This window comes from Chaetodon auriga, chromosome 12 (assembly GCF_051107435.1).
Source record: "Chaetodon auriga isolate fChaAug3 chromosome 12, fChaAug3.hap1, whole genome shotgun sequence".
NCBI lineage: Eukaryota > Metazoa > Chordata > Actinopteri > Chaetodontiformes > Chaetodontidae > Chaetodon > Chaetodon auriga.
Window position 1 is genome coordinate 20157905 of NC_135085.1, and position 576716 is coordinate 20734620.

Sequence of the window (576716 nt, forward strand, 5' to 3'; positions counted from 1 at the left end):
TGGTCTCAGGACTTTGTAAGACAATTAAAGATTGTAATGCTTCCATTTACATGACCGGCAGTTAGTTTAGTAATAAATACAGTAAAAGCAGCCGAGGAGGAGATGATGAAAGCTTTTGTCAGTGTCTGACTAAAGAGGGAGGCAGTACGTACCAGTGCAGACCTGGTACGCATTGAACTTGCAAAAGTACCAGGACTAATTTATTCCCTGTCAGATAGTGATCTATTATTTATTATTAGAATGTGTATTCAAGGTAATAATGTCAAATCAATATACCGTATCTATACACGTGTTTGCCCTGTGGGCTCCAAGTCATAGTCAATTTAAACTGATAGTCCATGCATCTTTACAGCTGAAGAAAATTGCATTTCCATCTGGGTTGTAAATGCCGATTTTTAACACAGTAACTAATGTGAAAGGTAGAGAGAATGTCTGAAAACAAAGTAAATAACAACATTTCACTCACGCAGCACAAGAAACACAAGCTGTGAGTGAGCCATGCTGCAAAATCTGTTTTCGACCAACTATCAAGTAACACAGAGCTGGAAATTATAATACTTTTTATCATTAAAAGCTGTTTTTTTGTACTTTTCACATAGCAGAGAGCAGTGTGTCATGATTTATGAGGTGAATGCAGCTATATATACTAATCCTATACCTGTCGCAGTGACACAAAAAGGTTATTATATTCAGCCATTTCTTTTTTCAGTAACATTAAAGTAGATAGATAACAACTTTCAACGGGAAACTTTGGACACTGTGACTACAGTTTGCTCTGCTTTATCCGTCTGCTAATGTAACAGCTAGTGGTTTTACCTGGATATTCCTCGTCTGAGGGTCTGGATACTGAGGCGTTTCCCCTCCTCCTCCTCCTCCTCCTCCTCCTCCTCCTATTCCTCTTCCTCTCCCTTCTTTTCCGTTGCCGCTCGAAGTTCTCTTTCTCGTGATTTTTTCAAATGTGTTTTAACAAATTTGTGATAAAGATAAATAAATAAATAAATAAATAAAAGTTGAATAAACCAAAATGAAAATCAGATTGAACTCTATCTGCAAAGACAGGAGCAAACATCCTGTCTGCAGTTCATTACGAGTGCAGAAGCTTCAGACCCCCTGATGACATCCCAAACCTTTCTGTCTAAGCAGGGCCTTTGATTAAACTCTCCTCAACAACAGGAGTGTTATATAGGGGTTTTTTCTTAATATGCAGCATTTCATTTTAATGAGACGAGTTCTCAGGTGTAGCCAGAGGAATGATGTCATTGTGATGAAAGGCAAAGTGGTCGTGTCTTTCATGTCGGCAATCCCTCCATTAAATAACAGATGAAAGAGCAGCTAAAGAGAAAAGAGGGCTGGTCATGCCGGATTGAAAAGACAAAGCTAATGCTTAGAACAGGATTTCAAGGACAGGTGGCATTGTATCTCTGCACTGACAATGATTGTGTCGACCCCTCTGTCATCTTGGGGAGAAGCTTTGACCTCGGTGACGGATTTTGCATTTGGCATCCTTTTGACTTTCCTCCAATGCCAACATGAAATAGAATCTAGATACTTTGAAGTTAGGTGTCAAAACACGAGTCCTCACTTGCTAGTGAATAAGTTATGACAGTACCTCTTGTGGCCAAAGTTTTATTTCTCTGGGTTTGTTTAGGAGAAGCTCAAAACACATACTGTATACTGTTCAACAGGCTTTCGCTTAAGAAATGATATGTCAGTGTACTATTTAAATATTAGTATGGTAATGACATCATGGTGACTATAGAAACTGTCTTCATTTCACTTTCTTTAACGTACACACGGACAATTTCATTGGCAGACATTCACCCTCCAAACTTCACAGATGGTTTGACTGAAATGAAGCTCTAGAGGAAGTTCAGTCAAAGTTATTTTGCATGCTTAGGCCTGTAGTTTATTTCTCAAAGCATCCTGCTTTAACTTTGCACAATCCTGCATGCGCACTCATAATTTCCTTGCAGTCTTTGTCTGGGCTGTCACTGAGATATCAACTGTTCTCATCAGCTGGTCGCATTTATCCAATAGCACAGCGACACACCGTCATTGTTAGCCTATCATCTTCCTGCTGTCTTTGTAAATATGAGCCTCTCTCTCTGCCTCGGTATATTCATGCTGTTGTTTTGTGCATCCCTCCGTCTTCCCATCACCGCCTACCCTTCGCAGATTCATCAGCTTCATCATTAATTCAGCTTCATCAGCCTCCTCAGTCTCAGCAGAGTCATCAGCCACCAGCATCACCAGCGGTGTCTGGACTCCATGGGGGGATTTCTCCTGCTGCTGCTCAGGGCGGACGCCCCTCGATTACAAAACCTCCCTGTAGAGTCTAACCACCAAAGACTTTCTGATAACGCTTTTCACATACACATCTGTCATAATAAAGAATTTTCTTTACTTCAGTAACTTGTCTCTCCAGACTGAAATCATGTCATAACACCTCCCAAGTTTGGAAGGAAAAAATTCCAACTAGTGCAACAGAACAAGCACTCAGATTTTATTTTGTGACCCCTTAGAGGGGTCTGATCCCGACATTGGTAACACTGCAACACCTGAGTCTGTGTTACTTAATGAAGAGTAGCTCCACCTCAACTAGCTACAGCATTACATTATTATATGACATCATACATACTGTAATATTAGCACAAGTCACAGAGACTGTTTTTCAGCAGAACAAGTACTTTTATTCTTAACACTTGAAGTAGGTTTTGCTTGTAATACTTATGTACATTTACTAATAAGTGTTGTAAGTGTGTGGTTTGATTGTGTGACGCTGCTACATGAGAATTTCTGAGAAATATATGAAGTAATCTATTACTAAATTTCCCCCCGTGTGGGATCAATAAAGTCCTATCTTATCTTATCTTATCTTATCTTATCTTATCTTATCTTATCTTATCTTATCTTAAGTAGGAGTTTGATGCAGTTCTTTTACTTATTTGTGTATTCGGTTTTACTCCAGTAAAGGATCTGAGTACTTCTTCCACCACCAACTGGGTTATTCCATTGGTATTTGTCTGTCCAAATATATATTCTGTGTTGCACATCTCCAACTTCAGGGTAGTGAGTGGGTAAATCAATCATCATAAATGAGGGACAGCTGCTACGCAGATTCATTATTCAACTCACACACCTACTGTTTAGCCTTCTGGAGGCGTCGTGAACCAACTTCAACAAGACGGCGGCGACAGGAAGATGCCCACTTGATAACGCCAGTGGGATACACCAGTCTGCTCACCCCTCGGCACTGGCTTTAAAATCCAACTCAGCTTCTATATGAGCGCTCATTCATAAACAGCACAAGGGAGGGCTTATTTCCATCTGTTTCCGCACAAAAAAAAGTGTTACAACACTCTACATGTAGCTCATTATATTGATTTCAAACAAGCCATCATGATAGTGTATAGCAGTTTAGCTTGCCAAGATCTAATTGTCTATTTCCCCAATGTCACTGGATGCTGCTTATTCACTACAACCCCCCGTCTCCTCATCTCAACATCCCCATCCCGCCCCCTCATTAAGTGACTCATTTCTTGAGATGCTCTAATGGCTCCTAGAAATTGTTTATGGGCAATTTAATTTGTGCGTAAGGAATCCTAATAAACACTCTAGGCACACAGACGAGTAATTACGTGTTTCGCTAAATAGATAATTGGATGGGCTTGAAGATAGATTAGTGCATCTGTGGAATATTGCTCTTGTTTGGAAATACAGTAACTTTTTAAAGGAGTCAAAGACATTGAATTTACAGTAATTGCATCCCATAATCATAGCATTAAGAACAATTGAAATGCTGCTTGACTTGCAAGTTAATGAAACCAGAGGAAATAGCTTTTTTTTTTTGGCAAATAAAACATTGTGTATGTTCAGGCTGAGCAAAATATTGTTATTTTCCTCATGTTATCTCAACAAAGAGTAAATATTGAACCACTGAGTTGATGTGTTTACAATATTATCTAAGCTGCAGTGCTATTATATGTCTTCATTCAATAAGGTGATCTCTCCCTGGAAATCTCACATATTGTTTCAGTTCACAGAGGAATACTAACCTCTGACATAGAAAGGAGACTTTCACTATTGAGGTCAAGCACAATATTGTTGCAATATAGTCACAATGAGGCTGTAATGTGTTTGAAAATTGAATTCCATACATTAGTCTACTGATTCACTGTATTTAATTTAAGATTATTTATATAATAACCTCTTAAAGTACAATGCACAGATGATTTAATGTCTAAAATTGGATGGTGTGCTCAATTCTGCAGCGACATGCATGCACACACTGGCATCTTTCATCATCATGGCTCTTATGATGACAACGGTTTCAGGCTTGAACAACATCGTCCGTTTTAGAGCACATCAACGGTGGCATGAGCCTTCCGCGGGCCTCCATGGAAGTTTTCATCAGTGGGGCCACCAAACAGCCTGAGACTGTGTCAAACTGAAATCTCTACGCGGCAGAGCCTGAATGATTTATGCATTTGTCATTTCTCATTTGTTGAAACAAGGTGTCTGCGTTTTTTGTTCCATTGTACCAGTCAAGCCTGCAGAGACAAGGAGGTAAGGATGGAGCAAATGCCCTTGAAGAAAATTGCAAAGTCAACTAGGCAATTTATCCATGCGCACCTTTTGTTGGGAAGGTGCAAAAATGGTCGACAATCACCTTGTGACTCACTGGTAAATCCTCCCTGTCCTTCCGCACTGATCTCACAGTGCATACTTGCACATTGTCGAAGCGAGAAGATCGTAAGTGCAACTGCTGTTTTAAGAGAAATGATCTCAGAGGCTTTTGAAAATACCCACCCATGGTAGAAAAAATGTATAATTGTACATTTTTATATGTTACCCGTACTGGAAACTGATGTGTGTCTAACCATGCTGGCACTCACACATGTACATAATACCTAACTGCAACTGTTCTTATTATGAGCACGTTACAATGAAATAAGGAAACCAGAAACAGTTGTGATAAAAACTTAGAGAACAACACTGCTCAAGGTATGACAAAGAAGAATCACAGTGAGGCTGAAGCAGCTTGTTTTACTGTAGCCGTCACGCCACCACATATCTCCATCATGCCATCAATCACACTCCTTTAGGACTAACAGATGGCACCTAAACATTTCATTCAGCCATCTTACCGATTTATAAGAACATGAAATGAGCTGGAAAACATCAACGTCAGGCTGATGTAAAGTGACAGAAAAACACATTGGACTGCTTCAGTTAAAGTCAAGACAAACCTCGTGAAATCAAACACGGCGCAGGATTCCCCCTCCAGCGCTCGGCATCATTGTGTTCAGTGCTGCCTCTAGTGGCCAGAAACTGTACTTTAATCAATAGTATTGCTTTAGTATACTGTATATTGTGGCATCCGCAGCTTAAGATTGCCTATTTCCAGTGAGTATTGTCACTTGAGCCCTCAGGGACAGTGATATGTAGTGTGATGGATCAACACGCTATCCTGAATTAGGGATAGTTTTACCCAAATACACTGATTGTAAAAAAGTATGATAATTGAGCACTTGAAAAAATGCAGTTACTTCAAACAGTTGTGTCATATTTGAGACTAATTAACCATTTTCCAAACAATGCGACTAGTTCATACGCACATGATGTTTCACTGCATGTGTTTTGGACTCCGTCTGAACTTGTACAAATTATTTGACAGTGTGTAATATATGCTCACATTAACTTATGTGGCATCGCATGCATGCAAAAGCATCCAAAGAAGTACTGTATTCACGCAGCTCAATCTTGCATATACTCACGTACACCCACACAACTTTTGGGGAAGCTTGGCCTCATCCTGTCAGTGCAGGAGCTGACAGACAGGCTTTTGCTGTGTGTGTCAAAGGAAGTGGTCCGGTATAGACTTGAGGGATTCACTAACTGAACACTGAACAGGGGAAGAAAGAAGGTGAGCGAGAGAGAGAGAGAAGGAGACACAGAGAGAGAGAGAGAGAGACAGAGAGAGTGACAGACACAGAGAAAGAGAGACAAAGAGGGAGAGCAGCAGAGAAGTGAGTGTGTGCATATATCTGTGTGTGTGTGTGTGTGTGTGTGTGTGTGTGTGTGTCGTGAAGAGGGTTTAAAGTGCCCCAGGCTAAACCACGTGTGAAGATGGCAAGGCCTGAGAACTCCCTGCTGCTGGGGAAACAAGACAAAACAACAAGCCCAAATGTATAAACTTTAACACCCTGTCCTTCCTTGTAAATGCATGAGCAATACCCTGAGCCCACTTTGACATTTCACTAACTCAGTTTGGGATCGAGCACTTTGAAATTGTGGTTCACATGCAGGTACTGCTGAATTGAGTTACACTGGGCTAAACTGAAATATCTGGCTAAACTGAAGTCAGTGTAAAGTCCAAAAGTGGATTCATAAAAGGATTAAACGTGTTTGTTACTAACAACCTACATTTATGTGTAGTGGGGTCATTTTTATGGCTGAATACACAGTTTAGCCCACAGTTTAGGATTATTTTTGTAGTTGAGCCACATTAATGAGACATTTAGCATGACATTTTTAAGGAACTGACTGTTCGCTAAACCTCTTCCCCAAACAGTGATTGTTCAGTCATAGTTAAACAACCATAACTTGGCATGGCAGATCTGTCAAGCTTTGGATTTCTCCACAGGCTGAAGTGATGGTTGTTGCAACCATTTAAAGGATTTAACATTTCCAAAAAAAAAAAAAAAAAAAGTGTAAGAAACTGATTAAACTGCATGTTTGCTCTAATGTAAGCTGCATCTGTTAGCATGAAGTGTAACTGTCTGTTAGCACCTAAGACAAGGAGCACATCATAAACTAACTACGTTAGTTTAATGGGATTAAAGGTTAAATCGAAAAAGCCAGTTTATGAGTAGTACATCACTGCATGGCAGCCAATCCCAGTGCTTTCAGTTTAGGCTGATGTTAGCAGCTCTTTCCTGCTCTTTTGTTAAAATCACATTTCACCAGCCTCAACACATGCAAGTCTTCATCCTGGAAACATTTCATAAAGTTAAAAGTAAAAACATACGGTTTGAAAATAAAATCCACCTAAGATGCCAAACAGGGTGAATTAGTTCGCTTTAAAGGTGTTAGTGGATTTTATTAAAGCAGGGTTTACTGTTTCCCCCTGCTTTCAGTCTTTATGCTAAGCTAGGCTAACCATATCCTGACTTGGACTCTTAAAGGAATAGTTCAACATTTGTGCCAAGAGGGAACAAATGTAGCAACACCAAGGGAACGAGAACTGTTAACTACGTAAAGGATGAAAGCTTTTTATATATATGTATAAATATATAGTTTAAGTTGAAATGCCTGATTTAGATGTGGATAGAAAATCTTACGTTCTCCTGCAGCACTGTTAAGGAATCACTCAACATACAGCGTCAGAGCAATGACAGAATATTTTCCAAATCTGAGACAGGACAGAGAGACAAGATAGTTTGAAAGTCAAAAGGCTAAGGGCATAGGAAATGACTCCAGCAGAATAGTAGTCTGCTCAATGTTCAATTATTGCTGATGAAAGGGACATTTTGTGGGGCGGACATCAGAGAGTGGGATTAGTGAAAGTGATTTCCTTGTCCTGGGTTGTTTGACAAAGTCTGCCTGTAATCCTCTTGAAAACTTTGCCGTCTTGGCTTTTCCTGACTGTTGGCTTTCCACTGAGCCGAAGATGGCACACAGAGCAGTCAAAAAGAAAAAAAAGATGTCCACTTGTGATCAAAGCCACACACACAAAAATTGTAGAGTATAAATTTTCAATATTAATGAATTTTCAGTATCAGTTAAAAAAACGAAGCATGACCTAAATTCTAAAGCTCTAATCTGATTTGCCGGCCGGTTCTATAGTGATTTATTATATTAAAGACTGGTTAAATTGATTCATTAAGTATATAGGAAGCATATAATAAAATACTGAAGCATGGATGAAATGTATCATCTTCATTGTCCTGTAGCTGCTGATAACGAGTCATTAACTAGAATAGAAAAGCCGGCCCATTTTATGCACAGCGATTCGAAACTCTTAAAAGTAATGATAAGGACAACAAGCTATGCAGAGTCTAAAATATATGCACAACTGCACTTGGTTATTTTATATAAGGAGGCTATGAAACAATGCAAATTATTCCACTTTGCTGATGATGATTATTAATGTTTAATGCAGTCATGAATAGTTCGGATACTGCTGAAAGCACGCTGTTTTTCCAGAATCATTTATGCATGAATATTTTAGTAAGGACGCTTTTTTGTAATTCTTCCCAAAAACTTTAACTCCTTGACTGTAAAAGACACATTCAGAGGCTTTAAAGCTTCAATTCTGAAAATCAAAAAATGAGATTATCTCAGATTGATTCAAGTCTAATTCAAGTCTAATTTCAATACGTGTCTAAAAACGTGATTGTTTTGTCGTGGCGGTGTCTCATCCAGCTCCATGATCCGGCCAAGTGGATCCAAAGACATGAGGATTAAATAAAACATACCAACATTTGGCAAACAGTCACCATTTGAATAAGGCAGGATTATAACGATGAAGCACGCTGATAGCAGTGAGATCCTGACTGCCTGAGGCTATCGCAGAGAAAAGATTTACCCCGTAGTGTCCTTCCTGACAGGGAATGAAGAAAATAATACCCTCTTTCCAGTTCAAATTTGCATGTGTATAGCAAAGCCCAAAATTGATGGCTAGTGGACGCACAGATGGACGGAATCATGTTGCTGCCCCTGTCAAGCTCCTACTGAAGTGGGTCTGAGGGAGATCAAGACTCCTTCAAAGCTCCAAGCACAGTGTTGTCTGGCTGACCTTGAGCTCTAACCTCACTGTGAGATGGACGAGCGAAGAGAGAATTTCCCTACAATGATCAATACAGTATCCAGAGATGGGCAAAAATATATCAGAATGCGTCTTGTCACAACATACGCCTCAAATAAATATCTCAAAATAAAATACAAAATACTGGTGTCAACGTGCCAACGACTTCAGTGACAAACACTCAGCTCAGGAAGCCTCTTGTCGCCTTCCGCCTTTAATCCCTCCTTTGATGAGTGCAGTGCGATCAAATGTTTCAAAGGTTATAGACCCAGGAAAAGCCCAAGCCTTGATAACATAGGTGCTCATCTGTTTGTAGTATGTACAGAGCAACCAGGTGCTATTTGTAATTATATCGTCCAACTGCCACTTACTCAGCAGAAGGCGCCTTCTCTGTGGAAGTGGTCTATTGAGGCGCCCATTGATGATGGTAACCACCCCAAAGCCCTTAAGGTCTTCAGACCTGTTTCCTTACCCTTCTTAGTCATGAAGTCATTTTAAAAACTGGAAGGGCAGCTGGACAGCGCAGACAGTCCACTCTTCTATGATATGCAAATCTGCAAGCGCAACTACTTTGTCTGGAAATGTTTCCAGGATGTGAGTAAGAGCATTGTTACTTGTATGAGTGTATTTATGTTTCCATTGTTGAACATTAGTTTGAGAAAAAGGTGCTGTTGCAATTGTGCTGATGTTAAAATTACAGGACCTGCAGAGTGCTCTCTGTATGAAGCTTGAGCATCTGCAGGTGTACACTACCCCAGAGGATTATGATATGGAGTCATCGCATCTGCACAACTTGCCAGAGCTCCTCAGAGCAGCGCTGTCAAGGGTCAGGCAGTGAACATAATGACTAGTTATAAATACCTGAGCACCGTGATTGATTACCACCTGAAATTTGATTCAATCACTGACATGTTGCCACCTTTCTTACACCTTTTTTACTCAAGGAAACTTGATGAATTCCAGATTGACAAGACTCTAATGACACTGTTCTAAAGAGCTTTTATTGAGTCTGTCATCTCATTTCAGTTATCTGCTGGCATGGCAGCCTTAGTAACTACAGACAGGAATGGTCTTGCTAAGAATGTGAAGGTGCCCAGTAACATCATGGGAGCAATGTTCAGATGTTTGAATCACATTTTCATCCCATCACCATTCAAGCCTTGAATGCTAATGGCAGAAGTGCTGCTGTTGTTGACAAGCTGCACACTGCATAGGTGTAAGCCACCCTGTGCATGTGTTTGTGTTTCAGTGTTTTACTGAATTTTGTTTCTGTTTTATTTTGCTGTGAGTTTTTGTGCTTGCTGCAGCATCAACTGCCTACAAATAATACATTTAATTGAATTGCTATTTCCACAATGGACAGAAGGGCGCCCAGACGAAGACTTGTTCCCTCACATTTCTCTCAAGGACTTCGCCATATGCATAATGTTACCAGCGCCTCAGGTCTTGTGGTTGACGGGGAGCTTGGAGGACACGGAGGTAGGGCTGAACAATTAATTGAAATATTATCAGTGTGGTCAATTGCAATATCCGAAAAGGCTGCAGCTGCAATTTTTTGATAAAGGCACATCATTGACTCTGTGTACCAAAATTGACAGGTCCCCAGAAGTGAAGCTAAAACCTGCTAGTTGCCCTGAGGTGGCTGGCTGCAATACAGGTCATAACCCCAACCCCATGGGCCAAACATACAAAATCAAAATACCTATCAACAGAAATTTCCCATGACACTGATGCATGTTCAAGTTTTCATTTTTCTGATAAATTTGGTTGTAATAAAGAAGGGATGTGATGTCATGATTGACAGCTGAGCCCTGCTCACGGCTGAGTAGGGCAGGTGTAAAGGCGGCTCCTCGACACCATGGCTCCAACCCCCGATCATTACTGCGCAGACCCTAGCTCCAAATCCAAAGCTTTGTGTCTGTAGAGTGAGAGGAAGCAGAGACACATCGTCCATCTTTATATACAGTATATGGTAATTCCAATCATGGTAACATGGCTTACATCCTTGGTTTTGTTACATGTAGTCTGAAGAAAAGCTGCACTGTGCAGTATTTACAGCATATGGTGCAAAGTCTGCTTAAATCGGGATGGTTAAGATGCATTTCATGTGTGATTTTCATTGACTAATTTCATTTTATGTTATTGTAATCTAAAAGTGATTAATCATTGTATGAACAGTATATATGATATGATTTTATTTGAAGACTGAGATTTACAATGTACAGTCTTAAATCTGTGGTTGAATATTAGACTTATTCAGCTGTAGTTAGAAATTTCGTCATGATATGAAAGGATGTAGGAAGGAAGTAATATTTTGTTTTGTTTTTTTCTTCTTAGCATTTAAAATGTGTTCACTCTGAGTTCACAGCATGTTTTTGGGGCTATTAAAAATGAAGCTTTATTAATCATCAACCACCAGATTAAAGCCAGATATTTAAGCAATTCTGCAGTCCAAGATAAAGAGCAGCAACAGCAAAAGCCACGAAGACAATACCAGCCACACAGCACACAAGGCGATGTTACAGCATCAAGTTCAGTCGTGATCTGCGTCACAGTTATATACATTCGAAGCAACGGCTGAAAGACAGGTCTGTGTTTTGCCCTCGGGGTCTAAAGATTGGAGCTCAAAGATCCAAAACGCTTCACTCTGAAACATTTGGTGTCATCTTCCTCTGTGCAGCTGAGAAGTTTGGGTAAATTCTGAACTTGGCCGCAGCAATAACACTGGTAAAACCAACGCCTCTGACTGAAATATACATGCTTGGCCTTTACAGATCATTCACACAAGAGAGACACACAAGAGATTTTGGTATGAAAGGAATCATGTCAGGACAACCTCTTCTATTCATAAACGTAATGTGCAATCCCACGTCCCCCATGCTAAAATTAAACTGAGAATCTTGCTTCCTGGAGACAGAAAGTGTGCTGTACATTGCATTTGTCCTTCAATAGAAATGCACTTCAGCAATATTTATCAAAATTCTTTAAATTCTAATAAGACCAAACCTGCAATGGTGAAGACCTTGTGTACAGTATGTGTCAAATTATTTGAAATGAATGTGGATTACTGCTTTAATCTCCACACTGGATTAAAATGCCAGAGACAAAGTCTGGGCAAATCCATAGCTCTCTATTCACCGAGGAGGCTGGCCCCTACGCATATGTATAATCTGTTTAGTATTCCCAGGCTGGTCCAGAGCATTTCCTTCAGATGCTCATCCCTTTTCTCTCCATCTATTGAATTATAATGGGATATTTAAATTTAAAGAATGATGTTACACATTAGGAGGTGAAGAAAGACTTCCCCGTGGTGGTCATTACTCCACAGGCTAATGGGGGAACACCCTGGCAGAGATATACAGCACAGTGTTACCTGGTGACAAATATTTGTTTCATGCATTGTGATTTTCACAATGTGAACCGCAAATTGATGTTTTCTTAAAGGTGTAATGTGTAAGAATCGGCCACCTGTTGAAGGTCACTCCAGACAAACAGAGGAGATTCCACTGGGCGCGGCTGCGTCACGTTCGGGCTGCGGTATGGTTTTGTTCTGTCCTCCATGTGGCTTCAAACCCCACCGGGAGCGTTTTACCTCACTGAATTTCTTGACTCGCTCAGATTTTGCTGATTTTGTCATTTTTCCTTAATACGGGTGCTTCTACCATGGCAGTTGACTATGTAGTTAAATGTTTTGTAATGTTTTTTAATTGTGCTTCGTGAGTGTGCACAGGATGTTTTAATTTGGAAATTGACCGTCCTGCTGTTCCTGTGTCTGACTTCATGTATGGCTCAATCAGCTCTATGCCACTTGACATGGCGTCCATCAAAAATAGATAAGGCATGTATTCACTGCAGAGCAGAGCGGAGAGCCGCTTCTGGGATGCTTCTGACATATGCCGCGCTACACCTGGTGGAACTGCACGTATTGTCTAGAAAGGCAGCGATCAGCTCCACTGGCTATGCTGCAGACAGAACATGGCGTGGTGACTGCATGCTGCTGTTCACCGTACTCTTTACTGTAACAACCTTTGGCTGCAGCAACCAGCCATTGTTAGCTAGTTAGCTCAGTTAGCGGTGCAGCTAGTGGCCCTATTAGCTGGCTGATCCAGAGCTCGATGCTCCAGGGGATTGTTGGTGTTTACACAGCGTGTAACCGAGCTCAGCAGCCTCCCAATGAACACAGCCTGACCGGGACAGACAGAGGCCAGTACAAAGTTGATTCACATGGGCTCCGACCACGGGAGAATGAGGATCCCGGGTACAGGTGAGGCTCAATTTAGGAGGAGTGAGAGGAAGGTCGAGCATCAGCAGCAGGAATTTTTCACTCTTCACCTGCTTGCCAGCCATCACCACTGAGTTTCCCGCTCCTGCTCATAGCCAGACTCATTCACATGCTCACCCAGCTGCTCCTTATCAGTAATTAGTCTCAGTATTCATAGAAGAGAACTGAGTTGGTGCCACTTCCTTGCTGCTGATGTCTATATTTTCTGAACTTCTCAGCCTTAATTCCTTTTGTGTTTCCACACACCTGTTCTAACGAACATCTGCCGGCAAACCGTTTGGACCTTGGAGTTCTTTACCTTTCTTTTCCCAGCTGTATTCCTCCCTAACAGCTAAGTAAAGCTGGTTTAACCACACCTGTTTTGCCTCCTGATTCTGCCGCTGGGTTCAATTCTTTGAGCCACTTTTAAACATCTAGCCAGTATGATGACGGTGGAGCTGCCAGGTGTTGACAGGCACAGAGTCTGTAGTATTTATGCTTCGGCTGCCTGCTGTTCTAGCTGAAATCAAGTCAACAGATCTTTTTCACCGCAGACATATTGGTTTGTCATAGCATGAAAAGCGCAAGTGTAATTGATAACATCAAAAGTGACTGCATCCCATATAGGTGAGCCTGTTCCTGAGTGGCTCACTGACATGGCCTACTGGGACGCTTAATGGAACTGGGCTATCATTTACACAAGTTGTTTCACCTGTGCTTTTTCTGCCATGACAACTCAAAATATCTGCTGTGAAATTGCTCTATATGCTGCATTTTACACTGCTGGTGTAATCTCATCCAGTTACAGAGGGAGCCATTCCTCAAAAAATGTATTCAAAGAATAAAAACAAGGAACAAAGGAAAGAGCTGCCACATGTTTCACTACACGAACACCTTCCTTATTATCGGCTGCAATGTATTTTCTGACGCATTAGTTTGGTCAGCGGCACAGGTAGTGGTCTAGAGGAGCAATTCTAGATGGTGCATGTGCAAAAGCATTGATTAGAAAAGAGAGAAGATGGGGGGACTTTGCTGCCTTAGTTAAACATTTAAAAATAACTCCAAAGTGACAGCGTAAAGGCACATCTTTGCAGGAAGTATACAGATTGTTCAAGCAATACTGATTTAGTACAGACCATCAGGTAGGTAGTCTGGGATAGATTGGATTTAAAGCGCATGTGACAGGAACTTGGACTTACTTTGGATTCTAGGTTTGTTTATTTATTCTTTTTTATTTAGTGTAGAGAGCTGTCAGCTGGAACCTACACCTGCTGGAAACAAAACGTGTTTCCAGCAGGCGTGGGTTTTCTTTGATGCATTATGCTGAAAAACAAATGTAAACAATGCAATGACAAAAACAAACTCAAAAATGGACTTTTCAGTGGTTTTATAGGATGGAAAAAGAGAAAAGTAGTTGAGAATTCAGCAAAAGTACATTTTTTTTTCTGCTTTTGTGAAGATTGTAAAGTAAACAAGCCTCCATCACAGTTCAAGTAAACTCCACTCAATCCGTTTGCAGAGCTTATTTCCCAACAGGTGTAACTCCATTACAGCAGACAAATATATGATCAAACATATGATGTGGTGAAGAAATGTGCTTTCTGAATTTACTGGACCTCTTGGATAACTACCTGAGACCCTGAGAAACAATCAATATTTTAATATTAACAATTCCTCAAGTGACGACATGTTGTACGAGACGTTCGCTTGTACTAAGAAACCAAAATATAAATTATCAACCAACTATGTAGTTATCTCTCAGGTCTACAGAGCATTTTAGCATCTTTTAGCTCATTGTTTTGGTTTTACACCCCAAAACTTACTTAAAATCTGAAAAACCCACCATACACTACCTAACCTGTAGCAAATGACAGATGTACAAAGTTAGCAAGGAGTTGGTCGAGAGCACACCAGAGCTAAAGGGGAGTGAATATTGGATTTACATTCATCAGATGGACACACACAGGAATCCATATGAATGACGTTGCTCCGTGTTTGTGAGAGTGAATAGCTGATAAACATTATGGAGGATTGAGCTCAAGAGACAGATACTGCCCTGGCTGCAGAGATAGCGGCTAAATGTGGAGACCAGACTAGAGCAAAAACTACAGTGAAAGTTGGACTTCGATTTGTTGGCAGGCCACAAATGCGACTTTAAATAAATGCTAATCTGCTGGATGTGTAAACTGGTTAATGTTTGCTAATGCTTTGCCATAACAAATTTATTAAGGCTCATCTTGTCAACGTTGTGTTGATACAGCAGGTTGAGCTGCAGCTCCCAACAGGTCATAAAAATCAATTTTAACTCCTTTAAGTACCTGGTGGTTTTAGTTGTGTGACTTAAGTAACCACAAGCAGATATTGAACATATCTGAGGTAAGATTTTTACAGATACGGTACACGTCCGCTGTTTCTGTCGAAATCATATACAGCGAATGCAGAATAGTCAGATATAAATAGTGTTCGCAGTTACACAAAAGGAGGAGATGATGCTGCAATTTGAGAATAAGAGTGAGAAGAGGCAATGATACACAGAGTATATCAACTCTTCACGAGGGGCGTGGACACGTTGTGGAGCAGCGGGGAACAGAAAAAGTCTGTTATCTTATTTTGAAGAGAATGCATTGTACAGACAAATGGCAGATACACAGATGCACATTCAGCATTAAATACTGTATTTATGAGTGTACACACTTCAGCATACTGGGTATAACTGTAACCTCACGATCCCCATCACGAATGAATATTCATTTTTTTATTCAAGTTTAAAATGACGCATATACATTCGACCTGAACAGTATAGTCATTGTCAGGCTGCCAAAATTTATAAATTCAGAGTTCACCAATCTCCACATCTCCTGCGCTCCAAATATGTCACGACCAAAACATCAGGGAGCCTTCGTCACATCCATCTCCCACACAGGAGTCAACCAAACTACAGGGAAGCTTTGCAAATTCGTCAGTGTGTGAGACAAAAACAGAATTTCTCACTGGAAGAATACGTGATGATAAATGATCGTATGAAAGATAACCATCTTTAGTGCAACGATCACAAAGGTTTGTGTGGAAAAAGGGCCTTGGAAACTGTCGATCTGTGCTTTGCAGGAAACATTTGTGCCCATGTGTTTACTCTGGCACTTGCAAGGTTCTCAATTGAAGAGACCCAATACACCCGTGCAGCATTGCAATTACGTTTGAGCCTTTAGTTTGTAATACAAAGATGCAAAATAGATTTGCACCAAAGGACACTAATAATTGTGGTTGTTTTCCAAAGAACTACATAACAAAAAAAACATTTATGCAATGTCACAGAACACAAAAGGTAACACAGGGCTGGGAGATAGACTCTGAATAATATTTCAATGGATTGAGAGACCAGAGCAGGGTTTTCACCTGTATGTTAGCTGTGTGCGCGTGTGTGAGTGTGTGTGTGTGTGTGTGTGTGTCATTTTTCACACCCGTTCATACCCCCAGTGAAAGCCATTCATCTGGTGATTTAGAATTATTTTGATAAACCGAAGAATTAAATGTTCCTTGATGTGTTGATAAAATTCTCCTACTCCTTAATCTAAATGAACTACTTAAAAACCCTCTTGGATTAGCTGGAAATCATCGTCACAAAGCTGAAAACAAGCTGTTTCCCTGAGCTCATGGAAAGTTGACATTTCAGAGGTGTTTGCATCTCATGGGACAGTGAAGCCACAAACGTATGATGATCTTATGGAACAGGATGCTGTCGATTAAACAACCCAAATACCAACGTTTTGTGTCTCATACAGACGCACAGGGTGCTTTTTAACATCTGTATGAGACGCAGCAGGCTTCCAGCTAACTCCAGTGTAAACCCACCTGTGTCAACTTTAGACACTCAGAGCGAGGTGACGTAGTCTGAGGAGTGGAAAAATCCACATACGGAGGAGGTTGGGTGGATGGACGGGGGTTTGGGTTTGTGTAATGTTTAAATCCAGATTTCTTGTTTTGGTTCTCAGCTGTAAAAACCCACCGACACTACCTGCTTGGCACCAAACAGCAGGCAGACAGTGATTAGCTGCTGAACATAGTGGAGCATTAAGCAGGTGAGAGCCAGATATTTCCCTCAAGAGTTGGCGGAGACCAAAAACGGAGCTAAAATTGAGTTTCATTAATCAGATAGAGAGGAACACAACTCCAAATGAATGATAATGTTGTTTTGCAACGGCTGGATGTGTAAGCAACGACTATATCAACTTAAAGGCGATGTTAAGACAATATTGTGCTCACAACTTGTTTACGCTGCCCCCTCGTGGCCAAAACAATCAAGTATTACGGATTTCAGAGCACTGTTTTTTTTTATTTACACCCTCAGTCGAGATAAATGTGCTCGGGGCTGGGTGCCACGGACGAAACAGGAAAACAAAACACACACACACACACACACACACACACACACACACACACACACACACACACAACACTGTTTTCAGCCTGAACTACCACTAATGCAATGTTTTGAGGGTTTTTTTTTCCATGGGTTTGTTGTTAATAAGAAAAATATGATATAACTCCAACCTCATTACAGCATTTGTCTCACTGTCTACTTTTTGCCACACACTCGCTGCAGCCAGCATTGCAATACTCAAATAAAATGCTTTTGTAGGATATACCTGAAGTTCTCTCTGCACTGTATATATTTGCACCAGACATTAAATAAAATATTCAGCAGCCTATTGTATTTTTAGATCATTGTCACTGCAATATAACTCCACATTAAACTCGACATGTACTAAGTAAACACGGCTCCTTTTTGCCGCCATTTGCCTCACAGTCTATCCAGTGCAATTCCCACGCCGCTACTCTTTGTTGTTACAAATTGAGATGTAAGGTGCACCGTAGTTCAAATATTAACACCACATCACATCAACATGCAGACCACATGTGGTTGGAATAATGATCAAGAGAACAACAATGCCACTGTTCTTGGGGTGAGGTTGAGGTTCTCTTTTTCCTCCCCCTCACCATCACAAAGGCTCTTTGACATGCTATGAATCACTGGCGTTTCTCATTCCATCTGTCAACCTGTCTCTGTTTCTATCTTTCCCTGCCTGGTTTTCTCCCTTCAAACATATACCAGCTCCTTTTGACAGCTGCATCTGTCTTTGAGGGCTAGTCATGGGGAAATTGTGAAGGTAAACTTATTTCTAAAAACTGGACAGAACTTTAATCCTTTACTGTAATGTGCAAGTTGTAGTTGCTCAATTTGGGTAAGTCGTGACACAGCCAGACATTTTGGAGTGCTGCCTCTTTCAGAAGCTGCTCCGTAATTTCACAAACTCATAGCAATCCCGCAGCATTATCATCTTTTTAAACTTTCTCTTGGACACACAAGTTGTCTCCGAGCTGCACACCTTCTCACTTCCTACCTTTGAAAATGTCCTTGTTAGGGTGGAGTGTGCGCAATGAAAAGAACCTGCAGAAACAAGTTTGATTGCACCAAATCTGTCAGGGAGGATCATTATCTCTAGAAAGTTTCCCACAGTGAGCAGCTGGGAAATTGTCAGAAACCATCTTGTTGTGGATGCAAATGAACCCCTTTGAACTCCACTTTATGTATGTAGGTGTTTATGGCTGTCAATCACCATTACGATTTTGAGTCTTGCAAATAGTGCACCAATTTTCATTTCTAGTCACCTTCTGTTGTTTGCTGCAGAAAGATTTTGCCATTTCCTTTAAACTTGGCTAAATATTATGAGAGGAAGATTTGTCCATATGAGTCCAAATGCTGAAGCACTCAGAGAAGTCTAACACTGTCATTATGTGATTTGTGTCTCAATGAAGGATTTAGACTAAAGTTGGACAAATTTTAAAAGACAACAGATAAACAAATTATAGGAAATTGTACATTTAGTAATGTATCGTTCAGGTTTTAAGCAAACATCTTAAATCTTTCATGCAATTGGGACAAAACATGTTAAAGTTTAGGTTAAATCTTTTTTTTTTTTTTAATCATGCCTCTGTTATGATTTTGAATTTGAGTTATTTCCTGTTTTATGTTGAAAGAGTTTCTCCTCATGCACCTCTTGTGTTTTATTTGACTTCCTGTCTTTGTCTCTTTCCCGCCTTTGTGATTGTGGATCAGTTTCACCTGTCCCCCGTTAGTCTTGTGTCTTTCCTCTTTCCTGCCTGTTTCACTCGTGTCACCACTGTTCTGTGATTAGTTTAGTAATCCGTCCATCTCCTGTGCTTTTGGATTACCCCTCAGTCTGCTCTTGATGTTTTTGTTCCAACCTGTTTTGTGTTTCTTGTATCACTTTTTGTATTATTTACAGCACAACCTTCCTGCTTTTGGCTCCTGTTGAACCACCAAAACTGAACAGCCACAGATTTCGTGTTAACACACTGTAGCTTTGGCAATAATTGTTTACAGGCAAATTATTTCACTTATAATCGACTATATCACACTTCCAATGGGTCAGAAGATTACATACATTAAGCTGACCGTGTCTTTAAACAGCTTGGAAAATTCCACAAAATGATTTCATGGCCTTAGAAGCTTCTGATAGGCTGTTTGACATCATTTGAGTCAGCTGGAGGTGCACCTGTGGAGGTATTTTAAGGCCTGCCTCCACACTCAGTGCCTCTTTGCTTGACATCATGGGGAAATCAGCCAAGACCTCAGAGAGTAATTAACTTGTGATATTCAGACAACACTGAATGTCTGTAGCACGGAGGAGTTAGCTCGACTGTGGTTCCATAGACATTGCTCTTTGGAAGGATCATTTCATTATTAGTCTGGTGTTTTTTTTGTTTGCTTTTGTTTTTTGTTTTTTTATGGAGTTTCTTGACAACAAGAAAAACAGATTACTGCCTGCCTCACCCTTAGAAACGTTAAAACCATACACTACAGAAAGTCAATGAATGCTGGTTCTCAGATAATGACCAATTATTATATGTTGGAGCGCTGTGATATAAGCAGAAAGATACTTGCCAACAAAGCACTTTAGCACCTGAATTGATAACATTTCAAATTCTTTCCAGATTATAATATCGCTGTGCAATTGCAGAATAAGTAGCTTCTCACCCCAATCCAACCGAGGCTTCAGATTGCAATCCTTTTCCAAACACAGCCAGGCCAATCGACAGCACAATTGATTTCCTGATTAATGTCCTGGCCCACCTACTAACACTGAAGCCTAGAGACATAATTTCCTTGTGAGCATGATCAATAGCTGCATCAACATAAATAAATGCTGGAAGAAAAGAAATTTTCTTTAGCTGGGGCACTGAGGCCAAAAACCTAAGTAATAGCTTTTTACCTGTTTGCAGCCATCTAGAGATAAATTTAAGATCACAAATTGGTTTTCTGCCTGAATATTTTCATGGATTTAAGTTACAGAGTGCATACTGGGGAAACAAAGCAAAAAAAGAGAAACAGTGCAGAATACAAAATGGAATTAATACAAACAATGAGGACAATTCAGCATCATGCTAAATGCTCTCTTGCATGATGTTTTGTTTTACATTAGCCAAGGTGAAATTAGCTCAATGAGTCAATGCTGATAATTTATTGCTCGAACTCGAAGACACAGCGGTGACAACAGAAACACAAACAAAAGCTGATTCAATACAGGCAGTCAGGTGCAAAGTAAACAGGAGGAGAGCAAGCTCGACCCGCGTGTAGCGTTTGACTACAGTGGTACACCGAGATGAGGAAGTTGTCTCAGCGCTGGACTGCTGACCTCCCCTCCAGCTTGCCTTTACATGATGAGCAGAGATAAAATATGTAGAAGGTGGTCGTCTAATTTTAGCTTCCAGCTCCTCCATCATCACTTTCTAAGTTTTGTGCTTAAAAAGGGTCTCTTGGACTCATCATCATCTCCGGAGTATTTCACAGGGTTATGTCTGCAGAGTAAGACAGACATGTGCGTATAGACTTTGGCCTGCAAAGGTTACATATGAGGTTCTAAAGCATGCTGAGGAACTGTAAGAAAAGAACACGCAAATGACTAAAATGAGAACTGATGCATCTTCAAAGTCCAGCTGGAATCACAAAAGCCACCCCTTTTTGGAGTCAAAAACAATTAACAAAGCAATTTTTTTAAATTACTGTTGATATTTTTAGCCGCACGAGTGCTCTGGCTATGGACAGCTACCTCTTTTTGTAAGAGCCAGGCAAGCTGTTGCCCCATTTCCAGTCTTAATGCAAAGTTAAGCTGAAAGGGAGTAGTTAACAGACAAATAAAACTGTGGTATCGATCATCTCTTCTAACTTTTGACAAGAAGTCAGAGCTGTCAAACTATTCCTTCGAGCGTGCCAAGGTGCGTTTCCTTAAAAGCTAATGTGTTTTTCTGTTCAGTGGCTCTTTCTGTGTTGTGTTGCAGGATGTTGCCTGGCTCTTAGTGTCCTCATCAGCCACTGCAAATTAGTGAAAAATTAAATAATTTTATTGGCTTTTTGTAAAGAAAGTCTATCTTTGTAGACAACGACGCAAAAAGTCACTTCTGTATGCATGAAACCAAAAAATATATATCTTTCCTTTGGAGTATGCTCTTTCATCAAGAGTACACATATATAATGTAACACATAGAGCAAATATCTATGCTGTATAATTTCATTTGGATTTGTTTATCGGAGTTGAAGCACCATTTAAAGGTTGTTTTCTTCCTAATGCACAATCATTTTCTAATTTTCACTAAATGCTTCCAACAAAAAAACTTCCACAGTGGCTATCATTTATCGTCACAGTCCCCGGTGTCGTAAACCGACCCAAAACAAAAACTGTGATTCATTTGTAGTGTGCTCAAGACCAGTATTGGTTCCAGCCACTGATGACTTTGAGAGAATAATTAAAGTGTGGGCTAAGTGTTGCTCGGGGATATTTTACATGCAGTAGAAGGGATGGGACGGGGAAGCGGCCAGAGATATTGATTACTGCTGGGATTACAGCACCATGAGCATCGCTCTCAGTCCAACAATGTAATCATCAGCCTTCTACTTGTAATGCGCAGGTTGCCACAGCCTCACCAGGGGAGGAAAGGGGAGAGGCAGAGGGAGAAGTGCAAGTGGACGCAGAACAGATGGATAATGTTTCATCTGCCATTGTCCTTCAACTCGTGATGAATTTAAGGTTGAATTTTGCGGACTGGGAATTTGTTTTGAAAGAAGGCTTAAAGGAGCTGCGTCACACAGTAATTACTTGGATATCAGTGTCTAGTGTGTATTTGTTGTCAAAAATGTCTTCAAGAAATAATTGTTTTGTCTAACACCTGTTCTGTTAAATGAATTACATCCATTCCAGTGGAATAAGGCTGTATTCTTCCCGGAGTTTAAGCCGATTGTTTCTCTCTTGCTCAGTGACTGTCACCGTGGCTGCTAGCTCTAGATTGGATTCAGGGACTGCACTGATGTAAGTTGGCAGATACTTTTTTCAGAAAGGTTCCTCTTTGAGAGTTTAATCTTCAAAATGCATGACAGTGCTGATCCAGCAGTTTTCCCTTACTTTAAGACAAATATTTTTCACTGTTGTCTATCGCTCAAAACTATCAACCTCTTCAAAAAACACTGCATTACATCCATCCTATATATTTTAATACCCAAATATCTTTCAAACGTTGATTTTTAAAATGTTCTGAACTACAAAGCGTCACCTCCCTCCCTCCTCCCTCCTCCCTCTCCACCTTAAGCATTGCATCAGTGGCTTTACTTTTCATTACTGTGGTGCATTTTTGTGAAACTTTGTTGTGTAGTCGGTGAGATGCTTCATCTTATTTTTCTTCGAGGTAATGGAGATGCTAGACCACAAATAACACAAAAGCAGTGTGGGAGATGTTATCATGCCGCACTTTAAAAATTTAATCCAAGTGACTTTACCCAGTTTGTGTGGAAAATGAATGCATTTTATATAACAAAAACGTACAACTTTAGTAGAGTTTTATGCACTTCTAGAGGGGCCACTGCCTGCTCGCTTAAGCAGGCTTGAGAGCATTAGCAGTCAAAGTCTTCCTTTGCAAAAAGTGATTAAAAAAAAAAGAAAAAAGAATGACATCCATCTGTGCATCATTTCATGTGTGACAGCATGTTTGTTGGCAATAACAATGTGAGCAGATTTGAGAGAACATGTATTAATACCAGCCCTGAATGCAAAGGCCTGTGGATCAGATGTCATCATCCACATGATGTGCGCAGATACAGGTCACATGTTAATTACAGTTTCAACTCTCTAATGACTTGCACTCATTGATTTTTGGGCCACTTGGAGACATAAGGTATAATCACCCAATTCTGCTGATAAGGACAACATGTTAGCTAACAGAACAACATTAGCATCAGCATTAATTTGAGGTCCTGTTTCTGGAGACATCAGTATTAATATAGAAATATTGATAAAAGCAGCCTTAAGACTTAAACATTTAGATGTGTTATTACAGAAAGACATTTAAGTTTCTGTCTTTTTTAACTTTCACACTATATCTGCGATGGATTTTTAAGCCTTTGTGTCCTGAGATTTAAAGTCACCTTTGTCAGTGCATGGCCAGAAAATTCCTATCTAAACGTTTGACATTATTGTGGATGCTGCACAGTCAGCTAAGTAATTGTTCTTTGTTTAAATGCACCTGCACTTTGTAGAGGAAGTGCTCCCGAGACGGGCCATGGTATTTCGTGGAGTTCTTTGAGGCGCCGTAGCCCCGGGGCGTCCCTTGAAACAAGTCCCCATCTGAGACAGAGAAGCCGGGACATCTGAAGTAAGCGGGCCAGGTGACATCACGGTGTTCCTGTCTTCTCCTTGCAAAGTGTCACACTTGCCGACTGTCTGGCAAACTTTCCTGCAACTTCCTGGACGTGGATTCTTATATAAATGCTACTGCTAAGGTAAAAGTGCACCAGAGTTGAAGACTTAGCTGTAATACTTCTTGGTATGAATCATTGCTGGTGTTTTTTTTTCTGATATCTGCACATATCATTATGGAAAACCCCCTCTTTGTGCATTTGCTCTGTACCTACACAGCAGTAAATTCTTTCTCTGTTTTTTGTACGCCCACGCTAATCATTAGAAATGACAACAGTGTTTGCAGAGTAAATGGATAAAACAAAGTGCATATCTTGTATTAGGGTTTGTATGTGTTGCATGCTGGGACATATTTAGTTACTGAATGGATGTGATCACCAGATGGCACCTACCAGTTGATTTATCATCTGCGAGGGGAGACAGCAGTCCATGCTGTCAATACTCAATCGAGTCATGCCTGGTGGTGGTGGTGGTGGTGGTGGTGGTGGCAGGGATCTGGACTTGATCCTGGATAATGACACCATCCAGCCTCATACGGGAAAAAGTGGAGCTGCTTTCCTTGGGGGCAGTAGGGGGGGGTGATGGGGGGATAAGCATCCTCTGTGTGGCTCCCATCTGACTGAATAGGATGACCAAGGAAACTGTGGGTGTTGTTGCTAAGGGTGGTTTTAGACACAAATAGAGAAACTAAAACCCCCAAATCAAATCAGATTCGTGCAGACAGATATGCAAAATGCTGAAACTTATGTGCCTGTAAAATCCATATGGATGCATAAATCTGGCTTGCAAAAAGTGTCTCTCAACTCAAACAAAACAAAAAAAACAGAGAGAGCAAACAAAGGTTCCTCAAAACATAACACTAATTCTAGCTGAAGTATAGCCCAAATGTAAGCACCAGTAATTGTGTTGGGTCACCCCTTACAGATGCCAGTCAGTGAGATTACACCATTTGTTTAAATACAGCCTGGTCAAAAGGATAAACTCAAATCAAACGGAACTGAATTGCCACCTCAGTTTCCACCCTTTGTGTGTTTGCGCTGGCAGCGGGAAACAAGGACAACTGGCACAATATTGACAATCATCAAACACAGATGTTCAAACCCATGCAAAGGTATTGCTGCTTATTTGGTTGCGGTCCAATGTGCAGAATTAGATAAGAAAACTAAAAATGAAAACAATGATCACTCATATGGTCAGAACGAAAGGGTGGAAATTTCATCAGGCTCTCACGCAATGCAGCGAGTTTCCTGCATGTCAAACACGGCTGGTTAGAAGGCGTAATCAACATCGTGTTAACAACCAGGTTACATTGCAATTTGGGATCAATTATTGCTCTCCTTAATCCCACACAATGAATCTGTTGTTTGTGAGGAAAACATCCCTTTCGTGCTTGATCTGCATCACAGAAGGAGTGTGGATTCCTTTGTTTAGGGAAAAAGTGTCTGCAGGGCTTCTCTGAGGTGGCACTTGTCATTGAAGGAGTAGAGAGAGATAACCTGGGGGCCTGCAGATAAGTGAATCTAAAGACCTCAATAAAGCCAGAGCCAGGAGAGGAGGAAGACGCAGGCAGGTATTAGTCCATCCATCATTTCCTTCACCCGATCAGAGACCACAGAAATACCACTCTCATCTAATCTGCCTACTTCTCTCTATCTTTGTCATCAGTGGCGTCAGATAACCAGCAGAGGCTAATCCCTGGATCAGTGATGACTAGAGGTGGTGAGCGACGTGGGTTTACTACTGGAGGGTGTTATATTCCAGAGAAAAATAGAACCCAAATCTCCTTTTTTATACCCATGGTCATATTACATAGTTCTTAAATGCTAGATTTGGGCAACATACAAACGTTCTTTAAAGCTCCTCAAAATTTGGTCTCAATCTTGGGCGTGATGACGCATCTATGACGTGGTTTCATGTGCTTCTACCATGAGCAAGTAGGCTGCGTAGTTAAATGGTTTGTTTGAATGTTTCGATTGTGTTTATTGTTGATATACAATCCGAACAACACTGAAATAATGTTTGCTGTTATAAAAATAAATAAATAAATGGAAAAACGTGAAAAGATCAACACTCACTCACGAAACAGAGGTAGCAAAAAATGCCAATGAACGAGTCATTTGTTTGATAATGTTAAAGCGAAAAACAAGAGAAATGAGTCAACATGCAGCAGTGTAATGTCAGCACTCAGTATTCAACTGTTGTGTGTCAAAGTGGGGCTTGAAATATTGTAATTACAAACGAATATGTCTGCAAATGTTATGATGGTATTTAATATAGAGATATAGTTACACTTTGATAGACAGCCGATACTGTCACTGTTGCATCCGCCTGTTTTTATTTTTACTCTTAAGGGTTCTATATATGACATTCACTGCCACTAGATGTCACACTAGAGCACCAACACAGTAGAGCAAAACAAATGTACCAAACCTTCCCTGTAAACCAGAAACAGCTGTTGCACAGCTCTCCTCAATGCCACCAGACTCCATTCACAAAAACAGTAATTTTACCTCACTCATCATTGTAAAACACATTTCATTCAAACTTGACAGAAACAAACTGAAACTTTTTTTTTTTTTTTTTGTCTTTCCACTGTTCTAACAATCAATCAGAATAATCAAAATAAATGCTTAATTCACTGATTTACATGTGAAAATATTTTGGCTCTACATGCTGTCTTTCCCAGCAATACATTCATAATTATATAATTACATTATAAATTCAGCTTGCTAAGGAGCTACTTCCTCTCTCTGCTGAGCAACCTAAATCCATGTAATGTAAATATTAGCTTGCTATTCTGCTAATGCTATCTGCCTAAAACATGGAGTTAGATATGCTTCAGGTTTGTTGGTTTGTTTGATGGTTTCCATTGAATGCGAAGGCCTTGAGCTGGAGGACCAGGCTGAGCAGGACCTTCAGGATGAATGAACACCAGAAGTCTCTCTAGATTCTGCTCTGATCCGGAACAGTTTACCGGTCGGGCGAGGGAGCTCAGCGTTTAGATTTTAAACTTTGGGACTAAAAAGTGGATTTATCTTCACTCTTGCTTCTCGGCTTGTCTGCAGCAGCGAGCCACGGAGGTGCGGCCCATGTTGACTGCTGACTGGAGGGGAAATGTACTTTACTTCATGAGAGAGGAAGAAAAACAGAGACTGGAGGGAATTCACAGAAAGGAGCCGAGTATCTAGTGAGTGCTGAGTTCAGTTAGAGGCTGAACTGAACCCAAACACACACACACACACACACAGACACACACACCCTCAGATGCAGTCAGTTGTTCGCTAGCTTTTGGCTAATGTACAGGCATTCTGGCTGTTTGGGGCCAATAAACACAAACAATGGTCAAACTCGCAGGTAACGTGAGGGGAAAATTCTCCTGTTTTCCATCTGAACACACCACTCTCTTCATAAAGGCGTGGAAGGCCCCTGCACTAACATGCAAGCGTGGCCGGACTGGCTACCAAAACAAAGAACGGATAAGCTCGGATTTCAGCACACACAGAGGGAGTGTGACTTTACAGCAGCATTGCCACACTGCAGCTGCACATAGCAAATAGTTGCTTGCTGCTATATTAATGCTCAAAATCTCACATATAGACCCTTTTAAACTGGATTTTTAATTAGCAACAACAGGAGCGCTCCTTATTTTTGACCGATCCTCACAGAATCACTGACATTTATGATTTTATAAATCCTGTAAGTCCATCCTTTATAGACTGTATAACTATGCCATTGGGATATGCTATTTTAATAATAAGTCCCCTCAAACGCCTACACTGCCTCTCATCAAAGCATGACAGGAAATGCTGCTGAGACTTGCCGTGAAAAGATCAATAGCAAACTGACCTTTTGTCACAACCTACACAATGTTTAGCGTCTTACTTTAAGGTCACTGTGAGAGATGCTGGTTGTTCCTGCCCCATTTGATCTTTTATTGTGGGCTTTGATGAGGAGTATTAAAACAGGTCATTTGCTTTATGTCCCTCTCTGTCCCATCAGCAGGCGGATGATGTTGGCTTCACTAAAACTCAAGCCAGAGGTCGACATCAGTGAATTAATTGTGGAGCGCGAGAGACGCTATTACCGGACAACATATTGATCCAGGGATGTTGAATATGCTAAACATTTGTCTGACAGAGGTGCTTTGTAACTCGGCGATACTACCTCCCCAGAATACCAGGAGTGAATCTGTGGATTCTATAACTAATAAAGGATTCCGAATCGTCATCGTCAAGTATTGAATCGTTTGCTTTTGTTACCAGTTCATTACGATGTTAAATAAGTCGATGATTAAAATTCTTAATACCTCCATTATTGATGTTTGCTTTCATACTGAGCAGGTTTCAAAATGGCTTTTCCAGCTAAGACATGTAATCGTCCTCGTAGTGAAGATGTGTGTGCACACATTCTCTTGTTTTCATGTGTATGCTTATATGTGTGTGTGTGTGTGTGTGTGTGTGTGTGTGTGTGTGTGTGTGCAAACTCTTACAGGACTGCAAGTTGCCTTTTCTTTCTCTATAGGTTTATCCAAAAACCTAGAAAGCTTGTGATAATGTGGCGTTTAGTGTTTAGAACCTTGTGTTAATGTGCAATTTATCAGCCAGGTTCCTTCTCAGCTGCATAAAGACTTTTGCTTCTGGTGACATCTGCTGGTGTTGAGTTTGGGAAAAGTTTACATTGTAGGGACGGGACTGGGAGGTGGGTGATGTGTGCCCAACTGTCCCATCTGTCATACAAAGCGTGTCAAAGTGCCTTTAACAAAACATACCCAAAACAACATAAAATGCAGTTTTGACAGTCAATATTTGAGTTTCCTTTGGTTTTAGACAGCCAGCCTTGTATTTCAACAAACCAGACTGTTTCCACAGACCCTGCGGGGTACCTTGTCCACATTTGATGTTGAACTTTAGCCAGCTGACCTGAGCGCCCATGAGTCTGCAGTCTGTCATTAGTCGAAAGTCAAAAAAGTTCTTCTGGTTCCAGCAGTGTGAAATGAAATGACTGGAAAAAAAACCTGTTTAATTGCCTCTATTTCCATCCAAGGCCCGTCTCAGGACTTTTGTTCCGCTGCAGAGTTAGACGCCCCCACACTGCGCAGCCTTCTGTGACTGAGAGGACATGTGTTTGATAGCCAATCATAGCAATGCTGTGGGAGTCCCTGGGAGGGAAAAATGTGGAAGTTTCCTTTTGATCCTTGGAATCAGAATATGATGAAATGTTCCTTTTCAGATCTTTTGGAATTTTAATTATTGACTCCCCGCTGTTTGTTTCATTGTCAAACAGGAGTAACAGATTAGTGGTGCACATTACGACATTAAACAAGCACCTTCCAACAAATTACACTTGATCACTTATCACCTGTAAGCTCTGCGACACATTCTTATGATGTTTTTGAATTCTTACATCGATATTATTGATATTATGTGGGATAAATGCATGAGTTCGTCCACGTTCCACATCCTCAGTTTGTAACACAGGCCCTCTGTCAAAAGAATTGACCGCTGACGGACTCAGATTCATGTACTAAAAAAGCAGCCACAGGTGACATATTACGATGTATTAAGAAAAGCCTGCTCTGCCCCGAAAGGGTGACACATCATATCCTGCCCCCTGTATGTCGGCCATTTATTACAGCCCAATCCTGCACATTACAGAGGATGAAGACACCGTGAGTGCGGTTTCACCGTGACCTTAATGTGACATTGTTGGGTTTTTTTTTACTTCCAACAACAATCAGGTGAAAAAACTTGACAAATGCCAACATAAACTTCTGAGTCACCTCTGCTGTTTGGGAACTACAGACTGCAGCTTTAACTGCGATAAGTTAACAGAGAGCAAACAGAGGAGACTTATATTCTATTGCAGAGGACGACAGAATACTGCCGAGCACAGGTCAGAGTTAATGAGAGAATAAACCTAGTAGCATTCAGCTCATTATGCTTTTCCTTAAAAACTGGGTCAGAATCAAAGGTCCAATGGGGAAAGAGCGCTAACCACCGGGATCAGAGTGTCCAGAGCGCTCTCTCTAATAGGCCTTTGAGAGGCCTCATTAGCCACATACATTTGAACTCAGATCTCAGAACACATTGGAAACTTCAAAATTAAAAATACTGAGGAGGATAGGACTCAGAATGCACACAAACAAGGAATGGAAAGGAACGTGCAAAGAATTGTAAGCATGCACATAGACTTAGAACCAAATTCTGAATAAACATACATACTTTTACAGAAGCCTTTGCCCTCCAGCTGGTAGAAAATTCTCAGGTATATGAGATATTTTTGCTGCGTGTCCTGTTGTGAAAGGCACAATACAACCTAGTATTAAGAATAATTTTTTACTTTATTTTATTTGTGAGGGACGGCATACCATATTAACATGTATTGTACCAGAATTAGCTTAAAGCTAATTCTCATCAGCAGGCGCTTACACTGCAGAAATTCTTGTCCTTGCATTTTCATAGAAAATACGAAAATTCTTCAAATAAGTTGATTTTCTACATTCAGAATGACAGAAGTTGAATTATGATTGTTAGATTGCTGTGCTTCTATTTCTCTATCCTCCTCTCTCATTATGCATTGTGCGTTCCAGCTACTACCCAATACAAACCAGCCATTCCTCCAACCATCATTGTCATGCAGCAGCTCTCAGTTCAGTCATATTCTCCCCTCACATCTCCGAACCAAAGCCCCCTCACAAAGCCTTATAAAAATCTGTGCCCCGGGAGGGAGCAAACTGCGGAATACCAAAGTGTGCCAGGTGCAGTGTTTAAAAAAGCAGGACTCTGCTTAAACACAGATGCATTATTTAAAAGACAACTGAGAGGCATAAATAGAGTGAATGCGTGACAAGGCCCTACAATCTGTAGCCCCTAATAGGCCCCCGGTGGTCTTGGTGTGGTCGTCTTGTGCGAGATCAGTCGACTCGGCCCCCCTCTAGCTCAGGATAACACGCTGTTTGTCTCAGTTTGACCTTGAGCAGCTATTTCCCAGTCAAACCACGATAATTCAGCCCGGGCGAACCGCAATGTGAAATCATAGAGCGGTGCTGAATGGCAAGAAGTGCTGCTAACGCGACTGTATCGAGCACTGCTGGCCATGCCACAGAGGAACTTTGATCTTTTGCCTTCAAGACATCAAGGTCAAAACAGTTACACACACAATGCTGTGCAGTGTGTGTGCTTGTCTCTTCTCATTTGATGAAGTATCGCCTTAAATCAGACTAAGATGACTTCATTTACAGAACAGATTGAACTTCCAGTTGAGGTGCTCTGCAGCATACTCCGTTGGTCTCTACAGTACCTGAAATCTAACTCTCACAATCACATCACTGTCGCGTGACACGGACGCCGCAAAGGCAGCTACGCCAAGCTGCAAGCACATGGCCGAAGTGAGTCGCTCAGAGTCAGCCATGTGGCAAGCCAATGCCCAACTAGCTGCTACAGAGAAAGAGATAACATGGGCTGAGTCAGAGATGCTGTGAGTCAAAATCCACTTGGGGCAATATCCAATCTGTAAAGCAACCTACACACAGCCAAATGACCATCAAACACATGCTAAATAGAATTAGAAGTAATGGCTGATTAGCTTTCTGTGTTGCTCATTGTCAGCAGAGGGAAAATTCAGCAGTGCTGCAAATCAGGAGCCTTGTCCAAATCAGTCACGCTAATGCATTTAATATAGTTGTTGATGAAGTCAGTGCTGCATTTTAGGCACTCTAAGGCTCTCATACTGCACTTTACTCAGGTCTCATACCTCTCTAGGCTCTAGTGAGCAATCCTCACAGATCGCTGGAGTGCAGGTGTGCCAGAGAGACTAACATCTCATTAAAACGTGCATTACCCCCTTCCTGTCTCCCAATCTCTGCTCCTACCCAACCCTGCTGTAACCATATGGACCCCATACCGAGTCTCATTATACGGCATGAAGTGAATTCATTCCTGGGAAGACAAGGAAGGCCCAGGAGTGTTTTCGTGTTCGTATTGTTTCGTATAATCAGATCTGGGGGTGGGAAAAGGCTGTTATGCTGACTCATTAAACCATGTATGGCTTATCATAGATGTGAGATTGGGGTCCCTTACCTGTCACTAGAGCCTCAAACAGGTCATCCCAAACTACTTTAAATGAATCTGAGGCAATATTTTGCAAGGGCAGTTTCTGTGGTTTCCAGCAAAAAATTTCCACAAAAATACAAAACATTAGCACAAAATAATAGTAATAATAGTCTTCATTTAGAAAAAGGACAAAAAACTGAATTAGCATTATCAATTTTTTATCCCTTTTTTTTCCCATTACATTGTAATTTTAAGTCATTTTCAACTTGGAGATATTGTGTGCCAAAATGAAATTGTTGGGATCTAATGAGTGCAGTTTTATATTTTAGATAAAACCCACTATTCATGTTTTGTACTTTTTTTTTTGACTAGCTATGAAGCAATTCCATCTATCATAACAAATATTCAATTCCGCTTTTGTAGCTCAGTTCAGCACAACCAATGATTACTCATATCAGCCCCTTTTCATTGAAGTAATGTGTGATATTCTTCCTATTTCTTAAGGAAAAAGCTTCCTAACAAGCTTTGTTAAATTGTTTTCCTTTTTTAAAGTTTGACAGTTGGATAAAACTGTCATTAGACGACCAATGCTGCAATTCTTTATTCAATAAATACATTGTAGACAAAGAATTTTGCGCATTTAGTGAACAACACTGACGATGTTCTATAGCATCTTAGCGGAGATTGCTGTGTCATACGTTACACTTGTCAGACCTGTGACCAAGCAAACATTGATTTATCTTCTCCAACATGCTGAAGCATTATCTATAGGTGCTTGTTGATCTGATTCGTTTTTTCATTTTTATTTCTGCAATTAGTTTAATGCTACTCAAGCTCGTGTGGGGAAAAAGAGAGCCTCACCTGGGCCCGATGGGTTCAGGTCCTCTTTCTCGTAGTTCAGAAACACATTAATTATCACTAATAGTCAACAGAGTCTGATGTCGTTGGTTCATTGTGCATATTTCAAACAGTACCCAACAAGCTGCGCTGGTCCTGTGAGCGACTGAATCAGAAACAAGAATCACACTTGCTTTTACTGACTCTAACGCCTCCTAATGTGCAGCTTTAATCTAAGTACACTCCCATCACTATTTGTCTTTGGCTTGTCAAGACACTACTGTTTCACTTTCAGTGCTTTCTGCTGCTCTCTGAAATTTAATGCTGTCTATCCTCCTCAGTGACTGATATCTTCATGGGAGCGGACATCAAACGCAGCCCTGTTCCACTCGGTTCCAGACACCGCTGTATTTGAAGGCACACTCACAATATCAGACATCTCTCTTTCTGCTACCTTTATGGCTTACAGTTCACGTATGGTACCAAAAAATTAAATGTACAGTTACAAGGATATATATACAATTATAATCAATACAATCAATATTTAATGATTGGAAAAGAATAGATAGAGACTAAACATAGGTTAAATATTTCCTACACTAGCCATTAAACTGTCTGAGGCTAAGTTTTGTACCTGTGGCTGTTGCAGGCCTGTAATAAGACCATCCAGTCATTTCTTTCAGTGTTTTCTTACATGTGAATAGGACGCGGGGTCTCTGGTGGACTCGTCCTCCAGCTGTAGTCGGGCACGGTGCGTTCATGTGTTTTGGGGGAGTGGCCCTGAAGGGAGGAGATGAGGTTTTTTTTGGTTGCTTTCAACATGAACCTTACTGGTTACTGGTTTCTCTGATGTCACCAACCCCAGCTTTGATCCTGGCATGAAGGACAATCCAGCTAATTTGAAAGTAAGTCATTACATTTCTGAATTTATCTCCTTTGTTGTGTCCTCATTCATTTTAGGTAGATAAAAGACTTTATTGAGCCCCGAAGCTAAATTGCAGCAGCAATTCACATATTACAAAACACATATAACATACACTAAGCTGGCATGAGGAAGGTAAGAAAAACACTATTTAAATACTATTTTGATGCTATTTAATATATATACATGCATAAAAACTACTGCACTAGATTAAGTACCTTTGGTCTAACTCATTATTTCATCTTTTTTCTGATCATTGGAGTTATTGTCCAATAATGTTTTCAGTTTCACATTTGCTTTTAGTAAAAAATTCAAAGGCCAACGCTCTCAACTTTTATTAAGAGTGCTCCTACACATACTGTGAGAGCAGAAGACATATTATAAAGCATATTGTGTTAGATATTATATTGCGTATTCGCATCCACCATTAGTTACAGCATGAGGCTGAAGATTTGATAAAGTACAGAGTCTAGACGCATAATGGAAGAAGTCATTTAACAAAAACTATATATATATATATATATATATATATATATATATATATATAAAATATGTTTGGAAATTACCTTAAAAAAGTATTTCTAATAGGTCACAATGACTCTGAATATATTTAAATACACTTATGTCTCGTTTGACACTAGTCCATCTTTAAGCATACAGTATTCTCAGGGAAAGAAGGATCAGAAAACGTGCATGTAAACAGGTTGAAGAGACTGCATATGGCCTTTTAAAGTCACACATGCACATACATGTATCTGTCACTCTTCTTTTAATCCATTATATGCTCTTAAGTTACATGTCCTGTGAGGTGGGGGTGTACCGAAGCACTCTCAGCCACCAGTCATTAACCCCCTCTCCATCTGCTGACACAACAAAGTGAGCAACCGCATAATCAGATGACAAGTGATGGAAAGAAATTAAGCAGGGGCACCGGGGAGGGTGGCGGAGAGGATGTCTTAAGCTTTCCTTAAAAGATATCGCACAGCAGGCGGCTCATCAGGAAATTGGGGTGTCAGCTAGCTGTCAGGGTGCATTGACCTAACAGGGCTAGTTTGCCGGGCAGCTGTCGTTGACGTGTCAATCTTGCTCCCAGCCAATCAACCTTTGGCAGAAAGAGGAGCCGCTCTATGAAAGAGGGGAGGCGATATGTCACGTATCCCATCAAATGAAGACCATATGTATGTGTATATATATATATATATATATAGAGAGAGAGAGAGAGAGAGAGAGAGAGAGAGAGAGAAAGAGAGAGAGAGAGAGAGAGACTAATATTCATTTAAAAATGATGATGTTGAAGCACAAAGCAGAATGACCTGAATTTAAGCTCCTGGCCACTTCAGTCACCATAACCATCAATGTTTATATGACTTCAAAACAGCTTTTGCCACGCTGTTAATCTCTCACATGAAAAGTTGAGTCTTTCCTCTGTCGGTACTCGCCCATCAAACACTCTTGCTGTCTCTGGAGGTAGAGGGAGTGCTCGGGGAAAGTGTGTGTTGGTGCAGCGGTGGAGAACCGCTGCATGTGCTCAGTGCGGCTCTGTGTGGGTGACCACGAAGGTGCCTATCTCCCCCCGTTGCTCCCACTCCCCTCAGCCTGGGTATGTCAGCTTTCTGGGGCACAGCAGCCTGGCTCCCCAAGGAGAGGAGACAAAAAAGGAGAGTTGGGGGGGAGGTAGGGCATAAATAAAATAACACTTGTGTTTCACCTTGGAGAGGCCGGTTGTCTGTTGTTGTTGTTTTCCCTCTATGCAGATTTAAATCCAGAAAAGCTCATGAATATCCCCGGGAAATGTGACATCCTCCCATCGGGTTTACATGTCTTCAGCCCATGGTTTGGTCATTGTTTGGAAGTGCTGCATTGTGAGTGACAAGTTATCAACACCTTACAATGAGCTACGTTGGGAAGGAAGCTTGCTAATTCAATTCTCATGGCAAGCATACTGTAGCATGCGTTTTTACAGTAAGCAGCAGTCATAAGTATGGTAAACAATGGACATGCTGCACCCTGCATGTAGCAAGGGAGAGAAAACAAAGACGTTCAGGGGGACATGGGATGACAGAGTGAATTATATTCAGAAGGCGAAGAAGGATGTGAGTGTGAGTTCACTAAAGGAATAGTTCAACATTTAGGGATGTACACTTTTGCAGTCAGGCCTTGTCCACACTTAGAGTTATTTCTGAACGGATATTGTCCTCTCTGCTAAAAATTCATAAATTCTGTCTACACAACCTTTTACAAAATATCCCCGTACACACAACAACATAAAAATTATTCCAACCTTTATTACAACAAGTAACAATTGGCAGTTTAGCATGTTAGCATGCTAACATTAGCTGATTAGCACAATACACAAAGTAAAGCTGAGGCTGCTGGGAACGTCATAATACACATTTTGAAATGTTCAACTCATTTCCCTTTTTCAGTGAGCTTGTGGACACAGTAATGGGGGACGAGCTGCACAGACACTGTTGTTGGAAATTGACTGCTAACCTGGGAGACTTAAATATTGATGCAGAAAACATACAAATTGATTTCAGATGGAGGTTCATTATTTCCAAATGATTTTAACAGAAAACTACTAGATTACATGTTTCTTTATAAATTAAACTGGGAATACAGAGCACTGGGCTAGCTGGGTCACAAAACAGACTCTGACACACTCTGTCTAAACCAAGCCATACAAGTTTAACGTTATGTGTTGCCCAGGGTGCCATATATAATTAAAGTGTTTGTGTGGGCTTTCCCCCCTGCCACGCCTGTTAGCCAGATAGGGAATTAGGTGAAAAAAGTGTTTTTGAATGTCTCAAAGAAATGAAAAGAGCAGAAAGCATGATATAAATATGTAGCCCTCATGACATATGAGGCACACCTACATTTGTCAGGTAAGCAGTATATACTGTAACCTGCATCTTCTGCACCGGTGCTGCACACACAGGAGCAGACAGATCCAGTATGTGAACAGTACTCTTCAAGAAGTTTCAATGAAGTCCACTCCTCTTTAAGAAGTCCCAGACCCTGCATTAGAGTACAGTAAGTATGTCAGAGTAGAAGTAATGACCTTGATGATTCTGCCACTCGGCAAAATCCAGTGATGAGGGGGCCATTCCAGCACATCAATTATGAGAAGCGTTTGTTGAGGTAATGTGCTGCACGCAAGGCAATGGGCGGGGGTGGACGGGACCTGCTGCACTATTCATGTCACCATCTGCTCCCTTTCAGAAAGTCTTGCTCCACAGGCCCGTGGGCTCTGGAACCAGGCTGTGGGCTGCATCGCTGGTCTAATTCCTCCAGCAGTGCTTGGAGCCACTGCACAAACATGCGATTTAGACCAGCCAGCACTGCTGCCCTCACTGTTTTGGTCTCAGTCATACCGCCATGTGCAGTGCAAACAGCCACGCAGAGCACCTGTGCAATTGGAATCTGCTGGAATGAGGAGAGAATGTGAGGGAGCAAACATAAGCAGCAGGGGACTTCCACAGCAATAATAGGGATCAATAAAGAAAGCACAAGGGCGATAGCTGAAAGGGGTCATCACATAAGATCCCAGAGCCAACACATGAAATATAAATGCTGCTGAAATAGACAGGATTTCTTTTCCAAAGATACATTTCCAAAGACCAAATGTGCTTTGTGCTTCCAATCTTTTCGATCTGCGTTAAATCCTAAGTATCTAAAGCACTTCTATTGGCAGCATGGCTCAGGAAGCTGTTGACCCACTGCCCAATTTGCCTTTGAGGTGATTAAGACTTGGCAATGGCCTAATTAAAAGCCTTGGTTTGCACTTCTCTTAGTGTGTTTGTGAAGTAAATCCATGCTCTGATTGAATGTAATATCCGCAGTGACTAAGAGAGGGGGCTACGTATCCTGATGGAGGCATCTTATCAGTATGCAAATTGAACAGCTCACTTTGCTCATTATATTAAATGAGCCGCGACTGAATGAGTTTGTCTCAATTATTTCAAAGTTGTGCTGGGTGCCCGTTTCACATAGTGGTATTTTAGCCTCATATTAGACTCTGGGTATAAGATTCAGGGCTAAGTAGAGCTTGTCACACTCCACACTTAGGACGCCTGGGGTGCAAACCACACACACACACACACATCCACACCATAGACTAAATATTAGCCACCCTGTGGGGTGTCAGCTATAAAAGATGACTTAGCCAGGCAATGATATCATTAAAGACTAAAGTAGAGAAATGTATGAGGACACAAAAGGCCAACCTTCACGTTGCTCTGTGTGCTGCTGTATAATCTGTTGGTGGGGGGTATGAATATGCTCAGTGCAAGGACAGAAAAGGTGTTGGAAAAGGGTAACTGTGACACAGACCAATGTACTAATGTATCAACATCATTTCATGCTATTTTCTGTTGTCTTTCATAGGGTTGAATTGATATATGTGCTTTGGTGGAAAAGGTTTCAGATTTCCTATTAATTTGGCTAAATTATTACATGCAACGCCAATGTCAAAGATGTTTGGACGCTGGGTAAAACATAAATAGAGCCGAATGTGATATTTTGCTAATCGTTTTTGACATATACTCAACTGAAAACTGTACAAAGACAATATATTTAATGTTTTACCTCAACAGCTTCATTGATTTTTGTAAATATCTGCTTATTCTGATTTTGATGCAGCAGCACGTTTCAGACAAATTGGGAAGGGAGCAACTAAAGACTGAGATGAGGAATGTACCAAAAACACCTGTTTGGAACATTCCACAGGCAAACAGGTTCATTGGTAACAGGTGATAGTATCATAATGAGGGTACGAAAGCATCCTCGACAGGCTCAGTCACTAACAAGCAAGGATGGAGGGAGGTTCACCACTTTGTGAACACATGACTGGACAAAGGATATTAGTACATGGACTCAGGAACACTTTGTGAGACTGTTTTCATTTACATTTTACTACATTGCAGATGGGTTGTTGCAGTAAGGCTCAGTTCAGCATTTCTTTCTTGTATGATAGTTCAGGTTCTCTGGGAATATTTCCTTTACATACATTTACACCATCATGTACAGATTGGCCAATGCAAGACTTTTTGAAAATATGCTTCTTGTGGTCCATTATTTCCAAATTTTGAATCCAAAATAGTGATTATCCTCATTCATTTAAATGTAATTTTTCTTCATGTAACCAGAAAAGCTTGCCATTTAGATTTAAATCTCTTTTTTAAGAGCGACCTCGCCATGAAAGTATTCTCACAACATTGTTATAAACACAATAAAAACAACATAAAAAGGCAACTCTCACATACTATGAGAATAAATGATACCAAGATGCAGAAATGAGTTTCAAAACTATATGTGTATAATTATGTACTACAATTGTCATGTCCAGTATTTTTTTCCTTCTTTCCATAAAGCAGTTAATAAAACACTACAACAGCTCACTACTGCGTGCCATGTGGTGCCATGCACAGACACCAAATTTAAATGACTAAGTAGTCAAAGGATATGAAAAGGAGAATTAAAAAATCTACATGTCACTTTCTCCATGGTTTTGAACTAAAGTATTGTATGTTTAAAGAATATTACAGTATTTTCATTGTGGATAGTACATAAAAGAGCACTTTCTTTAATATACACACCAATGTACTGCCACATGTGATGTATGTATATGTGTATACACATGAAATTGTACTTTCTGCATCACCTTTCAAAGTACTTAAAGGTGGCCTATTTGTAGATGTACAGGCTGTCATAGCATGTGGTGACAGAGATTTGATGTGACAGCTATCGGGTGAGGAAGCTGGAGGCTTGACGAGACTCGCCAGTGACCAGAAAATGGATGAAGATTCTGTCAGGAGCGTGGGATCAATACCTCTCTGCAAACATTTCCTGGTCAGAACGGTAAGCTGAAAAATACAGTGTTAATATCATTCAAATAAACAATGGACTGTTTACATTAATATACACTGAAGGTAAGGTACAATACAGAATTATATACTGTATGTATAGTTCAAGCTTAATTCGTAGAATTAAACATCAATCATGAATTCTTTCGCATCTTGAATAATTCTGCATTTCATTTCAAGCACTTATGAAATAAATTTCACAGAGAGCAAAATGTCTCATGGACCTTTTTAATCCTGGTTTGGAAACGCTTATGTTTCATAGTTCTTGCTTCAATACTGCCCCCATGTGATCTGAAGCTGAATATTACCCAGGTACCTCATTGCTCAAAGGAGTCATATGCTGTGTTCATGATTACTGCAACAGCTGTCTGCAAAAAATGCAGCAGCCAAACAGCCTTCATCATTTTAGTGAAATAAAGCTGAACAATTTCTGTTTTCTTTGTTCAAACTAGGTTCAAACAGCAAATTAGCTACTGAGGCTTGAGGGTGAATTTGCCATTCTGTAATTTATCATATATAAAGTGATGATGTTGATAACCCTTTGTCTTTACTTTACCTACACCGTCTTTGACTTTCTCCGAGCAGCGTCAGACAGCTGAATAGATCCAAAAACTCTTGGTCTTTAAGTTGATGACTGTCTTTCTCCTTGGGTGATGTGACAGGCAGGTCTGGTGCACCATATGAAATATGAAACAGGATGGGGACACCGTTGACAGCCATGTCACAAAGCATCAGTGAGGACGACAGGACCAAAGACCCCGGTCTGCTATGCTGACATCTCTGCAGCTAATCGGAAGGTACAGGCCCTCACAGCTGCCGGACCAAAAGATGGAGAGAGGGTCAATAATTTAGCAGTTGCAATATGTTGAGGCTGGTCCAACGTTAAGGTCTCCTTCCATCCTCCTCCTGCCCTTTCTGTCACTCTGACTTTCCCGCTCGCACATTTTGTGAACTCTTCATCAGATGTCATGTAGTGCTTTAGATTAAACACTCATTCACAACTTTAGAGGACTGCAAAGTGCTATGTTGAGACTTGAGGAGAATGCAGCTGTGTGGTATAACCTGTATGTTACCCTTACTTTATGTTATAATCTGCATGATTGGACTGATACTCTGATGTGGCTTAACGTTTCTATCTGCATACTGCAAGGACACATCACAAAGCATGTGACCTGTCGGCGCCTTCTCTTTTTCATTCATCCTTTGCTATGTCTTATTCTTTCTATGAGACATTAAAGATATTTCCCAGGTTTTTCTCTGCTCATGGGCCACGTTGCCATGACAACGGAGATGAGCTGAATGCTCTGTCAGGCATCACCTTTGCTGTCTCACCTCTGGTGGCTGGCACTCCAGTGTCACCGGTCCAGTGCTGCTGACAGAGGCTCAGTAGGTGGGCTGGGAAGGGACAGGGAGAAAGTCAGGGTGACGGGACAGGAAGACAGGCTGAGAGAGGGAGGAAGTAAGGATGGAAGATTTGGCTCACTGGCCCTCTGGGCCCCCACGCCATCCTAATGACGGATGCCAGCGTTGCACTCAGGTGAAACTGAAGTGGCTGCAGTGTGATGGCAAGGAGTCGTCCCAGTGGAGGAGAAGAATACACAATACAGGAAGGACATTCGCAGGCATCACAGCTCTTGTTCAGGACACTCACTGAGCATGTAGCTGTCTGATTCAACATCCTTTGAAAAGCAATTAAAAAAAAACTCATTAAAATAATGAAATCATTTAAATTTATTCATACATCAGTTGACTGTTGGTTAAAGTACTCCTGAACAGTGACCGCCTAGTCATAACGTAGCAGATGTAGCTGCACAGCAGGCATGGATTTCTGTAAATGTTAAAGTGGTATAAATGCACACTGTACACAATATATAAAGAGTCTTTAGCCTTTACACAAACACACATGGGTTAATCAGCGTGTGTCTACTCTAGTGTAAGTGTGATACACTCAAAATTGTGAAGCATGTCTCACTAACGGGGTTGAAAGACATTGAACCTGATTGTATTATTTTAATTTCGAGACCTGTAACATGCAGTAAGCTGCAAACATTAGCATGTCTGGCTAACTTAGCTTACAAGCTTACAAGTTACTGTATAGGAGTATTGTTGGCAAAGGCAAAGGCCATGCATTTACAGGGAACATTAAAAAATCAGCTCATGACTTTTTGTTTTCAACCAACTCAAGCAGCTTTAGCATTAGCTTGCATTAGTCACAGCAATGAATGTGCTACTGACTGTTGTCTTTTTAGCCATAGATATCCACAGTCATTGGCTGGAAATGAGGACCTGCATCTTGTGTCTACTTCTGTATGAAACCACATTGTTTTAAAAATGATGAGTGGTAAATCTGCTAATGCTTTCATTGTAAACCACATTGGCCTATTTGCCGTGCAAGAACAGGAAGCCAGCGTAAAGACAGTAACGAAGGGGACACGGCTTAGCAAACAGTTAATTTAAGCCTTTCTGACAAAAGATTAGTTTTATTTGAAATTACTTTAAGCCTGACTCCACCTTACATTTATCAAATGAGAAGTTAATTACTGCTCTGGTCATTATTAGCGTTTATGCTGAAACTCTTTTGTGTTCAAAGTTTCTGACAGCCTATTAGCCTCTCACATGTTGAGTAACCTCTCAAGATGGCAGCACAACAGTTGTCATTGCGAGGGCTTTAAAGGATGCTGAAGTCTGAGAAACACTTCTTTTTGAACAGGCGATGGTCAAACAGTATCATCCTTTAGTTTTCGTGCCTTACGGGTGATTCATGTATGTTGCCCTTTAAGTCTGAAAGTATAGATGGTATGCATCGATATCACTTTGCATACTCGCAAAGTGATGTCACACAGGACAGCTGCTATAGATAGGGAGAACAGCTGTACAACAAGCCTTTATAAAGTTAGTTTCCATGTGAATGCATCGACGGCAGATGCTGAAGTTTTGTATTTTCCGCTCTGTTGTGATGTCCACATACACATAACCTCAATAGAAAAATAAATTCCAAACTTTCTTAGCCCCTTTAGTATTTTCCATGCATGCTGAAATGACAGGGTTTGTAAAAAAAAAAAAAAAAAAAATCAAGATCAAGATCATCGTTCATGTTGAAAAGGAAGATTTATTTGAATTTTTCCAAGAAGTGTTTACAGCTTAGAATCAGCATGAATAGCAATGAAGGGGTCCTCCTCTGTGTTGCTGATCCAGAAGTGGGCGCGGCCGTCACTGCCAACATTGATCTGCTTCCCAGTGCACCTGCCTCCCTCCTTCTGGCCTGAAATGACGTCACAGTAGGTGCCACCAGGCATGCCGGTGTTCAGGGTCACATCCAGGGCCCTAAAGGTGAAGACAGGGTACGGATTGTTTTTAAAACAATGTCACAGTGAAGCTGTAGATTTTTAATTATTTATTTTCAACCAGAAAGACAGAAATCCAGCAAACTGTTGTTACTGATGGCTGATCATTTGAGTTATATTTATTTTCTATCTTTCAGTCTGTAGTGCTGTTGAAATGCATCTGCATTCAGTCCTGTACATTTTGTTTAATGTGGATATTTCTTGATTTAAGTGGTCAAATCAGTAGTACTATTGTAAAATCAGTACTTAGCTAAAAATCCTTACCAGTCATCGTTGTTGAAGATGATGAAACCACGGTTACCACGTCCAAAGGCAACCTGGTTGCTCTGATTGTCCCACCAGTTGGAGTGAGGCTGTCCGTTGACCACATTACGGAAAGTAACCATGTTCCTAAAGGACAGGTGTGACAAAAATGCAGTCATAATGATTAATTTGCATAGTATCTGCATCCATACAACCAGTGAGAAGTGAATAAGTTCTGTGTGTGAGGTCAAGAGTTCGCTGTCTCTTGGTTTCTCAGGACTCACTTGATCTGACGCCATCTGTGCTCACACACCCATCCGTCTCCACAAGTCTGGTCAGCGTTGATGGGAACGGACTTGGTGGATCCATCGCCATGGCTGGGAGGGCCCATCCAGTCGTTCTGATCCTATAAGACAATTATGGATGAATGAGTTCAACGAAGGAAAAGAAAGTTCCAAATACACACTATACATGGCATTTTGTCGTTATTTGTACTTCTTAGAGAATCTACCTTTCCATTGACAATGTGGCGGTTCCAGCGGTAGCTAGACATCACCCTGGTAAATCCGTAAGGGTGGGCCAACATGTAGCCAACAGCCATCTTGTAGAGCCTGGGGTCCCAGAAGGTAACAATGGATGCACCACCAGCACCGTGGCCTCTCTGGTTGTCGTGGTTGTCAACAAAGACGAGAGCATTGCCGTTGGGCATGAAACCCCATCCCTCTCCCCAGTTCCTGCACACAAGAATACAACTTCATTAATGACGAACACACTTCTAAAGCACCAAAGTTTGGACAACATACCCAAAGTATGCAATCCAGAAACTCTAAAATGCACAAGTTCTGGTTAGTGGTAATTAACAAGTAAGAACCTCTTTATCCAGTCCACCAATTTATGCAGCAAATGGGATTGTAGCTATCTCACGGTTGAATAAACATTCTAATATATCAATTTGATATGTGATTTAGGCACACCAAAAGAAACACACATACTTGGTGTAACTCAGCTTCTCGCCATTCCATTTCCTGAAGACAGTTCCCAGTTTGGCACCGTATTTGAACTCAGTCACCCTTCCCAGATGGTAATACTCTCTAGTGGTGATGGGCTCACCTCCCAGATCAATAACCTAGAGGGAAATCAACATATAATTCACATCATCCATACTATTCGTAGTGGGTATGGTTTAGATTAACTGCACTGTGTCAGTGATTTGTGGATTGGCAGAAAGTAATTTAGCTAGTAAGCTATTTTGATTGAACCCTAACAAGAACCATGTTTTTTGCTGTTAAACATTTATGTTGTTAGTGAGACAGAGTGCACTTATTTTTGCGATCACTGGCTGGTTTTGCAGCGTACTCCCCTTGTGTTTTCAGTCTTTTTATGGTTTCAGTCTTACCTGTATTTACCTCCTCGTCATCAACTGTGAATATTAACATCTGCTCCCGTGCATGTGTTTGTGTTTGTCATCTTGATTTCCATGTGCTTATTTTCCCATAGCTCTGCTGACTGCTGTTTTCAGTCATAAATATTGGTCATGTGGGCGGTTAGAGCTCATCTAATCACATGCTTGCATGTAGATTTCAGCTGGGGCATGTTCAATCATGAACCTGAATGCAAATCAGTTTTACTAGCAGCAGTTTTTTTTTTTCTGCAAGTCCAAATAACTCCATTCAGCCTTCTGGTTCAGCAGGATGTACCAGCAAAACACACAACTATCATCTACAGAGGTGATCTGAAGTGATGATATTTGCATCTGGAAATCAAGTGAATTTCTAAGCGAACATTTTGAATAACTCACCTCCTGGTAGATGAAGGGTCTGGAGCCACCAGCGAACCACTTGGTGTTGAGGTTGTGCAGACGGCCAAAGACAGCAGACAGGTCGCCAGGCCACATGTGCTTGCAGGCGTCCACTCTGAATCCAGCCACACCCATGTCAATCAGCTTGTTCATGTAGTCGGCCACCTTGCCCCTGACGTAATCCTTCTCCAGGGCAAGGTCCAACAGACCGACCAGACGACAGTCACGCACCTGGAGCAGCAAATGAGCATTTACACCACAATTCAGTTATTCTTTACACTTATTTTAAAGTTCAAGTCCAAAAATGGGCCAGGTAATGGTAATAATGTTAAAATTATACTGCTCCATCAGTGTTTCTGAGTGACATTCATTACCTGATTGGCATCGCCATAGCTGTCAATATTGCCACTGCCACTCCTGCATTTGTGGTCATTGAAGTCCATGTTGCTGTAGGGGACGGTAGGGAAGTCCTCCCTGCCAGCACTGAACCAGCTTCCACATGCAGAGTGTGTTCCCTCTCCACCGCCGGCGCCACACATGTGGTTGATGACAGCGTCCACATAGATGTTGACCTGTGGGTAAATACAGGATTGTAGGTGCAACACAACCAATCAACACCTCCCCTTCTGTCCTTCTGCGCTTTCACTCCTTTTCTTAGCACGTACAGTTCATTCTTAGGTCAGAGGAATATGGCAAAGCTGCACTGCTCACTGCTGCTTTACTGCAGTGTTGGTGGTCCAGGAACTGAAGCATATCATGCTTCAACAAAAAAGCAGCCAATAAATGTCTAAAATATAAGTGTTCCTCAAGACAGTAGCATTAATTCATTGAGGTGTCTGTTGCTGATAATGGTGCATAAAGCTTTACATTTATGAGGTGCTGTCAAACAGAGAAGAACACGGCTCTGAGGGCCTGTCTCTGAATCACTGTTGCAATAGTTTACCCCAACGTTGTTGCATCTGGTGATCATGTCCCTCAGTTCATTCTCATTGCCAGATCTGGAGCACAGGTTGTAGCCGATTGGCTGGTATCTCTGCCACCAGGGCCTCCAGGGATTGTCGATCCTGATGTGTTCATTTGGAGGGGAGATCTGAGGGAACCAGAGGGAAGACATTACAGTAACTCTCATTTTTAACACAGGAACTGTCTGCAGACAGCAGCTTGTTGTGAAACAGAGTTTTAGTGAGTGTACAGTATGTTATCAAAGGTGCACTCCTGAAAATTTTACACATGAAGTCCATCACAAGGAGTACTATGTATGTGTAGCTGAATAGTAAGATCGAGAAAGAAGGCCTTACTCCTCCTCTACACTTCGCTATCCACCTGTGTTCAGCCATACATACCTGAACTCCACCAAAGCCATTAGGAGCCAAATAGCGTTCACACTCTGCAGCGATGTCTGCCCAGCGCCACTCAAACAGGTGGACGATGGCAGTCCTGCCGTGTTTGGTGTGAGGGTCGTGCTGGGCGAGGCTGAGCCCGAACAAAGCCACCAATATGAACAGCTTCATGCTTTCCCTGGATGAGCAAGAAAACCACACTCACCTGCTGCCTCGCTGTCAGTATTTATGCTCATTTTCCCTCACTCCTGGACCAATGAGAGACTGGCCAATATCAGCACAGAGGTTAAACAGGTGCTTCTTTCTCACAGCTTCCTTCCTTGTTTCAAAATTAGTGGAAGGCAAAATAGCTTGAAATATATGTGCCAAAGATCCTAATGCTTTCTTCTTCACTTTGTGACAGTGACATATCTGTTACCCTGAATATTCTGCTCTCTGCAGATCAAAACAAACTGAAACTCATACAGTTTACAGTTTACAACAGATTCAGCAGCAACACACTATAACATAATGTAATATAATATAAAATACACCATCTTAAGTGATTCATGAGATTCATCCTGCACTGATTCAAACACAGAAACGAAAAATTTCTCAGACCTCTCAGAACACGGCAGTTCAGTTTTATCCTGCTTTAGTGTTTGTTCTTTCAGTTCAATAACCAGATGACTCTGCAACAGCCAGTTTAAACTTACCCAGAGTTACAAAACATTGATTTGGATCTATTTTCGGCAAAACAAATAAAAAGCCAAGGCAGGTACATTCTCATTCTCTATTAGTTTTTTTTTATATGATGTGCTTGTGTGTGTGTGTGTGTGTGTGTGTGTGTGTGTGTGTGTGTGTGTGTGTGTTGGGGGATTAGGCCTACGTGTCAGAAAGCAATTGCAGTCAGCTATATTTACTCTTCCACATTTTTTAAGTTTATAACGGATTAAACAGGTGAGCGTTTATGTAATGAAGTGACTGTCCTTGATATGAATTTCATAAATAGTCCCACGTTGCATTTTTATGTAATTCTGAATGTCGAATATTTGTACGGAATTTGAAGTATTCCTCAGATTCCTTCTGAGATACAGACCTGTATTATTGTGTTTTATTATCAGTTTAAAGCATGAATATCTTTATTCAAGTAGCAATCACAATGTTTCAAATATTGCTGGTGAGAAATTGAGGTTTAATGATCCACTCATCAGGTCTTACACCTGCAGCCAGAACTAACACAATCCAACTCTATTTATGAAGCACATTAAAAAAACAAAAAAAACAACAGCAGTTAAATAAAAAGTGCAAACAGCAGAAAGCAGAAAAACAACACAATAAAAAGACCAGTTTAAGAGAGAGAAGGATAGTAACATAGAAGGTAAATCTCATAGTAAGGTAAAACCCAACAAATAAAAATGTGTTTAAGATGGGATTTAAAACCAGGAAGAGTGGGGGTCAGCCAAACATACAGAGGCCATTTGTTCCAGAGTCTGGGGGCTGCGACTGCAAAGGCGTAATCTCCTCTGTGCGTCAGCCTTGATCTTGGGACAACCAGAAGCAACTGGTCAGCTGAGCTGAGAGAGCCTGATGGTGCATGTGGTTGTAAAAGGTCAGAGAGATAGGTTTTAGCTAGCCCATTTAAAGATTTGTAGGCAAACATTAAAACCTTAAAATCAGTCCTAAAGCAGACAGGGAACCAGTGAAGGGAGGCCAGTAGTGAGAAATGTGCCCTTGCTTGTGTTTTCCTATTAAAAACATGAGGGGGACAACATCTGTGGGACAAGCTGAAGACTTCATATGACCAAGAATTTCCTTAAGAAGAGAAAGAAAAAGCGTCAGATGTGTAAACCACGCGTGCACAGAAAAATGATGTATATGCAATTTCCCACACATGAGCTGGCACTTATAAAAGAAGAATGTTTGCACCTCAGGCATACTTGAGTGATGGAGCAGGCACCGGAGTTGATATGCAATCAGATGTTTAAGAGTGTCTCTGCATCAATTTATGGGAAACTGTGGGGGTGGAAATGACGCTTGTGCACGTTTCCACGATGATTGAGAGTCACAAAACAGATTCAGGCAAATGATCATAGCGGCGGTCAGATTTACATAACTGATATTGTCTCACACACACACACACACACACACACACACACACACACACACACCAGGTGCAGCTGTCACAAAACATCCTTGTATAACTTTGCAGTGTCATTATCTACTTCTCAACCAGGAAAACCAATACAGATAAGATACGCTCCAGCTGTATGAGGCAAGCTTTGTTTGTTTGCAGTTTTGCGTGTAAAATACGTTAACTCAAGCAGCCCTGACAAAACACAAGCATTTCCCATGAGAGGCCTCCATGAGGCCCTTTCATAGTTTCTGTATGTGGGTAAAGGTTCATGCCGCCAGTCAGGGTCAGCTCAGGAGAGACATTTATCGTACGGCATCAAAGTCTATCCTCATTATGACTTCAATCAGCTGCAGGAAGTTGTTTCTGTATGGACAAACACCTTCAGCACATATTGATTAAACAGTCCAACAGACAGCCTGAAACACTGCACTGGTCAGCTGGCACGATGTTCCACAGTTCGTCATGTTTCCACTCTAGGTTCTTTAATCCAAAGAGAATCAGGTGAGTTAGAAAGTTGAGGATTTGAGCTCATAGACTTTGAGCATTTTCATCTTTTTATACTTTATACTTCTACTCACTACATTTCAGAGGGATATATTGGCCTCTTTACTCCACTACACTTATTGCACTGCTGTCCTTTTCAGTCAAAGATTTTATATGTGAGACATCTAATCAGTTTAGAAATTCTGTATCATTGCAGATTAAAGTACTCAACAGTATATGAGATATTTTTGTTTCAGTGCAGTCAGAAGAAAAAAAACCCCAAAACATTTATTAGTAGTATTCTTACACATACAGCAGCGTATGTCAGACTCCAGTAAATGAAGAATAAAGCCAGTGCCAACAAGGGGTTAAAATGATGCTAATTCTGAGTCATATTAACTGTCCTGAAAAGCCTCCTCATGCCACTGTTACATGATCACTGCCAGTCTCATGTCAGTTACCACATAACTCTGTGCAGCATGCTGTAACAGTGATGGGAAGTACTTTCATATAACAATAGCTCCCCCAATGGTTCTTGACAGAAACTGCCCCATTTAAAAACATTCACAGCATACACACACTGTATATGATTTTGTATTCATCCAATGTCCTATAACGACATCTTTCCCTTTAGTAAGTATAATAAAATGCGCATGTACTGGTATGTAGATGTCATTTCATTGTTCATTATATAAAACCATTAATTAGCTATTGATGTATCATATGATTGGGAGTCTTGCGGACAATATCTTCTGCATTATTGATTGCATCCTGCATCATTGCTCAACAAGTACGGCATAACTGCAGCAAAGCAATATGAAGAGAGTTCAGCTTCCTCAGCTAACAGCATAAAAACGTCTGTCCCTGTGTCCCTGCAGGGGCATTGTGTAAAAAAGGGCAGTAAATGCCATACAGACTGTTGGTCTGTGTGCACCCAAAGCTTTTGTAAATAAAGCCTGGTGTGCCTCATCACGCCTCATCCCACCTGCTTACTATCTGACCCAGCTCCTGCCCCTCCCGTCCCCCCTGCGGAGAGTGTGTCAAACAGACATCTGACCTGCCTTACTGGGTTTCGTTCCGGGTCGCTCCCCCCAGTGAGTCTGTGGGTCGCCGGCTTGTAAAAGTGAAGGGGCCCTGACACGTTTGTGGTGGAAACGCTCACTAATAACTCATCTCAGTGCAGTCGGCAAGTGCTGACACATAAGGACTAAAGGGATAAAGATCTAATTCTACAGTGCAGGTTTTGTTCTTCGGTTGTGATGCTCTGTTAACAGTAGCGGCACTCTTCTCTGAAGCAGTAGTCCAAATAAAATCAGACCAGCACACACTCAGAGGCATCAGAAACTGTATTTGTGGATCTTTGTCTGGGCAGTAAAAGCTAAATCCACACAGCTGATTAAATTATTAAATATGAAATTCTCTGATGTCATCATGAGGTAATGCTCTGTTCTGTGTGTGCAATGCACATCTCAAAGTCAAATGTGTTTTATTTTATCATTTTTATAGAGTCCTGCCCTCGCACTCTGTGTGATTTTATTGGCTGGTGGCTACACACCCACTGCCCAAAGCCAGATGCCCAGAAACACTGACACAATGAGTGTCTCAGGATGGGAAATCGTTTGATCCATCCAGCTTATCTATCGCTTTTATCAATGTTTTTCTGACAGTTGCTTATTGCAAAGCACGTCATCAAACTCGTGCTGACGCTGCTGGAAACAAGAAGGAGTCATGGCAGAGAGGAGAAACAGTCCAGAGCGTGGCTTCATTTCACTGAGAAAGATGACAACAGTGCTAGTTGTGATGTCTGTAAATGATAATTTCAAGTAAGGGTGGAAAACTTCCTACACAGCATGGCCTTAAATTCCGGAAATGCTATTTATTTAACACTGCCACTGCTTCACCACCAAGCAGCACGTCCGATACTGAGGGAAAATATCCTTTGTTGTTATAACATTAGCACCATGCAGGCAGGCTTAGTAGATCGTTTTCTTTGACTGAGAAAACCCAAATGAAAACGTATGCTGTACAAATACATAGGCGATGACAGACTGTTGCTACCATTAGCTCTCAGGCTACAGCCAGCTCCACACGCAGAACCCTTTAATGCTCGATGCACAGGGATGAAAGCACTGTTCACACTCAGAGACAATAACACAGCTGTGTTGACGCTGACAACCTTTTTAAGCGTATAGATAATGGCATAGGTATTAATAAAACCTTACCAGTTCTCATACTTCTCTGAGTCTAGACATTGTTTTTCAGGAGGATCCTCCTCATTCAGCCTTTAAATCTGCAATATCGTTTTTTGGCCACTTTGGGGCAGCAGAAACATTGTCACCACAACACTGACATGTCTAAGTTGATGTGGTGAACTTCTCAGCAAACAGTTGCTTATTTACACATTCAGCAGGCACATAACAACATCGTAATTCATCTGCTTTTGGTCTCAGACGACCCCTGAGGGAAACATCTGGCTCTCTAGTTGCAAAATGCTGCGCCATGTTCACCAGCCAGCATGTCGCTAACGGTGTCTGTGTGCCATTTGGTGCTGAGCAGGTTGCGTGCAGGAGGTTTTTGGAGCTTTTTTTTGCTGAAAACAGATCAATCATAAATGAACCAAAAGAGTGGAGTTGGGGGCTGGTCAGATAAATAATGAGCTGAAACTCGCTCCATCAAGCCGAGTGGAGCTGCAGATTCGGGTGATGATTCTCTGCATCACTACCAGCGGTGTCACACAGTCTTCATGCTGTCATTTGATACAGCGTTATTATAAAAATATCCATTTAACCACTTTAAGGTTTCTTCTGGATTCCTGGCATGAGGTTTTCATCCTGATGACGCAGCATGCTCTGTGGGAGGAGATGTCAGGAAAGTTAAGGCCCTAACTCACTCACATTTTCCCATGGGCCCCAAAAATTCCAGTCAGACCAAAGACCTTTCCTGTACGGACAACACAGGACATACCTCCAGAGGCGATGAAGGGTTTTTGGGGACAAAGCTCCCTTTCACAGCTCGAGCTCCGAGAGCAGGTGAAAGGAGAGAAGCCGGTCATTTGATTCCCGCTCTTGGTTCTGTCATGGGAAAGTGGGAGAGCCATAGCGAAAGGGGGGGGGGGGGGGGCTGGAGGGTTGGCTGGAGAAAGTGAGCGGGAGATAAAAAGAAAAGGGGGTCAGCAGGTTAGGAGTAAAAGAGAAAGAAGAAGAATGAGGGGTGGGTGTGCGGTGCTGGCTGACGACAAATGAGGAAAGTTAGAGAGAGTGCATGAGATGGTGAAGGGGGGCGCTGCTGTAGTTCAGGGCAAATGAGGGAAAACACAGAGGGAGCGAGTGGAAAAAGAGAAGGGGGAGTAAAAAAAACCTAAAGGGAAAAAAATGGCAGCCGATGGAAGGATAAGAAGCTGCATGTGCCTCGTCCTCTTACACCTCAGCCCGCTCTCTCAGACAGCTCAGGTTTAAGAGCTGTTGGTGAACAGATAGCACCCGGCACGCTGGATAAAAGCGTGCAGAGTTCAACCAGTGTCACTGCTGTAAATGGTGTTGCAGACACAAAGCAAGCAGGGTTGCATTCAACACAAAGCTGCATCACTCACTGGTTTTGGAAGCATAAAAATCCACATGGATGAAGAGGCGTCAAATGAAAGCTCTAACCACATTTATGGCCTGGTAACATAGTGTGATGTAAAGCGTTTGTCGCTGCACTGGGTACTGCAAAAATTTACTGCCCCTAACTTTGCATGGCTTTTTAATGATCCCAGTAATGCCATCAAGTGTACTAACAAGTGTTTCTTGCTCTGACAAGAAGTGTGTCACCACATTTTTCCCTTCACGGTTTTAAAATTGTCAATAAATGAATCGCATTTTGGGAAGTTTTCAGGTTTCCTCAACTGAAGTGGGCATATCAGCGAGGAAAAAGTCCCATTAAAGTCAAATCCAGGGGCGCTTCCAGAGCAACGCGTCAGCCCAGCATCCTCCTCTTTCTTGCCATGATGATATGTTGTGCAGATGTTGGGAAAAGCTTTCCATCTCACTGCACAGAATAACAGCAGCAGCGGAAGTCCCCCAGGAGAGGTTCACGCTCTGAAACTAGCTAATACACACACACACACACACACACACACACACACACACACACACACACACACAGGCACGCATTTTCAGACATGAACTCAAACACCTTGACATTTTTAGACAAGTCGTGGAATCAGATGGTCTCTCGGCCGCTCCTTCTCACACACATATGCTCTCCATCCAGCCTGAGAAGACACTTGTAGAGACACATGCTTCTCACATTGAGACATTCAAGAGACACATGTAGACAGTAATCTTGACCATTCACATTACAGCGTTTCACAAATTATTCGTGTCAGTGAGTCTCACTGTTTAGTCTCCCGACTTCAAGCAGGAAAAGACGTGTCTGGAATAAAATAAATACATAAATCTAATTATTCGGTATATATATATAATTCATTGAGAATCCTGTGTTTGCCCACCTGGTGAATGTAAATCCAATATTCTTGCTTCTTTTATCCTCATTTTCTCTTTTCAACTCCAGAGGGGAACATCTGGCTCTTTCACTGCTAAATACTCCACTTTGATCACCCGCTAGTCCCTAACCTTTTCTGTCTGTTGTTTGGTGCTGAGCAGGTAGTGTACTACGTTTTTTTTTTTTTTTTTTCACTAAAATACAGCTTCCTGCCATAGTTGAAAACGAGGCTGAGAGCGAGAGTGAAACGAAACAGTAACGTCACAAGCGGGGAAAGTAGAAAAGCAATGAGCGTCACACCTGGTGATCGTTCTGTGTCACTTCATCACAATGAGTTTTCAAATACAGAGAGATGTGATGCACTGTTAATCTAGAAGTAATGACTGTAGACGCCTTAAAGGGATTCTCCAGGGAGCTTTTATTGCTCTTCCAGGAGGTTGTTTGACTTAAGAAATATAGGAAAATGGTGAAGCAGCGGAGACTGAAATTTACTGACTTACACTGATCGTTTTCAAAGCTTGCCTGGATCTTACATTTACGCGTGCCGTACCTTTATCATCACATGTTAACATTGCCAAATGGTCACTGTTTGCTTAGGTTTTGGTTGATCCGGACCTTTGTCATTCCAGACCTTCGTCATGATAAAACAATCACAGTTTCCTTAAGTTTAGGCACCAAAACTACTTGGTTAGGTTTATGAAAAGATCATGGCTTGGGTTAACGTCACTGACATTACTGTGTTGTACTGCTTAAGTTACTTACTTAAGTTTATGAAAGCGTCAATGATGACTTCTCAACGGACATGAACAACTGTCTCCCGGGTGAAAGTCCTGTGTTTGTTTGACCCCCTCCAAATGCAGACTTTCTTGCTCTTTACACTACGTCACCTGACTTCATCCTTTGCTCCCCTACTACGGCCACTAGGGGGCAGTTCCTCCCAGTAAACATAAATGTGACTCGTAATAACAGGGTGAGGTCGAGCTGTATGAAACTGTCGCCTCAAAGCCAAGTCTAGACAGCTCTGAGGACATCATCAGGGTTTTTTCTCAGAATTTAGAAAGCTGTACTCCCCATGACAAGTAAACCAATCTTCATTCGCAAAACATTTAATTAATTACTAAAACTGAATTTAAAAAAGTATAAAAAGAACGCAAAAAGAGGCTCAGAAGCATCAGCTCAAGTCAAATACCCATGATAATGCATGTTCAATTCCAAGCCATGCAATGATTTTACATACAATCTCTCTTCACTGTCACCAAATTTGCCTCATTTAAGACTTTAAAAGACACACACATGTGAACAGCTATCCACAAAAAGCGAACTTTACCCCAAAGACATGCTATGCAATGCATGCCTTCAAGTGAATTTTAATAGAACTTAATAGAGGGAATGCCGTTGTGCTGCTGGTGACTGGAAAGTTCACCATAAAATTACAGATGGAGTCAATTTTATGATCCTCTTTCACAGTAGTCAGCGGGAAATGAGAGCTTTGCTTTCATGGTCATAAGCTGAGCAACAGTTTTACTGTGAGGAAAATTCCCGAGCTCCCCTGTACTCCTGAAATGTTTGTAGTTTCTCCTCCTCAGACATTTGTTACCTTTTATACTACAATAACAGAGAATTGAAGGGTGCAGAGTTTCAGCTGTAGGGCCTTTGGGAAAGACTTGAATCCACCCACTAACCTTCGTTTTCCGCGATTTCCTTCAGCTAGAATTTCTAAGAAATGCAATGGCTGGGCAAGAAGTTATGATAAATCTACTTTATTGATTTTAGGAACAATTCATAAAACATGTAAGAGGGAAGCATGAATGAGTGCAAGCTTAAGATAAGTCACTTTTGCTATAAAAAGAAAAAAATCTGTGAATTCTCCGGGAGCAGCAATAATCCCTTTGACGCTCTCCCACACCTGACAGCCTTTCCCATATCACTGCTGGCTTTGAGATACAGAGCTCAACCTTTGTTTTGCAGTGCTCTGCTTCTCCACAGCCAGAAGGAAGGAACATGAGAGGAGGCTTGGTGATGGGTTAGAGCCGGCAGGCATCTTTCAAACAACACAATATCAGCCTTGCTTTGATCAGACACATGCTGGAGTCCCGCCTCAGCTCACATCGGCTCCTCCAGTATCCCCTCAGTCTCACTCTGCTGGCTATCTCCAGTTCGCCTGGTGAGTTCAACAGACACCAGAGTCCACTAAACATGAAGTGAGCATGAGGGACCACTGCTGTTTGAGTATCAAATATTTTGTATGGGTTTTTTTTTTTTTGTATGCTGTATGGAAATGTATTTAACTGGCAACCGAGCCGCACCTCAAAAAGCTCAGCAGATGATGAACATCCTCGCTAAACTGCAGCAATGTGCGGGACAGATGTCTGTCTGAGGCGCAGGAGGTAGCATTACAGCACTGAAATCATCTCTTAAAACACTCCTCTCCCTCAAGAAAAAATAGCAGCAAGTCTTTAAAGGCGAAGACGCAGTGCTGTAGGTCTCAGGCTTATACTTAAAGAGGAATAATAACAGGTTGTATAGTTGGCACGGAGAGGGAAGAGGCTGGCCGTAAACCTCGACCCGATCTCACACTAATGAGCTTTTGCATAAACACGCCGAGCACCCGTTGTTCGTCCTCTGCAGACTTTATTTGTTTTTGGTCGTAAACCGTGTAGTCCAAGATTTGCCAGATCTGTCCAAGCTCCTGTCTTCAGCTGGCTGCTTCTCGGAGCTCGCTGCCATAACAGTAGCCAAGAACTACCTCTGTGCGAGGCAATGGCATAGACACAGACACACGCATATGTGGTGGACTGGGAGAAAGTGGGTCAGTAGATCTTGTCTTATATTAAAGAAAGTCTTTCGCAACAGAGAGTTGCTCTGTATGACTTGATTTTACCGCTTATATCAGCCACAAAAACCGAGCACTAAACTTCAAAGGTGAATATTCCCAGCTCATGATCTACTTCACACAGAGCAACACAGGAAGTTTCATAGTGTAAATACTTGTAACTTGTAATTGATGGCCTGTGTGGGAGATATCCTCAGCTACAAGCCCAGTTCCAAACAGTTGGGACACATGGGTGAAACATAAATACAGCCGAATGTGATAATTTGCTAATCCTTTATGACAAATACTCAACTGATAACAGTACAAAAACAATATATTTAATGTTTGAGCTCAGCAGCTTCATTGATTTTTGTAAATATGCGCTTATTCTGAATCTGATGTAGCAACACGTTTCAAACAAGTTGGGACAGGAGCAACTAAAGACTGGGAACAATGTGGAATGCTCCAAAAACACCTGTTTGGAACAGGTAAACAGGTTGATTGGCAACAGGTGATAGTATCGTGACTGGTACGACAAGGGCATCCTGGAAAGGCTCAGTCGTTCACAAGCCAGGATGGAGCGAGGTTCACCACTTTGTGAACACATGATTGGATAAAGGATATTAGTGCATGGGCTCAGGAACGCTTCATGAAACCGCTGTCGATAAACACAGTTCATGTGCAAACGATTGCATTCTGTTTTTATTTATGTTTGACACCACGTCCAGCATTTTTTGGGTTGTATTAATCTTTCCTACATTGTGCCTCCCTCAGTCCTGTGTGTTCCAAACACATGGTGTACTAATTAAGAAACAATGTCCTCTTTCTTAGAGAGACAGAGGGAGAAACAGGGAGGAAGAGGGGGAGAGGAGGCAGACGAGTGAGAGACAAGGGGGGTGGAGTAATGCAGCACATCCCTTTTCCATATTGTAAGACGTTTAACCCAGTTTTTCATGTGAAAAACAGTGAGGCAGTATCAGTGGGACTGAAAAAAAGGCACACTGATACTGTAGACAAACTGGTGATAATGAAAAGAAAGGTTTCCACGTCACACTTGTGGAAAGTGCAGAGATTTAAGGCAGGCAGAGTTAAACTTTCCCCGATCAGCAACATGAAAACATTATTCTGCACAGTGACGCCCAAATATCACAGTGCAGTAACATCAAAAAAAGTTTATTCAATTCACTCGTTTAATTCTACATCACAAGTGAGTTGATTGTTAGCTCAGTGTTTTTGTGATATTACACCTGCCATGATTACACAAACCAACACTCACTGCTCTATAAGAAAGCTGATTCATGCTGTCTCGCTGGCTTTCATTCAGCAACAACTTTGTTTGTGGCTCACAAAGTGATGAAACTCTTCCTGGCAGTGTGTGTTCAGGAGGGGCAGTGAAGTTTTCACTGACAGAGGGCGGATGTTCACTTTTAGCGTATCTGTTGCCCCAGTGCATGCTGGGAGATTTCCCAACACACCGACCTCATGCAGCTTCAATCACATGATGAGGACAGCCAGTGATCTGAGAGCTGATCATGGTTTCCACTCTTAACTCATCATGACTTTATTTCAAAATAGGAGCGCACTGTCACTCAACATGACTTCGTTCAGAGCCGACAAATCGATCCTCAAAGAAACAATTTAGAATTAACTGAATTATTTTAACCTGATAACAGCACGTCTGCCTGGATGAAGCACAGGTCACATTGGCCAGTCATTAACAGTACAAGAGAAAAAGCAAAGTTTAGAGAAAAACAAGCAGCTGTTTTAACCATATTGTGACCCCTCAAATTGGTCTTGTGAGTCCTTCGAGGGGTCCTGTCCCCCAGTTTGGCAACCACTGCTATAAGTTAGTCTTTACATGGTTTTCTTAGTCCCACTGTTTGACTAGCATTAACACTAAAACTGTCATCTAATAATCATCATATCTGATGATCGTGACAAAGGAAACACGCTCTCTGTTTTTCTTGCTCGTACTTTCTTCAAGCCTTCGCTGCTGTTTCTTCTTCCTCTGCATTGGATTTCCATATTTCTATAATACCCTGACAAATACACAGCAGCACCATAAAGCTGGCCAGAGCACCATTTGGCTATGAGAATGGATGCAGACGTAGAGGCCCTGTAGAATATCCAGGAAGTTAATGTTGGAGCGCTTCCATGAGGCATTCTGGAAAAATCCACTTCCAGCCAAATCAAATTAGAACCTCCAGAGTTGCGAGAGCTTGCAGCTGAATGAGATCCACACCGTCCAGCTTGTTCCTAGGTGTCTATTATCTGCTCATCCCGCAGTCACAGAAGACCATGAACTCCACACTTGTGAGTGCAGTTGTAAGTCTCCAACACTAGGGGTCTCTCTAAGGATTTGCTGAATGACAGCCAAGTTGTTCAGCAGACAAACCGACAATTAGAAAAACCCTTAGCTCCAAATTAAGCTCACCTCCTCCAGCAGGAGGAGGGGAAAGTAAGTCATTTTGTGCCCAGCGACTCCATCAGCGCAGCCTGGATGTGGGCAGCAAGTTTATTGACTCTTAAAGCTTAAAGAGGAGAGAGCTTTTGCCTGAGATTCCTCAGTTTCTACTCCTGGCTCTCAGTTTCATTTTGCTTTGCCGCCATAAACTCTGAATTACGACAGTGATGATTACAGTGGCGTGTTTCTGTCTGTCTCTATCTGTGCATTGCAATTTTTGCACTTACTTAAGTCAACAAATCTTGAGTGACGAGCTTTAGCATTTCAGTCTCTTGTTTTCTCCAGCGATGAAAGATAACTAAGCACATTTCATCAACATTATATTTAACTGCCACTTAGACATGAGCCACTTTATACTCCTACACCACAACATTTCAGAGGGAGATATTTTACTTTCTCTTTAACTTTACAGAGTAATGTTTCATGTACAAAATGTGAGATCAGGCTTATAAATATGTCCAAAAAATAAATCCCAACTGCAGGACTGTTTTCACCAGCTTTAGCGTGTTATCATGCTAACAGTTGCGAATACGCCATTGTTTTTTCAGGTATTTGGTCAGACACTGCAGTATTGGACATATTGAAAATTTGACCAGATGGTGGCGCTAAATAGAAAGTAAGGGGATCACCAGAAGTATTACAGCTCATACTGAGGGTGCCATGAATTTGTGTACCGACTTTCATGGCACTCTATTCAATATTGGTGCAGACATTTTACTCTAAACCACAATCCTCAACCTCATGATGGTGCCAGAGGAAACTCAGACATCAGGATGCATCCAGTACTTTACATATTTCAGTCTGGACCAAAGACAGACAGACAGACAGGCAGACAGAGACATTGCCATCATTATAGCCATTATGCTTCTAGCACAGTCTGTCTGTGTAAATCAGATTACTCAAAGGTATATGATGCAGGTATTGTCTGTTCCTGCTTGTTGAAAGTTTTCAGCATCATGTCCCCCATTTTTGTAGTTTCCTCTTGTGCGTGCCGCTTACTGTCTGGCACCTGACTGCTACCTTTTCAAAGTCTTGACCTGCACACTGTATTTAGCTGGGGGCTAAACACCCACTGCCCAAAGGTTGCTGCCCAGAAACGACCTGACCTAAGCAAAATAAGAAGGAAATGCAGGCAGCGTCTCTGCAGATAAATACACTGCCACACACTTCTGGAGGGTCATAATTGATGATTAACTGTTTTTTAGGAAAATCCTGTGCCTTTAAGTAAAGATCTAAATATTTCTCTCACCACTGCAGTCTTCACAGCAACAATGCAAAAACTAAAGGATGCTGGCAGTGTTGTAGCCTCATCAACACCCCATTCGGTCAAGCCAACACACAAAATAACTTCACTGAAACATTTTTATGACTCAAATCGTCGGCCAGCGCTTACACACTGGAGGTTGTTTTCAGGGATGTGTTAAGCAGAATTTCACAGACAAATCAGTTTTCGACTTATCAGAGCTTCCGTTTCGTCTGAAGTTCTGATTGGTGCAATAAAAGCGGTCTGTCAGTCAGTTGCATTCGCTTCTTTATTGAGTGTGATCGAGCTTGGGCCAAACGTCTGGAGCCAAACCTAAGCCCAGACCGTTATTAAGTGTGTGTAGCGCATATCTGGAGCTTGTCTGACAAAACCACCCAGTATTGGCAAATGTGGGTAACAGTGGTTTCCGTAACATAGCTGCAGCTATAAGGCATTGAAGTGATCATGGCTTCAATTACGCTGAGATGATCGCAGGCTGACGGGGCCACCGTCACATTTGTCAGAGGAGTACGAGCTCTCAATGAAACTCTGGAATATCTTTTTTTTTTTTGCCCTGAAAAACAGAAAATAGTTGCTCCCAGGTGAATTATGCCATATGTTGAATATAAAAGTAGAAGATTCCCTCGCACATGTATCACCTCTGTCTCTTTTGTTGTGTGCACAAAGGACCCTTTCCTTCAAACCTTCAATCTCAAATCCTATTTTCGGCTTCTCTCCTCGCTGAACTATAGAAACTTTTCTTAGAGACTGAACAATGTGCCCACATTTCTCACCCACTTACACCTAAACAGGAACTTTCAAAGTATAGCCTTTAACTTTGTGCGTGCGCATCTCTGTGTTGTGTGTGTGTGCATCCCCATCCTCGAGAGTAGTCGTGGATGGGTGTGCGTTTGCTTCACAGTTTATGCGTATATGTGATTTTCTACGTTATATTTGTTCCAAGGTATCAATTTGCCGAGCAGGGCTTGACTTGGTGGCCAGTAATAAACTTCTATTCCAGTGCTGCCTGTGCAGCGGCCTTCACCACAGGCAACTATGTGGCTGGCTGCCTGTGCCACCACAGGGAGAGCCATACATTTGACTGGTATGAGTCACTGCCCATTTACTACAGCTCTCAGACACCGGGCCACGCACTGGTGCATCGAGTCGCCGGGCTTCAAAGCAGCTTTGAGGTTTAACAGAAATCTTTTGGGTGGTTTAAATTCAGATTTCATGACAAGGTTAATAAGTTCATAAAATGTTCCTGAATGACTGCACATGATGAACCATCATGGCATTTACTGACGACAAGCTTGTGTACACTGTGGTGTCTCATAAACAGCTTGACATTATCTTAAACTGGCACCCAAATGGAAACAATTTTATTAGTTTTACGTAGTAATTTTGGTAAGAAATGGTAAGATTTAACAATTAAAAAAGACAAGACATACAGTAACTGGTGAAGCAAACTTTTTGGCTTCATTTGCCAGTTTACTTTAAGATTCACTGTAGTGAGATGATTGTGTTTTGTGAGAATGATATCAGCAGATTATAAAGTACTCAAAAGCAACATTTATTTAAAAGAAAGTCAGCTTTATCGTATATAGGATTCTGCTTTACCGTTACATGCTTTAACTCAGAAATCTTACTGAAATACCAATATTTTAAAGGTGATGATTCCTGCAATATTCTCTGTCTTTTCTCTTTGTCAACAAAAAGGAAAAATTCATTGATCCCACTAGCAAGTATTTTCTGTGTATCCAAAGCCTGCAGTTTATTCCTCTGTGCCTTAGAGCTCCACTGTTGTCCAGAAACTATTAAGAACACATCAAAGCATCACGCTGCTGCACTGGGTAACATGTTCATTCATTACGATAAACATAGGCGCTGTAGTTTATTTTGGGTCGATCCCCACGCACACCTTCCTGCTGCTGTAAATACTCAGTCGAGTACCAAATGCGTATTAATCCTCAGCTGAAAGTAATCCCCAACCAATGCACTGCTGTACTTACTCAGCTGTAAACCAGCTGTTTTACAAAAGTACTAAGCCTTTTAAAAGAGGATGAAATTATACACTGAATATGTGACGTGTTTTTAAAGATTCACTATGGACCAATGGGATTGAGTGTCACAGATGCACTGGTTTGTGTGTTTTTGTAGGATTTGTGAACAATAAAAAAAAAATATGTGCTATAACAACAGCCTCATTCTTTAAATAACCTAAGAAGGGTCTGCATCCATCTATTTTTGCTTTGTTGATTAATGACAGTGCTGCTGTATGTCCAACACTCTGCAACGTGTCATCAAACCATCTGTCCATAACGTACGAAGGCGTGACATTATACATACAGTGTACAGTCTCCACAAATTGAGTCATCATTCACAATTCCAAGATCAGAACAATCACATCTTCCTCCTGGATCCACTCCTGGCATTTCTGTAAAGACCTGTGTGACAGGAAAAATTAAATATATAGGAAAAAATGCTACCTGAATCATGGCAAAAGCAAAGCTGTCTTTGGAAACAATGACTCTCCTATTGGGAGGAATGATTCCACGTGCAGGAATGTGTTCTCGCTCTGTTTAAATGATTCCAGACATGCTGCTCTCCCTATCGGCTTTGTGCGGGTGCACAGGCAGCAAGCATGCATGCACGTGCATGCATGAGCACACACGCTCCCATCCCCTCCACCCACAATCACACACTTAGTACTCGAATTTTTCAGTAATCGCCAGCACCCATGAGGTTTTGCTGCAGCATCACTTACCAGCGACTTGTCATGGCGTGATGCATCTGAGACCAAAATGCAGCCATTACTACAAACGTAAACCCAGCTGCTCTGCCTCCTCTGAGTCTGTCTCACTCAGAGAGGTGTTAAGCGCCTCCACTGGAAAACGCAATGGATCAGCGTCACTCAAAAATGTTCATAATGGTCTTTTATGTTATTGCAGGTCCACCCAGCAGCTTCCTTTCCTTACAGCCAGGATTAGGCATTCTTGGACAGCCAGATGTTGGACATAGACTTTAAGGCGTTATGGTAGCTGACATGGGTTGAGATAAAGATATGAATGCATTTCTTTGAAGCTGCCATAATCAATGTTCTTATGTTAACAATGGTTTACAAGACTACTTATCTGAAAGGGGTTGTTTGAGGTGATGAAGCCACAGAGAAATACCACCCAACTCTGCAGAGCATTTTAGCATCTTTAAAATCATTGTTTTGGTTCACTCTCACTAATCTCAGCAGTTTCATTTTCAACCACACACATCAATCACTGTTTTCAGCCCCAAAGCCCAGTTAAATCCATTGTACACTACCTGCCCAGCACACTGACAACGTTAGCGACCACCTGGTGAACATAGTGGAGCCTTTAGCTGCTAAAGAGCCAGATATTTCTTTCATGAGTTGGCAGAGGTTTTCAAACTGAAGCCTCCCCAGGGGGACGTTAGAGACTTGTGCAGTAGAGGTGGAGGAAGGAGAGAAATGATGCAAAGATACTGCATGTGGGAAGAGGACAGGTTACCATTACCTTTGAATAAATGTCTGTAAATCTGCTTAAAAATCACCTCATAAGTCCAGTTTTGCCTGAGAATCATCACGTTTATAAGTTATCTTTGGCGTCAGTAATCCAGTCATAGCTGTCTGAACATCCACTGATACACTGCAAACAGAAACTGCTCATAGCTAATTCAGCAAACTTTTCATAGTGTCAGTTTGCCAACATTATAAAGCTGCCAAATTATGGGAAGTGTAGTTCTAAAACTCTGAGCAGGATTGTCCCCAAGATCAACACAGAATAACAGGCTTATAGGAGCTACCAAACCCTCAAATATTCATTTAAATACCAACAGAGCTGAAAGGAGAGTGAATCTCATATTTGGCCAAAAACATGACTCAAACGGCTGTTAACTAGTTTGCCATGTCAGCTTTATATGTCAGTGTGTGTTTACTGCTTGACTCAGCATCAATAATAAAGTGCTACAGCCTCTGCACAATTCTCCAATAACACAAAGGGGAAAAAGAACTTCTAAAATAGTAACGTTAACCTCTTTTTCCACTACTTTTCCACCCCAGTCCAGCCTTTAAGAATGATGGCTTTTGATTGGCTTGTTGCAGAAGCTTGCGGAGGGACGCGTAGGCACCGCAGCTTACCAGCATCGTGGAAACAACGCTCCGTCCAGCTGTGGGTTACTGTAACCCAAAACCACCGTGTTGGAAATCACCCAATCCATACACTGTAGGAGGTGATGAACATGGAAAACAGTGAGCTACTGCTGCTACTGCTTTTACCTTTTCCACTGTAACTGTCAGTTTAAATGATGGTAACACTCATGATTGGAGGGAATACATTAAAAACTCCTGGCCACAGAGATCAGTTCATGTAGGCTATCTACCAAAATTACTCATCGACCAAGTTTTATGGTCCTCTATTCAAGCAAAGCATTGTTACGGTGCCATCGATGGAAGATACAGTCAGGGCCTTGTTGCAAGTGGAACAAAATGGCCCATTCATGTTCTCGGTGTTGTGGGTGATACGAGTGCAGTACTCTATAATCTGCTTCATCTGTTTTTCCATATCTCCAGCCACAGTTGTGTCTTCGGTCTTCATGGGTGCACACACAGACGCAATCAAGGAACGAAGCCAATGTGGTTTGTATTGAAGCCACTTTTTGTTTTGAGGTATGGTGACATTGTCTGTTGGCCACAGATCTGAATCTGAATCGTTTGGCCTTGATTGTAGAGCATTTTTATCATTTTTATCAGTGCATTTGATAGTCTTCATTAGCCATAGACATTAGCCATGTATGACACACTAAATTCAAATAAGGACAGATTAAATTAACTAACCACAAATCAACTGATTACAGCAACACAAAGATTACAGAAACAGCTTTGAGCCAGGATCATAAAAAGTGCAACTTTCTTTTCTTGTTTTTTAGTTTGATCCTTTATCTAGAACATTTTCCTAACACATTTAGAGCTGGATTGCCCTTCAAGACGTGACTAAGCAGAAAAACATGTAATCCAGGGTGTGTAATTGCCAAGTCACAATTTAAATTCTTGATGTTTAAAGGACTTCTCAGATGCCAGCTCCAATCCTTGGGATCCACCATGACCCACATTTTTTCTGTTGTATTTTATTCAACTTCTTTTCAACACGTCGTCACTTTGAGGATAAACCAAGAGTGACCTGGCAAAGATGTCACTTAGAAACAAAACAGCCATCAAACAACATGCCACAGCGTGCAAAGGTAAAAATGTGATTATAATGATGATTATGCAGTTCATGTCAATGAACTAACCTGACCCTGAGATTCCACTGGACATGTTGTGTATGCACACATCTTGCTTTGTGTCAGCCACACCGGGCACAAAGTCAAGCCTTTTGCGTGGCTGATTTTGTTGACTTGCTCAGATTTTGCTGATTTGGTATTTGTGGTTCAACCCTAGGTAGGTAAGCTTCCTGTAAATTTACCAGATTCCTTACACCGTTCCTGTGTCTGCCTTCCTGTGCAGCTTGACGCATCATCCATCAAAAACAGACTTGTGCATATTTTCCATGGAGCAGAGCAGAGAGACGCCTGGTGGCATTTAGGGGTACAAGTCAACAGTCATGCTAGGAGGTTTGTGAGGCTGTGCTTAGGCAATGCTAATGTCAGTATGCTAACATGTTTTTGTTAAAAAGATATCTTGGTTTAGCATGTAAGGATGCTAAAATTTCCTAATAGCACAAAACGAAACATAACAAAGTCATTAGTTTTGCAAGTATTTGGTCGTAAACCGTGGTGACACGCTTGACCTGATGGTCACTGAAGGTATTACAATAAATCCTGTGGGGAGCATGAATGCCTGTGTGATAGTTCTCAGCAATCTACACAGTCTTCATTTCACTCCACAACAACAACAAACCATAAATGTCAACCTCATGGTGACACTAGATGAAAGGTCAGGGGATCTCCAAAGTTATCAGGGTTCATTATCTGAGAGCCTTGAATGTCTGTAGAACATTTCATGGCAATCCGTCAAGGAGATGTTGAGATATTGCAGGTGAAACATAAACCTGCTGCAAACAGAGCAGCATTGCCATCCCTGGAGCCGGGTCAGGTTTTCATTGACAGCAGGACGACTAAAGAAAAGATTACAACAGCACTCCCAATAATGTCTCCGTTACTTGTCATCTAGTTTCAGTCCTTTTTCTCTTCATTTGGATCAGGCTAAACCATGTGATGATTTACAATCCCATATCCACCATTCGCTTGACAAATAGTCCACATTGTGCCAGTTTAGCTGATGTTAGCTGATATTCAGACGCTTATTTATTAGTTAAAGCTGTGTTTGTACTCTGATTCATTTTCATCATACTTTCCTCTTATTTATTCACATAATAAAAATAATGGCTATCCGCTCATGAGAATGACAAGCCAAGGCAGGTTTTCAGGCTGATTTGAGAAGACACCTGGAACTTAAACTGCTACTGGCTCGTAGTTGTAAGAGTATGTGTCCAAACAGCTTCAAGGACTGTTAAAAACAAGGTAAAATTAGGCAAATACAGCTCAATGCACACAGCTGGACTGAGTAAATATGCTTATATGCATTTGTGTGGAACTGGTGTCTCAAAGGGGTGATGGCTGGTTGGAAAAAGACTCTCCTGTTTGACTCTTTTTATGACTGAAAACCCTGCTTTCATACCCACTCATTAAGATGTCAGAAGGAATATACCTTTGCAATAAAAAGCTAACCAACAGACATTTGCTTAGTCACTAAACTGTTAACAATGCCTTTAATTCTAGCATAAACTCCCACTCCTGCCAGAGTATCTGGACAGTCATCAGAAAAACAGTGGAAAAGATAATCCTCTTCCTGAGTGTTATAACATCCACACCAACCTTGAACAGCACTACAGTTTCTAGTTTTTTCTTCAAGTTTAGGTACCTTGTGGGGCTTCTGCTCACTTGTAGTTCAGCATGGAAATGTTTTGATGAATGCACGCAAAAAAGGCAGCACTGACATACACAGGAGGACGCAGTCGAAGGCCATGCTATTCATGCTCTTCCAGTGACTGACAGTTAGTAATGTGCAGCTTGCCAGGAAAGGCTGGAAAGAAGAAGAATGCTAACAAACAAACATGGCTGTAAACAATGCAGGTTTCAAAATACTGTATACATCGGCTTTCCAAATGTTTCATGACAAAGGAAATGTGCTCAGTGTTGTTTGTGAAGCCTTGATGTTTTGGTGAAAAACAGTGAATTAAAACAAAACTTTCTTTGTTTAAAAGAAAACTGCACAGAATACCGTTTAATACGTACATATTCGTGCCCACGTGTACATGTGAAAACTACATGAAATTCCCCTCTCTGAACGGTTTCCTTGCTGAGCTGGAAAAAACTTTAGAAAATTGATCTAACTAGCATGGACGGCTTAAGGGTCATATTAGATTCAGCTGAACTTCAGAAAGCATTTTTGCACAGAATTAGGTTTTTGGATTTTGCCCCCATAGTTTCCACTGGAGTCAGGTTAGGAAGGCATAATTTGTTTGCCAGTATGTAGAAGAGGACTGATTATTCTGAACAGCAACCGCTCACTCAACCAGACAGAGCACTTTATCATCCACCTGGAGTCATGTTTTATGGCTGCCAAAGTCCAACATTCTCACTCCTTTTATGCTTTGGTTTGGTCTCCACCAATTGCAGAGAAAAATATCAGAGTGTTTAGCGTGCTAGGTGTTGGATTAACTTTTACAGCTAGTTACCAGTCCCATAGAAAATGGCCAAAAAACACCTATCTAAGGCATACCCAAAGTAAATGGATAGCTGTTCTTGAACCATCCATAGTACATGCATGGTTTTGGTATCTTTTGAAAGGTAGCGCTGAACTTTCATCCCCAGCAGTAAGAATCACTGACAGTGCTACTGGTTAGCAGCAGGAGCTAACTGAAGTTTGAACACGCTGAAGTAGCTTTTTTTTTTAGTAATTTCTAAGTATATTTTGGCTATATTTTGGTTACATTGAGTCCATTTACTATATTTATCACTTGAAATTGCATGTTATATTGGTTTTATGACTGAAATCACTGATTTCATTGAAACTGAAATCACTGATCATTTGAGGTGCCAGGGCTGTAAATAACCAACTGAAGTGACACATTTGCATGATCAGAATTTCATTCGCTATTCAAAGTGTCAGTCATCTGCAAACCTGGCTATGATTGGCTCATTACTGACAACAGAAGAAGAGAAAGAGACCCTAAAATTCAGACTGTTAATGGCTTCTCTGGCTGTGGCAGATCATGGTTGGCAAAGTGAGGTGTAATTGAAAACTGAGACTCCAGCCAGTAACCGCAAACAGGTGCAATTCTTCATACATGTCTGGTAGTTGTAACTGGTGAACACAGAAGACAAACAGAAAACAAGCACATTGCCTGCTAATATAGAAGAAGAAAAAGACTGTGAACAATCACCATGTTTTGGACTAAATATTTGCACTGCAGTAAATCATCTGGATTTTTGTCGATGTTACCAGACTGTTTTTATCAGTGTTATCCATCTGTGGATCCCTGACAGACATAATTGGTGAGTTGCCTCAATGTTGCGTCAGTTTTAAAAGGTGTTGCTTGTCTGTTGTTGGCATTTATTGTGCCTCTTGTGATTTTATCTTGCATTGGTTTACATGAATCGATTCATGGGAATCTTAACTTTCTAATGATGTATAAACTTAAATGTAACATTTGTGGCAGTAGATAGGAAGAAAAATACACAGTGAGAAATGCTCCTACAGCCCACAGGTGGGCCTTCAGAACAATAAGGTGATTTACTTTAGTAGCTGGTCACCAGTTAGATACTAAGCACTAGTTGTCACAAGATGTTCACAAACAATTGCCTCCTCAACCAGACACAGAGGACATTTCCCATCCATCTGGAGTCGTGTTTCTGGTCTCCAGAAACTAGCCAATTGCTAACTGTCACCAGCTTGGTGTTAATTATACTGAACTCGCGGTCTATGTGACAGTCATTGTCAGCCATTAGAATACAGTGGGTTTAAAAGAGCTGATTGGCTGAGAGTAGCAGGTGTTGAGAACTGTGAAATTGATCAATACAATAAATCTGCCAGTCATTAAAAACAAAACAATGAAAAGACAAACAAGTTCAGCAGAACCAATAATTGATGTTACATGTCATTATTTGATTATATGTAAGAAATACAGATTAAAGTAACTTTAAGGAGGACTGGGTGTTGCTGAGCTGCATTCACGTGGTGATTTAACAGATTTTGTGATTTATTGTTTACCACCTCAGACTTTGCCTGATTCCCAGAGTTCCATCCTTTTTAAAGACTGACTGACTGCACAAGGAGGAATATTTGTGAGAATAGTTTCATAGTCTCTATAGTACAATTGCTATTGTACTAATGTCAGTGAAGCAGAATGCAGAAAGCTGAATTAATTTTTTTTATGCAGAGAATCAACGATGACACATAGATTTATGCTTGACCACAACAAACAAGAGTAATGAGAAACATTCATGGCCTATAAAAACAGCAACTCCCAAAGTGCTCTAAATCCAATAAGGTTCATGAGTTCAAGCATCTTCAGTGTACAAAGTGAGTGTCTTCATCTGCCAACTTCTCTGCTTTGTCTTTGCTTTTTGCTCTTTTCTCTCATCGTTTGCAGTGGCTTTCCTGTCTCTTTTAGACTTTATCTTGCTTATTTGTTGTTCTAGTCCAAAGCTGAAGACCCAGCATCAGTATGTAAACTGGGTTATTTGACATACTTAATTTTCTTCCCCGAGTATGATAACAGGACGTGACTTAGTGATAGGTTTTGTCTGTGCCTAGATGTCTTTGTGAGCCTCCACATTCAGTTTCAGCCAGTCTCTCGCTATCAGCTTTAACTGCCGATGGCTGGAGACAGAGCTCAGGGAGACTTTGGCTCATGAAATACGAGATGCTTGGGGCATGTTTAGATTATCACAGACCTCTCCACTTAACTCGCCATAACACTCAGTTCACTGCTGAGGGGAAAGCCATTCATCATGCAGACTTGACAAGAAACATGAAAATAGGATGGCCACTTTTCATCTATGTCACTCCTCTGGTACAGTTGGAGGTCGAGTACGCTGATATCCGATCTCTGCTTTTGCAACTATACAGGTCCACCTCTGTGCCGCCATCAAGAAATTAAACCTCTTATCATGCAGCTTTGTTTTTATCAAGTTGAACTGTTTATGTACTCTGAGCACTCAGTTTGTTATTGCAGCTAATGTGTTCAGAGTTTGTCCTCTCTTGAGGTGTTTATAACACTCTGATCTCGTGTAGTACCTCCTAATCTGTGTATATTTGTAATGCTGGCGATGTGGCTCCAGGAAGAGTCCACCGCTTTGATCCTGACTGAAATATCTCTTTAACTATTGCATGGATAGCCCTGGCATTTAGTACAGATATTCATGGCCCCAAAAGGATGAATCCCACTCACATCAATGAGTCTCTGACTTGTCATCTAGTAAAGACATTTAGACTTTATTAAAATGTCTCAACACCTATCAGATGGATTGCCATGAAATTTGGTACCGGCATTCATCTCCCCCTCAGGATGAATTGTAACAGCTTCTCCTGACTTTTCCTCTCATGAGAACAGGTCAAAATTTAAATCTAATTTTCCTAATTAAACAAATGCCTGCAGAAATGACATTCCCATCAGCCGAGCGTTAGCTTGCTCACATGCTAAACTACGATGGTGAACATGATAGACACTATACCTTCCAAACTTAGCATGCCAGCATTGTGAACAAGTTATCATGCTGATGTTAGCATATATTGCATCTAGAAAGCACTGCTGTACCTAAGTGGAGCCTAACCTGGAGTCACACTATGTCAGTGTGTAGTAGCCTACAGAAAACAGTGTAAAGCTGGGCGACCTTACAAACTTTACAAAGTGAAAGCACCCCTTCCCACGTCCTTGCGAGCTCCTGCTAGGTGAGGCTGTCTGGGTACCACGTACACCTATAATAAGCTCAGACAAACATACATTCCGCTCAGTGGTTATGTGGTCTGCAGCGTCTAGTGTGCATCCCTCTCCACCCTCAGCCAGCCACACACGGCCTTCTACAGTAGTTGGATAATTCATAGCGACGGGATCTCTTGAGGTTAGATCTCCTTGTGATCTGGCAGAGGACGGCTGAGTTCAGAAGACCCGCTTGAAACTTTGTTCTTCCTGCCGCTGTTTAGGCATATTGATGAAGGGAACCATCATTCAACTAGAGACATGTGTTCAAGGGCTCCCTGTCATCCAGGTGAAGTAACTTTGAGCACCTACTGAATTTCTATGTGCTCCAGGGTTACTGGCTGCTGTGTGGAGGAAGCAAATGAAAAGAGCCATCTAGGAGGTTTTATAATGAGTGTCATGAGGATATGCTGCCGTATTTTTCTTTAGAAGATGTTTCCTGGAAACAGTACAGTGTTTCAAAAGCATCACAAATCATAATAAATGTACAGACATACAGAAATACTGTGTAGAGAGAACTTTTGTTCTTAAAGTAAAACTCCTGAACTCAAGTGACTGTAACTCTGCAGAGAGGTGTGTCAGTCTACTGTTTCTGGAAAGCAGTGAGAAGAATTTTAGTCTGAAACTTGAAAGCACTCAGATTAAAAACTGCAAATAGAAAAACAGCCACTGGGCAACATTTTCAAGACATTTTTGTTTTTATAGCTGCTCTGGGCTGAACCGTGTAAGAAGTAGAGACTTAATATAGAATAATTATACAATGTCTTGGTACACATTGGCAGTAAATGCATCAGTTGTAATCATATGCTTTCAGCTACAAAGAGGGCAGCTCTAAAGACAAGTCTCGAAAATTGTAGACTGTCCCATGAAACAAGAATCTATAAGGAGCCACTGGAAGCCTCTCAGTAGATTTTGTCGGCTTTCCGAGTCCTGTTTGAAAGACAAGACTTTAGTTTCGCTTGTGCAGATTTCCTCTCTGCCAACACAGGAGGGCTCGTCAGATTAAACCAAACATTTTGGGCGCCCATCCCGGGAAGCAACATGAACAAGAAGTTCTGACATTTTCTGCCAAACAACCTTAAATGACATGAAAAAAAAAAAAAAAAAAGCCAACCATCAGCCAGAAAACCAATGTGCACAGCCAGGCTGCTCTCAAGAAAGTTGCTGAGCGAGCGTAAGGTCATCACATCAGGTCATAGATGAACAATCTAAACAATTCAGACAATCCAACATCATAAAATTAGCCACAGGGCTCATTTTATCCCATCTAACATTTTTATGAGTGACCCCTTTCTGCTCATATTTCCTTTTGGAGTGTGATTGAAAAACATATAGTATGGTGGGTAATTTCATCCAAAGAATTTGGAGCAAGTGTCAAAGTGCCAAAAAATCTTTATAACACAAACAGTGAATTTTCAGTGCATTGGTACTCTATCTTTGTCTTGATCTGCACACTCTCAAACCCCTCAAATATCAATAACTATTGGATGGACTACCATAAAATCTTGTGCAGACTTCCATGGTCCCCGGAGGATGAAGCCTACTGACTTCAGTGCTCCCCTGACTTTTCCTCCAGCAGCTAATTTTTCACTTGTCCTGTGGAATATCACAGCATCTCCTGGATGGCTTCCCACAGAATTTCCATGGATCCTAGATGATGTATCCCAACAACTTGTTGAAACCTCTCGGAAAAATTGTTGGATGGATTGCCGTGAAATTTGGCTCAGACATTCAAGTCCTCCACATGATGAATAAAAATAATGACTTTTCCTCCAGCGCCATGAAGTCAAATTTGTATTTCTCCAATGCTTTTGTTTATGACTAAATACCTGCAAAGCTAATGACAGACACCCTCATGCAAACACAGCATGTTAGCCATGTCAGTGTGATGTTAGCATGCCACTATTAGCATTTGGCTCAAAGCACCAACCTCACAATAAATGTCTGTAGACTCTTAGTCTTGTTTAACACTAGCTGTCAATTCAATTTTCAGCTTAAGTCAGTAGCTGCCACTGAAGTGCCCATGAGCAAGACGTGTTCTTTCATCCAGTGGAGCTGCTTAGTGGCCCAGAGTAGAAAACTGTGGTTTTACAAAGCTGCAACCAGATGAGTTTGAGTAGAAATATGCTCAGCAAATTACTCTGGGCAAAGAAATGTCTAAAAACTGCATGGCCCCAATAAATCTGACCACTAGTGTTGCAAAGCATGGACTCTAAAACAACTGATCAAAGCCACACTTACACGCACAGCAGCATTCGATCTTATTTTGAGAGGAATTCCGGGCATGTGGCCATTGATCTGTTATCCTTAATCCCTATTATAATTATCCAAACTATTCATTTTTAATTAGCCACACCTGCACCGTGCGTTTCTGAATATTTACCTCAAGATACTAAATATCTGTTGAGCTTGTGCTTGTCATTTCTGCATTGTGATAAAACACATAAACAATGACAAATTTTCCAAAATGTGGTTTGCGTTTGTGCGAGAGTGGCTGCCATCGCAATGTTAAACCCGTCTTTCATCGATACACAGAGAAAACCAAACCAAGGGGAGGACTCTATAGCTACCACCTGTGCTTCCATTCTTTGTTCCAGTCATCTTTAACCATTAATTATTTTCAGACCTCAGGAGCCCTGCTGTCCAAAAAAAAAAAAAAAAATCTAAAGACTCCTTGAGGAAACTCCTCAAATCTGGAAAACATTTAATTTTGGCTATTGAAGCTTTATATTAACCATTGGCCCATGTAGACGCTATTCAGACTCTTCTCGCATTCTTAGGCTTTCAGGAAACGTCTGAACAGCTCCACCCCACCGCTTAATTTGCATTTAATGTGTTGCATTTAGTTTACTGCCTCTGCTGCTGCTCCATGCTCGTATAAGCTTATTTCTTTAAACGAAAGTTGTGGCAATTTCCTTCATTTGTTGCTCCTTTGAATCTTTGTCCTTAACCTTGAGAAACGTGTTTGGGAGTATCTGTCTGGGATGCTGCACTGTGTCCTGTAATTAGGCAGCACTGGGCTGTAGAGATGCTCCGCTTGATGCTGCTCAGATCTCTTCCAAAGCACAGGGGGCGGGTCCCGAGACAACTTTCCCGACTGGTGATTTGATGAACGGAGGATTTTCCAGTGTCAGTATCTTACAGTCGGTTCAGGTTCAGTGTTAGGGCGTTTGTCCAGCCTCCTGACGGTGCGCAACTCTCGGGGAAAAGAGTGGTGTGCGCTTTTTTCATGAGAGCCCTGTACCATCAGTCTGAGAACTGGGCTTAAGGGGGAGCGGATCTGAAGGGCCCAGTCTGGCTGTGAGAGGCATCTTCATACTTTCACACATGGCGCTGTAGTGTAAGCACAATTTTGTGGATAGTCGAAGGGACCGAATTTTTATTAGAAGTCGCCCGTTTTCTGAACAGTCCCGGGCGCTTACCATGGAGATGCAAAAGTGGACAACCAGGTGGAAAACGAAAAGGTGGCTATGGGATTCAACGCTTACCGCTGCGGTCTCGTTACTTTTAATTCTACAAGCTGCCGATGTCAGAGCAGGTAAGAGGCTGCATCTGCCTAGACTCCTGGGGAGAGGGCATCCCGGACAGCCTGAGTGCGTCCTATAGGCTGGCGACCTGCCCAGTGGTGACAGTAGGCTTAGCTGGTAGCCAGCGACTGGCCATCAGCTTCAGTTTAGCAGATCGCTGCCTAGCAAAGTCACCATAACTCAGGTTACCAAACTTTTTATTTCCTCAGTAGACTTTTCCACCGTATCCAACAGAACAGGTGATACATTATCAGTGTTTTATATTCCTTGCGATTTATCTTATCATGATGACGGACGGTCGTTGTTTTTTAAAGTTTATTGTTGGGTGACACCAAATTAAGCATTATCATCATGTGACTGCACCTGTATCCAAATTTCCAGTATCTTTTAAAGGGCCACATTAACGTGTCGGTTCTATGTCACAGTTTAGTTGATGGCTTTGATCTGAAGCTCGCCTTAAACTTTAACTACATAGACTACTTACCTAGTGCCCAAATTCATTATGGATAAGTTTTATTCTTGGCACAAACACACGGAGATGCTGCTCTCTCTCACCTTCCTCAAAGGCAAAGTCTGCCATCCAGGTGTGGTCACAGAGGGGAGACTGACAGTTTCTTCAACACAAATACTCCGGTGGTCCGCGTAAAAAGCGGCTTGAAAATTACCAGTGAGCAATGATCACACTTATTTGCGGGGAATATATTGTTGTAATTTACACTCTCCTGTTTAATTTTGGAAGCCAGTGTTATAACAGAAAAACATTCTTTCTGCGTTTGGGTTCCACTTCACCACTTCGGATTTTACGCATAACTTTTACGCACGACTTTTGGCGACACGCATATAGTACATTAAGCCTTTTCCACAGTATAACTAAAATAAGCGCTTAATATTTAAATCGAATTCACAAAAGCCATAAAAGTGGTGTCTTATTTTGTGTAATATGCTGTCAGCTGCTTTACTGATGTCACAATCACGCAGCTGTCAACACAGTTTACTCGAACACACTGAGCACTTTAAACGTCTAGATTTTGTGATGAATGTTCCGAGAGTTTATAGATATACGCTGGGCTCAACATTGTGGAATTCTGGGACTGAAATTCATATTCTGGCCTGAAGGATCACCATCTTTCCACATTATCCGGGCTCCCACTAAGTCCAAGAAGGGGCGTTGATGGAAAAAAGAAAAAAAAATGTGGAGTATTTTCTTTGCTTTAAAAGCACATATGTGGGTCACATTAACTTCTCCTTTATTTTCCTTTGTCTGTGAAGTCAAAGAGACGTCCAAAGTGTTCTGTGGCTTCAGCAAAAATGAATTTGTGTGTGTCAGAGCTGTGTGTCTGTTTGGATGCATGTTGCCTTTTTAATATCTGTCATTTTGACATCAGATCTGCTATTATGCAGCTTTTTAAATGCTTGACTTATTGTATCCGACCCATAATATTGACATAAATGAAGTTCTTTAAAATGTTTTAGATTTTGTTTAACTTCAATCAAATTTTAATCAGACGCTTGTATACAACAGTTGGTCAGTTGTGTAATGTACTGCATTTCCTGTCTTAAGTCCCGCCCGGCTTTCAACCATAATTTTTACTGTAAATCCAGTGATACATGAAGAAATCATTCAACAGAGGGCAAATTGCAGAGAACTCCCCAGAAATGAAAAGATCATGAAAGCAAATACCACAGCGGCATGATTGCCCATTGCCCATCTTTCTTCACTCTGACTGATATTTAAACTAACCATAATTGCATGATGTGCTAGCAAACATTTACAGGCTTTCCAATGTACTTTAATTGCTGCCTTTGCTGCCAGCTCTCAGTAGATGGCAGTGACACAGAAAAGATGCTGCTGCACCACCGCAGGGCCACAGACACATTAAGTCAGAATGTCACAGACTTAAAAGTTAATCACAAGTCTAAACTTAAACATCAAGATGTATGGCTCTGATGAGTTACGAGCCACGGAGTGCTGGAAATGTCTCCTGTTCAGCTGAAAATGGTATTTTAATGCATGAGGGGTCTCCTGGTGAGATTGCTTGAATGATTTTAACGGGTTTCTCGTGTCACGACGTGCTTCACGGCCTCAAGGAAGATCGCACTCCTTTGTCATGTTAGTAGCTTGTTAACATTGCAGATAGTATATCACAAGTCCCTGACAGCAGTCAGGAAGATATGTCATTAAAAATCAGAGAGACTGACAAATTACCCCTCAGACAAGACTGTGGCTAGACGGGTACCTTTAGCACGAGAGAGCCATCTTCTCTCTCTTGTGGTTTTCATCCTTATCATTAGAATATGGTTCATTTCTTTTTAAAGGTAAAAGGATGGGAGTCTTCTTTTCAAGTTGTGTTGAGGGTGTAGCGTGCTGGCTCGAGCTATAGCACGAACGAAACGCTTTTAAGAGGCTGTACCTATTCATTTGGGGTCTTTAATGGTTTTGGGATATTGCCTGTTTTTCAGGGCTTCTGTGAAGCGATGGTTGTGGAAGGAGAGGGGCTGAAGAGTCTGGGATGCGGGTGGGTGGGTGTGGGGAGGCGGGTGGGGGGGTTCCTGGCCAATTCAGCACATCTGGAATATATGAGGCCTTGAGGTATGCAGTAATGCAGAAAGGCATTCTGAAACTCACAAAGAGACCTTTAGTCCAAGCTTTCTTTAAAAAACAGTAGCTCTGTACTTGGGACAATATTCAGAAGAGCCACAGACTATTTTCTTTTTTATGAGGCATTTGGTGTGAGGTTTAAAACTTGGCGTTCGGTACCTCACATTTGTATTTTATTCTGTCTCTGTTCGAGTCAGAAGTCAGTCAGTTAAGGACAAAACGAACCCCACGTCTGTTGAATTACTCAGTGCGCAGTGTCAGTCGTAAAGCCTTTTTACTCCATCTCTCCCTCAGCTGATAAAAGTCACTGTGGGACTGAATTTAATGGAAATAAAATATTGATAATAAAAAAAAAAAAAACATTCTGCTCTTGCTTCCGTCCGTCCCGCCTTTGCAACCTGCTTGACGGTTAAACTCTTAACTATTTAGATTCATGAACTGTGGCTTCAAATGATCTGGACCCGTATCAGCAGAAGTGACCTCAGGCCTTTCCATCACTTCAGAGTCGATCTGCGCGCCTTCAAATGAGCTTAAACTTGAGACACGGCCGCTGAGCATGTGCTCGAATCAGGCGGGTTTGATTCACCACTCAGGCTGTTATTTTTCTGGTCACAGGAGAAGTAGCTACAGGGATGGGGCCTGCTCAGTTTAGTCTCATGTATGTTTTAGTTGGGGGTGTACAGGGAGTGGTGCCAGTGCATAATGGGTTCAGCATGTGAACTCATAGCTCCACCCATCAGACCCCCTTCTGATCACTAAAAGCCAACAGGAACTGCACAATCAGCACTTCCTGGCTTCACATGCCACATGACTTAGAAAAACAGAAAGTGTCAACAGGAGTATATTTTTATTATAAAACTCCTGGAGCTTTCATTATAAATTGATGCTGAAATGTTTAGCTGAGAGCCACGATGGAAAAGTGTGATGAAAGTCCAGATTCACACAATTTAGGTCCACATTTTGTTTGATGCTGGCAGTAAAACGGTTTTGTAACACTATTCCTTTACGTTATATTGCTTTAAGTAAAATCCTCACCACCCATATTTGCTCTGTTGGTTCATCTGTATCTCTTGACCAAACTCTCTTCCTGGTTCGCACAGTTTCACGAAAGATTATAAGGCAGATGAGGAGATTTCCTCTGTTGTGAATTTCAAGAAAGCCGTCTGTCTGATCCCTTTAAATAATTTTCCCACAATGGTTTCAAGCTGTTATCAAACACATGGAGCTCTTTTTTTTTCAGGGAAGGGAGATTTCGCATTAAGCCTGTTATCTGCCATTCCTTAAAGGCTTTATCTTCCCAGCTGAACATTCAGACATTGTTTATCATTGCTGGGCCTTTGTAGAGGATGACACATCCTGCCTCTTGACTCACTGAAAAGACAAATGAGTGGTGTGATGTCTGGACAGGGCTGTGCTGGTTTTTTTTGCTGCTGTGGTTTTGGGAACAGTTAAACAAGTAGCATTTAATACTTGGGTTGCACTGAGTTTGGTTTGGAGGCAGATTTAACTGTTATTCCTTTTATTTTCTGCGTTGGACCTCTGTCAGGTTTTAATACTCACTTCTTAGTTGTAGATTTTTTCATCAGGCTAATATATACTGCAGTATTAATGTGCGGCCTTAAAGTCTTTGTATTCACTTCAGCGTATTAACAGCGCAACAGCTCAGAAATGTTATTACATGTGGCGAACGTCATTAAATTAGAAGACAGCAAATGTTGCAACAGTTATGGCGAGAAAGTGTTTGATCCTTCATTTTTTGTAAATGCCAGCATATTATTAGCAATTAAAACTTTAATTTAGAGTCCCCTCACAAACATGGATAGGACATAATAAATCAGGATTTTACTCATGACTGCTTATGTAAAGCGAGATTATGACTTTTAAAAGACGACGCATCGCATTGAAAAGTTGATCTCCGGGGTTTCGCTGCTGCAGCCTCATTTGATCTGGTATGAGCGGAAGCTTAGCGTGGCAAATGTTAGCAAACACTTGAAGATAGCAATGTCGAAATACTGTATGTATTTCTATATGTGTGTTTTATAATGAATGTCCTGAGTCCTTAAGGTGATGCCACCAAGTACAGACACGTAATAACCTCTGTAAGAGTTACACAGTCACAGTCACATTTACACTTTTCTCACCAATAAATCTGTATCGCAGTGCCCAAAAAGCCCATGAAGACTTGAATTAATCAGCTGCTCTTACTGCACATTTTTAAGTCAGTGCAACCTCAGGCAGACATGCGTTAAAGCACTGCGCTGTACGTCAACACTGCTGTTTATACATTAGCCTTAAAGCAGACCGTATTAGGCTTTCCCATAATCACCTTACAACTGATGATGTGCCTCTGGGAGGGAGAGATGGGAGTTTAACAGAAAAACAGTTAGACAATCGCAGGAGAGAGAAGAAATGAGAAACAGTGTTTATGGCTGCTCTGCACAGTAGTTTCACCCCTGAGCTCCAGGTCCATTGATAGAAAAGAGTCTAGTAGTGTTGAGAAGCTTGTAAAGCTGCCCCCCTCTGCGCTCTCCTTACGCCTAAGACCCAGTGATCAACAGCAATGAGTTTTATCAGCCCATAGATGCCGTGGCTTTTGGCTGTGGGGGTAACAGTGGAGGCGAGGAGGGGGCCAATTATGTCTGCTGAATGGTTCCTAACATTTTTACTGCTCCTCTGCCAAGGTAGCTCATAAACGAACAACTGCTTGAACTGACAGTTTTGGCCAACAGTCCCTGAAAAAGGCAAGGGGTGTAATGTTGACTTATCATCAAAATGACAGGCCCTATTAGATCTTCAGTTAACTGCTGAAATATGGTTATAGTGTCCTGCAAAATCCATGAAGTTTTTACAACATGTACGCTAATAGTATGTTGTAATAAAGAGCATGTTCTTCTATAATCTCATACATCATCTTGATTGTTATATTCATTTGATTGTTTTATGTTTTTATTATTTTTATTTATTTCATATTTTTAAAGCTTTTGGAGTGTCCCACCCAAAATGTTCCGTATATGGGGAATGCTGACTCAGCACTTTGGAGCTTTGGAGCTCACAAATAACTTATTTCTGTGCAGATGTTCTGACATTTTGCTTTCAGGTATCACCGGCTAATGTCATCAATTCTTCGTTCTGCCTCCACAGCGGATCCAGTCGATGTACTGAAGGTTCTAGACTTCCAGAGCTCTCCTGAAGGAGTACGGAAAACAACGGGCTTCTGCACAGTCCGGAGAGGATCCAAGCCTGACGTCGCTTACCGAGTGGGAAAGAATGCTCAGATCAGCGCTCCAACCAAACAGCTCTTCCCAGGTAACCTCACTGCATCCCTCCCACAGATTACAAGCATTCGTGCTGAAGCTGAACCAGGCAGCTTCGCCGAAATTTTTTGAGGGACGAATTTCATGAAATTAAAGGATCTCAGAGTGGAAGTTGTTATCATATTTAGTTTTGTTTTTGCTTTCAAAAGCAGCTTTTACTCAGGAACACATACACAGTCTCATTGTAAAATGGCCTGACCAGCGTTTAAATGGGACTGAGAGTCTACAGCCATGCTAGCAGCTTTGTGAGGCTGTACTTAGCCTCAGCAGGGCTTTAAGCTAAATGCTAATGTTGGCTTGCTAACATGACGACGTTAACATGCTGTTAAACAGGTGTAATGTTGACACTGTTCATCTTAGTTTAGCATTTTAGCATGCTATCATTTGCTGTGTTGGACACAAATGTAGAGCAATGCCTCCTGCGTGGCTCAAAAATTTTCTGCCTACCCAAACAAACACATGTTTAGAAGAAAATGTAACTGCTGCTTTTTTTTTGTCTTGAACCACTTAATGGCAAAATAAAAACATCTTTAACATATTTCAATTTCACAATGAAATAGCAAATGTACTGAGTGTCTGTAATGAAACCCTTCACTGCAGACACCTGTCTTCTAAAATGCTGTGCAGACTTTTAGCAATCGTTCTCCAGAAGATGCCCATGAATGCGTTGGTGTTCTTCAGTAGGCCCCAGCTGAGCCCATAGGGGATGAGAGTCACTCAACACACGGCATATTGAATATCAAGTAAACATATGACTCAAGTAAAAAGAGCAACACCAGATTTTTTGTTATTTGATATTTCAGGGCAACCCACGATTTATTGCAACAAATCAATGGGAGGAATATTTCTTTTGATGTTTTGTGGACTGATCTTGTCAATAAAGTATCTGTCTTCGAGTTTGATTGCTGGCAGACTGCAGTGTGCTGTATTTGGCTCATGCACTGAAATCTAGCAGGGTTTTCATACTGAACGTTGTCTGACTCAAAGCCTGCCGCCCGGCTGTGTGTTAGGAATAAAGTCATATTTATTTTACTAGGAAGGAGTCCACTCAGAGAAACACAAAAACCAAGACTGTATAACCATTTGGTTTGCTGCTTTCTTACACTAATTATTACTTATCAGCTAATCTGAAGGTTGAATAATGAACTGTAGAAGACCTATGTCATTACTGATAGTAGCAGAAAACCAATGTTGACTTACATAAATTTAATATTTGCCAGTTCTTTCCAGTCTTGCTAGTTGCTTTCCTTGCAGCTGAAATTGCTGTATTTAAGCACAAATGCATTGCGTTATGATATACCGTATATCAATAAAGTTCACATCCACTGGGGGCCTGTTAATTTTTTATTGCTGGGGCAAAGTGTAGAAATAGACCCCAGTTGCTTACTTACTCAAAACTAACTTGGCAAGAAAGTGTGTGGAAATTTATTAGGAGCTGAGTGCTGTTAAATAAATTGTCCCAGTCTGTGCAGTACGTGGGATTTTTCTTTTTTTTTTCTTTTTTAATTTGGCTTGATTTCAAAGAACAAAAAAACTGTTCAAAATCGTGTGATGCATTAGAGCTAAATTTCTGTGATTTTTGGCTTAAACTGCCTGCACACCTGACACTTTCAGCAACGGAAATTTGAAGAATATAATGAAGCTTGAGAGGTGAGACTTTGGAGGTGCCATGGAAGCAAAGTGTCAAAATGTCCTCAGTCAGACTAACTGGACTTTTTATTTGATCAGGATTAGTTATTTTTTCATTGAACCGAGCTATTATGGTTTTAAAAATATGACATTTGTTTGAGTATTTACAGCTCTTGTAAAATTAATGTGGCTACATCACCACTGTTGAGTCCTTTCAGGGAGTGCCAAGGTCTCTTTCAGCTTCTTTAATAAACGCTGTTCCAGCTCCTGTTGTCTAGACAGTCTGTTTAAAGTGAGGAGAGAAAGTTAGACAGCTAATAAACTTGCCATTATTCAATTAACTCATTACAATACAATTGCCCTTTTATTGACATCAGGAGTAGATAGGCATGTAAAAGATAGGGCTTAAGGGGAATGGAGTCTATGTTCTTTTTCCTCTTTATATTCAATGCAAATTATTCTCAAAGACCAATTAAAAGCTCCTTTTTCAAGGCTGTAGCTCCATAGTTAGAAAGGAACGTTACATTGAATGTAAAGGAAGAGTTCGACATTTTTGGGAGGGTTGGGTGAAAAGACCGAAATCACTCTCACAGTATCTCTACGTTAAACGCTAAGCTGCTGCCACCAGCCGGTGACCTTAGCTTAGCATAAAGAGGTCCACAAGTAAAAGCATCCATCTACCAAAACCTCTAAAGTGACTAATTAACATCTTCTTTGTTTAATCTGTACAAAAAGTTCACTGGCTGCTGGCGGTAGCTTCATATTCGCTGTGCAGACAAGAGACTGGTATCAATCTTCTCATCTAACTTTCAGCAAGAATAAGCATTTTTACCGAACTGTCAAACTATTCCTTTAACAATAAACCATTTCTACAACATCCTCAGAAATGAAGAAAAAATTCCTGACCCAGCGTTCCCACAAGAGTTCTTTAATTGAATTTAATTGAAAATACTGTGGTTATACTGGGCAGCTCCCATGTGTGTAATTGCATGAATCTGAAGCAGAGCAATGCTGTAAAACCTCTGACAAAAATGTGTATTTACCCAGATTTTGTAACTACATATCCATTGGTTTTGACTAACATACCAACCTACATGCCTGCTGCTTATTCCACCTTCAGGGGGAGTTTTCCCAGAAGATTTCTCCATCCTGTTTACCATCAAGCCCAAGGCCGGCCTCCAGTCCTTCCTGCTGTCCGTGTACAACCAGCAAGGCATCCAGCAGCTCGGCGTGGAGGTGGGCCGTGGCCCCGTCTTCCTGTATGAGGACCAGCATGGCAAGCCTGCCCCGGAGGAGTACCCCCTGTTCCGCTCCATCAACCTTGCTGACGGCAAGTAAGTGACTGAAAGCTGCTCAAGAGGGTTTGAACACGTTGGAGGTCAGATGTGGGTGGTAGGTTTTTGCCTCCCCTCATTGTTTGCTTTTCTGTGCCCCATTTTCAGTGTTGAATTGAAAATCTGTTGTGAAGCTGCTGTGATTGGCTCATAAGCAAAGCACTTTATCTAAAATTATGGGTTATATTTTACGCTAAACAAAACCAATCTGCTTGACATATTTTCTCAAGCACTCAGAACATGCTTGACTCTTTAATCCTGGTAAACTGACACACAGCTCTGACGATTTATTATCATCTTGTGTTTGTTCAGTCATTGTGCCATATGGAACAAGTCAGACAGCAATGGCAAATAAATGGCTGCCAGCAATCTGATGACAGCCTTTTCTTTTCCACATTATTTACAGCAGTGGTATACTGATATGCAGTAATGAGCAGGACATTCATAAATTGCATAGCAGTCCAATGACGCTGATACAAATCATTGTTACAAGTTGTCATCAAACATTTGCGCAAATGCTCACAGAAATGCCCTGAAATGATTCCATGCATGGTTGTTTGTCTGTAATGAATTATATGAGGGGAAAAAAATTACACTGTAAATATACAGTACAATCATTACTTTCATTTGCAATTTTGCTATATATGTACTTTGCAGTAGTGTGTAGTTTAAACATTTTGACACAGCTGAAATGCACTATTTCCAAATTCCAAGCAGACGAATAAAGCTGCCTCTGTGTTTATGAACTACGGCAAGCAAGTGATTTATCAAATTTTTATATTATTTTTAAATTCACTGGGTTTGCTGAGGCTTTTTCTGAAGCTCTCTGACATACTGTATCACCAAATCTAAGTACTGTTTATTTACCCATGTACTCAAAGGCATGAACTCGTAGACATTCGAAGGAAAAAGCCCTTACTTGCTTTTGTGCCGAGAGTTAAAAGGGAAAGTTCAAACCACTCACATGTCTAAACTATAAATATGAAGCAGTCAATTAGCTTAGCATAAAGTCTGGACACACAGTGGAAACTGCTGGCTGACTTTCATGAGTTTATGCTATTGCTAGGCAGATTTTAGCACTTTCTGGAAGAGCCAGGCTAGCTGTTTCCCCTCTTTCCAGTCTTAAAAGTAGGCTAAGCTAGGCTAATCGGCTGCTATCCATCTACCAGCCACTGATGGATAAATGTTCAAATTCATCAGCCACTCAGTAGTAAGTCATTATGTTGTATGTGAAATCTAACAACCACTTTCATGTTTTACCAGCATTTGGCTGGTGGCTACTAAAAATGTCAAAGTCTTCCGTTAACCATAGACTGAGGCAGTTGTCTTGAAAGGACAGGAAGTGGCAGAGCTGACCTCCTTCTTTGCTTCCTTGTTGAACAGATGGCATCGTGTAGCTCTCAGTGTGGAGAAGAAGAGCGTCACCATCATTGTGGACTGTAAGAAGAAGCTGACCAGGCCGCTTGGCAGAAGCGACCAGGCTATCATCAACACAGAAGGCATCACTGTCTTTGGCACCAGAATCCTGGATGAGGAAGTCTTTGAGGTAAGGCGGCCATGTTGAATCCTGGATTAGGCCAGCTGAGTTATGACGAGTATGATGTGAATTGGGTTAAAGGAATTGTTTTGGAAGACTGACTTTTTTGTCTAGAGTGAGATGAAAAGGACGCCACTCACATTTTTGTGTTTTAGGTTTAAAGCTAGCAGAGCCAGGAGACGATTAGCTTGGGTTAGCATAAAGATTAGCAGCCTCACTGTGCCCGGCCATGGCCGCCAAGGAATTTCCCATAAAACCATTTTTAAATTTTTGTTTGTGTGCAGACTAAACATATGAGATGCAACGTGATAATTAGTGAGCTTTTAACGTGTTGGTGGGCATATTTTTGAGCTTTGAAGAGAACCATGCTCACTTTTTGCCAAACTTCATGCTGAGATACTGACTTCTGACACTAAAATGTGTGTCTGATTCTGCTTCAAGATGTCCAACCATTGTTTCCATTATCTGCACGAGTGTCTTTCACAAATATAATGCAGATATTCAGCACCGGATTGAAGTAATTGTGTTTTCAGGCAGTTACAGTAATTCCCCTGGTCTGCTTAAATATGGATATAATTGAAAGCACATTGTGAAATCTTATTTTCAGTGAGCCTACTTTACCATTGTGAAAAGGGACAACTTTAGTGTAATGTCTAATACTTTAAGTCCAAATGCTTTAAGGCCAGACATTTTATTTGTCTTTCATTAACTTGTGCATACAGTAAATGGAGAATTTTATTGGCCAGAACAACAATATTGGCTTTGTGTACTTGGTAAGAGCCATGAGCAATGTGGAAAGGCTACTTGCACAGTGTGTTGTTCAAAGTCCTTTTTTCTTCTCAACACTGGTTTTTATTTGTTTGAATAGTTACTTAATAAAAGAAAGGCTAATGTCTAATAGGCTTCAGTTGTTCATATTGGACAGTATGCTATTTGGGATGTATGATTTTTGGAGCTAGTTGTGAATTGATACCATATTGTTCCCTCAATGACTTCGACTATCAGAGCACAGAATCATAATTCATGGTTCAGTGTATGGTTATTGAGCTGGCGATTATGAGATGGAGGCTACCAGGTTTAGCGCAGGTAGCTGTTAGCTGAGTGGAAAATGTGGGCTGAATGCTAGCTCCAAAGACAATAGCCTCTCTTTGTTGTCTGCATGTGGAATGCTGGCTAAGTAGAACAGTCTGTAAAATGTTTGCCTCCAGGTCAGAGATGACTTTCCACAGAAAATGGGATCCCACTCTTCTGCAATGACAGGTTTTTGGCATTGCTGGATATAGAGAGTAAAACGTATACACATTTTTAGGTCATGATAAGAAGGGTCAATATAAATTACAGAAATATTTTTGTACATGTGGCATTTACAATGAGTACAAATACTCGCTTAGTTTTATAACATGACCAACAGTGAAGAACATAAGAGTGAATGCGCAGTCATTAGAGTTGGGATTGTAATTAGGGTAATTAAGAGTTGAGTGGAGAGGATAAAAGTAGCTGAGCCTTTTCTATTTTCAATGGTGATTTATGACCAGCCATTTGGCTTTTGTGAGTGCTCTTTGTTTGAACATGTATTACTCTAAATGATGTTGAATTGCAGACTAATTTGTTTTGTTCTCCCTTTAAAAACCTGGAGAAGGGAAAATTAGTCCTTTTGTTTCAATGGTTGAGGCTTTTTGCACGTTCGTTTTAATCAGTGTATCACACAATAGTAGTGCAGAGGTGGCCTAGCTAGACATGCAGCCATATCTTAAACTGTAATTATTTCCACTTCAAGTTTAATAACCCTCGAGTTGTTGATTGCAAACTGGCTACTTGTAAGCACTTTGCACTGCTAATGGCAAAAATTCTTACTGGCCACAAGGGTTTTGGCTAATTCTGATATATTCCCATAGATAAAAACAGGTTTGTAAGGTAGATGAAAGCCATGTGTTTGTTATGAATTTGTTGCTTATGGAATTATGCTTTGGCATAGATTCTACAGCTGTTTCAGGTAGTACAATCAGTATACCTTGGAGGCTATGGAAACCTTTGGAGCAGTGCTGGTGCACTATCTACAGTACATAAACAAAACGTGAAAATGTGAAAGAATTCCACAATCAGTTTATTGAGTCCAGATCCGCCAAGACCTTGCATGTATAGAAATGTATTTCATCTTACAGAGGCTGGTGCACCTAAATCAAAAATGTGGATTTGTGATTCTTCCCATGATACCACTCTTATGTCTGTGCATTAAGTATGGAGCTTGAGCCGGTTAGCATAGTTTAGCATGAGAAATGCAGGAGCGACATGTCTTGCAACTCGTTTGTTTAATTTGTGCATAAACAGAAATGTAAAAATGACAAGTTGTGGTTTTAGGGAAAGTTATGTGCTTGCTGAACAACAGTCAGATTGTATACATTTCTGTCTGTGTTTGGATAAAACGAGCTACACACACACACACACATACAAGAAGGTTTTTGTTAGCCTATTTGAACTGTGGAGAGAGCCAGGCTATCTGTTTCTCCCTTCTTCCAGCTGTTATGCTAAGCTAGGCTCACCTCCTGTCTCCATCTCCACACTTAACACACAGACCTGAGAGTGGTATCGAGCTCATCTCATTCTCAGCAAAAAAAGGCAATTTGCCTTTTTTCTCCAAATGTCAGAACAATTTGTTTCACATTAAACTTATTAAGATTAATCTTGTTTATAGTCCCCATAGGATGGCTCCCTGTCATTCTGCTGCTCCCTGACTGTTTTCCAGCATTGTGGGGTCAAAACTTTGCCTGACTTGACTTTGTCCATGATGACTTAATCTTAAGTTAATTGCTTCCATGGAGTGATGAAATGATTTCCATGAAATTTGCAATGATTATTCATGATGCCCAGAGGATGATCCTAATGTTTTCATGATGCTCAAACATGTTCGTAAATCCCTCTGTAGCTATAGGCAAAGATAACCCTGATCATCAACAGAAGCATCACAGTTATCTACTTCTACCTAAACTTATCTTGGTAAATGGATCCGACAAGACACAAGCGTACTGTAGCTTGTCTTCTGTTGGGTTATCTGAAGAGTTCTAGATTTACAACCATGAGAAAATATCCAAGACCAAACAGATTAAGAAGTTGTGGCTGTTTAGCATACCCAGCCTGAGCTTCACAACTTTGGAGCCATTCCACAGTTTAATTACGAGGTTGGCTGTGAGCTTTCTCACTAAAACAGCTTTGAGCTGTGAGCACATGGCTACATTACTGCAGTAGATTGCATAAGCAGGTGTCAAAGCTGGAAGCACAGGGAAGAGCGAAGGCTAGGGGAAAATATGATCAGTGTGTGCTTAGTCTTGGCTCAGATTGCACAGCTGTTTAAAAGATATGCTCACTGACCGGGCCTCCAAATGCCCCCCCTTTTCTGCTTTTTCTTCTTTTAAATAAAGCCACAAGATATTTGAATCATCTCTCATTTTTATGCAAATCCTTTCTTCAGACTTTAAAGGGAAGGGTGGGATTCTTTGTTTGCGCAGTGCGTCTGAGTGTGTGTTGACGTGTCTGTTTTTATACACGTGCATGCATGCATCAAAATGTGTAGTGTGTGTGTATGTGTGTGCGAGGAGCATCGGGGGAGAGAGAGGCGAAGATAGTTTGTTTATGTGTCTGTCATTACTGCATAGTAGATTGTTCCAAAACGCTGTCCCTCAAGCAGGACAGTCTTTGGCAGAGGACTCGAACAAGGCTCTGATGGGCTGAAAGCCTTAAAGTGAATCATTGTTTATGGTGGAGTTGGCAGGAAGAGAAATGGTCTGACTGTTTCTCATCTGCCTCAGTCACTTTTCACTCTCCAGTACCCGTCACAAAATGTTTTGGTTAGGGTTGTGTAATAGGAATATAGTTATTAATTCATATTTGTTCGAGTGTTGCTGTGACTGAGAAGGTTTCTGTCAAATTGCATCTCTATGTGACCTCCTAGCCCCTTGTGCTGTGACCCTCACTCACTGGTACGAGCACAGCCAGGAAGTAATGGACCCAAGGTGCTTCTTAAAAACTTGTGCCGATGGAAAAGAGCAGAACGAGGGGGAAAAAAAGGGAGACAGAGAAGGAGAGAGGAGTGAAGACAAGCAAGCAGATGGTTCAAACAGTTCAACAGTTGTGTGAGCTACTGGCAGGCAAAATGTTTTAATATTCGAAGGGTGCAATACTGTTGTATGCCCCCAGTGCTTGAAAAGAAACGTTATCCCTCCGCTGACCACAAAGGCTGCATTTGATAAAACAGTGGGAGAAATCTGGAGAGTATTATACATTTTTCCTCTCCTCTGCTTCGTGGTTAATTGTTGTCCTTGTACAGTTTTGAAATTCCATCCCTCTATTTGTTCTTTCAAGATGTGATCCCATCCCACAGTTTGGAAAAGCAGGCTCTTTAGATGATACATGTGTTACGTTTGTGCAGAGCTGGATGCAAGAGATAAAAGAAGGAAAATGCAGAAGTGCGTTATGCCTACAAAAGATACTGCAAGTTTGCACAATAAGCATTTTGAAAGCAGAAACATCTGCAAGAGTTGATTTGAGCAGCCATAGTCTGTATGGCCACATCTGGTTGATGATGCCTCTGGAGGATCAGTGTGGCAGGAAGGTCATACTGACACCATTAAAGGTTTTGTTTGAACTGTTTCTTTAATAGAAGGTAGTTCAAGTGGAAGGTTTTTACAGCAAGGTCTGCAGATCAGCCTGAGTTGGTACATTATTTCTGGAGAAGCAAATGTAAATATTCACCTGTCCTGTACTGTCATGTTAAATCTCAAACGAACTCGCAGTAGTAAGGACCTCGCTGAGAGTCCGTGCAGTAACACTTTAAGCCCAGAGAAAAACCCCGATGTGGATGCTGTTTCTTAAATAAGCAAGCCTGTAAAGTTTAAATTGATCACACAAACATATAATTTGTGATGGCAGCCTTTTGTTCTCCAGCCTCTGCATGTATGCCTTTGTCTTTTACTGGGTCAAACTGCAGATGCTCTGGGAATATTTCCAAATGTGTATTCCAGGTGCGTTAATATCTCCCAGCTGTTCCCACAGGCTAAGCGGCCTGCTGCACCTGGCCACAAACAACAACTACCTAATTAAATACTTACATGTTGTTCTGTAGGCATTAGTGGAAACTATTTGTTTTGTCTGTAAAATGTCAGAAAGTAGTGAAAAATGGCTAGTTTAATTTTCCAGAGCCCACATAATGTCTTCAAACAGCTTGTTTGGTCCAATCAGCAGTTGAAACCCCAAAGATATTCCATTTACATTGATATACAGCAGAGAAAAGTGGCAAATCCTTTTATTTGAGAAGCTGAAACCAGAAAATGCTTGCTTGAAAATGATTGAAACAATTAACAAATTATCAAAACAATCGTAGATTATTATTATTTGCGACTGATTTATTAAATGATATTTACTCACATCCATAATTTAAAACTCTGACATTAACTCATACAAATAGTTGTGCAATTCCTGATTTTGATGTGTTCACCTTAGGTACAAGCAGAGATATGGGAATATATTCAAAGGACTGTACATATGTATGTAGATAAGTGCAAAAATACTGCTGCATTGCCTCCAAAGAACACTATCGACTCAGGGTTTGTTCTACCCAAAACAAGGTGTACCAGTCAAATGCTTTAAGTTGAAGGAGCATGCGTTAGAGCCATGGTTAAAGGTTTTAGGTTTTGCCAACCTTTGCAAAGGAGGTGGGATCTGAGTGCAGTTTGAGAACAAGATTTGCCTGGAAGGCTGGATTCAGGGCAAAATGTGTCCAAAATTGAGGTTGATATCCCTCCAGAAATGAATACCCTAATGCTGATAACGTTTCTAAATCAAGTGGTCTTAATTTTCTGGAGCCAAAGGCAAACAACAGTTTTGTTTATGCTCCAAAATTAATCCAACAAATACAGGAGGGGAAAACCCCTTTGCATCCTGTCATCTCAGATCCAGGTCCAGCAGGAGCGATCTGCTTCTAATCAAGGTTTTGTCTTGATTTTTGAGGTCAGTCATGTGCTTTGTTGCTTATGAATGAGGAAATATGGGCTCATAATCAGAGGCTGATTGGCATTGGCATCTGAGTGGCATTCAGAAGCTTTTTTTTGACGTCCTATCAGCAAAACAATGCCAAGACAGATTTCATGGTCTGCTGGGAGCTTGTAATACCGCCTGCTATTAGGTGATCATCTGTCTGCCAGCTATTTTCCTTAAGTGACTTCTGTTCCTCATGGGTGTGGGCTGTGCATCAGGAGGGATACTCTTCACAGCAGACGCCAAGGTAGCCTAGAAGAGGGAGAATCCAATGCTGTCTGTTTTCGATTTCTTAGCTTAAAATCAGATGTGAAACTTGTGTGCTTGAGGAAAAACCAGTGGTGCGTTTATTTCCAATACAAAAAACCAGCCATACTCTTAAAATGGTTTTGCCTGTGGGTGAAATGTAGGCGAGAAGGAGTCTCCTCTCTTGTCTTTGATCAGCCAGTCCCATCCACTTCAGTTTGTCCTTCTCTCCCTCGAACGCTTGCTGTTACAGCGTGAGATGAAGGTTAACGTGTCGAGACGCATTGTATTAACATGCGCGTCGTACGCAGACCCATTAATGGTTTGATTGTAGTGTGGCCGAGACACATGATTTATCCCAGTGTGTCTGTGCCAGCTCTGAGCAGAGCCGGGGCATTGCTGTAGATCGTTCCTGGAATTCTGAGGAGGAACCTCAACAGATGCCAGAGAGATGTGCAAGACAATCCAGACAATAACATCAACAAAAGCACCGAGATGCAGACGAAGGAGACAGAGAGGGTAAAAGAACAGAGGGGGGAACGGTGAGGGAGAAGCCGATCGGGGAGTATGGGAGTGATTGAATCACAGACTGGCTTTGTAAGTGGGTTAAATGTGTGTGGTCTCTTGACATGATGTTCTTGGACTCTCCTGCTTGTTTTCTTGTTGTAGTAAATACATTCTTGCTGTGTACACCTTATTTTCTTTTTAAATATACATATAATCCAAGCTTAAAAGTAAAGTGAATGATTGAGCCCGAATGAACACAAATTGGCGTAGTTCTTACGTCCATGCACACAGGAAGGCAGAGGAGGAAGCAGACAGAGACACTGCCAAATGCAATATGTCTTTGTTTTTAGCTGTCCTCTCTGTTTCTGGCATTGACTTTGGATCCATTTGTGCTAAATTATTAAGAGGACATGCAGTATGCAGTGGCTGAGTGACTGCCTTTCATTTGAGACCTTCTGTTTGTCATTGTAGTTTTCGGTCTAATAGGAGGTGCAGAAGGTGCGTGGTGATCGTGTGAGTGAAGGTTCAATAAGCTCATGTGGCCTGCTGCACACTCACTCGCACACATTCACACCTGGAAGCTGCCCAGTACAACCACAATTTGATCTGCTGGCCACAGCCGGGCATGAAATGCCTGGCTCAAGAGCTGTTTTCCCTCCCCCCACTGAGATTTATTCTGCAGTCTCAGGATCAAACTGACAACCTTTTGGTCCCACATGTTTTCGCTGGCCACTGTTATTTTAATTAGGGGTCTGTGGATGCTGAGCAGAGGGAGAACAAAAATGTAATTAAATGTACTGTACTTTTCTGTTTGCTTTTACAATTATTTTTTATTTCTACAGTTACAATTCTTCATTTTGCAGTTCTTTTGGATTGCTTCCCGGCAATAAACCGACACAGACAAGGCTTGAAAGGTTAAGATCATGGGCGTTACCTTTCGGAAGTGTGTAATTTTATCACATTTTATCACCACCTATGTGGGCGGGATCTTTTCACTAATGAGACCTGAGCTATATTTTACTCCAAGATCCTGTAAACTGTGGAGATTCTCCACCCCTGATCCCTCATAGAGACTGATGGATGGTAAAGGAACCCTGCACAGGTTATGCTGTGAAATAATGCATGTATATGAAATCCATGTGTTGTCTCATGGGATCTGCAAGTGAGTGATTATAGTGGCACAACAGTTAACAGTTGGGGAACTGAAGCAGTGTGTAATATTTAAGCATATGTCTTCTGATTGTTGTTTGGGTCCTTCAATACAACCCAAACAACAAAAAGGAAATGAGATGTTCTGCTCACCTATGATAGGAGCATGGGGGCGGTGGATATCTAATGTATTCCAGAGGTCTAAGCTTGTACAGATGTTGCCTCCTGTAATTTAATGCAATCTGCATGTATGTGCTTCCTCTCATGGGGGCCACCCTGATGGCAGCCTTATTTCACCTTTCCAAAGCACTTTCCCAATGTATTTGTCCTCTTTGTTACTTATTCCTGGTGGACTCTTAGAAAGGATCAGCTGGGGTGCTCATATGGTAGATCGGTATAGATAACATTCTCCACATCAGTGGCATAGCAGTTCCTGGTTTAGAAATTCCTTTTGAGACGATCATGGAAAAAGAGCCTTTGGCTGATGGACGGGTTGGAAGCGGGGATCTAATTTCCTTTTCCAAAAGCTCATGAAAAACAGACGGCCTCAGATAAGTACAGACCTTGGTTATTTATCTGCTGTGTAAGGGGACTTGCCGTCCCTAATGGCTGAGTGAGGGGACTGTACAATACGTCTTTTTTAAAAACTTACAGACTGCCCCTAAAGCCTTGATTTATTCCATACAGTTATATGTATTTAGACTACTGCCTGTGGTACTGTACAACATCTGCCTTGTTGTTTTATTGTCACATTTTATTATCGCCACATTGGTGCAAACCTGGGGCAATCAAGCAAGGAGGACTAGGTGCATACTTTTACATCAACATTTGGTTTCTATTTGGACACAAAAAATGGCCTCTGCAGTTATTCTGTGCGTCAGGGCTCCGGAAATAAAAGTCACGTCCATTTTCTGCACATGCAGTGTTAGCTGAGTGACAGTTGGAGCATGTCCGAGGCATGAATGGACATGAAATTCAACAACAAATTCAACAGTCAACAAAGATCAGTAACTATGTCAGAAAATGCTCAATCAAAAAGTCAACAACAGAAATAAATGTAAGTAGAGCGGTCAGTTACAAGCCCCAAAGAGCATTTCCACTCATAGAGTTAAAATCCAGTTATGAATAAGTGCTGCAACAGCGACTGGAAGCTTAAGATTATGCTTTCTAGAAACCGTATATATTCATCCACTTTTGCATTCTGGATCAATTTTGGGTGAATTCCACAACCGTGATGCCTCGTTTTGCTCCCAGCTGCAATAACAAAGTGTTCTGTATGTCTACAGCTCTTATTCCTGCATCTGACTGGCCTCTCCTCAACAACAGCATTGGATAAGGCTCCTTGGTGTTGTAGTATTCAGAGCCATTTGCTCAACCGAACTGGAAAAACTTCTCTGAAATTGAAATAAATAAAATTGACGTCCATAACATAAACTGACATTGTTGTTAATTATCCAACAGACCCCCTGTTAAATTCAGGATGATGAATGAAAACTCTCGACAGTGAGGGAAACTCTACAGCCTGTGAAATATGTCGACATGGCTTCTGCTGACATCCTGCTTTTCTTCTTCTTCTTCTTCTCTTCTTACAGGGTGACATCCAGCAGCTGCTGATAGTGGCGGACCCCAGGGCAGCCTATGACTACTGTGAACACTACAGCCCTGACTGTGAAACCCCCAACCACCACGACACTCCCCAGGCTCAGGAACCTGAGGGCGAGGTCAGTATTTGAAGGGGGGAGAAAGCAGGCTGGGCGAGATGGACTTAGCAGTAGAGATCGGGTAAGAGGAGTAGTTGTCCAGAGGGAGGGAGAAACCAATAGAGAGTTGAGAGAGAGAAGGAGAGGAGGGAGGAATAGCTGTTACGAGGAAAGGAGGGAGGGAAATGTGGAGGGAGAGAATATGGGAGCTGGACTTTGAGATTTAGTAAGAATGATAACAGGAGTCTGGAACGACGCCTTCAGACTTGGGTGTTGTTCATAAAAGTTAGGAAGCAGAAGATGAAGTAAGAGAAGGCAGCTTGGATGGATGAAAATTAAGTGGATCAATATGAAAGACGGGGTGACGTAAAGTCGAACTCAAATTTGAATCCTCCTCACTTTTTGTTTAAATAAATGAAAATGATGGCTACTGCAGCCGTAGTGCATATTGGTCCATGTTTTCCGAAGCGGATAAAACTTTGGACACATTTGTAGAAGCAAAGGTGAAGCTTGAAACCCCTCGGTGGGCATTTGCCATGGCAACACTTCACTGACATTTTAGGGCCGCTGTTGCTAGAAGACTGGCTCGAGAACTTCATGGCCTTCCACAGCTTACGTAACCAGCATTCGTTGGTTCAACATTACTTTACCAGGCAGACTTTGACCGTAATGCGTCCACCTGTTCATCTCTTTTGCTGTCGGAGTGTTTTGTCGTGAGAATTGTTGGGTGGCGTGAAAGTGTGAGACTAAAGGTGAAAACTTTGAGAGTTAGCAACCCTGGTTAAGTAGCATTAGCAATTTAAGGTGTCTCTCTCTTTATAACATTAATACTTGGGAGGACGCATCATGCTGTTAAGTTTGAATTCCAGTTGGAACGTGGAAGCTAGCAAGCGAGGCTGCAGCACCAGCTGGGAAAGAAAAAGCTAGTTAGCCAGACTTGCTAACGTAGCACTGAGTCCTGCTTTCTGTTAATTACCATACGTCTACCAAATGATTACCATGTGATTCAAATAACGGGGTAACGAACAATGTCACACAGGTAGTGCTGAAATCACAGACAGGACTACAGTAAGCAACAGCTAGCAGCGTTAGCGTCATATTTCCCTGTACCCCCACCCGCATTCTTTTCTCTGTCTGTGGCAGCTAACAGTGACCGTAGAAATCATTTCACCGGGTTCAAATCGTACATTTTCAGTCTGCCAGAAATCCACAAAAAGCAGAAAATATGTGTATGATCTTAAAACATTTTTACAAACATTCCAACAGGCAGACGCATTTTGACAAGAGACTGTGAGTTTCTATGTCAACTCTAATCTGTCTCTTTTTTTAGCCTGTGTTTTACTCTTGGAAACAAGCTGACATGTTGAAATAGATTGTTGAGTTTGAACTCATCTTCTGACATTTAGATTTTATTGCCACTGGCTCCACAACACCATTTGTAGCCTCTTCAGCCAGATCTCTTAATTGAAATACAGTGCTTTCTGTCAGGGCCACACTTTTCTTTTTTCACCTTTTTGTTATTTTGCTAGTTCAAGCCTTTTTGTCGGCTTTTTCCTTCAGTATTTCAGAAAAAAAACTGATGAGCTCACACTGGAAACTTTTCCTTTTTCCCTGCCACGAAGCCCACTTTGGAGTGGCCCCGTGATTTATATCACTAACGAGTTCTGCAGACTCTGCCCAGACTCCCAGGGAAATTTAAGCTTTTCCTTCCCCAGCTAGACTCCCAGTACCTGGAAAAGTAGACTTTGGATCCTTGGTTCAAGAAAAAAATCTCCATTTCTCTATTTGAAAATTTTGGCTGTACTGTCGGTACCATGTCCTGGAAAATATTGCTTCATCACCAAGTTAATCTTCAGCGCCAAGACAAGGAGCTTGTCAATTCTAAATAGACAGCAGGGAGCAGTTTGGATGTAAGAACATTGTAAATCTGTTTTTTTCATTGTTGGTTTCTGTACAGTTGTAACAGGAATGTTTTTCCGACATTCCAGCTCAGTATTTTACAGAATTGCTTTTCTCCTGCACAGCTGAAAAATATTTCATCCAGAGAACAAATTGCTGTGGTCGAAATTGAAATCTCACAGCTCTCTCTTTTTTTCGCTGTATAACCTGTTTGTGTACGTCGAAGTCTCAGCTTCTATCCCTCGTTGAACCCAAACCTGTAAAATTCTACAAAAGCTGGGAGTGTGGATATGACCTTAGCCTCTGAAGTTGCTCCATGACCTGAAGCGCACTGCCTTTGCACGTCGTCAGCCACATGTCTGCAGCTGGGTTAAAAGAGGAAGAGGGGGTGATGCAGGAGGACGAAGGGGGAGCTTTTTTTTATGAGCACACTTCAGTATTTACGCCTTTCATCCGAGTCTGCGGTGAAGGCCTTCAGCTCAGCCAAGCACTTCAACGCCATAAATCTTGATAAATCTTCCTTTGCGCTCTATCTTTCTGTCCGACCCTCTCCTCCTTACTCCGTCAGTCTAGTTGGTCTAGCCACGGCTTCACTCTTGTGTGACCTCTCCTCCCTCTCTGGGCCACTGAACGGACGCCAGGCCAGAATTGCAGCAGCCCGTGGATCTTGTATTATTTTTATGAGCTTAGCAGTCATCCAGGGAATAATATTTATCCCTGCGCTGATAGAGCGATGTATATCAGGGGCTGGTCTGTTAACTCAATCGGCATTGCTTTTTTTTTTTTTTTTGACAGTGTTGATGGAGCTAAAAGAAAAAGGCAGATCTGCAGGAATCTTAAGGTTTTGACATCGAGCTAAAGTGGCTAAATTGCATAGTGTTATATGGGTTGTGGGCACTGCACCAGTAAATGCCTGTCAGCATCGGTGATTTAAAGGAATAGTTGGATTTTGGGGAATGCATTTATTCACTTTCGTACCAAAGGTTAGATGAGAAGATTGATACCACTCTCATGACTGTATGGTCACTAAGAAACTGAAGCCAGGAAGTGATTAGCCTAGTTTAACATAAGGAATGGTAGCATGGGGAAACAGCTAGCTCTGTAAAACCACATCTTGATGTTTTTACCCTTCAGTTTTTGCATGAATTAGGTGTCAATTACTGAGATTTAGATGTGCTTCTAGGCTGCATTGTTTGCCTTTAGATAGAGCCAGCCTTGCAGTTCCCTCTATGTTCAGTCTTTATGCTAAGATATGCTAACTTTCTCTGGGCTTATTGGCAGGATATGAGAGTGCTAACAATCTCCCCATATGTCAGACTAAGTAGTGGTTCTCAAGTGTTCTTTTTTCTGCTAAGTCTGGCTTTAATTAGTTATCTGATCTAAGAAAAAAGGGGTTGTGACATCATGATTGACAGCTGGTGTGCTCATCAATTGAGCCGGGTGTATAGGCGGGACCTCAATACAGGGGCTTCGAACCCTGATCTTGACTGCACAGGAAGTGGGGATGTGTCGTCCATCTTTTCATATATATTGTGCTGTGGTCCATGGTGCTGACCTTCACTTCCATCAAATCAACTTGGATCCTTTTTAATATTCACTTTCCCATTTATTGTTAATGTTTGATAAAAAATGATGGCGAGCTTAAACATTTTTCAGCTTCTGAAGGTGGTTTTGCCAGAAAACAACTGAGAACTACTGTTTTAAAGTAGTATCACTACACAAAAGAGACCACATAGTAAGTTGGTGGAATGCTTTGTTTGAAAAATACTAAGGTGACATGTTGTTGTCGCAGACACTGGTTTAATTATCCGCCAGTGTTTTTTCCCCCTGCTACTGTATTCTGTATGTTCCCCATAATTTCCGAATATGCGATGAGTCAGGCCAGCTTAAGGTTTCTGTTTTAAAGGGCCAATTAGTGAAAACCCGGGGCCATTGTTGGCTTACAGAATTAAGTGGTAGAAGCAGATAAGTTTTTACTGCCATCACATTAACCCTCCAACATCCTGTTGGAAGCAAACAAGAATCTTAATTACTGTTTGCTTGGTTACACACATGAACCTTTCATCATGTGGGTTCTCAGGGGGTTTGGATGGGAGGGAAGCAAGGATTGCTGTTGCCATCCATACGCAAAATTGTTCAGTTTTCTAATATGGATGTGACATTTTCAGCATTTGACCATGTTATTTCTAAAATGGCATGATGGTTTACATGTTTACAAATAGTTGACATGCTCTTACATGCCATGTAAATAAAGCACTGTATGTCTTTCAGACATTCTGCTGCCTTATTTACATGATTATACTAATTAGTTGACCCCCCCACCCCCACCCCCTCCCCATCCCCTTTTCCTTACAGTACAACTATGAATATGGTGAACTCTATGACTACATTGAAGGAGAGTTAACCACTGACGCTCCCCCAACAGAAGGAGCCAAGGTCGAGGTAACACATAACTAACATTGTTATCATGGCTTTTCCATGAATAACACATATACAAGCATGTGATCTCCTGTTTTTAACATCATCCGTCACCTGCCCCTCATTTTCAATCTTCATTCCTACTTCTTTCCTACTTTTTCAGCATGTTTGATGTCTGCGATAAGTTTGATTTCATAATTTAACATTTTTGTACCCCACTTTCAAACATGCCATGATTATTATGACACTTGTTTTGAAGGTCCTATAGTCATATCACCCTTACAGTCATCATGTTCTTGCTATGAATTATGTGAATTACCAAAGGCTCTTAAACATAACCTGAACTTCCCCTCACATATATGTAATGTTTTCCCTGTGTCCTGTTCATGCCTAATTTCAGACAAATGTGGGTGAAGACTACTACACGGGTGAGTATGACTACACCACAGTGGACGGAAATCAGCCTGAAACTCCCACTGAGACTGCAGGACAAGGCCAGGTGACTTTTTAAATATTTTTGTTTTTTACAAAGATCAAGACTTAATAATTGTCTTCAGAAGGAGATATGAAGCATGAATAGGATTGATGTTTGGACACTGTGCTTCAGTGTCCAAACATCATACATCATACAATATGAAATGACAAAGTCATTTATAGCATAACATGGTAACAGTTGTAGATTGTTAGTAGTTGTTCAAAAACCTCATTTGGTCTTAAAATGTCAAATTACTTTAGTCGAATCATTATTGATTTCTGTGAGTCAGAAGGGGTTGAACCACAGAAGAATTGTTCAAATTCCTATTTAAGTGATTACTGGCTTAAAAGGAAATTAACCAAAAAAAAATGCTTGGGCGTCACGAACAACAAAACATATTTTTACGATCGTCTTTGGAGCTTGAACCCCAACAAAGCCTCACTAAGGACAAACTGCTCAGTCTACTCCTTGATTTCCACGAAAAACCACTTCCATCAAACAGTCTGGAACCTGGATAAAGACTGACGCAGGAAACTTTGTCATTTAATGAGCCGTAACCAATGGAAAATCAGTAGACGGACGCATCCCCCTACGTTACTGCCATATCCTGAATTTGGCAGATCCTGTCTTAATTTGTGCTAAACCATCACATAAAACACAACATAATGAGGAACATTTGGGGGTTAAACTAGAACAATACGCCCGTGTGCTCCGCCAGCCAGTCTGCCTGTTGCATTGTGAGGTACCTCAAGGTGCACAGGCCAGAGCGCTAAACACTGAAACTAAACATACGTATGACGTCCTACTGCGATGGACTGGACAACTTTAAGACATTGTCACAGGGTCGTACTGTCCATAGATCTAACTCAATACACAAAATACTACTGGTGGATGCCTTTAATGAAGTTGCAGTATTGTGTTGTCAGTGGATGGCTGAAGCCCTGAACTTAAGTTATTTCCGCATCTTCTGCTGGTTCAGCATGCTGCTGAAGTCTCACCTGGCATTAGCCATGGATTGTGGTTTGTTAGATGTCCAGTTGTGGAATAAGATGAGAGTGTTTGCAGTGTAAGCTAAAAAGCGCGTGCATGAGAGGCCTTGATATTTTCTCTGCATTCTCCCTCAAGACACTGTCAGTATTTGATGTCGGATACTGCTGTTGTTCCTCTACAATCACCTCAGCTCTGATTTTCACTTCATTGGGTTTTTGATAGTTCTTGAAATGTTTGTTTGTGTAAACATTTGCATTTAACCCCTTACTATGATTTAATTACTTTACCATATATGTACTGTATTTCTTTATTTTTTCCATATTGTGACTGTTTTAAAACATCATTGTGTCAATAGTTTGGGACATCTCACATTCCTGTAAAATATGACTAAATCTCGATTTTATTAACCGTGCCTGCTGACAAAACATATGTGGAATTTCACATATGTTGAGTTTTGGATGCTGTCCCACATTAGACACATTGATTTGTGCACAACTAAGCTGAACATTTTGAAAAAGAGGAGTTTCACTTAGTTGGTCTCCAATAATTTTGGAGTAGTGCTAAATACCATTGCCTTTACTGTGAATCATGCCACAACAAACATGTGAATCGTTGAAACTGTTCACATGGTTTAATTTCACTAACCAAACCTCCATGTTCCTTCCCATCTTGACAACCCCTGCCCCCTCTTTGCAATGCCTGGATTGATCCCAGAACTACGAAGGGGAAATAGTGGATGATTACATCACCGGTGTGGAACAGGTCGGGGTGGACCCCACTGTTGCTGTGGAAACTGCTGTCTCTGTGGACACCCAAGAGAAGGTGGATCCTGCCACTGACGTGTATGAGTTTAAGGAGTACGACCTGAAGGAGTATGACAACAAGGAGTTTGTTGAGAAGCCATACGATTATGGCGATTATGGCGATTATGGCCCCACTGATGCCAAGCCCACATCTGCAGCATATGAGGAAGAGTTTGGTCCTGGTGTTCCAGCGGAGACCGACATCAGAGAGAGCAGTGTAAGTGCTGGAGTGGTTAGGAGTGATGATCGGGGGGAGGGAGTATGGAGATGGTGGTTAGGAATGTGGAAAGATGGAAAAGATGCTGGTGGCATTTGTTTGATGGGTTATTTGCGTTGCCCTTTTTGTTTATTGTTTCTAATGGTATCAGGTTATAGCTTGGAGCATTCTGCATGCACATGCGCCGAACACAAACACCCTAACAAGCACAAACACACACCTTGTCTGTCCAAGTCTCCTGCAGATAAACAGATGTCGGCCCAGCTGTCAGTACAGACACGCCCTCCATAACCTCTTGGCCTCAGCGACCTTTGCTGTTTATCAAAGACATCCTCCCTGGTTATCTCAGCAATGATCTGTTTGGATTACCTGATGACAAACTAAGTCTTTGCAAATGTTTTTTCATCAAATGATCTAGTTCAATATATAAAACCAGACAGAAATATGTGCTGAGCCAGTGTCTGTCATGGCTAGATTCCAGCCCCCTTCCTTGCCTCAGGATCCAGATTCTCAGAGGCAGGAAGTGACACGGTCCCTGTCTGGATGTTGGCTTGAGATATGGCTGCCTGGGGTTAATCTGAACCACTCTATTAGTGCACTCCACTCTTGGATCTCAGGACACCGCAGCCCTGCTCCATGACTTTCTCAAAAAGAGTTTCCTCTTCAGGCTAAATTGTACAATCTTGTGGTTTCTGGAGACAGTGTAGGTGGTTTGTGAATTCTTCTCATGTGAAGTCATTGTATGGATAGTGTCAGGTAACGACCTCTGCAGTTGTGCACAGTTGGGGTCTTTTTTGCAGTTCCTGGCTTTAAGGAAGCTTAATAAATAGGAGTCAGACCATAGTCTAAATTATAGCTTCTTGCTAAATTATTCCTGAGGTTTGTTTTTCCAGCAGGAAGAAAAAAAAGTTCTTTTCGCCTTTGAAAACTATCTAAATCTTTTGAAGCATGCAGAACACTAGTCAGCATTTTAATGACTATTTTTAACATTTTCATTGGTGTTTTAAGCAACCTCTTAAAAGGAGAAGACACCCAACAGGATGAGACATCTGCTGCTCATTGGCTTCAGTTTTTCCATTTTGGTAGCATTGTTGCTCTGCATTTTCAACCTAACCTGTTACTGTGTGAAAAGCTCACCTGGTCTGTATTATGTCTGCAGGTGACTGGAGGTCACAGTTACCTGGGAGAAAAAGGAGAGAAGGGTGAACCTGCTGTCATTGAGCCAGTAAGTGAACGTCTACCAGGTTAAACAGCTAACATTCAGATGTTGAAAGTGACATTCACATATAAAATGTATATAGGAATGGGGTCACACTTCAAGATAAAACAGTATATTTGGCTTTAACTTCAGCAGGGTAGCTAGTTGGCAAATAGCTAGCAAGCAACCTCCTATCTATCCAGTTAGCTTGTTAGCTAGCTTGTTAGCTGTTTAGCTATCTGGACTAGCTAGCCAGAAAAATGGTCTATGGTTGTGCTTGGTCTGTTATTTTAGCCAAGAAAATGTTCAGATAAGTGTCATATTTTAAACTTAGTGACAGGCTTTCTTATCAGCTGAGACTTTCCAACAGTTGCGCACGATGATTTACAAGTCCATAAAAGTCCGAAATCAGATTCCCTGCATAGTTTCTGGGAAACATATGTTTTCTTTCATCTGTTCTCTCGAACGGATAAAAGAGCAGATATCCCTTTCATATCTGATTTGGATCAACATTTATCTATATTCCTTTATTTCACTTTTAATGTAATTGAACTTAAGGCGATGTTTATCTCACTGAGGTAGGTGCAACCAAGACTTTCTTCCCTCCTAATGAGGCTTAACACATTACTTTGGTCCATATGGTCACACACAAAACACTGTGCCACACTTCATAAGGTCTTTAAAGTGCCATCCTATAGAGTTTGCCACTACAGCCTACTGAAATAGTAGCTGCAGTTAACGCTTCTCCTCCCATACCATCTGTGCCACCACAGACTCCTATCCAAACGTTTGACCACACACACCTACACACATACACACATTATAGAACAGAGCACCACATAGCTGAAGCTGATAGCTTCTTGAACTTGAAGCTAGAAGTAAACTCCTCAGCCTCAAACGCAAAGCACCCCCCCACATACACACACACATTCTCCATTGCCTGTGGATTTGTACACTGCCCTATAATGCTACTGTATCCACTTTTTCCTTTTTCAGGGGATGCTTATAGAAGGACCCCAAGGAGCCCCCGGCCAAGCAGTGAGTATCACGTTCTCCCACACTCCTGTCTGCTTTCCACAGATGGAGAACAGCTAAAGAGGGAAAAAATGTCTTTATGGAAAGAGCATCAGCCCTGATCGCCAGTGAAGCTTGAGTTGGGAGAGACAGTTGAAATGTGTATTTGTGCATGAATGTGTGTACATCTGTGTGTGTGTGACTGAGAGAAAGAAGGGGGGTTGGGGGCTATTTAATTTTGAGGCTTATTTCTTTTTGAACCCGTGTCTTTGCGTCTGTCTTTGTTGGCATGTGAAGTATTGGACTGACTGTGGTGGGAACGCTGGTTAGCAGCATATTGGGATATAATATGCTAAGTGTATGTGTGTCTGTGTGTGCGATCTCAGGGTGCTCCTGGTACCCCAGGATTGCAGGGTCCCCCAGGTCCCCCAGGAGATCATGGTGAGAGGGTGAGTAAAAGGCTGGCCTCATTTCACAGCTGATTACAGATGTTTCTGAGAAGCGCTGTCACTCATTCTCAACTCCTCATGAACATTTAGAGTTTAAAAACTGCTTTTATTTTACCGAAAAGAAGGATACAACATAGTATTTGTACCAATCAATCCAAGTCGTCAACCAAAACACATGTTTTTTCAGGCTATAATTCATACAGAATGTACTGAAACTTCAACCTTAGCCATTCATCTTACTTGTGGAATTATGGGAGTCAGCATATATATAAACGCCCCTGTATGGGTTCTGCTTTGTTGGAAAGCAGTGAAGTATAGTCTCAATGCCATGGAATGAATAATACAATTGGACGCAGCTTGCTACTGCAGCAGTCGGGGGGATTAGCAAGGAGTGGTGCAGGGAAATTAGATGCCCATAAACTGTCAATATACCAACAAAGTTCTGAGAAACAGCTGTGTTGATATGCTACAGGACTTGTGAGAAGTTCAAGGAGTTTGCTATAAAATATGTAGAAGCCTAAATTTTCTCAAACCCTTTTTCCCAGCGCTGTGGGATTCCACTCATTTATTTGATTGATTGGATGATACAGAATAAGTGCCTGTCTCCTCCAGAAGGCTGGATCTCTCAGCTTGTTTTTCCCAAATGTGGCGATTGCCCCGCACCCTTCTTTCATCACCCTTTTAGCACATCTACGTATTCTGTCTCTGGAGGTTAACCCTTTAATTGCTAACAAAAAAAACCCCCTAACACGCCTCCTCCAGTGTGACCAGCAGCCCATACAAAAGGCTTATTGTTCCACAGCTGATCAGAAAACATTTTGTTGGTCCAAACCCCCCCCCCTTCATTTCCTCCCCTGAGGAGCAGTCTTGCTAAAGATTGACAGAGGGATTAAAAGTGACTCGTTTCTGTAGACTTGTGGTTTTCCGTTGCGCAGTATCCGCCTAGACTCAACGTTTGATCGGCTCATTTCTCGCATAATCACGGTCTCCCTCCTTTCCACTCAAACAGCGCTTTCCCAGCCATACAGGGCCATCATTAGCACTAGATGTCGCTCTGCTTACTATAACAGCGGTGGCTGGGGAGTGTTTACCACCTCTGGGAAAAGGCAGATGGGAACACATGGCATCAATTTGAGCCAGCGGCCTGAGATTGCTGCACATGACAAGACTGCTAAATAGACTGGTTTTCTCAGGAAACACTGGTTACTACTTTGTCTTGATCTTTTTAGATTTTTGTAGTTTTTTTGTTCAGCTTATTCTCTGTTCTAATTTAACTGTCTATTCACATTATTTAATATGAGCAATTGAATGCAGTTAGTTTGCTTTTAAGTAGTTTTTAGCTAAACTAGCAGCTTAGCTGTCAGTGAAACATCTCAACATCAACTTTTGGACATATTGTCATTAATATATTAACTTATTGTTAAGATGAGGCCGTGAAAGTATAGATTAGAATGAGAATGACACCTGAAGGCTGACAATTCACAACCTCAAGCTGACAAAGGTCCGGTGAGCCTGACAAAACACAGCTAAGACTGATTAAGGTCTGTCAGTTAGCCTCAGTTAGCCTGAGATGTCCCAAAATAACCACCTTTTTAATTTACGTAACAGTGTAATCTCTATTAAGAATGTCCATAGCAATCTAAGAGTAGCAAAACTCTCCACTTATCATCCATCAAACAGTCGTGCTTTCTGAAATACAATGAGCATTGTAGCCTCACATGGCCACGGCTGTGGATTCCTAGTCTTATTATAAAGTCAGTGCTCTGCTGCCATCAATATGCCAAGGCCAGAAAAAAATCCATTCTTCATCTTTACACATGATTGAATCCTCTGTCTTATTCCTCTCAACAGGATTAATAAATTATCCATTTGAAATAAGCATCAACAATGCATTGAAGTATCTTCCCACTCAAATGGCTGCTGTCGATAAAGATGGAGTTCACTGTGAAGGGACGAGTCGTTCAGTCTCTGCACTGCTGCTGTTGTTTGTTCATATTGTTGTCCTTCTTTTTGTATTTTAATTTGCAGAGCACCTGGAGGGGATTATAGAGAAATAATCATGTTATCCCATGGGAAAATATGTGACTTTCTTATTAGCCACATCTAAATACCAGCACACAGGTTAACAAAACAATAACTGATGACTCAAGTTCAATACTTTTAGGACGAAGAATAAGAATAAGGTTTTAGTCCTTTTGAATAGCATTACTGTAGTGAATTGTAGTATACATTTTTTGGTTTTCTTATGGATTTCACATTCACATCTGGACATGATGTGTGCACTTTGAACCAACTCTCTCCCTCCTCTGATTCTCCAGGGTCCTCCAGGCCGTCCCGGTCTTCCTGGCTCAGACGGTGTCCCTGGGCCTCCAGGTACCATTCTGATGCTTCCAGTAAGTCCTGCTGCCTTCTACAAGCCCACTGGGCTGTCGGTCTCATTCCCCTCACATACTGTACACGCTTCATTTCAGGCACTTGCCCGTCAACTTGCTTCATTTAGTAAGTTCGCCTCATAGCTTCAGCAGCAGGCCAAAGGATCGCAACCTTATTTTCTTTGGATTACAAATCACTTACCTTGTAAATGTCAGCCAGTGCAATGGAGTGGAACCAGTGACTGAGGCTTTGAAAGGACTGTGACACATATTTGTGTGTGTGTGTGTGTGATGTGTGCCCACGTATTACTCACGTTGTGGGGACATAAATCTGTTCTCACAGTCACATTGTGGGGACTCCCCTTACTTGTAGGGACACAATGCAGAGTTGTGTGAAGGTTAGAATGAGGTTAAGGTTAGCGTAACGGTTAGGGTCAGGCAAGTAGTGGTTATGGTTATGGTTAGGGCAAGTCTCCAGGAAATGAGTCTAAGTCTATGTAATGTCCCCAGAAGTGATGGAAACACGACTGTGTGTGTGCGTGTGAGAGGTGGCTGTGCTTTTAAGCCAGCATGTATGTGCGATTGTATGTGTGTGGCATGGTGACAGCTTTATAGGCCGAGCAAAAAAAAAAGAAAGATGTGAACACACTCACCAGAGGAGTCCATGAGATGTCGCACTCTGTGAAAAGGAACGAGTCCATTTGTTTTTAATTGTGTTTCTTTTTGGTGTTGTGGCTGACAGTTCCGTGCGGGCGGTGAATCACACAAGGGACCTGTGGTTTCAGCCCAGGAAGCTCAGGCTCAGGCCATCCTGTCTCAGGCCAGGGTGAGTATCATAGCCAAATACGCTCCTCGGTTTAGACATTTATTTTGATTTTCTGTGTCTCAGTTTACTCTCATTTGCTGCCTTTAACTTCAACTGAACGCTCCGAGGGACTGATATAAGACTCAGATTTTAATTCATAAGAAATACTGTGCTCCAAGTTTTAAAAGAAAACATTTAAATGTCCCAGAAAGTGTACTAAATAATGAATGGAGGAAGTCCCCCTCATGCTATAAACTGTCTAAATTCAAAAATATGGAGCTGGGTCGGGTTAGGTAGTATATAGAGCCACACCAGATGTTCACACTCACTCAGGGGTCCGGATAGCCGCAGCACTGTTGAAAAACAGGTTGAATTATGTGGCAGTAAGCAAGGTGTGATCTATAGTAGGCCACATGAAAATCGTTAAGTTGCACAAACACTGAATATTCACACGTTCACAACGCTCTGTGGAGCAGGAGGGCTGTCAAAACTGGTGATCTGGTGTTTAGTAATGTCTTGAAAGCACTTGTCACCTTTCTGTATGTGTCTTTTTATGCCAGAGGTTTGGCCCGAGGCAGGAAACAGAAAAAAACATGGCAGGAGTTGTAAGGTCTTCAAAATGTAAAGGGAATTGAAGGGAGACATTGTTCAACTTGCTGAATTCTCTTTAACCTGTTTGCACTCTGGAGATGCAATTAGCAACCACAAAGCAGGCACGCAAACTGAAGTGTGTGTCTCAGTCTTCAGTGTAGCAGAGGGCATGAATTGATCGCCTTTGGTTTTAGCGAATTCACTCATTCAATAATCAGGCTGCAAATAAATCCCAGACAACCTTTTTTTGGCAGTGTTAGTCTGTGGTCAACCATGAACCGGAACAAATACCAGAGTGGTAAACCCTGAACAAGAACAAAGTAAAGTTTGCACTTTGTAAGGTTCCGTGCTATAGCCAAGTTAAACTGATGGCTTTTCATTGGTGTTTTCTTCAGTCTTTATTCCTTTCAGTATTAAGCTCAGTCAGTTGAATGAATGAATGAAACAAGAATTTGCACATGACGGTCTTTTGAGAATAAAAAACGAAAGGAACAGGGTTTCATGTGTTGTTCATTTAAATCATATTGTGAAGATATTTTATGATATTTTTCTTACTTATTATCAATTTTATGCTTCTTGATTTGCAGTACTTGCTCTTTATCTGTTTTGCTGATACGTCTGTTATGCACAAAAACACCGAGTCAGATTCCTCGCATGTGAAATCCTACTTAGCAATAAGCCTCATTCTGATTCTCCGATTCTGAAGATCACTGGATGCTAATAAGCTGACTGCATAGACAACATGGCTGCACTCTAATGCAAAACATACAATATCCTAACTCCTTGTGATAGAAGCGGTAATGCTGTGTTTCAGCGCGTTCAGTTGGTGTAGATGGGTATAAACGAGTGCTGACACTGTGAGCTGACCGGCGGTTTACGTGTTGTTTTTGTCTGATCCACAGCTGGCTATGAGAGGTCCTCCGGGGCCAGCGGGCATGGCAGGAAGATCTGGTCCTCTGGTGAGTAGCTTTTGAAAACCATCTGCATGCAGACGCATCCGCAGCATTGATGTACTTAATGTGGCATCCGTTCGTTTCACAGTTGAAATGAAAATGAAATGGAAAACACATTTGATGATTAGCGCTTCTTCCTGTGAAGGCTTTAACTCCAAGCTTTTATCATTTCCTAGAACACACTCCTTACATGCATGCACACACTCGCACACCACCCTCCTCCCTCTCTGACTGTGAGCACATTTGATTTTATTCCACTGACGTATGATATCCAGCTTGAGTGACTGATGAAAGACAAATGCAAAAACTGTTTATGTACATATGGCAGATTATTTGTGATAGCTTCAGGATCACCTGCCGCACGTTCTCTTCTTTGGGAGTTTCTTCCACACAACACATGAATGTTACACCCATCCTGCACTTCTAGGATACTGGAGGGGTTTTGTACACGTGGAAAGATCATCCAGGATGTCTTTCTGTTGTATGTTCATAAAAAGTTTTAAATCTTATATTTTGCACGTTTGGATTTGCTAAATGATCAGACGACTAAATACAGTATTTGGCTTCTGTGCAAACATGTTATTCATTAAATCTGCGTATATATTTTTAATAGGGAAGTCCTGGTGCTCCTGGACTTAAAGGTGACAGTGGTGATTCTGGACCACAGGTGAGAAGAATATCTTATTTGACACAAGGAATCTGTGTTCATTTGGTCAAGCTCCTTGATTTGTGCAATTAGCATAATTTTTAATCTCAACAGAAAGAAATTGTAACTTAAATAATATTTTAGTCTTCAGTGTGTCGTGTTTTGTTTATTCAAACATTCGTATGTTTTCCTCACAGGGACCCAGAGGTCTTCAGGGTGCAACTGGTCCACCAGGGAAATCAGGAAAGAGGGTAAGAGTTCTTTCCAACCAGGATCAACCAGCTTTTCACATTTTATTACTTTATAATGATTCATCCCCTCCAGATCAGCGCTGTGTTTCAACAGGAGATTAAGTTTAAATTCCCAAATTTCAAATATTTCACGCTGACGAGAGTGCGAGGATCAATGCTGCAGTGCCCAAAGAGACGAGCCTGTCTAGTTTCAAACATGGCCTTATTTCAAATAAGTCAGCTGCGCCCAATAATCGTCTCTTCATGTTGTGTAAATTCATAAAGTCATGTTTATTTAACTGTAAACTGGTTAGAAAAATTATTGCGTCTTTCCTCTGTTTATTCTCTAAAGCCATACAAGATAATTGATTATTTTTCTAATGGGATTTCCATGTAGCCTGACATGATATTTACGTGTTCTTCAGGGTCGTAATGGAGCTGATGGAGCTCGAGGAATGCCAGGAGAGGCAGGACCCAAGGTAAAGTACACACCGGGTTTTCCATCAAACCACTGAGTGCTTGTGGGATGCGTTCAAAGTCGCCGTGCCGAAGAGACTGACAGGATGAACCGTTTGTTGCCGTGTCTTTCAGGGTGACAGAGGTTTTGACGGCCTGCCTGGTCTTCCTGGAGAGAAAGGACACAGAGTAAGTATGGAGAGAGAGTTTTGGGTTTGGTGACTGAACAAGGTCGGAGAGCATTCATCATTAAAGGCTTCTATCTGTGTCCAAAAATAAGATTCTCCAGTCTCTTATTTCTAGACCTTGATCCTCATTGATCACAGTCAGCGCCGCTCTGTACCCTGTCCTTACAGCAGCATTGGGGCTGATTGGTAGCTCAAAGGCCACCTCCCATCCATCTCATGTTGACAGATATGTATTCTGAACCAGTGGAACTCATTAGGGCGTTTGACCCACTTCTACGAGGTGGGACCGACTCCAGAACCACTTGGGCTGCGTTTAACCAGACCTGGAGGCGGACAAGGAGCGCTGCGTTTGGTTTCAGCGCAATTTAGGCCCGTGTAGAGAGCCGAAAGAGAGGAGAGAGATCACAGAGGGGTATTTCTAGACAGGCAGTCAGGCCTTATCCTATACTGAGTAATTACAGGGCCGGCAGAGGTAGGCCAGTCCGTATAGAGCACTATGAATAGTAGAAACCATAGATTGTGGTGACGATGCTTACTGTAGATTAAAGGCACTTCAGTTGCCCTTTTTGTTGCTGACTTTTCAACATCGTTCCTCTGTGTTTTCTGAATTTTTGACCCATATCGTATTTTTTCGGGAAGTAAACATAGGAGATTTTTTTCCTCTCTTGGCAGCAGGGATCAAGCATGTGGACTCCCTTGTGACCTGCCACTCCCCCTCTTTGTTGATATTCCTTTCCTGTGATCTTTTCCCTCCAGGGAGAGCAAGGTCCTACAGGTTCTCCAGGACCTCCAGGAGAGGATGGCCCAAGAGTAAGTAGCACATCAGTCACAACAAAGCTTACTCTTGTTTTCAAGAGTCTTAAACGTTAAACTCTGTGCTCATTTATAACACACTCTTTCTCTTTCTATCCAAAGGGTGAAGATGGCCAGGTTGGACAGAGAGGTGTGGCTGGAGAGAGTGTAAGTGTATTTGTTATTATCTGATGACACAGTTGGGCAGGATTGTTCACTTGCATCTTATTTCATCAGGACAAAGATAAGAATATGATGAATATATCATCATCAGGCCACTAGTTTCCCGTGCTACTACGAGCACCATCCCCTCATTCCTTCTTCATTCATTCTGGCAATTATTTCAATGCACAGCCTTGCCCTCTTCTCGTCTTGGAACTGTAAGGACATTCCTGTCTGCAAGGACCCATTGCATTTGTAATCTCGACCTTGCCAAGACAGAATGGCTCTGAATAATAGATCAGAAAATAGAACTGGGAGACGTGTTGTTCTGTCATGACCCATGAGAAATCGCCATATGCTGCCTAGTTCAGTTCAAATGGACCTTAGAGCTTCATGAGAAATGGTTGCTTCCCGTCATACCCAAAATAACATTGTCCTTTTAAAGAACTAGTTGCACGGCATTTCATCACGTACACCGACCGTACGATGAAAGAGCGCAGTAAGTGCAGTGATTTTAAGTGCGTAACTTGAGCTGTTGATAAAAGGAGCAACTTTGATGACCGTTCCCTGAAAAGCACCTGCAGTTACCACATGTGACCACAAGGGGTCAGTGTTTTAGTATTTTACACTCGAGTCAAAACAGTTTTACGGCTTTTCAGTGCACCTAACGTTCAGTACATTATGCTAGCCTTTTATAGCATGTCTACAAACTAGCACAAATGCTGATATGTTTAGGATTTATTTTGCAAAATTTTCTTAAACTCATGTTTGTCTTGATTTGCAGGGTCCTCGAGGTTTGCTCGGCCCCAGAGGGTCTTCAGGTCCTGCAGGACAGCGTGTAAGCACACCTCCCATATCACTTCATTCTGACACTACTCAAAAGTTGTTTTCCAGCTCAATAAGGTTCACTGTCAAATTCTGGTCTCTTTAGGGTCTTCCTGGACTTGATGGGCAAGCTGGTCCCAAAGGAAACATGGTGAGAAATATGTGTTTTGGTGGATAATATGAAATCAGGTCCCACACACGACAAGACCATCTTAGCAATCAGTATGTAATTTTGCTTGCCTGAGGCTGATTGCAGGTCAGTGACCTTTTAGGCTTGTGTAATATGACAAGAATGGAGGTCATAGGTCATCTGCTGATGAGAGATAGTAGATGGAGGTAGGGGGTGTCTTACAATAGCGGTTAGAGCTTTTCCTCGAACTGCAAAGTCTGTGGACTTGATAGGCCGTGATGAAGAGGCCTTAAGTTTTGATAAGCAAAGGAACAGGAAGGCCAGTCTGTGCGTGGTCCCATCACACATTCAGCTTCCCGGAGGGTCTCAGTGGGACGTTTGACTGAGGGTAACATATCATTGGTCGGGACAGCTGGACGAGCCCACACGTTGTCTGTGGTCACTGAATCACCGAGCCGGAGGAACAAGCAGCTGCTGCAGGGACACAAAACAATAGGAATATGTTGTGTTTCTTATCGATTCCTCCAAAGTTGGTATTGATTTCGAAAGTCAAATCAAAGTATCCACAGTAGTAGAGCCTCCCAAAGGGCTTCGAAACCCGTCTGGCACTCACACCGGCCTCTAACATATGGATGTTTTTAAGACATCCTTTACGAGCGAGGAACCCAAATGTCTGACTGACTGCATTTCAGTGAATTCCCAGCTTTACATTCTGCACTCAAGGCCCTGCAGATAATCAGTCAGGCAACCTAAACTTCACTGAATCCAGCATTTGTATTTAGTGTTTGTTGTAACAGCTGCAGCAGATTGCCTCACACTTGTCTCTTTTTGCATGTGTTTGGTTTGTGACACACCAAATCTCAGCAGGGATACCAAACAACTCGTCATTCCGGTTAGTCTTATTAGCCTTAATCCATACCAAGATGGCTGTGTGGCCCCACAGCATGTATGTAGAGAAAGCTGTATTTCATAGCCAAACTTAAATTCTGCCCAGCCACCAGTTTTTAGGGCTGGCTTTGATAGGAACATAACTTTGGATAAGGCCAGAACACAGGCAGCTCCACTTTATGAGCCAGTGTATCGCATTTCTCCCCAACATTTGCACCTTTTCGTTTCACATTCTTGACATAGATTGGATAAATTCAACCAATATATCCAAGCAAGGTCACCCAGAGTTTTCATCTAAGCCAGAACCACAGCACCACAGGGCTTTTTAAGGTTTGTTCCTCATTGCCAGCACAGTCTGAATTCTTTGGCAATGTTGCTTCTTTTTCAGTAGTTTCACAGATTGAAAGCAAACAATAGAATAAATAAAATGGAATCACTTGCAGCAATTAGAAAATTGATTGCATCCTCTTTGTCTTTGTGATGAACAGGGTCCACAAGGAGAGCCAGGACCTCCCGGACAGCAGGGCCTGCCTGGTCCACATGTAAGTTTCTCCTCTTTCCTCTCTCTCTCCCTGTATCCTCTCTATGCTCACCTCATCTCTCCTGCTGTGTTCCACTTTGTCTCCTCTCTTCCTCAAACTCTTCATCCCTCTCTTGTCATCTCTCTGCCTCAGTCTGTCCTTTTAATGCTCCATCCTCATATCCACTGTGCAGCAGAAAGAGCTCTGCTCTCCGTTTTCTTAATTAAACCATCGCAGACACATTTTTCTTTTGCTCTCCTGTCCCTTTCTTCTTTCTCTCCATCCCTCACTCCAGAAGTCACAGCCTCTCTATGGGGCACTCCACAAAACTAACACCAAAATAGAGCAAAGAACTTCACAAGTGTTCACTAACATTGTTTCTCTGCGGCTATGAAGAAGAAAAACATCCGCTCTGTCCTGCTGAGATGAGACATATTGTACTGATTTGATAGCACTTAACCCAGTTACTTTGTCCAGTTGGTGGCACAGTGAAAAATGTTCCATTTTGGAGTCATCTTTAATACAAAACAGTACACCCAACATTGTAGCCAGGGCGAAATGACCATTGCCAGGTAAGATTTTCAGTCCCGCTGACGCTCACAGCGCGGACAGGATGGCGTCATTCCACTGGAAAGTATTAGCAGGGACCTGTCCTGATGGTATACAGGTTGAATAAATAACTTCATTTTAGTTATACCTGGCCAGAGGCAGATTGATGCCTTCCAGGGAAGGCATTGGCCCATAGAAAAATAACAAGGCTCGCTTATTTTAACTGTTTATGGCTTTTTTTATTCTGCACAGCGCGAATTTTCAAGAAGTCTGCAAGATGCGTGACTTGTAGGAAAGAACAAAGAACTTCGCTTTGCACAGCTGAATGAACACGTCTGACTGAGCAGGATGATGTGTTCAACAAAAGAAATCAAATTGTAGAAGGAAGAAGAAGAATTCATCACAAAATAAGCACTTTAAAAATACAGGACACCGTCAAAGTATCCCCCAAACGCACCGCTTCATTTTCTCCCAGAATCATGTACGTCTGGTTACTGAAAATGATTGCTCTAATAACAAACCTGTCTTAATTGTCTTTCAGGGTCTTATTGGTCCTCAAGGTCCAATCGGGCCACCTGGTGAAAAAGTAAGTAAAGAGGGAGCCCAGTGAATCCTTCAGTCCTCCCACCGCAGCTCAGCTCTGCTGCAGCGATAAGTGAATCAGTCAGGACCTCATAAGTGATTCTGCAGATCCGCTGCTGTCTGAGGCTTAAAGGCCTTTACTGGCTTCTCTGAAGGCTAAAACACACACACACACACACACACACACACACACACACACACACACACACACACACACACACACTGTATGCATATTACCATAAGACTACTGCTGCATAAGCACTTACTTTGTCTAACTGAAAGTATTTTCTTAGTGGTTTTGTGGATATTTAATAGTATTTCAAGCAGATGAACTTTTGGCAGCCTTCGTAATACTGTCATAGACGGGGTGTGTGCATGCACTCACCTCTCCCCTATCTGTCTGTCTATTTGACTTCCTTTTTATTGCTCTCTCTTTGTAGGGGCCTCAAGGTAAACAAGGTTTGCATGGCCTTGCCGGTGCTGATGGCCCCCCTGTAAGTAACTCACTTCACTCCTTTTTCATTTTTATGTCATTCAGTCAAAATACCAACTGACAACACAATCAGCTGCTGATGAACTGAATCTCTTCTTTCACAGGGTCACCCCGGAAAAGAAGGTCCTGCGGGCGAGAAAGGAGCAGCTGTAAGTATGAGTGGTTAATTTGGATTTTGCAGGAAAGCGTGCACAAGATTCATCAAACATGTCACTGCTCAGGGAGAGGCCTGGGTCGGGCAGACCTTGCGAATAATTAGATTTAGCGTTTGTTTGGCTTGCATTGTGTGCCAGTAGGGCAGGGTTTAATATAACCACACAATTAAGATAATATCTGCTAAACTGGAGCAGAAATAGAATCCACTGAATCGCCTTGCTCAGTCTTTCCTGTGATTAGCCAATCTTGTGATTTTCTGTGTTTGCCACCTTGTTGTTCTCTGTGCTAAACTGCAATGAGCTGCGCACCACAGAAGATGACGCTGTTGATTAACTTTGCTTTCATATGCATAACTTTGTCCAATAGCTGCTCGAGGAATCACTGTTGAATAAAGAGAGACACACTGCAGTAAAGGTTGATTCGTACTCATAGTTCAACGATCTCATGACACTTTTTCCGATCTTCCAGGGCCCTCCTGGTCCTATGGGATCCATCGGCTACCCTGGACCTCGCGGCGTGAAAGTAAGCACTATCTTAGTCATACAGTGCCACCCTTACATGATGAATTTCCATTTTCTCATTCTCATCCTGACTCTATTTTCCTCTTTTGTCAGGGTGCTGAGGGAATTAGAGGCCTTAAAGGTGGCAAAGGAGAAAAGGTAAGCAGGCTCCTCTTCCTCCTCAGCATGATTGACAGATGGCATCTCTCTAAAAATGGAGACTTGTAATTCCGTCTCAAATGAGGCTTCCCGGGAATCCAGCAAGTGGAAAAACTCTCTGAGGCCCATCAGGCTGGCAGTTAAGTCCTCATGCCACTCAGCTGTAATGGAGTGTGGAACATTAAACCAGAATGATGCTGTTTGTCGGGTGGTTTCAGTGGAGACCAATGTGTTGCCATTGTTTTCTTGGATCGCGGTGGCCGAGCTTAGCCTGTTGCTGCCTCGGAGTCACTGAATCCATTTTCCTGTTGGCTGTCCACAAACTGAAACTCCTCAAAGATGACCTGAAAATACTGAACGTGTTGTCAAAAGCTCATAAAATCCAGAAGACAAGTATTTTACCAATCCCAAGTTACAGATTGTGTTACATGCTTATCACATTTTATGGTGTTGTGATTTAGTATCCTAGTGGTTGCATGCGTAAAAATATGGCCCAAAATTGGCATCAGTATGTAATGTGGACAACACAGCTGTCATGAACCAATGATAACAGAGCCTGGGAAGAGATTGAAGACTGTATTCTCAATGTCAACCACCAGATGTCAGTAGAAGAGCACAGAGAAACAGAGACGGGGCAAAACTGTGTGTGTGAATGCTTCCGTTAAGTGACCACTAGGTGTCAGTATTAAACTATCCAAAGGAGTCCTCATACTTCTGACTGCCAGTAACACCGTGTACTGACTGGCCACTTTAATAGGTACACTACAATCTAATGTGATCCAGCACTACAGCTCTGCCATCACTTCTGCCTGTACAAAGATGATAATGTTCAGTTTTTGTCGGCACTGTCAGACAAGTATTAATTTGACTACACGTTTATTATTGAGGTTGTGCTTTGCAGTGGTGTTGAACTGGATTCTATTATATTTAGAGGTGTTTCCAGTATTTTATATCAGAATATTAGAAACACTGTTCGATATAACACACTCCAGTACAACACCACCAGCTGCTACGACCTCAGAAATAAACGTAAAATAGATTCATTACCTCTCTGACAGTGTCAACAAAAACTGAGGAATCTGAAGCTTCATGTAAGAAGAATTAACGGCACAGATTGGATCACATTAAGTTACATAATGATGATGATGAGAAAGTTTCACTATGACTTTGTCCCCAAAGTGGTCCATCAGTATTCCTCTTTTTAGCTGTTTAAAGTATTTTAGATGTGACCTATTTTACAGGAATCTGACAGATTTGCCTCTGTGATACCAGATAAAACACTCAGCTCTAAACAATGATCTTTTTCATCTCTTTCATCTTCAGGGAGAGGATGGATTCCCCGGCTTCAAAGGTGACATGGGTCTCAAGGGCGACAAGGTGAATCATCACCTCTAAAGAGAATACTGATGTTTGCGGTCACAGAGAGTGATAGGCCGGTAAAGATAATGACACGCTTTACGTTCGTTTTCTTTGCATCAAGGGTGAGGGTGGTGTGCAGGGACCCAGAGGAGAAGACGGCCCCGAGGGCCCCAAGGGCAAGTCAGGACCCAACGGAGAAGCCGGTCCCATAGGATCAGCTGGAGAGAAGGTAAATAATGAAAAGCCTGAACTGTAAAACTGTGTATTTCTATTTTGAGTGATGCGTTTTATTGACATGCTGAAGATCAAGCTCAAGTTCCGGGTTCATTGAAAGTGATAATTACATACAAATCTAGTTCTAATGCTTTACAGAGCGATAAAAGGTTGCAACATACATTAGTAAACACTCATGTATGAAGAGATGTAGCACAAGGTCTGATTCAGTGCTGAATTAAAAACCAGACCAGGGTCAGGATAGCTCTTTCCTTACAGGTGCCTATAATGAAGTGGAGAGAAAGCAGTCTGAAGAGAGTAGTTTACTATAGATTTACAGCTGTCCTGATAAGATTTTCTCCACCTCCCTTCAGCCCTACAACAGTCCCATTTAATTGGCTTTATGTTGCCAACATTTCTCCACGGAGCTTTGATCTCGCCACAGAGTATCTTGCTTTGTGGTGCTGCAGTATTTATTCTCTAACAAATACAAGCATTAAAGAACACAACGAGATCTTTGCAGTTCAGATTAAAGGATTACAATAGAAGTGATGACATTGAAGACAAATAATAGTTTACGAAAGCTTAAGCAGAGATTTGATCAATGAGCGGTTTTCTTGTACACTAAATAGGCTTCGATTAGTCCATTCTGGGCCTGAAAGGGCATCATAAAAACACAGTAATGATCTCAGAATAATTCTGATCTCAGCAACCACAGATGGAAAACGCTTAAAAATTATTCAAAATTATGTAAAAAGGGGAAACTTGTTGAAATTTCTTGTAGCTCAAGAGTTAATAAGCAAGTTTTTCAGTAATTCTACATGATTTGCAACACAGATGAGCTAATCCCACCTGGTGCAAATACAAACTGTAATTTATTCCCCCTTCAATGCTAATTACACATTTTCCTCATCCTGGTTTGCTTTATGTTAGTACAACAGTACAATGGAAGAGTCAGAAGTATTGGATTCATAATAAAAATACAAGATGAAAATGAGAATACTTGACTTGCATCACATCCCGTGTCCTTCTTAATGACCACGCCCTGTCGAAAACAACCAAAGTGAATTCACATTTGGGACTGAAAGCAGACGAGGCCTCTGCACAGATGATGTCATGTTCATAAACACGGTATTAAAAAAATTTCCCGCTCTAGAAGTAAAACTTTATGGTTATAAGTTTATTGCTTTTTTGCAACGCTTCTGTGAACTTTACTGCAGTCTCCAACGATGTCTCTGGTGACACACAATGAGAATTCATCGTCTTTGTTTTCTTGTCTTTGCTCCTTTCTAGGGAAAACTTGGACTCCCTGGATTGCCTGGGTACCCTGGCAGACAAGGCACCAAGGTGTGTGATGAGAGTGATAATGCACTCCACTGATCAATGCAGAGAAATTGTCACCGTGCGAGCCCCCAGTCCACCGAGGGTCAGAGGTCAGGGCCGGCTCTAGCTGTTCAGCGTATTGGTTAATGGCAGTTCAGCAGAGGAGACGTTTGCCAGCAGCAAGGCCATCTCTGCTCACTGCACTGCCCTCCAGTGTGAAGCCGTTGTGCTATATGTGTGCACGCGGTGAACTTGTGTGTATGCACACTGTATGTAAATGTTTACTGATCACTACAAAACCTTCTTTCTATATTTGTCTTACCAGCCTGCAGCTATCTAAACGTGCTTTCTTTCTAAAACCTGCTGACAAACACTTACTCACACAAACCCAAGCAGACACCCACTGTACTCTCGCCACAGCTCTCACAGCGAGCCTAAGTGGCACGGTCACCTGCCGGAGTCATCAGCTGTCCTCCCTCCTTACACTCTTCCAGGCATTGTCTAACAGCCTTGGCATTCATTGCACTGTAGCGCTGACCACTGTGCCTCAGCTCCACTATCAGGATGTGCTGCTGCAGCTGGTTCCTCCATGCTGCTGTCAGCGCTGACAGCTTGGCACCGATATGACGGGTCAGATACACCTACTCTCGCATCGTCCACATAGGCAAGTCTCCCGCTCTGTCTGTTAATGTCAGCAGGATCTGAGCTGAGCGCGGCACACAGATTAATAAGAGACCTGGACGATACGAGCTGCAGAGTCATAATTACACTGCACAGTATTCTGTCCAGCAATTTGCATCTATTTTAATTACTGGACATTTTACTCTTCCCACTAGTGGACCCAGTGTTATAAATATGTCGTAAAAGTATGCTGTGAAAGCAAAGATAGCAACAACACAAAGGTTATTTCTTTGTTTGTATCTAGAAGTAATTTTAAACAAAGGCTGCCCTCCAAGGTTCCCAGTGGAGGCCAGGATCAGATCTTCTTTCGAGACTATAGACTTCAAAAATGTTTTTGTAGAGACCATAAAGGCACGGTATATAAACTGTGCCATAGTCTGCTGCATTTGAAGATTTCTTTGTAAAAGCAGCAGAGAGATATCAAGCATTTAAAATGTGTGACATTCACTCAAAGTTAAAACAAAGCGCGAAGCTTACTTTAGTAAGTTATAATGAGGAAATCTATCATTTTAAAGATGCTTTATGAGACCACAACAACAGAAAGAAGGGAGAGGAGTTAGACTTGCACTTTGCTTTGTGATCAATCTGTAATTTTTAAATTAATTTTTGCACAGCAGTGTGCTTTTTGTAGATTTTGGACTCACTGATCTGAAAGCAAAGCATGAGTGGACCCTCTCTCTGTCTCTCTTCTTGGGGTCTTGGGGAGCAGCTGTTTTATTCACCTCACCTGTTTGATTCCTCCTTTGTGAAGGAGGCCAATCTGCTGACATTTGCCCTCTCGATAGGTACTTTATATTTAACAGCAGCTTCGCTTTTCCTCTAAACTGATTCATAGAAGTGAAGCGATCAAGTGCTGCTCACATATGTTCCCACTGCACGGAAACGTCGGTGTTATAAAGTGTCACATTGTCCTTGTGAGTAGGTTCAGGGTCAAAGTCCTGGCCCATTTGCAGCCTTTATCCCCGTCGATCAGCCCGTGCACGAATCCCTCCACTGGCTGTGCTTTTGGCTGCTGCACCCCATCACTCTCTGTTAACAGCTTTCCCACACCGTTAATTCTTGCATGCCATTTGCAGTAGCTTCAGTGGACTGTCTTATCTCTGTGGCGCAAGTCAGGCTTGTCCAGTACCAGCTCTCCTTTCAGTTTACCATAACTGCACCTCTGTGAAAAACAAATTAAGCAGCATAGATCTCCCTTCCTGCTGTCTCCACAATGCCGGGCTGTTTACCTCTTGCAATTCTGCCCACGCCGCCTTGTTGTGCTGCCCTTGCTCATACTGCTCTGTATTATGCCTCGTATACATATGCATGTGAGCGGTAATGAGCACTATAGATGTGCATTGCATCAGAGGAAGTTTTAAACCCGAAACACCCCGGCTTGCACATGACCTTGTAGAGCAGAAGAGACAAAGAAATATTGAACTTGAATTGGTTTAATATATATTTACACTACCTAATGCTGCATAGAGTGAGGCTGTATTGGTAAGCTGCTTGGTACTCCCTTTATTCACCCAACAGTGATTTTCCCTCCTAGTATTTGTTTGACTGGCACCACCGCCACTATCAGAGGGCACAGCCTGCGAAAGTCCAATAACTAAATTGCTGATGGGTATCAAGGGGGATCTGCTGTTTCCCCTTCCTTTGTCTTTATTTGCTCACACAGACTTTTTTATCTTCCTGTTTTGCTTCCTAACCGTGCTAACAACCTAGCAGCACCTCTGTCTGTGTGTCAGAAAGCCTCTAAGTGGCGAGGGCCAGACTTTCCCTTTGGGCTCCTGTTAAGCTTTAAAAGGAGGTTGTCATTTATCTATGGGAACTTTCACTATAAACTGCAGCCATGTGATAACAATCTTCTGCCTAGTATGGCAGTACTTATGTTCGGACTTCCCCGTTTCTCAGATAATTAGCCGTGGTCAGTAAAGCACAGAAGGACTGGTGATATTTTCTCTGTCACATTGTTACTGGACGCAGACATCTCTTATTTTATACCCTCTGGCTCTCTAATATATTCCCCCTTCTGTCACTTCTTTCTGTGTCTCTAACTTTTTTTTTTTTTTTTTTTACTTGTCTTGCAGGGCTCCAACGGCTTCGTAGGATTCTCCGGGGCGAACGGCGAGAAAGGGGCGAGGGTGAGCCATAAAATTCATTCTCGGTCCTATTAAAGACATGAGGCCACCGTGTGCAGATGGATCAGGTGTAGATTGGAATATTGAAACACAGGATGGTCAGAATCATCATTAATTTTCCATTTAAGATCCATTTAGATTCATTTGTCTAAAGTTCATAATAAGAGAGAGAGCAACTTGTAAATCGTTCATATCAAGTTAAGTCAGTTTTGTTTGTGTAGCTCAACACCACAAATTGGCCTCAAGGGGCTTTGCAGTCTGTATGACACCCTCTATACTTAAACCCTTCATCCGGATAGGGAAAAACTCCCAAAAAAACATGCAACGGCGAAAACATGGAAGAGACCTCAGGACGAGCAACAGAGGAGCAATCGGACGTGCAGTAGCTGTCATGTGTACAGAATAACAGTTTAAGGAGCATTAAGGTTTTTTAATGAGCCCCTAAAATGTCACTTTGGATGTAGGATGTGTACATTACTGTTTTTAGTAACCAGCTATTTTCAGCCATATCTGCTGATATCTGGTGATAAACTGGTTCCAGCTCATCCCAAAGCTGGAGACACACAATTGCTGAAATATCTTCATAAGTTATAGCATTAAGATTTCCCTTAATATGGACTGACGAGCTTGAAAAACATCCCCAAACAAAACAATAGTGTCATCAGGATTTAGCAATCAAGGGAGGATTGACGACTGCAAACAAGCTGTCTATCTGTAAAAGCGGGGTACACATCTATCAGCCTTTATTAATGACAGCTGAAAGTCAGAATACAGAGGAATCATTATACTCCGGAGGAAATGAAAAGACTAGAACATATCAATTAAAGCAAGATCTGAAATAAGGCCTTTGAGCAGCCACGTTTAAAGCCTTGTGCAGATGTGTAAGGTGCAGATGACGGCTGAGGGCTGTAGAATGGTGGGGAGGGGTGTTATTGACGAGACGCGCTCGTCTTTGCTCTCAGACAGACACTGAGAGCCAGACACCCCTGGCCCCGGCATTCTACAACTGACAGGTAGTTCAAGCTGTCAAGTGCCTGTGGGTAACCACTTACCGCAACAATTTGATTATTTATTTTTGCCCAAAGATGCTCCGATGCTTCTGTTTCATCCCTCACTCAAACCCCCTCAGCGTTTGCGTCCGTCTGATGCTTGAGTGTATTTGCTATTATAGAATTGCTTTAGCTCAAACTTCTGAGAAGAGATGAAAAAAGTACTCGCATCTGCTGATGGTACAAGGAATGATTTTGTCCTAAATCAAAGCTTTTGTTTTTCTTTCTCAGGGAATCGCTGGCAAAGCAGGCCCCAGAGGGCAACGTGGCCCAACGGTAGGCATTTCAGCTGTCTGCCAGCTCGGCCCGAGCCCTCCACATAAATGATTTATTGTGTTCAAATAAAAAAATCTTCCCCTGTGTCGCTCTGTACGGGCTTGTTCCTCCAGTCTTTTGGATCAGATTTGTGGGGAAGGTGCTGGACATTGATTACCAGCCTTTTACACAACCACTTTCTGTGTTTTTATGGTTTTGTTGTGTTTTCTGATACCCAACAAAGCACTGAAAATGCTATTCCTTCAATCACTGAATTGTTTTATGTGCTGTGTTTTAGGGTCCACGTGGTGGCCGCGGTGCTAGAGGACCAACAGGAAAGCCAGGTGCAAAGGTGAGAGCCAGGGTCATTTCATAACGGCTGGGCCAATGTGAATGTGTCTACAAGCTCAAGAGAACAAACAGGGTGCTTTGAATATAACATCTACCTGCTTTGTTAAGACACAGAAACAGTGGAAATTAACAGGCTAATTTGCTCACATGCCGCACAAGATGCACATCGCTTTGGCTCTGTTGTATCATATAAAATTGTGAAAATCCAAACTGTGCATCAGTCATATTAAACATGATTCTTGTGCCAAATCATTGCCGAAATTTGAATGTACATGTGCGAACAGGCTTGCTGCATAACCTCACTGTCAGTGATTCACGTGGGTTTTATTCACACTTCACACTCTGACAGTTTTGACAACGTTTCTCTGTGCCTTTTCTTTCTCCTCAGGGCACCTCAGGCAATGATGGACCTCCTGGCCCGCCAGGAGAGAGGGTTAGTATCAGATATTTTTTGATCAGAGCCTCTTGAAATGTTGAAGTTTTGTGCACTGAGTTGGTGACACATCAGGTGCGTTGCGTTTGACTCTTAACTCAAAGTGAATTAGAGCTTTATTTAGCTTCATTTATCAGATCGGAATTAAATCAAGAGGCATATGTGCTCTACAGTAGCTGCTGGTTAGCAGCTTTGAATTCACAATTAGAAGTGTATCCTTAATTTACCTGAAGGGACCCAATTCTGTGTACTCATCAAGCTTAAAGTGACATAAAATCATTACCAGTTATAATAAAAATGCATCTATAATAGAAATGCGGTAAGAAAGCTGGATTTGACAACTAAAATTTAATGAAATACCAATGACTGCTTCAAGTTGTGCTTCTTATCCATTCTTCTCACTACTCACAGTTCATTTTCTTTTCATTTAAGGGACCTCAAGGACCGCAGGGACCCGTCGGTTTCCCCGGACCTAAAGGACCCAATGTAAGTAGCTGCTGTCAAAGTGTCTGCGAGTTAGCGCCGTCCACAACAAACCCATGTTGACACTTTTCATATCAGCTTTTCAAATATTAATACACACTTACGACCTTATGTCTTTTATGAACTGTCTATTATACACCTGTTCACCCCCAGGGCCCACCAGGAAAAGACGGGCTGCCCGGTCATCCTGGACAGAGGGGAGAGACGGTGAGTGGGTAGTTTCGTCCGTGAATGCATTGTGTTGTGCCATATGACCCTGAACATCATGCATCAGCGCCCACTCACTCCCCACTCAGTCTCTCAGATAGGTTGTAGGAAAAAAAAAAAAAAAAAAAAAGTGAGGCGAGGAGGAGGAAAACTGAAATTGCATACAAATTTTGTTCTCAGGCTGAAAGTAAAGCACCAGTAACAGAAAATGGAATATGCTGAGCTGATTTAGTACATCCTCATAACAGCTGATGGTCACTTATTTCAGCCAAGATGACTGATTATTTGATCATACCGTAAATGTGTTTTTATGCACATTTTGAAGTATTTCATTAGGGAAAGGTTGATGGAAACGGCAAAATTTGAAAAAAGTCAATTTCCCCAAAAAAGTTTCTACATTCCATTGAGGTGCTTTTCGCCTGCTTTGAAAAAGAGTGAATCCGCTTAATGTGCTATGGAAACACCTTTTTTCAAGAAGTTCTGATGTAAAGAACATTTAACTCGCGTGACTCATCAGCTGTTTCCACTCCAAGAGAAGAAGAAGAAGGAGACACTTCACACAGATCTGACGTCACCTTCCTCACGTTAACACATAAAACAAACAGAAACGTCACATTTCCATCCACCTCGTCATCTTGTCCACCTTCTCCAGTGGTGTAATGGTTTTTTCCTACTGAAGAATTGGCTCCACATACTCCTTCTGTCTTAGTAAACCGACTCCTAATAATCACATTACAGAAGTGGGTGGAAACGAGCATTTCCTTTTGATGATCTTCTCAAAATTCAGTTCACATTTGCGACACATTTAGACTGAAACCCAGCTACCGATTAGATCCCATAGTACACGTTTTTATTCAACTCTTTTAATTACACGTCCAAAACTGCATTTCTGGAGCAAATAAGTTCTCATAATATGTCGTGCACGTTCTTTATTTCAATGTCAGTTAAGTTGGAGTGAATTTAATTGAGCTAAGTAAAGCTCTACATGTTTATTGTGCTTTTATAAGAACTTGTTTACTGCAAAAGCTTTCCATCCGAGATATTTAGTTTATTTTCAATACCTAACAGATTAAACTAGCTTGACCAATTACAATAAAAGGCTGTATGCACATGAATTCACCATTAAGAGGACAATAAAATATTACTGAAACACTCCGTTCTGCTGCATAATGAGTATTTCTACTAGTATCACTTCATTAGTGACAAACAAAAGATGTCACCGCATTAAGAACGTACAGTGATTTCTGTGTGGCTCAGACCCTTTGCGTACTGTGCAGCACAAAGCAAACAGTGCATACTATATAACCCTCCCTGTGTTCAGTCAGCTGTATCTGTTTTCCCTCGCAGGGTTTCCAAGGAAAGACAGGACCTCCAGGACCCGGAGGGGTGGTTGGACCACAGGTGGATATACAGCACAGTGCACTGCAACAGTTCACATCCACCTCCTCACTTAATCTGCGTGTGTTGCTGAGAGAGCCGGAGACGCTGAAATGTACCTGTAACAGCAGCTGAATCCTGAAAAACAGTCCTGAAAGCAATCAGGATGCATCAGATGGTTTTGATAAGAACTTTGGATGCCTTCAGTGAGATCTCTTGTCTGCTGAAAGTCTTGAAGCGTGGGCTGAAAATAAATTATTCCATCTCATTAAGACTCACATTTACAATGAAAAAAAAAGCAGAAGTATGTGAAAATGTAAGATCAAATATGTGATATCCTAAACATCTTCAGCACCGCGACTGTCTCCATATCACAGGTTTCAGAGAGCATTTTCCTTAGTATGTCTCTGTTGTCCCCGACAGGGCCCAACTGGAGAGACAGGACCCAGCGGAGAGCGAGGACACCCAGGCTCTCCAGGTCCACCTGGTGAGCAGGGTCTACCTGGAGCTGCTGGAAAGGAGGGTGGAAAGGTAAATGAGCGTGTGTTTTGTGTGCTACAGAAGCAAAACGCACCAGCCATAAGCAGGTACAGGTGTCATGCCAGGTGCTTCTGCTCATAAAAGACGACCACCTCTATCCTACGCTTGAACTACATGTTAGATTTTAATGGAACAGATTTATTCTCATATGAGTTTAAAGAGAAATACACTTTGCATACAGGTGTCTTATACTTAAACATCAATAACACTTGAAGTTGCAAGGTTCTTTCGTGATCTTAAAGTGTACTTGTGTTAATCGAAATGAAGTCTTTTAACATTTCACATCTCAATCAGAAGTTGTTTTTAAGACACTTTTTCAAGGTCTTTAAGATTTTATAGAATTTTATTTCCACTGTAATCAAACGGCACTTTTGTTAAACGTGAACCTCAGAGGATTAAAAATTGAACACATTTTTGGACAGGAACTGAAGAGGATGACTTCCTCCAGTTTATCAGTTTTACAATCTGAAATAATGGTCCAGTAGTGTTTAGCAAAATTGAGGCTCGACGGTTCAGCAATTAAAAGATAGACGTGGTGCCTTTGTTTAAAATCTGGTGTATTCTGGTCTTCTTTATTGCTTTGATGCTTGTTTGTGAAAAAAAATGGCACATCTGTCCTTTTGTGCCTTCACTTCTTAATCACTTGCTTTTGTTCCCGCATAATACAGTATAATTCCAGCTTTTTATCAAACAGATCAATCACTTTAATTGTTTTTCTCTGACTTGCCTCTGCCACTCTCACCGACTCAGCCCCGCTCATTGTTTTCACCCGCAGCAGCTCTGTGTTTAATGATTAGCTGACTGTATATCGGATGTCAGTTAAGTGGATGTTATTTTTCCTCCCTCTGTAGGGTGATCCAGGTCCTCACGGTCATAGTGGAAAGGCAGGACCTGCTGGCCTGAGGGGCTTCCAGGGGGCAAGAGGTCTTCCAGGGGCCATGGTAACGCGCAGACCACCCACGCGTTAACACACTCATGCAAGCACACATATGCAAAGTGTGTCATCCCCCATCCGGAGCACACACCCGGTTGAATTTAGCTCCAAACCCCAATTACCAGGCTAACTACCTGCTGTTAAACCAAATGTCAGGCCTGGCAGCGGACCAGACTGAAAGGTGCAGGCCTGGTTTACACAGAAGTAACAGAGAGGACCGAGCCAGACACAATATTGACATGTTTTATCGTCATTAATCTCAGCAAGGTCGTAGTAGGTTCTAGCCTGTTGTCGGCGTGGCTTTGGCAATTTGGCATTTTAACCGGGAGAACGTCTCTGCGATCAGCTGAACATCTTTAATTCCACATGGAGAGCTGCAAACTAGTTGCAGATTTTTTTCTTCGATAGGAAATTCCTGTTTCGCTCTCAATGGGAGGATGAGTCAAAGCCTGATTCAAACCCACGACTTTGTGAGTACATCACATGCGCTCTGAGCCTGCTGAGTAACCCGAATTAATTCTCAAAAGGGGTGGGCGTGGGTGAGAAAAAGTTCAAGGTGAAAGCGGATGGCTGTTATAAGGCTGACTGAGGATCAGCTTGAGGGACTGAGGCTGAAGCTCATTTCAAGGCTGACCATTAAGAGAGCACACGACAGCACTGCCCAGACTTATTACCACCGTTATGTTTGTCCCATGTGTGCAGAGGGATGGCTCTCTCTTCATAACGGCAGCACACACACACACACACACACACACACACACACACACACACACACACCCGCGCGCTCACACACACACTACAAGAGCAAACACAGCCTCCCACTCTCTCTTAAAGTGATGGCATCCAATAACACAGGCACAAACATACATGAGCGTGTGCACCTGTTGTATGAGCAGGAACAATACATTTAATCTCATGTTTGCTGAGAGAGTGCAGGCGCGCACACACACACACACACGCACACACACACAGAGTTTATTTTCCTCTTTTCGACAGACATAGAGAGATTCACACATACACACACACACACACACACACACACACTCTTAATCCCATCTTTCAGTCTTGAGGAAAGGCACAGTGGCAATATACGAGCCAATAAATAACTTTTTGTGTGTCCGGTAAAGAAAGATCCTTCCAGCCTTCTAATGCACCGTGGTGAAATGTGGAAGCCGGGGAGCTGGAGAGCCTGCTTGGCAGCGTCTGCACCCGCTGGCTCTGTCGGAGTCTGTAAATTAGTTATTATAATGAAAGTCTTTACTGCCTCTGGTGAACTGTGTTTTCCATATGCAATCTCAGCCTCCCGGCGCTATGATTCAGCAGCACAGGCCTTGCCATTCAAGGGCCGGGATCTCCGGGAGATGACGGGGCTCCGGAGATAGATGGACTGTACCTGAACTCGTGGCCCACCGCGGGCCTCAAAACCTTGTCGGCCCATTTTCATTTGCTTTGAAGCTCATTTAATCGCTCCTTTTGCATTAGTAATGTAAATACGCCTACAGATTAGGCTGTATCATAATTTATTAAGTAATCGCCAGTTTTTCTCTGGTGGAGTTGAACTGCAGCCTAAGTAAATGTTTTGAAATCTTGGTATTTTATTAATGAGTATGTCTGTGCTGCATCATTAAATTGTTATCATTATTATGTGATTTATTTTCTGAGTTTGGCAATTTTAGACAAATCCAGTGACTGAACTCCCATCTACCAACCCCATTAACAGAATGTATTCAGTGTTACCTGACTGCTCAAAGGTTTGCGTCACCTCATTCCCCCGAAAATGTCTTTCCTCACTCGCCTTTTTTCGGTTTAATGCGCTGAAATTTCAAGATGGGATTTCACTCCAACACAATGGATGTGAATAGGATTTGGCTTGTGGTGCTCACAGCCTTAAAAAAGTGACACGTCAAGAAGTTTAATATGGAAATTAATCTTAAAGAACTCTGTGCTGTTCCCATTCACCTCAAAAAATATCACGATGACGGAAGAAACATTCGAGGCTTACAAAGCAAGACCTGGACAAATAAAACCAAAGCCGTCTGTAAGGCTATGTGCCACTATGAGTAAGTGAGAATATATGTGTTTTCTATATGGGGCAAACTGACCCTTTAATGACCTGCTGCCTCAGTTAATTGGGGCCTAATAGCATGAAAAAAGCACATATATGCCCTTTACTTCCATGTGTGTCATTCTGAAAGGAAAGTGGACCTTTGGTACCATCATCACTTCTCTCTCTTTTTGACTCTGTGTGTTGAGCTCACATTGACAGTTACTGTATGCCTCTCTGGACATAGGCCATCCACACACACATACACATGTAAACGCATATCTACACATACACATGCGCGCACGCACACACGCACACGGTAACATTTAAAGGCCCATTTGACAGCTGTGATTACCGCTCTTTGAATGGCATTGAGTGGCGGCCCGCTGTGAATGAGATCTAACCCTCTCCTGTCCTCTGCTTTCAGGGTCCAGCTGGCTTAAAGGGAGGAGAAGGGCCTCAGGGTCCCCCCGGCCCCATCGTAAGTAGCCTGTTACTATGGTTACCTCATCTCTCCTGCCACAGAGATTGCAGTGAAAAGTGACTTGTGCTCGTGGAGAACGAGGCTGCACACGCTGTTCTCCAGTGTAATGTAAACGACAGCGTGGAGGGACAGTTCGAAAGATGTCAATGTGAATACACATGGCGGGGTTAAATGTCGTTTTTCAGTGTGTTTTCTTTGTTCAGTCAGTTGATCTAGATGCACTTTATTGTGTTTCTGTTTTCTTTTCTATATATTTTTCAGGAGAAGATAACATTTCAGCTTTATGAAGATTCATTTTTAACAGTTTAAAATAAGAGGCTCATGAAATTGTGCGCTGAGCGTTTGATAAAAAGCAATTTGCTGCTTGATTTATTGTGCTTTGAGAACAGCTGAGAGATATTCTTAGGTTTGAAGTTAACCGGTGCCGTGTGTCAGCATCACTTTGAAGCACGGCCTAATCATCGCTTAATTGCCTAATTGAACAACAGCTACTTTCATCCCGGTAACTTGATTGATCTGAGCTGTTTTCCTCACGCATTTACTCGTTATTATAGCAACTGTTGTGGCAAAGATGGAGGAAGTTCGTGTCTCGTTCTGCACCCGTTTTATTTTTTCATGGCCACTACTTTTGGAGAAACTTTTCACTCAATTAATAATCAGGCTTAAAAGACTTGGGATGTTTTTCTCAGTGATTATGGTTACTAATGTTGCATCATCTGCATCACTGATTCGCTCTTGATCACAGTGAAGGAAGCCCTCGTAGAGACGACATGCACGAAGATATGTTGCTTTCACATAGTTTAGGACCCTGAAAAGGAGCACGAATGGCAGGATAATCCATAAATAAGTGGGGCACTTTTTTCCTGCCTTTGTCTCTGAGCCCCTCAGTTAGCAATATATGCTATGAAAAGCCTCGGGAGCTCCGGTGGTGAATCTGTACAGAAAGCTGACTGACAGGCAGCTTTGAACTGTCTGACATTTTGTTCAAGCGTTAAACGCAGGCTCCCGATAATTGCCCCTGTTCGCCAGCGACAGAGCAACACCAGATTAGATGACAGCGGATATGCAGAGCACGGATGAAAAGATGATGAAAGCGAGAAGAAGGGCGTTCTCTGAATGAGTGAAACCATTTCCACTGCGAAATGAGATAGTTTTCTTAAATTGGCTTGAAAGTGAGCCATTGGCTGAAAACATGTGATAGACTGTTTTGGTAGTGTTTGAAAAACTCCTTGAAAAAGAGGCCGGTGTGCAATGCCCACGCACACAAGAGATCTGATATTTTCCTCCATCGATTTCCTGCCAGAGATTGAGCTGCTGTGGGAAAGTCTGTGAGTGGTGTGTGTGTGTGTGTGTGTGTGTGTGTGTGTGCGTGCGTGCGTTGCTATTTCATCCTCCTTTTAGAGGGTTGTGTGCCTTGTGTGAGACAGACCAAGAAAGGGAAATAAAAAAACACAGAGGAGAAAGAAAGAATGCGACAAGTTGAGTCACAAACTTTGGATGTGTGCATGTTTTTGTGTCGCAGTTTTGATTTCCAGCCAGAGAATCACATGTGTGGGAGAACAGACACGGGCAAAATGAGATGGGGGGAAGCAGATATGAGTCATACAAACTTGTGTGTGATTGTGTGTGTGTGTGTGTGTGTGCGACTGTCCTGGTGGGCAGGTTGGCAGGCTGGCGATGACAGTTTGGAGCTGTGTGTGTGTGTGTGTGTGTGTGTGTGTGTGTGTGTGTGTGTGTGTCATGAAATGGGCCAGGCATATGAGTGCCAGGTGGCAGCTCACATCAGCAGCCCAATCATTGTGCGTGTTTGTGTGTGAATCAGGGTGAATCTCTGGCTCGTACACATGCACGTGTTGTATTTGAAAGCAGCCTGAGACCTTCCCCGGGTAGGAGGACGCCGTAATGAAGTGCTGATCAAAGATGTAGTTGCAGTTTACGTGATTTGGGCCACCTACACAGTGATGAGCATCCACCTGGGAGTAGTGAAGAGCAGGGTAATAAGACGTGCTGATGCTCGAAAGAAAGGGAAGACCTCCCATAAGGCCTTGGCAGAGGCAAGCAGCTGAATCCTTTTAGTTAGATAAGAGTTCATCAGCACAGTTTTCATCTGAGTGACGCTCTGAAGCCGACAGCAGGGTCAATGTAGTTTTATTATTGTTCTTACGATTTTATTTAGTATGTAATATGTAACGTTTCCGCATTAAAATCTCCAAAAACAACAACACTTACGTTATATATTGAGTTGTGTACTTACATCGATAGATAGATTTGCATCAGTTAGGTGGTCGTTTAGCAGCGGAGACAATGTCATCACACTGTGTGTTCTGTCTTCACTGTTTCATTGTGTGCATTGGTAGGTTACTTCATCGCTGCTGTCACAGCTTTTACAGCAATACAATAAAAATAGAAACGAATATAAAGGCTATATTCTAAATACTCTATTGTGTGCATGTTGCAGAGGGACCATTTGCTCTTTAATGAGTAGTGTCCTTGGGTGGAGTGTGTGGGCACATGAAATCATCAAGTCTTTCTTTTTTTTTTTTTTTACATTATTGTGTGAAACAGGAAAAACAAATGAAAACAACGAGGCTTACTCATTCTGATGCGCAGGAAATACAGATACAGGAAACTTCACATTATATTGGCTGACGTCCGTGGGAAAGGTAGTCCTTGAAAATGCGCTTAATTAGGGAAGCCTTTCTAATGAGGTGCTTCAGGTCTGACCAAGCACGCTCGTCTGCGGCTTTCAGCAGTTTCACACCTTTTCGGCAGGAAATTGACTTCTCTGGTTAGCTACCACGTAATGCGGCGATGACTGATGGGTCTTTGTTCTCTGGTTACAGGGTTCACCTGGAGAGAGAGGTGCCGCTGGCCCTGGAGGTGCTATTGGTCTGACAGGACGCAATGGACCCCAAGGACCGCCTGGCCCTGCTGGAGAAAAGGGTGGTCCTGTAAGTATTTCTGTCCAGCTCCCACTCACTTCTTTCACCCTTCATGCACGGCAGAGTTTGATGTCGGTAATGCAACACTTCTTAATGTGTAGGGAGAGAAAGGCCCCATGGGACCTGCTGGCCGCGATGGCGTTCAAGGTCCTGTTGGTCTTCCTGGTCCTGCTGGTCCTCAGGGTCCCCCTGGAGAGGACGGTGACAAGGTGGAGTAAAGATGCGATACACTGCAACGCTTTATTTAAATATCAACCCCAGAGAGTCAGTTTACGTTTAAAACAAAAGCTCATTCTGCACTCGGTGAAAAGCAAAACAGGTGGAGATCAGACAGAGTTCTGCTCCGACATCTGTAACCATCAGCTCCATCCTAATGAGATCAGAACAATGTAGTTCAACTCCAAAGTTTTCTGCAGCACAGTACAAAAATACAATGAGAGCATCAAAGAATACAGCACATGACTGCAGCTGTCAGGATCTTCGAAATGTGTCTAGAAATGTGAGGATGCACTTTTTGGCTCACCTTCATACTTCATGCTCTACTGTTGTAATGGCACACAGTGGCTATTTCACATAGGCTGCAATGTCATGTCTAAATGTAAAGAGCAGACATACAGAAAACACAGCATTTAATACCAATTACGTTTTTAAATTACTGCTTAGCCTTGAGCCTACAATGACAGGAACTACTGTCAGATTGTTGCATTCAGTAAAGCAACAAAACTGGAATCATTAAACTCTTCTGAACACAAACAGAGAGACACGTGCTGGAGTGGCCGACGCTAACCTGTTCACCCTCAGGCCAGCCAATCCACGGCTGATCCACTGAAGCACACATCTGCAGCCTCATGTTGTAACCTTCACGCCTCTCCGATCCAAGTCACGTTGTCCATCGCGCCGTTTTGTCGATCATAGTGCCAATGGGGTTCGACAGAGAGCCAATCAATTAATTGCAAACCCTCGACCAAGGTCTTTGCGGGCCAATCAAATTAGAATCTCTTGAGAAATATTTACTGCTTGATTGTGGTAAAGGTGACACTTTAAGATATTGAACTGACAAAACAAGGGAGCCTTTTAAGATGGAGGGGAGAGATGTGAGCTCTGCTGTTTGTATTGCACCACAGGGAGAAGTTGGCGGACCTGGACAGAAGGGAAGCAAAGGAGACAAGGGTGAACTTGTGAGTCTTTTTTTTTTTTTCCCCTCTCTCTTCCCCTCTGTGTTTCTTTTTATATAAGGCAGTGAGTTGTGAATGATAATCCACGCTAATTGAGCAACACACACTAATCGTAGCTGCTGAATTCTCGTATGAGCTGAATAAATCAAAGACCACAGGTTACCTGGTGATGACTCATCCGAGGTTATCTTACTCCAAACAGTCTGCAGCATATAAAATATTAACCGAAGTGCTGCTGTGTTTCCTAAATGGTTACTTAGTTTCCAATAAAAATACCAGTGTGCTCTGTCCTCATTTTAAACATGTGTATTTTTCACTTGACTTTGGTTTTACCCATCAAAAGCATCACTTAAATTAAATGAAATATTGAAATATATTTTCCTTCCTTGGGCTGCACAGCCGGTTTGAAGACAAACAGCTTTAGCGTGCAATTGTTTTCATTAACTTCCACTAATCTCTGGTGTAAGTGGAAACAGCAGGTTTATCCTGTGTTTACTCAGAGTCAGACTGCAATTAGAATAGAAATGTTCTCTGTATTTTAATGTTTTTCTGTGTGTGGTTTTGATGTGATTTGATTGTTGGATTTTTAATCTTCATTATGAAAACATTGTTGACTGTATGGATCTTGTTTTCTTGTGGACCTGCCAACAACTAATGTGGATCCCAGTGAACAATAAATGCTGTTGTTCCTTGTGTTTTTAGGGTCCACCAGGCCCGAGCGGTCTTCAGGGTGTGGTCGGAGCTCCTGGTCCAGCTGTGAGTGTCTCCTTCCTCGGGCCATCTGGTGCCAACCTTTCCCCTCTCAGCTCACTTTTGTTAATGGATGCCACATTCAGGGCTAAAACATGCAAAGAAAAGAGGGCTTTTCAAAAATGTTTCCAGCCCTTATTTGGCAGACTCTGAATTTGTACCGTTGGTTTGGAACATTTCAGATACCTTGAAAAAGTACTCGTCTCTCAATAGTAGATTTTAACTGTGTTGTCACAGCGTCAGTGTCAGAATCGTATGTGTTTGTGCAGCACGACCTGTTATTCTGAAGTTTCCGACCGTGTTCTGCAGAGCGCAACGTGCACTCTGCAGGTTTTGTATTTTTCCTTCGCCATCTCTGGCTGATGGTGTGATAATCAGTTAAATGGGATTGTACAGTATTTAGATAAGCTGGAAAACAGAACATTTGGCTCTTAATGGCGCATAGTTGGAGACCCCTGTTACAACAAGGTAAACCTGATTTAAAAAACAATGTCTTATTCACTGGATGGGCAAAAAATTAGTTCTGTTCCAGCCGGAGCGGAAGTACATTATCCAAGCAGTGTTGCTTGTTGCATTCACTTAAGAATCCCAATGTTTTTATCGTTGTAATGTTACACAATTTTAGTTTTAATCACGGCTTTTACTTGAGGCGAATTATTAACATCAGCGTCACGCACAAAGAGTTTTGTCATCGCTGTTGTTAACAGCTCGTAGTTTAGTGAAAAGTTATTCAGCAGCAAGTCAGTTGTCAACTTGTGACCCCCCAGTTTCAAAAACAGTCTCCCAAACTACAGTGATGCATCAACCCATCAGTCATTTCCATGTGTTACCTCATGTGGCACCTAGCTGAAAATGCTGCTGCGGAACATCCTCTGCTCATCCGTCTCATTAACACAACAGGAACAGTCCTGTTTCTACAATAGCTGATGGCCCGAGGGCAACTAACAGCTCATTGCTGTAAATTATCAGGCCTTAACAACCATTCTAGCAAAAATTCAGCATCTGCAGGGCTCTGTGGGGGCTACAATAGACCTGGTGAGACGGATTGCCGCGAGCAGGTAGTGCACCCAAGCTGAATAACAAATTATTTAACAGTTGTTTGTCCTGGTGAGTCAGTCTGCTCATGTGTATTCATATCTTCATAACTGAGGCCTGACTCGCGCTGTGTAGTTTCACCATAATCTGCCATTTTTATTATTTTTCAAGTCCTAATGCTGTTATCAATTTTGACTAAACTCTCCACCCCTCTCTCAATCCAGGAAAAATAGTGGCGTTTGTAGGGAAAATGAATGATCCAATTTCTTTTTCAGCTCAGGCCTAACAAGGTTTACAGCAGCTCGGTCCGCAGCATTGTCTTCAAGATGTAGCTAAAGTCAAACAGCTGCAGTGATGGCGGAGCGTTATTGATCCTCATCGGGATGGAGTTAACATGCTTTGCTACACGCAAAGTGTGTTTTTGTATTCGCCATCATCTGATAGAAAGACATAAATGTTGCATAAGAGCAGGTTTTGAAATGTCACTTTGCGGGTAGTCTGACTTAAAGGAAGTCAGCTATTTCAGTCGGCATTCGTCTCCCTTGACGTTATCTGCGTGTTACCGTTACAACAGTAACAATCTCCAAACTACCAGCCTACACACTGAAAATGGCAAGTTTTGATGAAGATATGTGTCATGCAATAAGGCAGACCTGCTCAGTTAGCCATTTAATGCCGGGACTCGCCTCCCTGTGTGCAAATATCCCACCAGAATAAGTTCCACCTCTACACTGTTTTTTCAAGGACACATTTGTTGCATTCTGACTTTAGCGCCGCCCAAGACAGCTGTGATTGGTTTAAAGAAACACAAACAAGCCAGTGTTTGTTTTTTTTTCCCCATACCAGAATAATAATGGCTTCAGCCAGATCTCTCTCCAGCACTGACACAGCACTAAAACAAGCTGTGGAGATGGATATGTTTGGCATGATGAAAGAATCTTAGCATATCTAAAATAACACGAGGCAAACCAACACCCCAAAATAGCCAATTTTATTTTCTTTAGAGACAATCTAAACATATATCAAGCTGGATGCACATCAGGTGAGTCATGAATGACACGTGCCTGGAGGCCCAAGCATCTATCAAACCCACAGGCACGATTCGCATGTCTGTGCTGAATCATATCTCATTCAGTTATTACAATTATAATCAGCCGCACTTCAAATTTCAGGTAGATGCAGTCTTGAAAAGTGAACGGCCACAGTTTGTGGAAGTTTTAGAACAAGTAATTATAGACTTGATGATTGAAACCCCGAAGAAAGCGCTTCACTAATTAGAACTTCAGCGTGTGCTGAATGCACGCATGTTTTTGCAGTTTCTTCTCTCTTCCAGCTTTCATCCCGAAAACACTTTTTCAGAATGTAATTTGTCAGTGGGGAATTTAACTGCAGCAAATAACAAGTATACAAAGCTGTCATGACTTAACACAGACGTCAGTCATGACAGTAACAGACTAGCACCCCCTTGTGTCAGTTTGCTTTGCTGGATATCCGATCAGGGACACGCCGGATTTTCCAAACTGTGTTGGAACCAGTTCTGTCGTAAACAAATGACTAATAATTAACTGTAATTTAATTTTCAAAACCAAAAAGAAAAACAGCATGAAGTAGTGGAGCGAGTTGTGCACACGGTGTACTCGACAGCCACTCATGATTCTGCTTCCGGTGTCCCTGAGGAGCCGCTGGGCCAGTCAAATTTGTGACTCTGTGTTGGTTGAAGTTAACTTTAGTCCACCTCGTCTCGTCAGTTCAAAGCTGTACTCACGCTACCTGTAATCACCGAGCATTTCCTTCTAAACTGTTCTGCATTCAGTACCAGCGCCCAAGGCTGCCTACAGTACATGTCCCAGGGCTCAGCGAGAGCTCCACAAGCACTTTCAAGTGCTGACATGTGTTTGAACTGAAAACTCCCAGTTTGTCAGCACTTCACTCCTTCCCTGTAGTCTCCCCTTTATATCCTCTGTAGCCCTGTGCACCTCTGACTTCACAGATGAAGTCAGCATCTTTCGCATACCCTCTGTACCATAACCCCGTGGCTGTTCTGTACTGTATCCTGCACTCCCCGATGAGGAGCTCTGGTAATCTGGCTGCTGCTTTCCCAGGTCGACCAGCAGCACCGTGGATCAGTGGCGAGAACTGCCTCACCTTTGTACTTTTTTTTTGTTTTGCATTTGCATTTTCCTCCAAATGCTCAAATAGGCTTTAGCGGCTCAAAAGATTTGCGGGGTCGACTCTGAACTCTAAATGGTGTGCGAGTGCAAATGTCTGGTTGTGCGTTAGCCCTGAGATAGACTGTTGACCTGTCCTGGGTGCATGCTGGGAAAACATCCAGCCCCCTCATGACCGTGTAGAGAATTGATGGATGGACGAAATTGCCACGAAAAGACCTTCAGAAAAGGCATCGAGGTAAACGTCTGTCCTAATCTGTGTTTAAATATGGGCATCAACTCACCCTCTACCATGTGCGCTTAGATATGCGCCACAACCTTGAAAGGGATTAAGAGGACAAAGAAATCCCATAAGAGAAACTCCACACAGATACCAGTGTTTGTGGACCCGAGGCTTCGGCTAATTGGGATCAGAATAAAGATATTTGGATTTAATGATCTTTGACCTCCTACAGGGCAGTGATGGAGAGTCTGGACCAAGAGGACAGCAGGGTATGTTTGGCCAGAAAGGAGACGAAGGACCCAGAGGATTCCCTGGTCTACCAGGACCCATCGGACTGCAGGTGAGTCCACATCAAATCTCTGTATACGCGCACATGTTGTCTCTCTCTCTCACCCTCTGAACACATGAGAACCAGATCACGTTGAACGCAGCCTAGTAGGTATGCACATCGCTCTCCCTCTGTCAAAGCCGGCCCGGCAGAATGAGTTCCTCCACACCCCTTAAACCGACAACATTTCATCTCTCCTTACATCATTTACATTACATCAAAACAGAGCATAATTTATTAATGCAGCCTCGGCTCCTAATAACACTTTGTATTGCTCCTGGGCAAATAATGCTTTTTCCCCCCTCAAGGACTTTCCTTAACATAGACAGTGCTAAAAATCCATCACCATCGCTAACATTTTGCATTTGGCATTTTGCCGTGGTGTTAATGGTGGAGGGGAAACAGCCGCTGGTTTTCCACTCAGACTGCATCATTATCATGCAGTAAACCGCTTCCCTGCAGTGCTCCCAGGCCCAAATAAGAGACCAGCTGCTGCGGTAGCCTATATTTGATCGGATATTTTAATCAATGAGTAGTATAAATTAATTTATCCTCTGCAGACACGACTCATTATAGACGTATTACAACACGCATGCAGTATTCATTTCCTGGAGGGTTTGAGAGAAAAGAGGCTTCAAGTCTGGAGCAGGTAGGCAGGCAGAGTTTTGTTCAAGGTTTTGCTTTTGATACAAAGATGCAGACATTTGTTGTGTCTGGTATCAGACCTGTGACCCTGCAAATGGCCTAACCACTGGTACATCCTGCCTCCACAAACATGGACTGTGCATATTAACGGCTGTGGAGAAGAGTGATGTTCGAGGGCTTTTATCAATAAATGACCCGCAGTTTTATTTTCCACTTCAACACACATTGATCTGCGGCTATTTATCTCATTTTTAATGGTTGTACATCATTGATTCATGGAGAGTGTTTTTCTTGGAATCATGCACAGAGTATGCACCAGATTTCAGTATTAAACTGATTCCGTGTAACTTTTAAGAGGAGAAATGATCCATATTCTTCCTCTTGCAAATGAAAAGCTGAAACAATAAGCAATAAAACGCAGCCTTCCTCAGTGCAATGCACTCTGGGGTTTTTGCAGATGCATCCTCTCTTGGTGTGTAGTAGCTAATGTTAGCTAACATTTGGTAGATATTGCTGTCATTTCACTGATGTTGTTGCTTTATTTTAGCATTATTATGATTTTCTTGTATCTGCCACTAGGGCCTACAGTTTTTGCTACTCGGGAAAACTTACTTTAGGAAACTAACTGAACTGTATACAGCATATTCTGTGTCTGCTTTTACCAGATCTTTGGTGTCCCATAAGGATGAAATGCTAAGATTAAGACTAAGCTCTACGTGACTACTGCCCCACTCTACTTTGTGCTATTCGGCTCCCTTTTCCTCAAAACTGCAACAGACTGAAGGAAGAGCAAAAGAGCAAAGCGTCAGTTCATTCAAGTCAACGAGGTGAAGTTAAAGAAAGTTGCTTTGGTGGAAATGAATGAAGAAACTGGACATTTTAGAATATCTCAAAGTCAATTATCCAAGGACTTAGTGAGGATGAAATTAGAGCGAAGCCCTGCTGGTCAATAGGGCCAGATAATGTTGTTATTAAGTGCAATTGGCTTTTAATTGGGCATAATGCACTCCATCTCCACTCTTTTAATTATGTTTGGCTAAGCTGCCCTTCAATAGATGGCAGCAGCCACTGCGAGCTCAGCTCTTCAATGCAATTATCTGTAGCATTAATGATTTTTGACTGTGGGGAATGAATGGCTTCGGTTTGAAAGGCTTCCATCGTCTGGGGCCGTGTTTGCCGTGGCATACTGGAGTCCTCGCTGAATTCGTCAGATTGAGGGGTTAAGATGTGGACGTAGATGACAGTAAATATCAGATTTGATTACACCAGAGTGTCCTTATAGTTCCAGGCTAGTGTGGAAAACGGAGGGAAATGCCAGATCATAAGCAAACACGTATTGATTTGCTCTGATGTGTGTTTTGTGTGGATTTATGTGTGTGTTTGTTCATCTTAACACAATAACAGGTGATTGGGTAAGAACGGGGCTTCCTCCAAAGGCTCATTCCTCTAACCATGAATTATGTCACAATCGTATATGATCTGTCACAATAATGGTAATATGATTTTTTATTTTGCTCATCGCGCAGCCCTGAAGTTCGCCTCCTCTTTCCAGCCTTTAATCCGTCAGAACATGTATTTTACAAAGAAAGCCTAACGAGTCCAACATTGATCAATAGGACGTCACCTCAGACATTATACATGAAAGAATTTAATTTTTTATTTATTTTTCCATTCTTATTGCTCTCGTGTTGTATTACTGTGACTAAAATTCCACTGTTATGAAGTAGCCTTCTCCGCCGCTGCAAAGGTACAGTAAATCAACGCAGCAGGGCTGAAACTACACGTATGTGATGTCGGTGATCGATGTCCATGCCACTCCGATTTCACAGCAACTTATCATTGGCGCTGCTTTCCGCCCACCTATCGATTATGCACGCTCCATCATCGGAGCCTAACTAGCACAACAAATAATAACTGCAATTATGCAGATAGACAATGAGCAACAATACCGGGTGAGAGCGCCTTCATTTCCGTCGCTGATACCTTGCACCGTCACACAAGTTGTATTCAAACTGTTTTAGTCAAACATGATTGAATCCCAAAACCGGATAATACACCCTGCCTGCGCTGTCCCCTTTGTTTCCACCTTCCTGTGGACATAGATGGATGGAGCTCCCACCCTGTAATTTACACAGGCTGATTATACCCAAGCCTCCCATACCCTTTTAATTACAGTAGGTGTCCTTTTTGACTAATTGTGTGTTTACAATCAGGGGTTCTGCTTGTATTAATGCAGTCTCCGTCACATTTCATCCTAAAGCTCGCTATGCAACGCACATCATCTGAAAAGGCCTGCTAATGAGCAGAAGAAATGTATTTATGCACCTGTCTGTGGATTCTTTTTAACGTGCACTCGTGTCTCCGGTGCTGCCTCACATGACCCTTCCCTTTGTTCTGAAGCATTCTCATCTTCTTCGCAGGGTTTGCCAGGCCCTCCTGGTGAGAAGGGAGAGAATGGAGACGTCGGAGCGATGGTGAGCTTAGCTCTTTCTGTGACTTTCCTCTGTTAGAGCGATTCACATTGTTTTCACGTACAGCCCGGTGAGGTGGGAAATTGTGTTGATTGTTCTGAAGTTTTGGCTGGTGGCTGAGTTTGGCAACTCCAGCAGCCACTTGACAGATGTTTTTGAAGTCTGTGGAAGATGTATTGACACAAACATTTCTGTTGTGAAACCTGAAGGCTCTGCAGCAAGTTTTTATCTACTGACGTGGATTAATTTTTCAGTATAGTTTGACTAAAATGCTCTCAGTGTAGCACTAAAGGGTGAGCTCAGTAGTTGCAAGAGACTGTGGTATTATATGGTTGGCTCAGGCCTTAATGAGTATTGCCCTGCACAGGTTTAGTGATCAGTCACAGCCTCCGTTTGTATAACACAGCAGGTGTCTTCAGACAGTCAGAGATGTTTCTGAAGATAATCAAATCTGCTTTTGATTGATTTATTTCTGCTTCTGCCGCTCATCTTTGCCCAGCTGCTGTGTTTTGGAAACACGTCATTTTAAATGGAAGATATATTATCAGAGCATATATTAAAAATGACTCACTGTACTGAAGACACGCGTACGTATTCTGCATGTTTCAACAGTCTTCTTCTCCCTATTGTTGAGCTGCTCATCACACATAAGCCTGCTTTGTGTCTGTAAAGTTAATTACATGTATTGTTTTTCTGCCCTTATATGTATTATGTTTAATCTTCAACCAGCTAACATTATTTTTCTCTTTTGTTGCCATCTTCATTTTGCTGTTCTGACAGCTGGAACAAAAATCTGATTCTGATTCAGGTTCTTTAAAAACACAACAATGTGATTCGTTTGGATTTATTTTGACATTCGTTTCACCTTGTGCAACACATGAAGAAAACCTTATTGTCGTTATTCTATACTGAGCAGGACTTTTGTTTTTGCTGACAGGGTCCACCTGGTCCTCCTGGCCCCAGAGGTCCTCAGGGCAACAGCGGAGCCAGCGTAAGTCTGATTGTTTTTCTTTGTTTTATTTCTTTCTGACGAGGCTTGAGTCACAGTCAATTTTAAAAATTCAAGTTTTGTCAAAAAACACATATTTTTCTTACATGACTCTTACTTCCTGTGAATAATCGCCATCTTGTCCTCACTGTGATTCATCCAAAGGGTGCACAAGGTCCTCCTGGTGGCATCGGTGCAATGGGAGGTGTTGGTGAGAAGGTAAGAACCCACACATTTTGCCTCAGAAGTACTGAGCTGGCAACCAATGCAAGCTAGCCATCTGCTAACGCTAACGGGATGATCCACATTTTAACATATGAATCCACATTTTCCCTGTGTTACAACAGGGAGAAACAGGTGAGGCTGGCAACCCGGGACCACATGGAGAGCCTGGTATCGCAGTAAGTACGCTATCATGCTCATTTCAGATAGCATTTCTCATTTTCAAAAACAAGGTGACGTTACGGTTGCACACGTGTGAACAGCACTTAAGATGCATAGCAAGTAGCGTGACACACAGTCCAGCCACGCACCTCTGTGGACGATTCGTCCCGTGTGTAACTGTGACTGTCTGCTCATCTGTGAGTGAAGCTAATTAAGTTATGTTTATTATTTGACACATCAGCTGTGGGGGCTGTTCCACCTCTGTCTATTTTACCTCCATATGACTGTAGGCTGATGTGCAGCAGTGCCAGCAACCTGAGGGCTTTTCAGCAGATAATTAGCTCAGCCACGTTTGGGCACCTCCGCTGTCGGTGGTGTCATTAATCTAACCTCCTGTTCGAGGCTGCTATTAAATGCAAAAGTCAAAATATCCCAGGAGTTGATTTGTGTGGGAAAAGCATTGCAATAACATGGAGTTCTTCACGGTAACATTTTGTTCTTTAATGTCTCCAAAAGTAGCGTTAAATGACAGGAAGTTCACTTTCTCAAAATGTCTTTAACATTGATTTACATGGGCATCACATGCATCAGTCCACATAATATGTGCAACATCAGTTTCACAGCGCAGCATCTTGTGTTTTCCTGCTTTTCAATGTCCACTGGTGTGAATCATGACAGTAGGCATCCTGATAATATCTCAGATCGGAGCCGTGCTATTAGTCCAGGGTAAGCAGTCGACATTGGTTGAGTAGCCCAGGGAGGCCTCACCTGAGTAATGGCTATGAGCCAGTCACCCTCCTTGAGTCCATCAGGCCGTATTGACGTATCCGTCCGCTGCCGCCTATCTGTTTACAGTGACAGATAGAGCCAGTGTTGCACATCACATCGAGGTCAATTCCAAAGGTGCAACGCTGGCATCGACTAGAGACGCGCTTTGCTCTAATGGACCAACTAACGATTCTGGGCTTGTAATTACGCTCCAACTGCTGCTCTGAGTCATAGCCAACACTTTAAGACAGCATTGCTGCTATTACTAGAGCAAAAAATGACATTTTCAAAGACTATTCAGTGTGATCATTTTGTTTTTTAAGACGACTCTCTGGAGCAAATGATCTGAACAGTTTAAAGCTTTACCTTCTTTTTTCTGCTCCAAACTTTGAGCCAGTTTGGTGCCGTTCTGGTGCCAGTCGGAGTGACAGATTTGATAACACGTATCAAAGAGGCTGGATGGTCCTCATGTGGTCCTCAATGTGACAAGCCTGTGATGCATTTTTCCTCAGGGCCCCAGAGGAGAGACTGGCGAGAAGGGAGAAACCGGCCCACCCGGAGCTGCTGGACCCGCCGGTGGTCGCGGACCCCCTGGAGATGACGGTCCCAAGGGTAACCCTGTATGTCAGCTGCACTGTCACACGCACACGGTCGTGACTGATGCATTACTGAAGCTGTCAGCGACAGAATCATAGTGTCATATTTCTCAGTCTGCCTGGCAGAGTTGTTGTTGATGTGATGTCAAATATCTGAGTCGAGCTCAGTCTTCATGTCTGGATCTGTCTGCAGGGTCCTGTCGGCTTCCCAGGAGACCCTGGTCCCCCCGGTGAGCCTGGCGCTGCTGTAAGTGCTGCATTTATCCCTCATTGGATTTTGTGTGCAGGTTTAGGATGTTATACCATTCAGTGAATATGTGCTGAATTAATGATCCTTGTGTAGCTTTAACCGTGACTAAACACCTGTAACAGTGAGAAGCAAAAGCACTAAAAATGCCACAAGATTGTATTTTTTTCTATGTATGTTTTTCTTTGTCATACAGTGAGATGTGAAGCTTGGTTGCAGCACGGTGTGAAAGCTGACTAATGTTCTCGTGTTTTATTTTGTTCAGGGCATTGACGGTTTAGCTGGTGACAAAGGAGATGATGGAGAGGCCGGGCAGCCTGTAAGTCCTACGTGACGAAATCAAAATGATCAATTGCTCACATTTAGCCACTAAAAATGATTTCCCACATACACAATGATGCACATAAATACAGCAGCATTAATCCCTTCATGTGTACGATAACCCGAGGGTGCAGAATTCGTATTTGTTGAGGCTACATGCAGCATCTAATGATCTTTTCTTTTACAAAATCTCATGATGTAACAAAACTCCTCAGGTTTGAAGTCAAGTGTTCTCTCTACTCCGATTTAGGGCCCTCCAGGTCCATCTGGTGAGGCTGGAGTACCAGGACCTCCTGGCAAAAGGGTGAGTACACTTCCAAAATGATGCATGAGATGATACTTGTGCTAAGCTCTCGAGATGTTCTCTATTTTTAGATGAGCAATGCTCCTGCAGGCTCCAGGTTATTACCCACTGTAGCATGATGCACATTTATGATCGCACTATATGTTTGGCTTTTGAATTAATATACACGTCTTTGACAGGAAATGATGTCCATTAGTCACACTGAGTGTCTGGAATAGGCAGTAATTGCAGATAGAGATCATCCTGTAAGAGAATATTGACATATTGTGAGTTTGACTTGCAGTAATGTGAAAGCAGCAGGACCGCTGCTGCTGCTAATGTCAGGAAATTAACTTGTCACTTTAATTTCTGGCACTCGATGCCCTTTCTGCCACATCGGACTTGAGCTGATATTATTTCATTTCAGTAGCGTCGCATTTTTTACGATGCCTTCCATTTACTGTAATAATGTTTTACAGTGAGCAATAAAGCATGCCATTCACGTACTGTATGAACGGCTGGCTCAGTGTGGCAACAGAGAATAGAGACGTTGATGCTTAAAGTGAATTATTTCACTTTTGTGTACTTCAGCGCAGATGATGCACAGTAACAGTCTTTTCCTCCAGAGCATCAGTATCAACCAGCTCTGCTCTGTGTCAATGCGAACATCACAGGCAGCACATGAACAGCTCTTGCATGTTGCAGAAGTGTAGCTGTGATAAACGCTGTTTTTTGTGTTGCGATAGAAAATTACTGCTATATTTACCTTGAATACTGAACACATCTGAGGTCGTTTTATTCCACTTTCTACTTTTACTTTTCACTCTGTGCGTTTGTTTGACAGCTGTAGTTAGGAGTCACTTTTCAGTTCAGTCTGATGTTACACAACCATAAGAGCTTATGTAATACTCTGCATTGATTGCTAAAGATTTAACCAGCCGTCAGCAGTTCCACCAAAGACACATTTCTCCCCTAAACTTCTCACACGAGTTTGTGTTGCTCGCTGTTTGCTGTTTGACGCCCAAAGAGGAAAAAGTATACTATCAGTCACAGGGGTCATTTTGTTGGAGAACAAATTCTTTTTCTTTTACTTTAAGTACATTTTGCTGAAAGTACTAAAGTAGGACTTTTCTGTACTTTTATATAAGTTCAGGACCTGAGTACTTCTTCCACCACTGTGAATAAGAGAAGGAAGCCGTGTGCTGATCTGCCATTTCCCTGATTTCAAAATATGATCCAAATATTGCCTGTTGTGGCTTAAACACATTAATTTCTCAGGCTTATCACGACCGCACAGCTTGTGGTCAGATACCGTGCGGGCCGTGCACGTCGAAGGACAGAAGATGATCATCAGGGTAGATACAGCGGCATTATCTGAGATGAAGAGTGTTCTAAATTAAAAATATATCTACCTGCGGTGGTGCTTCACTGCCTGAAATATTCCTCGTTAAGCGTCGGGCTCTTTAGTTTGCATGTTTTCCTGCAGTTCTGCGGCTCGAATTGAAACGAAGGATGAGACGGTTGATCGTACGTTTTAAAAACATTAGTGCGGTAAAGCACTTTTTCAGCACCACAATTTGTATTCCAAGGGATGGCGTCCAGGCGACAGAGGCTACAGAGCAAATTAGAGTCCAGTTCCATGTCCATATTAATGGACTTTGCGATATGATTTTTCATCCTTCACCAAGGTAATTCCGGGCGAGTCTCTCTCCCAATATCTCTTCGAAATTGACTCAGGTTCGGTGCTCGTTGATGCATGTGGCCGCTTGACGACATTAGCACACATGCACGCACGGGTGCACACGCACACACGCACACACACACATGCCCGCACATTCACTAATGCACATACACGGTTGCCAGAGCTCATAACCTACATTGAAGACCGGTGGCTTTTGTTTGGTCTATTTGATTATGGTTTCTAATGGCAAATGACAGCCCACTTACAAGGTTCTGACCAGAGGCTGTTTGGTGAAAATGCTGATGTGCTTTTAGCTCAGTATGTTTAGAATGTAGGGCAATTTGCTCGCACTGATGTTGTCTGGCCCTGCATCAGGCTCCCTCTTTAGAAAGACTCAAGGTCGGAGCATGCATCAGCTGGACAATTAGTCCAACATATACATGAGGCTGCTGCGTGTGAGGGAATGTTGGGTAATTTCCCTTTTTAGAGAATAATTAGCCATTTTCTGTCCTCTTGAACAGGTTTGTGTGAAAGGTTTTGACATGAGGGAACGCAGTCAAGTTTGTTAATTACAGCGATATATTTATATATTTGGTGTATTCATGAGCTAAACTGTGTCTGTATTTTTTGTTTTTCTGCTCAGGGTCCTGTTGGACGAGCAGGTAAAGAGGGCAGACAAGGAGAGAAGGGATCCAAGGTAAGTTTTCAACCGGCTGACCTCACCGATAGCATCAGCTGTTGAAGTTGCACATGGCATTCTTGCTGGGATGAGGATAATTAAATGGACGTAAATAAAGGTCTTCATGGAAATCTTATAAGCAGCTAAATACTCAGTTTGAAGTGTAAACACCAGTGATTCAAACAGCTGTGAGTCAAGTCGAAATATTCAGATGCTCACCTGGGACATACAGCACATGCTGAGGATAACCAATCGAGCTTCAGTGACTTTGTTTAGACCTTTTGTCCAATCAGCTTACGTTCTGTCAGTTGAATTGTCCTTTTCAATTTATTACACTTTTTAGATTCCAGAACTTTAAAATTACTTTCTGAAAGTGTGAAACAGGTGAATTCAAACAAATTCAATTCATTTAAATCATTGGTTTTCTATGTTAATAGCATATGTATATAGAATATGTACGTATTCATATGTAATTCATTATTAATTACAGTGAAAATAGAGAGTGTTCAATTGGTATGTGTCCAATTAATAAAGTAACTCGTATTATTTGCTGTCATAACCTTGAGAGTCAGCACTCAGCAGCTCAGCTGAAACTGCCAAAATGTGAAATTTGTCTACAGGCACAGTGTGGTGAATAAACTTCCCAGTAATTAATGAATATTTACATGTGTTTAAATGGAGCTGTTCTATGAAGGACATTACTCTTTTCCCAATAATTAGTGCCAAAGTGTATAATTATTTCCCAGAAACTCTGTAGGAATTGATGTACCTGAAGGATAACAAGTAAAATATTTAAATTTCAACTTGATGGTGCTAAAATTTCACATTTAGGGATAAAAAGGGGCCTTTTCTAGACAGTCAGAGTCAAAGCGCATTGTGTGTCTGCGAGTTTAAACAAACATGTCGAGTGCATTTCCTTCCTCATAAAACATTTACGAAGCCACTTTTTTAAGTATTTTAAATGCAGCATTGTTTACATCCATGTTTAGCTTGCACCTTCCTCTTAACTGTCCTTGCTGGCGCATTGCAGCGTGTCTCAGAACACCACCGGTAGAACTGTGCATCCCTTGAGGTAAACAATACAGAAAAGAGCGGCGTAGGGAGCCTTTAAGTGACGTGAAAAATTCAGATCTGTATGGCCTTTCTTGCCTCCGTACATGGCTGCCGGACTTTGCAGCCTGAATACACTCCAGCCAAATTGAATGAAACGTCTGGGATGATAGATGTCCAGTAGACGGCATAAAGGGCAAAGTAACGCCGATTCAAACCCTCTGCTTTAATACCTCCCCTCAGATTCCCGTATGTTTGTAAAAATTGCTGAATTAGTCTCACAGAAGCAGCTGCAGCAGCAGCAGGGTGCCTTGAGACTACTTCCAGCGGATTTGATTGCTTTGTTAAAATCCACAACATGCTAGTGTTTGCACGGTTGAGGAGCGTCGAATAGGAACAGTCTTTGTAAGCCTTAAAGAAATTGTTTGTCTCCAGATCAGTTGGTTCAGAGCGATGCACCGACAGAAAACCTGACAAATCTCAGACACAGCCTCGCGCCTCCCTTTGTTCTTCGTCGTCCTCCATCTCTCAGACTGTCACGCAGACACACACAAATACAAAGTGCACATTTTATTCACATGGAGGTAAGGGATTAGAGTTGATTTGATGGAGACAAGACAAAGCCTGCGTGGTGATCCTAGAGTGTCAAATCCAGGCCTAATTGGTTGTCAGAACAATTTAATCCCCTCCTCCTATGAGCCTAGTCGATATGACATCTCTGGAACTTCAATACATACAAACTCGATGTTCCTGCTCAGAGACGACAGTCGAGATCTGTTTCAACGTGGCAAATCCTCGAATCCTTCCAGTCTGAGGTTTCGTGGAGGGAAAACATTGCAATATGTTGAACAATGTGACTTTCAGATACTTTAATTATCACGTTGGATGAAGGTCTTGGGTTCACTGTGAAGAGACATATTTGACTTTCACCCAAACACATGAGGTGCAAAGACCGTCCGCATTGCAAAATAACAGCGTTTAAGGTAACGTGTGGAGGTTTTGACCGCTTGCAGCCCTGCGGAGCAAGTTTCAAGAGCAGGTCCCGGGTTTGTTTATATCGGCTGAGCATGCATGCACACGGTGTGTCAGAAAGTCACCTTTTCAAGTGTTTTTTGAGGAAGGAAATGCATTCAGCGTGTTTGGTAGCAGTCAAGGACAAACACTGTGTTTGGTGAGAAGCTGCTTGTAAATGTAACTTTCTTTTCTTTTTCCAAAAAAACTCTGTTAAGTGTTATTTTTGTGCTAATGCTTCACAGGGAGAAGCTGGAGCAGAGGGACCTGTTGGGAAAACTGGACCTGTGGGACCTCAGGGGCCTCCCGGAAAGGCTGGTCCTGAGGGACTGCGCGGAATCCCCGGCCCTGTTGTGAGTACAGACTGTCGCTTCAGGGTGCTTTCACGTCTAACCTGCTGGGTTCGGTTAAACCTGAAAAGGTGGATCCCGGTCTGCCGTCAAGGAGAAATAAACCAAACACAGCATTTTATGTTAGCAGATATGTGATTTTAGCACAACTTCAAAAGCTAAACTACAAATAAAAACATCTGCTGACAGTGAAATCTGTTCAGGAAGTGATCTCATAATTGACCTGTATAATCCATGTATATATCTATGCAAATCGATTGGTAACACATATATCAGTGCGGGTATTTTCCCGGATTAATAGAAAAGGTGTTAAAACTGCTCTGCTTGTGTCCTTCTCTGTGTGCTTTGTCAGTTCATTCAAAGTGCGTGACAGCGATCCCACAGTAATAAGCCTCCTTCTCCTGTTAGTTATTATTCATAACACGAGTCGATCTGCAGTCCAACAATACTAATAGTGCTCATAATCATTTATTTCTCTCTGAGCTCAAAAAGCATAAATGTCCAGAGGCATCAGAGGAATTAAAATGAATAAACTTGACAGGATGACGCTCTGTCCGGAGTCACCTGTCAGTGTGTATAGCTTCACGTTTATTCTTCTTGCTTTGTTTGTAAAAGTCCAACCGAACCAGAGCTAAAATGCACCATTTTTAACCCTTTAATCTGGACCAGATGAGCCGAACTACAGGTGTGAAAGCGCCCTCACATTAGAGCCTGATCAGAGCTTCAAGTGGTGACTGAAATCATGCTCGAACATCCGATCGAAAAGTCATGTCAGCTCAACTACTCTTGTATTTAAACAGCTTTTCTAGTTTGGTTCTTAAGTTACACAGTTTAGTATTTCTTACATCTAATATTTGAATTATTCCTGTGTTATTCACCAACCTCTGTAATTATTTTTTCTTTGTTTTCAGGGGGAACAAGGACTCCCTGGTTCTTCTGGCCAAGACGGCCCTCCTGGACCTATTGTAAGACACGTCCTCTCATCTCCTCGCTGAAAACATTTAGCTGCACTTGTTGTATATAAGTCAAAAAATGTGCTGACTGCTGATACTGCAGCGCTGCCTGCCCACGCCTTGTTAAAGAAGTTTGCTTTTTAGCCAGTAAATGACACAGAAATGACTCATCTGAAGGAGAATGTGTTCTTACGGTATAATACACCAGTATTTTAGAGCTGCAACGATCGGCCAATAAATCAATCAGTCAATCAGCAGGAAATTAATCAGCAACATTTGCTGGTTCCATCGTCTTACATGAGAGAACTTGATGCTTTCATACACGATTGTACATTAAACAGCTCTGGATTTTTGCACTGTTGCTCAGACAAAACATGTCAGCTGACATTTTATGGACAAAATGCTCGTTAGTTGCACCCCTGAAGTGTTGCTCAGAGCAGCTGTTGCTGTTCCCCTGCGGGATAAATACAGGATAGTCACCGTGAACGCAGAGATCTGCGATGGCTCTCACTGTTAAATAATCTGACTCCATTTCACATTATGCTTGACAGTCTGCTTCTTTCCCTCCACAGGGACCCCCTGGACTTCCTGGTATGAAAGGTGACTCTGGATACAAGGGAGAGAAGGCAAGACATTATTACGATGCTAATCTCAAATGGCTTTATTGTATATTTCTCATATCTGCTTATGCCCTTATCTGAAGTTTCCACAGTGAGCAAACATCTAGGCCTATTGCCTCTATCTCTTTGTTCGCTCTCTCCCAGTGAGATGAAGAAAGGTTCAGCTGTGCGAGGAGCTTTCGCAGTGATTTAATGCACTGAATGAATATGTATAAGTCCAATAATATCATCTTTCTAATGGCCATTGGTTTAATGCCAGGATGCAGCAGTCAGAAGCAGATGGTCATAACTCTGCCCAGCAGCAGGTGCAGAGACAGACCACCATTGTTAAATATGACAGCCACTATAAACACACTAATTATTCATAGGCGGAAATAAGACAGTAGTGAGGTCCACTGGCCAGACACTGTGCGTAAACTTGCAGGTGAATTTGCATTTTTGTTCTCGCTGAGAAACTGCCTTCATTTTCCGCAGGTGATGAATGAACAGGAATTACACTTTAGTAGATCTGAAAATTGCTTTTTGTCAAACGGATAATTAGTACAAATATTGTTGTGTTCTCTGAATTTATTTTAACGTTTTTGTCTCACTTTTGGTTCGTTCCTCCTCTCTCTGCCTGTTCCAGGGTCATCCAGGTCTAATTGGTCTGATCGGGCCTCCTGGTGAGCCTGGAGAGAAAGGAGACAGAGGTTTGCCCGGACCTCAGGGTACTGCAGGAGGCAAGGGTGATCTCGTAAGTCAGTCTCTGTGTCAGGCAGAATATGCTGTCTGAAAATATGCTCTCCACTGTCTCCACAGGCGTGTGAATCTTTCATGTTTAAACAGAAACTAAGACAGTAAGATCTTTTTACATTAAACCGTGGAGTCCAGTTCGTTGCATTGAACGTCGGTTTGCTTATTTTAGATGAAATTTCACCATGTAGAAATACATATCAACCAGTATTTCAACCTTACCTTTTAACCTTACCTTCCAGCTCTAACTGTAAGACATGTTGGACAAGCACATCTATCAAACATCATCTCTCTCATGTATTCAATGCTTTCATCTGCTGTCTGTTTTAAGGGTGCTTCTGGTCCCCACGGTCCTCTCGGTCCTCCTGGTCCCCCGGGTATTTCTGTAAGTTTCGTTCTCGTTGATCAAACATGTATTTTCTCCACTTTGTTCCATCGTGACTGTTGTTAATCTCCTCGTGTTTCTTTTTCAACAGGGCCCTCAAGGACAGAAAGGATCCAAGGGATCAGATGTAAGTTGTGTTTTCATCCTTTTCAGTGTTTTCCCGCCATTCGTTGCCCATTATGTGTGTCATGAGAATCGGTTCCTTCTTAATTATGTCCATGATACCTTGTTTTCTGTCAGGGTTCGCAAGGTCAGAAGGGAGACCCTGGTCTGGTGGGACCACCTGGACCACCTGTAAGTTACCTGTTTATTGTCTTTAATTTTAATCTACCAAACACACATCAATACGGTAGTCACTCACTCAGAGTTGAAACAATTAATTGATAAGTTGATTAGTCAATTTTAGAAAATGAACTGACTGATTAGCGATAAATAGTCAAGGTAAACATTTGCTGATTGCAGCTTCTGAAATATGAGAATTTGCTGTTTTTTTCTGCTTTGTATCATTGTAAACTGAACATCTTTGGGTTCTGATGTGAAGACGTAGCACTGACCACGTAGACTCCTCCACCCTGGGACCGGCTGACCATCCTTCGATAAATATGCATCAGGTGCAAAAATGTACTTGACCTCGACCTCCGTGTTGCAGGGTCCACCCGGTGACGTCATCCAGCCGCTGCCCATGCAGCAGGCTTCCAGAAAGACCAGGCGGCAGGCGGAGATGCAGGGAGACGAGGCGATGGCAGACTACGGCATGGAGGGAATGGAGGACGTCTTTGGATCCCTGAACAACCTGAAACAGGACATCGAGCGCATGAAGTTCCCCATGGGCACCCAGGACAATCCTGCCAGGACCTGCAACGACCTGCACCTGAGCCAGCCTGACTACCCAGACGGTAGGAGGGAGACGGTGTTTATCTGAGTATTAATGAGGCAGAATTCGTCAATAATAGGCCTTCAGGTGTAGGCGTAGCAAACGGAAAACATAGAGCATAGGTCAAGTGTTTCTCAATATTCTAGCCTTTGCATCAGTGAAAGGAATTTCCATGTCATTTCAAAGTGTGTTTCCCCTCCTACGTTAACAGCTTCGCTACGACTTGCTCACTAAAATCTCTCCGAGCAGCATCTTCTTTCTGTCCAGCTGCCAAAATCCTGAAGAAAGAGAGTTGATAAAAATGTTGCTCGCTGTCAGTTACCACCACAAGCTCGCAGCAATCCAGCTTTACAAACAGCAGAGAGTGATTTTACAGTGCTGCTTCGCCCTGGGTTTGGCCTCTCAGGCTACGTACAGGATGCCCTGTCGAGAGTCTGGAGGTTGTTCAGCCTGCATGAAAGTCTGCAGGCACTACTCAGGGTTGAAAAAAGGAGTACCTCATGTACACATTAGCCAAGGCAGCAAAGTGAAAGAGCTCTTTGTGGTAAAGATCAATGTTTATTATTAGTATGAAGTGTCAGGTGTCTATAGAGGAAACTAGATGTGAGTGTAAGTAATAATGTTTAATAAAATAGCGTGTTACACAGCATTTCAATTCTTTTGTTACAGCAACCGATTGCATTAATATTTGCTTGATTTCTATATTATATTATGCTTTCCTGATACAATATTTCAAAAAATAGTTTTATTCTGAAATTATTTTCGTCTGAAAGGTGAAACAACTAAATGCTGCAGCTTTAGTCAGAACAAATAGCAGCGTTAACCTCCCTGCATGCATTCATACAGGTGTGGCCGTGAACGTTAAAGACGAGCAGCAGACGTCCAAAGCTGTGCCTCGTTGCTCTGTCTCACTCCTGTGTTTGTCTCTCAGGTGAATACTGGATTGATCCAAACCAGGGCTGCATTGGAGACGCCATCAAAGTGTTCTGCAACTTCACAGCAGGCGGAGAAACGTGCATCTACCCAGATAAGAAATCCACAGGGGTAAGTAATGGGCAGGTGCTGACATCTTTTAGATACAGCATCAGGCCCGAGTCAAACGGTGTTTTATGGTAATGGCGATTTAAAGACTCTTCAAATCAACATATTGATGAAAGTCAGTGAGGTTAAAAAGCATGCAGGAGCTGTTTGCAGCTATTTAACTATGATCTGTGTGCAGCTGGTGCCAGTGACGTCTTTTAAACTCCTCTAATTGTCATTAACTTGTTTGTTTTTTTTAATTTCAGGTTAGAATATCCAACTGGCCCAAGGAGGCTCCAGGTTCATGGTTCAGTGAATTTAAACGGGGCAAAATTGTGAGTCAACTCGCTTTTTATTCACTTATTTGCTTTCCTATTACCTCCCAGCAGACGTCCTGAGATAAGTTTTTCAATTTTGCTGCTCTATCACTTTGTCTCATTTACATTAACGCTTCCTCTGCCATACGTCTCCCACCTTTACCTTCTCCACCCTGCCTTTTCTTAATTTCCTCTTCACCTCCTCGTCTCTCCTCTCCACCTTCACCCCCCCCACACATTCCCTTTGCCTTCCTCTCCATCTATCTGCCCCAGTTGAACTACGTTGACATGGCGGAAAGCACCATCAACACAGTGCAGATGACCTTCCTGAAGCTGCTCAGCTCCTCGGCACGGCAGAACTTCACCTACATTTGCCATCAGTCCGTCGCCTGGTACGACGCCAAGGCCGACAACTACGACAAGGCGCTGCGCTTCCTGGGCTCCAACGATGAGGAGATGTCCTACGACAATAATCCCTTCATCAAGCCGCTGATGGACAGCTGCTCGGTAAACACTCATTTTCTGACTTTCAGTTTGCAGTTAAACTTTGTGTCTAAATCCCAGCAAATCTCATTAATCCTTACAAATATGTAGACTGTTGCAGAAGAACGTCATTCAGCAAAGTTTAGACAGGTACAGACCAGAAGAATCAAAGGATCACAGGCTGATTTTGGTTTAGAAAGCAGGTGCAGTTTATCTGCTGTAGATTCATAGAATTTAAGGGTTTTTAATGAATGTGCAGCTGAAATGATGATCAACTGATTAGTTGATGCACTGATTAGTTTATTTGATAACTGATGGTTTAAAACAACAAACATTCACTGGTTCCACCTTCTCAAATGTGAATATTTGCTGGATTTTTATTATATTGAATAGAAAATCTTGGTCAGACCCAGCAAGCTATGTGAAGAAAACTGGGCCACTATGAGGAAAAGTTTTCACTATTTTATGATATTTTATGGATTAAATCTCTCTATTAATGGAGAAAATAATTAGCAAATTAAATCACTTGTGAAAACATGCATTAGCCGCAGCTCTAGTGGAAAGTCTGTGACATTTATTCAGAGTTTTTGGTTGATTTAAGGGCAGTTGGGGCACTTTAACAGACGATTATTTGGTTAGAAAATAGTGAAAAATGCCTATATTAATTTTCCACAGCCCGTGATGATTTCATTTGATCGATTATTTGATTCTTTCCAAAACTCACAGATATTGAATTTAAAATGATACAAAGAAGAGAAAAGCACCAAATCTGAAAAGCTGTTTATCAATCCTGTTGTCGATTACAACAATGATAACGTTAATCCAAGCGAAGCCTAAGATACTGTTCTGCTTCTTCGAGGCGATTGCGGCGCTTCTTCTAAAAGTCCTCTTTATTAAACATCTGAAAATACTCTCTGAGCCGTACTTTGAAACAGCACCACCTCATAAAACAGCGTCTTCCTGTCTGCCCTTTGTGTCCGCAGTTGAAGCAGGGCTACTCAAAGACGGTGCTGGAGATCAACACTCCCCGCATCGACCAGTTGCCCATCATTGACGTCATGCTGAATGACTTTGGGGAATCCAACCAGAGGTTTGGCTTCGAGGTCGGCCCCGTCTGTTTCCTCGGCTAGACACGCCCCGACTCCCCGCTGAAGGACAGGGTCAGAGGGTACACATTACCACCCACACGCTGAGATCCCACAACCTTTGCCTTCTCTCCCCGCCAAGCAGAAACCCGTGTTTGCAGAGAAGATCCACCCAAGCCCGGAGAAGAAGAGCGGCCCTCGGCCCTGTCATGAAAGCGCTGACCGGGGGGAAACTACTCCTCGCCCTTGTAGGGCCAGAATCACCTGACTTTAACTTACATGTAGTAATGGGAGTGACATCAGGAAAAGGACATTTGATGCCGTGGCGGACAGTGGCGCACTTTCAGCAGCAGAGAGAGGATCCACTCACCCCAAGCCCCGCCCTCCCTCGTCCTTCCCCTCCCTCCCACCGCGCCTCCCTCTCTGGATGCTCCAGGTGCTGCTCTGAATACAACCACAGAGGTGCTTTTGTGCAGAATCACAAAACACTCAAGGTGCTACAAAAAGTGCTTTTTGATAAAACTGTAATTATTATTATTATTTTGTACAATATTGTTCCTTTCCGAATCCACTCTTAAAGACTTGCATGTGCCCCAGCTCGTAAAGTTTAAATAAATATTTGGTAAACTATATAGAAACAAATCCGATGAATATATTTGACGTGTGTTAAGGACAAATTTGCGAAGAAGTGCAATGTCTTTTGAAAACATTCCAATTTGTAAGTATAAAATAATCCTTTTGTAAATAATATAACTTTCAATATTTGATTTTTATGAGAGCGAACCAAACTGGAACACAACGCCTAACTCTAAAAGCATTTTGTCTTTTTTCAGACATACCGGTCGGTATGCCCATCAGGATATTAAGCCATAATAAAGTGAGATAGTAATATAAGTATTGTAAGAAAGGGCTTATTCTTCCCGACTTTATTCACCCAGATGTTATGCTGTACCTCAGTGTGGCTGTTCAACCCTGTTTATACCTTGATGACACAATCAAGTTTGAATATTATTTGTGGTGTTAACTTACTTAGAAAATCATTTCTACGTTTGTCAAATTGTTTTTTTCATTCACGGAAAAGCCCTGTTGATCTTCTTCTTTGTAACAATGAACAAAATGTTTTCATGTGCCTTGAATTGTTCATTCAAAAATATTAAAACTGGATTCTGAAAAATGTCGGGTTGAACGTCTGTATTGTTGGAAATGATCGGTGCTCTTTTTGTGATTCTGCGCTTCCTTATACATATTACCTTCCTTCGCCATGATAATTTAACACCAGGAGGATTAGCGGTTCTGGGCTCATGCGACTGATTCCGCTGAGCCCGGACGCTGTGATCTTCAGATATCAAGTTTCTTTCTCTGACTCAGATTTGACTTTGATCAACATCTGTTTGCATCTCCACCTCTTTAGCCTAAAGCTATGATAGCATAGACCTCAGAGCCGCTTTCAAACCTGTGTAATTACACTATGTTTACAACCTATGTACAACTGAAATAAATGTTTGGTGCTTTGCCAAATGCACACTGCAATCGTTTGCATTCACTTACAGATTACAAGTATATACATTCATAGCGAATTGAGTCCCTAGAAGCAGTGTGTCGAGAGCCAAAATGCACACAATGCTTGCTGACACCTCGCGTGCCAGCGCTGGATGACGACAGCACTCCCCAGGCTGAGCAGGCTTCCTGGCTGCACCGCTGGCTTTTCTACAGTCAGGCTACATGTCAGACATCAGTTCTTCTTGCCTCAAAAATGCCTTTTTTCAGCCTGGTTATCACACATTGCTCATGTTCTATTGATGGGTTTTAAGCTGAAAACTCTGTGTAGCGTTCACCTCAACTGAAAGCATCACAACCACCAAAACTTTCACGTTTCTGAGACGCCGCCGTCCATCAATTTACATATATATCAAACAATTACTTCACATCCATTTATCCACACGCAGACATACAGTAGAGATTGGCTTGTGCGCGGTTCTCCGTGTTGTGTGTGATTTCCTCCATCTTTACAGTGAAATGAGTCGCTTTCATGAGGCGTTATTTACTACATAATCATGTATAATAACAGCTCACAGAGCGCTTGTCTGTGCTGCTGAAGAGTCCACAACAAATGCAAATTGACAGTAATTATCTTTTCTTCGCAGGGAGTTTGTCATTTCAGCAGCGGCGAGTGTGAGGGAACAGATTACATTTATGATAATGAAGGATGTAATCCGTGGGATAGATTTTACAAAATAGATGTTAGGGAGCAGTGACGATGGCTTTCCACCACTTCAAAAACGGGAACAACAAAGAAATCTGCCATGTTTTTTGCGCATGTCTTCCTGTAGTGATGGTGAATGAAACATGACTCTTTTTTTTTCCTTTTGTAAGTTTTAGTGTTAGAATAAAAAGGCAAATCTTAAAATGATCTCACCGTGAAAGTGTATGAGACTATTCTAATCGTTTTTTCAGCTGCAGACGATTTTGGCCTTCAACACTCAGCTCTGATTCATCTTTGAGAGCAGTGATACAACTATTACACTACAACACGTGAAGACCTCTGATGATTAAAAGGCTCGAAAACATGTTCAAACTATTTCTAAATGTTCGTGACCTTTGTCCCGTGACCACTCATCTAGAAAGATCTGTCGTGACAGGCTTTATATCCTGTCATAGTATCAAAAATAACTTCTCAGCCTCTTCCCTGCTTACCATTTCCTCTCGCCTGTTCACCTGAGCAGCCAGTACTTTTCCACTGTCACTCCTCTTGCCAGCCACGCCCACCGGTTCGCTCACCTGATCTTCATTCAATCAGTCGAGTATTTAAGCTGCTCTGCCAAACTCACTCAGTGCCAGATTGTTCTTTGCATCATGAAGACTCTCCGGCGTTCATTATCGGACTGATCTCTCGTTACTGGACCTGCCCGCCTTCACCTGATCTCCTGTTCTCTGGTAAACTCCTCTGCCTTCAGTGTCTCAGTGTCTTGTCCTGCACTTCCTGGATCTCGGCCTGTCCGTGACTGTTGAATGTTTGGCTCGTCAACCATTTCAAGAGACTCTTAACAGCTCTGAACAGGACATTGATCTGTACTACGGCTTATCTGTCTCTGTCAGGTCTGAGATCAAAGTCAGTGAAAGCGACTTGTGTACTGGTGGTACTACAACTGGGTCTATCGCTTTTCACAATTATGAAAAAGCATGCTAGCTAGTTTTTGTCTCTTTTGCTGCCATCTTGGCGCCAACTCCCAGCTTATCCAAAAATGGGCAAAGAGGTGGAGCGTGGGTGGAGCTGAGGCAGGACGAATGACGCCTGGTTGCCGGTTGACATAATTTATGAGCCATGAACAGGGACACTTAGTGGTTTTTGCACCAAGCTGTAAACATGTTTATTTCTGCTAATTCTAACATGGGGGTCTACAGGGATTGACTCGTGTTTGGAGTCAGCCTCAGGTGGCTGTTTGAGGCCACTTGCTTCAAATTCAGTGGCCCACATCACTATTTTCCAAGCCATTATAGTTATATATTCATATTTCACAGGACCCATGTGAGTTTTGTGGCTATTTCGTCATATTTCGTCCTGCTTATTCCAAGTCACTTGATTGGAATTTCACCTTCAATCAATCCTTGATGTAACAGGAAACCTTTGTTGTAGCAGACACATCATTCAGAATCAGTTGTCTGTATTTTGAATCTTGGTAGTGAAAAACATGCAAACCTCTATTTATTTTCGTTGGCAAGAACGATACTCATGTCAACAAACCTCTATCTCTCAGGCTTGTCATCCCGCATGTCTCTGCAATGTTTTCAAGCACCATACAGAAAGCAACTATTTGACTTTGGTGAGATCTGTTTCGTTCTGGCTTTGTGCACAAATTCCAAAACTGTTTTTCCTTCTGTTGTGTGAATCATTGCATCTGTTCGTGGAGCTGTGTGTGCTTCTTAAACCTGAATGCCGTCATTATGTTTTGGTCAGGGGGAGCACATATGGTGATGAGTAATCATTAAGTTTGTGTTCCTGACAATTGTGCTTGGGCTGATGGCCAGTCATCTTTTTGTTTTCCCTTGTTTTTTGAATTAATACAGGGCCACCTGTTTTTCATCGTCGAAGGCAGAACAACACGTTTTGCTGTTAGGTGAAAATGGCTGCAGAATCAAAACAAGGAAAGGGGGGGGGGAAGACTGCAATCCAACAGTCGGATGTTGCTGGGGTAAGGGGCTGCTTGCGTACTTGAAGCTTACCCACTGCAAACCTATGCCTAAACCCAGCTAGTCACAGCCGATCTGTTGGGACGCCCACTTTGGTCAACATGCCTAAAAATTTCTGTCAAAACTCCAGGGCTGCCGTGGGCTGTAGTCACATCTGATGAGAAGCGGCTTCCAAAGAAAAGAGAAAACAGGGGAGTTTTTTTTTTTTTTTTTTTATTCTCTACTGTGCAACTGTTAAATCCTCCATCCACTATTCTTACACATTTGGCAGGGTCATGAAGGGCTGGACCCTGCTGCAGCATGAATTAAGCCAGAGGACAAGAGAGCACCCTGGAAAGTTTCCACTCTGTCTGAGGGCTAACACGGAGAGACAGACAATCACATTTAAGGCAATAACACAATTCAGCATCTATGGTTCATCTTATTTGGGTGATTTTAAATTGGAAGAAACAGTAAAGGCAGAAAAACACAAACAAAAGATCGACTAAACCACCTCACCGCACTTACTCTTCCACAGGCATAAATACTGCTTTGGCTATTTTTATAGCCCTTTCTATACTTTCCTGTATTTCCTTTCTCGTTTTTCCTCGTTTTAGGATAACGTCATATGTTTTCTACTGTTCACTCATTCATTGTTCATTAAATATTGAATTGGCTAATTGACAAATTGCTAGCTTAAATGTCCATTAAATGCAGCTAACTGAGAAGGTTCACTATTTCATGTAAGATAATGTTACATCAGGGCTTTTCTGTGCGTTTTTCTTTTGTTCATTAACGGTCAATTCATAGGCGTTACATTTTTAAGAAGAAAGAAAAAACTGTAGTTTAGTAATAATTAGCAATTTAATGTTCAAAGAAAACCCGCACAACAGAGGCAGTAATGTTAGCAACCATTAACATGCCAGTTCCAGTACGAAACAGTGTTAAATTTAACTCTTACCTATTTTTAAGTCAAGGTTATTTTATTTGATTCGCCCAATCACAAAACATGAACTGGCTTCAAAGGACTTTACAATCAGACAGTCGTGCTACAACCCTGATTCCAAAAACATGCAAAACATAAATAAAATCAGAATCATTTGCAAGCAAACTGTGTTTAATGACAACAGTTTTACGAAGTGTTCCCAAGCCCATGTACTAATATCCTTTATACAATCATGTGTTCACAAAATGGTGAACCTCGCTTCATCCTTGTTTGTGAGCGACTGAGTCTTTCCAGGATGCCCCTTTCATACCCAATCATGATACTATCACCTGCTACCAATGAACCTGTTTACCTGTGCAATGTTGATTTTAATATCCTGACAGATGGGAGCTAAAACTAGAAAGCTAACTGACTTCAAGCAGCTCTTGACCAACTACTTCAGCAGAACTGCTTAGAGATCAAGTGCAGAAAACTCCTGTTGGACTGGAAAGATACTGGATGTACAACAAGTGCACACGTGCCGGCATGGATAGAGGAAGATAAAGCTGACTTGCTCATAATCACTAACACCATGTAATTTTCAGCTGTTCGGAGAGGAACACTAGAAAGAGCCTGTATTGACTGGTGTCTCTTTTGTAGCAAGATAATTGCTTCTTCTCTCTGTTGATATTTTCTTGAAAAGACAGAATTCCTACAGACACAATACATCTGCTATGTTTACAGCATGAATGTTTTTCAGTAGCATATTGATTTTTTTTTTCCCACTTCGTCAGTAAATAGATTCTTTGTAGCAATTAGGAACGTGGACCTGCGAAAAGATACCCGGTGCTCATCATATATCATAACCAACTTGAACCGGATTGAGCCACAAAGCAAGCAGCAGCCACAGTTATTGCTGGAGAGAATCTCATCAGGAATGCAGGTCACGGCTTACGAAAACCCTTTGTTCAAGTACGCCAAGAAACTTCTGTCTCCCTCTCCTGTCAGAGGCACTCCTTGAGTTTAAGTATTCCCTGTTCAAACAGTTTCTCTGGGAAAAGCTCCAACAGTACTGTGCTTCATTGCCCAACCCATCACCTCATCCCAACCTGCTGCAGACTGCTGATCTGGAGAGGGCCTGGAGACACCCCTGCTCCTCAGGTCTCCCGTTTATATTAGCTGTGTTCTCGCATTAGCATTGCCTGAAGTGCCCAGAGACTCTGGAAAGCTGACCGCCTCACCCACCCCATGCTTGGAAGCAAATATGTGCCCCAGCTCACCAACCCTGACAGCACTTTGCATCCTCTTGTCTCCTTCGCTGCTTAAAAAAGCAAAGACAAAAAGCGCAGTCTCTCCACTTTCGGAAAAGGAGAAACATTGATTGGCATACCAAAGTGAAAAAGCTTCCCACTCTGCTGAAGGTGACTCCTGCAGTGAGCCCATCCTCTAGGGGAAGGTCTGAGTGGCAGTCAAAGTACAGAAGGCGTGGCTCAGGCTCAAGTCAAGAATGGTTTAGGTGAAGAAGTCAGAGGCGAGATAAACCTTACAATCTGCCTATTTTGTTAGCAAAAAAGTTATCCATTCAAAAAGGGGCTTTTTGTAATCACTAAACCACAATATTAGTCATAATATACTGATGACTGATGTTTTTAAGACTATGAATCCAGATGTTTTACTGCCACCCTTTTTTCTCCAATGGTTATGTAGTATTATCAAAGTCACTTCTTCAAATGCTGCAGCAAAACGCTCTTGAACAAGTGTGGGGGGGAAAAAAATGCGAAGGAGAAATGAGATAAATGTCAAACAAAAGCAGCCTCAAGCACTTTTTTCACAACATATTTCAAGTCTTACTTCAAAACAGCAAAGTCTGAAGGTTTGTGTTCAGACAAAAATTTGCCAGTGGTCTCTTATAAATCTCATCTGAGGTAAAACAGCTTGAGCACCGAAGCTGAGTAAACAGCCGTGTGTCTTATACTCCGGCACAAACTGTGAACCCTATTTGTATGCATGAAGAGCACTCCACACATTATTTAATACCTCGTATCACTTATTTTAAGCACTGAAAATACTGTGTCACACGCGAGTATGTGACTAATGGCTTTGGCCGGAGAGGAACGTTATATTGCCACAGAAAGCTCTGTGTCATTTGTTTCAGTAACATGACAGATTTTAGATTTCTGTATGGTAATGAGGTCTTGGCAATCAGGAATGTCTCAAAATATGAAAGTCTCCCATGCGATCTAGCTATGCAGTACGTTTTGGTTTCTTATGAGCTTTTGAGATATCTGACAGTATCCCAATACAATGAAGCCAAATGGGATTTTGTCTGCAGTGGTCACCGCTTTGAAAAATTTCATTTTCAGGCAGGGTGGCCCTCTTACTCTGTGTTATCCACAGGCGTTACTGTGAGTAGCTTTCATAGGGACTATTTTCTCTGTAAAAAAAAAATGAGTTCAAATAAAAAGTCTTTGAATGCCCTGATATACAACAACGTATATATTTTTTTCTAGTAATATTACAAAGGTTTCAGGGTAGAAAATGAAAGAAATACATGTTAGGAATGAGAAAAATAAAAATACTCAATGTAAGTCAGAGTTACTAAGTGAAAATGGTGAAAATTCTACATGAAAAATTAATAATAATGATGTCACTATTCTGTCTTTAAATTCTATTCTTAATTTTTTTTTTTAAATCCTTTAAATGTAACTTTTTTGTCATGATGGCTTTGATTTAAAGATAATTAAACAGCATGACGAGTGAAAGGAAAAAATCTAAATTAAAAAGTTAAATGAAGAAGCTGCAGCAGGAGCTCTGATTGGCCAGGACTCTTGCTAACACACAGCAGCTAACCAATCAGAGCTGCTGAACTTCAAGAAACTCCAAACTTTGACTTAGCTCATATTTTGACCTAAAAAGTCTATATTTTGATGTTGTATTTTATCATCTTGACTTCCTTTGAATATGTTTATTTTCATCACTCCTTACTTTTTAATTTTCTCTTTTTTTTCTCTTTTTTTTTGTCATAAACAGGCTGCCATATAGCACCACGTGAGGTGAGCTGGAAATGGTTTCGGCTGAACCTTTAATGTCACATCTGCACTAAAACACTTCAGTAGTTCACCAAAATGGAATAAAAACCGTGTTAGTGTGCAAAGGTAAACAAGCCTCACTTTCCTATCAATCTGTCCTCTCGCGCTTTCTCTCTCCCTCTCTCTCTCTGCGCGTGCACTCCGGCACAAACACGCAGCGGCGGCGGCGGCGCGGGTCTCGCGCCTCTGCCTCTTGTTTTTTTTGGTGAATCCCGCCAGCTGCGACTCTTGTCACCGAGCAGCTGCCGGTGGTTCCTCCTCGCGCCCAACAAGCCGGATTCATTAAAAAAGTGCAGAGAGGCAGCTGGGTGATGTCATATCCGCGAAGGAGCGTCCCTGTAGCCTGAAACGCCGCGAGGATTTTCGCTGCGTGCATGTCCACAAACTTTTCTCCTCCTTGCAGTGACGAGGTTTCTCCCCGCTGCCCACATGGCATGCGTAACGGGGACGAGTGGATGGATGTGCCCCCCTCCTCCCCAGGAAGCCATGGTTTTTACCAGCGCGTAGTGGACGAGGTGGCGCGAGCCCACGGGCAGAAACTTGCGTGAAAATTGTTGTTCCCCGTCGCGGAGGAGGTGGAGGAGGGAAAACGTCGTAGCAGCCGACAGAATGTGGTCGCTGTCCGTGGTCCTGAACCCGCTGCTGTTCCTGCTGCTGTTCGGATACTGCCCTTCAGTGGTGAGTCCTTCCCATTTCTCTCACAACACCAGAGAATGAAGTTCAGCCCGGAACAAGTGTGCCGTGCAGTGTCCTTGTTTTTAACTTCACTTGATTTAAGGATTAATCAGGGTGGAGCACTGCACACAAGCTGCTGGATGGCCAACAACACAGAAATGAGTCATTTCAGGGTCCGGGCATCAATGCCCGTTTCCGGCGTGTCTGGATAATTCACACTTAAACATGCAGAAATGTTTGTGGAAAATAATCCGCGCTAAAGAAAAATACTGAATTGAAGGTGGTGGCAGAGGAGGAGGCACCCTCCCAGCACTCATGTTTATTGCCTACATCAACCACATAGCAGTAATATTGATCCTGGAGTATTGCCAGGCTCATAACTCACTTTTAAGGGAGAGTTCAATCATTGTTAAAAATAAAGAAAGAGGAAATAAAAACATTCCTGCTGGGAATCACACCCCAGTCCCCTCCCAGACAGAAGGAGCTGCACTGAGCGTCTTGTTAGAGGTTCATCCTCCCTCTCGCTCACTCTGTAAAACTGACTTTGACTGAAATGATCATTAATGTTTGATGCAGGTTTGTAGCGTGATAAGTGCTCGCTCCCCCCATTGATACGCCTTCTTTATTCTGTGTTTTAAATGTGATGCGATTCGTCCTGCCTAGTTTAAGCTTCCGAAATGGGAATGCATTCGGGGGCATTATCGCAAATTAGGAGGAGCAGCTTGCAGATCACCAAGCCATTTGGACAAGAACAATGGTCGATTAGGTTCATCCCACCCATGCAGAGCACAGTCCCTGTGCCAGTGTCTTGATTGCAGTGTCCTCACATACTATCACCTCGCCGTGATTGGAAGTGGTGTGCAGAATTAATGTTTCTCATTTGTTCACAAAAGCAGGAAGTGTTTACCGGCTGAGTCGGTGCTCGAAACTGTGCAGAGGTCTGTCAGAAAGTCGGAATGAACGGCAAAAACAAAAGAGGAAGCAGCTGTCTGTATTATTTAATGAGAGAAAAACTCTTTGTGCAGAGTTCCTTGCAAAGAAAAGAGGCCTCGCTGGAGAGTGCATCTGGCTTGGCTGAGCTACAGACTCGTTTTAATATGAGGAAATGTGAGAGTGAGAAGAGGGGAAAGGATGTGCGTCACTCGAGAGACAGAGGAGAAAGACCATTTCAACAGATTAGTGGAACTTGTTTCTCTTTAGGAGCCTTTCAAAGCAGAGTAAGGAAGAAGAAGAAGAAGAGCTGAGGGTGTTTTTTTCCTTCCTCTTTTATCCCCTTCAGCCATGAGAGGCAGATTCCAGAGACAGTCATGGTGCACCAAGCCATCCAGTATCTCTAATCATTTCTTAGACGACCACAATGTAGCACAAGACCTCCAGATATCTCAATGCAACAGCACTTTTTTTTTCCCTGCTGCTTTTCACTGTCATTCAATCAGAGGTTCAGAGGTGGCGCAGAATTAAGAAGGACGAGATTGTAAAGGTGACATTAATCGGCTTTTATCCGACGCTATAATCAGGACGCATCAGGGCATCAGTAGAACACACTTTAATTTCTAGATCAAAAACTTTACCAGCCACCAATAGCCAGGTGGACAAAGATCAGAGCTGCAGTGTTTTGATAATACCTGAAACAATTTTCTTACAATCTGATAACGGCGGCATAAGAGAGTTGTGCTGGGGAGGAGAATGAAAGCTCGGGAGATTGATAGCACAGAGGGTTTTTTTTTTTATTTTTTTACTTGAAGATAAGAAAGCGAAAAGATGATGTGGCAGACGGGTCGGGTGTTTAAAACCTGGAATAAGTTATAGAAAATAAGACAAATTCTGCGTTGCAAAACACTAATTAAGTGTTTAATCCTTTAAAAGAGGGGCTTTTTTTAGGCAGTGATACTCATAAACTGGCACGTTCACGTCTTACCTACAAAAAAACTGCCTCTCAGTAGGTGAAAATGATGAGTCAAAGACTGAGCTTTCTCCTTGGCGTGACGTCGCCGGCTGCTCAGAGGGGACGTGATTTTTCATGGCTGATTCCAAACGCTGTGTAAGCTGGTCGAGGATGAGTGTGAGAAGGAGAGGACGCCTGCGCTGCGAGAACGGGACGCTTCACTCTCATATCCACGAGCGTGGAAACGCTGGCGGGAGCCAAAGTTCACGTGTTCCACATGTTATCCTCCGGCCGGGCCGAGTTTTAGAATGTAAAACACAATCCAAATAATAGCTGGTTGTCTGCCAAAGATGCTGGTAGCGCAGACAAATTTACCATCCGCAGTCAAAGGTTGCCAGTGTTTGGCTGGAGGCTTGTGTTAATTTCCCATGCCGACAGTAAACAGCAGCGTTGTTCAAATACTGATGCTGTTTGCGTGTCTGATAGCTTTCAACTTTTTGCAGCACTTGAGGAGCAACATTCGGAGCAAAACCAGTTTTTACTGTGTATACTCTGACATTAGTTGATGGTGCTGCATTAAAATATGCTGCGTTGGCTTATGATGCATAACTTTATGTTCTTTAAGCTTTATACTCTGGAGCTGTGGAGCATATTGAATGTAATAAAGAGCGGGAAAAGCTCCCACAAATCAGGTTTATCTGTGTCTCCCAGCAGGACTCTCAGTTGAGGCATTGCGAGGCCTAGTGAGGAGAAACCGAGCAGTCGGGTTATTCATCAAGGCCAGGAAACACTATTTATTGTTGAAGAGGAAATTCACTGGAGAGCATACACTGTGGAGGAATATCTTACAGCAAAAACACTTTCAAAGCAAGAACTTTTTTATAAGTCACTGGAAATGGTTGGTGTCAAAGCTTTGGGCTCACAAGGCAGAAGAATGGATGACCCACGAGGAAAAAAATAAGAAAACACAGCAGCCGTGTGCCGCAATTTCACGAGCGCAGTATCGTCAGTGTTGAATTTATTTATCGTGTCCGTCTGTCTGTCGGTGTGTGGGCTGCGTTTTCACGGCTGTGCCTGTGCTTCTGCATGCAGACCATCCGGCCAAAGGAGGGGTGGCAGGTGTACAGCTCGGCTCAGGATGCAGATGGGCGCTGTATCTGCACAGTGGTGGCACCTGAACAGAATCTGTGCTCCAGAGATGCCAAAGGCAGACAGCTCCGCCAGCTCCTGGAGAAGGTATGTGCACGCAGCCACACACATTTCTGTTTACGTGACAGTACACAGGCTCGCTGTCTGACGCCCTGCGAGCAGCCGGCACACCTAAACCCATATAGACATATAACATCGATTTCTATCGTTTTTCATGCTTCTTTGTTGCCTGAATCCGCTGAGAGATTGCACCAGCCAGGTCCATAACCCTATTTTCCACTTCTGCGTATATTACATGCATGACATCAGCTGAATGGTTGCTTGTAAAAGATGAGAACGCTCTCCATCTCACCTTAACGGAGCCGGAGTGCCCCCTGTTCCCTGCAACGCTCCATTCAGGGCTGCTGTTAATGTTCGGAGCGTCATCGGGCTTTAAGCATTTGATTAAGAATGTTATTTCTGTCGGAAAATCAGATTTTTAGGGATTCATTTTCCTCTTTTTCCCCCCACGTCTACCCCCATGGATTTTTTTAAAGTGTTCATTTTGAACTGATCTCATAAAAACAACCGACATGGTGAGTTGAAGTAGAAACATAATACTCCTAATTCCACATGAAATCGTTTTTGGTTTTGGTTTTTTTTGCCCATGACAGTCGTGATTTAATGCATTATCTACAAACAAATAAATAGCACAGCACCGGAGTCACTTTCCTCAATTAGTATGCCATATAAGGAAGCATTTCTCTAGCCTACATTTTAATGTTGTATGCCAAAGGGTGTTCTCTGTCATTCACTGGGGCCTTTGACACTAATGTACTAAGCTGCCTCAGGGCTTCAGTGAGGCCATTTCAGGATCCCTCTACCAGAGCCAGAAAAGTATGCGGGACACAATGTGTGAGCGTTGTGCCACTTTGCTAGTGATGTGCTCCAATACTGTTGGTTAGCTACAATTAGAGCCAAAGAAAGAGGAGAGAAAGGGCCGCATTTCTTCTTGTTCGGATGCCCCATAAACCCAGAGAGCTTTTGTTAAACCAGAGAAAGACGCTGTTTGTTTCTGTGTCAAATATCTTGTCTGAAATATGCCATCACACCGAGCGGATTCAGGAGTTTATGCATGACATTTAAAATCAGGAGGTATATCTGATAAAGTGAAGCACATGTTGAGAAGCGAGAGAGAGGAAAGTGCCACGTGACAGTTCCACGTCTGTGTTAAATCCATTCAAAGCTCCGTTCATCTCGCACATGGATGGTTAGAAGACAATCACGCTGGAGGTCAGAATGTTGATTTCTTCCTCGGGAAGTCGGAGCGTGGCAGGCCACCGAGCGGCTGAACACGGGGGACGTTTTAATCACGCCGTGGACGGAAAAATCAATGCACGCTGTTTCATTCTTTTCAAAAGGTGCAGAACATGTCGCAGTCAATCGAGGTGCTGAACCTGCGGACGCAGAGGGACTTTCAGTATATCATGAGAATGGAGAGCCAGATCAAAGGGCTGCGGTCAAAGTTCAGACAGATCGAATCGGACAGGAAGACGCTCGTCAACAAAAACTTTCAGGTATATTTTGTGTTTGATGTTTAACTTTGGGAGGAACATCACAGGAGAGGTTCTCCTCCAAAGATACCTGAGAAGCATCTGAATTGATAAACTTTCATTGCTGATAAGATCAATACAGGTCCACCACCGCCCGGCCAAGGACAAAACCGTCTTAAAAGCCAGACAGGCTGTGAAAGCAGCATCCAGCATGGAGTCTTCAAACTCTTTATCACTGAGCGTGACAAGATCCCGCTGGTTACATGAAGCTTTTCCATTATTCATTTGTTTAACCCTTAAGAACAGCATGTTGGCGAAGAATATTTAACTTTTTACAGTGTGATCAGTAATAGCTGAAGGCTGATAAAAGCTCATATGTCACATACAAAAAAAAGTACAGGTAGAAGTAGGAAAGTCCTCAATCCGATACCACGTAATACCCTGACAGGTATCAGTATTGATGTGCGTGGAGAAGAACTTTGCCACAGAGGAGAGAGAATTTCCACATAATTTGACACTGTCTAATTGAGACTGGCATTGCATAACAGTTAATAAAAGCAGTTACTATAATTATCATTACTGTTATCATCCATCAGTGAAATTTGTTTGGGTCTGGAGTGGAGCCTCTCCCTCCTCCTTTAGTCGCAGCTCTGCAGGCTCTCTGTCTAATGATTAACTTTTGATATGCAATCTTTGCTGCAAATATGCGAGAAAACCAAATTATGCCAAATTATATGGGAAAGAAGAATCTACGGCCACTTCTCCATTTAGTAAATATCAGCCCACGAGAACGACAAGATGTAGTTATCGCAGTACCAATATATTTCTAATCTATCTGCAGGTGTCAAGGGGAGGAGGTTCTCTTAAATTATATATTTGCCTTAGTTGAAGATGTTGACGTTTGCACCGTCAAAACTGAACTCTTCTTGTCAGGTTGGGGGATTTGTTAAGACAGGTGTCTGTGCAGCGGTGTATTCTTGGTGTTTTCTAGGAGCTGAAGGGGAAGATGGAGTCCCTGCAGCCGCTCATCCCTGTCCTGGAGCAATACAAGACGGACGCCAAGCTCATCTCGCAGTTCAAAGAGGAGATCAGGAACCTGTCTGGCGTGTTGATGGGCATCCAGGAGGAAATGGGAGCCTACGACTACGAGGAGCTGCAGCAGAGGGTGTTAAACCTGGAAAATCGGCTCCGCAACTGTATGAATAAACTCAGTAAGTCCCTCAAAAAAAAAAACGCTGACCCCAGATTATGCGATGGCACAGGGATCATTGGAGCTTTTCTTGCAGCTACAGAACAGGGGACAGAGTAGAGCTGCCACTGGAGGCAGAAATAATGATGAGGCTTGACTCTTTTTGAGGAGTCAGAGAACAGTTTTCCAAGCTGGAGGTCAAAGGTGGTGGTAAAATGGCTCCTTCATTGCCGTTTGGCCCCGCCGTGGTTCCTTTGCTCCACCCACGGAGGCTTAACTCATCTACTAAGATCGATTGTGCCTCCAGAGCAGCTTCTCCTCTGATAAAGGTTTGCATGACTAAACTCCAATTTGCCAACTGCCAGGTTATCAGCGCTGATGCAGCCTGTCAAAGTGTCAGCGTAAATAGCTAACATGTGAATGCTAATGGGATGTGGCTGGAAATCTGTCTGAGATGATTACTTAAGCATTCATTGTGCATGAGCATTGATTGATTAGGAAAAATAGCAGTTAAATAATTAATAGGGAGCTTGCGAGCTCGCGTGTAAGCGATAGCCTACTGTCATTTGGCACAATTAAAGTGTCTGGCGAGATGAATTAAGTGCAGCTCAAGAACTTCAAATATTAAACCATGTGGGGTAAATGTTAACCCAGCTCTGACACCCGGGGGGGAGTTTACTGGCTGTGCTGTACCGGTTCATCTGGTTATTTCTGCACCAGCAGAGAAGGGCACGGTCCAAATCTCCAACTTTTTTTCCATGTTTTGAAAGAAGGAGCCGCAGCCAGATTCAAGTAACCCTGCGCTTTGTGATTCATGCCAGCTTTCCAATCAAAACACTGGCTGTAGCTTTATCATGTGGCGCTTGTGCTGTACGTGACCGGAGCTGTGTGATGTTTTCGCAGCGTGTGGCAAGCTAATGAAGATCACTGGGCCGCTGACAGTGAAAACTTCAGGGACCAGATTCGGAGCCTGGATGACTGACCCACAGGCGTCTCCCAAAAACAACAGGGTGAGCCGAGTTAATGTGCTTTGCTGTATGTTTCAAGCCTTTGAAGCAACAGCGAGCGGTTTAATGATTTACATACAACTGCTTCCCTCCTGTTGTTCAGGGGGGGATTAGATGTTGCTGAGTTACAACATCATACTCACTAAAACTTTTTTTTTTTGCGCTTGACTGCTGAGATCAAGCGAAAAACTTGATGTCGCTTGCAGGACATTTTGATGTTGCGAGATTTGATTCTTTTGACTGAATGTGAAAAATAACTGAGTTACTGGAAAGGTTTTGCATATTATTCCCTAATGTTTTCCCCATAGGGCCTTCATCTGCAGTTTAACAGAATGGATAAAAGCACAGCCTTTGTATATGCCACAGGATGGCTGAGGATTGGTCAATCATCCAATCAGAACCAGGGACAATAGCGGCCGGCCTGTGAGGGATGCTGCTCCTTCAGCACAGACATTTCAAAATAAAAGAAAAGAACAAACTTTGACTTAAAAAGTAAAAACTACCATTCAGCAGTCGAGGAATAGACGTTTGATGCAAAGACACGTTTTGTTTCCATTCAGTGTTTCTAACCAACGGAGCTAGTTTGAAGCTTCGCCGTTCATAACGCTGACATTCAAATTTTAAAATTAACATTTAACAGATCATAAGACGTTGTGTTTCCAGACACCTCAGCTGTATCTGCTGCCTCACATCAGCACTCGCCCACCAGAGCAGCTTCAGTCTGTGCTCGTGCTCTTAAGCACCGTAGCCTTCAGTGCTGATAGGCTGTTACTTGTGACGTGTAACCAATCAGATAGCGCTGTGGGTGGGACGTTGAGCGAGAGTACAGTGATGCTGCCTGCACACAGAGAGAGAGAGACAGCTGTATCAGAGCTCTAAACATATACATACAAGTGTTTTTAGGTTGACAAAACTGACGAGTTGAAGACGATTTCATTACAAAAAAACAAAGTGTGATCAGTTGCTTCATTTAAATTGATAATTTGACAACATTTCAGGGTGATGATGTTATAAAATATGATGACAGACATTCAAAACTTCAAAAAAAGCTTCAAATGTACAAAAAACAACGTTCGGCATGACCTTACTCACCAAACTAGATTGGGTGTGTCCTTGAGACCTGAACGTACACGTTAATGCATTTCCTCCCTGTGAGTATTTGCAGAGCCATTTCTCTGAGTACAAAAAGAAACGCTGCATTCACAGTCCAGGATCAGATACTCTTGAAGTTAAAGACGTAGTCACAGCAGAGAAAAAGTCTTTATTCAGTCAGTCACATTACGGCTTTGAACATAAACATGTCTCTTTGTTTTGAAGGCTTTCTTTGAGTGAAATTAGTGTTTTTAGTTTGTTTACATCCGTGCGCGCCTCCTAACGACCGCTCAGCCTTCTCTCCTGCCTTTTGCTGACACTTTGCCACGTGTTGGCTGTTATCATCAACAACTGTCATTCAGCGTAATGGCACGAGGCAGGAATTTGCATTGAGTCAGCCGCCTGCTTGTACACAAACAGGTGCAAACAAACGCATTCTGTACAAATACAACGCAGATTTGGCCTACTTTTCAAAACATTGCATTAGCAGCAGATGAGAAAACTCCACAGCGGATGTTAAACCCCTGAGGGAATATTAAAAAAAACTACTGTTTTATTAAATAACTATGAAGGCTCACAAATACTAAAATCCTCATTCATCCCTCTCAGATGCAGCATCCTCAGATTATAAATCCAAAAAGTCTCTTCCTGTTTCCTGGGGTAGTTAACGTCCCCCTCCCTCTGTTCCAGTCTGACCTTATCAATACCAATAAAAGAGAATAAAAGTCCATCATTGAAGGTTTGGCCTCCAACAAATGTCTGGCCACTGGTTGTTTTTGTTTCTCCTTTGTGTTGAAGGCCCTGTTTCCTCTAGCTTGTTCATGGATATGTTCTCATACAGGTGAGATTTATTATTTTTTACGGGTCATTAGGCCGTGTGTAATTCCCCTCATGTCTGAATGAGTGAAGACGTTGGTGCTTCTTGTAAACCCTGAAGTGAAGTAAACGTCACAGGACTGTTGTCTGCATTTATTTGTCCTCAGGTCTGGTACATGGACAGTTACACCAACAACAAGATAGTGAAAGAGTTTAAATCCATCGCTGATTTTGTGTCGGGAGTCGAGTCGAGAACCTACAACCTGCCTTTCAAATGGGCCGGCACCAACCACGTGGTGTACAACGGCTCCCTGTACTACAACAAGATGCAGAGCAACATCATCGTGAGGTACAGCTTCGAGACGGGCCGCGTGGTCACCCAGAGGGCTCTGGAGTCGGCGGGCTTCCACAACGTGTACCCCTACACCTGGGGGGGCTTCTCCGACATCGACCTGATGGCGGACGAGCTGGGCCTGTGGGCCGTGTACGCGACCAACCAGAACGCTGGGAACATCGTCATCAGCCAGCTGAACCCGGACACGCTCCAGATCCTCAACACGTGGAACACAGAGTACTCGAAGAGGAACGCCGGCGAGTCTTTCATGATCTGTGGGACGCTCTACATCACTAACTCCCATCTGACCGGCGCCAAGGTGTACTACGCTTACTCCACCAAAACCTCCACGTACGAATATACAGACATTCCCTTTCATAACCAGTACTTCCACATGTCTATGCTGGACTACAACGCCAGAGACCGCGCCCTCTACGGCTGGAACAATGGCCACCAGGTGCTGTTTAACGTCACACTTTTCCACATCATTAAAACCGAGGACGACGCCTGAGCGGAGGAACATACTGTACATGAAAAACGGATGGTTGCGCTTGAATGTTCTAATGAAATTTATTTATTTATTTACGTTATTTCTCTGATTAGTTTTGGCCATTTTATACAAATTTAATTACCATCTTGCTCTTTACCCTGTTTTCATATGAATGTTAATTAAGATATGTGGAAATGTGACACTTTCTCTATAAAAAAAAATGAAATGACAGCACAAAATAAAAGTAAATTCGGTGCATTATGAGGCTGTATTGCAGGTAACGCATTCAACTAAATGAGGACACTTTTACTCAGCAGCTTAAAAAAAACTGTGAACTTCCAGTCATCGCTGACGCTTTTCCATCCAAAGTGAAAGCTTTTCAAAAATGAAGTCTTCATAATCATAATGGTTTTCCCGTTCAGAACTGCATTTATTCATGACCCCTAATTTATTCATATTTTGACTGTGCTCACTAATTGTTCGTTTTGTTTCCATTCTTTCCCTCGCCATTTATTCATCATCATCTGCTAATTTATTCCTGCCTTTCACTGCCTCCGTTCAGCTTTCAATTTGTCTTTGTACTTTTCCCTTCAAACATTTGGCACTTGACCTTGTTCAAGACAACGAGAAATGTGGTGAACCATAATGCACCTGTGTAGTTACTGTACTTGGCTTTTTTGTGTCTATGAAGATTCTCAGCCATCCAGGTCACAGAGTATCTCGAATTACTAAGTTAAAGTTCTTCAGAAAACAGTAAATCTGGCTGCCTTTGACTTACTGCTTTGAGATCTTGGCTTTTTTTGTAACTTCAGCAACAGTTTGTATGCCTTATTCAGTGCGGTACGTTCTGTAAGGATAACAGCTCTCGTGCATGAATGTTGGCTATCCTAATAGCATTTTTACTGTGACTGTATATCTGTGTATTTTGTATCTGCACAACATCCCATTCTCCTCCTCTCTAGCTATATTAATGGTAAAGATCCATTTATACAGACAGCAGTAGATAACTTTAATAAGCTTTCATTTGTGTAAATAAGAAGTTCTACATAACCGAAATAAAAGTATTGTTTTCATTAAGTCGGCCTTCTGCGTGTTTGTGTTCTCAGGTTTGGTGTGTTTGCTCTCCGTCCACCTGAAGGTCTGATTCAGTGTGACGTCACTTTGAGTCCACAGACCTGAGTGCGACGATGCTTTTCTGCCAACAAGAAGAGTTATTTCATCGTCCTCTGAAAGGACAAAGTGACAGACGTTTTTTTTTTCTAATTTTCTGTGTGACCTTTCTCGTTTTACATCACTCCAACTCTTTGTCAGAGCTTTTATCGCATTAAGAGATGTTTCCCGGTTACTTTCGGAAAGGAGGAGGGCGGCATCTTTGAGACGTAAATATCACTTTGTGCTCGATGACAACAGCTCGTAAAAGCCTCAGACTGTGGTTTGACTGGATTCCAATCAAGAACATTTACTGGACCAATTCCATTTTGTACAATAACGCTAAAACTATTTGTACTAATATTGACAGAGACAGTTATTGAACAATAAATACACGTTTTTTTTTTTAGCGTTTTGTAAGAAAAAATAACACAGGGCAGTTCAGGGCCCGTCAGTCGTACCATGGTTTATACAATATTTCCCTTTATTCATGAGTAAAGCCAATAAATGGATTTTATTAACTGAGAATACATCACTAGGAAAATACTGACACGGAAAAGCAGAGAGCATCTGTGGTGCAAACAGTGAACTCAACAAAATTCTAACTTCTGTGGCCAAATATTTCTGTTCAGATACTGAAAAAAGAAGAAAAGGCAGTTTTGTGTTCTATATCTTATGTTCACATATTATGATAAAGTGAAGTCTTTGATTATATTTTCTATGCTGTCCTTCTGGCATCTGAATATACTGACATATATATATCATATAAGAAAAAGTAAAACTTTGCTGACATTTTTCCTGCAACACAGATTCCAAAACAGATCTGACGCTGTGTAAAACATAAATAAAACAGATCGTGATCATTGGCTAATCACTTTTGTCAGATGTTCAACTGAAAACAGCAAGTCAATATATTTAATTTCATGTTTTCATCATCAGCTTCATTGATTTTTGTAAATATCTGCTTATTCTGAAATTGATGCAGCAACACATTTCAAACAACGTTCCACAGGTAAACAGGTTCAGTTGTCAGTAAACACAGTTTGTTTGCAAATGACTGCATTCTGTTTTTGTTTAGGTTTTACACAGCGTCCCGACTAACTTAAACTATGCATGCACTACACTGTGCTGAATATCAATTCTAATACATTTCTTTGTGTTACATGACCCTGAATGCCCCGGCAGAGATCAATCTTTAGTTTGATGATGTGACAATATAATAAGGACAGACAGAAGCATCATTATTTTATTCCTCTTTTTCTTCAAAAAGCTTTCTGTCATAAAATGTAAGAGGAGGCATAAACGGTGCAAATTATAGGTGATAAACCCACTCAGTAAAAACACGATCATTAACCACCTGCAGCCAGGCCTGAAAAGTTAGGCCTTTAATCGTCAGCCTTTTACTAGCTTGACTAATCTCTTAACTCAGATGCATGAAAACTGAGATACGAAATAATTGTGAATAAAACCCAACAAGAAAACATAACATTAGCCTCTCATTTGATTCTAGAAACACTCAAAGTTGATGTGCTGTGGAAACAAGTCAGATTGTGTCACGCCATATCCGAAATGACTTGTGCTAAATATATGATAATGGATGCCAGATGAACAGATAGTAAGAGAAAAGCTGGGGAAGAATTCTGTGGTGAACAACAAGATTCTCAGATAACATTTTGTAGATACGCTGAAATCCAGCAACAGAAGTTAATTATGAGGCAAACACAATTCTCAAGGAGCCAGATTTGACCCAAACAAGTTTAATGAGGGAGGCAGATCTTTTTATGGTGCAAAACATTTGCAAGGTTCCAAGTAATTTAACGTAGCCCTGAGTCCTAAAATTAATCTTCCAAGGTCGCTATATTGTGAACTATGTCTTGGAGTGAGTGATGTGGCAAATAAGACACTAACTAATGTAAACAAGTGAGGTGGCGTTCAGAGTCTTCCCCCTGCTCACAGGATATAAGTGCTCAGTACAGGCTCAACTCTCCTTGTTAAGATTCACACTTTTTGCAGCACCGGTCTGTTGACTCATGTGGATGTTGACTTATCCAGGAGCCTTTCTGTGGAGAGGTGTGACTGCACAGTGTGTCGTGACCTTCATGACTTTTTTTAGCCATCCACTGCTGCATGCCCCAAGGTGACAGCGTCGGACCAGGTGTTGCTACACTACACACAACACGCAGAAATATACATGCATACACACATTTATATGGACACACTGATATCCACTGTAAGAGCACTGAGCAGCCACAGCTCAATCTCTGCCGGGCTGTGCGTTGAAACTCTCCTCCAGGTCAGATCAATGCCAGTCAGCCAGACACGAAGCATCTCAAAGGTCAGAAAAGCAGCCACAGAAACTCCATGCCTTAGGAAACACAATATGGATCTCCTGAGTTATTGATCCCTGGAGTGCACCAATGTCAAAGACTCCCCCATGCATTAACTCAAATGCTCCTTACAGCATCAAGAGGCACTGAATCCTGATTCTGTAATTCTTGAACTGCTCTCACTGCAAGTCTTGCACAGCATGACAGTTGTACAGTAGATGACAAGGTTCACTGATGGACACGGGTGAGGGGATAACCTTCAGTGGAAATGTGATAAAATGCCCTCTAAGGCAGGGGTGGGGAACCTCGGGCAGCCGGCGAGACAGTTTGATCCGATCCGTAAGACAATTCATGAATACTCATAAATCCGAGGGTTTTATTTCAGCGATAAAGAAATCGTTTTTCCGAGCGGTCCCTGAACAGAACACACGTTGCAGTTAATATTGCGTCATACGTCATGGCGCCTGTTAACGTAAGTAGATGCGAAGTGTCGCGCTTTCCAACGGAAACTAACAACGGTTATCGTTTTTTGGTTGAAATAAAACAGAATTCAGTGTACCTAGGTTAGTTTGTCGGCGTCTCACGGTGACGAGAAGGCTAATCTCAAGCGTCATTACAGCTACAGACATGCTAAACCGGATTAGCTGCTAGGACCAATGCGCTTGGATAAAGTTAACGCTCTTCTGCGGAGTTTTGAGGCCCAACAAGCAGCTTTGACAAGACCACATAACATCTGACACAGACCGAGTGAAGCGGGCGAGTTTTGTGGTGAACTAGCTAATAGCTAACAAGCTAAAACTTCATTCAGAAGGAGAATTTGTGAAGAAGAGCCTTGTTGGTGCTGCGGAGCTGCTAGCGCCAGACGAATTATGCTGTTCCAAAATGTCTGTTTGCGTGGAATAATTCTTAAAGATGAAGGAAAACTTGAAGGAAACTCAGTGATAGCAAGTGTCTGTGTGATTTGGCCTTTATGGTGGACATTTTGAAGTGAAATTAACCAGCTGACTTGTAACAACATGGAATCATCAAGCTGCAAAGCAACGACCTGCTACTGTGAGCAGCCCTTAGTAAAAAACTGACTCTGCAAAGGCTCAGATCCAGCCTAGACTGACCCAAACCTGGACAAACAGCTGCGAGGAGCATCATCATCATCATCATCATCATCATCATCACCACTACCATCTGACATCAGATGCCTCACCGTAGAGAAGCAACTCCAGACAACACAGAGGTTAGTGTGATAATTGTGTTCAGTAACTTGTTATGGCCTGTTACACTGAGGAACTGTTCTGTACATTACAGCAGCTTTGGCTTTATCGGTGTTCACTTCAGGTGGAATCAGTTATTAATATCAGTATATCATTATGCAAAATTTAACTGAAAATGTCAACAAATTCAGCATTGCTGTGCTCTTGGAGAAGGTCCCTACAGAAGAAATACAACATAACAGCATGAAACACACAGCCACACGACAAACAACATGCAGGGAGCATTAAAGATAATAGAACCCCAGCAGGGATTGATTTATAAATAAAGACGCTCCAGGATGCATACAGACAGAGGAGTAAAGCAGTGAGGGCTTGGGTGCAGGCGCTCCTGGTTAGTGGCAGCAACAATACAAGGTGAGTAATTGGTTTTAAATAGGCAACTTGGCGCAGTTTGATAGGGCGGATATGCTAGTTTTCAGCTGACACATGATATGCCTTGGATATCCTGCCAGAGTTAGTTTATTTTTCACTGCGTTCATCTGACAGCTTTAGTTGCTACTCTTCAGATTCACTCCCTTCCTGGCCGGTGAAAACCACACATCTCCAGATTTGGTGATTTTGATTTTGTATTTTTAGCTGGAAAATCTATCGTCACAAAGCTGAAGGTGGCTGGTTTTTCTGAGCTTGGTTCTGCTGTTCTCACAGATCAGTGAGTAAACACAGCGTATGGAATATTACTGTAGATAGATTAAACTACACAACAGTCTATAAAGTAATTAAAACGAGCACACCCTTAAGCAGCTACAGCAAAAACGCAGCATACATACTAATGCAGTAGTACTATTAATCAAAAACATCATATGTAGTAAAACACGGACAGGGACCATATTTCTGCATTATGAGTACTTTTACTTTGAAACTTTAACTTTGCTGCTAATGCTTACATACTTAAAAAAAGGTTTTGAAAGCAGGTTTTTACTTGTATTGAAGTATTTCCACAGTGCAGTATTGATACTTTTATTGGCGTAAAGGATCTGAATACCACTGCTGCAGTGATTTATTTCCTGTCAGCTATTGATGTTTCTACACAGCGTAACAGGAAATGAACTCAGACTAATTTGGAAAGCTGGATGTGAAATGGTATATAGAACTGAAACAGAGGCTGTACTTAACACGTAGGGAATATTTTCTACCCATCACCCAAATGAGAAATATAATTACTGTGGACCATTTCATGCCATTTCATGAGCATCCCCTGGGAACCCTTATTTATCATTATTACATTATAAACATTAACATCTGCTGACCAACAGTGTGAATGACTTTAGCTGTCAGTCCAGCTTTGCTAACACAAAAGGATTAGTATAAAAGGATATGTTAAGCACCAGGGAAGTGTGATCCTTTTTCTGAAACACAAAGCATGTTTTTGAGTATTTTGATTATAGTATGTGATGCTACAAATCATCCTGACAGCTGCGAGCTAATCCGTAAAGAGTGGGAGATCACCATATCAGTGAGTGTTAAAGTGGGATTCAGACATTTCTTACTGCATTAAGACAGCCACAAAAGACGAGCGTTGCATCAGGAAAACCAGGGAAGGAGTAAAGAAGGGAAACAGATCTTTCCTCTTAAAGACAGATGATGGGAAAAAAGGCAAAATGACATTCCTGAGAAATGTTATTATTAAAAAGCAGTTTTCAGTTCCTGTGCCAGACCTAACTGAGGGAAGAAGTTGCTTTTAAACATCAATTCAGCTTCGATCGCGTCAGGCGTTCTCTCATGCAATCCGAGCACGTTTGAGGGCAGTGGAAACAGTTTGACTTCAAGATAGAGCCACAGCCTGTCTCTAAAACAAGTCAACTGTGGTGATTGAAGTCATTAAAGTTAACAGCTATTGGTGGCAGGGAGCACTTAGACTTTACATTTAAAGCAGGAGTATAACAAGACTAGATTTAGCCTCCATCAGAGGCCTCCCTTTGTATGTCACACTTTATAATTGGGTTTGTTTCCAGCCGAGTAAAAATGGAAATTGTACTTTCATTGTCGTGATACTTTAACAAATCATGTTGTTGTTTTCAGGTTGAGGTTGTTTTTGATTGAAAATCCGACTGGATATTTACCAAAAAGTAGATTTTCTTCACCCTCTTTGCTCCCAGTGCCCCCATTTACAGAAATCAAAAACATTATAACACAAAAGAGCTGAATATTTAAATAGATGGAAGTGGTACAGACAGGGCTGCAGAGGGGTTCAAACATGCCTCATTTACCCCAGAAAATTCAATTACAGTTTATTTTTTGTATGTTCAACCGTCGATGCAAAACATTGAACATCAATACAATACTCTAAAACTATCTACTGAATACATCTGTATGTACGGCTGGATGCAGGATTTATACATGCAACCTTTGAGACTGAAATGGAGCACATTGGTTGTGAAATGTGACTTAGTTATATTTTCTGAACATGCTGTAGGAAAAATAAGTACTGTGGTACCCTGAGGCAACATTATCAAATATTGTGTGGACTGAATACAATTTAAACTGCAATTAGAAGAACTGGAGTGTGTTGTCATTGATCAGTCATCCATTTTTTTTTTGTGCACGTGCATGTGCATGTGCATGTATGGATTATAACAGGAAAGGGAATTTTACAAGAGCAATACTTAAAGGTGACGTGTACGATATAACCAGATTTTTTGTTAAAAATGTCCAAAATAATCAAGTAACATTATCAACAGAATGTGACGAAGTAACAGTCCCGACGTTATGCTATTGACGTCTGTGTAAAGTTAGCATGCTAACCAGCTGGCCCGAGCAAAACAAAAACAAAATAAACTCACAAAATGTCAAGAAAGGAAATATTCTTCTTTGTCGTCCCCTGATTCAGAGTCCTGATGTAAATCTCCTCGGTGCTGTTTTCCCTGTTGTCAGACTGGCCTCCTTCAGTCTCGGAGGCTGTGTTTGGTCCCAAGTCAGCCATGTTCACTGGCAGGCTGCTGAGCCTGGTTCTGTTGCCCGCCGTGGAAACCCCAACATTCCCCCAGCGCTCTGAGCTCTCGGTCCAGGCCGGACTAGACAGGTGTAGTTGCACGGCTCACTGAGCTAACAGCAAAGAGTATAATGAGCTGAAATTAGCAGTCACCCTGGTGAGATGCTGCCCCCTGTTTGTTTGGAGTGGCCTTCAACAGGTGGCCAGTTCTTACACATTGCACCTTTAAGCAAGTCAATTTTATTTATACAGCCCAAAATATCCCGTCCCAAATTTGCCGGAACAACATTAGCAGCTTTTTATAACCCACATTAAGGTTTATTCTGGGGCAGTGGCTGTAGTGATTATGACGGAGCAGGAAGTCCTATGGAGCATCATGGTACGGATGCCTTTGCCTTTAATGCTTAAAAAATATTGTTCACCCGTTGATCATTCCCAATCTAAAGTTGTCTTTTCTGAACAAGCTTGTCAACAAACTCTGGAAATAGTGCTTGAAAATGGCAAGATTTTGACTGGATCTGCTTTTGAAACTGCAGGCCAATCCACTTTGTGTAAACAATGATTAGATTAAAAGTGTCAGCCCGAAGATTCCTCGGAGACCTCACTTTAATGGAATTATAACAGTTGGAGACAGTTATATACTCACAGAGTAAATACTGCATAACTTTTAATGCAAGAGTTGCCACAGTGGGAATCAAATTACTAGTCTACCTCTAAAGTGTGAGATATGCACTACACTTCTTGAACAAATCAAAAGCAAACATTAAAAAAGGGCACAGCAGCAGCCAAATTGCTGGACACGTTTCCAACACTTCCCCTCATTTTCTTCACAGTGCTGCTCTATAATGTCTCCAACAGCAATTATCGACAAAATGAGCAGTATAAATGTCGCATCCCCTCAAGCTGTTGCGGATGATCAAAGCTACTGTAAACTCTGGTCTGTTTGTCCAGCAAACTGAATTATTCAACCCAGAGGCGGGAATTATCGTCTGAGCTCGTCTTAGATATTTCACTGTGAGAGGAAATAGAAGCAGGGTACTTGTGAATTTATGGAAACTGAGATTCTGTCAAAAAGATGGAGATAGATGGCGAGAGATGCAGATGAAGAGATAGAAAGACGTTTGTCCTTCACACCGTTGCTCCACACCAATTGTGTTAATTTCCAATGTCACTTGTTCGGGTTTGCATTTCTGTATGTGGCTGCGCTCCTCTGCAATCATCTCTTATCTGTGTGCACAGCAGCTGAGGCTTCATCCCTCTGAATGAATGGGCTCAATAAACCTGTCACAGCCCAGACTTGTTGACTCTGTATTGACTCATGTTTCAGCGATCCATCCTTTTTATTAGCTTCAGTTTGGCTACAGGTTTGGTGTTCTGCCCACACATGACAACACCTCGAAAACAGAGAGTCACTTAACATAGTGCATTTGTTTGTTGTTGGACTCAGCTGTTGTTACTTTCAGTACTTTGAGCTGAAGAATACAGCAGTGCCTTCGTCTGTTCCTTTTCAAACCTTGTCGCTCCCTATTGTAGGGTTGTCATCTGCTCATCAGCTCCTCACTGCTGATCTAAATGCAAGTCTGTTGAACGGTGCTGCTATCGACTGGCTGATCTCTATTACAAGACCCAGTAACACAAAAATGCCTAAATTAGGGATATCTTTTCATACTCCATGTTTGTAACCACCAAGGTAAAACCCTGTAATTTTATAAAGTTAGGAACTGTATGGAAATTTTTCAGTGAGAGGGGGGATTGTCGGTAGCCCACCACTGGTCCAGACTGTAATATTGCCACGAATATTGGATGGATTGTGCTGATATTTTGTGCGATGTATCCATGATGAACCCCATTGGCCTTATTGATCCCCTGATTTTTCATCTGGTGCCCCCAAAGTTTCCTCTTATCCTGAGGAAAAACCTCAGCATCTACTGGCACACTTTTAAGGTTTCCAGGTGATGAATCCTAATGAATTTGGCAATTCCCTGACATTCCTCCAACACTCCTGTGAGGTTTGTTTTGAATGAAATGTCTTAGCAACTATAGGATGTTGGATGAAGTTTAGCCCCTCTCCCCACAACAGTCATTTTCCTATGCAAATGCTTAATTCCATTAAAATTTCTCTGACACCTCACTTGTGTTTAGGGAATATGAATCAGATCAGTATCAAAAATTTCTGTAATTATGGGATGGATGATAGGAAACATCCCCATGTTCATGAGTTGCAAGTTTTCATTTAATCATGCACCTGAAGAAGGTTGTGTGAGAACTGACTGAGGTTAAAATACTGTTCATTGTCAAAATCACATTGTATCAGTTAGGATTGTTTAATTACGCTGAACCATGAACTTTGGCTGACAGGAGGCGTTCCATGTTTGCTCCGGCTTTTAGTCACTTCCATATAGTCGGATGTCTGAGCTTTCATAAAAATCAGTCTCTGAGTCGTGATGACGGCTCGGATGGTGACGCGAACGCTATTGAAGTTGGAAACTTGTAATTACAATAACTCTGATATGACATGAAGAGCTGGCCAATCTGAGCTCATCTGCCCCTCTGTGGATTGGACTTTGCTTACTTTAAATGTGAAAGCAGAACATCACATATGGGCAGAAATAAGTGGTGGCGTGCTCCTTGCTGCATACACAAGCGTTGGATCATAACGTAAATTGCTCAGGATATGTGTGTAAAATATGAATGGAAAACCTACAGCAGATTAGTAGTCACTCATTGGGTCACCTTTCAGTTTTCTCTCCGTAATTCTGGTCCGATGGGATGCTAAAGGGATGACGGTGGACAGGTCCTGGGAAGGCCATTCGGGATGTTAGCTTCTACAGCTGTCAGGACAGGTGTGCCGAGATCTTTGACTGACAGCCGAGTATGTCGGGGCATAGACAAACAGGCCCTTCTACCAGATTAACTTTCTACTGCGCAAGCCTCAGAGATTGATCTGTGCCAAGGGCTGGCATGGCCTTGGTGTGGGTATTGTAAAAACAGATTGGATCTATTCTTTCAAGGAAAGAGCTCCCAGGGTTGAGGGAGAAAGAGCATGATAAAAGAAATATGGCACTTTTATTAAATCACTTACAACCATTGTGTGGGATGTGTTCAGGCTGCCGAGAAAGTATTTTTATACTCGCGTGTTCCACACAGCCTTGAATCCATGTATGTCCGTGACCGACAGTGTAGTCTATGTAAACATGTGGCGCTCTTTCAGTCTGCGTTAAGCAATGCTGAGCTCCTCATCCTCGCTGCTATATCGCTGCCTGCTTTCAAAAAGTGAACTCCCTCCACCTCCTCAGCCCCCTGTGTGTTAGCATTTCCTTTTACATGGATTTTCAATATTTTTAATATCTATCTCTTGCTGTTTGCTGAGCAGGCTTTAAAGGAAAAGTTCAACATTTTAGGAAATGAGCTTCTCTTTCTCTGTGAGACTGGAGCTGGCAGCGATTAGCTTAGCTCAGATTAGCATACAGGCTGAAAGCAGGGCTAGCCTGGCTTTCTTCAAACTTCAAAAGGCTTGCTTATTAAGATGTTGTATCTGGACAGAAAACAGGTTAGTTTTCCTCCCTCTGCTTCCAATCTTTACGCTAAGCTAAGCTAATTACCTCCTGGCTCCAGCTTCATAATGCACAGATGTGAGAATGGTATCGATCCTCTTACTTATTTCTTGCCAAGAAAGCTTATTTCTCAAAATGTGGAACTATTCTCTTTACAGAGTCAACAGAGCAGGGTTAAGCATGCAGTTTGTTTCATTCACAGTATTGTTAGCAATGTTAACACAACTGAGAAAATGGCTGAGAAAAAGGAGTCGACAGTGACCTGCAATAGTATGACTGCAGGCAGGCAACCTTATTGTCTCTGACATTAAGGGGGTAACGGCAGGGGTGGCATCGCCCTCATTACACTCAGCTACTGCAGCAGGTTAGCTGGGACAAATTTGCTGTCAGCCTGCTCTGCATTAGGACAGATTGAAGCAGTCTGTGTACATCAGCTATTTCTAAAAGCTGTCACTCAGCAACTACCCTGGATTTTCTTTGACTGTTGTCTCAGAATCAGCCGTTTCAGTGGATGTGTTTATTCCGAATGCCTCTGTGTATCCGCATTTAGGTAAATGTACATTTCTGTTTTTTTTTTTCTTTCTAATTTAAATCAATTAGAAATTCATGAGAGATTCATATGTATTCCCCTGGCAAATAATTCAATTATGTTCTATAAATGAGGCGTGACTGACCTTTAAAAAGGAACTATTCATAGTTCAGTTTCCACAAATGCCTCCATGGTTCAGCTAATCTGTTTTGCATATCCTGATGTATCAAATAGGGCTTACAATATCAGAACATTTCAGAGACTCTTAGGTAACAACGTAATCAGGAGGACTTTCCTAATTACTGACCTAACGTGACTGACAGGATTATTGTTGACAGTGTGGCATGAGCCACAGTTTATGTTCATATATATATATGTGTGATGCAGTGAGAAATAATACGATTTTCCCACCTTAAAGGTGCTTAAATGCCTACTTAAATCACATTTAGTCATCCCTTGGCAATAAAAAATAATGTTTGGGTTCTGTATTTTTTTTTTTTTATCCTTTTTTGGGGAGATGCTCCTTTGCTATTAAGCAGAGAGAGCAAGTTATAATAAGCAGGCTGAGAATTGGGCACAGCAACCTTAAAAGTACACTTTTCATCATCAGAAAACATTCAACGTCGCAATCAGTGTCATGAGGCTGACACAGTTGAGTGCTTATATCATGCAGGAAATGAACACATGATGTGCAAGAAATGGTGACACAGTTCTGGAAAAGAGGACGGGTAGAGGACAACGTGGAAAGTATATTAGAATGTGAGGGAAGTGTAGAAGGAAGGAAATGTTTATTTAGTTTTCTAAGGATGACTGGGCTGGAGAGATGGCTCTAAGGGGACAATATAGTATTTCCCCTTAAAATGGATAAGGAGGGAGAGTAAAACCTGGGGGTGGCAATAAAGCTGCATCATGAATGCCAACTGCCGTAAATCCTCCAAGAAGAAGAAGAAGAAGAAGAAGAAGAGGAAGCAGCAGCAGCTCCTGCTCTGTGTCAGTGGTTGGAGGGTCGTGTCCGTGTCAGGGTTTGATTGACAGCAGCTGGCAGGCTTGGCACCGGTACTGAACTCCAGCAGAGGAACAACAGTCAAAGTCAAAAAACTTGTGCTGTAGTTTATAAGCCAGTGACAGACAGCATGTTGTTAGCTGTGGTGCTGAAGAGTAAGGAACACACCAGCAACTAGACTTACCTAAGTGATTGTTTCAGGTTTAAATGCAGTTTAATGTGCTGCAGCTGAGCAGCTAGCTTATTAGCTTAGCTCTTTAGCCTGCAAGCTGATGTTGGCACTCCAGTTTTACCCTGCTAATGTTTGATCAGTCGCTCGCTCAACAAGCTGAGGTGAAGATGTGTGTTTGTTCTGTAGGTTAAATAAGAGGGAGGCTTTAGCAGGAGAGCTAATAATAATAATGCTAAACTGTTTTGTACAGCGCCTTTCATACAATGCAGCTCAAAGTGCTTTACGCTAAAGAAATCATATTAAAAGACACAGACCGAACATGCATGCATGACGTAAGACGGAAAGTAAAATCACAGAATAATAGTAATAAAATAAAGTGCATAAAATCAAGCGAAATACAGCAGTTTAGATGAAGTGTAGCAGTGCTTAAGTACGAGTTTCAGGAAAGTCACAGCTAGTTGAAAGCTGAAGTGACTTTTCAGCTTTCTTTTGTGCTGGCTTCGCTGGTATCTATAGGTAGTGTGTTTCAGAGCTTTGGGGCGTAATTGACGAAGGCTGCATCCCCGATTTTCTTTCAGCTGCTGCTGGGAACCTCCAATAAACCAGCAGCAGATGATCAGTGTTCCTGAAGGCAAACGGTGAACACGGGATTTAGAAACGTAGCTTGGTAGTAGCCCATTAAGGTCTTGTATACAAAGACTTAAAATAAATTGTGTTTGTTACAGGAAGCCAGTGCAGAGCTAAAACTGGACTAATGTGCTCTCTCCTCCTGGTTCTGGTTCATAGCTGAGCTGCAGAGTTTGGAATGAGCTCAAGTCTCCCTGTGGTTTTTGACACCGGTTGTTGATCAAAGTTTGTGCTTGTTGTGTCGCAGGCTGCCGATAGAAAGTGTGTGATGTAACCACAGTCCCTCGACCCTCTCACTTTTTGAAATCAATTTTTCCATTTTGCGTGATGTGCTTCATCCAATAGATCTGACTGAACCATCCATGCTGACATAAACACTTACATATACACACAGGTTTTTCAATGGCTGCTGTGTGCTAAGCTAAGACGAGTAGCAACCGTATCACCGATATCACACTGAATTAATTCACCAAAGCAACTTTGTAGGCCTCCAGTAAAAATTGATTTATTTTTGCTCTAAATTGACAAACTGCACACACAAGTTTGCAGCTGGCACAGATTCCCATTCCAAAAGTCTTCACAGCTGTTCTTTATCTTTTTGACCCGTAGGTGAGACAACCCTCGCCTGTCAGACATTTGTCATAATCATAATCAATAGGCCAAGAATAGTACTTGAAGGTGAGCCGTGTCGATCCATCTTTCTCAATCATCAAATTCCTCCGAAACCCCCGGGGGTCGATACCACTGCCTTTAGAGGCAACAACAAAGTTATTCACACTTCCCCCAGGGAGTAGCAGCATGGAGCTGAGGTGCTGTAAGGAAGCTAATGAATGTATTTGTCATATCTCTAATGGCTCACTATATCACCACAGCACCTTGGCTTGAGATTTATGGTAATCATGACTGCGGAAAAGTGAATGCATTCCGTCTTAGGATTTTTAGTTTCTGTGTACCGGGCTGCACTGATGAGACACCTTGGGAGAGCATTAAATTGACGGCAGCAGAGTTTTTTCCCAGCCAAACTTGTGAAAACGTTGACAATGTGCCACGGTAAATGATAGCCCAAACACACAGAGCTGGGAATTTGGTATTCACATCAGCACGAGTGCAGGAATGGCAAGCTAATGATGAGTCAAGTCTACTATTGATTAGAGGCGGCTTATTTTAGTCCCCGAGGCCCACGCGAGCCCACACACCCAGACCAACAATATCAGCTCAAGTTATGCTGAGATGTCTTTACCGATACCAACTCCACAAACTTAACTTTGCTGTCACTTTTTTTTCTTTCTTTCTTTTTTTTTTTTTTTACTAAATCTAATCCACCAGCAGAACTTCATCTTCTTCCATTAAGTCTCAAGTGACTTCATTTTTTATCTACAGTATGCACTCAAAATGCAAATGACCAAGAGTCGAGGGTGTAGGCACGCAGGGAGCCCGGAGGTGACGCGTGCTCACAAGAAATATGTTGAGATTGATTAAGAAATGAAAGTAATTAGTTCACAAATTAGTATTTTTCCACTGCTCTTTTTGTGTTGCCACAAATTAGCGAGGGACTGAAGCTATTCGTCACTTGTTGATCAGCTCCAGTGGGTGAAGCGTGGAACAGAAGTTAAAGCCGGCAGCGGATTTCATTTGTATGTTTTATGGAGTTTCACGAGTACATTTTGTGAAGCATGAATAATTGTGTGTGGGTGTGAGAGGGGAGAGAGAAATATTTGTTCAAGATTTCTCAAGGGCGACTCGTGCAGCTTCTGTAGAGACAGGAACACACACGCACACACTCGCGCGCACACTCACGCACGCACGAGGCGAGAAGATGCAGGCCGGCTGCACAGTTCTGATGCACTTTAAAAGCACACTTGATCAGCAATTCCTTCTATGAGCCCACACATCCCTCAGACTTCAAACGCACATCCTGAAGGTTAGGGGCACAGCACTGAGGAGATGACAGAGCGATGCTTCAGCAGAGGTGCCTCGCTTTGTTGACGCAACACATTAGCGGGGTATATTTCATAAAGCTGGTGCCCTCGTGTGGTGGGTTCGGGGTGACAGGCAGGACAGGAACGTTTTCAAAACCACATCAATCATTCAGGACCATCATCAAGTGCTCAGAAATGCTCATCGCCGGCCGTGTCCTGCAGCGGATCAGAGAACAAAGCGATGGTCGTGCTGCTGTAAACTATCTGCATCTACAGTAACTCATTACTTACCAAGAAATCATTGGTGATTCCTGCCGCCTCAGGGAAAACAACACGATTGGGCTAATTTAGGAAACAGCTGAGCTTTTGTTTAGTACAGACTTTATCGATGTGTGTGTTCCTCTCCAAGCCTCCACAAACACTGAGGGCCTGAAGTAGATTCACTGTAAGGAAGTGTCTGCCTCAATACATTCACTATTCGTACTATTACGATTGGCTAATTCAGACACAGAGTAGGATGTGTGCTAAACTTTGTGTGCTTCCGTCAATGAATACTGTTTTATGGCAGATTTGGTCAAATCCAGAAATGTGGTTATGCAGTGATTAACATTTCATCCTCGTAAAGTACAAATGCGAGTAAAGTTAGGCAATACTGTCAGTACTGTATGAATACAGCACATCCCACACGAAGAGTAACTGAAGAAATGCTCACTGCTGACAATGAAACATTTGAAGTAGCTGAAATAGTGAAAAAGTTTTAGTTGCAGTGAAAGTCAAAATACGTTTCCTGTATGTGCCACGTACAATTAATCAAGGAATATTTTTAAGATAAAAGTTAAAAAATTTCTGATTCCAGCTTTTTAATGTCAATATTTTCTGGTTTCTTTACTCCTCTATGACAGCAAACTGAATACATTTGAGTTGCGGACAAAACAAGACATTTGAGGACGTCATCTTGGCCACTGATCGATTTTATAGACCAAACAGCCAATCGATTAGAACAGAAAGTAATCCACAGTGAGAATAAAGCTTGGTTTAGGCTTCTGCGTCGCGGCGACGCCGTACCTACGCCGTCGACGCAGACCCCTACGCGGACCCTACGCCGTAGCCTGACGCGCACCTCCAAAAAATCCTAGGTGTGTCCCAATTCAGGGGCTGCATCCTTCGGAGGACCCAGCCTACGCGGTCTCCGGAGGCTGGGTCCTTCGGAGGATCCTCCGTCGGCCGCATCAACTATCGTTAAATGGGACGGTCTAGCCTTCGGAGCATTTCGTGATTGCGTCACGACGTCATAACTTCTTCCCTCCTAACCCGGGAAAAACACACGTACGGGGTGTAGAGATGCGCCCGTACAGCTCCCATCGCTTGTAAGAGGCGCGAAATGTAGCCTATTATACAACTTACAAATTCATCTGATGTGAATATCTTCACAGCTTCGCGTCGGACGGTTCACGCCTCCGCGTCGTCCATTCATTTCTGAAAATGGACACCTCGAAGGGCGTTATCCCGCTTTTACCATGGTCACTTACGAAAGAAATAATATTAAGTCAATTATTAATACGTTAATCTTGTTTTTTTTTTACCGTTAAAATCGACTGAGTGGACTATTTAATATCGCTCGTTGTGACGCGTTGCCAAGGTAACCGGCTCTGGCCACAGAACCTGCAGCTCGGTCGGCGCAACTGTTATATTAGATCTAATCAGTGGAGGGAAGTGACATGATTGCTTAACGTTATGTTACGTGATACAAAGTATCGTTTCAGAGGGCAAGTGCACCTCTTACCGCTTGTGTGTGTCCAGAGGATGATGCCAAATTTTGTTTCAAAGACTCAAAGTCCACAGATAGTTTCCTAAATCATTTTTATTGCAAGAAATATTATCCACCATTCACTCTGATCATTAAATGTGGTTAAAGGAAACTATAAAATCACTCATGTTGTCTACTGTCTTGCCGTTGTGATAAATAAACTGTGAAATAACGTATGTTCTGAGTTTCTGTTGCCACGGTTACCAACTAGCGTTTGAGCCAACGCAAAAATTTAGAACAATCAGGCTATTTGACCGGAACTTTTTTATAGTTGTGCTACAACACTTTTTAACGGAGACCCTGCAGCCAATCACAATCGAGTATTCACCCAAAATAAGATATTAGTTGACATACGAGCTTGTAACATTTGTAAGTGAAGAGTTTTAATAAGGCTAACTGTTAACTGAGCTCCTCATATCAACAGGTCGCCATTATTAAAAAAAACAATCGGTGCGCAAAGCATCTTGGGATATGGGAGGCCGTGAAGGATAGTAGCGACGCATCCTCCAAATACAGGGAAAAGGAGGACGCATTTGTCGGCTGCATTTGGAGGATCCTTCGAATTTGGACGAATTGGGACAGCCTTCGCGCAGCGTTATGACGTAATCGGCCTTCAAATCCATCCTCCGAAGGATGCAGACCCTGAATTGGGACACAGCTCCTGACTACGCGTCGCGTCGACGCGTAGTGACGTGAACGTCGAGGACTGTGATTGGTCCGTTCAGAACGTAATTTTCGGTTCAGTCACAGCCCTATGGTCGCAGCACAACAACACCGCCATTTTCAAAGTTTCTGTGGTGAGAGCTACAAGAAAAACTGGACCAAGCCGAAGAAAGAATTATCGAGGAGGTACGCAAGTACGACCACCTCTACAACTCCTCTTCGCGGCAGCAAGAGCCCCCCGAAACCATACAAAGACACAGCCGCACCCCCCTAGCGGCTTGGCGGTGAATTGCGGAGCAACGCGTTCCCTCGACGCAGAACTACGAATGCTCAGTGACGGCGTAGGGTGTACGCCGTAGGTACGGCGTCGCCGCGACGCCGAAGCCTAAACCAAGCTTAACTGTTAGTGCAGCCCTGAATGACTGAAAGAGGCTGAAATGGCAGTTTATGTGGAGGTTTCTGACAGCAGTGGAAGTGAACTGAGTCTCAGCTGGGGAAGTTTCCGGACTGAGCTCTGACGAGATATTTCTGTTGAAAGGTGCAGATCTGGCACGTGAAGCCTGAGTGGAGGTGTAACCACTGAAAGCAATTAAATAGACGCAACAGTTTTTTTCATAATAGATTAATCTGCTCATCATTTTCTGGATTAATCAGCCTCCCTTATTTAGGGATAAATAATGTAGCTTTGTGTTATTGCACAGCTGAAACACAGAGTCTACACACAGACATAAACACTGACACACACACACACACACACACACACACACACACACATCTGTGCTCATTCCAGCTCACGTGGATTTATTCACCTCCACCTCACATACAGACAGTGTAAAGCTGGGATCAGCTGTTTCTTTGCAGATTCAGGGTGGTGCTCCGTCCACTAAGCTACGTACGGACTTGTTGCCCGATTGACTTCCACTTCCTCGGACTCTCGGCTGAAGAAATCTTCCTCTCAGTTCTGCTTCCTTGCATGCTTTCCATCTGTCTCGGCTGTCTCACGGCGCATCAGAGCATTGTGCTGCTCAGCGCTTATAGATAAAGGTGCAGCCATCTATATGACAAGCTGTCTGAATTTGCTTGAACAAGGTCTGAATGTGCAGTGATTGAGTGCTGAATGTGTATCAGCAAGCATCACCTTTCCCCCCCCCCCCCCCCCACACACACACACAGACACACAGTCACACCCACACACCCACACACACACAGCGGATTATAATGCACGCCAGCTGTAACTCACAGTTTTCCTCGTAGCAACTTTGCCTCTCATCCCGACGTTTATTTTGCGCCCACTCTCTGCACAGACACACACGTAACCCTTTTTGACACCATGCTTGAACCATGCCCCCAATTAAACTTATGACCCAAAATATCCACGGCACTGGCTCACGAGCTAAAAATGGACTTAAAAGTGTTGGATGCTGTGACTGAAGAAAGAGTCAGACATATTTGGCCTCCAAGAAACCCACACAGCACTCTCAGCAGTTGAGCTAACTTCTCTATCCATCTAGAACTTAGCAATAAAGCAATGAAATATTTTTTTTTCCCTGCATGAAAAACACTAATTCACATCGTTGACCATCTTTTTAATTCCCTTGAACCCGAAACACATACTTATATACTCCACTGAGCGACATAACAGTACTTAAGACAAAGTGGAGAAAAGCCGATTGAGCTGACTGATGGAGGTCATCTTGACTCTTTGCGATAACTTTTACAAGCCACCGGGATTTGAAGAAGAAAGGCAGAGCGTGGAAACGGATACTTGTGAGAAAAAAACTGGCCATTCACAGCTGAGAACATTATGTAGACGCTCATGAGAGCCAAAGCTTTGCTGTCCATCTCGATACATAAAGGCTGCATTACTTCCTGCATTGGTGCCAAATGGAGCATTTATTATCATGGCAGCTTCTACATTATCGTAAATAAAATTTTAAGCTTGAATACCTAATTTTCACCTGTTCTTTGTGAATCTGGACTTAGAGGCCACTTTACCATCACCAGTCAGAGCAGCTATGAGACAAAGAGAGCTTTGCAGTTCCTGCAAGAAGCTTAAAATAGTTTGAAATACTTCATCATGCATGAACAAGTGGCAACTTCCAGGGCTGAAAAATGTGCAAGAGCCAAAAACTGCAGTTCCTCGAGTGTCCACTGGAGGCTCTCCGTAAACCCACACATTAAAACGGCAGTTTTACAGTAAAAGTAAACGTGTTTTCAGCCTGGTGCAAACAACAGTGTCCCTGTTCATGACGACTGTACAGACTTTTTATATAACTCACTTGTTTAAATCATATTAAGGCTTGAAGTTGTGCAGAATTATTGGCGTGACCGCTTTGAGTGACAGCTAGCCACAGGGTTTCATCAAACAGGCTGCCTCAGCTCCACCCACGCTCCACCTCTTTGACCATGTGACCATGTAAATCATCTCTTTCTGTAATTTTATGTGATTTTAATAATGTTGTCATGTGGACGAGCTCTCCATCAGGTGTTTGTTTTAACAGCCAGCAATAAGCAGAAATCAATACAGTGTCACGTGTTGTCAGTTTTGTTTACATCCCACATTGAGCACAGAGGAAAAGTCAGCGTGTTTTACGTGACCGCATTTAAGAAGATTTTAATTTGAAGCTGCCAAATAGATCAAGGCAGAGAAACTTTAAAGTTCCGGACAGTCTGTCTGATCCAGAGCAGGGCGGCTCGGATCAATACCTACCAATACTTAGTATGTACAGAGGTACTGTGGAGGTGACTGGAGGGAGCTGAGGCTCCAGCACTGTTGGTCCTGTCAAGTCCTCAGAGGTCAGGTCTGTAGGATTATCAGTTTCTTCTCTCTACGTTATCATAGTAGCAGTGAAGTTTATCTGACGTGTCCACGGCGGCTGCATTAGACCCATCAGCCTCCTCTCAGATAACTGCCTTCCATGGTCACACTTTACAAGACAGTGTAGCTTCATTCCACGAATCAGACACTAGTAAAATACTTCTATACTAACACTGAAGTACTACTGGTACTTAAAAACAAAAACAGGGAGTAACGCTTGAGCATTTTGGAGGAAACAAGTAGTAAATTATCCTTTAAGTGTTTTTGTAAATACTGAATAATATGGAAAAAAATAATTATGTACAGTTATAATATACTGCCATATCTATTGATTATGCAGTAATGTAACCGCGTAGTTCCCAGTACTGTGCTGTACTGTAGAGTTATCGTAACTCAGGTTGGCGCGTGGCATCTGCACAACAAGAGGATTCAGTCCAAGACTTTCCGTCAGTTAGATTACGAAAGCAACATGTAGATGGAGAGTTTTGATATAATCGCAGTAATAATAGAAAAAGCCTTTCATATTCTTCTTCTCAGAACACTTCACGGGGGATTTGCTGCTACATCGATCACCCGCTGTGCACACCACCAGGTGAGCCTGACCATGAAATCTTTCATCTAAAGACAGTGTTTCAGCACCTGATTTATAACATGCCAGCGAAAAGGTATTATCTGTCTTTTACAGCATATGTTCACATTTCATATTTCAGACAAAGCTCCGTAGTGTAGAGGTACAGTATATTCTGCAGACTGAACCTCTTTTGGTTAATTAAAGTAATTTGAGTTGGGAAGTTTTCATTAATTTGAGTCAAACTCTAATCATTTAGGCCGCAGCAGTAAATAACTTGCTGTTATATTCGCAGGGGTCGTACATAAAGGTCACATTCACTTCACTTTCGTGGCTCTTGTCGTGCTCGTGTGTTTAGGCTTTCTTAACACAGTCATGCTGACATTTCATTAAACTTCATTAAATTCGCATTTCAGGCACTTAGCTGATAGGCGTGATGGAGAAGTGTCACATTAAAACAATAAGAGCCAGGGAGTGTGCAGTCAACAATTAATTTTCAACAGTTCCACAAGAACGACTCTGTGTCACGCTGGAAACACGGCCGGGGAAAAGGGCTTTAATGAGAGTAACAGCTGTTCACTGATGTATGGCATGACCTGATGGGTGACCTGATCCCAAACTTGTCCATCACACTCCTCGTCTCCTGTCAGTCAGGGAGGACGTTTCCATCCTGCACTAACTGTAGATTATTTTATACCCCATTGCGTTTATTCGACAGCTTGCTAGTTTCGTTGCACATAAAGATTTACATACAAAACGTGTTAAACTACCCAAGCATGTAGCAAGATGTTAGCTCCTTAGCTACAACATTAGAATCCTGTTTACATGCCGATGCATCAGGAGTAACTATGAGTAACTAACTTATTAATGTCTGAGTCATTGTCCATAATGAGGGCTTCTTTGAGGACATTGCTTGTTGACATTTATTTTTTCTGTAAGGAGTAGTTTGACATTTCGGGAAATATGCTTAGTTGAGATGATTAACATGGTTTAGCAAAATATATAGATGGAGGGAGCAACAGCTGGCCAGGCACCCTCTAAATTAAATAAAATCCACCAACCAGCATCTCGAAAGCACACTGATTAACACATTTGTTTAATCCCGACACAATTTGTGGTTTAAGAGGGGAGTTATGTGCAGATTTTTCTAAATTTTGAAAGAAAAAAAAAAACAAAACATTAATCTTTGTGCTGTTAAATCAGTATACACTGATTCACCAACAGTTTATAGCTTTGTCATTGGACATGCAGGGTCAGTGTGACCGATAGCACATGGTGGCTCTTACTCCCATGCTCTTGAATGCACATCAAAGGAACACAATGAAATGTGTTTTAGCACTTATCAGTATCCCATAATTTTCACTGATCTGAATCCTTCGCCCACCACTGCTCACTTGGCATTTTTCCCTTGTTATTGTGCACAAATTACAAATGTTTCTTAGATAATGTTAAAAGACACGTATAATATTCTTACAGCAATGTTGTAAATGTAACTTTGTGCACATTTACAATCCTTAAGTAAACTGATTTTTAGTTCTTACAACATGGATAAAACAGTGTGCTCTAAGATGACTCTTCAGTATTCAGCAGCAGCTCACAAACAGTCATATTTCACAGCTTGTTACAGTCATTCGCTCTCCCACAGCGACACTATTCATGCTCATCAGCTTCGTCCAGGTGACCATATGGGCAGACGAGGAGCGTGAGGTCCACACAAGAGAATTCATTAGCAGCCACGAATTGTCCAGTGCCATCATCCCTCAGTTTCTTTGAGGTAGCCAATGAAATTCAGGCTGGTGGGCGGCCTGAGGCGATGACACCACTTCTTGCGGCAGAATAACGGTAATTGGACTGTGTGTCAGATAAATCCAGGTTGTGACGAGCCACTCAGCACAGTGTCGCCTTGGCCCCGATGCAAAGCTATCGCTCAGCCACTCCGCTGACCTGCAGCAGCTTTCTGAGCTCGTCAGTGGAGTAACTGTAGGAGTGGAAAGCCTCTCAACTCTTCGTCTCACTAAAAAGTAGCATCCCGTAGCAGGGGAGGGCTGGAATAAAATTCTGCACTTCACATGTACATTATGAAACTTTGGACTGTTTTATTTGGGTGATGCAGTACAAATCAGCTAGTGAGCAGAGCATGAAATATAAAGCATGGTCAACTTTAATTCAGTCAGATACAAAATAGGATTCCTCTATCTACAGCTTTAGTCATCTAATCGTCTTTTTCTTCTCAAATGTAGTTCTTTCAGAGGAATATTTTGCACTGACAACAACATAACATGGCAGACAAGGAAATGCGTGAATGTACAACTGAAAGGAATGGAAGTGATAGTAAATATGTTTTGGAAAATAACCATTAAATGACATTTGTTTACCTGTCACATGAAATTGAGGTGAGTGTGAAAATGTAAACATTAAAAAAAAAATACTGCTTCTAAGGTGCTTTAGTCTTCATTACACTTACAATATGTACAAATTCATACAAGCCAGTCAGTCTAAGCAAAAATAGATTTCTTTTCCGTTCTTCAGATGAAGAACCAGCTGTTTCTGGATCAGCTTCTGCTGCTAACACACATATGATTTCAGGTCTAAGTGATGTGTCAGACATGCTCCTGTTTGCAGCCAAAAGCTTGTTGAGTTTGTGGCTAAGCGAACTGATTCCCTTTGGCAGGTAACTGGCCAGGCTCGTCTCTACTCTTCAGAGCAGTTTGGCTCGTGAAATATTAAAAGTGGCTTTTTAATTGTGGAATGTGGAGTTATGTTAGCGCCCCGCAGAGTAACGCCTTTACGTCCGCGTTCCTGTACATTTACAGGCAACAAGTTCATGTTTTCCTCTGCACCGGTGAGATCTTGATGTCTTTTCTTCCACCTGCTGTCCGTCTGTGTAACGTCGTGTCCTCGTCCTCTCCTGTCTGTTGCTTGGCAAAGTTGACAAACACCTGCACAACAGCAAAACTGATTCAGTACACAATGACCATAATCCGGTCTGGACTGTAAGCATGATTGACTGATTTCAAGCAAAAAGTTCAAGCAACATTATTTTAAAAATGTCAGGGACTCCCTAAAAACTTTCTGTTGTACCCAGGAGGCGCCGTCTTATGTCCTGCACACTGAGTGTTTGTGTGCCTGGTACACGTTCTCGTCGACCATTTTGGATAAGCTAGCAAACCTTAACCCAGGTGTCAAACTTAAGCTTAAAAGGCTTAAAACAAAAGTCTATGCTGCTTTACAGTGCCCATAAACTACATCTCCCACAATGCATCTTGATTTTGTGACCCGCGAAATGAAAAAAAGCACTTTTCTAACAAGCGACTTGAAAAACTTGAAAAAGATCTACAAATAATCTCAAAATGTCCAAGAAGAGAAAAAGCTAATCCATATTTGTGTTTCAAGGAGAAAAACTGGTATGTCTTCTTTGTTACGAGGCAGCGTCAGTGATGAAGGAAAACAATTTACGTTGGCATTTTGACACCAAACACTGAGCTAAGTATGCTAAATTTAGCCTTCGAGAAAAACATCAAATCGTCCAAGAATTAAATCGCAGCAAAATGTTTACAAAAGCTACAGCCAAAAATTCTGCACTTGAATAAATAATAATGAAATGCAGAGACAGTTATGTAACAATGCGTTAAGGAGGACTTACATTTATACAGTCTTACAGATATCCATAATGCTGATGTGGCACATAAATCAGTTTGACACTCCTGCCTTAACCTAACCTACAAAGTTGTTTATTAACCTAAACTTTTTCGTAATCTCAAGATTAAACCTACAGGAGACCTCACGCCTGACTGTAACTTCAAACAGCCGTTACTTTTTGTTTTTTTGTGATCATTGCACATAGACTTGTCAATCGTAACTGGAAAATATTTACAACTAAATAGTGCTAAATTATTGACACTGAGATGGAATAAATGATGTCCAACCACACACAATCACACATGGGGGGGGTCTGATTGTGATGTCAGTGTTGTATCTTGCATTAACTGCACTTTCCATTCACCCGTTTAAGCCGTTTGCCTTCAGGGTTTTCTGTCCAATATGAAATCAGAAGTCAGTGTTGATTTGTTATTTTAATCCAAACCATGAGCCAAACTGCAACTGAAAACTGGAAATAATACGTCAACTAAGTCCAAAAATAAAAAGTAAGCATTCACTTCTGGTTTCATGTTGGACACAAACCCCAATCCCCTGAGTGGAAATCCTCGGTTTGATCCGTTCATCCACCACCTCCTGCTCACTATATAGACTTGGTCCCTCTTTACACTGCGTCACCTGACTTCCTACAGGCTGTCTATCAGAAAGGCCTGAAGGAAACAGTCATATAATATAAGATCAGTTTTTTTAGGGGGTTATTTGGTAATAGTGGCAGTAGGTCAGTAAAAAATCCCTCCCATTTATTGAACACAGGATGAGACTCTTTGGTCACTTCCCCTCCTCTCATCGTCTCTGTTCTTACCCACCTGGTCCAGTGTTGTCTGGGAAACAGAGTAGTCTTCGATGCTGAGCCTGTCTTTATTGGCCGCCACCAGCTGAAATATCCTGGCGAGGGAGGAGGAGGCGATCTCGTACTGCAGCGTGTTGTAGTGCTTCTCCCTCTGAACGCAGCCGGGGAAACAGCTCTCCATGAAGCTCTCGACGGGCTCCAGATCTGGAGACGAGCCCGCTTTAGCTGCCTTGATTTTCATGGTCACCACGTAGCCGTCACCAAATCTGGATGGAGGAAACACGATGTTAAGATATTAGACATTTTTCAGGATACATTTTGGTTTTGACTGTGGTTACAGGTTGAGCTTCATGATTTTTAAATTCTACTCAAAACGTTGCACAGGCGTGTTAAAGTACCGAAAGGCTCTTACTTGTATTTGAGATGCTGGATGGTACCCAGACACTTGAAGGTCCCATTGACCATGATGGCCAGTCGAGTGCAGAGGGCCTCACACTCCTCCATACTGGTGGAAAACAGCCATAATCCATCTTTATTTTTACTGCCGCTATTTCATATCAATGAGCAATAAATCACAATTTCACTGATCTGTGATAAAATCAAGCCAGTCTGGTCGTGATTTCATCAACAGTTGTTGGCAGATGAGTGAACTGTGTTTGATCAGCTGCTGCAGCAGATGTGCGCAGTGGATGACTTTAATTATTACATGTCGAACCTGTGCGATGTTAGCACCACAGCCCTGCCGTCCTGAATGACACTCATGATGGCGTTCCACAGGAAGCGTCGAGAGTGGGGGTCCATCCCCGTCGTGGGCTCATCCTGAACACACACACAGGCACAAACAAACAGCAAACTTGACTCTCTGAGCACATAATTCCATATGAACGGAGACCAAATCCTTATCTCTATCAGCATATGGCGAAATCTCAGATTTATGCCAGTTTGAATTGAACTGCGCAGTTGCCTGCCAATGTATAAAACATTCGAGGCCAGGCTTGACTGAACCCATATGGCCTCCCATCTGGATCCATAGACCATTTCATTGATAAATCCCTGCATAAAACCCAAAAACCCAAACAATGGGCTCGTGAGCTCCTCGTCATTGGCTAACTCACCAGCAGCACCAGCGCTGGGCAACCAATCATTGCGATGGCTGTGGAGAGTTTGCGCTTGTTGCCTCCACTGTAGGTCCCTGCACAGCGGCCGGCGTACTCTGTCAGACCCAGCTTCTGGATGCCCCACTCCGCCACCTACAGGGGGAAGGGCAAGCATGCATTAAGTTGGCACATCCATCCAGAAGTGACTGAGTGCTTACATTGTTAGGATGGGCAACCCCTACTGTTAAGTGAGCCCTTCATAGCAATGTTACAGCAAAATTAAAAGGAGAAAACAAACATTAGCAAACACAGAGCAACAGTAAAAAGACAAAGCCAAAATTAACAAAACAGCCAGAATGCTCTCAATGAGCCAAACAGTAGTTTCACTAAGAGAGCAGAGTGAAGCATCTTTAGACAGAATATAGAATACAGAATATAAAGCAGCTGGAGTCCGACTCACTCTGGGGATCTCTGACTCGGGTACCCCTCTGAGACGAGCGTAAAGGTACAGATGCTCCCTGCCGGTCAGGAGCTCATCGATGGCATCAAACTGAGGGCAGTAGCCCATGTTCTGGTGCACGTCCAGAATCTCTGTCAGGATGCTGCAAAACAACACAGGCGCCATTCATTGTGATGAGCAAATAACATGAGAAAAACATTAACACAAATTAAACTGCTGCATGGGGTTAGACAGAGAGAAAGCTGATTGAACAAAATTATGCAAAAAATGAGCAAAAAATGACTTCAAATCTTCTTAATAATTGAAATGTATTCCTTTAAAGGACACATTTGTTTTTGTCATTTAATAGATCAAGCAAGAGAAATCAGTAGGATCACTAGATATTAAAAATTACATGTATATACTTCAGTTATATAAAATTGTATATATTTTTTTTAATTACTGTTGGCTTATTTTTACATTTTTGTGACAGACATAATACTTTCACCTCTTTTGGCTTAAAAAAAAATCCTTCAAATTAAAGAATCTGAAAAGGAAAAATAAGTTTTAGGTCGAATTGCTCATAAATCACGTCCACACAGAGGCCAGAAGTTGTGAGGAGGGGTCACAAATGCATATTACTCTATCTTGAGGGGGTCACAAATGCTAAAAAGGTCAGGAAGCACAGATGGTTGGTTTAAATAGCTGTTAACCCAGGCTTTCATTTATCTGGATTTTAATAGTGTTTTAGTGTCCAGCAATCATTTAAATGCAGTTTGAGGGGCTGATTCACCCTGACAAGAATTCTGAGTGATTATGTTGAACTCGTTGGCATTAAAATTGGATTTTATTTGATACTTCAAATACTAATTGTCGATCAAGCCCCGGTTCGTAGCTTTTTTCCCTCTCCAGCGAACCACATGGGCTGGTTTTATAGTCCCATAGTGTCATCAAACAGAATAATGTCAGACTGACCTTGCCGTGTTTAAACTTTCTAACTCACTGGACTGTTTCTACTCATCTCCCATCTGGAACTGCGTGCAGGGTAAACCAAAAGCATTTTACAAATACCACCTGATCCAGACCTGAACAGAGTTTGTGTTCTATCGACCGGGGACGTTTTTGACTGATCTTTATGTACCTGTAACCGGCCACAGTCGCCTCCCCGGAGCTGACATCAGTGTCACCAGTCAGCATTTTGAAGGTCGTCGTCTTTCCAGCTCCATTAACTCCCAAGAGACCGAAGCACTAAGAGGACAAAAGACAATCAGGCTCTCGAAAAGAGGACGCAGTCTGCTGAAATACTGCTGAAGCACACTCACTAGTACAGAGAATGACAACTGGTATCCCTTTAAGACTTTGAGAGACTAGAAATGACCTTGAACACGCGTGTATTGATAAAGAACAGCAGAACAGAAACAAACACATACAGTAAAGATATACGTCCTTCTCTCCATTATTCACCATGATGGCAAATGACAACTACTGCATATTCTGTGAATCTCTCACAGTCTGCGTGGCATCTTAATGAGTGCGTAGGCTTACTTTAGACAACAACTTGAGTAATGCAAATAAAAAAAGGCAGTCGTAGCTGTCGGTGTAAATGAACCCAGTGACTTTACCTCTCCTGCAGGGACACCGACACAAATCCGGTCCACAGCTGCCCTCTTCCTGCCCACATACGTCTGTGCAGAGAAGGCAGGGAAGCAATAATAACTTACTCTGTGTGTGTGGTGCTTTTTACAAAACTGCACACTTAGAGGTAAACAAGCAGTATGAGAAACGGTAAAATATGCTTTTGTTGTCTTTCATTTTTACATATTGGTCATTTATTTCCATTATCTTTTCTTCATGTGCTGTTAGGGACAGTATGAAAGTTACTGAGGTGGGAAGGGGTTAAATCTAATATTTTATTTCAGAAAATGTGTGTTACCCTGCCACTGACTTTGAAAAAAACTGTAATATCCTCCACCCGATATCTGAAAATAATTTATGCAAATAGAACAAAATAGTGAAAGTACATGACGCTGTTCTGACCACTTATTTCAGACCGTGTCTTAATGCCAAAGCAACTTTTCATTCATTCATTTCTGAGAAAACTGAAAACCTTGAGCTGATGAAATATTGTCTGTCACACGATATCATTGTAAGCAGGCTCGTCAGGGACTCGCTTATTTATGAATGATCTTCTGTTTTGTCATTCTATGTCCAGGCTATGTCTTATTTTGAGCCAGCCCATGAAGCAATTCATAGATGCAAATAAAGCAATTCAGAATTACAAAAGAAAAAAGTTTGCATCTCTGTTTAGGACAACCTGACTCTTTCAAAGACTCAGCTCTGCTCAGGAGCGTCTGATACCTTCACGAGGTCTCTGATCTGCAGGATGTCTGTCTTGCTCCCGCCTTCATAAATTCTCTGCCTCTCTGCTGCCACATCGTCATCCTCGTCTTGTGTTGGAGTCTGCTTGTAGTCTGATAACCTGAAGAGTGCAAGAAAAGCATCTGTGGAGCAGCATCTAGTACAACAGAGCTGCACTTAATCTGTTCATATGATCTGATCCGCGGGAAAGAACGTTCCTGGTCAAGTTTCCAAGGAAAGGTCAAGCCAGTCGCTTACCAGTGGTCCAAGAAGAACCGGTACTGGATCAGAAGATTGAGAATAAAGTAGACAAAGCCCTCCACGGCCATGAAAGCCACATTTTTCCCCACGAAGTCCCACCGGAAAGGGTCCTGTATGTGCTCCTCACCTGAAAACAGATGAGGTCTGGACTGAAAATGAACCCTTTGTTCAGTTCAAAGTCAGTATTTTTTATTTTTAATCAGCACAACTAAAGCTACGATTTTGTAAAGTTTAGTAAACCACTCCCATTGGAAAACATCACCTATCATCAGCATTTTCTGATGATATCATTTGAAATATTTTCAGAGATGTCATATGTGCTGCATATCATGGAATAATGATGGAAAGCGTACTTACCGAATCTGGCATAAACATCAGTAACAGCCTGGTTCATGGCCATGTCTATCAGCCCTCGCCCCAGGCAGAAGTGAGGGAGCACCAGCAGGCCTTTCTTTAGCCACTCATTGAACATCAGCAGAGACTGACAACACACACACACACACACACACACACACACAGAGGCATCACATTTCACTTGAGGGCAGGAACACATCACCATACAGTCTGCAGTTCACACAAACAGAGCAATAAACTGAATTCAGCCTGCACTCACTGAATATTTTGCGTTGCTGCATCATCATCTCAGCATTTGATCTGTAATATCTCATGACATTTTCTGCTCCGTACCAAAGCATGACCAGCTCACACAAACAAGACCAATCAATGCATGCAAAAGTGCATTCAAGTTAGCTGTTCAGAAATGCAAAGACAAATAATCACAGAAGTGCAGAAAGTTGTGATTTGCTGTCGGTGACGAAGAAGCTCCAAGTTTAGACTCTTGGAAACATAATGTAACAGGAGGGATTCATCAGTGAGAGCAGAGCAGAGGAGTACAGATGTGCGATGAAGAAAAGCATCTGGCAAAGAGAACGTGTTTGACAGAAGCAGCTGTGCCCTTTTCTGCCTGCCTCTCTGGTGTTGGATTTCCTGAAAAGACTCTGATGCCCACACCGGATTTGTTCAAACACTTGACAGAGTGACTGCTGGCGGTCGTCCGATCCTTACCTTTCCCTTCCCCGCTCACCTGCAGCTCGTCCTCCCGTCAGCCCTTCTGCTTCCCCAGCTGCACCACAATATTAATCAGTGTTCATCTGTGCATCTACAGTACAAATGTTGGCAGTATAGTTTGTGTCAGATGAGAGAAACAGAGCTGGTGTAAATGAAATGAATGGTGGCTGAATTCCATTTAGCTGCTTATCAGTGTCAGGATCCTGGTATTGTGCACGCTGTGCTTATTGTGCAATGTGTGAAAAGGTTTCTGCATGTTCTGATGTTATTTCGTGTGCCAAAGATGGAGAATGTCCCAATGTGCACTACGTCAAATGCAGTATTCCAAAAAATATCAGGATGTCCAACTGTATCCAGTCACATTTTGTGTGCAAGCTGGCGTGTTTTTCTGGCAATTTTTACCTACAGTCCTCTGCATGATGCAACATCGACTGAGCTGTTGAGAGCAGGGTTCATACAGAGCCTTTTCTTTTTACTTCAAATTTCACTTTACAGATGGCAACAGATGTATGAGCAAGAGGGTCAAAGGTCACGACGCGAAGTAGTATGTCCCTGTTGTACACAGGCTGCATGCGAGAGTACGTACGTTGCAAGAGCAGCTGCAGAGCGTACTAAAAGTAAAGACGGGTCTCTTGAGTCCAAAGCTAATTTTGATTGTCCTTTTCCTGCCAGTCTGCTTTGAGATTGTCCTGATGTTGTTCCAAAGAGACATTCAATACATTAAAACTGAACACACGAACAGTTCAGTGCTGGATTTACTTCGAAGCAACGACCCCGTATGAGTCATTAAAGGAGTCAAACCTCCTGACCATACTCAACTTAAAGTTGCATTAATTGTTTGGGGTTTTTTGCCACATGGGGGCAGCAGAACAAGCTGAAAACATAATACGTTTGTCTTAACACAAACAGCAGACAGAGCAACATGAGCATTCATTTTAAACGAAAGTCCAAAACAAATAGTCATTTGATCCAGTGATTATATTAAAAATATAGATTTGTGCTCCTTTAAAGCTGCACTGATCAATGTCTTTAGATTATGGGGAAATGTGTAATGTATCGTTTGCAGCACTGGATGCTACCTGCTCTGCACCAAACAGCAGACAGACACAGCAACAAACTAGCTGGTGGACGTAGTGGGTAGCTGCTAAAGAGCCCTGTATTTCCCCCAGGAGCTGGTGGAGCCCAAAGCAGAGCTTAAAGGGAGAGTGAATATTGGACTTACATTGTCAGCTCTCCAGAAACAGGATTTCAAATGAATGCTAATTTTGCTCTGTGTAAATAGACCAGATCACAGCTTGGTCTGTTACTCCCAAAGCTGTCAAACACTCAGTGCTGCTTTAATCTCTACATTCATGAATCATTAGAATCAACTGTTTGCCTCTTTGTCCCTCATGGGTTGTTGAGTCTTAGCATCACACAAAAAGTAATCTGCCTTTTATGAAAAAGGAGGAACTGATGAATATAAGACCTGATGTAATCAAATATGCATATCTGCAGTAGATTAGAGTCTGTGTGTGTTGTAAGGAGAGTTCTTTCTTGCAGTAGTTTACAGTCAACATGTCCTTACCCGATTGTTTTCAAAAAGCTCCAGGATGAAAGTGATGGCGCTGCTGTTGATGCCTATGAACAGGTTGATGCAGGACAGGGACACATATGCAGTACTCGGGATGTTGAATATGTAGGACATGGGATACATCATGGGCGTCACTGACCACCTGTCAGGCAGCAGAGCCGGAGAACAGAGAGAACAGAGAAATATTTCTAAATATTGTCTTTCATATTCTCTTTGTAGCTTATTGTTTTAATTTATGAGGTGAAAAACAAGTGAAACTAAACAAAGCCTTACCCGTATAACAGAAGCAGTGCTACGAGTGCCGGCAGGTTGGACGGTGACGTGTAACACTTTTTGTCGAAAGCCATGAAAATGCCGACCACCATTGCAGTGCTGAGAGAGTAGTTAACCTTCATGTGAGAAAATGAACAGAGGAATCAGTTACTGTACAAACTGATCGAGTTTAGTTTGAAGAGGATGCACATTTTGCTTCATTTACCATGTCCCAGAAGAAGTTGGCCACCCAGTACACTAAAGGGCTGACCCCACTGACAAACTGCAGGTGCTTGGCCTTGGTCACGCGCTCCTGGATGAGGTAGAGGACGAAGCTGGCCGGGATGAAGGACATGGCGAAAATAACACAGATCGCCACCACAGCGTCGACTGAAGTGGTCAGCCTGAAGGAGGACGCAGAAAGAGTCAGTGTACGATCTTATATGTGAATGTCTTTGTGTGCATATCTTTTGTAATAACTGTAATTTTTAATGAAATACACTTTGAAGCCTGATAAATAAATACAAGAGCAACACTCACACTGTAACTTCAGAAAGCTGTTCCTTGGTGAGGTTCAGAGGATGGTTGATGGCGGTGATGCCAAACTGGACAGGTTTGGCGGATGTAGGCAGGAAGGCCCGCAGAATGGCGTTATTGGCCACATTCATGAAGGCCACCATGGCGTGCCAGCCTTTGTTATTGTACCATACCTGACAGAGGAGAGTGGAGTTAATTGAACACATTTCACAACCTTCTGACTTGATAATTGCAGTGCTGATCGACAGTACGGAAGCTCACACGCTGACCTTCCTCATGCTGTAAACCTTCATTACTTTAAGTGGAAAGCAAGGCTATTAAACCATCAGTCAGCGCTCCTGTGACATGAACAGACTTTATAAATTGAGAGTTTGTGATAGCAAAGCCAGTGATCGGTGTCAGAACAACCACAATGAGTGTTTGCACACCGTTTCTGCTTTTGGTGTGCTATTTGTGGAACAAAACCCACCCCTGTATCCAACCCACACCTACCTTGATATTGAATTCACTCTCCATGTATCGTAAGAAAGGACCAATCTCCCTGAGAGCAAGTCCAGAGTAGTAACCCTGTGAAAGAAAACGCTCATTATAATAACCTGACTCACACACACACACACTTCACACATTGTGAACGAAGCAAAGGCGAGTACCGCTGTGATGTTGAGCATTCGCCCCAGCTGGTGGAAAACATTCTGGATGTCCTTGGGGTTGACGTCCAGGATGGGAAGCTGTCCTCCTACTGACAGACCTCCATACCTGAGGACAGAGAACATCCACACTCAGCGTCCTGCAGCGACTACAGAAGAGGGCGAGGCGAGGACTGACCGAGGTGCAAATTATTACCTTTGTTCATTCACCCAGTATTTGCTCTTCAGACTGTGAAACGAAATCAGAATGTAATCAGGCAGGGAGGTAAAAAAAAAAAAAGTGGTGAAACAGTCACTTGCGGCGCAATCATAACTTTTTTAGAGCATTTTTAAGCCCTTTGAGGGTATTAGCACTCTTGAATTTCCTCCTGTTGGTGTCATTTATAAACTGCTTGTAACCCTACCTGGTCCTGATGAGACTGGGGTAAGTTTTAACCAGGTAGTCGGAGATGTTCCTGTCCGTCAGGTCCAGCATTGTGTCCCCCGTGGTCTCGATTCGTTGGCGAGGGGGCAGGCCTCCAGCGCCGGCAGGGCAGATGGGCATCATGGTGAGCTTGTTACTGGTGCTGCACTGGCAGGAAGGAGACGGGTTTCTCTGGTTCCACTCTGGACTCTGAAGGATGTTGCTGACCACGGGGGACACGTCAGGATGCTCCCACCCTGATGTGCTGTTACTGCAGGGCATTCTGGAGGGAGGGGAGCAAAAAGGTGAAAGGAATCAGCGTGGAAATGTATGAATCTACAAGCAGCTGGCATCTGTGTCATGAGCAGCAGTGGTGGAAGAAGGATTCAGGTCTTTTACTCAAGTAAACAAAGCAATCCCACAGTGAAGAATTCAAAGTACAAGAGTATTCGCATCAAAATAAAATACCAAAAGAAACTCGTTATGCAGAATGACCCATTTCAGAATATTAAGGGTTTTTTTGAGTAATTCTGATGCTGACTGATTAATGGTATTGATACAGCAGCTGTGGACCACAGATCATATCTTGGATAAGTATGTCAGCCGTTGATGTGACGCCTTAATGATGATGTGAGAGCACAGCGGATGTTCAAACTGACGTTTTCAGACGAATCTGTACTTCAACATTCTTTGTCTGCATTAACTCTGGATGTTACTGGTCCTGTCCTGGTTCTCACCCCAGCGGTTCTCCTTCCATGCATCGTGTCCCCAGGCCTGGTCTGTGCAGCAGGCGCTCTGTGAAGTGCTTCATTTTGGGGTCAAACGGTTGCTCGTTACTAAATAAGGACGAGAAAATCAAGTTAGAGCCATAATCACCACCAACAGAATGAGCACAAGACGTCACGTGTCGCTCCTGAGGTCTGACCTGAAGAAGGTGAACTGTTGTCCGTACATCCAGGGGCTCAGAGTCAGACTTGGATACTCTCCGAACGGAGGGACGATCATGGTGAAGACCAGAGCTATCAGGACAAAACTGGCAGGAAAGACGATCTGAAATCCCCCAAAACACAAGGAAGCAAGCAGTGAGTACATGTCTCACTAATACTACACTTTAAAAAATACAAAGTAGTAAGCACTGCACTGAAAGAGTTACAAACACTAGTATAATCAGGAAATTGTATTTTAAGTATTAAAAGTCAAAGTATTCAATGCAGAAAACTGTCTCCTGTAACTGTGTTATATATCATTTTGATGATTGATGATTTTACTGTTGCAGTTGGTGAAGTTTTTCCTCCATTAATCAATTGATTGAAAAAAAAAAAATGAGAAATGGCGTCACAGTTACCCAGAGCCCAAATGTTTGACAAGGTTTGTCCAAATGTCACAAGTATTAAAAATAAATACAAATTATTAAACCAATTAAAAGGAGAAGCAGCAAATCTTCACATGAACGGTTGATTTTTTTAATTAAAATTATAAAGAATTATTCAGTCCATGCATCGCCTAGACCAGCTGTCAACACTTCACCTGTGCCACGAAGTCTTTCTGGCTTCTTATGGCGTGGTGAAACCTCTTCACCAGCAGCGCGTGGAACTGCTTCAGGATCAGAGTGGCCCCTTTCACCTGCCGGGAGCCCCTTCCCGCACTGCTGTCTGATGCACCGTGGGTAATACCGTTGGTCTGCATCACGCCATTGTGTTCTGCAATCAGCAAGAAGGCAAACCGTAAAGCTCTGCACATGAAGCATCTACAGAAGACAAAGGATTATCTGGAGAGGCAGTGACAGCAGGCTGGAGGAGCAGACCTGGGGTCAGCACTTCTACTTGTAAGGCACCAAACCTCACCTGAGCTTTCTGATTTTCTCTATGCAGCTGACAGATAACACATGTGACCAAATGAATCTGAACTGAAAGCACTGCAAGCAGGCAGGAAAAGCTTCAATGAATGAAGACTTTAACTGTAAGCAACAAGCTATTCTTGCACATACTGTTTGACCCAAATCCAGCAGATTCAATAAAAAGCTAACATTTCCGAAGTCTGCCAGTTCTCAAGTCTCTGACCTTCATCATCAACTTTGCTGTCGTTTTTTCTCCGCTGAATCATCCACTGCTCTAGAGGTGGGAGTGAACGGGTGAGACACAAGACACAAACTGGAGGGTTAAAACTGACAAACGAGGCACCACGTCACGTGTAAATACAGCACAGGTGAAGCTAATGTAAGAGCTAGAGTGGTGAGTTAGGGAGTTCATGACAACAGCATAACAGCAACAGGTGTGAGGAAAATGGACGGGCAACACGTTCGAGAGACGGGGCAAAGGGTCACAAATTCAATTCCAGGAAAAGGCCATGTGGACTATCAGTGGTGGTATTTACCAGCAGTGGTGGCATTATTCGCCGCTTCTCCGTCTGCTGTGACCTTTATGAATATCTGGAAAGGGGGAAAAAAAAACTTCCTTAAACTTTCAAAACTTTCCACGCGTTAAATGTAGGTTCTGCCTCTGAGTTCAGAAGTGAGTTTTTCACTTTGTTTTATGAAACTGGAAGATTCTGCCTGCGTCACACACAGACAGTATGCACTTCATGTACAGCGCTAAAACGGCCATTTTTACTATGACGTTTGGTCTATAATTCTTTGAAAGGCTCTATTGTACTAGCATGCCTTATTATGTATTACTTCAAGATAATTACACTCATTCATGGGAAATGTATTTACTTATGTGGCCTTTTATGCCTTTATTATTGGTGTGTAGTAGAGAGATGAGTATAAATGTGAGAGTGAAGAGCAACCAAGGACCAGGAAGCCACAGCTCACAGTAGATATGGACATTTTTTACCAAACATCTGTTTTGGAAACTGGCACAAATAATCTTATTATAGCTGCAGATTCATTAAATTTTCTTTAAAGAAAACAAGATTTTATGGATGCAGTACTAGACAAATATTACTTTGCAGTGCGCAGTAGCAGATGTAAAACACCAAAGCAAAGATTGTAGAGACGTCACTCAAGAACTATTCAGGGAGGTGATTGTTTCCTGCTGTGGAATTACATAAGTTATTATCAAAAATAAAAATAAGTCACTTTATTTATTATTTATTTATTTATTTTCTGAAATGAATGCAGTTCTTTTTCCTGACTATGGGTAGACTTCACAAAGCTTCAGGCTCAAGCTCAACTTCCCAAGCTGAGCGCTGACACTCTGAACGCTCTTATTTACCATCTTTTTCATGCAGTATAAATGCAGCATCAGAGCTCCACAGGGTGTCCTTACCTCCTCTAGTGACGTGTCAGAGATCCCGAAGCTGCTGAGGCCCATGTCCGCCAGCGTCTCCTCCAGCTCCCTGAACAGGCTGGCATACGCTCGGTGTTTGAAGCCCTTGTTGGGCAGCAGGTAGGTCATCTCCTGGCCGATCATCTCGATCAGCTTGGCTTCAGGGACGTGGTGGTGGATGAGGCTAGTGATGCTGTCTACGTCCCCTGAGAAGAAGATCGTCATTTATGGAGAATTAGGAGGTTCCCAGAAATAACACAAACCAAGACAGGGACAAAGGGACAAACCAAAAAACAGTTATTTAAGCGCTGAAATGTAATTTGTGCTGGAATTGCTGCATCTCGAACGTCCTCAGGCAGAATCAGGAGGAAGAGGCGTGAGGGTCAATAACACCACAAAATTATACCTTTTAAAATCTGTTGCCGTTTCACAACTTAGTAAATATCAACTAAGGATGTTTTTCCTGACATTGTTGCTTATTTAGTCATAATTATTAGTAATTTAAAGAGAAATAAGCGACCAAACCGAACCTTCATTCCCTGGTTTCTAGCCCTCATTTAACCATTGCACCTTGAAAAATGAAGTCTGAAGAGTTTTTCGAAGAAGTAAAATGTCCTCACTTTCCAAAAATGCCCTCGCTCGCTGGGTCTAGATCTCAAGTTCTTCAATAACACAAAAGTACAAGAGAACATATGCACACAAACAGAGGAGGAGCAGCTCATGAGTATGCAGTTACAGTAAAGGAGAGATATTTACCATCCAGGACTCTGTCTAGCTGCTGGGACTGGTTCTGAGACTGCTCTTTGTATCGGGTACAGATGGAGCAGGAACAGGAGCAGTCTGAGGCACAGTCGCAGTCATTCTGACGGAAACAGAAAAAAGACAAGAACACCTTTAACGACTCAAAAAAAAAAGCCTGCCAGGAAGCTGTAGTGGAAGAAAGGGGGGTGTTTCTCTTTTGTGCGTCTGTGTTTGAAAACCATTATGAAAGAATAAACAGAGCTGACACACCATGAGCCGGCAAACCTCACCTCCCTCTTCTTCAGATCCTTCATCCGGCGAACAAGTGTCAGGTAGAAACCCACTCCGAAGCAGTTCTTGAGGAAGAGGGGGGATCCGCAGCAGTGCAGCTGTCCTTTGGAGATGATGGCGATGCGGTCACTCAGCAGGTCGGCCTCATCCATGTGATGAGTGGACAGAATCACCGTCCGGCCTGAACGAGGGGCCAACTTTTAGTAGAGTGCTTCTAACTGACATGTCATCTGAATCAAAGCAACGTTCAGCTTATTCTTAATGAACAAAAAGTTATCATAACTTTAAAGCGTCTTTGCCTGCAGATTATTGGTTTTATGACTGCAGTTTTGGCTTTTGTTGTAGCCGCGTAACTGAATTTTTCCGTTTGATCAGCTCGCTGCTTAATTCAAGCGCCTCAGGAGAGCCGCGAGGCTGCGGAGGGTTTGGTTTCATTCTTCAGCGTCGTCTTCTGAGCAGTGAAAGTGGACCTCAGGCGGCGAAATGTGCCTTTCAGATTGTGGATCTAGCGTATTCCTTCAGGGACCCCTTTGCTATCACTGAGCAGACTGAGACCCCTGACTAAGTGACATATTTTATGGATATTTCATGTTATGCTCAATGTAACAGTAACAGTACAGAACAACTGATAAACTGTACAGTTAACCCAAATAGTGAATGACTGCAGGACGTCTGGATGATTTCTGAGCAGATTATGTCCTCTGAATGTTGCATCATATGATATTTTTAGGGAGTTTTTATACAATTCTCTGTCTCTGTCATGTGTTTTTAACAATCATACATACTTAATAGGCTTCTTTTTTGAGTGTTTTCCTCTTCCTGATGCTTGACCACTGTTCTACTTGCTCTCTGGTTGTTGAACTGCGTACTTTTTTAATACAATACGGGGCTTTTCAGCAGAGACTGAGGCTCTGTGAAGCAGCTCGTGTTCAGGTCCTCACTTCGCCCTCATCCTGTTTAAAATGATCTGAAACTCAGGAGGCTCTCACGACCCCCCCGTGAAGCTTTGGTGACCCCTAGTGGGGGACGGGACCCCCAAATTGGGAGCCAGTGATCTACAGAGGTAAAATGTTTACTATAATGGGTTAAATGAGACATTTTTACCAGCTCTGTATTTCAGCAGGAGGTCCCAAATGGATCTTCTGGAGTAGGGGTCCACTCCCGAGGTGGGTTCGTCCAAGATCACGACCTTCGACCCTCCAACAAACGCCATGGCAACTGACAGTTTCCTCTGCATGCCACCTGTAAGGTGGGCGAGAGGCAGCTGTTCAGAGCCGAAGCAGTGATGAAGGAATGGATTCAATTCTCACCCGTTCACTCTCTAAAAAGCGCGGAGGAACAAGTGGTGCACCTGAAAGGTTCTGAGCCTCGTCGTCTCTCTTGTGAGGCAGCCCAAGGTCCACCAGCATGTCCTCGACCTCCCTCTCCGCCTCCGCCTGAGTCCGACCCTTCAGCAGCGAGTAGAACAGGATGTGCTCCTCCACTGTGAGGCTGGAACAAAACCAGGACAGCCGTTACATAAAGGAGTTTACAGAGTGTGAAAATGTTGTTTTGACAGGTTTTTTTTTTGAACACTTTGAACACTGATGAAGTCTGGATGAGGAAGTAAATCGGTAACTCTGGTTTTCTGCTGTCAAAGCCAATGCGTTCGATTTCTGCAGACTGTGCATTGATTTTAACAAAGTCTGTTCTGCGTTTCTTCACATATGAACTCTTAACAAAGAAAAAGTCGACAAGTAATTTCAGTTTGCTCTTCAGCAGAAAAAACTCTTAGCTGTGTATCCTGGAAACACTGACTGACTCCAGGCCAGTAACTCACTGTTTGAAGAGGATGTTGTACTGAGGGCACATCCCCATGGAGGAGCGGATGATGTCCATGTCTGTCCGAATGTCTCTTCCATTAATGTAGGCTGTGCCAGATGTCGGAGGGAACAGGCCAGTCAGGATGGACCTGGACAGACCAGAGCAACACACATACCAATACCAGCTCTCCTGAGGGATCCACCAGACGAGTGAACTGAATCTCTATAAAAGGCTTTAAAACAGTGTCTTAAGAGGAAAATAGCTGATTTAAAGGAACATGAAACATTTGATCGTCACATTCAAATGGAAAATTATTGATAGGAGACCCTCGTCTGCAGAGAGGCTGCTTTTATATGTCAAAATCTCTGAGTTTACATCTTTATTCTGCTTCATAAAAAGATTTGTATTTTGTTAAGTCTGATTTCAGCTTACATGGTCGTGGTCTTTCCAGCCCCATTGTGCCCCAGGAAGGATGTGATCTGGCCCTCGTAGAAATTGATGTTGAGACAGTTGACAGCCGGACGAGAGCTCCCGTCAAAGACCTTCACCAGGTCCTGAATCTGCACCCCCATCACCAGGCCCAGTGGGTCGGACTCAAAGAACAGCTGACCTGCACGGACCCAGAAAGACCGAGTTAACACTTAAACAGACTTTAATTCATTTGAAGGATCCCAGTAGATTTTCCCCCAGGAACAAGATGTTTCAGTCCACCAGTGTATTTCACAGAGCCATCATAGCCATTAAATATTCCTTTTGACTCTTTTCACTAGCTCAACTGAGGCCTGGTGCACCCGACAATAGAAAAGTTTGAAGAGTTTATCACATCTGGAAACCAGATAAACATTAAAGTTTATGCGTGCTGCTCCCTCTGTCTTGCATATCCAGGTGTGGTGTGTTACCCTGCCTGTCCACCAGATGTCCTCAGTGTGTTCCCAACATGGATTGTCTATTACCACCTCTCCTTTGCGGAGTCGTGGGTGGCTGGAGACTGACATTGGGTGAGAGGGGCCATACACGCTCCACAGGACGCCATTCATGCTCACATTAACACCTACGGGCAATTTATACTCGCCAATTAATCTGCAGATCTTTGTGGCGGCTGGAGGAAACCCACACAGACACAGAGAGAGCATGCAAACCCCTGCTCCAGCCTTCACTATCTGTCTTTGTGTCCTCACCTTCCTCCTGTGAGTCCTGACCCTCATCCTGGTTTGGAGTGTCCGCTTGTCGTCTCAGCACCTCCTTCTCTCTCTCCAGGCGTTCTCTCTTGCTTTGGTGTTTGCAGGCTTTCCTGCTGGCTGAGCCGTTACAGGTGTACATCTCTGGCGTGCACCTGCTCTCAGCATCCCGCTGCACGGCATCAGGTTCAGGTCTCTCAGGATCTGAGGAAGACAGGGTGAACATGCATCATGTTAACCAGCTGAGGAAATGTTGCACACTATCAACCCGCAGTTACAGAAATGTGCATCCTGCCTACATGTTTTTGGTGTGAAGGAGGTGATTTTGTTCATTTATATTTCCAAAGGGACGTTTCTAATTATCGTTAGGACTATTCCTCAAAGACAGGACCTGGTCTCAGACCCCGTGCTGACAAGAGTACACCACCTAAAATGTCTTGAGATGAGATGCTGGTTCAGTTCCTGCTCCAGGAGGGCTGGAGGGGGTGAGGGAGAAAACCCTGTTGGGTCTCGCTCATTATATACTGTAGCTTATATTGACCTTTCCAATACAACCATTCCCAGTAGGAATTAGAAGCTTCTCCTGGGAACAACTGGTTTTGAGTGCACTCACTTCTCCCATTCAGGTTTTACTTGCAAATCTGAGTAAGACCACAAACCTTCATGCTGCTGCTCCTCAGTTTCGAGGCATGTAAGAGATTTTAGAGTCAGCAATACGAACCGGGATTATCCAGTTCGTTGTGTGAGGGTGCAGGTCTTTGCCAGTATGAGGGCTGGAACGGGAAGTAGAATGGTCGACCAATGCCATACTGTCCTGTGACGGAGAAATATGATTTAATTCTCAGTCTAGTAAACTTGTAGTAGCTACAAAGGAGTAAAATACCCCCTGAAGTAAATCATACAGTGTATTAGCAGCCCAACCTGGGAAGACATTGTCCAGATACCAGGCCAGGACGGCGTAGAGGACACCATCGAACATCATCATGAAGATGGAGGTGAGGAAGGAGTAGGTGTCTTTCTCTAACGGGCTGGTCTGGATGTTGTCCCACTGCAGACCCAAACCCTGCTCCTCATACCGCGACAGGTACTCTGTGCCAAAGCCAAAAGCCACTGGAGACAGCAAGCTCTAGAGAAGCCAGGGGACACATAAATAATTGATTTAACGACGAGCGGTGCAGAATATGCATATACATAAATAATGGAACTGCACAATTTAATGCCTCAAGATTCAATTTATCAATGAAAAGGCCTGAATGTGTGTGACATATATATTCCTCTACCAGGGGTGATGCTAACGTAGTGATTGTATTGTTGCACTAGTAAAAGAAGATGGATGCATTACCATGTCTGCTCTCCCCTAACAATATGAAATTAGACTGTATAGTCACGACACTTTGCAATACTTGTACTGAAACATCTGTAGAATTCATCAAAACAAGAGAAAACACATACAGCAGCCAACTTCATGTTCGTGGTGATGCGGTCCTGCCAGGCAAAGCAGAGGATGTGTGGCAGATAGAGGGTGAAGTAGATGATGCCGCTGCAGGCAGCTGCCAGGTTGGCCTTGTTGAAGAAGACGCTCATCAGGAAACACTGCATGATGGTGGCGACGGTGAACGTCAGCAGGAAAAAGAAGACGAGGACGGGGTTGCTGTAATTCAGCACCTTTCCACCCTGAGAGGAAAAAAAGACGTGAAGCGTGTGATCATTCTGAGATTTTCAGTGCAACCATTGGCTGTATGAGTAAAACAGTTCTCTCCATGACTAGAGCTTTTTAAAATCAGCCACAAGAGGGCACCATTACATGCGACAAAACCAGCAAATAAAGCTTGACCCTCTGCCAACATGGCCTCCTTCTCCACCCTACTCCCCCTCACCATGATGATGGAGGTGAGCAGCGCCGTGCTTGCAGTCATCATGACGAAGCTGTCGATGAAACACGTGTACCACATGACTCCGTTGTCGACCCCCATGGCTTTGAGAGTCTCCTTGAGGCGCAGCTCCTTCTCCAGCACAATGCTCTTCACAGTCATGGACACAGAGTAGACCCAGGCCAGCACCATGAACAGGGGGAAGCAGCGGTTCAGCGTGATCATGAAGCTGGAGGAGAAGAGGACCCAAAAAACTGGACTGAGAAACCTCATTAAACCTTTGAGAAATCTGTCTTTTGATGGCCTGCTGTTGCTCTCCTGTATAAATATACAGGAATAATATTTGCGAACCTGCTTTTTGTAAGAAAAAGTGGGTTTAAGGAAGCAAACTTAAAGCCACATGTGTAGGAGTTGAAAATGTCAGACTTTGGTGCCACCCGGTGGTAATATCAAAAATAACACTTTAACAGACCACAAGTTATGCTGCTACCCAGCCCACTCCTCCAAGAAATCTGAACAGTTTTCACAAGAGCGGGCTGATTTTTCCACAAACAGATCTCATGCCAGCAGAATCATTTTAAGGACGCTGTAACCACATTAAAATTCTTCACATAGTGGCTTTAACATGTGGACTTGAGCAAAAAAAACACACTTTGTTTGCCCGGTAATTTGAGGTATGCGGTGATGCACTGATGAGTCCAACAAAACAAGCCAAGCAGCTGATCATTGAGTCTAAATCTATCAATAACTCACAGCTTCACATACACAGAAAAGTGCACAAATAAATAATAATATATATTCAAGCAAATAGAGCGTGGACTGTATGTGTTCAGTCTGCAGCTGAGGGTCCTTCAGTCTCACATCAAAGTAAGGTTGCTCATCAGTGTGGAGGATGGACTGAATAGTTCGGTTTTAAGCATTTAAAGAACATCATGGCTTGAATAAAAGTACTTATGGATGATTTATATAACTGAATATCAGGTATATCTGAGCCTGTGATGAAGTTTGTTTGCACTGAAATGTTGTATTACTCAAATAAACCACCTGTGAGTGAGACTGCAGCAATTTTTCACTTTTATTCAGGTTTGCTGTCTTTCACTTTCAGTTATTGGCTTGTATTGATGCCATAATTCTGGATATCATGGGAGCATTGTTGGGATAAATCCTGAAGCGAGCGTCGTACTCACAGGTCATCTACGTAGCACGGATACGGCATCTGCTGGATGTAGACCCCGAGCGGCCAGTCGTTGCCCGTGTGGAGCTTGATGATGCCGTGCTCAATCATGTCCTGCAGGTAGGCGAAGCCTCCCCAGATGTACCTCTGGTCCTCCACGGGGTCTGCTCTGGGGCCGGGGTCCCAGTACCTGACAGAGGGAGCAGAACATGAACGATGGAGTTGACTGTTGGCTAAAATGTGGCCATAAGATTATTCAAACAGTTAAATAAACTATTTAAGCTTGTTGTTGTATGAAATAATCAGATCATTCAGTCACTGTATTAATAAAACATCCTGAAGTCTCTAAAGACACACACAAACCACACATACGCTGCTTTTACTTAAGCGGATAAGCCCGACGCAAAGCCTTTTTCAATCTGATTATTCAATTGTATAGAGGCAGGAGTCCCACTGGGTCCATTACAGCCTGCTGGTGTGCTGTAAACAGCTAAAACTGCTTGTTCACCCCTGAGGCTGTTGACATACTGTCTGTTTATGAATGGGAGATCAAAGGCAAAGGAAAAATGTCTGCGAGAGCCTCACATGGGAGGATGAAAGGGCAGGTATCGAGTTAATATGGAACCACCGAGAGACTCTGGAGAACACGCTGAGGCCACCTCAAGAGCTTTTTCTTTTGCTCCTCTGAAGAATGTGACAAATCCATATAAATTGCCTCATTAATACGACGGTAACGACCTGAAAAAGCGAAGGAACGGCAGGTTGTCAGGGTGATTTGGAGGTCTAAACATGACTGCTGGATCCTACTTAACTCCTGTGGCTATGTATAGCCGTCAGCTGCAATGATATGTAATGGAAAGTACCTCTGTTTAGCCTCTTTTCCCCCTCATGATAAAACGCTTATACAATATAACTTATCTGGGCCATAAATTAACTTCCACCAGTGGTCTGGTAACCACGGCCTTGAAAGGAGTGGCGGTCCGTATCTGAGTGGTCAGAGGAAGAAGGGAGAATTTGATGGAAGGAGTCAAAAGCAGGGGCTTTGTTCTGAGGGGTCCTGAGTAAAAACCTGAGCAAACATGACTCCACACAGCTGCTACTCACCTGTCCTTGATCTTGTTGGTCCGCTCCACCGCGTCAATGTCCATGCGGATCTTGTACTTGACGTGTGGGGGTACGCTCGTGGTCCAGGGATACATGTCCACGAAGACCACGCCGGCCCAAAACTTGTTCTCCTCCAGCAGGTACAAGGCCTGATGGGTCATCTGGGACTCGTCCGTGTAAGCCACAAACTTATCCAGATTGATGCACTTTAATGAGAGGAGAGAGCAGTGTTTGATTTGCTTTTCTCTGTTGGCTCATCTCTTTGTTGATGTGTTGTTTTTTGCCTTTTCTTGTGTTTGTAATTGACTCGACATTTTTGTGAATGACGGTCGCTCCTCATTGAACTCTGACTGAATGAACGTGCCTTCATGCATTATGAACGACGTTTGAACTGTGATGTTGTTCCAGATGCTGCGATGATCAGAAAAAAGACTTTGCTGCTCGATCAAACCATGATGGTGTCTGAGTTCATGTCCCTGTCTAATTGATTGTGTATTGGATTGGGTCACATGTGACATTGGCTCTCTGAGGAAACAACTGTCTGTACCTAAACTCATATTTGCACTGTATTGGCACCAGAAAATGTTCAGACGATAGCTTGCCCTTGTAGATTGCGCGCAGTTCTGTGAATTTCCATTCGCTCTCAACAGAACCATCTTTCACTGAGGAGGTCTGATGACATGGGAAAATCTGAGTGACTACTACACACACATGCACACACACACACACACACGCACATGCACACACACACATACACATACACACACACACACACACACATACAAATGCTTGAAAGCAAATGCATGCACTCATACATGCAGAAACACACATTTATCTAAACATACACCCTCACACAAGCAGAGCTCATACTCTCTCACACACACACACACACACACACACACACACACACACACACACACACACGCTGTCCCTGTATGAAACTCCCACCCTACACACACACACACACACACACACTGCTCTCCACCCCTGTGTACACCATGTCTAATGTCTCCATTCACATTACTGTACAATACCCTGAGAGCGCTCAAAGAGAGGCGAGAGACCACTTCCCATTCATCTTTATGGGGGCCATACATTCACAACACAATAATGCTCACTCAGGGATGGTCCGAGAAGAAAGACCCTCACTGATACACATGTTCCAATGGGATTTCAGTGTGAGAAACATACCCCTGACAGGGTGAGGGGACCTAATGCTAACTGCAGCACTTATCCTACGGCCCAATGCTAGCTGACAGCTATATCTAATTGGCTAAACCGCCTGGGTTTGTTTGTGGGGCTCTGAAGGGTCTCGAGGCTGAACGTGGAGACAAAGGACAGATTGAGATGCCCGCACTGATAGGGCTCTCTCCAAAACCGCAGCCCCTGCCCCCTTTAAATCAGTCGAGGGAGGCCGTAAAGGATGGATCGAGTGATTTGCCCCTCTTTTATTTTGCAGGCGCGAGGGTCTGTTTCAATGCGAGGCCATACTCTAAAACAGCAGTGAGCTCATTGGGGGGGTGACTCCCTCCCACCTCACTCTCCACTTTATCACAGGCTCCACAATGGAAGCGAAGGAGGGGGGTGACAGGAGGCTTGTTCTCCGCACCTTTCAGCCTCCTGGATGGGAGAGCGGCTCTATAGCCGTGCTAAGTGGTCTGCTCGGTCTCAAAGGGGTCTGGCTGCAGTCTGCTGGGAGCAGACCTGGAAGACTGATGCACCTGTCTGGACAACTGAGGGCCGGTCTGACAAAAGGCCTGAAGACCTCGTCCTGGGAATATGCAACACTTGGCAAACAGTGACCGAGGCAAAGGGGAAAAACAGAACAACAGGGGACCGATGATTCTAGGGGACCAACGGCAGACTAACTTGTGCGTCTTACCTCTCCATACTGGTTGAACATGCGTATGATCTGGTCTGTGACGTTAAAAATGTTCCTCCAGTCAAAGTTGGGCATGCCCGCCTCCCTCCACCCCTCAGGACCGCTGTACAGGAAGTTAAGAATGTCTCTGGTGGTGACGTTCGCGTCTCTCAGGCTGTCGTCCATGAAGCTCATCACTGTCGGGTTCCTCAGGGTGTCCTGCAGTGATGCAGATGGTTGATGTACGTATCGCAGACACATTACGTACGCAAGCATTTAAGCTGGCTGACGAGTAAGTTGAGGAATATGAAAACTATGCGTTGTGCGACAAACTTTGGGGTCGAGTCATAATTCATTCCTCAAATTCAATGCACGCCTGGCAGGATGTTCAAGCTGAAAGCTAGTCGTGTGGAAGCTGGCATCTTTCCATCCTGACTGGATCCTGAGTCACCACACGTGGACCAGCTAACGAGTTTGCAGTCTTTAAACACACAAACAGGATTTTTCAGCCTATGGGAGGACCGTTCTTAAAGTCAAAATCAGGCTGCACGTTTATCAAATTTGTGGCCCAAATCTGCCTCAAATCCATCTCAATGATTGACTTCCAGACCTCTGCTTACTGTTGCTTCTTATATAACCGCTTCTTTTGACTTAGAGCACAATACTCCATTTACCTTCTGATGCTTACTGGTGGTGGCACTCCTGTTGGATATGCACACAGTGTTTGCAGATATGCACAAAATTATGCTCAGGCATGACTGCATCTGTGTGTATGTGCAGCGTTCGTACCCTGATCATGTTCATCTGGACGCTGTCCTGGAAGAAAGCCCAGAGCTGAGGTCCCACCTCCTCCCAGGCCTTGGCCATGTTCTGCAGCCTCTCTAACTCCTCGAACGTTGTGTTGGCCTGAAACACACACAAGTTCACAGCTTCCTCAGTTGTAGAATACAATGAGAAGCACAATTGTGTGCTAATAACATTCATGTCAACGGACTCTGATTCTCTCCTTTTTGCTTCTTTTACTCGTTTACGAGCAGCGACAGTCAGCTAGCAGCAGTGAGATCCTGAACGTTTCATTTATGGGCTCTAAACTTCAATACCCTTCAAACAGCACAGGTGACACACAAGCGGACAGTCACACCGGGTAATTCTCTTCTCCGGAGCAGGTTGCTAAATTCTCATTAACAAAACTCGTCTTGGAATTGAATTCAGTTTTGCGCCATGGCCGCCGAATGAGATGTGACAGACTGAAAAACATTCAGTTTGGCCTTTCGTTGCTGCACCTTCACATTCAATTTATTGTTTAATTCTTCCTTCCTCTTCCCTTCCCTCATGCTGCTGTAAATTGCCCCCCCCCCCCCCCAATCCCTCCGCCCTGCTTTGCTTCGGTGGTCAGCTCATTCCTGAGAAGGGTGGGGGTTTGGGTGCGTATAAACAGAAACTGAGAGTGGTGAAAGAAACAGAGAAGGAGAGGAAAACGTGAGCAGAGAGGCAGAGAGAGAGGTGAGGGGTCGGGCTGGAGGTGGTCTCCCTTACACTCTTTAATATCATGCGGACGGCAGGGGAGTCGGGGGTGTACAGGATCTTTCCCATCAGCAGGGGCTTCACTGAATTCCACATAATTTTTGTAACGGGGTTGGACTCCAGGGTTTGCATCAGGGCGTTGCAGAAGGGAGCTGAGAGCAGAAGAATCACACAAACAGGGAGGTTAGAAGAAGAAGAAGAAGAAGATCGAGATCCACACTTCAGAATACACAGAGTACTCTGACATGTCCTCCAGATCTGAGGATCATTCAGATGCTATCAACTTATTAACCGTCAATTATGTTAAATCGGTCGCCTGATTGGTTGTGCTGCTGTTATTGTTCTGCAATGCAACACACAACAGAGACAGGGGAGCTGCTCACAGCTGGAAAACAAATGAAATATATTGAAAACACGCACACACGTACACACACATACACATGCACGCACGCAAGCACGTACGCGCACAGTAAGTATCTTTGGAAAAACATGCTTGCTCTCTGTAAAGTCGGTCGTCTTCCGAAGCTGCCTGTTGATTCACTTTCATCCTGCATCATTTCAGTTTAGTTTCGTTTTTATTTGCACAATTAACAAACCAATAAAACTTAATAAATGATTAAAATGATTTGGGAAAAATCAATGAAATACTTATAAACCACTTTAGCATAAAATAGAAGAATAACTACCAAGGTAAAAAATAATGAAAGCACATTTTTCCTCTATTCTAACTGCAATAACAGTATACCATAATTCAGAATGTAGCGATGGTATGCATGTATTAGTATATAGTACATATATATATATATACTATAGAACTGAAGCTTTCACAGTTCAGCACCTCTTCACTTACTGGCAGAGTTGTCATAGACGTAGTTGCGGCTCTTGCTGCCGTTGACCCCCAGGAACACCTTGTAGTTGTTGTCCTCGTACCAGTTGAAGGACAGGACCCGGGAGCCGCCTCCCTCCGGGTATCCACAGAAGAGACTCGACACACTGGACATCAGCTGGGTGAACGAGGAGGGACCCCCGGCTCGAAACAGAGATGCTGCTGCCTTCAGGAGCTCCTGGGAGCTCTCCCGCTCCATCAGCTGTAAGAGTCGCACAGAGGGCCGGTTAAAGGGATGCTCTCAGAGGTCAGTGGTGCTCATGTCTGTTCAGGTTCACCTCCTTCACTTCTCCAGTGTGTCACTCTGCTGATATACATAGAGCATTTTGAGTTTTAAAACATTAGCCTGCTAGCATGCTAACCCTAACCCTAGGCATACAGCTGCTTTGAGCTTAATGCTAATGTTAGCATGCTAACATGCTCATAACGACAGTGATACCATGTTGATGCTCAGCACGTACAGTGTTTACCATGTTCACCAACAGGATGCAAAAATGTGCTTTGGTCAGTACGACAGAGAGCCCGGCTGCTTAAAATTTGAATTTAATCCTGTGATGGAAAAAGTTCCCACTCTTTCACTTACGCCAAAAAACACTGGCTGCTTATCTGACCCACGTCTGATTAACAGTAGACACACCCTGATACACGGCGAGTATTATTACGAAGAGTAAATAATTAGCTTTGAGCCATTTGACCTTTTGCCAGATAATTATTCTTCAACTTAAGGTATTTATGTCCCTCTCATTCATGCATACTGTGTGAACTGCACGACATAAACGATCACTAGAAAACAATAGTTAGAAAGATAAGCAAACACGCTGGACGGACGCCTCTCTTCACGAGGACGAGGACGGGTCGGAGGGCGGACTAAATATCCTCCTATTGATAGAACAAAAATAGCTTCATCCAAGTGCATTTCTCCACGGCGTGGATCACTTCCTTTCTAAAAAATAGGGGAGCGGGCTGCCAATAATAATAATAGCTTGAGCCACGTTGCTCCAAAGATATAACCAGATAATGAATGAAATCAAGCTAAAATGGCCTCAAATTTGATAAATTACAGTGTCAGAGCTTCAGATGATCTCATAAGGGATCAGGTTTTTGGTGGAGTTGAGTTCTTCCTGGAATATTTCTTCAGAAGCCTCCATCTAATGAGCATCCCTCCACACAGCCCGTAAATGTCAATGTGTTGAAACACTGATAATCAAACTGGTTTCAGATTGGAAATGACTCATTGCTCTCGTATGAACTCCCCCCCCCCCCGCCCTCGACTCACAGCGGCATGTTATGTGTGAACATGCACGTGCATACACACACATGTCATGACACACCCCTGATTTATTTCACTCCCCTTCCCTCCTTTTTCTTATTTATCATTTCACACACTCACACACTCTAAACTGAGAGGAAGGAGAGGTGGGTAATGAGAGCATTTGGCTCGACTTTCTGTCACCACGGTGATGCGAAGGTCCCACCTACAGGATGTGTCACCTCAAAGGAATGTCTCTCGCTCCCCCTCGACCTCCCCCCGGCCGCCCGACGTCTCCCACACCCTGGCTAAGGTGACGATGGGATACACCCCCTGGGACACACAGCGAACGTGCCGAAACACACAGTGCAATCCCATCAGTCAGTCTGTGTTTCATGTCCCTTTGTGTGTGTGTGTGTGTGTGTGTGTGTGTGTGTGTGTGTGTGTGTCTGTGTGTGTCTGTGTGTGTCTGAAGCAGTATGTATATGTACCAGTTGGTAGAGATGCAATTCATACATGCACTCACCTTAATAGACTGTAGTTCTATTGTGTTCTATTATGTTGTTTTACTTTTCCACTTCTGTTCTATCCCACGTTCTGTTTCTTAACCTCAGAAGTATTTTCCTCTGTGCTGTGATCTGTTTCATTCTACTCTGTTCTGAATGCTGTCCAACATCAGCAAGATGTCCTTCAAGTGGAAAATTGAAATTTCAATCTACAATTCCACAAAAACTGCTGATAAATTAGCAGTTAATATGCCGATTATTTTCTCTATGAATCATTTGGTCTGTAACATGTTAGAAAATAATTAATCATCATTTCCTGGAGACAGAGGTGGTGTCTTCAATTTGCTTGTTTTGACCAACCAACAGCCAAAAAACCAAACTAAATGGACCTCGTGGTGAGAAAATTACCTTCAAACATCAACTTTATGAAATGTGAACATTTACAAAGCATGAAGAATCTCCATCTGCTGATGAAGTTCATGTGATTTGATCGAAAGCTCCAGAAAAAACTGACTAAAATGACGACGACGAGAGAAAATATTGTCAACTATTCTACTGTTCTGTTTGACTCTGATGTGTGTTTTCTTATGGATTGTGATGCAGACACATTCACAAACATACAATCTGCATGTGCATGAACACACACACACACACACACACACACACAATAATGCATTAACACATACATGAATGCACGTACACACTTATATGAGCCCACAAAGACATATCAGCACTTGTCCACCCCACATTGTGGAGTCCATCACTCAGCCTCCTCCTCTGTGAGCAATTCTCAAACACGGAGCAGCGGAAGAGGCAAGTTTCCTGCAGGACTAAAAATACTGGTGCCTCTGATCCTGCAGGAGTGAACAGAAGAGGAGAGGAGAGGAGAGGAGAGGAGAGGAGAGGAGAGGAGAGGAGAAGGAGTGGAGGGGGATAGATGGACTTACAACTTGGATTTTCTCCGACGCCGCCTTAAGAACCCGGCCCCAGAAGTGCAGGTCAATCCCTTCGGAGCTGCTGTCCATTACCTGAGGCATCTGGGGGGGGGGGCACAGTCACAAGATGGGCATCAGAACAATATTCAAGCAGTGTTTTCAAAGTGAGGTAAACACAGAAAAAATGAGACTAAACACAATCTGCTCTTTGTTCTTTTGTATGACGTGCCCTTGGCTGCTCTTTGAAATCATGTCCCGTGATACCCTTTGACAAACAAACACATTCAGAGCAAGAAACCAGCAACGCAGCAGCCCCGAAGTGCTGCAAACCGAGTTCTTCCGAGAAACGATTGCCACCGAAGAGGCCATTTCTTGCATATTCTCTTTACTCAGACTTTACAGGCAGCATGGACGGCAACCTGCGGGGAAAACCACATCACACTTTCCACCTGACCTTCCTTTCTTTATCAGTTTGGCTCTGTACTCATGGTGGAACTGCACCTGCATCAAGCTTGAAATCCATCGACTGTTCGAAATGGAAACTCACTGACATTATTCCTCTCTATCTTCTCGAGAAAGCTTTAGCAGTAGGTGTTGGGAAAGGCCCGGTCAGGGCAGAGCGCTGAGGGGCTACGGGAAAGACAAACACACACATATGATATCCTTCCTCTCGCATTCCTCGCGCTTGCATTTCAATGAACGAAGGAAGGAGGGAGGCGGCGCGGGGGAAAGAGAGAAAGCGAGGGAATAGGAAGGGAGAGGGGAGTCGGGGGCGTAATGAGGGGAGGGAAACTGTTACAAGGCAGAGGTCACTGTGGTAATGGGCTTTAAACTTAACAGAGCTAATGGGTTAAAGGCAGAGATCCCCGCTAAGATGCTAATGCACTACTAATACAAAGCAAACACTGCTCACACGCAGGAAACTGTCATATTTGGCTGATACTCACTGAACTACAGCCTCAAAAACACCTCAGACTGCTCACACACGAGAGGCCTCTGCACTGGATTTCATCATTCAGGGCGTATCTGGGCCACCGCAGGTCAAAAGGGTCGGGATATAGACTGACTTTCTCTCAGCACCTTAACTCTAACCAGCTTCCAGCGTCTATGAATGTAATTCTACTTTGCAAGGTGATTTAGCGAAAAGGATTTTAGCGCAGAATCACCATATTATCTGGATTTTGAAGAGACGCTGTCGTGAATCGGGGCTGTTCAGGCGACAAACAGCACACGGTTTTGATGTAACAGGTGGAAGAATATCGCTGGTTCATCTGCAGGCAACGTCTTCAAAACCGGATGCTTATGATTTTGGACGGTCATACAGAATAATACATCAGCAGCAATTTAATAATTATTATTTTTAAATAATATATATATTATTTATTAAATCTTTTTAATTAAATTGTTAAATTCTGTGCTTGCTTTACTTCAAAGTACTCGAAAAAGGGTTTCGTTAATCAGCCTGTTTCTATGGGCGGGGGGATCCTACACACATGAAATTTTCTGCCCAAATTAGAACAGAAACAAGTGGGCGGGGCTCCGTTCGTCAAAGGGTGATGTCACATACTTCTATGCACCAATCAGAGTTCAGAAACATTTGAAGGAGAAGCTGATGGCAGTTTGAAGGTTGTCAGTCAAATAAACTAACCAAAGCAAACCTACATTTAATAAATAATACCTAACCCTCACAGATCTACGGTTACAGAGAAATACTTTGTGTTTTTAGGAGCTTTAAGTTTGATTTCAAAGTAATTTATATCAGTTATTGAAGTACAGTCCTGTCCTGGAGAAGTACTGTTAAACTGCAACCATCTTTGTAATATTTTCTTGGTTAATCAAAGTTCATTTCCAGAGGTTTTTGCATTCTTGCAATGATATTTAATGAGATATTTAATATTACGTAGCTCCAGCCCCACATGACCCTGATCATGGATATATATTTATTGCATTCAAAGAAAGGAAAGAAAAAACATGCAGGAAAGGGAAAATCATTCAGAGATCAGGTTGATCGCTCGCGTCGCTGTAACCCGTCATTGTCTTTACAGCCTCAGTCCTACAGTCAGCTTTCTAGCAGCCAGGTGTGCTGGCAGCTATGTGGCCTGAACTCTTTAGACCTGCACATGTTGGTATTTATACGCGACGCAGCTTCACATCTTCTAGAATACCTCACAGGTTGTAGGCGGAGTCCAGCTAAGCCCATTAGAGAAGCAGGCCAAGAGGGATAATGCCACGCCAGCTCCCTGAGCCAGTCACCTGACTCCGATACAGAGGAAACAGGAGGGTGTCGAGGGGAAAAAGATTAAATATAGTACAGTTTGTTGATGCAGCTGATTTCCTTTAATGCTTTTGCTTTATCATTCTGTAAAATACACTGAGATAGCTCCAGTTCTGCAAGGGACAATTTTCCACAAATATATTCACATAAATAACAAATAAAAAGGCTTTTCCTCTCATTGAAACGATGATCTGTGACTCACGGGTGTTCTGCCTCCTACATGCATCTTGCTTTCTGTAAATACATGTGAAAACACTGCGAAACAGAGCTCCTGGTTTATTCTAAGAGCCAATGTAAAGCAGCGACTGACTGAAGAGGTCTGCCGGAGTCACCTGGAAGCCAGAATCAGCCACGCCTCATATTCAGTCCTGGCATCACCACCAGCTCTACATAAAACAATGAGTCATCAGACATCAGTTCACAACAAAAAGGACTCGTCTGAGCAGCACAGACACAACTACAGCCACAAGGAAGCACATACATCAGTCCTGAGCGTTATCTTCCCCTCCATTAGCTACTTCTGCTAAGTGCCCTGCTGCAGCTGCTAAAGGGTCAAAGCTGACTGCACAGGACGGAGCTCTTAAATGAAACGCATGGATCCATACTATATTTAACCGTCCATCTGCTTTCTCTCTGCACACACTTCACAGTAAATTCACCTGGTGACACAGTATCTCAAAATATATGAATGAATGTGTGTCCTTAAAGGATAACTCTGGTCGTATTTCATGTTTCGTTATAGTCAAAGAATCCCATTAAAAAGGCCAAAAACAACAACGAATTGATCCTATTAAAAGCGCATCAGTGAGCTACACTGTTGCACTGGGCGACATGTTCGTTCATGACAACAAACACACACACACGATGCAGTTTATTAGGATGTCACACCCACCTAATGTGTGTTAATTTGCCACTAAAAATATTCCTCAAGGCATGCACTGTTTACTCCTGTTGAAGTCATGTTTGCTGAACTGCAGTGCCCAGCTGTTTTAGGAAATGATTAAGCCTTGTTTTAAAAGTAAACTACGTATTTGTGAGGTGTTTTACGTCTTCGGTGGGATCCGGTGGGCATGAGTGTCACAGACCAGGAAGTCTGAGAGACGGACATGAGAAATCACAAACGTAGAATAACCATCTTTATCCTTTAAAATGCTGTGATGGAAAAGAAAATGAGTCCCCGCTGGCTGATTGGCTGCCACCTCGCACAACCTTAAAGCTGAATGACCTTTCAACATGAGCGGAATAACCATCAGTTCTGTGAAATGAGTGAGTTTACAGTAAACAAATGAGGCAATAAGACCGGCCTTCACTGCCAGGACAGGAAGACAGACATCATGTTTCCAACAAACGCAGCCTTCAGAGGGTCTCAGTGGAGATAATGAGCAACATGCCAATTTCCAAAATAACAATATCAGCGACCATAAGCAAAGAAAAGGCTGAAGGAGTAAAAACAGGGAGGAGAGGTCCGAGTTCGCAACAACTCACCAGCCTGAAGATTTTGAAGAAGTCCAGATTCGCATAGAGGATGTCCTCTATCCTCTGCAGCCTCTGCTGGCTCAGGGCACACATGGCGTTGCGGACCCCATGGAGGCCCATGCGACTGGGGAAGATGATGAAGCGCTCCAGCAGGGCCTGGCTGCAGGCTATGTCTTTCAGCTGCAGGTCTGGGATACCGAAGGCGAACTGGAGGATGTGAAAAAGAAAAAGGTGGTCAAATATCATCACAATGGCGCCTATTCATCTAAAACCACAGAAAAATATGTCAAAATATGCAGGATCTTCTATACTGATGAGCCAACATCACTCGAGGCTGCAGCTTTTCCCTCCCATCCCTCCAAACTGCACCTGCTCCAGTCGTATTCTTGCATTGACGAGCTGGTAGACGATGGAGTCGGAGAGGCCAGCGTCTCGCAGCAGGAAGGCCGTGAGGACCTCGTCATCCTTCAGAATATCGTCTATCTTCAGCCCACGACCTGGAAAAGAAATACAGAGCAGATATAGTGAAAGGTTAGACGGTGCTGAGCGACCAGCGCTGGACTGCACAGAGGAAATGATTCAGAGCGAGACTGGCGGGGGGAAGCTCCAGTGAGCAGGAGGATGTGTGTTTATGTGCATGTTCCCGCCAACAGGTTCAGTTCATTTCTACTGAAGTCATAACTCTTTATGTTTGGCTTTAAAACTGATAAATGAAAATGAAACGCTGGAGGTCAGACTTTTTAAATGGAAGAGAAAGTGAGGGGCGCTCTGACGACCGAAAGAGGACGTGACACCAGCACAAGGCAAAAAGGATCATTGTTGTGAAAGACGGCTGCGTAGCTACTGCTTCCTGTCAGGTTCAGATAAGAGCTCATAATAAACTTTGTCCAACTTGGTTTTACAGCTTGGCCAGAAAGATAAAATCAAACATCGCCGACTTGTGTCAACAGCGTTTTTCTCCTCTGATCACACAGCAGGAAAAAAGGCTTTAATTAAACAGTTTTAATTAACTGTTTCACACTCTGGACACGAGCTCTGCCTCCATTCCTCACACTTGCCGTTTACCTGACAGCACAGACGGGTTGCTGCGTAACGTGTCCATGAAGTTTGAGAAGGACGAAATGTCGCGCCAGAGGCGGCCAAGCTGCTGGACGTCTGTCTCATTGAGCAGGAGCTCCTGGACATCAACATAGAACCGCGCCAAGCTGGAAAAAGCCAAAAAACACACACAGATGAGCGAATGTCAGCAAACAATTATGGTTTTAAGAGGTTTCTGCTGCAGTGGAAGTTTACAAGGTCTGAGAGAGCTGTGATCAGGCTTACACTGAGTTGTTGTAGTTGGAGACGACGCCTGGAGACTCTCCTCTGGTTGGGTATCTGAAGCAGGGGTTGTTGACGTTGCAGAAGATGCCCTGGATCCAGGGCAGGATCCCTGCTGAGGGCATGGCCTTGTTGGGGAAATGACCTGAAGCGACAGACAGAACATTTGACGGCATGTGAGGGGTTTTAAAGTGATTTTAAAAGAGCTGCCAAAGGGTTGATGTCTTATCTCTATGAAAGGAACTTACTAATGCTTTATTCTGCATATTCTCTAACAACTAAGCCATTAACCAAGGGTTTTACTTATTGATAGTGAAGTTGTACAGAAATTAAACTCTTAATAACCTAACAATTAACAACTCTAACCCCTGAACAAGGCATTAGTAAGTGCTTCATCACGACTAATAGAAAGCCAACATGCTACTGATATGAATGCTAATAAACACGTAGTTTTTATTAGCATGTTTCCCTTACACTCATGTTGTTGGTACAGCGGATTGGCCTTCCTCAGCCACACCAGACCAATGAATAACAACACTGGCCAGATGATCTCCACCAGGAAGCGGACCTGGACAGAAACAAGTGCAGTTACATACACTGAACCTAATCCAGCCCAACACAGCTGGAACAAACCCTCTGCAGGCGTCAGAGGCTGTAGGCTGCGGTGTCGCTGCATTGGATGGTTTTATGTGTAACCTCATTAACATTAATGAGAATACCTTCTGTCTCTTGCGGAGAGTCCAGTTCTTCCACAGTAACAGGCGGATTTGGGAGCCTGTCTTCATTGCTCCGCAGCTTCACCCCCGGACGGGGTCATCAGACTGTGACAAACCTGCAGATACACGACGCCATCAGCCGTGACACTCTGTTGTTCAGGTCTCACAAAGACATTGGATCACGGAGTCTAGCGGGCATGACTTTATCAATTGTCTTGGAACGTGCTGACTTTGCTTTGGCTTCGGCTTTGACCTGACATTGACTCCAAACTCCTCAGTACCTGGCCTTAGCAGTCACTTGGATTAGTTTAAGGTGGTCTTGACTACAGAGCAGGGACAGACCACCCGGCTGAAGCGCTCCAGAGCAAAACACTTCCAGGTTTAAGGTTAACTGTGCCGGCATGTTGGCAAAAAGAGGGAATTTACAGGAAAATACAAGTTGGTTATGGAAATGATTAAACTGCATAGAACAAGGCAACCATAAAGTAGAAATGCTCAAAACTTTACTTAAGTACAAAAATATTAGTGTAGAATGGCTCATTTCAGAATGATATAAGTATTAAAGCACTGGGTTATATTGACTGAAGCACTGATGTGTTCATTGATGTTGCAGCTGGTGAAGGTGGGGCTCTTTGAATTACTTCATATACTGCTGGGTAGCTTCATGTACAAATATACAAGAATTTATCAGAGGTTTTAAATTTATATTACTAATCGAAATCTAAAATGTAGTATAGAGATATAAAGCGGCAGAAAATGGACATATTCAAGTGAAGTACTAGTACCTCAAAATTGTACATAAGTGCAGTACTTGAGTAAATGGACTTAGCTACATTCCACCACTGTACAAGACATAAACAACGACACATAAGCACAAGTTAGCGTCTGTATGCACGTGAAACTGCGTCTCTTTGATAAATATGAGCCTCCTCTCTCTTCATCATAAAGACAAACCCAGGACCGATGACTGGAAGACGGATTCCAGTCACATATACAGGTTAGACGCAGACGACCTCTGAGAGTGTCGGACATGAAGAGTAATTTGTTCCGAGTGACATGTCCAACAGATTACGGCAGAGTGGCAGACTGAGGATGCGGGGACATAAACACTTGTCGAGAAAAACAAGAGGAAAAAAGAGCCTGAAGCGGCAGAGTAAAGGCTGTCATCGCGTCTGACTTCTCTGAAATCACCTTATTACTCAAACAGTAATTACGCATGACAGGACTTCCTTTGCACAAGACTGACACAGAGCTGTAGTAATTTTGTGGCAAACATGCCTTATCATCAAAGAACCGCTGCCTGTTTATGTAACTGATACGGGAGGCCATAACGGTTTTAAAAAGCATCCAAGAGGATCTTTGTTTTCACATTAGATGATGTTCAAATCTTAACATTAGACAAACTAAAACAGTAATTAATGACTACACGCCTGTCAGCTCTTACAGCACATCCTATTCTGTCAAACACAGAGGGAAATGTGACCCTTACCTCTTATGGAAGGATATAAAAGTCGTACGACATCTAGAGAAACGGCCTCACAAACAGGCTAAAGTAATGGACAATATTAACTAAGGTAGAAGAGCTCCGCACGGCTCCTCGCTGTCCACTCTCTCCCCTCCTGCTGCCTGCAGGTCAGCACCACTCCTAATCTGATTGCTCTAATCTCCCAGCTCAACCCAGGCAGGCAGAAAAAAGACAACAGTCATCCATTTTGAGGCAGAATTAGGGGGATATGTGCTGGGGAGGACAGGAGGGATACTGGTGGAGGGAAGGACGGTCCTGCGGTAGAGGAGGGGGAGACAAAATGTCAAACAAAAGTGTCCATGAGCGAGATTTAACCTGCACAGCTCGCGTCACTCTGCGAGAAATCTTTCATCTTAACAGCCACAAAATCAGAGTTTGACTGTGTTACGCTGAAGCTTACCAGACCTGTTCGCTGCTGCCTTTGTGCCGCACACGTCTGAAATGACTCAGTGCCCTGAGCAGCTCGTCCAGGTGGAGCAGGTGACAGGGGTGATTAGGCCGGGGGAATGTGAAGCCTTGACAGCCGCACATTAAAACCACTTTGACCCGCTGTGAACTATGTGTGCAGCAGACACAGCTTACTGTAAAACTGAGGTAAATTCAAGGCTTAACGCTGCACACGTCTGGGCGTCCCGGTGGCTCAGGTAGCTTATCTGACTCTCTGATTTGTCAAATGCAGCAAACTGTAGGGACAAATCTGACTGCGCCCATGGCTGAAACACACAGCGGGATGCAGTGTCACAGGTAGAGGAAAAACCACACAGAAGTCCACAGAGCTACAGAAAAACATTCAAAAAAAAGTTCCAGATATAACCCTGGTTCTCTGAGGCAGGGAGCAAACATCAGCATAGAGCTGAATAATGCTTACTGGCAACTGTTTAGATTCATTTCTCAATACCCAACAACAAAAAAAACATTGTTTTCAGATTCTTAAATGTGAGAATCTTCTGCTTTTCTCTGGATAGTATGATTGCAAATTCATTAAGTTGGTGTTTTTTGGGCAGTTGATTAGACAAAACATATGATTTGAAGACATCTGCTTGGGCTTTAGGAAACTGTGATGGATTTTTTCACTATTTTCACAAAAAAAAATCAACGGATAATGAAAAAATCCATTGCAGCCCCTCAACCTGACACCACTCCTCAGCCTCCAGTTTGTTCAATACAGCATAAACTCTGATTGCATACATGTTTAAAATGCACATCAGACTGCAACTTAAAGGGGACACAGATTTGTTGGATAGCATATACAAAGCAAAGTAAACATGCAGGGCGTCAAAAGAAACCTGGAAAGTTTTCAGTACGACCCGTGAGGCACAATCTGATATCTGATGTGTTGGTGGTGCTACTACATCATAATTATGTTGCTCCAGGATCATTATATTTGCGACTAACCATCCGGGGAAAGGCTGGAAAAATAAACGACAAGTGAACTAAGTCTAAAAATAATAAGTCAACAATAAAACAATAAGATCCACACAGGATACGAACGCTTTGTGCTCCCTGTCTGGATTTTCTGGATCAGCTGCAATGACGGTCTTGGAACAACAATAATAACAATAATAATAATAACAACACCAGCACGGAAATATCAGGTAAACCCCGAACAGAGATCTGAAAAATAAACTCAACTGGAGCAGAAGTAACATTTGAAACTACATTTTTAATTTGCAGCAAGTACTGTTGCATGTCATTTTTCTTTTGTATGGTCACAATAATGCGATGAGACAAAATTACCGCGACAAACATGCAGTATGTATGAATGAATATAAAAATCGTAAACAGATACATAAGGTTTACATGCTGAGAAAAGATGTACCAATCACAGGCTACGATGAACAAATGGAGAAGGTAAAAATGTTTAAAACCTCGTGTTAACAACACTTTCATCTGCTGCTCGTGGAATAAAACACAAAATGAAACAAATCTTAACATTAAAGGAAACATTAGAATTTGAACCTGCATTAAGTGCACTGTGAGATTACAATACGAAATAATGTCGCAATAAATCAAACATGAACTCAAGTGTTCAAGTCAAACACAGAACGTGATAGGCTTACAACCTTTACTGACTCATGTCAATTTGTTGTGGGCAAATTTTTTCACAATTCACGTTTCTTATTTAAAAAGTGGCACTGAACAGTCAATGTTGGCATCGCACTTGTTTTGAATGCTTGGGAGACATTTTGACTTGAACATGTAAAATACAATATATTAGTACTTATAACACTTTCATGGTTTATTTTCACAGGCCGTTCTTTTCTCTCGCTCTCAGCTTGTATGATAAAAAAATGTTTTCCCCAGTATACACTATGGCACAGATACATTAATATTTACAGATAACATTTTTTTGGCGTCAGACAAAATGAGCCTCTCTGTGCTCGAGCTCCTGCAGCCGCCGAGGTCGCAGTCTTTGGTAGACGGGTTTAGTCTCGCTGGGGCTGAGGTCTTCGGGGCTGCTCGGGGGAGGGGACTGCGGGGGCGAAAGGGCAGCCGAGGTCGAGACCCCGGGGTCAATGGCGCTGTCAGTGGAGTCCTGTGTCTGGAGCCGCGTCTGTGGGGGGCTTGTAAGGGCAGGGGACGGCGTGACCGCCTCGGCAGGTTTGGCGGGGGCGAGCGATGAGGTGGTGGTGGTGGTGGTGGTGGTGATGGTGGTGACAGTAGTAGTCCAGTTTGGAAGCGTCCTAGCTCTGCTGTTAATGGAAGATGGGGGTTTGTAGAAAGTTCCGGGGGGAGGCTGCAGAGTTCTCGGTGCTCTGAGCGTTAGCGGGAGGTTTGGTGAGCTTCTGGACTCACTGACTGAATTATCGGTGTCATTTTCCCTTTTAGAAGTCCAAACAGGCTTGACTGACACTGTGTAGGGGTTGTTGGAGAATATGGTGCTCACACTACTTGTGGCGGGGGCCGCAGAGGCAGTGGTCACTGCTGGACTAACAGCGATGGGCATCGTTGCCTTTACAGGTTGTACTCCAGAGCCGGCAGACGGCAGGTTGGCCACTATCATAGCAGTCCTGGGTGTAACGTCATAGTGCTTGTACTTCCTGTCCCACGTTCTCCTCTGCATTGTCTGTGTGTCAATGAAAGGAGTGATGTAGTAGGTGCTAATCCTGGACGAGCCACCTTGACGAGCCTTCTCCGCCTCTGGTGTCTCCTGCAGAGTCTCAGAAACAGGGTCCAGCTCAGCAGAGCTTGCGTCGACGTTAGCAGCGGCGTTCCGGTTATTCCTCTCGCTGATCTGGGCAGGGGTGGGCAGGCGTTCCAGCGGCATGCTGATCGGCCGAGACACATGTCTGGTGCGCTGGGTGCGTAGTTGGACCTTTGGTGCCACAGTGGTGGTGGAGGTGATGGTGGTGCTGGGACGGCCAAACACTAAGGTTGACCTCTGGACTTCGTCTCCACTAGACGCCTGGATCCCGTTGAGTCTGTCCAGGGCTGAGGCCTCTGTTCTGTCAGCGCCTGGCTGGACCTCCTGAACCTCATCCAGGATGTGTGGGGACGGGATTACTGATGAGAATCTTTTGTACACTTTGGAACTCTGCAGGGACATAACAAACAATTATCTTACAATCTGTGCAACACATATAAAAAAGTGACCTAAGACAAGAGCTGATTATGTCTCATTGTGCTCAAGATCCTTTCATAAATGTACAACTAATCAAAGAAAATTGCGTCCACCATAACACAAAAAGGACAGACTAGAGTGGTGAGAAGAGGAAAACATCCTGTTGATAAAACTTGAGTGATAGTCCATTATTCCAAGATGGGAACAAGCCCAGTCCAGTCCAGTCCAGTCCCAGCCTTCAATCCCTCCTCACCTCTTTGATGTCCGTCAGGGAGGTGGAGTGCCTGCTCAGCCGCTGCACCTTCTCCTGGGGGGTGAGTCTGGGGGACGCCTGGCCGGTCGTGGTGATGTCGGAGACAGGCAGGAGCGAAACGTCAAAGATGGTTTGGAAGTGACGCACCAGCATCTCCACCATCAGGGCCTGGTAGGGGTAGTCCACCAGGGAGGACAAGGACACCTCAGCGTCTGTCTGCCGCGGCTTGACCAGCGTGGGGCCAAAGATGATGCCCAGGTTACTCGCAGTCATCTTGTTCTCCTCTGCCTGCTCAGTCACTCTGTGGAAGCGAAGAGTAATGATGAGTTTAATTCATAAAAGGCACATTTATGGTATTGTTCAAGTATTAATCTGAGTTCTAAGGAACTGTACATTGACAACAGCTGCCTCAAGAAAGTGCTACCAATCCAAAGCACTTTTCCGTCTAAAAGCTCAAATATTTATGTGTAATAACTTATTTATTTAAACAATTAGAAACACCGAATACTTTCTAGGCTAGAAAATCAGCAGATTTAAACACAGAATGAAGAACATATTTAAAACACTGGTGTGGTGTCAGAGCTGAAAACAGACTGGATCAGACTATAAGTAGAGCATGAGTTTTATGTAATTTGTGCTACTTCCTCTGTGCTATAGGGAAGTCTCTGTTTCCCTTTGTGTCTTATGATAAAGTCTGTATCTGTGCAGGGAGGGGCAGACAGAAATCCTTCCGACAGACGAGCTCTGGGTGTTACCTGTTGAGGTGTGCTATAAGGAAGCGCAGAGTCCTGTAGTTGGCTGTGGGCAGCTGGCGGAGACAGTCTCTGATCTTGAAAATGACTCGGTTAAGGTGGACGCTCGGCCCGCCTTTCTCTCCTGTGCTCTGAGGTTTATCGGCCTCCTCCACAATCACTCTCTGGCACTCTTTGGCCAAGCCGATAAAGTCGTTGTAGTATCGATAAAGGATCAATGGCTCCGGTAACTGGACACAGAAGGGAAACAGAGAAGTGGAAAATGTGTGAAATGTGTTTAAATAAGCACAAACACATAAGATTACAACTACACCCCAAGTTCAAGCATTAAGGAGTAACAGTAAAAGCATCGTAGACCACCTGCTTTGCTAAAATGACTCCTATAATAAAGATTTAACTCGTGCAATACAACATAGAACAGTATCTTTTGTGCTGTGTTTCGTGAATTTAAGGCGCACCTGTCTCAGGTAGAGTTTGAGGACATTGCTGATGTCGTGAGGTGAGAGGTCGGACAGCTCGACCAAATCCTTCCCATTTTCAAACGCCTGACAGAGCTTCTCGACACGTGATTTGGCACCATTCACTCGATAAATGCCCTGCGAGGAAAAAACAAAAACACACATTCTTACCACAACAGATAGTCTGGACATATCATAGGAGACATAACTCAAACTACGGTACTGAAGGTGAGATAACGAAACGTGTATGCCTTGAGAAAGCACTGCAATCCAAGATATCAAGTGATGACGATGAACAAGTCCGCTGTGTGAAAGTTTACCTTGATGTTGAGGGCTCGACTTTCGATCTCAGACGTGCACTTCTTGATGATGAATGGGATACCGTCTGGGCTGTTCTTTGCTGCTTGGGCAAAATCGATACCAAACAGGTGCAGTCTGCCTTGCAGCTTTTTATGGCCACATTGAATGGCAAGCGTCTCGAGACACTTCTTATGGCAGGCCAGGGAGCACTGGCAAAGGAAACGAGAAGAGACGGTTAAATAAAGAAATAAGCAGCCAAATGATTGATATCACTTCTGCAGCTGATGAAAGAGTATACATGCTGTACCTCCTCGCACTCAGCGCCATGGAAGACCACCAGACTATCACACTCTCGGCACTTAGACGGGGCTCGAAGTTTTCTCAGCTTATGGGTTTGAGCAGCTTTGGACATCTGAGCATTTCGGAAGGGACCGGGAGAGCTGGCCGTCTCCGTCACCATCTCTGCCAGACCTGAAAATCAGAGCCGCTGGTGAGGGAGCTTTCTCATCAGGTGACTTCATGCTTAGGTCGACAAAAACTGAGCCTCTGTGAGAACATAGAAAAGTCTTTGTTGGCGTCACGTCACTAAATAAATGGTAGCTTGCAGTAGTTTTGCGTTCCTGGCTGCTAACACATTCATTCAGAGCCTGACTCAGACAATGTGAGAAAGTCATAACAGAGAAGAAGATGACATTTAAGATACGATAATCAGGACAAAACAAACAGAAGAGTCACAGACACTGAATCACCCGCTGAAGCAACAGAACCCCTCCAGGCGTACAAAGTTAGTCAAATGGTCAAATTCTGCTATAAAAACACAAAGAGCTGTTATTCTATTATCTAATGCATTACTTCCTGATGATGCGATTCAGCACATGATTACTTGTAAACTCACAAGAATTAAAAAAAAAAAAAATAGAGCAGGTTGATAAGAAGAGCTGCTCTGCTGGCTAAATTCTCATTGAGAAAATAAACATGTACACTGACTGGGACAGCTCAGCATAGATGCAGGAAGTGTAAGCTGAGGCCACGCGCCAAAACTAACATGACCTCCATCTGTGCAGAGCCGCCGATTGTAAAAACATTTGATGTAAGCGAAATCCACGACAGAGCCAGGCCCATAAAAAAGCACTATATGAGGTGTGCGTAGTCTCTCTCAGCATTTCTCCCTCCCTTCCTTAACTTCCCTGTCACATAAATGGACACACTGACTGGATGTTAGGGCAGACACAAGCCCAAAATTGGTATACACATCAGCATGCATCTGCCTGGGTAGAGGGGGACACATAAAACACAGTCATAAAGACAAAACACACACGCCTTACCATTGTCTGAGGGCGATGGTGGCTCTCTCTCATCCAGGTCATCAGCAGAAGACATGGTCCCAGTGGAGGGAGTTCTCGGCAGCCTTCGTTTGAAGTCGCCTGCGCATAAATATAAAAGTCATGAATTTGTACATAGCGGTGTTCGTTGGCTAACTGCGAATGTGCAGTTTTACCATAGACAACGTCCCAGTGCAGTGCCAGGAACAGATAAGCCACAGCGCTCTACATGTGTACACTTAGTGTTAAATATTTCATAGCTTTGCACACAGCAAGTAGTTTCAGCTGCAGAGGGAAGTGTGATAAGAGATGAGTGGTGCGTGGGTCTGGTGTACAATGAGGAAGTTCATACATCATGTGGGCTTTCATCCATTTTTAGCTCGGCTGTGATTTGAGTACCAAAATCTATTTTCTATTCAAAAGCTATTTTCTCTTCTCTGTTTTTATTTTCGTCATCTTAAATGAGGTTTTTCTCGTTTCCTGTCCTTTTCCCAAGCAGTCTTTGATCATTTCCATGAGCAAATACCCTGAAGACCTTTTACACATTTGAAGAAAAAGTTTTTACGTAATATCCTCCAACCTGGACTAGCAGTGGGGGAGTCCATGGATCTGGACTCGCTGCTGCCTCCCGCACTCTCCGAGTCGCTGCACATCCCACCCTGGCTCCCCTGGCTGCTGGACGCCCAGGCTCTCAGCGTGGCCTGACTTCTCAATGCTGCATGAAAACATCCAGACCACCAGTCACACACAGAATAACAACAAAGACATCCAGCTAAATTTCCCATTTGGTGATATTCTTAGCGTCATTTTCAGTTATTTTCAGAGTCAGGTGGTCACACAGATATTCCAGACTTGTGACTAGAAAGCAAGACACAACTCAAAACTGTTTTAATTCATTCCTGAGAAAATTTCCATGACTCAGAACACAGGGAAAGTCCCTGAAAGGCTCATGTTTAGATACAGGCAGGTTTGGAGGCTGATCTGACTCACAGACAGCCTGCCAGCTTCAGCTTTACAACCTCCAGAAACACACTCTTTTGGGTTCGGTGATCACCCAGTTTCTAAAACACTTTACATCCATGTTGGAAAAAAAAGCAATACCTGAGGTTTACTTCAAGATGTAGAAATCAACATGTGTGTAAAAACTCTGAAGTCTGTTAGTAATGACAGTGCTTGTAAATGTCCTTGTTTGGCCTGTGATCATCCCTTGAGTTCACAATAATAGCTGAATGAGCACCTTGTATGTCCGTGCTGCTGTTGGACCTCCGCTCGCTGATCTTTGCAGGCCGGTGTAGGGGACCGTCTGCTTCGTCTCCACTCAGCACGTCGCAGGAGGTGATGGATGCCTGCGACAGGTTGCCGTGGGAGGAATGAGTGCTGCCCACTGACCTTTTGTTGAACACAAACCTGGGGAAATAAAGCCGGCATGTGGTGAATTCAACGGTGAGCAAGATTTCCCAAAGCTCAGTTATAACACAGTGTGCATCTGTGGGGATTCGACAAGACTGTTGATCAACACCAGCGCCTCAAACATTCCTTCACCAGGCAATTTTGGCTTTCATTTTCTGGCATGTAATCTGTTTTGCTAACACCCACCACCAAGACTCCAAGCATTTATAACTACTTCAAGCAGAGTGCCATGAATAAGCAAGCATGACACATTTCAATCTGTTATGCCAAATTTGTATCGAGCATCCGTATTGTTGAGAGTATTCTAGTGCATTATATTACCTCCTCACTGCACACACCTGTAGGATCTCTGCTGCATTTAACCAGCCAATTCATTTAAATGGGAAAAACATGCCTTTTACAGCCTAACCTGCGCTGTATGCAGACCAGTCAAGCTTTTGTAATCCCACAGGTGCTAACAGATATTTGTAACAGTCATTAAGCAAAAATGCTCTCTTTGATTCGTTATGAGTAACCTCAGTGAAGTTCCAGAAACGCAAGTGCTGAAGGCATAACTGAGGCTGTGGGAGAGGATTAGGAACAGAAACTGAAAGGAGCTCAGCCAGCAGACCACTTCAACATATAATGTCACGTTAGACACATCTGTGGCTTCACAACATTTCAAGTACAAACTCGTCTCAAGGACTAAATTAAGCACAAAGGCATCTTTCAATCTATGTCAACGCCTGTGATTTATGCTTTACTGTACCTAATAGAGCCACAACAACATCATTAATCTTACCATTAACATAGTACTTAGAGTGCTAAGTTATTCAGCATTGCTTATTTTCTTAGTGGTACTGAGTATGTGTGTAGGAAGCTGACTCTCGCACTGCTTTGACAGTCTAAGCAGAGTCTTAGGGACAGCTCTAAAGCAGAGCCAAACTCTCACGCTCGCAATCTCCCCTGCTGCATTCTGCCTGCGCCACAGATATTTCCTGAGGAAGGGCAACAAATTCAACACGCATTCTGTCTCTCCTTGATTCTCTCTCTCTCACTTCCTCCCACTCTGACTCACTGTTACCTTTGCTGAAAGAAGAACTCGGGAGTGACTTAAAGATATTTTGCAACACTCTCCTCTAAAACTGAAGTTTAATCCAAAATGAAACTCAAGCCTCAGCTGAGCTCATTTAACACCGACTGCCTCATATTATTTCCACATGTGCAACAATCTGCTGTGTGATGACTGTTTAAACGACAATAAACCATGATAAAAGGAGTGCAGCGAGCAGATTTCATGAGCTAATCACTGAAAATACTTGCACAAAGCCGAGGAGTTTAAGCCTGACTGTGGAGGTTCCGTTTTGCAGAATTTAGCAAAAGCCAACCTTCTCGCTCGCCGCCAAGCAGTTTCAAAGCATCAGCATCATTGCTCATTATAAATACAGAGATCATTTCCAGAATATCAGCATGCATCCACAGTTTTTAGTACCTGATATTATCAGAGGAGATGGAGTCTGAGTGCAGACGCTCTTTGGGCAGATTTTTGGGAAGGTTCCGGACGAACTCAGCATAGCATTCACCCGGTTCGTACAACTTGGCGCTCTCACTCAGGGCCTGGTAGTGAGCAGGGAGCGACACGGTCTGCGCCTGCTGCATCTGAAACCAGTTCACCGTCACCTGCGGAGTGACAGATTATTTAACAAAGTGAGTGACTGAGTGAATGACTCACCGACTGAATGAATGAAAGAGCAGGCAAATGAGCACTCAAGTGATTGTAAAGGGAGATTAAAGATTGTAAAGCAAGGAGGGAGTTCGTCTGCAGGCGTCAGAATAAACTCTGAGAGACTACGAACAACTCTGTGCTTTGTAGTACAAAATTGCCCGAACAATAGATAAAACACATCATCAAATATAGACAGACAAACATCATTGTACTAAAAGATCTTTCAGTTGAATTGAAACAGACGGCGAGTTTTAGTTTCTCTTACTCATACGATATTTCGACAACAAAGTGAATGTTACTGGACAGTCCTGCTCTCGTTTCGTTGTTTTGTTAGCTGATTGATAATATTATGTACTGTCTACTCACAGCTTTGAGTGTGAGGTCACACTGGAAGACCATCTCTCGGATCTGTGTGAGGATGGTGCTCTTGGCGTTGGCCAGATCCATCTTCCTGACGCCTGCGTCAGCCATACAGCTCTGGTACTGGTCCTGGGCCTCCTCCGCCTGACACAGCAATGGACACAGGGAATGGTTTGAGCATGTGGCTGAAATGCTACATTGCTAAGTACAACGAGTGTGCAGAAATTCAGCTGCAAAAAACAGATTTTGACAACGAGCAGGGTGTCAAAGTACCTACTGGCACACAAGGATATGCTATTATGAACTGCCCTGGTGTGATAACCCCATCCATCAGGTCATGTCATGTTTAATTATTGTGAGATGCCATTTATCATACCGATTACTTCCCCCCTGTTGTCTTCTCCCCTGCATACCTTCTGCAGAGCCTCCTCCTCCAGCCTCCTCTTCTTCTCCAGCTGTTTGTTACCAGTATTAGACTGCTCCTCCTGGGAGCGGTTGGTAGATGAGTGGGCTTTCTGGTACTCCTCTCTCCTCTGGGCCTTCAGCGCCCGCGCTTTACGCAAGGTTGCATCTGCCTCTTGCTGCCAAAAATCACATGGATCAACCACAAATGCCCATGAGATCGAAACACATACTGTAGATGTGCAACAGTTGTCATAAATATAATCAGACACGCCTTTGTGGTTGATCACCCTTGCATGAGAAGCAGCACAGCAAAACGTGTCAACAGCCAGGGCATTGAGAAATAGTGAAAATGTTAATCCATGACACCACTGAAAAAAAAAAAATCTGTCACTGAGGATGCAAATTTAAAATCTGTTTGGTGCTTCTGCAGAATTGGAAGCCATGACTTTAACTATACTGACATGTGTGTGTCTGACAACCTCCTGGCGGGATAACAGCACTGTAACATTTACTGTGGAATGCTGCTTGTCTGTAATGCAAAAAGGGAGACGGGCAGCATTGCTATCGAGCTAACAGCCTCATCTGCTTGCATGTATCTAAACAGGGACTCGCTACATACCATTTTCTTTTGCTCCCTCTGCCACTGCTCCTTGAGGTCTTTCCTCAGCTTGTCCAGTTCGTTCTTACGGGCCAGAAGAGGCTGAGAAAAGTCAACGATCATAATGAGGTACACATTCTCAAAAGCTTTACACTGAAGACATAAAGATTTGGGCGACATCAGAAATGATTGTGTCCTGATCGGCAAGTACTGTTACAGGATATTAGCGAGAGGATTAGAGGCATGAACAAACTGCTGACTTGAATGTGACATCCCCGTGTTAAAAACTGTGTATCATACTTTCAGAGTGCTAACTTTTGCAAAAGAGGCACAGTCCCGCTGTCTTATTTTCCCAGTGAGAGCGAATTTCACAACAGGCCTTTTCAATCTTTTGTATTTTGTGCAATCTTCATGTGCATCGCTGTTAATGGGAAAAACAAAGTCACTGCCTGAAATGAATGCAAAAACAGAGGGTCTGAAGTTGGATGAGCTAAGTGCTTCTTCGAGAACTTCCTCTCATCACACTTACCTGTATGAATTTATTTGTTTGAAGAGCCATTGCGGTTTGAATGAGCAGCTGTTTGTATTCAATGTCGTTTTTGAAAGTGGAAACGTAGATATCACCAAACGGCATGTAGTCCTTGGAGAAATGAAACACACAAATTAACATCTGAATAATAATTTCATAGATATATTTACAATAACAATCTATACTAATTAAATTTTCATATAAAAGGCTCTTCTGTTACCTGTTGACTGGCCAGGGCCTTTGCAGACTCGGCCATTTTGGCATAATTTCTGGAGTACTCGATATCTGAAAGAAAAACAGTTGTACAAAAAACGATAAGGAACCATATTTTGGACAAAAGCATGTGAAGTGTACTTAATCGAACTGTATAATGATGGATCTAAATGAACAGCGATTTCATACTCATGAGCTTCAGGTGATACAGGAACTTACTGTAGTTACTACATTATGCTTTACAGTGTATCATGCATATCATACACTGGTAATAAGTAGATGTAACTGTGGAACAAACAGTGAGGCAAACAGACTCTAGAGTGCTAAATAAATTGATTCTCAATAACTACATATCAGCAGGACCTATGGGATCCCAGTACAGCTGTAGCCCTCTACAGGCATGTTAAGATTAAGAGTTAGTCAGCTGAAGAATAAGTGTACATAAACTCTATCACACTGTGTACATGGATATATTCCAGATGTAATGGCTGATTTGTTTCCTGTAATTATTTTGATATTCGTGAGAGTATCAGATACATAATGTGCAGAGAAAGAAAGAACATCTCTGTATTTTGATGGTTCGCCTTCAGGTATGAAGGACTGAAGCCTGTAGTCCTGAGCGACTGCGTAGAGTTTCTTCTCAAAGACCATGCTGCCATGACTAAATGGCTGTTAAGAGCCCACAAACTGTTCTGCCACTTCTGACCTCCATTGACAATCAAAAGGCCCGTGATGACTCAGAGGTCATTCTTGGAAAAGATCCATCAGCCTTGAGTTAAATGCGATTTACATATAACTCTCCTCGTCTTGTTTCAACTGCGCTACAATACAAAATAAGGTAAATGTTTACCACAAAATAGTAGTTAAGGAGCTATCCATCATCACATCCTTCCACATAATATCTAGTGCAACGTACTAATGCATGAACCCTCCCTTTACAGCACAGCGCACCGCCAATAGTCTCACCCATAGCCAGTCGTTTCTCCATCCAGGCCAGAAGGTCTTTGACATACTTGGACCAGGCCTTGGCGTAGAGCAGAGCAGACTCCACCCCGCTGTCATTCTTCAGCAGGGTCAAGTCGACTTCTTCCTCCCGTGACAACGGCACCTCTGAGCCTGGAGAGTCAGCAGAGGAGACACACATATCAAAACAAAGTGAAGTGTAACACATGCTATCAATAAAGTTGCCAAGAGCTGGATTGATGCTTCTCAGTTCTACGATCCCAACAGACGCGTGTAGGAGGTAAATGAAGAAACACATTAAGGTTAAAGTTGGCAGCGTGGGAGGATATGAAAGTGCCGGGCATCTTTCAAAATAGTCCAACAGCGGTATTTTCTTTTCACCGGTTACACTGTGATGCACCTCTCCCAGCCGCCCGCCATCTGACTTAACACAAACCCCATGTGTTTCCCATCCCACACGGAACTACTCCTAAACAGGCAAGGAATGTCAGATATGTGGACAGCGAGGGGAAAACGAGCAGCTAGTATGAAAAAAGCAGCAGAAATAACAGGGGTGGAAGCAGAGGTTTAAGGCGGGTCTACCTCAGGCACTCAAGAGCCCAAAGCCTAAATCACTCTGCTAACTCACAGGCTGACACTCCAGGGTGCCCTGAGCTACAAAGCAACCATTAAATGGTTTTTAAAGCGGCCATTAATAGCTATTACATTTCAGGATTAATTTATTTTACACCCACACTGCTCAGAGGTAAATGACAGAATGTGAATAACACTTACCCACAAGGTCACTTTTCTCTGAGACATATCCCTCAGGATCCACAGAGAGATTGTCAAAAGACTGTGAAAAAGACATTTCAGATTATAAGGAGGGAATAGCAGACATACAATCAAAGTCAGACATCAGAAGCAGCTGGGTTTTCAACACCCCAATTAAGTACAGAAAGTAAGTCTCTGAGGCTTTTTTAAATGGAGGCGTGGTGAAATTGCCACTTTAAGTGCCCCTTTTGAAAACTGTCATGTTTGAAAACAAAGCTTTGAAAAAAGAAGTGTCTGGCCTGAGAGCTGGGAAAAGGAAGATGGTGTCTCACCCTGCTTCGCATGGTCTGGGGTATCCCCAACCCTGAGCCGCTGTCCACATCTCCCATAAGGAAGTCAGAAACTCTGAGGGGAAGATGTGCAGATGAAGATGTCTGTGAAAACTACAGTCTGATACCGCAATGCAATTCAAAACTCAGCTACAGATTGTACAGAAAGATGAATGAAAGGTTTAAAGACTGGTTGAAGTCAGCTCAGCTTTTCTTGGCTGTTACACAAAAAAGTAATAAAAACCTAGCAGTGCTGAAAAGGCATACAAACGTTGTACTCACACATTGCCGAATGTGAATGCCAAAGTGTCAATGGATGTGTGTATCTCGCCAAATATAGCTTTTGTGTTTTCTGGGTTCACTTCCTTGAAGTTAACGCCTGTGGAGAGTGATAAAATACAAGAACGTCAGCCAAAGAAAAACTCTATTACAAACCAGCTTACGTGTAATCAATCACTCAACAAAAGTATTTAGACAGCTTGGCCTGTATGTGGCCGGGCAGTGAGGCTTTAACAATATGATAAACACATGGATGACAGATCAAATGAACGACAAGTAAGACAAACAAAAAGCTTGATTTAATATCATATATTAAATGCAGATTAAATGTCTGAAATCCTCCCAAAAGCATTGTTTTGAGTTTCTTTCAGAGAGACCGCAGTTAAGTTTTGTGGGGAGTGGTTTATCACCTCTACAAAGGCTGCGTTGTTTCAGGTAAGTGTTAACAATCTCTACAGTCACAGACAAAAAGTCAACCCCCTGAGTGGTTACACAGGGTCAAAAGTTTTGAAGAGCAGGATATGCAAGCAGCTTAAAAACCACAACCGTCAGAGCACAGGCAGTCTGAGGCAACAACATGCATAGTCCACGTCTTCCTCCCAAATCAGAAATGTCTTCTTCTGAACAGCTTCAAGGATTTTCGTCGATGGATGTTCAAGGAAAATTAAAAACAGCTTTTCCATCCATTGTCTTATAAAATCGTATGGGCCACCTTCCATGTTGATCATGCATACAAGAGGCATCAATCATATTTACTTTAATATCTACAGACAGTAGATAAAACTCGTAGACAGTAGTAGTAGTACTATCAGCAATTTTAAAGGCGTAAGGTCACCGAAGCGTCTCAAATCTGTGAGAGCGTGTGCACAGATCTTTCCTCGTCAGGCAACAGTTTACTCAGCAAGAAGACCTTTGCAGAAAGTAATCAGAGAAACCAAAGACACAGGCAGTGAAATCCAACTAAGCCGAGTACTTCCTGTCTGCCTACAACAGGAAACACTCACACAGCTTGAGTTCTGTGACATGTAACTCTATAGACAACCGTGACAGCGCTTACCTTTTCTCCCTGCGCCCTTGCATCGTCAACCTCCTCAACAATGTGATTCAGTTGCTGGGGAGGAAAAAAAAAACTCTACACGCTTCCACTTTCTAGACTGCTTTCAAGCTCTTGTGCTTCCATTTTCTCTTCATGAGAGCAAATTCGATGCATGTCAGCGGCGGTTGGGTAATTGTAAATTCCCGACGTAAGACAAAGCACAGAAGGGTCATGGCATCCTGGGTTGGGGAGGCAACCCCACGTTCCAGCGAGACTCTTGAGGACACCGAAAAAGAGAAGTGGTGGTGCAAGCCTCCCTGCCGTGCACCTCCCTGGCCCTGAATGCTAGCGTACAACTCAGCGCTGACTTCTTCCTCAGGACATCCTGTGGGTCTCATAACAATGATTCCAGAGCTCTGCCCCCCTTGTCACGATTGAAATATGGAAACTGCATCATTCAAGTACAGGGGCTATTGTTTTCTCACGGTTGAGCCGCAACTGGGACAATTAGCCCATGAAAAATTTCTAGAGTTATTTTGCGAGTTAAAGAATGCCTGATAATTTTCTGATAATTCTGACGTGACACAACTTGATTTCTGTGGTGTGACAGGTCGGCAAACTAAAAATACCACTGTGTTTAAATGCAGAAGAGAGCGTCCATTATCACTAAACATGATTCTCTTGGAATAATTAAATACATCTACAACAGGTTTATCTGCACAGGGACCGAAAAATGCCTTTGACAGGCACATACAAGATTGATTGCTGTAAACAAATACACTGTGTCAGCTGCCAGCATCTTCCCGAGACAAAGTGGGACAGAGAGCAGGGAAAGAATTTCAATAAGTTGTGGAAGTTGACACTTTTATTGCAGTGCCCTGCAGTTTTTCAGCAAGAGGGGGGGAAAATGAACACCCTGACCAGGAAAAGAAACATTGTCTGAGTCTGTTTTAGCCAAAGAGAGTCTGTGAAAAGATCACATCTTTGATGACACGCAAACAGAGAAGAACGGGCAATAAAACAATGGATGTCTCTGTCTAGCATGAAATTATACAACCAAGTGGGGCTGAACAGGTCTCTTAACTTTTCCAGGTTTATTAAAATCTGCCCACAGTCAGTGACAGATGAAAACAACAGCAGGAGAATAGTTTGAGTGGATAACATCTACATGCAAGTGGCATTTGAAACTGGTTAGGCAACCATGTGTTTGGAGAGGGAGGGAGGAGGGTTAGGTTTTCCAGTAAATTCTGGCAGCTGTCCAAATGCCCCAGGTGTCATGACCAAACATCAAAGAACAACAAGGATGAGGAGACGACACACTCTGAAGACACTGAGGCGCACAGGGCCTGTTATCATCCGAACCTTTGAGTCCTCATCTCTGACGTCTCACTGATTCATTCCTCTTTCAGTCTCTCCTTTTCAGTCTCCGTCTGGCTCGCAGACTGTGTCACTATTGTGTTACCTACTGGCCATTAGGGACAGTCCGGCCAGGGTGTGTGGTGATCTTAGGCACCCCCTTGTGGACAGGCAAATTTCCAAGATTCTACTTGTCAACTTGATATGCGCTACAAGACTAATTTACAGTGCTTTCCTTGTAAAATAGGACCAATAGGAACAAACACTGCCATACTGCACAGCAGCACCATTACTGAATCTCTACTTTTGTGCAATTTTAGCATACAATAGAACAAATATCTCAGTCATACTCTTCTCTGAAAGTGATATTGTCATCATCTCCACACATGAAAGTGAAAACATCGATCCATATCATCATCTTTAAAATATGGTTTTAGTTTGAAATTCCTTTGGCACGTCTTTATCATGTTCAAACAGTATATATACACTATGCCCTCATAATATAATGACGTAATAATGCTTCTGACGGCTTAACAGAGTTGAATTTCTCTGTGTAAACAGCTTTGTTGCTGCAGGCGGTCTGTTCTTTTACTCGTCCTCCGCTGCATTTCTGACATGAGATCAGTGCCTTGCTGCTGACTGAAGAGTAGCTACCTGTGTCTAAAACTGAGCACACCCAGACGGTATTATTCACACTGTATTGTATTTTAACTCCTAGTTTGCCGTTTGTAGAGCAAGTCAAGAGTTACAGGTTTAAATGACAACTTCCAGTAGGGTAGTGCTGTGGCTGAGACAGAGCGAAAGTTAATCCCAGCCACAACAACAAAACTCTGTTGTTATAATCTCACAGCAGGGATTAACTGTGAGTCAGAAAAAAAGGATAATAACTTTATTGTTTGCCATGTGTGAAGGGAGGTAGTGATCAAACTGGCAGTGAGAGAGTGATGGATGATTTTCTGTTTCACACACAGCCCTGTTAGACTGCTGGGACTTCACTGTAAGACGTTCGCCTTAAATCTCCTCCTTCCTCTACCTGACTGTTGCCATTCAAAACCTACTGACTGCTGATATTTGTGATATCAGTACGTATCGTAGAACAGAACTGCTATCATTTTTATGTAAATTAACGTGAGGTCAGGGATTATAGTTGCACCTAAAAATATGGCTGCTGTAACTGGATGAATGTTGTTGTGGAAAAACTGAATTTTCATGTGACAATGACAAAGAAACTGACACTGATCCCGCATATTGGATCACTATTTGTTGGAGCAAAAAGTCACTTTTTAGTACCATTTAATTCGTCATATGGGTTTTACCTGGTGTAACAGAAACTGCGGTCTTCAACCAGGCTTTGCAAATGTGTATAAATGACAGAAGCCTTCAGTCATTAGTCATGGTGTCGTTTTCCATCCCGTCACTGAGGTTACAGTCTGTCCTATCATTTAAGTCTCAACTATGCAAATAATTCCTTCAGCTGATCTAATACTGGATCTCCTTTGTTTCCTTTTTGCATTCTAAACATTGTCAAAGCACCACACAGTGGACTGCAGATGCCGAAATGCATTCCGAAGCATTCTTAAGGAGTAGATCACAACTCAGACACTGAGATAGGGCAGGTGAGCTATCATACAGCCGCACACCTCACGACATGTGGAAAAGAATGAAGAAACGTGGACGTGCCTGACTGACAAGCGTCCTGCCAAAGGGCCTCTGCGGTTGCTGAAATATGGAATGCAAATTACAGCCGTGTAGTCTCCCCTGTCCGGATTCTTCTGTGCAAGTCAACTGAAGAAATAACCTTACAGTGGATCGCGTTTCTAACAGATTGAACTCATGAGCTGAGATTCCTTTTGTTTGTATTCATTAAGGAGACGGGAAAGGGATCTGTTGCTGAAGGAATAATAACTTCTCCTACTGTGACCTTTTAAAAACAAATCTCCCAGCCAACTCTAACTAAGCAGAGAGTTATAAAATATCCCTGCAGGATATTTCCCACACTAGTTTCAAAGACTGACGTAGACCCTTAACCTGAACCAGTAATGCAACGATGAGATTCCACGCCAAGATATTTGAGCATCATCTGGGCACCTGTATGTGTTTACTGAACCTGTATGTCTGTGTGCGTCCATGCATGCTAGTGAGCAGTTACTGACCTTTGACCTTGGCAATAACCGTTCCAGCTGCACCCAGGATGTCCACAGAGTTGAGGGTCTGGTGTTTGCCGATGACAGCTTTGAGGACCCGGAGTAACTCTGCCAAACGCTCCTGCACCACCTCCTGAAGATCTTCCAGAGTCTCTGGAAAAAGAAGAGGTTCAGTCATGTAAGTATCAAGTCCTTGACAAGACAATCAAATGCTTCATTAAATCCGAAACCCAACAGCCATGCACAGTTTGCAATCACATATTCACATCTCATCAGTCAAAGTCACCACTATCACGGCACACAGTGAGTCACAGGTTAGCCAGTGACAAATGAATTCCTGGCGTTCCTTTTTGCTGCGCCACACTTGGCAAATTCTTTGTCACTCTGAACCTATGAAACTTTGCTGCCATTCTTAATCTAATCTAATACCCTCAGGGCAAATAATACAGTACATAATGTGTTTGGTTTTATCTGCGTGCGTGGTTGTGTCTCCAGATGAAAAGTATAAGATGGTTGTGGTTGAGTGACAGTGACTAACTCAGCTGTTGCAGCATAAAAGTGCTGTGATGAAACTTCTTTTCTGCTTCCTCCAAGCAGTGACACTGCGCACACCGGAAGAGGCATGTTTCTATGTAAACAGGTTACATGTCTCAGTCACTGTAATAACATTCCCAGACAGGTGAAGATGATGAATAGAGAAATGATGACGTGCTTTTTGTACTTTTGTGGTTACAAGTGAAACATGTAGGTTAAATCAAAAGCCATCGACATCGACATCTTTCAAACCTGGTAGACTTCAGAGTGACGGCTGAATGTCAGATTGTTTTATTTGACTTCTTTTCTGCTTCAACACGGACTAAATACAGAGTTTGTGCATGATCTTTCAGAGTTTGTATATGACACAGTTTCTAAAATGCACACCATTAAAAGGGCACTCATACCAAACAGGGCAGAATAAATTCAATGTAAGAGTTGAGTGAAGTGGCACATTCGGTGGCTATTATGCAACTTTCTCTGCAGCAATCAGTAGACAGTGTGAAAATAAAAAAATGAGGAAGATCTTCCATTTCTCTCTGTTACCAGTGAGGTTTCAGAAGATGATACTTGAGGATGAAAAGAATGTACAAAATGCATTCAGATTACATCTGTCCCCTTACTTTACCAACCATATCACATGAATCATTCTGCTATGAGAGGCATGTCTTTTCTGTAGAGTCAGGCAAAGCAGCAAAGGGTACAAATGACATTTATCTGTGTTTATACATTTTACCAAAGCTTTTCCTGACCTGAAGGCACTTCTTCACAACAGTATAGGTCCTCTGTATTAAGTGCTCTACAGTATTCCTCCAACACTTGTCAAATCAGTGTTTCAGTTTGTTTTACAGACAATAAGGCTATTTGGGCAAAATGAAAACCAAAAGGAAAACCCTGACACATGACGAATCTGTCCAAACAACAGCAGAGGAAGATAGTCTGTCTCCCGCGCTGATGCAGGCTAATCAGAGGAGGCTCTGCAAGTTGGCACCAGACAATAGGTGAGTTCATGTCTAACTCACTGTTTTGGAAGAAGCAGGGACACCAGCTGGAAACAGAAAAGTCATCTGTTTTTCATCAAGGCCACCCCACCAGCCAGTAGGGTGAGATGAGAGACTGAATTTATTGGAACGTTAAAAGGAATTACAGAGGGTGAGAAAATGAGAGCCTGCGTGAGTGCGTGTTAGCAATTGACTCCTCTCTGATTCAAAGACATACACTCATTAAACTGACTGGTGTAAAACATGGCAGAAGAGACATAATTCGCAGCAGACATACGCCCTGACCATCTGTGACAGCATTTTACAAAAATGACAGACATTAATGTAGACATTAGGGAAGATTTTGACAATGAATCACTGAGGAACGTACCACAAAAAAGACCCGATAACACTCCAAATGTAAAATAAACAAATAAAGGACACAGGTGCGACATGAGGGTCCATCTTGCAGGCCAAAATCTCACCAATCTTTGTCTCAAGCTTCCACCCCCGAGGATTAAAGAAAACATGTCCTGTAGAGGAGGGGGGCTAACCTGCTCACCTGGCCCGAGGCAAGAGGTCTCTGACTCTGCAACACACATTTTAAGATCCTCATCCCTACTGATAGCAACAATAGGACGTCATTAAGCACCCTCCCCTTCCTTTTAACCATTCGTTTCAGTTATGGTATTTTTGGTTAGCTCAGTGGCGTTTGAAGGCGTTCTTATCAAAAACGTGTGGTTTGGCCATTTACATATGAGAGCTGGTCCAAATGAGGTGTACACATGAGAGTTTTTACTTAGCACGACGCACGTGTAGCATGACTGAAGGTGCTGCAGTAACGTTTGTCAGGATCACCCACTTCCCTTTCCTCTGAAAGGAAAACAATTTAATTAGACTAATCTATTCTGCAGAAAGGGGAAAGGGATACAAATTGTGAGGATATCACAATAGCTGAGATGTTGTGGCAACAAAGACAGGGGGATGTCCTGAGCCAATCTGCGGGATTGGAAGGGCATTTTTGAATGGCTTGGTATTGGCTGTATCTTTTGTTTACCGCCATCCACTGCCTGCTGTCAAAGATGCTCCACTGTGCAGAGTTAAACCACTGTAATGGAGTGGGAAACAAACAGATAGCAGCCAACACTTTCGATTAATGATACACACACACTGTCAGCGAGCTTCAGATTGAGAACAAAGACCATGTCCACACTGGTGAGAGCAGAGCCACTTTGGCGGTTAAAAGCACTCATGCGTCAACTCTGCCAACATTTGAGCCCGTCCAAATACTGTATATATTTCCTGCAGCAACTTACACTTCACGCAGGCTGTAACATTTACGCAGAGCTGAGAAATATATTGAAAACACTTTCCCAGTCCTAGTTCTACTGGAGGCCTACAAGGAACTACAGCATTACAATTGTTAAATTGTCAAAAACAAGTGTACACATGGCATCATTTCCACACTGTACACGTGTACGTGTGAGCAATTAGGCTCCTTAGATCATTGTTAATTCTTCACCCTGAAGCCCAGATTAAAAAATTCAAACAAAAGAATTCTATTTAAAATCAGAAATGGGAATAAAGTTATCAAAACAAGGTCAGATTGTGTGTGACAGCTCGTACTGATCACCACCATTGTTGCCCTTTGAATTGTGTGAGAGGGTCTGTGCTCAGTGCAGCGTGAGACAGCTGAGAGAAAGCTGGTAAAAATCAGCGGTGAGTGGTTTTGTCACAACAATGGCATCAAAAAGCGCACTGGAAATTTGCAGCCGATTGTGGGGGCCGTGCCATTGTTTTGGTAGAGATAACAGCGCTGAGGCATTGAGCTGGACCATATTGTTTAAAGCAGGACCCCCTGCAAACGCCAACGCAGCTCAAGGCTGAATGTCTTTCTTTACAGTGGTGGGATGAGTTGGTGTCCCAGCCACGCTTCACGCTCAGTCTGATTCATTTAGTTTCTACAAGACCTCCCTCCCTTTTAGGAAAATAAATTTACAATGAAAAATAATTCTAGTTGTGTGAAACCTTGAGAGTGCTACGTAATACGCGATACTATAACAAACCAATTTCCGAAATCACAACAGTGTGCATTTTTCTCTTAACACTGAAATTATGCTGAAAACTGCCCGACAAGCCAAAACCTATAATGTATGACAAGGAAAAGCAGCAAATGTTCACTTTTAAGACAAGATAAACTAACTGTTTCAGCTCTACATCAGAGTTTCACCTGGGATGTAGGAGCAAATCCATCGCATCAAAACAGTTATGCTGGTCATGCTTCCTTTCTTGATACAAAACTCCTGACAGCTGTGTGTTAAAAAATACAATTATGGTAAGTGGATTTAGCTCGTAACTGTACAGAACATTTTGTTACTTTAATTTGGACTTAAAAGTCACCAGTCCGGCAATTTAAAGCTTTCTGGAATCACTTTCTTTCACTTAAGCTTTTCATCAGTGGTCCATATGCAACTACAATCTGCCATTTATCATCTAGTTTGCAGTGACAGAAAAAGTCCACATAAGCATCAACATTCATTCTATAATCATCTGCAAACATGTTGCATTTTGAAGCTTAAACTCAATTAAACTCTAAAATTGAATATATATGAAAGATGATCTGCACACATTCCCAGAATCTCCTAACATGAATTGTGTTTGGAGTATCACTGTTAAGCAGGTTTAAGTGCTGATTCAACTTTAACACAATACAGTAGCTCAAACATTTGCCTTTTAAATTAATGTCTCCCCATATATTGTTGTGTGCCGGTGTCCCATTGTGTCTAACAAAGCTCATTGTGTGTCTGGTGCAGAGAGTGACCGGTCTAATCCAAATCTTCAAGTGGCCTGACGGAGGTTACAGCCTCCTCTCCCCCCACTGATAACAACAGGCAATCAACTGGCCTGTCTGGACACGCGATCTGCTCAACATGAAACAAGCCTCGGCAGCTCTGGTGACACAGTGCTGCTTGGGAAACAGCCGCGGGGCTTTTCTGAAAGGCCAGGGAGGCCACGTTTATCCTTCAGCATCCCTCCACCTCCTCATCTCTTGAGGGAGGGAGGGTAACGGATTTACACCCGCAGCAGCAGATGATTTTCAGGTTTTCTTTCGGATGTGTGTCTGTCTACCTCATTCCAGGATGGTGATGCACTGCTCTCTGCGATGACTCAGTCATCACCTCAAATGCTCCCCTCCAAGTGGAAACAGCCATTTCTTGTCGTTCCCACAGAGAAACCTGGCCTAATAATCTGCACAGTATCCACAAGTCTCTTCGATCACAAAGCACAAGGCCAGAAAGCATGAAATACTCGCTGTATCAGACTCTGTTCGCATTGTTGAGCTGCCTGCAACCTGATCTGCGACAGGTGGAATTGTTTGGTCAGGATTCCATCTCCAAACACTAATTCCCCCCCCTGTCCAAACAAACGCAGCATTGCTGGGTGCCTCTCAGTCTTTCCCATGCCTTGTTTGGAGACAGAGCGGGCCCCAGACATCACACAGACAGTAAACAGCAGGCACTCCATAAACAGCTACCTGCTCTGTTAGTGAGCAGCACTCTGTGAGGTCTGGGCCTCACAGACAGGCTAATTCTTTGACACTTCAGGACATGTTTGGGGGACTATACGGCAGGTGCACAACAATACCACATTCTTGAATCAACAGTGAATCACAGTGTATCGGATACACAGGGAGGTGAGAATAATGAAAGATAACACACATTAACCAGTCCAAACCAAAGAGTTTTAGACCACTGCAAGAGAAATTACTAATTCTTTCAGATATACAAGGGATCTAAGAATTTGTCAGGACAAGCGGAATTGTGTTTTGTGGAGCCTCTTGATTCAAAGCTGAACAAGCATAACATCAGCCGTTTTTGGTATTCTACAAAACAACAGCCTGACTCACAGGCCTCAGCCCCCTCTGTGCAGGCCTGATGCACAGCTGTAAATTTCAGCAGGTCTGCCCAATCGTCAACAGTGACGTCCCCCTGCTAGCAGGAGCTCCACTGGCCAATCCACCCCTCGCCATGACCAATCTCCTACACAAACATCCAGAGCCCATAACCATAAATCCCACCCCAGGAAACACACCCCGACCACTAGCTTGCACAAAAACATCCTCCAGCATCACAGGGGAAAGTTACTGCCCAACAAATCTCTCCTTTCTTTCTCCTAAGAGCAGCAGGCCATTAAACCATTATGTGTTTGAATTCGGCTTTTCTCTCGATTGAAGGCACCACCTGCAAGTGGCCACTTCAGTTGGCACAGGGGCACTTGTGAGAAGAGGAGATATTTGTGGTAGCTATTGCTGGATATGTTTTTTAGAGAGTGGTGGTGGCTTTTACGGCCAGTAAACAGGGGTTTTAAACTGGTGAAAATTAGAAAACTGGACTCTGCAAAGAACATAATGCCAGCATTGACTCTAATAAGCCTAAGCTTTAATCATTTTCAACAAAATGTGACATTTCCAGTTACCATGTAACTCCAATGCAAACCTTAGTGAGCAGAAAGAAACACAAGTCTATGAGTAAACAACTACTCTCAGCAGAAAGGTAAACAGACCCTCAAAAATACAACACTTTCTGAACATTTTATCAAATGCTGCTCTAAAAAAAACAAGTCTGCCCTTCTGACAACAACAAGTTACAGACTGGCACTGTGAAACACAGAACAATGCAGTTTGACTGGAGTACAGCCAGATCTTATCAGAGTGTCCCGATGACACCAACAGCTGAAAAAGGCCACAGTTTTCATGGTGGAACAAGGACTTGTTAGTCAGCTAAATGTGTTCCTACTCATTCAAGGATGTTTAATGTCTCTTCTTATGCAGCACTACACTGTATGTGGAGCATTTTCTGTGGTACAGTGGGAGGTGACATCTTTCAGAGTTTATCTGTGGTGAATATGCTTTCGATCTCATGCTCCTCAACTATGCTGTGAGATGTTTGTTCGACCCTGTAGTGGAACTGTAAAAGAGCTGCCATGAAACACTTTGTTTCAGGGAACCCAACGTCAAACAAAGAAACCTCCAAGGAAATACAATTTCAGACAGTGTCCTGCTGGCTATCTGCTGTCGCAACAAGAGACGTTTAAACTTAAAACCTCATCCTGTTCAGCCCCCTTGGCCTGTACACTATCCATAACTTCCACCACACATTTCTCAACACACATTCCTAAACGTTTTTGGCTTGATAATGAGAGCAAACCACGTTTAGTTTTGTTTCAGCATATTTGTATGAAAGAAAAAAAAAAAAACGTGTTCCTGTGTGGTCACCAAAGAGCAAAACAAGGATGTAAAATGTTGAAGAAACTTGTGCTTAGTATAGGAGTTTGTGCTACAGAAGCATTTTGGAAAATGACTCTTCATAGTTCAAAGTGAAAAGATCAAATTCCCCAAAGAGACGGTTTTGCCACACACAGACTGTGAGTCCCCCACCGACCAGTCAGTCAATATACATTGCCATGTTTAATCCATTACAAGGACTGCGACTGTTCCACTGAGTTATTTCTGCTGGATTCCATAAAAATAGGTACCATTTTTCCACTTTTCCTAAAGAATGACAACCCTGCCGATACAACCTCTTGTGAGTTGAATAGATGACCATGAATCTAACAAGGATGATTTTTAGCAGAGTTTTCATAGTCAATCTGCTTCACACCTACCATTAGTCTATTGAAGGCACTATAGCTACAAGTGAACATTTGTTCTAAAGGAATGCAGAGTATGCAGGAGAGTGGGGGGATGGGAGGGGGACAGCAGCCCGGCTGTGTGTGGAGGACTCCTTTTTCATCCTGATTAAAACCATTAACCAAGCAAAGAAATACAGGCTCAAATGGAAATCTCAGAATGAAGAAAACAGCCTGACATCTGAATTGCATACATTGGCCCTGAAAAGTCGTACAATTACGAGTCTTGTATTATTGCTATTAAATGCTTGTAATTTTGACAACAGAGGAATCTAAGCCACACTGTGCGTAACTTGAGTTAAGAGCTAAAGACACATTCCAGCGTAGGAAAACATTTGACTTCGCTGTTAACAAAAGTTAAATATTAATTTCTATGCACCATTATTTGATTGTGTTGTCTTTCATTTTTTGACAGCAGACATTTGTGGGAACTGGAAAAAGTTCATTTTGTGACTACAAGCTGTGCATTCACAGTCAGAGTCCTGCCGTGTTTCTCTACTGTCTCCAGCTTCCTTTCAAGACAACAATGAATTACAGCAGTTTGTTATTTAAGTGAAATGTACCCAGACAAAAAAAAAAAACTTTGAGCTTGACGCAGAGCAGCGAGAGGTTAAAGCTAGGGATGAGGACAGCGGTCACTTACTCGGTCAAAACTCAGCCTCACATTCTTTTCATGGGTTACATTCTTTGACAGCTTGACTTTTGTTGGGCAACTTTTCTCGCAAGCACTGTGCCTGGGGCCCCGGTTATGAGTGAAAGTGTAAATGTACACCACGATCTGACCCTGGGGAGTCTATATGTGTGAAGCTGTTGGTGTGAACGTGGAGGGTCTAGTTGACTCAAGCTTTCGGTCACTGATGGGAGTTCGCCCGTTGGTTTCTGACAACCAAGCATGCCGTGTGCATGTGCTTCCAGCTTATAACTAGCGGGTGCCCTGAGTAGAAAAATAAGCATCTTCCTCGCTAAACTCTCTAAGTTTTCTCTGTATGCGGAGCGAGGAGACACACACTGAGTCAAACCTGCCTCTCTGCATTGGGGAAAAAAAACAGCCTGATCACAACAGGGCGCACGCCTTTCATCAAAAAGAGCATTGTGTCGGTTTCACACAGTACTCCAGTGACAGACCTTTCAAATATGAAAAGAATAACACGAGAGCTGACATGTGCCTCACTAACCTCCTCCCCACTTCTCTCACGAGGTTGTTCTTGCAGCCTCCTTCAACCACACAGAGACCTGTTGCTGTCAGGCTGTTTTTAACCTAACACGTGCTGCTAATCACACAACAATAACACTTTGGACAGAGGTGTAAGGAAGTGTAACCCTGCCTTAACTCAGTTTAGCAACATTTTCTCAGGAATTATAGTTTACATCTCTGTTAATAACACGGTGTAGTCATTATGGGAGCTACAACCACACTGGGGGTTAGTTTAAAAACAACTTTTTCATGAAAATGAATGCAAAGATTTTATACACCTGACTGAACTCAGCAAACATTTCTGATATTTTCCAATTAATAAAATTCAACAAGGACGAAGCATTGTCCGTGTGCTCAATTTGAGTTGACTTTTACTTTACATTACATTTCTTTTAAAGTTAGAAATAAGTGCAGTATCAATGAATACAATACCATGGTATCATAATAAGTACCATTTAAAACTCCTAATGTACAGGTCCTGCAGGTGAGTTGTATCCATCATTATTCTTCATCTAATGTGTTTTTACCATAACAGAGACACGGGATGTTTCAAATCAGAAGGAAACAGAGCTTTAACTGTTGCTTTTTCCAGACTGTGTAACCTCCCTGACCCCTTAACAAAAACACCCAAGTCGATAATTCAATCTCGTTATGGATGTCAATACATACACACACTGGACAAGATACAGACATACCTCAGTATGGTTAAGATTATCAAATCACCATTATGTAGAAAGCCTGAGACCACAAAATTTTAAAGCTTTAAATTAAAAAAATGTTTAATAACAAAAGCACTGAGGTTACTGAAATATTTTCTATAGGGCATATAAAGACCTGTGTCTTTGAACATGGAGGTCATGTGAAGATGGTCCTAAAAGCGCTCAGCTAAAGGAAAAACATTCAAAGGTGATACTCAAATTCTGTCTTTAAGAGACAACTGAAAGGATTGCTCAGGATGTATAGTGTATGGGGCTACTGGGAACTCAAAGAAAACCTAAGAACGTATGGTCAAAAGCTCAAAATGGCCAGTCTCTAATCAAATTTCAAGTCAGAGATGATGTCTCGTTTGCCTGCCTGCTAGCTTTAAATGAAAGCAGTTGGCAGTCTCAGATCACAGTCCCCATTTAGAAGCCAGGAGGACTGTTAACAAAACACTTTTGCTTTAAACCGTGACCATCTTCCTCCATTCTTTGTTTGACCAATTAGAAATAAAAATGACTCAATGTTTACTTTTGACTGGACGGCAAACCACATTACAGTAGCAGCATATTGCATGAGTTGTTCCACCAGACCGCTTGAGTCAGTGTCTTCAAGAAAAAGAACAACAAAAATAAACCGCTAATCCGAATGACAAATAACCGAATGACATTATAGGGTCATGTGGTATGATTTCATGCCCACCTGCTGAATAAGAGCCGTTGTTAACTGGGAGGCAAATATCCTGAATGTTTTTGTGATGGCTCAAAGCAACACTCAGCACGACGCAAGCCAAGGCTCACTCACAGAGGCCTCACTCCTCCAGCCAGAGGAATGGCTAAACAACTCACTCCCACTGCCAGACCTGCAGTTGGACCCCAGCATGTACGAGTGTATGTGTGTAGCTATGTGTCTTTTAGTAGAACAGTAGGAGCAGTAGTAGTTGTAACAGTGGCTGTCTCACATTATTGATTCGACAGAGGGAAATTTAGTGAAATAACTACAGGAATAAAGACAGCAAAAAGCTAAATCTGACAAAATACGTTGCTATTAGACAATAACTTAACATTTTAAGTTTTCAACTGGAAAAACCAAGCAGTTTTATGATGTCACTTTGGGCTCAGGGAACACCAAATCTTTAATTTTAACAATTTGACGAACAATTCCTAGACTCAGTGATTAATAAATAAAAAAAACCCCACATTAGCTGATACTAAAAAATAATATATAGCATACATTGAGTGACTATCAGTGTACATGCTCCTGCGAAGCCTTGTTAAACACTACATGAGAGTTTGTGTGGGTAGGGTGTTTGTGTGTGTCTGCAAACAAGAGCAAAGCCATCAAACCCAAGTGAGAAAAACAGAAAGTAAGTAACCTGTGTCTGCTCCGTCTGCTGTGCTTGTGTGTGTGTGTGTGTGTGTGTGTGTGTGTGTGTGTGTGTGTGTGTGTGTGTGTGTGTGTGTGTGCATGTGTGTATAGCGGTGTGTGGGTGTGTGTAGTTGTTAAGATGCTAACAACACTGCAAGCGCTCTGGCATGTTAGCAGTGAGGCTGTTATCACACTATAAATTGACACTCCACAGGTGGTTCTGGCTGTCTGTAATGATGGGCAACTTTGAGCTTCAGTAATGTATCTAACATCACAACTACACACAGAGCCTTCCTGGACATTTAATCCAAAACACTTTACAGCACCTTGAGAGCAACTATATTGTGAGGGCGTTGGCAAAGAAGGCATCAAAGCAGAATAAGGACAGTGTGTGATATGCTACCTATGAGTCAAAGAAAAATGCTCCATGTTAAGACTGTTTAAAAGACTGTAGGTGTGTTAACATGTTAGTAACTGCAGTTCGTGTGGACAACTGGCCAAACAAAGATAGTGTATCTACAATGCAGCTTGCTGGCAGAGAACTACAGGTATCTACAGCATCACTGGTAAACATCAGTCCAAAGAGCATGGGCTCCTTTCTAAACAAATGGTCAGCAACTACACAAGGAGAAATCCATCACAGAGGAGATAGAGATATGTTCTCCATAAACAGTAGCCTCACGAGACCAGAAAGCCATGTGGCCAATAGACACATTTCATTTTGAGTAAAGGGCTTACTCAAGTGGAAAAAGTCCAACTTTCTTGATCTTATCATGGCATGGACGTTGCTCTCTCAACCTGAATGCAATACATTCCTCACCACTGTCTGGGGTTTGTTGAAAGGCTGTTGAGGATGTCTAAGAAATACCAACTGAAATTGAAGTTGGTGAGTGGAAAGTGACACAAAGCACTTTAACAGAATACGACCCAAAGATTGCATTGAACATGCAACACTGATTATGGACAACAGGTATTCAAAGCTGTATTTTCTGCCTTCAGCTATGTCATTTTACGATGTTCCACTTCACCAACCTAAACAGCTCCCGCACAAACACTTCTATATTCCAGCTGCTCCTGAACTCACCTTTACCGTGGAAAGCCTCCTTGAGGTTGAGCAACACATCAGCGAACCACCGCACATCTTTCACCAGCTGCATTACATACTCCGGGTCTACTCCCGGTGCCCCCGCCAGGTGAGATGTCAGCCCCATGCTGCTCAGAGGATTGGGGTTCTTGGAGCTTCGGCCCATATCCCAAGTCTTGGTGGATCCGGCTGAAAGAGATCCTGTGTGGGGCTTGGAGAGGTGTCGTGGCTGACCCTGGGTGTGCTTCGTCCCACCTCCACCACTGCTGCTGCTGCTCTTCCGTAGCATCCCAGCAGCCACTCCAGCTGCCACCCTTCACAGGGGGTACAGCAGGTCAGCTAGCCCCTGAACTCACCAAGCTGCCCTGGTCCCTGGATGGCTGACAAACAGAGAATGATGGGTGAAGATAAGGCATGTGATTGTGTCTGAGTGTCTGTGGTCTCCTGTCCAAACTCATTCATCTTCAGTAGAACTGACTCTTGAAGACACATATAGAAACCACTTAAACCAAGGGCCGAGACTATACACTGAAATCAAATAAACAGCACACTCATGTGTAAGCAATCACTTCACCATTCTTATCGTTATTCGTGTGATACAGGTGTGTCTTTTTAAAGTTAAGAGCTCACAGCAAACACAGCATATCTTGTGGTTTCAATGTTTTCTAGTGTCACAGCTGGATTCGCTCTGCATTTTTTACGTGACCAACAACGGCTGTAACGCTGATCAACGTTTCGCTGTTAACGTTAGCTAGCTTGTTTGTTAAACTACTAAGCTAACAATATTTGTCAATAAACAAAAGCACCCCCACATATTGTCATAAAAAGAAAACAGTAATGAAAATAAACACAATCATGAGAAAACTACGAAGTACAATTATTGGAGGTGTTTACAAAACTCCAATAACATCGAAAGACCCGACTTAACATCTCTTTTTCCGGGCAGCTCGCAGGCAGCAGTGATGCTGCTGCCCCGGTAAAAACTGTCGACCCGGGTCATAAACTGCTTTGCTGGCACAGCCAAAAGACGCTATATAAACTCACCTGCTCGGCAGTTTGCTGACATAGTGACCACACGATATCCAAACAAAACTTTGCTCAATGGAGTCTGTGAAAACTCAAATGCATTTCCGTAAGAGAAAACAAACTCCAGCGACGGCTAAAAGTTGTCCGCCTCGGGTCACTGTACATCGAAAAGTAACGTTAGCCTACAATCAGCAGCTCTCAAGTCAATCGTAATTTACTAGTCGGTTTGTCACATGACGGCAAAGACGCGTTTCGATTGGCCAAGTCCTCTCAACGGGAATGGACCTGTGCTGCCTTCAAGTGCTGCCGGACGTTTTACCTACTAAATGAAACTGATTAATTTTACACAAACCTGTCTGAATAGGGAAGAACATTTCTTATTAAACACATTTCAAATAATGGATATTTCTAATTATAAGTTATTGTCTCGCCTAAAGACGCGTGATCTTTCAGAGGCCAGTTATCACATTATCATACTATGTCAACTGAAATAGGTTTGTTCGATGATCTCTGAATGTGCTCCAACACACATCTTTTTTCAAAACAGCATAATGGCAACATTCGGGCTTTTGCACAAAAATTAGATATGTTAAATAATTGTACATAATTGTTCTGGTTTACAGGTATATAAATCAGTACGTCACCTTTGAAACATTTGTGTGACAAATGTACCACACCTTACGTATATGTTGCAATACAGAGGATTGCCCAAATTGCTAAATTATGACGTTTTTTCAACTTCAGCTGTTTTTAACGCATCATTCTGCTCGTATCCATTGCCCTGCCGGGTGTGCACGAGGCGCTACATGGCTCCAGATGAGTGGAGGAGTTTTTTTTTTTTTCCACTCCATTTTTGGTTTTCTTTTCTCAGCTGTTAGATTAAATTCTATGGGATTAACTTTGGTTAAAAACTGCGTCCAGTACCAAGGCTACTTTATTATTATGATCGTTTTATATATATATATATATATATATATATATATATATATATTTGGCGTTTCTGTTCTGCAGTGACTATATTTTGATGTTTTTGCAGTACAGGCATAAGTTTTGTGAACAATTTTAGGCCATATATCAACAGCCCCATGACAAGAAAATATTAAAGGATATAAAAAGATCAGAACATCATGAAAGATTAAGCACATGATTAAAGTAATAAGTGAAAAAGCAATATTGTGTCATTTGGATCCAAAACACGATGGACTACAGTTTTAATAGATTTCTTCATTCTTCTTCTTTTTTTTTTTTTTAAGATTAGTCCATGTCCAGGCAGGGAGAATGACTGATTAGCCTCATTACTCATACACAGTTTTGATCAATGGGTATTGTCCCAGACAAATAAAATAATAAATCAAAGCAAACTTCTGGCACCACTGCTGCCATCTAGCGTCCATATGTAACCATGGAACAGCTGCACTGTGTCACAGACCTAAGTGTGGCTTGAGGGTGGAAGATATATACACAATTTTATACAGAACAAAAACAAAATTCCTGAATTCAGATTCAGATTTTAAGAACCGCTTTTGCAGAGACTTTGCATGACAAAAACACTGAGGACTCCAGCTTTGTCATTTTCTTTCTGAGGGTCACGTAAACGTGATGAAACAAGACGTGAGCTGAAAAAAAGCAAAGCACTCCATTTCCATGGTTAATCAGTGTTTGTCTTTATTTTAATATACAAAAAGATGGATGTATTCTCATCTAGTTAATATTTCTAAGCATTTCAACTCACAGTTACCATTCACACTGTTTTAGTGAAACCAACCAACACACACACACACCACACACACACACACTCACACATACTCTTCACATAAACAGGGAAGGTCACACGATTCAAACATCCATTCACACTACGAGAAATGAACAATATGTCGACTGTAAATCAAAAAAAAAGGGATTTTGCTTTCACAGGATTCACACAAGAAAAGGAAGAAACCCTTTACATTTGTCAAGTAAATATATACACGATAATTGATATTTTTTTCCTTTTTTTTTTTTGAAGATGAGACTGACTCCGTGTTAGTGTTATTAACGAGGTACTGCATGAGGTAACTGGTTTTTCTGTTCAGAAGAGCTGGGTGTAAGACAGCATTTGGAGGTAAACAAGCGACCACGACAGATTTTCCTTCGTGGTCGCCGTTTTTTCTGGCACAATACGTGAAAGCACCTGGGTCACGTCCGGCTCACGCACACACAAATTCAACCCACTGCATCGTTTTCCCTATCAGGACACGTTTACCGTGTGTCCTCATCAGAACATGATCCAGGTGTGATGCGATGGACTTTATTGATCCGCAGAAGAAAACTGCTAAGTCACAGCAGAGTTTAATTACATAAACTATGATATTCAAGTGAATATTGCTGTATAATAAATATTGCTGGACCCTCGGACCACGCACATGCCACTGTTTACATGAATGGGGCTGCATTATTAATCAATCATGTGGTTATAGACACATCAATGATTTCCAAACACTAAAAACATTGTTCTGTATTGATTGATGTCCCCCCCCACCCCACCCACCAAAACTGCACAGGAGCAAGCGTCACAGACCACTGTTAAAATCACCATCTTTCCACAGCACTAATCAAAGCACAACAGATGAGCCTGTGTGTCGTCCAACGTGGCTAAACTATCACTGAACAAGTCTGAACATCACATCAGCGGGTTAATATTGAGGTAATACTGTTCAAACTGGCATTTCCAGCGAGTGGCCAATCACAGAAGCCGCCAGCACCAAATCATCAGGGTTTTTTGTTGTTGTTGTTGTTATTTTTTTGTCTGTTTTTGATGATATACACACTAAATTTTCTAATGCAAGTGCTACCTACACAGCTTCTGATCCAGAGGAACTGATACCATTATTCATAGACATCAGAAACACAAACCAACATTATTGAAAAATCCGAAGGGAAAAAAAAAAAAAATTTAGTTTTGTTTTAATATATATATGTTAAAAAAAAAAAAAAAAAAAAAAAAAACAGGGCTTTTGAGGAGGTGGAACTGAGAAATCCCTTTCTGTTTCTGTGAAACCAGATCAGTAATGCCCTGATTTTGTATTTTCAAAAAAAAAATCAGATCAGTGTTCGGCAACTGTGTGTACAGGTCTATTTACAAGAATCTGCCTCTCTTCTTTTACGTTTGTACAGCATTAACACCGTGACAACTGGTCAGGCTCTATTTAGAAAAGAAGAAAAAAATCTCCACTGACAAAAGAGGCCCAACCGGCAATAAAATATCTCAACTACTAAAACACAATAAAATACATAACACAACTTGATATACATGTAGAAAAAGCCTGAGGTACTTGTCAGAATATCTGAGGTCAGTCTGGAGGAGTAAGCAGCTGAGGGCTTACCCAGTCAAAAAACACAAAAACAGAATATTAGCCTCACATAATATCATTAGCGTTATATTAACAAAGAATACATGTACATCTACAAATCCTTGAGTATCCTGGAATAGTCACAGCAGCATAACGGACATTCAATGTATGGTATTCATGTTATGGTACAACTATGGCATTGCATTTGAGACAAAGGCAACCATTTGAGCTCTCCTTGCATGATGTACAGTGACTGAGGTATCTGGGGACTGGTGTCCAACTGAGTCTACTGAACAAACACCCATGAAAATTAAAAACAGACATGTTGCTTACTCAAGTATGGCCCTCGCAAGGATAAACCCCAACTATGTGTCCATGGTTCTTACTTTAAAAACGCGCTCTCTATCCATCTCATGTCATTTAGTCATCTCTCTCACTCTCTCTCACACACACACACACACACACACACACACACATACACACACTCACACAGACAGTTAAAATTAAGAATGTGTAACATTGCAACTCCAGGCAGCATCCGTCAATGCCCCCGGCACTGGCAAAGGAGTAACTCTGAATTTCTACAATTAAAAAACAAAACAAATCCAGGAATATGTCCATGATAGCTAGCTGGATAGCTTGGCTCTCAACGTAGAGAAAATGTTCCAAAGAAGCCTACTGGATACCTGAGAGGTAGTTCCCCGGGGACAAGACGCTTGTCCCAAATCTTCAAAAAGTCCAAAATGTCCAATGCAACTGCTCAGCTCCCCATTTCAGCTCCTCCCCTGCGATAAAACAGGTGTGCTCCGATTCTTTTTTTTTTTTTTTTTTTTTGATCTTTTCCCCCCACCCCACCATTCAGAGGCATTCACAGGTTTCAAATAAGGGAGCGCACTCGAGTTTAAAAATCGAGAAGCTTCGACCCCTGAGGAAGATGAATATATTTTGTCTAACAGTCTCAAAACGGTTCCTCCGAGGTGTGCAGCACGTCGTCCAAGGTTTGGAGCAAAAGGTTCATTTCATTTGGCCGCAGACGATCATGACCAAGACAGGAAAACGACAAAGATGACAACTTATGAGGTAATAAAAATAGACTAACACAAGAGAAATACATGAGGTAATGATGACATTTAAGATTTGACACATGGGTGTTATCAGATGTGCCCATCGCATAACTTATGACTACTTCAAAACTACAGCAGATGGATGTGTTAGTAAGATCCGACTTTAGACACCGAAAACGTTAAAACAGAAAAAAAAAAAAATACCAGTATTGGGATAAATAGCAGCTGCATTCACGTTGCTAGTTGTTGTTTTTTTTTATGCTTTTAAATATTCACGGAGACCCGCCGAGTTTGGATTTGAGAAACAAAAAGTCAGGAGCTCGGGCGAAGGATGGTGCCGCCCGTTCAGGTGCTGGACTCTTTGGGAGGTAGGTCCTCGTTGGTGAGAGACGTCACGATGGAGACGGGGCTGTCTGAGGTAGTGCTGCTGATCGTCCTGGCGATCTGGCCGATGCGTTCCTCGACGCAGCCGGCGGACAGTCGCGCCTCTGCGTCGTGGTCCCAGCATTCTTCGATGGTCTCGCACATCTGGCTCAGACCCTGCAGCCACAAACCACAAGTTAGGAAGTCTGGCTTTATTAAAGGGAAGTTTTGAGGACATTAAATACAAAATGCATCTCACAGGACAGAAGCCTCTGACTTCAGATTCAGAAACAACAACTCATTCAGAGAACTATGACCTCACGTGATGGAGCCGCATTACTGGAAAAAAGGATGCATGACATCCTGGTATTGCTGCTGAAACAGCGGGAGCTATTCTTCCACCGTTACTCACAGGATGTTTGAGCCAGCAGTCCTTGATGACTGGACGCATCTTCTTGTGCACGACCACATCCTGCAGATCCTCCAGGGAGGGATGCTGGCCTATTTCATCCTCGAACGGCAGCATGTACTCGGCAACTGTACCTGAAGAAGGGCAGTGAGGCCACAGGATGGAGAGAACGAAACGCAGATCATGTCAGGCGGGGCGGTGTTTGGATTTGAAAACCTGAAACTCTGTTTTAAGAGTGACTGCCCACGCTACACCTTTAGCCTGGATCGGATGGTTTTCCCAGACAGAAAAAACAGTCCTTTGTCTATGAGGTCAGGCTGAAGCACGCCGACCTTCACCTGTGGGCGAAGCAGCATTCCTGCACCGTTTGACTCACCGTCCATCTCTGTGCAGCGAGACACCAGCTCCCACAGCACCAAGCCCATGGCGTACATGTCTATCCTCAGGAAGGAGTCTCGCTGGAAGTTGATGGCTCCCTCCAGCACCTCTGGAGCCATGTAGCGCCTCGTACCCACCTGGCAGGGAGACGGATACGAGCAGAATGATGCGTTAAAAACACTTTCTTTACTCCTGCTTATCATAAAAACACTGACGCTTCCTGACCGCATGAAACCAATGTGAACATTTCAGAGAAGGGTTGGATCTGCATGTCAATGCAGGGATAAAACCCGGCAGTCAGGTGACTCCGTACCTGGCCGTGAGTATCTCCTGGTGGTTTTCCAGGCTCGAATCGTACAGCGAGCCCGAAGTCTCCAATGACCGCAGTCAGATCATCTCGTAGCATCACATTCTTACTCTTGAAGTCCCTGAGAAATTCATTACAAAGTTGTAATTACAGAGATGTTTAATCGCATAATAATCCACGGACAAACGTGGTGTGGAGTTTAGTGTTTCAGGAAAGGCGGGGTCGGGCGATGTTTCCTCTACCTGTGAGCTATGGTGGGTTTGGGCCCCTCTCCCTTGTAGCTGGGAATGTCCTCATGGAGGTAGGCCAAGCCGCGGGACATGGTCTCTGCTACGTGACACAGCTCACTCCAGGTCACAGTGTTACCCTTCAGGTGGTCTGTCAGTGAGCCCTGAACACACACACACACACACACACACACACACACACACACACACACACACACACACACACACACACACACAAGGATTAATAACCCCTGGAATAAACACGGTACCATCGGAGACGGTGATACGTTATTAAAGATACAGAGAACATCCAGAAGATCACACACTGGATCTCTGATGGATTCCATTTAGAGAGATCTCTGAAGATGCCACCCGTGAAATATACATATAATATCCTAAAATCTGATCCACTTGATACCTTTCTGTTGACCTTTTCATATATTCAAAGTGTCTTTGATGCATCCTGTGAGATACTGGATGGACCAAAACCTGGTGGATAGGGGGTGGACATTCCCGGTGGGAATTGGACATATTCATTTCCACTGCAGGAGCTTTCCCTTAAGCTGTATTTACACGCCGTCATTCACAGTGTGCACTCTGCTACACAGCCAAATACATGCAGGACTGTTATCAATGTAAAAGCAGTCGTCCTCCTCCTGCATGCTCTGCCCAGGCGCCACCCCTCACCTAAACCAAACGGAGGATTTCCAGGAAGTGAGAGCGCATCTGACACAGACAAACGTGCTCCATGTGTGAAAGGACGACGACTCCGGACAATGTCCACAGAATCAGAGTTCACATGAGAAAACAGCTTCAGCGTCTCTGCCTTGTATTCAGAGCGGCAGCACCATGTAGCAACCCAGCTCACAAGGTCACGCCCTCCCCTGACCTGAGACAGACAGCTGGCCCATAATGCACCTCTGTTACATCTCTGTTGCTCTCAATTGAAACCTCAAAGCTTCCATTTTGAAAGAAAGTTGGTTTTACTGCTTTCAGTCTTTAGTTTTTAACTCGTGCCGTCTCGTGTGAGGACGCTGTTTCTGAAAGGTCCAAATAAAAGGTTTCATTTACATAAACATTACTGGACAACCATGTTTATCGCTACCTTCATGTAAAACTTCCCACCCTTACTGACAGATATCATCTTGTATATTTACTGAATCTTTGATACCTTGAACAATCTGAACACCACATCCAGCAGAACTGCATTCGGATCTCTAGTATTTGTTTCTGACATCTAAAACAAACACGATTTCATCTGTGTTGAAATCTTTCAGCTTAACATTTCAGTTTCTGTACATTTTAACTTTTCCGTTGTGTATCTAACACGACCTGATGGGCAATGGTCCAAATCTGAGCTGCATGTGTGACTGGGCTGACTTCCTACTTCAACACGCAGTACATGTGCATATTTCTCAAGGACTTGGAAGGAAGGATTTAAAATCCCATAAAAACCTTTTCAAACATGCATATAAAATAAGTCACGACAGCATTCATCAGCTGGTAAGAAGTGCACAGGAATCTATGATTACTGTGAGTCCAAGGTTTTAGTCAACTGTGACCCTGGAACAGGCTGTCTTTGGTGCTGCGCCTCACTTCATTTGCCAGTCCAGAAGAATTCACACATCTCAGCTTAAAATATCATTAGAAGTATCGACAAAAACGGAAACATTTAACCCGACAGCTGACACGGACGGATGGCACTGAGACAATAACTGTAACTAAATACGTTATGCAGAGAAGGTGCTGCGAGGACAAGCACTGAACGTCATTACACAAACCTAAAGCCACATGTGTGTTTATGCTAATTATTGTTTAATCCGCTTTAGATATATTAATATGTTTGCCGAGAACCAATATACAGGATGTTCTGGTTGCCTCAAGGCATTTCAAATCATACAGTATTATTTCACCAACACTTACTGCTATTTCTGATACAACTAGTATCTGTAATTATCATTATTTTCACACTAAATGCTTGAAAGGTGAACTGAACAAACCTAAAGCCACACAGTTCCATCACTTGAAGGTATACTGGCTACTGCAGACCTGCCATAAGCAATAAAATCCTTTTTAATAAAAGCTGTGATGCTCTTTTGTTGAGGTAAATAAAAGCCTCTGCTGATATTGGAAAATTCCAGCAGTTCCCGTAAACACAGGAGCCCTATACCTCACCGTGAACGTGCTCTATACAGGCGTACATATGGGAAGACGTGCACTCACCCTCTCATGAAACTCGGTGATGAGCCACAGCTCCGTCTCCAGGTTGCTTCCATGCTTCTCTGCGGCGATGTAACGCAAGAGGTTTTCGTGTCGCATCCCCGGAGTCATGAATATGTCCCGCTCGTTCTGCCACGACTGCTTATCCTGCACAAACCAGAACCTTCTGTTTAGCTCTTGGTGATTTATGCTAGCACTTACGAAGCTAATGGAGTCCTTGTTTATGTTACACAAAGCAGCGAGGCCCGGTTTGTGCCTCTCGCGTACATTCAAGTGACAGAGTCCGATTTTCCAAAATGTATAAATCCGGTGTTCTTAGAAGACCATTTAACAGCACTTAACGTTGTTATAAAGTCATTTCCAGAGCCCTCAAACACTCCTTTAACCATCTGAATGAACAAATATTCCATCAGCTGCATGAAAAAAAGGACTTTTAACCCGTTTTTCAGGTTGGACTTCTTCCCCCAAACAAAGGCGCAGTTTGTAAAGCATTGATCAAATTAAAAATCCTTTATATTGGTACATATGGATGATACCGTCTAATGTTTACCTTGTGTTTTAACTAAGAAATAATTCTGTCATTCGTGGCTACCTGGATTAGACAACACAGCCCCAGCTTGAGAAGTGGGTTAAAATCTTCTTTATTGTGCAACAGACGGAATATTTATTCACCCAGATGGTTAGAAGAGTCTTTTGAGGACTGCAGAGATGAAAGGGCTCAAATGTAATATTGATACATGAGTGGCACAAACTGGAGCTACGACTGGAGCATTCCACAAGAAAAAGGAGGGAAAAAAAGCCACAAATGCCTCAAATTAACATTGCTGACATACCTGAACAGGGAAGATCTTTACGGCGACATATTCGCTCATCAGCTGGGCCTTCCAGACACAACCAAAGCGCCCCCTGGCTTTGATTTCCAGCAGCTGCAGTGGTTTCAGACCCACCAAGGGCGACGGAGGAGCTGGTCCAGGATCCTGAACAGCAGAAAGGGAAAACCAGCTCAGTCTCACTCCTCTGCTGAATCTTTCTAAAACATGTTAGCACTTCTCTTGCCCTGATTACACAATATTACAGGAGCACAGAAGAAGAACTGGATAAGCAGGATAAGCGGCAGAGAAACTCGAGCTTCAGTGTGAGAAAATTAAAAAAGGGAAAGATGCAGCTAAAGACTCTCAGCGCCACAGATTAGCACTTTAAATGAGAGTCGGGCTGCAGCGTGGCCTTGCTCACCTCGCTCAGGTCCACGTGGCCGTAGGGAGGTTTGCGGTGGCGGTACATCCACAAGGCCAGGACGAGGGCCAGGGACAGCACGCAGAGAGGCAGCAGGGAGTACACGAGCACGTTGAGCAGGGACGGCACTCGGGGCGGAGGCCGGATTTTCACTGTCGGTGGAGGAACAGAGTAATTACAGCATGTCAGCTTTATGACTTGTGGGGTATCGGCGGCATCGCGAGCGTCCCTCACGGACCGCGAGACCTGATTTTAAAAAGAGGAGTCACATTTTATCTAGGCTGATCCTCACTGACTGAGTCATTACACAGACTGCAAAAAAATGCCACAAATCAGCAAGTGATGGTGTTTAAATCTGCGGTTTGTTCCCTACATGTCAGCTGAAAATCAAATAAAAAAGGTAGCGAATGGCGCAGCACCACGTACAGAAAGTGCCAATTATTCAGCAAACGGTGAACTGGATTATTAAGTAACACATAAGTATGAAGGCTGAGCATTTCTGCAGTATTTAAAAAGGAGAGAAAAATCACAAAGTCTGTGTGAAATGCACCAGCGATTTGATCGTAATGTGATATACATGGTTTTTTTTTTTACTACTACATGCAAGGCTGAGCTTCTCTCCCGCTAATCGGCAAAGACCTATTTTTTGCTCGTACTGTATGTGGAATGCGTTCGCCGCTCACCTCGGTTGCCACTGCCAATCATGTCAGGAAGGTGGGTGAATCGTTCATTGCAGTAGTTGCCCTCGCAGCAGCAGAAGAAGACCTGAGGGTTTTCCTCCATGGAGACACACTCTTGCCTAAAACGGCGGATGACATACCTGCATTATCGCTTTGATAAACAAGTGTCGAAACCAGATACGTGGCAAAGTCATGACGGTAAAAATAACGCAAGGTTTTGTGCTCTGGACATGAACTTGAAGGACAGAGTGAGCGAGAGTCTGACTTTTTTTTTTCTATCCCCTCTGCTGCACACAAATATTTGTCCTGTTTATCGTCAGCACTCCTTCGCACTGCTCGCTGTGTGTGAGCCACACAGGGTTTCTAACACTTCACGAACATGGCTGCAAAAGTGCTCTTCAATGCTACAATCAGCAGGTACGCTGTGCAGCAATTCTCTGTTACTGTTTGCAGACACTTTTCAGCGCTGTGTCCTCCATTTTCATAGCTTCCTCTCGGATGCATCTTAAGGTCTGGCTCCTGGTCACTACCTGTGCGCTGTCATTGACTGGGGGCAACACGCCCACTGCCCAGAGGTTGAAGGCCAGAAACGCCCCTAACACAGCAAAATAAGAGCGTACGGGCAGAGCCTCTGCAGGTGGAGACACCGCCACACATAAGTGGTGTTTGAGAGGGATTACTTTGAGTCTATTCGATGATTTTTAGGAAAATCCTGCACAGCATACCTTTAATCTTTGTAAAAGTGTCTCTGAACTTAGTCAAAATTGCCCACCTGTTCACTGCTCTTCCCTTTCAGTCAGTATTCGATGGAGTTTTTCACTCAGATTAAACTGAGCGGAATGATTTTGACTTTTCCAGGTCTCACTACATCCCCTTTATAGTTATAATTAGAGCCAGACGCACTTCAGACTGAAGCCATTTCCCTCGAATCTGTCTAACCCCACGTTTAGACCTACAATTTGTGCTCTTGCCATTTCAGCACAGCCTTTGGTTTAATGTTGTCCTTGCTGATCAACATTAACATGTCACCGTGTCACTCATAATAACAGTCATCTCTGTCCTTGCAACTAATTTTAATAATCAGCAAAGCAATAGAAAGGCTAAAACACATCCTCAACCTATTTTACTGCCGCTCACGGTTAGTCCCTCACACGTCTTTTAGGGCCGACTGTTCTATAGTTTTCTCCAGCTTGCCTTCATGAGCCACCAGAGCTCGCTGAAAACGCTGTGGCTTGAATATTAAGGACAGGGAAGTTTGATGGTGCCACACAGCTCTACATCAGCTGCTGATGATAAAGGCCAGTTTAAAATTCTCCTCCTGGCTCACAAACTCCTGAGTGGCCCGGTGACGCCGTATCTTTCTGCCATCATCGGGCTGTGGACACTGAGCTGCACTCTGCACTATCCATGCAGACCATCTGCTCAATCCAAGAGAGAGCGTCCGTAAGCTGCGCTGGCTGCAGAGCATTTTCATAATGTAAAAGTTGGTCGTACAGATATAAAACACGATTGTGACCCTAATCTTTTTATGACTCCAGTCTAAGTCAACCTGTTTTGCTGACCTTGCAGTTTGTGTGTTATACCATATTAAATAATTCAGCATGCTGTGTTGTATATTCTGTGCGTGTAGATGCTTGCATGTGTGGATGCAGCAGGCTACATGGCTCCCAGATAACGCCTGGTTTAATACATGCTGCCTGTGCCATCAATCACTCGGACAGAAACCGAGTCGGGAGCTGTTTCAACAGACATTTAAGTGAGTTTAGAAGCAAAAATGCTTGACGTTTGCTGGTATCGGCTCCTTAAATATGCATATTTACGGCTTTTCTCTCTTTTATGTCACTGGAAATTGAATATCTTTTAGTTTTGGACCACTGATCAGACAAAATGAGCAACCTGTGTTACCTTGGCCTGTAGAATAGATAAAAATTAATTTAGAAAACGGTACAAAGATGAGTTAATAATGGTAATAACTGTTGGTTGCAGCCCTGTATCATTATATTCTCAGCTTCATATGCAGCAGGGAGCATTGTGTGAATATTATTATTGATTAAAGTAAAAAATCCTGCATCTTTTTATTTTGTGCCATGTTTTATGTCAAGGGTGGACATTTTCGGGGCTGCAACGGATGATTTCCATATTGATACATCCGATTATTCATCCAACAAAAACATCTTCAAATTGCTTGTTTTGTTCTAAGAGAAACAAATATTCTGTTTCCAGGGATGTTTAAAAAGAGAAAAACAGCCAATCCTCACAGTTTGAAAGGCTGAAAGCAGCAAATGTTTTGCATTTTAGCCTGACAAACTGGTCAAACGACTGTTTTCTGTCCACCAATCAATGCTCAGCCCTGTCTCCACCTGGAGCTTTGATTTCTGGCCCTGAAGATGCCTCCTCTCCCTCAGATTAAGATGTGCTGGCCTGCATGTGTGCACTGGGGCAGCTATTCATGTTGTACCTGCTGCCAGGCGCTCTGGGCACGAGCCAGACACCTAAAATATAAATGTAAATGCACGTTGAGCCGTGACCTCGCTCGGTGACCCGACCTGTCATAGCAGTTGAAGTCGTCCAGCCAGCAGCCTTTCTTCACCAGCTTGATGGTCCCTGAGGAGTTGAGCCAGGAGGCATAACAGTGCAGACGCTTGTCCTTCTCCCCCTCGCAGCGCTCGAAGCCGCTCTGGTTGGTCCTCTCCGTGCGCCAGTTATCATTGTAGTACACGCACTCCCGGGTCTCCGCTTCGCCCAGACTGTACCCTGAGACGGACAGAAGGCCTCAGTCAGCTCACATCGTAATGAATTGAAAGTCGGTGGCGGAAGCGCGGACATATGGCGCAGGATCCGCTCCGTGCCACCGAGAAGCATCTCTGAGCAGAGCCTCGATCATCACCCTGGCACACGGCCAAGTTTGGGAGCCCTCTGTAGTAAAAAGAGTTCCTCTGGGCTAGGAAATTGTTGCTGAATAGTAGTTCAGCATAATCCCATTCACTACGAGATCTTTTCAGAGAGGAACAACTCAAATATGGGGAGGGGGGGTATGACAGAATTTAATTAGCTATAGGAAAACAATGCTTTGGCCTACTGTGGCATCGGAACACACCGGCACACTACTCCTACAGATAAGGACTGTCTCACTCCGCCGGAGTGCGACACATCTGGAAGGACAGATAAGAGCTTCTTCTTTAAGGGCTTTTACTGTCATTTAGCTGGAAATAGTTTCCTCTAACCCAGGCGAAATCTAACAATAGCTGTCAGTCTCCCGCTGCTGTACAATTCCTACGTGGAGAAGGTTTTATTCCTGCTCTTTGGCGGATTTAATGTTGGACACTCCGCGGCGGCACCGTGTGCGCCGTGTTCTGATGAATACTGGGGACAGATAAGACGCAGTCCGTGTCCCTCACAGTGGACACTCGTGCCTAATCTTTGTTCACAGAAAAAATAGTGCATGTCTCTTTAAATCCCTGCCTATAGGAGGCTGCCCATCCCCCAGTGTTACCCCCACCAACCCATTACACACACACACACACACACACACACACACACACACACACACACAGGCATCCACTTACGCATACATACATTTAGCTGACCAGCAGCATACAATGGATTTCATTATAGCACATAGGGATGCATGCAATGTCCAAACATCATGCTCATTATTAAGGATGGAAGGAAAGGAGGTAGTAAGGACAAAACACACACACACACACACACACACACACACACACACACACACACACACAGCAGAGATGCTCAATGCTCCATTGAGCCGAGATGGCATTTCTGATATCTGTGGTCACATGATCCGGGAGGACTTTTACTACAAGATCATTCCCCAACCCCCCTCCCTCTGTCACTTACCGAGGCTTACACCACAACAACATGAATTCTGGAGAAGCAGCTTACTATACACCCCGAGTCCTAATCTATAAACCATAAAGGCATTAGCCACAGCGCTATTTGGCACACAGGGGACAGCTGTGCCTCAATGAAATTTTTATTACAGTTCGAGGAAAAGCTAAAAACGTTTTGTGAAGGGGGGTAAAAAGTGGATATTATTGTTTCCAAAAGAACTGTTTAGTCACAGCAAAGGGGTGCCTCGCCAGGAGGGGGGACACACAATAAAGCCTCCCACATGAGTTGCCAAAAAAGATGGCCAAACAAAAGAAAAACAACCCTCCTGCTCATTTTCACGTGGTCCAAAGTGGCCAGGCTGTGTAACAGTAACCTCAATCCAGGGTGAAAGACCTGACTTCACACAAAACAGCCGCCGTCTCCTCAAAGCAAACGGCGTCGACTTGGGGAAATCGGCGCAGGGGAAGTGTGTTTTCAGAGGCTCTGGTTCGGGCTGGAACCACAAACAAGAGTGCGGACCGACACGGAGCTCTAAGGTTTCAGGATGTTGATGCAGCTGCTGCCTTCTATTCCTGCCACTGGGACGCAACAGTTTTAAATTTGGCTGTATATTCTTTTAGGGACGTCCCAGCGTAAAATAACAACGTGGGTGCGATTTGGTCGATTTTGTTCTTTTACACGAAAAGCAGCGGTGGCTGCTCGTGTGATTCCTGTGCGTAAAATGCACGCGTTAAGAGGGGCAAACGGAGAAAAGGCGATTATGGCTAAGAGAATAAAATCCCCCACAGCTGAACGACAGAACCCACCGCTGACAAAGTTTAATCAGCCAACAAACCTAAACTAGTTCGCGGGTTTACATTTCAAACGCAATTCCACACACACACGCACACACACACACACGCATACAAAAATGCGTCCGCCTCGGGACACACACAAAAAAAAAACTGTTGCAAATTCAGAGGCAACAATAGCAGCTTACCTGCGCATAAAGTTCCCAGAAGAAGTGAACAAGACAGCCATGAAAAAGACATGTTCCGTGTTAAATACAGGACAGAGCTTTCCCCCACTTTCCGTCGCGAACATTAAAACTCAGCTTGTCCGAAACATCAGTCCAGGATCAAAACGACCACAGGCCTCCGGTCCCTCCGCAGCCTAACCACCACAGCGCGTGTCAATACCCGCGACGCCGCAACAATGTTGCAAGAAAAGACGGGAGCGATTAATTGACTGCCAGACTGTTAGTCCCTTAATAGGTGCGGCATTTCGCGTCGGAAGTGGATCCAAAAGCCGATCGGGAAGCCGTTAAACCATCCGAGACCGAAGCCCGGCGCTCTTTTTCGAGGTTATTCACTTGAATAGTAGCACCGCTGCATCGGGAGGTCGGTCGGGGTTTACATGCATGTTACTGATCTGTGTCCAAAATGGCTTCTAAATGGGGAATGGGCTGCAAACAGGGAAACCCGGATGTGTAAACACAAAGAGGGGAATTCAGGCAGCCAGCGAGTGACCTTAACACGACACCGCGGATCCACGCCTGAAATGACTCGATGTTTGCCTCGTATCGATATTTAGCGCGTTTTTAAAGGCATCAAAAAGCCTAACAGAGGGAGTGAGAGGTGTCGGGGGTGGGGGGTGGTGGGGGATGTGTGCTTTCCACGGCGGTATTTGTCCCGCTTCCAGCTGATATAACACTTGCACTTTCTGTGGTCAGAGTTGGTATTTTACACTCCACTTTTCGGCTCTTATCATTTAGCCCGAGGTTTAAATGAGATTTGCAGCTCATGCATACTGATTTTCCTGGTTGCACGTTGAGGATAGTGCGATTTGTGCTCCGCCTGGAGGAAACGTGGTAGTTAAATAATGTGTTGCAATGTTTTAGGCTGCAGATGCAAAGTCGATCGCAGGCTGAGCTGAGCCACACACACACAGCCTGACGTTTGATTTACTCGGATCATATCAATAAAATGAGCCGATACGTGACATTTCAAAATAAAAATACATCAGTTCGCAGAGGATTTAAGTTAAATGCCTTTCTATCCCTGTCAATGGGAGATATTTCTCTTACAGACCAGGACTATGATAAATTCAGAGGGGTTTTTGTCTATCTGAATGATCTTTTATGCATTAGTGGGAGCTAAAAATAGCTGACCCAATTTGCAGTAACAGGATACAATAAATGCTATTTAAAATTTATTCCTTCTAATTACTCATTTCACCACCAGACAGTGTTAAATATAAAATACATCTCACACAGCGAAAAACCAAAATAGAGCGAAAACCACAGCTCATAATGAATCACTAAGCAGTTTTATTATTGTGATTATCACAAAACAGGAAGTGCGTGGCATGAATCTTCCCCAGTTTCCCAACATAATGGTCTTTTAATAGTATTTGTCTTGATGAGTTCCAAATAATCTGACATTGCTGTGAAGGGGTTGGTCAGCCGGCCCACTCATCAAGTCTCCCAGCCAACAAACCATCTCTTCAAGAAGTATTCAGGTTCAAGTTTTTTCCTCCGACTAATTGGCTGTGCTTCTCTTTTGTAATCTCCCCACTTAAAGCTTAGAAAGCTCACCTCCATTAGAGGAAGTAATCAAGGCTTATTTGTGACATAAAATAGACGTCTGCAATAATAAAACATCACGGCAGATAGTTTGCTTCCTTGCATTTAAGACAAGCTCTTTCAGAACCCAAGTCCTCTGTGGAGAATAATAAATGCCATTATCATAGAAAATCAGCAGTGACATTGTTAAAATGCCATTAAGCCGTGCTCACGGGCCCCTCACTCTTTCTCGTCTTTGACATCCAGACTAATGGCATGTTGGTGACACCCAGTCAATTCAAGCAGCAAATGGCTTAGGAACAAGGTTAGCCATAGGTAATCGCCCTTAAACTAGTGCCGTTGAGTGTAACTCAAGACAAAGCATTTCCTCATTAAGCCATCCCATATTGACCCTGTAACTCGATCGAGGCCATGGGCGAAACCCTGTAAAGATAGGTGATCTGTTGTCATGACATTTGGAAGAGAAAGCACATGGACGCTCATTAAAGGTCCAAGAGCAGCCATGGTGTGACATTCCTCGAAGAGCAGGAGCATGTGGGGAAATGACGCAGTGAAGGAATACATGAAACTATGAGGTCATGTGTTGTAAAAGGCTGTTAAGTACAACTCAGGCCAGTCTGTCACTGCTCATCCTGCATAAATACATGGTTCATACATGCTGGGTGCACAATATGATGAAAAACGAGGTTACACAAGCTGAATTTAGGTGGATACATTCAGGATGGACAGTATTCATTAAGCGTTTCTGTTCTTTGTTTTTATTCAAGGTGGGGTTTTTAAAAATCCAAATATTTCCCATGTGTTTGTGTCACTGCTGTTTAAAGTCCCCTCTGTGACCAGGCGACTTCACAGTAAAATAGATAAATGACACTAGGTGGTAGCAGAGCTTCCTGCAGCAGGTGCGGAGGCTTCAACCTGTGCGACATCTGTCTTTCACTCTTCGTTTATATACTGTATCTGAACAGAGAGGACACACTCTGTTTATTGTTCTCTGCTGCTGTCAAACCATCGCCTGGATGAGGGAAGGTGAAAAGCTGAGCTGCTGCTTTCTTGTGTCTTTGTATGTTTTAATTAGAGCATTGTGTTCATGTTTTTTTTTATCAGGCAGCACGTTTTTGTTTTGTTTTGTTTTTTTTTTACTTTTAAAACAATGTAATTTCCCTCCTGGGTAAATAAAATGCCCATTTATCTATCTGTTAATCCATGCTCAGTGGTATGCACAGTATCTCCATGTAACCTGGTAATGGATCCATTAGTATGAGGAAAGGCGCAGCCCTTAAAGGTATTGGAGTTATGGCGTCTAATAGAAAGCAATTACCTGAATCATAGCCTGAAGCCTTTTCTACAGTGAAAATGATGGTTAAGTTAGGAAGTGAGCATAAAGGCAGAAAAAGAATGGAAATAAGATTGAACATATTGTAGGATCACTACTTTATTTCAGCCTTTGAGTAATTCAGTACAAAAATAAAACAACAAGCAAAGTCAAACATTTTCTTCATCTTTTATTATTTTACAGCCCCACAGAGTCAGCGGGAGATTACTTGACAGTGTGGCGTGTTTCTCCTCGGCGGATGATCTCGTCCCTGCAGTCGTATTGCCAGCGACAGTGACGTGGTTTAGAAGTAGTTCGCCACCCTGCGGACAGACTGGATGTTGGGGTTCTCCGCCTGCCACTCCATGTGGGTGCAGTAGTTTCCTCTCTCCACGATGTACATGCGGCCGCGGTAGTTGGGCTCCTCATGCAGCACCCAGCTGTTTGGGACAGCAGATAAATAACAGTTTAAAAGCTGAAATGTGCAAAACCTGATTTAAGTCCGCGGATAAAAGGTGGAGTCCATGACATGTTTTGAAGAATCTTCAATCTGACTTGCTTTATATAGTGTCTATTTTACATTTTCTGACTTACCTCTTGTGCTATCTAGTTATACAGTTAAGCCCGCAGTCTCTGAGATGTCCACCTCTAGGAGACATTTTCTTTTTGTGTGTATTTATTGGGTATTTTATGTCTTTAAAGTGTTGAAAGTAGAGAAGACGGGAAGTGAGGGGGGAGAGAAAGATGCAAAATGGGTTCATGGTCACTGTTTTTAACACCTTTAACACCAGGACACCCCGCCTCACACCACCTCAACACAGCGCAGGTGAGCTGAACTTCCTTTGTGATGCTAAAAATATTGAGAAAGTATAGGTTATAAATACAACAGCAACAATTTCCCGGTGACTCTGGATGACTCACAGACCACCGTGTCCACTGGAGCTATTCTTTACCAAGGAAATAATCCCTGTTAGAAACAACAATTGGTGGCCGTGTGTTTGGTGACCATCCAGAGCAACAAGAACACTGTTTCTGCAAAGACAGGCTGCTGTTATATGGAGGCAAATTTGTGATAATTTTAAAAATAAATTAAAATGTCTAATTCAACGGCTAACAATGCTTTCTTCAACTTATTGTGATGGTGGCCAAAATTTTACTAATGGATTTCTTTAAAAACAGCCCTGTCTACAGTCTCCTGTCCATAAAGGCTAAAATTCCAAATAAAGTAAAATAAAAGAAAGAAAGAAATCTTAAAAAATAAAATAAAAATGGGGTGAACTGACTCTTTCACAAAGTCCACCGATAAAGTACAGAAAACTAACACATTCTGGCACATGTGACATCCTCTTATGTGCTCTGAGCAGGTTAAACCAAACACTGCAGAGGTACATACGCTCCATCTCCGTAAACCTTGATGGAGTTGATGCAGTTCTTGGTCAGGCCTCGTGCCTGCAGGAAGGGACAGTCCTCGCACAGCTCCACACACTGGCCAGAGAAGTTGTCTCCTTCGTACAGCTCCATCCTGTAGTGCTCTCCATGCTGGGGAAGATAATGACATGTCCTCTCACTGAGCCATGGCAACAATGGTCGCCTTCACTTGCGCTGTAAAGGACCAAGGCCTCCTCCTTTATGTGGCAGGGACTGTATTAGGTGTGCAAACACTTATACAAACACACCTATAGAAATCTAAAGGCTAAATGTGCTGTACATGTGGAGGACGATATATGATGCACAGTCTGTATCTTAAGTGCACTAAATGTGTGATTTTCTTTCAACCCGTCATTGTGTGATGTGAAAGCCTGCTAGTTGCTAATATGCCTCTGTGCTTCAACATGAACGTCTGTATTATTCTAAAGTTATTTAATTTATGCTGACTTTGACTTATCTGAAAAACACAAAAGGCACAAATGAGGACACACATATGCACTCACTCACTCACACACACACACACACACACAAAACCACAACTTGCCTTGATGACACTTCATGTAAAATTGCATGATTTCCATTTACATTATGGCTACTTGTGTCCTCATAAGGAAGGCAAGTCCCTGCAGTGTCACTGTGGAAACAGATTTATGACCCCACAATGTCAGTAAACCACATCTAAACAGACACACACTCAACCACGACTTGCCTAAACCTAAGCTTAACCCACGTCTTCGTCTAAAATTGAATGATTTGCATCATGGGGACTTGTGTCCTCATAAAGAAGGCAAGTCCCCACAATGTGACTGTGTAGACAGATTTATGACCCCACAGCATGAGCAAAACACACTTACACACACACTCACACACACACTCAACCACTACTTGCCTAAACCTAACCCATAACCAAGTCTTCATGTAAAACCTAATGATTATGGGGACTTGTGTCCTCATAACGAAAGCAAGTCCCCACAATGTGAGTAATACCCATCCACACACACACACACACACACATACTCCTACCATCCTGATTGGCCTGCAGGAGCCCATGTGATCGTTATGGGCATTCCAGCGCTGGAATTCAGGGTACTCTCCGTGCTCCAGAATGTACTGCTGGCCCTTGAAGTCGGGATGGTCGAAGCAGATGAAGGCCCCGCTCTCCACGCGGATCGAGTTGACCCTGTTCATGAAGCCTCGGTCCTGGAAGTTGTCGCAGTCGCTGCAGATCTCCAGCTTCCTCCCAGTGAAACATTTTCCCTCATAGAACACGATCTGTAATATATGGTTTTTTAGACGTGTACAGACAATGACTAACAGTGTTGTGTGGTAGACAGATACTGAAGAGCCGCTCACGGCGCCGGCCGTCCACGTTATTTGTGATTGACTTTTGTTTGGCGTACGTTTGGGAAGGTTCTACTGTGTCTGCATCACACTCCCTTGTTGTGATACTCACCTTTCCTGAGTACTGAGACATTTTCCACTGTTAGCTGTCCCAAACTAGCCACACAGCATAAGAGTGGAAAAATTTGGACAGCCAGATATATATGGCCGGCAGAGAGCGTGGTGGTATCGCGAGGCTGAGGCAACAAAAGCGCAACAATGGGGGGTTTAGACATTTTGCCACATGGACAGTTTCCCTTACATGTGCCAGTGCTGATATTGGAGTTTGGCTCTGGGGGGCGAAACAAAAGAGAGAGAGATTTTGCTTTGATTGGGCTTTGGGAGTGATGTTGCTCCGAGTCGGGGGGTTGCAGAGTAATATTTGGGTTGTGTCCAGATGAGGAGGAAAACAAACAGAGAGGGGAGGTTAAAGCAGAGGTGACCAGACATGAATGACCCAGTGAAAACAAGAAATCTGTCTCCTGGGCGAGTCAAGCTATTTAAGCAGGTCTGAGTTCTGAGGGGGACAGGGTGAGCAGAGCCCCCAGATCTCATCCTCCGAAGCAGGTTTGCCTCCAGCCCTTCTTTTCGGACCCCTCTCTGTTGTTGTTCCTCTGATGCCGATCCCAAATTTGGGAGGAGACGCTCTGTCCCAACAACAAAGACCACCAGGCTGGTGGAGCAGGATACAGAACAGATAAAGCCTGTTTTTCTCGACCTGCAGCCCCCTCCCCTCTCTCCGTCTAAATGATTTATTTGAGTGGATCTTTTGAGTTCAGAACATAGAACATGTCTTGGCATTCACACTATGTTCATTCAAAGCCTTAAGTGGTTCATCTCAGGTGTGTAGATTTAAAAATCACATGGATTGTAAATAGACGTGACTCCATCTGATCAGCGGTGGGCCATTTGTGAGACTTGTGGGTTTTAAAATGGATTCTTAACATTTTCTGGAAGGCATTCACGCTGTAGCTGTGAGACAGCCACTCACGTATTGTTTACGAATTCTGAATAGGGTTTAAAAAAAAGAGGGAAATATTCAATGAAGGGAATATTTCCCCTCTACCAAAGAGAAAATATTTTGGTCTTTTGTGCAGCAGGTCTTAAATAGTTAAATGTACTTACTTTAAGTGTTTGACAGCCGGTGAGGGAGCCGATCTTTTGTTCTCTTCCATTAGTTTTATATTAAGTGTTAGTTCTAGTCAATTCAGACCTTACTTTGCTTTATGCAGAGTCGGTTCATGTCTGGCGCCTTTGTTGGTTCAAGAGCACTGAAACAAACGTGTTACGCCTCATCTTGGGAAGCCATAATCCACCTAAAGCAAACATATTGTACCTTTGACCTTTGAATATCCTCTTGTCCGCTTATGGCACAAATCCAACTAATAAAAATCTTTATCGGAGTCTGTGACAAATGCATACATTAATATTTGCAGAAGTCTCATAAATTACAGTATTTACAGAAGGGGGGACAAGGGTGGACGGCTCTTGCATAATGCAGGAATCTGAGCACCAGGAAACTGTGACCCCTGAGCACAGTATACTGAGGGAGAGTGAGGTGCTGAGCAAATAGACTTAACCGAGATACAGCATTTAATGGGACGTTACCGCGACAGGACGCAGTCTGAACAGGTATAAAAAGAGGCAAAGTCGATGAAGACACATCAGTCATTGGCAGAAACTGGGACAGACAAGTGAGCGAGGTATGTAAACACCACACGTTTCTCTCCCATTTTTTTATTTAATTTCTTTTCGAAATATGTTTGATAATATAAAATCAATATTAGCTGGACATTTTTGCCTTATATTAAAAGTCTGTATCACTGTGCATGGGTGTGCGTGCATGCTAATACACCGCTCTTAGACTTTACTAAATATTCAAAATCAGTCCCTTAAAACCACGAGAGCAATCGATGCGATGAAGTCTGGAGTACTGACAGTATTGTACCTGCAGTACTGTCTTATCAAATCTGTGCTTTATCTCTCACAGGCTGCAGCACTGAACAGAACAATGAAGTTGTTGGTCTTTACTTTAACCGTTGCCCTGCTGATTACAGCTGGTGAGTCTGTCACTGATTCTCCACTGAGTAAACACAACCTCTGCTGCTGTGTAACAGGGACATCTGCTATGTGTGCCTGTCTCACTCTACAGCAGATTACAGGGAGTTATATTGAAGAAACTCAAGTCACTCTGTATAAAACAGTTGACTTCCTTCTTCTGTGGCTTCATGCTCACTTTTAACATCTATTTTCTGAACCAAATCTTATGAAAAACTTCCCACAGAAAACCCACCAGCCACATTACGACAGAGCTTAATCAGGTCACAGAGAGAAAAACAATGACTAACACGTGTGCTCGCTGTTTTTTCTTTTCAGGTGAAGCCCTGAACTGCCACCAGTGTGTTCCCAAAAAGGCTGGAGGAACCTGCGAGCTCACTGTGGAGGCCTGCAGACCAGACAAGGATGCCTGTGCTGCTGCCAGGTTCCTCAGAGAACCCTGTGAGTTTCTCAACATACCCCAACTACATGAGCTGCAATGAAAAACAAATATTAACCTCGCAAAGTCAAATTAAAGGACACATTTACTGACACAAGACAGGAGAATTAAAGGGCTAAGGGCATCATATTCCTCCTGTGGGTAAATAGTATTGGGCAAGGCAACACAGGAGACAGTCAGCTGCAGGTCAAATATCTATCAGATCTGTGTGAATCATGTAAATACGGCTAAACACACTGACTCTACCTCAGTGAGGTGATGAAGAGCATGTTTTTTGTGTTAAAAGCCGATCTTTGCCTTTGTTTTTAACTCTTAGATGGCCAATACCAGAAGTGCATGGCTCTGTCAGACTGCAAAATGCTGCAGAGGAACGCCTACATCAACATGAAGTGCTGCAGCGACGACATGTGCAACACTTTCTGAAATTCTAAAATCTTAGAGCACGCCGCTTAATGACTCCTGCAGGCTGCGGTTGCTGCAGGCAGCTCCCAGGTGTGAACGCCATGTATGAATTCAAAGTCTTTTGAAAAGCAAAATATGCTCTGTCAAACATCTCCCCTGACAAATAAAGAAGTTGAAATGCCTGTTCTCATTCTTACGTCTGCAAATCTCTCGAGTTTTCTTATTACTTTTTTGACAGCCACTTCAATTCAAAACTATGTCTGCATACTATCATTGTAAAGAATACGAGGAATTATTGGATTCATGTTCAGACAAGAGTCAGAAAATCTCATCTGCCCTTTCATTTTCAGCGGCTTGGGTTACTGTAATGGTCTTTTCTCAAGTGTCCTCAAAGAGGTGCTCAGACAACTTCCAGCTCTTTCAGAGCAAAGATGGAGGGAAGCATATCACAGCAGTTCTCTGGGCTTTGCACTTCATTTCTGCATGACATTAAATGAAGTGAGTAACATTGATCATCTTGTTAAAATGCACTGTTCTGCTGGGAAACCTTGGCTCCTGGCATTCGTGGCCAACAATACTGCAGACCAAGCACGCCCCTCATGGCAGCGGTGTCCCCCAGCAGGACAATGCAGGCCGCCACGCTGTAAAAACTGCTCAGGAACGGCTCGAGGAACACAGCAAAGAGCCCAAGCTGGACACCCCCAGAGGCCCCGATGGGTCAGCGCTGACCTACACAATATAAGGCAAGTAGGTTTAATGTTGGCTGATCATACTCACCTCAAAGCTAAAAGAACGCCCCTATTTCAAGACTGCGTGGACGAGATATGACCAGATTTTTACTGACAGCGAGCGAACTGGTGCACTGATGTATGAGACGTCACTTTTTTCTTAGAGCGGCGAGGAACAAGAAAAATTCAGGTTTTCAGGACCTTTAAAACACTCCTGTTTGTTTTCACATAGGTGAAAAATACATCTCTGATTGTTTGACACTATACTGAACCCTCTCAGATTGTCTCTTAGTGGCCTAATTAATGTTCCAAGGACGACATGGAAAAGCGGCATTTGGTTATTATGCAACACAAAGGTTGAGCAAAGCTTCAGAAAATACAAGAATCTGAGGTTCTCCATCGGTTTACACTGAATCTAAAGAAGTTAGATCATTATCCACCACGCTCTTTCATCCTGTAGCCTCCTTGATTTATGTCATCCTTTTCAAGCTATATATCTGCTGTATTCATTACCCTCTCCTCAACCCTTCTGTAAAGCAACCTGAACTCTCTTTGAAAGGTGCTGAATAAAAAAAGCCGCCCTGCCTCCCGGCTGACACGGTAATAAGCCACACTCAAAGCCGAGCGCTTTACATAACCACTTTTTGCTTTAATGATTACAATCAAAAACATTTGTACAACATTTTCAACATTAGAAAATGGATGCAGATTTTTTTTTTTTTTTTTTTTTTTTGGCTGACAGTAACTGCTATGAAACAAACTGAGGGACAGAGAAGTGGGTACTGCGTGGAGATGAAGTAGAAAAAGAGCTGTATACCGGAGGGGCCGAACAGCTGGTGATGTATCAGAAGAAACGTCCATGATTACTTATCCGTTTTCAGAGCGTATGCGTGGCTGACATGACATTTCTCTCATCTCTTGTTATTTAAACAGAGTAGGGCTCGTAGCCTATATGGAAGCTGCATAATGAGAAGCTAAGATGCATGAAGCCACCGCTATCTCCGGCCTTAGTTATGGCTGTCATCATTACCGAGCACAGGAAAACATTTTTTCTGATACACCCAAATGATGTTCTGTGTTTTGCATCAGTGCCGAGCACAGAGATGGAGGAAGGGTGGATTGTGGAGAATGTAAGACAAGGGAACCACCATTCATCCTTTTTTTTTTTTTATCAAACACACAAAGAAAAAAAGAGGATGACAAAAGGGAAATACTGATAAATAACAGTGGAATCAGAGCCATAAATAGACAGTATCGGATATTTAGGACCCTGGAGGGGTGGAGTCAGCTGAGGTGGAGGAGAACTGGCGGCTAGCCTTCAAGTAACGGGATATCCCAGTGCAGTGTCCTGTGTGTTGATTGGGCGGCTCTACATCATGGAGCAGGACGTTTTTCCTGGCTGCACGCCACCGTCCATCTTCTCAGCTTCCAGGATCATCCTCCGGAAAACCTCCACGGCCGTCTGAGAGAGAGATAGAGCGAGGCACACACACACACATAGGGGACGCCGTCACATGTCTCAGTCACACCACTTAGAATTTTCCAGCAGCACGCACGACATGGAGAGGAGCCTCGCCGGCTTTGGGCGCAACAGAGGGGGCGTTGTTGTTGTTTGCTAACTCGATTTGAAGCAGATAAACAGCCGTCCTGAATATGAAACTTTGCTATGTTGGGAAATATATCCACCAGAAAAAAAAGAGGGTTTCAAAAACAGATTCCTCTTGTCTGTGTTGTGAGTTTGGGGTTTACTTAAGCTCACGTTGGCCAAGCTGCAGCCTCTCCCTGAATGACAATGAAAGCGAAACTCTGCGTTTTTGGTGCACAAACGTTTGAACCATTGCTAAACATGCACGAATTGACTTTTCGGGCTGCAGCGCGTCAAGCTGTAAACACAACATTGACATATTATCCTCGAGTTAACACAGCAAACTCATTAGCAAGCGGTGGCTTATTTGTGCATTCAAAAGATTCGGGAGAAAATTAGCATTAATTTGGAGTCCAGCTTGATGGATGAAAGTCAAATATGTAAATATGGATGGAGCTGTGGTTTCCTCTCCAACTCCTGAGGTGAGTATCTGGTTTGTTAGCTGCCAAATGCTCCTTTGTGTTCACCAGCTAATCGCTAACTGTGTCTGTGTGCAGTTTGGTGCTGTGCCGCTAGCGTCCTGTGGGTTTTTTGCTGAAAACAGCTGCCTGCCTCACAGAGTAGGATACTAATTCTCTGAGTTCCTTTTTGCATTACTCAAAGTTATTTGATCCACTTTTAACACAAAGGAGTGAGCCAACAGTGTTCACAGCACACCCCGACAAACCATTTTCTTTAACGTCCACAATTAGAACCGCAGGAGCGGCGGACTCCGTCGCTGATGACACCATCTGGGTTATTTTTGATTTCTTTTGGAAATTTCCCTTGAGAGCCACAGAGGACATTATACAACTGTTCAGGGGATCTTCCCATAATGAGTAATGATGAGTTGATGTGTAAAATCAGCGCATTTCCCCTTTTATGGTTCTAACTTAAAATGAGATGAAGCCCTTTGTCGGACACTTCAGTCATCAAATTCAGAAGAACAACTACTTTTATTGGCCTTATTCTGGCATTAGAGCCATTTTAACTGGGTACTGGGTGTTTTAACACATACGACATGAACACTTGGTGCTGACTACGATCTGTGCAGCCTCGGCTCTTACCTGGTTCTCTTTAGCTGAGGACTCCATGAAGGCAGCGTTCCACGATTCGGCTAATGCTTTTCCTTCTTCACAACTGATTACTCTAAAGGAAAAAAACACACACACTCAGTGACAGCAGGCCGGTCAGTCAGTCAGAATAAAACGCATAAATATTTCACGGCATGGCTGCAGAGTCGACCGTTTTCTAACCCACAGAGTTTAATTCATAAGAAATCTGCTCTTGCAAACGTCCATTGAGTACGGTGTCGTACGCACACGCTCGCTTGGTAGAAATGTGTGTCATATATTGGCTTGCATTGCTGCTACCAAAAGCCTACACAATAAGAAATTATGACTAAAACTGGCTACTGTGTACTCCATGTGTGCAATGTAGGTGTGCGTTAGGACATACCGCTCCATATGTAGGTCGTTCTTGTTTCCGACGAGCATAATTGGTACTCTGCATTCCAGGGAAAAGTCAACAGCACATTGTCATTTATGCACGATGTATTACATGCAACCTGGAAAACCTCGGACGGCAAAAACAAATACTTACTGAACTTTTCCCACCATGTCCAACAGTTTTTCATGGATAACTTGTACAACTTCAAAGCTGGAAGAAACAGGGCAGAGTTCACCTTCAGCATTCGTGAACTGTGCGCGTCATGCGTGTTTGTGTGCTTTGAAACCAGGGAGGTGAGAGCATACCTTTTATTAGACGTGACTGAATAGACCAGAATGTAACCGTTGATGTCTATGGAGTAGGTCTGTGGGAAGATGGAGTACTCGTCCTGCGGGGACGGGAGATGAAGAAATTAGCATGCACGGTCTGAGGTTTGGAACGGGAGGAATTAAAACAGCGAACTATGAAGGAACATCATCAGAACGACACATATTTACATAATAATCAATAACCCGGCTAATGCACTGAGTCATACCTGCCCCGCTGTGTCTACCAGCTGAAGATGGTACTCCTGTCCGTTTATTGTGATCATTTTAGTAAATGCTGCAGTTGAAAGAAAAGATCAATTAGTCAACAGAGATGACAAGTTAAACCCTTTAATAGATGGCGAATACAACACCATGTATATACACAGTACTACACAGTCTACTATACAGTACCACGCAGCCGACTGTATCTTCATTTGTGTGCAGGTCTTGAGACATACGAGAAACTACCCAGTTATAGATCCATTTTGGTACCAGTGAGTTCAGAAAAGTCAATATCTTCCCGGGTGATGGGTCATCTCGTCTGCAGCGGGACCGAGCGATCGCACCGCCTGCAGCATCTCGCTGATAACGCTGACACTTCACTTCATGTTAACCATGCAGAGATTATTTATAGGTGCAGACCACACGGCGGAGAAACGCAGGGTGATATGTGAGCGAACATGTCGGGAAAAATACAAACAGCCTACAGCGAAAGTTTATCCTCAGATCTCTGGAAATGTGTGTGTTGAGGAGAGTGATGTCGTCTCCTCTCTAAGCCAGCGATGTCCAAGCTTATACCGCCAGACTCAGCAGCACAAGGGTTAATTCTGACCGAACGCCACAGCAGCTGATTCCTCCAAAGTTCCTCTGAAGAAAGTTTCCCTTTCTTTCTAATTGAAAGTGTGGAAACTGGTGAAATCAGCTGGTGTGGTGTTTGGACACATTGGTTTAGAGGGAACATTACACCCCGCCGGGTAGCAGTTCAGCCTCATAATGCTTCTTCTTTCAGAGACATCGTGCTCGAGAGTTAGAAGGACGCGCGGTTCAGATGTCTACGGCGACGATGACGTGCTTTGTTTATGTAAAAGATAACAAAATCAAACACTTTGAGGGAAAGTATTTCACTTTCTGTCTGGTGTGTTAAATCTGAATGAGTAAAATGTGAAACATTAGCTGGTTAATGACATCATATTGATATCAGATGGTTACTGTCATACTTTATTAGAGAGGATTAACTGAAAATCTGCAACTGTTCTGTCTGTTTTTCACATTTTTTTTGTAAAATTTCAAAATATTTTCTGGTTGCAGCTTCTTAAATGTGTGGATGTGCTGCTTTTCTCTGTCTTGCGTCATTGCTAATTAAATATTTTTGACTTTTGGACGACTGCTCAGACAAAAAACAAAATACGACGACACCACAATGGACTCTGGGAAAATGTGACGGATATTGTTTGTTATTTTCTGACATTTTACACACAAACAAAAAAAAAATGGAGACAGTAGCTGGCAGATTAATCGGCCCTTAAAATAATCGTTAGTTGCAGAACTGTCGCATATTCTGCCTGAAAAGCTCATCATGATATAAAACCACCTGTTATCATGTGATCGCTACTCCAAACTCAGGTCATGTGATAACAACTAAACCACCTCCATGGCAACCGACTGACTCCATCCACTGAGGGAGGCCACAAGATGGAGCTGAAAGCGTTGAAAGCACCAAGTAAGCCAACGCTGTGATGGGGATTCAAACATTTATAATGTTGATTTCAAGCACATTGACCAATCTGACATCTTTTTGGGGAGTTTTTCCTGATCAGAGCTGAAGGTCATGCGCTGTAAGACATTTATTTTTGTCCTGTATATACAAAAATAACTAAACTCGGCTGTGTAATTGAGAGCTGGATAACCAAACTTGAGTTTACACATGTATAAAGGGTCAAGTGTCAAAGGATAACACAGCCTGTACCTCATCTACCTGCACTACAAACACAGGTACTGCTCGCTCAGGGCGCCCCAGCAGAGGCGGAGGACCTTGCCTGAGGACTGCTGAGGTCATTAAAAATGCACTCATACTTCTAATAAAACACAACATGATGGGAAAAGGGTGCCAGTGAACAGAGCCTTTGTGTTTTAGTGTGGCTGTTTAAGCTGTCATGTGCGAGAGGCACCAGCGTCTGAGCGGTTCACCACTTCCACTGAACCGTTTCCTGTGGGAAACCCTGCTCGTGCATCGAGGTGCGACGGACCGCAAAATTCACACTTACTGTTTTCTATTGTTGGGTCATAGGAGTCGACAAACTGGCCTTCCACAAACTGAATTGTCAAGGAGGACTTTCCTGCAAAACACAAAGGAGTATTAACAACAGGGGACGTTTGGGGGTCAGAAAACCAACGGAAACGTGGAAATAAAATGTCAGAAGTTTATAAAATGTTGGTTTGCTTCATATCCAGTGTTCATCGATCAGGCACTGTGGCTCATTCAGCACAAAGATGACACAAACTGAGAGATCAGTGGCTGATAATCAGACGCACATTATGAAAACGATCAATAATGTACAGATATTTATTATTAGACAACACACATCCTATAGTGTCACTATGGGGGATCTATCAGAGCAGTCAACCATGAGCACAAGTCTGGGACTGTCACAGGGTTTAGTGCTGGTATGCTGGCCGGGCCTCCAGTCGCGCTATCTGTGCCATCCTGACCATCCTTCCACCGCACACAAGCTGCGCTTCTGCGGCTTCACACGCGGTACGACAAATCGCACAGAAATGCGTCAAATCCGGTGGTCCTTCAGGCCTTCGCGCAGAGCATGGCGCCGGATAACCAGGGTTGGGGTCACTGATGGAGGCTGGTTATCGTAAAAATCTCTTTCCTGAGCCACAACCCACAGGGCCGCGTCTCACCTGGTGGCGCTCTGAGATCCCGCTCCCTATAATTTAAGTCTATTATAGGAGGCGTAAAGCGCTCCGGTAATGGATTTAAATTGACCCGAAAGGCCGCTGAAATTTAGCCCAGCGTCACACCCGAGGAGGCCCTTGAGGTATCATCCCCCCCACCCCTCACCCCCCCCCCCCCACACCTCGGCATGTCGTCCGGTCGGAACTCACCTACGGATCTGTACCCGAGGATGGCGATTTTTCGTGATTTCGGCTGCGGCATATCTCGTTCTGGTTATCGCATCTAGTCCTCGGGGTCCACCGCAACCTCCAACCGGAATGGCATCCAAATTCAAGGGGCGCAGAGATTCGACATACAGCCGCCAGGAGACAGCAGGAATCCCTCTTCCTTGTTGTAAAAATGAGGAATTTCACTTCGGCGGATTGAAAATAAAATGTTATTTCGGGTCATATAAAGAAAGCATGGAGCATCTAAAGATCTACAATAACTGCGTCACTCCCCTTTGCGATGTAATGAATTAGTAATTACTGCTCCGTCCTAATTGGCTACACGCGGGGTGGAGGCGGCCGTTGGTGCCTGTTGTAAAACTTTGATTGGATGGGACGGGAGTTCGTCAAGCGGCTGGGCGAGCTTCCTGGAATGGGATTGGCTGCGAGACGCATTATGACGTGCTGGGTGGTCGGTCGCAGTGTCATTCATGTGTGCAGGGTCAGGGAGCAGAAACACTGGGCAGGCCGAGCAATGAGGACGACATTTTTATTTTTTCACTGTTAACACGGACACACTGTACCAATTATGTAATGACCTCTAGAAACACACAGGAGTATATATATATGTAGAATAGTAAATAAAATAGAATTGATTTTACAGTTCTTATGGTGGTTATATAGTAGTTCTATATACAATTACACTGACAGAGCCTAATATAATATTACTATAAAAGCATGATTCAGTATCAGTGATGCACATTAATATTGTTATTGCCTACTGAAAATATTCCAGAAGTATCGGAAGGATAAATGATGCATATAAACTTACTATGTATCACAACCTTCATAGCGATAGTCATCATAGGACAATTATAGACAAAGGTGGAAGAAATACTCAGAACCTTTACACGTGTAAAGTAAAGGTGGCAATACCACAGTGTAGAAATACTCTGTTACATGTAAAAGTCCTGCATTTATCTATAAACTACCAACGGTATATGAAACAGTCAAAACACTGAATACGGCATTCATTATAATGGATACGTCTTTTTTTTCTTTTTTTCTTTTTTTTTTTTTGCTTGCATGGCTGTCATACTTCTGTGCTCTGAAATTATTTTAGAAAATCCTACATTTTGAAATTTCGACTCAAGTACAGTACTTCAGTAAATGTACTTTGTTGCATTCCACCAGTGACTTTACTTACTAAATGAAGGATCTGAATACTTACTCACCAGTGAGTAGGCCACAGTAAATCGCTCAACACAATGTTGATCAAAACCACATTCACGACAGTAACATGACTGTCGCTGCCACAGAGGTGACAGAGGTCAGGTCCTTTGTCTTGTTTCTGGGAATCTGGGGGTTTTTTAATGACACAAAGAGCAGTTTAAGACCTCGTTTCTGAAATCCAGACTATGACTTACATTACAAACTTGCTTTGAGCACTTGGGACAATTGAAGTATTATCAGAATAACATCAGAATGAGAGAACTGCAGGTTCAATAAGGACACAATGATCTCACAGCACAGACACAGTCCACAGGTCTACTATAATTCTCAAATCCAATATTACCAATATTACATGTAGAAAAGTCTCCTTCACCTGCTCATCCACTAGATGTCCTCATAACACCATTCATATCTCACACAGGACCCACTGACAGTACCAGGTGCCTGCTCCTATGCGCTCAGATAACTATCATATGTCCCCACCAAAACATCTCTTTCTAAACACTGTTTATTTCTGTTTTTGTTGTTCAAACTCACTGAGCGCCGTTTCTCAATCAGTGCATTACAACCCCCTAAGACACTGTACCTCAGCGACTTCACACATAAATCAGACGGCACACATCCCTGATTATCTGAGCTGATAGTGTGCGCCACTATGGATGTTAAAATACCCAGGTCTTAATATAACTGTGGCCTTAAACCAAACCACAGGCATGCCACAATACCATAGGAACTCAGGCCACAATTAGTGGGTTAAGCCCATAGGCGGACACTGGAATTCAAGGCAGGTGGTGAGATGATGAGGGTCCTGTTTGCTTTTAAACTCTAAAGTTTCTTATATGTGTCAGTCGCTTCTTCGGACTTCACAGATACCAAGGATGCAGTCTGAAAACAGAATTTTTCATACAGCTTTAAAGCCAGTTGAGAGAGTTTGGGAGCAAAACTCCTGAAATAATTATACACTTTCTCAAAAATAGCCCAAGAACCCAAGGGTGTGCGGTTTTTCTGGCCCTGTGACCACTGAAATCCCCTGTTTCCTCGTCACGTCCCGGGCCATTACTACTTAATCACAGAACTGTCCAACTCCCCGTCAGTAAGACCCAACTGTTTTGCCTCCACACACACTTCTCAGCGGTGGAGACAAGAAATCACTGGTGTCAGCAATAGGCGATTTGTTCTGCATGACATTGGGTGTCAAAAAAAAAAAAAAAAAAAAAAAAAAGCTCAACTGAAATGGCTGATGGGTGCCTGCAATCACTCCGCACACACACAAATACACACTCGTGCTCATGAACGCTGTCACTTCCTCTGCCTCGCTCTCTCTCTCTCACACACTCACACACACCCTCAGGAAATTATGATGACCAAGAATAGGTCACACTGGTAATACAGCCATGTTCTAGCCGGGGATTACAGTGTGCTGACACAGGCCAACAATAAATACCCCCATGCAAGAACAACAGGTGTCTGACAAGATTGTTTCACTTTAATAAAAGGCTTACACGAGCCTCAGAGAAATAATACATTAAGCTCTTTTAGACATGTTGGCCTTTTATTGCTTCATCCCTTGTGATTGGAAAATGTCTTTTTTTCACCCCAACAATTAATCTCAAAGAATCTCGCGTGCAGCCACAGGGAGGTGCGATTAAGGCGGCGGTGTCGTGCGTGATTGTTAATGTCATGAGGTGGATATTCTCGTCACGAGCCATGTTGCAGGGTGGAAATTCACTTTCTAGCCCCTATTTTCTGTAGCTGTGCGAGCTAGTGGACGTGCAGCTGGAGCTCGTGTTTCTGAACCCTGGGTGCGTGGCCACCGGCGCCAGCCTCTTTCAACTCACTGTGAAAGCACCCCTGGCTCTGTTAGTATGCCAGCCTGAGCGCCAGCGGAGCGAGTCAGCCACATCCTCCAGCTGGGTCTGTGCCACCAACGGGCACCTGGGCCCACTCGCAAAACCTCATGAAACGGAATGCATATTTAACTCAGAGGAATGCATTTGGGTGGCATCTCTCACCAGCCGGTCTGTATGTCTGCATGATGCCTGGAGGACACCTTTATTTTGCTCATCTGTGAGACTTTCATCTACCTTTTTGGGCGCAAAGACTTTTTAACTGGCAGATTCACACTTCAGGCTGTGCCTCAGCTGTTGGACTGTGTCCAGAGTCACACAGGCCTGAAAGACAGCCATCGTTATCCAACTCTCACAAGGTGTCATTGTAGGGATCCAATGATTACCATATCAGCACCACATGAAACATTTATGGCTTGCTGGCAGTGATGGCAAGCATCCTAATTTCCAGAGCAGAGCTTGTCAGATCCTATTGTTTCAAGGTCTGTTGACATGAACAGAACTTGTGATGAGACTGTGCTGTCAGTTTCTGCGCCACACCTGACACGCCACCAAAGTCTCATAGACAGCTCGCTTGCTTGTGACTCACATGACATTCTCCACTCACTTCAACACACACACACACGCGCACACACACACACTTTGCAATAAGGCAGTCTGCTGAAACTGCCAGTGCTCCTTTGCCTCGTTTGCTCTGCTGTCCTGCTGCTGCTGCTGCTGCACTGCTCATTTGCTCATGTGCAAACCCTGTAATGCAAACTCTCTCTGCTGTCACCACATATGTAGCATTTAATAAGCAGGCTCAGCTGTCAACAGGCTGATGATGACACTTCAGGATTAGCCCGAGAATCAGACTGAATTTCGTTCGTGTTGACTTGAGATGGGGGCAGAAATTCAGTGGTCTGGAACCAGGCGGGCCCAGACAGATCCGATGGTCATGCATCATATATGGAGCCATGCAGCGTAAGTCAAGCCCCTAACTGAGTGTCCTATCTGTGTTGTTTGGACTTGTCCCAAAGTTAATGCTTTACTCTCAACAATGATGATTGTTTCTTTCCGCTGTTGGAGTTTTTTTTTTTGGCAAATTTTCCCTCGTTGGAATTGACGGTGCAAGGATTATAAAACCCCTTGAGGCAAATTTGTGATTTGTGATATTGTGCTCTATAAATAAAATTGACTTGACTCACAGCTTCACTTCGCCAAGCTATTTGCTGCTTGTGCTAATATGCACATCGTGAGTCAATGTCTTGAGCCTCTTCAGTCTGTATTTGCATGCTTGGCAGTATCAGTTAGCTTCTAGGCTAGCTGTGCCGGATCTGCCTGCAGGCGATGTCTGGTGTCCTCAGCCTGCTAATGCCTAGCAGTTGCTGTCATCGACCTCTGGATTGTATTCATACTGATATGAATTGTCGCTTACTTTCATGTAACGGCTGAGCTCATTTTTCTTTTGCCTGACGTTTGGTATCATGGTGCATTCCTGCTGTTGATCTGAGCAGCGTGGTGAAATATGAATACTCATGTTTGGGCTTCATCAGTGTTCACGTTGCTGCCGTTTCCAAATCAGCTCTCTGTGAATGGTTTCAGTCCAAGGCTAAGCCTGAAATTAGTTAACTGTGCTGGAAAATGTTACCATTGCTTAACAGTAAAAAGCACTTATTTGAGTTATTCTTCAAACTGAGGCCATGTGGATCCTGTTCACACCTGACATTAACTTCCTTCACGGGTGAGCCGATCACAAATATGTCAGTTCACATTAGAATGCAGCTCGGCATGTCTCTCAAGTGACCCCTTGGGATCCGATCTCGCTCTCCTGCTCTATATGCAATTAAACAGCAGTGCTTTCCTGTTTTCAAAGACCAAATGTGTTGCTGGCAGGAGGCAGCAATGCACCTCCTGTGTCGAGTTGGCCAGAAATTAAAAGAAGTTTGCAAAGACCTTGGAGTAAACAGAAATCAGTTTGTTTCATGTGTACTCCATTCACGAGAGTCCATTGTGCCTGTTGTTGTGGCTTCTTCTTATACTTCCGACATAGTTGAATAGAGGGTCCTTCAATGTGGTCTAGGACACGTTCTCATACATGCTGCGAAAGGAATGTGGCTACATGCAGCCAAGACCTCTGAATGTGGCCTGAGGGAGCAGATCTCAATGAGTCCTAAGTGCATCTTGGTACTGTCACACCTGTGCACAGAGCTGTCCACTTGTGGTTGGATCACCCAGGTGTAAGTGTGAAAATGAGCAAACCCCATCCATTAGATGTGACTGAAAGCTCCCAATCAAGCTAGTAAGTGGACCATAAGTTACTGCTATTTCCATGGTTGAGAACAAACCTTCACGCTGAATTTTTTCTCTTGCAGATTTGCTTTGCTTTGTTTTTGTCTCTGATTGCATTTGATTGCTTTATATTGTTTCAAGAGTCGCTTGTATCAAACTCAGCTTCATACATATTATAGTATATTTCCTGTAAAGGTTGGAGGGTCTTTGTTGAGGCTGACGTTTCATTTGACGCTACAGTCCCTGAGCGGTGCCCAGCGGGTGAATAGCCACATGGTGTCTGGTGTACAAACCCACACTCAGTAAATGCCTCATATATTAGCTGTCATCAGACTCTCTATCTAATGCAGCTTCAGAGGAGATCTTCATTATTAGCACTCGTGGGTCTCTGCTGAGCTTTCAGGCAGTGTCGAAGTCAGCGCCTGAGCTCCAAACAAATCGACCTCATTGCCATAACAAAGCATTGACAGTTTAGCTCATCACGATCAACCTACAACTACACTTTTTGTTGAGCACTCGGTAGCCTAAAGCGGTGGCTGTGAGCAGGTGAGACCCAGATAGGCTGCTCGGCGGTACTTCATCACCCTGCTTGTTGTTGTCACAGCCACAATTGGTTTGTACTCCCCATCTGCTGCATCAGCAAAGTCAGGACTGATTTGGTCACTTTGGAGCCCAGTTAGCTTTGCTCACCGCACTTCCCTGTTGATTCCAGCCATCATTACAAATGGTATCTTTATGCAGTGGAGTTAACCCGGATAGTGCTCTCCCCTGGGTGCCTTTATTATCTATTCATCATGTTGTCCCAGTTTATCTCAAGATGAATCTGGCTGCTTCGCCACAGATCTAACTACAGATACCTGGCGTGTGGCCTGGGGAGAGAGATTAGGAGATTACAAGATACTCAGTGGAGGTGCTTCAGTTGGAGTTGATAGGGAGGTGAAAAATATTCTAAGAAGTATGTAAAATGGTTATGAATTTGTGTTTGTGCTCTTTTAGCGGCAATTTGTCTTCAAAGTAGGCTTGAATATGTTAAAACTGCCTTGTTATGTGGTAATTTCCGTGGTGACAATTTGCACAAGTAGCCAGGGGCGACCTCGGTGTGTCCAATCAGGTAAATAAATGAACATTTGAAACATTGAAATGAAATGTTCTTGGCCTCGTATTCAGCCTCCAAGCAGACTTGTTGGACACTCCCTCAAATTTCCTCCCCACTAATTTGCATTGCTGAGTAGATCCTTTGTGTCACCTGGAGGTTTGAGCAGAGCAGCGTTGCAGCCAATTTCCACACGGTATTTCAAATGTGTGACATATCCCCAATTTTTGACAAAAACGCACGGCCACTTCCCCAGACTCCATTAGCTTGGCGGATGCGTAAGCGTGCACAAATGGAAAGTGGAAAGTGTCCAGTGGTGTGAATATTCACATCTGCACCTGCTGAATAATAGACGATTATCAGCTCAGGTGGCTCGCCATCCACCTCCATTCACATGCTCTGTTCCATTTCACGCTGCTAATTTTGTCTGGAATACTCAATGGGCTTGCAAAATGCATATTTCTTGTCTTTTAGGTCTGATCTTGTCTTGTATTCCGTCTAAAGAGGGAACATATTCTTCAATAAGAGTGCTGGCTTCAGGGAGTAATGTGTCTGCAATATAGACTCTAAAGAGCCTCGGGTCTTGGCAGGTACTCCTTACATTTCAACAGGACAGAGACACCTACGGCAGATTCTGTGGCAGAAAGGCCATATATCATCTGTCATCGCCAGAAGCCTCCACAGTAATGAACAAGTGATAATGGTATATATCTTGAACTTGAGTCTCTAAAGGTAGCTCATCCAGAGTCATTATTGTGCCACATAACCAGATGAGCTTTCTCAAATGAGATCATTTTTGTCACCCTGAGGACTGGAGGGTGTAACTGTTCTCAGAGTGAATAACTCATCCTCATTTGGCGCTAATGGGACTCTGTATTAAGGTGTTGTGCGAATGCAAGAGGAATGGTAAAACCCATTTTCTTGTAATTTAAATCTCAAGCTGTTTCTACACATCTGTTGTAGGGAGAAAAGTCATTTGGAGGGAAAAAAAAAAAAGCATGCACAGGATGAAGAAAGTAGGATTTAATGAAGATTCATGCCTCACAAGATCATGATGAAGTGCCAGGCGATGATGTGTTTTGGAGAGGTATGTCATGATGACATCTCTCCGTCACAGAAATGAGCATTATTTGCTCTGTCCATTCATCCGCCTACCATTCTAATATCTCTTCCGCCCCCGCCTTCCGTCTGCCCATCTGTCTGAGCTTTTTTCAGGTATTTCAATGCTGCAGTTAACCCATAATGAAGGGTATGCATATGACGCCGGTGGTTTTCTAGATATTTGACAGCATGTGTTCTCAGTCTCTCTGGGCCTGTGTTTGCACATGGAGGGGGGGTTGTGCTGTGACGGTTACAGCCGAGGTGTCATTTTTCATGTAAATAGAGGATGGCAGGATATAGCAATCCTGCTGTTTGTGAAACCAGGCGTGGTGCACATATGCACAAGATCAGCAGTACAGATCTCCCAAACACTGAGGGCTGCCTCAAAACTTGTCTTGTCAGCTGGAAACCCCTTTCTACACAAAGTTACTGTGATATGAAGCTGTTAACATTTACTAAAAAAATGTCCAGATGAGACATGCTGCACAAGCAGCTGCCTGAACAGGCAATGCACCCCAACAGCCCTGTCTCCAGTGTCCAATTCAGCAAACACATGATTCAACCTGCCATTCATAAGTGCTGATGTAGCCATGCTCAGAGCAGAGCCACCGAGTCCCCAGAGTTGGATATCACTGCTAACTGTCATCCAAGTACTTTGATTACTGGAGTGGGAGAAGAATGATGACTAAGGCTGCACTAAGTCCTGGTCAGACTCTGTAAGGCTGTCGGGGAAAGTGGATCAAGTCCAAGCTCCCATTTACACCCCTTACATTTATATAACGTGTTCACAGCTTGTAAATGTAGACCTCTCCTGTTGCAAAAACCACGCTAATCACCTGACACCTCATTGATGCCATAAAGTAAATAGGAATGAAAATAATGTTTATTTTGAGAGGCAAAAGTCAATTTCTGTCCTAATTTAACAGAATTACATCTTTTATTGTTTTACAGTTATCTGAGAATAAGGCAACACTTTACATAGCTTTCCCTATCAGCAGTATATAAACATTTAATAAATGGTTTATAACATTATGTGATGTTATAAGCAGATATAAAGTATTTTTGGGGTGTTTATTTACTTGTAAGTGACACGTAAAATGTCCTCATATTATAAACTTTTTACTATGTTTACATACTGCTATAGATAGACAGATAGATGGATGGATATTAACCCCCAAGAGAAATTGCAGTTATTGCAGCTATATATAAATATTAAAGTAATTAGAAACCAAATTCTATACAATAATTAATCAAATGTATTAAATAAGATATCATTTAGAAGAAAAATGACAATGGAGACTTGGTCTCTTAATAGGTTTATAAGAGTTGAAGCATCATTAATATGAAGGACTGTTGGCAGCAGTTCAGTCACATGCTGTCCTCTACATTCTGTACACTCCACATCTATTGCATGACTGTCTGTCCTGTAAGAGCGAGCTGTCCTGCTGCTCTTTCTGAAGTTTGTCACCTTTGTTTTCCCTGTTAGATTCAAGTCCATTTTAATCTATAAAGCCTAATGTCACAAACTGCAAATTAGGGTCTTTACAATCTGTACACAGTATCTGACATCCTCTATCCTTAGACCCATATATGACGTGATGTAATTATTCTGGATGCATTAATATGTAAGCAACATTTCGCTGTTGGTAGTTGGTCAAGATGGAGCTTATTTTAACAATTTCAGATGAAGGTCCAGTACGATGAAGGTCTGGTAAGCCTGTCAGTGGTGCTCTCCAACTGTCATATGTGCCATTTTGGGAGTCACTGGCAATCAACCTACTCAGGTGTTTAGGTATGTGGACATGAATCTGAGCCTGAGAATGAATCACATGGCCATATTTAAGCAAATATATGACAGTGACACTCCTACAGTTTCAGCTACTTTTTCTAAGTAGTCCTTAGTTAACCAAACTAGATATGTCACTAGTGTAACTTTGCTGTAACTCATCTTCCTCCAGTGTGAAGTAACTTGCAAAGCGTCGCTTTCAAGCAGCTTCCCAAACACTGCTGTTAGGTAACTAAAGCTGTTAAATAAATGTAGTGGAGTAAAATTGCTCTGAACTGTAGTGGAGTGGAAGAGTAGTGTAGAAATACTCATGCAAAGTAGAAGCAGAGTACCTCAGGTGAAATCTCTACATTGCATGTAGGTGTAAATATGTCTGTTTAAGCCTGTGAAGAGCTGTACCTGCTTCTCAGAAGATGCATGATGGGATATCTCCACCACCCTCTGACCTGATGATCACACATACAGAGTAGAAATATTCACAGAGTAAATAATGGGGCATGCAGGGAGACTAATTCAAAAGTATAAATGTACCACAGCATATGCTTTTACTCAAGGAGAGATTCTCCCCTGTTTTCTAGGAATATACTGGAATGTTCCACGTCCTTTTGCATCGGAGAGCGAAACAACATGTCTGTGCACAATGTTCCACTAATTCCTCTAAGAACTGTTACTTTTTTGAGAGATGATTCAGTGCTTTCATGGCTGCCGGCTTGGTGCCATATTTAAGTTGAGACGAGAGATTGTGCACAAAGGCTCAAGGGGCCAACGCGAGAACAAAACGTGAGAAGAGATTATGGTCAGCCAGTGATGGCATGTGAACTATCTGAATTATTTCAAATACAAAGATATGAAAGCCTTTCAACGTATTACAAGTGAAGCCAACAAAATAAACATGGTTGTGTTGCCAGTGTGACACGTCTGTGAGCAGCGATATATTTCTGTGTTTTCGGCTATGAGATCATGGCACTGACCTCAGCTGATTGAGCTCACACAGCATCCCATCCCCGGCCCTGCCCTCCTGCAGTGGGTGGAGCAGGAGCAGGGTGCTATCTGTGGACTTGAAAAGTGACAGGACCAGCTGGGGAATGAAATCCAGTAAGACAGGCACTTGGTCTGGGAGACGCAGACCACGAGCCCCCAGAGTGCTCAGTTACAGCAGCCTGTGACTCAACTCAGTGAGAAGAAGTCAGCCAGGATTCAGTGTGACTGCTGCCAAACATCAGGATTTCTACAACAACCTTTAGAACTGATCATGTTCTGTGTGGCTCGTACAAGAACCCCGGAGACCAAGCCATTATCATTAGCAAGCCTCTCAATGTTGGTGATTCAGCTAGTTGCATGCTGACATCTTGTTATAGGCGATAGAATCAACAGGACGACGATGGGTGGGAAGCAATCTCGCAGTACCTCCAACAAGGATTTGAATGAGCTGAGTGTGAGACGAAGGAGCAGGAGTGCCGGGCGAGACGACCAGCCCAGCCTGTCCCCCGCTGCCGAAAGGATCCGCAGACACACCACAGTGCACTTTGGCTACAGCACCCTCAGCCTGGCCATGCGGGGGCTCGATGGGACCCCCGCTGAGCTGTGGGAGCTCCGAGAACTGCAGAAGCTAAACTTGTCCATGAACTGCTTGTGCTCTCTGCCCCCTGCCCTTGGCACTCTGGACAATCTGGTAATCCTTAACCTGTGGGGTAACAACCTGTCCAGCCTCCCGCCCGAGATCGGCCTCCTGAAGAAGCTGCGTGTGCTTTTTGCCTGCCGTAACCGTCTGAGCGAGGTCCCTGAGGAGCTGGGCTCCTGCACCTGCCTGGAGGTACTAAGCCTGGCAAACAACCAGATCACAGGCCTCCCTGGCAGCTTGGCAACCATGTGCAAGCTGACAAAACTCAACCTCAGCCACAACCGCATTGTTCATATCCCTACCTGCGTCTACAGCATGAAGGGCCTGGTCTTTCTCCACCTGGCTTGCAACCGTCTGGAAACCATTGCGGACCAGATCCAGGACTTGGTTAACCTGAAGATCCTCATCGTGGAGGGAAACAGCATCCACACACTGCCGAAGACGCTGTGCTTCCTGGAGTCTTTGGAACTTCTCAATGTTGACTTCAATGACCTGCAAAACGTGCCGGTGGAAATGTACCTACTGAGCAGGCTCAGGAGGTTGGCCTGCCACCCGCTGGATAAAGGACTTCATATTATTCATAACCCCCTCCTCAAGCCTATCCAGGAGGTGCTGCAAGGAGGACTCAGTGCCCTCTATAACTACCTCAAGCCCACGTGAGGCACCATCACTGTGTGTGTTTTTGTGTGTTCATTTGTGGGTGTGTGCCTCAGAGAGTGTGTCATTATGGGATAGTGGCACAAATCCAGCCTCTGGCACGTGGTGGTCATGCAGTGAGCGCTAGCTGTTAGCACTGATTACATAATGATACTATCGCTCAAGACGAATGACCGTTGCTCAATATTAATACACTTCCTGTTTTTGTGTAATATAGAAGTTGGGTTATTAATAAACAACAAGTAACTGCCGTGTCATGTGAAAACATTTGTTAATCCGCAGCGAAGGGGTCCTGACAAGTTGCTCAGCTCACGCAAAAATTCACAGGTCCACATTTGGGGCCTGATTACTGAGCAGTTGATCTTGTTTGGCCTGTGGCACGGAGGTAAGTTCAGCTCCAGATCACCACCCTCTCTGCTGCATTCAGGTCACGGGGATCAGGTGTGTAAAGTCAGTGGAAAGAACGGCGGAGTGGGGCTTAAGATCTGCAAAAAAATAAATAAAACAAAACACAACAGGGACTTTAGACTCTGATTAAATGTTGTTCCACTCCACCAGGTCAGGGCAGAGCAGGGCTGCTGGGGGGCAGCTCCTCTGAGGTTGTCGGCTGTTGTGACACTGATGATTTGAAGCAATGGAAAATAAAACCTTACAATGCACCATACGATTGAAAACTCTAAAAATATAACTGTGGAGCAAATTATTCAGTTCAATGTTCAGCAAACAGTGAAAGTGGACAGTCTGAATTATTTTGTAATATTGAGTTTGTAATTACTGCTAATCTGGACCCACACTGACTGTAACATGCTAAAACCTGGTACCTCAGTGTCACTGTTATGCAACTTTTAGTGGGCTCATACTGAAATAATCAGTCATTTTGTTTAATTTCCCCAAATTATTGAGTTTAATGATGTAAGTCGTGTGAGTGGAACGACATTTCTTGGATTGCACAAAAGTCAATATTGTAATACACCGTGTATCAATATCGATATGAGCACATTTTTCTTATTACCGTGCTAAATGAACTGCATTTATTAGAAAGTACTTTCACCCAGTTTGCCCCTCATTCACCCATTCACACACACACACACACACACACACACACACACAGAGCAGTGATCACCTGAGGTGACCTTTGTGATGAGTTTCATCTGTGTGTTGATGATCAGGTTTGTTTCCTCTCAACAGATGTAGAAAACATATTTGGTATAAGTAGAATAACTGTTCAAACAGCACTACTCTGCCGTGTTTTTAAGAGAAGAGGGCTAATTCTTCTGGTTGTTTGCTAAAATCCCTGCACATACACACACACACACACACACACACACACACACACACACACACATACACACACACACACACACACTTCTTCTACTTCACCTGCAACCAACATGAAGGCTCTTGTAGTCAAATGACTGTATGTTGAACTGCAGCAGCTTCGTGACATGGCGAGTATGACTGGGTAAGTGTATGCATACACCCAATATCTGTTTGTGTACCACCAGGTTGCTCCTTGCTACTCAAATATCAACAAGCTTTGGATGTGTCCATATTTCATATATATATATATATTTATATATTTACCAGTAAAGACTGAATCTGCTATAGAAAACGCTGAAAAGTGACCTCTGTTGGTTAGTAGCTGTTACTACATTAGACTGAGCTATCCCCTCACCCCCGCTCTTTCAGTGCACTACTCACACACACACACACACACACACACACACACACACACACACACACACACACACACACACACACACATTCATGATAGATGAGCCCCTCCTGAATAAGTCTTTGTCCTAGATAGTGATCATGGGACATGTTGTCAAATAAAGCACCCATAAAGATATTACATCAATGTGAGTCAGATGACCTGAATTCAGTGTATCAGTGAGTGTTCTGTGGTGATGTTACTATTCTGGTGAGAATACACAACGACTTTGTGTACTTGTGAACATTATATCCATCACTGACAGACTAAAACTCTTATTTTTATTCAAAGACCAAGGTAATGCCTGCAAACAGTCTCTTGTACATCAAGTAAAACACACTTTTAATCACTACAACAGATGATCCTTTGCAGTCTAGCAATCAGCCTCGTTGCAGTGAATGTTACTCACTCACTAGCGGTCAGCTGTGCACCCCGGATCACCCAAGACTGCATTCAGAAGGCTTTGTGGGATTTGCTGATCCCATTTAATTGCTGCGTGCTCTGATAACTTTGCTTTATAATGAGACTCTGTGCAAGATATAACAACTGGGCGAGCACAGATTGGCACCCGTGTTCTTCGTTCAAAGGTATTTTGCATTCATAAGCCAAAGCTTGGAAAACAATTTAGCATCACTAGCAGCCAGTGACTTCCCGTAATGAAGGACAGCTAATCAATCTCGTATTGAGCTTTTGACAATCAAGGCACGGGATAATCACAATGGAATTAAATGACAAAATCACTGTTGTCTGGCAGCCACATGAGGAGAGGCTTAATAAGTCTTCCTTTGGAGTGCAGTTTAAGTTCTGTGATTTATTCAGTCACTCCGAGGCTCCTCACACAGGGTGAGGTGATTGGCATTTATTGACAAACAGCATAATACCCCCACTTATGTCAATTACTACAAGGTGTTATTTAGCTCATCGTCGTTATGTTTAACTGATTTAAACTGCTCCTGCAGAGAGAAATATGGAGGAGAATAGATTTGCTGAAGGCCAGCAGGTTCTTCCTTGGTTGGTGGCAGCCCTCCATGATGAAATGTCAATAACGCCTATTCAATAGCTCAGGATGTTGCCGTTCAGAAATCAGCAACGGTGAGTCACTGAAACAGTAGGCTGTGTCATAACCTTTGAGGCCTAAATATGGAATCTTTTGATCCTGGTCCGCGTCAATTTTGGAGCCACTTCCTTCCATCCAATCAGTGCGATGTCACAGCTTCTCGGTGTCTTGGTTTGAGAGCATGATGAAAGAAAGTGAAAGGTTAGCGGGTAAACAAAAACATGGCAGGCCAACATGCAGTGTTTTCAACTCGTGCATGGGCTTGTTGTTGCTGTCACCACAGATGAAGTAGGACAGCGACACAGTGGAGGAATACAGTGATTGGGAAATTGTTGAAACAGCTAATTAGTAAAGGATAACTGCTCTAAATGTTTAGCCAAAAGGGATCGAGCAACAGTTGAGTGATGATAATGGATCATAGTTAACTAAAGCTAATGGATATTGGTTTATAGTAGAAATAAATTAATAATTTCAAATAGATAAAAGTCGTGTAAAAAACATCAAATAACAAGTTTATGCTGCTCAAAGTGAAAGCAGCATGAATGCAAACTTGACCAAACTGACCAAAACACGGACAGTCAAATCCTGTGGAGGAACTGCTGTAACGACATCCGCGTCTCCACAAAACCCAGTTTAAAATCACCACAAATGAACACGTGTGGAACATTACAGGTGGTGCTGATGGAGGGGCGCGTTAGTTCATCGCAGAGGGCTGTGGGAGTCCATCAGACTAAAACACAGGATATTATGATGATATATCTGCTGAACATGACTGAGGGCTGTGTTTATGCAGAGCCACTGAAACACATCCCTCAATCACAACCTCACAAACACTCTCTCTGCATTTGTGAGCGCAAACAATGATGCTATCCATTCATTCCTCCATCCAATCAGAGGACTTTACATTCTCATCAATTCCCATGACGGCTCTGCTCAGACTGGTATTCATGCATTCCTGGCAGCGTAACTGCTGCAGCCAACACAATACCTAAAGACCGCAAAAAGACATGTGGCGCGGTGACATGCCTCAGCCATTGTTTGGTGCACTTATGTAGAAAAACAACAACTGGAGCCACATATCCTTGACAACACGAGGTCATTTTGAGACTAAATGTAGACTCGTGTCTATCTGGCTGCATTTTAATTAGCCATGGAAACTGCTGGTACAAGTGAAATAGCCATGTGTGTTTATGCATGCAAAAACAATAAGGGAATGACATTGGTTGACTTTGTCATTAGTTGCTTCTCCATCCCTCTGTTTGATACTGCTGTGAGAATACCCTGCCGCTGTTTGCACCCGCCGTCTCAGATAAGACTAATTTTGAACAAATATTTGCATATATTAAAGTAAGCCATCATTATTGATTCATCGAAGCCGGGGAAAAAAAAAAAAAAGAAAAAGAAACGCGTGTGATGATGTGGTCTGCTTTGCCAGGTCAACTGAGGAGGTCCTCGTGAATGCCAGCCTTTAATAGGATCAATGCGTGAATTTGGTCAGAAAGGACAAACAAGGTGAACTCTGATTAAGAATCCAGCTGGCAAAGATTTTAACGAAATATTAAGTCAATAAATTAAGGTGTCAAGTTGAGCATGAAAAAGGCTTATAAAGCAAGTTTAGTGTTGTGATTAATAAAATCACCTCTAGCAGAGGACAGATTTGGCTAAAAAAAATTTACCAGTGGTGATCAATGAAATATGAAATTATTCATTACAGTCTGGTTGAGTAAACAATTTCCCCACAAGGTCCACTTAGTGGCTGTTGGATGGATTTTCCTCATATCCCACGATCTTCATCAGCAGATGCAGCTTGCTCAGAAATGATCAAGTTGTAGATGTTTGTTTTCATTTTTGTGAGCACTTTAAAAACTTCTCGTCCAAATCTGAAGTGCAAAGTTTTGTTTTTAAGTTTTAAGTTTTTGACCTTAAAAAGGGGACTGAAGATTGAAGAACAATCCCACCACGAGGTCCACTTAGCAGCTATTGAGGGGCTTTCGCTCATCTCGAGCGGTCTTCATCAATAGATTGAGATTAACGGTTTTACACCTTATTCATGTTTTACTTTCAAATTTATGACCACTCATATTGGTCACTGAATGATAACCAGCTGCAGCTATAAAACTGGATTAATCTTAATGGATTTTCACATCTGTGATTGGTGCTGTCAGTACTTTTTACACAGCTAATCCCAAAAAAGTCTACCTGATTTTCTGATATCGGAGTTTAATAAGAGTTCATTCTTCAGACATCTTACACCTCTTGGGTCTAACTGACCTATAGAGGATGAAATACTGCACATTTACTTGTATTAAATTTCTTTTTGTAATTTACATTTGCTCATTCATCCCATATATTGTATGAAATGTGACATATTTCCGTATGTGGTGTAAAAGCAATGCTTCATTGTTATTTTGGCACCTTTGGCAAATGTTCAAGCTCAGTTTGTGGCACAAGGAAGGCTATCGTGGCACTTTTCTACATACTGGGTTTGAATAAGGTCATAAGAAAAGCTAAAATATATTTAAAGGAAATACATTTAGCAGTATATTAGATAAAGCCAATGTCAACAAAATACAATGTTAAAGAGCAAAATGTGTCCTCTAACAAGATCATTCACAATGTCACTGATCATTAAGTGAATCAGTTAATTTGATTGTGACCTTAATGAATGATGGCTGACTGGAGTGGCAGGTTAACTGCACCACTTCACCTCCACTCACTCCATTGTCCACACCTGGTCCGAACAAACGTCAACAGAGTCACGTAGGGAGCAGGAGGAGGGGACACCTCCGCACACAGGCGGGACTCACGCACGCCCTCTACCGGCCAGACTCTGCGCGCACAGCCGCCGCTCTCCCGGAGCTGCCGGACCACTCAATCCACGCATAATTCAGGAATCAGGACTCACTCACACATTCCTCCTCCAAGTGTGGAGCAAGCCGGCAAGGAGCAGCCGTGTCGGCGACAGTGTCCTCACACAGCCCGACAGCACGCCAAGGGACGGAGGGCAGGGCGAAGACACTCAGAGATTTAACAGTCCTAAAAGTATAGATAGGATTCAAGTTGCAATCCAGACACAAGAGTTGCCAGTTAACCCCGCGGCTGGGGGTTAACGCTGCGACGGCGCTGTCGACATGGATAAAGTTATCAATTGCTTGTTTGCTGCCATAACCCTGCTGTTGTCCGTCCGAGGGGAAGTTTTTAAAGGTAAGGAGGATTACCTGGAGATGTTTGCACGGACAGAACAAATGCGTAGTCCTGTTTGATGCCACAGCCGGGAGACGAAGTGCAGCTGAAAGGCACTTAAACTCAGTTTGCCCACTGTTTTGTCTGATAGTTTAGTCGCAATTTCAAGGCTGTATGTGACGCGTATGGCGCGAGTTCGAGCATATGTGGCAGCGCGAAAGTCATGTAAGTTATGGAGTGATGGCAAAATGATTTTACAACATTCATTTGGTTCTACAAGAACCAGAATGTCACAGTTTGGCGCTTCAACGCGAGCACTCATCAGTCGGTTGTTCGCACCTTTTGTGCTGTTGTGCGCAACGAGCAGGTGTGCTGCGGCCGCCCGAGCGACTCCGCCGCGTCCAGCGCCACCATTTACGCGAGTTTAAGCAGTTCATTGTTTGTGTCTAACTTTATCTTGATAAGTTGCTGTCTAATGTGATTAACCTCAAGGGATTCACGCAGCAAAGTGCCACTGCATGCGCGCCGTGGGTTGAATACGGCGAGGCGATAAGCCAAACGAGACCTACTGTCATGATTTCACCCTGAACTCCGTGTGAACTTCATTTATTGCGTCCCAGTGACTCTTTAGACAGAGGTTACGGTCACTTAAATGAGCCTAAAATGCTCAGTGTTAGTTATGTTTGGTTCCTTTCATCCCAGGTGTTTTTCATCTTAAATGCAAAGACAGTTCAACTTCGATGCATAATGTCAAATTCCACGTCATACTCCTCTGCTGTAGTTTATATATGATATTTTTAATGTGTTTGTTTTCCTTTTTTTCATTATGTGAAGCGCCCCACACAAACAGAATGGGTAGTTCAGAAAATCCCCTTTGTATGTTTGTGGAGCTCTCTGTGCAGCCCATGTGCAGAAATCTGTTTTGATTCAGTTAACTGGTAAAAAGTGAACCTTCCTGTCATTTCTCCCTCAGTTTGCCTTCATGCCCTCAGTTTTCAGATGTGCATCTGAATGCCTCTGCAAAGTGTCGTGCTTTGCCCTTTCGCTTTGGAGTTTCCCTTCACATTGAATGGATTTGTTGTTTCGCTGACTGATTGTTGATGCAAACTTCCTCCATGCAGATACTAACACGGCACTCCTGCTCAAATTAATGATATTCATGGGCAACTTCATTTGCAGTAAGTCCATTCAAAGCTTTGTGAAGAGAAAAAATTCAGGGATTAGTAGCAGATAGTGATTTGAGCTATTAGAATTGCTGAAATAACAGTGCAGACTTCCACCGTGTAAATGGCCGTAGATTGCCTAAAGGGACTTAACATTCAGAGTCTCATTTAGCCCGTAAAGAGGTCATTTCTGCTGTCTCCACACTGGGATTATCTATGTGGAAAAAAGGCACATTAGCCTATATTCATGCCAATCAATGCACAGACTATGAATGTCCAGTCTGAAGGTGAGCCATGCTGTCAATACACTCAGAGCTGCCTTTAAAAACTTCATAAAAACACGGAATAATCTGGCGCCATGTCTGACTGTGACTTTGCATCCTGCTTTGGCTCCGAGGAAGCGATGTGTGAGGTGAAGTTGTAGTGGGGTGTGTGGCTTCAGTTACAGCTGAATGCTTTGGGATTCAACTAGACGGCTGATGCATTTTCCACAGAGCCTGTTGGGGGCAGCATGGTACACATATAATATGATACCCAGATGATGAAGTCAAGCTGCTCAGTGTGGATACCACGAGTCAGACACATAGATCAGGATTCAGATGCACTTTGGAAAGTATTTGTGTGTGTGCTGTGGCCAGACTTCAGTTTGATCCCAGCTCTGATTTAATAAAACAACTTAGCTGCTAAGTTACATTTTTTTCTTTTATTAATGTGTCCCCACCTTCTTTAAATTGGTCTTCTTAACTGTCAAATTTAGAGACCTGCAGGAGATAAAGTTTTATTATGAGTAAATAGTTTTAAGCATGAACGCCATGGTTCAATTTTAGTGAGTGAGAACTCTCTTATCCTGAAGCTCAAAGTATTCCCAGTCCATTTTTGTGTGAGGTTCATCAGTCTTGCCCGTTGGCAACTTCAGGACTGGGAGATTTATTGAAGTGGGCTGCACTGCGGGGCTCCCAGCGGTGCCGAAACCATCGATAAATGTGCTCCTAATTGCATGAGTGTGTGTGTAAATATGTAAACCAGGAGGAAATCAATTGGATGTGTGTTCCTCTCTCTGGCTAGGTGACGGATTAGCCACACACGGATGGAGAGGTAGAGGCTAAATATGAGCCCGTGCATGCGGCTGGAGACATTTGTTATGGAGAGTATGTGATAACAGCTCATGTGATAATTAGATCACTGAGGTAACCAGAGTCTCCTTCAGTGCACACTATCAGAGCCGTGTGACTGTGCAGCCTCAATTCGATCACAGACCACAGTCCTTTGCAAGTCTTTTAATTTAAGCTTTAAAAAAAAAAAAAGGACTCCATAATCAGGATCACACAGTATCAGTTTCATCTCCCTCCTTTGTGAACTTGTTTATGCACGTGGATGTCTGCTCTCGGTGGCATGGGAGAGATGAACTGCTCTTTTTTGTCTTGTTTTTTCCCTCCTCCCTGTTGCATTCACAATGCCCACTGGATGCTCTAGCTTCAGAGAAAGCAAACAAAAAAAAAACAACACTATAAATCACTTGTTGTGTATGGCCGGTGCTTCTGTTTTCTACATTATGAGGACAGCCTTTTTTTTTCTAGAAGGCCTGCCCTTTGATATCTATACTCTGTCTTTTGACCGAGCACATTAAATTCCAGGGAGCTGAGCGCTTTGTTATGTTTACCACCTTTTCCAGCAGCCATAAAACCTGCCTCGTTTTCTGATAGGGGTGAGCCGTGCGTTGAGAATAATGCCCGTGCTCGGAGTGTGGAGCTGTAGTTTGTCATTGCAGAGTGACTGCTGCTGATAGTGTCCTGGTTGACCGATCCTGATTGCCATCCAAGCTGTGACTAAGGAGTAAAACAACACATTGGCTGCTCGGGAAGATAAACAGCACTTCATTTGAAGTCTGGCAATAATTTAGATAGTTTTTCACTCATGAAATGTTTCTTTTTTCCCCCCCCTTTTTTTTCTTCTTCTCCCAGCTGACTCAGATTTAATAGAGACTTTTCCGAAAGGTGTCCTGAAGGGTGGCAGTTTCCTTTGTGTGAGCCAGTGGAGAATGAAATTAAATATGCATGTGATTTTTTTTTTTTTTTTTTTTTTTTGATGGCTTCAACCAATGTTGGAGGAGAAAAAAAAAAGCTCTATGGTGATTGATGATAGTACAAAGCAGAAAGTGAGGTGTCTACATTCTTCTGTAACTTTGCTTTTCAGACACTTATATTATGATGATAATGAAGGCGGTGCAAAGACATGGATTTACTGAAGCTGTTCAAACACTGCGGGTACATGTGTGGCTTCCTTGAAAAGGGTCTGCTGAGTTTGTCAGCAGGGCTGTCTTAAGACTGATCACGGCAGGTAGACACGGGGAGGGTGACACTTTAAAAACTAAACTTTGAGAATTTACAGTATTAAGTGGTGCCGTATAAACTTGGAGCGTTTGTTTGAAGTGTCTAGACTGACAGGACTCTTATCTATTTTTCACTAGTAGAGAGGTTTAATCTAATGCACAGTAACTCTACAGTATGTGTGACATAAAAACACTGCCCACTGTCTTATAGGACTTCAGTACCCTATTCTACATGGTATCAGGCCTGTCAGTATCTGTGCATCTAAGCTTTACACCCAATAACAGATAACACTGCTATACCTAAAGGAACATGACACCCTAAACACAGGTGTAGTCTTATTTGTTTAAGTACCAGAGTGCACTCATGAAGCGTGCATGCATACACGTGCTCGGTTAAGGTTTATTTTGATGGTTATGTAAACACTGTTCCTGTGGTTAGTTTGCATACAGTACGTTAGTCAACTGTAACTGACCACAAAGTTTGGCTTTATGAATTCTTTCATCATGTTGAGAATATCAGGCGGCAGTTAACCAAACATCAGACTCATGGTTGAAAAATTAAACCAGTGCAGAAGTTTTAAAACCTGCAGTTCCTCAAATGCCCACTTGAGGCTGGCTCCAAAAGCAGTCAATCCCCATAGACCCCCCATATTAAGATGGCAACTTTACATCAGAAATAAACGTGTCGACAGTCTGGTATAAAAGCAGTTTTGGTCTCTGTAGCTAATGTAGCCCCGTTCATGGCTAATGTGCATGTTTGAATTTATATACAACTCACTCATTTAAATTACGTTAGGTTTTAAAGGTTTCAGCAACCGAGCTTAATTGGTCCCGCCTCAGCTCCACCCACACTCCACCTCTTTGCCCATTTTTGGATTAGCCGGGAGTTTGGCGGAGTCAAGATGGCGCCAGCTGAGCTTCGCAACGGCTCTTCAGAAAGCTACGGGTGACGTCACGGAGACTGTTAATGTTTTATACGGTCTGTGATAGTAGCAGTGCAGGCGGAGGTCAAGCTCTCCTAACAAGCTGTGACATCGCAGCTAAGCTTTCATTTCCTGCAGGAACTGTGGATGCAGCACAAGCTGGCCAAGTTTAGCAGGCTGCCTTTGTCATGTGTCTGTACAAATGCATCACAAATAAAGGAACCGTCAGAGGAGTGCTTTTCATATCTGCTAGTAAACATTAGCTAGCTGTAGACTGCCGAAAAAACAATTCACAGTGCTGCTCGGTGCGAGCAACAGCGGCTTCTAAGGTGGAATATTTTCTTGCATGTTGCATGAGTTGACTTTGTGAATTAATCAACACATCTTAAACTTCAGTATCAACTCTCTTGCATGATGCTTTAGTGATGACTGTATGTTCAAGTGCTTATAAAAAAAACTATACAGGAATTTCAACCGATTGCGCGAACTGCAAATACTCTGGTGTCAGTCCCTCAAAACCAAAGATCAGGAACATTTTTTCTAGAGATGAGCCATCATTTAAGAGGAAGATTTCTAATATTTTATTATCCTCACGAGACTTATTATATCAGAATAACAAAACACGTTGCAGTCTGAGTAAAGGGCACACAGCTTGACATGTTATTCAGCTTTGTTTCATTGGGAAAAGTCAGCATCTGTTCTCCGGAAGTTGCCACGAGGCATTCTTGGAAATGTCGGGAATCAGTAGCTGAAGAAGTAGAAAAGGGAGGTTGAGGAATAGTTGACACATGAAAAGAAGTAAACAACCCTTCATCACAAAATAACTCGTGAGACACTCTTAAGATCACAGATTGATGATGCATAGGAGTGCATGAGTAACCAAGGGCGGACTTTTCCTCAGTTTAGGCAGCAGGTAGCACAGCTGGCACAGAGGTTGAAGTGGGAAAAATCTGTCCTGTTCAAACTTTTGTTGCTGACACAGTTTGTTCCACTTTAAATGGGACATTAGCCGGTTTGTCAGGTGTCTCGACACATCAATTCATGAAAGGTTTGTTTCCTTTAAGGATCAAAATCAAAGATGTTCTCATTTTTTTCATATTATTACTGTTATTCAGTGTCAGTTATGTAAAAATAAAGTAAAAAAACCAAAACAATAGTGGTAGTATAGGTTGGCTTAAGGAGGAAATGAAAAGGCGGTCTGTTCGCACAGTGGCACAGTTGTTGTTGTGCAGTCTCTGTACAACAACATCGGATTTAAAGTGACGTAAATCCTGACTCTCAGCTTTAACGTGGAGGTGTTTAAATCTTCATCAGATGAAGAGGCCATAAAGTGAAGTCTAATTTAAGGGCACAGAAGGTAAATGGATAAGTTAACATGATCTTAAATAAAACTGTATTTAATGCTTCAAATGCAAAACCAATGCAAAGGTGCTGTTGATGATTTGTCATTTTAAACTCCAGCTAACATCTCCCTCGAACTTATTAACTATAACAAACGTCTTGTCCTGCACCTTTGCTTGTTGGACGAGCCACCAAACAAACACTCACTGGGGAAAATTTTGCAGACTACATAATTAGCTGGCTGGTCACCTGCAGCAATTTAGCAGCATGAAAATTACCTGCAAATATCACTTCACCCTGGTCAGACGCCGGTGTGGTCCTCGCTCCTTAATACCACTGCTAACAGCACATCTGCCCATGACTTGTAGCTACGGTGCAAGTTTGTTTACTTCGATGTTTACTGCCAGTCAATCGCAGACACGCCTCCTCCAGCCGGCTGTGACGAAAGGGAGCATTTCTGATATTTCCCCACAGATCTTTCTTCCTTTCAATGATATACTACTATTAACAATACATTTAAAAAACACATTGACGTGATTTCAGACCGCAAAAGGGGATCACTAAATGTGAACTCAGTAAGACTTTAATATAACTCTTCTCCTTGCTCTGCCTCAGGGCGCCTGAAGAAAGTCTCTTTTTTTTTTCTATCATTTTTAATATTTTGGTGTTGAATCCTCTCCAAGCAATGACCCCCAGACATCAGCTGACTCTCCTCTCACCTCCAGTCTGGTCTTCAGCGAGTGAAGCACATGATAATTTGGGCTGAGTCAGATGACTGACCTGGCTGGTCAATAACATTCCACAGTTGACCATAAAAAGCTCTTTGGGAGCTTTCGCTGTATGTTTAGGATCGCTGTTGTGCTGCACTGTCCTCAGATTGAGGGACTTTGTATGAAACGGCTGTGACTCCCTCACTGGAATTAAAGCTCAATTCAAGGCTCAAAGCTTAAATTAAAGCTGAGAGCACTTTGAAATGAATCAATGGCTGTAAGGTCAAAGTGCTGGAGTACAAAGCCAACACAACAACAAATATGTGACGATCCAAGTGCTCACAGACTGCGCTCCATGTGTGGAAATTGGCTAAGTGTTGGCCTATCACAGGCACTTTCAAGCAGAAGAAAGTGAGTAAAATCTTCGAACGCCACGTCTCCCAACATGATCATCATCTTCATATCCCTGGAGTGCCACTCCACATTCAGTCATTAGCTGTTGATTTGCAAGTGATTTTATTTACATTCTTGAGAGGCCGTAATAGTTTGAAGTTCATTCTCGTGGCGGCTGATGTGGCTATGTTATCTGGGAGCTGTGCAGCGGAATGATAATTGGCCTTGAGATGTGGCTGTGTGAAGGATGCTGGACAAACAGAGCTGCTCTAATTATACACAGCTCCTTCTTCAAATGAAGAGGATAAAAGCTAATGAATCGCACACAGGCCGGCACAGGGGCTGCCTAATGAAGAGAGAGTGAGAGACAGGGATGGGAGTGTTTGTAAGAAGCGAGAGAAAGTGTTTGTGTGTCTAAGGCATGCTCGAACAATTCTGTGATCTCATCACCATGTCTAAAAAAAAAAAAATCCTTGGTAGAAAAACAACTTACTATGCAGTGGATCATGTTTACAGAAGTCTGCGTTCGTTGTAGGTGGCTCAGAGAGTCCAGGCACTGAGGAAGATTTCACTAATTAATGCTCCAAGGGTCTCAATTGTTATTAATGGTGATGAGAAGGAGGAGGGGAACGGGGAGGAGTGGGAGAAGCAGTTTAAATCAGGACATTACACTGTGTCGACTCAGTTGATTTGTAGACCTCCCGTATGCATGCCAGGGTGGATGTCAGCTCACTGTTAGTCAAAACTGAAAATAAATAAATAAATAAATAAAAATCTTGAGAATTAAATCTGTATCAGTGACCAATGACTGGCAGCTGCAGCGATGGTTTTACACTCAGATTGAATTGACCCCGACCCGGCACTCTCCTCTCTTATCTTGAAAACCTGCTGTTCAATCATTATGTGGACTGAAATTGATTCTGATAGAGCACACTTTGATATTTGGCTCAGGTGAGCATAAAGGCTTGACCTGAAGCCGGAGGCTTCATTTCAAGTCTGTCAAACAAACCTCCCTCCGCAGCTTTGACGAAGGAGTCACGTAGTTGAGAAGGTGCAAAGTTTCTTCTGTAATTTCATGAATAACTCAAGTTGCCTCCTCCACGGGACAAGAGCACTTGCTAACTTGGAGGAGACTCTGTTTCGTGCCAAAAAGCTGTCCTCGTAGGCTTGATGCTCTTCACGCGACTGGTGGTAGTGTAGGTGGAGGAGGGGGCCGCTGCTGCTGTTTCACCTTGTCTCCTGTTATTTATTAGGCTTCTGTCAAGGCTCAGGCAGAAGGCAGGTGTACATCCCTCCCCCTCCTCTCCCCATCCGGGCCTTATGAGTATAACCAGGGGCAAAATTCTCCATTACTGTCAGTCTGAATCTGTTGCCGTCACATTAGTGCGCGTCATGCAGTCATTAATGCATTAGGCCTTGTTTGAGTGCCAGTTATTTGCATTGGCTTTTACACTGTCTATTTGCCCTTGTGCTAAAAGCTGCCTTGGCTGAACCTATTGACCATTTAACTGTTCAATAATGAAGCGATCCCTGAGGATGAATTAGGCCTCAGTGTTCTTGTTGGATAACGGTTATTAGGACGTGAAAAAACTTTCATATATGTTTTTATGGCCTTTTGAGAGGACATGTTACAACTTTTATTTGCCTACTGCATGTTTTACTGCATCCGTGTCCCTCTAGCATATGATCTCACCACTAACAGTCGAGTGCACTATTATCCACCCTTATCCTCCACTTCTTCCTCCCAAAGCAGAATGTACCTGATTATACTCCTATCGGTCACACTCTGGTGCCTATTTGGAGGCTGTTATCTGTTTGTGGTGGAGACTCCTCGGGGAAGCATACGGCCGATAAGAGACTGTTGTTCTGTAAACAGCCCTCTGACCTCCTCAGGCTGGGCTTGGCTCCTTTTCAAATGGGTCTCTTTTGTATTGGCCCGAAGCTCGAACCTCCGCGTGACCAATTCCTCGGGGGGAGGTTTAATGCCATTACTGTACGCTCCACACCACGCAGGGTGGTCACTCCGGAGCTGTCGGAGCCTGAGGGGGGGTGTCCATGCTTCGAGAAGGAGAGGGAATAAGACGGAGGGAAAGATGTTTGAGAAAAGATGTCTCTTGCTGAACATTCAGAAAGTCGGGCTGATAATTTGACAGACCCCTTTATGCCCCTAAACTGGATGTAGCTTGCGGGAATGGAATTATGCAGTGGCATTTTCCTTCAGCGCCGATCACCATTTTTGTTTTTAACCATGTGGCAAAGCTCTTATCACGATATAAATTCTCACTTGTGCTTGTCCCTCTGACAGTCTGTTAACTCACTGAAATCTGACATGAGACAAGTGCATTAATAGCTCTTCTGGGGACAACTTGGCTAGCTGAGGGACAGTCCACTATTAAGGACGATCAGTCAGCTCCACCGACGTCAGCTCAGTTTTTAACACGTTCCTTGCTTAATTTGCCAGTGTGCCTGAGCAAACGATGCATTGAAAATCAGTAGCCATGGGCTGTGCTGCAGCAAGCTGCTGTACTAAATCACTTCTGGTGTTAAACACTGCTTCATCGACACGGCTATTGAGACGCACAGCTGCAGGGCCTGTGTTAAAGACAGAGCAAACACAAAACAATAACTAGAAAAGATGATGCGTGGCTTGAAGCTTGACTCCCACCCTGTAATCAGAGTTTGCCACGCTAAAGAAATTACAGGGCACAGGAGTCATTAGAAGTGTGGGTGCTGCTCGGCATTGCAAACGGAAACAAAGTTGAAAATACATGTTTTTGGAATCATGCACATCTGAATAAACAAACCGGTGAAAATCTGACAAGTTGATTGTAATGATAGCACGCTGCCGGCCAGGAGGATAAATTCAGTTGGATGCGATGTCTCAGAGAAGTATTGGTATCAGGGCAAAAGGAGTAATTAATGTGGAAAGCCTCTCGCATCAGTCGGTTATTATCAGTCCGACTGCCTCAGCTTCACATGTCATGATGAATAGCACTCTGCTTAAACAAGGTAGAACATAATTAACGTGTTTGTTATATTTCTTAGAAACAATTACAGTGAAACGGTCTTATTTTGTTGGATTTGTACTTTTAAAGCAGGCTTATCCAGTTGTCTTTCTGCGCTCTATAGCCTCAAGAGCTACAACTAAAAGGCTCTGAACACTAATGTGAATATTTTTTTGTAATGTGAATGTCATTACCCACTGCTGAAGCTAAAATGCAAACACATCTTTCCCCTGTCCTACAAAGTCTTTGAGCAAGTCCCAAGGCTAACTGAGGATTTCCCTGTTGCCATTCCCACATCTCTAAATGGGGCATTATTCCTAATAAGATCCCAGCTGAAGGTAAGCAGTAGAGACGTTTATAAAAAGAGACAAGAGACAAGAAGAAAAATCCGAACGAGTGTATTCACACCAAAACCTTGTTTTTTCACCACATTGTTAAACCAAATCTAAATATGACTTCATCTTATTATATTCTGCTTCTCATACTGCTGGCTGCTGTACTCCTTCCTACAAATTCTCTATATGGTTAAACTTAGTTGTATTTACTAGCTCTCAGATAGCATAATGCTGGCTAAAATACATTAAAAGAAAAAGAACAAGGTGAGAAAAACAAAGGGGCCTTTAACTACTAAACCTAGACATTTCATTTTCTGCTTAATTTTCTATTGCTTATCATGACATTGACGACTGTATACTAAATTTAGTCCATCATTTTCTTCTACAAATTGTGTAACTGTGTAGAATTGTTATGTATTCAGGAAGGAACGCGTACTAGCTGTTTGTTAGCATGTTGCTAGCTCACATTCATCAAAAGAAACAGACAGAAATCAAGACAAACAAGAGCATTTAACTACTTTAAATCAAAATATTTCTTTGTCTGCTTTATTTTTTGTTGCTTGTCGTGACATTGATAACTATACTCCTAATTTTAATTTGCAATTCCTAAAAATTGTGTAACTGTTTAGAATTGCAATGCAAGGAAAGCATGCTAGCTGTCGGTTAGTGTGTTGCTAGCTAACATTCATCAAAAGACACAAAGCAAGACAAAACCAATAACTTTAAAAATTCCTTTGTTTATTTTCTATTGCTTATCATGGTGTTGGCCAGTGTATCTTTATCTTTAGTTTGTCATTTCTTTCTGCAAATTGTGTAAATTGTCAGAATTAATGTTCTTTCTTACGAATTAGGGAAGGAAATCCTGTTAGCTACCAGCTGTGTTGTTAGCTAATGCATCAAAAGAAACCGACAGAAACTGAGATAAACAAGAGAGTCTTTGGATACTTAGCCTAATGTAATGTAATATTAGCCCACCAACCTCAGTATTAATTAATAACTTGACATTTCTACAGTAGACATAATATACACGTTTTATGCTAGCTCGCTAGGTTTTTCTAGAGCAGGTGAGTGTGAGGTCTTGACGTTTTGTGTCAGATTTCCTCATTATCCGCACATTAAAGAAAGCTGACCTTTGAACAAAATCAAAGTTTCTCATGTTTTTTATTATTTTGCTACTTAGGTGTATAATACAAGGAATTTAACAATTAGCATGTGTTCCCTTTGACAGCAGGCACTGTTTTCTTAGTATGTTTCACATGCTGCATCACAAGTGACTAATTTCAATGCCAGATCTTACATTCAACACATTTGTGTCCATCTCAGCCTCATGACTTCACTAAAACATTTATTAATGTAATGTCTACAGTCAAGAATGGCACAATACTGGCACTGTTTTTCTTTTTGATTAGCCTTGTAATACATTAGTGGCATTAATGGACAGAATGCTGCTGCAGATGGTTTCTTTTCAGCAAGTGGTAGAGATAACTTAACTGAACTATGAACATGAGCAGAATTAAGTATTGAAATTGTTGGATTTTGACACAGCACCCATGCCTCCCTTGGACAGACCAGTGTGGCTCATCTTTGGAGCAGCCCTGCCTTATTTAGTGGCCGGGAAGTTGCAGTAGCATCAAACATTGCAGATCAAGCTTGCAGTAGCCTGGTGAGGCAGAGGCACACAGCCTGGTTTCAGAGGATGAATAATTCACTCCCATGAGCCCAGACGTCTTGCCGTGAGACTAATATTCAACAGCACCTGTGTGTCTGAAAATCTACCCCCTTCAACCCACCAGGCTCCTTTCCCTGGGGAAAACCTCACCCTGGCATCACCCCAGCTGTGCTTTCTCCGAACTGTCAGAATAGCACTGTCGTGGCCGGAATGACAGAAATGTACAGAGGGAGCCTATTTCAGTGTACACTAAGCTGCTGTGTGACTGGACTCAGAAATACTGAGAAAAGTTTGAACATAATTAAGGCTGGGTATCGAACCTCAATACTTTTTTGGCACACACAGAAATGTGTTTGCTGCACCGAGCTTTGAAAACCAGGTGCCGAGGTGACATCTAGTTTCAGGTCAAATTCATTACCTTGTTACTTATTCTTTGATCATATCCTCCCTGATTTAAATCAGCATTTTGCTAGATGAGAAAAGTCTCACAGCGATGTTCATTTAGCTGTTTGTGTGCATTTGATCATATCATACGGTCTTCGTCTGCAGAGTTTGCTCAGTTGTCATTGAATTGTAGATGTTGAAATTTCCATTTTTTTTTTCACGAGGACTTCTTGTCCATGCTAACATTGTTTACTCAACTGCCGTTTCCAAGGTCAAAAAAAAAAAAGCTTGTGCACATCATTTTGATGCTGGTACCAAAACTCAGTTATCGTTTGGCACTAGTATAGAAGATTTTCGAATGATGCCTGTAAATGTAGTGCACAAACACTGCTGCTGATCAGCTCCTGGAGTTTTCAGATAGCTTGTTTCTGTTGTATGCTTGTCTGGTGTCATATTTTATGTCATTGTTTTATGCGTAACAATGCCATCGCTGCCATGACTTTGGTTTGAGATCAACACTCTAAATATTCCTCCAGTTTTTCCCCTCTTCCTTTCATTCTGCATTTCATCATTCAGCCTTCCTTTCTATAATTATCTGAACAAAAGACGCTCAGGCGTTGACAGATCTACTGTGTCCAAGCATGTGTGTGTGTAGGCGTTTGTGCACATAAACACATGGACTGTGTTTATAGTGTGTGCGTCTCTGACAGTGGACACTTTCCACAAGTGTGCACTTGGAAGTGTGTCGTCGTGCACAGCCAGTGTTGGTGTCTTATGTCCGTGAGCTGTGTATGTGCTGTGTTTTCCTGCGTGTCCCTGTGTGTCAGGTAGCGGACCCATCTCAAGCTTATTATCAGGATGTGACAGAAGGCGGCAGGCAGCAGCGCTGATGCCGTAATGAAACTTGGGCCCTGGCTAATTGGTGACACCATGGCGTGAGGGAATGAGAGAGGCAGCAACCAGACTGGCAGGACGAAAGGAGAGGACAGCGGGTCCGGCCCTCACACCAGTGAATTAAGCCCGTCATGTTCATTTGTAGAACACACAGAAGGAGAGAACACCTACACTCTTCTTATCAAAATCCTGCAAATGCAAAGCTCCCTGCTGGCGGACCAAAGATAGCCCCAGAAACCACGTTTTCTACCGAGCAGAGTTTTCCTTTTCAATCTCGTCCTTTTCATTCTACCTTGTCAAGTCTTTCTCTTCTGCTCTCACTTTCAAAGAGCTAGGTTTGGCTGGAATGAACCTTGGCTCCTTTTCTTCTTGGGCTTGTATCACAGATCAACATGTGTTAAAGTAACATAACCAAGTGAGTTGTTCTTGGAACAAAAGCTAATAGACCTTAAAGTGAGACCATTTTTCAAAGAAAAAAATTTGCTCATTCCCTCTATTATGAACAAAAAATTAAATTCCTGCAATATGCACTCAAGGGTTTCACCACTTGACTCTGTTTTAGTGGTAAAATGAATGTTATTTAAAGTCCAGTTGAAATGGCATTTTGAGAGTATCTACCTTTCGTACCGTGACATATTTCTGAGTGAAACATGACAGGCAGCCGGGACATAACTTTGACAGGAATTTGATTTGAGTGTTGAAAAATGTCATAACAAACATGGAGAATTACAGTAATTTTAAAGTTGAATTCCAGCCTCCATTCAATCGTAGAGGACTACTCGCCTGCATACCTGTGCTACTGTTACAATATGTTTTAGCATTTATGATTAGCATTACCTTAAGCACTAATAATTGCGACTTGTACCACTTTATAAAAAGCATTCTTTCTCACTAGCCGTGCAGGAATTGTTGGTTTTAATTAATGGGATGGATGGATGTCAAGGCCAATCCATAGATTTTGCTGTCAACAGTTTTCCCTGGGACTGTTTTGATAATTTCAAAGATATCTCAAACCCAAATATCAAGTCTGCACACTTAGACACCACGAGGGGTAAGTAAGTGAGTTAACAATATGTTGTTGTTTTTGTGGCTTCGGTTAAGCAACCCTTTAAGCTCGGACCACATGGCAGTGCCAGAGGTCGTCTGTAGTTCTTCCTGCCTTGCCCTGGGCTGGCTGTCCGACGCTTCAGCCTCACAGTAAACCAGTTTGGCTTCCTTATGTCCACCAGAGCTTCAGGGCTCCTTCCGGGGTGTCAGAGCTGACCTTTCTATGTCGGTAGGAGGAGTAACATACACTTGGCCTCTATCTGTCATGCCCCTGGCAGTGATTAAGCCTCAGAAATGACCACTCCACAGGGCCTACTCCAGTGTTATGTTTGAGTAATAGCTAATGAGGTACAGTATGAGTTGTATTGCTCAGCCGGTCTCATACTGATACTGATGGCCGCTGCTCGCCCCATTTATTTCCAGCACCAATCATTATCTGTCATTGAGATTTAGAATTATATAAGCCATTTAAAAGTTCATTATGAAAAATAACTGTCTCTAACATATAGCCAGTATTCCATTAAGTTAAAGAACTGTGTGAAGAAGCGAGTGTGTTGCAGCTTAAGAAAGATTAATCCTGAGACTAAAAGGTGTTCAAATCCCTGTCTATCCTCTATCTTCACTGGTTCACATCTGAGGCTAAGCTTGTTTGTCCCATAAGATCAGGATGAAAGATCTGGGTGGTTTGACAGCGTTGTTTTAGAGCCCAACATGAAATGACCTGATCAAATATCCTCTGTGCTCATGGGCCGACAAACACCACAACAAATCAGATTTCCTTCCACTTCGCTTCTCTCCCTCTGACTCAAGTGACAGATCTAGCCCAAGTCTGTGATCTGGCTCTCGTCAACTACATGGGGAGATCAAAGAAGGCAAAAACATTTACATAAAAGATTATGTATGAGTTGTAATTAGTGCCTGCCTCGGCACTGACAACAGAAAAATATGTGATTTTGGCTCGAAGATGAAACGAAGATGGGGCCCGACTTATAATAACCAGGTCTGAGCTTTAGTGTCACACTTTTAATTGAAGAAATCCCCAAAGATTGTCCACCTTTTTTCCAGGAGCACCTGACTCAAAAAGAGGTAGATTAGGATTAGTCTTATTAATTTTTGTTAATGCATTCATGCACATTCCTTTTCTCCAAGATAATTATGTGTTTTACTTTGACGACTCTTAATTTCCTATGCCCAAGTGTACTGCTGCAACCCCAGCAGTGCAAATTTCTTAAACACACTGCCCCCCCCCCCCAACTCCATCCTGTAAAAATTAGGTTATTTCATCCTCCAAAGTCTATTCAAAATCCTGTGTAGTTGTCATATTGCATCAAGGTACTACAGCATGATTTAGAGTGAGTGATGCAAGATTATTGCTGTGGGCAAAAATGGATTTTTGCTCCACTCTGGTACAGTGGGTTACCATATTTATTGCATGTGGAGAATTTTTCTGAAGACGTGTCAATTGGCAGAGCTGTAAGAGAAATCTTTTTAATGTGTCAGTGCTACAGCATGTCATTAGAGGCAATTTCCCTGCGACAAAGAGGGTCAGCGGAGGGGGTCACACTGTTTTGTGTGCTCATTGGACTATTATCTGGAATTGTGGAAGAAGACAATTTTTGAAATTTCATTCTAATTGTTATAAGTAGCTTGGTGAGGTGGAAGTTCATCTAGCACACTTGTAAAAGGGTACTATTTTCAGAAATGAAATAGGACGCCCTCGGATGTGCACACCTTATCTCATACTAATACACTAGCACACACGCTGGAGCAGTGACAGTGGCGAGGCATAGAGGCTTATCCTCCTGTGGGAGGAGTTGACATTTACTCTGAAAATTCACCTTTGGTTTCTGCCTCTGGATTTATGATATCACTCTTATCTAGATTCCATCACAATTTTTCATTACTGTTGTACTCTACCAGTGTGTGACTGTCTGTCATGGCTTGTAAGATTTGCCCTCAGAGAATAAAGATTGAGCTGTCTGAATAGTTTGGTCTTGCATCGCTGATGTTTCTTAAAATGTGCGCAATATGTAATCATCATGAAGATATGCATTGACATTTTCGATGTGTGCATTAGGCCTGCATCAAGGCCTCTTGCGATGATGTTGGACTGTATGCCAGACAATCCGCTGGCTGCAGTGGTTGAACGTTCAAACCCTGCGCTTAATTAATGTTTCGCCTGAGTTGCTCCAATTCTGTCAATCCCTAATTCCAGGAGGGATATTATCCTTTGCCCGTTAATAAGTTTTTTAAACATCTTTTCAATTTACTTGGGAATATGTTGAGATTTGCTTAAATGTTTAATATATCTACACTATTAGCTCTCATAGGAGAAAGTCAACAGCAGCTGTCTTACAGGCATGATTTTCCAGGAAAAATGTCTTAGCTGTGAAATGTCGTCCTTCCTCATTTGTGTTCTTGACTCAAAAATACTTAGAGGACTGTTGTGGACACACGTTGTCTCTAGTTTGATAACAGCCTGACAGCACATTTGTTGCAAGGCAGAGGCCAATCACCTGACCCCGAGCTGTGGCTTGTCTAATTTCTTGAAATGAATATCATGTAGAATGTCTCCCACTTTGGGTCCGGAGACAGGCTGAATTCCACCCCAGTGGACATGCATGATGTTAATGCCCCCTAATATATGGCAGCACACACTCTGATACTCAGAATAATGAGGAAAACACTTGAAATACAGTAATTTCTCCAAACTTGCATGTTCTCTAAGACACATCACATCTTATTGTTATGATGTCTTGACCGAACAAGGGATTTTAGGTGCCAGCAAAACAATGACAAATTGACCGGAGGTCTCTTAAATGATACCAGGCATGACAAACAGGCAGCAGTAATCCTATATTTTTCTACTTGCTGCATACTGCTTTCACTGAGGGGGTGGGGTGGGGGGGGGCTTGTACAGTAATACAGCTTGTCAACTCAATCAGCAATTTTTGGAGACTGCTATTCTGTCAGCAGGTGTTCTTTTCACTCGTAAAACTAACTTTGGTTAATGAGATAGTGAAATTGGTTTGTAATTTTAAGAATCTGCCACTTTGCTGCAGACGTACAAACGGTGCTTGTATAATGCAACACGCTAAGAAGTGTGCTGTTTACTTTTAAATGGCTTTAGGTGCTCAATAGCATTGATTTGGTGATTTCAGGTCAAGTTAATTGATTTTTAGACTAAAAAAACTCTTAATGTGAAGCTCCTTCTCCTGCCTGTGAAGTCAACAGGGCAGAGAAAACCAGCTGTGGCCCACCAGTGTTTCCTGCATGTGTTTCTCCTCACGCTAATGTTACCATAGCCTGAGGACATGGCGTTTGCCTCCGGAGGCAAGGTATCTCCGGCGCAGAGACAGATCTGCGGAGACAGGGAACACTTGGGAAGACGGATACCTCTGCCAGGCGCCTGCTGCCATTTAAGAGCCTCACCCTGCTCTGAACTGACATTTCTGTTTCACCATCTCCCGTCCGACTCATCGCCCCACTCTGCCGCTGTCGCCGTAAACTTGAATGCAGAAAAATCATGGGGATCTAGAGCGGGGACGGAAAGCTTTATTCCGGAACACAAACAGAACCTGTAGCCTCACAGCATATATGTCTTTGAATTGTCCTTCTTCTCCAGTGAGCCAGACTTGGGATTCTGCAGAAGGTGCGATGCAGCCCTGCTCCCAAGGGGGAACACCGAGCCTGATGAGCTCCCCGTGGCCAGGCCAGGTGCTTCTTTTGGAGTCACAGGGGCAGTGCGGAGCCACGGTGCTACGGGAGGGAGAATTGACATGATAACATAGCCTACCAACTCCCTGCGCCACCCGGCAGCACAGCCACACAGCTTAATCCTCTCTCCACGAGGGCAGAGCCGAAAGACTCGTTCCCCTCCTCGCTCAATCCTCTGTCAAAACAAGGGGGTTTTGTCAGCCATGAGGGGTGCTGCATCCCTCTCAGTCCCTGCCAACAGAAGCACTATTACCGCCTGCCATTGCCCCGGGTGAAAAAAAGAATACCCAATATGCATATTATTCTAATACCAGCCGTCAGTGCCTGGAATTACTCGGCATGATAGCATAATGAATGCAGTGCCTTGTAGGTCTCTACATAAAGCTGTTTTGCCACTCTTGTATGAATAATTCATACTAGCCCAGAGGCAATGAATCAACCAGGCAAGAACTAAGAAAATTAGCCACCAATTAGTGTTTATTTATGGGGATAGTGTGTTTTACTCTGGATTTTAGTGCCAAAAAACATACATGCAAAGTAAAGTTTTGGTGACCCGCCTGACCTTGGGAATACCAATGAGCGCTGGGTGTAGAGGGAAAGAGGGCTTGACTGTTGGATGAATCAGATGACCCCCATGTCTCTGCTGCCCCCCACTCTCTCAGACTCCTGTCCTGCAGACATACAGTCAGCCTCTCAAAGCAGATTGATTCAATCTCTCGGCACATGATATGTTAGGGACTTTGTTGACTGAGGAGATGTGATGTGAGGTTTTAGTGCTGCCACATGTGAGCTAAACCTCTGTCTCCTTGGAGCATACGGCCCCCACCTCCACCATCTCCTGTCTAGCTCCCCCCAGCTGTTCCTAGGCCAGCACACTGGCAGCTTGCCCAGATACATTGGTAGTCGTTAGTTGTCACTGGAACGATGTGACACGTCGCTCTGATTCGCGGGGACTGTTGTTGAAAGTGATCGTTCCTGCCAAGGAGAAGCCCTCACCACGGATAAATGGACACTGAACAGCATGTGAACAGAGAGATAAAAATGGCAGAGAGAAAATAAACTAGTCAGCCTCAGAGTCTAGCCTGGCTTCTCAACACCAGAATCTTTCTGGTGAGCTTTGCGTCGGGGTTTTCAGAGAAAGACACATACAGTTTGTACATCTTCCTTTTTCATGATTTTTCCGTTTATTTTGTGCTTAATGTTGAAAGTAAAAAAATGAAGATTTGCCTAAAGTTGAATGCCTCACTCTTGAAATTTGTGAAGAGCTGAAAACTCTCTTAGTTTGTTTCTCAAGGTCAATGAGTGGAGAAGATATCTCCAGCCAATTCAATGAAAGACAGACATGAGTGAAGGATGGGTTTTATAAGAATCAGACAAGCTGTCGACAGGAGGATAAAGAAAGAAAAAAACCCTGCCAGATATTCATGAGGATAACTCTCCAGCGTCTGCGCTCTCCTTTTCTTCCTTTGTAAAGCTTTGATTGTGAGGAAATATGCTGCTGTGGATGTCTCGTCCTTTTCATGAGCTCCAAATGTGGAGTTTTCAGAGCTGCAATGAGTCAGACATTGTGTTGGCCAGAAGATAAGGGAGGCCAGGAGACAATGTTTTAGCTCCCTCTGACTTGTGGGATAAGTGCTCTTCATGTCAGGTCATTTACTTTAGTTTTTACATGAATAGGCTGAAAAGAACTAAGACTAATTTAAAGACTCTTAAGCACAATTTAGACAAAATGCAGCTGCATTCGTACCATGACGTACCAGCTGGTCTTTTGCTCGCTACCTTCATTGAACTTGAAGTTACTGAACATTGATTATGAATTTGAATGGGAATCTTGAGGACATGGCCTTTTGAATGCCTTGCATTCTCCATTTGTGCTGTCAGAGACTATATTTTCAGACAACCTAGTTACTTGTGTAATCTTGTTTGGCTCAACATTATTTAACTTCATAGCTTTGAATATGTTTGTTAAGATCTGGTTCTAAATACTGTTAGAGAAAGTGGCTGCAGATGACATTATTATCTAAGGTAGTGGTGTGGCTCTATGAGTGGAAATGTTGGGTGTTGGTCAGTTGGTCCACCACTTTGGTCTGAACTGAAATATCTCACCAGCTGTTGTATGGAGTGCCTTAAAATATTGTACATACATTCATGGTCCCTAGAGGACGAATTCTACTGACTGTGAGGATCAGGAGGTCAGTGTTTGTGATTTTAAGTGAAATGTCTCAACAACTGTTGGATAGATTACTGTGAAATGTGGTACAGCGTTCATGTTCCCATTGATGACCCTTTAATTTTCTATCTGATCAAAATCATCAGAACATCAGGTCAAAGTTTCCAATACTTTGATTGGACAAGCTTTAGTGGCATATGTGCACAACTAATGACATGTACTGCTAAACTGGTGAACATGGTAAACATTATATCTGCTAAACATCAACATGTTAACATTATACGGAGTATAAAGTACTATGTATCATATTTTACTTTTATTTATGTAATATTTTAATTTAGTTAATTCATAATATTCTGTTGCTGTCTCCTCTTCCATTGCTCAACTTGAGGTTTTTCCCATTCTTTTTCCATTTCAATGTTATTTTGTTTGTGAGATATTAAGTTTTTCTTTATTTGAAGTTAGCAGCCAACTTGTTGTAGGTTATATCAATAAAACTGGCTTGACTTGACTTTGTATTTGTGGACAGGACGTTACAGGTTTACATCAATCTTCTGTCAAAAACGAGACCCAGTCTCAGTGTATCAAAGGCTTGTGCAAACAGCTTAACTCAAATAAGACCTTAACAGCTCTCAGGCACATAGCCAGCTTACTCCACGCATGTTAGCATAACCACTGTGTTCCAGCAGCCGTGCCACCACAACAAATTGCTGAGGATTTCTTGAACGCGGTGATCAAATGAATTCCAAATTTTGACTTCTTGTAAAACAACCCCCCTGTTTTAGCTGGTTGCTGTCAGATTTGGTCTTTCACTTGAGCTGTAGTTAACTTGTCGACTTATTTCAGTGTCCCTGTGTCATCTTCCATGCTATGGAGATGATGTGATTCTGTTATGAGTCATGAATCGCTGTGCTATCATGTCTTCTCCTGAAACTCCAGGGAGGACAGCGCTTGTCAAAAGCCATTGTGGTTTGTTCCATCAGACTGATGTCTAAGTGCCTGTGTTGTGTTCTCAGCCAGTAATTAGCTACAGCCCTACAACCCCAATAACACAATTATATCTGGGGCTGCTACTTTCCTCCACACCCACAGCAATAATGAATGAACTACAGGTTAATGAAGTGTGTGTGTGAAATGGAAGACGCCTCTTGAAAAGTTTCACACATCTAATTCATTAAGAGCCGAAGCCGGAGGCACAAGCCACAAAAAATGATCCAGCGCTAAATTTACCGCTTACATCGCAACTTCTCACCTTAATCATTAGAAAATGAATGCTTGTGAATGTCAGAATGAGGCACAGCTTGTTAATTTTATGCACAAGATGGATAATACATTTATGCTTGTATCTTTTTTGGAAATACAGCTGAATGTTCACATTTTCCTTTCAAGAAGCAAATGCTTCCCAGTCGCCAGTTATCATCATATTCAGATTTGTCGAGCAGAAGCTTTGGGAAGTTTGCCAACTCTCAATCTGTTGGATAAGTTTGTGTTTTGTGCATTGTTTGTTTGTGCATGCATATGGTTTATCCCGAGTGCCAGAGTGTTAGTTAAAAGTTTCCAATGTTTGTGCTTCACAGAATCCATGTTTGTATTTGGAATAACTGCAGTTTTAATTGCTGGAGATGGAAATTCAGACGCTTTCAAAGCCAGCAGCTTTTCCCCACCTGCAGTGTCAGGTCAGCACTACAGATGGTCCTGGTGTAAAACTCCTTGTTGGTTTTTCATTTAAACATCTGGATGTTGGAGTTAATATCCACTGTGAATTTAGCTGACCATATTTTGTGTAATCACACCATGTACTTTCTCAGATTCGTCTTGCCATATGGGAGTGGGCTCCACAAGGTTAGCTAAAAAAGTTTCTGCAGTCACAAGTGGGAAATAACTTCCTGCTGTTCTTCCAGTCTCCATCTGAAGAGTCAGAATCATTGTTAAAATATCATTTCGTCACAGCTCTGGATACAGAAATATATGAATGTAAGACCATCTTTCTTATCTGTCTTTACTCCGGCCATCTGATGATTCCCACGACTACAATGTACCTATGAGGGGGACAGGGAAAGTACCATCTGTACCTTCCTACTGCTTTGTTTTTTCTGTGTGAGACTGACTGTACCGGCCTGTGAGGAAGGTAAACTGACGTGGACGACTTCCAAATCACATCGAATCCAATAAAAGCAAAGGAACAGATAATTGCTGATCTGCATGGGTGACAAATTAAAGGGAAAATCAACGTGAAGTGTGTTAGTAAGGTGTTGGACCGAGGCCAGTTTGCGCCTCTCGTGTATTATCATTACATTCCAGTCACATAATTAAGCAACAGATTTCCTGAAAAATAATTACTCGGTGGTCTCTGAAAAAACAGAAGGTCGTTTAACAGCACTTACAGCTGTTCTGACAGTGTTTCTAGAATTTGCATCAGTATGAATGAAAAATCTGCATGTGGCACAAAAAGACAACCTGTTTCCTAAACTCAGACTGCCTCCTAATCCAGGTAGCTGGACAATACGAAATACTGGAAATAAACCTCAACACACTCGAATGTAACTAATACTTACATTTTCTTGTCATTTCTGGCTGCCGTCTTTGTTTGGAGCAAAAAAAAAGGAGGCACAACTTGGAAAGACTCTTTTGTTTATCATGCAGCATAAGGAGTGTTTTTTGGTCCAGATGGTGAGAAGAGTCTTTGACAATTCCGGAAATACTGTCAGAAAATAGGATGCAATGGTTGATACATGAGATGGATAATCGTTTGTCTACCACGAGCCTCCAGCACAGCTTCACCGCTCCTTTGCATGGATCTCTGGAACTCTTCATCCTTCCAGAATATATTTGGAATCTGCTGGTCCACAGGTGTTTAGCTGGGTTCAGATCTAGTGACTGTGAAGGCCGTAGCATGATTGACACCATTTTAAAACAAGTCTGTGACCACTGGTGCTCTGTGTGTTTATGATTATTAAGGGTTTTCCTTTAATTTCTCACCTGCCTGTCAGTCTATCTGTCTGTGTTCATCTATACATGAGCTTCAGTTAAGGCCTGCTTTGTGCTTCTTGGTATTAGCATTGAGGATGATGTCCCGTGGTTCTGGTCGATTCTCCAGTAGCCCTGAAGCTAGCAGCTTTCAGTGAGATCGAGCAACCCCCCTCCGCACCCCCAGCCCCTGTCTTTCTCCCTCTCTTTCTTTTTTTTTCTCCTGCTCTCTCGCTAATCTCACACTGCCTGGAGGTACATCTGTGTGTTTTGTGGTTTAGTTCAATTTGTTGATCTGCGCTGTGGTGAAATTCCATCAAAGGGATCATTTCTTTCACTATTCTGGATTAGCAGCATTTGATGTAAACTTAACTGAACCTGGCTTTATAAAGAAGTAGGTAATTTCATAGAAAATGAAACTTTTTTTTTTTTTTGGTTGTTATTGCTTTTGCCATAAATGAGTCATCAAGACATTTTAATAGTTCCTTTGGTCCAAGTGTCATTAAACATTTTTATCCTCTCTTATCTTTTAACAGCTCATGTCTGTTCTCTTTGGATCTTCTCGTGGTCATATTCATGGCAGACACGGGCCCTGCAGCATTTGCATGCTGTCCCTGATATCTGTGACATTTCTGAAAGCATGTCAAAATAGCCTAAACATGGCAGTGAGTGCTGCATTGTTGGGGTGTGAAAGAAGGCTTTGGCAGCTCCCCTTGTTTTATGATTGATTTAACTCCTCTGGTCAAACCAATATAGGCCGAAAGGCCTGTGGGATGGTCAAGCGCAGACAGCTCAAAGTGACGCTTGACTGGATGAGACGTTTTCGTCAAATCCAAGAGTATTGTGAGTATCATGACCTTTGTGGTCGTTCAGATGATGAGGGATCAGATCGACGGATTGACGGATGTCACTGTTTTTGTGATTGGCTCGCCTCCAGATACAGCAAATGAAAAACTTTTCAGTCAAACTATTTTAGCATATTTCTTAGTGCTCTTGGTTGCTGCTGCAGACTGTCAGTTCCTGTTTTGGAAAATAACATTCACTAAATTATACAAGTGACATTTCAAGCTGAGACACTATAAAGTGACTGATGACTAACACATCTTTTATTTTGCTACTTTAATTAAGGGCTGTAGTTGCTTTGACTGCAGAGATGTATTAAAGCTGGCTACTCGACTATATGCAGCGTATACAGCAGTATATAATTATGGATACTGAGTCCTACAGTGTATTTATTCACAGAGCCAGTGTTCACGATGTGTTGGCCAGGAACTGTGTTCACTACGCCATATTAAATCCAGCGAGTATAAATGTCACAAATCTATTGACTTGCACTTAGGAGGCAGACGCTGCTTTTATCACACGCACACTTGATGAAGTTCTTTATTTTCTGATCTAACTGAGAAAACTTTAGATAAACGGGAGATCATTCAAAATGCAGGAGCATGTGTGCTGACCGAGCCCAGAGGACGAAAACACACATTATGTCTATTTTTAAGCTTCTTGTGTTGCTTGACTGTTACTTTTTCGAATAAGGTTTAAGCTTCTGTTACTGGTTTTAAAATTCCTCCGTGAATTAGCACTTAATTACATGATTAGACTATTTCAGGGTATGTACTGTACAGCATGCTGCTTTTATACTTTTCAGTGCTCCAGCGCTGCCCTGTTAAGTGTTTCTATGAGCCAAGACTACGACCTGAAGCGAAGTGGTTTTATTGATTATAGTACTCAAGGCATCACGCGTTTAAGATGCTTGACATTTAAAAAAAGAAATCTTAGTGAATCCTAGTGAATTGGACTAATTTCACCTTTTTATCAAATATTTGAGATGTGAAATTGTATTTAAATCATAGTGTTTCTGATTTTGTCACATTCCTCTTCAGGAAACACAGGTTTATTCCTGTTGACGATAGAGGTTAATGTCTTTTACAGATGCAGATGTGTGGTGCAATATGAAATGGGGCTACAACTGACAGTTACTGTCATGATCTGCAACAAAAGAGGAAAAAAAATGCTCTAAAAACTGTTTTCCAAAAGCCCAAGACCCACAGGCATGATATAAATAGTAAATAATAGCAATACTGTAGAGATGGCACTTTTCTCATAATGGATTAATTGATTAATTGACTCAACTTCGCCTTTAAGCTAACATAGTGGGCATAACATAAAATATCCATATTGATTTTTATTTCACTTAATTACTGCTGCCATTTTTCAGGCTCTTCATTATTTCACTGAACCAATCAGATTATTTTGCTTCAATCTACACATTTGCTCTCTTCACTGGACTCGGCCTTCGTCCATTGTAAAGTCCTTCTTCAGTCCAGCCAAAATGTGCTTGCACTATGACTTTCTATGGACATTTTCACAGTGTTAATGAAGAAACCTGCAGCGTAACAAGAGATCAGAGAGGTGCTGTGCCTCAGAAGTTTGTGTGTAATGCCTGCGATCATTCGCCTGCATGGTACAGTAGCTGGATCGTAATATTCTCCTGAAGGGGGACTCGACAGAAGGCGACCAAGATCGGAGGACCAAAGTCTCCCGAAGGAGTACCCTGCAGGAGCTTGATAGCCATCTAAAACCATAAAAGATTGCTCTGCTCTCCATGATGTGTCGGGTCTTGATAGGACACTTAAATCAGAAAATAGGTCACGAGCCGTCATACAATAATTGGATTTAAAAATTAATAATATTAATGAGAGCTGGGGAATTCCTTGGTTTCCTTGACTTATTCATACCACTTGACTGTCTAAATTGATAACAAACCAGCTGAAAAGTCGAACTTGTCTCTCGGTATTCTGTCAGAAGCTGCATAGAGGTGACCTGTACATGCATTATCATATTAAAAGTGGGTTAGCTGCACCGAGTCGTAAAGAGAAGATATTTATTTTTAAAATATAAATTAGCGGGCTGGAAAATCAGTGTGAACTAGCAGTGAAATGCAACTGTTACTTATATCCACAAACTATTTGCTTTACAAATTTGGTTTATGTGTCGGGTGAAAGCAGTTTATGGCTCGTGGACGAAACAGTTTTCTATTGTGGTCCCTTCTGTTAATCACCAACTGTAAGTATTTCTGCATCATCAGAGTAATAGTGAAACAATTTTGGGGAATAAGCTTGTTTGCTTTCTTGTCCAGAGTTATATGAAAAGATTGATGCCTCTCTTATGTCTGTATAAATATGAAACTGGAGCCAGCAGCCAGCTAGCTCAGATTATTTTGAAGAGTGGAAACAGGGCGAACAGCCAGCCTGGCTCTATCAGAAGGTAACAAAATCTGCCTATTAGCACCTCTAAAGCTTACTGATTAACACGTGATATCTTGTTTATTTAATCTGTACAAAAACCACCGTGTGGTTGCCAGGCAACCTGCTGAGACTTCAAGAAATGGCTGCACCTTGCCAAGAAATACTCCAGCACATGTTTTTCAGACTTTGGTTTCTCCATGAGATATAATGTGTTAATTACTGAGCTTTAGGAGAATTGGTAAGTGAACTTTGTTACGTTTGACCCAAGCTAGGCTAGCTGTTTGCCCCTGTTTCCAGTCTTTATGCTAACCTAAGCTTAGATTCATACAGCAAATGGGAATTTTGGAGCATTCTTGGGGCAGCGCTGCCACTTTTGGTACATAGCACATAGTTCTGGTTGCTTTTGTTATCTGTCACCGGTCATTTGTCATCTGTCAATCATTCATCCTCAGAAATGTATAAAGTGCACATGAAAGAAAAATGCCCGCATGTTGTAAAGAAAAGCTGTGGACAGAGGCCACAAGGAGGTGTTGAAGTCTAACATTCAACGTAGTTCTTGATCTTGACCCTTAAGAATCAGGAGACATTGACAGCTTGCCACTCATTACACAGTAACTGATGCTGACACCTGTCAGGTGTTTGCGTTAGCGCATATACTCACCAGCACCTCAAAATTTTTAAATCTTAACAAACAGGTGGAAATCTATACGCCAAATGCCAGCAAAACAATCATCTGGACAAAAGTAAGCTAGCTAATGTTTTGCTGTCTGAATGCTAACAAAATGGCGGCTAATTTTGTATAATTAATATACCGTATCTGGCAAGATCAAACACCTAATGTTTGCCTACCTTTGATTCTTATTCAATGTGTGGTATTTTGTGTTCGTTCAGCGGGTTGTGACAACCTAGCTTGGTGGGTGGTGACGGTGTACAGGTGATGGTGTACAATTGGTAATATCCTCCAAAAATGGCAGACTTGCTGTTCATGACATTACTTTTCCATTATTCATTGAATGGATGGGCAAGAGAGAGATATTTGCATAAACATTTTAGGCATCTCCTCTCACATGGACCATGTTGGCAGGACAGATAGAAAGCAAAGGTCTGAAGACTTCAGTAGGCAAAGAAATTCAACCTTAAACGATAATGAGGGGGGCGAAAATAGGATTTTCAAGTGGAAATTACACCCTTCTATGGAATAAAAGCAAATACAGTAACAAAAGATGAATGGCACCTGGCAGGAAACAAGTGTAACATAAACCACTAATCTTCAAGACGGCACCTATAACTTTTGGCTTGTCTGACTGTACTAACAAATGGATCGGTGCATCCCTAATTAGAAACAGACTGGGCAGCATCTTCAAACAGAGGAAATGAACCTTAATGTCAGTTTTAGAAATGGCTTCAGGCTAGAGGGACAAAATTATGTGGATGATATCATTAGATGCTTTGGTGAGGAGAGAAATGTCGTGGTAAGTGCTGTTGGTGATCTTTATTGATTGTAATTATCTACACTGTCTTAAAATTTCTGTAAGAAGTGAGGCTGTAGTTAGACTGAGACAAGATTCCTCCCACTTGTTTTGAGATTCACACTGACCAGTCGGCAGACTCCTGTTGCCAAGCACAACAAGAGCTCGGCACACGCTGTAAATTTGAAACGGGGTCTTGAATGCCTCACGCCTTCCACACTGGCTCCCCCTGACCCAGGAGGATTAAGTCTGGCTATGGGGTTTTTCTTTCAGGTAGCTGATTTATGGGGCTTCCACAGAGAAACAAAGGGTCTGAATGTGTTTGAAGTGTGCAGGTGAAGACCCTAAGACAGCACTTTGAAAACTGGGATTGAAATCTCCTCAGCCACAACGTTCAGATCCACATGGTAACCTTTCACCCACGCCGGGATCAACCCTCCACCTGTGCCCTGCCCGTCCACGTGTTGGTCAGACTTTCAACATGGCAGTGCTTGGCGGGGGATTAATCACGCTGCGTATGTGATTGACGATATGCCATGACACAAAAGCAAAGTAATGATATTTCATCAAGCTGATAATTCTGCCTGAATGCGCAAGATTTTCCTTGTGGCCTAGATTTTCTCTGCTTCTCAACAGGGATTGATTCAACCTTTCTTCTATTCTTCTACATTTTCTAATTAGCTTTAGTGATTTCCTAATTCTTTGACATTCAACCTTGAATTATTCCCTCCTCCACACATAAAAACAAGCATTTGTTCCAGTTCTGGAGAACCAACAAAGCATGTTAATGTTCTTGTTTATTCCATGATCAAACATAATCATTCTCTCCTCTGGAGGAAACCTCCCTTTGGGCTAATTTCTGGCATTGTTACTTGCATGTTTGACAAATTAGACTCTGGGAAACTCGGAGCGAACGGGCGAGAAAGCTACTGATACTGACATTACCATTTCATCCCTTCTTTGTTAGACTCTGTGGGGAGAATTCAAAGGTTTGTTGACTTAGCAGGTTTTGGGAGGATTGAAGGGTTTCAGTCTGAAGGGTCATCCACTGTGAGATGGGAATTTTGTTTTCTATTGGAGTGAGCCGGGGGGGAGTTTAGCATTGAGCACAGGCTGGGCTCTTACTCCTTTTTCTCTTCCAGAGGCCTCCCTGTCCAGGTGTGGATCTGTTTTCCACAGAGTTTTCTCCTCTCTCATACTGTCTTCCATTGATTGAATCTCAGGCCGGTGGCGCATCACACCTGGATCAAATGTGAAACCACACTGGAGGAAGTTTTAATTTCCAGTCGTAGTATTGAGCTACTACTGTGTTGTGAATCAATGCAGAGGGTTAATTCCACTTTAAAGCATCTTCAGGTGCTGATTCTGCAGCACAGGACCCACATCAACAATACCAGTGCATTCACACACAGCGGGACGTTTCTTTGTTTTCTGTTTAGGAATATCCCAAAATCAAAGTCTTCGCGTTTTTCCTCAGCTCACTGATCAAAATGCGTCTTCTCCTCGGTGCAGTTTTAACTTGCACAACAAATAAATAGTGATTTTAATGGAGCACCTTTTATGCTCAGTCACCATATCATTTCAGGGGGCATGCTGAACACAGGAAAATGAGAAGCCAAACAAGCCTATTTCGCTCTGCCAGTCAGTGTATCAACAGGCATTAAGCTGAACAGGAAACAGCCTTATTTTTCTCTCTCTCTCTGGAGGGCAGAGGCACTGAGACAGACAGACTGTAGCTCTGTGGGTAGAGACAAGAATGAGGATGCTAGGAACAATAGGAGGAGAAGCCATTGTTAACCAGCCTCATTGATGTCAAGTCGGAGTCAGAACGCGCCTCAGCCAATTCTCTGCAAACTAAACACCGAGCACAGCAGGTGGTTGACTAAATTTCATCTTCAACATTTGGCGTTTCTCCTCTCTTTTTAATGTTAATGAACTATGTTCTTTAACCTTAACCTCCTTGAAAGGTTCTGGCAAGCAGTGATTCAAAATGGACTTCCACTAAGAGAAAAATTAGCATATTTTTGGTGTTATCACCGCAGGATACTTCTGTGCAGTCAGACCCGAAGTCCTCATTTTTATTGCTTAGAGAAAAATGACAATAAGGATCTTCCATGTGTCTGAGTTAGATTCCATATTCATCTTAATTGGTGCCTGACAGGTTGTACAGAATGGAGATGGATTTGAAGTCATTTACTGGAAGTTCTTGACAGGCGCAGTGGAAGAGAACGTCAAGCCCTGTTCTGGCACACGTAGCTTGAAAATCATCTGTCAAAATTTAGCATATCTAAGGAGAAGGCTGCCTGTCATCTTCGATGTATATCTAACCGTGCACAAGGGTGGATTTGATCAGGAACTATGTTGTACTCCTGATGTAAAGCACATTCATCAAGTTGATATTTGGTTGACAAGTGAAAAAAAATGCCCTGGAAAGACAAAGAGGTTTTTATAATGAGGTGGTTCTGAGCTACACATAGTGCCAAAGGGTCTTTTGAATAATGAATTTGTGCACAATATTTTTAAACCAAAACATGCATAGCTTCACACATCATCAAACATATTTTACCATCTGAACTCACAAATGCAATGCTCTCTTTTTGCCCTGATTCTGTTCCGTCACACCAGATCTGATTTGTCGGTTTTGTTTTGCAAAACGTTGCTGACAAGTGCATGGCTTAGCTGGGCAGATTATCAGTGGAAATCTCCACTCCAACTTCTTTATTTCCCCTTGAATCAATGTGGTGAACAGCAAGACGTGATTGATAATGATATTGAGATTGATTGTCTAAATCTCATCCCACAGTTGAAAGTCCCCAAACAGATAGTATATATACATGCAATTCAGTGCAGAGATAGGGCTTGGCAGGAGCTGCCAATAGATAAGTGAAATAAGGCCAGAGTGAAAAGGCCTATCAGTCCCTAAGGGGCTTAGCTGCAGGATTCTGGAGCTCTAAACTGGCGGTGGTGGAGGGAGATAGTCGACATTGGTTTTAAATTACCCAAGATTGCCTTGTGGTTTCAGTCTGCGGGGACGCCAGCAGACAAGATGTTTGTTAAAACAAGAGTTGAGGCAGATTGGGCCAAAGAGCAGACCTGCGATTTCCTAGCCAGACAGAGCAGGTTGGAAGGCTGGTAATTGCAGAATTGGCAGAGGGGCTAAGGAGGTCTTGCAGCAATGATATGTGCCACTGGGATTGAAGCAGGGGTGATGCTGGAGAAGGGCTCAGTTTCCTCCCTGGGAGGATATTCTTATCTGATGCCATGCGAGCTACAGTACACACCACACTAATGGTACTGTTGTTCCTTTGCTTGCTTTGTAACACGGCATATATAACTCTCTCAAAATTACTGAGTACAAAATTACCAATAATTACATAGTAGACAGTAATTATCATACAAGTGCTCTGTACCTGCAAATTCCAGATGTTAGAAACTTTCCAGCTTTCTTTTTCTGCTTTATGTCCCATCGAACAAAAGCAAAAGCCACAGAAAATGAGCTCAAAAGAATACTTCAACATTTCGATAACACGCTTATCACTTTCTTGCTGAGAGATAGATGAGTGATGACCTGGAGTCTCCGCATGTTGCCTAGCAACCTGACAGTGATGACAAGACTACAGTAAAGTAAATAATTGTATTTCCCAAAATGTAGAACTATTGCTTTAAAAAGGAAAGAAAGAAATGTGACAAAGTCAAGGACCAGCAACAACTGCTGGCATCAGATCAGCGTCCCTGAATTTGATGCTGAATAAACATCTTTTTCTTGAAACTCTGAGTGATAAAGACCCCAAAATTAACCAAGGTGGAATCTACAAGGTGAAAGAACTTCAGAAATTTAATCCTTCAAACAAACAAAAATGCTGCAAAACAGAACTGAGGAAAGTCAATAACAGCCTCACCACGGAGATGAATTCTGAACATGTTCAAAAACACTTAAGTTTTCCTTTAAGGCCTCACCACACACCTGCTTTTTCTACGTTCTGTTTCCTCTCTCACAATCCTTTCCTCGTTCCTTCAGCGGCATTCAGAGAGCAGAGTGTGTGTAGCTCTCCACTACAGTACCAAACTTTCACATGTGTGTGTGTGTGTGTGTGAAAGTTTGGTACACACATATACACACACCAACACAGCTTTTAATGCTTAAAGTTTACTTTTGTTACAGGTGCAATAACAAAAGGCCTTTTAAGTCTGACTTGAAAATCTTTAGGAGAAATTGGCTCCAGCATTGAGGGGTTGAGGTATTGATTCTGGCCTCTGGCTCAGTCCAGGAAAAGATGGATAGATTTGTTTGAAATGCACTCTGCGTGAGAATATAAAGACTATTGTGTGTTCTCACTCAGGAATAAATTGTTTCATGACATATCTAGGGCCACCTTTTTAGCTTCAAGCTGCCTGCTTCTCTTGAAAGGGGAATGTTGACAGGGTGGAGCACATTCATCTGTAGTCCCAGACTACCCACACCTCATAGAAGCTTTTATTGAAAGTTAAATCTCCTTCAGAGAGTTGGCAGCCTCTCGTTGGGATATCTATTTCAGCAGCTGTCGAGGCTGATTATATGGGGGTTGTGCCACACACTGGCAGCGATATAAACCTCCTGCAGAGAGAAGGACTATTATGATGCTATTGATTGATGCGTTCATATTCATGCGTGTGTACACTCTCTGGAGTCAGAAGCAGCCGTAGGTATTGATGGCATGCAACATGTGATTGGTGGTATATTTTGTTCTTGACTTATGGCACTCGCAATGGTGAATTCACACATTTCAGGAAGCTTATGACGACCAGTCATCAAGAGGCTGTAATGTTTACCTCAGGGCAAGCAGATCAATAGCAAATTGCAGGCATTATTGGAGAATTTCCCAATGCTGAACTCTGATACCAAGCCCCATGTAACAATCAAAACAATGCGAATTGATTTATTGCTCGTTCACACCCTGTTAACCCATCTTAATGGTCAAAGTAGTTCAGCTAAAGCAATGGATGTGGATAGTACTTCAGTATCATCAATGAAAAAGCAGTATGGCTTAGTTCCACCCACTGTTCTCAGATCAATAGAGAATCAATAGAAGAACATAGTTACCATGAGACTTAACAATGTAATTCAGTTTATAATCACTACATTCTCATTTAGGATTGGGTTTGTAATTACTCTGTTTAAAGTCTTTTAATTGTCACTGTATCAACTTCTGGCATCACACTCTGCTAACAGGCCAGATTACATCTACAGGTTGGACTGCAGGTGACCAGTGGAAAAACATATTGACAATAAAAGTAGTATATTTTCTTAACCTCTTGTATTGCTTCAGTCTGAAAATGTATGCAATCAGAACTGAATTGCATTTTCCCCCCTTAATGTCTTTTTAATTCAAATTAACTGAGCAACAAGAGAATCATTAATGGAATGGATCTGTTAATGATGTCTTTGAAGGGGCTGAAGTTTCAAACTAAAACCTCACCCCTCTCATTTTTCTGATTTATTATTAAAGAGTTGACATTAAAAAAAAAAATGAAACCTCTCAAAATTAAACAAGGAATGGGATCTGCCTGATGCATATTCTTTTCGATGGCTTTTTCTCCCTTGAGTTTGAAAGTCTCTCTCCACCTCCATCACCCACTGACTCGGAATACATTTCACTCCTTGCCAATGCCATCGATTTGAATATCAAACACCAATAAAAGCCACCTCTTTGAGTTTGTTTGAGCACCACCATGCTGTGAGAGGAAGGTGGGCGGCACGGGGCGATGGATCTTGGAACTATTGAGTCAAAATATTGATGGAACGGAGCCAGTCCCTATGACGCTGCAGCCAAAGACTCGTGTTAATATTCTCCAAGTTACATCTTGGCAACAGACATTTTTATTTATTTAGAGAGCAAGTTGACTGAGCATGAAGTACATGCTCTTTTTCAGCACCGCCTTCGTACTCCTAGAGTTTAACACAGTCACTCCAGGGAGGTGGAGGACAACCACAACTTCCCACTGTGGGCCACAGAACGGCTCCAACTGAACCGTTGGGGGTTAAGAGCCTTGCGTAAAGGCATGTCAATGGTGATTCATGAGGGTTTCTCATTCAAATCTCCTCGCCCAGATTCTCTACTAGTCTTGATAATACATTTTTGGCCACCTGTTACTGCTGCTTTACATTTAATCAACATTACAGGTTTTACAGGCTGTGTACTATACCGTTATAGGTGGATCCTTGATTGCCTCCTTAGAATACTAAACTAACTCACACCCAATTTTACAACGACAGTTAACAGCTGCTAAAGAATGCTAATTAGCTTAACGTAATAGCTTGGAGTGAGAAACAAATGTATGTGGTAAAGTAAATATGGAAATTTTATCTCAGTTTTATATGAACAATCATTTGTTTATATTTGCAATTTGAGAACAGGGAAAGATTCTGCATATGTCTGAAGTTCTGAAACCAAGTTACGAAGACGTGGTGGAAGAAGTACTCAGATCCTTTATTTGAGTAAAGGTAGCGGTACCACAGGACAGATATACTCTGATTACTCTGATCTGACCTGAAATTGATCTGAAAGTATAGTAAACTACATTAAAACATGAATAATAATAGTTTGATGAAAAAAAAATCTGAAATAAGAATACATTCAAATTCTAATAACAAATTATATAAATATTTTTTTTATTTATACCTGTTCTTTTTCTGCTGTGTCAATGATCCATTGTTTGTTAATTAGCTTAAAACGTTTTTCAAATTGTAGCTAGCTAGTAGAGAACAACTCCAACACAGACAAATTAATTTATGTGGGAGAGTTAGTTTATTTAGTTAATTATAAAGTTAGAGCTAAATTAAGCAGTTTTTCAGTGTTGGACAGTTAGACAAACTCAAAATCAACATCACCACAATGAGCTTTTAGCATAACACTTTGTTGTGGCTAACATGTTAGCGAACACCTGTTTAATGTAGCGTTAGCTTTATTAGAGCAAGATGGACATCTCTTGGAGTCTGACCTCTTTGTGTCTGCGTATTAGTTTCAAGTGTGGTGGTTTGAAGTGCTAACTCGAATATGTCTGTGGTTTGTTTTTTGGCTTTGCTCACTGCCACTTGTTAGCCTCTCTCTGAAGTCACACTTAGCAGGAAACCTAGCTAGCACACACCTAAAGCTAGTTAGCTTCTCATCCTGACATTAGCTCATGAGGCCCTGAATTTCTGGACAAGCTCTCAGCGATTCCTCAACCTTTTACCTGTGATACTTTTCCATGTCCACCCCCTCAAAAACCAGACAAAGCAGCAAATATATCATTAGCAGCTGCCCTATAGAGCTGGATATTAATTATCTGTGTTCTCCTCGTTTGGCCACTCATTTGCACGTGTACTGTAAATGCCACCAGAGAGATAAATGGGAAAACAAAACCCCAGCTCGTAGCCTGCATGCAGCAGAATGTCAGAGGGAGCTTGTAAGAGATGAGATATTGGTTTTGGCCTGGCATAGAGTCTGGCTCAAAGGACATTCCAAGAGGCAATAAAATTTGTATGTCATCTGTGTTTAGAAACATATTAGCGATGTGCAAGCAGACGTTTTCAGAATCAATATTTGGATTCATTTCTGGCAAGAGGCAGGATAATATACTGTACATCTGTTATCAACAGAGAACCAGATTAATCATGTATCTGAAGACGTATAATATCATTTTGTCCAAGTTATCTGCCTCCTCTGAAAACGACCTCCCACGGTGTAAAAGCCACCTTTTACATTTCACACTTTTTTACTCAGTATGAACTCCTTTCCAGCCACATATTGTTCTTACTGTGCCTTTTTTGTAGATTTATGAGTGGATTGAAAGGCACTTTGGGGGGAAAAAATGCTCAACTCTCACATTCTCTGCATGGCCTTTAAGGCGCGAGGAATAAAGGGGCATTTGTATTAATCGATCACACGCCAAGCCTGGTTGAAGCCTGGCCCTAATGGTTGCTTGCTGTCATTTTGCAAGCAGCTTGTGAAAAGGATTAGAGTGGCTCTGTAGAGTAAGGGCGCATGAACAGCAAAGTTCTGTGGCCAGCAAAGAAAATAAATCAATTTATCCCTGATGGTGGTGCAGTTTTGGAACATAATGCCTAACGATGATGGAGTTTGGACACTTCATACTTGTCATTGTGAAATTGGACTGCCGTGTTGCTAATGATGGTAATGTATGTTGTGCCTCGCCTACTACAGTAATCCTTCACTCTGTCTCACTTAAATGCATCTCATTGTCTGGCATATTGCATTATGAATACCGCTGGGGAAAAAAAGAGGAGAATTTAATTTATATATGCATTCATTTGAGCAGCAAGTTAATGGAAAAACTGTATAACCATATAAATTTCTTCCTTTTTCACAGGCGATTGTAACTTTGAGAAGCCGCTGGCAGCTTGTGGGTACAGCCAAGGCAGGGAGGATGACCTTGACTGGGAGCAGGCCAATACCAGAGAGAAGCCTTCATCAGATCCATGGATGCCCTCAGGTAAGGACAGTGACACTGGCTCATGAAAAGGAGGGATGATGAAACCATCACCATACAGAGAATACATCATTGCAACAGTCTGTACAGCTGCCACTGTCTGTTTTCTGTAAGAAGCAGAATCCTGCACCAAGCGGAGATTATTTTACACTGAAGAAATATTCTCAATAGGAAGAATGCACTGGTAAAAAAAAAAAGTATTCAAGCCAGTGAGTAAAAACAACTCAAACTAAAAAATGGACATTTCTAGATTTTGTGCCTCCATTTAGAGAGAGGATCAGAATATGCTGCTCCTGGGAGAAGATGAGCTGCCTGTGACACACGCCATGATTGAGAGTATCCAAGTATAGTACTTGGCCAAGTGGGCAAGCTATATGCACAATGATTATAAATATTCCAAACATGCAACTAATTTGATGAAGCGTGTACATGAAGATTTTTTATCTGTTTTTTTCCCCCACAAAATGAAATTTATCTCTGAATGGCCAGTTCAGTCTGATGATTTAGGTGTTTACATGGGACATTTTTCTGATTAGGCCATAAGTCTTGCTATAATTGGAATATACTGTAAGACTGCAAGTAAACAACTTAGCGTTAGAGACTAATAAATATTGATTACAGCTCATATTTCCATGTCCTACTGTTCGATCGTCTAAGCATAAACTTTAAGGAAAAAGCGATACCTCTAACTTCTTCTCCAGACTTCTCAGCACCATTTTTTTTCTCTTTTGTTGTCATTGTGACATGTCAATGCAGCTTCTTTCCACATGAGTGTCTGCTGCGCAGGATCTGTGGGGCAGTCGCGCGAACTGAGACAAAAGCGACATTTGATATGAAAATACTCAGATCCATTTTAATTAAAGAGGTCTTCTCGTCAGCCACATATTGAAATTCATTAAAATGCTTTCCCTGCATTTTGTGTCTGTCGCACACAATTTGTCTCTTTAATGTTCGATTGATTGCTTTTCATTTGATTTGAAATGCAGAGATATCACCGCCGCTGAGCAGAAGGCACCTAAGGAATTAGACTAATGGAATGACTTTTTTTCCGTGTTATAACAAAGGTAGCGTTGCAAACTAATGGATATTGTTTTCCTCCCCTATCTGACGCCTAATCTCACAAAGGCTGCATCACAGATAGATTGCACTGGGCCCCCCCAGTGACAGAGGGGGAATTAATTAGCAGGCCCTCACTAATTTTAAACAGCCAGTGCCCAGACCTGTTTGTGTGTGCATCAGGATGATGTGTGTTGAACCACCCTGGAGAAATTGCTTTCCATGGAGGGGGAAGTGTCGACTTTCTCTATCGCAATTGATTAATGTCGGGACACATGGAGGCTGGGCAAAGGTTACAGTGAAATCTGGAAAAGCCTTGACCTACAAATTAACACCTCGTGCATGGTCTAAATTTAACATATCTGATTAAAATCCCATGTCTGGTTAAGAGGTGTCCCTGATTGTGCTTCATAGTCTGAGTACTCTTCAGACAGGCCTGTTTTCTACCGTGCGTCTTGGATTGTACGTAATTAACAGGTTACAGCTCTTTCTCCATTTCTCGGTGTGAGCACTCAACCTGCCGTGCAAAATTGTAATCTCTCCTCTCTGACCGCATTGAAAAGGATGTGAAATGTAGTGTACTTGACGCTTGAAATTGTTTTAGGGCTACTGGAGAGGGAGTTGATGGGTAGAAATGCATTTATGTGAAAGCCACACTGGTGGAAAAGCTATCTCACCTCTGATTGCTGTCTCACTCTCAACCTGTACTTATGAATCTTCACAAAACGACCTTATCATACTTACAGAACAGATTGTTCCGAACAAAAGGCATTGTTACCTCAAACACTTTTAAAATTGGCTGTGGACAGCGTCTTTCCGAGTGGTAGTGTTCTTAATGCTAGTTTGAATGTATGATTTGCATGAGGATTAAAACCTTTTCTACCTTGGCAGAGTGTTTAGAGCAAATCAAACATCTCTCATATGAACTCCAATCCCAGTGTCCCTTAGAATTTTCTGCACCTCTTTCACACTGGTCAAAAAACCTACTAACACCCACTACCGTCTGGCTTTTTCTTCATTGGGCAAGCGTACTGTCAGCATTCATTTCCTACTCTGCAGTTGTCACGGGTATTTATATTTTCCAGCTCCAGTCACCAGTGATGGTAACATCTGAGTGGACACGGTTATTTTCACCCCTTTTCTGGAGCGATAACGACGCATGTTGAAGTCCCAGACATTGCCGTGTAATCATTGCCTGAAATTAGACAAAACTGTCAACTTGTTAGTCACCGTTTCCATGTCACCACCATCATCTCATAAAAGATTAAAAAGGTAGCCACCGTAGTGTAGTTGCTGGCCTGCTTACTGCTTTCTATTGTTCCCCGTTTTTTAGCGTGTTTGTAATGTCAACTGTGAAACACTCCCCCCCCAAAAAGAAAACAACCTTTTGGTCATGGAGTCAATCAGGGGTTTAAAAACGTACATATACCTGCTAATTCTCATGTAAAAGTGATGCAAGATTTACATCCAAAGCCTGAGTTCAAGGCAAATGTTGGAAGTTGTGCACCCTCAATGTAGTGTTAGTGGAAAGTAAGTGAATGGAGTCAGGGTGGTGTAGACTGTCTTTTTGGTTGAAGCGATTGTTCTGTCGCAGTCCTGCAATTAATGTTCGACTTCCTATTAACTGTAATGATCTCTCCCTAAGATTAACCAAGTGTAGAGAACTTGGTTGTTTAGCTCTAATCAGACCTCAAACTTAGTTAATTGCCATTATGACAATCTTTCCCAACCATCTTTCCCAACCAGTGTTAACCAGAATGTTGACACTTGATGTAAAACTAATGTCCTTAAATGTAATTTGAGGTTTTGTAGAATTGTTTAGCATTGACATTCTGGCAGATTTGAACAAATTGTTGTCATTAGATTCTGTATCTCTCACTAGAGAAGAAGTTCTCAATATGAAAAACTGAACTAGAACTGAGTTCATTTAAAAAAGGCTGAGTTTATTATGCAATGATATGATTTCTTGTTTTTATTAAAGGTTAAAAAGATTCATGAAGTCTGCACACAATCTATCTGCTTGCAAAAACATGAAACAAAGGCCTGTGAAATCAATACGAGAGCTCCCGCATTAATGTGCTGTGTCAGTGTGTTAAGTGTAGAGAATACACAACTCATGAGAGGCCTTTTGCAGAATTTGATGTCAACCCGCTGAGGACTTTGCTTCATGCTACAAAGCTCGTACAGCAACCAAAGACCAAGCTGGCCTGATTCCATCCCAGCATGTAAGTAAAAGAGTACCGAAACGGAAAAGCGAAATGAAATGCAACAAGGAAAACAAGCCCTCTGGTCACATGAAGACGAGACGAGCAGTGCCTGAAACTCTTGGTTGTTTACGACAATCTGATCCCTACCTAATTGCTACGTCTGGACGGAGAGTAGTCTTGTTTATCCCTCCGCACAGCTCTGATTGCATGCTTTGGCTCCTTTAGGGTGGTTCAGCCCAGTTCTGAGGCTCTGCATGTCTGCTTGGGCACTCCCCAGAGTGCTCCCTCTCCCGAGCCAACTGGAGAAACCCCCGGCAGAGCTGTCACTGTCAGTCCTGTTATTACCAACAAGCCTCATCTGTCCTGGACAATGATAATAAAACCATTTCAGCCAAGACAACACTCATTAAACCTTGGAGAATGGAGCTGGACGCACTTCTGTCAGAGGCAGATGTTGGCTTGGATGAAGAGAAAATTACCACACTTGAATCAAAGACATTTGTGTCATCTCTTAAAAAAACAGATTTCTCCAGTTTCCACCCTACCCTCTGTTGTCATAAGTTTACCAACATGGTGCAGTTGTCTCAGAGAAGAATGGATGAAGCTGGTTTGGTGAGGAAGTTTGCAGTGTGCTGCTGTGGGGTGGGGGGGTGTCCAGATGCCATTAAGAGGGAAGCTGTTTTTAGTGAGCCCCAGCTGGTGCAGAGGCTGCCTCCTCTCTGATGGTGTCATGGATGTTGCCAGCAGTAGGCTGCTGCTCCCTGGCTCTCCCCTGAGACTCGTTCTGGGGAATAATAGCAAGAGAAGGAGGAGAAAGAAGGTCCTCTAACTGAGATTAATTAGGGTTTTGTATTATGCTAGGCACAATAGCAAATGCAGCTCTGGCTAAATGAGTTATTGTTGTATTCTTAATGTCTGCTCTAAATATGTTGCGGGAGAGAAATTAAATGTTTTTGTCTCTCTGTTGCACAAGGTCTTTGTTTTGATAGCATGCCCTTGGTCGATAATGACACCGAGACAATAGTGAAGGATTGGCAGAATGCGGTTCTTCATAGAGTAAAGGTGATCTTCTCATTCAGCTTCTTTCTTGTCAGGTTCATAATGCGTCCATGCAAATGCAGCTCACTCTTGGGCCTAGAAGGGTGCCTTTCTTAGAGCGCAGCTACTGCATATGGATAAGATGGATCACTTTAAAAGGCAAACAGTTCACCTTTTTGACCATTTCAATCAGGAGGTAATGAATTGACAAAGCCCCACCGCCTTACCTGGACAACCAGTGTTTACGGCGCTGTGTGTGCTGTTCAAATGGAAGAGGAGAAGGATAGCCACTTAAACTATGAGAGGAGAGAACACCCACTGACTGAAGGACGTCAGAAATTTAATCAGAATATAAATCACATCAGCAAAAGATGGGATTTGCTGTTGAGCAGGGAGGGGCCCTTGTCTTGTGAAAATAAGATAATTGCTTTTGAGCCATTCACAACTTTGTGTGAAAATCGCACCTTGCACAGCGTTGGCAAGGTTGTAAGATTAAGGAGAAACCCCATTATATGATTAGGGGACAAAACAGAACAGCAAATTACAACGTCTGATCAATTCATGAATTAATTCCTGGGGGTGACAGACTGTGATTTTGAATTTAGCATGTTTGTGGGGTTAAGAAGTTAACCGTGGTCTGAGTAAACAAGATTTCAGCCATTACTTTAAACAGGATTACGCCAGCACACTGTACTGTGATGATGGAGGACATATTTACATACTGTATCTTTTCCCATTAGTGTGCATGGTATGTACAATTAAGGCTAATGATGCAGCTAGGTGACACGTGAACACTCTCTGTTGTGTAATGGGTTTGTATCAGGCAAATGGGCTATTATATGACCCATTTGTTGCAGTGGAGCGCCAATGGTGCGTAGTGCATATTAAGATGACATATGAAGCCATTAAGATTTGCTGTTGATTGACACGCAGCAACAAAGGATGCTGCCGTGGAACATAATAAGGGTCAGTTGTTGCACCTGACTAAAATGACAGGGCTGAAACGTGTTGCGCATGATGGATGGTTTTGGGTGAATCTGTGTGACACTGTCAAAGAAACCTGGCAGGTCCTTCATATGGAGAGCCCAAACTTATTCAGTGTTACTTTATCAGCCCTCTTTCATGTTTCAAAGGACACAGGGAAAGTTCTGGAAAATTGAGTGGAGGCCACGGCTGTTCACATTAACAGCCTAACCCGCACAGCGAGAGCATTTTTGATTGGTGGCAGACAGTGAGAATAGCCCTGTCTTCATTGACATTTCCGAAGCGGCAGCCATGCTTTTCTGCGGCGGTGACCTCTGTGAATTTTATTAGCAAATGAGACCTGGAGGGTTTGGGTTTAAAGAGCGCCCCTTCATTCTGATTTCCCCCACATAATGATTTCCACAGAGTTCAGGACCTGAATGGAGGAGAAATAATGAGCGCTAGTCATTACTGCAAATTATATCCTCTGCTCAGACCATCACTCAGCTCATAATTAATCTAAATACCTTCAACCTATAGACTTTGATGATTAGGATGAGACAGTAGCCTATTTGTGTGAACTGAATTATATCAGACTATATTCCATTTAAGAGGACATGTCTACATTTTTAAGAAAAGGCTGCAAAGGAAAAAAGAAAATGTACAAATGTACCCTCTTAACCAGCTCAAGGGTATTTTGCCACTTTATGCACTTGAAAACTGTGTAAGCACTCCTCTACATGAATCCCTACTGAGTCATTCATTTGGTGAGACAAAATCATATTTACAGAGTACATTGGATGGTGGTCAGCCTTTTTGGAGACTTTTTTACAGTCAGAAAAGGAAGCGTGAATGCAATAGAAAATGGTTAATAGGATTCATCTGACATTTGTCTCAGGTCACTGGTCCCTGTCTGCTTCTCCACCAACCCTGAACCTCCTTTTGCTTTCTACAGAGATTACAACAAAAAAGACAGACTCTGATGACATGAGACTTTATTGCAGGAAATGAGGAAATTAGGATGTGGTCTTCTCACATTGTTGTAATCGTGAAAAGCTGTCATTTCTAAATTGAGTTTGCATGTTTCATAAAAGCAGAAATTCATACTGTGTATCACTTTGTTAGTCTTTTGATGGATTATGGTCATTACTTTTTGCCTGTTTCCTCAAGATAATGTTACAGTGGTTATGCTCAGGAAAAACTTCAATGCACAAGACCCTGCTGATCGATAGGAAGTTCTGGTGGTCACCAGAAAAGTCTTTCATTGGATGATTAGGTGCTAGAAAACCATCAAATTGAAGTATTTAGTTCTTTAGTGTTTAACGGTTTGTCACTAGCTTCTGCTCTTAGCTGAAGGAGCTTGTTTTCCCATATGGACTGACACGAGGTGTGGCCAGCTCCCAACTGCTCTGCCAGCGCCAGTGAGCTGACAGGTCAAAGGATTAACCTGATGGAAGCCTTCCCCTGGATTATGTCCATGTTTCTCTCTGTATGGCTCATTATACCATTAAACCACTAAGTCTGTTAGTTTGGATAGCTTCGTGTCCAGCTGAACCTGAACATTTGTGGGTTTACACTTGCAAGCTGCAGCCTCATCATGGTTCAATGAATGAAGCTTTGGATGTTGTTTTTGTTCAGAACTTTTACAAGTGGAGTAATAGAAAGCATCCTGACTGGAAACATTAGGAATTGGCGTGGTTTGTGTACGGCCCAGGACAGGAGGCTGTAACCGAGCATCAGTGACATCGAAGAGGTGAGGTGCCGGCACAGAGCCCGAGCCGCCACTGCCTCCTCACCTTGCTGCCATCTGGCAAGCTATCCAGAAGTGTCTGCTGCCGAACCACCAGACTGCAGAGCAGCTCCTTTCCTCGCCCTGTCAGACTCGTCAGTTCATCCTCCGCACTCCAACATAAATAGTTGATTTTTATTATTTATTCATCCATTTATGTAATTTTTGTTTTATCAGTAGCATACGGAGAGTACAGCTTGCAATTTTTTGTACAGCCCTGTGCTGTAGAAGGATAAATAAATTAACCTTGTACCTCGTTTTTTCTTAAAAATGTAATCCACTGGTTTAACATGGCTCTCCTGTAAGGCACATGATGGACAGTTAGAAAAAAAAGTACTGAAGCTGATGTGGCAGAACCAGATCGTCTTTTCTTTCCACACATTCTTCTTTGTCAGAATGGTGCCGGTGCCTACGTTACCCACAATGCAACTTGGCAGCTTACAGTTCTAGTGCTAGTAGCTGCTAATGTAGCCACTTCTTTTTAACTCCGCAGCTCCAGATTTTTCATTTTTAAACCTGTAGTGTTCAGCCTCCACTGACGCAGACTCCTGTGGAATAATTTCAGGCAGTTTCAGACCTCATGCAGCTCCCCACAAAAGGCTTTATTCAACAGTAGTGCTCCCCAAGACCTGTAAACAGATTGTATTTGTATAACTGGTGGAGTTAACCAACTGAAACAGCGGCGCATCCAGACTTTCATGATCATTTTTCGTATCTACTTTAATTACTAACATTATAGTATCTTACGGTTTGTTACATTCCTGTGTTGAAAATGTTTATTTAATAGGTAAATAGTCTGACCAATCACAACACAGCAGAGTGGCACCGTACAGATATAATATAAAGCTTCCACAGTCCTCAAAAAGAAATTGTACGGCTACATACAAAATGCTGGTCAAACAGGTGCTTCAAACTGAAGTCGTACCTCTCACTGGGCAGAAATTGGGGTGGCACTTGGGGTAGCTGATCAGATTTCAGGGGTGGCTCCCACACCTGGACAGAAATTCACTGAGAACAGTCCAAGAGGTTCTTGAAGCCACAAACCAAATGTACCTGCACCTGCTGATTTCTGGACTCTGACAATGAATTTTCTGAAAATGGCAGCATGGTTAATGTTTTCTGTGTGACGGCCCTCGTTCAGGCACAGTGCCTTTGTTAATAATGTTTAAAATATCCCAGTATAATGAAAGCCATACATTTCTATTTCAGCGGCGTGCCCTTCATTTCCAAACAGCAACATGTAGCATCTGCAGCAGGAACACTTCATCTTTTACTAATTCATTTTTCCTACCAGCCTCCATGTTCTCCATGTTCAGCCATCATTGTAATGGAAGGTGAAGGTGGCCTACATTGGAATAATAATAAATCTGTTCCTCTGAATACCTTAGACAATACTCGAGCCCTCGCCTTTACAGAGCAGCAGAGACGGGCCTTGAGTGTGCTGAGAGCTCTCTATTTTTAATTGGTCTTGAATATGCCATTGTTAAGGCAAAAGCGATAGAAAAAGAAGAAGAGAGGGAGAGAAAACACCCTTGTGCATCACTAGCACATTAGCACAGTACTAACGCAGTGTCATTATAATTTGCTCTTAGTCTGGCTGGCTAATTAGCTTGTCATGGAGCAGCAGGTCCTGCAGAGTATGTGGTCATTAGGTTCGAGGAGCATAGAAACTGAATGACAATCAGAGTTTTCCTGTCATCTTAGTGACAATGGCAGCACGATGAGGCGGCACGCTGTCACTCAAAATACTGTTCTTAAGTTTCATGGTGGTCAATAAGGAGGAAAGGAAAGACTTTTTCCCCTTGTTGTGTTCGGGCTCACTGACCCAAATCAGGACGATTTGTAGGCCTCAAATTTGGTGACAGGAAATTTATAGCCTTGTTGCTACAGTTCTGCAACCTGCCACATAGTGAGGGAGATATATTCTAATATTTACATGTATTTCTGTCAAGTATTTCCACTTTAATACTAACAATCACTGCATTAAGCTTTATTAAACAAGAAGTGACTACAGTACTTACAAAGGATACCTATTGTTTTATTAATATTACATTAACATGGTAGTAAAAAATGTACAAATGCCGCTTGAGGGATCAGATAGTTTCATCTCTAATTACCACCAAAGAGCGCTGCTGTGCATAAATCTCCTGCGCAACACTGTCACAACGTGGCTGTTTGAAATGAAAAGTAAACAGCCTGTTTTAATCATAGAGGGAAGCAGTGGTGCCAGCATCTTTGTCTTTGTAACATGAGCTACAACTGAACAATTCATCAACTGATTATTAGTGCTGGTTCGCATCACACCGAGGGTTGCTGATGCCTCAAAGGGAAAAAACAAAAATGTTCTGGGCACCTGAGCAGATGGCTGAATGTTATTAAAGAGACCTCAAAGCCCTCACAGAGAGGCACCTGATTGAGGTTGGACAAACAAGTGTCTCAAAGTCGACTCCTCTCCTGCCCTTCTACATGTACCTTACACAACTTCTTGCATAGGCTCAGAAATAATTAGCCTCATCATTGGAATCAGGGACAAACTGAATGTGAATAATACATCACAAAGCTCGGGGAGAATAGCAATCTGCTGTGCACAATGGCGAATATGGCACAGTGATCATGCTGAGCGGAAAAATCTATAACACAGGAAAGCCACAATCATAAATAGCTAATCACAATTTAAAAAAGTGCCTTTTATTACAGTAAACACAGGGAAACTGCTACATATAAAAAAAACTGTTGAAGCATCTTTTTATTCAAATTGTCTATTTATTTTGCAAGCAACAAAATTGACTAGTGTGTTTTTTTTTCTTTTCCCTCAATTTTCAGCCACATCTCACAGTCTTCCTGGGTGGATGGAGTTTGCTCGGTTGTCATCAGTTGAGCTCCATATGGTGACAAAGACCATGAGATGGAGCTGAAAGCCCTGGAAAGGCTAAAAGCCAGTTAGTGGAGTTAGAATTAATTGTCACTCTCAGCTGTTAATTTATTGATTTGCATTTCTTAATTAGGAACAATAAGCGATTTGATGTTGTGTGTTCCACTACCCACAGTCAAATGTTAGCCATGCACACTTAAAATGCATAGTTTGACCAGCGGCACAGCACCGCTCCTCTGCTTTGTGTGCACGGTTTCACTCGTGTGATTGAGTTGTTAAGCCTTCATCTTAAAGCACAGCTCCTCTCATGACCCGAACCATGTTAAGATCCTTTAAAAAAACAACTCGCTACAACCTGACAAACACAGCCGTGGAGGCTGACTCGGTGTCATCACAACTCACTGCTCCTCCTCCTCCTCTGCTCCCTCTCCTCCTGTTTCATTGTGTAAACATGACAGAACCCCCACTCGTTATCTAAAGCTGGAGACAGATGGAATTGGTGAGCGTTACAAGTGCAGCACAACAAGACAAGTGGGCAAGCGCGAGTCATTGATGGAGCAAATAGGGTTTTGTGAGAGGCTGCTCGGCTGACACACTCGGGGACCGAGCTCGCTGATTTAGTTGACGTTATTCACCCTTCTTAACACCATATCTGACTGAATCACCAGATGTTAAATTTAATGACAAAGATTCACATCCCCCGCGGTTCAGCTCTGCCTCACACGCAGGAGAGCGGAGCTAACAGGTTGTTTGTCTCACCTCTAAGCAAAATGTGCTTTCCAATCATTATCGCACTTCCAAAAAGATGTATTTCAACATAAACCGAGTGTTTTTGGCCGTGTCTCAAATGCTGTTACGATTTGTGCCATCTCATTACCAAGCCAAGCTAAATAGGATGATGACAAATAGAATGTGTTCTGCATCTCATTGAAAGTTTGCCAATACAATAATTCTCACTTGTGTTTTATTGGCAAGAGAGGAGAGAATTAGATTAACCTTTAATATTGAACCGAAGCGATAAAATCTAAATGGGGCTTGGTTGGCAAATATATTTTAACTTATTGATTTCTCATCATTTCCCTTCTCTCTGTCATTGAGGAGAGAAGAAAAACACTCCTCAAATGTTCGGCATTTGTAGGATTAGTCTTTTTATTGTCTTTGTGTTTTGAAGAATGATATCAATCCAAAGATAAGAGCATGTTCTCATTAATGCTGGAATTCTCCGTGCTAATAGGAAAGGTCTCAGCGGAGTCATTTACCTGCTTCCTGCAAACTCTGATGAGATTAGCCTTTTTATTTAGTTACTGTTAAACCTCAGGACCTGATTGCCAGTAATAATCTGATTCTTGTCTCGGATGTCTTTCTGTTATGTTAATATCCACCTGCCTCTTAATGTGATGTTCCAGGATCAAATTTTAGTATTTTAGTGCTCATAGAGTACCACATTAGTCTTTGGCATCTTACTTTAAAGGTAAATTAGATTAATTCATCTGGCTCTACCTCACTGTTGACAATTTGAAACTCAACAAAGTCAAGTTTCAAAACATAATTAGAAGTTTAGAAAAATGTTGTCTTTCAGTGTCATTCTCTTGACTACAAATAAAGGAAAACCAGTGGGTGTTCGATCCAATGCAGGAATCAAATGAGAGTGTCAAGCATTTGATACCTTTAGCGTACACAAAAATTGGCCAGTGGTGAATCCTTACATCTTGACTGAGAAAGCACTGAATCATTAAAACATCATTTGTTTTGATTCTTGTTATGCACTGCCCTGCGTTACCTTTAGCTTGCATACAACAAGAGACTGCAACCACGTTTGCGGCTCTTTAAAGCACAGCGGAGCTTTGAGCTAAATGCTAATGTCAGCGTGCTAACATGCTCACAGCGGCAATGCTAACACACTGCATGTAAAATGTTTGAATAGTTCACCATTTCAGCTTCGTGTGTTAGCATGCTGGCATTTGCTAATTAACGCAAAGTACAGCTGAGGTTGGTGGGAATGATGTTAGATATACAGGTATTTGGTGATAAACTGAATTACTGGACATGTTAAAATTTGACCAGCTGATAGCGTGAGATGAAAAGTTACAGGATCACTAAAGTCACTAGGATACATCATCTGAGAGTCTCTGCAAAACTTCGAGTAGTTGAGATATTTCAGTCTAGACCAAAGTGGACTTGACCAACTGAAAGACCATCATTGTCTTCTACAGAGCTATGCTGCAAGCGTGGCTAAAAGCCTCTTCCTGGTAATGATACATCAACAGTAGTTTAGCATGCTGTCATGCTCGGTACATAGATGGGTTTTCAGTTGTATCAATGCATGATTATGACCATCACAGGAGTTTTTACGATGACAACTCTTGTCCATGTTGCAGGTTCAGCCTTCATGATGGTGAACACGTCAGGACGTTTTGCAGGGCAGAAGGCCTTACTGTTGACGCCGCAGCTGAGGGAGAACGACACCCACTGCGTTACCTTCCACTACTACATAGGAGGCAGAGACAACAGCCACCCTGGTCACCTGAATGTCTATATCAAAGAAAACAACAGTCCCATGGGGATGCCTGTTTGGAACGTGTCAGGTCCAGCCACTCGCTCCTGGGGACAGATCGAGCTCGCCATCAGCACCTACTGGCCCAACTTCTACCAGGTGAGGAAGTGTGGTCTGAATCCAGTTCTCTTCTGCATAATGTCTCATCACAAAACTGGGTTGCTCATTGTAAGCAGCTTTTATAGTCAAGCCAAAGTCATTAAAGCCTGTTCCCTGGGAGGAGCAAGACAAATTTATTATTTGAGAAGGTCCAAACAATCGCACAATAGCCCATTCAAAACACCTAAGATTATTGATTTCTGGGGCTACCTCGGTATCCATGGTAATCTGTTCCCCCCCCCCTCCCATCTGAGCCAGTTCTCTTTTTCCAATTCTGAAAACTCATTTTCACTTACCAATGCACATGACTGCTGGCCGGGGCAAGGTGATTTCACACTTGCCTGGCTATTAGTCTTCGCTGGGCTTGTTCCACGAGTCCACCAAATGTTAATTGATGCAGAGAGACCCCTTAACCTCCCAATGGGAGACAGTCCCTTGGTGAATTATTTCATTATGGCCTGGCAGTGCTGGCCACAGAGGAGCTGAGGGGAGTCCTCCTGCCTGCCCATCATAGCAACCCTGATAACTTAGTTAACAAGGGACACCGCTGAGCTTCTCACTGCTGAATGCAAGACAGGAGCCTTAATGAGAGGCACATGGACAAAAGAAAGAGAGAAGACGGGGAAGGCAACAGTTGAGATGGATAGAAAGCGCTGCAGCTACCACTAATAGTCACTGCTCGCTGTTGACAAGATGGTGACCCTTGTGTGACATAATGATGCAAAGCCAGTCTGGTCAAATGTTTTCGGCTTGGCTCAAGACACTTAGAGATTGAAGGAGTCCGTCTGTAGTAGACACACAGCTTGTTGTGTTTGGACTCGTATGCGTGGATATTTTTGTCCATAACGAACTTCAGATGTCTGACTGCGAACTGTTTTGTTTTGAAGTTAAGAAATAAAACGTTTTGCTCAGCTTTTATTTGTGAGGTTCAGACAGTTTGACCTCAGCTGCCTCTTCAATGCGACGAAACTTTAAAAAAACAGTGTGTTGCTTTTGAATTCATGAGCATTTTGACTTGCTCTCCGTTGTGTGTTTCAGCAAATCTCTGCACGTAGAGTGAGCGTTTAGGCCCCAAATGACATATTATGCTTTCCAGTGTGTTCAGGGTAATTCCCAGCATCTGTTGCCTCTCAAACCCCCAGTGGAAGGTCTGTCTCTGTCTTTGTAATTGTTCCAGACCCAAACTGACAACACAGGTAAATGCAAGGATGCTAATGATCTTAGCACCACTGTCAGTCAAGAAAAAAAGAGACCAATGGTTAAAATTGTCACTAATTAACAACATGACACTAATTATAGGTATCTTTAATTGCATAGTAACCTACGCAATTGTCAAAGGGAAGCCACCTGATACTTGGAAATTATTTTTTAATTACCTATAAGGCTTTTAGTCATCATGAGCCTTTCAGCCTTTGATAATTACTCTTCTGTCAGGTCATCCCTAAAACTTTTAATTGAGATTGTCGTGCATTTCCAAAACTGCAGAACACTGTGAAAAAAAACTGTAATTTCCAGTAAACGTAATGCACAATCTCAGTATTTTCTGCACATACTACTCAAAATATGCAGTTTGTGCATAAGATGAACGCCCGTTATTTATCCTGATATGCAGCAGTGCACCAGTGAGAGAGAAAAACCCAAATGTCCTCATCTATCTTGATTTCAATACAGTAGAACCTATGGCAGAGCTAATCAATCCTGCTGTAATGTACTACTTAGCCAAGTCCCTTAGGGATAGCCAGTGCGGTGATGTAGACATTGAATGCTGGGTTCACTGTCTGTCTCTCTGACAAATGAGAACAGTGAACTTTCCCGTGACATCAACAGCTTTCGTCCCATGTGAATATTTTCACTCTGTGGGTCAGGCCCAATTATGCACTGCACTATCATTGATGTTGGAATCAATTATATCACAGCTATTAGGCAGCCTGACTGATGTCTGTTGCACAAACAAAGGATTTCAATTAGAGAGTGGGGGCTAGTTCATTTGTCTGGTGGCAATATATGGAGTGGTTGGCCTTTTAATTTCCTTTAAATTGGCCTGTAATGAGGCCATAATTGGCACCCAAGACATTCACTTTCATATTTCATGAGACAAAAAAAGAAATTTATAATTAGACAGCCTTATCTGAAGGCATCCTGCCTCCCAGATGACAATGGTAACTATCTCCGCCTCCACATTCCTCGGCTACAAAAGGAATCTCAGAGATGTGTGTGTGTGCAGCTTTGCTACGACTAGCAGGACACAAGTTTTTTTTGGGGGGGGGTGACACCATATACAGTACATATCCATTGATATATACCATTTGCTGGACGATACAGGCTTATATTTAGCAGATAAAGGCATGCAAAACATGTGTAGCCTGAGTGTGTGTGGTGTAATGGCTGCACCACACCCTGGGTTTGGGAAGGGACTGGCATTCTGTTTCCCTTTTTATCACACTGCAGACCAGCGCGTACATAACTCTGACATTCTGCTGGAACACGCCCTCTCTCAGCACTCAGGACCATTTGTTTTGCAGGAGGACTTTGCTTTTAAAATAGGGTCATGTTAGTCCTACACAGCACAGTTGTACTTGATTTCAGATGTCCTGCTGTCAGAGATAGCAACAAGCACGTCCAACCAAGTAACAGGAGACACAGAGCAACTGTGAAAGGCAACAGCAGCTTGAGATAGAGATACCCTTTAAATTTGCATTAAAGACTTGGTTCATTCAAGTTATTTAAAAAAAACACATGTTCACGCTTAATATAGTGTAGTCTTTCTCAAACTTAGGGTCGTGACTCAAAATCTCAAAATGGGTCTTTATTCGAGTTAAATGCATAACAGTGTAACCATACGTGAATTCATTTCTCCAATTAAAAAGAACAAGAGAGGGTTACGCACGCACTCAGAGAATTACTACTTCCTTTTAGCTTTGCTGCTCTGCTCAGCTCAGATGCTGCGTGGCAAAGTGTCAGTAATGAGACCTTAGAAATGAACAAATTGGACAGACATCTACAGACTATGAAGCATTCTCAGCATCGGGGCAAGTCGGAAGAATTTTCTTGTGCAAAAAAAGACTTTTGAGACAGTCAGTAAGTCAGTCATCGGTCAGTCTGTGTAGCGTTTGAATTTTTTTTAGCTAGTGTTGCTAGCTAACGTTACTTATCAGTGTTAGCTGTGTTTGGCATTCTGACATTTTGTCAGAGGAGATACTCATCACAACATGAAAACAGGTTGCACCACACGAACGCAGTCTTACGTAGAGATTAAAGTTGTTATCACTGAATATTTTCACCTGCTAACTGCCAGGTGAAACCGCTTCGGAGCTAAGTGAACCAACCAACCGAGCTAATGTTAGCTTGACCTGCTTGGATTGAACAGTAACAGAAGTAATGGAATCCGACCTGACACTCGATCAAAATGTTGTTTAATAAGGATGGAAATGTGAAATATGTTACATTACATTTCACAGTATACCTCAAATTGCAAAACATTATACCAAAATGTAAGATTAATTAGCCAAATAACACCGTTTAGCATTTGGCCTCCTAAAACTATTATATTTGGAAGTTACTGTCACAGCTGGTGATGCTGCATTGACTTCCTGTTTACATATTTGATTGCTTTGGATTTGACAGTGCTACAGATGTTTCCTAGCAACAGACTCACAGATTACCAAAGTCTGTACCAGCTAAGACATTTCCATGTTTCCAATCCTGGAGAGAGACTGCTGAAATTTGCATAATGTCATTTTTCAATGCGCAAACAAAATTCCATTCGCCTACGTTGTTTTGGGGGTGAGGGCAAAAAATCTCAGCAGCTGGACAGCTGAAATTAAATGGTTACATAACGGTAAGTGAAATTTGGGTGTATTGTCCCAATAAACATTACTGTGACGTTACAGTGGGCGTCTCACCCACCCATACACTATGTGCTTGTCACACACTGTGCGCTAATCGTCTCAAGGGTCAAACTTAATTTAACACTTGCATGTCATAACACCTATCGACTGTGACATATTGTGGAAATAACGTCAGTGGCCTGCAGCTGTGTGACCAGCTGCAGTCCAGCAAAGGGCAGATCACATTAGCAGGAGCTGGACTTCTCTGTGCACACGGGCAGCCTCACTCAAGTGCCATTTGAAGACATGTGCCCATTTATCATTGGTGTTATGAGTCTCCTCTCTCCTCCTCAGATTGTGTTTGAAGCCGTAACCTCAGGGCAGCGTGGCTTGCTGGCCATCAAAGACGTCGTGGTCCAGGGCCACCAGTGCAGTAAGTCCTTTTTCCCTTCATCGTAAAAGAATATCATCAAAGAGTCATTGTCCTTTCCATGACACCCCCCCCAAATACCTGGATCGTTGTTGTACTCAAGGCCTCCCAGTCAAACAAAAGGCCTTCAAAGAGTATACTACAGTCAATCCAAAGTGTAAACCTCCCTCCTCTTAGCTCCCTGAAGATTTATGAGTATTCAGCTGACATGCTGAAGTGTGCTCAGGATTTAATGCTGGAGTCGCTGTGTTAAGTCTATCCTTTGAGAGATGGGAGAAATAGTGCAAAAAAATAAAAAGGGGGGGGGGGGGACAAAAAACAAATACCACCATACAGTATGCTGCTGCTTGTGTTTGGATTCCACTATACTTCTCCTCCCTTAAGGATATTCAGTAAAGCAGCTCATCTCTCAGATGTTCGGATTTCTGCTACCCTTGCTGAATATAAGCACAGGCACTTCAGAGTGCGCTGCGGAGCTAATGAACATGTAATCACCAGCATATTTAGAATTTTTCTGCTTTGGCTTTTGGGATAGGCTGCTGCCGTGGGAGTACAAGGATGAGGGCTCTTCAGGATTCCTCATTGCTATGCTTTTGAGTACTGAGAGTCACGTTAGTCCATATGGCACTCCTTAACTTTGCACTAAGAGGTTTTCACACTTCAGTCTAAGTCTAAATCAATACCACACGGGTTTTCATCAATTGATTTATACTTTACCCCTCATAGCTGAAGTATCAAGCTCTGATTGTTAGACGCTAATGACCTGGTAACCATTTGAAAGCAGCTGAATTCCTACAAATGTTATGTCAATACGATGGATTTATATAGCGATAGGTGTTGCATATAAATGTATTTGAGTAAATCAATGAGACCTTGCTACGTGATCAATGTTTAAATGCGTAAAAGTGTGAGTGGATCGATATCCCACTCAGTGGCAATTGGGTTTCTTTGAGTGATAAGCAAAGTGATCAGAGCGACTCCTCAGTGGAGCACAGCCAATTCATTTCTATTTATACGACCATGTGGAATATCTAGCACAAAGGTGTGATTATGCCAGTGGGTGGTCTGCCGTTCCCTCCATCATTAAAGAAGACATTAGCGATGAGAAAAATAGATTTGTCTTTTTTGGCACTGGACGGATTGACAGGACAAAGTTATAAAGGAGGTGTAGTTCAAAGACGAGGTTATAAAATATTAAGTAGAAGTGAAAGTCTTGATGATGAAAGTGATAGAATTAGCTTTTGCCAGGTCTTTAGAGATTTGGTTATGTTTCGAATCAAGGTCGCTCCACTGAATTGCCCTATTTTCCTATGCAGAATAGCACTACTAATCAAAAATGTTCTACATAAGTTACTTTCTGTGGACTATCCCAGTCAGTGAGCAAGCTGATAATGAGCACAGTTGGAAAAGAGAATAATGTTTTTGGAAAAATCCCCTCAATCAATGATAGGATGCAGTTAAGAGACAGAAGAAATTGGGTTTTTGGTAGGCGCGAAATCAGCCTCTGGTGTCTCATTTTAAGGATTTAGGTGGAATGTTCCCCACAAAGCGATGCTGGCCTCTGGCACTGAGGGGTATAAAGAGTAGTATCAATTCAAGGTTACTTCTCTCAGATGTCTAATTTTACATACAAATCCTGGCACAAGACTTACTGGGTGGGTAAAAGTGAAATGTGTTGGCATAGTCTAAGTACAGGCGTTGAGCAGCAACTCACTTCTGCTGATGAATTCTCATAAAGTACAAACCCATTTTAAGGAAGTTGAACTCGTCTCAGCATGTGCTCTTACGGGACTTTTTTTTGCAGCTGTCTGAAAAATAGTTTTTTCCTCCGCAGTGAACACACCTCACTTCCTGACTATAAAGGGAGTGGAGGTCAACGCTGGACAGACGGCATCTTTCCACTGCACCGTCAATGGACGTAAAAGGGACAATTTCCGCCTCTGGCTTCAGGTGAGATCCATTTTTATCCTCCTGTTTACACTTTAGATCAAAGACTAGATCAGAGGGTGGGATCAGTATTACAAGTGGGCCCTCTGGGAATTAATGTGTCGTACTGAACAGAGCCTATTGTCTGAATATGTAATCTTCTGATCTGGAGTACTGTTGTGGTCTTAGAAAGCTGCAGACCTGTGTCTTCTTTTTTATGGGAAATTAGAAATTTGTCACAAGTGCATAAGATAAAGGGATGAAAAGGCTTGTCTTAACTGGAATGGTTACCAAGTCAACATTTTATCTGAGTAAAATGCGACCAGTTGTTAACCAATTGTGTGATCGGGATACAGCTGTTGGCAACTGTGCTGTCAAAATGAGACAGAAGTAAAAGACGTGGCGAACGAAATATAAATTGATGATAACAGGGTAACAGAGAGAGGGTAGCAAAAAAGAAGATGAGGCAGGAGTACCTGGTTATTTTTAGCATGTTTAACCCAAATTACATAGGGCGAAATGTAAACAGTCAGACCACAGACGGACACCGTTCATCTTCCTGATTGGCTGGCAGATGTGCATTTAAAATGTCAAACAGTAGACCTCAAACATAGTTGTGGTCAGCAGTTTAACCACAACTCTAAATCAGTTAACTCAAAGAAATGGGCACTGAATTAGCACCATAATGCATTTTACCCAACGTGAGGGAATAATGGTCAATGTAGGAGTGAAGAAGAGGGGCCATAAGGGGTCAGATCATGTTGATATATGTCATGGCACCTTATCATGCATATATTGTTTATTGCCTCATCATTCTTTGATTATATTACTCATTGTTTATTTGATATTTAGCACTACTTGACTTTTTGTTCAGTGTTTTATCATCTTTTTGTCTTTTGTCCTCTTTAAGCTGTATGTCCTTTTTTCCTATGCAAGCACAAATTCCTTGTGTGTTTGCACTTACACCATGTAAACAATTCTCTTAATTCAGGAACCAAAAGCTGATGACTGGTTGCCAGCTTCACATCCTGGAAAGGCTGTTTTGATGAAACACAAGCAGCTCTTGTAATTTTCGGTATAAATCATTTGAGAAATTCAAGCCAGGACATTCACACGTCGCTTTATTGTGCCCTTGTGTTTGAGATTTCACCCGCTCACCAGATTTCCAGAGACCTCTGTGTCTGGGAGACAGGGGATTACAGTTGTTTCAGATCACCGCAGTATGGTCTTAACCTATATAGATGTTGGCTCTGTGGATACTGTGTACTATATCCGGCACAACTGAGCTGCACAGCAGTCTTGAATTGACCTTGTTCTGAGCAGCGAAGGTAGTGCATCTGGCAGACATAACCCTGCCGGCTCTGCTGCTAAGCACACTGTCACACATGTGATCAGTGGGAGCATGACGCTGGGTAAAGGTCCTCTGCCAGGTACTCCATCATTTTAACAAACACGTCCTCATTAGCACAGGAGCTGGAAAACAAACATTAAGTGAAGTCCCCCGATGACAGTAATGAAGAAATATTTCTAATGAACAAATGTCCCCCATCTGCCTGCTGTGAGGGGTGACAGCTGGGGAGAGCCCACTGTGTGTTTGTGTGTGCGCGCATGTGTGTGTGTGTGCGTGCATTCCTGTGTGATAAATGTATTCCCACTATCAGCCACCGATGGGACACAAACAAACACGCACAAGAGCAGACAACAAGTACGCTCAACCAGAGTTTGTGAAACGCACACAAGGTCAGGCCACTTTGCTTATTAAACCTTTCCATTTTGGAGGCTCACTTGTGTGTTTGTCTCGGTTCCAAACAGGGCATCGGCGGACGGGAGGCCCCGATGAAAGCCACTAAACCTTGGAACAACCGCCGCTTCATAGGCACTTTCGACGTAGAGAACACAACCAAGGGCGACTCGGGCCGCTACCGCTGCATCGTCCACTCAGACAAAGGCGTTGGAGTGTCCAATTATGGGGAACTAACCATAAAACGTGAGTACTGGTCCCGGAGCAGAGAGGAACACAGACACCGCCTGTCTGAAGAAACACAGCACAGACAGCGGGAGTGTTTTCCGTCCGCGTGACCTCTATGCATACGGCAAAGTCAACAGGAGATAAACAGGAAATGCTGCATGTTCGTAGATGAAAATGTCCTCTTGGCGATACTAAAAATACTAGCTTTTTATGTTGATTTGTTATCCAGAGGACTTTAATACTTTCCTGTGTAAAGGCTGTCCTTGACTGAGCACAATTCCACCTGAAAGATCACAAAGGCAAGAGGCACCAGGGTTTACAGTAACCTCACTGATATTTCACTCCTGCAGTCATTTGATATGAATTTATGGAGTCGTCTGAAACTAAATCCTGCAAGGCCTCACTTTCCTACAGCCCTATAGCCCGGTAATGGCCTTCTATATTTCTTCACCTCAATTTTCTCCCTGTGCTCTCAATTGAATTTACTGCCCCGATTTTTTTTCCTTTTTTTTTTTGTCTCCAAGCTTTATGTGATTGATAGGTTTAATCCTGGCTGTCCAGATCGAGGTCTGTCAATCATGCGAGAATGGCCGGGCCCAGACACAGCACAGTGAAGAGGGAGATAAAGTCTCTCTGCCTGAGTGTATCAGTGGGTTTCAGTGGTGTACTCAAAGAAAATTTACCGACACACTGGAGGCACTCAAAACCACACTTGTGCATAAATTCACCAACACAATCACTCGCACGTCCTCGTCACGCTTACACGCAGTCGCTAGATGGCAATATTTTTGCTGATCGCTGCGTTCAATGTGCTACTAGATGTCTTTTTGCACGAGACAAACCAGGTAAGTGTAAAGTGCCTTTGTCATAAATATTCAAAATACAGTGATTGTCTAAATTCAGGCATTCGCCAATTCTCATAAGGCACCCTGCTTTAAATTCTGCGGAGATTTCACACCTCGATGACTCCGACATAAGCCAACGTCGTCGCGGGAAGAAAAGAGGCGTTTTCACGGTTCTAAGTGTCACACATAAAAAAAGCTGATATCTCCTCTTATCGTACCAGTCGTAAAACAAGTGCTTAACCCTCGTAGCAGTGTGTCTGAGTCGTAAATCCTCCTTAAATGTGTATTCACCGCGTCCGTGACTCGTTTTTGGAGGAGTGACCACGGAGCGATTCTGTGGATTATGAGCCTGCTACAGTCGACACACCGGCTCGCTCTCCCCCCGCCGCTCATTACCATACACTGCCTTTTTCTTCAACATGAGGAGAGTGAATGCTTGATTATCCCAGATAATCACTTCTGCCTTTCATGCCAGTATTCAGTCAGATTTATGTGCCTACGTGGAAGTGCACTGCATGTCTTTCCAGAGCGCCATATGGATTGGCCCAGTGCAGCCCCTTTCCCGTGCCCCCCTTGTGGTGGGCTCTCCTGTGGTGCAGCCAGTGGTTCTGAAAGGGGGATAATTATTCCCTGTCCAAGTGCTGGCTCTTTTCTTGGCCTGGTTAGAATCACCTGGAGCCCGCAGAGCGTTCGCTGAGCTCCAGCGTAGTATTCTGAGCCATGTTACTGAGTCAAGGCTGCCGAGGCGCGGCCGTGTCAGCACTAATGAGAATAGCCACCAGAAATCGAAGGCCAGCCAGCCAAGCTCATCATTTTCCTGTGGCCACCTCTTCCCCGATCACGGCCAGATCAATTCTTTACTCACAGCAGTCCAATTAGGAAGAGTGCACAACGTAATGAGGACCTCTTGCATCTTAGCAGGAAAGGCTCCGTGTTGTAACGGGCAAATGAAAGAAACATTTATAAAGACTCACATCTAACTAATCTAACAACCGAGCAGAGTGGCAGCTCTTATTATTGCTCTCTGTGTAGTGAATGGCAAATGAATGATAAGGCGTGTGTGCGCGTATGTGTGTGCAACTGTAGTATTAGTAGGATTAGTCACTGTAGAGAGAATAAAATGACAATTTTGAGAACAGATTAATCATCTAAGTAATATATAAACTAAAATTGCCAAAGATTCACCGGATCGAGCAGCCAAATGTGAGGATTTTCTGTGTTTTTTGTCGTAAATTGAAAATATTTGGGTTGTAGGCTGTCGGTTTAACAAAACAAGCACTTTCAAGTCACCACTTGAGGTTTTGGGGAATTCTGATGAGCATCCTTCACATTTTTCTGACATTTTATACATTAAATGACGAATCAGTCAATGAAAGAAAATACACACATTCATTGATGATGAGAGTGATTGTGAGCTGCAGCCCTCGTATGCTTGTCCTTAGCATGTCGATCATCGACGTTGGATCCACGTCTATGCCAGTGTGTGTGTTTCGAGCGTGCATTTGTGTGACTGCGCTCTGGCAGACAGGCAGGTGCTGCAGTAGACGAGGACGCAGCTGTTGCCGGGCCGTTTGCCTGTCTGGTCAACATCATGACAACAGCTGCTCGCTGACCCCCGCGTATGGCCGCCACTGTCATCTGCACGCCGTCACCCATCTCCAGCCAGCACAGAGCGCACTTCGGAGCCCTTTCCAGGGCCCCGCTGCTGCGAAAATGCCACGTGAGGCTTAAACAGTGGGAATTGAGTTGTTAATATCCTAAAGTGTTTCAGCACTTGAGTGTATTTCACACCGGTAATCCGTTATTTCCAGTGCGTCTGCTATGGCTGTTGAACAGAGGATTACTGCACCTGCAGGAATTATTTCATCACTGTAAGCTGCTGTTGCTTTTGTGAAGCAGTAACTTTCCCAAGTTAAATGAAATGCTTATTGCTTTAATACATCATGCTGCTTAGTCGTATGGTTATGGAAATGGTCTCGAGTGATAACAGTAAAAAAGGATTGAATGGCAGCAGAGGCAGGTAAGCGTCACGGTGCATAAAAAACCACGTTCTAGACAGAAAAGTAAGACTGATTAAACGATCGATTGATTGATGGCCGGGGCGTTTGAAGCCCACGGTCTGATGGTGTCGCAGGCAAACCTATAAGATAATACCAGATAATTATACAGCGCAGTATAATAACATTAGTGGATATTAGATGGTTGGATTTCACGTTAAGTTGGCAAGTTTCCCACCCTGTGAACCAGTCATGTCTGAGTCAGCAGCTAGAAACTTCATGTTTGGAGCAGCATTTGGTCCTGTGCATCACAAGGTGTTGTCACAGAGCGAGTGTGCTAACGCGTCAGTAAAGTCTGGTAACAGCCTACGTGACACTTGCCTCTTTGGTGTCACCTTTAATTTTAGTTTTAATCAAAGGTGACTCTATCCAGATTTCTCAGTTGAACTTTTAGTGAAATCTTTTAAAAAGTTCTTACTTTTAATTTATTTTTATTGAATAAAGATGCTTATTATGCAATAAGATAAAGTACATCTGGTCTTTTTATCGTACATGCCATCTGCTTTTCTGCAGAGAAAAAAAATAAAAGGCAAACAACTTCAAGAAACCCTGATCCTCGCTTCTCTGAAAACCAACCCATTTTATACATTTGATCCTCCTTTGATGTTTTAAAATATTACAAATGTCAAACACCATTACAATCCCAGTATATTTTTAATACACCATCATCCTATGAGGGATGGTATTACAGGGTGAGCCTGTGCTGCTTTCTGTTGTTTAAATGAATCTGAGCATATTGCCCCGTAACTCAGTTAAGCCCCTTTTAAGACATAACAACAGACCATAAAAGACAATCAAAACAAGCCAGATTTTGGATCACCTCATTCTTCTGTCTGGCTCCAACACGCAGACTGGTGCACTGCGTGTAAGTCCTGGAGAAGACCTGCTGGATTAGCTGGTTCGCTTTAGGTGATGTTTGACAGCCACACTGGAGGCTTGGATTAGTGGGAGTTTAGGGACCTACGACGGAGGTCACCGTGGGGTAACCATCTGCTAAGGGAGAGCCTCCAGTTCTCTGTTGGACACCTCAACCTGCTCCTAATTTGCCCGGAGACTTCCCCCTCTCCATGACAACTCCATGAGAAAGCAGCCAGGCAACTAATGGAATTATTCTGTTACATGTGTGCTCATTAGAGCTACTCACCGTGGCCTCTGGGACGTGTAACTATTGTAGTGCATGACAAGGGTAGATTTGCTAAGCAGCACCTTTGTTGCGGGTCATAGCTCTTTGTTGACAATGGCAGGTTTTTGGTTGCACCAGGAGACAGCAGCGTGCGAAGCATGAAAGACATAACAATGGGTTAGAGAAGGTGGACTAGTTTTATCTGGAACAAGCTTTTTTGGTCACATGTGACTTTAAAAAGTGAACTATCTTATAGACATTACAAGTTTCTTATAACACCTCTCCTCAAATGTTACCGCCACGTCCTCTTGCGTGGTTGTGTAATAATGAAATCCTGAAAATATCCCGCGGTTGAAATAACTTGTCTGACATTTCGAGAAGCCTCATTAAACCAGAAATGGCACAAGGTTTAAGCAAGATTACACAAATATTGGTGACATAACAGAGAAAAGGTCATCTTCAAGGTTGTCACTGAACAGCACATTTGTCTGAAAGAGGTAAACTCGCACTGAAGAACTTGAGATTACATTCGCAACAAGTCCAAACAGACACACTGAAGGTTCAGATTAAGTGGGTTCATTTCAAAGTGTCGTGCTATTCATTTTCAAGAAAAACGTCCTTATCTTCACTAAAAATCGGCACAGTAGAGTCTGTGCAAACGTTTCTCTTATTTGTTAATGAAGGAGTCGTTTCCTATTATTTAAAGATAACTTCAATGTGTTTTCATTGTGACCCTTTAATCATTTTGTGAAGGTCTCAAACTTCGAGAGATCGGGACTCTTTCACAGCGAGTCTGGTTGACACAAACGCCGCAGCACAGATGAAGTTATCCAGTTTGATATTGAATTAGAGTTCCTCAATTACTGCTCGAGGTATTTTGACAATTTTGTGGAAGGATAAAACATTCTGACACTGAAATACTGGAATGTAACTACATTTACTGCACTGAAGTACTGCACAATGATGTAGGGGAGAACATTTTTTTTGACAGTTACTTTGCAAATTAAGGTTTTAAATATGATGAACTTATAAAATTTATTAAACTGTGTAAAAATAGTGAGAATGCAAAACCAGCACCTAGTGCACAGAGGACACACCTGAACTGCATTTCCTACAAATCCCATTTATATGCAGCTCTTTTGTGTTTACAGGTGTGTTTCTGTGGAGAAGTAAAGCCGACTGGATTCCATTTTTCTTCAGCGTGTCAGACAGAATATTTGCATTTGGAAGACGTTCGCTGCCAAAAACATGAATTGGTTATTACAATATCTGAACATGACAACTGAAATAATAAGCTGCTGAACTGTGTTGTAATAGTGAGAACAGCTGACGTAGTTAACGTACTGCCGAGTTGTGTTTCAGACCAGCAGTGATTTTCAGCTTTTAGCAGAACAGCAAAATTCCACAACAGTCACAAGTCGAGAGATTAAAGCAGCTCCTGAATCACACAAGAGAGATGACAACTACAATAGTTGTCAATTATCAGAGGCTTTTCCATAGAAGTCCTCTGATTGAAATCAATATGTTGTTCAATAGGAGCATCGTTTGCCAAGGTCTTGGTGTCTTTAGTCTGCTGATGATGAGAGTCCTCACCAACCTGGAGCTATTGATTGTTACGTGGGTCTTCTTATATACCTCGATTATTGAAAAACATGAAGATACTCTTAATGTGCTTCAAGAAGGTTTTCATGTGGTTGATTGTTTAAAAGAAGAAATTGGATTTTTTAGAATTTTGTTTGCTTGGTGCAGGCATTTATCCACAATTATTTATTTATTTATTAGAATGTCAGAGCAGTTTACACAAATTAAAAATACATGTTTTCTCTACTGTCAAGACTTTCCATCACTTCACCATTATTGTTTGATTAGATAACCAAACTATCAAACTTTTTATTTCCCTAGAGCCCCCAGTGCCAATTGCACCACCTCAGCTAACTGCTGTTGGCGCCACCTACCTTTGGATCCAGCTGAACGCCAACAGCATCAATGGGGACGGTCCAATCATCGACAGGGAGGTGGAGTACCGCACAGTGTCCGGCACCATGTACGACCTGCAGCCTGTAGACAAGACCACACACAAGATCGGCCACCTGGACCCCGACACAGAGTACGAGATCAGCGTTCTGCTGACCAGACCTCTGGAGGGAGGCACCGGAGCCCCCGGACCCCCGCTGAGGGCCAGGACCAAATGTGCTGGTGAGACCAAAAATACCATTACTTACAGAGCACCACTGGGAATTTCAGGAAATGATCCATTATGTTGTGTCACGGTGTCACATGAACAGGCTTAAAAACCATTCATACATCATGTTGTTCGTGTGTGTGTAAGTTGTGTGAAGTTAACGGTAAAGTTTCACACACACGTTTTTTCTTACTGTAGATCCAGTCAAATTAGTCCAGTAACAGACACTGCAAAACAACACAGGCGTTGGCAAGTAGCCCTCTCAACTCTAGCTTGATAATTAATGACCTGTCAGTTCCACATCAAAGACGATGCCCAGGGAAGAGCAGCATTTCATATTTGGAGCTTTTCGTGTCTGTTACAGAATAATTTACATTTGTTCAAGACTGGGTGTTTGAACCAGGAAATGAAGATGATAGAAACAAAAACCAACGTAGGGAAAAAAATAAAACTAAATGAATTCATTCATTTGTATCTTGTATCTGTAAAACCCCTAAAACACAGACACAAACAGCTGCTATAAAGAATTTATTTACAGCAGCGGGTGCAGCTTTTAAAATTACAGCACTTTATTTCACATGCATGCCACTGATTTGGCACGTGTACTCAAATATCAACCACCAGGACTGGAAAACGAAGCTGATGCACAAGTGCCAAAAGCTGCAGTTCCTCAAATGGCCTCTTGAGGCAGGCTCCAAAAGTGAGTCAATCACCATAGACCCGCATATTGAAATGCCCAACAGCTACAGCTGCAGCCCAGTGCCAATAGGTCCTGCGTATCTAAAAATAAGGACAGCATGTCTGTTACAGTTAACAGCACTAAAAAGAGGCTCTCTTTCATTGTCAGCACGTTGCACGGCTCCAACACAATGACTGTCTCATACAACATAGAATAAAAGTGCTCCACTTGATTAAATGGTGGGAGAGAGATACTGGAATTTGTAACACTCCTGTGAAAAAGAGTGGTCAAAGCAGTTCAAGCAGTCCATTCATTCAGCATTTTTTTTAAAATCATATTATAATTACTGCCTTAGGCGTGATGTATTAGAGTTTGTGCCATCCCTTATTTAGTTTTACAAACAAAACGTTTCAAAAAGATTCCTATTTTTACAAATCACCCCCTGCGTACAATAAATATCCATCAGGGCTCCATTGTTGGTGGAGCTCCATTGTGTTTTCCTAAAGCCACACAGCATTTGAAGCAAATAACTCCAGCTCATAATGACCCAACATATATCATTGCCCTTATACGTAGGTAATTAGTTTTCTATCGTAGACAATGCCCTTTGTGTTTTCATTGTTTCCACCAATAGATCTTCATTAAGATTTTTGACATCTGGACATAAATTGTCTCTTATCTAAATAATGTATTCAACAGTGAGCACCTGGAATAGTTATAGCCGTGCATACCTTTCACCACATTGTATGTAATAGAAAAAACTGATCATAACAACAACAAAACAACAAGTTTAAGTAAACTCTTGTTATTTGGAACAGCTGTTTGTCACCATAATTGATATGATTTATAGTTGGCTCCAGACATAGAGCTGGTAACTGCCCTGCCACATGGTTAGCTTTATAACTACTTGTTTATTCAGCTTAATTCTCATTCCAAAGTCCCTTCAAGCTTCCTAATTCATCAGCAACACAGATTGATATCATGTGTGAAGCAGAGTGCCACCTTAAATTTGGATCATTATGTTGCTGCTGTACTGTGGGCATTCAAACTCAAACGTGTACATAAACACTTTGAGAATGCCTGATGATGTTGTACAAATTGCCCTTCTCACAACATTAACCAGCCAAATTCCCATGCTGTACTAGGATGCCAACTCGGGGAACAAAACAAACCTAGCCTCAGCATTTTCCCAGGCTAATGCTGTTTGGTGTCCAGAGAAATGCTGATGAAAATGAGATTTTTCTCCCCGCCCTGCCCAGGGTGTAACCCCCTCTCCCCACTGTGAAGGTCATGAGCTTATTCATTTTTAGTCTGGCTGATAGGGATGAATGGCCCTACCTGCGCAGCGTCTGAGCCAGGCCCGGCTTCTGCGGGGGTCCTGCCCCTTGGCAACCCTGCCGGTCACAGTCAGGGAGATTGATGGCCCCGGCTCCTGAAGTGTGTTTGAGGAAGCAGCTCTTGATCTTGTCCGGCTCTCTGCTGGTCTTTCCCACTGACAGGCTGGGCCTCAGCAGAGCTCCTAATTGAACGGTTAAGACTCACAGGGCTGTGTGATACATCACTGTTGATACAGACAGGCCCAAAGACTCGCTCCCCTTCTCCCTGCACTGCTGTCTGGAGGCGCTAATGAAAATCTGTGGCCACTCTGGAGCTCTGTCTCTCACATAATTATTCATAGCTTTGCCTTGGTCACTTCGCAAACCTAGCAATGTTTCTGATGACAAAGGATGTTTTAATTCAATCTTGTGTAAAATGGGAAATGTATAATGCAAGGACGTCACCAATTCAATTCGGAGGCAGGAGGAGGAAACGGGTAGCCTTGGACGGTTTTCTTTCCCATGAAGCACTTCCATTACTTTCCTAGTGAACATCAAAAGAATGTCTTATCCAAGGCTCTGTGATTGCTCAAGGGGATTATTTGTGGGTTTCAAGGGTTTGCAGAGTGATTCAAACAACATTTTGCCTTTGCACATCCTCGTGTCTTTGGACCGTCGATGTCGAATTTCACAACTTGTTAACATTTGTTATTTTCTCATTTTCCTACCGGCCAAAATTTCTCACAAAACATTTTGAGGTGAAAGAGGGAAACATTTGGTAAATGTGAAATTTATGTCTGTGAAGTTGTTTACCACTTCAGAGTTCTCCGTCTCTCGCTTGGTAAGTGCTACTTGAAGGAAGACACTGTATTATCAGGTGGTGCCCTAGGATCACAGCGGGGGGCTCTGGAATTCAGCAACACTATTGAGAGACCATCTCACACAGAGAAACCATTTCCAGCCCACACTAGGACGGCAGATAAGTAAGCCTTAAACAACTACTCCTCTGCAGCCTGAGTTGTATTTTAAATCTGTGTGGAAGAGCCTTCGCTGGAGCTTTTCAATCTTCGCATCGCTCCCTGCTTCGGGTTGAGGCGCTCACCGACGCATTTTGAACATGGTATCTCTCCACCTTACAGGCAAACAATTCGAACGTTTTATTACTTCAGTCAAACAGTTATTCTGATAACAATGTCTGAATCATTCAACTATTATTAATTATTTTAAAACCATCTGAAGTTGCTTGAGCCAGAATAAGAGGTGCACATGCATGTTTTCCACCCAGCGCTTGTGTCTGATGCAGCAGAGATAATCTCGTAGTTTCCATGGTAGAAGAACAGTCTGTCCTGTGTGTCTCATCTCCACCCCATGGCTTTTGCTTAAAAATGGCAGTACATGATGTCCATGCTGGGTCCAAACACCTGCTCAGACTCCAGCCTCTGCCAGCTCCACATCTCAGTCTATAAGTTGTCTCCATCTGCGCTCCGGTACCACGTGGGAGTAGCCTCATCTGTTTGTTTTTACTTTGCCATTCTGTTTCACTGAGTGCTATTAAACACAGAGGAATCAGCGTTAATCAGGGCTCAGCCCTTGCTTAAACGCTCGTTTATAATAGTGGAGAGTGGGGAGGAGCTGCGCAATTATGTTCACCCACACCAAGGATGGTTATTTGCATTTAGCCTCCTGGTTAATTTGTGAAAGACCAGGTCTGTTTTGAGGCAAATAATAACGAGGGCAGTGTTCAGATGCTACTTCATTTGCCAAGTACAGTGCTTTGTATTGGTGGCATTGGTGCAGGAACATAACAAATCTTCTTCTGTGAATGTTGCTGCAGTGAATTTAAAATCGATTTTCCAGCACGCCCTTTCACATTTATAAAACTCCTGCAAACCTTTACATCAGTGATCATCAACTGGGGGCCTGCGGGCCACATCCCACCCACCAAATCTTCCCGTCTGGCCCGCAGAATATTAATGAGTTCAGAAAATGCAGGCATTTAATGTTGCTCACCAGTGGAAGGGGTCAACCATTTCTAAGATGCTACTACAACTTAGAGCCTCATATCCTGTTGCATATTAAGGTTGAAGCTGAGAAGAGATTTTTTCCAGTCCTAACTTCTTTCCATGAAATTGAAATAAGGTGCTTAAAAAGGAAATTCTGCTCTTTGTGTAGATATACAAACCAGATCAATTTTCAGTGAAAAGCTAGTTTTACTGTGTGCACTGCAACACTAAATAGAATAAATGAATAACATGCACAGAAAATGTAGAGCATTGGCAGAATCTCTCTTGCTAAGGATGAACAGCAGACAAAGGTAAGAGAGGTTAGCTTTGTAAAACTGGGGAATATTCACCGCGCCTAGCATTAACCTTGAAACAGTCCGTCTGTACATCGTGTCACTTGGCAAATGCGTATGGGCTCAACGGCATCAGGAGTGAGCAGTGCAGACTTAGTGCAGTGTACCACGTGGAAGTTATTCTAAATAGAACAAGAAACATGAAGTCAACTATCAAAGCGCTCCTGTGGAGATCTGTACTATCCATACAAATCCTGTCTGAAGAATCACTGCCAGACTTTAAAGCCTGTGAATCGCACACAAACTCAGGGAAAGAAAAAAGAATGGTACCCTCTTACATGCACATGATGGGCATGCTGAGAATCATACAAGCAGCACAGTTAACCGTCTGTCAACGCCACTCACTGAAAAATCAACCTTTCCTTTCATCTTCCCTTTTAAACCTTACAAAGTAATGAATAATGGTGAGACTGATTTACGTAGGTTTATGTCCTTCCTTTTCCTGCCATTGTTCTGCTGTCAAAAAAAGTGCAGTCGACAGCATAAAAGACCTTTTTTCCCATTGCATTCTTAATTTGTCAAGAAACCATTCACTTTGATAGACAAGAGGATATAATGACATGACTTACTGTAAGGACAGCTAGAGCTCAGCGCCGCTCGAGTAAAGTCTGCAGATATTCCGATTCGTTTGAAGGAATTCGTGTCCAGTTTTGGTTTAAGTTCTTGCAAACTCACAGGTCAGTTTTCACCTCTGTTGAACTCGCAATACACCGAAACTCTCCACTGTCCAGACGTTGTGAACGGTGGTGTCATTGACCTTTCCTCCAGGAGGAATTGATTGTTTATATCCTTGTATCTGCACTGAAACTGCATAGATAAAAATGAACAAAGCACAGTAGGAAGGTTTCTGCATCGCTGTAAGTCCAAGGATAGAGATACAGGTAGACAACATATTCTGTTTGCTGAAAAGGTGCGTAGTTCTCAAGTTTCGGGATGCTGTTATTTGTCTGCTGATGAGATTAGCTCCATCAGCTTATGTTATTTCCAGTCGCACTTAACCGAGTCAGGATATTTCACCTTGCCAATTCTTGTGTAACTAAACCTTGACATTTTATTAACAAAGGTAGAAGGATGATCTGTCAGGTATAACTGCTATTTTTCCCCGCTGCAGCTTCATGCATGTCTACAGGGCAAATTGCCTTAGAAAGGTCTAACCCTTTATGATGGCTGCTTTATTTTTCCTGCAGCTGAGATTGCGCAGATCTGTCTCTGTGGGTCTTAAAGGAAAAGAAATTGTTTGCAAGGTTTGATGTGTCTAATTAATGCTATTGATGCCTCAGGGCAAGAGTAGAAAGCCTCTTCACCTCACCATCTCAGATAACATTGGTCTGGTTCGTCACCTACAATAGCTCGCAGACATGTGACCTATAGGGTTGGTATATTGTCTGCAGCGAGGCGAATGAAAAGCCTCAGTTTGAGGCCCATTGAATTTGTGTTCTTTTGTCAGTCGGAGAAAACAGGGTAGATTGAGTTTGTGGTGTGCAGGAAGGTTATAGGAGGACCACAATACAAGTCTTTTTATCACCGGCAGTTGGAAGTAGAATGGCGAATTGTGTTCTATTGGCTTCTCAAAAGGCAAATTGTGTTCCTCTCAAGGACACGTCTTCAAACAACTACCTTTAGAAAGGAGCGAGACACGGAATGAGAAAGACTCTGCATTTATGGCATTATTATTTTTTCCCTCATCTCCATCACTCCATCCATCTATTTTCCCAAACACGACGAAATTGAGACACTGAGAACAGATGTGCGCAGACGAAACTCCAGTGACATCCTTGTAAACTTAGTCTCTTCTTATTGTGGAGCTGCCTCTTCAGCTCCTCACAAACAATTATCATCGAGGTTGTTTGCAACCCCAACTCGTAAGCCTCAGGAGAGCGATAAATGGCTGTAGTTTAGTCGGGCTTGGCAATATCCTTTTTTTTCTGCTGTTTTTAAATTTGAACTGAAATGCTTCTCAAGGTCTTTAAATGTTTCTATTCTTCATGTTTAATTATTCATGGCCTATCTGCTGTAATTTTTGTCACAGATTTTCTCCATCCTTTTGCTGAATTATAGATGTCCCATTCCCCTTGCTAGGCGTCAAGCAAGCACTCATTCAGTCTGCATGTATAACTCTAACTCAAGAACATTTGTGCGTCTCCTCCTCAACGAAAGGACAGAAATGTCAGGAAGACAGCGATTTATATCCTGTATTCCCCCACCTAGATAGCTCGATCTCAGATCTCATATATCTCCAAAGTAGGTGGCTCAGAAAACGCAGCAGCCATTTTACAAAGTCAAGCGCTTCACTTTGATTTACACTCTGGGTAACACCCTGAGTCGAGCGCGACACATGCAGGATTTTGGCGACAAATGGCAGTGCCACACGGGCCATCTGGGGAGTGTTGAAGTTGAGGAATCACCTTGGTAACCTCCCACTGGTCCTGTAGAGATTGCGTCCCAGTCGGTAAATGAGGGCTTGTGTTCTTCCCGTTTGTAAGCCGTAACCACAGGCATTTTCCCCAGGAACCCGAACACAAAAGACAAAAGCCTGGTCTGATAGTGGGGATGGATGTGTGGGCATGTGTATGTGTTAAGACAGATGGGGAAGGAGGGGGTCATTCTACCTGTCACTCTGACCCCAATCACCGCGCAGCATATTGGTGGAAACGAAATGAAAGATTGATTTAACCAGTTCCACCTCCGCTGCCTCTGCTCTTTCCATCAACTGGCTGTCCATTTGTTTTCATCCGGTCGGTGGACTCGCGCTTCCCTCCACCTTTTGCCCCTGACGATCACTTGCTAGAGTTGTTTTTTTTTAATCCCTCTAAATGTTCAGTGATAGAAAAGACTGACATTTTATACCCTGTTATTTATACTATTTCTATATTTTAAATCAAATTCTTAGATACCGCAATTGACGGGTGTAACTTTTTATGACTTGCAGCTGCAGGTGAAGCAAAGCAAAAAGAGCTTATTTGCGTCTTGCGCAGAAGTCTTTAGCAATGACGATGTCACCTCAAGTGCTTTGAATACTACTGTACTCTGCAGCACAGTGCTTACTTCATCTCAGCCCCACTAAATGCCACTATCATGACGAATAAACCGCAGAACCCCTTTTAGCTTTAGTGGCCTCTAAACTACTGCACTGACCAGTATGTTGCAACACATGATCCAAGTAAGTAACCATTATTAATTCATGGAATTACTGATTCCATGCGAATGTACAGTGTAATATATGGATTATCAGGCATGCCAGTGGATGTATGCATGGTGTGACTGGCATGGTGTCTACTGCTCTTTGTCTGTTTAAACCCCAAGCACCAGATTGTTTCATTCTCCATCAAAAATTGCACTCCTCTTCCCAGTGTCATAAAGCAGGAGCACACATGTATTATACGTATACTACTGGATTCTGCAGAACCTTTTCTCTGATGTCCATTGAGGATAAATACAGGTTTAGAGGTCAGGCAAAGAAGACTGTCACCGATTGCTGTCTGTGCATCCATAGATAAACTGTAAACAGGAACTGGTCCCAGCTAATACAACATGACTTTCTTTAGTGCAGATTTGTCAGAGCGATCAGTTTAAGCACCAGAAAGTCGAGCTATAAGAAAGGGAATGAAGCAAAAATGACCTATGGGGTTCAAAGCGCTAAGCTGCCAGCACAGTACGCTTCTTCAGAAGTGCCTGTCGTATGGTCGAATAGCTTCGGAAACCCCCTCCCCCCCGCACCTTTCCGACATCGGATTAGGGGCGGCCATGTCCGACCATTTCTGACATTTACACCCACTTCAGGCCGTGATTGGCAGCTGCTTGGAGATGAGAAAGCAAGCAGGGTTTGAACTTCTCTCTCAAGCTCTCTTTCATTCTTGACACAACTATTTCTGTCACTTTTCATGCGAACAACTTAGTGCAACAGCTTGAATGCCTTCAAGGAGAAACTGTCTGAAAATGTGCACTGTTATCCACATATTTGAACGATATTGCATCTCCCCCTTTCTATGATGGCTGGCTTGTCACTTATCCTTCAAGTGGCCGTTCAGAACAACTACAGACACTTCTGATTCCCGACATGGACGCATGAACTCGTATGAACTAGTTCCGTTCCAGCATAACTGGACTCTCAGACATTGCAGACTACAGCTGTAGCCATAAAATCACACAAAATGATAAACACTTCAGAATACATGTTCTCAGTTTCTGTACTCACACAGCGGAGCTTGTTTCTTCAGGGCAGCATACAATAGGGTGGTCCATCATGAACAAAGACAGGCACGGTCTTGGTTTGACTTGACAGACTTGATCTTGTCATGCATCATCCTCCTGTGCTGGTGAGATGTATCTTACTTTCCCTCTCACGCTCTCGCTCTACCTTTTTATTCAGTGCTGTGAGAAGGAAGGCATTCACCCATTCATCTCCACCCCTGCAGCTTCAGGGGGTTCATCAGACAAGGTGGCAGTCCAGCCAGGCCCAGCGCTGGGGCTCATTCTGTGGTTTCAATTCGATCCAGCGTGCTGTAGGCCCCTCCGCCCCTCATCCTCACCCATCATGGCAGTCTCATTTATCATGAGGCCTATAAAGAAGGACTTGATAGAGTGAGGAGCGACCAGCACCATTCAATAAATCCTTGTGATTATCCACGCCTCCAAGGTGTATGGGCAAAGACTGTGTGTGTGTGTGTGTCCTGAACACGTGGGCATTTGTCTCTGACTTTGTAATGGGTGTAGAGGGCGATGTTAGAACACAAGAGGTCCGTGTACGGTGCCTTTAAAGTGCTATCAATTATAACATGTGTACACACGTCAACCCCAAGGCCTGATTTGACTTGTTGCATTCGATGGCAACAAAAACCTTGGCACTTCTGCCCTCCCCCTTCCTCTGTCTTAGCTTTCTTTCTCCAGTCCCCCCCACCCACCCATCCACCCACACATTGACTCCCTCCATCTCTGCCTCTTAACGCCCTCCCTCCTCTCTCTCTCTTCCTCCAGAGGATTGCATAGAGGAGCACTCTAGGAGGGTGATGGAGCTTTGATTGTCGGTTATCAAAAGCTATCATTACGGCTCGCTTCTGCGGGATATGAAAATGATTTCCTAAGTGTAAAACCCATGTCATTACCTCAATGGCCTCAGTGCTATCACTGAGATGTAATAGAAAGCGGCAAACAAATGTGCTCGCCTCCCAGCCCGCCCAGCTCAAACAGAACAGAGTGAATAACACACAGCAATGGAGAGATAAGTGATGGCAATGCCAGGCCTCGCTGCCTAGAATGGAACACTTTACATGAAAACAGCCCTCTGACCAGGATTTAATCTTCGCCGTTGTCATGTTGTTTTGGTACTGTCTACAACGAAGGCGCCTGTGTGTGACAAGCCCCGGCTGACATTCTCCAGCACGGAATCCGACAGTCTACATGCCATCCTCTGAAAGTCGAGGCATTTCTCTCTCTCCTTTTTTTTCATCTGCAAACAACAAGGCTCCCCCCTCCTCCTCCTCCTTCTCCTCCTCCTCCTCAACCGGAGCGCCGTTTCATCCTGATGAGATAGCAGCCAGGCTCAGGAGCCACATTGACTTGACGGTGGTTTCTAATCATTGGGGAAGTAGTCTTTTCTCCCCCCGACCCCCCTCCTGGTTCTGTTTGCTGAGCAGGGAGATGGAAGTCTACGCCAGCACCAGGCTTTTCTGCTCTTAATCGATGTGGATCTGATAAAGATCCTGGCTTTCTGAATGACTCGTGCGCTGCAAAGCCCGAGGAAGATCTGATAAGTAAATCGTTCTTCTGTACATATAGCCAGTAAGATGCTGAGGAACCAGATCTGTGCCGCTGTACAGGCTCACGGACACTCGCGTAAGACCGTAAACACGCTCGAAAACACACCCCGTCCCCGCTCATACACCCACACACACTTGTCTCGCAGTAAAGTGGCTGTGCTCCGGACATGCCCAATTTGCTTCCTTTCATCCAGGACTAATGTCTCGCTCTACCCAGGGGCTAAGTGCACCATTTGAAACCCCCTCTAGGACAGACGGCTGCAACATGCGGTTATTTGTTGTTTTTGTTTCATGTTTTGGGAAATCGTGTTATCGCTTCAGCTGCAGTCGCGTGTACGCAGGGCCCATCCGAATTAACAAGAGGCAATAATGTGCTGATAATTTCTAAAAACATTATTTAAATGTCACACTGTAATGACAAAAAAAAAAATCACTAATAGTTCTATGTAAATGTCAAATTCAAATTATTCAATTACATCGGCGAGTGTGGGGCAGGTGATAATTTGTCCACCGCTTGGAATACCAATCTGGCTCTCGCTGGAGCTCATTCTGTGTGCCCTGGCATAAGATAGACCTCAGCAATTTCCTGCTCCAAGGGATGCTTTCATAGCCATTATTATAACTCTATTCCACTAGAAATATCTGCCATACTGGAGAGATATTAGAGTCATATTTTCAGTACTTTCACCCCAATGTCGCCCTCAGTGTGTGATAGCTTGTGAGAATTGTTAAAAAAAAAAAAAAAAAAAAAAATGCTGTGGCTTTCAAGAGATAGCCCTGTTATTCCTTGTTGTGATTTGTGCTTGTGCTTTTGATACTGAGCCTCTTACTGCTCAGTCAATAAAACTAAACTAGCAGTCACAGCAGACTGGGGTAATAGGCTCATCTCATCAGCTGTCATTCATGGGCCTATGGGCCTGTTTGAAAACGGCTGCATAGCCTCCATCTATGCACGGAGGGATTTATAAAGGATATCAGCCTTTCGGCGTGACCCGTTCATTTCAGATTAAGTCGGGGAGGAGGGTACGGGGTGTTTTTCTTTTTCTCTTTCCTCTTTCTTCAAAGTCAACCATGACCAGCCTCTGAAAATGGATGAGGCACCTTGTTGTTCATGAAAACAGATGATGTCATTCTGAGTCATGGGGTACAAGTTGTGATTGGGCGTCCGCCACAGATCGTCACATTTTACAGCCTCCCTCAGACAGCTGGCATTTGCACTACAGGGAGCCAATGGGGCAACAAACAATTAGCCTTTTCTCAACAAAACTCCAGGGAGAGGCTGTAGAATAGTCCTAAGAGCTGTCAGCTAAATGGCCAGTGTTTCTTTATATAGCTGTCCTATCACCGTTGGCACACAAGCAAAAATGTGTAATGTTCTTCCTACATGCCAAAAAGCAGAATTTAAATGTATATATGAAAAGATAATTGATTCCTCTTATTTCATTTTTCCTTCCTCTTTATTTGGCATGGGCTATTTCCCCCCACAATTTATTTTTCACAAGCGGTGCCCATTCTTGTTGGCATCTCTCCATTGGCCAGAATTAGGGTGCAGTGGACATAATCTATGATGTTCCACAAAGATGGAAGTGTGACATTCTCCTTGAACGCTCCAGAAATGAGACTTCCTCCCAGCCGCTCGTGCACGTCTGCTTGAGATTCACACTTTGGTGCATTTGTCACTTTGAGAGCATCTGGTTTAATTTGATTTCTGTGCCTGGCCACCCTGCAATTCTCTGTGCTTTTAGTGTAACCGTTGCCTACTGAGTGCGGCCAACAGATAGTTCCGCAAATAAAGGGGTTTAAACTTCTATTTTCTGGATGGCTTTCCCAACATTGCAACCTATTTGAAGAGGCCTGTTTTCTTCGCCAATTCTCGCCAGTCCTGTGTTAGAGTCTCTCTTTTTTTCTCTCTTATTACATTTGTTTAAAATGGCAGAACTTGAGGAATTATTACATTTAGCCCCATACTGTAGTTTGCTAGTAGAGAGGAGTCAGCTCACTTATTGTCTGTTACACTGAATGTTTGACTCTGTAGATAATGTCTTTGAACGTAGATGTCTGACATACCGGCCTCCACTAAAGTTTACCATTTCTTTCACATCTTCAGCTAACACCAGAGGTCAGATCCTTAATCGAAGATGGCACACGTTCAATGGAGTACTCTGGCACAGCATCGCAGAAAGATATTAAGCACTTCAATGCAAGCTATAATGCACAGCATTCAGCAAGTTAGAAATGTCTATATTTCCTTCAGCCTTTGTAAATTCTTATAAAATCAGATAGTTATACATGCTCTGTCAAGGATTTCAGTGGTTTGTTGCACTCTGCAGATACATAGTGACAAATCCTGCTTAAAGAGAAGATAATTGCGTTTTTTTTCCTTTCGGAAAGACGCTTTTCTGTTTTTCAGACATATTTTTTCAGCTGTAGCCCTTTGTGTGTGCCTCATGTATTGCATGCTGCACACTGATATCCCCTTCCCCATCTGTCTTCAACAGCTTTTCCTCTGCCTCCTTCAGGTCCTTCTAATGCTATTTCATCTGCTCTGTGAAAGCACAGGAGAGATCACATCCGTTGTTTCTCCTTGTGAGATCTGAAAATGTTCCATCTTTCGTTCAACCAGCAGGCGCCTTTATTTTCTCTCGCCGTGTTTCTTCTTGCGTTATCCTCTCTCACCTGCACATGCTTCTGCCATGTCACATGTCACAACCTAATTTCCTGAAGTCTTGCAGCTTTTCTCTGGCGCTACACAGAACTTGGTCTCATCGTTAATTCTTCCTGTCCATTTTTAAAGGATTCTCAGCAAAACTTGATCAGTGGGACATTGTCTTTCCATAGGTGTCCACAAAACGTAGGACCAAAAATAAAATTTGTACATTCAAACTGTGTAAACTGTGTTGTTGGTGTATTCTTGCTTGTTTGTCATGTCCTTTGTACAGCCTGTAGAAATGAACAGCATGCCGGAGCTCCAGTCCAGTCTCCCCCCGTGCACCTCCAGAATGTTAAACATGGCTGCCGTGGCTGCCTCTGAATTGCTGGACTGTGTCTCCTGGGGAACGGGGAAATTGAGCCCTGGCTCTTCCTAATAGGTGGTAAAGTGTTAAGTTCCAGAGAAATGGACTGCGAATTTAACCTGGAATGGAAATTGATCCCATTACCTTGTGCTTGGGCTGCTTTCCTCCCGTAGGTAGGAGAGGCATAGAGAGGGGGGGGGGGAGTGAGAGGGGAAAATAGACGGGGAAAGCAGAGAGAGGAGATGAGGAAAAATGAAGAGAGAGCGGGAAATAGAAACGGGGGAGCCACAGGAAAAGAGAGGAAATAGAGACGGGGAATGGAGGGAGACCAGAAAGAAAGAAGGAGAGAGAGAGAGGAGAAAATGGAGAAAGTAGAAGAGAAAAGGCAGCGAGACACAGTGTATGTGATTAGAGGTGATAGGATGGCAGCGGGGGTTGTGTCCTGCCTGGATTGACAGGCCGGCTGACTCTGTATCAGTGTGGTGCTAATAGCTGACCGCCACTGGGCGAGATGGAAAAGAGAGAGGAAAAGGCAGAGGACAAGGTAGAAGGAGCAGAGGAACGGCACGCTCTGAAGGGATGATACACCTCCTGCTGAGGGCTTCCACCAACAGACCTGTGGTGTCTTGGTGTGTGCAGCTGCTGTGAGACCGAGTTAGCAACGGTGATGGGATGTGGCAATGCTCAGTATCAGGCCGAGGCTTTGAAATTTTCAAATATTTTCTGGAAATATGAATTCCAAACAGAGGAAACGGTATTTCAATATGAAAAAAGTATTGACTGGGTCTCAAGTGTTATGAAAAATCTACTAGTAGATTTTCTTTGACCCAAAGGAACACCGCCTTCTCTGTGCCCTGGCATAGACCTCCGTAATTTCCTTGATTTTATTGAAACTATCTTGCACTACCTGCCCTTTCATATGGCCTAATTGATTATCTTGATGTATGCTCACACTCTCCTCTCTGTCCATCCCGCCAGAGCCCATGCATGGCCCACGGAGGCTAGAAGTGGTGGACATCCAATCCAAGCAGGTGACAGTGCGCTGGGAGCCTCTTGGTTACAATGTGACCCGCTGCCACAGCTACAACCTGACCGTCCAGTACCGCTCCAGGGTGGCCGGCAAGGAGGAGACCCGCGAGGAGGTGTGCTATGACACCCAGAGTCGCGATCCTCAGCACACCATCCACAACTTGACGCCCTTCACCAATCTCAGTGTCAAGCTGGTGCTTCGCAATCCAGAGGGGGTCATGGAGAGCACAGAGCTGGAGGTTCAGACTGATGAGGATGGTGAGTGTGATGCAGGCCTGCCTGGGAAGCTTGACACAAGACGGTGCTGAACTGATCCCAGATCAGATCGTTCAGACAATGGAGAGCTCACAATGTTATGTATATATATTTGCTCACAACTCCAAGATAATGTGTTGTACATTAAGTGTTTATTTCTGCATATAAAGGGGAGTTAGAATGAAGTGTAGCCTAGAATTTAAGAGTGACATCAAGCTCGTGGAAATATTAATTAATGATCTGTAATAATTTAGAGTTGCTAATTCCAAAACATCCAAACCAAAGGAGCAACTAACTAAAAAAATCTCACTTTTTTGTCGTCATTAACGGTTGCAAGCAGCTTCCAGAAGCCATTTTTGTACCATTTTACCTCATTTCACCTGGCAGTTTAGAGGATAATTGCCTGCTCTCTGCAGCAGACGTGCTTTATTGTTAAAGTTGTGACATTTTGATCTTTAGGATGGGTGGATAATTCTCCCCTGATCACAAACAGCTCGCGCTAAGGACAAGTTTGGGATTTTCTAAATACTTTTCGAGCACAGGAGTCAGACAACAAGCCAACAAGCCTCTGTGTTGTACGCTTGTTTCACCTCCTTCAAAGATGAAAGATCTTCTGTGTTGCCTCAGCAGACACAGGAAATGAACTCTATAGAAGTCTCAAGGAACCCCGGCCGCCAGATAACAAACAGGCTCAGCTGACGAAAAGAGAGTCTTGTCATGTCTGGCTCAGATATCTGTGGTTGGAAACTTGAAAGTGGCAACTGTTTCTCCCTCTCTGACTGCTGCGTGTCTGTGGATCTGTGAGTTTAGGGTCTCATGGGAACATGTGTACAGACAGGGTGTAGCTGTAGTTGCATTCTTGAAGATAAATCTTGGGGAAAAAAAAAAAAAAAAAAAAAAGACGTCTCCACATCATTCTGTTTCGCTTACAGAATGAAAGCAATTCACATGAGGGGTTAAAGGACTAGATCTCTTTGGCAGCGTCGCAATACAAGTAAACATTGCGGAAAGATTAAGATTCGCGCTATTCCCACGAGGTGACTAGTCGCTAGTTCATCTTTGTTTGCGACACATTTTTATCTGTGCAAAAATGTTCAGTTTTGCTGCGAAACATGTATCACGGTGTGTGTTTTGAGTGACAATGACTTCAAATAATCTCACAAATTCCTATTAAGGTGTGTTTGACTTTGGCTCAGGGCCATTTGTGTACTGCAGGTCCTTGAAAAGCTCTTTTATTGATTGTTTAATGCACACCTTAAATGGTAATAGAAAGGATGAGCTGCCGCCGTTCAGCTTTTTATTGACGGCTTTTTAACTTGACAAACACATGCACAATACGCAGCCGTGGAAATGCTACTGTGCACGCTTTTTTTAAACGTACTTCCACCTTGAAAATTACCACTCTGTCGCCAGTGTTGAGACACGTGTCTGTGATCATTTCCCACAGTGCCGGGGGCCGTTCCTCTGGAGTCCATTCAGGGCAGCGCCTATGAGGAGAAGATCATCCTGAAGTGGAGAGAACCAGCGCAGACCTACGGGATCATCACCCAGTACGAGGTACAGCAAACACCAGAGCCGTCACCCTTTTGAGTAGTTAGCACGTGACTTCCAGTATTAATCTGCTTTTTCTCCCCCACCTCTCTGTGGATTGTGTGCAGCTTCTTTGAGTCCTTCTGTGTGATGGTCGGTGGTGCTGCCAGAGAAGATGCTCAGACTGATTTTTTTTTTTTTTTTATCATGTGAATCACTTTGTTTTGTTGGGCTTGGGTTTGGGAATTAGGGTGCATCTGCTAGTTTGCTGACAGTCCACACAACAAAGAGGTACAGTGTTTCATGAATTACCAGTCAAACCAGGCACATTCCCGTAAATCAGACTGTTTTTGAAGAAAGCCACGAAACTGGATTAAATAAGGTTGGACCAAGTAACCATGGAAACCTTTTCTCTCAGATCAACCTGGACCGGTAGACGGATGTTACATAGCTCCCTCACACAAGGAGAAAACATAAATGATGACCGTACATTTTGGAATTTAACATTAAGTTTAACGAGAATATTAAGAGAAAGCTGCACTTTTAGCCACATGCATTATCAGAATAACTGCACTAGGCAGTAGACAAACACACATCCACATGCATACGGTCAGGCATGTTCAGTTTTGACATCCCGCCATCCCGTCGGCCGGTTTGTGTGTTTTTCCTGTGCCGTCCAGAAGCTGTTGTCCATCTGTCGTCCGTCTGAGTCCATGTGAACGCAGCAGACAATGAAATGACTCCGTCAAAGTCCCTCCTGCTCAGCCCTTTATCATAAAATAAACCATCTTTCCCTACGCATAAATTACTTAAGTAGGCTCCTTTTAAAGTTGTATTTTCATCTTGGACGTGTTAAAGTTAAATAACAAATTTATTTACTGGACTCACGTCCAACTTGACACTCCGACGAGGGGAGCAAAGTCAGCTGACGGCAGAATTCATCAGGATGGCTTTAATTAGTTATTATGCCAGCTTAGCTCTAAATTATAGTTGTGGAACAGCTTAAACCTGAATCAATTTATTAGGCTCACTCAAGCCAAGGTTTCCACAATATGCTCATCTTTATTTAACAACGTTTATGAAGCACCCAAGTGCTTTGTGTCTCACCCTTGTTCATGTTTTCAACTCGGATAGAATCAACTGCGAACTGCCGCCGTCTCCCGTCCTTCAATACATGTGCGACCTCTAAAGAAAATGCATTCTGTGAAACGCACCTCGAGCAAGTATCACGATTCAGCGCCAAGCAAATGTTGACATAAGGCTCCACACAGCCCCTGCCAGCTTTGTCCAGGAGCTGCATTGAGTCTTGAATAATAGAAACAGTCTCCACACACACACACGATATATGTACACATTGATCTTAACCAGCTTAAGGTGGAAGTAATCCTCCAGCCTTTCCCACAGATTGATTCTCCTCTGTTGATTCTCCCTCTTGTCACCGCTTGCTCACGCTTGATATTTTGACGAGGTTAGCAGTCGTTGGCAGGGCTGTTTCTCACACGAGGAGAGCAGATTGAATAGTAAAAGCGATGCAATCAGCGACGTCGCAGGGGCTGCTCCATCCGCTGCCATGCCGTCAGCTGACTGAGGCGAATGAAATATGAAATAGATATTCTCACAGCGGCACAAAGACATTTCAGTCAAGGCAGGAAAGTCCTAAAGAATCATAACAAGGCCTGTTTATTCAAGTGTGTGTAGTGCGGCGTTGTGTCCCGTGCACTTAGAGGTGCTGGCAGAGAGAAGGAAAACAATGTCCATTACAACAGTAGGTTTACTGCACACTTAATCACTTTTAGAGCAACATGTTTCAGTTGTTTATCTTTTTAAAATTTCATGGAACAAGTAAATGCATTTAGAGAAAATGGTTTGCATTGCTGCTTTTTCAGGTTCTCTCATATTTATGTTGATGCAAATGTGTTTCACTTAGAAAATAGCCACTCCAGGCTATTATACTCACATACTGCAGCAATTACTTCTCTCTGCCTCTGTCTGGGAGGCCTTTACAGTATAGCAACGTGGTTATAAGACATGATTAAGAGCAGCTCTAGTTTCCCCTACATTATCTAGAATCACAGGTCTTATTTTTGAGTGAAAAGGAGCATTAATATTCATCTTAAACAGGGTGACAGATGAGGAAAATCTAGAAAGCCAGCAGCTTGCTCCAGGTGTGTTCCCCTCGCTGTGCTACAGTCTGACTCTCCGGTTTAAGAAAGTAACCCACAATATATTCTGCCGACATTCCCCAGAAGTTGCTTCTTACAAGTCAGGACCTTGCTTTGATTTGACATTATCAAAGGACTCAAAGTGAAATACGTCTGACAAGACCTGATATCAAAGAGATTTCAGCTCCATTCCTTTCTGACCAAGCTCGTCGAATGCCATCTCATTGGCAACTCTTCAGACAGACAGGAGCCCTCGTCTCTTTAAAAGGTATAGAGCAGATTTCCAATCGTTCTTCGCTCAGCAGCCGTGTTTAGCGATACAAATGAATTGTGAAGTAGCATCATGTTTATCATAATGATGCTGCGGTAAGTAGATGTTGTGCGTCCCATTACCTTTTAGGGAAAGAGACGCTATTAGAAAAAGTACATTTTCAGACAGCTAAAAGCACTTTTAAGTAACGCTGTTTCCCTTAAAAGCCGTTCTGCTATTGTTATAAAACATGCAGCCTTTTCAGATGACTAAAATGTAGATTATTAATGTTTACTGTTGGTCTGCCAATGGATGTTAAGCAGAGTTTAGGTGGGTTTTCGGCTCCACTCCATTTTATTTTATGACAGGAAGGAATATACAGCATCTCTCACCAGCCGTTATTTAGCTTTCTTCATTATTTCCCGAATGAAGGTGCCAGAGATTAAACAGGCGTTTATGTTTTATGAATGCTTCATAAATTTGACATTTACCTCCCTCACACAGAAAAATGTAAACCAACACGATTTAAAAAGCTGAATATATCAGATCGAGTAATAGTTACAAGCAATCCCAAATTAATTTGCTCAAATGTTCTCTATTATTTTTCCCGTCAGTTCCATTATAATTGTAAAAACCTGTCCATGTGCCCAGTTTTGACAAGTCATTTCAAATTCCTCTCCCTGAAATGTTATGATATAGGATTTGGCATCACGGACTCATTTCACAGACAAAGACTAAATGAGAAGGCCTCGAAGCATTTCAAAAGTTGATGGACACAAATTATGCAGCACTCCTAACTCCCTTTGTGTTCCTTAATTGGAATTATAATGGAGGTTTTCCTTTACGAGCAGAGGCATTTTCTTAAAGTGGGACTTTACAGTTATTCAAAATGGATATTAGCAAAAACACTCACCTTAATGCTTCCCTCCAGAGCTCCCTGTGTTTATTAATGGAGAAGGAATACATTAAGTGCATTTCTTCTCTCCTTGAAACCACAAACCTGCAGCAGCTTTGGTTGAAAAATATTAGGTACTCTTAGGCTTTTACGGCAGAATCTAACCACCGTCATGAGACGCCACCTCTCCATAGTCCTTTTGTACCTCACTAATGTTGGAAATGCTGGCATAAAGCCGTGAAGTAAGAGCTTGTTTTCTCAACACAAGGCTTTTTAAAGATTGCTCTGTGGCATTTGACTTTTCTGAGAAGTACAGAGGAGAAAGAGAAACCAATTTAAAACCTTTGTGTTGGACCACAACCCCGACTGCTCAGAAGTTGGGACTCAAAAACAAAATGAAATCGTTGCGAACAAACTGTCTTTACCAACAACAGTTTCACAAAGTGAGCTCATGCAGTAATATCCTTTATCCAATCATGTGTCCACAAACTGTTGAACCTCGCTCCAACCTCGCTTGTGAACGACTGAGCCTTTCCAGGATGCCCCTTTCACACCCAATCATGATACTATCACCTGTCACCAATGAGCCTGTTTACCTGTGGAACGTTCCAAACAGGTGTTTTTGGAGCGTTATATTTATCACACATTCTCTTTTATTTATGTTTTACACAGCGTCTCAACTTGTTTGGAATCAGGGTTGTACATTATACTCTAAGTGTTTCCAATATTTTGTCAGATAATTTGATATTATATCGTATAAGATACGATAAGAAAGTTCTTTATTAATCCCAAAGTGGGGAAGTTTGCAGTGTTCAGCAGCAAAGGGGATAGTATGATAATATGAAGCATCAGTAAGAAAAAAAAGGCAAAATATGATAAAGACCTCATGTTGTCCAAGTTTAAGTGTCTACAGCCGTGTTAGTTGCACCTGTGAGGCTGTGCTCAGGTGGCGTTTTGGGCTAAATGCTAATGTCAGCATGCTAATATGCTGAGGGTCACAATGCTGATGTTAAGCAGGTGTATTTTAGTTGAACATATTAGCATGCTAACATTTAGCTATTAACACAAAGTGCACGTGAGGCTGGTGGGAGTGTCGTTAGTTTGCTGGTTTTTGTTCATAAACTGAAGAACTGCACCAATTGAATGTTTGACTGATGATTGTACAGTACAAGTAGTCCTAATTAAGCCGGCTGTTCAGAAGGACACACACAAAGAAGAACAATATAAATAATGATATGGTCACATGTGTTTCGGTTGTTGTTCTGCTTTGTGTTTTTTGGTAGCACAGGAGTAGTTCAGGGGAGGAAAGAGTTAGGAAAACTCTCACCACCATGAGTGGGATAGAAGACCTCAACACAGCGAGTTCAGAAAATGCTTGAGCTTGCCGAGCCACTTGGATGCCTCCAACATAAAACGTTTTCATTCAACGAATACAAATCCTCCTCAGCTGAAGAGAGCAGAGCGCAGACTAGTACCAGAGGCCACTCTCAGAATATTCATTTTCTTCCTTCCTAGATCTCCTACAAGGCGGTGAGCTCTTTTGACCCTGAGCTGGACCTCTCCAACCAGAGTGGGAAGGTAGTGAAGCTGGGCAACGAGACCACCCACATGTTCACAGGCCTCTACCCAGGCTCCACGTACTCCTTCACCCTGCGCGCTAGCACAGCCAAGGGCTACGGCCCCCCTATCATCACCCAGTTCACCACCAAGATTTCAGGTCAGCTGGGTCAACAGCATGGCCAGTTATTGTGTGGATGATGCCGAATGAGTAATGTACCACTCACCGCCGCTGGAGGTCTTTGTGTCCAAATGTGTGAATGGAAAATCAAACTCAACCAAAGTTAGACAGCACTGGTTTTACTTTTCTGAAGTCATTCTTTTGTCTCAAAGGATGCGTTCACATCTATCTGTATAATCCACCGTACTGTACATACATGAGCTCGAATACCTTATATCCTTTATCACTGAACCAGCTATGTGATTGGTAAATTTCAGTGTTATTTAGCAGAAATGTCTGATTAACCAAAGACAATTTGTAATACTTGATTTCAGATATGACCATGAGGTTTGCTGGCAGTTTTTCTTACTTTCTGCAGCCTGTCAATGCTTTGAAGACTTTCCTTTGTGACAGCAGCAAATGTTTCCTCCTCTGTTATTGCTGCATGTAATGATTAAATGTCACTATAAAGGTAAAAGGCAGCAAGTGCTCAATGTAAAAGCAAGAAAACTGGCTTTGCTTTTCTTCTATTTGCTGTCGAGCTGGGTGACTCACTGTACAAGGTGACTTGATGTTGACCAAAACTGAACTTTGCAGCGCAGTAAAACCTTTTTCTGTTCGTTTTTTTTCTCAGCTCCTTCAATGCCGGCGTATGACCAGGAGACCTCTCTGAACCAGACGGACAGCACGGTCACTGTGCTGCTTAAACCTGCCCAAAGCAGAGGCGCACCTGTGAGGTAGGTTTTCACAATAAGGACTCGCACACAGCACAGGGTAAAGACAACAAAACAGCACAGCAGAACACCAGGAACGACCATCAGTAACAAAAAATTATCAAAGAGCTTGTGTTCATCAATACCCCTCTGCGAGGGAATGTTACCAGGGAATTCAGTACCTTACCATACGCATCTAATTTTCTAAGCTTTATTTGTTTGTGGATTTTTGATCCTGTGAAAAAGAAGCACAGCCTTTGAAGATGAAAACACAAAACCCGGTGCAGCCAAGGCTAGCTTCAGGATCTCTTTCCTTTACATGTCTTTTATGTACCGAGCTGCCCACCACGAGCCACCGCGGGCTTCCTGGGAACGGAGGATCCCTTGCTGCTTCGTGCTGCATTTATTAGTCACTTACGAGAGAAGCAGTGTAGCTCTTTTGATAAAATCCCAAATTAATGGACAAAAGTTACCATTTCCTCCAAGGCCACTTTGGGCTTCTAGCTGTGTGCTTGATCGTCTTTTTGTTCATATTAGTTGGTGAGCTGTATGTGTGTGTGTGTGTGCACGCACATGTGTGTTGTTAATCTTATTATATGTGGTACCAACATATAAGGTGAGGGGAGAAGATACTTTATTGTTTGGCCGTTTAAGCTATTCTGTATCTGAAGCTCATCTGTTTTTATCTCTTCCAAAATTGACATTGAGTGTGATGAGTCTCTTCACATTAACATAACATAAAACATAAGAATATTAAGGAAAATACGTTTATTTATTATCTTGATTAGAGTTAGATGGAAGGATTGATAACACACTATTTTGCTGTTAAATGGCTAGCTTAGCTTAGCTCTGGAAGCAGGGGAGATCAGCTAGTCCAGCTGTGCCCAAAGGTAAAAAGAAATCCACCGACCAGCGGCCGTGTTTGGGCTAACACATTACTTCTGTGATCGCTGCATTGTGTGACTGTTACACTGTGTGACTGCGGTGTTTTAAAGGGTTAATCTGGATCCAAATGAGCTTGTTAAAATACCAAAGTCACACATTAACACAATCAAACAAACCATTCGCGGCAGCGGTAGACCAGCAGCCCCCATGTTCTGTGAGGTAAAATGACTGTTTTTGTCAAAGGAGTCTGGTGGCTTCGAGCAGAGCGATGTAACGCCTCTTTCTGGTCAATTAAAAATGATCTTACGCTTTAAGAAAAAGGTCTTTCTCTGTAGGGATCTTAATGTTGTCAGACACTGTCAGTGGCAGAAACAAGCACTTTTATAAGCTTTTTACTGGGGCCTGCTGTGACTTGTGCAGCGGTCGTCAACTTATCACAAGGTCAGTGGTTCGATCGCTGGCCCTTGAGTCTACGTGTCGAAGTATCCTTGAGCAAGATACTCCCGATGCTGTGCCAGCGGTGCATGGTTACTCCTCGTAATGCACAGGTGGCAACTCGCCATCATTGTACGAATGTGTGTGCAAATGGATGAATCCTGGCTTTGTGTTGTGGAGCGCTTTGAGCGGTCGTTAAGATTAAGAAATGCTATATAAATACAGTCCATTTACCGTCTTAGGCGACGCACTTTGACGGGCGCAGTTGCCAGCGGGGATTACGGTACAGCCATCGTAGCCATCAGACTGTCGGCTGATGTGATCTACTGGACCAATTCCAACACTTTTTTGTAATTATTAACCATTTAAACACCAAAATAGGTGAAAACAAGGGTCCAGGTTTAAAAATACCAGAATTACCCTTCAATGCCAGAGACTGGACTCACTTCTTCAGTGAGGACTGGTACACACTTATGCCTGCTGTAAAACTCAATTTTACACCATCAACTCATCTGAGTCCTCCAAAGATTACAGCCCTGAGATCTTTAGTCAGGCTTGTCAGCTCATGTTTACCTTATGTGCAGCTGCCCAGATTAATGCCCCATCGCCAAATGGAGAGGCCTGAGCAAGAAAGACAGAGTGATCGGTTTTTAATCTTCTCGCAGGTACAATTCAGAAGGCCTTACTCAGGCTGCCATTCTTTCACTGGACTAATTACAAACCCCTAATTATAATTAACAGAGTGCCGTGAATCGGTGCTTCCATTAATTAGCATTCTGGACTGCTCTTTTGTTTACTGTTGGAAGGCATGCTCACTTCACGACCAGATGAAAGAGATTTGTCTTTGGAGATATAAACTTTAGTTTAGCTTCATTCAGTTTGTCTGAGCTCAGACTTAACTGTGCACCAAGGCTTTACAGCCCAGCTACGGTGAATCTGTTTTATATGGGGATTCACTCGGGGTGAGCGCTTGTTTATTCTTAAATAAAAAAGAAAATAATGTGCTTTGATACTGACATTTCGTTGTGAGGATCATATATGTTTAATGAGACTCTCGAGATCATCCATTAAAAAAATTCATCACCATTCATCAGTGGAGTTCAGTACATGGCACAAGTACACCTCAGAACTAATTGATGCATCCTTTGATCACAGCAGAGCCTCTCCACATCTAAACTTTGGAGGTTTTCAGGTACACATTTCTTTTCCCACCTCCTCCCTTCTCCTGAATCTCGCAGGACATAAAGGCCAGTGTGCCGCCTGGCTGTGTGCACTCAGTGTCTCGCAAAAAATCTGAATTGCAAAAGAAAGTATGTGGCCAAGGGCAGCAAACAGGAGAGATGATGATGCAGGCCCAAGACGAGATACTGGCAGGCTTTTGAAGTTGTTTTGCACCTCCAGCTCGAGTGGCACGCGATGCTTTGAAAATCTAAGGTGGCTGTAAAGTGGCCTCCATTCAGAGGAGTTGAGTCAGGAGGTCTGTTGGGATCTGCTGTCTGGCCAATAATGATAAATTTAGTCATCTGAATTTCCCCAGCTCAAAAAATAACAACATCTCTAATCTCCTTTGGCTTAGAGGGTTGAGGTGCATGACTAAGGGACGTCCTCAGTTGAGGCACCATAAAGAGATGTTTTCCAAAATGTTCTATGACCTGGAGCACCGAAGGAGTCCCTGAAGTCAAAAACTGTCCCCGTCAGTCCATTGAAGAGTTAGCATTTTGTCAACTAAGGGCTTAAATTTCGCACCAAAGTTTGATTTAATTTTGTGCAGCCGCTCATGTTGCAAGAGTAGCCATCGCTCTTCTAGAGCAGCGGCAGCTCATTTTGAAATTGAACACTTTATGAAATCAGTTTTAAAGCCCCTGTGATATAGGGATTTGACAGGGGAGAACACTGATCCGCAGCACTACAGAGCCGAGCAGCATGAAGCTTGATTTGATAACGCAATCTTGCACACTGATTGGGTTTGGGAGGTAATAGAGCTCCAGACATTTGAGTTTCAAACAGCAGATGTTTTGCTGTAATACAGGAAGGGGAGCGAGCTGATCACACGATAACTCTGGTTCATGAAAAAAATCAAGATGAAACAGACGACAAATGTCCATTTCACTTCAGCATCCTGCAGTCATGCTGAAGTCAGATCATATTTCAGATAGATCTGGGCAGACGTTGTCACTGCTGAGGGAAGCAGACGATTTTTCATATTTGTGTAATTGCTAATCGGTATAACATTTCCAACTTGGATTTGGCTTCTAATCTCTGGGGACGACACGCGTAGCCGGGAACAGTTTTTACCAGAGGGGACACTGTTCCTTTAAGAGGATTAGTGAACTGTCTATCAGTCATGTCGTGTTTAACTAATGTTTGCAATGGCCCCTCGTCAGGGCCAGAATACGCCTCCTCACTCCGTAGCATCAAAATAAATGTTTACATGCTTCTGCAGAAATAAATGATTTGGGATGCTTTCCTTATCATTCATACCACTAAATCAGCCCTCTCTCTCTTTCTGCCTTAACCTTTGCCTTGAGCAAGCTCACACACACACACACATGCATAAACAGAAGAAGCTGGAAAATACAGCAGTTTCCGGCATTGTAAATAGCATATTGAGGAAATGGAGTTCCACTGTAGTTTATACCCTGTAGCATCAGATTATCTGTGCTCAACCATGGCCTTTAAATCAGTTAAGTGATTTTCTACAGTCCTAAAATAAGCACTAACTTTCTTTGATCACGGCATAGCGAACGCTAATAGCTGCGCCTAAACGTGACACAACTCAGTGCTTTTTACGATTTAATGGCAAATGTAATCTATGGCACCTTCTAATTTGTTTGCTTTATAGCTTTATGGACGCCAGGGAAATATAAAGAATAAAAAGACATGGAGGAAGGATGCTGGGTCAGGAGAAGTGCGTTAGTTACAACCGCTCTTAAATCAGACATATAGACATGTAGAGCCAACCGATTGGCATTAGAGAGAGAGAGAGAGGCAGTGATTGAAATGCTCCCCGTACACCTTCCCTCATCTGCTCAAACAGCCTGGAGTTCTCCCCCTATCAGCCCACATGAAAAATAAATCTGAGTTTCAGGTCACAATCCAGTCGATTCCGAGTCAATCCGCCATAATTGGTTGGCGTCACATGGCGGCAGAGCTGAAATCTATCGGGCAGCAAGGCTGGAGGAGGCCTAATTGGTGTCAGCTCGGGTTGCACCGCTGCTGCAGGAGTACAGGTCTGCCCTGCCGGCCCCCCCCCCCGGCAGACCACTTTTAACAGCTCACGCCATTCTTCTCATACGCCCCCCCCCCCCCCCCCCGCTCCTCTTGCTCTCCTTGTCTTTCCGTCTTCTGCTCAGGGAGCGAAGTTGAGGATTTCAGCACTTTTGGAATTAAGTGCAATTACGCACCTTTCACAGAGGCGTGCGGTGTGAGCAGTGGGTTTCCTCTCCCGACTTTTCCTTTTAATCTGTGCTCGGTGTGTTTGTGAGGGTTTAGTTAGCTGTTAGCACAACGACTAACCTGTTCATCGCTTGCATATAGCAGAATAACAGAGTGGGTGAAGAGCATTGCTAATAAAACGGGACTATTTTTTGAAATGCACAGGAAATCACAGCATCAGCAAGAAGCTAATTATGTTTATTCAGATTCTATTCTTGAGTACAGGTACTTGTACTGTGAGTACACCCATTTTATGCAATGCTATTGAACACAGCCTGAATTGGGATATTGTGCAGAACATAAACGAAACAGAATGTGATAACTTGCGATCCTCTTTGACATATATTGAGTTGAAAACAGCACAAAGACAATATATTTAGTGTTTGACCTCATCAGCTTCATTGATTTTTATAAATATCGGCTTATTCTGAATCTGATGCAGCAACACGCTTCAAAGACTGGGAAAGATGTGGAACGCTCCAAAAACACCTGTTTGGATCATTCCGCAGGTAAACAGGTTCATTGGTAACAGGTGAGAGTATCATGATTGGGTAAAGGATGTTACTGCATGAGCTCAGGAACACTTTGTAAAGCCTCATGTTTATTCAACAGCTATAGGTGCAACTACATTTGAGATTGATCTTCTATGATCATTAAAAATATGGATTGTTATAGATGCAACCACCCAAGAAGCAGTTTGAATTAGTTCCACCTCAACCAACCACAACAAAGTACTGCATAATTATTCAACAATGATAATGATCCAGTATTATGATACTGGAACACTGGAAGGGTTCACTCTGCATGATGAGTACTTGCACTTTTGATTACTTAAATAATGCTGAATTTTTGTACTTTTGCTACTTCCGTAAATTATCTAAATACTTCTTCCATCATTGGAAAATAAGTAGTAATTCTCTGGTTGGCATCAAATCAAATGAAACATCAGCCATAAACAGACTGTTTTGTTCTTATCGCGTCGTTGTTGTTCATCAGTTTGTTGTTTTTCTGTTGCTCATTTAAATCGAGAACATGACTGAATGACTCTGGTCTGTCAAAATGACTCATGATGTAAATTGTGAACTCAGCATGAGGTGACAAAGGTGTCAGCTGCTCAAAGGCACATTAACATGACAGCAGTAATTACCGAAAAAAAAACAAAAAAAAACCAGAATCACTGCATTTTCAAACTGCCATCATGAAACTCTTGATTCAGTTTTATATTTCATAGGCAGCTGATGTGGAAACAGTGCAGTGTATGTGTATATAAGACCGAGGCGGGGCGCTCCTTTAAATATTTTATAGGCGTACAGCAAGTTACCGCAGAAAAAAAGGCTTTAAATGAAACCAGTGAAGTGGGTATTATTGTCGCAATCACTTACAAAGATGAACAAAACATTTTTATTAAATTGCAAATTTATTGTGAGCCCGTTTTCAGTTTCTTGCTGCAGTGAATATTCTGTGGAAGGGAAGCAGTGATTCAGATTTCCACATTACACGACTTCCTACCCTTGGAGCCTCATAGCCTTTGGCACTTGGTATTTTGCCTGAGGAAAGGAAGTCCTATTCACACTGTGTCTATCATTAAGTCATGGCACAGCCACATCATCATATCATAAGAAGCCACCTGGGGAAAGCCAGCTTTTGTTTTCATTTCACTAACTGCAGATTGATTTGGAATATAAAGTACCAATATGGGCAAGCTCTAAGTGTATATTGCTACAGCAAAGCGAAAACAAAGATATTGTGGCCATTATTTGTACAAGACAAAGCTGATAGCCGGGGAAAAAAAATATAGACAGAGGAAGTTTTCTTAGCATATATCCTAAAAGAATGGTCGCTGTTTATCCATTAAACCTGATGGGAACTGTCATGTGATTGACAGCAGCCGTCATTTTAAATGCTCGTCCCATCATAGCTCACATCAGATCTGAGCGTTTTGGCCGAGGCCCCTCATCACTCATTTCTATGCCGCTCTGCAGCTACTTAAGGGCCTCCCATGCACCACCTCCGCCTGCCCTTTGACCTCTGCTCTCAATAGGGGACAGTAATTAAAGGCCGATGTCGCCTGCAGACTCTCAGCAGGATTAGATATTTCATCGCCTCCCGGCCCAGCACTAAATGGGAGAGCTCTGAGGAATTGGGACACACCCACAGAAAGCAAAGGGGATTTACTAATGACACTGCAAGCACCTTATGATAAACTGTAGGGTTAAAGAGCACATGCTGTACACACAGGGGACACTTAATCATCCAGTACCAACCGCGGGGAACAATTGATCATCTCCAGAGCTGTTTGTACTGTGACCATAAAGCTTCGTTGTGCAGCCACTACAGTGCACGTTTTCTTTGACAGAGGTATTTTTTCTATTTCTTCTAATAATGTGGGCTAAGGGAAAATGTTCAGGGTCATCTAAGTTCTGCATCCAGCCAAGTCAATTAGAACTGGTACAATTAAATGAATGATTAGATAGATTGACATGGTTGTTTGCAAAATAGACTAATAAATTGACACACGCACAAAGAGAGTGATATGCATCTTTATATGTATTCATAAGAAATTCTAATCAATCTAATCTGTGACGAACGCAGCTGGAAGCAGCTTCTCTGTACGAGGGAAATTGGGCTACTGTAAACATTATTGATATCTCGTAAAGGTGAGGGATGGTCCGCAAGATGACACTTAAAAATACCCTGTGGGACTTTCCTGTAAGCAAACATAAAGCAAGAAGTTCAGTTTACATTTGTGCCCCATTTACAGCTGACATTAACATGAACATCTGTATCCAGATAAGGAACAAACACGTGCTCAGTGCAGGGAGGTGGTCGGCTAACTCTTCAGCAAAACTACGGATTTAAAAATGACTTGCATATTGACATCTGATCACATTGTTTGCAGAATCAAGGTTAGTCATACCAAGTGTAAACGCGGTGGATGGATGTCGTCGAGTCCGGATACATCATGCATGATACAAACAAAACGGACTCGCTTCAAAAATTGCTCCACAGCACCGCTAATAGTAAAAAAAAACCCTCAGAATTCAGTTCAACAATGTGCTAATTATTTGTTCATTATTATTTTTTTTATTTATGAACTCATCCAACTGTGATAAAACGGCGCTAAAATCAGAGATCATCTTTCCAAAACCAGTAACTAGTATTCATTCATTCATTCATGCATTTTTTCATACATTCATTCATCGAGCAGTCTTCTGTAATAATGGCTTGTTGTTTGCATGACTCTTTTGGAAATGGAACGCTAGTCCCCAATCATGGCTGGTTATTCTCCGTGGCAGCTGTAAACAGACTCTTTGTCACTCAGCGACTCAATAGATTTAACAGGTGGATGCGAGATGCATACTAACGTGAACGTCTATAAGACAGTCAGTCTCCCCCTCGAGCTAAGTGGCCGACTCGGAGACAATGTCATCTCTGTCAGAGGCACAGAGGGCTGCAGTTTTGATCTAGCTAAACACAAGGCTCAGATGGAGAGGAAATGGAAAGAGCCGTTAACCTTTTCAGTTGTTGAATAATGAAAATGCAAATAACGTTAGGCCCCGTCCTGTGTCACTGCTCATTTATCTTGCATTGTATTCTTGAGCCTGTCCTGTTCACTCGGATAAGCAAGTGAATTCGTTATGGGGCTCTTATTTGATTATTTAAGAAAATTAAGCTGTGAAGGACCGCAGTTGTTGAGCTGTACATAAATTTGATTATTGCATATTTTTTATCCGCTGCTCTACTCTTTAATGCATTTTTTAACTCAGAAAATAACATTTTCTTTGTCTTTTCTCCGCAGCTTCATCAGTAAAGTTTCACATTCTCACTTTTCCTTTAATTGCTTCACCCCATGTACACTGTACAGCTCTGCTTAAGCTAATCAATTCCAGCTTTAACCTTGCAGCTTGTTTTGTAACTCGTATACGCCAAAAGAAAACTTAAAAAGGTTTCAAAATGTGCTTTTCTACGCGGTAAAAATTCATTCAGTCTCCATTGACTGTGCATAAATGTTTTGTGTTGAAAAGGAAACTGCAAGGGAACTAAATGTTGACATGAATCTGCCCATTCTGTACCATGAAAGCAGCAAAAGATTAATATTTAACAGAACTGCATAAGGAAATATGGGAAATTAATGATATACAGTAAGAAATATTCTATATAAGTAATGTAAGATAGATAAGTAAGATATACATATCTGTGTTCATCTGTGCAGCTGATGTCTGTTAACAAGATGTTCAACAAATATTTTTTATGCAAAGAAAAAAATTGCCGAATTTACAAGAGGGGACAAATGAATAAGAATTTGTTGTAGACAGCATTTCACAACGTTTATAAAGTTTTCCCAAACTCAACAATTGACAAAACTGTGTAATTTTTAAAGGGAGTCTGGGGCTGATTTGCCACCTCAGATCACTCACACACGGGCTACTCTGGAGAACAGAGGTCCAATCTGAGTGAGGGTCATAAGAACACATTAAAAATACCAAGACAAGATCAGATCAGTTATGATCTGGATATCTTGATACAGTTCAAACTTTAAAACTTTTAGTGAACAAATCTGAAATGGCTGAATGAGAAATGCTTTTAAAAAAAACCCTCTCCAATCTCACGTCTAAATAAAGAGTCACTTCTAGAGACTTGGTGCTCTCTGAGATTTGGAGCTTTCAGCGCTGTGCTTCTGTGCCATTCATAAAGAGGCTTTTTTTTTTTTTTTTTTACACTTTGCAAGGCTAACGGGCAAAACAGAAAATGGGCCGCATTGCCAGTAGTGTTCTGCTGGTGCCTTCTTGGCCCGTCGGAGTCTGCTCATTCTGTTTGTGTCCTGTGTTTGCAGTGCGTACCAGGTGGTGGTGGAGGAGGAACGTCCACGCAGAGCACGAGGCACAGCAGAAATCCTGCGCTGCTACCCAGTTCCCATTCACTTCCAGAACGCCACGCTACTCAACTCCCAGTACTACTTCACTGCTCAGTTCCCCGCCGCCGGCATCCACTCGCCACAGCCCTTCACTGTGGGGGACAATAAGACCTACAACGGCTACTGGAACGCCCCCCTGCTGCCTCAGAAAAGCTACAGCATCTACTACCAGGCGGTCAGCACAGCCAACGGGGTGCGTGTTTTCATTTCATCCACGCAGTTTCAGCTGAAGTTGCACTAAGGTGTTCCCGATTTAGACATTTCTGGAAAAGTCTGGCCAGTCTGTTTCTCTCTGTGCAAAGTAACTAAGTACATTTACTCAAATATTGTACATAAGTACAGTTTTGAGGTGCTTTACTTACTTATTTGGCAGATTTTACATACAAAACACATGATCAGTTTATAAAATGTAATGGTTTTTTTTACAGATTAAACTACCAAAAGTATGAAATAGTTCAATTATTAGCTACAGCATTTAAAATCCGTGTGCACGTTTCTTCACCAGTGACAACAATCCAGTGATGTAATGCAAAGAAATATCCTGCTGTCCATAATGAGTACTTCAGCTCAACTTCCATCACTGCTTAAGAGCAAAAAGCAATAACAAAGATCACAAAGAAAGGCAGCACTTGTGATTCTAACTTCCCCAAGATCACACGTTGTGCGTTGCGTGCCAGGTTGACATTTTCTTTTTGTTTGACAGCGTGTCTCACAGCGCTGCGCTAATAAGTATGTACACTGTCTCAACTCAGCAACTAAACAATTAGATTAGCAAAGTCAAGAGAACGTCAAATTTGTGAGTTTAATTGAATGAACCCGCGAGCACTGACATCAGAAAAAAAACCAAATATCCTTAACTTAAAATTGAACCTGAAAGTTATTTCCTGTTTTTAGCTCTTTAGAGAGGACTTCCTGGTACACACTGCCCAGTCAAACCACGTCTCTCTTTTAAAATCATGTGCATATCCTCTTTAAAGTGTACATGAAAGATATTATGGTGGGTTTAATGATGCCGAATGAAAGGCTGACTGACAGGTTGATTGACGAGGCAGCTGAGAGGGACTGAAGTGGCTGAGCGCAGAACTCCCTGACTCCACACAGTAACTGCTCACATAGGCAGACACATGCACGCAGCAGCACAATTGCATTTGGCTTCTGCTAGATGTGTCAGTCCTCTGGCGGGATGCACCAACAGCACTGTCTGCACTCTTAATAGGCTACAGCAGGGTCAAGCGCAGAATGCAGAGCTCCGTGCGGTGACATGCTCTCTCCCTCCATTACTGTTGCCCTGTTCTCCTGACTTTTCCAATGGAGCTCTACGCCAAATGCCAGACAAGCCTTTGATCAACGGCATTTAAGAGAGGCCGTCGTCCCGGCGGCAGTTAAGTGTGGGAGGCAGGCGACAACAGCGGCGTTGCCGATCGTACAGGTCGAAGCCTCTGTCATCAAGTGGCACTTGGTGGGGCCCTCCCTCCACGGAGCCGCTGCAGACAGCTCAATGGCGACTTCGAGAGCCCCACTGATTGTGGTCCTGAATGAGAATCACCATAAACAGGCTCTTTGAGAAACACCGGCACGTCTTAAAGGAGGCAATAGAAACAACACGTGCGGCAGGGCTGAATCCAATTAGCGAGTGTGCTCTTGAAAGTAAAGCATCGGCGGGCTGAAACTTTCCAGGGTGAATCAGCGGGTGCTGTGAATTGGCTGATAGTGCTCACAGAGAGTCGCTTGTTGACGCAGGAAAAAGCTCCTTCCTCTGTGATGGATGCGTTTCTGACATTATTTTTATTTTTTCATCTGCAAGAAGCAAACGCACTCTCTTTCATTTAGCCGTCACTGTCGACGCTTAGCACCGCAAGCTTTAATTAATGTGTAATGATGTTGGAGTGATTTGTTTGGGCCTGTTAAACAAAATTAGCACTTAGAAAAGGTGAGTGCCATCCATACCTAGAATTTTTTTAGCCCTCTATTCAAATACAAATTTAATATAATTTCTTGTAATGTTGCCTTTAACAAAAGGACCGTCTGACAGCTTAAAAGCTGCAGTAATGTGAATCCACATGCACCAGGGCCACATTTGCCTGTTTTTTTTCCCTCCTCCTCTCTTCTCTTTATTATGCCTGTCGTGGCCTCTGAATGCTGTCTCTCCCGTGTGTGCTCATTGCTCATTGGACAGCTTGGCCGGGTCAAACACAGGGACACAGCACTCGTGTCTTTTGTGTTGTATTACTCATTGCCTCCCTGTTCCTGTCTGTGTTCTTTTTTTCCTGTTCACCAGACCATTGTTGACAACAAACTTCTCTGCCAACAGCGAGAACAGTGTTTTTTTTTTTTTTGGTTTTTTTTTTCTGTGTTGTTGAAGGCTGTTGTCAGAGCTGAAACTCCATTACATATTCAGAAAGGCTCCCTGACGTGTCATTTTGGAGCCCTGCATGCTGGGCTGGTGTCGCTTGTCACAGGGCTCTGGTTTCTCCACAGTGGCTGACCACCTTGAGCCGCAGGCTGCCGACAGATCGCTGTTGGCTGACAAATCAGCAGCTCAGCACCACTAATCTGTGCTGTAGGCCCTCTCGCCTAACTGCGTTTTGTGTCACAGTCATTGAGCTCAACAGATGATAGGGGACAGCGTGGAACTAGCCGAGCTTTTTGTTGTAACCATGGGTTCTTAGATATAGGTGTTGTGTGTGTGTGTGTGTGTGTGTGCACCATCATAATCCATGATTCTCTTCTTTTTATCTCCTCCCTCTTCCCCTTTCCCGCTTTCATTTATCTGTTTGTACAGGAGACCAAAATCGACTGTGTTCGAGTAGCCACCAAAGGTAGGAACGGATCTGACTGAATGAGGCTGTTTGCTTTGTGTAGTTCCTGACATGACGCGCATATGATTTATAAGAACTAACAAAATTAACGTTTTTAAGCGAGAGCCACTGAAATCGATAGCCTGACGCCTTCACTCTTCATTAAGGTCGTTATCTTTAATGCATTGCCCTTCTTAAGTGTCTTTCAAAGGTAAAAATGTGTATCATGGACTTCACATGTTCTCCGTCGATATATTGACGGAGAACATGTGTTCTGTGACTGTGAGGCAGCCTGTGTGCCCAGTGAGGTCTGTAGGTACTTAGCTATGCTGCCTGTACGTCCTGCTCCACACATTAAAGGTGATGAAGTCTAAGCACCATTGATCCGGGAGCAGAATTGATAAGGCCGGAGGGAGCCCCAGTCACACTCCGTTCTGGGCTCCAGGAGGTTCTGTCACAGGCCCCGACAATCTTGTATATTGTGGATTTTGCATGCAGCTCCGCTGTGGATTTTTTGTGGGGTTCCAGGTATCTCCATCTGAAGGCCGAAGCAAAATGGCACGAAGTAGAAGGATCACACGAGCAATTTATCACCTGAAGGGATACATGATTTCTGTTGCTAACTCGGCAAAACAAACTATGAAATGCTCTCTAATACTGTAACGGATGTCTTCCTGTGCCTCAGTGTTGCATGATGATGGGAACTGTTGGCGTGGCTGTTTTCTGCTTCAGTGTGGCCTCTCTCTCCCTCTCCCTCTCTCTCTCTCTCTCTCTCTCTCTCTCTCTCTCTCTCTCTCTCTCTCTCTCCCCCCGTCTCTCTCGACTGCATGCTATCCTGGATCCACTGACTCTACTCAGCCGCCATACTCGTGACTCAGCTCACAACCCCCTACATCCGCATCGCCCCAGCGGCCGGTGACAACCAGCTAACAGGTCAGACCCGTAGCTTTCTGCACATCCTCTGACCATCTCAGACCGCGTTTAAAGCGGCGGCCACGCCGACGACTCCCCCAACGGGAAAACAAACAAGTGGAACGCTGCATGCGTGTGCTTTTTGTTTATTGTCCTGCTGTTTGCATAGAATCAGTGTGATTAAATCAAAGACTTGCAGACATTGTCTTCTACTTTCATCTTCTCAACATTACTGGACATGAAAGACCTGTTTGAGGTGCGATTGTCATTTGATGTGTGAGATTTTTTGGCGGGAGTTAATCCCCTTTCATGAATATTTCTCATTATTTCTGGGAGATTAAATGTTGGTTGGTGCAGTTGCGACAACTGTAAACACACAAAAGGATGCTGAAGTGCTCCATGTGAAGATCTGGGGTGCAGCATTTAACCATTCAAATTCTGCTCGGTTTCTACTTCTGTGTGAATCTCTAATTCTCTTATGCCAGAGTGGAGGAATATTAACTTGTGCCAGCGAGCATACATCTCAAACAGCGAATTGTCAGTGACAGCGTTCCTATAAGATTAGCCTGTAACAATATATTTGGACAAAATCAGCCATCAGTCCAAACGTGATTGTGAATATGTCACAAGTCTTGAAATCCTCCACAGCGCTGCCTTAAAAACTTATATCTAAATAAAGGCCTGGCCGTTGAAGGAACAATATGTCACAGCCAGCCCGGGATAGATATTTACCTTTTTGATAAGGAGAGAAAATGCCAGCGCTGACGAGAGAAGGAACCCCGCTCTAACAGATTTGTCTGACATAACAATTTATCATTCTAAATTTACCTCTGGTGACAAGGAATAATGGTGTTGTTCAGGTGGACAGTTGTCATTCCGGCAGCGTTGCTTTCCTCCGAGTGCCTCTTATCACCTCCCAGGGAGCAGATGCTGTTAAAACAAGGCGCTCCCCCCACCTCCCCTCCCTCTCCCTTTGTGTCTCTCGTTGTTAGCTATCTCCTCCAGAGCTGATATTTAATGTTTTGGTTATTTCAGGCTTTTTTTTTTATCTTCTTGGGTATTATCTTTCCCACCCCGCATCCTACATTTTTCTGCAGCCGAGCAACCATTTGCCCCAAACATGATTAACCAAGGGTAAAGATGGAGCACACTTATCTCTCCCAGTGCAGCTTGATCCACAGAGCGCTTATGTCCACTGAGGACGGAGCTAAAGGTGGAGTCTTCAGGACAATGGGGAGTCACTTACTTTCAAAATAAACATTACTCTGAGCCGGTGAGAGTGTGTTGATGTTTGTGCTGCACAGAATGCCACAGAATATCAGCGTATTGATTAATCAGCCTCAGTCCTCCGCACAGTCAGATCAATGAGAGGAAATACTGAGAGTATGGATGTGCACTCTGCTGTTTGGTTCCTGTAGAACAAAAACAAATCAGCACTAGATTTGATTCACAGCCTGATTAAATGCACTTTCCTCGTGTGATCTTTATGAATTGTGCTGTTTCTCAGGAGCAGCCACTCACAAACCTGACACCGTGGAGCCGGAGAAACAGACGGACCACACGGTGAAGATCGCCGGGGTCATCGCGGGCATCCTCCTCTTCGTCATCATTTTCCTGGGAGTGGTGCTCCTCATGAAGAAAAGGTAAGCTTTTCTTTTCTTACTCGTTGAAATACTCCTTCAGATTTGTGGAAGAGCTTGAACTTACTTGCCGAGTGCTCACAATACGCAGTTTCTCTGTTATCATTTGTATATTTCTCCCTCAAACGGTAGTATTGTCAGCGTCATAGTAAATAATTAATTTGATTATGTTGATACGCCCCATTAAGGCTGTTTACAGCCATGAGATACAGTGTGCCATGAAAAATTAATCCATTTCCACGGCACCCTCAAACAAATGCGCAGCGCCTCAATGACACTGGAATGGGAATAGGAAAAATGTTGTGGAGGCTCGTGGTATGGAGAGAGGCGGGGAGGAGATAAGAAAGAAAATATGATGAAAGGCTCAAAAGGAGAGAGGATGGCCGCATAGCCGAAGGCGAAGTTTACATTAGCCCCGGACCCCATACTGGAGAGAGGTCCTCTGTACATATCCCAGCAATCAGGGAGCTAAAGCTCAGCAAATATCAACCCTCCTTTGTCCACAGCGAAGCTTGAAATAACACTATGTCAGTTTCTGCAGAGATTTCTTTAGTGGACACAAGTTGGTTTCCTTTAATGTCTCAATTGTGAAGCAGAAAGAAACATTCCCTGTCACTCTTAGTGAGCATTAGCTGTACTTTGTACGTTAGATGAGCTCGTCTTGAATCAAACAGTACAGGTCAGTACATTAGTTGGAGTAGATGAGGCTGAGTGGGAAGGTATAGTTGTTTACTAATAGAAACACTATGTTTCACTGGTATTTTTGAAAGTAATGTAAGATTCCTCATTTCCGACCGCCGGCCCTGTCTGTGTAGCACAGCGATCAGTGGGTGGGTGTCACAATCAGCACACAGTAATGGAATTGTTTTCAATTAGCCTTAATCAAACCAGAGATGGAGATGACTTCGTTGCTTGAATTTTGTGTAATTTACTGTTACCAACAGGGAATCAGAGTTGTGTTTAGACATTCAAAGCACTCATTAAGTGTCAACCTTGGAGGTCAGATATGGTAATTTTTATAGTTGTATGAAATTATGTGTTCATAAAAGGGGGGGGGGGGGGGGGGTTAGTGACAGAATGGGCGCCTCTGATTTGCCACCACGTGCCGTAGAGCAGCTCAGTTTCAATTTAGTTTGTACCGTACTGTACTGAGGCCCCCCCCCCCTTTGCAAAGCATGACATGACTCCAAGCGATCACCTTTGCCCTCATGATCACTAGTTTACCTCCACGTATGCCACCATATCTGATTTTGTTCATTTCTACTCTTTTTTCAAACATTAATATATTTTTACTTTTTCTTTCCTTTTCATTCCATCCCCTCCCCTCCTCCACTGCTTAAATCCTACCACCACCCCAATCGGCAGAAGAACCTATCACTCCTACACTTACTACCTGTAAGTAACCACTTTGTGTAATGTTAGTGCCATGCTTCTCACCCACACGCTGTTTCCCATGCATGCAAAGAGCCATGTCATCCTCCTCCTGCCCAGAGCTATTACAGAGGCCTAACTGTAATCTCTGCTGGAGGAACAGAGGACGCCACTCCAATGCATCTCCACATGATGAGCACATCATACTGTATGTCACATTGGCACGACTTCTGACGAAAGCACGCAGGCGCAGCTACACCCCCACGAAATAAACCTGCCACTGAAATGTTTGTTGCAGACATGATTTCTGCTTGACTTTTAAGGAGTTTGTTTATCATATGATGAACTAAACTGCCTTAATGATTGTACGGCTGCCAAACTCATCTTGTGGAAAAAAAAAAAAAAATCAATGCAGGAGCTGCTGCATTTTTACTGAGTGTGAATTTTTCATTTGCCTCCAATGATTTCATCTCTGTTGACTTTGAAGTGCCTATCACAGTGCATCTATGCTTTAGTTGTGCCTAGAACCTCAATGAGCGAGTCCAAATATTTCACATTTCGTACACTTATGTGTGCACCCTGCAAATGCCAAAAAAAAGTAGTCAATAACTTGATGTGGGATCGACCGTATTTAAAGTTATTACACTGAGAATTTGAAGCATGAGCTAACATGTTGACGCTACCAATTTGGCTCCATATGCATGCGATAATTTCACGTCTTTCTCTACCCCTGCTCCATCCTCCACTCTGCCATCAATCCGTCTCAGCTCTCACGCTTCTTACCTCCCTTTTTTCCGAGCATGTTTTTTGGGTTATTGCACGTCCATCCCATTGATTCTACGGTGATGGTGGAGTTGTGTCTTTAGCTGACAAGATGTTTGCATCGCTGCCGAACAAGCTGATGTGATCACAGAATCACCTCCTTTCTATTTAGACGTCTCCAACATCATAAAACAATAGCCGCGGCGCCGCTTTGTTCGCTCTTAATATAACAGATGATTCCAAATCGCACCTCTGAATGGTAAAGAAGCTTATTCTGCAGCTCTGCCTTCCCTGCTGTAGCTCATAGGCTCCCTCTGTACAGTCTTTGTGATGGATGCCGACTAATCTGTCTTGAGATGACTGTGATCAGAGGACAGAACGGAGGCTGCCTCACATCAAAGAACATCTCAGAATACACCTGGAGATAATACTACTCTGCGTGTCACTCATATTAGATCACAGCTGTCTTGAATGGAAAGCCCCAATGACTTGGAGGAGCGGTGTCATCAAAGCTGAGCACACACATTGGCCGAGCGAAGCAGGAAGAGATGAGGTTGTCAGTGAAACAATCAAAATATCAGTATTGGGTTTTCGGTTATTTTAAGTGTTACATGCCAATACTGTTTTCTTGGATTGTTGCCAGTGTGAGTGAAGAGGAGACGGCGCTGCCCACAATTACAAATCAATGTATTATTTTCTGCAGGAAGTTGGGGATTTAACGGTTCATTTTCAAACGTGTGTCTTTCCATTTCTGATGCATTACGGCTTAAAGAAGCGTGCGTTCGGAGGCATGTTTGCTTTGACTGACAAGTTTTAGCCAAATTGGATATTCAGGCTCAAAAAAAACACTTGTTTTAAAAATTCATGTATTTGTGACATCAACAGATTTCCAGATCCAGATTTTTCTACAGTCTGACGTGTCAAAATGAACTGGGGGGGGGTTAGTGTTTAGTGAAAGAGTGGGCTGCTGATGTTGTGACTCCTCTCTACAGCTGACAAGATAACAACATGATATACAGTTAGATAAGATGAAGGATTAATGATCCCCAGTGGGAAATGTGCCATGAAAGTAGCATATACTAATAGATAATTAAGCACGCTTAAGTCTTCATTTAAATCGCAGGGATCTCTGTAACAAATGATTTTGTCGTCTGCACAACGTGATGGAAAGTCTAAACTGCAGCAGCCCCCGAACATTTTTACATGCAAGAGGCCTATTAGAGCACTTTATTTATATATGTCCTAGAGGTGTAAACCATTATTTCAGGAGGTAAAGAACAAATTCAGTGCTGGTTTGATTGATTCTTATTCACCCAGCTCCTCTACTTTGCCTCTTTACTTTACTGAAACTTTGCCCTGTTTTCACCTCTGTCACTTTTTCTCAGAGTGAATTAAAAACAATAATATCAGGATGTTCAACAACGGGCCTCCGTCACTGATTTGTTCAGGCTCAAGCTGAAAACCACAAAGGTGCTCTGTATGCTCCGAGTTTCTTGCCTCTGCTTTTGCTTCTCTCAGGATGTCTAATTCAGCTCATGAGCAAATGTAACTAATACGCTGCATGTACCCAAAGTTTATTTTGTCAGATTAATTATAGACGGTGTTCTTAAGATGCCTCCTCCGTCTCCGCAGTGTTCATCTGCAGTTCTGATGACAGCCTCGTTGCCAGCCATGAGATTACAACACCTCTGTGATTGATGAACCCCATTAATGCTTTCATGCATTCATCAAAGTCTTTTAAAGGCATGAGAACATCCTGCAATCGCCAAAATATGCACTTTAGGTATACTGCCAGAGGTGACTGTGGGAGCTAGCACGCAACACAACATCAGTCAGAGCGCTCATTAGGCATGCGGTTACATGTGTGATCAAATATATGACTGTCCTTTAATCAGGTGGTCGCACCGGCCGCTGTGCCTGCTGCTGCTGGGGACAAGAGAGAGATCAATTGGCACAGGGCAGGGGTTGTGATTGGATCTTTATTCCTGTGAGGGTTTGATTCATCCATCAAGCGGCAGGCACGTTAAATACAAGCAGACTTACTCTTTCACTCTCTGACTGATCAGCCAGGCTCGTCTAGCTCCTCTCAGACCTCGAGTACATGATTCAACTGGGTCTCTTCCGTATGCACTCACCGGCCACTTCATTAGGGACACTTGTACGATCTGATGTGATCCAATACAACAACTCTGCCATTGATTCTACTTTTATTTATCTTGTAATTATTCAGTTTTTGTTGACGCCGTCAGAGAGGTAGTAATTCAACTTTGTGTTTATTACTGAGGTCACAGTGGGCGGTGCTGTTGAACTGAAGTGCATCACATTGAAGGGTGTTTCTAGTATTCTGTCTCTCTCGTGTATGTGAATGAGGTGGCCAGAATATTAGGAACACCTCTCAATACAGTGCAGTCCAGTTCAAAACCACTGCAAAGCGGTCGTAACAACCGTAATTTCCAGTCACAGCAGGTAACTAAGCTTTAAGTAACATCCAGCAAGTTGTGAACGCAGCATTGGAAAACACTCTTTTAAGGTGAAATGGCCATCTTGTTTTGCACAACAGTTATTTATTTACACATGCAGCAGTAACGGAGCAACATAAGCTTTCATTCAGAGCCATATTGATGAATAGAAGCCCAATATTCATTCTCATTTAGCACTGCTTTGGTCTCTATCAACTGCAGAGCTAAATATCTGACTCTTTGGCTGCCAAATTCTCTCCTGTGTTCACCAGCTCCCCCCACTGTGTTTGATGTTTGGTGCTGAGCAGGTCGTGTACAGTGGGGGTTTTTTTGAGCTTTTTTACTGAAAACACTCATTGAGAGCATTGAGATTGAACCCAGACAGTAAAGTTGTCGACTGGGCGGCTAAAAAATGAGTTGAAACTAATTTTTAAGCTCTGCAAGCTGAGGGGAGCTGCAGATTCTGGGCGGGTGCAGCAGATCTTTAGTATAAAATATTGGTTAGAGAAGCTTTAATAAACCCATTGTACGCCACCAAAGTCGCTAAAGAGACAGATATTTTTTCTCCGGAGCTAATGGAAACCAAAAAAGAGCTAAAAGGAGAGTGAATATTACATTTGTCAAGTTGGCAGAAACATACCTCTTTTTACCTTTGCAACTTTTCACAAACACATTTGCCATAAAGATTTTATGAGCTAATATCAACGTTCTGTTCACGTTTTTTTTCTGCTGATCCCAAGCAACCAAAAAAATGACTGATTAATGATGCTAATGTATCTAAAAGTTACCCATTATATTAAATGGGCCCAGAGATTTTAATGTACCACGATGTCCTGAACGCTGTTTCAGTTTTTTCTACCCTGATATGAATAACCCAGGAGGGCGAGTTGGATTACAGGGAAATGAAAATTTGTGGACATGTTGCTTGATAAATCTAGTCTATAAAGGTGCTATGTTTGATGTGTCTGCCTAGTGGGTTTTGTTTTTTTTTTGTATCAGCTCATAAAAACCAATTTCATTCAGGAGCGACATGTTCCATTTCCATCTGGCAGGTGGTCACTTGCATCATGAATCCCTTATGGTATGATGAGAGCATACATTGTGTTGAGTGGCCCCAGTGGTAAACGAGCCTTTATCAACCTGCCTCTGCTGCAATTTACCCAACTCTTGTCATATCAAGAAGACAATCAGAGAAAAGTTGAAACAGAATCAGCCTTTGTTAGTATTTTTAATGTACTTTGAATAAATAAATGGTTCCTTTTTGCAGAAAACACACACGCAGACATAGAAATCATCATCCTCGGTCTTTAAAACCCTTGCTTTTCATAATCGCCCCCGCTGCACTCGGTGTCAAAATGTGAGGCCTACTAAACGTACCATGTATAACACAATGTGCTCAGAGGCAAACACCTTCATTAAACCTTACAAGCCGAACATGCAGCAAGAATCACATTAATTGGTACAAGCCTTGCAGATTTTTGCACCTACGAGCTCTGAATGCTGATGAGGACGGGGAGAGAGGAAGAGCAGCTCGACCGGGGACAAGGGATGTCATGCATGGGATGACGAAAACTCATATATTTAAATTAAAAAAAAAACAAAACAGCTGCCTTTCACAGTTTGGCTCTGTGCGCAGAAGCTCTCATCTACTATTTACTTAACTACATATGACGTGCATTTGCATAATATAGAGAGTGCCGTTGCAATGGTGGAAAAATGGTACAAAAGCAACTTTTGGTGTCAGCGTAGACATTTATTTTTGTGACCTAACTGCAGTTGAAAATTACTGATGTGCTTTTTAAAATACAGGTTATTTTATTACTTGACTTAAGCCATAATTAAGTATATTTAGCAATTAGAGTATGAAGTGAATTGACGTTGATTAACCAATTAATGTAGGAAGAAGGTGACAAAGACAGATGAATCTATGATGAACACCCAATAAAAGGTAGTTTAACTGATTCAACATGTAACAAACAAAAACTATATGCAGTAAATGTAACGTTTCATTTTTCTAATTGGGCTCCTTCGATGTCAGCTGATCCTCGGTCACGTTGGGCTGCACGAGGCTCCTCATGCTGCTGCTGTTCCAGACAGACGAGAAGCCGAGAAAACAAAGAGTTATGAAGGACACTCTTCGTTTTATCGTTCGTTTAAAAAAACACACAAACTGTGCTTTACAAAATCGATAAAGCAATCAAGTTAGCAGATAAACAGCATTGTGCATCACTGAATGGAGTCTGCATTCAGAAAGAGTTCTTCAGCTATTTCTCCGACTAAAGCAAATGAATGGACGGATGGGTGTGCGACGGATGGACAGACAACCTGTGTTAAAGACGGGGAGATGTTAGAAATGAGACACAGCGCAAACAACTGCTGAAATGCCCCCACTGGGTTAATCAAAGACGCTTCTGTTGCCCCTCCCAGCTGCGTGTCAGTCATCTAACGCGCACACACACCCGTGCACTGCGGATGTGTGCGCATCGTCTAATGAAGCCTTCTTTGTCCCAGTGTCACAAGGTTTAGGCTGCTCCAGTGCTGAAATGAGGCCCACCATGCTGAGCTGGAGGTTTTGAAGCTCTTGTTTTAGAAGTTGCTGCAGCATCACCTCCCACAGAACAGACATTCTGGCAAACACGCGCAGACATACAAACCTTGCAGCTTCCTTTTTGTTGTAGCTGAACTCATGGAGTTAGGAGCTCTGCTCGCTGAGATCCTAGATATGCCAGGCCTGTCATGTACTGAACTGCAGACAATCTCTCTAATGAGAGTTGCCTAATATAGTTACCTCCAGTGTTTGCTCAGTCTTTACTTCTACAAACACATCTGCCATCTGTCTGCATCAACCCCTTCATATGCGCATTCAGTGCTGTTCAAAGAAATGTGTGATTATATTGTCGGGCATACCTGCAAGCAGTCGGTTCTATACATTTTTTGTTGGGACCTTTTCACGAGCAGCTCTACGCGAACCACGAGGGGACGTGATAAATGATCACATTCATCAACGTGCACAAACTCTCTACTGTACACTTCCTCGTACTATCTCTGCCGGCACATCAGACCCCGTGATATAGTCATCTATCATTAAATTTTCCCTTCTTACAAATGAGGAGAGAATAGCATGCCAATTAATCTTCATCTAACACCCACGGTGCCTTGCAAACATCCCAGTATTGCTGGTGCTTTCCTCATTTTGGCGCTGATGTCCGTGCAGCCTCGTTTATCTCCGCTGCTCGCACTTCAGCTGTTACACAGGCCAAGAAAACGGAAATCCAAGTCTTAGCAGACGCAGAAATAAGACCAGTGATACAGTATTAAAACCTAGATTATGTGTAGTGGTTCTTAATAGTCTTCTCGATGAGTGCACACAGTGCCGAATCAGTCTTAATATCGCCTGGGGTACATGCAGCTCCCTCTCCCCTCCTCACTCCTCCCCATTACAATATGAAGCTATAACGGAAAAAAAGAGACGAGATTGCCATTTTGTTCCCGGCTCTAATTGCAGATTAAAGGCAAAAAGTGGGTCCGGCAGATGAAAATGTCACTACTTTGTCACTTTGCTTTCTGAAGAACGGATCCACTATTAGCCTCACGTCGCGGCCTTCAGAGCAAATGACTGTTTGAAGGCAGCGGGGGCCTGTTGCCATATGGCACGAGACAGCGACAAAATTGAATAAACAGAGGAGATTTGCAAAAACAACGCAGCAGGAGTGCATCATTAGACAGCAGTTGTCCATGAGAGAGACTGCAATTCAAATAGGCAGAGGGGTCACACAGAGAGTAACAAAGTGAGAGGATCAGTGTGAGTGCTGCCATAGTTAATTCTTACACCGCTCGCTCCCCTCCAGCAACAGAGCCGCGGCTGCCGTCAGATACGGCTAGAGCTACAGTACGTTTGCCGTTTTTCTGAAGTGATATATCTGTGGAAATGTAGGAGAGTTAGCTCCTCAGTGTGACAACCGGATGCATTATTTAGCGCCATTGGGTAACTGTTTAATGCAAGTGGCTCCTTTCTCTGGGAGGTCAGGGTCAGCTTCAGAGCGGCACTCCCTCAGGGATTCAGAGCCTTACGTGGGACACTTAGCAGGGTCAGAAGCTGGTATAATAGATGGAAACGGGTTTGGCTTTGCAAGTCTTTGACAGCTGCAGCCAGTGATCTCCTCTGTGATTGTCACAGTCTTTGAAGTTGATGTAATCAGGAGGAAACAATTCAAACAACTTCTATTATAGAATTATATTCACGCCCAGCGTTGTGTAAGTAGCTAAAGCACTCACACTCGTCTGTGCTCTCATGGGCGTGTCGATCTTAAAATGAGGTGTGGTCAGGCGCGTTGTTGGTGCATTGCTACCTTGAGGCAGCAGAAAGCGACCAGCAAACACCTTTTCTAAAGTCGATGGTGCTGTATTTTCCTGCTTCTTAAAGGGCACGTCATTCAGAGAGTGAGATCCTCCCTTTCCTGCTTCACCTCAGAGAGCTTTGGTGGACTCCTGCTGCTCCTGCACGAGCAGATCCGTTTCCTCAGCAGAAAACCCTTCGCTCCTGCAATTTGCCGAATCTGCCATTTGAATAGTAATAATGTGGCAGGTGCAGGCACACCTGGAGATGACGCTCTGATCGTTTTAATTCATATTACGCCCAAACCCTGTGATTAATTAAAAGGTTAAATACAACCCTTGCACCTTATTTTGTGCCCAGATTATACGCTGTTTAACAAAAGTAGAGTCAGACACGCCTTACGTCTACAGTCCTGCATTAAATCCTAAATTCAGGTTTTAATGTTCAATTTTGTTGGAACTGTTTTAGAAAGAACTTTTGGTGATCCAGGCTGCAGCTAATGGTGCTCAATGATGTTGCATTTTCCATTAAGTTCACCCCATTTCTAACAATGTTTATCACCTAATGTCTGTAGGAGGGCTGTTGCAGAGCATGTGGCCACAACAACAGAAGCTTGTGACCATTTGATTTGAGTTTTGAGAGGGCGACAAACAAGCAAGCAGTGGCCACGAGACCTTGAAGTGTGGCCTGATGTTTGAGGGGTTCATGAATGTACCCATCGGCCTGACTGTGGCCCAGCTTTCTAGATTAGAAACTGGAATCTGATCCAGTGTTTGTCAGTAGAGCGAAGCCAGCACAGGTGAGATCTGAGTTGCTTTTACATAAGAATCAGTGTGGAATACGTGTGTGTGCATACATGTGTGCACGTGTGTGTGTTTGTTCTGTACACAATGCCTTAATGGTGTTTGATCAGGAGCAGATTGCTTGTAGGCTCCAGCACATCAACTCCAAGTAGGTCAATAAAAGCAGGTTGACTGTTTCAGTTCACCGTTCACAACTCTAATTCTTCACCCCCCAAATACTATGGCTAATTTTAAATCATCAGGGCCGCTGATGTATTTGGGTTAGGGTGTCACACCTTTCCACGTTCCCAAGGATTTATATCTCACTGCTCGAAAAAGCATCTGGAGCCTAATAAAACCTAATGTGACCACCAGCCCGGGGCACATTAGCTCAGCCATCTCATTACATCCCTGAGTCACCGCCGCCATCATCATATCAGATCAATTCAGGCGCCATCACTGTGGCCTTTGTCTGATTGTTTGTTTTTATTTCCTCCCCCTTCAAAGGAAACTGGCCAAGAAGCGCAAGGAGACGCTGAACAGCACCCGCCAGGAGATGACCGTGATGGTCAACTCCATGGACAAGAGCTACACCGAGCAGGGCACCAACTGTGACGAGGCGCTGTCCTTCATGGACACGCACAACCACACGCTGAACACCCGCAGCGAGTGTGCGCTCACACTCAACGGCCGCAGCGAGTGTGCGCTCACACTCAACGGCCGCAGCGAGTGTGCGCTCACTCTCAACGGCCGCAGCGAGTGTGCGCTCACTCTCAACGGCCGAGGTAAGGCGGTCCTGCATCAGCCTACCTGCCTTTATGGTCACGCGCACACACACACACACACACACACAACGAGCACGGTGGAAGCAATTTGTTTGGTTTGGTCAGGTGAGGAGGAAATCAGGCTCGGCTGCACAGGAAATATTCACACTGGGACAAACTCAAATGTCTTTTCGTCTTCCAGGCGGTGAGTTCGGATCGTATTCGGGGAAAAACCCAAACCTCAGTCTTGGTGTTAAATTCTCATTTGCAGTGTGGAAACACTCCGTGTGCCGCTGCTTCTCACTGCGGCCTGGAATCATATCTCTTCCAAAAGCCAGCGTGAGACCACAGGACTTTCTCTTATTACCATGATAAAGGTGTTTTTTTTTTATCATTTACCACATCCAGTTGCATGAATTAGTGTTGAAAATAGATTTTTAATGAAGGACTGTCTTAACATCCTTCTGTCTTCAGTGTTTGCCTTGTTCTTGCCAAGACTTTATTCAGCCCGTGCAAATGATTGGACAGTAATTTTGTGGCTTTTGAAAAGCTTCCCGTTGTTACCAGCGGTAGTGGTAGTCAGTGGGGAACCGGCTTCTTCAAAACAGTTCAACAGAATTTGCTTTCATTTGACGGGAAAAGGCTTTGATATGATTTTGATAAAGATTGTTTGATTTTTTTCCTTTAACGGGAGATTCATCCTTCTTCACGAGCCCTCGAGGGTTTGTTCTGCCCTTTTTACTCATTCCCTTTCTAAGTTTTGTTAAATTAACTCAAAGTGAACTTAAGTCAGCAGTATTAATGAGTTGCTGTTGGGATCCCGCTGCTCGTACCTTCTCCGTTATGTGGTTGTGATAGTTAATAGTTGTGTTAACAGCCGGAAGGGAAACTACTGTAGATGTGCTCTGCTGAGATAACCTATTAATGTTCTCTGTCCCCGGGTAAACTTAATACTTTGTTGATGGACAGCGCAGCTAAGTCCGCACCCAGGGCTTGACCTGGTATAATCCCAGTCGGAACCATCAGATTAAAACTCCACAGCAGCCTCTTGTCTCCACACCTCAGCGGGGGATGAGCGCCAAAGATGCTCTGACCTTGATTAACTGTCTGTTAGCGTGGATGTTCAAATCTGGCCCCTCTGTCTGCCAGCGCGAATGATTTAAATGCATTACTTTTTACTCTACCTATCAGTGTAATGCCTTCAATGCTGTACCTAAGCCCTCTCACGCTCTTCATGACCTCATATGACTGTCAGTAAACATCGTGGCTGACAGATTAGAGCCCAAACCCCGTTAGCTTGGCAGTTAGCTCCGCTGATGTTGAATGAGGAGTCCTTGTTATGTTGAGGAAGAAGACGAAAAACCAAGACACTGACTTTACTCTGCTCTGGTACATCAGTGTAGTAATGTTGTAGTTTTTGTACGCCACTTTAAACTTTCTCTCCGGGACATTTCAGAGGGAGATACTGTGCTTTTTTTGCTCCACTACGCTAGGTTTTAAAAACATTTCCGTGGTTTTATCGCTGAAGAAGAACAAGCAGTAAACACAGTGACCTCAGAGGATGCTGGGACGTGAAAGGCGTTGATCTTCACAGAGTATCTCGTTTATGTCTGATGACCATGAACCTTGAAATGTGAAGGAAGTTTCTTAAATTGTGAATTACTAAAATTTTCAGTGATTTACAGACTTTCAGTGAAAAAAGAAAAATACACTTATATTTTTTTTGTTGTTCTTTTTAATTGTTCAGTATTTTGTACAACTTTGAACCGTTCTGTGATGACACTGTGGGTGATTATGAGCAAAGATTTGCACAGTTTTATGTTTGTGCTGGAAAATGGTGCGGTGCATGTCGTTTAGAAGGCGCTGAACAACAACTAAAGCTCAGAAAGTCGTCAAAAATGAGCCAAACTCCGCCTGAACTCCAGACGCTTCAATGCTGTTGTGCTTTCATTTAAAGGGCCAGTTCACCAAAGTACAAAGAGACACAATCTCTCACCTCGAGTGTATTTTTACAATGTGGTTTTTTAATTATGTAAAAACTCTGAATAGCAGTGCTACACTATTGATTGCCTTGTGTTATGTTCTTTTTTCTTTTTTTTTTGCATCTCTAGCCGGATCTTCACCCTCTTCCTTCACACTGCCTAAAGCCAACACTCTCAGTACTTCCATTCCCACCAACTCCTACTACCCAGGTAAACATACGCTGTGTTTCCTCACGCTCATCCTGTGTGTCAACAGAAGCGCTGACTGCATAAGCAGCGATGTTGAGCGACACCTCAAAGTGAAATTCGATTTTCATAAAATGTGCAAAGGGATAAATTAATAAGACACAATGACCTCTTTTTATGGAAATTGCAGACTAATGCTGTAATGTGAGGTATGAATCCAGCTACTGAAGTTAATACGTGCTTTAAAAGTTCGATAAAATGATTTCACAAACGAGGAGGGAGATAAATTGACTTTCGATGGGTTTACGCTGCTTCATCTCTGCTTATAACAGAAAGTGTTTTATATTACTTTGCCAAGATGGAGTTTAGTTGTTCAATTATAACTTCAGTTTCTCCGAATGATATGCATAACTGTGTGTCTTATGTAATCAGATTACAGCTCATTGATTAGATGGAGTAAAGGGGCATCTGGATTTATAATCAACCAAACTTAGCGTGTAATTAGCTTTTCTGGAAAATATGATAAGTTTCATGTTGTGACGCTTGGCAAGAAACCAAAAAACTGTCGGTTGTTTTTCTGATTGTTGTTTTTTGTGGCTTCTTTTATTCACTGCAAACTCTCTTTCCTCCTCCAACTTCTGCACTTGTTATGGGGGTATGAGCAGATCCCTTTGTGCCAACTGCTATCTTAGGTGAGACACATTTTCTTTTCCCATTGCTGTTGATTATTTGTTCTCACTTCTACGCTGAAGAAAATGACAGAGCATTACATTCACGAGATGGCTGTTTGAAGACTTAACTGTGAGGACAAAAAAAAAAAAAAAAAAAAAAAGCACCAATTTTTTTTCCCCATTTTTGGTTTGGTTGGCTCTTTTACTAAAGATGGCTTCCTCACCTTCATACCTGCCTGCTGCTTCTACCCCCCCTTCCTCCTCCTCCTCCTCCTCCTCCTCCTTCCTCCCCTCTTCCTCTCCCTCCCCGTCAAAGGAGAGGCTCTCCTGGGCTGAGGCTGGCTTCACTCCATCCCATCCGCATTGCGTGTCGTGCGTGTGATGTCACATACATGTTTGACCTCTCATATGCATGGACGGACATGTGGACTGGATGTGGGGGGAGTGTCTAAGGGGGGCAACGAGGGGGGCAGTTGGCCCCAGCGCCAAGGCTGAAGCCATAGCAGCCGCACTGAGACACAAAACAGAAATTAAGCAGTGTGAGAGGGAGACAGAGAAACGGCCTCTCTTAGCCCCCCCTCACCAAAAATTGCAGGATGCGTTCGGTCTGAACATCTGAAGTCTTGCATTAGCTGTGCTGCCCCCTCCCCCCCTCCCTCCCCTCTCTTCCTCACTACGCATTTAACTCCCCTCCCTCCCTCCAAAACAACAACCTTTTCTATTATTCTTTTTAATGTCGCTCCCCCTGCCTTTGGCTAACTGCTAGTGACCTACTTGTTTTTGTTTTGGTTTTGCCAGTGTTGATTCATCCTGTTCGGTGATAAAATAGAATTATAAAAAAGCATTTTGTTCTCCTGTTAATTATTACTGGCCTTTGTTGAATATGCAGAGCAGCCCAAAGTGCAGCATCTTAAACGAACAGGCGCTTTTTATACCAGCGGACCACATAATGTAGCTACTAAGTGGGGCACTGGAACTGTAATAATTTAAAACTCAAGGCTAAGAATAAAGACGTAATAAGCAACTCTACTCCAGCTTCAACACAAGCACCGTCGCCGCAATTTACAAGTACACAACTTACAGTTAGGGCTTTTTTTTTTCCTGTGTACATTAGTGCAACTTAAAGCGGCGTCTTTCATCATCGCCGCTGTGACAGCTGCTTATGCTAGTTCCACATCTAATGAAGCGTGAAACAATTAACATGAAATTATGGCAGCCAGAAAAGGTTACGTGCTCTCAGTTGTGACACATTCAGTCACAGCATTGTCTCATCAGTTGAGGTTAATGATCAAAACTGATTAGATCATAACGGACTGGTAATGTTTTTGATTTCATCGCACGCTATTGTAAAAAAAAAAAAAAAAGGGAGGTATAAATACAGGTGTCACCACGCCGGCACATGCAAATATAATTACGGCAATTAGAGAAAGACATTCGAAATGTCAGAATACTCAAAAAATAATTAGCGTCATTAAAATCTGCAACAGATCTGAAACAATTACAGCTCGTTCCGAACACGACCAGTATTTTCACCATTATTTTCTCCCTTGAAATCCATGACTTCCTTGTTTTGTTCTTTTACTTTTGTCTTGCACTGTTGAAATTGCCCCATCCATCCACTCAACATCCCCCCTTGACTAGGCTTTCTACCCAGGCAGTTTGGACTGAGAAGGCATGTGATCTTGCCCTATAGCGTAGCTCTAAAACACACTTCTGTAACAGGTTCTCATGCTGTATTGTTGCTTATCCCCTCTCTCCTCTCTCTTCTCCTCTCTTTCTCTTTACATACGTAACCTCTTATGTATCTGCTATCTAAAAAGTGCCCATTAATGGTAAGTTTTCCCAAGTGGGCCCTGGGTTGGGGGAAGGAGGTGGTGTTTACTCAGAAAGCAAGCCGACAGTGAGAGGCTGCTTCTGACATGGACATTACGACATTTATTGCATGACCAGTGGACATGTTAGCATCTCACCACCCTCCGTACCGTGCCACCAAGCCACCATTAGCCTAGCATGGTCAAAGTACATACAGTGCCCCATTGGCAGCATCACCCCATGCATTCTCCTCCCATCTCTGCTTCCCTCCTTTTTTTTGTTCTTTTTTGTTGTTTTTTTTAATTCTTTTAGGTTTGATTTTTTTATTTTATTTTTATTTTTTTTCATTTTTCGGGGGAAGAACGGGTGGCAGGGGTTGAATCCACGCTGTGTCTGTGTGATGCTTCTGACGGTGCCTGCTGCAACATGCTCACTGTGGCCCACCGCACCCCCCTCACATCCTCCTCCTTCATGTTTCTGGACACCCTTCATCGTCCGCTGGCTCCCCCACAGCATCTGTGCCTCATGTCTGCCACTGACTGGATTACAGTATGAAAGAGCTGGAATGACTCTCAATATGAGCTGCAGCCCAAACCAGCATACTGTACAGCCAGTAGAGAAAAAAAAAAAAAAGAACGTAAACTTGTTGTTTTACAGCATCTTCATGTGGATTTTTTACGATCTCTCGACACTGTTTCTTGCAGTTGAGGGCCACTGACTCCTTTTATTCTGACAGTAGCCATATTAAATGGTAATAGTGTAAGTGCTACACTTAAAGGGCCTCATATTTTAATGGCTGTAGGCTGTCGCACAGTACAGTAGGCCTGTGATATTAAATTTTTTCCAGCCACACACTGAGACAGATGGACCTGAACCTTCCCACCACATGACTCATCCTATTACTCAATGATGTTGTGTTGTTGTGACCATCCATAACAAACAGATTACTAGTTGAGAGTTGTTTGTCAATCTGGAGGGTGGTGACATAATGCTTAACAGTAAATGAGATAATGTGCCATCTGGTAATGGGAACAGTTGTAAGTGAGATACGAACTGGTGTGAGTGACAACACCTTGACTTAACCCATTTATGTCGATAAACTCTTAAAGCACCGCTGCCATTTACCGTTTCAGGCATTATGTCACCCGTTTGTATCTTAAAACAATATATGGAAAGTCACTCAGCGCGAGCTCCTGCCTCTCCGTCCTGACCTGCCCTGGCCTGTCCCTGTCTTTGTGTCCCGCAGATGAGAGCCAGAACATGGGCAGCGACACCAGCAGCCTGGTGCAGTCGCACACTCACTCCCTGAGGAAGCGGGAGCCGGTCGACGTGCCGTACCAGACGGGTCAGCTGCACCCGGCGATCCGCGTGGCCGACCTCCTCCAGCACATCACGCAGATGAAGTGCGCCGAGGGCTACGGCTTCAAGGAGGAGTACGAGGTAGGACGCAACCCAGCGGTCACCCCCCTCCCCGCTGTGAAGGTTGCAAACACAAATAAAGCCTGGTGATAGACTTGTAACACCTCCACGGAGGCTGTTTGGACCTGTTATCAGTCTAAAGTAAGGCTTCATCTGTGTCGTGGTGTGCAGCCCCGTGTCTCTCTCTCTCTCTGTCTGTCTGTCTCTCTCTGTTTTGCACCGCACAGCACAACTGTTTTGTTTCTCCCCAGATGCACTTTTATGATAAATTGTTAATGTCCCCCGTCTCAGTGTGTTTACGGTGTGATTCGTTTTGTTGTTCATCTGTTCCTTGTTGTTTGCAGCGAGTGTGCGTTTTGCGTGCATGTGCGCGCGCGTGTGTGTTCGTGTCAAATGCTGGCCTCCCAGTTCCCCTCGGAGACTCAGCTGTAGACCAACTTGAAATGCAACCCCCACCCCCCACCCCTCATAAAAAAAGTGTAAGGAGCAGCTAGCTGTGTGTCAGCCATGCCCCTTCCTTTATCTGAATCAGGTCCGATTAGGCTCCGGCGATGGCAGCCTGCTGCTCTCTCAAGACTGTTGTCACACGACAGCATTTGTAATCTGACACCATGCCTCTCGCTGACACCCAAACAAAAGATTTTGCCCCAGAAGAGCATCACTCTCATTTCCTCTCATTAGTGCGCGAGGCTGGCAGGACTTGGCGGCGCTCCAGGCTCCTCGCCATCCCTCAGCACCACACTAGCCAGCCTCATCTCACCCTGGTGCCATGCTGTAACAGACTGGCTTCCAGCTATACTTTTTAAATGCCTCTTTTTATCATCTAATCTGTATCGCTTCAGTCTTTCTACCTGACATCACCTCGGCCCTTTTCGCTGATAGCATTGCGACTTCTTTTTATTCTCATGTCTTCTTTCTTCATCACCTTTCCCCGTTCTCATTTTCTATTTTTTTTTTTAGCTAGCATCACATCTTTTTCTTCGCTGGCTGGACTCATTTCCTTCACCTCCTGGCCTTCCTCTTGTCTGATCTCTTTTTCTGTGATTTACTTATCCACACCTCTCGCCAACTTTCTCCTCATCTCCCTGCTTAGTTCTACAATGTGTGGGCCAGATTTATCAGTAATTAACTCCCCACTTCCTGCTCATGACTGCAGAATTAAATAATGCAGCCTCCCATTGCTACCTGCAGCATCAGATCATTGATGGGCTGGAGAGCTCTGGGCTGCCCTCCGGGCCTAATCCATTATGGATAAAGGTGTTTTGGGTTCACGCTGCCGGCATTGCATGGATGCATAACAGTCAATCAAAAGGAAGCTACGCCACAACAAACTATTGGCTCCCGTCCCCTTACCCTGCTAGCCGTCTGCAGCCTTTTGCAAAAAAAAAAAAAAAGAAAAAAAGGCCTGTGGGATGCTTAAAGTGTGTTACGGAGCTCATTCTCACTTGGCTAGAGCGATTCATTTGTGTGTCGTGTTCCGCTGCTGTCTTCTCTATATCAATCTGTCTTAAGGTTAATGCCCTTTTTATCCGTTTATTTTTGCTGATGAGATTGGAGCCTAGTGCACCTCTAAACCTGTTGACTTACACTGTACTATATCTCTCTCTGACCCATGCTTCTTGTTATTCTGTACGTTAACTTTGGATCAGATAAACGAGGTAAGCCAATACTTTTGGTTATTTGTGAGTTTTTGAGACTTGTAGATGATAACACAAACCTGACGGACTGATGGTGCTTGTTGGCCCTGTGGGATTACAGCATCTCACATTTAAGATCTAGACTGAAAAGGGCATTTACCAACAGAAGCTATGCAAAGTTAGCAAAGCATTTGACATCAGATGATGAAATGGTGTGAAACAGTGACATTTTGTTTTTACTTTTGTCATGTCAAGTCTTTACAGTGTCACAGTGAAATGTTTTTTTTTTTTTTTTTCCATAATCAGAAACTGTGAGATCCATAAATGCTCCACAACTGAATTCTGATTATAAAGCTTTTTGAAAGCATACTTACTACCCCATCAGTACAATTAAAAGGAGGCAGAATAACTCAAAAACTAATTGAATAATTTGGAGATAACAGTGACTCAAACCAGCAATTTCTAACACTATTCTAGTTAATTATAAATTGAGGTGTGGGTCAGTAAATTCATTAGTCTGTTGTTTTATTATCACATAGCCAAACCAACAAAATACCAAACTTCATTTACAATTTGGACCAATTAGAAGATATGACTGTGAAAAAAGGCACCTTGTAAACTGCTGTTGTATACTTTGCAAAAGCTTTATAACATGTTTAATGTATAGTATAACAAAGTATTTGCATGTCCAAATTCTTCTGCACGTCGACACACAGTCCGAGTGAGCGAACAGCGAGCAGAAAACAAGTTTCCAAATGTCATGTTGTCATTGAGTTTCGCTTGTTTTCAGCTTGTTTCATGTGAAGGGAACTGCGTTGCGTCTTGCCTACTGTGAGAGTCCTGAAAGTCTATCAGCGCCAACCACAAATGAACACGAGTCGGTTTGAATGAGTCTCCTTTCTCACACAGCAAATGATCAATTAATTCAGAAGCAACTCGTTAAACTCTTCTGCTTCTTTGTGTTGCCATGCTTTTTATTTATTTATTTTTACTTCGCCGTGCTTGTGTGTCAAGTGCTCTGTTGTTGCTCGACGTAGGTTTTCACACGGTGGTTGGGTGCGCAGAAACTACTGTGCTTTTCACTTACAGTAAGTGGTTACAGACAAAGAAAGCGCGGCAGACTGCGCTGGGACTGGAGTACAGCAGGTAGCCTGTAATTAAAAACATACTCAGTTGGATCTGGGCCAGTGGGAATAATTTGAGGATGGTGGAAAAACTACCCGCAGATGCACTAAAGTTAAGTACAACACCGACCTTTGCTGCAAAATACTTTTTACAGGTGGAGCCATCCATTGTTTTTCAGTGGCTGTCTGATGAATTTTAGGCAACTAATTATTCCCAGTATGGGCATATAGCCTTTAAATTGAAAGCTTTCATATAATTCCTGCCTCTTGGGAACGACTTTATCACCGTAATTAGTTTTTTTTTTTCCTGAATTCAGGATCTAAACAGCCTTAGGAATGAGACTATAGCGCGTGAGACAGGCAGGGTCACTCAGTTTAAGGGAGAATTATTAGAAAGTTGCGAGGTACATCTTTCGGCTTGGGGATGATTTGTCTCCAGATGCTTGATATTAGACCTTTATCCTTCAGCGTGACAGAGGGAACGACATTGGCCTGTGCATTTACTCAAGACATACTGCCACAGGAGGAGAGGCCTATATAATCCGTCTCTGAGACATGCTTCCGTCTTCACTGGAAGGATGGGACATATTTTTAGCATATTAAAGCTGTTTCTCAGTGAAATCACTAATCCTTAGGACTTAATACAGGAATATGTCCTTGTGGCGTGTCTGAGAGACCTTTTATTTGCTAGACGAATGGCCTGCTGCCTGCTGTAGCACTGAGATGAATGAAACCATCAAGTCCTAGAACGCTGATGATGGAAGACGAAGCGTCCTGCTCTCTCAGACGGGCTGAAGGAACCCTCCAAACAATCTGTGTAACCTCGATAAATGCTCGCCAGCCTTTCCTTGCAGATGTTCTGCATTCTAATGTATTAGCTGACTTTTCAAATGTGCATTAGCTGACTATCAAAAAGCCAGAACAATAACGTGTTTTTGTCCAGGCTAGTCTGCTTGGAGCCAACCCCCCCCCACCACCACCACCACCCCTGCTCAACAGCGGTGGACTGGCAGTGGAGATGTATTTTCATAATTTGGCTTAATTGTGCCTGGTGTGCCACCAGAATGGAAATCTCCCCAGCGAGAGATGATAAATATTTCATGAGGGTAATCTGAGCGGAGCAGTTTTGATCTGCAGACGATGAGCTGGCTTTATTTTTCCCCACGACGAGCTGATTGAGTCCTTCAGATGAGGCAGACAGACAGCCGCTGCGGCGGCTCCGCCCGCCAGAGCGGCGCAGGGGGAGAGGTTTGAGCGTGACACCCGCCGCCTCTGCCCTAATGGCACTCACTGTTTGACACAGCTCCCCGGGATCCACCATCCTCTCTGTGTTTCATGTCTAATAATGATGTGAATATATCTCTCTCTGTGTCTCCCTTTCTATCGCCAGCGTTCCCTTCCTCCTGGTTTTGTAGAGCCGAAAGAGGAAGACTGTGTTCTTTAGCCTGGTTATCATTTAGAGTGCTCACACGCGGCACCATATTTCATCTCCCCCCTCTCTGTTTTCTGTTTTCTGTCTTTCCAGAGCTTCTTTGAAGGACAGTCTGCACCATGGGACTCTGCCAAGAAGGACGAGAACCGCATGAAGAACCGATATGGGAATATTATTGCATGTGTGTACAAAGCACCTCCTGAGCGCTCATGAGTTTTTGTGTGCCGTTCCCATTCTTCAGGCTGATTTATTGGCCAGGCTTGTGACTCTGGATAACTATAAGCTGCTCAAACAGAGTTTTATTATCAGCCAACGAGAGCAGCTTTGACCTTTCCAATCTACTTTTATATTCATCTTCCTGCAGCGTCTTTTCAGCTGTGAGAAACGAGCCGTGCCGGCACATGGCGCATGACGTGTAGCCTCGGCAATGTTTGGAAAAATGTCGAATTTGATTTCAAAATGAATTCAGATTACCTCCCCGAACTTTGCAGATTAACGCTGATTGGACGGTTCATTTTAATTCTCGTTAATCACTGCTAGGAAAACCTGGAAGATCCACTTTTGGGAATTTCCTTGCTGAAGATTTATCCAAAATACCACAAATTGCAACAAACTCCATTTGTTTGAATGCGAGCATAATCTGGAGTCAAGGCTGCGTTGTTTTCATTTCACAAACATGTCCAACCTGCACGTCCTCATTCAGAGTAATTGTTTTGGGGTTTGTCTGTTATACAGCGTCTGCGTTGTGTTCTCACTCCATCCTCACTCCTGACCTTATTAACCACTAATTGAAGGTTTATAAGGTCTTCCATCGAGCGAGTTTCACACAGCTCATGTCTGATGTCACGTCATCAAGGTTTTAAATCATTGTGTTGGTCATACACGCTCAGTCACGTGACAGCGGCCATTTATCCGCCATTTCTACGTGTCTGTCTCCATCTGTGCCACAGTTTGATGCCAGCCTGGTCCTTCTTCCACGCCTCCGTCACCTCCTCTGTCTGTTTTACTGTCTGTCCCTCTCCCCCCCTTTTCTTCTCCTGTTGCCCTCGTTAATATGATTAATTCAGCGCTGGTTTCTTCCTCTCTGCCTCTCTTCCAGATGATCACTCCCGTGTCAGGCTGCAGGCCCTGGAGGGGGAACAGAGCTCCGATTACATTAATGCAAATTACGTTGATGTAAGTACACACACCAGCCAGCGCCACCAACGCAAAGGTCACTGCGCTTCCTCTCGGGGAGAGAGAGGGCGCCGGTGCCGCCGTCGCAGGGGGCCCGAGGGACAAAGCAGCCCCTACTGCCTGCCCATCATATCCACACACACACATACACACACATTGCCTTTATATTCAACTTTAGAGGGCTGCTGTATCACTCTATTCACTGGATATATTAAGAGGAATGAAGATCAGAGGCTGACAGCGCTGGGAGAGAGAAAAGGCAAACCGGCACACAGGGGAAACCGAGGTTATAGTTTTGGACTTTGCTTTGAACAACAGCATGAAGACACTGTGAAGCCAAAAATGAGAGAAGGGGAGAAGTACCATCAACGATTACTTCATTAAAAAGTTATAACGGGGCATGAAAGAGAGAAATGAGTACATGATGCGCAAGAAGAGCACAGTATGGTGCCTTGAATGTCACAAATAGAAGAAGAGGACAGTCTAATTTGCACAATCATTGTCATGTCTGGTCATTTTAAGCAATTGAACAAGCAACCAATGTTGTCATTTTCTGTTGAGGACTGTCTTGGAAAATCACAGAGCTGCTTTTCAGCCTCACTCTGCATCACATCCGCACGAGGCAGCTGTCTTCTCCACTGTTAGACACTGAAAACCCTCACGGACAGACAGTCAGCGAGTAGGAGACGCAGCAGCTATCTACAGAAGTTCTGTTGTACATCTTACCACAGGAGAGGACTTTTAGCATAGCACTTACATGGTACCGGAGTGACTTCACGTAACTTTACAGTAAGTAACAGTCATTAAAAAGTGGCGTGAGACATGCCACCCGTTGAAAACAGATCAAACCCACTTAGCTCGCACAATATAGAACCTCCAGATCTGACCCGATTTGCTGTTGATAGCAGTGTTCGTGGCATGATGGGACCAGCCGCAGCAGCTCATTGGCCTCTTCGAGCAGATGCTTCCGCTCCATGTGTAATGGCCTGGTGATGTACCTGACTTCCTAAGTGGTTTTCCGCTCAGGAGAGAACTCTTACCGCGTCTCCCATCTTCTCTCCCCCCGCCCCTCTAATGTGGTAATTTGTAATCTCTTGTTACGCCTTCAAACATAAATTCATAATGCAAGGTGTGCCACGGCAAATGCAGGGGGCTTAAATTATTTACCTTTCCACTATTCAGTTTATGGCCCATTATGCTGCGGAAAGGGGCGCTGCAGAGAAGACTCTCACAATAGCGAGGGCCCCATTATAAGATAAGAATATACGCATATTAAAGAGGGTCCTGATTGAAAAGGATTTCCACTGCTCTGCCAGCTCCATTGAAAAAGTACTTAGTAGAAATGCAGGCAGATGGGTAATGATGTTTTTGCTCTTCAGAAAGCTTTTTAACCCATCTAGAAGCTTGTCCTGCCCAATAAACTGTTATGTGTAGAGCATTTCCAACAGTGTTTGTTATTGTACTCTATTATACTGCCGATTATTTCGAGTCATGTACGAGTAAGCAGAACCAGTCGGGTATGCTTCTTTTCTCCGCAGCTGATTGAGTATTTTCATAAGCATTTAGGAGGCAAGGAAACATAGTGTAATAGCTTGTTGTGTGCAGAGCTGTGTTTGTGTGCACATGGGGTACAAAGAGGCTTTTGCTGGGGTTATGGAGTAGATGCTGAAGTAATGCAGTGATGCACGATAGACGTATCACTCACATACCACTAACCCCGTCTCCTGACACTTAAATTCATATTAAACTAGTTTGTATTTGCAAGATTACATTTTTTTTATCGACGTAAGCATTGCTTGGAATATACAGTCACCGGAAAACATCAACACGTTTTCTTAGTTTTTCCCTGCGGTGGCTACCATGACAGCTAAGGCATGATCAGTGTTTCTATGGTCATTTTCCGGCAGTTTAAAGCATTGGTTAAGCTCAGGGAAAGGAGTCATGTTTAGGAATTGCACAAGTGGCCGCTGACTTCTTCAATTTTTTAGCATCTGCTCTCACTGTTCTAGTAACATGAAACTAATCTGATTTTTGCTTGTCCCCCCTTTAAACAAACCAGTTTCTGTGAGTACAGACATGACCTGTGAGGAGTCCGACCAGAGACTCTTTTATTTCTCCTCCTATTGTTTCATTTGAGGCCTGAAGAGGTGACAGAAAGACGAGAAAAATGAGGAAAATGAGAGAAAATTGATAATAATACAGCTAACAATGCAGAACCCTCCTGAAGGCCCTTATACACATAGGTTTAGTTTATATGGTACATTAGTTGTGCATAATCACAATAAATCTGCAATGACTGACAAATTACCACAAAACAACTGATAATAAATCTGAGACTTTCAGGACCCCTCAGGGTCCGGGCCCTCAGGGCAGCTCCACTCTGTTACTGCTCCGTAAGGACGCTACACTTTCCGGACCATGAAAGAAACATCAGCAGTGAACTTATGAGAGGCAGTTTTCTCCACAGTGCATTTGGCAAAGCAAATAAGTAATATATAAATGCATTTGTAGGTGATAGGGTTGGTACACCAGATTTGCAAAAGTGGGCTATCTAATGATATTCAGACTGAAAATACAAATTCATGCCCACAGGCAAAAACACTTCATGATGCATATTTTAGACAGTCTGCATCCCAAAGAATTAATGTAAATCATCACTGTAATAAGCAATGCAGCAAAATACAAAGAGCATAACACATATTTAATTCTCTTTTAGTAATTTACACATCCCTGGAAACAAAGTCTGTTCAATTAATAATTTCAACATGGACATTTCTGCATTTATCTCTTTGTGTTGCTCATGAAGAAACGCTCCTATGTGCCTCACGTAACATGCGTCTCAGAAGCCGCGAGTCCATTTATAGTAAGCTGTACTCACCTGACAGTCACTGTCAGGGCCCTGCTTTCTTCCTGCCTCTGCCTCTCTAATCCGACGGCGTACTGGGCCTCCACTTTACTTGACAGAACTTACATGAAAGCACAAACAAATCTCCTCCTCAGTCCAGAGATAAAGAAGTCATTAAAAATGGAGGACAGTTGAATAGCTGAAAGAGCCCTGTGGATGAGAGAGAGAGTGAGCAAAATATCCTTTGTGTCTTTCTCCCTTCATTGGAGGAGCGTTAATCACAGTCCAAGTTAAATTGAATATGAGGGAGATAAGCAGAGCAGCAGGGGTGGGTGGAGGGGGGGGGGGAGACAATCAAGAGGAGGCAGGGCCGGGGAAGAGCCTTTAAGTCCTAATGTTTTGTTTCCTGCCTCATATCTCTGGAGAGAAGACAAGGAATTGGACAAATAAAACTTGAAGGGATTAGAGTAATCCGTGAGACTAGGGGCCCATTGTGAAGATCAGTGCTGTTAGTTGTATCTTGGGGATTATCAACACTTTGGCTGCTTGCTCCAGAGGTGTGCTGCATATAGAGTGTGTGATGGGGAGTGTTTATGCATCTCGCATCCAGCAGCATCCATCACTGGCTTTCAGCGGCGCATTCTCCTCACTCAGTCAGATTTGGAAACAAAGAGCTGAATGGGTGTACAGTAGCAAACAGCTGGCAGTGTTTCTGGAGAGCGGCACGCTGCACGTTTCTCAAACAAGCCCTCTGAAGGTGGAGCAACAGTGATGCTCGAGGTTGCTGCAGGAAACATCTGAAACAGCTGTTAAATGGGATTCCGTACAGTGTGAATCCAGCCTGTGCGGTGATGTATGTAAAGTGTGTTTGTACGTTTTTCGATGTGAAAATGAACTGCGTTTGCATGCAAGGGTCAACCTGCACTGTCAGAAAACAGAGTGAATATCAAAGCCAGCGCGTGTTGTGTCTGAGAGAAATGGCCTCACCGCAGCTGGTGCGAGTAGGAGGAAAAGTGAGGCGACTCTCATATTGTTTTTTCATTGTTTGCAGGGCTACCACAGGCCAAATCACTACATTGCCACTCAAGGTAAGAATAAAACTTTCTCAAAATTGTGACGCCACTCCGGGTTGGGATGTGTGGGCGGGGAGAATTTAAGGCTGTCTGTTTGTTTGGAGAGATGGATGCGTGCAGGTGTTGGCGAATATCTCTCCGAACATCCCCATCGTTGTTTACATACGCTCTCGCAAACTACTCTTTGATGCTCAGTCAAGTGTGTGTTCAGGGAATCTGCTACTGCTCAGTGCACACACACACACAGACACACACACACACACACATGCACCTACACACACTTACGGACCTCTGGGCGCTCAGAGCGGCACGTTTTCTCTCTCCGTCTCTTTCCTCTTTCCTTCCATCGGCGGTGTGGGAGCGATTAATCAGGCAGTCTGGGAGAAAGCTGAATAAATAAATGGATTAGCTGACATGTACAGGCACATTTTGTCACTGTGTTAATCTGGCCGGCTGATTCACGGGGCGAGGAGCACTTACCATGACCCCAGAGGTTAAGTCTGATTGATGGTTAATTGTTATGAATTTTTGCGTCGAGAGCCTCTCTCCCACACAACAGGGCTGCATGCATGGGGATTTTGCGCACCACTTTAGAGGGAAAAAAAAAATCAGTGGAGGAGGGAAAAAAAAAAAAAAAAAAAAAAGGAAGAGGCGTTTTTGCGAAGAGGCCTTAATGGATTCACAATCTGCTTTGGCGGAGCTGGGAGTTGCATAATTACCTGTTTATTAGTGCATTGCCTTTCTTCCTCAGTGTCTCAATTAAAACAACCCTCTGTTTGCTCTTACTTTAGAGAGGGATGGCATACCAATCAGGCAGCGGCCGCTCGCTTTCTCTGTCCGCCTGTATGAGCAGTACCTGCTGTACACTGACCACCGAGTCAAACACTCCAAACTAAGCCATCTGTCTAAGTGCCGACTCCCTCCTGCGGGGCTTCAGTTCACAAAAACAAGCCACTTTAACGGACGTGTTCGCCACTGGGATGATTTCAACCGTATTATTATGACTTCTATAATTGTCCCGTAGTCGTTATGAGCGTTCCATGTTTCATTTAAAAACGTGCATACGGAGATCAGCAGTCAGAGAAATATTGCGAACAAGAAGTCCTCTCTAAGATGAAAAGCCCGAGAAGCCAAATGTGTTTGCATTCAAGTTAATTAGGCCCTGTTTTCTCATTGAGCTCGCATAATAAGTCCTCATTTTCCACCGACTGTATCGCGAACACGATAAGGCTTTTCACTGTGTAGAGCCATCCAGTACGAAAGAGAGGGTGTGTGTGTGTGTGTGTGTGTGTGTGTGTGTGTGTGTTTGTGTGTGTGTGTGTGTGTGTGTGTGGAAACATCTGTATTCTCTGGGAGAGCAGGCCCTTTTATAATTCATCATCAGCTCCGGCAGACTGACAGGAAGGAAGGCTCAGTCTGCTGACACTGAAGCAAAGAGCAGCCTGAGATGACAGGAAAGCCAGACACAGACCTGTCTCTCTCAGTCAGACAAAGTGCATACTGTAGCACCTGAAAAGAGCACCTGGGCATTGGCACAGTTGCTGAAAATGAGGAAGTAGTCTCTTCTCTCCCCCAGTAAAGTTTTTCAGTGAGTGACACTTCCACTCAAGTCCACCGGGACCAGCGGGAGCTCAGAAAATGATGATACCCACAATAGTGCTGGATAAGCTAAAAATCTTTGTCATAAATTGGGTGTGGGGGCGGTAGAGGGTGTGCTTAATATGGCAGACGTGTGTGTTGGCGTCGCCCCTGTTCTCTTATGCTATAAACTACAATGACACTCATTAGGTTGGGGTTTATTGATGAGTCCCTTTGCTCTGTCAAGGTGACAACGGCAGGTAGAACAGCTGTCACTCCATAAAAGCCTCATCACCCAAGCTCCACTCCTCATTATGTAGGTCACTCTCTCATCCAGGGCTCTTTTTTTTGCTGCAGCAATACAACAACTGACTCTCAGTAATTCACCAACTGCAGCTCACCTACTTAGCAGATTGGGCGCGTGCATGCAGCTCAGCCCTCCCAGTTCGCCGCCTCGCCTCCGTCCATTTTTATGTCCTGGGAATCATTTAAATACCGATCAGACATGAGCTTCTTCCTGGTGGAGACTGTAAATTACACCGAAGCCGGGGTACAAACAGCTCTGATAAGACCCTGCATCCTCCTGGTGATGGTGGAAAATATTCATGACGCAGGAAAGGGTTCAATTTCATCAAGCTCTCCCCTCCGGTCCTCTCCGCTCTTCCCTCCCCTCCTTCACAAATGTCACCAGCAGCGAGAAAGCTTTATTATTTACAGGTTAACATCTCAAAGCCCAACGGGGGGTGAGGGGTGGGAGCTAGGAAGAGAGAGAGAGCAAATCAATGATAAGTGAGTGTGCGTTATGCCAAAGTCTGCTGCATGTAATATTAATGGGCAAGAGGGGAACGTAGCCCCCCGTGTTTGTCTGCGGTGTGCCTGCGCGCACGTTGATCGGGAGCTTTGCGGCGTACCTGGCTGGAGGATTTCTACAGCTGTCACACTCCCTGCCTCTGAGGAGAAACAGGCCGAGTCCCAAAACACAGCGTCTGCTGCAGCAGCAATCGCTCTCTGACAGCTGGAAGTGAAGCTTCTGCCGGTGTTCTTCTTCTCTGAAGTGCTTCCTCCAAACTTCTCCAACTAGGCCGCATGCACGCCTGCTTCAAACGCTCCCACCGTGTTGTTCCTCCAGTGAGCTCTCAAGCCAATTTTTCTCCAAACCTGTGGCTTAAATTTTTAAGACTTAAGATTTTCGAGAGCTCTTTTTGTAGTTTTCCAGGGCTTATTATTTGTATTTTTTTTAAAGACATGAATGTATTGGTGTTTATTTCGATTCTTGGCTGGTAAAAGTTTTATGGCATGCTGCAATCTGTAGTTTAAAAGAACAGTTTTGACATTATGGCAAATAATGCTTACTCATGCTTTCATGTTTGTGCGCTAACTATGGAGCTCGAGCCAGCAGGTTAGCTTAGCTTAGCTTAGCTTAGCATGAAGAGTGGAAGCACGGGGAAACAACGAGCTGTAAAGTTCTAAAATCCGCCTGCCAGCATCCCCAAAGCTCAGCAAATAACATGCTGCATCTTGTTTGTTTGATCCACACACAAACCGAAATGGAAAAACAACAACATGTTGCAGAAGATGTATGTCAAGAAATACTTACAGGACAACGCTCGCCATAAAACCACTGTTTGTCACAGCTCCTGAACAAAACGTCCATTTCTCAAATAGTTTTTAGTCCAACTACATTAAAATTCTATTACTTTTTAATCTCATTATCAGCACTTTCTAGGTGGTATAGAATTAAAGTTATGAATATTATTTATTATTATTTATTTTTTTAAAAGTCTCACGTTCTCCATGTTAACTGAAAAAGTTAAGCGATCGCCGCAGTGACAACTCGCTGCAGAAGACGCAGCAACTTCCTGATTCCAAACTGATTTAAAATCAAGCTATTTTTCACTGAAGATTGGTAGAAACAGAAAACAATGAGCCTTAGAAACATGCAGCTTCCTTCTGATTGTCGCCAAAAGTTCCGCTAAACTGTTGAATCTCTCCACCGTTTCCACGTGAAAGCTGTCGGATTATTTGTGTTTGAGATCTGTTTGTTCTTATTCGCCTATTCATCAAGAGCCATACTCGCTTCCTTATGACTGTCATCAGGTTCAGCGCTGCCCAACACATCCTCCTCACCTATTCTCTATTTCTTTATGCATATGGAAACAGAAATTGGCTGGCTGAAGCTTGGCAGGAGCCTGCCATTGGATGATTTATCATAAAATGCCAAGTGTTATTGTGTTACTGAAGTCCTACACACCAGCTGTCCTGCTTCTCAGTCTCCCTCTCCCAAACTTCTCAGCAGTGTGTATCCTCCCTCGGGGGCGAGTGTAGGAGGTAGTAGAGTGGGTGGTTCAATCAGGCTGGGTAGTTATTGGAAAGACTGGAAGTGACTGGAAGTGGAGATTGAGGTCCTACAGTTAAAATGGAGACGAACCTCCTCGCGCGAAGCAGAGAAAATGTGGGAATACAAATGGAAGATATTGAGGAGCTTTGTTCCAAATTTCTAGATACCCAATTGGGATGAAAAAAAGTCAGCAGAAGTTCATTTCTCTCTCTCTCTTTTTTTTTTTTTTTTCAAAAAATACAACCATTGTACTCCGCAAAATGTTCTCGTTTCCCAAAGAGAGACACATGAAGAGGCTGGCAGCTGAAACATGAACGCGGAGATGATGGTTCATTTTGAATCATTTGTCGTTTTTTTCAGCAAAAAGCCTAAAAAAAAAATTTCATTTGCAGAGTTGGTGACAAAATGTAAGCGATTCAAACTACGTCAAGCCAGGCTGTGAGTCACGAGCGGCTCGGGCACCACAGAAAGCAAATGAAACATGGCTTGATCAATCAAGTGATTAAAATGGTGATGACACTTTGTTGATGCCCTGAGGGAAATTAGGTTGTTACAGATGACGGAAGCCAACAAGGAACACACACACACTACAAGGATAATAGAAAAGGACGCTGGAGCTGCTGCAACTGGTGTCTGATAGCTTCTCTTAAGCGTTTTTGGCCTTAATTTGATAGTTTGATTTGATAGAGATACAGACAGGAAATGAAGGGAGAGAGCGATAAGGATGACCAGCAACAATGGCCCCCAGTTATACGGTTTGATCTTGACCACGGCTACCAGACGCCCTCACTGTCCCTCCACTTAAACATCATGGAAAATCTGCCAATGAGTTGTTTGACTTGACGTTAAATGCAGATGGAGGGCAGGAAGTGAAAACTGCAGTGGACGAGATGGAGGAAAGTTCTTACTGTGCTAGTTTTAGATGATTTCGAAGCTTAACGAGAAACATTTTTGGTGAATTTCTTGCATTTTTCACCCTCATGAACAACAACTTCTGGTGCTCGATAAAAGTTCCTCATGGTTTCTCTGATTGATTTGAGCAACCCTAAACGACTCAAGACATCGGCATTTTGAGTGTGTGTCATAGTGCTTTCTACACAGGAAATGACTTCCTGCCCTCCATCGGCAGTTTGTGCCGCAAGAGAAGAGTGACGTGACCTGTAGACCTCAGCAGAGCAGCGCATGCAAAACTATCGGACTTTTGCAAAGAAGAAAAGGCGAAAATCCCCCAAACAAGAACTGAAAAACTCTCACTCTGCCTCAACTGTCCACTATCGCACAGACGCAGAACAGCCCCAAACATACCTGAAAAAATTACCTGTATACATGTGAACCTTCTCTGAAAGTCAGCGTCAGATCCATTAAATGAAGAGGTTGAATTTCACATCACAACTAAAACCAACTAAAACATGTGACCAAGAAAGGTCACTCACCTGTTTCAAGGACCTAAAGCCTCATTTAATTTACCAATCGCATGCATGACGAAGATGAAAAAAGACTAATGGTTTGTGTCTGTGCCGTGTTCTCGCGTCTCCGTGCGTGTCTGCATAATTTGTCGTGTCTCCAGGTAATTTAGGCCAACGCAGGAGGATACACAACTGCTGAGATTTGCATTCACTAATTAATTTGTCAGAAGTAATTTTTTTTTTTTCCACTTGGTGCTTGATTAAAACTAATATTAATAATTTTAATTAACCAGAATAATAATTAAATTCCTATCAATCCACAATTATTGCTCAGTGAAGTTTTAAATATCGGAGGCATTCAATGGCCCTCTGCTCATTTAATTTGACGTTCAGCAGACGCGTCTGGGTCCGGTTCGGTGGAAAGGTTGGTGTTGAACAGATGAGGTGTAGTGGTAATTACTTTGAGCTTTGCCACACACACGCGCACACATACACACACACACTTGCGCACACACAAGCTTCAGCCTCATCTTTAAATTTGTGATTTATTTGTTCTCTCTTGTTTCCATCTGTATTTAAGCCCTCTGCTGTAGAGTAAGCACTTTGCGAGGAATCTGCTGCAGTATAAATAAATCTGATCTGACATGTTTTTCAACGCTCAATCCGAGCAGTGAAAACGGAGGAGAAAGTGCTCCATAAACTGCATTGTTGCTGTAGGACTGTAATACCTCCAAATCCCCTGTGTTTATATTGTGTGTAAGTTGATCTGACTCTCAGTCTGCAGCTGTGGCGTCTTGACGTTACCATCAAAGAACATGCTCCTACAGCATATACGTAAACACAGCAAAGTAAATGATACATGAATATTAATAAAAGTACTGGTGCTTTGAATTAAAGCTGTTAAAAGTCAGTACAGGGAGAGGTCGAGAAGAAGAATGGTGGAAAGTTCTGTGTGTTGTGGTTTATGAAATTAACCTTTTACCCACAGGTTGCTGGTACTATGTAGAACAGAAGGGTTACACGAATACGAGCAGAAGAGTTCTTTGGTATAGTTTTGATCTGCGTCTTTTGGTCTTGATGCTCCAGCATACAGCCATATTTCACTAGCTTGTGGTCGGCCCTTCCCTGTGCACAAAGCCAGGTCCATAAAAAGTGTTTTTCTCCACACTGGTGTCGAGAAGCTTAGCTGGTCTGCACAGAGCCCTGACCTCAGCTCCGTCCACCGCCTTTAGGATGAACTGTAACGCCAACTGGGAGGCAGGTGTTATCACCCAACATCAGTAACCGACCTCATCAATGCTGTGGCTGAATGTGAGCAAAATCCTGAAGCCAGGATTCAAAATCTTGTTGCAAGTCTTCCCAGTAGAGTGGAGACTGCTGTAGCAGCATATTAATGCCCATATTCAATATGAAATAGTCACATATGGGTGTAATGTTGAGGTGGCGACATATTTTTATGGCCTTTCACATACTTTTGGGCATTTATAGTGTACGAATGGATGGGTTAGACTTGTCTTTTCACTCAGAAACGCCCTGTAGTCACAGTCACAAACAGGCCATGGTTTTAATTTCCCCGTTAAAAACATTTAAACTAACTAAAATGTCTCCTCAAGAAGTGTGTTAACTGGATAAAGAGGAATGAACAGTTTCGTAAAGCAGAGTGTGAAAAACCTCCTTTTTTGTGGTAAATCTGGCTGTTTTTTGTTTTTGCCTAAAGTCGCCCCCCCCCTCTCTCTCTCGCTCCCTTAGGCCCCATGCAGGAGACGGTCTTCGACTTCTGGAGGATGGTCTGGCAGGAGAACACGGCGGCTATTGTCATGGTGACCAACCTGGTGGAAGTGGGCAGGGTGGGTATTAATTACAAGTTCGCTCTAACCGCAGATCTCAAATAAGATTACCTTGCCCCCAGTCGACTGACAGCCTGATTGTGTCTCAAGGCAAACGGAGCCATCTTTTTTGTGTGTGTGTGTGTGTGTGTGTGTGTGTGTGCGCACGTGTGTCTTTGGACGTCGGTGCCCAGATGTTTCTGTGTGTGTGTGCTTAGTGAGGCATGGGTCTCGTGTGCCGCCAGCTCTTTTTCCATCTATCTGATCAGTGAGAAGTGAGAAGAAACTGATTGATGGCCTTCATTACCAGAGAGGCATCCAGGCAACTGACTACTGTTTCATCTGAGTGGCTCTATAACAGGACATTATAGTCTGCCATAGCCGCCAGCTCCGAGCAGGCTTCTCCGGGCAGAAACACCTCTTAATGTTGTCCTCATTGGACAAAAGGGGACTGTTATTGAGTGGTGAGGATGGTTCATAATGTTCAAAGTAATGGCGGAGACTTTTAGTTCACTCCAGCATGTGGCCTGCCTCGAAAAAAAAAAAAAAAAAAAAACCCGGAGCCCTACTTCAGTCCTAATTTGTTCCACTTAACTCGCACTGTAGTTCCTCCTGGTTAGGTTATAATCAAGAGAAAATGAAGGTCTTAACGTACAGTGTAATGCTTTGACTGCCGGGGGATTTTCAAGAATTTTAAACACATTCGCACTGAAAGCCCCTTAAACACAGGCACACCTTGATTTCGCTGATGTGCATTTTTGGTGGGGCTTAAATGTAGCAGAGCTGATAATGATTCATGGGCCCATCTCTAGGTACCTCATTAGGCCGTTCCTCTACAGTAGCTGAGCCCAGCCCGCTCCGCCCCGCACCTTCTCCACACCTGCTTAGCTGCTGCGCCGTCCTCTGTGGGCCCCGGCCCCCAGACCGTCTGTTATATGATCCTTGTCCAATGGCGGGCGGCAGGCACAGTTGGTCACAGTGACGGTGGCTCCACTGAGGGCCCCATAAAATCAGTCCGCCATATCACAGTGGGCCATCTGCTCGGCACAGTTGCTGATGAACTCTGGGAAATCCTGGCACGCACGCAGACCGGCACACGCAGCCTCTGTCCCGCTGGTTTCGCACACAGGGGCGGCGCTCGACGCGCTTTGATGTGTGAGAGATTTGGTTTGGAGGGTGGTGTGCTGATGTGTGTGATGAGGTGACGCTACGCGCTTCTTTTCCGTACACTTTGTCCATATGAGCGAACGAGTTCAAGTGCCGTGTGCACACATACTCAGAAGTGTGGAAACGCAAAAGAACATCTGTGTGTACGGTGGCATAATTTAGCCCAAAGGCTAATTCCCCCCAAACCAGGCGCCTGATTCAGAGTGATCTAATAAGGTAATGGCTTTCGCCTAATTCAATCTGGCTGGAAGCGGACGGTGGATTTGTGATTGTCATCGGGGATTAGTCATCAGGGGTGTCGGAGAGAGGGACCTGAAAGTCCCCCTCTGTCTGTGTCACTCCGCAAACCAAAATCTCATTTCATTCCTAATCAGCGCGTAGACTTCAGAAATGAAAATTGAATCTAGTTGTGGCTGATGTTGCATTTATCCCTCATCAAAAATTATCATTCTCTGATATACCTCCATGATCTCAATCTCTATTACCAGCCATACTCCCTCAGTATCAACAGTTTAATTGAACTGGGGGGTTGAGGTGGGGGGTGTAATTTTGCACTCTTATGATACCTAATACGAGTAATATTTCCAGTGGGGTGTTTTAGATTTCTGTTGGGAAATCTGTTTTAAACAGCTGAGGGTTTATTATTTCATATCATTATTGGATTGTCATTATATCTCCCTCATCCAATTGTACTACACTGTTTTTTAATGTTTTGTCCTATTTCTCCGCACTGGTAGTCAAAAATTTAAGGTGGGCAATCTCACACCCCCTCAGCGGCTGTTCTGCTCTGTTCCAGTGTTCTGTACAGTCTACCTTTAAACTCATTTTCACATTATCGATGTGAGAATGAAAAAGCAATAATGTGAGAATGAGCTCTCCATCCATACATAAGATTCCCATTTACAGCAGATCCTTGACCCGGGGTCGAAACTAATACGAGGCGAATCTCATTTTGACTTGAAAGAAACGCTTTAGAAACTGAAATATCAGGTTGCAAATGCGAGGTAATGTTATGTGACAATTATCTTTATTGGAAAAAATGATGGCCTGGAAACTTGCCAACGTTCAAGTCCTTCTTTTACGAGTGCATGCGCAGTGAGGTGAAGCATCGTGCGCGTGCGGATGTAAATGTCTTGCAGTTGGCATAAAGTACATGTGCACGTGGTTATGAAATATTTGCTTTTGTCACTCGCAGGTGAAGTGCTGTAAGTACTGGCCCGATGACACTGAGATCTACAGAGACATCAAGGTGACGCTGATAGAGACCGAGCTGCTCTCAGAGTACGTCATCAGGACCTTTGCCGTCGAGAAGGTACTTTTTAACCTCTATTGACCGCTGAGAGTTTCGAAACAGCACTCGTACTTGTTCAGCATCGGCCCACTGCTCTGCACACTCACTCAGCTGGGAGGTGCTCAGTACTAGACCTCAACCTTTGGCCATTGAGCAGTTTGGCTGAAGAAGTTACGGGTTATGTGCTTTGCTCATAAGCACCTTGAGAGTCATTGCTAAGTGGTCCAGGAGAGTCATCTTTAAAAGTTTCTTTGCTGCTGTGACTTGATTAAATAGCACTTAGTTCAAATGTTCCCTTAATTAAAACAACTAATCAAGGTCGTTGCAACAGGCCGAATGTGTTGTCAGATGTTGTTGAATTGCTCAAGTTCTCACGTTCAGCTAGCAATAACTAGCATGACCCTGCATGATCTGTGTTTTTCTTAGTTCTTTTTATGTAACAAACACATTTCTAGATTTTAAAGCCGACACTTGTAGGACTTGAATCGTATTGGTATTGGATTGTTTGGTAGGGAGAGAAAGTAGATTGGACCCATTTTCGAAGGGATTATTCAGATGTTCTACAAACAAAAATGCATGTCCCTGGAATAATATGAAAGATGCTAAAATCATTTCAAACTCCACACTTACAACTCCAACAAAGGAAGTAATGCTAAGATAATATAAACAGAAGCCGATTTAATGCATTTCACAGTCGCACTTTACTCCCAGAACTGTTGCTCAGGAAGGACAGCCTGTACGGTTCACTTCAACTAATGTAAGTTTCCCAGTGGGATCCATTGAGACCCACTCTGACCATCAGATTCTCCTTTAAACACTGGTTAATTAATGTCAAAGGAAAAAACAATCAGTAATTTATGTTACAAACACAATGTAATTGTTTAGCTGTGATTCATTAGACTTCAAAGCAACAGAAACAAAGAGTTCACCTATAAAGAAAACTGCAAAAAACGTTGTTTCTGTGTTAGATCCACGGGGCCCAGATTATGATGTAACACGTGTCCCTGGAAGCCTGAGACATGACTGAGTGCTACAGTGGCCTTGAACATCCTGTTTGCTGTTAGATAATGGAAACTTTGCTCAACCCCCGCCGCTACTTTGCCCATGAAGTGTGTGTTTGTATTCAATCCAGCTCTGTGTTTGCTTTAGAAGGACCTTTCACATCGTCTGTACTCTGTCTCCTCCGTCTTCTCGCCACATCTTCTGCCGCGGCTTGTGTGTTTAACGCGATGACTCTGTTCCTCAGAGAGGAGCTCATGAGATCCGGGAGATCCGACAGTTTCACTTCACGGGCTGGCCGGACCACGGCGTGCCCTATCACGCCACAGGGCTGCTGGGGTTTATTAGGAGAGTCAAATCCAAGACCCTGACCAATGCTGGGCCCATGGTGGTTCACTGCAGGTTTGTATGCACCAGAACAGCCCACTGTGCTTCATACTTTTGTTTCTACTGTCACTCCAACCAGCCTTTGTATGCTGGTACCTGTTCTCTGTTCTGTCGGTAGTTAAAAGTATTGTCCACGCTCCATGCAGAACTCTAGATCACAGCCAATACTTTGGAAATAAACCAAAACATAAAAAGATCAACCTAAAGACCAAAACACTGTTTCCTCCACCAACATAAGTGAGATTTGTCTGTCTTATTGTTAATACAGTAAATAATTTGTTGGTATTGAGCCATGTAGACAGTTTTCATCAGAACTTTTTACCAAAGAAGTTTTCTAAGAAAAGTATTGACTGCAAAATCTGTGGATTATCCGCAGTACAGGTACAATGTTTCCAGAAAGACACAATGTTGTTAAATTTTTTCAGTGTAATTTAACATTTTTGTTAACGTCACAAACAAAATTGCCTTCACTGTGGTTGTGTTTCAGCAGAGGCAGAAACCTCATAGACAAATATCTTAACTTTTTAACTGAATAACATCCAATATGGCTACAAGTATTAATTAATAAGTATTAAAACATAATAAAAACATAATGTACCACAATGTACACACTTTACATCTCCTCTGTCACATACCACTGGAGGGAAGTTATTTTTTATTCTGTGAAACAACCCTTTACGATAGAAAAAGAAACAAAAAGAGCAAGAAAACAGAACTCTTCACGATCAAATGAATATGCGCCTGCTCTTCTGAATAAAAACAGTGTCTTCTGTTGCCCCCCCCCTGAGGTCTCCAATCTCCAATGTGTTTTCCTGCAGCGCCGGAGCAGGACGGACAGGCTGCTTCATCGTCATCGACATCATGCTGGACATGGCAGAGAGAGAGGGTGTGGTGGACATTTACAACTGCGTGAGGGAGCTGCGCTCACGGAGGGTCAACATGGTCCAGACTGAGGTACGGTAAACCTGGTCCCAGCCGGGCCTCAGCAGAGCTGGGCCTGTGAAGTGAGGAGAGGGAGGATGCAGCTTGACGGGCTGGTGGATTAACTAGTATCTGCGAGTATTTCTTAGCATAAGCCCCACTTCACTGCTGCTCTTTTTGAAAAACATGCATTCTTTTCTAGCAAAATGAATCATCACCTGATGTTTATTAGTCAATAATTCTGCCAGATAAGCGATCCCCCTGGTTTTAAACTGATTTGAATGATAGTGACTGATGATGCCCATTATCTTTTAAAATGCAGCATAATTAGCTTTAATTTTTTTTGCTGTCACTCATTTCCGAGTGCCACTTCAGGTGTCGTTTTTCAAACAGTGGGAATATATTTCATTATGTAACTAAGCTGTCCAAATGATTATTGACCTCTGTCTGATGACAGCAGGACGAGTGCTCTTCAGTGCTTGTTTTAACCTGCAAGTATCAGATCTATGTTTATATTTACAGCTGATGTACAGTATTTATGGCTGCAGCTTTACCTTTTTATGATCATTTCTCACAAAAGGCATTTATTGAAGTGCACTCCCCAACTATTTCCCAGGATGCTAAGCACAAGTGCTTGCCAGTACATGCCATAATAAAAGGGTTTAGAGGCTTGTAACTGAGAGCATTTAGCTCATATTGATGGCTGAAAACATCCCTGGCTCATCCTCCAGTTTTATGCCAGTATGGGCCACCGAAGGACTTCGCGCTTTCCTGAACACCGGCCATCTGGAGGTGTCCATAGTCTCGTTGGATGCATCATTTCACCGTAATTCCCTTTAAATCACAAGCGTCATTGGACTTAATGGGCAAATGTTTCACCGCTGACGTCCGAATTGGGATTTGAGTAACTGGAGACCAAATGTTGTTCACCCTGAGTCACTCTCTTCAAGTTCAGTGACCTTCAAAGTGTGTGTGTACGCGTGTGTTTTCCCTCGCAGGTGTTCAGGCTCGTTGGCACGGCTCCTCAGCCCGCGGCCAGACACTAACCCTCCAATGTGCTTTAACCTGTCGGCGGAAATGAAAAGCCTTGTTGTTGTTCATAGTTTATGAGCTCAGATAAGATCTATCAATCTGTGGATCCTGGTTTGAGTGCCGCATTGCTATCGACCCGCTGACCCGGCTCGAGCTAGTCAAACTGCTCAGGTCAACAGGTCACGTCCTGAACTCGACTTAACAAATGGCAACACGTTTGTCTGTGAATCTGCAAATCAGTGACCCCTGTGCATGTGTGCGGATTCTGGTCCGAAGTGACAAGGAAGTGTCAGCTGAAAATGTCACTTCAGAAAAGATTTGCATCAAGCCTCAAGCTGTGTCACCATGTCGGCCGCTTGACTGACTGATGTGAGGGGCAGGGAATGTGTCGCGATTTCCAGTTTCGCTCTGCATGGAGTTAAGCACAGCGAGGGTTTGTTGTTGCTGCTAAGACGTCAGCCTCGTTCGTGCCTGGATCCTGACAATAATGATGACAAAGTCTCAACCTGGCTAAGGTCACCAAGGTTTGATAGGGTCCTGGAAGACATGAAAAGGTCATGAATTGAAGAAAGAATTTTCTTCCAGGCCTCCGTGTATTTTAAGGTTTTTAAAATGTCAGCTTTAGAGGAGAATTAAATCAGCTATTTACCAAAAAATGCAAAAATATGTAATGTAACCTTTGAACATAGACAATGACAAATATTAGTCACAGAAAATGCCTCAGGGGTAAAGAATAATCATGGTAAGGTCATGGAAAGGTCATTGAATTCTTCTAGCGAAAAAGCAGAGGAACACTGGCTCATGCATTTCTGCTGCTGCTGCTAAAAATACAGTCATATGTTGTCTGTTGTCATGAGTCTAAGACGTCTGATAGATCCGCAATGAGGATGCTGTTTTTTGCAGGAGCAGTATGTCTTCATCCACGATGCCATTTTGGAAGCATGTCTCTGCGGCGACACCACCATTCCCGCCAGTCAGCTCCGCTCCGTGTACTACGACATGAACCGCCTGGACCCGCAGACCAACTCCAGCCCCATTAAAGAGGAGTTTCGGGTGAGGAGGCTTTAACATAATGAGGCAAACACCACGCTGTATGCAAATCCCTAATAAAGCATTATCTCAAGTGCAGGATAAGTTCAAAACAACAGTAAACATGTTGTCTCTTGATGAATGGCGCAGTCCCCCTCTGGGCCAATCAGTATCAAATATGTCACCTTGCTTTAATCTGTAATCGCAGCACCCCTCCGTGGACCAATCAGTTCTATGGGATGCGTCGCCCCCCCCTAAGTTTCATCACAGTCACATCAGGGGAGTCAGAGCTATCGCTAATGTAACTGATTAAAGAATTGCATTGTTAATTACCATATTGGGAGATAATTAGCACACTCAAGACCCAAGCGCCTACCTTCCTTTTGACGGTATGACAACGTGTAATTCTGCTTCAACCCCGGTAGACTCTGAATATGGTGACTCCCACGCTGCGGGTGGAGGACTGCAGCATCGCCCTGCTGCCCAGGAACCACGAGAAGAACCGCTGCATGGACGTCCTCCCTCCAGACCGCTGCCTCCCCTTCCTGATCACCATCGACGGGGAGAGCTCCAATTACATCAACGCCGCGCTCATGGATGTAAGAGCCAAACGCAGAGAAGAAAATATCACATTGTGGGGATATTCACTTTACAGTCACTTAAAGCAGCATTCCACCAATATTGTAATTCCTGCTAATTGAATCCCTGCGACTTTAAAGTGGTAAATTGACGCTGAGTCACAAGGCTGGAAATTGCGGCTGCCCTGTTCTGTGTGAGCTGAAACTTTCCCACATGTTGCTTTTCTTGTCACACACTAATCCGTGATGTCAAAGCAGGTATTTTGCCTTCGACAGTTAATGGAAAACATCATGGTCTATTGAGGCCACTATGAGTGGTAACGTTGGTATTTCAGTCTCTTATACAACTGATTTCTCTTTGCGTGATCACATAACAGTGCTGATGTTTAAAATACCTGAAATTAGCTTCCTGTTCTGGAAATCCACTGTGGTTATGTTGGAACTATCTTGATGCAGAACTACAATCTCCAGACTTAAGATTTAAACTTTAGTTCAAGGATTCAAGGACTTTTAGTTCTCACATGCACGCCAGCACACCACGGGGTGTAGAGTGAGATGCAGCATCACAAGACTGTGCAAAAGACAAGAAACAACAAAATGTGCAATATTAAATAGGTGCGCCGCCCCTTTCCCAGACACCCACCAACAAAAGAGAAGACACAAACAAATAAAAGGACGTTTATAGAAAGTTATTGTGCTGACAAGTACAGACAAGGGTTATACAATAGGAGAAGTTAAAAATAACTATATTGAGTGAATAAGAGGAGACAGACTCACTGCTAAACCAGGGAGTTGTCTTCAGACTTGAAAGCAAAAATAGTCAAAGCGCAGGTTTTTACTTGATAAAATTTTACTTTTAACATCTAAACATTAAAAGGTAGGTAACAAACTATTAAATTAAACTCTTACAAAGACAGAGGCATTAAGGTGTAGCTTAGTAGCTGTTTTGGAGGTTATAATCATATCACATGATCATTGTGAGCAGATGGAGTTTGCTAGTCTTCATAGAGTTGTAAATGTTGAAATTTCCACTGTTTATGAGCATCTTAAGGACTTCTTGTCTCTGCTGGCTTTAAAGTTAAGGTTGTCAAAACTGTCTCAAACTCCATCTGGCAAACTTCATCTGCTCATGAAGATCATGTGATATGAAAAGGGGGATTGTTTTGTCATTTTAATTTGCATTAGCCCTCATGGACGTACATGAGGCTTGGCTTCTCTGTCTCTGTTCTCTGTCTCAATATCTAAAACACACCACAGGATAACCCAAAATAAACCCCAAATGCAATGTGTAGCAATTCTCAAGTCTTAAATTTACCCAGGGTGGACAAAGCATGTGTCCAGTGATGGACTTTTTGGCTCTTCCCTGGATTTAGCAGGTGACCTTTCAGGTACAGGATCCTCTCAGTCACCACTGGGCTATCTTTGGGAGCCAGGAACTACATTAAAAGTGCAGCGTCCTAATATAATCTCCCTGGACACGGAATCTCCATTAGACAACAACACTCAGCATGAGGCAGGTCAAAGGATGGAGGTCATTTTAAAATGGTTATTGGTTTATTCTTGCTAAGTTGTCAGCTTAAATACTATTTAATATGCATGAGGTGTTTTAAGCGACAGTTTTTCAAATCTGTCTTTTTCTTCCTCCAGAGTTACAAGCAGCCGTCTGCATTCATAGTGACCCAGCACCCGTTGCCAAACACAGTCAAGGATTTCTGGAGATTGGTGCTGGACTACCACTGCACATCCATAGTAATGCTAAACGACGTGGACCCAGCCCAGGTAAACCCGACCTGATACGTGTGCGTGAACACACACACACGCGTACAACACACAACATAATCCTCCAGGGATATTGCAAGAAGTGCACTCACAAATAGATGACAGATGAAGCAGTTCCTTTCATCAGACGTCTGTATCTAATAAAGTCATGGAAAAGGACAGCGTGGGAACTGGATCTCAAGAAAGATTGCTTTTTTGTTGTTTTCTTCCACTATGAACTCAGGGAAAAGCCCAGGGATGTATCTGTGCTGGCAAACACATATATATGTGTATACAGAATATGTTTGAAATAAGGTAGATGCTGTGGAGTGGAAGAGGACTTGCCATGAAAGCGCAGGTAGATGGAGAAGCAGGACTGTGGAAGAGACTCTCCAGATTTCTCAGCCCGAGGCTCTGTCATAACACCCGGGGATCAAAGCCTGAAGCCAGGCTGCTCTCCCCATCCAAATCCCCTTTCCCTAGGTGACTGACTGACTGGCTGACTGGCTGGGTAGAAAAGGCCTTTCATTCAATATTCTCACTGTAGCCAACCAGTCAGCCAGCCAAGGAAACAGCACAGGTGGGAAGGGAGGGGGGGGCAGGCGTAGCTGGAGACAAGGGAGGTGGAGGTTCACTATCTTCTCCATCAGCATCTTTGTTTTTGCATCTGTTGAATTTGTCAAGTTTTGACAGGCTCTCAAAGGAAGCTAGAAAGTCGTGTTTTGCTGCCATAGAGACCGAATATGTGTTTGTGCTTTTTCCTGTTTGCTGGAGACAGAAAGCGAGCGTATATTTGTCTGTCCATCTGTACGCGTGTACTCAGGCCTGTTATTTGCATTCGTCTCAGGTAGTGTCTTTTTTTTTTTCCCCTTGTTTGTTCGTGGCTCAGTATGTAGGCATGTCTGTCAGTGCAGAATCTGTCCATCTGTGTGTGCACGCTCCCACTAGTCTGAGTTAGTGCTGCGAGGCCGGCGGCGGCGTGCTCTGCAGGTGCATGTTCTTAACTGGGCTTTCACTCCTAAGGAGCGGAAATAGGGGAGATTTTGTGGCTCTTATGATGCCGTCCCGAGGGTTTATTTCTCTCTCTGCACCTTTCAATACTGCTGCTAGAGCAGTCAATAACACTATCAATGAGTGCCCATTAATACTTTTAATTAGGGCTACATGAAGTTTAAAGTTTTCTTGTGACAATTGGGTAAAACAAAAGCTGAAACCAGGCCCAGTTGAATGCATTTTACTTGATAAACAATTTTAACCTGTATTTTTACTCCACAGAATATTTCTGCAGTAGTTTTAAGAAAATCAACAAAGCAAACATTTAAATGATTTACTTCAAAGAAAATGTCTACATATTGAGTCAGCTATAACATCTTGACACTGAGAGTGTGTGAAAAGGAGGTTGCAAGTGAACAGAGACATCAGCTAGAAATGGTTGCAATAATTAGCTAAACGCAATGGATGAACATTTGAAATACAGTAAATAACAGTGGGATCAGCAGTGAATGATCAAAACGTAATGGATCAGTGGTTAATGTAAAAGGATAAGTAGTTAAAATAGTTATATTTGCTAAGCTAAAAGTAATGGATAAATGGTTGAAAGAGTTAGCTAGAAATAACAGCTAATGTTTAGGTTAGCTAAAAATAATGGTTAGACAGTTGATAGTTAGCTAAAGTAATGGTTCAACAGGTCAAATATATTTTTAAAGTAAAAGATAATTGGTTGAAGTAGCTAAAAGCAATGTTTAATCATTAAACAGTTGAAATAGTTAGCTAAAAGCGGTGTTAAACGGTTAAAATAGTTAGCTAAAAGCGACGGTTAAACAGTTGAAATAGTCAGTTAGCCAGTAGCTAAGCAATAAATGTTTGAGATACTGTGAATGAACAGTTAAAGTAGAAATTTCAAACAATTTAAATGGGCCTTTTAAAAGTAACTGATAAATGTTTGAAATGGTTAGCTAAAAGTAATCGATAAGTGGTTGAAGTAGTTATAACATAATCTTAGCCAATAGTTAGCTAAGTATTAGATGAATAGCTATATTTAAATGGATTGGATAAATGGTTAATATGCTATCCATAAGTAATGGATAACATAATAATAGCCAAATTAAACAGTTAAATTGATAATAAAAGTAATTTATAAATTAATCTATTTTCAAAATTGTTGCCCATTTATTATCAGTAAGGAAACTTTAAATTCTCCTTCTTCGCAGAGACAATTCTTTGATTTTAGCCTGAAAAATAAGTAAGATGCTTTTTAGAAAGAAAGAAAGAAAGAAAGAAAGAAAGTGTGTTTTTTTTTTTTTTATGAGGGGATAAGAACAATTAGCCAAGGTTGTTGAAAAATCTGTGTTAGATCTGTTGAACAAAGGGTCAGTTGATTACGAGAAAGCTCTCATACTTCGAGCGTATTTAGTCCATCAAAAATGTATTCCAGCTTTTGTCTGAATGTTCTCCAGTGAAGAAGCAATTCATCATATTTTAAAAAGAAAGCACTTCACATTGAATTAATTCACCGTCGTTCTCTCTGCCTCTTCTTTCTCGTGATTCATGTCCTCAAACTTTGTAATCCCACATAAACCTCTTCAACATGTACCGTATACTGTATGTGAGGAGTTGAAATCAGTGTCACTGCCTTCAGTGAAAAGCCAGATTCTGAAACTAATGAATCATCTTCCATTTTCTTTGTTTTCCATGTGTGTTCGTCTTGGTTTTGCCTGTGTGTGTGCTGGTGTACCTGCATTTCTCTGTGTGCGAATGTATGTATGTGTGTGTACGTGCCTATTTTGTTTAGTTGTGCCCACAGTACTGGCCAGAAAATGGAGTCCACCGACATGGACCCATCCAGGTGGAGTTCGTCTCTGCCGACTTGGAGGAGGACATCATCAGCAGAATATTTCGGATCTACAACGCAGCACGGGTACAGTGACACTACATTTATGTCCATCGGGCTCTTGTGTAGTTTCTCTGCTCTGCTGTCCATTTCTTGTAACTTTCATGACTTGTTTGTCTTCCCCGTGGTGATCACAACAGCCAATTTATTCTGTGACTGCACACCTCACACATCCCACTCATACGCCGGCCTGTCCATTCAAGCTGTGCAGAGGCAGAGTCATTCTGTTCTTTAACTATGCCACTGCACCAGTGATTGGACCGAGGTGCGAGAGCCACAAGTCACATGTCTTTCAGATGGCGTGAGAAATTTTCACACATCGTTAAAAAGGTAGAGCTCAACTCGAGTTGAACCTTCTGACTGTTCCTTCAATCCACATCTTTTTGATTGAACATGAATTTAACTTAAAGGGTTCAGTTTGTAGTTTTGGTTTTATTAGTCCAGATTCTCAGATATTTCAATGTGTTCTCCTTCCTTCAGTGGTTTCCAACCCAGGGGTCACATATAGACGTGCTTTGTTTTAAAGGGACATAAGCCAAAGACGTTGGGAACCAGTGCTCTACATGAGTGGTCCCCAGCCTTTTTAAAATAAAGCAATGTCTACTTGTGACCTCCTGATCACAGGTTAGGACCTTAGTGCCGACATGATTGGTGATGGACATGGTTTACTGAATGATTCTTACCCAATATATTACAAGAAAGAGGGACAAATCTGAAGAAAAGTCAGAAAAAAATCATCCTAAATGTCTTTCTTATTCCTTTGATCATCCTGTGGCCCCTCAGAGTCACTTTGCTTCCCTTGGTGGGGGGTCACAGATGGCCCCCAGGTTAGGAACCACTGCTTTAGATCATTTACAGACCTCACTGTCAACAGTTTTTATTGGAGGCACTCTCTAATGAAGAAATAATTCCACACCAATTCTAGAAAGACAAGTTGTTAAACAAGTTAAATTTCCCACTTCAATTATGTGAGCACACAAATCAAATTCAGTTCACTTTTTATTGGAGCTGAGAAAGAAATGTCAGAGACAGTTATCTCACAGCTTGGCCAAATAAAACCTCAAATATCCGCATGGCTAGGTACTGCTACGGGTAAGGGGTCTTTCTTGTTTGGGGCTGAACTGACCCCTTAACTTTCAGCTACCAGACATAACTGCACAGAAAGGGTCCTGACCCGTGGCAGCGTCACTTGCAGTCACCTGCAGTCACCTGCATAAGCTCCTTACCCCGACAGTCTGCCCGCGGATGTCAATAATCACTCGTCATATTAACGTGTCGTTCCATCCTCTGTCCGGCAGAGGCACCATCGGCGTGTTATGTGGAATACAGTCTAATCACACATGATCGCTGACGAGTGTTACTGATCGATACGTCTGAGTGTGATTTAGAGTGTCTCTGTCTTAGATCTTAACTATCTGTCTCCAGCAGTAACTGTGCTCATCTATCAACCCGTCTGTCTGCGCATTCATCAATTCAGTGACTCCTCGTGCCCTTATCCATCTCCTGTCCTACTTGTCGCCATCCAGGCTTAGCTTAGCCCTGCATCTTTACAGGCTGATTGCATCTGTGCACAGCAGCGATTAGCCCCCCCACTGTGTGTTAACCTGGGATAACCGGTGCGTCCTTCCCCTGCAGCCCCAGGACGGCTACCGGATGGTGCAGCAGTTCCAGTTCCTGGGCTGGCCCATGTACAGAGACACGCCCATGTCCAAACGCTCCTTCCTCAAGCTGATCCGACAGGTGGACAAGTGGCAGGAGGAGTACGACGGGGGCGAGGGACGCACTGTGGTCCACTGTCTGTAAGTTATCACAACACTCAGTGCAGAGGGGAGTTCATCCAGTACTGGCATTAAAGATGAAACATCTCCACCTACTGACTGAAGAGCGTTACTGCATCAGAAAACAATGAAACTCCTCGACCCTCTGCCAGCTTTATTATCAACCTTAACTTCTCTATGTCAAATAACACTTTATTTAATGTTAATTATATTTAATTTTCTAATGTCTGGCTTCTTTCTGACATCTATAGGAACGGAGGCGGCCGCAGTGGGACGTTTTGTGCCATCAGCATTGTGTGTGAGATGCTTCAACACCAGCGCTCTGTGGATGTTTTCCACGCTGTCAAAACACTAAGGAACAATAAACCCAACATGGTGGACCTACTGGTGAGGAGCACAGCAGCAGCACGTTTGTCAAATCTAGCATTTGCAAATAATTGGAAGAGTTTATTATAACCTGACAAAATGCCAGATGGTATTCAAAGCGAGCATGCCAGCAAGGACAGACAGGTTAAAGAAAGGATGATCAAAATGGAAATAGAAGGGACCGAGATATCCTGACTTTCAGTCCCTAGAGTCAAGCTCCAAAAATGCTGAATCACACATCTCCCATAATGCAACAAATAGCATCTTTTTATTTATTTCCCAGTTTCTAGTACAGGATTTCTGTGGATTGCCCCTTTAAAAGTCACTGAATTCTACTTGGTGTGATCAATAAATTACCTGACATTACCTGCATCAAGGTATAGAACATCTTAACCACAGCAAATAAATCAATTCATTGAACCATTTGCAAATGCTCTTTGACAGGTTTTATATGTGTGTCTGTGTTTGATTCCCTTGAGATGCTGTTGCCCTTGTTTAGACCCTGGCAAACAATAAAAAGTGCATTGATAAGTGCGTAAGGAAGAGGAGGATAAGGCTGCCAGTGTACTCCATCAGAAGTGCTTGTCGATCGGTCAAATAGCCTCAGAAACCTCCACCTTTCCAAAGTCGGATTAGGTGGTTTCTGAAGTCGACGATCTGACATTCACACCGTGAATGGTCAGCACTGCAGAGATGAAAATGAAGCCAGGCTTTGAACTCATCTATCCACCCGTCTGTCTGCACATTCATCTCTTCAGTGACTCCTCGTGCCCTTATCCATCTCCTGTCCTGCTTGTCACCATCCAGGCTTAGCTTAGCCCTGCATCTTTACAGTCTGACTGCATCTTTGCACGATTAACTTCTGGACTGCATTGTGCCGTACGCTGAACTACTTCTGTCACTTTTAATGCGACCGACCAATCGCAGCATGATGAATGTCTTCTGAGAGAGACTTTCTGCTGTTGTCCCCATATTTATTTATATCTAGTGTGGCTATACTGGATAACACCTCTGCCTTCAGATGTGATCGGACAACAGGTCTAACAAACTAGTTTTGATCATTAAGCATAACCCGACTCTAATCAGGGCCCTGCTGTTCTTTTTTTTGACCCCGGGCAGTGTTGTGCATGAGTTCACATTTTTGGTCAAGGGTGAACTGAACATGCAATGAACGCGAGCGCAAGAGTTAACGGCACTCGCACTGTTGTTTACAGCAAATGGTGAAGGCATGACCTGCCTACTCTGCCTCTGATTGGCTTACCTTGATATTCTTATGGTAACCCTAACCAATCTCACTCCTCGTGTCTAAACCTAACCAATCCAGCCAGCGAAGGCAGCGAGTGTTAGCCAGTCGGAGGCAGAGCTGGGCGGGCCATGACTTCAGACACAGCTACTGTTTGGACTTTTATGAACAAATCAGTCCAGATTCTGACTGAAGAAGAAATCTCCCATTTTTATGCTTATTTTGCCCGATGGGTCTGAAAAAACGTCAGCCACATGAATAAATCTGAAACGACAAATCGAGTTGAGGCATCTGACCAGTCCTGGGAAATATGATGATCACAAGAAAGTCAAACTCACAGAATTTTTTAAAAGGGTTTAGTTTTGTTTCCCAACAACATGTAGACGCACTCGTACTAGGATACACTGCAGGAGATCTGCAGCGTCATTAAATAATGGAAGAAATCAACATGAACTACTCCATTTTTTGGTCTGAGGACTTCGTTCAAACTTCTAAATTTTGAACTAGTTCTTTTCAATCTGAACTGAATTTTGAGCTCGCTCTTGTGAAGTGTGTACTTGCACAACACTGCCCCCGGGGCCCCCCCCCAGCAGGTCGATCCGGCCTTGTCCGTCTCTCTAATGTTGTGTCTCTTCTTGTCTCCTAGGACCAGTACAAGTTTTGCTATGAAGTGGCGCTGGAGTACTTGAACTCTGGGTAACTCTGAACCCAGCAGAGACTTAAAGTTTGGGACGTTGCCGAAGCTCACGTGTGTGCATTGTGCTAAGTGTGTGTGTGTGTTACCGACCCGACAGGAGCGAGGTACACACACAACCATACATACAGCTCCTTCGACCAGCTCTCTTCTTCTTCCTCTTCTTCTTCTGGTCTTCAGTTGGTCTAGATGGGAAAAGGTAGCAGAGTTGTACAGTGTTAGATATCGCAGCCTGTTTCTGTCAGTACCAGCTAACAGAGCCAGCAGGAGCACAATGAGGTTTTTTTTTTTCCTCCCTCTGCAGTGAGTCGCCTCCTCTCTGGATCCCTCTTTCTCTCTGCCTCTATCTCTCTCAGCCGCCTGTAGTCCCGTGGTTGTTGCCTTGATCCTCATTGGACAACGAGCATTAAATACTCTCCATTTTTCCGTGGAATGCGATACACTGTACATAATGTAATGTGTTCATTTTATTCTCTCTGATTTCTGTTTTTTGCTCAGCTCTGTATTAAAAGTCATTAAATGCAGGAGTGCAAAGCCTAAATGTTACTAAATGTCCTGTAAATTTATGACTTCTAGATGATTATTGCTTCATTCTGTATGTTGGGGACAGCTGGCTCAGTCTACATCTGCTTACCTTTTTTCCTGTACAGGGATCCAAAGCTTTATTTGCACTTCCATTGAATTCTTGTTGTGCATATTGTACATATTTCTGTAGATTATTTATTCACGGTATGTACTTTTTTTGTGACTCGCAGTAAGTGACAATCATAGGTTCTATAGGTTTGGTTTATTGACTGTATTGTGTGCTTTTTTTGGGGTCATCTTGTGTGACAGATCAATTTCATTGTAAAGAAAAAAGATATTATATAAATGTATCTACAATATAAACATTGGATTATGTATTTCTGCCTCTTTTCTGAGTGGAGCTGGAAATATGGCATGAGAGGGACATCTGTTGGAGGGATGAGGAATAACACCATCACCTCCATTGAACAGGTGCCACAGTGTTGAGTGTTCATGATTGTCCTCAGTTATACTGTCTCTTCAGGATAAGAACGATGGCTTTCCTGCAGTTTTGCCAATGGATAAAGTTCATGTGGAGCATGTTAGCTGAATGATTTAGAGGTTTAAGTCCTGACAGGCTCAACAGTCACAGTACGGGACCCTGATTGGACAACAGCACCACTTCAAACAGGTAAATGCTTTCGATGCTTTCACTCAGTATCTGAGATCAAATAGTGTAAGTATATAAAACAGGGAATATTTGAAATCCTGTAATAACGCACCTTTAAACTGCAGTTGACAATTATTAGACAAAAAAACTGTAGTCTTTAATATCAAACTGGTGTTATTTCATTTCGTTTTTAGAAAATCTTGTGTTGCTTGTTTTTGGCCATCCTCAAATAACAGCCTGAGGTTACTCACCTGCAGAGGGTGGACACAATAACATGAACACTGCAACAAATACTACATCTGTGAGGGTTGTTATAATGCGTTTTTAATATTTGAGACAGGTGTTGGTTTAACTCTATGGTAATTTCCGATCTGTAGTGAGAGCTGGTGTAATAGGATGCATTAATTTGTCAACATTCACAAGCGCTGTAACCTTGAAGAACACTGCTTCTCAAGAAGTTCTTCACAAAAAGGAATTTTCCATGTTAAGTATGCAACGGCTTTGAGAAGCTGGAGTCAAATCCAACACCTCAGATTCTTACAAGTGATTTTCATATCGGAACGTGCTGAACAAAGACGGGCGGCGCTGAGCTTTTAATCTTGATACTGACAGAATAGACCTGAGCTTGTCTTCCCAGTTAAAACAGACTGATCCCTGAAAAAAGCAGCATCCTGCAGCACAATAACAAAAACTTAAACCTTGCACAGATGGTTGATTAGCAAACTGGCTCCTCACATTTACCGTTAAATGCAAACTGTCAGGTTTGAAGTAGAAAATAGTGTACTGTAAATGAGCAGCGTATGAGTATGTAGTGCAAAATCAAATATAATCAAATGTCTCATTTTCCGTACTAAATCTGTCTTTAATTGATGGTTCGACAGTTCTAAGAAAGCCTCAGAAAACAAAACAGAAACAGCATTAAATCTTTGGAAACACATTTAATTTTCTGTTTATGAAGTTTGATTAAAAGTGGTATTCCAAAATCAGTCAGGCTTTGGGATTAATTCAGTGAACATCCATGGGTACAGGTCTTTGAGCATTTTCATGAATTTATACCAATATCAGTCAAACGCTGCATTCCCTGTGCAGATCTGTGCCCTCTGATTTATTTGGGTTTTTCTCCCTCTAGTGGTTTCCCCGAGTACCTTCTCCTAAAATAACTCATGCACTGCACACAGTGGAAGGAAGCAATTAATTGAGAAACATACCATTTACCATTATTCACGTCAGTTACACTGGTGCATGAGACCATGTCTGACCCATTTTGTTGTCATACTGTGTCCAGAATTAGCAAAAGGTTTGAGGTGTGAGGCGCTTGTAAGATTAAATAGAAAATTTCTTCACCTGCACAGTTGAAAGGTTGGGAAGTCTACATCAAGATAAAACTTAATTATAAAGGAATCCACGGAGGGACAGACACATAATTATTAACCGCTGGCCAGCAGATAAAATCATGTTAGCATTAATGGTTCTAGTATTTTCTAATATGAAAAAATAAAAAGGAAGAAAATATTGAATCATTTCTTCATATTTCAATTTCTTTGCAAAGACTGAACATGGAGCTCCCACTGTTTTTATTTATACAATAACTAATCAAAGCAGGTTAGTCCCAGTGCAAATGCTGAACTGCAGCTCTAAAAAGGATTAATTGAGTTAAGGTTGCGTGTTGCAGCTTGACCACCTCTGTATCTGATCATTTCATTGCTTTTCATTATGTGGGTAATTAGTTAGCAAATTAAACTTTAACGCTAACATACTGCAAATCAATACGTATAATATAATCAATCAGTGTGTTGGGGTCCTGTAGGACGTGTAATGATGTCTAAAAACTATCAAACGAAAGTAAAATGTGAGATTAATCAAGTAAGGCAAACATTTGCTGTATGTTTGAGTTCATGCAGCAGCACTAAAGGGTCACTGCAGACATCTGGTGGGTTTGGCTGAGTGTAAATCCTCCATATTATCTGTCAGCTGCTGAGAAGTTCTACTAGACAAAGTCAGGGTTTGGTTCAGTCTTAAGGGCACATCATTGGTGGCAATGAGGGAGAAGTAAACACGGTTCATCCACCATGTGGCCATAAAGCTGTGAGGCTTGAGACACTGACAACAGTAAAATTATTCTCGTTCTGTCAATTGAGCACGTTCACATTGTTTAAGGACACATCAGCAGCACTGAAGAGGAACAACTCAGCTTCTAGCTGTTATTAATCAGTACAGCTCAGTGGGGCTTTAAGTCAGGATTATAGGAACATAGTAGATGAGAACAGTGGGAGCTAATGTGATAACACTTTGCAAAGAAACTGCACGAATATGAACTCATTATGAAAACTTGTTTTTTTTTTTCTGGTTGAAGCTGTCGTCCTGCAGTGATGTAGAGGTACAGGCTGGCATCAGTCTGGCTAAAGGTGCACACTCCTGAACCCATGCTACCACAGACTTGAAGCTTTCAACCACAAGAGGTCAGTGAGAAGAACCTTTTCAGCCATGAAAGAACTAGGTGTTATAATTGAGCATAAATTATGCAAACAACATGCATCTCCTGACAATTCTACTGTTTTTAGACCCAGAAACTGAGCCTTGGAATTCAATGGCTGATTAGCAATTCACTATGTTAAAACCCAGCACAATTTCCATGTTTCCCTGCATGCTAACAGCATCCAAATTCTTTTAAAAAAATGTGATATTTGGCTTGTATTGACTCTTATTGCGCTGGTTTGTCCCTGCTGGCTGCGGCGGCGGCGCCTTGAAGATTCTCTGTTGGGTAACAGGAAGGAATCTCTGGCACATCTTCATGGAAGCTGAAGGTCTCATCTTTTCCCTTTACAGAATGTTCCAGCTGGTCAGGCTGCAAGGCACCGTGGCACCAGGGATGGTTTCATGTTTCATTGCCGGGCTGCTGTTGACTTATTTCTCTCTTCACACATGGACACCAGGGGAGCCTATGAGTTGGGGTGAGGAAGGAGGGGAGGTGGAGGAGACTGGGAGCTGCTCCTGCTGCTCAGGCTCGCTGTGAGCTGAGCTGCTGGAAGGCTTTATAACAGATGTTCCCTGAGTCCAGAAGCAAAGAGACAACATATGGACACACAGCATATGCACGCAGAGCTGCACAGTAATTTATGTCTGATGCAATCAGCTACAGAGATCTGTCCCGCTCATAGTAAGAAAAAAAATTAATGGAAAACTCATTAGTTGATTGGTCGCAGAGTCTTCCTGTCATTCATCTGGGCTTAAGGCATAAACACATAAAATGTAAACACATTTATTTTCCTAATGACATTTTCAATAATTGTATAAGTAAACTGTTTGCTGTATGCATGAATGGATTACTGAACAGGCCTGTTGGGCACAGGCCCAGATTCCTACTAGGTCAGGGGGCTCTGGGGGTCCATATTTCATACAGTGTGTTGTATTGTTTAGTAATACATGTGCAGAGGAGCATCAGCAAAACAGCCACAAAGACACAACACGAAAATGCCTACAAAGAAATACAAAAGGACTCCAGAGAAGTGCAAGAAGACCATAAAGAGACTCAAAGCAACTACTATGAGGTGCAAAATATTCCATAGAGACTCAAAACAGCATCAAGAAGACTCAAAACAATCACAAACAGATACAAAATGACTAAAGCAACCCCCCAAAAAAACCCACAAAGAAATGCAAAAGAGATTCAAAACAACCACAAAGAGACACAAAAGCAACACAGTCTGAAAACAACTACTGAGAGACTCAAAATTGGTTCATTGAGACTCAAAATAACCACAAAGAGACACACAAATGCCACTAAGAGACTCGAAATGACCACAGAGAATCACAACAACCATAGACACTCGAAATTACTTCAAAGAGACTCAAAACAACCACACAGAGACACAAAGACACCACAAAGTCTCAAAACAAACACAAAGTGACACAAAAAGTGACCAAAAGAGGCTCAAATGACCACAGAAAGACACAAAATGGCCTCAAAGAGCCTCCACACAAACACAAAGACTCACACAACCTGTGATACTCAAAACTACCACACAAACATGAGCAAAAACCCGTTGATCGTCTTTGCTTTGTCACACAACTTCAATTCTAATTTAACTCTAAGTTTAACTTTCATCCCACACTTGACTTTGCAAGAATCAGGTTTCACGTTTGCCAGAATACTAGACATCACATATCTGAATGAATCTTTCATGAGCTGAAATTGAGAAGAGCAGCTGATGTATGAGCTCTGCGCTCATGTCACCGCGCGTCCAGCAGATGGCGCTGTAGAGCAAGCGAAGCCCTCAAAGTCAGCAGCAGCGAGTGAGGAGCACTCTTCACTCTGTAACAGGCTAAATTTGTCTTAAATACCAGCTTGCAAGCACATATTCAATGAAAGTAATTAGCGAGTTATTCCACGAAATAAATGTTTCATGAATCCTGGAATAAAAATTGGAGTTCAGAAAGGAGTTTAATGTGTAAAATTAAATAGATCTAATTATAAGAGCAGATAATTCAGGTTTGCATAGTAAAGATGTGTAATGACCATCGTTCTAAATATATGTCATAGATAGATAGATAGATAGATAGATAGATAGATTACATTCATCTTTTTCTCTGTCGTGGATATTAAATTCATGAACACAATATTTTCTCACGCTTTCTCCTCAGCGATGATGTAACAATGTACTGAATAAACCAATGAATAATTAATCACCCTGCAATTGCCTACCAAAGATTAAGTGCTGTATTTTCTTGTAATCAAGATGCCGCTGAACTGCAGACACACAACCCTCCAGAACTGTCATCAATACATCACTTCAGATTCCCACACACACACACACATGCAACACAAGGAGATCCACACACAAAGGGTCAAAGGGTAGCTGAAGCAACTGGAGCACAACAGCCTGTTTCCATCTCCAGAGACTGGATTATTCTCTTTTTTCCTCGCTTTCTCTCTCCCTGCCTTCATCTCTTCCCCCACCCACCTTGTTTTTCTACCACAAACAATTGCACAGACTGGACTGTAAATCTGTATGAGAGCAGAAGAGGACATCATCTTCACATGCCCTCATGTGGCTTTCCATCGTCCATATTCCAACCGACTGCAACAGAGTGGGCTTTATGTGGCTGCGATCAGATTTATCACCTTCAAATTAGCACTGACGTGATCTGAATTTGGCCAAATCTAAAAATATCTCAGTGATTTTTTTTTAACATTTAAAAGCTCGCAATCACTCCTTCGTCCTTGCGACTCTTTTGGAGAGTGATGCAGCAGCTGTTTTGAGGTGACTTCCAATAATTCAGCGTATTTGCTTTCGGGTTGCAGCCCTGCCATCGAGCGTTTGCCAAGGGGGAGCGAGCGATCAATCAATGGACCGCCTCAACATACAAAAAGCGCCCCTGCCGAGCTCTCACATCTGAGGCAAATCCATATCTCATATTTCCTCCATTTTCATGCAGATGGAGGGGAGTCGAGGGAGAGTAAGATGTCTCTGCTCTCCTGACATTGTTCCTATCCCCCTGACAGTTTGATGTGATTGCATTGTCAGCCCTTTGAGTCTGCTGGTGCTGTAGTACTCGTGGTTAGAGGCTGGATGTGAGAAGGCTGGAGAAACCGTGTTCCTGGGCACAGACGTGGCATACATATTTCAGTAGTTTGAGACTACATATTTTAGAAGTTGCAAGCTTAGTGTCATCCCACAAGTGGATAGCCCAGTTTGGTGTATGGCTGGCATATTGCATCACTTTCTCCCTGTTTTGTGTTGGTCCAACAAGCAAAAATGTACACACACACACACACACACACATACACACGTAGCCTGATGTCAGAACATCAATCTCCATCATTTCATCAGTCCTCAACATGCAAAGTGATATTGGGAAGATGCCCGAGGTCAAGTTCTCATCAAAGTCAATCTAATTTCCTGAAACTCAGGGGGGAAACCGACGACTCGGCCAACAACCCCTCTCTGCATATGATCAGTCTGTTGCCATAGCAGCCCCGTGGAGCTTTCCTGCCAGTCAGTCTCGCAGTGAAGACGAGTGAACCAGCGGTGCCCCCATCCAGAGAGGCCTGCATGTCTTCATCTGTTGCCATGGCACCGTAATAGCATTCTGGATAGATTTGGCATGGCAGGGAGTCAGTTCCTTTATCTTCCAACGCATTATATCGAGCCGAGCTTGCCTGTGTTCGGCACTCGCAACATGGTGAGCAGACAAAGGGAGCCGAAGGGGGAGAAGGTAGATGTCAAGATAGTGTATCTATATTGAGATCCGGAGCAGCACTGCACTTACATGTGCCGTGTGCTCATCGGATGCTAATTAGGAGGTACATAGAGATGGTGGATGTAAGAGAGACATGCCTGACAAGGTAACCTGGAGTGGACTCCACAGCTGACTGTGTTAGAATGAGTGCGCATGTGAAGTCACGTTGTGCTTTTGTAGTGAGACTGAAGTGAACAATTCAAATGTGTGCAAGCGTCGAGGAAGTCAGAGTATTTCCAAGCTGCACTTTAAAATGGGGTAGCTAATGTAAATAAACTGGTCTAAATGGTCAATTGACCCCCCCAAAAAACAATTTTCATTGGATTTCCACTGGAGAAGAAATATCTGTGTGTCCTGTGGATTATCCAGAGTAACTGGGACACTGCTTTTGGAAAGAGATGTAGCTGTTTAATTTTTCATACGTAATTTTTAAATGCTTTGAGCACCACAAAGGAAATTCTAATCCCCTCCATTGTGCTGAGTTGGAGGCAGAAATCTCAGACAAATATCTCAACTTGGGTGACCTCCCAGGTTTTACCCAAAAGGTGAAAATAGAATTAAATATGAGCCATGAAATAAAAACGGTCCATTTTCCCCACAGTTGTCTCCTGCTGGAAGAGAAAAGACCTCCAGGCTTTATGTTTAAATGGAGACGGACAAAACATTCAAGGTACATTACGTCACCGTTTGCCTTGAGATGAAGAGTGTTGTGTGCTGCCACTCTACCTCTTCATCTCGCTATCTCATTGCTCTGAAAGCCAATCACGATGACCCTGAGCAACCTTGCAGAGACTGTCTCCACAGAAAACAGCAGTGATAGCACTATCGCATCAGTCCTTCTCCAGCTCAATAACTAGAACAAGATAGCCGAAAATGACTTTATCCACTGCCCGTCATGGTTGTTCTCTGCTGTGGATCCTGATGAGGATGCGACTACATCCATCCATCCTTTCGTAACCTCACTATGTGGACAAAGGGGTTTCCCAGACTAAGTGTAGTTTTCAGTAGAGCTTGTCAGCATAAGCAGCATCATTGTATCCTTAAAGGACGTCTCCCTCCATTTGTTGGAGATTCTTCCTCCAGGTGTCCCAATGGGAGCTTCTTGTTGGAGGTCTGGCTCTGGTAGAAGAGTCTGGTAGACTCGGGGTTCTCATGGGAAAAACTCATTTTCAAGTCTCCCGTCTCTGGTTCTGCAAACTTAACTAAAGTGGAAGGGAAGACCAATGTTCAGCACTGAGGCGTTCCTCCAGCTGAAACCTGTTCCACTGCAGACGTAGGTTAAGAAGATGAGGGATTTTTGAAGAAATGATTCCTTGTGGCATCTTCGTCAAATGTGCCAGGCAATGCCTTGGCACTGCTAAGTGTCCATCTCTTTTTATAGTACAACCTCAGTAAGTGCATCAAGATAAACAGCTGGTGGCAAGATTTGTCCATCAGATGCCTTCAAACCATCACAGAAGAAGGCTGATGTGAGAGACATTACATCAGATGTGATGTTTTCACCTGCCGTTATCTTCAGCAGAGCGAATGCTTGAGGGATATAATTCAATTCTGTTTCCACTGTCACCTTTTATTTCTATCAATGCATTTCAACTCAACCAATATAAAAATATTTTTATGACATTTAGATTTCAAATTTCCCGTTTAGATGGACAAATTAACTGCCTTTCCAGGGTTGCCCCACCTTACACTGTGTTTACCCATAGTCAACATAGAGAGCATTTTCTAGACTCTGAAGACAACACCCAAGAGACGAAAATGGCCCAAAATCCTTGTTTCAGCCTACACATGTTTTTTAGACCCCTGGGGTGGTTCTTTCCATGGTGGAGAAAGCTGCTCCGTGCTTCCCCTGCCTTCCATCTGATCTCCATCCTCCTGCACATCCGTCCATCATTAGGACCTGCAGGGCTAAATCCTGCTCATCCTACTATCAAATGTATGTGTCAGCAATTTCTAATCATGCCAGGCTTTGCAGGGAGGTCTTCGGCCGCCCTGCCATAAAGCTTTTCTCTCCAGATGTTTGGAGGCAACATCTGGTACTACATTCATCTGAGCCTCAGTGGGAATTGCCTTCGGGAACTCCTCCTTCGGAAAGGAGCTGTTTAAACCCTCGAGCAAATCTGTCACGAGTGGATAAACGGCAGCAGCAGAACTGATCTTCTTCTTCAGCTAAGATGAAGGAAACGAGAAGCACTAATCATCAAGACTGGACAACTGAGTGGAAAGTGCTTGCTTATCCGATGAATTGCAATTCGAGTCACAAGATGCTGACATCAGGGTCAGACCTTGCTGTTGACAGTATGAACTGATTGATCTATCCATCCATGTGCCAAAGGTGCATGCTGATGGCTGTAATATAATGATGCTAAGAGGTTTTCACTTGGCATGCAGTGGTGTAGGTCCCTCTATAACAACTGTGCATTATTTATAGACTTGCTTGTTAACTGAGAGTGCTCCGTCATTAATCGACCCAGAAACATGACAGTGACTTAATTTCACTCACAGCTTACTTCAGTAGAGCAACGCTGAGATTAGCTGTAAAAGAATGAAATCGCTGCATAAATTTGCAGGTGGAAAATCTGCAGGATGTGAGTGATGCTCCCGAGTTAGGCTAAACAAAGAAACATTTCAGGCACCGTGCCATAAACAATTCAAGCTGCTGAGGATTACTCAGTGTCAGAATGTCCCCACGGTGCCTTCAGTGCTATCGTGACAATGCTGCAGGAGCAATGATATTTCAGTGACAAATTTAAACCCATTTAAAGTTTTAGAGTTCTTAGAAACTGCACGAGGTAAAAGAAAGAGAAGTAAATAAAGAAAGTAAGGCAAAACAACAAAAATATTACAGACTTATAAACACAATTTGAAACAGTATATGGATCTAATGAACAGCTGAGTCATCAGCTAATAAATAGCTTCTCTGTAAGAGCTAACCAGCAACTAAACAGTTGCTTATTTGCAAGCCCAGCAGTTACAGAGCAACATTATAATTAATTGAGAGTCTTGTTTTTGGCCACCTAGTAAATCTAAGTCCAATTTTAACTCTGTTTTTTGTCTCCTGAGGGAAATATCTGGCTCATTAGCCACTAAATGCTCCGCTATGCTAACTAGCTAGTCACTAACTGTGTCTGTCTGCCATTTGTTGCTGAGCAGCTAGTGTGCAGTGGGTTTATCAGAGTATTTTACCGCCTGCTGCAGCTGAAAATAGCACTATGAGAGCAGGGACCAAAACAGTAAAGGTGCTGCAGATTTGGGTGATTATCTGTAGGTGTGACCCCTTTCAGACTGTCACAGTGTCGCCATGCTGTCACATTGTTATTATGAAAATATAGCTGCTTTAAGTGAGATCTGTGGGTCACTTCTTGGGTCTGTGGGTCTTATTTAATGCAGAGGCTCCTTTGTTATGGCGAACAACAATTTGTGCATGAAGCAAAGTCGCAGCACATTCAACTGCCTGTGTCGATAATGTGGTTAAAACAAAAGAGCCAATCAGTCATTGTCCTGCTACACTCTGGGGCTCTGACTGTGTTTCAGAGGAAAGTGATGAGTCGGCACTCTCACTGGACAGTTCGGTCTTAGGCCACTGTCCTCCCTGCTGAGGGAGGTTGTTGTATTGTATTTCCATCACTTCCACTGATTCTCTCAATTTTTCTTGTCTCCCACCCGCACAGCAGAAAGTGATGGTAGAGTGGTTTTACACAACATGTTCTACTCAAAACGTCAGGATGCTTTTATGGAAATATAATGATAAGGTTTACCACAAATGTCAGAACCTGGGCGTTATTGTTGATTCCGAAATTGCACGTTGCAGACATGTCACCAATTTAACACACTTTTATTGACCATCTTAGCAGCTCTGTGAGGCTGTGCTTAGGTACAGCCGTGCTTTGGGCTAAATGCTAACAACAAAATGCTAACATTCTATTAGTTACAATGCTAACATACTAATGTTTTGGAAGGTGTAATTTTAATTATGATCAGCATTTTAGTTTAGTGTGTTAGCATGCTAACATTTACTAATTAGCTCTAAATATAAAGTAGAGCTGAGGCTCATGGGTAATTGGTCATAAACCAAAGTACTGGACGCATTAAAATTTTGACCTGATGGCACAAGAGGAAAATTCAAGGTATTAGCAAAGTTATTACGATTCCATACCTGTGGTCACAGCTATACAGTGGTGCTAGCCTGCTAGCTTGGCCAAAATTATCTTTACAGCAAAAGGCTTACTTGAATTTAGCACTTGCTAAAGACGTGGTACTACATTAAAGCTGCTCTAGACAATATTTTTATTTTAAAAATGGCTCAAATAGCCAAGTGAAGGTGAAAGTGGTTGCTTGTAGCGATTAACCCACAGAGATTTTATCACCTGTCTTGATCCACAGTTCACCTGTAAACCCACTGTATGCTACCAGCCAAGCAGCAAACAGCAGGCCGACACAGTTAGCGACTAGCTGGTGAACACTGTTAAATATTTAGCAGCTGAAGGGGCAGATAATCCCCTGCAGACCACTAACAGAGCTAGAGGGAGAGTGAATATTGGACTTACATTCATCAGCTGGCCAGAAACAAAACGTCAAATAAATGCTGACACGAAAACGTTTGTTCATTAAAAGCAGGCTTAAAACATTCATTTCCTTTGATGCTAATTGTATCTTGAGTGGAATTAAATGTCCTACTTAAGATTTGCCCTCTTGCTCTTTGATCAAACTTCACTTAACTCTGCTTTGCTTTGTCTAATCATTAATTTCATGTTATGTCACCTTTTCAATACAGAAGATCAATGACAGAACAGGTTGTGTCTGAACTGTGACCTCTCTCTGAACCTTGGACATATGAGAGAAACACATAATCAATATGTATTTGATCTCCATAATGCTGCCACATGTACTCTGTAGGATATTCGTTTTATTATATTGCTCATTTGGTTTGTGGTTGAGAAACATCTGATTGTAGGTCAATAATCAAATATGTGGAACGATATCATCCATCACCTGTGAGTTGAATCTGAAACGTCTGAAATGTCTCATCAAATTACATCACTGACAGGTCATTACTCACTTCATACCATTGAGTTTGTACAGGAAAAATTACCTTCCTGTGAATACACGACTCAGATTTTCAACTGTCCCTCCAACAGGAAAGGTTAATTTCCCCGATAACACAAATGAGCCTGTGCCCTGCAAAGGCTTAATTCATTGGGAAATGTTGATTAAAACATTAGCATATGAAAAGATGAATGACCTCAAAGATGCTCCAGATAAAAGCAGTCAAAAGTGGTTGTGTTAGGTCGACCACCAAGATGAAACCCTTTTGATTGGAGATGCGTTTACTGGCAGCTGCTACACAACTGGGAATGTTGTGATGGGGATTAATGAGCTAAATATATGCATTGAGAAAGACTGCATTGTCGGATGAATAAGCAAATCAGTTTTAGACGGAATCCTTGTCATGAAATTTACAGCATATTTGACTCTCCAAAGTCAAAATAATATAATGAAGTCACTTATCCCAGAAGATCTATCTATCAATCATTCACCGATGTTTTTGTGTCGCTCACTGTGGAGCCTTTTAACATGATTAAAGAGCTAATCCAAAGACAGATCACTCTGGGAAGTTTGTTTGTTGGTCTCCCATCAAACCACCTAGTCTCCAAAATCACCTGACACAAATTGGAGATAACACCATATGTATCACACAACTGAAAATAGAAATAAGAGTGGGGCTGTGAAAAAAGACAAACTGGCCATGTTAGCCTGAAATCCACTTATGATGAACGACTTCTTCTGCCCTACACGTTTTTAAGACTGTGTGTTCTTGTTTCCTCTTAATCAGGCCCAGTGTTCTTGTTTTCTCCCCAGCTAGTCTGGAGAGAGCAATGGAAAATATTTAGTTTTCTGTGGTTTCATTAATCAAGAGATGTAGCTGACAATGCTTTCGCTACCGAGCATCGAAATAAAACAAAAAAAAAAGTCAATACTTTTGTTTTCTCACTCTGCAGCCTGTGACTGTTCTGAGAAGCAGTGATGTAACTGAAGGTCATGGAGCCTCGTGCAGCCGATGCCGAGACGCCGCATTCCTTCCACTTGGTTCACCTGCACAGGTAATATTGTGTGACTGCTGCTGTATCCATGGCAATGAACCCCTGCAGTTGCCCTCGACCCTGGCTCCTCTGACGGGCTGATTAGCATGCCTGGATGGGGGCCTGAGCTCTTCCCTGATTGGTCCTGTCAGCTCCTGGCATGGGCTCTGGCTCGCCCCTGCAGAAGACCCAGCTGGCTGTTTGCCCCCCTCCCATCATGCTCACGCCTGCTGTATTCCACATGACTGGACTTGTCCTCTAGGACCCGGAAACCGTGCTTCTGTACAGTGAATGTCAGCCGGAGTGTCTCACTGAGTCACATGCAATGATGGTATCTAACTGTGTGTTTGCCACAAATGTTTAATGTAAAAGAAGCAGCATCCGCAGAAGAAAAATCACTAAATCTGCAACCACAAGAGGTTTTCATGAACATTTGACCCTGCTATAAAAGCCGAGAAGCGCTTATGTCATCACATTTGCTCTCGGGGTGAGCTCTTTTCATTATTTCCCCCATCCTTTGCCTTTTTGCAAGTCACACCTTCTGAGGGGGCGACTTAAACGGACGTCAGCTGAAAAAATACCCTATGTACGGATGTCACTTTTGCCCTCTCATTTGATCCTCTGCTGCCTCTGTCCCAGCCCTCCAGCCCGGATAAAAAGGAAACCTCTTCTAAGGTGTTTCGCGAGGCATTATAAAACGGTTGCCATGGATACCCAGTCTGAACAGGCTCCACATACAGGCAGCAGAATAGGAAATGACAGATGCAATATTTCACATTTAAAAAAATTTCCCTTTTTCTCTCGTCAGCACACGAGCTGATGGACCTTTGCGTTATAAAACGACAAAGATCAAGACCCTAAAAATAGGTCTGTGAGGCGATTTGTGGTGGTCCGTAAAGCAGCATTGGAGGGACTGTTTGCTTCTTGCTCCACAGAGGTGGGTTGAATGGTATTTTCCGCCTCATTTGGTCTTTGTTGTTTCTCCCTGAAGAGATGACCTATATTATCTAGGATGGGAGATCAAAGAAGGCTCTCTCACTGTGATCCCATGAAGCTTGCATCTTACAAGCTCCGAGAATCAGCCCTGATTGCGCAACTGCCTCACTGCACTGCAAAATGTGGCCGTGAAGCTAAACAGTGGAAAAACAGCCTCTTTGTAGCTGCTCAGCCTACAGGATTCATGATCCTGCAGTTTAGGAGGGACAGAGCTTTTGATGCTGAGGATTGTAATTACTGTTGTTTCTTGAGATAATGCACACTCTGCTCATTGCTGTTTATTATCCTCTTCATAAGCATCTTCAAAAAAGTGGTGCAAGAAAGAAAGTTTTAGATTTCCTTCGGGCAAACTGCAGTCTTAAAAGAGGTGTCCGAGATCCCTATCCAGGACAATACTCATTACAGGGAACATATTACCTCCATAATTTCCCCATGAATTCCCATTACTGTTACCAGCTGATGGTATGTGGGCTAATGCTGGTCTCTATTCGTGCTCAGGTCCTTGGTTGCCTATTCATCAGCCAATTATGCTGTGGAAATGAAACAAGGTCACCAGTGGGAACCGGCTACCTACTGGGAGCAAATGTTCACCTGCTGCTCAACACTCCCACCCTCCCATTTGTTCACGCTCTCCTGATCCTTTCTCCTCTGCACCCCAACTGGTCCCTGCCCCTGCTGCAACTGGGCGTCTTGTTTCATTTCCAGAGCTCCGCGTGATGTCAGAGACGCATGGCTGCCGAACATAGAAACGGACCAGAAATGCCCATATGTCTCCATGGCCTGTATCAGTCGCAAACGCTGTCACGTATCTCATTAGCCACAACGAGAAGCTGCAGATGGACCCTAATGGTCATTCATCAAAAGAAGGTCTTCTCCCTACAGTACCTGAACACACAATGGTGCAGATGATGGTTACGGTGGGAAACTCTGGTGTGATTTATGAGGTCAGTTGATCCACTGTTTGAATGGCTACTGTGCCAGATAATGAACATAGTGCAGCTTCAGTCCAAAACTGAATGTCAACAGATTGATGCTAGCGTGTTTAATTATGATTAATTGCAGTCAGTGAAGAATAGTCACTATTATTTCCTCTTGACCCTATTTTGTGCCCTGATAGCATCTGTTGTGATTTAGAAATGAGGATGTTTGGTCATGAGATCCTTTAGGGAATTCATGGAGTTCTGGTGGATAATCCAGGTTATACAATATATAGCTACATCGTCCGAAAACTATTCAAGACATATCAGTTTGGCACAGTGTTACAGTGGGTGACATGTTTCTTCATGATGATGAAAATGGGAACTGCAGGGTTGATTTTTTTTTTTTTTTTTTTAATTTCTGAGTCAATCCCACACACCATTTTGCATCTATAAATACTCACTGAAGCGCCAAATTTGTGTCAATCCGCACCTGAAAATAGTCCCTAACAAATACACAATTCCTGGATGAGTAGATTGGGCAGAAAAGACTGCCTTCTTTAAATGAAGTTACATATTTGTGATCTATTTCTACTGATTTACAGCTGCAGTAGGGACCAATGGGCTCAGGTTACCAGACCAAGACCGCCACCCAACACATTGTTGGGTTTTGTTCACTTCATGGGATTTGCTTGCAATCACACAAATAATGCGGCCTTATCCTTTAAGCACTGATTGCTGGCAGAGTCTTCACTCCTCAGCAACTCAGCCAGAGTAGCTGCTTTCAGTTCAACTGATGGTCCATCATCTCCTTCGAGTCTTTAAAAGCTCTCAGCTCCTGTGTCTTCATTTCGAAGGCCTCAGAAGGGAGCGCTGCTTTTATCTCTACAATTGCAAAGCCCTCTTGACTCCTGCAGCAACTGAAGCAGTAATGATGACAATGTCTCCTGGACGGAGTGGATCTCTCGCTGAGCCCAGGTTCTGAGTTACCACATTCCCAATTAGCCAGCACAGCCCAGACTTAAGAAATGAAACGTACCCCCTGCAGCTCCTGATGCAGCTGCAGATATAGCTCTTCCTGATAACCGACATATTGTACATCGAAAGAGTGTCTGACAAGGAAGGGAAGCCAGAGGACAAAGTGAAATGGAATGAATGTCCTCCTCTGTGCTCTGGCTGTGCAGATAAAGAGCGGTAACAAAGCCGGTTAGATTTCAGGCGATCCACTGGAACTATTTTTGACACTCCAGTATATGTGAGCCCTACCGTGGTGCACCGTCTCCTGGGATGCCTGGTTGTGTGAGGGGTGATCTATTTTTTGATATGGTATGGGAGAAAATCTCATGTGGCTTGAACAGAACTATGTGTAGGGGACGCATCATCCGCAAGGGACAGGACGGGAGAAGGGTGTCTTAAATAACCGTGACAGACGTGATATGATCGCTGTGGAATAAATTGAATTATTGAATTACTGCTGCAGAGTGGATGAGAACGCCCCTCCCAAAGATGAAAGAAGCAGCATTAGGAGAGTGTGACATAACCGAAGCTCAGTATCTCTCTAGCTGCTCTTCTTCTGTCTTTCACATCCCTCTTTTCTCTTTTCCATATTCTCTTTCTATTACAGAGAATACCTGCTTCATCACCATGCTCTAGGTGAGTTTAATTACCTGGGGTTGTCTTGATAAGGAATGATTAAGTATGTGAGGGTAAAGTCATTAAGGCCAGTTGGAAAGTTTGCAGAAATAATGTAAATTTTTTGCAGTTTCTGCAAGAGTCTGCAAGCTGGTGGGTACCTGTAGGTCATGGAAAGTATACTTCCCATAAAAACGAGATAGCCAATAACCTGAATATTTCTCTTTAGCCCTATATTGTGTAAATGAATCAGTTTTTTCTGTTCTTTAATTAATTAAGCAGAACAGGTGCAGGCAAGTGTTGGGCACAGAGCACATTAGGCACAGGCAACAAAAAGTCACAGTGAATCCCAGACCTCGCTTTCTTGGGTGGAATCAGACTGAAATGCAGAGAAGGCAGACAATATGTAGGGCAAATCTTACTGGGAGTGTGTTTGCTGATTTGATTGAAGAGTTGTTGAGGGAGAGTAATCTCTTGAATATGAGAGAGTCTGTTAGGAGATTGGTTGCTGGTGTGCTTTTGGTTGGATTCTGCAGCCAAAATTGATCAAAAAAAAGTGCAGTAAATGTTACATTTTTGGCACCAAGCTGCTAATCCACAGCTACTTAATTAGAGAGACAAGGGTATAAGGACACCTGTGCAACTCTCCAGCCACTAGGCCTGTACTCAGCAGGAATATTCATGGATTTCATAATATTTCTACAGGGCTGTTATAAATCTCAGTTAGTGTCTTTCTCTCTTTGATATCATGGAAGAACACATTCTGGAATATCTGTTGCTTTTGTTCGCAGTAACAGAGTTTTAAGACATCATAAGCCCCCATCAGAAGCTCAGAAACATCTGTTGTGTGTCACTGCCTCTTCCTATATTGCGCAAGCTTAGAGCTATACTGAAAGCTGCTCCAGACCTCCAGACCTACACAGCTCCGGTTAACACCCGGATTAAAGACAGCTCTTTAAAACCCCCTGGATTATTCCCCATGTCCGTGTCTACTCTGGCTGCAAACTGCGGCATGCACACTAGAGTTTTCTCTGTTCTTTCCACTAATTTATGCCATAAACAAAACACATTTCTGGGTCATAAACTGGCAGTCATCTCTCCGGAGTATCAGCACTAAAGAGTAAGTGCAAAGCTGCTGCTTCTGTCCCCAGTCTCACATCACTGAAACACATCTGGACTCCGTCATATTTCATTTCGTTTAACATGAGGACACAGCATTCAGGCAATTATAGCAATGTAACCCAGGGGGGAAAGACAAGGCGAGGAAGGCACATGATGTTAGGGATGATGAATTTGCTGCATTTAAATTTGCTTTCACCTACACTGTATGTGCAATTTGAAACCCATAACAGTAATCTGTTCATGCATTATATTTACCAGATGTATGTGCATGCAAATGAGGAGCTTGTGTGTGCCTTTTGTGCTTGCTGGAATAAAAAATCCCCAGACCAGGGTGCAAAAACCATCAAGTGAGGCAAAAAGCGACAGCCATAAAAAAAACAATTAGGTTTAATCCTTACTAGTATTTGTGTCCAGACGCGTAAGAAAAACTTTAAAGAAGAGAGAAAAAGCATGTGGGAGCGTTTGGAGTGTAACATACAGTGTGATAAATGTCCTGAGCAGCCCTCGTTTTTCACGCTGCCCAGTAATCACCGCCAATAGAAACGCAGTTGGCCCGCCCCTGCCGGTCTATTGTGAATCTGCGTTCAACTGGAAACCACTCTTCCAGCCTTGGCACCAAAGTGGCGCACCACGACATGCACAGCTGAACGACGAGTGCGCCTTTGAAGATGCTTCATTGTCAAGCTACAATTTCTGGTAAGAGACTCGCCGCTTTAATGATTTCATTTCATTTCACCACCATCAGCTCCGTCTTCTCCTCCAGCTGAACATCCGCGCTTCTTTTGTGTTTAATAGAATCCACATCGGCTCCTAACATCGAGGTAAAGCAGGGTCGAGGAAGTCTTTTAATTGTGTGACAGATCGGTTGAGTTGGGGATAATTTTTGATCCCGAATAAATCGACGCACAAGAGTTTTTTTTTTTTTTTTTTTTTTTTTACGTCAGGAAGGCTTTGGACTTGGAGAGATGCGCACTCCAGCCCTTTTACTTTTATCCGTAAAATGATCGTCTCTTGCAATTTGGCGTGAGATATTTCGATGTTTGACACATCATTCTTCAAATACGCAACAGACATTAAGTAAAAAAGCAGCGGAATGAGAACACAGTCATATTTTAAAGGATAATCTGTTTATTAAACTTTTATTTACAGCTGCGATGTTGCCGTGAAAAACCCATTTCTAATAAGTTGGAAAGAGACATCAGACGCTGGCATCATGCGCTCAAATAAAGCTATGATTATGAGCACACAGCTCTGAGTTGTAGCGTTAGTTATGGAAGCATGGGCTTCGTCAGGCCGTGGAAGAGGTGTGGATGTTTGTCATCCGCCTGCACCTTGTGAGCCCAGAAATACGGCGTCTGGTTCTGCGTTGGAGCGAGATGTGCCGTCGCGGCTCTGGATATTTTCAGAACGCCTCCAACTCCAACAGCAGCTCGTATTTGCTTCACGGGCTTTTCCAACAGAAGGGAAACAGATGCGCCGTAATGTCAACAGTCGATTACTCATGCAACATTGCGCGAAAAAAATATGCGCCCCCGCAGCTTGGACGGACTGCGCGTTCAAGCCGGCCTCCTCTCCATCCTGCCAGACGGGCAGTTTTCAGGAGACGAACCGAGGAGTGAGCAGCTTCCTGTTCAGCACCGCAGACAGAGAAACAATCGTCCACACCCACTTCTGGTTCACGTTACTGCTGCCCTTCTCTTTCCAAACGTAGAGAGAGGTCCGCCGCCCACGCCTCATCAGGTTTAGTGCAGGTTGACTTGCTCTCGCCCGGGAGGCATTTGAGTGCTTATTGGATGTGATATACGGAGAAAGTCGCTATAAACAGCACCTGAGTACCGGTGCGTTGTTTGCCGAGGCTCAGGTGCAGAGCTGTGTGCTACTTTTCCGTGGGAACTGTCTGTAATAACTTGGATCATAAAGAGATTTCCAGGGTTTCCATCATCATTATTTTGACTGCTGTGAGAGTAACACCCAGAGCAGCCTTTGAAAACGTCTTAATAACTGCTGCTCTGAAAGGAATCTGTGGAATAAGTTATTCATGAACCTGAACCCTAAGTCATACACAATTAGGCCTGATTGGTCTAATTAAATATCTAGCTACCAGCACAATCAAGCAGGGAATGCTGGAGTCTGGCTAAGTAATCAGCCTTATCCTCCGATTATTGTTCACCACATGTGGATGAAACTCATCAGCAGATGTCTGTAATCACGGTAAGTGTGGGGGGCTTTGTTGCCCTCTCTACCGCCGCTTGCATTATCTTACTGCGTAACGAGAAAACCAAAAACCAAACATTTGACTGTGTGTGGCAGAGACAGTGTTGGCTCATGTTTGCCTTCATGGTGTGCTGTATGTGATGGAAGGACGCTGTCATCTTGAAGCGCAGCTGCGCTGGTTGATGGTGAAATGGATTTGGGTGGAAAGCAGGAGGGGGGGGGGGTGTTTGGTACGAGAGATTGGTGCGAGAGAAAGTAAGAAAGCGAGAGTGAGGTGGAGAGAACATGCCTGCTGGCCTCCTGTCTGGACACATTACATTTTCATTGGCTGATATCGCACCGGCACGGCTGAATATAGATAAATAGCACTCCTTGTTCTCTGCTGTCAACTTGGGTGTTTGTCTGTGTTTTGCTGACATCATTGCATTTATAGATTGAGCTGCAGCAGATAGATGATATCCGCTGGTTTAGTGACCGTCTGAGGACTGATGTTGCATCTGCCTTTTGTGCAAAGAAGCAGTGTATACCTGTAGGATAAGATTCAGGGCCGGACTAACAACAGTGGATCCTGGGGTAAAAGCGAGCTGCGGGCCCCATTTCACCCCTGAAACCAGTATTCTGCAAATCTAGCTTCAAATCATAAGTATGTCACCATAACAATAAAGGTTCCTGACTAATAAGTGGGGAAAAAAACATCTTTAGGTATTAAAACGCAGCTAAACTGCTTCATCAGGACTGCGTGGGTGTCATCCATCACATTTGATTGACGAACAGCCCACTGACTGTCAGCAGGTTTTGATTCAGATGTTGCTAATCCTGATTGGCGGCCGGAAGTGCGTGACATCGTGTTTTTCGACCGAGTCCCGCCCACTTCGAAGTAGCAAGAAGAGCACAGAGAAAAAAGAAATAAATAATCTTGCATGTGAAATAACCAACGCTCTTCTGAAATGTGTTCATAATTTACTGCAGACTGAGAAAACAGATTTCAAAACTAGATTTTTATACCTTTAAGGTCCACTGTGGAAGATTCAGAGCGATCTATTGGAAGAAATGGAATATAGTATTTGTAAGTTTGGTTTCATTAGTGTATAATCACCTGAAAATAGGAATCATTGTGTTTTCTTTACCAGAGGATGAGCTCTTTATATCAACAGAGGGAGCGGGTCCTCTTCCATGGAGTCCGCCATGTTGCACAGCCATGTATCTACAGTAGCCCAGAGAGGACAAACCTCATCTAGAGAGCGCCTTTTGCACTGCCACTGTAGGGGAGGGTGAGGCGAGGGGTATTCAGCTGCCAGATGCTAATAAATCCTACACCCTGGACCTTTAAGGCCTTTTCAGTTAGTATGGTGTTTTAATGTCACCAAACAAATGTGAAATAAATCATAATACATCAATGTAATTGTCACAGAACCTGAGCCTTTGTGGTTCCTAACGGTTAGTTACCCGCTTTGTCCAAGTCCGTAATCCCGCTTTGTATGTATTATGAATCTGGATTACATGTGTAATCTCTTACTGGAGTGAACATATTCAGTGGCTGCCCTCAGCTCATCATGTACTCTATATCATTAACCTAATTCCTCCGCTTTTCTACTTTGTGTCCTGCCAGGTTGAGTGACAAGCCTGCTGTCCAATCGCCACCATGATAGCCACAGGTGGCCTGCTGCGCATGAACAGGCGCCAGGATTCCCTCCGTTCAAAGAACCGGGCGGAAAACAAAAGGAAGCGGAAATCCAAGAAAAAGAAGAAGAACGATGTGGTGGTGGTGAAGGGGAAGCTCAATCTGTGCTCCCCGGCCGGTCTCGTGGCTGGTGTTGGAGTTGTAGTTCTCATGGTGGGGATTTCCATGGCTGTACTGGGCTACTGGCCCAGCCACAACCAGCATGAGTACCAGGAGCGCCGCAGAACTGGAGCATACAACACCAACAGGATGAGCTACTCCAAAAGTCCAGCTGTTTCCTCTAACGTGACCCGTGATCAGCCTCCCTTCAGCCAGAAAAATGTGTTCAACCAGAGCCATCATAACAGCAGCGCCCCCTCCCGTCACTGTGGCTTCCTGTGCAGCTTCCTGGATAGTTACTTGTACTCAGACAATCTCAAAGTCTTCGGACCGCTGGTGATGGGAATCGGCATTTTCCTCTTCATCTGCGCCAATGCAGTCCTCCATGAAAACCGAGACAAGAAAACCAAAATCATTAACCTGAGGGACATCTACTCCACAGTTATAGATCTACACAGCATACGGTCAAAGGAGTACTCGCCTCTGAACGGTCTGGTGAACTACACCCAGTCCAAGAACGCGGAGGGCCCGTCGGGCTCGTTCCCCGCCAGCGGGATGCTGACCCGCAGCTCCTGGCCCTCCACTGGACTCAGTTTCCAGGGCGAGTTAGGCACCGAGGAGGTGTTCAGACGCCCGTCATTGGCCAGCAGGCCCCGTAGCTGGTCCAGAGACGTCCAGACCTTCACGGACACTGTCTACAGCATCTACAAAGACTACAGCAATAGCAGCGAGCAGGCGCCACAGCCCAGACAGTGGGAGACCACCTCCATAGTCACCTCCTCCGTGAACGCTTTCACCCTCCCTGTGATCAAACTGAACAACTGTGAGGTGGAGGAGTCAGAGAGAGCGGAGGCTGAGGGACACTCGGAGGAAGAGGTCGTCATTGAGGCTGCTGCAGAAACCACCAGAGAGGAGGGACAATCCAGCAGCGGCCAGCCCGACCAGACGGACAGCAAGGAGAAGGACGCCTCGACGACAGATCCGCCCCCTCCCCATCGGAGCCATGAGGAAGCGACCACAGACACAGCTGACCGACAGGGGGCGCCGCAGGCTCAGCCTCAACCGCAGTGGACCCAGCTGTTTCCTCCATCACCTGTTGCCAGGGCGATGGGGTCACGGCTGTCACTCAACTCGCTCACGGATCAGCCGAGGTCTGCGCGCCGCTGCAGCCTGTCTGTGTCTGTGTGTCGACAGAGCGACAGAGCCAGGCGCTTCAGCTGCCCTCGCCTGGAGCGCTCCAACAGTAAGGGCTACATCAAACTGACTGACCTGGGGGGCGAGTCCTTCGAAGCCCCCGACACGGACACTTCTTTAGTGGCCACCGAACAGGAAGTAGCAGCAGCGGCGACAGCGGCGGAGGAAGAAGCTCAGGGAGAGGATGATCTGGTGACGCCCAGCACCTCTGCAGAATCCTAGACTCATATTTTTTGCAGATGAGCCTCTGAAAACTCTTTGATGTCTCATTCTTTGCTTCATAGCTTCTTCTCTGATCGCTGACGTGAAGCTGGCCATTGCAGAGGAAAGGAAACGTGGAGAGTACGCAGCTAAAGGACTATTGAAACATAGCCATGAACACTCAAGAGCCAGGCTCTTTATAAATACCACATCCACAGCTCAATATTCAGATGTAATTTTTCTATTTTTTCAATGTAGCAGAGCAATACTAAAGACTTGTAAGAAGATTTAGTAAAGATTTGTAAAAAAAAGAGAAAGAAAATCTGATCTGATGAGTTTTAACTTTTCTTTTGTATAACAGTAGGGCAAACATTGTAGCTTGTAGAATTGCCAAAACTGTCACTGAGAACTCCTGTCTGACATGTTGTACTGTAGCATTAACATATGCCACAGAAAGCTAAATAGTCTAGAATTGTTTCTCTACATTGTTGTGTGAATACCACGTGAAACGGTGAACTGAACTGAATCTCAGGTAGACGTTTGGTTTAGGAACGGGACCTTGAGGACAAGGTCTTCCCTCTGTGCACACTTCTTTAAATGAAAACATTCATGGTTGAATAAATCTGACTGTAACACCTCCTGCTGGGTCGAATAGGTGTCCTTGTGTGATATTAGGTTAGAAAAAGTCATGTTTTCTCCGACAGAGTAAGAAAAGCTTAAATTAAAAAGATGAAAAACTGTTGGACTATGATTGATTAAGTGCGTGGTAAAGCCACAGATGGTATAGATTTTGCTGTCCTGCACTTTTGCAGCACTTCTCATTAGGAGAGACTGCAGTGATATTGATGTTACATTATCTGTGCTAACTGAACTGAGACCAGTAACCTATAAGTGGCCTTTACAACAGTCCTTTTTGTGATTGGATTCACTATTAAAAAAAAGGGAATTAGCAGAGGCTTATCTGCTTCAGATCAGTCACATTTTAAAGGAAAAAAACAAAATAAGTGTCTTAGTCGGGTGTTTGGCCAACATGAGCCACTAGATCAACTTCTGCGTGTCTTGGCATAAATTTAACAAAATCTCTGGAACTTCTGCCCAAAAAATATTCTCTTATTTGGTGTTTTCATCACGGTGGTGCAGAACGCTGTCAAACATGTCAAAAAACATCTGATTCACATCAATTTACACCATTTGTGGCCTATATGGAAACATCTGCGTGTATCGTGTTACTGCACTTATTTATGCAGGTTTTTCTTTTACTTTGTCGCCTGTTTTTCTGTGCTTCTTCTACATATTTCTTTACTCATATATTTGTTCAAGTGTACTTTTTACAATTTTAAGGTACTTCAATTTGATGCTGTTTTATACTTCTACCCAATACAGAGGAAATATTGTAGTTATTTGACAGGTATAGTTACTTTGCAGGTTAAGGTTTTGTAAGAAAATACACTCAGTTGCCAGTTAGGTGCACCAAGCTAAAATGAATGTGCCTAATACAACAGTCCTGTAATTAATCTTAGCTTCATAAAGCAGCCTCAACAGATTCAACAAAAACTGAACATTACTACCTTTGTGGTTGTATGCTGTATTAGACTGCATTAGTTTTTGCTAGGCATACCTAAAAAAAAAAAAAAAACTGGCAACTGAGTGTAAATACAGTAATTATCTTAAAAATATATGGTGTTGCTAGAGATTTAAACTACTCAACAGTATATAAAATACTTCAAATTAGCTCAACCTCAACCAACTACAAAATGCTGCTTCTCCAATAATATACTATATAAAAATAATGCATAAGGAGTACATTTACTTTTGGTACTTTTAAATTAGTAGTAGTAGTAGTAGTAGTAGTAGTAGTAGTGGTGGTGGTGGTAAATGGAAGGAATTCAGTGTTACGTTGGTTCATCTTTCGTGTATCTCAGCCTGACAAGGCCATCTAGTGGTCATGTGACACACAGATTACTATCAAACACATCCGGGAAGTCGCCACCAGGGGGCGCTGCGACATGCTGGCTGGTCGTCGCCGTGGGCGTGCCCGTTTAGCCGCCCTGTGGGGGCCGTTCCTAAGGCGGGAGGGGCGGGGTCAGCTCTGCCCGTCTCCGGGAAGGTTTGCCAAAGCAAGCACTTACAGGTGTCTGGTCCTTTGCACCCGGACGAGCCCCGCGTCGGGATTCCTGGACCCCGGTCACACACACAGCTCTCAGCGGGCGTTTGTGGAGTTTGTCTCCTCTCAGGTAAAGTGCTCGGTTGTGTTCACTTCAGTTTCTTTTGTGCGGTGTTTCAGCGCTGCACAACTTCTCTACATATTAACGCGTTTGCCGGACATGAGCTCCGTGTGATTTGGCAGCACAAACAGTCCATTAAGGCGTGTAAACATCTGTTAAAGGTGATTTCCAGCCTCTGTCACAGCGTGTTTGCGCTCACTAATGTTTCGTTTCGTTTTCTTGTGTCTCTGTGTGTCAAACACCGGGGTTTCCACACGCGCTGTGACCTGCCGCTTCCCTGAATGGTGACCTGGAATGTGAAACGGTGAGTACAAGCGCTCGGAGTGTGACACAATAATGAGGCAGTTCACACAGATAGAAACACGAAAGAGTCAAGTGTGTGACTGGAAACACAAAAGGAGACATCGGTTTTAGCTTCTTTGATTAACTTAAAACTCAGTCAAAGGGGTTCAGGGTTACTAGAATCACAAAAGCACCACTTCTTTCTCCTTTGTGGTGTTAAAATGACTAAAACTTTCAACTATTCAGATTCCTCTGTGGCATTTGGACCTCTGAACGTGCTCTTTGTCTTCAGTCATGGTGACTCTGAGCTCCATATCAGCATTTTTCTGAGGCAGTTTCTTAACTCATAACTGCTGAGCAAGCACAATTCATTTTTTTTTTTACACACACACACACACACACACACACACACACACACACACCTGATCAAACGTTTGCTGGGCACAGACGGACAGTTCGGAAATGGGAAGTCCTCACAGTGTGTGTTTCCTCTCGTATTCTCCCTGAAATAGAAATGTGCATGAATGGGTGAAGGAAGAGCTTTGTTTTAATACACACACGTAGACCAGAACAGACACTTAAACTTTATCACATGATCATTCTCTAACTGAGTCCTGTCCCACACGCCTGTCATTAAATCTCATTTGATATGAAGCGTGTTTTAAGACGGACTCTCGCGTTTTATCGTGCCACATGGTCGCTCCTACAGTTGAGAGGTTTTAACAGGTTTATGACTGATGGAGGTGAATGTACAGCACCGGGGAGATAAGGCTGGCCAAAGTCTGTGGGACTCGTCGTGTTCGTTGGCTGGAGGTGGAGCGTACAGTCCTTTATGCTTCTCTGTGAGGTGTTCATGAATGGATGATGGGAAGCGTTTGCTGAGCTGGTGCTTTTGCCCTTCCCATATTTAACTTTAAGAGAGCCTAGTATATAAAATGTGCTGTGTGTCATGCCATATAGGCAGAGGAAGTAGCGTTATTTCCTGTCATGCTGATCTTATATAACCTGCAGTGGTCTATATTAAGAGCTGTGACCAACAGAGATGGACTCCCAGTGAGAAAAGTTTCTGAAATTATACTCAAAACTCTCCAAAGCAGATATGCACACAGCCTGTTGAAGCTGCTGAAAACTTGACTTCAAATCTCCAATATTTAACCTTGTTAGCAAGGCTCTTCCAGCTCTGTTTTTGGTCTCTACCAGCTCCTGAGGACAACATGCGGCGCTTTAGCTGCTAAACGCTCCACGATGTTCACCAGCTTGTCTCGGTGACTCGGTCTTTGAACTCGGCCCAGAGTGCTCGTGTTAACACTGCTGGTACAGGAGCTTTGGACTGCTAGTAAGAGGAGGTTTTCAGGCCCAGGACCCAGCAGGGAATGCTGGCGGGGAGCAATGACAGAATGTGCACCTGAACCGGTGTCGCCAGGTGGGCAACAGAATCGAGCTCAGTAGCCTCCCAGTGAACACAGCCGGGCAGGTACAGGACAGCCACTGACGCCTGTGGAGGCCAGTTTGACATCAGGGAATGTGATACAGACGTGACTGACAGAAGGTCTGACCAGGACTCTGACGGCAAAGACACGGTGGGTTCATTCAGGGACAGGGGGTGTGAAGCAGGAGAAGAGCGAGAGTCAGGCATCAGTCAGTGGCCACATCTGGAGGCCCGAGCTGGGGTTACAGCGGGGTCAACCCTGAGGTGACAGGAGCTAAAAATGGCAAGAAAGCCACCTCAGAGCTGTTGGACTGAGGCAGAATGGACTCTGTAGTGTCTCATTAAGGCGTCTCGAGGTACAAAGTGGTATTACGTGACAAACCTTATTGAGGCTAGCTGGTTAGCATGCTAGCTTCAGTAGATATCTCTGTAACACAACACAGAGACGTCTCTGACATAACATCAAACCTGTTATTTCTTCACGTTCTCTTGCTAATTTTAGTTAATTTTTTGAATGTTTTCAGCTAAAACTCTTACATAGAGAGAAGAAAATAGAGAAATGTCACCTGTGAAACAGAAAGCAGGGCGTTCAAGTAGGATCCTGTCACTTGTTGGAAGAAGCTGAGGGGGAAAAAATGTTCAAGGCCTTAAAGGTGGAATTCCATGTCGGAAACACACTAATTATTTGAAAACAAGAGGTTTCCAGGATGCTGCAGTGCGATGGCACATTACTGCAGCTGGCAGCGCACACTGGAAATGCCCCGTTTCAAAGGCTGAACGTCATAATCACACGACTGTAAATTGAAAATGGAAAGTTTGCATTGAGCGACAGTAAACGCTGTCATATGTGCTGTAAATTACGCTGTACCAGCTGCAACATGGGAAAGTGTATTTAAATTTTGTGGGTGACCATGTTTCTTGCCTGGTTTTTCCAAGCCGGGCCACTGGAACACAGGAAGGTTGTAATTATGGGCAAGCAGCGGGGAATTTCCAAAATCTGACTTTGACTGGAATGCAGCAGATGTACCGCTGTGTGTTTCACCAGGTAATGATGTTCGACGACGTTCAGGCGTTGTGATTGAAGGCCAGTCTCGCCGACAGTGGCCTTTGCTCTGAATCGGAAATCTATTCCTCCTAGAAATCCCCATTTTAAATGTTATTTCATTCCTTTTGAGCACCTCAGCTTTTCATACAGGATGACATAACAAGATGAAATCTCCCCTCTGTGGCTCGAGGAAAGACTCATCCACAGTTATTGCTTGTTCTGCTGCAGACTTCTAAGGCTCTTAGAGGCTGTAAAGGAGAGACTTCCTGCTGTTGTTTTGCTGTTAATGTTGCCGGTGATAAAGACTATCTCTGACTATTCATCTTAGGAATTTAAATCAATGCTACTGTCAGTTCCCTTCATGATCAATAGCGCTGCATTGTGCTGGAGGAGAAGACGTTATTTCACCTGATGCCATCCGATGCTGTGACTCACTGTGCTGTGTTTGACAAAATGAAGGCTATGGGAGGGCTGTGAGGAAAAATAAGGGTTAAAGGTTATAAGAAATACTCTGCAAATCTCTGCCATTATCGCGTTTCAGTGATAAGACAGCAAGGGTTGGAGTAGAGTAATTTCTGTAGACACTGTGTGGAGCGAGAGGGCTGAGCCAAGTATTGAGTTATTGCATTACGCCCACAACCTTCCCACGGTGCACATACTGCATGATGAAGACGGTGGCTCGATTATTAAACCCCCACTGGGATAAAAAACATGCTTTTTTGATCTCTGAAGCCAGTTGTTCAGATTATATTACCTTCATTTTAAATGGAAAAATATTCCCTTTTTTTTCATTTTCTTTTCTGTTTGTTTTTTTAATCTAAATCACATTATTTTCAGGGCTGCAGCATTATGCATGAACTCTGAGGCAAACCCAGTATTTCAAATGAGTTACACCTGCAACTGACAACTGTTTTCTTACCGATTTGTATGGTTGTTTTCTCAGTTTATCAATTAATCGAGGAAAAAAGTGGAAAATGCTCATCACAATTTCCGCAAAACCAAGTCAGTGTCTTCAAATGTGTTTTTTTATCCGAGCCAGAGTCCAAAATGATAAACAAAAACATCAAATAGTCACTTTTGAGAAGCTGGAAACAGTGAAATTTTGACATTTTTTGCTTGAAAAATCACTGATCAAAATACTTTTATCTCGATTGATTAAAGGCTCAGTTGTACGGTAATTACTTTTTTTTTTAAACAATATTCCCACATGAAACCTCACATGACACATTAAACTCACACCCAGAATCAACACCACCTTTTGCATCTGAATGGCTGGAACTGATTTCTTTACATGAATGGAGAGAATTAAAGTTGAAGGTGTCGATCAGCCTGCTCTGATAACTGATTAATAATTTCAGGGATTTTTCAAACAAATATTCCGGCGTAGACTGAATATCTTTCAGTTTCGGGCCGCCGGCCAAACAAAACGAGCAGTCTGAAGACGTCGCCTCGGGCCCTGACAAATTGTGATGTGCATTCTTTCGCCGACATTTCCTCGACGAAGCGATTCATTGAAAATGATATCAGCAGATTCTTATTTTTACCACAACATCACGAGCATCAGCCTCAAGTGTAAAATGCAAATGAAACAATCAGCAGAGATCTCTTGCCGTCAGGTGTGGAGTCATCCACAGTCAGTGAACGCCACACGTGAGCGCATCGCTGCTTACGATCACCAAAGCCTTCGAGCCTGGAGGAGATAAAACGTATGACTCAATCTTGTTGAGTGGAGAGATAAGCTTGTTGGGAGTCCTGTTATCTCCCAGTGTTGCCTGATCACTTGAGAGCAGTATGGGGCTGCCTTTGCCTTATAAAGCTACAGCTCCTGGGATGGCGCCTTGACAGTCACAGGGTATTTATAGTGGGGAGTGGGGGTGAGCGTCAGACCGGCTCTCTTTGAAGACCTCCTCAGATGGAAGCAGTTTTGCGGCTTCTTTTTTGTCCTCACCTTTTCCCCCACATTTCTATATTTTTTTATTAACTAAACACAGAAAGCACTACAGCCTTGTCGGTACTGATATCAACATTTGAGAACATTTTTTTTTTCAACATAAATGATTTTTATTTGCTTTGTAATTGTGACCAAGATGCAGATTCAGCAGAAAGGTGACGATGACCAACGACACATTCGCGCACATACTACCAAAAGAAAGCGGCCGTAGTCAGTGCAGACCACCTCTGAATGTGGCCTGAACAATGGGATCTCAGTGCGTCCTCCATGCTGCTGTCACACCTGCACTTGGAGCCACTGGTTGATGCAGGTGCAGGTGATAACATGCTGATTTTACTCAAAGCGCCGCAGTTCCTCAGTGCAGCCTCACGCAGCTGCTAGAATGGCTGAAGGCTCTAGAGTTTTAACTGACAGTAGACACTAAAATGGTTTATTTTAGGTTTTATGTTACAAAATCAAATTAAGACTGGAGATGAAAATTCCCTTTAACAAAATGAAGAGACATAAAAACCCTGATTGAACAAATTATGTCCTTTTTGGTTTAGAAGGAAAAAAGAAACTGATGGTTCTTCTGAGCTGAAATACTGATTTCCATCGAAAGCTCTAAAGGAGAAGAGTGATTCTGAACACTGCTGCAGATTTTTTTTTTTTTTTCACCACCACACGCCTCACATGTGCTGCCCCTCCCTTTCTCTAAAAATGCCTCGTCTGCAATCACTCGGCGGACGCAATCATTGGCCTCTGGCTTTCCAAAGGTTACAAATACATTTACGATTCCTCAAGATAAGATGTGCTTCCTACTTTCAAAAAAAACAAGACGGGAGCGCTCCTCGCCATCTCAGCCGTAATCCCTTTGCACGTTAATCTGCAGTATTTAGCCTTGGCTGTACATGAAAGGGAGACGAAGTTGAAAAAATCAAGGAGGAGGAGGAGGAGGTGTGGTGTGATGAGGGTGTGTTCATGATAGGGGGTTGATGTGGGAGCTTTGGCCCAGTTCGGAGTGTCAGAATCAGAGCGTAATTTGTCATGTATGCTTGCTGACCTGCAGCCCTTTGGGAGTGAAGGCGTTTACAGCTGAGTAGAGCTGGACAGCAGGGGATGATGGCTTTAGTTGGCGAGGGGGGTGAGGAAGAAAGCAGAACTGGAACCAGTTCCCTTTGAGTTCATTCAGTTCAAAGTGAAAATTTAAGTAGAAATCAACATGATAGCCATGAAGTGTTTAGATTGAAATATCAGCCTGAGAGCGCTCCAATTAGAATGACTTAAAAGCATCCATCCAGTGCGTCCCAGTACAGCCACTGGTGTTTCTCTATGTGTGAAAAGCTAAGGAGCAAACAGAAATGTGGTTCTGTGTTTGGGCAGAGATCCTTTTAAGCCCAGCAATTATTTTCCCCCAGACCCCGGGGATGGCAGGGAAAGCTGGCCTGGACTTGTTGTTTTTAATTGGATCACATGGCTGATTTGCCATGTATTGTAAGGGACATGCCTCAATATAATTATGTATTGATGAAGTGCCAGCCTGCTTGTTGTGACCGCAGCACTGGAAATTGGATTGCTGTAATGAGGTTCGTAAGGTTACTGATTCTAGAGGGCGAGTTTATGCACATTTATACACAATCAGACTGCAGATTAAAATCTGAGGTAAACGTGTTTTTCCCCCTAAACTTGGCCTTGCAGAGTGATCACAACAATCTGAAATTAATTATTTTTACACACTTAGGTTGAATTAAAGTTAAATTACTAAATGCCAAAATTGCTGTGTAAGCAGGAGATCGCTATAATGCAACCTCAAGTCCCCCAATTAGGCTAATACTGGTTAAAATTGTGAGGAAAATCCTGGACTGGACTCAAGGCTAACGGAGTTCAAGGTTAGGCTTCAGAGCAGATGAGCCGCACAGGAACTAAGTGTCTGTGCGCAGCAGAAAAAAGTGAGGAGTTAAGCAGCCACATAAGCTCGGTCGAGTCCAGAGATCACATGTTGTCTGCCTTGTGTGGTATTAATCATTCTGCTGACCAAGGGCTGCTCTGGAGGCCCTGAGGAGTCATAGATTTGCACTCACACTTATCTGCGACTCACTATACATACAGAGGAGTCGCAGACAGTAGAGGCTCAGAGGGGCAGATATCTCTACAGAGCTGTGTTTTTCTCTAATCTGCTACTGTTCCTGAAAGCGTCATTTATCTGCGAGATTTTTCCCACTGAACCCGAACTTCCCATCGATCATGTGTCAATCATCCTGCTGCGTTCACTTAAAAGAAAAGTGGAGATTCTAACTCAAAACACGTGATGGCAAAGTCGAGTGCCTTTTTCGCCCGCGTCAGACAGGAAATGACAAAACTGGTGAGCAGTTATTCACTTTCGCTGATGAAGGCCTGAGCGTGCTGCCTGTTTTCTATTACACAAGGATCAAAAGACATGAAAATAGAAATAAAGTATGCTTTAATGGGTCTCTTCTCAGAGAGGCTAAGTGGTTTTCTGTCCGTGTGTTTTTCCAATCCACGTTGTTTTAGAAGACCTCGCTTCATAAAACTGGTCATTTTATTAACATTAAATCGTTTGGCTTGGGGAAAGCTTCACTCGCTCTGCTGATGCCACTGAAAATCAACACTTTGAAGCTTCCATCTATTAGCTCATTGTTTTTGTGCTCCAGACTGACAAAACCAAAACAATACAACTGAATATAAAAGAGTGAGCAGCAGATTCCCGGCACAAGAGGCCAAACAAGCCGACCGCGTGCCAGCAAAACGGACTAGAGCCGAACTAAACAAGTGACACTGATTATTAGACTTAAAGGTGGGCAAAGAAAGGATTCCAGGGGATCCTGGACCAGGCAGGAAAAACTCAACCTAAACGCTGTTAGTGGCAGACAAACAGAACAGGATCAGCACATCTTTGATTTTCTTAGTTATACCTGTGATTCACCTGCATTGACAGTCACACTGTCTGCTGTAAAAATGGCCAATTCTTTGCTCAGAGTTTGCTTTTAAATCCCTCGAAGCAGCTTTGAAGCAAAAAGAGGCCTCAGTTGTTTTGTGGTTGAGTCCATTAACTTCTCCTAATTCTGCTGCTCTGGGGTTTTAGTTCATATCACCAAAGGGGGACAAATGTTGGAGTGAGTGCACTCGACTCTGCTGGGCTGGTTTGAAGCTTTGGGACAGTTTGAACAAGCTGCCTTGTGTCGTCTGTTTTCTGCCCTTTCGTCTGCACCGCTGTGCGTTACTGCATTGGCTCCTCATTAGCCGGACTTTCATACAGTGGGCTTGTTTTGAAACATGCTTTCGAGATGAATTTGTCCTCACTTTGTATCTGCAGAAGTCACAAAAGTGCATCTAACTAACCAAATGATCATAAATTAGAGCTGCAGTATAATTGGCCGTTTGGAACTCTGCCAGCTCATTAATATTTCCTTTGCAGACAAACTAGTGTGTAACTGTTCATTTCCCATGTAAGATTGTTTACTGCATCACGGGAGCGCAGTCACCACCCACTGGCCAGACGGGCCACGATGAGCAATGTCTCAGACGATCAGCCGGGTCATGACAATGCTGTGCCAGACTCCACCTGCTCTAAATGTGGATAACTATTGTCTGGCTGTGCAGAGAGCAGACGTCCTACTGCTTATTGTGCAGAATATATTCACAGAGAGACACATTATGGTGATGCACGTATGCGTTTATTTTGGGACTCTTAAGCAAGGTTTATCATTTACAACAACGTCCGGGCTTTAAAAACAAGAAATGAAGCGAGGAAGTGAAACTTCTGGAGATTCGCAGAATGTGAAATTAGTGTGAAATGGTCACAGCAATCCACGGCTTTTACCATAATGATCATCTGACCTGCGAGGCTGCCTCTAGCCATTTTAGCACCTGAATAAAAAGCCATTTTTAGACGCTGCAGTGAGTTATTACAGTGTCACTGTGAGAAAACTATCCTTCTCCCAGCCCTCCTCAGCTATTATTTCTCCTCCCCGCATCGAGGGTTACAGGAATATTTCGTTACATCTTTTGTTAAGCCACTGCAGCTGTAAACCTCACCCTCCTTGTTGGTGGCTGCCGCTGGTGAAGTTGGTCTTTTAGGAATTCACGCTGAAGCCAGATCACCTCAGATTGTAATGTGAATTATATGTCTTCAATGCAAAACATTCATCAGTGTTGTCACTGAGCTTGTTTTACGAGCTGCGCTACAATTAGCGAGAAGCTGAATGAGCAGCCAGCTGTCTGGTCGCTGTACATAAGAGTCGCACTGTGTGTGTCATTACATTTACCCTCCATTATCTGCAAAGCGCGCCTGCTATGTGTCTGCTGCTATTTAGGGAATTCACGTACGGCTGCAGCAGAAGATTCTCTCAAGCCGTAATGTGCAGGACTGTGTGTTTATATTCGCAGAGTGTACAGTAAGTGTTGGCATGTGGTATACTACTTTAGCATGAATGCAATTAGATGAAATAAAAGTCAAACGGGTGACGGAGGCCGGTCAAGTTCCCACTGGGAGGCAAAACCCACAAATCCCCAGTAGGAACAACCCAGACACTAATTAAAAACTCACTTTTATGTCTGTGTTTGTGCACGCACACCCACATGCATGTACCGATGGTAGAGGAGGGCAGCAGATGTGAGTGTGTATGTGTTCACACGCTCACTGTTGGCTTGTTTTAATATGTCTTGGATTGTGTTTTTCTGGTGCTCCAGACTCAGTGCAAACAGCCAGTGAATCTGTGAGCAGGTCTCAAGTGTTTCGTGCTGTATTCAGTGCAATAATGGAAGATATTCAGGTTCCTTATTTGAGTAAAAACACCAATATCAGAATGTGAAAATACTATCATTACCAGCCAGTGTGCATTGTGCAGCAGGATGGCTCCTGTCAGTGTTACATTATATTTCTGGATTATTGTTGCTGACGCCTGAACACATCAACAGCATCTTTACATTGTGGTTGAGCTTATTTTGACTGCTTTTTATTCTGTTAGGTAGACTAATATATCATATTTTAGTAGCTCATCTGAGCCTTTGTATCTTAATCTTTGTGTCTTTTTTATCATTATTATTAGTTTGTTGTAGACAGTGATGGTGTTAATGTGTGATTATTTCAATTACACTTCTTTGTAGTGGCGTCTGAGGTGTTGTATTGTAAAAGCAGCATTCTGGATCCGCTCTACATGGCTCTGTGGTGGTGTTGCTGCAGCCAACAGTTATTTCCACTATGATTAAGCTGCTGATTATTTTCTTGAGTTATCATTTAATAGTTTGGTGTATGAACTGTGAGAAAATACTGAAATTCCCAAGGTGAGATAGCATATTTTCTCCAACCAACAGCCCAAAAATATTCAGTTTAGGTAGAGAAAAGCAGTATTTCTTCTTGGGAAAAACAACTTAAACATTTCGACCATTATTAAAACTTTTTTTTTAGTTAATCAACTAATGATTAACTGACTCGTTCCAGCTGTTGTGGTGTCTTCTTGTAAGCATGAGAAGACTTCATTCTCATGGAGTAGCAGAAAGTGTAATTACTCAAGTAAAGTACATCAGAATTGTACTGTACTGAGTATGTGTACCTTGTCGGATTCCACCGCTGATTCACTTTCATTTAATGACATTTCCTTGTGAGCATGGATCACTTGCACTGCCTCTTCCCCGTAAAGCAACCTCGTGCCATTTATTGCCATGACCTGTCAGTGTGTTTGTATCATAGATTCCTTGTATCATGGGGACATTCATGTGATTACACTGTTACATTGCGTGAACACACCTTCCTTATGGGGACTAAATGCAGATCCCCACAATGTAAATCAATGAAGAGAGTCCAAGTAAAGGTTAAGAGTTAGGGTTAAGCAAGCAGTGGTTTTGGTTATGGTTAGGGCGAGCCTCCAGGAAATGAATGTAAGTCTATGTAATGTCCCCATAAATTATGTACACACGACCGTGTGTGCGTGCGTTTGCGCGCGCGCTGCTAAAATAATGCCCCGGCTGTCCTGATATCCCACAATTCTGCTCTCAGCTGCACAGCGGAGTGTGATAGGCTGGCGGAGAGGGGGAACTGCAGCAGAGTAGCACCGCTGTAAGGAAACTGAAGCCCGCTACGAATGCAACTCGCTTTACCCGCTGAACGAGGACGGTTTACCTGGTAATGAACCTCTCTTTTGCTGCTTTTCTCCTCTCATTCACACTCGGGCCGACTTGTAGGAGATTCCCGGTTCGTACAATTCTTTGTGTTATTTCCTCTCTTGCCATATTCTGTCCGTCTGACCCCAAACAGCCCCGGCCGATGACAGATGATTAACGTTAAAATCCGCTCCTGCTGGATTCACTCGGGCGGAAAAGTCGAGCGGACGTGGCTAACCGTGTCAGAAACATCGGTCCTAACCTCTTTATCCCGCTGTTTTTACGTGTTAGCCTCTCGGCGCGGAACGTTGTAGCGACATGTTGTGTTTTTTTGTTTTTTTTTTGCTGAATGGGCAGCCCGCAGCGGCCGTTATTTTGTGGCCGTAAAGTCAGCGAGCGGACGGGATGTTTGGACGGAACAAACCGCTTCAGGTACGGTCGGCTAACGTGCTCTGGTGTCGAGGCAGGAAAGTGGAAAATGGGTGAGAGCAAGACGATAGAGATGCTTTTTCCAGGCTGTAACCCGCCTTGTTTTACACCAGTGAAGGACGGCGCTGAGTCACTGGCACACACAGTAACGTTTGAGGACAGTTAGCGGATTAAAACTGCCATATTACCGGGGGTTAAGACGACATACTTGTGTGTTTTTGATCTGCAGTGCGGTAGGCGTGGTTAGGGGCAGGGTGACACGGTCCGGATCCTCTTTTAGCATCCTCACATCCTTGAAGGCTCGGAATGCAATGGCCGGAGTCTGACTTGACAATTTAATTAAGATGCACAGTAAGCTGTTGTTGCAGTAGCATCGGAAGGCAGCAGCATCACAGGCCCTGTTTCATAGTTAATTCATGGAGAGTCCAGCTCTGATCCTAAATTTACTCTGACCTGTTAACAGTGTGCTGGGATATTGAGATCTTTCTGTCCCACGTTTGCAGAGAAACTGCTGACATTCTTATATATTCATGATGAACAGTGAGATCTGACCGCAGAACCCCATGTCTGCATGAATAGTGTTGCTTTACTGGGATAAATCACCAAATCAGCTTTATATTTAGATCCCAGAACCACAGATTTGTCTCAGGAGGTTTTAAGGTTTTCACAACATGTGACTTCATCTATCCTTCGTCTCCCCGTCCTTTTCCTGGACGAGGCACCACAGTGACACAATGGGGACATGTAAAGGTAAATAGCAACAGCCTCTTGTCATTTTTTTCCCCTTTTAAAAGGTCAGCAAGGGTGATTCGATTTCATGGTATTTCCTTGTAGCTGAAACTGCTCTTTGAACGGTCCAAGAGGCTCCAGCAGAAAACAAGAGATTTATAGGTTTTAAAGCAGCAACCATTCGCCAAGTAACAGAAAATTAACCAATTGGATCATCAATTACGTCATTTCTTTAAGAAGAATCTCAAACATTCTCTGTTTCTCAAATGTGAGGACTTGCTTTTGGTGTTTTGTATCCTTGTAAACTGAGTATTTTTGGGTTGTGGACTAACTTCTTTATTTAATCTATAAATTGCATTAAGTATTGTACCAATTACTCAAGCTGTTAATGCTTTTTGTATGTCTGTAAAGGCCCCAAAGAATACAATATAGAGGTGAAATGTTTGGGCCGATTCATCTATTAGTCAGTCGACAGAACAATTTGTTTTAGGTATTTTGATATATAGTTAAGTAAAAATGGTTAAAAGTATACTGGTTCCTGTTTCTTAAATGTGAACATTTACTAGTTTTCTTTGTCTTCTCTTTTGTAAAACTGAATATATCTGGATTTTGGACAGTTTAAATATGTCATCTCCAGCTTTGGGAAATTGTGATAATTAGTTTGCCGCCTTATTTCTGTAGTATTTATCCCTGTGGCTGGGCTGGAGTATTTCCCAATGAGCACACGCTGTCCAAAATAGTAGCGTAGTGTAGACTTGTCCCAGCTGATGTCAACAACCCAGTGGCTCCATTTTAACATGATCCTCTCCTGCAGACATTGTTGGAAGTCAACTCATAGCTGATTTACTGATTATATATAGCTAATCTCATAGAATGCTTAATCCCTATTGGCCTGTCTCAGCCGCTGTATAAGAAGTTATTAACTCTTCATCAAGCTACTGAGGTTTAGTTCTAATCTTTTACATTAACAGGGGATTTTCCCTTTGTCAAACTGAGCTGTGCAACTGGATTGAGGTCTGCTAACTGCAGTGTAAATGTAATTCCTGAGTTGTTCCCCTGTCAGACAACAGTGGTGATGTTTCTGCCCAGCTTTCAAGGAGACCAAACTGGGACGCCATCAAAGACAACACCAATCGTGTCTCTTAAGTCCTCAGTCAGGTGTAGACAACAGTAAGTTAACTGGTCTGTCTGTTGTGTCCTTGAATGTCTTACTGCTAGAGACAGTAATGCCAAGAATGTAAACGCAGCAAGCTGACAGGATTTATGGCCTCCTCAGCAAAAAATGCTCTCGGCTTGGAGTCACCTTCATGTTACGAGTCTTTCTTCTCCAAGTTCTGCTATTGAGGTGTCGAGTGTCTCATCCAGTACAGTCTATGAGAGTTCAACCAAAAGATTTCTGAAAATCGATGGACGAGGCTCCTGAAACAGCTGCTAAATTAATGTTCTTTTCATTTCAGAAAAAACTCCATTATTTTAGCAATGGATGACATGGCTGGCTCATGTTACTCTATACAGACATTATTTTGTCCACCCCGGTCATATCGATTAGTTAAACAGCACCACAGCCTGCAGAATGACCATGAAGTTGAATCAGCACCTCTCTAAAACAGTGTGAACAAAAACTGAACATCCATGACCGCAGGGTTTATTGTAAGACTGTGATACAGGCTCCATTAAGCTGGTGTACCTAATAAACTGGCAACTATATGTAAGTGCAAAATACTCCTTTATCCCAACACTTCTAAAAAGTGCTCTGAAAGCACAAGTCTTTATGTGTTTTGCTGAGTCACTCGTCATATTTTTGACGTTTTGTAGCTCAGTAGGAACTTTCGCTGTGTTGTTTAATGGATTGGTTGTTGGCTCTCTAAATGAAATCGTCAGAACCGGCTGTGTGTGTTGTGTTTGTGCTGCACCAGAGCTGGAGAATGTTCTGGCTTAACCCACTGAGGTAGAAAACAGATCAGGGTTGTTTAAATTTCACAAATTGTTAACGGCAGGACTGGACTGTGCGAAGCTGTGAGATGTTTTTTCATTAGCTTGTAGCTTGTTAGCTCGGTCAGTCACCTATCATTTACACTGCCGGTTCCTCGTGTTGTTTGTTACACCAGTTTAGGTGGACTGATGATCAGATAAAAGTATCAGTGTCATGCTGTTACCACCTCTTCTGCTGCCAAGTCAGATCTTAGCTCTGCTCATTCCAGTCTTTCACTTTATATTCAGGTACACACATTCACCTTTAACAAGCTGTTTATTAGCATGCATATTAGTAGTATATATATATACTATATATATATATTGTCATTATGAAGCACTTATTGATCCGTTATCCTGGATGATCATATTCTCCAGCTACTAGGACATTAACTAAGAGTTTTCCCTCAACAACCTCCTAATTGCTGCATATTGATAACAGGGAAAGAAGTTATTTCTCATGAATTCTGATCTTAAAAACATAATCCTAACCCTTAGTAATCCTAACACCCAGAATAAGACCTTATTAAGTGCTTTATAATGACTGAGAAAGAGCAAGTATTCCGCTAATGCGTGCTAATAAGCAACTAGTCAATGGCGACTGTGTGCACCTCATCATAAACTGTTACTTTCTGGCTTTATTGTTGTAACTCTGAGCTCTTAGGGGGGTGATGCTGGAGAGCACGTCAGGCAAAAGTCTTAAAGGTTTACATAAGTCTATTGCCCCAGCCAACGAGTGCTGTATTTTCTTGCTTAATCAAGTGATCATTTGGCCTATAAATGTCATAAAACATGTCCATCGCAGTTTCCTAAAGTCCAAAGTGACACCTTCGGATTCAATAAGCAGTCCAAAATCCAAGGAGATTAAATCTTCTCAAGTGTAAGACAAGGAAGAGCAGCAAGTGTTCACTTTGGAGAGGATGGAACCTTGAAAAATGACTTAAAGATTATTTGATTATCAAAACTGTTTCTGATTAATCAGGTGAACTATTAATCATTGCAGCTCTGCAAAATATCGCTTTTTTTCGTCGAGTAATACAGACTTCTGTTAGTGTGGCTGTGCCTTCTCACCAGTGGATGCCATTAACTGTGGCACTCTGTGCATGCAGGGCTGAATCTAATGTTGCATCTATTATAAGTCACAGAGGTTAAAGTATTCACTGAATACCTCAAATCTAATGCAAATGTTAAACGAATATTGAGAGTGTATATCCTTTGCATCCAACAGAAGGTCACATTTATGACAAAACATATCAATAATTTTGTTTGTTTGATCTGTAACCCCTCAGCAGAGGTGTCTCATTTGAGTGGCCGGACCAGCTACATGGGATCATGTTACAGTAGCTGGGTTTGTGTGTGACAGCTGTCAGCCCCACAGCCAAGTACAGGGGTCGCATCATATACAGCCGGCCTGCTCGGGATGGGCCCTGACGTGTCAAAATTCGCAGACCATTTCCATCCATGTAGCCTCCATAAGCCCCCAGGGGGGTTATGGGTGTGGGGGCAGGGGTTGCAGGGATGGGCCCAGCTGTGGTGTACTCCGGCTAATGGCACTCAGCACAGATGGCAGTCCCTCATCCTCCACTGAGTGAGTGTGTGACTATGTGTGCACACAGGCCACTTTCCAACAGTGTGTATTACAATCACAAATGGACCTTAAAATGGGAGTCTGCATGCAGGGGCCGGCAGCACAGCCTTTAGTGTCAGTGATCAATTATGTAATGTAGATGCATACTGATAAACCTCTGCTGAGCTTCTAGCGGGGACATGAATATCCACTGCAGTGGGTTGTCTCATCAGTCGCATTTGATATTTGATTAAATTGGTTTGTTTGATGACAGACGGCAGGTTTGATTAACTGTGGGTTAGTTTGATTTATGTTGGAAAGAAGAAATGTCCGTGCAGTATTAATGATGTGATTGTTCTTCTGAGAAAAGTTTGTTTGTGGAAGAAGACATGTAGATTGATGGTTTCGGTTTTGTCCTCTATTGAAGACAGATCGCTGAGGAAATCAGTTTTTATCTGCAAGGAAAACAGCATGCTTTCCATCAGGTGACAGCTGAGTGAAAAGCTGTTTTTAATGTGCAAATTTTGGAGATAAATTTGATGACTTCTTTGACGGTGCTCATGGTTGCTTTGCGTTTTCAGTAGCATGCACAGCTTCCTGTTAGGGTTCCATTTTGTACCTGGCTAAATACTGGAATTCATTACGCTCTTATGCTCTGTCGGTCCACAAAGGGTTACCCAATCTTTTGCCAGCAGTTTTCACCCAAGGAGGATATCTTTTGGCTCAAGTGTGTGTGTGTTTGAAGGTGTGTGTTTGTGTTCATGCTAATTGGCTAAAAGGGGGTGTGGAAATAGGAGTGGCCCTTTGTGAAAAAAGCTTGTTTATTTGTAAAAAGACAATGGAAAAATGAGAAGCCACTGCATGTAGCATGTTCTCATTTTTCGGCTGTAGGTTCAGGTTGTGTACGTCATTTAGGCTGCCTTTAAGAGCTGTAGTGTGTCTGCCTTCTCAGCCAACAAAAGGTGATCAGACATCATTGAGCTGCTTTCATTTTTTAGTCTTTAGTTACTTGCAAATGTTTTAAATGTAGATCTCATTCGGGTTTGGACAGGTTTCATATTTGATAAAAGGATTCAGTAAAATGCTTTTGAACCTCCTCCGAGCTTCCCGCGAGTCTGAGGACCGTCCTGGTAAAACCTTACAAACACCAGCTGTTGTGACAGCAAATGTAGAAGCTTTCATGACCTGAGAGGTTGACTCTGTCTTGTGCAAAGATGAATAAGCAATACAGCAGCAAAGCACGTGTTCCAGATGATTAGATTTAAAAGACTCTGTCTGAAGATGAGTCGTATACTCAATATGATTAAGCTATATTGGTGCAGTCCTGTATACTAGCAGTAATCCAGGGTACTAAATGAGTTGTGAATACAGCTTTCTGAATGCATAATGTATGTGCCAGTCCATGGTGAGGGCCACACACAAGGCCACTGTGTAGGCTGTTGTGTGGCCCTGTGAAGAGTGCCTGTCACCAGTGACTGAACGTATTCTTCCTCCATTTCTATGGTGCAAAGATGTTCCTTTCCTCCCCTCCTACCATAGTTCCTGTTTCATAGCAGGGTTAAGGGAAGCAAAGGTTAGCTGTGCGGCCATCATCTGTCAGCTGATTACTGAGCCGCTCCTCAACACATGACACAACAAAGCGGCAGAGAGGTTTGACAGGATTCTGGTTGCGTTTGCCTCAGTGGCCTTTTTGGGGTTAGTCATCCTCCCGTCGGCCATATGCCCTTTGAAAAGCCAGAGTTGGACTTTCTTTGAATCTTTAGAGTTCATCAGCTAAAATTATTGAAGTTGGAACATTAGGAAGAGTTCGATCAGCATGTTGCGTTCAGTGACCCTTGATTCTCCTGACTTCTATGAAGGCAGAAACAACAGAAGACTCAAGTGTTAAGACTCATTTCCAAGTCTAGATTTACTGCTGTTTTGAGTGAACATCATTCTGATCCATTTAAACACCAACAACTCTGTTCTGAAGTGATTTTTGTAACTTGGCAGAGCTTGATTTGGCTTTATATTGTAATCCTATTTTAAGTAATTCCACTGGGATTTAAACCCACAGCTCATTAGCAAAGATGAATTACCCTTTGGCGTTACTTTAGAACTGCATCATTCTGCATTATAGTAAGCAGTAATACCAAATGATATCGAATCAAGACATTGTTTTCGTTTAAGGAGTCTACGCACCGAGAATTACAACCATGAGGCTTCATCAGCGATAATAAACATTGATTTCAGTTCAGTATTTTGAAGTAATGCATCTGTCAAAGAGTGGAAGATGAACAAAACAGCACAAAGGCATGATGTGGGCATGGACTCCAGCTGTTAATAATCCAGCTGTGTGCCTGCCAGTGCTGTTCACAGCAGGACACATGGAGTTTGGCGTATGGGCCAAATTCAGTCCTCGAAAAAGCCTTCATGGATGGAAGTTTTCTAACTGAGGCGGGTTTATTGTTAGAAATTGTAAAATATCTAGACCCACCCCCCAAAAAAGCAAACTCTTGCTTGTGGCGTTTCAAAATAATCAGTAGTTTTATTTTTGTTTTGTAGCGCTTTCACAGGCTTGGCTCGCCATTGTAATTGCTGCAGTTTTTCATTCATCATGTCAAAAGTTTTGGGGATCGCCTCAGCCCACAGTGTTGCTTTTGTTGATCCAGAGGCTGCCGACCCCGACCACTGCTGGAAGTCAGAGATCCTCCCACCCCGGAGTAAACACGGCCCTATAAATAGAGCTCAGGGAGAAGCAGGCCAACAGCAGAATGACAGGCATCCGTATGACAAACCCCACACTCGCTGCAGCGGAGGCCCAATGTTGCTGTCCCGCCCGCACACACGCCCTCCAAACCCCTCATCCCAATGTCAAAGCCTGTGGGTACGCTTAGCACAGGGGCCCCCAGTGCGATCCGTCCTATCTGTCATCTCTGTTTTGCAGAGCTGACCATTAGATGTTTCCTCTCATTACCCATTTTCAGGCCCTTGGGACCCCATCTGTCGTTGGTATGCTGCTATTCACAGAGGGAGAAGGTCATGCTTTGAAAGACATGTACTGGTGCACTTCAGATACTTGGGATGGTTGTGTGGGGGGGGGGGGGGGCATTGAGAAAAATGCTTGTTATTTTTCATTAATGATTAACTTTTTATCTTAATTGTTTTCGAAAAAATACCTGTAACACTTATTCAGGTGATTTTTTTTTTTTTTTTTAACACAAACGCTGAATATTGTTTGGTTGCAGCTTCTTCACTGTGAGGACTTTCTGCTTTTCTCTGATTTTGTCTCAGTAAACTGAACATATTTGGATTTTGGACTGTTGGTCAGACAAAGAAAGAAATCTGTAGACGTCACCTTGGACTTTAGAAAACATTAATGGACATTTTTCATTACTGTATATTTATGTTAGAGACTAAATGGTTGATCAGTTAATTGCAACATGAAAATTAAAGTGATAAATATCTTTTGTAAGTTCCCAGAGTCCATTCAATTAAAGTTAAGAGGTGTCTGAATTCTTCCAGATATGACGATGAGAATGAGAGTAGGGCTGCAACAGTCAGTGAAGCACTCGATCAGTCAATCGTCAGAAAATGGATCTGCAACCATTTTATAATTGAAGCTGTATTTTGGCAATTTTTCTAAAAAAAATACACAGAACATTTGTTAATTCCTGCTCCTCTTTCATTTCATAGCAGTTTAAACTGAATATATTTGGGTTTTGGACAAATTCTTTTCCTATTTTCTGATATTTTACAGACATTTTCAGACAATGAAAATAATCCTGAGCTTCAGCCCTATACGAGAGTGTTGTGAACCAGTTTATGTGAAAAGACATTACGGTATATTGTATAATATATTGTGGATGTCAGGGCACCAGCAGTCGAAGCACTTTCCATTATCAGCTACTGACACTCTGGAGATTACTGAGAACGGGCCTTGAGTGCACCTCAGCCACTTACATTAATTTCTCTTTTTATTCTGCTGTCAAACAACGTCCACATCTCTGCATTTGCATCAGAGCAGGAGCTCATCATTACCCACGGCTGAAAAGCGACACTAGATCAATTCATAACAAGTCAGCTGACTCGTCTCCTTTTCCCCTCCTCTTTTCCTCCAGCGTGATTTACCATGACGACCGAATCAGGCGCAGACTCGGAGGCCAAGCAGCCGCAGGAGAACAAGGAGACGCAGAAGGGGAAAGCTAAAGCGGCCGAACCCACCTCGCCTCAGAACCAACCGGAGCAGCTTCCCGCCGCCGCCGGACACAGCACCCCGGCCAGGAAAGAACAGGTCAGCCTCTTCATAACCACAGACACAAAAGGAAGATCCAGCCAGATGCCATTGAAAGTTTGGGTTCAATTGAAATCATTTTCCTTTTGACATACTTTTCTGTATTTTACCACACTCGTACAGAGCACTTTAATAAGTCTAGGGTGGTTTTTATGGTATAAACAACGTACATATCTCTTTAGATCAGGCTTGAATTTGAGAAAACATTACACACCATTCATCCCACTCCTGAATGAATTGTGCCTTTGTGTGGAAAAATGGAAATGAACGGAAAAAAAATACTGATGACGTGACCTCAGTGTTCTCAATGGTGGATACAGTCCTGTAAACATGTCTTTCAGTCAGCGCTCCGTGCTTTTATTTTGGAAATGTGGTGAGACACAGGTTGAGAAAGCCTGACAAAGTGTGGAAGTTTTCATTCCATCATTCCGTCAGCTGAGTGTTCTAATTAGCATAACTTCACACAGCTGTGGGAAGAGTGAACAGAGATCTGTGGTTTAGGGTGATGAGGTGAACACTAATAAACTGGCCTGCAGCCATTTGATCAGTCTGGCGACAGAAAATTCATCGTCAACAATTTTCATAATCAGATAATCGTTAAAGCAGTTTATCAAGAATAAGCAAGCTTTGCTTTTCTTTGTTTTATGTCATTGTTGGACTGTCGATCGGACAATTTCAATTATTCGATGGCGTCACTTTGGGCTGCGACTGCGAGACGTTTCCAGAGGAAGTCTAAAGTGGAACACCGTCCTCCCAGCAAACTATTGTAATATGTTGACGTTAGCTAGAAGAGACTGCATGCAGAGGCAGTAACAGAGGCTTTGCTCTGTGTTGTAAAAGGACATGCGATAAGGCCAAAAGCGTCTATCAGGGTGTATGTGATTTTATACCATACTTGACATTTGATTTGTATCTTCCATACAAACAGCGCTGCCATCCTGAATATATCGCAGAGACATTAAAGCTATTTTCTCATATGAACTCGGGACAGTGTCCACAGAATCAGGTCTGGATATTGTCCAGAATGGTTCTTTCACACGTAGCATATTTGTCCGTGTCAAACTTGTTCTCACTTCCTGGAAACACTCCGCCTGGTTTAGGTGATGGGTGGCTCCGGGGCAGAGCGTGCAGGAGGAGGAGGAGGACTCATCCGTTGTGATGACTGTTTTTACCTTGATACTGCGTGTATTTGGATGCATTCACAATGTCAACAGAAGAGCGGAAAGCAGTTTACATGCAAGCAGAGAAGAGTCTGAAGCAGCTACACTCCGTGATGTCATCAGAACGCCCACTCGCTGTGTAGCGGGGCAGCAGTGTATACACTGTGAATGACTGTGTGTAAATACAGCTTAAAGTTGCGCCCACGGTAGAATGGAAAGTATTAGCAAATCTCCACCAATGGGCACATTTCCAACATCACACAGTAAATACTGTCACAACACCCAACCGAAGACATGATACCTATAAGTGTGATCAACTGTGAGGGATTTCATGACCTACTGAACCAGGATGTTGAGTCACCTGCAGAGGTGCAGATGAGAAAGATGAGCTTAAGGCGCAGTTACTTTCAGCCAATAAGGTGGCTCTGACGGCCGACTGATGGACTGCACTAACTGCAGAGAGTTGCATCATAATTTCATGCCACTACATCGACAAAGACTAGCAGACGTGCATTTTCTATCTTATTAATGATTAATCAATTATTGACTGTTGACGTATTCAACGATTGGTTCAGGAAGATGCATGAAATGTGCAGCCCTATAAATAACCAAATGTCGGTAATGTTCTGGGAAAGCCTGGAATGGTCCATTGACCCGCTTCCAGTGATGAAGACTGTCTTGAAAAACCTCCAGTTCAGGGTTTTAAAACCAGCAGTCTGTGTTCAGAAGCAGAGCGTAGCGTGCAGCCTGTAGATTTTATGTCAAAGGCAGCACAAGTAGCTTCTAATGTTATCTGAACGCTAAGTGCTCGTCTGCAGATTTTGGTCCAGGCAACCTTCTGGGCTCACTATCTAATCGATCTACAGATTGAATTTCCAGTGCTTCCAAACTGCAGGGGGACTGTCTCAGGCTAAAAGCACAGTCTGGCTTTTTCTCTGATTTACTAGCTGAAAGAAAAACAGTGCGACGAGCTGTACATGCAAACAGACCTGGCCTTTAGTATGTGGCAGAACACCAAATCTTTGGCAGTCACACATTTGTTACAGATATAGCTTGAAGCCACATCACCAGTAGTCTGTCCATGGCTGCAACCGAGAGGGCAGGAAATAATTTCATGATCCAAATGAAAAAACGTTGTCAGAGATTCGACTGATGTTCACTCTGTGCAGGTTCTCAGACCACATTAGGTTTAGGATTAGCTCTGAGCCGCCCTGTCTTATCATTTTTACATTGACGTGACATTTTAGGCATATAGCTGATGGTCTTCTCTGAGACTTCAGAAACAGATCCACTCTGGATTAACTTCAAATTTGTAGATTTGTCATTTACAAGCTGCCAGTATTAAGAAGTCAGAAGGTCAAAGTCACCGCAGCCAGATGTGGACCTGCAGAAACAGCTCGGCCGTCAGAGCGTTTCACTGCAGTTAGAGCACGCTCACATCTCCACTCAACCAATAGTGTGACTTTTATCATGATGTGGGCAAATGTAAGTATGGGAATGGAGCGTTTGATGAGGAGAAGAAATAGAGCATGAGTTTACACATGAATCATAATGGGCTGTAATGAGGGAGAAGCAGGGCGAGGTGATGGATGGATTCATTATGTCCTGGGCGATGTCGCGAAAAATCATAGCAAAATGTATTATTTTAATATTAGCTAGCAAATGATGATGCGTGCATTTACAGAAATTTATGAACAGGAGAGACTTTGCCATGCTGTGTATACTGAAGTAAATCTGATTAATGGCTCTCATTGCCTTATCACAATATTTGATTCACAGGCGTGAAGTACAGTTGCTTTGTTTTTTTTATCCTTTTTTCTTTTTTATGTTTTCCAGATAACGTCTATATCAAGCTAACATCTGCATGCTATTATGTTCACAGTTACAATGCTAACAAGTGAATGTTTAGCAGCCCTTATCTTAATTTTTTCACCTCCTTAGTTTAGCTTGTTAGCGCTGAACTCAAAGCACAGCTGAAGCTGCTGAGAATATTGTTAGTTGTGCGGGTGATTGATCATATATACATAATGACCAGATGATGGCACTAGAGGAAAGGTAACGAGATCAGAGTTATTACAGCTCATCCACTGGGGACCATGAATATCCGTGCAAAATGTAATGGCAGTCCATGCAGTAGTTATTGAGGTAGCGGACCAACCAACAGTGTTGAGCCTCGAACATGGCTAACAGCGATTTTAAAAATGTGTCATCTCCTTGCAGCACTTAAGGTGTTGCCTATTAAGCGGATCCGTGGCTTTAAATCTTGACTAGATTAAACGGCCCTCATCGTGTCACACTGAGGATGATGGATGTTGCTCTGCCATTGTCGGAGCAGTGTGAATTGGCAGGAACAAAGCCGAGAGAAATCACAGCACTCTGACACTACGCTGTCAGTCCTGCCTGTGAGACACATGCTCAGGCTGGGACGTTTCTCTGGTCCAGCAGGGTGAACGTATGAATGAAGCGGTCTGTGGTGCCTATTCCTGTCAGCCACAAGTCATCCGTGAGTGCTTGAAATCCATCCTTTATGTCTTGATACTAAAGTAAATCAAATCTAAATTCGGCTGTCGCTTTAATTCTCATGCTCTCTAAAGGTGAAAGTAATTTCCTTGTCTTGTTACTCACTACATCTCAAGGGGTCCACAGGGAGAACTGGTCCGCATGAGCTCCATTAGATGGGTACAATGCGATGGATATAGCCTGAGGAGCAAGATAAGAAATTTTCAATATGAAAATAAAAAGAGGCATTAAATCCACTTTGTGTGTGAGTAGGAAGGAAAAATGTCTGGGAGCCAAAGGCCTCTTTTTCAGCATGAAGTCAGTCAGGAAGGGCTTTGTTTTCAGCCAAGTGGAAAATTGGATTTTCTCTGTTTAAGACAAAATGGCAGTACACCTCCAGCTCTTCTCAGTGGGACCTGATTACATTCACTCAGGGTCCAGGTCTCTATTTTTAGGGTTTGAACATGTGACAGAATGGCTGGTTTTGTCAAAGATGACTCCATGAAGAAACTGACATTTAGGGAGGAAGATGAGGAGCAGGAGGTATTTCTTGCTTCCGGCCTGTGAACTTTTTCAACTCCAAGCCGTTCATAGTCCAGGGCGACAAGCATGTGGAAAACTGCGATTAAACATCTAAATTAATTTGTTTTCCTCCTCTCAGGAGCAGCAGGAGGAGGACCAGGTATCCCACAGGTCATCCACCAGCCGTCTGTCCAGGTCTCCTTTGAGAGGAGTGAAGAAGGTGAAGATCATGCAGTGCAAAGTCACCCTGCTGGACGGCTCCGACTACACAGTCAGCGTGGAGGTGAGAGGCTGCGGGTGGTGCAGTTGTAGCACGTAACATCTGAACGTCAGTCACTCAGATCAACACTCATTTTGAGATCATATGAGCTTCCAGCAGCTTCTCCACTGCTTGGCTCATTAATCTGAAGGAGATGTGACCCACATGGCAGCAGTTTAAGACCAAAGGCACAAAGAAAGGAAAAGATCTCAGGGTGTATTTAAAGGGATGAAAGCAGCGTTAGTTTCAGTCTAAAGCGATGTGTAAGTGTTTTCACTTTAGCTGTTTGAAATGATGCTGCTGCTCGATCACGTGGCCTTTCAGCATTGCAGCAGCACTAATGATATTAGCATCAGTATGTAATGACTATAATTAGACCAGGACTTTAGAGCAAGTATTCTTCAGTTAATTTACTGATTGTAAGTGAAGATGTTTTCATGATTTTTCTTTCTTAATGACATAATAGTGTACCTTTATTTAGATGTTGTATTTGTTGGTTTGTTTACGGGCAAAAGATTAAGTTATCCGTTATCCACAGGATTATTGTGTATATGGGACATCTGGCTGAAGCACAATTTACAGCTTCACATGTCCCTGATTAGACTCTTCATTTAATGTTAACGCAGTGTGGAGGCACGTTTGTCTGCAGCTGTTTTACTCAGATTATGGTTTTACTTCACAGGTTGGTGGAAAAATTCACTCACAGTGCAGCATAAGATGCTGTTTAAGCCTCGTCTTCAAATGATTAAAAGGAATTAATAAGATTTCATTGGTACCAGTGCCACTATCGATTCTGCTTATTGGTATCATTCTTTATGGATTCCCTCAGATTTCCACCAGCGTAGCAGCAGGAGTTTGACATCATTTTTTTTTTTGCAACTGTTAGACAAACATGCTGACAGAGATAACAGGCATCAATAAGCTCGCAGGTAAACGATTCCAATGGATCGGACAGACGACAGAAACATTGATCGCTGCTTTAAGTAAGACCAAAGTGTGTCATTGTCATAAGGAGCTGAGTAACTAATGCCGTTTGCCTCCTGCTGTACCCTGGACGTCTCCGTGTATTAGTCTTTGGACACTTGGCCTGTTGTATTGGAACAGAAATAAACTCATCTGCTTTGACAGCCCTTCTTAGAAGCAGGGATTTCATGGATTTCACTGCACATTTGCATCGTGTCAAATTGCTTTGTGGGATTCGTTTTCCCTCCAAAGCTTCTCTGTGTAGTTTTCGGAGAAAAAAACAGCCTTCATACGACGGTTCTTAAATGTTTAGTTCTTCAAAGATCATCCGCACTCTAGAAATAAACCCTATGAGGAAAGGAGAGCCAACAATCAGCGAAAAACACGTGCCTTTGTGTTGTAAATGTGAAGCTCGCAGTACCGCTAACCCAGCAGTCTGGCTTTTATCATAATGTGGAAAAATTAAATATGGAAATGGGATTTTTTTGTGCAGAGAAGAAATAGAGCATGAGTTGGTTGTTAATCATAATGGGTTCGAATGAGAGAGAAGGAGGGAGAGGTGGTGGATGGAGTCATCATTTTCTGGACCGGACAATGTAGCAAAAGAATATCAAAAATTCAGTGCTTTGAATGTGATTGACCATGATAGAGTTGTATCACCGTCGAGTGGCAGTCGGGATAAAGCTGTCGTGTCTTTTAAGTCTCGTAAGGTTGTGGTGGATTTCACTGCACGTTTGCTTTATTATCGCCTTGAGTTGCTTTGAAAGGTTAGTTTTTTTCCCCTAAAGCTGTCCTCTGTAGCCTCAAGTGGAACAATTACTCTGATTATCTATAGTTTGTAAGTTCCCAGCATTCAGAAATAACCCCGCTCATGCAACCAAAGCCCGCAATCAGTCAAGGAAAATCTGAGTGTCTGAGCTGCAGCACATAATGGCTTCTTTCTGCCATCAACAGTCGTTCTTCTTCTCGGAACATCATGAATTCAGCAGTAAATCTGAATAGAGAACTTGTTTGACATTTCGCTCTTCACAGTCGAAAGTTGAGCCTCCTTTCAAGTCTTTCAACTTTGTACGTTTCCATAATGTATGGGCAGGCTGAGCAGAGTACCAGACCCCCCCCCCCCCCCCCAGATCTCCTCTGAGCAGATTCCTCCCCACCAGGGGGTTAGACAGAGGGATTAGCCGACTGTTTTGGTGGTGGTGGTGGTGAGGTGAAGGCTTGTGACCGTGAAATGGGACATTTGTTGGAGGGAATCAGTGTCATTGACTCTGTGTGTTGGCATGATTACTGGATGTCCCGCTGTGGTCGAGGACGGATTCTTAAGGACGGTGATCTGGAAATGTGGATCAGTCTAGACTTCTCGCCCTTGAGACGGACACAGAAAGGGTTTCTGCACTGCTGATGATTTAGATGCACTCGTGCTCTCAAAGAAGCGAAATACCTGCGCAGAATTTTAACTATAAAATGCTTAAAGGTCCTTTATCTGAATGTAAAATAAAAGGATGGTCCCAACCAGAAAAATCAAGGCACTGGACTGAAGCCTGCTTTCACTCAGTGGACAGGTATTTTAAAGGGGCACGGCGTCAATTTACAGATGTGCTGCACTCCTTGCAACCTGACACTTAGTCCCTGATGTGAATTATGCTCCAAAAAACTGGATACTGCATCTCCCGGAACGCAGCTTGCATAGTGTCCTTCTTCACTCTCCTGCCTTGTGAATGTTCATGTCTTTTAAACTCTATGCAATGATTTTTAAATGCCCAGGACCTGTATCATCATCAGCACTTTGTTTCTGACTTAAAGTCCCTCCAGAACAGGCAGTGGTGCTCCATATGACAGGTAAACTGATTTTAATGGGGACGATTGGTGGGCTGCCCCTTTAATGGATCAGACAGCACCAGATAGTAACTTAACAAGTATGATCAGATGAAAAACACACAAATGCTCATTTTTCATCCAAGAGACTATACTAGATTACTATAACTGTACTCGACTAGATTAATATGAGCAGAAAATATGTAATTTGCCTTTTGAGCGCCGTGAAGCACATACTCTCATTTCCTAATTATCTTTCATTCTATTGGGAACCTTTGAGAGCGATATGATGCATCTCAGCGGGTTTATCCTGATATAATAAATGCTACTAATCTGACTAATCTCTGGTGGTGAGTAACTCGTACAAGAACACACTGAAGAAATGTAAACATCACTGTTTACCGTGTGTATTTATATCCGCGTGGAGTATTGAGTAAACCGTATCCCATCTGTTTGCCTGCCCGATCCTGCCCCCTCCTGCTGGGACGGCCTGGACTGAGACTGACCTGGCACAAGTGTGGCCCCACCTCACGTTGACCCAGCACCAAACGGAGGAGGAATGCTTTGAGCTGACGTGGGATTAGAGTGCATTAGAGGGGGTGTGAGCAGAAGGAAGCAGTCCAGAAAGTCTGAGAAGTGTTTCCTCTGCATCTGTGCATGAGGCATCTCTCTAGATTTCTGCTCAGCCAAAACAAGCACTTGGAGGTCATAACCTCGGGCAGTGATGGACATTTTTTTTTTACTGTTTTCTGACATTTTCTGAAATGAAATAGAGCTGAATCAATTAATCGATTAGTCGTCAACTATTTGAATCAATCCATAACAATTTTGAGATTCGGTTTGAGAAATTTCTTAAGAAGAAAAAGTCAAAATTCTTTGATTCCAGCTTAAATATCTTTGGGTTGTGGACAAAACAAGACATTTGGCGTCATGTTGAGATTTGGGGAAAGCTGCAGTAATTCAAAGAGCACCTGCGCACTGGAATCACAGCTCCCTTTAACTTTATTAGCAAACCTTTCATCCTGCCACAGGTCTTCCTCAGTCCATTTATATTAATGTCACAAGGATATCCTGTTATGTGAATGTGATTTCTGAACAGAACATGAGATTAAGTGCAGGCGTACTCACCGCACAGCGCTGTGTGAGCAGCAGTCTCTCATCTGCTCTGCACAAGGTCACAGAACCAGGAACCTTTTTCTAAAGAGCACTGATGCAAAATCAAGCTGTGCTAATTGTTGCAGCAGGTGAGTCACACCTGGCCGACGCTGGTATTTGGACAATAGTCGCAATCACAGGAACAACATCTTCACATGTATTTTACAGAGTGGTTACACAAACACCGCGACTGAAGAGGTTTCTTTTAAAAAAGCATCACAGCGAACAGCAAGAGGCGACAAAAAGATGCTAATTTGTCGCTTGCTTACCAGAGGAGTTGTCACAGCAACCAGAGAGGCACAATCACGAGCAGTCAGATGGACGTGGATGAAGCACAGCAGACACACACCAGGTCAGATTATGGTGTCGGACACAGAGATACAATTGAGGTCAGAGGATCCTCGGATAACTGCCAGGGAGTCCTCGTGCCCCTCCCAATCCCATCTGAAACCGGCCCAGAATGTCAAGATTTGACATTTTTATCCCCCTGACCTTGTAGTTTTCCAGCTCAACTCAATTTCCTCCTGTGGGAAAACTGTCCGCGCTAATCGCTTCCTATCATTTTCTTTGACACAGAACTGCCGAACCTCCTCCACATCGCTGCAGAGGGTGTTATGTCTCAGCGGAGGGGGACGAAAATCCCACATCTCACTGTGTTGGAAGTTATAAATCACAGGCCTATTTTTGAAATTCCCTCTAGTTTTATTTTGCCTCTAAAGGACGTGACAATGCAGGCTAAATGTTGTCTTTAATCAGAACAGTCGGTTGTTCAAGGAAATTTTTTTTAGCAAGAAGCCAAAAACTCTCTGGTTTCTGTTTCTTCACAGTGAGGACTTGCTGTTTTTCTCTGGATTTCGGAACATCTGATATGAAGGACATTTTTCTCTGCTTTCTGACATTTTATAGACCAATTGATTAATTGAGGAAGTGGTCTGCAGATGTAAGGATAATGGAATATAATCATTAGTTGCAGCCCTGCTTTTAATACATATTTCGGTGGTTTGGTCGTATCTCCAAACTCACTGCAGCGGCTGGCGCTGTTGTTTGCTTTCTAAAATTACATGATAATATCTTGAAATTGATCAAGATGGATGGGTTTTTTTTTCTAATCTGAGACCAATTTTCTGTCCAATTTCCTTCTGTTTTCTTTCCCCTAAACAACCTCAGGGAAGACAGGATAGAAGCCAGATCAGTCATCTGTGAACATGTCCTGTCTTTGTCAAAGCTCGTCTGTCTAAACAGTTGACAGATCACCTTTTCTGTCAGTGTGTGTGGAGGTTGGAGGTCTGCCATGTCATATCGTATCATTCACAATAATATAGGTGTGATTTTTAATAGGATAAAAACAATCATATCCCACACAGCAACAGAGAGCATGACTGAAAGTGAAGGTGATACACTGGTTTCTGGTTTCACGGTTGAGGAGTTAGCTTCAAAAAGAGGAGTGACTGCAGTGATGTGGAAGTGGTTTGGTTACAAAAGATCAGCAGCCGTAATCATGAAGCTTCCTCATTCACAGACTTGTTCCTAAAGACAAAACTAAAGGCAAAAGCTTGTCCAATAATCACAGAAGTCAATGAAAGCGGGTCCATTTTTTCCTCCATTAATTGGCCTATCAAAGAGATTATGTACTAGAATTACTAGCATGTAAGCAAATAAATAAAACCACTATCAGCATAGTAAGCATGCATTTTCAAACATTAAAGTATGGCTTACTGTTTATTCAGCAGAGATGTCCATCACAAAGTATTCATGTCTTAATAGAGACTGAGTTCTATCATTAGGTCTGTTGATTTCACCCCACATTCTACACCCATTATCGCTAACAGTGAGCTATTAGTCCTCCTAAGATAGGACTCCTTGCTAAAGTTAGCTCTATGAGAGTCTTCTCTGAATGCCTGTGAATATTGGCCCTGATGTACAAATGCAAGAAGTCTGAACCAGCAAAAGGAACAATACAACAAACCATCTTTTCACCACCTCAAGCAGCAGCAGCAGCAGCAGCAGCACCCACATGAGGACAAGGAGAGCTGAGCAGCTACTATGAGCTCTGAACCAAAAGCATTTCTCACGCTTCTGTCATATCGTCAAGAATATTGTTATGCTTGAAATATTGGGATATTATTTTAGCGGCATATCGCCCGCCCACAGTGGAGTTTTTGCAGTAAAATCAGGGTTAAATGTTCCTCTGAGAAGCCAGTGTCACAGCAAGGCAGCTGACATGACTCTTCTAATTCCCTCTGAGATGTTCTGGCAGGATTATCTCTCTGCCACCAGCGACTTTGCGGCTCTGTTGAAAATCACGCCCGGAGTTCTCATCATAAAACGGAGGCTTCAAGTGACTTAAAGGCTGTGGATGGATGCTCGTATAAATGTGCCATATGTGTCGACTGTTCTGCTACCTGCCTGCCCGCCGGGTTTGTGCGTTTATGGTTTCATGGAGGATGTGTGCACGGCTCTGCCTGCCTGTGAATGTGACAGATGCACAGACGTGTGCTGCTGTGGCAGTGGTTTTTCAATGAATCCTGACATGAGGATCTGGCTCTGTGCAGGAAGGAGGCATCTGTGTTGTGGCTCCTCGGGACTTAAGTGATCTCATGTGAGCTGGTGAGATGAGTCTGAAGTCCAGCCTCCTGCAGCGGGGGAGAGACGGCGGTCCTCCAGCTGGTGTCATCTGGCACTCAGCTAGAGATGTGCAATCGATTTGGTTTCTAGCGTTCACATAGCTGATGTTCACCTTGAGCTCACAAACGTGAAGGTATATTTATACTACTGTATCCTGCTTTTTATAGAAGGGATCGATCCAGAGGGGCCCAGATGGTTCACTTCAGGTTCTGCCCCTGCAGGAGCGACTCTGTGATGCTGCAGTGTAATGAGCTGCATCAATATGCTGTTTTTTCTAATTGAAAATTTAAATTTCATGTCGCCGTTCTGTGAAAATTAGTTTTTTGTTTTGTTTAATTGTCTCAAGGTACGAAGAGCAAGAAGGGAAATGTAGATCAGTGGAATCATTAAGCAGCTGGAGATTTTATATGCACCGTTATCTTTACTTGTTTTTATTTTATTTTGTGTCGTTTATTGTTTGCTTTGTTTTCTTGTTGCTGTTTATAATTGTTGAATATGGCGTAGGTTCACAAATGTGACTGCTCATAACGTTCTTTCATCAGTCATCAGGCAATCCAGTTTGATCTTGGTGGGATTTTAAACAGAAAACAAAACAATCAAAAACAAAGAAAAATGGGACGCTGTGTAAAACATAAAACAGAAGGAGATGACCTACAAATCCTTTCTGACATAATGCTCAGCTGAGAACAGCACAAAGACCACATACCTAATGTTTGACCCCGTCAGCTTCATTGATTGAATATGTTTTGTTTCTTTCCTCACAGAAACGAGCCAGGGGCCAAGTGCTCTTTGACAAAGTGTGTGAACACCTCAACCTGCTGGAGAGGGACTACTTTGGCATCACATACAGAGATGTAGAGAATCAGAAGGTAAAGCAGATTCTGTAATAATCCGTTTTTTAAGGAGTCGTTAACTGACAATAAGCAGTTTGAAAGCAGAGTTATGCATTCATTTGTAGATTTTGAGGCAAGAGACAAGGACTGTGTCCCACATGTGGAACTTTAGCTCTCAGTCATTTGCTTATAAATTCACGATCAGTGCTTGTTGTGTGTTGCAGAATTGGCTGGACCCCACCAAGGAGATGAAGAAGCAGATCAGGAGTGAGTCTAATAATCCTGTAAAGCCGCTGAGGTGTCTGCAATTGTAAAATGCTCCTTTGTGATAATCGAATGTTCTTTCTACGCCTCAGCTGGTCCCTGGAACTTTGCTTTCAACGTGAAGTTTTACCCCCCGGACCCCTCCCAGCTGACCGAGGACATCACAAGGTGTGTAAGCAGCTAATTTAGGGCCATTATGTGATATTTGGTGGACGTTTGCTTGGCAACGTTGATCGATTCTTCTTGTAAATGGATGCTGAGTTTAATTTTTATTGATTTGGATGCCTAAAAATCACAGCTTATGCAGGTAAATTGTATTACAACAGTAATTGAAATGTTGGAATTGATGAATCTCTTCGTCCTCTCTCAGGTACTACCTGTGTCTGCAGCTGAGAGATGACGTGGTTTCAGGCCGTCTGCCCTGCTCCTTCGCCACCCACACGGTGCTGGGCTCCTACACCGTGCAGTCTGAACTGGGAGACTACGACCCCGATGAATTAGGCAGCGACTACATCAGCGAACTGCGCTTCGCACCCAACCAGACCAAAGAGCTAGAAGAGAAGGTCATGGAACTCCACAAGACCTACAAGTTCGTCTCCACGTCGATCTCTAAACTCTTTCAACTGTCGAGCACATCTTTCAAAGCAGAGTGTAGAGTTCAGTTATACATACAGCTGCCTCCGACAAAGGAATCAATAATAGACAGAATTCAAAGTTTGTGAAGGTTACTGGTGTCAAAAAGGTAATAATAAATGAGCACATCAATGTTTTTATCAATCCAGGGATAAGAGATTGGAGAAAAGTGTTAAATGTTTACAATGTGCTCAGTTTGAATGCAGAAATAAGAAAGGAACAAGCTTGAAGTGACAGAAATACTGCACACAGGCAGTAAATACTCTTAAATGGGTTCCTCTGATTCACAGAATGATTAAAAAAAAAAAGTTTGACAGCGTTTAGTGTTTTTTTTTGGCCAAGTTTTATCTTTGCAGGCACAGTTTTTAATGTTACAGACATACAACACTTGTGTTAAAGCCTTTAGAAATAAGCAACATCAAACGTAAAAGATTAAAAAGGAGTTAAACACAGCGAAGCCGAAGCTATCCTGCTTCATCAGTGGGCTGATAGCAAAGAAAAAAGGAACAGAGCTACTGTCAGATTTGTTTCATGTTGCTCAATAACAAAACAAATGAAATCTGTCGTGAAAAAGAAAAAAAAAAATTGAGATCACATAAGATTGTTGCTCATAATCTTACTGTAAGTTTATAATGGGTATTTAGCCCAGAAGCCCTGAATCTGACAACTTGAAGCCATAATAATCCGCTCTGAGTGACAGCGTGCCTCCAGACATTGGATTTGTGTTTTGCTGTCAGTGGACGTAGCTGGCTGTCCTTTTGTCTGAGCCTCCATTCTGCCTGTATTACAATGATTCTTGTGTAATATGATGTGGTCATTTCAGTCCAGTGGATGGAGCGAGGCAATGACAGCGCAAGGATTAGGGTCTCTCCAAAGACCATCCATGCTAAAAATGGATGCTCTCATGGTACTCGGTTAAAAGCATCCATAAAGAGACTGGTCAGCGAAAGCTTTTATGCAATAAAATGGTGAATTACACCTGTTTTTGATCTCACTGGACTCTACGTCTCAAGTGCTGTTTATTCATGTTGGTTAAAAAGCATTAAATCTCTTTGCTGTGCGTGTTTCTGGTGACCTCGTCTGATTGATTGTGTTCTGTACTGTCAGGGGGATGACGCCAGCCGATGCAGAGATTCACTTCCTGGAAAATGCCAAGAAGCTGTCCATGTACGGCGTGGACCTCCACCACGCTAAGGTAACAAGTCAGCTCAAGCTCCTCATGTAGAATTTACACCCACGTTTACTGTCCCTCACAGCTGAGGATTGTTTATCTCTATACAGCATCTACATTTGAAGAGAGCTGATGTTCAGGTTTCTGCTACCTGCTTTCACAAATAAGCATTGGAGAATATTTAAGAAGTTTCTAAAAATTCAGCTAAATTGTCCCTGATGTCTTTGGTGATGGTGCATATCCTGTAGATGCATGGAGAAATATCTACAACTGAAATGTTAAATAGATTTTTTTGTCTTCTCTTTAAAGGGATAATTCAACATTTTGAGAATTACTCTTTTTCACTTTTTTGCTGAGAGGTAGAGGAGAGGATCGATACCACTCTTGTGTCTGAATGCTAAATACGAAGCTACAGTAGGAGGTTGTTAGCTTAGCTTAGCTTAGCTTAGCACAAATACTGGAAACAAGGGGAAACAGCTAGCCTGGCTCTGTCCAAAGGGTAACAACTACCGGGTTTCCACAGCAGGAACTTTGGCCAGGGACTCGAAACCTTTGGAGGAGCTCGTTGTGTTTGCACTGCAGCAATCAGGGTCTAAATTAAGTTCTGGAGACGTTACTTTACCCCCCAAGAAGTCCCTGCTCAGGTGGTTGTATCCTCAAAATGTGCGGGAGCTCTGGGACTGGCGCTTGCAGCGCTGAATATTTCTGAAAAATCTGCAGCCACAAACCAGTTTGTATGAAGTCACAGAAGAGCATAGACAGACAGACCGACGACAAAGTTGTTTTACAGTCATACACTAAAATATAAAAGCATCCGTCGCTTTTTCATACGTCAGCAGCAGACTAATGGAACGAGCTGCCTGAGGAAATCAGATCAGCAGAGTCAGTGACCTCTTTTAAATCACCTCTTAAAACGTGCTTTTACCACAGAGCTTTTCCTGATTTTACTTGATTTTTATTCACTGTAGTTTCATTTGTTTTATTGGTTTATTGGCTAGATTATGATTATGGCTTGTTAGGAAGTTGTTGCTTTGTGTGAAGCACTTTGTATCAGTATTATTACCATCATTATTATTATTATTATTATTATTATTATTATTATTAGAACCTTCACAGGCCTTAAGACTGTACAAATGTGGAAACATATGCAACAACAGGCTTTTAGATGCTTGAAAAGTTGTTCATGAGACCAGAAGTTCTAGGTCACAGCCAGGCTAGCTGTGTCCCCTTGTTTCCAGTCTTTATGCTAAGCTAAGCTAAACTGGCTGTTGGCTGTAGCCTCATATTTAATGTACAGACATGAAGAGTGGTATTGTTCCTCACTTTTAACTGTCGGCAAGAAGGCGAATCTTATCCAAAATGTTGAACTTTTCCTCTAAATAGTTCACTGAATCACTGTACTAGAACGTCACTCATGTCTCCATCAGTGTCTCCAGGATGTTTAATGTAAAGTTTTGTCCTTTTATGCAAGATGAGAAGCACATTCCACTCACGCAGTCAGTATTGACGCTTGCCACCACAACGCCGCTGCTTCAAAAACATCACGGCTGCCACAGTAATGCCTCACACCGCTGATTGACTGACTGACATTATGTCACCGCTGCCTGTGTGGATTTTGGGGCTGGAGGGTGGAGGGATAGTGGGGTGGTTGGGGTCTGGAGCCCAGCTTGACTTGAATGATTTTCCTTGCCGTTTCTAATCCCTCGGCCAGACGGGATCAAACACGTCGACAGAACACAGGCAGAATAGAGAGAGCTGGATTACGGCGGCAAGACCGCTGTCATCGTAAAAGAAAATTACAGTCATCAGTCTTGATATGAATCAGTCATCAAAAGCGCTTTGACAGTCAAAATGGAAGCAATGGAGGGGATATTGCCTCCACAGATTTAGATCAGAATGGAGGAGATGACAGAGATGAGGAAGCGGCCTTGATCAAGCCGAGCAGAGATCATTGCTCAGTGTTGGATATGTGAGTCAGTTTTGATACACAAGAAAAATATATGTCTTCTCTCCTCTCTCATTAAATGCAAAGTTGGTAGGGAGTCTCTATGAATGCTTGGCTCCAGCTGAGGGAGAGGTAAGAGGCTACATCTCATGTGCTTACCTGCGCGTGTGTGTGCGTGTGTGTGGTTTCTACTCGTGCATGGTTACTTAGAAAAGTTGTCATTTCCACCGTTAAGACTGATTGTTCCTGCTTTGGACCAGCGCTTCCCTCTCAAAACGTCACCATTGGTTTCACCTGCTCATCTCACGCTTTGTGCAGTGAAGAGCATCATTTTGTGCTTCATCCACCATTTCCCAAGACTTCACCACAGCCTGCGTAGAGAAGATAAGAGTATCATATGCCTGATTCCACTCTCCACCTGCCTGCTTCACCCTGTTATTATCACAAACTTGTCTCAGTTAAATCCTACTTTACCCCGCTGTGCACTGGCTCCTGAACCTCCTGTTTATCCTGTAGAGTTGATGTTGTGCAGAACACAAGAAGAAGAGCAGCTTTGGTGGCCAGTGGCTTCTTCTTTGATAGTCAGGGATCCTGTGTTACCCAAGTGACACATTGTCAAGGACTTTCTTTAAACCTTTTCATTTAATTTTATTAACTTCTTATATTTTTGCTGTCTTTCTTGTCGTTTCCGGGTGTGTGTTGTTCCCAGGACTCTGAGGGCGTGGAGATCATGTTGGGAGTTTGTGCAAGCGGCCTGCTCATCTACAGAGACAGGTTGCGAATCAACAGGTTCGCTTGGCCCAAAATCCTCAAGATCTCCTACAAGAGGAACAACTTCTACATCAAAATCCGGCCCGGCGAGGTGAGAGCAACAGCCGCTCTAAGATCAGAGTCTTTGTCAGAACCAGCTGCTGCCGGTCGAAGAAGATCTCAATCTCAAACGAGATGCTTACATGTTATCTGGTTATGGACCCTGTTCGTCCCTGTTTTTGCGTGTCAGTGACTAATGGGTACATCCATGTTTGAAATCAGTCCTGAGCGAGAGCGCTGCAGCCGGCAGAACACGCTGCAGTGCACTCCCTCCAGGTGTTTGCCCGCTCTCAGTGTACATCCACTGAAAGTGTTTGTTTTTCCCACTGACAGGCTCTGATTGTTTTTCTGAGTGTGACACCATTATGGAAGATCCTTTTAGTTTAACCAGAAACAGCTGTCACACCGCTCTCCTCGTAGCCACCAGATTCCATTTACAGAAACAGTCATTTTATCATTTTTAACACACAGTTAATACGAACTCGACAGAAACAAAATGAAACTCGCCAAAACCTTCTTGGTTCATCTTTTCAGCTCAGAGAAGCAGCAGAGAAAACAGTGTGCAGACGGAATATTTTCACTATTCATTGTTTTCACTTTTATCTAACTGCACTGCACAGCTAATGTTTGGAGGAACATATAACTACTGGGAGATTGTTGAATTATTCCTATTGAGATGTGATTAAATAACAAATGTGGTCGTAAACAGTAGAATGTCATAAATAAACAGCCTCAAAGTTGCCTGTACAGTGAATCTGACCTCAGTGTTTTGTCCCTGTTGCAGTTTGAGCAGTTTGAAAGCACGATTGGCTTCAAGCTTCCGAATCACCGCGCTGCCAAAAGGCTCTGGAAGGTCTGCGTCGAGCACCACACCTTCTTCAGGTGAGACATCGAGGACCTTCGGCTGTGATGGGGAACAGCTTTTCAAGCTTCTATAGGAGTTGGACTCACCAGCAGGAGCCTCCTAATTGCCTCCGACATCCTTTGTTGTTGCCTAACACACATGCCAGCCTTGTGAACACGAGTTTACTGATAATCACCGTCGATGATTTCTTTGTAGTGAATTGGACACAGTGTTCAGGATGTTAGTAGTTGTTGCCATTTGGACAACATGCAAATCACCATCGTGCTGCTTTCAGCAAAAAACGCTCTCTTGGGTTCTTTGGAGTAACGAGCCAAGGCTGAAGGCTCTCTGGAGGCTATTCAAATGAGTAGGACTGTCAATGTTTCACAGTACACGGCTTAAATCTGTGGTTTTATTCCTGGTGTGATTAATGTGAGGGTTTGTAACTTGCGACAGGCTCGTATCCCCCGAGGCACCCCCGAAGAAGTTCCTGAGCCTCGGCTCCAAGTTTCGCTACAGCGGCAGGACGCAGGCTCAGACCCGCAGGGCCAGCTCCCAGATCATCAGGCCGGCTCCGTTCTTCGAGCGCTCCTCCAGCAAACGCTACAACATGTCCCGCAGCTTAGATGGAGGTGAGGAGCAGTCGAGGGTTTTGATTAATGACCGGCCGCGCGTGCCACAAGTCGAAATGTCATCAACCATGTTCTTGTGTTCACTTATCCAGTTAATTTTAATTATGTAGAAGGTCCTGTGTGTCACTTTCCTAATTTTAGATGTGGTTATTTAGTCTTTTCTTAACGTTGCTCTCTGAAAGACGGTGCAGCTGCTTTATGTGACAGGAAATGGCGACAGAAACCTTTTGTTAAAAGTGCAGATGAGTTTTTTGTTCCTCTTTTTATTTCCTTGAAAAAGAAGAAAGTGATTTCCACCTGAAAGCCTGCACAGCTGAAATGTCTGGCACACCTTCAGTACTGTGACAGAGCCACAATGGATTCACATTAGACCACTGGTGTCCATAAAACTGATCTGGTCACATCCCGCTTTCTCTGCCCTGTCCTCCAGCACCCATCATGGAGAACCACGAGACTCTCATGAAAGACAGCGCCGCTGACGGAGCAGCCAAAGTCATCGCCAAGGGAGACATTATCACCACGGTGACGACAGAGAAGAAAGCAGAGGAAGAGAAGGCGGAGCAGGAGGACGCTCAGATGGATGCTGCGGCGACGCCAGAGCCCGCCGTCTCGACACCGCTCAGACACGACACAAAGGTAAGCCTCCGTCTGTCAGGTTCAGCGCAGTCAGAGCTGCATTCAGTGTAACTTTCTATAGACTTGAATTGTTTTTGCATTAGTTAATATCTTCAAATACGCCACCAGGTGACGTTTCTTAGAAGCTGCTGCAACTTTGTCTTTAAGTCCTTTTTGAGATTTTAGTTTTTTTAGTTTTTTTTTCTTAACAGCCGTCTTAATGGCTGATGAGAATCTCCCAGTTGCTTTCAGCTTAACCCACTGCCGTAGACTAGGCCTAAGTGCTTCTCATCTTGTGTGCGCTTTACTAATTAGCTTTTCTTTTCTTGTCCTTCCTTTGACCCCACACTGTACTCGTGTGTGTGTGCTCATGCGTACTCGCCCTCTTCCCCTTCGCTCCTCTCCATTCACACACACGACATCTTTTACTTTGACATTTCCCTCCATCAGTGCTCCCCTCCTGTATACTCGACCGACCCCCTCCGCTCTGAGCTCTCCCTCCCCTCATCTCCCGTTTCATCGACCAAAGTACGGCGGCGGCGCAGGGAGAACGCGCGTAAACGGGCCTCGTCGGTCAGTCCGGCCAAGAGCAGCGCCGGGTGCCGCCGCCGGCAAGCCCTCGCCGACCGCAAAGCCGCCCTGCTGGACGAGCAGGCGCTGCTGCTCTCCGCGCGCAAGCAGAGGCTGGAGCAGGGCCGGAGCCGCGGCGGCACGCTCTTCTCCTTCTCCCTGCACCTGCCCGACCTGTCCTCCTTCCTGGACGAGGACGGCTACATCACCTTCCCCGATCTGTCCGAGATGCGCTTCCTCCCTGAGTGCGCGCAGAACTTCCTGCCCATTAAGTCACCGTCACTCATCCCCTGCTTCCTCTTCATCTTCTTCTTCCTGCTCTCCACCTCCTTCTCCGTCCCCTACGCCCTCACCCTCTCCTTCCCCCTGGCGCTGTGCCTCTGCTACCTGGAGCCCAAGGCAGCCTCCCTGACCGCCTCCATAGCCCAGGGCTACCATGACCATGACAGTTCAGAGGAAGAGGAGGTGTGTGTGCGCGCGTACGCCTGTATGTTCCAGTACCCGCCTCTGGCTTAGCGTAACAGTTCATTATAACGGTTAACACCTGATATCCTGTCCTGTATCTCGCTCTGCTGTTCCACCAGTTCAGAGCCGACCTGGAGACTGTGTCTGTCCCAGTGTCTGTCAGTTCTCCTACTTTCAGAACCTCATCTCTGCCCGGTCACACTGTCATCCTGTAGACTACATCCTCATCCACATCACAAGTACACAGAGATGAACCTGCAAGTCTCACCATTTCATATTTGATTGGCTCGTACTTACTCCACCTCAATGAGAGGGTTAGACACAAATATTGAGCACCGTTTGGGACTTTTTACTCACATCAGCCTGAAATTTGACTGCTTTTTGACATATTTGCTGCATTTTTGCATAAGCTTTATGCAGCATCACTAAGAAATTACCATTAAATAGTATCACTGTCATGCTACAGTGTACAGCTCATCATATAAATAATGTTTGAGTGTGTTTAGAAGAAGAGCTCACCTGTCATCATTTAGTCACTAATCCTTCACCAAACCTGAAATATAAACAGCTTTGTGCCTAACCCATCTCATCGTTCTCATCCACATTCATGGCTTCACAGTGCCGAACGTGACTGCTGCAAGCTCAACAGTAGCTGCATGGAAACACTTCCATATTTATCATTGCACTCAGTCTCTCTGCATTGCTGTCTGAGTCAAGCAAAGCAGCACAAATCAAAATGAATTATTTAAATTGAAATCTGCTGAAAAGGGCTAAAAGCAGCTTAGTGTCAAGTGCCAAAGAGTGATTTTTTTTTTTTTCCCTCAAGCAACACCCTTTGAATCACAAATGATAGGTGTAATGTAACGCACGGTGTGATGCAGAGAGACTGGGATGTTAAATGCATCCAGATCAACCAGTAGTGTCAACATGCATGGAGAGGAGGGGGGGGCCTGAAAGTCAGGTTACTGTTAGGCAACAAACACGTGAAATCAAATTTTCAAGAGCTGTTTGAACAGCAGCAACACACCAAATGTTTTACTGACCTGTAATTAACAAAAGTCATTGTACTCCAGGATTTAGCCCTGTCCAAATCCAAAGCAAATTTACACTCAAGTGTCAAAGTGACTGACCGAAGGTTTGAACTTCCTCTGAGTCTGTTTTGCTTGCTTACTTTTCATTTGCTTTTTTCTCTCTTTTTGTGGTTCGTTTCCTGACCTTATCTGTAGTGTCTGATGATGTGTAGCTTACGGAAACCAGCAGTGCATTTCCATTCGTTCCATTTGTGGTTATGAAGAATCTCTGTTGACGATAAATGCATTTTCAAGGGTTTACAAGTTGGGTTCTTGTCGTTTTCTTGCTTGCCACTCGGAACGGTTCTGGTCTGTTTGTGAAAGCAGACTGACAGCGAACAAACTGACTTTGCCTTTGATGGAGAGATGACCGCCACAGAGGTTTGTACAACAAGGAAAGATCATATTTGAGGCATGAAAAGTACAGTTGGAGCAGAGAAATGAAGTGATGCTGAGTCACAGGCGTAAAAAAATAACATTTAGGAGAATTTTTGCGCTTGAAGTTCTGCATGTGACGCGTATGTTACATCTTATTATGCCCATTTAGTTCTTGTCTTTCTCTTTGTCTGTACTAAACATACTTGTACGTATTTCTGTGTTTTTCACTGGAGAGCTGAAGTCCTAACGTCACAGCCGAGCTCGCTTCTGTTCCACTTGCGTCTGTAACTCGGTGCTGTCGCTCATTCAGAGCTTGTTCCCGGGTTTTACTTTTTATATTCTAAGACAAATCAGCAAGAAATTGAAACCTCTGGATTTTAACAGCGTTTAACAACAAATACTTTGTGAGCGCAGATAGAACTACAGCTCCCATGAAAAAACACTGCAGGTGCTGGTGATACTTACATCACTGTAACATGGTTTCATCCATATGCATAAAACTTACTTGGCCTCATAGGAAATGGAGTTCATTAAAGGCCACTGACAAACATACATATTGAATAAACAAAAATATTCATGTTTTTCATGTAATCCACTGCCCTCTAACCATGTGAAACACAGCCTACTATTGCTCCAATGTTGGATGTTTGCTTATTAGCATTCCTACAAATGTCAGTGGGATTTTTAATGAGCTTTTCTTACATGTGGAACAGAACCTGAAAGTTCAGGTTTCACTTCGGCTCTCTACAAACGTTCGCTGAACCTCGCCCCCTCACACTGCTGCACCTGTTGGGCTTTCTTTCCTCGCACAGCACATCAGACAGTTTATAATGATAATGGTGGCAAATGTACTGAACCACACAATGACTCCTTGATTTCAGACAAAAGTATAAAAAAATCGGGCTTCTCATTTCTAGCTGGCAACCTTCAGTTTCCTTATGGAAGGGGTCTTAGATATACAGTTGATGGCTACAAACCTCCTCAAGGGTCACAATAAAGAACGAGACAGAACTGCTAACATTAGCCTAAACTCTGATATCACCCAGGACTGAACTGACTTCCACACAGTGGAGAAATGTTACTGTGAATTTTCTCCTCTTTAAGCTAATGCAGTTAGTTAATCCTGGGTTGTTTGGCTTTGGAAGTAACATTCGACCATACGTGGTCGATTAGCTGTACACGCTAACACTTGCGGCGTATGTTATATACAGACAAACATATTGTTGAATCTATTCCTTAAACTTTTGCTTTTGAAAGGAAATGAGACAAACTTTGTAAGCAGAAAATCACTTCTATTATCACTCAAATGATTGGATAAGGCTGTTGAGGGGAGGGGCTCAGCGAATGCTCAGTTTCTGTCATAATACTCTTGTTAAATTCAGCCATCTTTACCTCCTCTTATCTCTGTGCTTGCTGCTCCCTGTTGCTCACTCTCTCTTTCCCTTCACCTGACTGCACTGTGTCTTTCTGATGACCCCTCACCTCCTGGTCTCACATTCTCTTCTCCTCCTCCTCCTCCTCCTCCTCTACTCGCTGTCAGTCGGAAGCCGATGAGGACTCTGAGATGCGGACTCAGGTACACTGGGCTCGCTTCATGGCCCTGCTCAGTGCATCACACCACCACCACCACCACCTAATGCACTGAGCCCACTCAGACATCCGCCATCAGTCACTTTGTGCCGCCTCTCCGCCTTGGCTTGCCTCCTCCTGCTTCTGTTGACACGCTCACTATCGCACCACACTCCAGACTGACCATTCACTCTTGCCTGACTTCACTTCACAGACTGCTGCTGCAAAGCTGTCGCTGCCTCTAAACTCGCAATTCCAGCTCATTTCTCAAGTGCTTGTGTTTGTAAATGGTGGAGTCGTGTTTATATTTCTCTTCCTGTTGCTGCACCAAAGAGTCAGATTTCACAGTTTTCAAGGTTTTTATAATTCATGGCTTTTACCGTGACTCTTCGGTGAGTTGACTTAAGACACCATGCTATTTATGGCCATGCTGTAGAAGACAAAGCTCCCAATTTCTCCTGAAGAGAGTCTAAATTTAATAGCAGCTTTAACCACGAATCCTTTCCCCTCTTTTGTCTTTACAGTATAGTTTCATAAGACGAGTAAAAGGGGAAAACGTTTTTATCAAGCATAGTAATCTGATGCTAGAGGTTGGTAAGAAAACAATGCATGCCTGAAATATGCATGCAGGTGCTTTTTGTATGAAGAATCCTGACTGATACCAAATAACCTCAGCCTACCAGTGGCTCTGCCAGCATTACAGACTGTTATTACATTTTTATTTAACAGATTTCTTGCTTGTTTCTTGCATCCAAATTATTTTTTGTGAGAAATGAAGCGGCAGAAATTAAACTGAGTCAGTGTTCGTAGAGGATCTTAACTTCTAATGAGATTTGGGAGTGTTGTGCTTGACTAAACCTGTAAAACTAAATCTGTGAACATTTGCATGAAGTCATTTATTTTCGTTGAATTAAGCTGGTCCTAAATGCTCCTTTTGCATTTAAGAACGAACGGCTACTCCTTTTGGTTACAGCTGCCATGCGGATGGACTTTTTTTTTGCCATTGTGTTGCTGTTTGTGTGAGCTGTTGCACAGGTAGCCTGCACAGCCTCCAAAACAGACCTGTGAACAGTAAACGTAAGGAGTGAAGCGCATAATGCAGTTGAATTGGGTCAGTGCTGGTTGACCGTTTCAGCTGCATTTTATGTGGTTTTTGGTAATTCATTGGATATGCAGACTACCGTTGCGTACTTAAAGCATGGCCGTCGTCCCTCCGTGCCGCTCCTGGCCTCATCTCCTTGTATCATGGTTGACCGGGTACTGTAGGACACCTCGCCTCCGGCAGAGATGGTCAAGCACCAGACCAACATCAGCGAACTGAAGCGCTCCTTCCTGGAGACGGGCGACAGCACGCCGGGCCTGACCGAATGGGAGAAGAGGCTCTCCTCGTCCCCCGCGCGCTCGCCCAGAGCGGATGAGGCGCCGATGATAGAGCCGCTGGAGCCGCAGGATGTAAGCTGCAGTCCACAGCTGACTGAATGACGGCATGTGTGTGTGAAGCATGACATCACCGAGGAGATTTTTGCGTAAACAAAGACATCAATCTCAAGAGTGTTTGCGTTATGAGTCACAGTGCAGTAAATTCAGTATTCGTAATGGGGCCGGAGCCATATTTTCTACATCAAAATGAGTCCGGCACGGTGCATTTTATATTCCAAATGGCTCATGTGCATATTAGAGGAGAATGTGGGCGCATTCAATTAATCTGCAAAGTCATTCAGAGTTAGTGTGCAAAGAAGTGTATCACCCTACGTTTTCCCGACATCCAATCAGCAGCTGATTAACATATTAATTTGTCTCGGTAATGGATGGTGGGTGCATTTATTAATCAGTAATATGATTGTTGTGCTGTGACATTACGCGCGCGAGTTAGGAGCAGTTTTATCAGCGTTTCTCCTTCACTTGTGTAACATAATCTGATGAACTCGCGCAGGACAAACGAGCGGCACTAATTGGAGTCTCTGAAGACTAATCACTGACATCAAGCGTGTCTGCGGTGAAGAGAAGCTGATTTCTCTGGAGGAGCTTTGGGATCTGGATCGTGTCCCTTTGAGTACTCGCTCTGGACATGTCCGCTCTGGTGGCCGTCTCAATCCGTGTTTGTGTTTTCTCTCTCCTTTAGGCTGAACATGAGCCGCATGCAGGAGAAAGGACAAAAGAGGAGCCGAAAGCCACTGAGGTAAACTGCCTCCACTGTTCCTTTCACACATAAAAACCCTTGTGTTTTGTGAGTGGTGTGTTTTGTCCCTCTGTTTCTTGCTCCAGATGTCTCTGGACACCAGCACGGTTTTTGGTATTTTGGCTCTCTCTGCTTTTCATGTTGTTTCTTCTCTTCCTTTCCTTTATCTGCCTTTGTTCTTTTTTTTTAATTAAAGCCTGAAATGTCCTTCAGTGTCCAGATTTTGAGAAAGATAATAGTAATTTTTTAATATGAATCTAGCCTTGTCAAATTCAACTTAATAGTCCTCGAGACAGGACAGAAAATACATGAGATGAAACAATGAGGTCAGCCCTTAATGGCTGATAGAAATTCAAGCAGTACTCTTCCCTCTCATAGCTCAGTCAGAGATAATGCTGCCATGTCTGTGCAGAGAAACGAGGTCCCAAAGTGCGTCCAAACCGTGCGTCTTAGTCCAGATACTGATGGAGCTCAGTCTGTGTACGTGTCATTTCTAGATAAACGGTCTCTTGAGCTTATTCTCACCGTCTTGGCTTTGTGATGCCCTCTATTAACCTGAACAGTCCATTTCCAATAAGCCAAGTGTCTCCCCAGGCAGCGGGATATCTGGTGAAATACGTGGTGGATAGTATTGGAACCGATTTGGCCACCTCCTCAGGGCCACACGGGATTAGTCTGTCAACCACTATGGACGACGATGTCTTCATGGATGGGACCCTCAGGGAGGTGGAAGAGAAAACCCCCGACTCCCAGGAGGACGTGTCGGAGCGGTCAATGTTGAAGGTCAGCCCCGGAGCTGTCAGACAGGAAGTGTCCCAGGCCATCAGTGACAAGAAAGGGACACTCATTATCTTGAAGGAGGCGGAGGAGAAAGAAGAGGGCAGAGAGGGGAGTGAAAAAGAGGAGCCTGCAGTCCCTGATGAGGCCAAAGCTGAGGAGAATGAAAAGTCTGCTCCTCAAGACGAAGAAACCACCAAAGAAGACCCCTCTGCTGTTGTAGAAGCGGTCAAGACGCCGAGTCCGAAGGTGGAGATAAAAACTGACGACGTGACTCAGTTTAAAGGTACTGGCTCGCCTAAAAAGGCAATGGCCTCGTGGATTTCTGAGGAGGTGCCCACAAGTGAAGCAAAAGAGATGAAGACTTGCGACGCTCCGCAGCTGAAAGCGGGAATCTTCACCTTAGAAGAGGAGGAGTCAAAGTCCAGCCTGACTCAGATCGCGGTCTCTGAATCAACTACAGCCTTAGCAGTGGTACTGTATGAATACTAAAAGCAACAACCCCGGTTTGGCTGCCTCCCTCCATATCTCCTCCACCCTCAGCCTGCCCCCATTGCCTTCCCTCCGGCAGCAGCCAAACCAGTCTAACAGCAGTGTAATCGAGCGCTGTGCATGGCTAACGGTCCCCTAACACCCACCGTTTTCTCTCACACTTGCCAAACCGCCGGTTTCTGTTGCAGTCAAGCTTCTTTTTTTTTTTCTTTTTTTGATACTACTACCGTTTTGAGTTTGCTGACAGCTAAAGCAGCTCTCGCCTTGCCTTAGCAGCTGGCCTCCCACAGCTGATAAGGAAAGAAATGGGGGCTCTGGCTGGCTCGTGTTTGTTTTCTGGCGTTTTGCTCAGCTGCACCATTCCTTTATTTCAGCTCTGTTATCAGTTCCCTGAAAGCGGTGACTTCACAGCGCTGGCTCAGTGCCACCGCTGCAGCTTTCCCCACCTCATCCTCCAAAATCCCCCCTCTGCCTCCGTAACCAGTCAGGAAAACAATTGTATGGGTCTACCTAAAAAGAGATTTCGCTGTTCTCAAGGAACGGTGTTTCAAAAGCAGATTAGTGGAAATTTGCTGCCGGTGGATTCAGCGATGCTAAAACCGGATTTTCGTTTGAGGTTTTAGGATTTGTTCAACTCGGCTTTAGGTTCAGCAGATTTAATGAGCTACATAATGGTATTCCATACAATCCATACAATACTTACGTTTCAGACCTTTCATCCTTCCACCTCCCTTTGCTCTTTGTCTGGTGCTCACTGTGACTTTGACTGTCCTCTCTTTTCCCGTCTCTCTGTCTTCGTGTCCGTCCATCCTTCTGTCCCATCAGTCTACGCTGGGATGGGTTTCCTCCTCTCAAAAGGTGACCACTCCTCTCTGGTCCTCGCAGTAGTTTTGGTGTAACTGAAACCTTCATTGTATTTAAATATGTGAACCTGTTAATTCTGTCAAAAGCCTGAAAATGTATAACCAACATAACCGTGTTTTTCTATCAGGTGTGATGGGAAACTGTCCAGTATTCAGTGCATGCATTGGTCACGATGAAGCGAAAACATCATCTAATGGTACAATTTACATTCACAGACATCAGCCGAGCCAGAGGAGAAAGCTGTGGTTGTCAAGGAGACGGAGGCAGCGCCAGCCGAGTCGACGGGACCAACGGTGAATATCCCGACCGCAGAGGCTGCAGAGGCCGAGCCGGTGCACAGAGCGGCGGAGCTCGCAGTCAGAACGCTGTTTGCAGAGGGGGAGCTAGATCACGTAGTTGTGTTACAGGAGGGAATCGGTGGCCGTGGTTCTGTAAAAGCTTCAGAGCAGCTTCAGCAGAATGCATCTGTGCAGCTGGCAGCAGAAAAACAGCCACTAGAAACACATTCAGGGTCAGATGAGAGCACGTCTGGTGGTTTTCTGGAGCCTGCCGCTCTGACCTTAGCAGCAGAAAAGGAATATGAGGAAGTAATAGACGAGGAGGGAGAGGAGGCAGGCGTGGAGCGGGAGGTGTGGAAAGATGAACACGGTGGTTTCAGGTTCACCGTTGCTCCTGCTTACATCAGCGATTGTGAGACGGAAGAGTGGCAGCCATCAGCAGAGGAGGAGCACGGCGAAGGGGAGGCAGCAGGGGGTCGTTTGGAGGCTTTGGAGGAGGAATTGGCAGGTTTTAAAGACGCAGGAGAGAAGAGGGGGAGCACAGAAGTACATGGCAAGAGAGTCCAGTTCTCCAACCAAGTGCAGTATTTCGAGGGACAGAAGTTTCCCTCAGAGTTAGAGGATTTTATTGAGGAGGTGGATGAAGAGATAGATGAGTGTTCACCGGCGGAGGATGAAGGAAAAAAGACGTTTGCAGACATCTTGAAACCTTTGCCCTTTGAAAAAGAGAAGTACTACTATGTGCAGACGGACAGCTCAGAAGATGAAATAGAGAGAGCCGAGGAGGAAGATGGAAAGAAGGAAGAACTGGAGGAGGAGGAGTATCGTGAGGAAGAACTGGCAGAAGACGGTGTTGACGAAAAGGCTTCAGCAGGGAGAGCAGATGATGCGGCGTCAGAAAAAGAAATGGTCCAAAGTCAAGTTTTGGAAGAAGAAGAAGAAATAGAGGAACAAGAGCAGAAGTCCGGCCCACTCAAAGTGACCCAGACTGAGCCCCTGAACCTCACCCACCCACCTCCAGCCGTGTCCCAGTCGGAGGTAACCCTGCATCAGCTCCAGCGGCCCCGGCCCTGTAACCTCACCTCCACCCTCCACTCCTGCCGACACAATCTGCCACTAATAATCAAGGGCTAAACCCGACCAAAAGCATGGATCTGCGTCGCAACTTGCTAACTTAAGTTTGTCGCTGAGCAGATCAGGGGACCTTTTTAATGTGATGTGGTGCACACACTTGATCGAAAACTCGTGATTTGCATTCTCCAGTATCCTCTCCTTCACCGGATCAGGGACCCTAATGCATGACTGCATGCTCGTTTAGCGATTGAAGCCCTTCAATGACAGCCTTTGGTTCAGTTTGTTAGCATGCAGCATTTATTTGTGTCAATTTGATTAGTTTGGCGCCAGAGTTGAACAAAGATGCACAGTTTACAGTAAACACAGACCGCAGTTTGTTTCAGACACGGCAGCTAATTGAGCTGGAGCACAGATGGTTTTGGTGCAGCCGCTCTCCCTCTGCATGCTCTTATTTTGCCTTTTCGTCCATTAGAGTCTGGATGCCGTCGAGGTGGCCACCAAAGAGACGCCTGTGATCCACACAGAGACAAAAACTATCACCTATGAGTCTGCAGAGGTACTTAAGAACCCAACTTGGTGTTAAATCCAGTTTGCACTTTGAAAGACGTGAGAGATGATTGTGATCAAAGAATAATGTCTGTAATCTGCTTTAAAACGCCTTAAAGCCGCATTAACTGATATTTTTTGGTCACTTGGGGGCAGCAGAAACACACTGAACACAGCGCTGACACATTATCTCCCTTCACGTTGAGACGTCGAACATGTTGGCGGTCGTTTACACGTGCAGCAGATGTGGAGCAGCGTTAACGTTCATTTGGAGTTGTGTTTGTTTACGGCTTCTCGAGGATTTCTTCTGCCCACAAATGGCCAAAAAACATCAGTTGATGCATCTGTGAGGCTGATATTTGATCAGAGCTCAGTGAATGTGATGCAGCGGCAGCTTAACTTCATCTCGAGTCCAAACATAAGACGTGATTTTAAAATGTTTTGCTTCTGAACAGGTCGACACTAATGGTGACGTAGACCCCGGGGTGCTGCTGAGCGCTCAGACCATCACCTCCGAAACCACCAGCACCACGACAACCACACACATCACAAAGGTCAGAATTCACCCGTCGTCCCTCTGAATCGACCGCAGGCTGTTCATCTGTGCTTCAGCCTTTCTGTTTGTGGTTTTACCTCATAGCTAACGTGTGAAACAATCTTGACTTGAAGCAGCAGCTTCAGATGGATTAGACGGATTAGAGCTACAGCAAAGAGAGAGAAAAGAGCCTGAGAGTCTGGTTATTTTCTCCATTAATCACTCTCAAATCTTTGACAATCTTAAAAGTCTACCTTTGTTCAACGGAACCAAAAATATTAGACAAAATGTCATGTCCAAATGCTTTTATATAGTCTCTATTTAGATCCTCATTTTAGTTTTATATGCATCTAATATTTATTTATGTTTAGTTTGACATTTTAAAGTGTTTTATTGTTGTACAAGAAGAAGAAATCTTTTACATTTTTGAAGCTGGAACAAGTGAGTTTTTCTTTAAAATGTGTTTAAATGATGAAACAGTTCAATCGACAGACGGATTCATCGTTGAGAGCTGTTTGATTCTCTGTTTACGTTCACACCACCTTCCTGTCACCTGTGGCCTCGTTTCAGGGTTAAACTCATAAGAAAAAGGTCCATGTGGACAAAAGTGAGGCACGATGTAACTTATGTCTGATGAAGCTTTCGGCTGTTTGCCACATGTTTATGTGTGTGCGCTGACTTTAAGTCGTCTCTCTGCGCTCTGCCGGTCAGACGGTGAAAGGAGGAATATCAGAGACGAGAATCGAGAAACGGATCGTCATCACGGGAGATGCCGACATCGATCACGATCAGGTTTCAGAGCTTTTCTCTTTTCATGCCGTGTCTGTTTATTCGCCCTCATTTTTCTCTGCCTGTAAAGTCACTCAGTGGATTGGGGCAGTCGTTAGGAAAGAAGTGAAATGTTAGTGACCTTTGTGGCCCCTCGGGACCTTAAAGCACAGGATGTAAAGTGAATTAGCATGTGACATTTTAAATGAAACATTATTAACTCGTGATGTGGCTTTAACAAATACTGGACGTGTGACAATGTAACTAAAAGTGGCTTCCCTGTTGGCTTATTCACTCACAATCCAACATCCCCGCTCCCTCCCTGCCTTCCCCGTTTTCTGTCTCCCCCTGGTGACCCCTCCTGGCACTGCACCCCCCGTGTACAGGCTCTGGCTCAGGCCATAAAGGAGGCTAAAGAGCAGCACCCTGACATGTCAGTGACCAAAGTAGTGGTACATAAAGAGACAGAGATCACGCCAGAGGAGGGGGAGGACTGACCCAGGTAAGACAATGAGGTCCCAGTCCTGGTCCCGGCTCTGTCCGTTTCAGTCTGGTCTGGTTTTGATTTGGTCGGGCTGGGCTTTTTTCGAGCTGGTCTCCCGTCTTGGGCATGCTGCTTTCCCATCAGCGCTTCTCCTCGCCGGCACAGGCGGCCCTGCTTCTGCAGCACTTACAGCTAATGCATCACGCCGTTGTCATCCCAGCTCCGCTCCCCCCGCGGGGAAAAGGTCGGCTGATGCCTGCGTGCACACAGACCGGATATTATAGTCTCAGCCCGTAATGACACGGCTTAAAAACCTTTACTGTAATGCTCCTGGCAGTCTCATGCAACCTCTTGTAACTTGACTGCAACACTCCCCCCTGCTGGAAAGGAACACAACCCCGTTTTATTGGAGAGATCAGAGCAGCCATGCAACACGAACCTCTCCTCCTTTTTAAAGGCGATTTGTCATTTTAAAAAAATCCATTTCCAAAATAGGTTGATTCCTAAAGAAGAAGCTGCAGCGGAGAACAGGTGATGTTGAAGAAGTCGTACCTGCACTGTTTTGTCTACGTTGTGTCGCCTCACAAAGAGCACTGGCAGGGACGAGCGAGTAAATACCAGCTGAACCGGCTTCTGCTTCAGTCTGCATCGACTGATATCTGATCTGCAGGGAACACAGACCTGCTTTAGTCTGTTTTCAACTGCGTTCTTACAAGAAACATCATAAACCTGAACTGGGCAGCTCCTCATATGGTTGGTTTCACAAATATTATGCACAAGAATGAATTCCAGTTAAACATGAATTCATGCTGGATTGTTTTGCATAAAAAACAAGATGCTAAAATACACGTAGCATCGCTTTTATGCCACTTAACTACCTGAATTTTATACCATAAAGACTGATATCAGATTTATCCTCAACAGTACTCTGCAGGTCAATGCTATGTTAGCGTTAGCATCATTGTTTACTCATTAATGCATCAAAAAAAAAAAAAAGGCTCATTCATTTCTTCGTAGGGAGAAATGTTCATGCGTGAATCCCTGAGCTGGGACACGTATGTTTGAGACACACTCTCCCTTTTAGTCGCGCTCTTCCTTTCTGTTCGGGGGGAGACAAAATTAGGTCAGCGGTCCTCACGGCAGCGTTTCTCCAAACTTTCACAAAAGCAGCCGTTCGTGTCTCGACTTGTCCTCGGCTGTCGCTGCTGTGGGGATTATTTCAGGTGTGGAGCTGCTTGAGGATTCCTCTCATTCCATCGCACCTGAGCATGTCGTTCTAACCCCGCCGCCTTTCCTCTCGAGCATCGTGTCTGTGGAAACTGTCCACGTTACTCCAATTCACCTTTCTCGGCTCTGAAGCTTGTTTTTTCACGAGCTTTGGGCTGAAGCGATCCCAAGGCGCCGGGTTTGGGATGAGCGAGCGTGCATGTGTGTGCTTGCGTGACTCACCAGATGGGAATGCTTGGCTTTGTTTCTGCGGCCTTGCCCTCAGTCCTGTGAGCGTGCTGTCTAATATCTGAGTGTCAGACCGGCTGTGTTTCCCAGTAGCACCATTAACATGATACTGGCTGTTTGTCTCTGGCCCTTTTTGGATGCTTGTCTCTCTCTGCTGCAGATACACACAGATTGTTATTGTTATTGTTCTCAGCAAACTCTGGCTTTGACCGCGAGGAGCAGGCCAGCGTGGGCTTTAAATTAAAGGTCCTTCAGAATGAAGGCACCTTGCACAGCTCTCCTGCAGCACGTCGCACTTTATTCACCAGACGCTTCAGCTGTCCCGCCTCCATCACAGTGGTCATCTTTTCTACATACTCTTTAGTAAATACAGTCTCGTTTGGCTCATTAAGAGCAAAGTTTTTCAGAATAAAGCAGTTTTCAGTGTATCCTGATGCCTTCCAGCACTGAACATTACAAATAACCCAAATTAATCTCAGACAGTCTGTGTTTGATCTTCACGCCTCCTCCCATGAACTGCATTTCCAATTATCTAAAACAAATTGCTTTTATTTGAGAACAAACATAATCCAGGAGACTGAAATGGCTTCAGGTCTCATTCCTCATTTAACCCTTTTGGGCTTACAGTGCCCAATTTAGAAATCCAGAAATCCTCCCTCTTAAGGAACACTTCCTCCAAATCTCCCCCTCTTTGATGGAGGAAGCATGCAGATTTGGTAAACAAAGCACGGCGTGTGTGTGTGACATGTTTTAATTCTGATGGGCTAAAATTAAAATTCAAACCGCATGTTTACAGATGGAGAACGATGGGTTTGCTGTTTGTTCTCCAGTTGTAACGGCAGCCTTTCTGACTCACCGCTCGCGGTCACGCTCTAAATGGAGAGTAAAACAGTTGCTGTTCGTTTTCAGGAAGCTTTGCAAGTTGGTTGCAGCCAGAAAGTGCCCAACAAGCCTGTGTGTATCTGTGTGTGTGTGTGTGTGTGCGCGCATTTTGGTAGCTCTGTAGTCCCTCGGTGCATCTGTTCATGGGGTGAAACTGCCGCAGCCTTTAATCGGGCTCGTTTTTAGTCTGGCAGGGTGCAGCGTGGCACCGAAGGTTCAGGTGTGTTTAAATATGCATGATGGTACAAACTGCTGTTTCCTCTGTTCCTCCAGGAGTAACGCTGAGGGCTGTTTTCCGTTCAACCTCCCAGAACCCAACATCCAGACCTCCACACATTACTCCAGGACTCTCAGAAGACAAGAAAGGCTCCTCCTCTCCGAACGCTGCAGCTCGCTGCTAGTCGCAACCATCACCTGCAAAACAAATAAGTGCATTTTGCATGAGAAGGACGCAACGTTGCATTATCAAACAAACGGCAAGATCATACTGAAAACTGTACGATTTTAAAAACGGTTCTCGATCCCATCTGCACGCCGAATCCCTGTGTGCAGCGAGCAGACCTGTTGCTTTCACTGCCTTATGACTTTGATGCATTTTTATGATTACTGAGAATAATTATTGTAGCAACCTTTTTATTTATGAAAGAAAGCCATCACTCCAGAAACGTAAACTGCTGTAGGCTGTATATGATAAGGAGCATACACTATTTAACCTTGCTGTAGAAGTGCCAACCTCATTTGCCAGCAAGCATCGCCTCACCCACTCCAACGAGCCGCTGATTTTCAGTCCGGTGTGCCACTACAGACATCACTACGGCCCAGTTCTGTACATATCGGAGCTTTCCTAGGAGATTAGCAAATTATCTTTCACCGTTGATTTCTGTCGTGTCTGCTTGAATTGCATTTTCCTTTTTATGATCATTTCAGTATTTTACTGTCCCTCATCGACCGATTCCACCGCTTCGACGCTTTCGAGACGTCTGTTTTGGCGAAATTTGCCAAGGAATCGAGATTTCTGTGCGAGAGCTAGATTTTTATGTGCCTGCGCAGGCTTTGAATGTTTCCCAGGGTAGATGATCGGCTGCAGCACAAGTCCCAGGTTTGTGTGACTGTGAGGCAAAGGGCTCAGACTGCCGAGCTCTGCCCAAATTAGATGCAAAGCCAAGAGAGATCTGTCAACCCCCCGAACATGTCCACTGTATGCCGCCCTCATCTGTTCAGCTGTATCACAGTAACCCCTTCCTGTTGGTGTACAGCCATGTTTTCCTCAAAATGACGAAATAAAAGTGGCAAATGCATTTGTTTTAATTTGCTGTTTTCTTCCCCAATAATAAAATGTTGACCACAGTACTGAAACCCGTGTCGCCGCTGGAGCCGTTGATTTGAGTGCTGATGCCTTTTACCGCTCATGAGTCGGTGTTAAATACAGTTTGTGAAGAAAATGTGTTAAAGGACGCTGATTAAGATTCATCACAATAAATAATGGTTTAAACTGCTGATATGTGACACTGAGCCCTTTAATAGATTTCATCATAAAATTAACTTGTGGCACATGTTGGAATATTAGTCAAATTTATTTCTAAATTATGTTTATGTATAGATTTATCTATATGTAGTTCTACATAAAGACAGATTCTTCAAACTTAATTGAAAGGTTTTTTTTTTTTTTTTTTAAAGCGATCGACAATAAAGCTAAAATCTATGTGCTCGAGCAACAAGAGGCAATGAGACCAAACGGATTTCATAACCTCAGGCACTAAAATAACCTGATGAACAACCTGTAATAATTACAAATTTTGGTCAGATAACATAAATGGCGGGTGTTCGCTCTGTAAACTGAAGTCGATCTGTTGTTGGTTCTCTCAAATGTTCTAAACTCTCAGTTCATCCGTTAAAAGAAATGCCCTCGGGGTAATTAAGGCAGGATTTATGCGGCTTCAGGTAATTATGTTGAATGCACGCAGGCTTCCGAAGCCCCGCCCCGCGGCGTACGTGCGCGAGAGGCAGAGAGACGTCAAAGGTAAGAGGTCTCACTCTGTCGCTGTTGCTGGGTGCACAAAAAAAAGATTAGCAGTTTTTTGGGGGGTTTTTTACGTTTGCTGAGCTCTTATCCCTTAAATCCTTCATCCGCAAGTAATGTCTGTTTATTTAACTTTCTGAGAAATGTCTAATTAAAGAGATTAAATCAAGATCTGTCATATTCAGAGTGATAACTGTATGCTGTAATCTGTCTCCAGCCCGCAAATAAAAATACTGATCAAAGACACCACTTCAGACAAAAAACACACAGATTTTTAGTTTTTCTGTGCTGTCAACATTTATTGACAGTAATTGTCTTTATTTTGTACAAGAGCCTTTCATAACACACAGATGACCTTTGAGGCCATTAATTTTCTCTTAATGGCTCTAAATACTAAGAAATCTATCAGATTGGGTCATTTTAATATTCACTTGTCCTTGAGTAGGTAACAAATGAACAATTACAGTTAAATATTCAATAGTCTGACATCAGTGGAAGGTCTACGTGTAATTATTCACGTCACATTTTCTTTGAAGTTGATTCTTCATTAACTTTGTGCTCATCTGCCTCTGCTGTGCTGCACTTTGCATGAATTCACGTACACTTCATGCCATTCTCAGTCTTATTATACATTTTTAATTAACTATTCTGCATAGTGTCACACACATTTCATCGAGTTACACATTGTGCTGAAATACAGAATAGCCTTCAGTCATCCATGTGGGTGAAAGGGGTTTAGCAGGAAGACGGAGAGCTGGTTTTAATGCTGAATGGATTCTGTTTGAAATGTTATGTTAATGTCATTACGTGACCGAACTGGTAACAGTGCAGTGAAATGTGGTGGTGGTCCCACTGCTTCAGAAAGGGTATTTTACATTTATACATATCTCATTAAAACCTTGAGATACTGAACTATAATATTTCAGTAAAGAGATAAAAAGCTGATAGTTTAGATTAACAAGTGACAATTACAGTTAGACTTTCCATTTTTAGGGTGTAACTGCAGCATACAACCTGTTCATGCATGTCAATGACAGAACAAGGTCGGCAGAGAAATACTCAAGATTCAAAAGGTTTTCAGGGGCTTTTCTTGAAGCCAGATTCTTAGATTAGTGTAATCAGAATCAGGTTTATTGGCCGAGCGCGTGTTCACATACTTTGAATCTGGCGGTGATTAATCGTTGCTGTTAGTGTCCTTAAAGACTCTGAGACAGAAATAAACATCCAGCAAAAAAACAAGGACAACACAGCAGAACAAACACAAGAACACGTGAACACTGAACTATTATGTACATACAAGTAGCTGAAAAAAATACATGTGTATATAAATATACATGAAAAGCAACAATGAACTGCAACATACAATTTAAAGGGGGGGGGTAATACTCAAAGTATGTACAGATGCACGCAAATGTACTTGTAGTAAAACTATAAAGACAATGATGATCAACTTAAATATATACACAAGTAAAATGGTGATAATAACATACAACATATTACTAACAATCAACCTCAACCACTGTAAAGGTAAAGCATTAATGACTGAAAACAGTTATTCTTCTATACTAATAAAAAACTAATTATTTATTGGATATAGAAATAAAGTAAAGAAATGAATAAATATGTGTGTGTAAATTTTTAAAGGTTAGAATACTTTTGAAAATGTGAATATAAAATAGACAAAAAACGCACACACACTACTGATGAATGATTACACTGATACATTATTTAATTAGGTGGTTGTGTGTGTGTGTGTGTGTGTGTGTGTGTGTGTGTGTGTGTGTGTATAAAGTTAATTTAAATTAGAACAGATGTGTGTAACAGAAAGCCCGCTGACGGACCCTCTTATCGTTTTATTTTTGGACTACACATCGAACACTCAGTGCCTTTTTACACGCTCAGGAAGAGAAGAGGCGGCACGGACAGAGCGGCGGAGTGAGGCATCTTTCCGAGCATAGACGATCTCAGTGGAGTACCTGCTCCAGTGCTGTAGGGGGCAGCAGAGCGACGCCACATTTCCTGTGGAGCCCAACAGTCACAACAAGAGGAGGAAGAGGAAAAACGACAGCTCTGGGTCGTCGTCGACTGCCTTGCGTGACAACACAGGGATCGTGTTCAGGCTTCGGGTATTAAACATTTTTTATTTTCTCTTTGTCGCATCGAGCGGCGCAGAAAACGCCGCGGCGTTCGTCCCCGCTTTGTCCGGCTGTTCGCCGCCGTGTTCTCCGCTGTTTGTGAACTGCTTTAAAGACACCAGAAACATGCCAATGGAGGCTTGCTGACCAAAATGGCTGGGCGCAGTGAAATGTGAAATATTCTTGCTAAGGTTATCCTTCCTGCACGCGACGCGACTGTCACGCGAGCACAGCGGCTAAAACGCGCCGCTAAAGTTAAGAAAAGTGCGCCCGTTTGTTTCTGTTAGCGGTGATATTTATTATTAGCTTTACTGCGGCTTTTACTGCTGTCGGGCCTGTCGGATTTTTTTCTGAAGGATTTCTGCATGATTAATTTACCCACTTTTGTTTGCTCCCTGCGTTTTCCACGTTCATCTGTAAAGAAATGCGATATTAGTTGCATGCGCTCCTTTTATAATGTGTGAAAGCTTCTTCCATGTCTGCATTCTCCTAAGAAGCGTGCAGACTGAGCTCCACCCCTCAGCTGTGCAGGTTGTACATGCCCGTTTTGTTGTGGAAATCAGAGTATTTGACCGTTTGCTGTGTTTCCTCTGCAGGTTGTTCCACTTTGACCTGCAACATGTCTGATTTACTGAGATATATCGACTACGACCACAAAGCCACCTTTCTAAAGATGCTGAACCAGCAGAGGATGGAAGGTGAGCACTGTGATGTGGTGGTGGTGGTGGAGAACATAGAGTTCAGGGCTCACCGCTGTGTCTTAGCAGCCTGCAGCAACTACTTCAAAAAGCTCTTTAAAAAGCAGAGCGATGAGGACAACTCCATCGTGGAGCTGGACTTCATCCGCTCGGACATCTTCGAAGAGGTGCTCAATTACATGTACACAGCCCGGCTCGCCGTGAGGAAGAAGGACATCAATATGATGATGTCGTCCGGCCAGATCCTGGGGATCAACTTCCTGGATAACCTGTGCACGCAGAAACGCGAGCTGACCAACATGAAGACCCGGGAGAACCAGGCTCCCGGCGACCACGGGATGCGAGCTCAGGACGCCATCCTGAAGGAGCTGGCCATGGAGGAGGTGAGGAAGAACAGCTTCTACGATCAGGGGATGGAAAGCATGGGGCCCGGGGGCTCCCACGTGTCTCAGCCGCACAACTACAACACCAACATGAGCAAAGATCCTCACAGCCACGGCTGGGGCTCCTCTTCCTCCAGCGACATGAAGCTGGAGTACCTGCTGTACGGCCACCGCGACCACGGCTCCTGCCAGAGCGCGGGCGCCAAGCCCATGGACCACAACGCCAAAAAGGAGCGGCTGCTGACCGCCAACCGCCCCTACGGCTGCGAGCACTGCCCCAAAGCCTTCACCACCGCCGCCCACCTCAAGGAGCACCTGAAGATCCACTCTGGCTTCAAGCCTCACCGCTGCGTGGTGTGCGGCAAGGCCTTCATCAGGGGCCCCGACCTGAAGAGGCACGAGAGGGTCCACAGCAACGAGAGGCCCTTCGCGTGCCAAATGTGCGAAAAGGCCTTCAAGCACAAGTCTCACCTGAAAGACCACGAACGGCAGCACCGGGGCGAGCGGCCATTCAACTGCGGCTCCTGCGACAAAGCTTTCATCAAAGCGTCGGATCTGAAGCGCCACTGGAACACCATGCACAGCGGCAACCCCCGCAGACAGATGTCCCTGTCCCCCGCCGCCTCCCAGCACGGCCAGGCAGAGGCCGCCGACCAGAGAGACTGGAAAATGGAGACCGGGCCACATTCGCACAACTCAGGGGACTGTTGAGCCTGCAAACACACCAAACCACACACTGACATACAGACACATAGATCCACAGCAGTCACTAAAAACATGAACACACACTGACACAACCACAACCCTGTGACAGGCCGCCGCCTGACGTGACACGGACAATGATCGGAGTGAGTAACCAGAGCTCAGAGCATGTTCAGAAGACTGTGGGGATGTATTATTATTATTATTCTGAAGAGTTATGTCAAAACGATGTTTTCTTTCCACCTGTAAAATCATGTAAATGTTTAGTTCACTCTACTATACATATATTTTTCACGAAGCATCGTTGCTATCTAGACGGGGGTTCTCATAACATTATTCTCTTTTACTTTATGGGATATGTAACATTTAAATGTTTGTTTAACCTTTACTGGATTTTATGGAGATAAAATGAGAAACAGAGTCGTGGGGAGGGGGGGAGATTTTTCTGCATAACATTTGTTGCATTGAGTATATTCATGTGGATGTTTTTAATGGATGTGTTTAGTTGTATTGATTGATATTACACTGTAAGAGTAAGAGTCACCATTTTGCATTTGATGCAGATGATACCAAAGTCTTGGGCCTGTGAGGGATTGTCTGTAGAGGCTGTCCTGCCCAAGCAACCGGCCAGCTCGATTTACTGTTATACAGTATAACTGTCATCCAGCTATCAACAGTTAATGATAGATGTCTGTATATACTGTAGCTTAGTTTGTTGCACAATTAGAGTTCACAATAATGAATTATGCACATATAACATTGTCCTACTCCTACACTTTGACAATAAACACCATTTGCTGTGTTTTATTGTTTTTGCAAAGTTTGGTTTTTGTTGCGGAGAGTTCAGCACGTAGCGTTTCATTGGCGATTACTTTCCCCTTTAATCCATCATTTGTTTGTGGATCAGTGTTTCCTGAAGCCCAAAACAGCGTCCTCGTATGTCTTGTTTGGTCTACGACCGAAAGATAATCAGTTTACTGTCAAAGAGGAGTAAAGAAACCAGAAAATATCCACATTTAAGAAGCTGGAATCAGAAAACTTTGACCTTTTTTTCTTAAAAAGTTACTCAAACCCATCAATCATTTATCTTAATAGCTGGCCATGAAGGGAAAAGTTGACAACTAATCGATTAGTGGTTGCAGCTCCACTGCAGACTCACTTTTTACAGTGGAGGTGACGGTGCCACACCCAGATACACCTGAAGGCACCTGATCAGTTGGTTTCAGATCTCAAACATTAAACTCAATGTGGAAAACTTGGATCAATACAAGCAACAAGTGAAGTTCATAAAAGACAAATGTGACATCAGAGTGTCTGCAGCAGCCTCGTCGGTTCAGGTGGTCAAATGTCGATGTCTTTGGTTTGTTGTGGTTGTAATAAAAAGGTTTCGTGTCCGACCTTTAAATATCTGCCTGTGACGTGTTGGTGAGACGGCAACAATCCCGTCAGCGCAGAACAAAAAGTTCAAACTTTTAAATCCATTTAAAGATCAAACTGTCCTCAAAGGTTCATGACGATGCGTTCAGGGTCAAACAGGCTGCAGGTGTGTGCAGCAGCTCCGTGTTGCCAAAACAGGGGAACAGACTCAAAATGTCAAAGTGTTTTCAGAGACGTGCTGCTCGTAAAGATTCTGTGTTTGGTTGTTTTGTGCACAAAATGACGAGATGACAACAAAGATGCAGCTGAGACGACAAAATATGAGCCAAGGCTGCAGCTTAGGATTGTTTCACTCATTGTTTGGTCTTTAAAATGTGAGAAAACAGCAAATGTGTTGTAAAAAAAACACCCCAAAGATACTCAGTTTAAATAGCTGTAATGCTCAGAAAAACAGCAAATCCTCATGTTTGAGAAACTGACTCTTGACTTTAATATGAAAAGATTAATTTTCTATCCGTCGACTAATCAGTTAATCTAAGGAGAGCTGACGATGACAAGCGGGGACGCTCAGAGTTAAAGATTAAGTGATTAGTTGAGCAACTGTTGATAACTGATTACATGTTAAATCACTTTTGAAGCCTGAAACACGGCAGATATCCTCCAGTTCCTCATCGTGGTGATTTGCTGCTCGTCTTTGTCTTCGTTGACGGCACGTTGAAGACCTTCAGACTTCAGTCTGATGAATTGAGCAACGAAACGAGCGCTTTGAAAACTTCACCTGGAGTTTTCAGCATTTTCCACAACTCAATATGAAGCAAATGATTAATAATCATGATAATAATGAAATAAATAAAATGTCTTGAGCTCAAGTAGAAACTCTGTTCCACCCAGAGGTGCAGCCGAGCCTCAGGATTCGGTTTGTTTATGAGCTCGGACTGTGCGAACAGTCACATCTGCTGTGCAGCCACCAGCCCTGAAGTCCACTGCACCTTTCAGCTCTTCAGCTTGACGTGAAACCAGCCGCTCAGTGACGCCAGTGGAAACACTTTGCCCGGGACACAAAGCCAGTGAACACAACATGGCTGAGTCTCTGTCGAGTGAAACTCCCCAGCAGCTCTCCCATACTCTGCATGCAACACTAGATGGTGCCCTGTTCATAGTGATTGACCTGTCGCTGCCCACTTTGACCTGCTCATGCTGACTGTCCACGACTGGGGGACTGCTGACGGCGCCGATGGCACCGTAGAGTAAAAGTCCCAGAGAGCCGAGCTCCCTGAAAAGAACATATGGCCACTGTGTGAAATGTATGCGCTCTCACACCTCGGTGGTTTCCATACATTTACATACATCTGACTGGTGGTTGGAGGGAGGCCAGCGCAGTATCAGGGTTTCAGTCTGGGCTCTGTTTGCACTGACAGTCAGACGGAGTTACTCTGTACCTGTTCATGACAGTTTGACCACACGGTCTGGAGCGAGCGCATCCTCAGAAGTGGTCCTGTTCGCCGCGTGTTTCTAAGATTGATCTATTCTTAACTGTCAGCAGAGGAAGGGTTTGATCGCCTGTAATTTGGGGTGAAACAGTTTTGTGGAAAGCTGACGTCAGCGTCTGATGGAAAAGGCGGGCCTTGCCTCGCTGATGTCAGTAGATGCTCGAGATCTGTTTTCTGCATTTCTCGGCCCGCCTGTATGTACAGCGTGTGTGTGAGTGTGTGCATTAAAGCCAGCCAACGATGCAGGGTATGGTCCTGTATCGCACTGTTGGACTAATTGGGGCTGTGTGTGTGTGTGGGTGCCTTTGTGCCATGACTGCTTGCGTGTGTGTGTGTGCATGCATTTGTAGAGAGGTTTGAAATGTAATGTGTGCATGAATTATATTGGTGTGTGTGCGTGCCAAGGGATTTCAGTGATGAGGGCTTATTGTGTGTTTGTATGTGTGTGCTCAAGCATGTGCTCGAGCGCATTTATATGTGTGTGCACGCATGTGTGCGTGTGTATGCATGTGTAATGACTGGGGTGTGGGTGGGTGGGGGGGGTTGGTGGAGAGCGTGAGTGCGCATTCATGCGTGTGTACGTGCACACCTCGGAGAGTGTGTGCATCTATAATGAGTCCTGTGTGTGCACGCACATCCGTGAGTGAGTGACAGGCAGCGAGGGAGTGTGCACTCATGCATGTGCCTCGCTGCGTGTACTCATCCGTGCCTGTGCGTGAGGACTGTGCATCAGTATGGAGGAGTGAGTGTGTGTGCGTGTGTGTGTGTGTGTGTGTGTCAGTCCTTATTTGTTTTTATGTATGCATGAGCTTGCATGCGTGTATGTGCATGCAAATGCACACATCATCACTATTTAGGGAATTTACGTGTCAGCAGGCTGAATTCTATAATGCAGGTAGTCACATGAATGAATTTATGTATTTGAATGTGTGTGTGTGTGTGTGTGTGCGTGTGCGTGTGTGGCATACATTAGTATTGTGGGGGCTGTGCATTCAGATTCATGTCTGCATAACTTTATGTGGCTTTCTGTGTGTGTTTATTCTCTCTTCAGCTTCAGTTTATGTGTGTGTGTGGGCGCGAGTGCGTGTGTATGTGAGTGTGCGTTTGCATGTATGTGTATATGTGTACAGTGAACACCCGGTTTCCATTACTCCGGCCGGCGTGGTTCCCTCAGCCAGACCACAAACCTCCTGTCTCCACTCTGGCTCCACCCAGCGCTGCCACAGGCTTCCCAGAAAAGAACAGCGTCTAATTAAAAAACTTTAATTACATTCATCTCATCTCTCTTTCTCTCTCTCACACACACACACACACACACGGGGAGAATAAAACAACTGTATACAAACAATCCCATATGATAAATGGGCATGAAAGGCAAAGCCAGCAGGGTTTTTTTCCCCCGGCGGATGGCTTTTAATCAGAGTTGCTGACATTCACGAGCCTTACAGTCTCCTGTGATGTCGTCCTCCACTTGAGCACCATCTGGAATTTCTTCACTTTTAAGGACTTCATCATCGTGGTGTCTCCCTGTCCTCCAGTGTCTTTTCATGAGACATTTTATGTCCTTGATCTGCTCTCCGAGGCGTCTTCAACCTAGAAAAGAGAAAGCATAAATCATCTCACAACTGTGTGTCTTCTGTTACTGTATAAACACACGTATTCAGGCCATTAAACTGATTTGTAGGGCAGCACTTAAGAGCCTGACACAACTGTGAAATAACACTCGATTAACGGCTCATCTTCAGAGTGGGTGTCACATTAATGCGAGGAGGATCTCTGAGGAATGTTCGCCGGACGGGACGCTTTCACTCATCACCTTGAACGCAGGAGCTCCTATCTGCCCGGCTTGCTCCTGCTCCCATTGGAGCACGTCGGAGCGGGTTTATTAACTGTGACCCGGCGCGTCCGCAGACAAGGTGCGTCTTTGTGGAGCGGCGGCGTGGCGCTGACCTGCGCGGTCGCACCCGTGGAGGCGGGTTATCAGGCCATCTCCGAAGGACCGAGGGAGCCGGCCGGATCGCTGCGATCTGCCCGCAGGAGCCTGGACCAGATGTTCCAGCTGAGAGATTACCATCGCATCACTCCTCAGTGGGGAGTCCAAGGCCTGTCTCCCCCCTCTCTCTCTCTCTTTTGTCTCTTACCTCTCTGGTGCTCCACTCCTCTGATCTCCTTTCCTTTCCCACCTGCCCTGTTTCCTCTACATCCTTCTCCTCTCTCGCTTCCTCCTTCCTCATCTCTCTTTCCTTTCCCCCTCATCTTCCCATTTCCTGTCCTCCCCTCCTCCTGTTTTCCCCACCTGTCCTTTTGTTCATTCCTCCTCCTCTCCTTCCTCTCCTACCTTCCTCTGTTCTTTCCTCTTTCTTCATAATTTCATTCCTCCTCCTCCTCTCCTCTCCTCCCCTTTCCTTTCCTCTCCTCCTTTATCCATCATTATCCCTTATCATTTCCCCTCCCCTGCCCACCCCCACTCTCTCCTTCTCCCTTTCCTTCTCTCTTATCTATCCTCTCTGTCATCCTTCCTTGTCCTCCACTCACCTCCTGTCCTTCTTCTGTCCTCCTCTATCTGGTTTTCTGCTACTCTCTCTTTCTCCCCTGTCTAGTTTTCCCCTTTTCTTCCTTCTCCCCTCTCCTTTCCTTTCCTTTCCTTCCTCTTAATTCCTTCCTTTCCTGTCCTCTCCTTTTCTTCCCTTTTCCCCTCCTTTCCTTCTACCATCTCATCTCCTCTTCTTTCCCCTCCTCTCCTTTTTCTTCCTTTCCATTCCTCTCGTTATGCTATTCTCCTCCTTCCCTTCCTTCTCTTTTCCCCTCACCTCCTCTCTATCTTTCTCATATGACCTCCCTGGTTTCCTTCCATCTCTCCTCCTCCCCTCCTCTGCTCCTCACCACCCAGCACAGATAACAACTGAGGGCTGTCTGTGGTCAAACACAGCGCACGCTGTTCTCCTCCCTCCCCTCCGTCCTCCTGCCCTCCTCTGCTGTTATCAGCCTCAGTCATGGAGGTCTCACTCTAATGAAATTCCCTCAGCGATCACACTGACGGATCTAAAGGCAGGGTTTGTTTGGAGACCACATCTCGGGAGTAGCTGAGGACATGAAAAGAAAAAGCAGCTGTAATCTGATTGTAAAAAAATGTTACCTGTAATCTGCCCCAATCTGGACGCTGTTACTCAGACAAACGCATTTAGTAGATTACAATACATTTGATTAAAAAGGCCGCGTAGATATACTTAAAATGTGATATACTGTGTTTGATTGGGGTCATTTTTATCACAGAGGACCCTTTTAGTAATCACCTGGTGTTCAACAGTTAAAATCACGCATAGTACATATGGGCAATTCCATTATTTTCACATTTATTAATTTATGCTGCCTACATTTGAGCCAATAAATTAAATAAAAAGATAAAGGCTTCAGTATTTCCTCTTCAGATTTTAATCCTGGTTGTATACAGAAGGTTTTAAACAACATTTTATTTATAGAAAATGTGATAGAGGGGGGTGTTGGATTTATGATCGTAGTATTTCTAAAAGCTTGGCTATCACTGCGTGTTTAATCTCATGTTAAATGCTGCTATATGACAGCATTGTAATTATTCAGTGCATTGCCATTTAATGGCTTTTCTGTAATGTTGAACGCCACATTCAGCGTTGTTGGGTTTTAATTATCACACTGGGATTTGCCCGAGGATTGGATACACTGATTGAACAGGAAATCAATCATATGAAGTTTTTGATAAAATCTGTTTTAAAGAGGAAATACATATTCTAGATTTAAATATCAGGTCAAATGGTCCACGAATAATTTTCAGTGTTGTCTTAAGGTGCAGTAGTACCACCTGGTTGAGGTTTTTACTGCATGAGATAATGAAGAGACTAAAACAGGCCGTGCAAAAATTACTGTTTTAAATTTAAACAAAAATGGAAAAAATAGACAAAAAAATGCTATTTTAGCTGACAACAGAACAAGAAAAATTGCATTTTTTTTTTTTTGCATTAATTTAACCAGAAGTCTTATTGAGCATTTTTTCAACAGTTTTACCTGCCTGTATTTCCCATCATGCACCTGAGCAGCAGATCTAGACTCTAGATATTATATTAAAATTAGTGTCAGTTCAAATTCAGTTCACTTCAAACAAAAAAAGTGGGCATTTAAAGTCACTGTAGAAGGAATAAGGCCCATTATCAGGAATTAATGGATGATAGGGAGTCTATGAAGTCACCCTGAAGTCACCATGTATACCATGATAACTAACCAAAGACAAGAAATTTAAAATATTAATTAATATTTTCATGCCTTTTGCAATCAAAATCTAAAGTTTTTCACAAGTCAAAGATCAGTTTCCCTGGTATCGTCTGAGGGGTTGACTAATACCTGGAATTATCATTAGCTTCCCATCGGCATTTCATGCAATGGAAACGAACCGTAGATACAACAACTTATCTCAGCTATGACCTACAAAGCTAACATTATGCTAGCAACATTAATGACACTACATACGGTTCACAAACAGTAAATATAATTTTATAGTATGTTCAACAGTAAGAGTATCTAGCTATCCAATCACGTCATTGTTTTATATCAGTATAAAGATTTTCACAAACAAATGTTTGGACATGTGTACTGCCTGAAGTCCTGACCTGAGCAGTGAATGTGACGAGATGACCGCTGATTCAAAGCATCAGCGAGCTCAGAGGGGCCGTGTACTTCCTGCAGCGTGTGTGTTACAGTCGCCATCGTGTGGTGTTCAGAGGATGAAGCGCTGCCAGTAACTGTTGTAAATAAGATAATCAGATATTTTTTTCATGATCCGATTCAGGTGATGGCCGCTATCTTTACAGCTTTACCTGTAAGCTTTAAGTTTGGCTTTAAACATCGCACCGCTGTGCTCCCCCCGCCCTGTTCGACTGGACCGCGGGATGAAACTCCCGCAGGGTCTCAATCAGAGTATCTGCAGATCGGTTAAAGAGAAATGCTGAAGTCACTTATTGTGTGTAATTAACTAAATGTTAGCTTGTTAACTCGCCGCCATTGATTGTAAGCGGTAAGACTACCTGTTGCTGTGGTTACTACTACTTTAAGATACAGGCAGCGCATTAATTTGGAAGGGTGAGCAGACCGTTCGACTGGAACTACTTAGCAGGTGCACCGTGCAGCCAATCAGAATCGAGTATTCACCCAGGCTATGATATAAATCAAAATGAATCTGACCCACATCCTGCTGGACCTTACAATAGTGTTTACATACTATTCCATGTTTGATCAGACCTCTTGGAGCAGCTGGCAGACATCTTAGAAATAAAGGCACCATAAAATTAATTTCTTTTAGCTTTGAAGCTCTTTTCAAATACACTAAAGCTGTCAAAAGTATTTCAACTGAAACCTAGGACGAATCCATGATGAATCCCCAGTAGAGCATATAACCCCACACATAAACACAGCGAGTTTAACCAATGATGGGACATGAGGGATTGCCCCTTCGACCTCACGCTGTCGTCAGTTTTGAAAGACTCTTGTTCTTTGTGTAGACAATCTTGATTTACTTGCATGACATAAGAAATGATACAAATTGCATTTCACTTAAAAGCTTCTTGGAAGAGTCAGATCTGTTTCCAAATTGGCTTTGTAATCGTCTCCAGACGTAACTCGGGGTAAAAACTCCCCAGATCATGACTCCACCATCACCAGTTACTCTGTGGTTTCTCCCTGTGGGGAAGAGCGCACCAGCTTTTAAAGACGAGTCAGCCTCTTACCGCTGATTCACATGCCTGTCTCGTTGTTTTGGAAGGGTGCGTCGATCCGGACAGCCTAGAAAGCATTATCATAAAGGCCTGTCAAAGCAGAGATGGAGGTGAAGCAAACATCTCATTCAGCAACGTGAATCCTCTGTGGTTGAGAAATGGAGAACAATAGGAGTGTTGAAACTTTGCTGTAGGTGAAGTCGAGGGCCTTGCGGTCCCTTTGCCTCAGCAGGTGTTCAGATATCAATTATCAGCGGTTGTTTCTTCAGTCTGCGCCTCCAGGAGTGCTTTTTATTTTGGTGTTTAATCTGAGGATGTCCCAGCTGAGGAATAATAAGTGATTAAAGGTATCGCTTCGATTTCTGTGCACTTGGCCTCTCCCTGTCTCGTCTGAGTCTGAGGGTGGAGGGGAACTTTGATGTCAGCCAGCTGTGCCGGGGTCTGCTGTTCATCAGAGGGGGCTCTGTTTTCATCTGCCAGGACCCTCAGACCGCAGCAGGACCCTCACTGGGCCGCACACAAGGTTCGGGGGAGTCCCTGAAAATATTGATCTATCACTGGAGGCACGCTCCTGTGGAATCTGATATGAAAACATGTGTTACATGCATATGTCTCTGTTTTTATATCGAGCCTACAACAAATGCAACAACAAAACTTCTTTATCTGCTTTCAGTCCAGTTTTATTCACTATCTGTGCTCAGCAGCTGCTGACCTATAAGACCTTTATTCAACCAGGACACGTTTATGTCTTAAAATGAGCCTGAACTTTACTGAACTGCATACACTGTGACACTGACACTGTGATAAGAGATGATTAAAGAATACTGCCAGATGCTTAAACCTGGTCTGTCAGTAGAATAAAATCATTTAACTGACTTAGTGATGCCAGTTACACAGCAAAACTGGATCTATCGAAAGCTTGCTGGGTTGAGCTAACAATAGCCACCATAAGCTACGGGTCACACCAGACCAAGTAAAGCTAATTTCTAAAAGGAAGAACGTGTTATTTCTTCTTTCTCGTTTATAGTTAGCGTGAACAGACAAATAAGAGCACGGCCTCTAAAGAAACTTTTCTCTGAGAAGATTCACTAAAAATACAATAGAGGACAAGAAATACATAATTACATAAGTTAAGAGGAAAATTACACACAGACGGACATGAAATCCCAAACAACAAACAAAGCTCTGGAAGCAGGAGACAAAAAGTTGAGATTAATAACTAATTCAAGCTGGATTTTAGAAACGTAACAGCACTATGTTACAAAGGAAGTTTTGAAGCTAATTAACAGCAAAGCCTTTGTTTCAAAGGTAGAAACCAACATGCTAGCATCTTATACATTTGCTATGGTGAATATGTTAGCAAATAGTTAGCTATTTTAGCATCCAGCAGATGCATCCAACATTAGCATTTACTTGGAGTTGGTTTTCTGTCCCCTTAGTGAATCTTAGTCCCGTACTCACACCTCTTGTAGCTCTGTTTTGTTCTCCACCATCTCCTGAGGGAAACATCTGCCTCTTTAGCTGCTACGTGCTCCGCTACGTTCACCAGCTAGTCACTTACTGTGTCTTTCTGCCATGTGGTGCTGAGCAGGAAGGTCTAGCACACAGTTCAAGAAGCTAAATTACACACGGTCATTTCCTTGATGCATATAAAAACCAATGATGTAGCTCAGCTTCACAGGGTGATTTCTTTGACTGTCAACAATGTACCTGGTTTTACATCTGTAGCTCAAAGGCAACATGCAGGTGATACTGTTCATCTACTATCAGTCTGTAGATAAAAACCAAAAGATTAAAGAACATTAGAGCTTTTAAAACATTGCCATACGCTTCCTCTCAGCATGAAAGCGATTTAATCTTCACAGGAAATAAAGTCTCTGTTTGACAAGTGATTGCTGGGAAGTGTGGTGAAAAAAACGCCACGGCAATGACCGCTTAGCGCCACATATGTCACCAAAATCAAAGCAACAGGAATCCGGAGATTACCACTGAACTTCAACCTCAATGCCTCTGCTTTCATCCTGTCACACATGACTCAGATCAGCCCAGAGCCAGTGTTATCAGCAGCTGTAGCGTCCTCAGTCGGCACTCATCCACAGAAAGCTGCTCCATGAACAGTGGAGGCCTTGTCTCAAAACCATCACAAGTGGTCAACAGCGCCGCAGCCAAAGGTTTTGAACTCGCTATCTGGCAACAACCACCCAACATCATCTAATGTGGTGGTTCAGCAGAGGTGGAAATCTTTGTGGAGATTTAGAGAGGTGGAAAAGTAAATCTCTTTATTTTGCCTGCCAGGCCTCTGAATGACTGAAAAAGAACAGAGTAGAGGAAAGATACGGGCAGTTTGCAGTTGTTACGGCTGCATACTTTCCGGGAAATCATCTGAAGCCATGTTTATCACCATCAGACCAGAAGTCCATTTGAGTTCCTTACACTTAAAGATTCAAACAGGGATGAAAGGTGGACATTTCTCTGCCATATTCCCACAATCTAAGATTTCAAACCGTAGCTTAGAGATGGTTGGGGCTCCGGCCGAGGAATGAAGGGACTGTTTTTACATTCGGGTGTGGGATCAGGGGGGTCACATAGCTCAAGTGCCTAAAATCCAACCTGCTGCCATAAACACCTCATAGGGAGAAGCTCGGCGGGTCGCTTTCAGAGGGGTTTCAATCCCCTCCAGCCCAACAGTTGCTGTTTCGGCACAAAACGGACGCACTGTGCAGGGAACAGGTGGAGTGACGATGACGATACCGTTACAGGAGGCTAAAACGGGGTGCCATGTGCTCAAGTGTGGTGACCTATTTCTCTGCACATCTGCAAGACACTAAAGCTCGAGATAATGCCGCTTAAGAGCAGCAAATGAACGGAGCAAGGTCACATTAGCTCGTCTACAAACCAGTAACTTTTTATGGGAGTGGAGTGTGTGAATGTAAACAGGATACAACGCTGACTTTAATTCTATACACACACTCACTTAGCGCATGCCTTTCCCTGTAGAGTACACACACCTATCACACTGCCCTGCTGGCTGATGGGCAGGCCTTCTGAAAGGTTAAATAAACTCGGATGATTAAATAGCTCCAGCGGTGAATAATTCACCAGCTCGATGAAGCTGATGCGAGTTCAGGGCTCCAGACTGGATACACTTTGTACAGACACTTCCTGCTCACCCATCCCCGCCGCCTTCCACAGACAAAGACCGACAAACACTCACATAAGTTAAACATGTGCATAGGTGTTGGGCAACGGATCTAATATTGCAGGCATTTTAAACATAAACACGTGATCTCAAGTGTTTCCTATCCATCATGTCTTGCACACAGAGGGATGAAGAAGTCGGGGGAAGGGATGTGATTTATTGAAAGCCTCTTTATGACTCCCCACCTTCACTTGTTCAGATGTGAGAGTGTTTTGTTAACCAAGGTAAAGGAAACCGCCGCTCCACAGATGAATACGCCTTATCTTTTGCACTCTGACACTGATAAATTTGTTCCTGTCACAAGGAAACACTGGACACGTCAATGATTCACTTTTGTTCAATGTTATTACGTCTTTTATCAACCTATTCTGATCCATTACTGTCCATTAGCTGTTTTCTGTTCAGACCAGTTTATGAAATGTGTGACGGGCAGATATTAATATTTAATAGTTTTGTCTTCTTCCCAAATACTCTTGTTGTAGATTGCCTTTAACTGTATTGTAATCAATAATTTGTTAATTTTGTTTTTCTTTGATTAGTTTAGTACTAGCAAGCTAGTCATTATGCTAGCCATCTGAGGCTAAAGTGTTACTAGCACTAGCATTTCAAGTCGGGTAAAGCCAGTATGAAAGTAACGCGTTACGAAAGTAACTCCGTGATTTTCTCTGAGACCATACGAGTCTGAAATACCGAACTGTGTCAGAACATGCTGCGCTTACTACACCCATGAAAAATTCTCATGGATACGTCATACTCTTGCATCCAAAAATGACGAGTTATGTTTATTGTTGAATGTGTCATCGTCATGATCATGTGACAGATTATTTCGTACTTCAACGCTTCCTGAAGTTTGCTAAGTCAGAGTTTTTCAGCATAGAAGCAAGTCAGGTTGAACTGTCAGGACAATAGAAACAGGTGTTTCTTTCAACCTACATCTGACATTCACAGCGAGCATTTCTTTCAGCTCGCTGCCAATGCGGTCACACTGTGTTTACCAAAATATACCAAGAGTCAGGATAAGGAGCTACCTTCCCCATACAGCCACTCTAGCTGAAGAGAGCTACACACCAAACTCCATTCAAGAACTGTGGTGTTGAATGACGGCCAGCGTGTGCGTGTGTTTGTCCCAAAATCAAGAATAAAGGCTCTATTCAAACATATGTAAGTATAACTATGTAATCCATGCAGCAGCACTTTTTTAATAAAACAGTCGATTAAATTAAAGGTCAACAATAACGTACATGGTTAACCTACACTTCTGTTGTACATCACCGCGTGTAAATTGCATCGTTGACATCGTTGTGGGAATGAAAGAAGAACCAATTCAAAGTTTAGAGTTAAAGGAAATAGTTAATTGTGTGTGAGGAGGCATTCAGCTCATCCTTGGCTGGGGAAGTGTGGGTGCGGTGAGTTTTGGCTGCTCTGGTCTCATGAGGCATGTACTGAGGGCGCACAGCACCATAGCTACCCGTCACGGATGAGACAATGAATGAAAAAGAGGATTTGATGTTACAGTGTGTTGCAGGTGATTCATTTTTACAATGCATTCGGTCTAAAAACCAACATTTATTGGAAATGTGTCGCAGCACAGCTCCCACATGCAGAAGGCAGGAGCTGAAATCAGTACAACACTTGATAAATAAATAAATAATCTAGCTGTTTTTTGTGGGAAGACCTACTTTCTTACTAAAAAGTAGTCCCTATGAAAACCGCGACCACTGTTTTGCGAATTCATTGCATGTTGCACTCGTTGTTAGATGGGTCTACTCAAATCTTGGTTACAGTCTGTGTCAGCCTGTATGAGATCAATTTTGAGGCGTGTCAGACTGTGTGATGAATTTCTGGCGCAAACAGAAAAATGTCATCAGCTCATGTCATCCATCTGCAGCGCTTTCGTGTTTTGAAAGTGTAGAAAAAATTGCTTTGGCCTTTGGCGACCTTTTTTATCGCTCAACAAAAACAGCGGAAAACATTCTGTCATTTCTGTTGTACTCCAGTTGGCTGATTTGTAGATGTTGGTTGTAGCAACACTTAGATTAAGAAAACAGTGTCCTTAATGTCACTGTCAGGATTTTCACGCAGCTGCCTTTGAAGCAAATCTCTAAATTGGTCTTCGATGGACATTTTTCATGGTGAGATCTTGGAGTTCTATCTTGGATTGACGATTTCCTCACATTTTTCTCACGCTTGTTAACTTTTGTCTGGCACAGCTCAACAGTGCTCAGTGTGTCGGGCCGTGACTTTGACATGGTTTCTGCAAAGACACACTATGGTTGAATTTTTCACTGATTTTCACTTCCATTCACCTCTGTCATATTTGGATGACTGCAGAAGTATCATCGTTTTCTCAAATATTTGAGCTATTTGAGAAATCGATTTAGTCCATTAGTCCAACAATCAATTTGATTAAAATCCTGTAACACATCCTGTTACATTCAGATCTAAACCCATTCAGACACACTGGAAACCTGAGCCCCTTTTTTTGTGTGTGCTTCATTTTTCTGCTTCGAGAAGCGAACACCCACCCCACTCTGCATTTGTGGGTTGCTGGTTCACATTGAGGCAGCCATCTAATGAGAAGCATTCCTGCCTGGGAGAGGAAAAGATGGCCGGGCTGCAAGTCCTTTAATTTTCAAGATTTGTTCCTTTGATTTTAGCCTCCCCCTAATCACCGCACTCCAACGACAGCAGGTTCCCTGTGTGTGCATGTGTGTGTGTATGTGAGGGGAGGGGAGGGGGGATTCACACATGTGGTTTTGGGTAGTCTTCAAGGGCAGGCCACATGTTACTGGAGTTACTATCTGCTTGGCAAAGGTGGTGCTGAGGGTGAAATGTGATAGGGGCTGTTTTTTCTGCCTGTGACCCACAGCGAGGAATGCAGACAGTTTGGTTAGGGGGGGTCTGTCATTACTCCCAAAGAGAGAGAAATCTAATGTTGGCATTACTGATGTCGGTGACGTCTGGCTCCCGTGCGTCATATCGTATGATGGCACCAGTCGGAATAAGATCGAAAGGTAAAATAAATAGGAGAGAATTCGTCCTGGTGGTAGTGGCGTGGAGACACATGAATATGGCTACACAAGGATGTTTCCGTATTGTTAATGACATACGAGGCAAAGGATCCTGCGGTCCAAATGTAGTCTTCAAGTAGTTTAAAGTAAAAGTCCACACTGTAATGTCTGCTTGTTCCAACACTTAATCGAAGTGTTTTTGTGGCTGCACCAGATGTCTTGTGCATCATTTTATGCACACATCCTATAATTTAGTCTGACATATTTGGTATCTCTGGAAACTTTGAGATCCCCACAAGAATATAAGCTTCATATCTGGGGTTTGAACAATGTTTGGCCACACAAAACAACGCTAGCAATTTCAGGGTTCAAGAGGTTAAACTACATACTCATAAAAAGTTCCCTGATTAATATGAAATACATAATTCACCCTCTTTGCCAGTAATGCCATTGACAGGGTAAGAAAATATTATATTAGAGTGCAGCTTGTAAAATCATCTTCAAAGCAAAGGACTACGAAGAGCAAATATAACGAAAACACTTAAATCTATATTTAACATGACCAAACACATTTTTATTAAACTTAAAGTAATGCACACAGGATGAATCCACCCTTTCATCTTTCTGATGGATGCACTCTTCCCAAACCTCCATTTCAGCTGATGAATATCCTACATTTCCCAGAATGCATCACCTGTGGGTTACAGGTGTTCTGGTTTTCCAATCAAGTCAAGATGGAGGAACTCAAAACTTGTGGCTGCGCTTACGGTAAATAAATTCTGTCTTCTACTGTTGATTGATTGAGTCTTTAGAGACACGCTTGTTTTGATTTTGAGTGAAGTGAATATTTCCACATTTTAATATAGATGTAAGATAAAAAGCACCACAGGACAAGAAAATGGAGACAGGAATGATGCGTCCGGTGCTTACAATCATATGCATGATTTTCAGCACCTGGATGGAGTTTACTCTGCTGATAGGGAATTGTGGATCTTCACATTTTCATCTTTTCTTATCAAAGCATGCAATATGTGGCATTGAAAACTCCAGAACAGCTACTAAATGGACCTTTAATGTGAGTCTATTTTGTCCTATTAATGGGATTTTTCTATACATTACACATTGCTTGTGCTTTCACAAAATAATCACAATTCAAGGTCCACTCATTAGCTTTTACTGTAGCTTTCAACTCTGTCACATGGTCTTCATCTGCAGATAAAGTCTGCTCCGTGACATGGACATGAATCTGTTGACATGCAAGTACAGGCACTTTGAGAATGAGTATGTGCTGTCTTAAGGATTTCATTATGAAAGTTCAGGTCCAGTTCTCTCTTTGTTTTTCTTTTTTTCCTGGATCTTTGATCCATACCATGCAGTCTTCATTAGCAAATGGAAAAAGTCCTTAAACAACTGTGGACAAAATCATAACAGCTGTCGACAGATCCATCTCTGTGACAGCTGAGCACACTTCATGTGCAGATGAAGACCCTGTGAAATGACTGAAAGCTCTGGAAAAAGCAAGTGGTGGACTGAAAAGTCAGAAAGGTAGTGGTCATGACCACTGACAGATATGTCTGTGTTTTGGTGTAGCACCATATTGTAAAAGCTGTAAACCTGCCAAATACTGTGTAGAAAGGAACATCTGGGTGCACTTGTTTAGCATCTGCTGAAAAGAAAACAGTATTGGGATAGATCTCATCAGATCTGGAATATCTGGCAGTCAGCAAGATTGTGTGCAGCCTGACTTTATGCAAACTTTTGACTCCATTATGTCTGCCAGGATTAAGGTATAAGGAACTGAAGCATTTCAGGCCTGAACTTGATTTTTTGGGGGGAACCAGCTGTAATACAACATTGAAATATTATCAACTTAAAAACTGATAAGGCAAATATCAGCAGTTTTCTATTTACACATTCATCAGACGTGGAGCAACATTAGCGTTTATCTGGAGCTGTGTTTTGGGCCACCTGCAGAATTTAAGACCTTTCCTTTAGTAGTTCAGTCTCCACCAGCTCCTGGCGGCTGAAATACATGGTGCACAAGACATCTGCTGAGGCTGCTGCACTGACTGCAGCATCAAGCTGCTCATCTCTACTTTTATAAAGAACATCAGCCTCCACAAACTCCAAGACAGTCTATCTCTACATGAGGCCCTGTCAACAAAGTTTTCCAGACAGTTTCTGCATCCAAACACTGAGTGGTGATAATTCTAGCAGTATTTGGGTTGGTGTTCATGGCGAAGCAGCCGGCAGAGCGAGACTCCTGCGGGTCAGAAGCCTCAGAGCTGTGCAACAGATGCACACGATTAACGCAGGCTACTTCACATTAGTCGCCTTTTGAAGTTCAAGTTCCTTTTTTGTGACATTTTCTTTTGGAGACCAGCGATGCCTTGTAACTCGAGACCGAGGGGAGGGTTGGGTGAGCTGGGAGTGAGCGGGGGAGGCAGCGTGGGGGTCTTTTTGGGTGGTCTGCTCCACAATGAGGAATGCTGAAAGTTTGCCTTTGAGCTCATACAGATTGCTCTGTTGCTCAGTATCTGATTTGGCCTTCAAAACTCAAACCTCATGCATGTTGGTCCATCGAGCTGTACTGAGATGCATCTGGTTATTAATCAGTCAATATTAAAAATTTAATATTGAGAAAATAAACCGGAGCTTGTCCTTACTTTACAATCTTCTAACTATTAGTATTGTTCGCAAAAAGTCAGGCACACAAAAGCACAGGTTTTTGTTATTTTATTATTATGATTCAAATAATCAGCTCAGAACATTATTTGCAACAGTAAATAATAAAAACATATATGGGCTGCGCCACAATATTGGCAACAGTATTTCTGTTTATGTGATGGTGTCATCATTGTTGTGGACCTCCTGGAAAGCCTCCAGTTTTATGGGAATGTCAAGTGGAAATCAGTGTTACTATGTATTTTTAAATATAAACTTTTCAAGTGTTCTTTGGCCTTGGTGGACCCAGACCTCTACATGCCTTTTGCCCTGGATTCATCATTTCACTCACCTCTATTCTTACAGAAGAGCACCACATATGCTGATGTGAAACACCCCTGAAATACAGCATGATGACAGGTTGAATGCTGGAGTTTTGGTCAGCATGTGCCAGGTGTGTTTCCACAGGCTTGAGTGGCAGCTGCCTCTGCAAGACAGACAGGCCTTTTGTACAGTAAAGGGTGGTGATTAAGACATCAGCGGCATTGTTAATGGTCAAGGAGCTCTCTGTATAACATTTTGTGGATAAAATCCGGCGTAGCTAAGCGGAGGCTGAATGTAATAAGATTCTTAAGTCACACAAACAGGCTTGTAAATATACCTGAAATGAAAAAGAATAGAGACTACCTTAATGTGGACCTATGTCAATCCGGTTATTGTGACCCATTAATTTGTGATACTGTACCATATGTATTTTATATAAGTAATATGCAATAGTAGAACATATCTAGCTGTGCAGTAACTGGAGCAACAGGTAGAGTAGAAACAGTGTTTAATGTGATGAAACTGGTAAAATGGTTTTTTCCACTCAGGATATCGTCAAATAATCCAGTCGAACTAGAGAAGCATCACTTTCTCACTGAATTGGAGAGCTTTTTGATGAAAGCTTGACTTTCATCTGTCCTAGTGAATAATGTGAGTGTAGGACAGTATAATGAACGCAGGTAAGAATCCAGCTCTTTGAAGAAAATTTGCTGATATACAGACTCAGGACCACTGTTTGGAGTTTGCTGTTCACAAAGTGTGGATGGAAAAAAAAAAAAAAGAGCTTGGCTTGAAGAAACAGTTACTGTTCACAAATGTTGGGGACTCATTTGTCCTTTACATAAATCTGATATGCATTTACAAAATGGGAACCAAATGTTCATAAATGATGAATTACTTGGCTTAATCCACAAGCATGTGTGTCGCAGAATGTCATTTCTTCTTCCTGCACTGTGCAAGAAACTGCACACCACAAAAAAGAAAAAAAAAACCAAAACAATACAAAGCAATAAGCAGTTACATCTTTATCTGCATGGTTCTGCATAGGCCTCGTAAATTAAAGGGTAAAAAAGTGAGGGATGATGATCGATGCCACATGTAAATAACACCAGTTCTCCATAAAACCTGATGAAAGCATGACTGCATCCATCTGAAGCAGCCAAATGTGACTTTCTGCTGTTGCCCTCCATTAATAGAGAAAAAATTGAGAGGATTATTTTTGCTTTACAGTAATAATTAGTTAGTTAGTTTAAACCAGAATACTTTCATTAGTATATAGGTGCATAACTATTGACTAAAATCTGCAGCTGCACTGTTGTTTCCAAGATCACAGGCACTCTGACAGATTATGAGGCAAGTGTTCGAGATGGTTTAGATATTGTCCGACATTTTGCTCGGTCACTCCTCCCATCTGTTTCCAACCTGCTGGAGGGACCAGACAAGGCGGCCGTGCCAAGAGACGGAGTCAGTGAAATGTTTGAAAATCCATTGCCTCGCAACTCATCAGTAATGAAGTGTTTGAAATCATGTGGGTTGGAGAGGAGGAGGGGAGCACTGAGACGGTCTCAGGCTCTGTGACAAATCCTCTGCAGGTTTCTAATGGCTGAAAGAGTCACACAACACTTTGGCCTAGCCGTTAAAAAACTCAAGTTCACGGCTCTGAGACACTTGTCTTAATCAGTATCTTCTAAAAAGACTTTAGTCAGTATTTGACTTTAGATGGTGACGGTCAGGGAATCACATCTGGACACTCTGATGGGCGGACGATGTTAGGTCGCTAAAGTTAATCCCAAGATGCTGTGCAGAAGAAATCATTCCCACCCCGCGTAAAACACTAGTGTCACAGAAACATTTTCATTTCCAAAGAAAGCAAATGGTAGGGTTTCCCAAAAGTTGGACAATCAGTCCATCTGACAGTTATATGAAAAACTGGCATCACCCTCTATGAGAGCATACTTGATATTACTTCATACAGAATTGAAACCAGTCGTCATACCCAAACCACAAAATAGGTTTGTAAAGAAATAGTCTAAGCTCGAATGTCCACTAACTACCTTTCTGGGTCTTTGGCTGCATCTCATCAGTGAATGGAGCTGGCACAGATGTCATCATCTGACCAAAGAGTGGAACTTCAGTCAAGGTGAACCTTAGACTTATTGGGCATCGAGCCCGATGGGTTTCAGTTCATTTAAATTAACAATCACAGACAGAAACTAAATCAAAATAAGTCAAGGTTGAGATTTATCATTCATTGTTCATCGTGCTCCTCTGCAGCATGCCACTCTAATGCAATCATATCTCTACTCTCAAGATCACTGTTGGCTAACCACGCTAATTTGTAAGTCAGAGTTGGAAAAAAAAGGTAAATGCTAAACTCATCCTTGAATTTATCTGTCAAACAGGCTTCAGCTGAAGTGATGAGGGAGAATATTTGAAATATTTGATGCTTAGCAGAAAAACGTATGTAGTTCATGCTTGTTTGAACATGCTATTGCTAATTTTTCTGCTGAGACTCTCCCTGTAGCATCGCCTGCTTTAGCTAACTCTGTAGTCATTTTAGCTAGCTTAATCATGTTTTATCATTCAAAGGTCATGAGTGTCTCATGTTATTATAAGCAGTCTAGTTCTAGTTATAAATGTCAGCAAGTCAATAATGAAGGACCATGAATCAATTTTTAATACGCCATCCAGTTTAAAATGCTAGCTAATGTGCTAATTATGCTAAAGTGGGATATACCAGCCAAAAGGATTTTATTAACCTACAACTTGGCAACCCAAATGTTGTTTTTATTAATGACTTTTGGTGATCTTTAAAGCATAATTAACCATTTTTAAAGCCATTACTACCAACTTATAAACCTTTTATAAAGTATGACTAAGTAGTACTGCTCAATGTTTATGTACTTATGGGAAAATCAAAACCACCTTGTACTTAAAAAAACAACAAGCCGTAAAAACTATTTGTGAATCCAGCTCACAAATGGGGCTCATATTTTATGTCCTCTACACACACCCACTGCTTCTGCTTCACATTCAGATGCACAAAGCACCACATACCCCACAGTAACACATAAAAGAATGGGGATTATCTTTTCAATTTAGTCAGCCCTTGATGTTATGCAAACAAGATGGAGTGGCGAGGGGAAAAATCCGGTTAGTTGGACACCGTGGAATCTATTTCTTGAACCCAGAAAAGCGAGATCTGTCAGGCTTTAAGTCCTAATGTACTGCAGCTGATCCCCCCAGCTTTCACAGCCTCATTCCATCTTTCAATCATAAGATTATAACAGATTCTTAATGGGACGCAGGCTCCCTGAGTCTTTAAAGGCCTACAGGCATCCAAATCATATTGTTCACATTCAGCTTGAAACAATCTGAAGATGACAAAAAAAAGTCTGTGACACACACACACACACACACACAGAGAGAGAGAGACACACACACTGTTCTCATCAGGCAATGGCCGCGAGGAGAGCGAGGTGATGATCTGCACATTGTGCTCACAGGTCCATGCAAAACTGTGAACCTTAAGGAGCACAGGAAGGATAATTGGTTGTGATCTTTAGCTGGATGTGTACCCTGAGAGAATAAGGTTAGATCTTTGGGAACCTTTGGGTAGATGACAACTTTTCATACATTGTTTAATTCTGAATTTAATGACCAGACAAAACTATTTCCAAAAACTGAGACTGTCTGTGTTCACCAGATGGAGTGATTATCCTCCAAAATTTCAGTCTTCCTAGTACAAAGTTCACAATTTGTATCCCCTTGCAAACCCATTACAAAGTCCTGGTAGTTGCACTGCTGAGATGAAACACCAGAAATAAACACACAGCTACCAGGACAAAGACACTCACTCGATTTGACTCAGACTGTTGAAGTCTCATATTAGCTTTAGTTAAACCTGAGCTTGAGTTCTGCACAGCGGCAGTGAATTTGTCTCCATTTCTTTCAGTGGAGTCACAGCACGAGGGCTTCTCTTCATGACCAGGGTGGAGAAGATGAGTGATTACAGTGACGAAGAACTCTCTCAGCGAATGGCATGTGAGTATCGTATTAAGGCAGACTTGAAAAGATCAGAGCCTATCCTTCATGTTGTCAGTATGCTTCAAACGAACCGCTTGTACGGTCAGCAAATGGAGGCTGTGACCCCCTCCTCAAACTTTTCCGAGATGGTAATTGAAGGGTGTGCTGGCCTACAATCCATGATCTTTCTTTTCTTCTTCCTTCCTTCTTTTAACATTTAAAAAACAGATTCCTGGACAGGAGTGCCTAATGCACATTTTCAAAAGTATTCATCAAAACAAAGCTTCTTCTTTGTGTTTTGGCCTTTCGTCCACTCGCACAGTTTTAGGTCACTGAAAACATTTGGAAAACTCCTTCCAGGATGAAGATATTCAGAAACTTTTTGCAGTGTTGACTTCTAGGTTTGACACAGAGGTTTTGCCTTGTAACGAAAAAGGGCACATCTCCTTAACTTACATGAGGAAAATTTGTGCAATGGCGGACAGGGCCAAATTATGCTGGTGCTAACCTTGCTAACAGGATTTGTTACCATGCAAATTTACAGTTATTCTTCCAATTTTTTTTTACTTTATCAGAGACAAAAACAAAGCATAAAGATCAATACAAGGTCCAGGGATGCAAAGAGGGAGGAAAATAACCAATGACAACAAAGGTCTTCATGCAAAAGTCAAAATCATAGCACAGTTATTTGTGTTTTTACACATATCAGTGTGATTTTGGATGAGGTTTGGCTTCCTATGACGTTAAGCTTTTTGTCCTTCGGGTGTTACCATTCAGAAGTGACATAAACGCTCTCGCCTCTAAATGTGTTTGGACCGCACTTCACACAAACTAGTTCATCTGAAGCATATCAAGCCCTTTGGATCGCTGCGATTTCTGTTTTACGACTTAAAAGCTATAACCTCAAACAGAGTATGTACTAAAAGTAGTTGGTAGAAAGTTTAATGCAGGAATCCCATCATAGAAAGAACATTTTTTTCCAAAAGAAGCAGTACGTGAATGTAGTGTGCTAATGCTTTCTCCCTTCTCTGAGCCAAAGAAAAAACACTTTGCCTTAGTTTCTAATCATGTGTTGGGCAAACACAAGGGGCTCCATTGTGACCTACGAACACTGCATTTAAAGATGTTTTCTGGGCTACTGAAGCAGAACTCAACAGTCTGTCACTTACACACAGAAACACACACACCTGAGGATAAAACGAGGGCTGGCAGAGATTGTGTATCTAAAAGATTTCTACAAATACACCCTCACGCACAAACACACACAGAAGGAAAAATTAGAGAGGTTTTTCGTGCTTTGTGGAGTTGAATTACACACACATGCACCCAAAAATGCAAACAGGCATGCACGCACACACACGGTGACTTATGGGAGAGTCGGACACTGCTGAGTGGTTGCATTGTTGATGACAAGCACCCGTGAAGGAAGGACAGGCTTCCTGTCTGTGATCTTGTTGTCGTGGAGACAGCAGGGCCCAGTCAAATAGATTAGCCCAGATCCTTTGATCTTTAAGAAGGAAACCAAAGAGGATCCTTAAATTGGCACCACTTTTCCACATTAAACAAACCACTGGCATAGTTTTGGAGTTTTTCTGTCAGCGACTTTCATGTGACTCAATGCTCACTGGAAAAAATCTGCATTTTAAAACTCTTAAACCGGCATCTTGTACGTTTGGTAACACAACGATTTGTCTGAGTGGAGCCAAAGAGCCACTCTTTATAGGGACACATTACTTAACTGGCAAAGTTAAAGAGCCACTGGGAACTGTGGTCAAACTCTCAATAATAATAGGAATTTATTTTTCATTCACTCATGAACATGGCATTCGTGTGGCTGCTTCGACCATAAAAGGTCAGCGAGGCAACTTACACTTACACACGCTTTTTACACACTGTAGGTGGCGGTGGGCTGAAACACACTTCTGTGGGCGGCACAAAGGTGAAAGGTGTGCAAGGGAGGCTTTTATAATTCAGTCTTTTGATTATCGTCTCCTCTTCAAACCCAGCTCTTAATGGGAGTTACATCAACTAATCGACTTGCACAAGTCTGCACAGCACATTGTTGACATTTGGGAGGTGTACGCGACAGCTCCTCTGTGAGGCTCTACGTTTACCCACAATTCCCTTCTTTGCATAGTTCCACAGAATATTTACGTGCATCATTCGTAGAAGCATTATTCCAGCCGTCACTGGGCGAGACTGCACTTTTTACAAATGCTCTTCACATTATTTCAAAGCAGTCTTCACGTAGTCGAACTCTACAATTAGAAACACATACGGTTGTTTCCATCCTCCAGTTTTTAGGCACATTTTTAATTTGCACATTAAAAAAACCTCAGTGAATAAACGAAAAGTTTGTGCGCTTGGCTCAAATGGAAAAGTTTGCACATTTAAAAAGAAAAAATGCAATAAAGGCGCAACGGAAAGAGATTTGTCAAATCTGTTCTTGCGTCCTTGAAGACAAAGTAGTCATGTGATGATGCCACTCAGCCTTCCCTGCCTACATTCCACCAGAAAACTCCAAAAATAAAGATTATAAAGAGTGGGGGTGTGAAGATTCGAGTTCAAGTCCAAACAGATGGTCTTTATTATAGCCGACATCGTTCCCTTTCTCCATCACCATAACTGTTGGTAATAACACAACATGGCACACGAGGATCAGACAAATTCATTGTTAGATCAGCGGCTGCAATGAAACTTCAGTTTCCATTTACTCTTGTAATGTCCTCTTGAATATATTGGCGTAAATGTTACAGTTAAGTTTAACTTCTCTTAAAGCTTGTGCATGATTTTAATAGAGAAATTACTAGTAGTATTATATCTGGAAAAACTGTGGCTCTCAGTATAAGAGACACATCACAGCCGGTTTGGTTCTGGTTGGAGACATCTGTTGCATGTTCCTCTCCTCTCAACTCTGTCTCCTGGAGATTCAGTTTATATGTGACTAATTTGCATTCACAATTTCGTTGTGCTGACAAACATAATCGCTGCGTGGAGAATGTTGAGTCAGCGTTTGTTTGACTGCATGAAACACTACGTTTCATGCAACGCGGGAAGGTGGTCTGGCGGATGGCGGCCGTACAAAGTGCAGGACTGTGACACCAGAATCCAGCGTTCCTGTCCAGACTGTGGTTACTTTTAGGCAACAAAAGCGCTTTGGAAAAGGTTTGGGAAAGAGCGTGACTCTTTCTGTGTTAAAATAGACCTTGACATTAGCATTAACAAAGTGCAGTGAGTGGTCAGAGCATTGCATGGCTGCCTGTTCTGGTGAAAAATGACATGCGCTGTCAGTAAACACACGTTCAGTATCACCACTTTTGAACTTCCCAGGTATGTAAATGAACATTTCCTTCTTATGTTTATGCAAAACATGATTCATTCAGCTTTTTATGTTTCCTTTGAAATGTATTTGCTGTCACTAATTAGTTGCGTGTAAATATGATTTCTAGGAGACAGCCGCCCCCTCGCTCTCCCCCTGTTTCCCATTTGGGCTCCATGTGAGGTCATGTGGTGTTTGTACCAGTAAGTGAGGTTGTATTGTAAATTTCTAACTTGTCAATACGCCTCTGCACCAATGTCAACAAGACAAACTCTGCTGTGTTTATTGGACTTGACGATTAAAGTGATTCTGATCCTGCAGCTCATTTAAAACCTCTTGAAATTCCCCAGCAGCCAGCTCAAAACACTTGTCACTCACCAAACTGCTCTCTGTATTTGTCTTCATCTTTAATAAACAAAATCAGCTCTTAGTCCTTTTCTGTTTATTCTCTGCCGGGTTCGATTGCCCTCCAATCAAAACAGCCGGATCTTTCCGTTGTACTTAGCATCCAGCGTGCGTTACCCTGCCATTGTGTTGCCCTGCTTTTGCTGTGCTGCATAAACAGTTATTTGACATATGAGGTAAACACTTCACGTCGTGCCTGCCTCACGGAGAGACGGAGAAAGAAACAGAGGAAGCAATTGAAGAGGCGAGAGGAAGATGGTGGAAAGACTGACTTTAGTTTCGCCTTAATCCGTCCTTCCTCTCCAAGCAGACAGAGATGGGAAAGCATCATTTCGGAGAGGTCAGATTAATCTCACTGTCTGTGGCTTTCGCTGCTTTTCAAGTCTTCTCAGCTACATTAACGTCCCCAGTGACCGGCAACCCGAGGGAAATTCTTAATGTACGCCTTTATGTTTCTTGCGGTCAAAGCCAAAGATGGAGCTGCGTGGGCTCCCTGCCAAACTCTACAGTGTCACATGAGGGTCATAAATCAAAACTATTATGAGGTTTGTGTAATGGTACAGTATGAGCGGTTATGGAGAGTCGTGGGAGAGACAGATTTGATTCAGCTTGTGTTCTGTCATCCTGCTGATGCTGGTGTGGTTGTTGGTGGCCCGGTGGTCAGACAGACTGTCCTTCAAACGCAGGACCGGGCTGCAAACCTGCTGTGTCAGCAGCAAAAGTTAACCTGGAAAAACTAAGAAAATTTTACAACCGTTGGAGATGTACAGCAGATTTGTTTTATTACTTTTCCCAACACGTCCTCATACCGAAACGACTGAAAAGCTTGACTGCCAGTGACCTCCAAAAAGACAAATGTGACCATTAGGGAGCACCAGTGAAAGGCGACCATCGTCATCACGTGGTTAACGTTGTGAAACGATCACAGTTTGCTTAGGTTTAAGCAGCGAAACTACTTGGTTAGTAGGTTTCGGAAAAGATCCTGGTTTGGGTTAAAAACGTTCCTGTAGGTTCGTAACTTAGCGTGTTAACGTCAGTTAAAATAAGTAAACGTTGGGTGGAAGTCCTGTTTGACTCATATGAGGACTTTTTTGCTTTTTAGACTACATCACCTGACTTCCTCCTTTGCTCCATCATGATTACTACAGCCACTAGAGGTCACAGCCCAACAATAACCGTAAATAAAGTGGGTCATTAAAACCTGCTTGCACAGATGACCTATTTGGCCATTTTGAGGTAAAGATGGCTTATTTTTAATCTGGTAACTGCCCATTGGTAGAAAACAGCAGAGAATCGAGTCCAAAATTAGAATAATTTTAATGATCTTAAATACAAACATATAAACTTCAAGGTTCCTCCTTTCCAGATCCTCCACGGACTGTCGTCCCAGTATGCGACGAGTCTATTTTTCACCCATTTTGGGACCAGAATAACTCTTGCTGTCTCGCTTTTATTTCGATCATCACTCCCTCCACCTACACAGAAAACCCACAGCTGAAAGGGGCAAGTTTAGGCATGTTCTTTGGGAGTTGTCTCAAGTCATTCTGGGAAATGTAGGACACTGCTAACTGAAGCAGAACAACAGGAGGCAGGCCAATAAAAAGAGAAGCAGTATAATACATCAATGACAATTTCACTCAAGACAAGTGCTTAAAATGTTTCAGTGACAGTGTAAATGCGTCTTTTGTCTTGTGATGCTGAGCTGGCCTTTAGTCAGGATCAGGATTTCACCCTCCTCATTAAATCACAATCCAGATATTAAATAGATGACTTACATATTCTGTTTTCTATTGTTGTCAGATCCTGCTTCAATATCCAGCCAATCAGTTGGCCATAATTCTTATGAACTGGGCCAACTAGACTGCCACAGCTCAAAGACAGCAGCTGGTACAATGCCTAAGCTTTCTGGGTAAAGCTCTAGATTTTCTGTTCCGTACTTGCAAATTCGTAGAAAGAAATAGAGTATTTTGAAAGTCATAGTTTAGGTGACAGAACGCACTGAACCGAGAAAGTCGCATACCGAACTGAACGTCCTGTAACGAACAGCTCAGAGTGCATACATGTACCGTCACATCCCCAGTAAATAAAACCACAGCGCAGTTCTATTTTCAGCAGTTACTTCATTCATTTTAATATATAGCTGAATAGTTTTTTTTAGATTATTTTAGCAGTGATGAAAGCCAATAGGGATGAGCCATGAGCCACGGTTCAGACAGCTGCTGAACTGTTTCCGTTTTTTGTGTTTTCTGATGTTCAAAATGTTGTTTCAGAGGCTTTTTTCAGTCTGCTGAAAATAAAGGTCTTGTGACAGTGAAGAGATAATACTAAACACATCACAAAATATTGCCTTTTGTCTGTGTTAGTATAAAAATATCAGCTTTCACAAAGCATTATCAGTTTAAACCTTGTTGTAAAACCCTTGCATGAGTACGATAAATACTTCCATCAGGCTCTCATGTGTTTTGGGTTATTTCTGAGCGTACACATGAGAAGCCTTATTCAGGTTTAATAATACAAAGAATAATTCCATGATTGCGATACTCAGTAGCTTTTCGTCCTTGCTCTGCTAGATTTCCCTCCCGGTGATCGATCGTATTTTCATCTTCTTCTTTAAAAAAAAAAAAACAAAAAAACATTCATTTCTCATGTGGTGGCTGTGTGGAGAAAAGCCTTTCTGGGCTTAAGTGCATCATGTCACATACGATTTAAACTCCACTATGCTCTCAGCCTAGTGCTGTTCTTGGGGGCTTGAGCCCAAATAAAATACCCTTGTATGCTGATGACTGGATGTTTCCTGCTATAAAACCCTTAAATAGTAGTTGTTTGCCTACACGTGCCGTAAGTGAGAGAAGATTCTTAGTTCATCTCTTGCATTCATGCTCATCTCTGCTGTTTACTGTAGATGGTTACCCCTCCAAGACACCCCCCTCTGTCTGCTTTGATGCAGCAAACTTTACAGTAAACTTGGCTGGCATGGAGGCAGCCCCCCGTAGCCCTGCACCCATCTTCTCTCTCTCTCTCTCTTTTATTTATATATATGCCTCTGCACCACAAGCCAGTCCAAAGAGCATCTGGTTCCTCTTGGGCCTGC

General features: G+C 43.0%; 13 protein-coding genes across 42 annotated transcripts; 7 read left to right on the plus strand and 6 right to left on the minus strand.

The window, feature by feature from the left end:
* Positions 1-42601: 42601 nt before the first annotated feature.
* On the minus strand, positions 42602-51111 carry LOC143329314 (alpha-amylase). The gene is made up of 10 exons (XM_076745150.1): positions 51054-51111; positions 46236-46410; positions 45836-45982; positions 45267-45464; positions 44893-45123; positions 44087-44220; positions 43606-43828; positions 43379-43500; positions 43116-43241; positions 42602-42831 (listed from the first exon to the last, which is right to left on the minus strand). The coding sequence occupies exons 2-10, from the start codon at positions 46401-46403 to the stop codon at positions 42642-42644; spliced, it is 1539 nt and encodes a 512-aa protein (XP_076601265.1). The 5' UTR covers positions 46404-46410; positions 51054-51111; the 3' UTR covers positions 42602-42641.
* Positions 51112-74001: 22890 nt separating this feature from the next.
* LOC143329777 (collagen alpha-1(XI) chain-like) lies at positions 74002-157720 on the plus strand. Of its 2 annotated transcripts, XM_076745825.1 has the most exons (67): positions 74002-74367; positions 80097-80261; positions 83019-83232; positions 84616-84778; positions 94291-94419; positions 98653-98739; positions 99116-99214; positions 100895-101200; positions 102360-102425; positions 103395-103436; positions 103799-103861; positions 106180-106254; positions 106976-107059; positions 108532-108588; positions 109196-109249; positions 109426-109479; positions 109884-109937; positions 110050-110103; positions 110859-110912; positions 111018-111062; positions 111841-111894; positions 111988-112032; positions 113388-113441; positions 114511-114555; positions 114992-115045; positions 115149-115193; positions 115669-115722; positions 115815-115859; positions 117183-117236; positions 117340-117447; positions 118725-118778; positions 121511-121564; positions 122842-122886; positions 123164-123217; positions 123605-123649; positions 124082-124135; positions 124286-124339; positions 125687-125740; positions 126140-126247; positions 127108-127197; positions 129662-129715; positions 132562-132669; positions 132762-132869; positions 133785-133838; positions 134538-134591; positions 138244-138351; positions 141405-141458; positions 142393-142446; positions 142609-142662; positions 142791-142844; positions 144108-144215; positions 144385-144438; positions 144704-144757; positions 145010-145063; positions 147367-147420; positions 149709-149816; positions 150725-150778; positions 151339-151392; positions 152012-152119; positions 152450-152503; positions 152595-152630; positions 152744-152797; positions 153153-153399; positions 154309-154421; positions 154664-154732; positions 154988-155221; positions 156181-157720. In XM_076745825.1, the coding sequence occupies exons 1-67, from the start codon at positions 74253-74255 to the stop codon at positions 156325-156327; spliced, it is 5454 nt and encodes a 1817-aa protein (XP_076601940.1). In that variant the 5' UTR covers positions 74002-74252; the 3' UTR covers positions 156328-157720. The 2 variants fall into 2 exon arrangements, with proteins under 2 accessions (XP_076601940.1, XP_076601941.1); XM_076745826.1 differs by lacking the exon at positions 98653-98739.
* A 6881-nt stretch (positions 157721-164601) lies between these two features.
* Positions 164602-175709, plus strand: LOC143328810 (noelin-3-like). The gene is made up of 6 exons (XM_076744149.1): positions 164602-165141; positions 168116-168259; positions 169573-169728; positions 170696-170915; positions 171797-171903; positions 173976-175709. The coding sequence occupies exons 1-6, from the start codon at positions 165073-165075 to the stop codon at positions 174651-174653; spliced, it is 1374 nt and encodes a 457-aa protein (XP_076600264.1). The 5' UTR covers positions 164602-165072; the 3' UTR covers positions 174654-175709.
* A 22328-nt stretch (positions 175710-198037) lies between these two features.
* LOC143329071 (retinal-specific phospholipid-transporting ATPase ABCA4-like) lies at positions 198038-234828 on the minus strand. Of its 2 annotated transcripts, none has more exons than XM_076744747.1 (50): positions 234716-234828; positions 233230-233342; positions 232985-233078; positions 232514-232655; positions 232256-232395; positions 231560-231687; positions 231200-231397; positions 227452-227541; positions 224714-224951; positions 223876-224015; positions 223129-223245; positions 222361-222558; positions 220479-220684; positions 219388-219564; positions 218207-218429; positions 217782-218003; positions 217251-217455; positions 217051-217143; positions 216330-216533; positions 215584-215761; positions 215168-215299; positions 214700-214839; positions 214453-214590; positions 213348-213529; positions 213073-213178; positions 212317-212522; positions 211421-211475; positions 211108-211158; positions 210575-210747; positions 209973-210097; positions 209785-209883; positions 209049-209330; positions 208841-208873; positions 208648-208753; positions 208490-208564; positions 208001-208170; positions 207687-207864; positions 207482-207597; positions 207203-207350; positions 204925-205048; positions 204565-204694; positions 204307-204427; positions 203571-203633; positions 203090-203196; positions 201970-202111; positions 201528-201662; positions 201128-201231; positions 200825-200917; positions 200429-200678; positions 198038-198904 (listed from the first exon to the last, which is right to left on the minus strand). In XM_076744747.1, exons 2-50 carry the CDS (start codon positions 233293-233295, stop codon positions 198788-198790), a joined length of 6960 nt encoding a protein of 2319 aa, XP_076600862.1. In that variant the 5' UTR covers positions 233296-233342; positions 234716-234828; the 3' UTR covers positions 198038-198787. The 2 variants fall into 2 exon arrangements, with proteins under 2 accessions (XP_076600862.1, XP_076600863.1); XM_076744748.1 differs by having other exon boundaries at positions 234657-234828.
* A 1566-nt stretch (positions 234829-236394) lies between these two features.
* LOC143329673 (rho GTPase-activating protein 29-like) lies at positions 236395-266225 on the minus strand. Of its 2 annotated transcripts, XM_076745679.1 has the most exons (22): positions 266071-266225; positions 265027-265406; positions 253488-253631; positions 248946-249042; positions 248667-248739; positions 248356-248416; positions 247585-247734; positions 246626-246690; positions 246406-246516; positions 245898-245978; positions 245287-245454; positions 244880-245017; positions 244280-244467; positions 242636-242805; positions 241979-242113; positions 241402-241500; positions 240384-240547; positions 240097-240285; positions 239777-239914; positions 239322-239548; positions 238567-238867; positions 236395-238286 (listed from the first exon to the last, which is right to left on the minus strand). In XM_076745679.1, the coding sequence occupies exons 2-22, from the start codon at positions 265313-265315 to the stop codon at positions 237108-237110; spliced, it is 4167 nt and encodes a 1388-aa protein (XP_076601794.1). In that variant the 5' UTR covers positions 265316-265406; positions 266071-266225; the 3' UTR covers positions 236395-237107. The 2 variants fall into 2 exon arrangements, with proteins under 2 accessions (XP_076601794.1, XP_076601795.1); XM_076745680.1 differs by lacking the exons at positions 253488-253631; positions 265027-265406; positions 266071-266225 and adding an exon at positions 250000-250113.
* A 1843-nt stretch (positions 266226-268068) lies between these two features.
* On the minus strand, positions 268069-281732 carry LOC143329548 (activin receptor type-2B-like). Its single transcript, XM_076745516.1, has 11 exons — positions 281094-281732; positions 278809-279016; positions 276266-276381; positions 275583-275734; positions 275183-275326; positions 274353-274496; positions 272145-272293; positions 271909-272023; positions 271594-271732; positions 271221-271351; positions 268069-270985 (listed from the first exon to the last, which is right to left on the minus strand). The coding sequence occupies exons 1-11, from the start codon at positions 281143-281145 to the stop codon at positions 270791-270793; spliced, it is 1545 nt and encodes a 514-aa protein (XP_076601631.1). The 5' UTR covers positions 281146-281732; the 3' UTR covers positions 268069-270790.
* A 2561-nt stretch (positions 281733-284293) lies between these two features.
* LOC143329550 (gamma-crystallin N-A-like) lies at positions 284294-286891 on the minus strand. Its single transcript, XM_076745517.1, has 4 exons — positions 286871-286891; positions 286441-286689; positions 285383-285528; positions 284294-284429 (listed from the first exon to the last, which is right to left on the minus strand). Exons 1-4 carry the CDS (start codon positions 286889-286891, stop codon positions 284294-284296), a joined length of 552 nt encoding a protein of 183 aa, XP_076601632.1.
* A 4161-nt stretch (positions 286892-291052) lies between these two features.
* Positions 291053-297224, minus strand: rheb (Ras homolog, mTORC1 binding). Its single transcript, XM_076745369.1, has 8 exons — positions 296920-297224; positions 296070-296141; positions 294033-294100; positions 293803-293885; positions 293651-293707; positions 293507-293554; positions 293116-293197; positions 291053-291886 (listed from the first exon to the last, which is right to left on the minus strand). Exons 1-8 carry the CDS (start codon positions 296969-296971, stop codon positions 291794-291796), a joined length of 555 nt encoding a protein of 184 aa, XP_076601484.1. The 5' UTR covers positions 296972-297224; the 3' UTR covers positions 291053-291793.
* A 10404-nt stretch (positions 297225-307628) lies between these two features.
* On the plus strand, positions 307629-308528 carry LOC143329882 (uncharacterized). Its single transcript, XM_076746018.1, has one exon. The coding sequence runs from the start codon at positions 307629-307631 to the stop codon at positions 308526-308528; it is 900 nt and encodes a 299-aa protein (XP_076602133.1).
* Positions 308529-314134: 5606 nt separating this feature from the next.
* On the plus strand, positions 314135-464355 carry LOC143328808 (receptor-type tyrosine-protein phosphatase mu). Of its 8 annotated transcripts, none has more exons than XM_076744141.1 (35): positions 314135-314500; positions 350593-350715; positions 363016-363290; positions 367472-367550; positions 369382-369497; positions 371286-371460; positions 377370-377663; positions 391749-392057; positions 393502-393611; positions 398407-398608; positions 399243-399345; positions 408911-409184; positions 411774-411810; positions 412648-412722; positions 414209-414344; positions 415707-415736; positions 424559-424836; positions 426927-427007; positions 427649-427675; positions 429475-429486; positions 430713-430906; positions 435172-435259; positions 436178-436254; positions 440151-440187; positions 447244-447341; positions 449683-449799; positions 451025-451179; positions 451983-452118; positions 454021-454170; positions 454572-454745; positions 456372-456503; positions 459274-459399; positions 461008-461171; positions 461402-461537; positions 463406-464355. In XM_076744141.1, exons 1-35 carry the CDS (start codon positions 314428-314430, stop codon positions 463457-463459), a joined length of 4647 nt encoding a protein of 1548 aa, XP_076600256.1. In that variant the 5' UTR covers positions 314135-314427; the 3' UTR covers positions 463460-464355. The 8 variants fall into 8 exon arrangements, with proteins under 8 accessions (XP_076600256.1, XP_076600259.1, XP_076600257.1 ...); XM_076744144.1 differs by having other exon boundaries at positions 459286-459399; XM_076744142.1 differs by having other exon boundaries at positions 454027-454170.
* A 17828-nt stretch (positions 464356-482183) lies between these two features.
* tmem200cb (transmembrane protein 200C, genome duplicate b) lies at positions 482184-487655 on the plus strand. 2 transcript variants are annotated; one of them, XM_076744017.1, is made up of 2 exons: positions 482184-482310; positions 485438-487655. In XM_076744017.1, exon 2 carries the CDS (start codon positions 485471-485473, stop codon positions 487022-487024), a length of 1554 nt encoding a protein of 517 aa, XP_076600132.1. In that variant the 5' UTR covers positions 482184-482310; positions 485438-485470; the 3' UTR covers positions 487025-487655. The 2 variants fall into 2 exon arrangements, with proteins under 2 accessions (XP_076600132.1, XP_076600133.1); XM_076744018.1 differs by lacking the exon at positions 482184-482310 and adding an exon at positions 483792-483825.
* Positions 487656-489117: 1462 nt separating this feature from the next.
* On the plus strand, positions 489118-543484 carry epb41l3b (erythrocyte membrane protein band 4.1-like 3b). Of its 19 annotated transcripts, none has more exons than XM_076744211.1 (27): positions 489118-489237; positions 508858-509003; positions 513324-513467; positions 520766-520870; positions 521059-521101; positions 521191-521266; positions 521469-521687; positions 522839-522926; positions 524935-524979; positions 525557-525709; positions 526442-526539; positions 526958-527133; positions 527564-527769; positions 528199-528783; positions 530181-530234; positions 531772-531807; positions 532325-532390; positions 533067-533252; positions 533923-533979; positions 534574-535230; positions 536074-536106; positions 536328-536405; positions 537937-538020; positions 538466-538564; positions 539257-539337; positions 539700-539815; positions 542408-543484. In XM_076744211.1, exons 3-26 carry the CDS (start codon positions 513414-513416, stop codon positions 539808-539810), a joined length of 3390 nt encoding a protein of 1129 aa, XP_076600326.1. In that variant the 5' UTR covers positions 489118-489237; positions 508858-509003; positions 513324-513413; the 3' UTR covers positions 539811-539815; positions 542408-543484. The 19 variants fall into 19 exon arrangements, with proteins under 19 accessions (XP_076600326.1, XP_076600320.1, XP_076600318.1 ...); XM_076744205.1 differs by lacking the exon at positions 489118-489237 and adding an exon at positions 489460-489532 and having other exon boundaries at positions 508831-509003; XM_076744203.1 differs by lacking the exon at positions 489118-489237 and adding an exon at positions 499855-500056 and having other exon boundaries at positions 508831-509003.
* A 2697-nt stretch (positions 543485-546181) lies between these two features.
* On the plus strand, positions 546182-549474 carry LOC143329836 (zinc finger and BTB domain-containing protein 14-like). The gene is made up of 2 exons (XM_076745944.1): positions 546182-546280; positions 546886-549474. Exon 2 carries the CDS (start codon positions 546909-546911, stop codon positions 548079-548081), a length of 1173 nt encoding a protein of 390 aa, XP_076602059.1. The 5' UTR covers positions 546182-546280; positions 546886-546908; the 3' UTR covers positions 548082-549474.
* The last annotated feature ends 27242 nt before the right edge of the window (positions 549475-576716 follow it).

What these genes read in the sequence shown, in the direction of transcription:
- LOC143328810 (XM_076744149.1), top strand. Translation starts at nt 165,073, where the DNA reads ATGTGGTCGCTGTCCGTGGTCCTGAACCCGCTGCTGTTCCTGCTGCTG. An exon ending in TCCGCCAGCTCCTGGAGAAG is followed by an intron (nt 168,260 to 169,572) that starts GTATGTGCACGC and finishes TCTTTTCAAAAG; the next exon opens with GTGCAGAACATGTCGCAGTC. An exon ending in CAACTGTATGAATAAACTCA is followed by an intron (nt 170,916 to 171,796) that starts GTAAGTCCCTCA and finishes ATGTTTTCGCAG; the next exon opens with CGTGTGGCAAGCTAATGAAG.
- rheb (XM_076745369.1), bottom strand. Translation starts at nt 296,971, where the DNA reads ATGCCGCAGCCGAAATCACGAAAAATCGCCATCCTCGGGTACAGATCC. An exon ending in CCTCGGGTACAGATCCGTAG is followed by an intron (nt 296,142 to 296,919) that starts GTGAGTTCCGAC and finishes TGTGTTTTGCAG; the next exon opens with GAAAGTCCTCCTTGACAATT. An exon ending in GACATGGTGGGAAAAGTTCA is followed by an intron (nt 293,555 to 293,650) that starts GTAAGTATTTGT and finishes CCTGGAATGCAG; the next exon opens with AGTACCAATTATGCTCGTCG.
- LOC143329548 (XM_076745516.1), bottom strand. Translation starts at nt 281,145, where the DNA reads ATGTCTTTTTCATGGCTGTCTTGTTCACTTCTTCTGGGAACTTTATGC. An exon ending in GCCACGTGGACCTGAGCGAG is followed by an intron (nt 275,327 to 275,582) that starts GTGAGCAAGGCC and finishes TCTGCTGTTCAG; the next exon opens with GATCCTGGACCAGCTCCTCC. An exon ending in TCGCTGCACAGAGATGGACG is followed by an intron (nt 271,352 to 271,593) that starts GTGAGTCAAACG and finishes GCCCTTCTTCAG; the next exon opens with GTACAGTTGCCGAGTACATG.
- epb41l3b (XM_076744205.1), top strand. Translation starts at nt 508,842, where the DNA reads ATGACGACCGAATCAGGCGCAGACTCGGAGGCCAAGCAGCCGCAGGAG. An exon ending in GATGAAGAAGCAGATCAGGA is followed by an intron (nt 521,102 to 521,190) that starts GTGAGTCTAATA and finishes TCTACGCCTCAG; the next exon opens with CTGGTCCCTGGAACTTTGCT. An exon ending in GTCCCGCAGCTTAGATGGAG is followed by an intron (nt 527,134 to 527,563) that starts GTGAGGAGCAGT and finishes CCTGTCCTCCAG; the next exon opens with CACCCATCATGGAGAACCAC.
- LOC143329882 (XM_076746018.1), top strand. Translation starts at nt 307,629, where the DNA reads ATGGGTGGGAAGCAATCTCGCAGTACCTCCAACAAGGATTTGAATGAG.
- LOC143328808 (XM_076744141.1), top strand. Translation starts at nt 314,428, where the DNA reads ATGGATAAAGTTATCAATTGCTTGTTTGCTGCCATAACCCTGCTGTTG. An exon ending in AGATCCATGGATGCCCTCAG is followed by an intron (nt 350,716 to 363,015) that starts GTAAGGACAGTG and finishes TCCATGTTGCAG; the next exon opens with GTTCAGCCTTCATGATGGTG. An exon ending in CCATTAAAGAGGAGTTTCGG is followed by an intron (nt 454,171 to 454,571) that starts GTGAGGAGGCTT and finishes CAACCCCGGTAG; the next exon opens with ACTCTGAATATGGTGACTCC.
- tmem200cb (XM_076744017.1), top strand. Translation starts at nt 485,471, where the DNA reads ATGATAGCCACAGGTGGCCTGCTGCGCATGAACAGGCGCCAGGATTCC.
- LOC143329673 (XM_076745679.1), bottom strand. Translation starts at nt 265,315, where the DNA reads ATGCTACGGAAGAGCAGCAGCAGCAGTGGTGGAGGTGGGACGAAGCAC. An exon ending in GCATTCACATTCGGCAATGT is followed by an intron (nt 248,740 to 248,945) that starts GTGAGTACAACG and finishes TCTTCCCCTCAG; the next exon opens with AGTTTCTGACTTCCTTATGG. An exon ending in AGAGGGAGCAAAAGAAAATG is followed by an intron (nt 245,455 to 245,897) that starts GTATGTAGCGAG and finishes GATTTTTGGCAG; the next exon opens with CAAGAGGCAGATGCAACCTT.
- LOC143329071 (XM_076744747.1), bottom strand. Translation starts at nt 233,295, where the DNA reads ATGAAGACAGGCTCCCAAATCCGCCTGTTACTGTGGAAGAACTGGACT. An exon ending in AGAAAGACTTCGTGGCACAG is followed by an intron (nt 210,098 to 210,574) that starts GTGAAGTGTTGA and finishes GGGGGATTTCAG; the next exon opens with ATCGTCTTTCCTGCCAGTTT. An exon ending in TACTGGGTGAATGAACAAAG is followed by an intron (nt 208,754 to 208,840) that starts GTAATAATTTGC and finishes CTCTGTCCTCAG; the next exon opens with GTATGGAGGTCTGTCAGTAG.
- LOC143329314 (XM_076745150.1), bottom strand. Translation starts at nt 46,403, where the DNA reads ATGAAGCTGTTCATATTGGTGGCTTTGTTCGGGCTCAGCCTCGCCCAG. An exon ending in ATGGCTTTGGTGGAGTTCAG is followed by an intron (nt 45,983 to 46,235) that starts GTATGTATGGCT and finishes TGGTTCCCTCAG; the next exon opens with ATCTCCCCTCCAAATGAACA. An exon ending in ATCTTCAACAACGATGACTG is followed by an intron (nt 42,832 to 43,115) that starts GTAAGGATTTTT and finishes CTTCACCTTTAG; the next exon opens with GGCCCTGGATGTGACCCTGA.
- LOC143329550 (XM_076745517.1), bottom strand. Translation starts at nt 286,891, where the DNA reads ATGTCTCAGTACTCAGGAAAG. An exon ending in TGTCTCAGTACTCAGGAAAG is followed by an intron (nt 286,690 to 286,870) that starts GTGAGTATCACA and finishes CATATATTACAG; the next exon opens with ATCGTGTTCTATGAGGGAAA. An exon ending in CCTGCAGGCCAATCAGGATG is followed by an intron (nt 285,529 to 286,440) that starts GTAGGAGTATGT and finishes TATCTTCCCCAG; the next exon opens with CATGGAGAGCACTACAGGAT.
- LOC143329777 (XM_076745825.1), top strand. Translation starts at nt 74,253, where the DNA reads ATGGAGATGCAAAAGTGGACAACCAGGTGGAAAACGAAAAGGTGGCTA. An exon ending in CAGGAGATCATGGTGAGAGG is followed by an intron (nt 103,862 to 106,179) that starts GTGAGTAAAAGG and finishes CTGATTCTCCAG; the next exon opens with GGTCCTCCAGGCCGTCCCGG. An exon ending in TGGGAGGTGTTGGTGAGAAG is followed by an intron (nt 142,663 to 142,790) that starts GTAAGAACCCAC and finishes GTGTTACAACAG; the next exon opens with GGAGAAACAGGTGAGGCTGG.
- LOC143329836 (XM_076745944.1), top strand. Translation starts at nt 546,909, where the DNA reads ATGTCTGATTTACTGAGATATATCGACTACGACCACAAAGCCACCTTT.